Below are 565411 nucleotides of genomic sequence, written 5' to 3'. Positions count from 1 at the left end.
CTCAGGCTTGATATGAATTATCTTAAATGTGAAGTAGGTGCCTGAATCTTCATGTGACGCGCTCACAGAAGTTATGTGCCTTAAGTCTAATAGCAAATATGTTTAAAACCCTTGCTTTTAACAATCACACTTCAGAACCCCTTCCCCATGCCCCACCTTCAAACAAAGTGAACTCTTTTTTGTGTGTTAGCCCAGTGAATTATCAAGCTTATTTCTTCTGGAATTGTCCCCTCTGGTTCCAGTTTGTATACTACTGCCTCCTCTGACTTCTGACCCTCCTCTTTCACCCCTGAATTTTAAGAGCATTCATCTGTTCCTTTCCTGTTGACACTGTGCCCTTCCACCCTTTATCACAAATCCAAGTTTCTTCCACCTGTCCTGGAAAGAAGCACTGACTGGGTTTCTCTGGGTCTGCAGAATTATTCAAAAGACACTCAAAATAGCTGAAATAAAACACAAAGGACATTTGTCTCTAGAGACTCGGTGACAAGATACGAGGATAATTCTCCTTCATAAATGCATATGGGCAAAACTATAAACACTGGTATGACGAGGTTTTAAGGAGGGGGAGAGAAGGAAAAACAGGTACTTGGTAAATGGAAGTGTCTGTATCACCATTAGGTAAAGAAAATGTATGAGGACTTTCCATCCCCATCTCACAAATGAGGAACAAGGCTGAGAGAGGGTGTGCCTTGCTAGAGCCTGGGGGAAGGTGGTTAACCGACGAAGGGGCTGGGGCTGGGACCAGGTGACAGGAAGCTTTATCCTGTGTCCCCAGGGCTTGTTGGAAGGACTGATCTAAACTTTATGTACGAGTGAGGCCCCCAGAGGGGCAGTGCAAGCGAGACAAGGAACCGGGCTACCAGGGTTCTTAATCCTTCCGCGCAACTCACCCGGCTGTTCCCGCCGGATCTAAAGGGATGTGGGGACCGGCGGGAGGAGGGCGGCAGGGAGTAAATACCGTAAAACAGTTGGCGCTAGGGGCTCGCCCCGCTCCCCTCGCGTCCGTGGACCTCGAAGGTCAGTAGAATCAGGCCCTCCCAGTCCCAGGGATCCAGACCTGGGTGTGAAAAGATGCGAAAATCGCCTCCCCAGTTCCCTTCTGCAAGAGACCGCAATCAACGCTCCAGAGCGCCGCGATTCCTCAAAGCGAGGCGACGCGCAGGCGCAGAGGGCCCAGCTAGCCCCCCGCGGCGGCCCAGAATGCTCCCGGAGGTGCCGCTTCCGCATCCCGACGCCCTCCCTCAGGGGACTGCAAACCTGCCCCGGTGTGTGAACGAGGTGGGGCCAGGGTCCACCTTCCCCAAACCCCGGGGCGTTGCTCGCTGCCGGACCTTCCGTGGCGCACCGACTCCCTTAGCCTATTCCCGTCGACTCGCCGAGGGGCGGGGCCAGGAGGAGTCTCCACCAATCGGAGTCGCGGTGGGGCGGTGAGCGGCGGGCTCGCGGGCGCGTCTGCTGCAGACCAGCCCAGCCTGAGCAGGGCTTCTGGAGGTGCGCGGTTTACTCTGGCCGGGAGGGACGTGGCTATTTAGCGCCGCAAGTCCTGGGGAGTGGCGCTCACCTGGATACCTGTCATGCATCAGGTGACTTCTAGAGGGTCAATAGGTAACGGAGCTGCTCCCTGATCCCCTTTGTTTCCCCACCGGTCCTTAGTTTCGTTTGATGTTTTAATCTGAGATCCTAGACTCCAAGTGTCCTCTCCTCGGCGTCCTGTATCCCCTGCATCAAAGCCCTTTCCTCAAAGTATAGGATTTGTTTCCAACACAGAATCTGGTCGAGATTGTTGAATGAATGGACTAGAGATTTAAAAGAACTTTCATAATCTTTGTCCTTCCAGCGCTGTTTTAGGCAGAAAACCCAATTGAGAAGGTGTATTTACTAATAAAGAATATTTATCCTCTTTTTTCAAAAACTGCATTCTGAATGACTTCTTTCTCCTTCTGTGATTTTTATTTCTTAAATCCCCTTCAAATCTGACACCTATGTCTATTGAGATACTGGCCATAGTGTGGACCATTCATCCTCTTAGGATCACTACAACAGCCTCTACTCTTCTCTCTGCTTCCTCTTTCCCCTCGTTCTCCACATTACAATTTTAGTGATCTTTCTAAAATGAAAATTAGTTATGCCTCTCTTCTACTTATACACCTTTCTGGGTCCCCATTTCCCTCACGACGTCCAGCTTTCTGAATCTGGGAACTCAAGGCCACTCATAATCCATCTCTCACGACTGCCCCCTCTCCACTCCCATATCCTCCAGCCATCAGCCATTCTAGCCTCTGACCTCCACATTCTCCATTCCCACTGGGTCTTTAAGATCCCCTCTGTACATGTTGCCCTCCCACTACTACTGTTTTCCACCAGGTGATCACACCTAGTCACGGCCCAAGGAATGATCCGCTGGAGAAATTACCAGTTGGGGACCTGGCTCATCCATTAATTGGCACACTGCTGCTAACTAGTGGTTCTTGGGTGAACTCTTAAGTCAGGGCAGGATTTAACATCAACCTTTCAGGTGTCAGTGAGAATAGACTGAGATTAGTGCAACAAATATATATTTTTTGGTACTCCATATATTTCCTTGGCACTCCAAGTGACTTTACCAAAGCAGTATTCTTTTTTAAAATATTTTTTAGTTGTTGATGTACCTTTTTTTATTTATTTACATGTGGTGTTGAGGATCAAACCCAGTGCCTCACACTAAGTAAGTGCTCTGCCCCTGAGCCACAACCCCAGCCCCATAAAGCAGTATTTTTATCATAATACTCTATTGCTTAATGTTCAACACTGTCTCATGATAAAGCCCAAATTCTTCAATTATATTCTGGTCCTTATAGACCTTGTCTCCCAATGTGCTCCTTCAACACCCTAAGCTCCAGCCAAGCAGATTATTTAGTATTTCCCAGACAGCTTTTCCCTCTAACTGTATTACCCTAAATCTTTATGTTCAAGTTCCTCTCTCCTTGTTTTCCTTTGTTCTGTCCATAGGTTGTCTAGTCTCAAGAGACCAAATTAAATATCATTTTCTCTTTGAAATATTATTTCCTTCAATTGTTACTTAACTGAGTACATACTTTTTGTCTGGCATTCAGTGTTACTTAGTGTCTTTGAAACAACAAGACTTCTAGAGTCAAACAGCTGATTTCAGCTTCCTGCTGTGCTAGCTGAATAACTTTGGGCAAGTCACTTCACTTTTTCGATCTTCAGTTTCCTCATCTGTTGTGATATGAAGGTGAAATAAGCTATGTGCAATGCAGCTGGAGTTACCGTAATCCCCCTTCCTCATGTTTCAGGAAGTCTAGTACTCACCACAACAGTTTCTATGAATTCCCAGGATTCTCTCCCATTTTTAAGGTCTCCTCCAGCTTTGATGGTTGGTATCCCCTAAAACCACCTTCTGCAGGGTTCCCAGTGCAAGCTGTTTCCTGTCATAAAACTGAAATATTTTCCTTAGTTTCATTTCATGTGTTTAAGCACCTACCTGGTGCCAGGGATGCAGCAGTAAGAAAAAAAAATCATATTCATGGAACTTACATTCTGTTAATAAAATGTAATAAAGAGTCAAATGGTGATTTGTGTTACAGGGGTAAAAAGTCAATTTAGGAATAGAGAGGATGATGGATTGTGAGGGCCATGAGGGGGTTATGGGTCAGTTTTAGATGAAATCACTTGAAGACCCTCCCTAAGGGAGTGATATTTGGGCAAAGACCTGAAAGAAGTACAACATACATATATCTTAGGGCAAAACTTCTAGTAAGTTCACAGGGGTTGAGGCAGAACCTTGTTTGGTGTATTGGAGGAAAAGCAAGGAGGCCAGGCACCTGGACCAGGGGTGACGTGTAGATGAGGTGAGAGAGGCTCTATGTAAAGCCTCAGAGATCACATGAGAATTTTGTTTTTTATTTCAATGCCGATGGGAAGTCACTGGAGAATATTGGTCAGAGTAGTGACACAATCTGATTTACATTTTTAAAGGTTCATCCAGATGCTATAAACTGTAAGGGAGCAAAAGCAGAAATGGGAATACTAGTCTCAAGCAGTTGCTGTTGTCCAGGTGACAGACAATGGTGGCTTGTCTCAGGTAACAGCAACAAGTAGATGTATGTAGTCAGAGTGAGGATGTATGTCAATGTTTCAGCCAACAGGATTTGCTGATGAGATCAACTATGAGGTTTGAGAAAAAAATAAATAATAGCTGGATTAACTGAATGAATGGTGGTGGGGCTAACTGAGAATAGGAGCCTTGAGGAAGTTAGAATCAAGAGTCAGGTGTTGGAAAAATATAAAAGGTTTTGGATGTGTTGAGTTGAAGCCTATCAGATTTCAAGTAAAGACATCAAGTAAGCAGTTGAATATCCTAGTCTGAGACTCACATAAACCTTTATGAAAAGTTTGAGGGAGAAAGGATTCAAATCACAGCAACATAACCTAAAATTGATTTTTAGTCACCTCAGTCCCTTGGCCTCTTCCCCACCTCAGGCCTTGGCTGCAACCAGTTTGTCCCATTCCCTACCTAGTTATTAAAGGCCTTGGCTGATGCTTTGAAATGATAGCTGGTCAGGTAAGGACCTGTCCATTTAAATTCCTAAGCTGTCCTTTACCCAGTTTTTGTCAAGGAGCAAAGGAATTGCAATTCTCCCCTAACTAAAATTTGCAATCTCTTGCAAAAGTTGTCCCACACATGTTTGCATTAAGCAGCAGGTGAGGCAAGAATCTAAGGGTATTTATTAAATGATAGTGGATTTCTTTCCTTCTTGGATTTACTGTTTTTGTCCCATTCTTGTTCTAAAGACTGGCCTCCACGCCTCATAGAAAAAAGGCTTGATTTTGATTTAAAGCTCAAGAGGAGAGTGGTGGTGACCCTAACTTAAGATATCTTAGGTTTTATCTTCCTTCACTGTCTCAAAACAGATTCTTTATCTCTCTTTCTCCTAGAGTAGTTATCTTCAGACATTTTGCCCACATACTCCCTTCAAAGAATTTTGGGAAACTGTACCTCTGCACATTTTTTGGTTGATATTAAAATTTTTTCATCCTAAATTCAAACATTTACCAGGAATTTGATTTCTGGTACATGATACTGACATTTTTAAAAAAATATTTATTTACTTTTTAGTTATAGTTGGACACAATATCTTTATTTTATTTTTATGTGGTGCCAAGAATTGAATTCAGGGCCTTGCACATGCTAGGCGAGCACTCTGCCACTGAGCCACAATCCCAGCCCCAATATTGTCATTTAAAAAAAAAAATCTGTTATACTGTTCTACATATATTCAAGAATATACCACAGTGATCCAGATCCACAGATATTAGATCTTCTACTTATTTTGTTATATTTACACCTAAGTATTTTACATTTCACGTGCTCATATAAACAGTAATGAGTTGAAATTTCAACTTCCACTTGTTCATTGTTAGGGCTATGGTAAGATGTTGAATGTCCTGCAAAGACCCATGTGTTAAATTAAAGTGAGGTCCCCAGAATGGTGCTATTCAGAGGTGGTAGAACCTTTGAAAGGTGAAGCCTAGTGGGAGGTCATTATGTCATTGGTATACGCCCCAAAGGGAATTGTGGGACCCAGACCACTTCCTCTTTTTCTTTTGCTCCCTGGTGTGTGATAGAAATGGATTTGCTCTGCCATGTCCTCCCCACCATTGCAATATAGCATTCCATACAGAGCAATGGGTCTGTCTACCCAGTCTTGGACTGGAATATTTAAAATATGAACCAAAAGAAACTTTTCATTTAATAACTGAATCATCTCAAGTATTTTATTATAGTGACAGAAAACTTATTAATAACTTGTATATAGCAAAGCAATTGACTTTTGTTTGTTAACCTTGTACCTTCAAACTTGCTATAATCACTTATTAGTTCCAAAAAGGTTTTTTTTGTTGTTGTTGATTTTTAAGGATTTTGTACTTAGCTCATCTTGTTATCTGCAAAAAAGACACTTTTATTTATTTCTTCTCAATCTACACATTTTTAGTTCCTTTTCTTGTCTCATTGCATAAGCTAGAACATACTGTACAGTGTTGAAAAGGAGTGGTAAGAGGGGACAACCTTACCTTGTTCCTGATCTTTTTTTATTAAATTATTTATTTATTCTAATTTGTTATACATGATGGCAGAATGCAATTCATTTCATATTACACATATAGAACACAATTTTTCAAGTCACTGATTGTACACTAAGTATTTTCACACCATTCGTGTCTTCATACATGTACTTAGGGTAAAGATTTCTAACTCATTCCACACATCATTCTAACCCTTTGCCCCCTCCTTTCCCCTCTCTCCTCTTTGCCCTATCTAAAGTTCCTCCATTCCTCCCATGCTCCCCCAACCCCAATTGCCATTATGAGTCAGCATCCTCATATCAAAGAAAACATTCAGCCTTTGTTTTTTGGGGATTGGCTTGCTTCACTTAGGATTATATTCCCCAACTTCATCCATTTACCTGCAAATGCCATGATTTTATTCTCTTTTAATTCTGAGTAATGTTCCATTGTGTATATATACCAAAGTTTCCCTATCCATTCATCTATGAAGGGAATCTAGGTTGGTTCTACAATTTAGCTATTGTGAATTGTTCTGCTATAAACATTGATGTGGCTGTGTCCCTGTAGTATGCTGTTTTTAAGTCCTTTGGATATAAACCGAGTAGTGGGAGAGCTGGGTCAAATGGTGGTTCCATTCCAAGTCATCCAAGGAATCTCCATACTGCTTTCCAGATTGGCTGCACCAATTTGCAGTCTCACTAGCAATGTATGAGTGTGCCTTTTTCCCCCACATCCTCGCCAACTAATTGCTAGAGATGTTGAACATTTTTTTATATGTTTGTTGATTGATTGTATATCCTCTTCTGAGAAGAGTCTATTCAGTTCCTTGGCCCATTTATTGATTGGGTTATTTGGGGATTTTTTTTTTTAGTACTTTATATATCCTAGAGATTAGTGCTCTATCGAATGTGCTTGTGGTAAAGATTTGCTCCCATTCTGTAGGCTCTCTATTCACCTCACTGACTGTTTCTTTTGCTGAGAAGAAGTTTTTTAGTTTGAATCCATCCCATTTATTGATTCTTGGTTTAAATTTTTGCGCTATAGGAGTCTTATTAAGGAAGTTGGGGCCTAATCAGATGTGATGGAGATTTGGACCTACTTTTTCTTTTTCTTTTTTTTTTGAGAGAGAGAGAATTTTTTAATATTTATTTTTTAGTTTTCGGCGGGCACAACATCCTTGTTTGTATGTGGTGCTGAGGATCGAACCCGGGCCGCACGCATGCCAGGCGAGCGCGCTACTGCTTGAGCCACATCCCCAGCCCAAGAATTCTTTTTTTTTTTTTTTTTTTTTGTGCTGGGGATTGAACCCAGGGCTTTGTGCATGTGAGACAAGCACTCTCCCAACTGAGCTACATCCCCAGCTCTTTTATTTTTTTAAAGAGAGAGAATTTTTTAATATTTATTTTTTAGTTTTCGGCAGACACAACATCTTTATTTTATTTGTATGTGATGCTGAGGATCAAACCCAGTGCTGCACACATGCCAGGCAAGTGAGCTCCTGCTTGAGCCACATCCCCAGCCCCCTACTTTTTCTTTCATTAGGCACAAGGTCTCTGGTTTAATTCCTAGGTCCTTGATCCAGTTTGAGTTGAGTTTCGTGCATATTGAGAGACAGAGGTTTAATTTCATTTTGATACATATGGATTTCCAATTTTCCTGGCACCATTTGTTGAAGAGGCTATCTTTTCTCCAATATATGTTTTTGGCACCTTTGTCTAATATAAGATAACTGTAGTTATGTGGGTTAGACTCTGTATCCTCTGTTCTGTACCATTGGTCTACCAGTCTGTTTTGGTGCCAATACCATGCTGTTTTTGTTACTATTGTTCTGAAGTATAGTTTAAGGTCTGGAATAGTAATGCCACCAGGTTCACTCTTCTTGCTAAGGATTGCTTTGGCTATTCTGGGTCTCTTAGTTTTCCAGATAAATTTCATGATTGCTTTTTCTATTTCTATAAGGAATGTCATTGGGATTTTGATTGGGATTGCATTGAATCTGTATAGTGCTTCTTCTATTAGTATGGTCATTTGACAATATTAATTCTGCCTATCCAAGAACAAGGGAGATCTTTCCATCTTCTAAGGTATTCTTTAATTTCTTTCTTTAGCATGTTGTAATTTTTATTGTAGAGGTCTTCACCTCCTTCGTTAAGTTGATTACCAAGTTTTTTGTTTGTTTGTTTGTTTTTAGGCTATTGTAAGTGGGATGGTTTTCCTAGTTTCTCTTTCATCAGATTTGTCACTGATGTATAGAAATGCCTTTGATTTATGGGTGTTGATTTTATATCCAGCTACTTTGCTGAATTCATTTATTAGTTCTAAGAGAAGGATTGTTATGTTTTCTTGGAATATTAACCCCATTGTCATATAATGACTCTTTTTTTTCCCCCTGTACTGGGAAACCTGGTTGAAACCACTGAGCTATATCCCCAGTAATTTTTTTTAAATTGATTTTATTTTTTAAATACATGACAGTGGAATGCATTACAATTCTTATTACTCATGTAGATCACAACTTTTCATATCTGTTTATATATAAAGTATGTTCACACCAATTCATGTCTTCATACATGTACTTTGGATAATGATGTCCATCACATTCCACCATCATTGCCCAGTAACTTTTTAATTATTTTTTATTTTGAAATAGAATCTTACTATTTGTTAGCTTTTTTGTTCTGGAGACCAAAATACTTGACAAGAACAACTTAGAAAGAAAAGTTTTATTTTGGCTCACAGTTTCAGAGGTTCAGTCCATGGTCAGCTGACTCCATAGCTTTGGGCCCTGATAGAGGGCCAGAGTAGAACATCATGGGTTAGAAAATCATGGCAGAAAGGCATGGCAGCGGAAACCAGCTCAAAACATGGCTACCAGGAAGCAGAGAAAGCTCCACTTACCAGGGACAAAATATAAACTCCAAAGTCACACTCCCCAAGACCTATTTCTTCCAGCCACACCCTACCTATCTGCCTACAGTAGATGAAATCAGAGTTTTAAGGTGAAACTCAGTTCTTTGCTTCTGCTGGCAGGTGAGATCTGCATAAGCTGCAGCTCTCTGCAGCTGAAAAACGTGTCTCTTAACGGTGGCCTGTGCCCTCTAGTGTTGCAGCAGACCCTAGCAGCTCACCACAATTTCTTTTCTCTGGGTTATTCTCTCACAAATTCAAAGAATGAAATCCAAAGACTACGTGAGTGAAAAGAGTAGGATTTATTTAAGTATGCATAGAAACAGGACTCCTGCAGAGGAAGAAGGGACCCAGGGGGGGTTGCCTACTAGGTGTGCTAGCCTAGGAGTTTATATAGCACTTGGGTCAATGCTATGGGTTCAAATTTTAAAAATCCTAATTAGCATAATTTTGCTAATTAGGTTAATGCTATGGTTAACTCTTTTTAAAAAAAAATTTTTAGATGTTGATGGACCTTTATTTTATTTATATGTGGTGCTGAGAATTGACCTCATACATGCTAGGCAAGTGCTGCACCACTGAGCCACAGCTCCAGCCTCTATGTTCAACTCTTGAGTCCAAACTTTCATTCATTCAAGTCTGCCCCACTTCCATTTTCTTGCCACTCTTCCGCAACTGTAACTTCCCAACAGGTTGAGGTCTGTGAATCATGCATGCTCGGGTTCCGAAGCTGCAGCACTGCATGTAATAGGGCTTCTGCAACAGGCATCCTCACTGGGCCCTAGTCAGGCTGCCAAAAGTGACAGGTCAGTGTGTTTCAGGCTCAGGCTCACCTCCTTGCTGGCTAGCTGGCTGTGCCTCAGGCCTGCAGGCCCATGTCAGCAAGGTGGGCTCCACCTGGCTGCAGCCTGGTGCTTGCTATGTGTACTCCAGCTTTCCCAGGCCTCTGCTTTGCTGCTGCACCACTCTGCTGCCACTTCCTGGCAGTGACCAGTGGGCTGGCTAAATGGCTTGGTGGCTGGGGAGCTGTGTCATTACCACCCTGTTAGTTAGTCCATATCAGTGAATTAATCCACTGATTATGTTACAGTTCTCTTAATCTGATCATTTTACCTCTGAACATTTTTGCATTGTCTCACACATGAACTTTTGGGGGACAATTCATACCTAAACCATAGCACTTGCTAAATTGTTGAGACTGGCTCAAACTTGTAATCCTCCTGCCTTAGCCTCCTAAGTCACTGAGATTATGGGTGTGTACCACCAGAACTGGCTTCACTACTACCTCTTTTTATCCCTGATAATTTTTCTTGCTCTGAGGATTGCTGTCTGAAATTAATAAAGTTATTCCCACTTTCTTTTGATTACTATTAGCATGGTACACCTTTATACTTGAAAATCTGCTTTTCTCTTACTGCCTTCAAAAATTCTGTCTTTGACTTTGGATAGTTTGATTATAATGTGTCTCAGTGAGGCTTTTTGGGTTCATCACAGCTGGAGTTCTTTGAGATTCTTGACTTTGGATGTCCATTTTTTCTCATATTTGGTGAATTTTTTACCATTATTTCTTCAAATATTTCTTCTTTCCCTTTCTTTCTCTTTTTCTAGAACTCACAGGATGTATATATTGGTCCAGTTGGTGTCTCATAAGGTCTGTAGGCTTCCTTCACTTTTCATCTTTTTGTTCCTTTCATTTCCTCTAACTAGAAATGTTCAAATGGTCTGTCTTCACTTTGATGATTCTTTCTTCTGCTTGATCAAATCTATTATAAACCTCTCTAGTGATTTTTTTCAATTCAGCTATTGTGCTCTTCAACACCAAAATTTCTGTTTAGTCTTTTATATAGTTTCTGTCTCTTTGTTGATATTCTCATTTTGTTCATGCATTAGTTCCTCATTCCATTTAATTGTCTATCTAGATTAAAGGAACATATTGAGCTCCTTTAAGATTATTATTTTTTTTGCATTCTTTGTTAGGTGATTCATAGACCTCTAGTTCTTTAGAATTTCTTTCCTGAGATTTATTTTTCCTTTGATTGGATCATGATTACCTGTTTCTTCATGTGCTTGTTATTTTTTGCTAGGATTTGTGCATATGAAAAACAGTCATATCTTCCAATTTTTTATGGACTGCCTTCAAATAGAGGGAACCTTCAACAATCAGCCTACCTAATAATTCTGGGTATCTCTTAAAACTCTTTTGGGGGATATGCCTTCTTTGGGTTTGTGCACATACTATCCTGATTCAAAAGGGCTGCCAAATTCTTTTTCAGAATATTGTAGTCTTTTGTTTTCTCTGGTGTCTATCTACAGTACTTCAGGTTTTCTGGGCACTGAAAAAAGCAGCTCATCTCTTTTCTTCCAGAATTACCCAAGCATTCAACATATGCCAATTTCATAAGCAGTCAGAGTGTGACAAAACAGAAACCATTCCCTCAGATGTCCTCCTGAAAAGCCAGAATGTTGGATGCATATTCTACTCTTATGTTTCCCTCTCAAGTGAAAAGCCTCAAGTTGGGCATTCCTGATACTGCCAAGTTGTACTGGTTTGGGGAAAAGACTATTATGGGTTAAATGAAATAGTATTTATTTATTTATTTATTTATTTGCCATTACAATGTGGCTGGTAATGATTTTGAGTTTGCATGAGATTTCTGAAGTTCTCATATAAAAAGTTTGAACAGTGTTAAGTTGGTCTCTGTGGAGAAACAAGGTCTAAGGATTCCCATTGCACTATCTTGCTGATGTCACTACTCTTAGGCAATTAGTTTTTGAAACTAATTTGAAAAGAATGTGTACATGTGGAAACAGAGGGTTAGGATCCAGAAAATTATTCTCTTAAGAAAAAATATGTTCACGAACTCCTTGGAAAGTTTTTCAGACACCCAGATATATGCAAATCCAGTTAGAGGACTGCTTTTCTGGAGATTCTAGGTATCCCTCTGGCTCCCAGTTGAGTTTTATTTCCTAACTCTCACTGGATATGCTGTCAAGGAACCTGCTTCCTCTACTGGATTTCTTCTATCCCTGATCCTGGACACCTGGGTCAGAGGATATATCTGGCAGTCTTTGAAGTGGTTTGGTCTTAATTTTATGTACTAACTTGATGGGTTGAGGGATCCCTGGATAACTGGTAGAATATTATTTCTGGGTATGTCTATGAGATATACCCATTTGAATCATATCAGATCTACACACACAGTGAGGACAGGCATCATCTAATCTGTTGAGGGCCCACTCAAATAGAACAAAAAGGTAAAGGAAGGGTGAGTCTCTTCTTTGCCACCTCCCCCCACCATAGAACTGGGACATCCATCTTCTGCTGCCTTTTGACATTGGTGTTCCTAGTTTTCAGGCCTTCAGACTCTAGAAGAATGCCAAAAACTCTTAACTCCCTACCTTTAGTTCTCAGGCTTTAGCCTTGGGCACTGGGAATTATGCTATTGGTTCCCCTTGTTCTCAGGTCATTGAACTTGGACTGAATTATACCGTCGGTTCTTTTCTAGCTTTCAGACAGCATATCAAAGACATCTCGGTCTTCATAATCATGTGAGCTGATTTCATGTGAGCTGATAATAAATATCCTGTTGTATATCTATGTAAATATCCTATTGGTTCTGTTCTTTGGTGAACCCTAATACAGATTTTGATACTGAGAACAGTTCTAGTGAAACAAAATCTTTGACTTGTTTGCTACATCATGGATTAAAACATGGACCACTGTATTAGTCAGCTATTTGGCTATAAAAAAATGCCTAATGCTGCATACTTTATAAAGACAATAAGTGTAGTTAGCTCACAGTTTTGGAGGCTCAAAGTACAAACAGTATGGTTTTGGTTCTGGTGAGGGCTCCTCGGCTACATCAGATCACAGCAGATGGCATCATGATAGAAATATGTGCAGAAGAAAAAGATCGAATGAAGAGACAGGAGGCTATCTTCAACAAATGATGCTGGGAAAACTGAAAATCCACATGTAACAAAATGAAATTAAACCTCTATCTCTCACCATGCACAAAACTCAACTCAAAGTGGATCAATTAAACCAGAGACCTTGTGCTTAATGGAAGAAAAAATAGGCCCAAATCTCCATCACATCAGATTAGGCCCCAACTTCCTTAATAAGACTCCTATAGCACAAAATTTAAACCAAGAATCAATAAATGGAATGGATTCAAACTAAAAAGCTTCTTCTCAGCAAAAGAAACAGTCAATGAGGTGAATAGAGAGCCTACAGAATGGGAGCAAATCTTTACCACAAGCACATTAGATAGAGCACTGATCTCTAGGATATGTAAAGTACTTAAAAACCTTAATGCCAAAATAAATAAATAAATAAAAAGAAACAAATAACCCAATCAATAAATGGGCCAAGGAACTGAACAGACACCTCTCAGAAGATGATATATAATCATTCAATAAACATATGAAAAAATGTTCAACATCTCTATCAATTAGAGAAATGCAAATCAAAACTACTCTAAGATTTCATCTCACTCCAGTCAAAATGGCAGCTGCAGGCTGCTCGGCCCGGCCGCGTGGGCTCTCCCGAGCTCCGCTCCTGCCGCTGCTCTCACCGAGCACAGCCTGCTGCCTTCCTGCTGGGCGCCTTCCTGCTGGGCTGTCAGTGCACGCCGGCTTGCAATCTTGCAAACCAGTTGGGCACAAAAACACAAGCCAGTCAAACTGAAACAAAGTTTTATTTTGTGAGAGGCCGTGTGCGTCCCCTAACAAGCTGGTCCACACACGTGTGTGTCTACCTGAGCAGGGGGCTCCACTTCCCCTGGAACACCCTCCTACCATCCTTCCCCAACCAATGGGAACTCTCCGGGAGTCCAGTAACTTGAGTTCCCAAACGGGCCTAGGTGAACAGCAGGAGTCCATTTACCATATGAATGTAATACTTTTGCAGTGGCTCCTAGCATCTGCCCCCTTCTGTTTAATTAAGCAACGGCAATGTGGCTAGGGACCGTGCCTGGTAGGTTGTCCAATTTAACATGTGGTTCTTACCCGTCATGGGAGAACTGACCTTTACACGTCAGTTTCCTGTCTTAGGTTGAATCCATTGTAACCAGATCAACCCGTCACTGACTACCGGTCCAGCATAGCCATGCTTGTGGATAGGCCTAAGCACCAGTGGGGGGGTGAGGTTCTTGCCTCACCTCTGTTGGCCCCCAAATTTAACCTTGGTGCCAGTGGGGGGGTGAGGTTCTTGCCTCACCTCTGTTGGCCCCCAAATTCAGACTATCACTAGCAGAAGGGAGAAAGACACAGAATTGCCACGACACCAAGCCAATTGACGGCTCCTTTGGAAACACTGGTGACACATCGGCTAAGATATTTAGCACTACCAGTTCGCTGTATCAACAAATAGAGCACAATGCATACAGGTGATACATAGTCCAGGCAAGTTGTGTAAGCAGTTCAAAGTGGAGGAGTCTATCAATATGTCCATTTCCTCCCAAAGTAAATTAAGTCCTTGATTGAGCAGTTCAAAGTGGAGGAGTCTATCAATATGTCCATTTCCTCCCAAAGTAAATTAAGTCCTTGATTGAGCAGTTCAAAGTGGAGGAGTCTATCAATATGTCCATTTCCTCCCAAAGTAAAGTAAGTTCTTGATTGAGCATACTTATTGAGTTATATTGATTGATGTATCAGTCTATACAGTTTACTGTGATAGTTATCATAAAAGTTGTAGTTTGGTTTTATCTTAGCCTTCACCGGCACTGGGATGGAGATGGGAATTATGGCCATGTTGCTAAAGAGACATTATCCTGAACAGAATTATTAAATATAATGAAAAGGAAAGGTGAAAATAAACAAACAGATCTGTTAACCACCTTTAAAAGCAAAATTTATAACAGCTGTTTACCCAATGTAAATTAAACCATATAAGTCACGTGACTAAAAAAAATTTTTTTTGGATTCTTTATATCTATTTATACATGAGCGCTCCTTATAAATGAAATATGGACATACACACATACAGACATACAACACAAAACAGTGCATACATAACATAGAACATATAAGACAATAGTAAATAAAGGCCTTGTAGCTATAGCTAGGTGAAATCTCCATTGCAATGTTTAAAAACTTTACAGTTAAAAAAATAAAACACAGTCAAAAAATAAAACTGATCAGAAAAACATTAACCTAGGTTTGTATGAGCTCAAAAAATAAGGTAAAATAAAATAAAATAGAACTTTATGATGTGGGAAAAATGCAAATAATAAAATAGATATTGAAAAAGGCACCGTGGTAAATCACTGTCTCAGATGTAAGAATAGCCAGGCTGGAACTCTGGATATCAGCTGTTATGGATTTCAGTCAAATCATCTTCTTTTTCTGTAGAAATTGTTTTAGTTAATCTCTCTGGAATCCAAATTGGTTGCTGTTCCTCCTGTGGAAAAACACAGACGGAGCCCCGACTCCAGACTATTACTGGGTCCGGACCTTTCCATTGTCCTGTTAGAATATCTTTCCAAAGTACCTTAGGCTTATGTACATTTTTTGGATACATATGTCTTTCCGCAGCACTAAGTCCTGATGAATCCAAATTTAGAAAGTTTAGAGTAAAAAGGGTTATTTTAAGTTTATCTTTGGGGGATATATACCCCTTACTAATTCCCTCCTTTTATTTTAATAAGTACATTTTAATAGTTTGATGAGCTCTTTCAACTATGCCTTGTCCCTGTGGGTTGTATGGGATTCCTGTTATATGAGTAATGCCAAATGATGAGCAAAATTGTTTAAAAGACTTGGAGGTGTAACCAGGACCATTATCAGTTTTTAACTGTTTAGGAACACCCACAGTGGCAAAATTTTGTAAGCAATGAGCTATAACATCTTTAGTTTTTTCTCCAGGATGAAGGGAGCCCATCAAAAATCCAGAAGAAGTATCAACTGTAACATGTAAATATTTTAATTTTCCAAATTCTGGCAAGTGTGTGACATCCATCTGCCAAATATGGTTAGGTATCAGTCCTCTAGGATTGACTCCAAGATTAACTTGTGGCAAAAATGTCACACAATTTTGACATTGTTTTTTTATATGTCTGGCTTGTTCTTTAGTTATTTTAAAACGTTTTTGTAAAGTATTAGCATTGACATGGAACCTTTTATGAAAATTTATAGCTTCTTCTATTGTGGAGAAAATATGTATGTCATGTGTAGACTTATCTGCTAGTTCATTACCCAAACTAAGGGCTCCAGGCAATCCTGTATGTGCTCTGATATGTCCTATAAAGAATGGATCCTTTCTATCCCAGATTAGACTTTGTATAGCAGAAAACAAAGAGAAAACAGTAGAGGAAGGAGAAATCCTACCAGCATCTTCAAGAGATACAATAGCATTAACTACATACTGACTATCAGAAAATAAATTAAATGTAGAATCTTTGAACATCATAAAAGCTTGCAATACTGCATTGAGCTCTACCTTTTGAGCTGATTGTTTGGGTACTAAAAATGTAAAAGTTTGATCAGGAGTAACTACTGCTGCTGTACCATTGTTTGACCCATCAGTGAATATATTTGGAGCATTTATGATAGGGGTTTTTCTTGTCATTTTTGGAAAAACTACAGGATGCTTAGACCAAAAAGACAACAAAGGATTAGATGGCAAGTGATTATCAAATGCAACACTAGATTTACACATGATTATTGCCCAAGTATTTAACTCATTAGCTAACTCATCAATTTGATCCATAGTATATGGAGTAATAATTTTATTAGGAGAAATCCCAAACACTCCTTTTGCTGCTTTTATTCCTTTGAGTATTAATTGCCCTACAGCCTCAGGATATCTAGTAAGAATAGTATTAGGAGAATAAGATAAATGTATCCATAATAATGGACCTTCTTGCCAAAATAATCCTGTAGGAATATTTTTTGTCAGTAGTACAATAAATAATAAAGGCAAACTTATATCAATTCTATCCAAATGCATATTTTCCATATATGTCTCAATGATTTTTAATGTCTTTCTAGCTTCAGGCGTTAACATGCGGGGTGAATTTGGATCTGATGGACCTTTTAGAATATCAAATAAAGGTCCTAATTCTCCTGTTGGTATGCCTAGATAAGGCCTTATCCAATTTATATCTCCCAATAACTTTTGAAAGTCATTAAGTGATTTGAGTTGATCTACTCGTATTTGAATTTTTGGTGGACGGACCATGGTTGAGGATAATAGAACTCCTAAATAATTAATTGGAAGATTTAATTGTACTTTATCTATTGCTATCTCTAGATTATAATTTTTTAATAAGTTTGTAAGCGTGGCATAACATTCTAGCAATGTGTTTTTATCTTTATGTGCCATTAACACATCATCCATATAGTGAAATATCTGTAGTTCAGGATTTTGATTTCTAAGTGGCTGGATTGCTTTATCAACATAAATTTGGCACAAAGTTGGGCTGTTAGCCATCCCTTGAGGGAGTACTTTCCATTCATATCTCTGATCAGGACCTTCATGATTAAGTGCAGGGATAGTAAATGCAAAATGTGGACTATCCTCGGGATGAATTGGAATTGAGAAGAAACAATCTTTAATATCTACAGCTAAAACATGCCAGGTTTTTGGTAGAGCAGACAATTGGGGAATCCCTGATTGAGCAGGTCCCATAATAACCATCTCATTATTAATGGCTCTTAAATCTTGTAATAATCTCCATTTATCAGATTTCTTTTTAATGACAAAAATGGGAGTATTATGGGGAGATACGGAAGGTTGTATATGTCCTTCCGCTAATTGCTGTTTGACCAGGTCATGGGCTACTTGTATCTTTTCTTTAGTTAGGGGCCACTGAGGAACCCACACTGGTCTTTCTGATTTCCAAGTAATTTTGATTGTCTCAGTGGCCCTTTTTGAAAACCCAATCCATGTTTATTTATTTCTTGATCTATTTGAATTGGTGCTGTTATATCTTGTTCTTGATCTCTTAATCTCTTTTCTTTTCTAAAGCCTTGTTTTGCCCTAGTAGTGGGCGAGTTAGAATTGACGTTATTTGTTAATGTCAATCCTAATTGATCTAGGACGTCTTGTCCCCATAAATTTATGGGGAGATGGTCCAATACATAGGGCTGTATAGTTCCTTCACATCCTTCAGGTCCTTTCCAATCTAATACCATTGCACTTCTATGGGGATTAGTCGCTACTCCTAGGCCTCTAAGCGTTTGGGTGGCTTGTTGCAATGGCCAGTGCTTAGGCCATTCCTGGCGAGATATGATGCTGAGGTCAGCGCCTGTGTCCAGCAGTCCATTAAAGTCATGTCCTTGAATATTTAATTTTAGCATAGGGCGAGAATCTAAATTTAAAGATAGCATAGCCCAATCTACACCTGTGGAGCCTAATCCCTTGGAACCTCTTTCTACATTACAACTGGAAAATTTATCATGTAGGCTTGGTATTATTAATAACTGTGCTATTCTATCTCCTGATGAAATTACTGATATACCTCTTGGAGAACTAGCTATAATTTTTATTTCACCCTCATAATCGGGATCAATTACCCCAGGACTTATCATAAGTCCTTTAAGTGTAGAAGAACTGCATCCCAATAATAAGCCTACTGTTCCCTGGGGAAGAGGTCCTTTTACTCCTGTGGGAATGATTTGAACTCCCATCTCTGGAGTTAATACTGCTCTGGCAGAGGCACAGATGTCCAACCCTGCGTTCCCTCTAGTCTGTCTGATGAGGGATCTAATGGATAATGCGTCCTGGGCACTACCTTGATGGTGCTGTTGGGTTCCTCCATTGCCCCGTATATTTGTGGTTTTGGGCCCCAGGGCATTGGGCCCTCCAATTCGTTTTTTGGCAACGGGGCCTGATACCTTTCTCCACGATATCGTGTGTAGACACTTGGTCTTTGTCCATTTTTTGATAACGGAATACCCTCTATGGTGGTTTGAGAACGGCATTCATTAGCCCAATGTCTCCCTCTATGGCATCGTGGGCAAATACCCGGGATTCTACTCCTTTGATACCTAGCTTTGTTAAACCCTCCTCCTATGGGGCAATTTCTTTTAAATTGTCCTTCTTGATTGCAATTATAGCATGTTTTTGGCTTGGTATCTAAAGCCTGTTTTACTTCAGCTGCCATGACTTGTCCTTGTTCATTAATGTCTCTACATAATTTAATATATGTATTTAAATCTTCATGTTTCCATGGTCTAATGACCTCTTTGCAGCAATGATTTGCTTGGTCATAAGCCAGTTGTTTTATAAATGACATTGCCTGTTCTGTATTTTCAAATGTCTTAGAGGCTGTTTCAATAAGTCTAGCTACAAAGTCAGCGTAGGGCTCATTAACTCCTTGTATTATCTTAGATAGTTGACCTTGTAAATCCCCTTGTCCCTTCAAAGTTTTCCATGCCCTAATTGCATCTATAGCGATCTGAGCGTATATGCCAGGATCATATCCAATCTGTTGCCTCTGACTTTCATAGGGTCCTCTCCCTAATAGCATTTGTATATCTCTTTCAGGGTAACCTGCTGCTGCATTTCGCGTGGCTGTCTCCCTGCAAAATTCCTCATTGGCAATTTTCCATAATAAATATTGTCCTCCATTTAGCACAGAGTGACACACGTTAGCCCAATCTGCTGGTGTTAAATCCCAGCTCTTAATAGATTCGACCATACTGACTGTGAAGGGAGCGGCCGGGCCGTAGGTTGCTACAGCTTCCTTTAATTGCTTTACTATTTTGAAATCTAAGGCACGGTAAACTCGTTGTCTTTCTTCTCCCTGCTCAACTACAGGGCATGCTAACTTTTGGGGTCCTGCCTCAGGATTCCATTCATCACCTATGGAAGCAGGTGAAGCTGTTGGTTGAATTACGCCCTCTGGTGATGGAACGGAGTTAGTAGCAGTCTCCCTATCTGATGGCCGTTTTTCCCCTGAGCTTGCTTTCTTCAAATTTTCTTCTGTCTGACTAGCTTGAGAGACCTTTTGTTTTGCTTGACCTAATATGTTTTCTGCCATAGCCTGGACCTCTAACAATTTACTTAACAGTTTTTCGGTTTGTTTTTTACTAGATTCTAATCTACTATAAAGGTAACGTAACCCAATAAGATAGGATAGAAGAAAGCCAAAACAGAATGAAACAGAAACGGAGAGGAGGAAAATGATTATGTCAATTTTCTCTCTCTTAGGGCCGAATAACTTCAAACCTTGAGCCAACCATTTTTCCCAATTCGCCTGAAAAAATTGTAAGGCTAGAGAGGCTGAAATAAAAGCAGAATAAATCAAAACAGGAATACCCATTCTGTCGCCTTTCCTTAGGGGCGAGCGATATTACTCACCTTTAAATTTTGGGCGTTCCCCATACAGGGCCACCAAAATGCTGCAGGCTGCTTGGCCGGGCAGCGTGGGCTCTCCCGAGCTCCGCTCCTGCCGCTGCTCTCACCGAGCACATCCTGCTGCCTTCCTGCTGGGCGCCTTCCTGCTGGGCTGTCAGTGCACGCCGGCTTGCAATCTTGCAAACCAGTTGGGCACAAAAACACAAGCCAGTCAAACTGAAACAAAGTTTTATTTTGTGAGAGGCCGTGTGCGTCCCCTAACAAGCTGGTCCACACACGTGTGTGTCTACCTGAGCAGGGGGCTCCACTTCCCCTGGAACACCCTCCTACCATCCTTCCCCAACCAATGGGAACTCTCCGGGAGTCCAGTAACTTGAGTTCCCAAACGGGCCTAGGTGAACAGCAGGAGTCCATTTACCATATGAATGTAATACTTTTGCAGTGGCTCCTAGCAATCAAGAATACAAACAATAGGGGCTGGGGATGTGGCTCAAGTGGTAGCGCAATCGCCTGGCATGCATGCGGCCTGGGTTCGAACCACATACAAATAAACATGTTGTGTCCGCCAAAAACTAAAAAATAAATATTAAAATTCTCTCTCTCTCTCTCTCTCTCTCTCTCTCTCTCTCTCTCTCTCCTCTCTTTAAAAAAAAAAGAATACAAACAACAATAAGTGTTGGCGAGGATGTGGGGAAAAAAGGCACACTCATACATTGCTGGTGAGACTGCAAATTGGTACAGCCAATCTGGAAAGCATTATGGAGATTCCTTGGAACACTTGGAATGGAACCACCATTTGACCCAGCTCTCCCACTACTCGGTTTATACACAAAGGACTTAAAAACAGCATACTACAGGGACACAGCCACATCAATGTTTATACTAGCTAAATTGTGGAACCAACCTAGATTCCCTTCAGTAGATGAATGGATATATTCACAATGGAACATTACTTAGCATTAAGAGAATAAAATCATGGCATTTTCAGGTAAATGGGTGAAGTTGGGGAATATAATGCTAAGTAAAGTAAGCCAATCCCCCCAAACCAAAGGCTGAATGTTTTCTTTGATATGAGGATGCTGACTCATAATGGCAATTGGGGTTGGGGGAGCATGGGAGGAATGGAGGAACTTTAGATAGGGCAAAGGGGAGAGAGGGGAAAGGAGGGGGCAAAGGGTTAGAATGATGTGTGGAATGAGTTAGACATCATTACCCTAAGTACATGTATGAAGACACGAATGGTGTGAAAATACTTAGTGTACAATCAATGACTTGAAAAATTGTGCTCTATATGTATAATATGAAATGAATTGCATTCTGCCATCATGTATAACAAATTAGATAAATAATTTAATAAAAAAGGAGAGAGGAGGCTAGAGAGAAACCAGCAAAGGGCGGGGCAGGCTTTATTTATTTTTGTACTGGGGGTTGATCCCAAAGGCTCTTTACCACTGAGCTGCATCTGTAGTCCTTTATATTTTGAGACAGGGTCTTGCTAAGTTCCTGAGGGTCTTGCTAAATTACTGAGGCTCACTTTGAACTTGAAATCCTTGTGGCTCAGCCACCTGAATCTCTGGGATAATAGGTGTGTGCCTCTATGCCTGGCCAGGCTTGCTCTTTTATAACAACTCTCTTGTAAGAACTAACCAATGTCCCATGAGAACTACACTAATTGATTCCATGGGCAGCACTTTCAATAACCTGCTCACTTCCCACTTCCAACATCACCACACTGAGGATAAAGTTCTAAATACATGAACCCTTGCAAGACACTCTCAAACATTATCCAAACCATAGCACCCCATCATGAGTGAGTTGGAAATGCCTGGTTTCCCTTGATTTAATATAGAAGAAGGAATTCAAAAACTTGGACAGACTGAAATATTAGAATGGACTTAAGCTGTACTAATCCTTACTGGGGTGGTGTTATATAGAATATAAACTTTTCACCAATAGTTTTAAATAAATTAATAGGTGGAGCTTAAATATCTTTGAAGAACTCTGTGATTACTCTTCTCTGTAGCCATAACTTATAGTGGGAACCACAGCCATTCAGTTGTAAAACCTAAGTGTAATGAGAGTAGTTGAATCCCAAGGTGGCAAGGACAAAGTGGCAGCACTCAATTGCCAAAGTCATAAGAGGAATCGTTATCAAAATGGACAGCAGAGGTGATCAAAATCACCAACTCACACATACCTATGCCATTGGCTACTTTAATCATGGTATTCCTAAATGTAGAATATATAGAAAACCTACCATATTCTTACTTGATATGAAAAGTCCCAGGACAGATAAATAAAGTCTAACTCAAATCCTTTTTTTTTTTTTAATGTCATGGTCCCTCAATCAATTCTCAGACTTGAGCCAGCTTACAAACCCAGAACCTCTTAATGAAAGAGTGTCTAGATCCCCTTGTGGAAGGACCTACACACTACCTTCCCCCAAAATACTTAACAGTCTTTTACTAGGTAACTGTGCATTGGGGAAAAGGAAATAATCAGACCTTTTGGAGACTGTTAAGATACTGGCTCTGAACTCATATTTATTCTAACAGACCCAAAACCTTGCTGTAGCCCTCTAGTCAAAATAGGTGCTTACGGAGCTCAGGTAATCAATAGAGTTTTAGTTCAAGTCCATCTCATAGTGGATCAAATGGGTCTCACAACCCATCCTATGCTTATTTCCCCAGTTTAAGAATGTATACTTAAAATAAACATACTTATAAGCCAGCAAAATCCCTACATTGGTTCCCTGGCATGTGGGGTGAGGGCTATTATGGTGGAAAAAGACAAATGGAAACCTTTAGAACTACCTCTGAGAAAATTGTAATAAAAAACAAAATTGCCTTTGCTGTATAACAGAGATCAGTGTCAATCTCTGTGGTAGAGGCTTTAAAAGATGCAGAAATGTTCTTTCCCACTATCCCCATTCAACTTTCTTATTTGACCTGAGTAGAAGACAAATGGACCTTGGAGAATTACTGTGGATTATCATAAGTTTAACTAAATTGTGACTCCAATTGCAGTTGCTGTACCAGATTTTGTTTGGTTGCTTGAGCAAATTAACACAGCCCCTGGTACCTGGTATACCAGGTAGGTAGATAGGTAGGTAGGTAGATAGATAGATAGATAGATATGGAAATGACTCCCCACCCCCCATCCCCATCCAATAGGCCCACCAGAAGCAGTTTTCCTTCATCTGGAAAGGGCAGGAATACCTCTTTACTGACCAACCTCCAGTCCTATGCCATATTTTAATCCCTTGAAAGACATCTCTTGGCCTACTACTTTACTTTAGTAGAAACTGAATGCTTGACCATAGTCCATCAAGCTACTCCATGATCCGGCTGCTTATCACAAACTGGTGTTATCTGATTCCAAGCCATAAAGTTGGGTGTGCACAACACTTCATTATCAGATGAATGTTGTATATATGTGATTGGGCCAGAATAGGCCCTGAAGGCACAAGTGAGTTACATGGAGTGTTCCAAAAGCCCATGGTTCTCACTCCTGCTACATAGCCTTCTCTCTCCCAACTTGTATCTATGGCCTCATGGGAGAGTTCCCTACAATAACTTGATAGAGAAAGAGAGGACTTGGTCTTGGTTTAAAGATGGTTCTTTATGATATGAAGGTACAATTGGAAAGTGCATAGCTGCAGCATTATAGCCCCTATGACATACCTAAGGATAATGGTGAAAAGAAATCGCCTCGTGGGCAAAATTTCAGTCAGTGCACCATTAGTGCACCATTTGTTTGGAGGGAGAAATACCCATACATGCAATAATACAGATATATTGACTTATAGGCTATTGCCAGTGGTTTGACTGGATGGCCAGGAACTTGAAGATGATTGAAAATCTGTCAAAAAAAAATCTAAGGAAGAGGTATGTGGATAGATTTCTTTGAGGGCCAAAAGACATGAAAGATATTTATGTCCCATGTGAATACTCATCAAAAGATGGTGTCAACAGAGGAGAATTTTAATAATTGAGTGAATAGGATAAACTATTTTGTGTATGCAAATTAGCCTCTTTCTCCAACTACACCTGTGCTCACCCAATGAGCTTCATGAACAAAGTGGGCATGGTGGCAATTATGAGGTTATGCTTAGGCTCAGCAGCCTGGAGTTCCACTCATCAAGGCTTTCCAGACTACATCTACCTCTGAGTGCCCTATCTGCCAGCAATGCAGATATCCATACTGAGCCCCCCAATGTGAAACAAGGCCCTGCCATCATTCACATATAATGACTCTCTTTTTGAGAGACAACTCTTAGCCTGCTACTACACCTTAGTAGAAAGTGATCTTCGGGAGTGATCAGCCAGCTACCTGATGGCAAGTTGATTACTTTGAACCATTTTCACCATGTGAGGGGTAGCATTTTGTCTTTACTGGAATAGACACTATGGATATGGATTTGCCTTCTCTGCATGCAATGCTTCTGCCAATACTTCCACACATAGACTTACAAAATGCTTTATATACCATCATGGTATTACATTCAGCATTGCTTCCGACTAAGGAACTCACTTTATAGCTACAAAAGTGCTGCAGTAGGCCCATGATCACAGAATCCACTGGTATTACCATGTTCCCCTCCATCCCAAAGCAGCTGGCTTAATACAAAGGTGGAATGGCCAGGTGCGTGGTACATATCTGTAATCACAGCTACTCAAGAGGCTGAAGTAGGAAGATCTCAAGTTCAAGGCCAGCTTAGGCAACACAGTGAGATGCCATCTTAAAATAATTTTTAAAAGTATGGTGGAATAACCTATTGAAGACTCAGTTACAGATTGCAATTTTTTTGTAGAGCTAGAGCTAGAGCTCTACAAAAAAGATTCTCGGAAAGACTTTGTATGCTCTGAATCAGTGCCCGACATGCAGTACTGTTTTATACACAACTAGTATTCATGGTTCCAGGAATTAAGGAAGGAAACGGGAGTGGCACCACTCATATTACCCCAATGACTTACTAGCAAAATTTTTGCTTCCTGCTCCATTAATTTATGCTATGTTGGTCTAGAGGTTTTAGTTTCAGAGTAAGGAATACTTCCACCAGGAAAAACAATAATGACTCTATTGAATGATAACTTAAAGAGTGCTACTCAGACACTTCGGATTTCCCATGAATTGGCATCAACAGGCCAAAAAGGGAGTTACAGTTAGCTGGGATGATTGATGTGGACTACCAAGGTGAAATTGGGCTATTACTCTACAATGGAGGCAAGGAGGCATGTTTCTGGAATATATGAGATCCCTTAGGGCATATCTTAGTATTACCATGCTCTATGATTATGGTCAATTGGAAACTACAACCTAATGCAGACAAGACTTTGAATAGTTCAGACTCTTCAGGAATGAAGGTTTGGGTCACATACCACCCTCTACTCAAGGTTAAGAACACTGACCAGGATCCAACATGGCGGCAGGCGCAGAGAGATCAAGTCTCTGACCTCTTCAGCTGTGCGGGCATAGGGAGTCGTTAACCATCTAAATGCTGTTTGCTCAGGATCACTAGGCAATGCTGAGCTGACATGGATCTGGGGTGAACAGTCTGGGCCTCTCAGAACACACACCGAGCCCAGATTGGCTGAATTCAAGCTCCCGTTCGCCTGCTTCTCACAGACAAACTGCTGTGACTCAGCACTAAACTATCCCACTGAAACAACTGGTCGGCCCTTCTGAACCTACGGAGGTAAATGCCAACCGAGCCACAGGATTGAAACAGGGCTTGGGAGAGCCAGTCAGGACCCACCCGTTGCATTGGTCACCCGGCAAAGGGAATGAACTGTCACCATTTGCATGGGATACCACCATGGCAGAGAACTGACGTCACCAGAATGCAGCGGAGGAGATAACTTCATTGAAACCAGAGGCAACAGGTGTGTAACCCCCTAGCCGTCCCTCTCCACACAGCAGGGGAAACCTTAAGGGCCCCTCCCAGCTCTCCCGTGAGCGCAATAGCCAGACGGAGGGAATCAGGAGTGGTGCGGGATCCGCGGTACGGAACCCCCGGCTACCGCTCCCACCAGTGCTGACAACTGAGGTCTCTTGCACCAGCTACTGGGGGCGCGTGGCTACTGGAGGGCAAGCAAAATTCGCTGAGGGTTCTCAGCCCCAAGCTCTACAAACTTAGGGTCTGAGGGAATGGCAAACAGGGAGAGTGTGCCCAGTCGTTCATGAAAAGAGGGCTCCCAAGAGCAGCAGACCTGGCGTGTACCCAGTATTGTGGTGAGCGGGGCCTGGCTTGTGGAAAAGTGGGGAAGTGACTAGACACAAGAGGAGGCCCTAGGCACTCAGGATTGGAGACCCTCCCAGTCTGGGAGGAGGAGCTGCTGCACAGTGATTGGTTCCCGCATATTGAGAGGAGAAGCTTGGCCCGGTGGGCACAGCTCCACCTACTGGAAGAGATGTTAATCAAACTCTAAGACTGCATTTATTATTTTTTTTTTAAATTTGGGGGTTTTTTTCATTTTCATTTTTTTTGTTGTTTTTTAAATTTAAAATTTTTTTTTAATTTTAATTTTTATTTTTTTATTATATTTTTTCTTTTTTTAATTTTCTATTTTTTTCTTTTGTCTTTTCATTTCTTTTCAATTTTCTTATTCCCCCTTCCTTGAATTCTACCTGCTTACTCTCATTCTCTTTAGTGACTTCTTCCCTTCCCTCCTAATATCTTTCCTCCCAAGCATCAAATAAATTTATAGGAGAAAACAGTAACTCAGCAGTCAAACAGAACAAGAAGTAACATGAGCAGCATGAAAAAGCAAGGAAGAAAAGGAGTACAAACAATGCAGGACAGCCTAAATATTCAGGAGGACCTAGAGTCATAAGAAAAATGGTCAAATAAACAACTCAAGGAATACCTTAGACAGATGGAATGGAACCTTAAAGAGGATATGAGACAGCAAATTCAAACAGTGAAAGAACACATTGAAAATGAATTACATAAACAGATAAAAGAAGAAGTTAAGCATCTTTATCAGGAGATAGAGATTATTAAAAAAATCAAACAATAATTCTAGAAATGAAGGAAACTATAAACCAAATTAAAAACTCAAATGAGAGTATCACTAACAGAGTGGAGCAAGTAGAAGCCAGAACGTCAGATAATGAAGACAAAATATATCATCTTGAAAAGAGTCTAGCCAACTCAGAAAGGCTGGTAAAAAATCACGAGACAAACATCCAAGAGATATGGGATAACATAAAAAAACCAAACTTAAGAGTCATTGGGATAGAGGAAGGTATAGAGATTCAAACCAATGGAATGAGTAACCTGCTGAATGAGCTAATTACAGAAAACTTTCCAGAAATAAAAAAGGAAATGGATATACAAATTGTAGATGCATACAGGACACCGAGCATACAAAATCACAGTAGACCAACGCCAAGACACATTGTTATGAAGATAGCCAATATACAGAACAAAGAGAAAATATTAAAAGCTACAAGAGAAAGGAGGCATATTACATTCAGGGGTAAACCAATAAGGTTAACAACGGATTTTTCATCACAGACGCTGAAAGCGAGAAGATCCTGGAACAACATATTTCAAACACTGAAAGACAATGGATGCCAACCAAGAATTCTGTATCCAGCAAATTTAAGCTTCAGATACGACAACGAAATAAAAATCTTTCATGAGAAACAAAAGTTAAAAGAATTTGCAGCCAGAAAACCAGCATTGCAAAGCATCTTGAACAAAACACTACACAAGGAAGAAATGAAAAACAATAACCAAAACCATCAGTGGGAAGTGCCTCAGTAAAGACAGAGGGCGGGGGGGAAAGCTAATCATGGAGAAACAAACTAATTAAAAAAAATATAAATAATCAAACATGGCTGGAAGTACATGGCTTAGAGTACAATAGTAACTCTAAACGTTAATGGCTTAAACTCTCCAATAAAGCGACATAGGCTAGTAACATGGATTAAAAAAACAAATCCAACAATATGCTGCCTCCAGGAGACACATCTGATTGGAAAAGACATACACAGGCTGAAGGTGAAAGGTTGGGAAAAAATATACCATGCACATGGTCCTCGTAAGCAAGCAGGGGTGGCCATCCTCATATCGAATAAAATCGACTTCAAGACTAAGTTAATCAAAAGGGATAAGGAAGGACATTATATACTGTTAAAAGGAACCATTCACCAACAAGACATAACAATTATCAACATTTATGCACCAAATAATGGTGCTGCGATGTTCATAAAACAAATTATCCTCAAGTTCAAGAATCAAATAGACCACAACACAATAATTATGGGTGACTTCAACACACCTCTCTCACCATTGGACAGATCCTCCAAACAAAAGTTGAATAAAGAAACTATAGAACTCAATATCACAATAACCTAGACTTAACTGACATATATAGAATATATCAACCATCATCAAGTGGATATACTTTTTTCTCAGCAGCACATGGATCCTTCTCAAAAATAGACCATATATTATGCCATAGGGCAACCCTCAGTAAATATAAAGGGGTGGAGATAATACCATGCATTTTATCTGATCATAATGGAATGAAACTAGAAATCAATGATAAAAGAAGGAAGGAAAATCCTACTTCACATGGAAAATGAACAATATGTTACTGAATGATCAATGGGTTACAGAAGACATAAAGGAGGAAATCAAAAAATTCTTAGAGATAAATGAAAATACAGACACAACATATCAGAATCTATGGGACACAATGAAAGCAGTTTTAAGAGGGAAATTCATCGCCTGGAGGTCATTCCTCAAAAAAAGAAAAAACCAACAAATAAATGAGCTCACACTTCATCTCAAAGCCCTAGAAAAGGAAGAGCAAAACAACAGCAAATGTAGCAGAAGGCAAGAAATAATTAAAATCAGAGCAGAAATCAACAAAACTGAAACAAAAGAAACTATTGAAAAAATTAACCAAACTAAAAGTTGGTTCTTCGAAAAAATAAATAAGATCGACAGACCCTTAGCCATGCTAACGAAGAGAAGAAGAGAGAGAACTCAAATTACTAACATACAGGATGAAAAAGGCAATATCACAACAGATGCTACAGAAATACAGAAGACAATTAGAAATTATTTTGAAAACCTATATTCCAATAAAATAGAAGATAGTGAAGACATTGATAAATTTCTTAAGTCATATGATTTGCCCAGACTGAGTCAGGAGGATACACACAATTTGAACAGACCAATATCAATGGATGAAATAGAAGAAGCAATCAAAAGACTACCAACCAAGAAAAGCCCAGGACCGGATGGGTATACAGTGGAGTTTTTCAAAACCTTTAAAGAAGAATTAATACCAATACTCTTCAAGTTATTTCAGGAAATAGAAAAAGAGGGAGCTCTTCCAAATTCATTCTATGAGGCCAACATCATCCTGATTCCAAAACCAGACAAAGACACCTCAAAGAAAGAAAACTATAGACCAATATCTCTGATGAACCTAGATGCAAAAATCCTCAATAAAATTCTGGCGAATCAGATACAAAGGCACATCAAAAAAATTGTGCACCATGATCAAGTAGGATTCATCCCTGGGATGCAAGGATGGTTCAATATACGGAAATCAATAAATGTTATTCACCACATCAATAGACTTAAAGATAAGAACCATATGATCATCTCAATAGACGCAGAAAAAGCATTCGACAAAGTACAGCATCCCTTTATGTTCAAAACATTAGAAAAACTAGGGATAACAGGAACTTACCTCAACATTGTAAAAGCTATCTATGCTAAGCCTCAGGCTAGCATCATTCTGAATGGAGAAAAATTAAAGGCATTCCCTCTAAAATCTGGAACAAGACAGGGGTGCCCTCTATCACCACTTCTATTCAATATAGTTCTCGAAACACTGGCCAGAGCAATTAGACAGACGAAAGAAATTAAAGGCATAAAAATAGGAAAAGAAGAACTTAAATTATCACTATTTGTGGACAACATGATTCTATATCTAGAAGACCCAAAAGGGTCGACAAAAAAACTACTAGAACTAATAAATGAATTCAGCAAAGTGGCAGGATATAAAATCAACACGCATAAATCAAAGGCATTTCTGTATATCAGCAACAAAACTTATGAAACAGAAATGAGGAAAAACACTCCATTCACAATATCCTCAAAAAAAATAAAATACTTGGGAATCAACCTAACAAAAGAGGTGAAAGATTTATACAATGAAAACTACAGAACCCTAAAGAGAGAAGTAGAAGAAGATCTTAGAAGATGGAAAAATATACCCTGTTCATGGATAGGCAGAACTAACATCATCAAAATGGCGATATTACCAAAAATTTCTCTATAGGTTTAATGCAATGCCAATCAAAATCCCAAAGGCATTTCTTGTAGAAATAGATAAAGCAATCATGAAATTCATTTGGAAAAATAAAAGACCCAGAATAGCAAAAGCAATTCTAAGCAGGAAGTGTGAATCAGGCGGTATAGCGATACCAGATTTCAAACTATATTACAGAGCAATACTAACAAAAACAGCATGGTCCTGTTACCAAAACAGGCGGGTGGACCAATGGTACAGAATAGAGGACACAGAAACTAATCCACAAAGTTACAACTATCTTATATTTGATAAAGGGGCTAAAAGCATGCAATGGAGGAAGGATAGCATCTTCAACAAATGGTGTTGGGAAAACTGGAAATCCATATGCAACAAAATGAAACTGAATCCCTTTCTCTCGCCATGCACAAAAGTTAACTCAAAATAGATCAAGGAGCTTGATATCAAGTCAGAGACTCTGCATCTGATAGAAGAAAAAGTTGGCTCCGATCTACATATTGTGGGGTCGGGCTCCAAATTCCTTAATAGGACACCCATAGCACAAGAGTTAATAACAAGAATAAACAAATGGGACTTACTTAAACTAAAAAGTTTTTTTTCTCAGCAAGAGAAACAATAAGAGAGGTAAATAGGGAGCCTACATCATGGGAACAAATTTTTACTCCTCACACTTCAGATAGAGCCCTAATATTCAGAGTATACAAAGAACTCAAAAATTAGACAATAAGTTAACAAATAATCCAATCAACAAATGGGCCAAGAAAGCAATATGGAGATTCCTGGGAAAGCTGGGAATGGAACCACCGTTTGACCCTGCTATTGCCCCTCTCGGACTATTCCCTGAAGACCTTAAAAGAGCATGCTACAGGGATACTGCCACATCGATGTTCATAGCAGCACAATTCACAATAGCTAGACTGTGGAACCAAACCAGATGCCCTTCAATAGATGAATGGATTTAAAAAATGTGGCATTTATACACCATGGAATATTACGCAGCACTTAAAAATGACAAAATCATGGAATTTGCAGGGAAATGAATGGCACTAGAGCAGATTATGCTTAGTGAAGCTAGCCAATCCCTAAAAAACAAATACCAAATGTCTTCTTTGATATAATGAGAACAACTATGAACAGAGCAGGGAGGAAGAGCAGGAAGAAAAGATTAACATTAAACAGAGACATGAGATGGGAGGGAAAGGGAGAGAAAAGGGAAATCGCATGGAAATGAAGGGAGACCCTCATTGCTATACTAAGTTACATATAAGATGTTGTGAGGGGAATGGGAAAATCAACAAGGAGTGAAATGAATTACAGTAGATGGGGTAGAGAGAGAAGATGTGAGGGAAGGGGAGGGGGGATAGTAGGGGATAGGAAAGGTAGCAGAATACAACAGTTACTAATAGGGCATTAAGTAAAATTGTGGATGTGTAACCGACATGATTCTGCAATCTGCATTTGGGGTAAAATTGGGAGTTCATAACCCTCTTCAATCTATTGTATGAAATATGATATGTCAAGAGCTTTGTAATGTTGTGAACAACCAATAAAAAAAATATATGAAAAAAACAACAACAACAACAACAAATGGGCCAAGGACCTGAACAGACACTTCTCAGAGGAGGACATACAATCAATCAACAAGTACATGAAAAAATGCTCACCATCTCTAGCAGTCAGAGAAATGCAAATCAAAACCACCCTAAGATACCATCTCACTCCAGTAAGATTGGCAGCCATTATGAAGTCAAAGAACAACAAGTGCTGGCGAGGATGTGGGGAAAAGGGTACTCTTGTACATTGCTGGTGGGACTGCAAATTGGTGCGGCCAATTTGGAAAGCAGTATGGAGATTCCTGGGAAAGCTGGGAATGGAACCACCATTTGACCCAGCTATTGCCCTTCTCGGACTATTCCCTGAAGACCTTAAAAGAGCGTACTACAGAGATACTGCCACATCAATGTTCATAGCAGCACAATTCACAATAGCTAGACTGTGGAACCAACCCAGATGCCCTTCAATAGATGAATCGATAAAAAAAAATGTGGCATTTATACACCATGGAGTATAACGCAGCACTAAAAAATGACAAATCATGGGATTTGCAGGGAAATGGATGACACTAGAGCAGATTATGCTAAGTGAAGCTAGCCAATCCCTAAAAAACAAATGCCAAATGTCTTCTTTGATATAATGAGAGCAACTAAGAACAGAGCAGGGAGGAAGAGCAGGAGGAAAAGATTAACATTAAACAGAGACATGAGGTGGGAGGGAAAGGGAGAGAAAAGGGATATTGCATGGAAATGAAAGGAGACCCTCATTGTTATACAAAATTACATATAAGAGGTTGTGAGGGGAATGGTAAAATAAACAAGGAGAGAAATGAATTACAGTAGATGGGGTAGAGAGAGAAGATGGGAGGGGAGGGGAGGGGAGGGGAGGGGGGATAGTTGAAGATAGGAAAGGTAGCACAATACAACAGTCACTAATATGGCATTATGTAAAAATGTGGATGTGTAACCGATGTGATTCTGCAATCTGTATTTGGGGTAAAAATGGGAGTTCATAACCCACTTGAATCTGATGTATGAAATATGATATGTCAAGAGCTTTGTAATGTTTTGAACAACCAATTTAAAAAAGCCATTTTTCCCCCTTTTTGTCCTTTGATGCAAGGTATTTTATAACCTTTGCACAAATCCTGCCTGAATAAAAAACTGATTCAAGGAAAAAAAAAAGAACACTGACCAGCTAAGTTTCTTGCAGAAGGCAAAATGAACACAAACAGGTAGAAGTTAGTTATAAATCCAGCTATAATCATGTAATCAGCTGCATAAATAAGGACTCTAATTGCTCTCAGTATTTCCTATTTTGTTAATGTATATATAAAAATATTAAACAAATATCTGTTATTTTCCCTCTTATTCCTTTAGCATGTAATATATAATGTGTTAACTTTATATAAATTTAAGTACTTCAGTTTTATATCACAGTATTTAACTTACAGGATATAAGGACAAGAGTAAACATCACTCAGGGACTTTTATCTCCTCTTCTGGGGAAGGCACGGGTGTGTTTTCAGTTGTACAGAGAGTAGTTTTATCATGTTAAGTGCAATTATAAATTTGTTATTGTCTGTATTTGGAGATTAAATGTGGTGTAAGGGATATGTATGGGTGCCAAGTTGACAAGGTTAAGGGTACAGACTTTAAAACCAGTCACGCATGAAGCTGATTCTGATTTCTTAACTAAGATGCTTCAGTTTCTTTAGCTGTTAAATGCAAATAATAATAGTTTCAGTGTTTTTTTTTCATGTATGAGAGTGGATTTTTGTGAGCACAAAGGACTATTTACACTATCTTGAGTTTTAAATTAATACTAAATTTATTTTCCATATTTTTATTGGTGCATGATAATTATATATAATGGTGGGAATAAAAAATGCATTAACCAAAGACTCAAATCCTTGGTTTTGTTTAAGCATTAAAATTCAATTCATAGGGCTGGGGATGTGGCTCAAGCGGTAGCGCGCTCGCCTGGCATGCGTGCGGCCCGGGTTCGATCCTCAGCACCACATACCAACAAAGATGTTGTGTCTGCCGAGAACTAAAAAAAAAAAAAATTCAATTCATAAATATATCATCCTATTTATTAATATATTTATATAAAATAATAATTAGGTTTAAGGGGATCTTTTATTATTGTTCAAGTAACTCAAATTAGATGATTTAAACTTTGTTAAATAATCTCACATATAAACACAAAACAATTTCATTAAGTATTTTAAACTGAATTTTTAAATCTCATATATTCTTTTTATTTTATATCCTCTGTATGCCTGGCCAATCAAGTTTCCATTCCTAATAAGTAAATCCTTCCCAAGTACTCAACAAAAATCTATATATATGAAACACAAATCTAGTAGGCCTCGTTCTCAAATATTCCAATGCTCTTTATTGACGTAAATGTTCTTATACATCTTTGATATAATCTATCAAACGAGTCTGATCTCTAAGATCTTCTATATGCTGTATTTTTAAATTATCCTTTAAGTATGAAGCACACACATACACACATAAAGCTATTTGGAACATAAAATTATTAATATGACAGGTTTTATTTTTTTCTCTATATTTACCTCTAAGTTTTTCAGGTTTACAAATCCCCTTAGTCACTGAGGAAGAAGGTCTAACATATCCAGAGAGTTCGGATTACTGACTCAACAATTCACATCCAGTATAGAGTTACCATCTCAGGGTAGCCAAGATGAAGTGACTGGCTCAACAATTCCTGGCTCTGATATGGTTTCTTTCTCAGGAAGGCTAAGGTCGACATCTTAAACAAGTTGAGGCTATTGAGTTAGCAATTTATTAACACAATAAGGTCATTACTAATCAGAAATTTGACCCTGAGAGCAAGACTTGAGCTTTGCTGGCTTCCAGGATGAGTCTATTAGAGCCACGTGTGTGCCCTTTTGTAGTCACCATGACAACAGAGGACTTTTAAAGCATATCTTCCTCTCAGATTCAAATTACAGTCTTCTGTAATTCATCTGATCAAAGTCTGCAACCTCATCCAGGCTGTAAGAAAGAAACTTCTATCACAATTTGAGTGGATGCTGGAACCTCTTGAGGTATTTTCATGCAGTTCTTTAAAAACTACTGAGGCCTCTCCATTCATTTCCTAAGATTCTGATGCATACCTATATCAAAACTTATAAAATTATACCTCAAATACTTAAATACATGCAGTTCATTATATCAATTATACTCAATAAAGCTATTGAAACAAAAAAATCATCAAAGGTATATTTCTTGCTCATGCTCCTTGTCACCATGAATTTACATCATTCTCACCCAGGACCTAGGCTGATAAGGAGCAGTTCTGAAGGAAGAATTGCATGTAGCAAACCAAACCCAGACCCTTAGAGCTCCCACCCAGAGGCAACAAGGCCATACTTAACTTTCAAGCCTTTGTTATTGGGTGTTTATAATTTCAGAATTATATATTCCGGTGAATTGCAATGCATCATTATGGGGCTTTTTTTTTTATTCCTAGAAATGCTTTCTTCTTTATAATCTGTATTTTTTTATCTTACCATAAACACGCACTAACTATATTTCCTTTCATTAGTAATTATGTGGGATAGTTTCAGCTCTTATGTTTAGGTATTTATTTTGTTGATTTTTCTTTACATAGGTTTGGAAAGGTCCAACTTCACTCTTACATGTAGACATGCAGTTTCCCATTGCTATTTGTTGATGGAAAACATCTTTTTCCATGTATAGTCTTGACATCCTTGTCAAAGATTGTTTGAGCATATATATAAGAGGACTTACCTCAGAGTTCATTACTCTGTTCCATTGATCTTTATCTCTCTTTATGCCAGTATCATATTGTTTTCATTACTATATCATAATATGTTTTGAAACTAAGAAGTGAGAAGCTTCAGCTTTTTTCTTTTTCTTCAGGTTTGTTTTGCTGTTCAGGGTCCTTTGACATTCTGTATGAATAATCTACCTCTGCTGAAATGCTTTTGGTATCTTGATAGGAATTGCATGAAATATGTAGATTGCTTTGTATGGTATGGACATTTTACCAATATTAAGTCTTCCAATCTATGAACATAGAATAGAATGCCTTTCCATTTTTTGTGTGTTCTTTAAATTCTTTTTTTTTTTTTTCAGTGCTGGGGATGGAACCCAGAGCCTCAATTCAGCAATGTTTTGTAGTTTTCAGTGGGCAATTTTTTGCCTTCCAAAGTTTTTTCCTGACAGGCATGGTGGCTCAAGCCTATAACCACAGCTACTTGAGCGACTAAAGCAAGAGTATCAGAAGTTTTAAGCCAGACGGGACAACTTGGCGAGAACCTATCTCAAATTTAAAATAAAAGGGCTGGGGGTGTTGCTCAGTAGTACAGGGACTTGATCCCCAGTACTGCAAAATGGAAAAAAAAAGTTTATTCTTAAATATTTTAATTCTTTTTGGGGCTTTTGTAATGGGATTATTTCTTTAATTTTCTTTTCAAACTGTTCATTATTAGTGTATAGAAATTAGCAGATTTTTGCATATTGATGTCATATCCTGCAATTATTTATTTCTCTGTGTTTCTACAAATAAAGCAATGTCATCTGTGAACAGATAATTTAACTTCTTCCTTTACAATTTAGATGACCTTTATTTTTCTTATCTGCCTGCTAACAAGAATGTTCAGTACTATGTTGAATGGAAATGGAGAATAGACATCTTTTCCTTGATCCTGATTTTGGAGGGAAAACTTTCCATTTTCACCACTGAATATAATGTGCTTTACATATATAGGCTTTATTTGATTGAGGAATTTTCCTTCTATTCCTACTTTACTGTTTTTGTCATGAAAGGGTATTGAATTATGTCAGATGCTTTTTCTGCCTCAATGAGCTGATCAATAAGATGATCATGTGACTTTTGTTCTTATTCTGTTAATGTGGTATATGTATTGATTTGTGTATATTGAACCATCTTTGTATTGGGATAAAACCCTGTTGGTTGTGATGTATAATCCTTTTAATATGGTGTCAAGTTTGCCAGCATTTTATTGGGAATTTTTGCATTAATATTTGTCAGGATATTAGCCTGTCATTTTCTTTCCTTGTGGTATCTTTCTCCAGTTTTGGTGAAATCTAGTCTCAATTTCATTTATTTCTGTTCTAATTTTTATCATTTCCTTCCTTTTGCTAACTTTGGTTGAGTTTTTCTTTTCTAGTTCCTTAAAGTATAGTTAGGTTTTCCATTTGAGATTTTTTTAAAATGTAGGTATTCACTGCTATAATCTTCCTTCTGCTTTTGATGTATCCCATAAGTTCCCATATGTTAAATTTTCATTTATCAAAAGATTTTTTTTTAATTTCACGTTTCATTTCTTCTTTGGTCCATTGTTTGTTCAAGAATGTACTATTTAATTTCCACATGATTTAGAATGTTTTTAGATTTCCTTTTGTTATTTCTAGTTTTATTCTATTGTGATCAGAAAACACAATAGTGCACACCTGTAATTCTAGCAATTCAGGAGGCTCAGGCAGGAGGATTACAAGTTCAAGGCCAGCTTAGCAATAAAACTTAGTGAGACCCTGTCTCAATATAAAAAATAAAAAGGGTAGGGGATGTAACTCAGTGGTAAAGTGCCCCTGGTCAAAAAAAAATACTTGGTATGATTTCATCTTTTTAAATTTGTTAAGATTTGTTTTGTGACATATGATCTATCCTGGAGAATTTTCCATTGCACTTAAGAATGTGTATTTTACCAATGTTGGGTGAGGTATTCTGTATGTCTGTTAGATCTTATTGGTCTAGTATTGTTCCAATTCTGTTTCCTTAGTAATTTTCTGCCTAGTTGTTCTTCCACTGAAGGTCGGGTACTGAAATCTCCTGCTATCATTGTATTACTTTCTATTTCTTCCTTTAATTCTGTCAATGTTTGCTTCATATATTTGGATGCTTTGTTACGTGCCATGTTTTATTATCATTATTTTATTCTATCTACCCTTTCATCATTATAAAATATCCTTCTTTAACTCTTATAATTTTTTACTTTTGTGTACACAAACACACACACACAGAGAGAGAGAGAGAGAGAGAGAGAGAGAGAGAGAGAGAGAGAGAGCCACTGCTACTTTCTTTTGATAACCATTTGCTTGCAATAACTTTTCCATCTTTGTTTAAGCCTATATGTGTCTTCATATCAATAGCAATTCTCCTGTAAACAAGTCTTTTCTTTTTAAGACCTTATTTAGCTATCCTCTCTATCAACATCCCCCACCACATGGTACATTTGTTACAACTGATGAAACTACACTGAGACATCATTATCACCCAGTCCATAGTTTATCATAGGGTTCCCTTTTGGTGTTGTACATTCTGTTTGGATAAATGTACAATGACATGTCAGTGTATCATACATCATACTGCCCTAAAAGTCCTCTGTGTTCTGTTGATCCATCCGCCCTAGCAATTCCTGACCTTTCCATTGTCTCCATAATTTTGCCTTTTCCAGGATGTCATATAGTTGGTATCCTATAGTTTCTAGACTTTTCAGATGACTTCCTACTATGTACTACGCATTTAAGTTCCCTCCATCTCTTTTCATGGCTTGAAAGCTCATTTGTTATTATCATTGAATTATAGTCTGTTGAATAGATGTGCCATAATTTAGTTACCCATTCACCATTCACCTACTGAAGGACATCCTGGTTGCCCCAGTTTGGGGCAATTATGAATGAAGTTGCTAAAAATAGGTTTCTGTGTGGACATAGTCTTTAGTTCCTTTGAATAAACACCAAGGAGCACAACTGCTGGTTTGTATGCTAAAAGTACATTTAGTTTTATAAGAAACTGCCAAATGACCTTCTAAAGTGGCTAGACCATTTTGTATTTCCACCAGCAATAAATACGGGTTCCCATTATTCCACATCTTTGCCAGCGTTTGTGATATCAGTGTTCTAGATTTTGGCTTTTTAATAGGTATGTAGTGGTGATACATATTTTAATTTGCAATTCCCTATGATACACAATGTGGAGCATCTTTTCATGTTTATTTGCCATCTCTGTGTCTTTAATGTTTTCATGTCTTTTGCCAATTTCTTAAATCATGCTGTTCATTTTTGTATTTCTTAGTTTTCTTACAAAGACTTCTTTGTATTTTAGAAAAAGTCCTTTAAAGACTTTGCAAATATTTTCTCACAGTCTGTGGATGATCTTCTCATTCTCTTAACATTATGTTTCACAGAGCATCAGTTTTTCATGCTAATAAAGTCCAGTTTATCAATTGTTTTTCTTCTTCTCCTTGCTGTGGGACTGGGAATTAAACCCAGGGGCACTCAACCACTGAGCTACATCCCCAGCCTTTTTATTTTGTATTTTGAGACAGGGTCTTGTCACATTCCCCAGGCTAGATTTGATTTGCAATCCTCCTGCCGGTCTCCCAAGTAGCTGGAATTATAGGCATGAGCACCTGACTCAATTGTTTTTTTCATGTTTCTTTAGTGTGGTATCTAAAGAATTATCATCATACCCAGGGTCACTTACATTTTCTCCTGTTATCTTCTAGGAATTTTATAATTTTCTTTTACATTTAGGTCTCTGATTAATTTTAAGTTACTCTTTGTGAAAAGTTTAAGGCCTGTGTCTAGATTTCTTTTTCTCTTCAATTTTTTTTTTGCAATGGATATCCAATTGTTCCAGTATCATTTAAAATATTAACTTTGCTTCATTGTATTTCCTTTCCTCTTATCAAAGATTTGTTGTCTATATTTGTATGGGTATATTTTGGGGGCTCTCTATTCTGTGCAATTGAACTCTTTCCTATTCTTTCATCAACCACCCTGTCTTGATTATGATGGCTTTATAGTTAAGTCCTGAATTCAAGTAGTGTTAGTCGTCTTCTTGATCAATATTGACTATGTTGAGTCTTTCACCTATCCAAATAAACTTGAAAACCATTTTGTCAATATCTACAAGATAACTTGCTGGGATCTGGATTGGAATTTCATTCAATCTACAGATCAAGTTAGGAAACTGACATCTTGATAATACTGAGCCTTCCTAACCACAAACATGAAATATCTCTCCATTTATTTAGTTCTTATTTGATTTCTTTTTTAAAAAAATATTTATTTGGGCTAGGGATGTGGTTCAAGCGGTAACATGCTTGCCTGGCATGTGCGGGGCGCTGGGTTTGATCCTCAGCACCACATAAAAATAAAATAAAGATGTTGTGTCCACCGAAAACTGAAAAATAAATATTTAAAAATTTAAAAAAATATATTTATTTTTTTAGTTGTAGTTGGACACAAAACCTTTATTTTATTTATTTTTATGTGGTGCTGAGAATCGAACCCAGGGCCCTACACGTGCTAGGCAAGCACTCTACAACTGAGCCACAACTCCAGCCCTCTCTTTGATTTCTTTTAACACAGTTTTGTAGTTTTTGTCCTGTAGATCTTGTGCATATTTTGTTAGATTTACATATAAGTATTTCCATTTGGGGGGATGCTAATATAAACCATATTGTGTTTTCAACTTCAAATTCCACTCATTCATTGCTGGTATAAAGTGATAAACTTTTGTATATGAACCTTATATCCTACAACCTTGTTGTAAATGCCTATAGTTCCAATCCTATACAAAAACTCTATCCCTTTACCTTCCCACGCTAATTCATGCTATTAATGTCTTTTAATATTTTGTATTCATTAACATAGTTTTAAGTGATTTTGGCTCTTAAATTTTATATCAGAATTAAGCGATTTATGTACCATCATTATATTACTTTTTTAGGGAGAGGGGAGATTGAACTCAGGGTCACTCAACCACTGAGTTACATCACAGCCCAATTTTTTAAAAATATTTTTTTAACATTGATAGGCCTTTATTTTGTCCACTTATTTTATTTTTTTAATATTTATTTTTCAGTTTTCGGCGGACACAACATCTTTGTTTGTATGTGGTGCTGAGGATCCAACCCCAGCCGCACACATGCCAGGCAAGCGCACTACCGCCTGAGCCACATCCCCAGCCCTTGTTCATTTACTTTTATGCAGTGCTGAGAATCAAACCAAGTGCCTCACACATGCTAGGCAAGTGCTGTACCACTGAGAGCCACAACCCCAGCTCCCCCAACCCAATTTTTGTTTTTTATTTAGAGACAAGAGTTTTGCGGAGTTGCTTAGCGCCTCGCTTTTGCTGAGGCTGGCTTTGAACTTGCAATCTTCCTGCCTTAGCCTCCCAAACTGCTGGGATTACAGGCATGCGCCTCTGCGCCTGGTTTATATTCTTTTATTTTATATTTGTCTATATATTTAGCCACAACCCCAGCCCCAGCCCTGTTTGGTTCTTTAAAAAAAAAAAAAAAACTTTTAATAGACTGGCTTCATACAAATAAAAACCTTTAGTAATCAGTGTGGTTAAATTCTGAGGATCTCTGAATACTTTGCGGGGGAATGTGACTTCTCTGGGTTTATGCTTGTAATTTCTTAGATGTTTGCCAGTTTCTTTTTCAGGAGCTCAATAATCTCTTGCTCCCTCTGGTGTCTGCCTACAGTGCTGCAGGCTCTCTGGTGCTATAGCAACCAGTTTCTCTGTTCTCCTTTTTACTCGGTGAACCCCAAGCATCCAAATTTTGTTGACTCCAATAAATTCTTCAAAATGTTTGAATATTGGACATACGTTCTACTCTTCTCCCTCCCTCTCCAGGGAGGAGCTGCAGTTGAGAATCTTCTCCCAGTCATACTGAGTATGAAGACCCATGTACCATAGTGTATGCTCTTTGGTGAGACAGCAAACTTCTCTTGCTTTTAGTGGCTCCCCTAGGCATCCAAACTGTTCCATTTCCTTCAGCATTCCAAGTTAGGTGAGGTTGGAACCAGTTCTTCGGGCTGCCCTCTGAAAATTCAGTGAAAGTATGTTACACCCTTCTCTTTCACCCTCGCAGAAGAATCTATGGCTCAAGCTGAACTGTGCTGCTTATAAGAAAGGCAATCTTGGGTAAAGCAAAATGATTCTTACCATTTCAGTGTTTCTTTCTTGGCTTTGTGTTTGTCTGAAGCCCCTTACTTCTGAAAGAACTCAAAAAAGTATTTTAGGTTGTATATTGTTAAGTTGGTGTCTCTATGGGAAAATGGTGACTGGGACTTCCTATTTCACCATCTTGCTGACATTATTGACTCATATCTCTACTGTAATATGATCTTTCATTCACTCTAAAAACATTTGTAACTAGAGATGTTAAAATGTGTAGAAAAAAGTTAACTTTGATGATGGTAAGACACCAGCTGTGGTAAGATACACCACAGTCTTTTATGGCAAACCATAAAAAGGAGGAAAGGGTTAAGGGCAAGATGGGAGGAGTGAGGGGAAGAAGCTAGTGACATGCCATGATGTAACCCCCTCCACCCAAATTCCTAATCTCTAGAAAAGGATTCTAAACTTATAAAATGCTTGGTTTAACAGAATTTTCAGAAGGAAGAAAGGAAAAGAAAAAAGTGAAGGAGAAAATAAAGGAAGTTCACACACACACACACACACACACACACACACGTCAAAGCACTGACCAACATAGAAACCACAGCTAATGAACTAGGTCAAAAAAGGGCAAATGAGATTGGCCAGGAAGTCCTGACCCAAGATCAAAGCAGATACTTGGTACATTGGTATTGGGCTGAAGGCAAGAAGTCTCCAAAAGTCACTGCAGTTGTTTCTAAGGTTCCAGGTCTAGAAGGTTAACCATACCAAGCTCCCTGGGCTGGGAAAGAACCAGTAGATCTAGATTGGCAGTGGATATGATAAAGAGCCTGGTCCTGGCATCAAACATACCTAAATAAATCCCAGCACTGCCAAGTCAGGTCATTTAACCTTGTAGAATTTTCTTATCTTGAAAATGGAGACACTTCTACTTTATAGTATGAAGATCATAGATAATAGGTGTACAATAACTGGCACTCAGTAGGCATTTAATAGATGGTGACTTTTATTATTAAGGTCATGTGCCAATTTACATGTCTAAGTTTAGGTGACTATGTTTAAAATATTGTGTGTAGATTTTCCAAAAACAAATGAATATGAAATTAAAGTGTTTTGTAACTGTAAATCATCCTACAAATGTAAGGGAATAATTTGGGAAGTTTTCTACAGCTTAAAAAAAAAAAAAATCACAGGCTTTGGGTAGAATAAGGTTCAGTTCCTGGCCCTGACAATTACTTGCTTTTTTATCTTGGGAAGTAACTTTCTATCCACCTGTTTCCACATTTGTTAAATGTGCATAATTTTCCTATGGTTGAGAATTTAGTAAGAGGATGACTGTGAAGTTCCTGGCATATCTCTCCCTGAACAAGTGGCAGGGACCCCACATGATAGGTCAGGTCATGGGTGTATCAGTTTCAACAGATTCACATTCTGCCATTAGCTACAAATGAGAGGAACCCTTACTCTGGAAGGCAGGGACCCAAACTGACTAGAGAGACAGAAAGAGACATCTGGAGGCTGCAGTATAGCTCAGTGGTAGAGCACTTGCCTGGCTAGGTTGGGCTCTGGGTTCAATCTCCAGCACCATGGGGTAAAGCAAGATAGGGGTATTTTGTATTTGTTAGAGGAAAGCTAGGTGAACACTAAACTTTCATATGAAGCCAAATCTAAACCATCTGAGGCCATGTGAAGCCAGATCTAAGCCAGAAGGCCAGAAAAGCAGGCATAATTCCCTGTATTCCCAATCTTAGGGATAAATTATTGATATTAATGGCAAACTTACTATGGGTCTTAAGATTTTTCTCATCTTATCCCATCCCTCAACATCTACCCCTGCCACTGACATTTTTCCAGCAACAGAAGAAATCCTCAATCAGTAATCTAAAGTTGAAAAGGGTCTCATGCTTAGTACTGACTTCCCACACAGTGAATAGTCCAGAGCCATATCACAAGGCCATGCCGGCTCCCATCTCCAGGTTTATCGACTACATGGCTCCTCCTTTAGAGGTCAGCAATGTGAATGTAGTGAAAAAAAAAGAGCATCAGTAGAGAGCCAAGGAGGCCCAAGTTTAAATGGACTCTACTATATACCTTGCTTCTGTTTCCTCATCTTATACCCTTGAGGACTGCTGACAACTAAGTGAAATGAAGAATGTTGATGTAACCAGCAGAATCAATAGCTTATAGTGAATACTCAATTGATGTTAGTCCTTTCCTTTCTCCCTTCTCCTCAAACACTTAAAAGACTCAGCCTCCTTTTCTTTGCTTTTCAGAAGAGCCACCTGTCTGTCTTTTTCCTTTTTTTTAAAATTGTATATGGACTCAATGTCTTTATTTGTTTTTAGGTGGTGCTAGGATCAAACTCAGGGCCTCACACTTGCGAGACAAGTGCTCTATCACTGAGCCATAACTCCAGCTCCCATCTTTCTTTGTTAGAATTCAGTTCCCTTCCAGAATGGCTGCACTGGGACACTCTCCCTCACTCCCCCCCTCTTCAAGTCGGTCCATGGGTCTTTTTTGTTGAATCATTAAGTGCTAATCATCACAAGGAAACAAATGGAGAGTGAAGTGGGGATAATAGGTAACAAATATGGGGGAGTGTGACGATTCTAGTGGGCTTCTCTTTCATTCCTAAGACAGAACCTCAAACCTCCTCTCAGGCCAAGAAGGACCCTTCCATTAGGAGGGCCACTCCTCCCAGCCTCCAGATCCAGAAGCACGACTTGAGTTGGGGTACAGCAGGTAGGAACCTAGCAGCCCACTGCAGTGTACCCTAAACAGTTCATGGACAATATGAAGGTACTTCAGACAGTGATGCCATCTCACAGGTGCTTCCTCAAAGGCCAGAGAACTGCTAACCCAATAACATGAACATGTCTGGAGCCTCCCCTACTTCTCTTTCACATCCAACAAGGTAAAGCCAGGACTGGGTTCTCTGACTTTCTATGGCAAGAAATTGCCCGGGAGGATTTTTATTCAGAGTCCCTTCTCAGGATTTCTTGGAGATCCTGGCTTCGGAGGCAACAGGAAACCAATCTCCAAAGTGGGATGAAGCACTTGAAATCAAAGTGGCAGCAACAGATCCTAAAGGTCTTCTTCCTCCATTAGAATGGGTCGCTCACTCTCTCTTCCCACTCTAACTGCAGCTTCCCTTCAGCTGGAATCTTTCCCATTCTGCTCACCCAAGTGTGTTTTCTGATGACGAATAAGATTTGAGCTCCGGGAGAAATGCTTCCCACAAAGAGTGCACCGGTAGGGCTTCTCCCCTCTGTGGGTCCTCTGGTGTGCTCCAAAGTTGGAGATATCACTGAAGGTCCGCCCGCATTCAGCACATTCATATGGCCTCTCACCAGTGTGGGTGCGGTGGTGCACTCCAAAGCTGGAGCTGTTGCTGAAGCTCTTCCCACACTCACAGCAGATGTAGGGCGCTGGCTCCAGGTGGGTCCGATAATGCCCAGCCAGTGTGGCACTCTGGCTGAAGCTCTTACCACAGATATCGCAGCGGTATGGCCGCTTGCCCAGGTGATCTTGCTGGTGCGTGGTGAGGTCTGAGCGCCGCCGAAAGCACTCCTGACATTTGGGACATTTGTAGTGCTTCTCTTCCAGGTGGATCCGTTCATGCCGGATGCGGTTGGAGCTTCGGGAAAAGCTCTTACCACATTCGGAACACTTGTAAGGCTTCTCACCAGTGTGGATCCGTAGGTGTGTTCTCAGGTTAGAGGTATTGGTGAAGGTTTTGCCACACTGAACACATATAAAGGGCTTCTCCTCTGCCTCAGGCTTTGGAGGAGCAATAGGATTCTCTGGTCCTTCAGCTGGGGCAATGATTTTCTGCCATGGCTCTTCTGAATGTGTTCCTTGTGGCCTCATCAGTGAGTTCTCCTGCCCATGATCCTTTTCCCCAGATGGGATGTGAGAACCCTCTGAGCCATCCACTCTCCAAGGCTTACCCGCTTCCCCTTCCTCAGGCAGGTGTGGTTCTGGACTCTGCTCCTTCTCACTGCCCATCTCTGAACCCTGAGAATGAACACAAATGTTCAACACCTTTATTCCTTAGATCAAGCCAGACCTTATAAAATCTTACATGTATGCACCTTCCCTATGGAAACATCTATCAGGATAACCTGATTTAACTGGACTGCTTGGACAGAAAGCTTTTACTTACCAACTTTCAAGTGACAAACTTTGACAGATATATAACGCTACCCATCAGAGCAAAACAAGACACAACCTTTGTCTACCACCCAGATGATTTCTATGCAATTGAACAATGTCACTCTTCTTAATACCACTAAAAGATGACTGTCTAGACTGTCTAGATTTGTGTGTAAGGAGCTTTTGTTTTAGGATGAGTTTAATTTCTCTGCCTAACTGTAACTAAAACTCTCTTTACATTTAATTTATTTTAAAAATGTTTCTTAACCCATTTTGTCCTATGGTCCCAGATGTGGAACACCTATAAAAACTTAATTTGAGCAACAAATATATACCAACTATGGTAATTTTGAAATATGTGAATATTTATTATGTATGCAGAATTTAAAACTTGGGACTTAATGGATTAAAAGTATCCACTTATTTGATTGCCTTTGAAACAAAAATAACAGACCCTCTCATTCCTAAGGCCCTCCTAGTTGTCTACAAGACCCAGGTCTGAATCCTAAATGTTCCACCACCCCATCCCTCTCTAGATCTTACCATAATCTAGTAAATAAAGGGTTAATATCTAGACCTCCAAAACCTATTGCAGGGCCTGAACTATATCTCTTCTGACTGGTCAGTACACACTTCCACCAGTGCCTGGAGCTGCTCTGGAAATACACGCCCTTAAGTCCTGAGCAAGAGATACTGAACAATTACTGCACCCCGCAATAACTTATTGGGCTTTAACTCAGATAATGAGGAATGAGGTGTGGCTCCAGGATTAGGTGTTACCTGGTAGGGTTGAGTTATAGTTCCTTTGTAATCCTACCCCTTGCCCTTTATCTGACAGCGTCCCCCAATAAAAGCCAACTGGAGAACGAGCACTCCCTCTGTCTCAGCCTCTTGTGACTTTCTTTTGCCCCCATTGTGGGAGCCTGAGGCTGGGAGCAGGGGAAGCCCTCCTGAAGTTTATAAAAAGGTATTCCATGTCTATGAGGTATTTTGTGTCACCCCAAATTCACACCAGTGACTTTGGTTCAGTTGCCTGCGCTGGACGGTTGGAGCACATCAGTCTCAAACATCACATAAAAACATACACACACAAAGTCACACATACTCAAAACACATACAAAGTCACATTCTCACATGATATAGTCACTTATACCACAAACACACTCAGTCACACTTATACCACACACATACCACATACATACACAGCCATGCACACACCACACAGTCATACAGACACATGAACATCCATACACCTTCACATTACAGTCACATATACACAGCTACATACATACAGATCACATACCATACACATCCCTCCCACACATATAGCCACATTCAATATACATGGACACATACTCAAGTACCATACACACAAACAGCCATACTCTTATATCACACACAGTCATATGCACACACACAAAGATACATACCACATACACAAAGATATAAACACTGATACACAAGCCACACTCCTCTCCACAACACAGCTAAACATACAATGCCCAGCACACGGCCTGCTTATGCAACCATCAGTAAAATGCTTGCTAAGTGGCACAGAATCCTTTGGTTCCTTTAGCCAAGGACAGGAAAGGAGGGGAAGAAAAAAGTACTTCTGATAAGACTAGAGTGGTGGCATGTCCTCTGGTCCTTGAAGAAATGATGACATTTCAAAAGGCTGAGTGGGCTGATGGAGATGCTGTCCAGAGCGACAAGAACAAAGGAATGAGGGAGGGAGGCACAGACTCTAATGAACACTGACAATAACGAAGACTGATGGTTCCTGCAAGTCAGCAAACATTTTTGAAAATAAGCCACAGTAAAAGGGGCATTGACTACATTAGCATAAGTTATAATGGTGACACAGACAGATGATCTTTATAACTTTGCAAATTATTCAATCACTCTGAGACTCAACTCCCTCATCTCTAAAACTGATAACTACCCACAATATAGATAGTTATACTGTGGGACTCTGTATTAGAGAAAATGCCTATACTACACTCAGCAGGGTCTGCGAGACACAGTGTTCATTCAGCAAGACAGCTGCTAGTATAATTATCAAAGACATTATATCCCAGCTTTGTGAAGAGCACAAAAAGATCAAAAAGATCCTTTCAATGATATTATTAGGAAAGAAACATGTTTTAATTAAAAAATAGTACAAGATTACATAATCTCAATGTGAAAGATAGAATATCAACTCTCTAAGAAGCAGAGATCAGCAAACTTTCTGTGAAAGGTCAGATAACAAACAATAAATATTTAGGGCCATAGGATCACAGTTGTAACTACTCAACTCTGCCACTATAGCATGAAAGCAGCACACACAAGATGTAAATGAGTGAGGCTGTGTTTCAATAAAACTCTGTTTAAAACAACAGGTAACAAACTGCCATTTAACAATCCCTGTTAACATTCCTTGAAGAATTTAGATAAGCAATATGAAGATTAATAAGCCTGCTTTAAACACCAGTACTTATTCCTTGATACTTACTCTTCTCTGATTATCCTGTAAAAATCACAACCTCCTCCCACACTCCCAGTGTTTATTATCTGCCTCCCATGATCAACCACAAGTTCTATGAGGGCTGGGATCTTTGTTTATTCACTAATGTAACCTATACTTGTAGAATAGATGCAACATAGATGCTTAATAAATATTTGTTGAATGAACTGAATAAAGGAAGACCAAACTTGTCTCCAGAACCCATTTTATGCCTATTCACATCTATTCTTATCCAATGTTTCTTGGCAATTTCCCGATTCCTCCCTACTTTCTCCTTTATGTGCCCACAGAATCTGGTGCTTGCTGTTATGGTGATCTGTAATTACCTGTTTCCACTAGTGGTTTATAAGCAACATGAGGAAAGAGACTGGGTCATCACAGTCTCTTTTCTACATAATCTTCTGTAGCATAAAGTGGGGTATGCAAATGTCTTTTGAATGAATTAGTAAATGGATATTATCTTAATCCATTCCCTGCCCCTGCCTACCCCACCTAGGACTCCAGTGTCTGTATGCAATGAGCTATATGGTCTGCATTCACTTCCAAAACTGTTATTCTGAGAACCTATATTTTACCAAGATTGGGCTCTTCCCAGGACTAAATGCTGGGTCAATAAAAGAGCAAAAAGATTCAGAATTACAACTTCCACCCTGAAACAGTTTATTATACAATGTAGTGACATAGACATGAACTCCAGAAACTGCCATTCAATAAGAAGGTTAAGTTCCAGTGGGCAAGGAACTTATATACCATCTCCTCAGTGCCTAGCACAGCACCTGGCATATTATATAGGAGCCTATAATAGTTTTTTTTTTTAAGCTCATACAAAGGGCTAGGCCCTGGCCTAAGCAAACATATGAATCACATCATTTAATTTTTACAGTTATTCATTTTTCATCCTTATTTTACAGATGAATAAACTGAGGCTCATAGAAATTAAGTGATTTGCCCAAGAGCACAAAATAAGTAACTGGCAGAACTGCAGTCCACCACTCCAAAGTCAAGGTTTTTAACCATTATACTAGTACTGTTGGGAGAAAAAAAAGGGAAGGAGGGACAGAAATAAAGAAAAGAAAAACAGTCACAGGAGTTCAAATGAAATGGGCAGATCAAAGACAAGCAGCTTCATGGAAGAAATGGTATTTGAGGTAGAACTTGCAGGATGAGTGGGTAAACAAGACCCAAACTGATAAAAAGAAGGGAGATCATTACCTACTGAGAAGGCAGTAAAGGTAAAATACAAGACCATTCACATCATATTTCAGAGATTTGAGGGAGAAAGGGGCCTATTTGGCTAGTTTTCCTAGGGACTCGGAGCAAGAGTGAAAGAGATCGAGGTAGTGGAGAAGAAGCAAGGTCTAAGAAACACCAGTCAAGATGGGGCTGGTGATCACACATGATGAAAGCCAAGCTGATATGTGGTCTGAAGGGTCAAAGTTCCAGGTCTGCAACCAAATCAAAGGAGGTGAGAGGTGTGGGGGATGAGGGGAGAAGAGCTTGGAAAGAAAACAAGGACAAGGTGTTGAGAACAGGGGAGCTAGAAAAAGCGTCACAAGATCTGAGGAAATGTGATGCAGAAGGGGTTCAAAAGCCGTCATCAGGTGTCAGAGACCAGAACCCAAGAGTTTGGGTCGTGTGCAGGGGGCGGGGAGAAGCGGGTGGAGAAGTCAAAGGGTACAGCGTTCTGGAAGGCAAGAGTGGGTCAGAGACAGGAGGGTGGAAGAAACGAAGGGCTGATCCGACAGGTATGCTAAGTGGCAGGTCTCTGGAGTATTCAAAGGTCAACCAGAGAAGGGCGGGGTAAGGAGTGGGTGTAGGGACAGCTGACTGGCCGCCTGGGCTGGGGGACAGCGACAGGGTCGGGTGGAAGGACCAGAGGGCCCCTTTGCTACCCACTGGGTCCTGGAGCAAACCAGCAGCCGCCAACTCCTCGGTGAGGGGAAGGGACCGTCCTCAGAGTGCCCAGCGAAGTCGTGTCCGCCTCCCCCCGCGACCTCGGCCCAGCCGCAACCCACCTCACTCCCGCCGCTCAGTCAGGTACAGCGCCGCCTCGCTGGGCGGGGGAAGGAGCCGGAGACGGAACCCATGAAGGACCCGCCCTGCAGCTCCAGGATTGGGTTCTGGGAGTCACTCTTCCTTCCCATTGGCTGTATTGGCTGCCACAACGCACGAGGCCCAGGCGGGACCGCCAATAAGCGTTGGCCTCGGACGTAGCATGCTGGGAGCTGTAGTCCCGAAGAAAACCGTAGCCTCGAGGAAAACATTGGCTAAGTTGAGAACCGAACTGTGGAAATTGGTTTTGTTTCTAAGGTCTTAAGGTTTCCTTCCTTTGAATTGGTGGCCCTTGAGGGTCATCCAGCGAAGCCTTGAGTCTGGAACCTCACTCAAGATTTATAATTAAAGATTAAAGGAGTGTGGATCTGGAAGGGAGTTTAAAGATAATGTAACACAGTCCCCTTATTGAGGAGCTAAATGTTCCCGGTCCAAAAAACGACCTCCAACTCTCCCAGCGGCGCTGCGCAGGGTTTTTTTTCTGGGTCCTATATGCATCCCAGTTAAATCTGACAGTAGATGCAAGATCACTAAAGTTTCCGGCAATAGGATTTCGGGTTTTGGGGGTTTCATTTTATAAAGATGGTAAAAGCTAAGTGAATATGCAGGCTAACTATAGGTTTTTCAATATCTGCATGATATTTTCAGGGCAACGGTGCGGGGGCGGGGGGGAGCTCTGCCTTCAGAGATAGAGAATAGGTTTGTAAACCCAGCACTGCCACCTAGGCATTTGGAGCCCCATTTTCCCCTCTGTAGAAATTCCTGGCCGATTGTGAGGATTAAATGAGTTCATAGATAGATTGATTTATTGATGAGATAGATAGAGCTTCTGCTTCCACAAATGTCAGTTTTCGTCCTTACCCGACTGCACTCCACCCCATACCGAGGGATTGAACTCAGGAGGCACTCTACCACTGAGCCAAATTTCCTGAGCTTTTTTTTTTTTTTTTTTTTTTTTTTTTTTTTTAATTTTGAGACAAGGGTCTTGCCAAATTGCCCAAACTGACCTCTAATTTGCAATCTTCCTGCCTCAGCCTGGGTAGCTGGCATTACAAGGGTGTGCCACCGTGTAGGGTAGCATCAATTTTCTTTTCAGCTGGTAAATTCTCTCCATGTGCTAGTGGTGATGGTGCACACCTGTAATCCCAACGACCCGGAAGGCTGAGAGAGGAGGATCGCATTGCAGGTCAACAGTGGCAATTTAGTGAAATCCTGTCCCAAATTTTTTTAAATGCAAAGGGCTTGGAATGTATGAAGCACAATGGTAGAGTACCACTATCACTTGGTTCAATCATTTATATATATCTCACAATGGGTGGGGCCAGTGTGTACAATGTTAGTTTTAAGATTGGAATATTCAGGAAAGTGTTTTTAGAACTGAATATGCATGAGAGAAATCAAACACCCGTTGTACACAATTAGTTTATAAATGGATAAAAACAAAACATTAGAAGGCAGACTCAAGAATAGAACTGTCTTTTTTTATGAACTGTGGTTAAAACTTGCTTCAGTGGACTCAAAAGTGTTTTAAAATCCCAATCTCATAATATGTTTTTCTCTTAGCAGCCCAAACCCTTTCCCCTTATAAACTTTTTGTTTATAAGGAAAACAGCATAACAAACAATGGATACCAAAAGCTTTATTTAATAACTGTACAAAATCAAAAAAAATTCCACTCAGTCACTGTGATGGTTAATTTTATGTATCAGCTTGCCTGGGTCACAAAGTACCCAAATATTCAATCATTATTCTGGGTATTTCTGTGAGGATGTTTTTGGATAATATCAACATTTAAATCAGCAAACTGAGTAAAGCAGATTGCTCTCCCTAATGTAGGTGGGACTCACCCAATCATTTAAATAACTGAATAGAACAGAAAGTCTGATCCTCCCCCAACCAAGACAGAAATCACCCTACCTGACAGTCTTTGTATGGTATATTAGTTTTTACCCACCTTCAACTTGAACTGAAAACATTGGTTCTTCCTTGGTCTTGAAGTTGCCAGCTCTATAATCATATGAGCCAAGTCTTATCAATCCTCTTCCCCCACTATATATATATGTACACACACACATTCTATTGATTCTGTTTTCTGGGAGAACACTGTTATAAGTGCTAATGGAAAGACCATTAAACAGATAAAAAGATCTACATATTCACACTGTATATCCATCTGCAAAACGATAGCCAGTATCTCAACAAATAAGCCGTATCACTCCCCAAAATCCAATTCATTATTTTATCCTCCCACCTTCTTATCTTTCAAATAAGAATCTACCAACAACTTCTTTGAAATCAATACTCTCTGACCTAAGAGGCTGTTTGCTGCACAAATAGTCAAGTCTTCCATTATAATGGTCTTGTGGGGGAAAAAAAAAAAAAACTGTCACTTTTTTCTCATAGGGCCTCTCTGAATCTCAGGAAAGTATTCAAAATGGCCAGTGCAACAGACTGGCTCTTCTGACTCTTCTGCCACAACAGACCTATCCCTCTATCTCTGTCCGTTCAAGGCCACACACAGCTGAGTTGCTCTGTTACAGCTGTGCTTCCTAACTGTGCTTCTGAGGATCCTCAGAATTATGGCTGCTGTATTTAAAATTCCTGTACCTGATTATCATCAATATGTAAATTGGGCTTTTGAAAAATGTACATTTGCTCTGAATGTCTCTAAACTATGTTATAAACATTATCAAAAAAATTTTAAAAAGATGGCATATGTAACCCCTCTGCCCTACCCCAGCTCCTGAAAAAAGAAGGAAGGGTGTATGATTTTATTATTTTTAAAAACCTGACTTTGCGGGCTAGAGGTCTAAACTGGGAGTGAGAAAGAGAAAGATGGGGCCAGAGGTGTGTTGTCGGGGGGTGGGGTAAGGGGCAAACAATCCTTGATAGAATAAGTAAGAAGTCAGGGTCTGGGGATCTAATTGCATCATTGAAAGTCCAAATGCAGGATGAATCAGAAGCAAGTACTCAAAAATATCCCCCTGAGTAGAGGACCCTTTCCCTGAATCTTGAGGACACACGTTCAACATCATCTAAACTGAGCATTTGCTTTTCAGGGTTATGGGAACCCTAAAAGAAAGGTAGGGTTCAGAATTGAGCCCTAAAAAAGAAGTGGTACAGATTGAAATCACACAAGGATCTGGATTTCAGTTAAAGGGAAGAGATGTCGCAGGATCAGGTTTGGACCAAGGGCTGGATGTCATGGGAGCGGGACACGAGGCACAGTTCTAAAAAGACGGAGCCTTGAGCCCCTGAAGGGCCGGGCCCAGGTCAGAGGGCCAGGACATCACTGGAGGAAGCTCTGGGGCCTGAGGAGGTAGTAAGGAAGGGTTCACCTTCAGGGACACATCTCCATTAGCATGGCCTTTTCCTTCTGGCGTGGGGACAAGTGAGTCCTCTGATTTCTGGAGTTCTGAACAGATGATTAGAGGTGCTATGTTCTTCCCTCCATCATGAAGACAAGGTTCAAAGAAAGGGCGAAGGGGGCCAGAGAAACTATGAGTGAAAGTAAAGATGTGGGATTTGTCAGTCACGTTGTAGAAGGAGATGATTCCCGCTTCATAGTCCAGGAAAATCCCCACACACCTCGGCGGCTCTTTCAGGCGGAAGGAGGTCTGCGGGGAGGTGAGAGCTTGGTACTCATTACCACGACTCTGTCCACTCTGTCGCAAAAGCCAGTGTCCATTGGCGGGCGAGGCAGTGACCTTCCCCTTCCTGCTCACCGACTCGCTACACACCCCAAGGATCCATTTGGTCTTGTCTCCAACATACACTTCCCAATAGTGACAGCCAGCCGTGAAGTACTCAAAGCCCAGAACACTGACGACGAAATCAAATCTCTGGGGGTTGTCAGGCACAGGCTGCTTTCGGTCACCAAGCTTCACACATCTCCGATCCTCAGAGAGGATGAGTTTGGGATGTGCTGTGTCTGGGTCCAGGGTCACTGCCACTGCAGAAAGTCACAGAGAAATGAGGACTGGGAAGACTAGGTCTTAAGGGATTTTGGGGGGTGTCTTTGGAAAGAGCCATAATCTCTAGGTCTGCAGTCACCATCATTGACCCATTTCTTTTCAAGCCTCCTTGTCCCTGCCACATAAAAACCAGAACCATAGAATACTGTCTTTCAAGAAGTTGGTCACCTGGCAGGGAACAAAGTAAAAGAGGGGAAAGTGCTTCACCTGTCTGTGAGGCTTCTTTAATCCTTGGGAAATAACATCTTTGTCTTTGATGTTCCAAAGAAATCTAATGAATGATTTAAACATAGACTTTGATGTTAGACTCTACAGCCACCTGTCTCAGTCCCAGCTCTGCCATACGCTAGTCACATGACCTTGGGTTTCTTGATCATCTCTAAGCTTAGCTTCATTATCTGTAAAATGGAACTACTAACAGAACCTACATCATAGAGCTGTCACACAGATTGCTGAACTAATGCATGAGATTATGCCATATTCCTACAGAGAGTGAAATTGTTGCCTAAAATTATTAGTAGTATAGAGAAAAATAATTCTTGCTTGAAATTGTTGGTTATGAAGCTTGCAGTGAGTCTCACTTTTGCCCCAAATAGAGGAAACACATTCTTCTTGGGGAGTTAAATACACGAAATCTATATTCTGATGAGATGGTGGGAGTAAATTAGACTGTGAATGTGAGACAGGAGGCTTTGTGAGTTCCAGAATTCCAACCAAGTGTCCCAGTATTCTTTCAATTGATCATTTCAGAGAGTATAAACGTGAGGGAATTAAAGTTCCTGGAAATGAGCTCAAAGCAGTGAAAAGAACCAACCTACTCAAACAGCAGTAGAATTGCAAATTATAAGGAATAAAATTGAAAGAGAAACTTAGAGCCATTAGCACACCTATAATCCCAGCTACTCTGGAGGTTGGGGCAGGAGGATCACAAGTTCAAGGTCAGCCTGGCAACTTAGTAAGATTCTGCCTCAAAATTTGAAAACAAAAATTTAAAGGATTGGGGATATAACTCAGTGGTAGATTGAACCCCTGAGTTCAATCTCCAGTGCTGCAAGAGGAACAGGAAACATTAAAAGATGTAAATCTTTTAGAATAAAATTATGAACTTTTTCATAGTCCATATTATTGGGGTATCTTGCCAACCCATACCCTTCTTCTCTGAGAATCTGGTCACTATCACCCAAGAAAATTGGTCCACAGACAGGTTTATATAAAGAGGAAAAACAGTAACTATTTATCTGATTGTTGTATAAGAAGGACTGTCCAAATCTGAAAGCATTGAAGAGACCACACAGGAAAATATCAATAAAATTGACTTCATAAAAATAAATGCTTGTGTATCCAAAATATTATAAGGAAATTAAAAATGCAAATGAAAAATAATTAAAGGGAACGGGAGCAGACAACTCACAAAGAAGAAATATAAATAACTGATAAACTTAAGGAAAAATCTCAAAAATCATAAAAACGTGCAAAAAAATCAAACCTAATATTTATCAGTGTTCTAAAAGAGGGTAAACTTTCTAAATCTAAATGTGACTCCTAAAAAATCAAAGTTTAAAAAATTTTTGATGAATTCATGTTCCTAGGGGGTGACGGGAAGCGGAAGTACTCGCAGCGCCCGGGAGGGAGGCTCTAGTTCACAGAAGCTGTTGTCATCCGCCACTGAGGTTTTGGGACTTGGCAGAGAAGGCAGAGTGTACAACTGAGACCACTGCTAACCAACTTCAGACTCCAGCTTATCAGCACCCTGGCTTCCTCAGTCAGTCTAAGAAGCCCCAGCCTGAGACCTCTGGAGGAGGCCTCCATCCTTTGTCCAGAGCAGAACAGGATGGCCATTTCCCAGGAATCCCTGACCTTCAGGGACGTGTTTGTGGACTTCACCCTGGAAGAGTGGCAGCAACTGGACCCTGCTCAGAAAAACCTCTACAGGGATGTCATGCTTGAGAACTACAGCCACCTGGTGTCTCTGGGGTATCTACTTGCCCAACCAGATGTGATCTTCAGGTTGGGACAAGGAGAAGAGACCTGGAGGGCAGATGGAAGGACTCCGATACAGAGCTGTCCAGATGTATCCATTTTTGCCTCATGTATTTTGAAGTGCTGTTATTAGAAGTCTGGCAAGTTGATGAGCAGATAGATAACTACAAGGAAAGTCAAGACAGACCTCTGTGGCAAGCTGCAATCATAGACAAGGAAACACTGAAGGATGAAAGTAATCAAGAATGCAGAACATGCAGAAAAATCATTTATCTGAGCAAATGCTTTGTTTCTGTAAGACGAAGACTCCCTAAGTATTATTCATGGAAAAGTTGTTCAAACCATAATTTTAATTTTCTTAGTCAAATCAGAAGCTATGTAAAAAAGAAAAATGATGGTGTAAGGTAAATTGGAAATTATGTCTGCATTCTAATCTTGATAAAGCCCAACCTGCAGAGAAATTTTTTGAACCCAGTCAACAAGGAAAAGGCCTCCACCAGAAGCAAGCCCTTAATAAAAGATAATTCAAACCGGGAAGAAATTCTATAAATGTACTGAATTTGGTAGTGTTTTTCTAGAAAACCAACCTTGTTACCCATCAAAGAATTCACACTGGAGAGAAGCCTTGTGAATGCTGTGAATTTGCAAAAACCACCAGCCAGAAGATAGCCCTCATAGCACACCTGAGAACTCATTCAGGAGAGAAATTCTATGAATGCAGTGTATGGGAAAACCTTTTTCCAGAAGGCATTCCTCATCAAAAATCAGAGAATTCATGTAGGAGAGAGACACTATAAATGCAGTGACTGTGAGAAAGCAGTCAATAGGAAATTCACTCTCATTTAATATCAGAGGATTCATACAGGGGAGAAAAATTATGAATGTAATGAATGTGGAAAACTTTTCAGTGTGAAATCAACTCTCATTGTGTATCATATAACTCATACAGATGAGAGAGGCCCTATGATGACTGGGAAAGACTTCAGTGGGAAGACACCTCTCACTAAACATCAGAGAAGTCACACAGGACATAAAACTTAAAGTCTACAAATAAATTTTCAGGTGGAATAACTATTCTTTAGTTATACATTGTTACACACTGTGCATCAAAGAATTCATTGAAAGTAATCATGTAAATCCAGTGAATATCAGAAAGCCTTCAGATATTGCTCAGCCTTCATTTGATTTAAGAAAACTCAATGTTGTAATATTTAAAGAATGTAATAAACATAAATTTCATTTAAAAAAAATTTTGATAATCAAATACATGGATTTGATTTTAAAAATTTTAAATTGCAGTCTGCATCAGAAAGGAAATGGAGCCAAATCTAAGGCTACAGAAGAAAATGATCCTCCTGCCCCAACCTCCAGAGCCTTCAGGAGGATGGGTTCTGAATGTGAATCAATCTGATTAGTATAACTTACCAAAATGTAGCCGGGCTCTTCTCCAGCCTGAAAGACATAAAAGAAGTGCCACAGTTGGGTCATGAATATCTCCCAAAGATCTGTGTATTGAAGGATTGGTCTCAACCTGTGACCCTGTTAGGAGGTGATGGAAGGTTTAGGAGATGGGGCATAGTGGAAGGAAGTTAGGTCCTTGGGGATATGCCCTTGAAGAGGATATTGGGATTCTGGCCCATTTTCAGTTTCTCTCTTTGCTACCATGAAGTGAGCAATATCTTCTGCCACACACTCTCACCATGATGTACTGCCTCTCCAAAAGCCCAGTCAACGGGGCAACCAGTTATTGACTGAAACCTCCATAACTGTGAGCCAAAACAAACCTTTCCTCCTTACAAGTTGTCCATCTCAAGTCTTTTGTCGTAGTAACAGAGAGCTAGCACAAGGAAATTGTTAAACCAATAAAGAAATCAAGAACTCTCTTAGGGTGGGGATCAAACATAGGGAAAGTGCATCTCACTCACCTGAGTTGGCTGCAGCTCTTTTCAACTCTATGGAAGAAGAAACAAAGCAGGTGAGCTATCACTGAGAACCTCAGGACAACAGGAGATAAGTTGATATTTAGGTTATAAGAATATGAGAAACTTACTCAGTTCCATCCGGAGTTTCTCTAAAGAATAAAAATAGTTGAACAAATCAGATCAAGAGCTACTACATATCCCCAATGCTACTGTCTCATCCTACCCACAGTCCTAGAGCAGATCTTCAATAGCTATATTCTAGAACTTCCCCATTAAGAATGTCTATTATGGGGGCTGGGGATGTGGCTCAAACGGTAGCGCGCTGGCCTGGCATGCGTGCGGCCCGGGTTCGATCCTCCAGCACCACATACAAACAAAGATGTTGTGTCTGCCAATAACTAATAAATAAATAAATATTAAAAAAAAAATTAAAAAAAAGAATGTCTATTATGGCAATATCTTCCAGCTGTGGGTCTTGGGTCCCCAAAGATACAGCAGAAGATTAACAAATTTTTATGTGAGCCAAACCTTACCAGCAGACAAATAATTAATGCTTCTCATATCCACAGGTAATGACAAAATAAATATGTATAGATTATCGTGGGAAAAGAATAAAACATAAGTTCATTTAAAACTATCACTGAGGGCTGGGGTTGTGGCTCAGCGGAAGAGCGCTCACCTAGCACATGCGAGACCCTGGGTTGGATCCTCAGCACCATATAAAAAAAAATAAGTAAGTGGCTAGGATTGTGGCTCAGCGGTAGAGCCCTTGCCTAGCACGGGCGGGGCCCGGGTTTGATCCTCAGCACCACATAAAAAAAATAAAGGCATTGTGTTGTGTCCATCTAACCAAAAATAAACAAACAAACAAACAAACAAATAAATAAAGGTATTGTGTCTAACTATAACTAAAAATAAATAAATATTTTAAAAAACTATCACTGAATCTCTGTTAGATTTTATCATGTATATTTTCTCCTTGTAAAACAAAATTGACATGTCACATGTCTTCAGATTCTTTTTAAATAATAAAAGATATTCTTATAGAAGAAATGGTGGAGGCACCCTGCTCCAGCATATTCAGTCAATGGGGATCCGTCTGCTTTGGATGCCACATAAGGAAAGGCCATGACAAGGTGATAAAAGATACTTCCACATGGTTTCACCCATGGGAGCCATTTCTCCTCTTGGTAAAACATTTCCCATTTATAGACTAGATAAGAGTTATGCAAGAAAGAGAAGCTGGGAATATGTGAGAAAAGAAGACTCTGAGAGCCAAGGAATTTCCAATATCATGGCTTGAATCTTGCCCCCTCCCTTCTATCCCAGGAAGTGAAACTGAAATGCTCATCCAAAAGCAGGGATGTCAGCATAAGCAAGTTGTGCTATGGAGGAATAGAACTTACTCATGCCTTTATGGAGTCTTCCTAAAAAACAAGAGAGAGAGAGAGAGAGGAAGGAGTGAGCGATTGGTTCTTGCCCCTTTATCCCTAGGGCCCTAGAAGGCTCACCATCTCTCCCACCATGATGTACTGCCTCCACCTCCAAAAATGGAAAGGGATAATTTTCCATTAGTCCCTAAACCAATACCAATACCATGTCCCATAAATCAGACTCAGGAATCCAGTGGTGTTGATGCCACCTTCTCTGCCCCATCCTAACCCAGATTTTGGTTCCTCTTTTCTCTTCTCTTTTGAATGTCTGGTTTCATTTCTGCTGTCTGAGTGTTTCCATATGTTTGTAATTGTGGTATTATAGCCTGCTACCCTTTTAGAGTCTGCTGTTGATGATATCATAAATGTATGATATCATATTTGTCACAAATTATTTTTCATTTGCATTGTGTTTTAGCTAGTGTAAAACTAGTTAAAAGCCCAGCATCAACTTGTTGATGTGGCTTTATGATTCTCTACAGCAACTCCCTGAAGTTAAAATTTTCACAAATTTGGAGGCTGCAGGAGTTTGGGGTCATGCTCCACATGCTATGGGAGAGTCTTTGTGGTTTCTCTGGCAGGGTCATCTGGTCCACTTGTTCCCCTACCTATCATTGGCCCTCCCAGAGAATTAGCATCAAACACCTGAGTCCACCACCAGGCCTTGGGCTAAGGGCTGAGCATGGTTAGTCATTTGGTTTTAGAGCAAGGAGGCCAAGTATGTCACAGCTCTTTAGGAGCTTATTGATTCTTTTTTTTAATATTTACTTTTTTCTCCACATTTTTATTGGTGTATTATAGTTGTACATAATGATGGGATTTTTTGGTTACATATTAGTACATGCACACGGTGGAACACTAAGGGGCTTATGGGTTTTTGTTGCAACTTCCACTACTAACAGCTTCCGTCGACTGTGTCATTTTCTCATACTGAGGCATGTTATGAATCCTCTCAAGAATATGAGTGGCATAGAAGTAGTATTCCTGTTTTACAGAGGTATGGTCTGAAGCTCAGAGGGACATGAAATTGGCTCAAGGTCATCCAGTCAGTAAGTGGCCAAAGAGGCAGGATTCAAACCCAAGTCTGTCTGATTCCTTCGTCAGAGGCCCTCAACAATTGGCCTAGGCAGAATGGCCAGAGTGTCTGCTGTGTGCACCCACATTCTTATCACCTTGGAGGAGATATAAGTGGGGGAAGAGAAGAGCTACCAACATCATTGAATTTGGAGCCATCTGGGCCAGTGACTTGTCTTCCCAGAGAAGCTTCAATAGAGAGTCTAACTTTTACCCTCAGTGGTTCACAGCACACATTCAATTAATGAAAATGAAATGGCAAGAAAGGAAAGGAGTTCCAGGCACTATCATAGATTTTTGGGTTTTTTTGTTGGGTTTTTTTTTTTTTTGTACCAGAAAGTATTTCTTCTGAGCCACACCCCCAGTCCTTTATATATTTTGTTTTGAGACAGGGTCTCACTAAGTTGCTTAAGTTCTCACTAGGTTGCTGATGCTGGCTTTGAACTTGTGATCCTCCTGCCTTTGACTGGGTTTACAGGTGTGCACCACTGCACCCAGCAAGATTGTCTTTTTTAATACTGAAAACAATCAGATAAGAGAACTTATTATTTCCATTTTACAGATGAGGAAACCAAAACTCAGAGCAGCAAAGTGACTTTTCCAAGACCTGTAAGTAAGTGGCAGACCAGGTGTCACAGAGCTTATGATGCTTCCCTTGTACCCTCTTTTCATGCCATGATCATAAGGACTCTTAAGATCCTCATACATCCCATATAAACATATCAATATGTTTCAGATGATATGCAGATTTCTTTTTAGTGATTGGTGGAAAGGCTGATAAAGACAGCTTATGATGATCCAGACCTATTCATTTTGACCATGGGCCTCCCCTTACTGCCATCAGATCCATAGCCCCTTGATGCTGGAAAATAAATTCCAATAATATTAATTGACTGTTGGTAATTATGTATAAGGAGAAAGAATATGTTACTTGTTCCTTATATTTTACTTTTAATATGTAATTACCTTTTTCTTTTGCATGGTCTGCAAGAAGATTTTCTAGAGGAAGGAAAGGAAAAGAAAATGAGATTCTTTGCTATTACTTTGACAATTCCTACTAGTTTACCTGCTCTTGAACCTGTGCACTTCCGTCCATCTTCTCCACTCCCTGATCTAGTCCTTCATCATCTCTTATCTGGGCAACAGAAACGGCAACTCAGATTTCCCCCTACATCATATATTACTCTTTCTGATTCTCTTCTCAGAGAGAGATTTCCAAAACACAACTCTGATCAGAATGTCCCCCTTCATTGCTTTACCACTGCTCTTAGGAAACAGACTGGAATCCTTAACATGACCCACAAGGCCTCCCATGATGCAGCCCTATCATCTCTCCCCTTTGCTTCTGTGCCTTATCAGCTCTTCACTTAAATACTACTCTCTCTGACCATCCTTCAAGTCAAACATTACAATCTCAGGCCTCAAGCTGTTTGATTCCTCCTGCTCGGCTTTCATAGAACCTTTTTTGTGGCATTTGTACATATTTATTTGTGTAAATATTTAGTTCATATTTATCTTCCTGACTAGTTTGAAAGTTCCAGAAGGGCAGAATCTTTGTCTGCTTTTGCTCACCATTGGATTTTCCAAATCTAGTATGATCCAGGATCTTTAGTAGACCATTATCAATTATGTATTGACTGAATAAAAGCTTCTCCATGTTTAACCTATGAATAATGAGCTCACAGGCAAAAATCACCAAATATACCAGAAGGCAAGCTATTAAAGTAAAAGCTGCTAAAAACCAGAAGCAATGGATTTAGATCCCATCACCACCCCATCAAGGACAGTGGAAGATGGAATTTTCAGGTATACGACTTATATTAGTGGATGCTGGGTATACAACATTCAGCAAAACAGAAATATTTCCCCCACACAGCCCAGGACACTTACCTACCTGCATCGCCTGTTCATAGAGAAGCTTCTCTAGAAGGGAGAGAGAAAAAGGGGTCAGCTGGTCTGTGTGTGTGTGTGTGTGTGTGTATGGTGTTGGGAATTGAACCCAGGGCCTTGTGCATGCTAGGTAAGTGATCTACCAACTGAGCTGTGCCCCTGGCCCTCAGCTGGTCTTTAGGGAGGGTTTTTACTAACAAGCTAATTGTCCCAATATGGACCAAGGGTGTATGCCCATTTGAAAAGATTAGAGGATTTCAAACCATCAGAAGGAGGGAGAGGTGTTGGATTATATAACTCTCCGAGTTCATTGCAATCATGAGATCCTGTGAATGTGATCATTTTAATGAGAGTTTTATCCAATGAATATGATTGTATTTCCTAATGAGAAGGCTCTAATTTATTCATTTATTAAAAGGCTGAGGTGACTGATTATTGTCTAATACCTCAAAGGATAAGAATTCATAGCTCTGCCAAGGGCCTTTCTGCAGTTTATTTTATTCCCTCTGCAATGTGAGTCTCTGGGGGCGTGGCTCCATCAGTATTCTCCCAAGCAACTTGCAGGGTCTCCAACCTATAGATAAGCATCCTGCCTACATCCACTTCCTCCTGGTCTTTTCCCAACCTGGGCTCCCTTCCCATCTACTTACCTCTTGATCTTCTTTGCTTCCAGATGAGGCAAATGCCTACTGTGATGAGGAGCCCCAGGACAGGCAGGACCACAGCCAGCGCCACTGCTGAGGAGGAGAGCATTCCCGGGGATGGGGCTGAAACAGAGACCACCAATGAGCACTCCCAGGAAGACATCTGAGAGCTGCTCCCTGCCTCAGATGCAAACAGTCAGGTGCATCCCAGCCGCCTTCATCACCTCTAGGGATGACCATCACCTCTTGGTCATCATCTGACCAAGATGGGTGAGGGTCTTTGTTCTCTTGGTAACTCAAACCCTGGAGGACATTAAAGGTAAGTGGGATTTAATGTCTCAGGAAGGGTGTTGATGGCCCTGCCTGAAGACCATGGTTTCAACTCAGCTTCTCAACCACCATCTCATCCTGCCCCAAACTCAATAGAAAAATAATCCTGGGGGCTGGGGATGTGGCTCAAGTGGTAGTGTGCTTGCCTAGCATGCGTGAAGCCTGGGTTCGATTCTCAGCACCACATAAAAATAAAAATAAAGATATTGTGTCCACCTAAAACTGAAAAATAAATTAAGAAAAAATAATCCTGGGACCTGCAAGTGCTCTGCTGAGTAATCACCCAGAGCCTTCTCATGAGCAGGTCTGCTCCCACCACCTCTCTCTTCAGACCTCTTTGCTCTGGTCTGGAACAGCAGAAAGCAGCCTCTTTGTCCCCAGCACCAGAAGGAGCAGCAAAATAAACTCTAGGTGCTGTGGCAGCAGGCCTAAAGGAGAGGAAGAAGGAAAGGAAGAAGAAAGAGAAAAAGGAAAAGGAGATAAGAGGGCTATAACAAGTGGTGGCAAGCCCAAACTGGCTGTGTCTCCTTGCTCAACCACGGTGTGACCCTAGGCTAGAGATCCAGCCTGGTTCCCCTCATCTGTAAAATGGGGGTGATAAGGGTCCCCATCCCCAAGGGCTTGGAGAGATGTAAAGATCAGTCAGGTTAAGCACTTAGCATCCAGAGAGGGACAGTGGCAGTAGAAAGAAAAGAGGGGAGGGGAACACAAGGATAAAAAAGGGACACAATTAGCAAATGTCCATGACCCCTCTCCACCCCAAGATTCCAGCCACCGTCTATCTTTCATGGCTTTAAAACCACTGTTCTCTGCCATATGAATCCATATTTCAAGAGTCTTTTGAAAAGGTCTAAACCCTTTAATTTATTAATTCTACTTCCAGAAACACATTCTAAGAAAATAATCAGAGTCACCTCTCAAACACATGCAAAAACGTTCATCACATCATTAGTGGTAATGTGAGGAGAAATTGGGAAACATTCAGAACTAGGTTTTGATTGATCTTAGTCTTCTATAGCTGTACAATGGAATACTATGCAGCCCCTAAAATCCTGCCCAGGACAGGCAGGACCACAGCCAGCGCCACTGCTGAGGAGGAGAGCATTCCCGGGGATGGGGCTGAAACAGAGACCACCAATGAGCACTCCCAGGAAGTGGGAGTAAGTAACTCTTCTCTTAAGTAAGAAGAGTTACTTAAGGACATGGACAAAATATACTCATGACGGGAAGTGAAGGGAAATCCCAGTACAAGAATACATACACACAAGCACACACAGAGACACACACACAGACACTGTTCAGCAATACATGCAACTATTAGTCTTGTAAGAAATACACCAAGATGTTAGCAGTATTTCTCTACAAGTTGTGACATCATAGGCCATTTTTTGGTTTCTTTAAAATCTTCTATATTTTCAAGTTTTCTACAGGATAGGTGCTTTATTCTTGGAAATTAAAACATTTGAAAGGTCTTTATAAGGTTTCCAGTAGGGTAGGAGTTTCCTTCAGACCTATCACGCGGCCTTTACCTTCTATAAGCATGGCTGTGGTCTTCTCTCGGCCAAGGACCATGTTGCGGATGGTGCAGGACACGTTCCCCAGAGTGTTGTCCCTGATTCTGCTGGACACTGCCGTTCGGAAGAGTCCGGTTTCATCCAGGGAATGATCCTCAGACAGGGATAGAAGCCTCCTGCCTTCCGGGTCCCTCCATTGGGCCCATGGCTGTGGGAACCATCCCACCGACCTGCACACAAGCTGGATCCATCCAGCATCGTAGCCCTTCATGTGGATGTAAGGATCAGAACCTAGAACTGGAGAGCAGACACTGCCTGGCTGAACCAGCCCAGAAATAGATTGGCAGGGCCTCAGCAAGGACATGGTTCTAGCCAGAGCCCCCGTCCACTTTTGATGAACTGTTATTGACACTTTAATGCCTACTTTCTCCTCACTCCTCCATTCTCCTCCCAATGGGATAAGACAGGGTCTAGCTTTACCCAAATATAATTGAAATCCACCCAAAGCTGTAAGTGCCCATGATACCTGGTCTTCTGATACCTTGTTCCCCACCTTCCAGGATTTTTTAAAAAAATTTTATTGATTGATTGATTGATTGTAATACTAAGGATTGAACCCAAAGACACTCTACCACTGACCTACAACCCCAGCCCTTTTCATTTTTTATTTTGAAATAGGATCTCACTAAGTTGACAGTGCTAGCCTCAAACTTGCGATCCTCTTGCCTCAGCCTCTCCAGTTGCTGGGATTACAGGGGTGCACCACCACACCCAGTTAGCACCTCAGTCCCTTTTAAAAATTTATTTTGCACCCCAAAGGACCTGTGTTTAGAAAGAGTCTTTGGGGGCTGGGGATATAGCTCAGTAGGTAGAGTGCACGCACAAGGCAACGGGTTCAATCCCCAGCATCACAAAAAAAGAGGAAAAAAACCCAAAAACTAGAAGAGTCTTTGTACCACCTATTGTGTTTTTGGTTTTCAGGGCTGGGGATCAAACCCAGGGCCTCACTCACACCAGACCTGGTGAGTACTCTAACACTGAGCCACTTTTCCAGCCCTTGTATGTTTTAAAGGAATTGATTTACTTGCTCTTTTCAGTGTGTGACTAAGCTATGACCAAAATCAGTGTGTGACCAGATAGAAATAGTATCACTCAAGCAAATGCAAAGGACTTGGGTTGGGCTGAGTTTGGGGTAGGCTAATTTTTAAAATATCCAGGATTCTGGCCCTTGAGGACTTTTCCTTACAATTATAGTTATGAGTCCCTTAATAATAAGAGCAAAGAACCAGGATCTGCATTGCACAGTGTTTTTCAAAGTCCCTGTCCCTTCCTCATCAGAAACCAGAGTCACTACTTCCACCAAAATCAGTGGGACCAAATGGTAAGGCTGATCCATCCAGGCAGTCAAAACTGTGCTTGCAGATCAAAGAAAATTCTAGATGAGGGACAAAGCAGGTATTGACAAAGCCTATCTAACTGCCACAAATGACCCCAGGCACCTCAACCCCATCCTAACCTGCAACCTGAAGAGTCACGGTGCTCTCTCGACTCAGGTTTCCGACCTGGATTTGACATTGGTATGGACCTCGATCCTCAAGGGTCACATTGCGGATCTGCAGAGTGACACTTCCCTCTTGGATGTCTCTCACCAGCGTCGTCCTGCCCTTATATTCCGGAATCAGATCTTCATCCCTGTCCTTTCCATCCCGGAACACGTGAACAGCCTGGGAGCGTTGCGATCCGGAGGGCCGCAGCCACCTTATCTGCACGGGCACCGACACCGGCCAGAGAGACAGAGGGCAGAGCAGCTCGGCTGTGCCCCCTAGCGGGGCGAGGTGGAACTTGCTGACATCTCCTGGGAGGTGCGGGGGAGAGGGAAAAAAAAAAGATAATAGGGATCTGGGAGGGGAGGATGCAGGAGGAACGACTTGGGAAGGGATGGAAAGAAATGTGGCAGAAAGAACTTGGGAAGGGATAAGGACGGGGATATACTGGGGGAAGGATATAGCCTACGAAAAGCACTGGGAAGGATTGGGAGAAAAAGGGAACCCCCAAAGAAATAAGATCTCAAGCCACGCCTCCTCATTCTGGAGACTCCAAGGTCAGACGTCTTGTCCCTGGCAGGGAAAGAAATTCCGAAACTCCTACCTGACAGGTGCGCAGGCATCTGCAGGATGACCAGAGTAATGAGGCAGCTGGAGAACCAGGAGCCAGGGGAACTTGCCATCTCCTTCCGAACTAAGACAGACAAAGAGAAGAACTCTGGTGAGCTTGACAGGGGGTACCGTATCACCTAGGAGGTAAGGCTGAGACCCAGACCCCATGGCCTGCGTTCAAGAACGATACAGACCTGCTTCTAAGTCCAGCTCCACTACTTACTCCCTTGTAACAGGGTGACTGAACTTCTTCGAAATGCTGTTTCTTCATCTTTATAATGGGTATAATAACCATGCCTTCTTGCAGCATTATTGTGAGGGTAGAAGGAGCTAAGTACTCTGGGAGCCTTAAATCTATAAAAACTGTGAATGAGGATAATGATTGGGATGAGACTAGTGAACACTGAGTATGATTTAGAAGGCAAAAGGAAGAGTCTGGGAGAATGAGAACGTATACCCAGAACTAAGAAAGTAAGAACTGGTCAGACTACTGGCCTCTTGCATTTAGTTTCCAGGCCAGGCTTGAGAAATGCCTGTTTCACACTAATCTTCACCCACCATATAGCTTGGAGCTCCTCCCTAACAGTCTTTCAAGTTGACATGCAACAAACTAATATTCAAGCTCTTTCCCATTCATCATAAAGGTACTAATCCTACAAACTCAGGGTCTGGAGTTGAAAAGACTTGGGTTAAAGTCTTAACTCTACCCATTTACTAACCCCAGGAAAGTTGTAAACATCTGCATCTTTCAGGTTCCTAACCTATAAGAGGAGGCCTTCACAGGAGAGTGAGAGGATTCAAAGGCAGGAAAGCGCAAAGCACAGACCACAACTGCACACAGGACAATATGGAGATGTTATTATTACTGAACTATCCCTGGAAGGTAGAGATCACCGTGTGCACTGCCCAAGGGACACCCCACAGTGTTCCTGCTGTGAAACTCTGCCCCCACCTACTTGCTACTGTCTGAGACTCCTTCAACAGGAAACAGAATTTCTCATGCTACAGTGAGGATAAAGTTTATCGACACTCATGGAAGACAGAACTCTCAAATTATCACCGTTTCAGATCCTTTCCAAAGAGGAGGTTTTTGTAGAGGTCAGCAAGCCTGTTCCCAAAAGGTCACAGATTGGGCACAAATGAGACTTGGAGCGGGTATCAAAGGGAGAAGCCAAAGGTGAACTTTAAGCTCTGAACACATTATTGCTTCAAACATCCAATTCTGTTTTTCTCATGGCAAAAAACACACCGGTTTAGAGTTGGTTTTGTTTTTTAATCGTGATGCATACAACATACCCTGTAATCCCACATAACAGGAGGCAAAAGTGATGTTAATATTACAATAATTCATATTCATTCATATTCTCCCTCTCTCTCTATCTCTCTCTCTCTCCCTCTCCCTCCTTTCCTCCCTCCCCAACCTACCCCATCTCACCTACTTACCTACAAGTTTTTGTTCAGTTACTCAGAAACTGAACAAAAGAAATTAAGTACATGAGAAAAACTCTCTACCTAATTATGATTGACGTTGAAAGTAAGTAGGGTCCAGGATCCCCACAATTTAACAATAATTATCAAATGATTTGTGAATATGAAAAAGTTTAATTCATCAAGAAATCCCCACAATTCTCAAAAACCCTCAACTTCTTAGTGATTTTAAAACACACCCTAGTAGACATACCCAGTGTGTGACCCAGAACTCCCAGCTAAACAGGGGCTGCCTGTATTCCTAGGTGCAGACAATTAATGAAGTGCTTAAGAGGTTCTAGTCCTGGCTTTGCCATTTCCTAGCTGGTGGCCTTAGACAGCTTAATTTTCGTCTTCAAACTTCCTCTCAAACTTCAGGGATTGAACTCAGAGTACTCGACCACTGAGCCACACCCCCACAGAAAATGAAGTTAATAATTGTACCTACCTTGTATGTGTATGTGTATATATATATATATATATATATATATATATATATATATATATAGTGAGGATCAAAGAAATACATGTGAAGTGATTTGCACTGGACACTGGAAATTTAAAAAGCAAGTGAGGTTCTATCAGGTGTTGCTCTGTGTAAAAAGGCAATTGAGGTGACTTCAGGAGAGGAGTCTCCCTGAAGCACATCACCAAGCTGCCAATGAATGGAAAGCAGCCCTGTGAACAGACTAACCTAAGAAAGAATGACGTCAGAAGTAGAGTACTCACTCTCCAGTCACAAGTGCAAAGCAAGTGAAAACCATGATTAAGCATCACTCGTCTTCCTTTGAACACTCAAATATTATAAACAGCAATAATACCCAGAGTTGTCACACACATGGGCAAACTGACTCTCTTTCACAAGGACAATTTAGCAATAATTATCAAATGATTCAAGAATATGCAAAGTTTTAATTCATAAATTTCACTTCCAGAAAATGATCCCAAAGAAATAAATAAGGATTTGCATAGCGGTTTAATGGTGAGGATGAGCATCACACAGTTATTCATAAAAGGAAAAAACTAAAAACAACCTACTAAAATGGGAACAGTTAACTATTTATGGTACATTCTTACAATGGAATACTACAAAGCATTTCATAATCACATTGGAGAACAATCTTTAATAGCCCTGAGGAATTGTCACTACAATAAGTTTTTAAAAACTATATATAGTATGATGATTTGGAAGAAAATAGGCAAGAATGTAGATATTAAACAGTGGCTATTCCTGGGTGTAGGGAGAGGATTAAGGTCATCCTATGGTTTTTGTTTGTATTTTCCTTTATATTTTCCAAATTTTCTGCCTCAAAGATATATTATTTTTATTGTCAGAAAACAAAGTTATTAAGAGGAGGAGGAGATGCTTGATCAAGAAGGGAAGGAGAAGGATGGTGGAATGTGATGGACATCATTATACAAAGTACATGTATGAAGACTTGAATTGGGTGTCAACATACTTTATATACAAACAGAGATACAAAAATTGTGGTATATATGTGTATTAAGAATTGTAATGCAAAAAAACAACAAAGTACATGTATAAAGACATGAATTGGTGTGAACATACTTTATATACAGAGATATGAAACATTGTGCCCTATATGTGTAATAAGAATTGTAATGCTTTCCACTGCTGTCGTGTATTTAAAAAGAAAGAAAGAAAGAAAGAAAGAAAGAAAGAAAGAAAGAAAGAAAGAAAGAAAGAAAGAAAGAAAGAAAGAAAGAAAGAAAGAAAAAAGAAGGGAAGGAGAAAGAACAGAAGCAGAGCTGGAGGTCCCCATGGGGTTGAGTATACAGATGCTATAGGTAGCTACAGTGGCTCAGTGGGGACCTCTAGCCCACAGTGTAGAGGGTAAGATTAAGAAGCACTGCCAGTTGGGTATTTTTTAATGGATGTAAGAACCATTTGTCACCACATGGATTTCTAGGATTGATTCTTCTGATCTGATTGGCCAGAATGGCCCTTCCCCCATCATGTTCTCATGTAACATGTATGAACATTACAGTACTCACTATTATATTAGTGTATGACTGAATTAACATGAACTCAAATATATATATCAGGGATTGAACTTAAGGGTACTCGACCACTGAGCCACATCTCCAGCCCTATTTTATATTTTATTTACAGACAGGGTCTCACTGAGTTGTTTAGTGCTTCGCCATTGCTGAGGCTGGCTTTGAACTCCTGATTCTCCTGTCTCAGCCTCTCAAGCTGCTGGGATTACAGGCATCAAATATATTTTTAATTGCAATATGGTTCTATATTAACAATAGCTCCCATTTATTGCATCTTAGATACTCTAAGAATACTGTCTTTAGTACTGACAACAACCCTGAAAGAAGATATTGTTGACTTTTTACAATTAGAACAAGCAAGGCAGTTATGCACACGTTAAGGTACTATGCAAGTGAAATTGCCAGAACCTTTCTGGAAGCAGAATGCAAAACATGGGTAAATAGATGCATGCATGAATGAATGTTTGCATGCATAGCTCTGTGTCATGAGTTACAAAATGAGCAAATGATTCCTCACTTTACAGAATAATTATCATGGAATTCCTTTATGAAGATATTTCCCCTAATAAATATAAAACATGATTTCACTTCCTAAAGTTTAACAGACATGCCACGATTTGGGGCTTTTTCTCTCCTACTTATTGTAAGAAAGTCTAGAAATCCCCTTCCCAATTTTGAATCATTTATAATATTCTTCAAATCTTTCTTTTTTAATTTTTAGTTGCAGATGGGCACAATACCTTTGTTTATTTATTTATTTATTTACTTACTTACTGTTTATGCGGTGCTGAGAATTGAACCCAGTGCCTCATACATGCTAGGCAAGCACTTTACCACTGAGCTATAACCCCAGCTCAATTATTCAAATCTTTTTTCCATGCATGTATATAACCTTTTAAAAAAATAGGGTATGCTGTATCATCTTGATATCTGATATTTTCACCAAGCACTGCAGGATACACATTTTCCAATACCACTAAATATTTTTAATGGCTCCAGTATTCCATCACAAACATTGAGAATTTTTAAAATAATTTCGATTGTAGGATATCTCCATTGTTTTCTAATGCATTGCTGTTCTGAACATTGCTACAATCGATGTTCATCTGATTAATGGGCTGGAATCAGGAGGCTGAGTCCTAATGGTGGAGTGGCCCCTAACTACCTGTATGACTTTACACAGTTAAGCAAGTCACTTAAACTCTTAGGCCTTGAGTTTCTCATCTTCAAAATAGGATTTTTAATTTGCATTACCAAACTGCCCGTCAGAAAGCTCATATCAGTTTTCAAAGTATGATAAATTACTTATTTCCCCCCACAACCTTGCCCTCAGTAGATATTATCAATTGTTGTTGCTTTGGTGAGTAACAAAATGGCATCTCTTTTCTAAAAATGTAATGGTCTTTCATTTTCACTTGAATTTCTTTGATAACTCATTTATTATTTGGGTTTTGTCAATGATCTGCCTATGTATTTTGTTCATTTTTGGTTGGAGGGTTTGTTTCTTAATAGTTTCCAAAATGATTCATATAAGTAAGCAATATTTTTCCACTACACATGTTGGAAATATTTTTCCCCAGGCAGTCATTTACATTTTAAATTTGAAACTGTTGAATTTTAAAAACATAAATCAGGAAAAAAAAAAAAAAGATTACAACAGACAGTCCCTTGCCAATCCCAAGCAGTTTAAGAAAACCCTGCCAGTCTACAAATGATCAGTCTGAAATCGCATAGCACGGGACCCAGAAGATAGTACAGTCTAAATACTTATTAGTTATAAAATTAACAATGATGACAGTAATAGCTAGAGTCTTTAGATAAGTCTGTCTGTCCTCGTCCCCTTTTATGTTCTTTAAATGACAGTTAACCGCTGTCCAATTTCATCCTTTAAGACATTCTTGAATAAGAAGAAAAGGGATTATTTCTCCACTGAACCTTAGAATCCCAAGAAATCTAAAGGATTAAAAAGAATGAAAAGAGGAAAGAGAACTCACCACTTCTGGGAACAGGGTCTCTTGTCCCTCAGCAACAGAGCTGGAGTTTCCAAGCTGGGAACTCTCCTTGCCCCATGTAGGGAGGTCAGGCACCAGGCCAGAGCATCAGGAAGAGTCCCAGGAGGAGAGCCTGGGGAGAGTTCATATTTTATTCTAAAGACCAAAGCCCCAAGCCAGGGGCACCCTCTGCCCCACTGACTCCCTTCTTGCTGTCCCTATAAACAAACAAGCAACGCCCTGCCTGCCTGTCTGTTTCTGATAAAGGAGCAGAGCAAAGAGGAGACTCCCTAAAAGCGAGGGAACCACTGAGGACCACTGGGCCTAAGGGACCTTTATCCTGACTCCCTTTTCCTCCACTGCTCACAGCCAATAATGATTCCCTCTGCTACAATTTGATCCTATCACACCCTTTTTGAAAAGGTTGCCCCCCTTCACCTTTCAAAACAGGGTAAATTAGAAGATTGGTTTCAGAGACACCCACGAATTAGCCACGTTCTTTAATTCACTACCTTTATCTCCAACCACACCTTGATGTGTGTTTTCCAATAAGCAAACCTGCTTACTGTCCTTCAACATGTGATAAACTCTTTCCCGCCTGTCTTAATCCATAATCTTATACCCATATATCCATAATTTATTCTTAATAATGTATTGTATACTTGTAGTACTTTGAATTTTATAAAGATGCACTCATTACACAAGGAGTACAATGATTTCCTTTTTTCACTCAATATTATTTTCTAAATCTAGCAGGTTCTTGTGGCCCATACTATGGCCCCTCAATTCATCCAGTTTCAGAGTAATTGAGACCTGAAGGCAAGCTGCCAGTGTGCCACCTCACAGGCACAGCACTTCTTTGCTTACCTGTGTCAGGTTTCTGTAAAACTTTCTACAAAAGTTTTACAGAAAGTTTCTGTAGGCTTTTCAGCCTGTGGGCAACCCAAAAAGTTCACCCAAGTTAATGCCTCAGGGGCATCAGCCAGTAGTGATGGGAGTCAGTGGGAAATGCCCCAACCTCACACCTTCAGAGGGACACTTCTGAGCCATATTCTAGTTGATTCCTTGGAGAGTTCCCAATGGGACTGAGCAGGGCAGCCTATAGTTATAAGTAGCTCTCAATACTGTCCATTATCTCAGCTTTTCTTCCTTTTTTCTCACTCCCATTTCTAAATAAACTTGCACTGAAGGGTTTGCTTCACACTCTGCTTTTGGGCGAGTCCAAATTAAGACACTGGAATTCACTCAAAATACAAGGCCCAGCACCAATCTCCAGCATCTCCAAAGGAAAGAAAATAAAAGGAAACTCACCCAGATTGCTTCACAGAGTTCAAGAACATTCATTCACTGCTGTATAGTAGCAAATATATCAAGTTTGTCTGGTCCCTCGTTTAAAGAAATGTGGGTTATTTCTTTTTCTTTTACAAACAGTGATGCTCTGAAATTCTTCCTCCTTCCTTCCTTCCTTCCTTCCTTCCTTCCTTTTTCTTCTGTTACTGGGGATTGAGTCCATGGCTTTACACATGCTAGGCAAGCACTCTACCACTAAGCCACAACCCCGGACCTGAAATTCATGATAGAACCATTTCCCAGTTTCTAAGTACAAACTCCTTCAGGACAGCAGTTCTCGGTGTGTGTGGTGTGATCCAAGAGCCCTGAAAATCCCTGAGACCCTTTCAGGAGGTCCACAAGGCAGGTCAAAATGATGTTCATATTAACACAATGGTGCTATTTGCCTTTTTCACTGTGTTGACATTTCAGGGACACCACAAAAGCAATGATGGACAAAACTGCTGGCACCTTAATGCACATCAATGAGTGACACCAAACTGCAGTGAAAGCTACTAATTTTATTACATCTCAACATTTGGAGACATACTTTTTTAATATTCTGTGAAATCAAAGGGGAAGGAAACAGTTCTGCTGCTTCTCAGTCTTACAACTTTCTCAAAGACACACATAGTGGTGGTTGACCTGTGGGCTGAAGAAGTCACTCAACTCACGGAGTATCACTCTTACCTGGGAGGACAACTCACAAACTATGGTCACTCAGACTTTGGACTTGTCGGACATTTTCTCCCAAAGGAAAGAGGCATACCTGTTATTTCAAGAAGAACAACTGGCAGTGTTGATTGCCAAGGAGAAAATACAGTCTTTTGAGTGAAAATTAGAATTCTGAAAAAACTCTTATCTGTTACCATGAGCCTAATAACTTCCCAATAATGAAAGACCTTTCTGATAAGATTGGCAATGGTATGGCTGAGTGGGATTTCTTAATATTGTATAATGAAATGTGTCAACCTTTGGAAGATCCGCATATGTCAGCATACCAATAATTTCCAGGTGACCAATGCACATCTTGCAAAATCATGCACAGGAAAAGATCCATTCAAAATGCAAGATCAACTAGTGGGTCTTACTATAATGGAGTACAAGAAGCTCATTGCTACGGTTTCAGAGTCCATGTGTTGCTGAGTTTTGGCATGGTGTCAAAGAAGAGTATTCAAGATTATCTAAAAAGGCTGTCAAAATGCTCCTTTTCCAATTATATACACTTCAATCACACAACATGCTGCTGCAGATTGGAAGAAACAGCTGATATGAGAATACAGCTGTCTCCTTAAGTGACTGTCTAGCCACTTAAAATTTCCAGAAATATAAAACAGTACCACTCTCCTGAAATTTTTTTTTACGAAAACATGTTATTTATGTTAACATGTAATATGCATATTATGTTTATTTTAAGTGAAGTGATAGTTATATTTACTATTTATCAGTTTTAACTTCTTTTAACCAACACATCATTGCACCCATGTATGGGGTATAGTGTGATAATTTGATACATGTACAAAATGCACAGTGATCAAGTCAGGGTAATTAGCATTTTCATCTCTTCATACATTTAACATTCATTTGTGTTTGAAAACAAAAGTTGGGAAACTTCAAACTCCTCTCTTCTAGTTATTTTGAAACATATAATAAATTGTTGTAAACTATATTCACCCTACTGTTACCATAAGACACTAGAACTTATTCCTTCTGTTTTTTGGTACCCATCATAAACTTTTCTCATTTCCATCACCCCAAGTTTTAATTTCTAATCTGGCAAATTTTGAAAAGCATAACTCAAATAATTGAAGCTCTTTGAGATCCTCAATAATTTTAAGAGTGTAAAGTTTTCCTGAGAATATGTATCTGGAAGTGGTATTGTGAGCGTGTAGCTGATATTCAATTGCATTCCAAAGTGATTGTACCAGCTTATAATTTAACTTTCTTTTTTATATATTTATTTTTTAGTTGAACACAATACCTTTATTTTATTTATTTGTATCTTTATTTTATTTATTTATTTTTATGTGGTGCTGAGGATTGAACCCAGGGCTTTGCATGTGCGATGCGAGCATTCTACTGCTGAGCCACAACCCCAGCTCCTAATTTAATTTTCATAATTAGTATTTTTACTACTTCCTCAAGGAATGCGTTAATTTTATCAAATAATCTAAATCACATTTAAAATGAATTTCTTCTCTGAAATTTTCTTTTTGGGTTTATAACCTTGGGATAAAAATAGATAAAATAGATATAGATATCACTCATTGTATTCCCCCAAATCTAGTGACAACCTCTATGATATTTTTGGGCTGTACGCTTACACACCTTTTCCCCTCCAAAACGAGGCTACAATATACATAATAATGAATAAACTCTATTTTTACTTAGGTGTACTTATAATAGTTTTAATCTCAATTATTTCTTGATTTTGTCCCTATTTTTTTAAATTTATTTTTCAGGAAAACTTGAACAACTCAGAGGTCAAAATCTAAATATTCAGTCACACTCTGCTTTAAAGAAAAAGATGCTCCTCTGGACTTCTGGCTATATAAACATGGTTTACTGAAGACCAATGCATATTTCTCTCTCCTGAAATCCCACCAAAATGACAATCTTTTTTTTTTTTTTTTTGATACCAGGATTGTCTAGTCTTTTTTATTTTTTATTTTGAGACAAGGCCAAACTAAATTACCCAGGCCTTCTCTTATTTACTGAGGCTAACTTTGAACTTGCTATCCTCCTGTCTCAGCCTCCCGAGCTGCTGGGATTACAGACGTGTACCACCATACCTAGCTCAAAATGACAATCTTGAAATAAAAAAGGAAATGCTTACAAAGACAAAGAGATGGGAGAAGAAATAACTGTGAAACAAAGATGTCAATTCACTTTGAATCGAGGGGAGGAGATGGATGACTAGTAACGGATCTAGTAAAAACAGAAATCTAATCTAGGTGCCTATCGGGTTGGGATACCACTAAGAAGAAAGCTAATTCTCAAATGAGAAGCTTTCAGTCTTAGGATGGGTGGGCCCAGGGCATGGCTCCATCTCATTGGGTTGCGGTAAAGATTAAATTTGTTGAAGCATGTAGGTCAAATACTAAATGATAAACACTATTATTACCTGAGGAAAGACTCCAACTTGAAAGCTAGAGATGAAAATAAACAAGAGACACTAATCTAGGAAGCAGAAAACACCAGAAACTAGGCACAGTTGCACACAGCGTAATCCCAGCAACTCTGGGGAATGAAGCAGAGAATTACAAGTTCAAGGCCAGCCTGGAAAATAGCAAGACAAGGAAAGAAGGAAGGAAGGAAGGTCCAGAAAAATTACAATTAGTATCTACATAAACATGAAATAAGAGAATATCCTGAATCCATAATGCAAAAGCAAGAGGTCACAAAAAAAAAATAGGAAACGAGGAAAAACTATTGGAAATTAAGGTTTTTGTACTAGAGGGGCTGATGGTATAGGTCAGTGGTAGAACACTTGCCTGGCATATGTGAGACCCTGGGCTGGATCCCCTACATGGGGAAAAAAAATGTATGCAGAAATGAAAAAATTCAATAGAAGAGTTGGAGGATACAATTCAAGAAAATTTCTTATAAAGTAGAATAAACAAAAGCAAGAATTAGAACACAAGAGAGTAAAGATTTTAAAAATCAGGGAACTGATCACAGAGAATGTTTCTCAGAATTGAAGACTATTTTTTCCTGACTAAAAAAGGCCACCAAGTGCCCAGCACAATGAACAAAACAGATTTACAGTACACATTATTGCAAAAGTTCAGAACACAAGGATAAAGAGGAAAAGAGAATCCCAAATGCTCCAGAAAACAACAAACAACGTTTACGCAGGAAGTAACAGAAGTCAGAATCAATCAGATTCTGCAAGAGTCCAGCCTATGAGAAGCTAGATGATGCCTTTAACATTCTTTTTCTTTTTTTTTTTTCTTTTTTTTACAAGTAAGGATTCAAAAGGACTTCCCATGAAACCCTTCTGGGGAATTACTGGAGAACATACTCCTCCAAAAAGACATCATAAACGGAGAATGGAAACATATAAAATCCAGGAGCAGAGGATTTGGCCCAGGAGAGATGAGAAGAGAAATCCCCAGGATGTGGTTAGGGGAAATCCTAGGATAAAAGCTGTGTGGAAAGGCCAAGAAGACAATTTGGAGCCAGAGGAGGAGGGTCTAAGAAGGAGCATCACCAGGAAAAAGAAAAAGACACTGGTAGATTGCCTGGTTCCTATGACTAGATGGAGAGTTTGCAGAAGAATTAGCTGGAGGCATAAGTAATGAAGCAAATAAAAGATAGGCAATTTTTTACTCCAGGGGGGAAAAGGTAGTCAATAAAGTGAATATAATCTGATATAGTATAACCTCAACTGCAAACATATTTCACAGTTATATTAATATAAATTCTGACCAGTAATTCCACCAACCAGGGAATTCTGGAGCCTGGACAAGAGTGCACTGAAGGTGGTGGGAGAGAGAATGAGAGAATCCAGAAGGAACCTGGATAGGTGGTACTCAGCCTCAGCAAGTACTCACTCCCAGCACCAACCTTCAACTTGTAGATGAAGAATTCTAAACCAGGATCTCCAGTCCTGTGCCTCTCTGGAATCTGATAATTGCGTCCTGGAAAATTCTTTTTTGCCTATTGCCACTCAAAAGTATAATCTCCTTCCCATTCTCCACCCCCTCACCCCCAGTTTATCCTCTTCTTCACCCTTTCCCAAGCCATCTTATCATGCTATCTCCACTTTTATCTACACCACTTTTTCCAGTCTTCCAACTTAGCATTTCCTCTCCTTTCTTCCCTGTATCTGTTTTAGCTGGCTTTCTAAGCCTTCCAAAGGCCCTGCCCTTTAACTAGTTATGATCTAGACCAGAGCTTATATGAACTTTATCAACTGTACAATGTAACACAAATGTTAACTACCAATATTATGTCAAGATTTCTGAAATTGACTCTGGCTTGGTTACTTTTATTAATAACATTACAATTCATACTTGTATAGAATTTTTAAAATAATATTTATGGTACTGTCTTCTGATTGCTAAAGTATAAATGTTCTCTGAAGAAATTTTGGAAAATACAGAAAGCATAAAGAAGATCAAAATAACCCTACTCTTTTTTTTAATTAAGTTGTGAAATACATTTAATATAGATTGTAGCCAAAAATAACCTCTACTCTTTAATGGAAACTGGATTAGCAATTTTGATGTATTTTCACCTATTCTCTTTTGTATGTGTCTTTTTTGTTTGTTTGTTTTTTGTGGGTTTTTTGTACTGGGGATTGAACCCAAGGGTACTTTACCACTAAGCTACATTCCTAGTCCTATTTGTTTTTTTAAATTTTGAGACAGGATCTTGCTAAGTTGCTGAGGCTGGCCTGGAACTTGCCATCCTCCTACCTCAGCTTCCTGAGTTGCTGGAATTACAGGCCTGCACCATCATGCCCAGCTCCATGTGTGTATAATTTTTTTAGACTGTAAACAAATAGTACAATTAGACAGTATATGCTTCTTTGTAGCTTTTTTATTTAATACACTAAAAACATCTCATGACAATAACTTTTTATGTCATTTTAATGACTGCATAGAATTCATGTTATCAACCCCTAGTATAAAGATGTAGGTTCTTTCCAGTTTTTTTCCCTCTTAGAAGTGTCTGATTGTTTACTTAGGTTAACTTCTTAGAAGTAAAATTGCTTAGTCAAAGGTTGTACTCATTTTTTTTAATTGAAGTATAAGATAATTACCATTTTACCCATTTTTAGTATACAGTACAATAGTACTAACATTTGTGCAATGCATCTCCAGAAGCTTTTCATCTTGCAAAACAAACTCTATCCATTGATCAATAACTTTCCTTTCCCCCTCCCCTCAGTCCCTGGCAACCATCATACTGTTTGATGTTTCTTAGTGTCTGAGTACTTTAGCTACCTATGTAAATGGAATTAAGCCATAACTATCTTTTTGTGCAGTGTGTTTATTAAGGCTTTTGATATCTAGTGCTAAAGTGTCCTCCAAAGATGATGAAACAACTTACACAGATTGGGAATAAATGAGTGTCTACCTGGGCTATGCATTCACTGCTTACCATCTGTCACTTGTTTCATCATTCTTTGACAGAGGAACAAAGGGAGTGGGCCCGAGCATCTTTTCTTTTGGATAGGCATTGTCATGTAAATCCTGGCTAAAATACTGGCTCAGTGTCCTAGTTTATATATATATGATAGTTTACTGCTATACATGTATATATTATAAATATTTATTATAAGGAATAGATGAGTTAATAAAGTTCTAAGAACAATGCCTGGAATATAGGAAGCCCAAAAAAGAGGAAGCTATCATCATCACCACCACCATCACATCATTTAACTTTTTTGGTGAATTCTTGCTAATCTAACAAATAGAAAATGATTCCCAGATAATTATTTAACTTAAAAGTCTTCTATTATCTGTGGACTATGTTTCTCTATGTTTACACTGGCTATTTGTATTTCTGTTAAGATTTCTTCTTTCAGGGATGGGGTTGGGGCTCAGCGGTAGAGTGCTCGCCTAGCATGTGCGAGGCGCTGGGTTCCATCCTCAGCACCACATAAAAATAAAAAATAAAATAAAGGTATTGTGTCCAACTACAACTAAAAAATTAAAAAACAAAAAAAGATTTCCTCTTTCAAAGCACTGTGGCAAACAGGATCTCACTTGATCCTCCTAAATAAACCGTGAAATAGAAATGAAGCAATCACAATCCTAATTTTTTGAATTTAAAAAATGAAGCTTCAAAATACAGTGTTGAGCAATTCCAATCCCAGGATTCAGATCTCACCCTTCAAAGCCTAGCAACTGTCTCAGAAAATATTCCCTGGAAAAGCTTTTTTTAAATTTTTTAAAAACTTTTATATTGGTGTATATTAACACACCAGTAAAGAATGGGTTTCATTCTGGTATGTTGTTACATTCATATACTATTATAACATTATTTGGTCAATTTCACTCCCCATTGACTCTCCTTACCCTACCTTCCTCCCTCAGGGATCTCCTTCTGTACCCTATTGGTCTCCTTTCTAATTTCCTTAACATTCCCGCCCCCCCCATACAATTTTTTTTCTTTTCTTTTATTCCCCCTAGCTTCCATACATGAGAGAAAACATACAATACTTGTCCTTCTGTCTAGCTCATTTCGCTTAACATGATGCTCTTTAGTTCCATCCATTTTCCACTTTTGTTCTTCTTTGCGCCCTGTAAAACTCCAGCATTTATAAACACTGCTTATCTGGGAAAGCTTTTGTTAGTTGTAACCCCGCCCCTGCCCCGGCCCACCCCGCCTAGGCCCCGCCCAGGCCCACCCGACCCCGCCCCCGGCTCCCTCAGGGCCGCCCAGACGAGCTTTCTGCACATGCGCGGCTGTTCCCGTGGGCGGGGGAGTCCCCCACTCGCGGCCCCGCCCTCCCGGGGGGGCCGGCCCAGTCCGCAGGCTGCGGGCTGGACTCCCCGAGTCTGGCGGAAGGGGAGAGGCGAGGGTATCCTCCACGTGGCCCGGGTCTGCGACGGTGTCGAGGCCCAAAGTCCGAGGCCCGGTAGGGAAGGCACCGAATCCCGAGCCGCCATTTTGCCGCGGGAAGGAAGGGGGCCGTCGCTGCACTGGGGCGGGCCGGGGGGCGGGCCGGGGCGGGTTGTGGGACCGGCTGGCCGGCCCGGGAGCGCCGGCAGCGGGTGTCCTGCGGGCAGTGGGCCGGCGGCTGCGGGGCCGGGCAGTGGGGGATGTCCTGGCCCCGAGGCTGGTAAGGGGCTCCGACCTTTCCGCTGCAGGAATTGGGCCGGCCTGCCCTCTCGGCCTCGGTGTCCTAACTGTAACCGCGCCGCGCTGGGCACAGCAGCTGCGGCGTTCGGACCGCTGTCACTGGGCCTTCTCAGCTGATGCTCACGCGGTAGTTCTTGGAGGGAAGTCTGGGAAGGGACGATTGTCCCATTTTGCAGACAGAAAACTAAGGTTCAGAGTGGGAAGGAGAATTGCCTAGGGACATCCAGCGAGGTCGAGGGGTCTTTCTCTCTTATCAGGCCACTCTAAATGTCTCACCTGTCAAAGGAATGGGCTGAGTTACTCTTAGGCGAGTTACAACCTCCCCTTCCCCTTCCCCTTCCTGTTTGCCCCTCCTCTCCCCTCCCCTCCTCTTCCCTTCCTTCCCCTTCTTTCCCCTTCCTTCCCTTCCCTTCCCTTTTCTTCTCTCTGTTTCTTTCTTTCATCTGCCCCTTTCTATACAATCCAGGTCAGAGCAAAGAACTTTTCAGAAGCCAAGCCATGGATCCACCTGCACGTAAGGAAAAATCCAAAGTTAAAGAACCTGTCAGCAGAGTGGAGAAGGCTAAGCAGAAATCAGCCCAGCAGGAGCTGAAGCAAAGACAAAGAGCAGAGGTGAGAGTAAGGAGGGGGCTCTGAATGCCTGTAGTCTGCTGAATAAGATGCTGGAATAGCAAACAATAGAAAGAAGAATTATGAAGAGGATCACTGCTTGCCTCCAGGCACGGAGGGGGTTCTTCCAGATTTAGAGAGGTCCAGAATGGTGAGGTGACAGCCCAGACTCACAGTACCAAGTTAGTGTCAGAATCTCAAACCACACCAAGTCTTCAGATGACTTCTGGCACCTGGCTTTTGTGATAGGATAAAGAAGCCATGCATAAGGAAAGGTCAGAATGCGGCCAGCAGGGGAGAGCAGGCAAGCAAACTGGGGTTAGACACCCCAGCACACAAGTTCTGGATTTGGTACAAAAACTAGCTCTACTCATAGCAGGTAAAGCCCCAAGCTTTAAACCTACCCATGTATTCCTTTGTTTTCTCAACACTTAAAATCAATTTAAGAATAAAAAACTTCAAACTGAGCTGAATGCCACAGAGCATGCCTGTAATCCCAGCAACTCAAAAGACTGAGGCAGAAAGATCACAAATTTGAGGCCAGCCTGGACAACTTAGTGAGACCCCATTTGAAAATAAAAAATAAAATGGGCCAGGGATGTAGCTCAGTGGTAGAATGCTCCTGGGTTCAATCCTCAGTATCTGCCCCCTCCCAAAAATCTTTAAACTGTTTATAATGCTAAAGTTAAACCACATCCAGACGTGAATATTTTAATATTATCAAGAAAAAGCTTGCTGGTCTTTTCTCTTTTCATTTTGTTCTTTTTTTTTTTTTTTAAAGATAGAGAGAGAGGAGATAGAGAGAGAGAGAGGGAGAGAATACTTTTAATTTTTATTTTTTTAGTTTTCGGTGGGCACAACATCTTTGTTTGTATGTGGTGCTGAGGATTGAACCCGGGCCGCACGCATGCCAGGCGAGCGCGCTACCGCTTGAGCCACATCCCCAGCCCCTCATTTTGTTCTTTTTGAGAAATTTAAGAATACAGAAGATTAGACAAATGCTTGGTCCTCAGCACCACAGATTGGTAATGGTTAGCATTTTGTCATAATTGCCTGGAGTCTTTTAAAAATAAGATAAAAAAAATCACGTGTAAGCCGCACACAGTAGTGCACGCCTGCAATCCCAGTGGCTCAAGAGGCTGAAGCAGGAGGATCACGAGTTCAAAACCAGCCTCAGCAAAAGCGTGGTTCTAAATAACTCAATTGAGATCCTGTCTCTAAATAAAATTCAAAATAGGGCTGGAGATGTGGCTCAGTGGTTGAGTGCCCCTGAATTCAATCCCTGGTACCAAAAAAAAAAAAAAAAAAAAGGTAAATTGAATACCCCTTTGTTTATTACCCTTTTTCCTTCCCAAAGGTAAGCAATATTTTTATACATTTACATTCAAATATATTAACAGATATCCTTGAACAATGTATAATATTCTTGTGTTTTAACTTTTTACATTAATAAAATTCTGTGCATTTTTGCATTTTGTTTGCATTATTTTAGAGCTCTTCTTTTTAACATAAGAATCTAGTTAATTTCTCTCTATAGCAGTCTTATTTTATAAATACCTTATTTTGTATACTTACCCATTTCTCCAGTGACGGACATTTTATAGTTTTTTTGGTTTTTTTTATTTTTTTGCTTTTACAAACAAAAAAGGTTTGCTGTTGTAATAACCTTTGAGGTGTTTCCTTTGGCATCTGTGCTAGGATTTCTATAGGATATTTAACTGGAAGAGTTACTGAATTACATTCTCAGTTTTACTGCACATTGCCAAATTGCTTTCAAAGCGATTGTACAAACTTGTACCCCCACTAGCGGTATGAGACTTCTCACTTCTTAATATTGCCAAACTTTTAATTTTGTTAATCTGATCCATTTGATGAACAAATACAGAAACTGAGCATGGTAGCACATACCTGTAATCCCAGCTACTTGGGAGACTGAGGCAGGAAAATAACAAGTTCAAGGCCAGCCTGTGAAATTTAGCAAGACCCTGTCTCAAAGTAAAATAAAAAGGTCAGGGATGTAGCTCAGTGGTAGAATGCTTGCCTAGCATGCTCTAGATTAAGTCCCCAGTACTGCAAACAAACAGCAGCCATACTGCTGTTTTGGGCACTATTCTAGGAACTTGAGACCCATGACTGGACAAAGCAGAGTCCCTGCCTTCATGGAGCTTGCATTCCAGTAAATGTAATAAATATAACAGCATGTCTGAAGTTAATCTGTAAATGAAAATCTACCTCTCGATTAAAGCAGACCACCTGAAAGGTGTGCTCTTGGGTTCTAACAAGTGGTTCTGCCCTTTCCTTTACTGGATGGTTTTATTGCATCATGCTTTGGCAAACAGTTTGAGGGTTGCTATAAGAAACAACCCTATGAAATCATCCTTTGTGCACACTATAAAGATAGATACTGAGAACGTTGTTCATGTCCTTATTGATACTCTTCCTGTGAGGTTGCAGAAGTTGAAATTATTTGTCTGATTTCAAATCATAGCGACCCTGGAAGAGAAATTTAATCTCTCTGAACCTCAGTTCACACAGTTCTTCAGACATGTGTTTGTTTTTTTGTTTTTTGTTTTGGTACCGGGGATTGAACTCAGGGGCACTCAACCACTGAGCCACATACCCAGCCCTATTTTGTATTTTAGTTAGAGACACGGTCTCACTGAGTTGATCAGCACCTCTCTATTACTGATGCCGGCTTTAAACTTGCAATCCTCCTATCTCAGCCTACTGAGCTTCTGGGGTTATAGGCATGTGCCACTGCACCCTGCTGAACCTCACTTCTTCAGTGCCTGCTTGGTAAAATGAGGATGCAACTGTCTACCTCACAAGACTATTATAAGGAATAGAGATGTCATATGTAAAGCACTTAATACAGTGCCTGGCACAGAGAAGGCATTCCATAAGTAGCAGCAATTATGATCAGGAATCATGGTGCTTCCAAGCAGTCTGCTTGCTTTCCTCATGTGGACTGCAGAATGAACATCCTGTTTGTGTTCTTTTGCTGAGATGTATTCTGGGTTTGCAGTCTAGTGGCAGGTGGCACTTGTTGAGCTCTTAGGATGTGCCAGGACTGGGCCGAGCCTGCACATGCATGAACACTTGTAATCCCCCCACCAACGCAGGTATTATTGTTATTCCCATTTTATCCTTTGTAAATTCTTCCTGGAATAAGGTATGGATATATAAAACATATGACCCTGTGAGGTAAGACTCTTTAAAGCAAAGTGACAAAGTGATGTGACCAGAGGGGCAGGCCTATAGTTTGAACAGACCTTCTTACCCTTGTCTGTTTTTTGCTTTGCCCTACAACTTCATTGCTATTTTCTTTATCTGTATTGCCTGGAATGTAATCACATAAAATAGCAATGTGACAAGACCCCCTCACAGGAAGCAGCATTTTCCATTCAGCTCTGCAAAGATGCCACATTCCAGAAAGTTCAATGTGAAGGAGATGTGAGGGATGAATGGGAATGAGGCACATTTGGAAGCTGAAGCAGTATTTGACACTATTAGTGACCCTTTCCTACTTGACCAAAAGCCTTTCATTCCTTGGCTTGGACACCCTGACCCATTTTGACTCTCTTCTTCCCCTGCCTATTTTGTTTTTCCCTTTCTCCTGCCACTGCCTTTCTAAAGTGGAGGGCTCCAAGAAGCTATTTAATATCCCTCTCAGGCCCCAGCCCAGTAATATGCAGATGACAAATGCTTGTTAGTTACCAAGTGAATGGGACAGAGATTTTTGGAAACACACATACACATATTCATATAATGTGTGTATATAGTTTAAAGAATAAAACACCCTTGTATCTACCTTTCAATTTAAGAACTAGTACATGACCAGAACTTGGAAACTCTGAGCACCTTTGTGGTCATGTACCTGACCCTTTACATAAGCAGTGTTCTTGCTTAATTTTTTGCTAATCTTTTCCCCTTGCTGTTCTCTATAAATTTACTATCTCTGTGTAGTCCTAATTATATAAACTAAATATATCATTTAGTTTTTCATGTTTCTGAACATATATATATATATATATATATATATATATATATATATATATTGTGTGTATCTGTGTGTGTGTGTGTCTGTCTGTCTTCCTTGTGACTAGCTGTCTTCACTCAACTTTTTTTGGGGGGAGCCAGTAACTGGGGACTGAACCCAGGGGTGTTTAAACATTGAACCACATCCCCAGCCCTTTTTATTTTTTATTTTGAGACAGGGTCTCACTAAGTTATTTAAGGCCTCACTAAGTTGCTGAGGCTGGCTTTGAACTCACACTCCTCCTGCCACTGTTTCCTGAGCCACTGGGATTACAGGCATGCACCACTGCATCTAGCACTCAACATTTTTTAACCATTCAAATTATTTTATTTGTGGCAAAATATACATAAAATACAATTTACCATTTTCACCATCAGCACATTTTGGGGGAAATCGTTTGTAGTTGTCACTATTTTCATCACTGTGTGGAATTTATTTTTCCTTAAAGATGATAAGATCAAGCTTTCTAGTAAGCTTTGATCAGTTCAGTTTGCTTTCTCTAGAAATATGAAGCTTTCAAATGTCTTGACACAAATTCATGATGTCTTGTTTTCATCTCTGTCACGTCCATGGTCCTGTGCTCTCTTCAGTTCCTAATGATGCTTGCCATGCCCACTCCCTTTTCATATTGATCAGGCATGTCAGGTTTTCAGGGGTTTTTTAGTACTTTTCCAAGAGCCATCTTGTAGTTTTGGTGATCCTCTCCATTGTATGTTTGGTTGTTATTGTATTACTCTCTGCTCTTTTGTTGTATTTTCTATTTGTCCTGTCTCATTCCATTTTTTTTTCTCCTTTCATGTCTTCTTTTCAATTAACCAAGTTATATCTCCTAGACACACAGAAACCACATGATTCTGCACATTGGGAAGTTTTATGATGGGTTTCTGTTCTTTAATAGATAGGTAAATTACTGTGAGGAAGAAGGAATGAGGAATAAAATGTGGACTCCCACCTTTCACTTTGGAATGTCTGTGGGCAGTTCTTTCCACTACCCTAGGCCATAGTCCCACAGTCTCCCTGGTGCCTCCTGGGTGATTGATGATCTCCCACCACCACTCTATCCCTCGTGTGGCCTCCAGTTATCTTTCCCAAAGCACAGATAGAATTGGCTTGCTCCCCTGCACACTTATCGTTCCTGGCTCTCCAAAGTCTGCAGATAATGTCTAGATTCTTTGGAATGGCACTTGAGGACCCAACATACTTGTTTTGCTTTCTCCCGCTCCCCAACCTCTACTCTGTATTCTTACTTGAATTCCAGAACTGATCCTGTTCTTTTCCCTCATATTTATTTATGCATAATACTCCTCCCATTATCTATCAAGTCCCATCTGTCTCTATCTCTTCAGAGCCTACCATTCCCTAAAGACCAAGTCACCTCTCTCACTGCTTCTTTCTTGACTCCCCAGATGGAATTAATACCTACCTTCCTGTTCCCAAACCCTTCTCCCTGCGTTACCATTACTGGTGCAGTTCCAGCATTTTCAGATGACTTAGCCTATTGTGTCTGAAGACTGTGCTGAGCAGCTGCTTCCGTTGCTAACATATCTGTTTCTCCATTCAGATCTATGCCCTCAACAGAGTCATGACGGAACTGGAGCAGCAGCAGTTTGATGAGTTCTGTAAACAGATGCAGCCTCCTGGAGAGTGAGCCAGCCCTGTGTGCAACTGTTGGACCCTGGAGGCTTTGTCTGTGAGCTTATTACCAGTGTTAAGCTAAGGTTGCCCTTACAGACAAGACAAGAAGACACTTACGCATAAACCTGAACTTTCTTCCTATGTGTAACTTCCACTTCACTGGTTCCTCCAGTATGAATTGGTCCTGGCTTGCTGAAGAGACTTGTTTTCTTCTAAGATAATATTCTTTTTTAAGAACCTTTTTCTATTATTTGAGAAAAATCAGTGTTTCTTGTGAAACTGTGTATCTTCTCCAAAAATGCAAATAAAATACTAATAAAATGTTCATTTGCTCATTCTTTAGCTTGGGAATGCCTAACCATAGAAAGTAAAGAAAGTAGTAGGTAAAAAATGTGGGGGTGAGCCAACAGCCCTTCCTCCTCCGGGAACTGGATGGATAGGAGGAGCATGGCTGTTCCTGGTGCTACTCAGGGTCTAAAGCTCTGAAGACCCTACTGATCACAGACTTTGATCTCACAGGTAAAAATGTATGACCTGGACTCCCACTTGAGCAGCTAGCCAGGGCCACAGGCTGGAAGCTGGGGCCCCCTTACCTGTGACTGCAGAGTACTAGCAGTGGGCTTAACGCTGACTGCCTGACTGCCAGGGGCCAGAACAAGTGCCTTTTGTTTTTCATCTTGGGTGCCACTCTGTCAGGGTTAAGTTTGTGATGGGAATATTAAGACTAGTCCCTCAGAAACCAAACACCCACCCATCCAACTTCCATTTTTAGGGGTAGAAATGTAAAGTTGTTTCTGCCTCAGGAAACAAGTATGTATCAGGAATGGTAGTTCATACCAACATGTTTAATTCTGAGCAACAAGAGATTATTCTTTCAGGATATTTTATTTGGGAGTTGGGGAAAAAGATTTCAGAGAGCTGAACAAAGATGGAATGAGGCAGAGTCTCAGGGCAGAGGAGACAACCACTACCACCTCCCCTACTCCAAGAGTAAATTGGGGGAGTTAAGTGAGTGTGAGAAACTTGCTACCACTGTGAGGATGTGTTTTTGAAAGCCCAAATTATAACTATGGATAATCCATAGATTATTCCCATTAATGGTAATTAGTTCTATAGTGTCCTGCTAAATTTTGGCTGAATTTTTTGTTTTGTTCTTTTTGGAGGAGTGGCTATTCAAGGGAGCTATTCGTATAAACATAAGGAACTGCTGTTAATATACCAGAAAGAGCACGGTTTGGAAGTCAAATGGCCTGAGTTAAGTATCTGTTAACCTCTCTGAGCCTCAAATCCTATCTACATAATGGAATAATGTTTTCTTCCTCTCAGGATCAATATTGAGAAATAAATAATGTTTGTGCTAGATGGGGCTATTTCCCTTCCCAATTACCTTTCAGATTGTTTCATAGGAAATGCATTAACTTTCTAATAACCAAGTAATACATGAGATTGTTTGGAAAGATTCCTACCCTTCTTGAACTGCTTGTATTAATATGTCTCATCCATGGGTATACTTTTGTCCTGGAGAAGCATCCTAGTAGGGCAGTGTTTTTCAAACTACAGGTGGTTTTAAAATTAGCTTACTAAATTGACTTTTCTATGAGATGATAAATTTGAAAATATCATATGTGAAGGCTGGAAGTGTAGCTCAGAGGTAGATTGTATGTTTAGCATGCTGAGGCCCTGGGTTCTATCCTCAGAACCAAAAGAAAAAAAAAATCATATATGATAAGGATATTGTTTCATGAAGCTTTTGTTTCAGGTTTATATGTTCATATACATTCATATGCATATATTAAATTTGATACAAATGTTATTTCTTACTGAGTTACAGCTTTACAGAAAAATTTGAGGTACAAGAAGATGCCTGAGGGTTGGGGATGTCACTCATGCCACTTGCCTGGCATGCACAAGGCCCTGGGCTCAATCCCCAGCATTACTGGGAAAAAAAAAAAAAAAAAAAACCTGACCCAAGATGGGAATGGGTCATCACTTTACTCATATTTTAAATAACAAAAAGGAGTCATCTTCTGAGTAATACTAGGGTAAGGGCTCCAGATGCCTTTTTGTCCATAATTGGAATAGCATTGAATGCCAAGGCTCTTATAATCAGTGAAAACTAGGAACACATTCTGCTCATCTGCCTAGGATTCCCTAATCCTGAGGTAAGAGATCATCTTTTTGAAGCCCTACATCAAAAAAATCAATAATGAAAACATTGACAGAGGTCAGGCTGTCTAGGTTTAATTAGGTCTATCACTTACTAATTGTGTGTGCAAGTTTTAATCTTTGTAGGTAATTCTTTTTTATTGGTTATTCAAAACATTACAAAGATTGCAGAATCACATAGGTTACACATCCACATTTTTACATAATGCCATAATAATAACTGTTGTATTCTGCTACCTTTCCTATCCTCTACTATCCCCCCTCCCCTCCCCTTCCATCTTCTCTCTCTACCCCATCTACTGTAATTCATTTCTCTCCTTATTTTTTTCCCATTCCCCTCACAACCTCTTATATGTAATTTTGTATAACAATGAGAGTAATTCTTAATTGGTTTCAGGACGTTTTTACACTTAAAATTAAGGACCCCAAAGAACTTTTGTTTATGCAGGTTGTATGCATCATTTTTGCTATGTTATAAATGAATAAAAGTTTGAAATGTTAATTAATTTTAAAATGTAGAATAAAAGTCCATTATAAATTAACTGTGTGTGCACAAGCATGTGTGATACTGGGGACTGAACCCAAGGGCACTCTACCACTGAGCAACATCCCCAGAACTTATTTATTTTGAGACAGGATCTCTGTAAGTTCTCAGGCTGCCTGGAACTTACAATCCTCTTGCCTTAGCCTTCTGAGTTGCGGGAATTACAGGCTGCACCAATGCACTAAACCATAAATGCATTGGTCATTTCGAAAATACCCGGTTCACTGAATTATGCTGGTCTTCCCAATGTTGACACATTGCATTATGCAACATCAAAAGTACATACTCATTCATATCCCACCAAGCTCACAGGAAAACTCCTAAGAGTATTAGAAAGGGGTCAAGCTCACAGTGATAGATACAAGTTTTCCCAAAATCAGATTTTCACATGGAAACTAAAATTTTATCCCTGGCTACAAAGAATGTTTCTTGAAGTGACAGGCTTACTCAATTCATATTTCAATAAAACCAGTCTGAACAGCCCTAGTTTGTCTGTTAATAATCCTTTGTTGTTTCATAAGGAAAGAAGTCAGTTCAACTCAAACTCAAACCAGGACTTTCCTGGAGAAAACATTACCTCGTTATACAGCAGGAGTATTTCAGGCATGTTTTTCATTTCGTTGCACAGAAAATGTTAAAAAGGTACACTCAAGAGTGAATATTTAATAAAATTAATAACTTTTATTGCCTCATCAAAAGCATTCTTAAGTGAAATTGCTTTGTTTTCCTTAAAAGAGCCAGTGGTGGTGGAAAGTGCCCTGACTCCCAGGACCAGCTGGAGTCACAACAAGACATGATCTTGCTCCATTAGTAAAATTATCACAGTAACATTGCAGTCCCTGTTTTCAGATTATTAAGATAATTTTGATCCTGAAAGGGTCTCAGGAACCCCAGAGGTCTACAGACCATACTTTGAGAACTTCTGGCCTTAAGCCTGTGGTCACCTACCTCACTGGATTATTTAGGGCATTAAGTGAAACAGTAAAATGCAAGGACAGTTCTTCACATAGTACATGTTAATTATGCATTTACTGCATTGTACATTGTAGATATGAACTATTATTAACATTATCTTAAGTTGAAGGATATATATGGGAAGAGGAAGGTAGAAAGGAGAAAAAGAGCAATTTAGCATTTAACACCTTTTCCATGTCATTCACTATTCTAGGTATTTTGTGCATTGTATTTAGTCCATAAAACCCTGGGAGGAAGTAAATCTTCTACTTTATGATAAGGAAGTGGATTGAGAGAGATTAAACACTTTACTCAAGTTTACAGAGCTAAAAATGTAGCAGAATTCTCTGTCATTTGAGTCTGCTCACTAGACAAAATAGTCCTTCAGGTTGGGAATAGCAGGTCAAGAGGGACATCTACACTCAACCTAGAGTTTAAGACTAGTGGAGGGCTGGGGATGTGGCTCAAGCGGTAGCACGCTTGCTTGGCATGCGTGCGGGCCCCGGGTTCGATCCTCAGCACCACATACAAACAAAGATGTTGTGTCCCTTGAAAACTAAAAAATAAATGTCAATCTTAAAAAAAAAAAAAGACTAGTGGAACTGCTTAGACCCCTCAGACTCCACTAAGGTACTATAGTATAGTAACCTGTGTATAACTCACTAGAATCCACAAATCAATTCATCTACAAAGTAAATATTATTGTCACAGAACTATGTAAATAAAAACTGAAGCAGTTAGTGGGATACAGAATATTCATCTAACCATGAGGACAATACAAATGATCTAAGAGACATGACTAGAAAGCAGTAGAGAATAGGATGGTACCTGCTCCTCTACAGTCAAATCAGAGTGATGTGGGCTTCTTTGGATTAGTATTTTTTAAAAATCCTACTGTAAATTTGATGCTTATTTACCACAAGCACTTGTGAAAACTTCAAAGTCAGATGTGGTAAAAGGTGCTCTGGCGCCACCTTTGGGCAAGGAGCAGAATTCACCAGCCATCCTCTTGGCGTCCCATCTGAATCCAAAGTCCAAGGGCCACATTGTGGCTCACTATATCCAGTGGACCCAAGTTCTCTGTGAGCACAACTTTACCATACAATACTGTTTATTTCTATTTGATTTGTATTTGACAATCATTTGACAATGGACAATACCATATTTGATGTATGTAGGAGATGAAGTAGCATTTTATTATCTAGAGTTTAGTGTTGAGAGTTTAGGAAAGACATCCAGGAAGCCAGAGGATGCCCTGTGCTGCCAATTCATCCAGTCTGTATCAAAGTAACAGGCAGGAGGTTTTTTGTTTGTTTTTTTGCAGTGCTGGAGATTGAACCCAGGGCCTTATGCATGCAAGGCAAGCACTCTACCAGCTGAGCTATATCTCTAGCCCGCGAGGCAGAAGCTTTGGACTGTTAAAAGGCAGAATTTTTAAGTTACAAGACTCTACACATATTCCAAGCAGACAGTGTAACTGTCCTGTGACAGGTTCTGCAGCGTCCACAAGTGTAAAACATGAGCCCACCCCAACACTAGGGTAATTCTGATTCTGATCTAGCAGGGCCGAGATGGAGGCTATACCAACTCTGGAGGCCTTCTCTCCTTCCCACGGGATACACCTTAATGCACAAGTTCAGCTAGATAGTGACAGAGCTGGAACACAAACTCAGCCCAAACTTAGCTTGGGGAAAAAAAAAAATCTGTTCCACATGACATGTACAAGTCTTGCCTCAAAGAGAACCAGAACCCTGAATAAAGAGAAAGAAGCAATGGCTTCCAGGCCTACTGTGGGTTGCTGTGATTTAAGACAACAGAGATTGCATTATCTAACAAATGACAACACAGGCACAAGTAAAAGCTTTAGTGAGGATAAGGCCAGGCTTGGCCCGATATGCTGGAACAAATCCCACAAAGGTCAGCAGGAGTTGGTAGAGCTGCAGCTCCTCAGTGCTAGAATCTAAAACAGGCTGCCCTGCTCCACACAGCATCTGGGAAGAAGATGTAGGAGAGTGACCACATCAGACAGTAAAACGCAGTGAGGGAGAATGGGAAGAAAAACACCATGAAGACACCTGGAAGAAGCAAAACAGACATTCAGTTTTGTTTGTTTGTTTTATATTTTTTTAGGTGTAGATGGACACAATACCTTTATTGTATTTGTTTATTTTTATGTGGTGCTGGGGATCAAACCCAGTGCCTCACACATGCTAAGCAAGCACTCTCCCACTGAGCCACAACCCTAGCCCCCAGACACTTAGCAGCAAAAAAGAGACAGGAGCCCTGTCTTTAAGTTCAGTTTAGTGGATTTTTGCAAATAACTAGACAATTGTACCTTACTGCACTTCTAGATTCCATTTTTTTTTTTATTTTGGAAGAAACCAGTCCTAGGCAAGAATAAATGTGCGTTGCCCAGATCCTTCACTGGCGTAAGAGGGCATCTTCCTAATTACTTTGAGTTTAATATGGAAAAATGGTCAATACCATATTTTTTGTATGCAGGAAGGAGTTAACACAGCAGGCCTGAGAATGCCATCCCTAGAAAGGCCTGGATGCAAGGTTGGCCATGGCCAGCAGAAAACTGTTAATAGAAAACTTCTAAGTGATCTGAGTGACTCATTGTGTCTAGGCTGTCCAAGCCCAGTGGTTTGTGCTGAATACCTGCTTTACTTTTGAGAGTTTGGGACTTGGATACATGCTGGGTAGAGGGTTCCTAGGTGACCAGTCCCCAGTAAAAACCAAGTCTCTTATGAGCTTCCCTAGCAAACAACAAAACGTAAATCATGACAATTCAGTGCTGGAGGAATTAAGCATGGCTGTGTGATTCCACTGTGAGTGAACTCTTGGAAGCTTGCACTCAGTTTCCTCTGAGCCTCATCCCATGCACTTTTCCTTTGTGCTGATCTTGCTTTGTATCCTTTTTCTCTAATCAATCATAGCCCTGAATAAGATAAGATGCTGAGTCCTGTGGATCCTCCTAACAAATCACCAAACCTGGAAGTGGTCTTGGAGACTCCCAATACAAGTTGAACCTCAGATTCACCACCAAAAAGGCAAAGGACAGCCCCATTAGTGGCATATCTAAATATTCTGCTAGATATTGTGCATAAATTATTTTATCTATACTTCATAATAATCTTATAGTTTAGAATTGTCTGTTTTTCAGGCAAGAGGAATATAAACAGCAGCCATCTTTTTTATTTGTTCTTTTTAGTTATACATGACAGTAGAATATATTTTGACATATTAACATATGAAGTATAACTTCAGATTCTTGTGGTTGTACATGCTGTGGAGTTACACTGGTTGTGTATTCATATATGAACATAGGAAAGTTATGTCTGATTCATTCTACTGTCTTTCCTATTCCCATCCTCCTCCCTTCCCTTCATTCCCCTTTGTCTGATCCAATGAACTTCTATTCTCTACCCCACACTGTGTGTTAGCATCTACATATCAGAGAGAATATTCACCCTTTGGGGTTTTTTTGTTGTTGTTGTTGTTTTGTTTTTTGGTTTTTGCTATTGGCTTATTTCACTTAGCATGATAGTCTCCAGTTCCATCCATTTACCAGCAAATGCCACAATTTCATTCTTATTTATGACTAAGTAATATTCCATTGTGTATATATATACCACATTTCTTTATCCATTCGTCTGTTGAAGGACACCTAGGTTGGTTCCATAGCTTAGCTACTATGAATAGAGCTAACAGCAGTTGTCTTGAAATCTACCCAATGAGATTCAGGTATTAACTGGTGCAAAATCTGTGAGATACAGTTTCCTCCTTGTCTCCCACAGCCAAGACAATCTGGAAGGCTGAGGCCAAATGCATGGTTTACTTTGAGAAGAGAGCATCAGTAGTATCTACAGGAGCAAAGAACACTGTGGGAAATCTTGTTGTGAGTTTGGGAAGGGAAGCTGGAGAAGAAGACAGAGTGCGGGGGGAGTTATCACCTCTGGCACACATCTGTGCCAGAGAATTCAGAATTACCTCATTTTACTTCAATGATCCTGCAAAGTAGGGATTTTTGCCTTTGTTTCACAGATGAAAAATATGAGCTCAAAACAATGAGGTATTAGCCAAGTTCACACAGCTACTATGTGCTGAAGTTAGAACTTGAACTCAGATCTGTTAAGCTCCAAACCCAGATTCTCACCACCATTCTGCCTCCACCACCTAGGGAATAGGAAGGGCCAGCACTGAGAACTTGGATAGGGTTGTTGGTGCTAATGCTACAAAAGGTATGAACCCTAAAGGCAAGATCAGGATAGAACCAAGGACCCTATAAACTACAACAGACTCACCACAAAGGAATAATGGGAAAAACAGTATCCCCAAGATTATTGTTTATGTGTGCACATTTTAAAAGAAAAACAATCAAAATTCCTTAAAGAAATCTGTAAATCAAGGAAAAGACTAGGAAGAGTGCTAGGAGCCACAGCAAAAATATTGATACAGGCACCTTTGGGTTTAGTGACTGCCAACCAGCCATTCAGATTATGATTATGTTAAGTTACATTATGGTAATTGTCTCCTGCTGTTTACCTGGGCCCGTTTCGGGACTCAGGTTACTCATGTCACTCTTGTAATGGGAGAGTTCCCATTGGTTGGGAAAGGATGGTAGGAGGGTGTTCCGGGGGAAGTGGACCCCCCCCCCCGGCTCAGGTAGAACACACGTGGTGGACCCACTTGTTAGGGGACGCACACGGCCTCTCACAAAATAAAACTTTGTCTCAGTTTGACTGGCTTGTGTTTTTGTGCCCAACCGGGTTGCAAGATTGCAAGCCGGCGTGCACTGACAGCCCAGCAGGGAAGCGCTCAGCAGGGGTGCAGCAGGCAGTGCTCGGTGACAGCAGCGCAGCGGCAGGAGTGGAGCTCAGCCAGCCCGCTCGGCCCGGGGCTGGGCAGCCTGCAGCAGAAGAGATCTTCCAGGGCCCCAGGGTGGCAGGAACATCAGAGCCTGAAACCCAGCACTGGATTGCTTAAACTCAAAACTTCTGAGTCACCCAGGACTCCTCCCCTTCCCATGGCATCTACTCTATTTCAACATGTTTCTGAAGTCCAGTTACTTCTCAGCTCCACACTATCATCTTCTCCCATCTGAACAAAAGTTTGGCTTTCCTGCTTCCAGCCTCAGAGCTCTACTTCTGTTCTCCACAATGGAGTCAGAGTGATCCTTGGAAACTGCCTCCCTGATCACGTCACTTCCTGCAAAAATCTGCTCAGAGGTTTCTCATTGGCCTTTAGGTCAAATCCCAATCCTGTCTAAACTGCCTACTTCGCTGGTCTCATTTTGTATCTTGGGTTCTTGGCAAGTTCCAGCCATACCGCTCCGCTAATACTTCCAACACCTGGCTCAGAACAAAATACTATTTCCTCTGTCTGAGCCTCCTACTCACCTGAAGGCTCAACTTGCAGGACTCACTTAAATGTCACTGCCTTAAGGATCCTTTCTCTCCCTTTAGGCCATCTCAATCTATACCAGGCCACTCTCTGACACCGTCTCAGAGCATCATCCTGTTCTTCATGGTACACCAAAACTATCTATTTCTAGTCTGGCAGGAGAATTGCAACTTCAAGGTCAGTCTCAGCAACTTAACAAGATCCTGTCTCAAAAAAAGGAGGTAGCTGTGGATGTGGCTCAGTGGTAGAGCAACCTGGGTTCAATTCCCAGTACTGGAAGAAGAAAAAGACCATATGCTTCTAGTTATTTCTACTTTGGTATCTTTCTCCCCCATCTGTCAATTCTGAGGCAGGAACTTTGTGTAGATTGCTTCCCAGTACCTAGCACATGATAGGTGCTCCCTAAATTTCTATAGAACTCATTAACATTCAACAAACAATGATTAAACATTGGCATAATGCTTGGTATAATTTATTGGTATAATTCTAGGAATTGGGGATTATAGTATATTAATACAAGAGAGCGTATTTGGGGTAGATTTAGTGTCTGTTTGGTTTTGTTACTGGGAATTGAACCCAGGGGCACTTTATCACTGAGCTACATCCCCTGTCCTTTTTTTATTTTTATTTTGAAACAGGGTCTCACTAAGCTGCTGAGGCTGGCCTTAAACTTGCAATCCTCCTGCCTCAGCCTCTTGAGTTCCTAGGATTACAGGCATGTGTCACTATGCTCAGAGGTGTAGGTTAAGTGTTCGCAGATCATTTTTAAAAACTAGTAAATATATACTGTGTCAGATGATGATGAATTCTATGGTGAAAAATAAAGCAAGGTAGAAGAGTAGATAGGGAATTCTGGGGTAGCCAGGAAAGGCAATATTAATAGGTCCACCATCTAGTGACATTTGAAAGAGTATTTTCACTCACCTCCCACATAAACTGCTTTTTTCCAACTGTCTGACTCCAGAATTTCATCATATGGGTAGTAGCTCTGGTCTACCATGAATAGCATCATAAGTGAAGCCATGCAGCCGAGGATGAAAGGGTTGCCTTTGGTCAGAAGGGAGGTGGAAGCCAAAACACAGGAAGCATAGGGGCAGGGTAGACCCTTATAGGATAAGGAAACTTCTGCCAGGGAAAGAAACATGGGGTCAGGTTAGCTGCTTCTCCTGATCTAGGGGCATCTAAATGAATCCAGCCCTCTTCTCTCTGGGTCTTCCCTCCTTAGGCTTATTTGTTTGTGGTACTGGTAATTGAACCCAGTACCTTGTACACCCTAGGCAAGTGCTCTCCTACTGAGCTACATCCCCAACCCTGGATCTTCCCCCCTAGACTACAAAATTCCCTTGGGCCCAGAGGCAGTGGCAGCTGTAGAATCACTTAGTTGTTCACAAACAGATGTTGTGTGGGTTTGCATGTGCCCTGGCCCCTGGGAAGTCCCTGCTGATAGGGTCCTAGAGTGGTCTGTAGATCAAAGTCTGGGGTCTCCTCCCAGCTCTGCCTCTGACTGACCTTGTGACCTTTGGCAAATCCTTCCCTCTCTAGGTTTTAGTTTCCCCATCACTTAAAGGCTACAACTATAATCAGCTGCAAAATGACAAACAGCGGACCCTTTATGCAAACAAAATCTTACAGGGAAACATTTCCTGGTATCTTAAACCAGATGTTCTGCCTAAGGTAGTTTTTCATCTCCCCTTTGCCCCTACTGTACTTGCCCTCCCTATTTTTGTGGCCTTAGGAAAGTAACTTCCCTTACCACGGCTAGTTTTCTCCTGTTTGAGGGGAACTGGAGTATGACCTCCATTTCTAGAGTCCATGAAATGATGTTCTCCAACCAAAAACCACACAATGAAAGAGGTACAGTTGTTCCAATAAATGAAGACCTCTCTCAGATGAGGGCTCTATCAAGGTAGCCTGAAACCTTTGAGGGGCTTGGGGCATGCACGAAGGAAGGAAGAGGGCTTCTAGCTTCCAACAGCTCCTCCCTCTCTGTGGTGCCCTACCCTCACTTCCTAAGGCTACCTGGGTTCCACTCACCAGATGAATAAAAACACAGGCGGAAAGAAGTGGTTAACACATAGAGGACAGCCAGGAACCCATTCAGCGGCCCATCCGCACCAAGGAGAAGGGCCGAGGCCAGGCCAAAGGTGGTGAAGACAGCAAAGTCATTCAGCTCAGCTCCTGTTCGAGAGGCCCAACACTCGTATGTTGTCACCTTAGCCTTCCTGGGTGGACATGGGGTGGGGGGCGGAGCTGGAGGGGTCCTAAGGTGCCTAGAGTGGTCTGTAGATCAAAGTCTGGAGTCTCCTCCCAGCTCTGCCTCTGAATGACCTTGTGGCCTTTGGTATATTAGTTTCCCCATCACTTAAAGGTTGCATTACAATTGACTGCAAAAACGACAAGCAGTGGAACCCTTTATGCAAGCCAAATCATACAGGGAAACATTTCCTGGAATCTTAAACCAGATGCTCTGCCTAAGGTAGTTTTTTATCTCCCCACTACCCCCCCCCACCTTCCCCATTTCCTCTCTAATACTTGGATCTACCCAGGACAGGGAGGCAGGGCCAATGAGGATACTGAATGCCAGGACAAAAATTACCCAAAGATGGATAAGTGAGCCTGCAGAGGAGCTGATCTAGGCTGCAAGGCTCCCTAACTCCTGCTCCAGGGCTGCTCAGCTATTCTTAGATGCACATGAACAGAAATGAGAGATGGTGAAAAAGTCTGCTGATGTTAGAGGGTGGGTAGTGACCCAAGATGGATGTTCCCAGGGTCAGGGATTTGGGGCCTGAAGCCAGGACTCACCTGATTTGCATAATATGTTGAATTGTCTGTTCATAGCCCCTATTGCCATGTCTAGCAGGAAGCTGATCAGAAGCGTCCAGGAGGCAGACTGAGGTTTCCTGAAGTGCAGGCCAGCAGGCCCAAACAGGACAGTTCATTTAAGTCCCCACTGGACAACTTCTCCCACCACCAATACACTAATATACTCCCTGAACACCTATGCCCACCCAAGCATATCCTCTATGCTCACCTCCTTTCTAGTATATTCCACCTTACACTCATATACACTCACACCCTCACATACACCTATATCCTTCTCAAACACATAACCCATAGCCTTTTTTAATTTTTTATCTTTTGGTACTAAGGACTGAACCCAGGGTTCAATCTACACTGAGCTAACCACCCCAAGCCTTTTCAATTGATCAACTGATTGATTGATCTACTGATTTAGAGACAGGTTCTCATTAAATTGCCAAGGCTGGCCTTGAACTTGCTATCATCCTGTCTCAGCCTCCAGAGACACTGGGATTACAGGCATGTGCCACTGGGCCCAGTTTAACCCATCCTCTTAAAGGATTTCTCTAAATCCCTGTGGTAATCTCTAAGGCCCCCTCTGACTCTAAATTCCAGGCATATTTGATGGCCCAGGTATCATTCTTAGGTCCTAATCCAGCCCCTGCCACCATCTCATCATGAATTCTCAGATAAATCACTATCCTGCTCTAGGCCTTTTCCCCTCCACTTGCAAAATGAGGGGTACATGCTAAATGAATTATTTAATAGATATAAACCTATTCAGATGATCTGTTTCTCCTTGTGTGAGTTTTGGTAGCTTATATCTTCTAAGGAATTGATCCATTTCACCCAGGCTATCACATTTGTACGAATGTAGTGATGGCCCCTATTTCTGATATTGGTAATTTGTGTCTTCTCTCCTTTTTCTTGGTTATCCTGGCCAGAAGTATATCAATTTTATTGACATTTTCAAAAAATCAGCTAATGATTCCATTGATTTTTCTCTATTAATTTCCTATTTTAACTTCTTTAATTGCCACTCTATTTTTTATTTTTGTGTGGAACTGAGGGTTGAACCCAGGGCCTTGCACATGTGAGGCAAGTGCTCCACTGCTGAGCTATATCGCTAACTCTATTTTTATTATTTCTTTTTTTCTGCTCTGAATTTGCTCTTCTTTTTCTTGTTTCTGAAGGTGAAAGTTTAGATTATTGATTTTTGATCTTATTTTCTAATACAGCAATGCACATTCTAGTCTACTACAAACCATATGTATAATATAAAAGACAGTGGTCCCAGAAGATATCACCTAGTGATGTCACAGCTTTCTTAGTTCATGATATTCCAATAAAATCACCTACTGTTTTGTTTCTCAGAACATCACATTGTTAAGCAATGCATGACTGTAAAATGTATTCAAGGCTATTAATTTCCATCTAAGCCCTGCTTTTCCTGCATCCAACAAATTGTGGTAAATTGTATTTTTTTTTTTTTTTTTTTAGTCATCGGCAGACACAACATCTTTATTTTGTATGTGGTGCTGAGGATCGAACCCGGGCCGCACGCATGCCAGGCCAGCGCGCTACCGCTTGAGCCACATCCCCAGCCCGGTAAATTGTATTTTCATTTCAAAATATTTTTAGATATTTTGAGATTTCTTTTATCCATGTATCATCTAGAAATATGTTGTTTAATCTCCAAATAGTGCTGGATTTTCCAGCTCTCTTTCCATTATTGATTTCTAGTTTAATTCCATGTTACCTGAGATGATTTCTGATTTTTAAATTTGTTAAGGTGTATTTTATGACCCAGAATGTGGTCCATCTTAGTTAATGTTCTAAGTGATCTTGAGAAAAATGTGTATTCTACTGGTATTGGATAGTCTATAAATGTCAATTATATCCAGTGACTGATGGTGTTTTAGAATTTAACTATGTCCTTGCTGATTTTCTGTCTGCAGGATCTGCCAACTACTGACAATAGGTGGTTAAATCTTTTATAAAATAGTGAGTTTGTCAATTTCTCCTCGCAGTTCTACTAGTTGTGGTCTTGTGTATTTTGATGCTTTAAATGATTTCAAAGGACTCTTTCAGACCTCATGTTCTTGAGTCCTGTACCTTGCCCAGCCCATGTTCCCAATGCCCTCTGAAAATAGCCACCATAGTTCTAAGCAACCTGACCTAGGAGGTCCATTCCCAGTCTGCAAGGTGACTACAGCAGAAGCAAGTCTGCTTAGGTGGCCCAGCAGAAGCAAACAGAGAGCTTAACCTCAGACTTCACCTGTCCCTTGTTTAGACCCAGACCTAAGGATTAAAAGGGAACTAAGGCTAAATAAAAAATATTTATCATACTATTGTGGTATGAAAAACCACACTCCCAGAAGATTTGGCTGAACTAATAAGACAGAGATTTTCTGCTTGCAGATATGCCCATGTGCACAGTTTATTAGACTCCAAAAATCCAAAATTAGAGAATCAAAAATTTTTTAATATTGGAGGGAGCTTAAATATCATTTTCTTCTCATTTGGATAAAAAAAAAAGATCCAAAAAGAATTCACTTGCCGCAATGGCTATGAATCAAATAGATTAGGAGGATATCATTTGCATTATAAAGGATTTATCTTTAAGAAGCTGACAAAGACAATGAAACATGATTCAATTCATAGAAACATAATTTGCTTATATAAATTGCTTTGGAGGCACATAATATGTGTTTTGGACTTTCCAGAACAGTGCTGATTTCAAATATTCTGCCAGGTCATATATTCTAATTTAAGAATCAGAAAATATGAATGGAAGATGAGAATCTCTTGATTTTTCTTATAAAAACCATTCTAGGCTTCCATAACTTAAAGAACTTCAGAAATCATAATGTAAGCACCTCAATTTTATGGAAGGAGAAATTGAGGCCAAGAGCTGTGACCTAGTGAAGGTTGTATATCATATTGGTGGCACAACTGAGGCTATTGTTCTTTTTCCTGCCCCCCAGTTGACCCCAGGGCTGTGGGGCCTGCCTCTCTAGACTCCCCCCCTCTCACCTTCCCTCATGCCATGGGCTCCAGCACTTGGCTAAGAGCATGCTGGGCCCCAGACCTACCTGCTGACGCTGCAGAAGATGGAGAAGAGCCCCAGAACCATGTTGGCCAGGGACAAGGCACTGGTAACATCCTTCCAGGAAAATTCATTTATCTTGGGCTGCCTCCGGTTATGGCTGGGGCATTGACCTGGGGCCCAGGAGAGAGGGAAAAGAAGTTTCCAAGGTCAAGAAGTCCCAAAAGAGGCTCCCAAGGACCTGGTAGCTTCTGTGGCCTTAGACCTCATCCCAGAACTACACCCTCCCCAGACAGTGTCACAAGCTAGATTAAGGACAAGAGGTGGATGAAGGAGACATAGGAAGGAAAGACAAAGGTGCTGAAGGTGGAGGGTCCTGGGAAAGCTCAGTAGCAGAGCAGGTGAACTCATGCAACCATAGTTTCTACTTGCTCTCTGACTCACCTCCTGTCCCCTTGACCCTCCTGGCACCCCCCTGGCCTCCATCTGGGAAATTGGCCTTTGTCATATCCTAAGAGCTGGCTTGAGAGAGCAGTGGATTCAGAAGGCACCTTCGTCCCACAGAGCAAAGTTGTTCTCTCACAGACTAGGGCTGCAGCTGAGGTGTCCTAAAGCCCAAACCAGGTCCCAACCAGGACAGCAGTTCCACCTCCAACAGCAGAGGAAATGAAAGGTACAAAATGAATATTCTCAGCATGCAGTGGTTCACCAAGTGCTTCTCATTATGGTCTTACTTCTGGTCCAGACCACCTTGGTAGATGGTACTATTGTTCGTCCCCATTTTATGAACAAGGAAACAGAGGTTCAAAGAAATGTAGATATTTGCTCAGTTACACATTAAGTGAGTAGATCCTAACCCTGCCTGACACTGGAGCTGGTGCTGCTTCTGCTGGGGGATAGAACAGTGAGGAAGCTCCACTGGCCAGCCTGCTAGGCAGCACCAGTCTCCCCTGCAGGGGCGGGCCATGCCCAGATCTCCTCTGGCCATCTAGCCTTTCACAGCACCAAGGAACTAGCCTCCTCTATCCATCTTCACACCCTGCCTTATCTCTGCCTTTACCCTAAGATCAAACATGTATTCTTTACACATAAACTTCTTGTGAAACAGAGACCCTGTCCTGAGACAGAGAAGCCCCACTGGCTGGAGTGAACATACCAGCCACACATATAATTCCAGGTTTGAGACAAATAGATAGATTCTAAGGTGCTCCCGTGTCATTTTCTCATTTAATCCTCACTCACTTTAGATGTCAGGTTTTGCCTCCAGACAGTCCCTCCTATAACCCCAAGTGCTTCTGGTCTGAGTAATAGTTGAGACAAAGCACTGTTCTTTCCCATAAACCCTGCCACCAAGATGTCAGAGGCTAGGAGGAGCTACACTTGGGCTCAGGACTAGACTTTCTCAGGGTAGCACTGCAGGCCTCACTGGTCCCATAGGTTCACCAAAGGAAACCAGCAGCTGTGTGACCAAAGCCTTTGGGACTAATAAGACCTTCTCATGCCAGGGTCCCTTGAAGCTGAAGATGGGAAACAATGCAAGCCTGGGAAAGCTGGAAGAGAAAGGAGCAAAGGACTGGCTGCATAATCCCTCTCCATGAACCTACTACAGCTCTCTCTCCTGGGTTTCAGGGCTGACCCCAGCAAGATGAGATACCTCTGCTGCTGAGCCAGACACCTGTCAGCCTAACCCTCTATCTTCTAGAAGAACAGCATCCCAGCATCTCTGCCTCTTAAAACCAGTCAGCAGGTACCCTGAGTCCATCTTCTGATGATCAGGCCTTGTCTCATCTACTTTATGGTTGTTTAATTTCTAATCAATGATTAATCATGTGCTGTACTATTTCTTTCATTATCTACTCTGTTCACAAAGCACTGTCACACCCAGGATTTCCATTGGTCCTGTGAGCTCTGTCAGGCAAGGATTATTATCCCTACTTTCCAAGGAAGGCAAAGAAAACAAAGAGGGGAAGACTTAGCTCAAGGTCACTTCAGACTGACAACTTCACCTTAAGTGTCCTTTCCTCTGTGTTTTGCTATCTACCAACCAAGAAGACTAAACATTGTATTGATAATATGCTCAGCCTGGGCTATGGGATGGGAGAACCCTGGTCCCTGCCATCAAGGAACTTAAAGCTTGCTCAGAGGAATGAGACTCATGCATGTCTGTGGAGACTTACAGACTCCATTCATATGGGTACCTCATCTTACAGATGGGGAAACTGAGGTTTCAGAATTAGGTAGGTGACTTGCAGTAAATGGTGAAGCCAGGACTAGAATTGAGTCTCCTCTTCCCAAATGAAATGTCATTTGCAGCATAAAGAAAAGGTCCCAGATGTGAAAGGATGTGACCTTGAGGGTAAGGGCTATTAAAATCCACTGAAATGAGGAATAATCCATTCATTCAGCAAACATGTATTCATGAGCAAGATATGGTGCCTGCACTTGGGACACAGAGAAGATTAAGACCTGGCCTCATCTCCCAAGGAACAGCCAACCCCTGCTCTGAAAAAGAAACATGATCAGTCTACTTAGGGAGCACAGACGGGACCCAACCTGCCACCAGGGAAAGGAAGCTTCTCAAGACAAGGGGTCAGAGCTGAGGTTTTAATGTAGTCCTGGCCTACAAGAGCATCTGGTCACACCCCAGCTTCTTGCATGCCCCCAGGATAAGTATGACTTCTTCCTGTGGCATACCAGCCCTGCTCAGCTCTCCCACTCCAGCACCCCTTACCCACTTTTCAGGACCTCCCTTGGGTCTTAGGTTGGATTGTGTTCTTATTTGGAAAGACCTTCTGACACCCTTCCTTCCCATCCCAGAGGCTACAAGTGCTCCTCTGTAAGGTCACATCTTGTGCTCACCATGTGACACTTGGTACTCTGTATTGGCATTGCCTACCTTTTCTTTCTTCTTTGCTACAAAGGATGCAATCTGAGTGCAGACCGAAGTCCCCGGTGCCCAACATGAGGCCTGACAATAGAAGGTGTTCAAAGTCTGTTATATTAATATACTTCAACACTCTGGTCTTCCTGAGGTCTTCTCACTGCACTAAATCTTTTCTGCCTGACATCTAACCCTTGTCATTGTGGCCTCCAAGAAGGCGTCTCAACTGAATTACCAATACCCTTGCTCCTTCGTTACATCCAGCAGCCACCCAAATCTTCCATTTGTTCACTTTTCTTTCTTCTTTTTTCTTTCCTTTTTTTCTGATGACTACTGTGTCAGGTACTATGTGTTTGGGGGACAGAGAGAACAAGACCCAGCCAACACTCTCAAGAAGCTAGGGTCTTGTAGGTAGGGGAGGCAACTGTATGTAGGGACAAGTGTCACATAGGACAAGGGCAAGTCCCAGCTGCTGTGGGTGCAATAGGGAAAAAGAGACTGGGACTGGGGTGGGGACCTGCAAGGATTCACCAGTGTGTTACCAGGGTATCTAAGGATTAATCACGTGGGGTAGGGGACACCTGGCCAAGGGAATTGGAGATGCAAAAGCATAGCGACGAGGCAGGTCCTCAAGAGGACTGGTAACTGGAGGAAAAGTTGGCTGGGAGGCCACAGATTGTGACAATTGCAGCCTATGGGCAGGCGGTGCGATATTCAGGAAGGGAACTATATTTTGGTCAGATACTGGCGGGGAGTGAAGGGTGGTTTGTGGGGTGGGAACAAATTGGGAAAAGGAAAACTGCAATTAACCTGATGAGTGGCAGAGGGATGTGAGCAAGGAGAAAGGTAGGGCGCTGCCACGGAAGGGAAAGCGAGTATGACTCTTGAAGTTTCTAGAAACAGGAACGAGTGGCGGCTGGGGCTTCGCCAAGAGCGAGCATGCTTTCTGGCAGGGACGCCCCACGCCTCCCCGGCGCTTACCCCACCCCTTCCCTGGAGGCCAGCAATGGGCCCCCAACTCCGACCCCGCACCTTGGGGACCAGAACCCTCTGCTTCCCGCCTCGCCCGGCTGTCTCGAGGCCTGCCCAGGGCAGCCTGGACGCTAGGACCGGGCAGGAAATCGCATGGATCTGACGGGCGTCCCCTCAGTAACCCCTACCTACAGCTCCACTCGAACGTTCACCTGGGGATGAGGCATTCCTCGATGGGGCTGGGGATAGGCACTCCTTCCCCTCTGCCTGTGCAGAGGAGGGGACCAGCCCAGGCGGGCACCGCGCCGCGGACCAAGCCTTTTACTCCTGGCTCTTAGCTCACAATCCCAAGGGTAAGGGAGGGGCTGCGGGCCAGAGGCAATGGGGGCCTCAATTTCCCGGGGCACCCTAGGTCTTTCAGTGGGGCAGCAGGGCCCATGAGGAGTGTCAGGGGCGGGAACTGTTCTCTCCATCTAGGCCAGTCTCGGGGACTTTGCGGGTTAGTTACAGGGGGCATTTATTCTGTGCAAAGCCAACGCTGCAGTGGGAGAGAGGCTGGAAGTTAGTTGGACCATATAAAGCTGGAAAGGAATGCTGGGGTCTGCCCCTCGAATATCAGCTCCATGTGGGCAGGCCTTTTATTTATGCTTGGTTTGCTACTACTCTTTGTGCCTGTAAAGAAGGCTTAGGCGCATAGTAATACTTGTCAGACAGGGAGCAAGCTGAGGAATTCGGACTCAATCCTGATGACAGTGTTTTTAAGTAGGGACATGATCTGGTTCGGGTTGTTTGAAAAAGGTTATTCTGACAGCCACTGTGGATCTGTAATACTACATATGAAACAGGAAGACCAGAGCCACAAAAAGGAATGGAAGTTGTCAGTGTGTGTGTGTGTGGGGGGGATCCCAGCCAGGTGCGGGAGGTTAGAAAGGAAGGAGGTAAGAACCTCCCAGGAGTCTTGCATTTGGTAGTTGGATGGTAGGTTTCAGACACCAGTCCTAAGGTAGGGCCCCAGCGCTGCCCTGCCCCATACGTGCAAGCCTACCTGAAGGCTAAACTGCACCAAGAGCTCCTAGGGCTCCACAGCAGAATATGTACAGAGGAGGGGGAATTAGGTCAAGTGACAGCCAGCAAGGGAAAGAGGGGTAGAGGAACTGGAGTGTCCCAGGGGATACGTAGCAGCCAGTACTGTGCTAGATGCTGTAAAAACATTATCTTCATCTCACTGGATCTTCAACTGGCCCTCCATTTCTCCAGTGTGGACCACTAAAGGGATACTGTAGCATAATGTTCAGATGAAACTAACTTTCAACCAAGTTTACAATTCCAGCTGTAACACCAGATGTGTATGTTGGAACAAGTTACACTGCTTTTCTGAACATGTTTCCTCATCTGTAAAATGCAATTGTGAGAATTAAATGAGATTATATGAAGTGATTAGCATGGAGTAAAATTTAGTAAAATTCACCATCATAATTATCCTTATTCTAAGAATATAATCACACATTTCTGAGCTACAGCTTCCTTGGAGGGGAAAGGAAGCAGGGGTAGCTGAGAAAGATCCTCCTCCCCATGCAATAAGTTTCCAGTTGCCTTTTTTTTTTTTTTTTTTTTTTTAGTATTAATTGTTGAAATGGTAATAGTTTGGAGAGTCTGGGTTAGAAAAATATATTGCTAAAGCTAATCACCTGTTTCTTTTCACTTTTTTTAATTACTGGAAAAATCTTAAATTACACTTGTAACTCACACTCTATTTCCATGAGCTGTACCAATTTAGATCCTTTGCAAGATATAAATGCAGAGCTACATATGTCCATCTGCTCATCAGTTCATTATGAGAATTCTTACTATTCACCAGGCACTATTTTATGTGCTAGAGATACAACAGTTACACAAGACACAGTTTCTCTTCTAGAACATATATATAACTCAAGTATAGAAGAGAGGTGAGAAATAAATCATTTCTGGTCATGGTAAGTGCTACAGAAAACAAAGCAGGGTCAGCATTGTGGTATAAGAGTGGGTATTTCTGATAGGGCAATCACGGAAGTGATATCTGAGCAGAGACCTAAGTGAGCAGAAGACACAAACCATATAAAGATCACATTCCAAGCAGATGGAACAGCAAAGGCAAAGGTCCTCACGAAGGCACAGCTTGGTGTGTGAGAAGAAAGCAAGGTGGCATCGAAGGAACATGGTGAGTTCTGAGACATCATGTGGAACTTTGGCAAGAAGTCTGGATTTTATTCCAAGTGTAGTGAAAATTCTTGGCATGTTTTAAAATGTAGGTAAGTGATCTGATTTATAGTGCTAAAAGGTGATGCTGGAAGTCTCTGTAGACACAGAAGGGGGTGGGAATGAATGCAGGAAGATAAGCTAGCAGGCTACTGAATTAGTCCAAGCTAGAGATGTTGGTGATCTGGACCAAAAGAGAAGGATGGAGGTGATGAGAAACAGTCAAACTTGGGATGTACTTTGAAGGCAGAGCTGAGCCTTGCTGACTGATGTGGGGAGAACATCTGGAATCATGGCTGACTTAGTTTTAGGCCTCAGTAACTATGAGACAGGTGCTGATGGAAAAAGAGGACTGGGAGTGAAACAGGTTTTAGGGGTAAACTCAGAGTTTAGTTGTGAACATATTAAATTTATGAGTATGAGCCAAGTAGGAGATGTCAAGTACGACTGCTAGACAAGCAAGTGCATGTGGACTTGAGGACAGATCAGAACTGGAGACATGCACATGAGTCAATAGCTCAGGTATGGTATTTAAAGCCTAAAGAATGGATTAGATCACCCAGTAGGGAGAAAAAGGGAGTACCTAGGACTTGGCCTCCATGTATAGGTATCATGAAGAGGAGGATCAAGACACAGAAAAGGTACAGTCAGTGAAGTAGTAGAAAAGCAGAATATAATATTTCAAATCAAAACAAAGAAAAAAGGCTTTCAAGTAAGGAATGATTCACTGAATCAAATCTGCCTAAATTACAGAAGTCTAATTCGTCTAGGCACTTAGAAATGCCTTCCTTCCAGTCTCCAGGATTGAACCTCAGGGTGCTTAAACACCAAGTCACATCCCCAGCCCTTTTTACTTTTTATTTTAATATGGGATCTAAGTTGCTGAGACTGGTTTTGAACTTGCAAATCCTCCTGCCTCAACCTCCCAAGTTGCTGGGATTACAAGTGTTCCTCACTGTGTCCAGCTAAGCCCTATTTTTTGCATACAGGTTTTGATGCCATAGACATGGGCTCAATTGCTTCTGGAGTTGTGTGTCCTTAGAGAAGTTACTTCTCTGTTTTCTGTATCCTCTTGTCCATGCAATCACTAAACACTAAATGGACTATTCTCATAGTATCTCATATATACATCTTACTATATCACTTTTATAATGTAGCTTCTTTTTAGCTCTACAATGACATCCTTTAGGACTATCTTAATCAACCAAAACATGATTAAGGTTATGGTCAGACTGGAATCAAATAGGAATATTTGAATCAAACTTACCACTTTGTAATCTCTATAACCACGGGCCATTTTGTGAATCTGAGCAGATGCTCACTCTACAAAATAGAAATATACACTTAATAGGTGGTGGGTTTATATAAAAATTCAGTGAGATAATGGTATACCTGCTCACTACACAGGATTTCACCACCTTTGTGATCTACAACACTAATACTCTCAGTGTTCATGAACTGACTGGAGCGACAACTTTAGAAGGAAAAGCCCTCCTTCTAGACCCATCAGTTATTAAACCCAGTGAGCCTGAGCAGGGCCAGCAAGGTGGATTATTGCAGCAAATATAGATCACTAATTATCCTGGAAAATATCAGGAATGTCTTCCTCTTCCATATTTTGTTGTGGATCCACGGAGATACTTAAGCCAGAAATTCAAGCATTATCCAAGTTTCTCCCTCTCACTCACCACCCCCATTTTATTGTCAATAAAATGGCAATTTATTTTACTTTCAAAATGTCTTGCTTCATCTAAGACACCATCCCTTATAAGACACATCATTATTTCATGTAGCTTGAAGAAAGGAAAAAATGTCACATTAACTGTGACATGCCATTGACTTTTAGAAGCATCCAGGTTTCAGACACTAAAATGTCGGGGAAGAAGTGTTATCTTACCACTGAGGAAATATGGTACCTCTCATTCCACCACAAACTTAGTTTACAACCCCATCATCTCCTGCCTGGACTAGGGACAGAAGCTCCTAATGGTTTTCCCCCATCCAGCTTCCACAGCCAAAATGAGGCTTCTAGAAAGCCAACACTACCAACTCCCTAATCTTTACATCATTACCTTAGTTCTTCTCCCATAGCCCTGGCTCATATTCTTCATTTTCCTTTTTTTTTTTTTTTTTTTTTTTGAGGGGGGTACCATGATTGCCTTTTTGAGATAGGGTTCCACTAAGTTGCTTAGGGCCTCACTAAACTGATGAGACTGGCCTTCAATTTAAGTTCCTCCTACCTCAACCTCACAAGTGACTGGGGTACAGGCGTGCACCAATGCTCTAAGCTCTCACCCACATTCTTAACAGGAATTCTGAAAGCAGAGGCCACCAGCAGTGCTACAGCAGTGAAAGCTCTAAAGTCAACCTCTCAGCTTGAGTGACCAGGGCCCACTCACCACCACTACCTCCATGAGTCTGCATTGGTTCAACAAGCCTCATATTCTTCACTTTAGACTGGATCCAATTCCCCAAATGCCATGCTGCTTCTTATCAACACCTTCACATGTTACTTTTTGTTTGGAATTGCTTTTGTTCCCACTTTTCATCTATCCCCCAGCTGTCAGAAATAAGAATCTTCTAGGCAGGATATATCCCCCTGCACCCATCCTGGTGCCCATGATTATTCTGGTTGATGTGGTCTGTAAAAGGATGTCCTTTCCTTCATTTACAAATAAACTTCATCCAAAAATGAACCCTACCCTAACCCCTAAAAGACACACTTCCCATAGAGAAGATAATTGGAGCCCCCAGTTATTTTTCAACACCCAGGAATCAGCTCCTCCAAAGAGTCTTCCCAAATTCTCCCAAGCTTATGTTCTAGAATATCCAGTGCATACCTTTAGCACAGCACTTCTTATAGCACGCTGTAGTCACTGGCTTGCTCCTCACCCACTAGACTGCGCACTCCTGTGAAATAGGGCCCTTTTTCAGCTGTATTATTCTCTAGAACCTGGACCCCAGAAGGTGTTAATACTTACAGAATTACTGGGTAGACAGCTGGATGGTTGAATGAAAAATAGCTACTGTACATCATCACTGAGTCCTAGTCCACGATTCTGACATTACCACTAGCCTTCCCTAAGCCTGATCATTGGCTTAAACAGGAAAGGAATGGCACTACCTAAAGGTCAGTGCAGGGAGTGCATCAGCATGGTAACTGTATTTCTCTCTTCTGAATAACTCCTCTCCAGTTCCAGTGGTTGGAAAAGTCAATGGTAAGAGTGATTTGCATTTTCAAAGGATCGACCTAACTATATGCAGAATGGACTGGAGAGGGGACAGAGGGGAAGCAGGAATGCCAGCTATAAGTTATTTTGTCAGAGTGAAGAGTCAAGTCCAGATCTGTGACTTTAACATCATTGCACTCAACTACTTTGTAATATCGCCTCTTTTAGCCAGAATTGACTTTTCTTTTTTCCTCTCAACTGAGCACCACGGCAAACAAATTTTAAGTCTATTCAACGATGCAGTGATCCCTGCCTTCTGGTATTCATGCCTGTGTGTAATTCCCTCCCTTGAGTGTGGGCTGGCCTGCAGACTTGTTTCTAACCAAGAGAATACAACAAAGGTGACGTCACTTCTATGAATAGACTGTGTGAGATTAATTCCTGTCCTGCTAGTAGACTCTTACCCTTTCTGCTTTGATGAAGAAAGCTGCCATCTTGCAGAGGCCAAAGTATCAAGGAACTGAGAGTGACCTCCAACTGGGCATCTGTTGCTCCAAGGAGATCCCAAAAGAGAGTATTGTGATTCCTTACCAACCCAATTAAAAGCAATAAAAACAAAAGCAATTACATTCACATAGGGTCTCCTTCCAAGAAGTTCCTGATTCACCTACAAGTCCTCAGATCCCATGACCCTGCCCCATCAATGCAGAGAACAGGGGCCACAAGGAGGCAACAGGCCCTTGTTGTGAGAGCTGCTGGCCAGAGTCTACGCTCAATTAGTCAGTCTCTGGAAGGTGGATTCAGTGCAGGAGGGCAGGGCCACTGGCTGGTTCAGCAGCTTGTCCATTAGGCTGATTTTAGCATCTTGCTTCTCAATGTCCTCATATGGAGTCCAGGACAAGTCATGCTGAAGCTTGTAGGCACCAAGAAAGTCATGAGGACAACTAGTCCCCCATTCCTAGAAAAGGCAAAGGAGTGGGTTCTGATCAGAGCAGGATGTAAGTAAACTGAGTTCTTTTCCTAGTTATCCACAAATTTCTATTTTGGCTTTTCACTTCAGACTAGCCAGACCATACTTGAAAAGCAGTTACATTATATATCAGATATTCCCATAACAGAGATAATAAATGAAGTAATTTAAAGCAAACACACGTTTTATTAGAGTTATGCCTGGGATCACACCACCCCCAATTTTCTAGGCAAAAATTTACCAGTCTATGTCTATTTACTTTCATACACACATGCCAAGAATTTCTCAAAGGTTGGAGTAGGTTTGGGGATGAAGAGTAAATGTTCCTACCTGTGGAGAAATAATGGAAAAGTATTGCTGACCGCTCTCCCGTTTATAAAGATAGTAAATGTTGCCAGGTTTTTTCACCATATTACAAGCTGCACGGTGCAAGTCGGCATCTCTGTGAGCATCTGCCAGTACCTGTGAACCACAGAGGCGCAACAGATGAGGATCAGAGGTAATAGGCACTCATGCTCAGGCTTCATTGCAATCAAAATGTGAAAACTGCAACACTTGGCATCTTGCTTCCCCACAACAATAAATCACTACTGGCATCCAGATAATTCTAAAGAAATAAAGATTAAATTTTGCTACTAGGCTGAAGAAAATGTCTTTAGAATTATATTTCAAAGTGTTGAGCATTAATGGGTTTGGGTGGTTCTTAAGTTTCTTTCCTCTTTTTCTGTGGTAAGTACATTTCTTTCTTTCTTACTATTTTTTTTTTAATATCTTAATTTTTGTTCGTATATTTTTATGTGGTGCTAAGGATCAAACCCAGGGCCTCACAGGTGGGAGGCAAGTGCCCTACCACTGAGCTACAACCCCAGCCCAGTACATTTCTTTTGTAAAAGAATACATTTTTTTTTTTTCCTTTGAAAGGCTTTACCTCACTGAATTCTCCCCTGGTTTAAAAAATAAATAAATAAATCTTATTCTCAATTTCTGCTATGGTTTAGCTGCCATTTGTCTCCCAAAGGTCCACGTCCTGGGAGTTTGGTCACTAGTGTGGTGATATGAGTGCTAATGGAAGATGTGGGACCCAGTGGGAGGTCCTCGGGTTCCTGGGGATGCTGCTCTGAGAAGAGAATACTGTTTTCCTGCAGGGAGTTCTTCAGAGAGTGAGAACGTGTTGCTGTGAAAGCCTGAGCTTTGAAAATCTCTCTGCTTACCTTTTGGGTGATGAGATTTCTTCTCACACACACACACACACTGCTGCCATGACTAGATATAGCCAAGAAGGACCCCCCCCCCCAGAGCTGAACAAGCCAGCACCTGTCCCTGAACTTCCAAAACTGTGAGCTAAATAAATCTTGTTTTGTTAATAAAGTTAACCTGCCTTAAGTATTTCATCACAGTAACACTAAACAGAATAATATAACCTCTCAGGTTTATTCCTTCTATCTTACTCAAAACCTCTACATCTCTTAGAAGGTACCAAAGACAAATAAGCAACTACAGTCGATCTTATGAACTAAATAATAAAAATGAAGTTGGGCACAGTCATGCACACTTGTAATCCCAGCTGTTCAGGAGGCTAAGGCAGGAGGATTGCAAGTTCAAGGCCAGCCTCAGCAATTTAGGGAGACCCTATCTCAAAATAAAAAATGAATAGGGTTGGGATGTGGCTCAAATGTAGAGTACCCCAGTTTCAACCCCAGTATAGGAAGGAAGAGAGGGAGGGAGGGAGGAGAGAGGCAGACAGGCCAGCGGCCAGCCAGCCTAAAGTCTTTCCTTACCTTCCTGGCTTGTTCTTGCAAATACTGGATCTGCTCAGCTATGACTGTCAATTTGTTGGTGGCATTTGCTCGAATAAATTCATCAGCCTGTAGGTGGGAGAAAACCAAACTGCAGGGTAAGAAAGAATATGACTTATGATGTTCTTATATAGATCCCAGAGAAAAGAGTTATGTCAGCATCTTTACTTACACCTAAAGTACTTCCCATTCTCATTATTGCCACATAAATTCCTATCCATCCCAAGGCCCAGCTCAAATGGCACTGCCACCCTGACAAGACTCCACACCAGAATTAAGTGCTCCTTCTTGTCAGTTTCCATTGCTTTCACTGTGAACTCTAGCCACATTCTGATTTCTTTGGCCCTCCAATATGTCCTACCCTCTTGCTACCAAATATATTGAATATGCCTCCCCTCCACCTAATATATTTTTCTCCTTGCTTTCTGCCTGGCTAATCAAGAATTTCTTAGGATTCCTATTTGGTTTCTCATGTTTAAATACTTCTAAATCAGTAATGGGTCTTAACAATGAAAATCAAAACACTTGTGATATGGTTCTTATTTCCTGCTAATGTAGATAAGATCTGTTAATCTGACACTTTACCTCAGTTGAATTACATCATACCTACTTAAATTTTTTTTCCCCCAAATTCAAAGCCTCTTTGTTAACAGTAAAACCGGGATTAGTTTTTGTAGCCACGGCTGGCCCTCCGGCCTCTGGCGTGCTCGAATTTCCTGCCCTTGGAGTGGACGTAGGGTTTGGTGTGGCTGTGTGGGATCCCAGGAGCCTTGCCAAAATGCCGGTACATCTCTCGGCCCTTGCGAGGACCAAAGAGCAGGACTGTGCCACGGACCTTGGGGGAGTCCAGGGCCAGTTGATCAAAGGTGAGCATCTTTCCCCCAGCCTTGAGGATGCGGCTGTGGGCTCGGCTGCTCACGCGCAGTGCGCACACTTTCAGTTTGGGCACCTCCTGAACACGAACATCATCGTCATGGTCCCCACCACCACAGCTATTTTGTTTTCTCGGCCAGGAAGCTTCATCTTCCGGATCATCCAAGAGAGGGAGTCAGGTAGCCTATTGGTGCGACTCATGAACAACCTCTTCAGTACCATTTGGTTGAAGGTAGAATTGGTTCGTCTAGCCAGAAACCTGTACAACTTGCCCAACAGCCCTAGGTAGATGTCCTGGCTCTTGGGCTCCTTGCGCTGAACCTTTCGGTCCTTGTTGTGGCGTATGTTGATTCCCATGATGGCGCCTACAGCTCGGCCTAGTCCGGAAAGCTTAAATTTTTTAAAATATATATACTTTTTTAGTTGTAGATGGACACAATATCTTTATTTATTTATTTTTATGTGGTGCTGAGGATCAAACTCAGTGCCTCACATGTGCTAGGCAAGCGATGTACCACTGACCTACAATCCCAGCCCTACATTTTAACTTACTGTTGCATTTCTAAATGATAATCAAAATGTATTTTAAAAGACTATGTTATGAAGGCAGATATCATAGTACACACCTATAGACTCAGCTACTTAAAATGCTGAGGAAGGAGGATCATTTGAGCCCAGGAGTTCAAGGTCAGCCTGGGCAACCACAGCAATATTCTTCTTTGGAGAAAAAAGAAACAAAGATTAACTATGCATGGTGATGCATGCCTGAAATTCCAGCTACTCAGGAGGATGAGGCAGGAGGAAAGCAAGTTTAAGTCCAGCCTCAGCAACTGAGAGCCTATCTCAAAAAATAAAAATTTAAAAAGAGCTGGGGATGTAGCTCAGTGGTAGAGCATCCCTGGGTTCAACCCCAGTGGCATAAAAATGGAGTGAGGTGTAGCTCAGTACTTGTATAATACTTGAAACCTCTAGTACCACACATATCCTTACACACACACACACACACACACTACATTACACGTATACCTGACAGAAAGTTATCATCCACACGGAAGACTGCCCATCATGTGCCAAGAAATACAACTAAAGGCTACAGAACTTGCTTAAAACAGACCATATAACTCTCAAAGCCAGGACAGACTAGAGTGATCTCAGAAGGATTATCACTCTTATATTAAGTATGTTTTCAAAGTTTGTCCATGTAGCTTCTATCAGAACTAAATTTCTTTATTGCTCAACAATATTCCATTGTACGCATATACCATTTTATTTTCTGTTAATCAATTGATGGATGTCTGGTAACATTTTTGGGCTATAATGAATAAAGTTGCTATGAACATTTGTGTAAAGTTAAAAAGAATTGCTAATGAGTTATTTTACATTTCATAGTAAGTATTCAAAATGCAGTGTATATTTTATACTCAGCACATCTCAATTTGGATGCTAAATCTTCATTGGAAATACATGACCTATGTTTAAATCACATAAAATCTACATTTATGAAGTTGATCCATGTATTCAAATTGTATCAAATTTAAATTTAAATTCTAATAACTGAATCAATTATCAGGTTTTAAAATTCAAATTAAGTTAAATTAAAAATTCGGTTCCTTGGTCACACTAACTGCACAATCCAAGAATTCAACAGAAATATGTGGATGGTGGCTACCTTACTTTATGGTATAGCTCCAATAAATAATACTAACAATAAAAATAAGAATAATTAAAGTTAGTACTACATGCATTCAAAATACCGATGTGCCATAATTATGTGACCATAGCAGGTCAAAGATAACAAATGAGTTAAGTAACTTGTTTAGTAATAAGAAGTGTGAGAATTATAGGAATTGGAATCTATGTGTAGCCAAAAGGTCAAATTCAATGAACAATACTGTCATTTGAATGGTGGTCAGGATGGAGAACAGATCTTGTACGGCCCTATGGTCCAAGGTAAAAGAATTTGCATTTTGTTCCCAGGACAAAGGAGCCATATAGCTAGTGATAGAGCAGGTAGATTCCACAGCTAAGGTAGATTCTACAGCAGGTAGATTCTACAGTCTTATAAGAAATCTCTTTTTCCTTAAAATGGTAGCAGTGAATCTGTTTCTTATAAATCAAAGAACATAATTAAAATAGAAACAAAGGAGAAAGTACCTATAATTACTAACTTTGGCCCTAACCACTCCAAAGATCTTTATATCATCAGAATTTAACTCTCGTGACACCTTTATGAAGATGGAGATGACAGTCCCACTTTCTCATTTTAGGAATTAAGACTCATAGAGGTGAATCAAACTAAAAGTTTCATGGCTAGTAAATGGCGGTTGAAGGATTTGAACATAGATCAGTTTGGGTCTAAAATTCAGTCCTCCATACCCAACCTCCCAAGCTTTCTGAATCTTAAGTAGGGTATCAGAATTCAGTCTTGCCAGAAAGTACATTTCAGTACAGTAACTAGATTCAAAGCTTATCTTTAGAGTGTTTTTTCTTCACTTCTCAAAGACTGGTTACATTGAAGAAATTCAGGCAGCACAATAAGGCATCCTTTATATTTCACTAGATTATAGGATCAAAGACAAAAACTGTATTCCTTATTTCTTTGGTTCAGATCATTGTAGTAAACATAAGAATCACTTAGTACATATAAAAATGTGGTTTGCTGGGCTGGGGAATATAGCTTAGTTGGTAGAGTACTTGCCTTGCACGCACAAGGCCCTGGGGTCAATCCCCAGCACCACAAAATAAATAAATAAATAAAAAGGTTGTTTGCCCAAGATTTTGCCCTTGGCAGTCTACCTCCCAATAAGAGTGCTCTGATTACATAGATACAAGATATTCTCCTAATCCATAAAAGGTGCTTTGCTTCCCTCTCTAAAAAGGAAAAAGCATAAGGTTTTAAATAAAAGAGCTTTCCTAGGCTGGAGTTGCAGCTCAGTGTAGAGCACTTGCCTGGCAAGTGTGAGGCCTCAGCACCGCATATTAATTAATTAATTAATTAATTAAAAGATCCATTTACAACTAAAAACTGTTAAAAAAAAAGAGCTTTCCTAAATATTTCAATTTTTCTTAAAAAAAAAACAGTAGAGATGTTTACATTAGGGAATTTGAGTATATTATCAAATGATAATTCAAGTATTGTTAACATTTAATAAATAAATTTTATGAGCAAAACAAACATATAATCAAGAACAAATATGGGCTGGGGATGTGGCTCAAGCGGTAGCGCGCTCGCCTGGCATGCGTGCAGCCTGGGTTCGATCCTCAGCACCACATACAAACAAAGATGTTGTGTTCACCGAAAACTAAAAAATAAATATTAAAAAAAAATTCTCTCTCTCTCTCTTTAAAAAAAGAAAGAAGAACAAATATGAGACTGTATATAAGGATAAGGGGATATCATAAGCTTTAAAGCAGCAGGATCCTCCCTAAATCTTTGCATACTGGAAGTCTTGCTAAGAGAGGAGAAGGGGGGCTGGGGTTGTAGCTCAGTGGCAGAGCGCTTGCCTCTCATGTGTGAGACCCTGGGTTCAATCCTCAGCATCACATAAAAATAAATAAACAAAGGTATTGTGTCCAAATACAACTAAAAAAATAAATACTAAAAAAAAAAGGGGGATGAGAAGGAACTTAATTTTTCACGGAATAGGTTTTTCCTCTGGATCTAGTAGTTCTCCTACTTCAAATCCTTCACTTTACAGATAAAGAAGCTGAGGTCCAGAGAAGTATTTGCCTGAAAGTAACGTCAAAATAGGAGTAAGACTCTGTGTCAAGCTGGGTTGGGGGTTACTGCCTATAATTCCAGCAACTTGGCAGGCAAATCACAAGTTCAGACAGCTTCAGCAACTTAAGAGAGGCCCTAAGAAACTTACTGAGACTTTGTTTTAGTTAGCTTTTTTGTTGCTGTGACTAAAAGACCCAACCAAAACAATTGTAGTCAAGGAAAATTTTACTTGGGGGCTCACAGTTCAGAAGTCTCAATCCACAGAGAGCAGGCTCCATTCCTCAGGGCTCAATGTGAAGTTGAACATCATTGTGAAAGAGTGTGGCAGAGCGAAGCAGCTCACATGATGATCGGCAAGCAGAAAAACTCTACTTACCCGATACAAAATATATACCCCAAAGGCACATCACCAGTGCCAGCCACACTCTACTTTCCTTCAGTTACTGCTCAGTTAATCCTGTCAGGGGAATAATTCACTGATTGGAAGAAGGCTCTCATAACACAATCATTTCTCCTCTAAACCTTCTTGCATCATCCCATACATGAGCTTTAGGGGGAAGCTTCACATCCAAACCATAATATTCTGTCCCTGGTCCCCTAAAGCTCATGACTATCTCCAATGCAAATGCATTTTGTCCATTTCCCAGAGTTCCCATAGTCTCAACAGTTCCAAGATCTCAAAGTTCAAGATCATAGTCTCCTCTGAGACATAGGGCAACTTCACATTATAAGCTCTTGTCAAAATCAAAAGCAGGGCTGGGTTGTGGCTCAGAGGTAGAGTGCTTGTCTAGCATGCAAGAGGCACTGGGTTCAATCCTCAGCATCACATAAAAATAAAGATACTGCCCACCTATAACTAAAATAAATAAATATTTATTTATTTTAAAAATGTCAAAAGCCGTTTACAAGTATCCAATATAGAAGGGCAGAGAGTAAAGATTTCTATTCTAAAAAATAGGGGCATAGAAAGAAGGGATGGAACCAAAGCAAGACTGAAATCCAGCTGGGCGAACAAGTCTGGCATCTGGGGCACGTGACATGGTGATGTTCTGTTCAAAGGGCTCCTGTAGCTCCGCCTCATGACCTTGTTGGTTGCAGCCCAAGAGGCCTTTCTGTTGGCTTGCCTGTACAATTCCTGTAGCCTTCCTCAGGGGACATTCCATGGTACTGACATTTCTTAAATCTTGGGGGTCTCCACATTTCTTAAATCTTGGGGGTCCTCACATCTCCATGCATCGGCCTCTCAGAGGTCACCCACAGAGACTTGATCCTGCTGCATTTTGCCTGGTCTCCCAGGCCTTCCTTTGAAATCTTGATGGAAGCCTCCATGACCCCCTAATTCTAGCATCCTGCATTCCTGCAGAAATAGCACCACATGGTTGATTCCAAGGTCTGCTACCATCTTGAGCAGTAGCCAAACCTCCAGGGACCCCGACTACAGAAACCTCTGAGTATCTAGGTAGCTGAGCATGTTGAAAAAAACTCCTAGACCCCCTTGTGCAAGAAGGGTGCTCCACTGGTCTCTCCTCAAGAGAATTTTCACTTTTACCTCCTGAGCCTGAGATGGATATGATCTTGCCAAATGCTGAAATAACTTCAAGCCACCTTTCTTATTGTCCCCGGGCAGTCTTTAACATTTCTTTAGTGGTAGTAGTGTCTTTAACAACTGCAACTTCCTTAGCCCCAGTTTTCAGTCCACATTTCAAGTCCAAGTTTTTCAAATCTTTCTGCTCTGCTTTATGCTCCTGATTATCACAATAAATTTGGCTAAAAGTCACTACCAATATCCATGCTACTGCCTGAATGCTATGCTGCAGAGAAATTTCTTCTGCCAGATTAAAAAGTCCATCACTTTTAAAATCAGCCTCACAGAGAATCTCAGGACACAGGCAAAATGCAGACAACTTCTCAGCTACAACATAACACAAATGGCTTCTAGCCCTATTTCCAATAGAGTCCTCCTTCTCTAAACCCTCGTGAGGGTTCACTGTCTTCACTGTCCACAGTCCTACTGGCATTCTGGTCTTTCCAGCTTCCACCAGAACTGGCCATTAAGCTCCGCTTAAAACAATCTAAAGTATTTCCAGCACTGCTAAACATGTCAAAATTTCTCCAACCAATTCCAAAAAGCTCCAAAAGCTTCTGAACCACATGGTCAGGTTAGTAACAACTATAACAATAATAACAATAATTGTACTGAGCACCTCTCAGTACCAATTTCTGTTTTAGTCAGCTTTTTTGCTGCTATGACTAAAAGAACTGACCACAACAATTGTAGTTGAGGAAAAGTTTATTTGGGGGATCACAGTTCCAGATGTCTCAATCCACAGAGAGTAGGCTCCATTCCCCAAGGCTCAATGTGAAGAAAAATATCATGGTGCAAGACTGTGGCAGAGGGAAGCAGCTCACATGATGATCGGCAAGCAGAAAGACTCTACTTACCTGATACAAAATATATACCCCAAAGGCACAGTACCAGTGCCCACCTTCTCCAGCCACACTCTACCCACCTTCAGTTACTGCTCAGTTAATTCTGTCAGGGGATTAATTCACCGATTTGGTTAAGGTTCTCATAACCCAGTCATTTCTCTTCTAAACCTGGCATTGTCTCACACATGAGCTTTTGGGGGACACCTCACATCCAAACACATAACAGAACGTGTCTCAAAATTTTAAAAAAGGCCAGGCATAGTGGCACACACCTGTAATCCCAGAAGCTCAGGAGGCTAAGACATGAGGACCCAAAGTTCAAAGCCTGCCTCAGCAAAAGCGAGGTGTTAAGCAACTCAGTGAGACGCTGTCTCAATAAAATACAAAATAGGGCTGAGGGTGTGCTCAGTGGTCGAGTGCCCTGATTTCAATCCACAGTACCTCCCAAAAATTTTTTTAAAGGGCTGGAAAATGCCCCTGGGTTCAATCCCCAGTACCAATAAATTTAGAGGAAAGAAGAGGGAAGTTATATTGTGTGCATGGTACAAATGTGTAACAACAGATCCCAACATTATGCACAACTATAATGCATTAATTAAAAAAAAAAAGTGCAAAGAGTGGAGAGCAACTGTGAATGCCACCCCAGCAGGAAGAAGAGCTGTTCTATACTCTCTCTTCCATTCTTCGTTGCAACCATTTAAGGCTGTTCTTACTGTTAAAAAAAAAAAAAAAAAAAAAGATGTAGAAAGAAGGCTCATGTATCCAAACTTCCAGTGCTTTTCCCAATATTTTGTAGTTTCTCTTTATTTTACCTATTTTGCCAATGAATGTGTAAGCTCTGAGCATGAGAATATGAGAATACTGTATCCAGTGAATGAGAATACAGGGCAAAACTTAAAAGTCCTACCCTTCCTAGAATATGTTAAATTCTTCAAGCTCTCAGGTAAACAGATAAAGATTTTATGGGAGCAGCTTAAAATAATTGAACTATACATCCTTGAAAAATTTGGGTTAGAATGATCTTCACGCATCAAAGAGAACTTCTGTACTGCCTACCTCACAGGGATGTGCTAAGGCGCAAATGAAATAATGTACTGAAAATGCTTTGCAGACCTTCCCACGGAGGGAAATTGTGGGCACTCTACCTGCAGTAGAAGGTATCTTTGGTCTCAGAAGATTAGAGTTTGAGTCAGGCAACCGACTCAGAAAGACAGTCGACTTTCACCCTCTGCAAAAAGCAGACAAGAACCCCACTCTTAGTGGCTGTAAGGTCCAAGTCAAAACAGGTAGAGCAAACCTCAAAGGAAGACAGTTATTCACTTTCCCAGCCGCGCCTCCTCACCTTCTGCACCTGCTCTGCGAGCGCCACGAGGTCTAAGGGGTCCCCGACCCGGTGGGTGTGATAGGGGCTCACCAAAGCCAGGCCGCCGGGGGTTGGGGTGAGCTCCACCAGGGATCCTGCGACACACACCCAGGAACACAGGCTGTGAGCTCCCGCCCTCAGCCTCCCGCTGAACCCCAGAGACTAGCTGCCAGCGGGGACTTCTTTCCCCAAGCTGACCTCCGCCCCGCATACCATCCTGACCTGCAGCCGCCTGCTGCACTCCTGGACTTTCAGGGTCTTTCTTTTCCGGCCCAGACGGCGGAGCGTTCTCCATGACGGCTACTCTACCTCCTTGGGCAGAAGAGCGTGCGCACAACGCCTTGTGGGCGGAGCTTCCGTGTTCCCGGGCCACTGGACGCTGGAGCGATGGGGCGCGGCCTGAACGCGGAGGCGGGGCTCCAGCAAACCCTAAAGTTGCTCTGAGGGGCGGGGACCACGTTGATAGCAAGAAGGTGTGTGACCATGCGCATGCGCCGCTCTCTTAAGAGGCGGGGCTTCTCCCAGGGGCGGGACCTTGCGGGGGTGGGATCCTGTCCTCAGCAGCGGGTGGCTTGTGGTCCCGCTAAGTCTCTGGAGGTGATGGCGCCGCAGTTGTGGAGGCTGCTGACCATACTGCTGGCGATTGCCACCGCCTCCCAGGCCGAGGGCGAGTCCGAGACGGGATGGGACCTGGCGGCGCCTGATCTGCTCTTCGCCGAGGGGACCGCGGCCTACGCGCGCGGGGACTGGGCCGGGGTCGTCCTGAGCATGGAGCGGGCGCTGCGTTCACGGGCCGCCCTGCGCGCCCTCCGCCTGCGCTGTCGCACCCAATGTGCAGCCGACTTGCCGTGGGAATTGGACTCCGGCTCCTCCGCGAGTCTGGCCCAGGCCCCGGGCGCTGCCGCCCTGCACGACCTGCGCTTCTTTGGGGGCCTGCTTCGTCGCGCCGCCTGCCTGCGCCGCTGCCTTGGGCCGCCGGCCGCTCACTCACTCAGCGAGGAGCTGGAGTTAGAGTTCCGCAAGCGGAGCCCCTACAACTACCTGCAGGTCGCCTACTTCAAGGTGCGGACCTGCCTGGGGTACTTCGGAGAATGGTTGCAGGCGACCTGGGGTACTTCGGAGAATGGTTGCAGGTGACCTGGGGAACTGGAGGACCAGGGAAGTATTCGCAGAGAGGGAGGGTGGCCTCCTGGCTGGGGAGCTCTCCTCAGACCCAGGGAGAACAGAGAAACCGCTAGGGGACCCGCCTCGCCCAGTTATTATGGACAGATGTTAACCCCAAAGGTCCAGTCTGGGGTTAGGTCCCAGGCCAAGAAAGGATTGACCTTTTATTCCCATAATGGCTCCAAGAGGGAACTAAAGCAGCAGGTTGGGTCTCCCATCCTGATTCATTGTAAATGTCCAAGTGAAAAGCCGGGAGCTTTCTACAATATCTTCCTTCCGGTTCGTTCTCTAATGATGCTTTTCCTGCAGCGCTCCTTCAGGACGTGGGATTGCCACGTTGCCATCAGGGGCTGCCTGGCTCCACCCTGTGGGAGACCCTCTGGCTAATCTGCCAGTTTCCAAAGAAAATTAGTGTTTTTAGGAATGCCACAGTGCCAACTGTGTACAAATAGGCTTTAAGGGTTCCAGGCTTGTGTGATGATGATGATAGACCACATGTACTTCCACGCGCTGTTTTAAGCACAGCATTTATTAACTTATTTGCCCTCATCCACATGGTACCCTGTGAAGTAGATGCTACTATTAGTCTCATTTATTGAAGAGAAGGGGAAAGAAGGAGGTGTGCTGCGTATCTATTATATTCATAATTCAACAGACCTAAAAAGAAACTTAGAGACTCTTGGGGACCTCAGATTTCCACCTCTGCAAGAGCACTCTGCTTGTGTAGTACCCCTTCATTCCTCCTGGTTGCTTGGAAGAGTACTGGACTTTAAAATGATTGGACTATGACTTTGGTCATGTCACTTAATAGCACTACTTAAAATCCTTTGACAAACATTTATTGAATACCTACTGCATTCCAATTCTTGGACAGCTGATTAAAATGCTTAACTCTTTGTATTGTCTTGCTTTGCTGCTAAGGATCACTGTAGTAAGGGCTATCAAAAGAGTATGTAGTAGGGCTGTTGTGAGCACAAAGGAGGAAAAATCTAGCTTTATCTCAGAGAATAATTAGAGAGACTTGAGAGGTGACATTGAGCCTGTCCTAAATATTGCCTGGGAAAGAAGGATGGCTGTTCCAGGTAAAGGGAAAATTAAAACCCAAGCATGACGTATTCAGAAATATATATATATATATATATATTGCTGTGATTGGGTGGTCAGGATATGTGTGGGGAGCAGCAGAAGAGGAGACTAAAAATGTTTAGTGAAACCAGATTCAGGGGCAAATTCTGCAGATCCCAGACAGCCATCATTGAAATTGGATTTTAGAGCACTAATTCTAGAAGCCACATGGAATAAGCTTTGGAAGGAGAAAATGAGGGCAGTGGAAACAATTCAGGGAATTAAGATACCTGCGCCTTTGTCCACCAGTGTCCACCAGAGAGAATTGAGTGAGGTGCCTCACAGGTAAGGAAGATCTGGAGGAAAGGAAGAGATTGAAAAACAGGGAAAGTAAGGAGCTGTGCTGAAAGATAAAGGGAAGTAAATCCATCAAAGGACAAATGGGAGAAACCCTAACTTTGAAGATAAAGAAAGTGAGGTACAGAGCTGGGAATTACTTACCTTGGTTCACATAACCAGGCCTGACTCCTTTAGTGTGCTTTTTTTTTTTTTTCTTCTTCTTCTTCTTCTTTAACACATTAAGGATACCAGCACCATCTGTGTTGAGCACCATGTGTTTAAAACTACATGTATATCATCTTATTGACCCCACAAAATCCCATGAGATGGGTAGTGAGTGCTACTCCAGCCGACAGATTAGGGAACTGAATTTGGGAAGCAAATTTTAAATTATCTAAAGTCCAGCAAGGGAGTCATTAAACCTAGATCTATTGCTGATCTGACTGACACCAAAGTCTACTAGATCCTCTAATTTATTTTGGAGTCTATATATAAACCTGTGTGAATTTGATATGCTGGATTCCGTTGCTGTGGACATTATTATGGTCCATAGCACATTTTTTAAAATAACTATAACTTTTTTTTATAACTTTTTTTTTTAAATAACTGTTTTAACCTCATGATCTCTAGTCTTTGAGTCAGAAGATACCCAGGTCTGGATTTTATAAAAGATCTACCTTTGCCCTGAACATGTGTCCAAAAAACTCTTGATTTTCTGTTAAGCAAAATTCTTTTCCAGGAAAATTCCTAGACAGTGTAATTGTTAACTGCTCTTTAGAAGCCTTAGATTTTCTTCAGCTCAGTCCATACATTTGACTATTGGGACTGTGGTTCTTGGTATTCAGTTATCATAGCTCCCCCTACAATATGTCCTTCATTTTAAAGTAGAAGATTTATAGTACTGAAACATTACCTCCCAGAATTTGGGGAGCCACTAAGCCGATTTAGGAAATAGCTGCAAATCTGCCTGGAGCACTATGCTCCTAATGCTTGGTATGAGATCCCTGTAAATAAGTGTGTGTTCTGGGGTTGCCAGGGTCTGGGCATGATGAATGAAGGCTTGGAAAGGCTCAGGGAGGCTGGGATTTCCTGTTTACTATAGACTGTACTGCTGGACACAAACCCAGGGCTTGGATGTCAGAATTATATTCTCGTATTTGATCCTTAGATAAACAAGCTGGAGAAAGCTGTATCGGCAGCACACACCTTCTTTGTGGGCAATCCTGAGCATGTGGAGATGCGGCAGAACCTGGACTACTACCAAACCATGTCTGGAGTGAAGGAGGCTGACTTCAAGGATCTTGAGGCCAAACCCCATATGGTGAACAAGACTTTATCCCCTTTTCTGTCTCTATTTTAAAAGTGATATTTGCTAGAGTTGCTTTCTGATTACAGAAGTAACAAATGTTTGCTACACAACATTAGGAAGAGAAGATAAATATAAAACAGAAACTACTAATTGGTAATACCGTCACCTTAAGAAAACCCATTCTTTCACATCTAATTTTTTACCTAAATTGATGTTATATTTTGTATATATATATATATTTTTTAATGGTGTTAGGGTTTGAATCCAGGACCTCATGTATCCTACGCAAATGTTCTACTACTGAGCTGCATCCCCATTCTTTTTTATTTTTATTTTGAGACAGGGTCTCCCTAAGTTGTCCAGACTAGCCATGAATTTTCGAACCTCCTGCCTCAGCCTCCCAAGTAGATGGGATCATAGGTGTGTGCCACTGCACCTAATTTTATCAACCTTTTTGAATTAACATTCTATCATGGACCATTTTTCATGTCTTCTAATTTTCTTTTGAAATACTTTTTTTTTTTTTTTTTGGTACTGGGGATTGAATCCATACTTCTCTACCACTGAGCCATATTCCCAGCCCTTTCTTTAAAACAATTTTTTTTTTTTTTTTTAATTTTGAGAGAGGATCTCACTAAGTTGCTGAGGCTAGCCTCCAGCTTGTGATCCTGCCTCAGCCTCCCAAATCTCTGGGATTACAGGTGTGTGCCACTGCACCTGGCTTTTTTTTTTTTTTTTTTTTTTTTAAGATAGGGTCTCACTGTGTTGCCTAGTCCCAAACTGCTGGTCTCAGCAATCCTCCTGCCTCTGCCTCCCAAGTAACTAGTGCTACAAGTATGTGCCACCATGCCTGGCTAAAAGCACAGTGTCTAATGGCTGCATGATAGTCCATCTTAGGCAGAGACTATATGGGTTAGTCATTTCCTTTTCTGTAACAAAATACCTGAGAAAAATAACCTAAAAGGAAGAAAGATTATTTGAGCTCACAATTCCAAAGGTTTCAGTCAGTGGTTATTTGTCTCCATTGTTACTTGGCCTATGATGAGGCACAATATCCTGGCAGGGAGCTGGTGGTAGAGCAAAGCTGCTCACTTCATAGTGGCAAGGAAGCGGAGGGAAAGAGCAAAGAAAGGATCAAGGACAAAGCATACCCTTCAGGGACATGCCTCCAGTGACCTATTTCCTCCAAGTGGGTCCCACCTCCTAAAGATTCCACCACCTCCTAAAGATTCCACCACCTCCCAGTAGCCCATTTAAACTGTGGATCAATGGATCAATCCTTTGATGAGATTAGAGCTCTGGTGATCCAGTCACTGCTACATTAGGGACCAAGCCTTACACACATGAGCTTTTGGGTACATTTGGGATCCTAAGTCTAATACCATATTAATTTACTACTCACATTTTTTTGTCATGTATGTTTTTGATTTTTCACTATAGTACCTAGTACAGTATTCCTCAATGTTCTTTTTTTTTTTTTTTTTTTTTTTCATACCAGAGATTGAACTCAGGGGCACTTAACCACTGAGCCAGAGTCTCACTGTGCAGGGCTTCCTCAGTGTTCTTGATCTTTTGTTCAGCAGGAAAAATCTTTCCACAAGAGAGATTATATGTTCTGCTGCACACGGTAATGCATACTTATAATCCCATCCCAAGTTCAAGACCCAGGCAAGGCAACTTAGTGAGGCCTTGCTTGAAAATTTAAAAATAAATAAATAAGGGCTTGAGGTGTAGCTTAGTAGCAAAATTTTCCTGGATTCAATCCCCAGTATACACACAAAAGATATATTCAGGTGCAAATTACATTAATCTGAAAACTTTTAGACCTACCAAAAAAAAAGGGGGGGGGGCACAAGAAAATTACAGTGAATTCCCATTCATCTTTTGCCTGCATTAAGAGTTAAATGTTTGTAAATATCAAAAAGAACACATAAAACCTATTTACAAAAGGCCCTCATTGTATAGCAGTCACCCAGGTCACCCCTTCCCATCCATAACTGAGGAGCAAGAATTAGGACCCCAGTGATGTGGCAGGGCAGAGAAGTTCCTCTGCAGCTGCCTTTGAGTTTTCCTTCTTCCCAGTAGCATGAGTTTCGGCTGGGAGTGCGACTCTACTCAGAGGAACAGCCACAGGAAGCCGTGCCCCACCTAGAGGCAGCACTGCAAGAGTACTTTGTGGCAGACCAGGAGTGTCGAGCCCTTTGTGAAGGGCCCTATGACTATGATGGCTACAACTACCTGGACTACAACGCTGACCTCTTCCAGGCCATCACAGGTATGTGCAGTTCAGAGTGCTCTAAGGTCAACATCCTGATAATATAGGTATAGCATTCACATCCTCATTCCTCAATTTTTTAAGTCTAGGAATCTAACTAAAAATTGCTTCCACTTGAATTTGTTCATCTTAACCAGGATTTGTGAACCTCATAGTTATTCCTACTTTTTGATTCCTTTCAGATCATTATGTACAGGTCCTCAGCTGTAAGCAGAACTGTGTCACCGAGCTGGCTTCCCACCCAAGTAGAGAAAAGCCCTTTGAAGACTTCCTCCCATCACATTATAATTATCTGCAGTTTGCCTACTATAATAGTAAGGCCAAATTTCTTTTCTCTCTCTCTGCCACCTGAACTAAAAAGCTGTGTTGGATAGTCAGGGCTTATAGCCACTGTATCTCTTCAACACACTGGGCATCTTTCTGTGAGTATGGGAAGTCCTATGCCTGGTGATCCTGGGTACTTTGTTACAAGCTAGTAGCCCAGGAAGCCATTTCTAGCCACCCAAAAAATGGAGAGGAGGACTGTAGGACCTCTTTCTCTTGTTCCATTTGTCACATTTTAATGCAATTTTGCATTTGAATTAAAAGTAATAGCAAAAGTTACAGTGGGTTTAAACCACTCACAGGGCATTTCCAGCCCTGCTCCCTTGAATAGCACCCAAATCACAGGGATCCTGCCAGTATCCAGAAAACCAACAAATCAATGGGTTCTTGCTGAGTTCCTAATGTGAGCCAGGCATTATATATATCCAAAGGCTCACAATGCCCATAGCTGAGTTGAAGAGACTAACATGAATAAGAGCTGTCTATCAAAGAGGTGATTCTTTCCCTCTCTTCTGGGGATTCCATAGGGAAAAGAAGGTAGGAAGATGGGAATATTTCTGAAATTGGTCTAATGATTGTGTGTATATTGAGGCAGGATATTGGCCAGTATTTTAATTATTTGTGAATTTTTAAATATGTGGGCATGCAGAAAGCTGTTTCTTTCCCATCTCAGTGATAGGCAGCCTTGATATTGAATACCAAAAAATCAGTTATATAATTTGTGTGTTCTGTAACTTCCCCCCAAATCAGGCTGTTGAGTTATATAGTTGGCCTGTCATTATTGCCTTGAGCTTTGCTGAGACTGAAGCCAGGAGGCCTACCATTCTGAGGGAAGAGCCAAGCTTCCTTCTTTCCCTCCATGTAAAGCCCTGCTTCCCTGTAGTTGTTCTCTCTGCCACTAGATGGTGACCATCTGGTTTTAAGAACACTGAGCACTAAGTAATTCCTGGTACCCAGGATTAGACCCCCTCCTCTCAGCCATTTTTCTTTTTTCTTACACTACAGTTGGGAATTATACACAGGCTATCGAATGTGCCAAGACCTATCTCCTCTTTTTCCCCAATGATGAGGTGATGAGCCAGAATCTGGCCTACTATACAGCTATGCTTGGAGAAGAGCAGGCCAGCTCCATCAGCCCACGCCAGGTGAGAGACTTGCTTCAGCCTGAACCCTGACCAGAGGGCAGAGAGTAGGGCATTGTAAGGGAGTGGGCCTTGTGATGCCTGGGCACATGTGCATGCATGCGCTGGCTCAGCTTGTCACTCAGAAAAGGAACACAGGGAGCACTGGGAACATGCCAGGGCCTCCAGCACCATCTGGGCCCAATCTGCATTCTGATTCAGTGCAGAAAGCAGAACTGTAAGGCAACTGCTCTCCCAATCTTAGTACACCCTTTGGGACACTTATACCTTCTGGCCCAGGCCTATCACTGTTTTCTTCATGCTAGGTTTTATCCACTCACCTGCTTTCTCCATTTCGCTACCCATCGCACCTTCTTGCTGCCATTGTCAGTTCTTTCCCATATTTCAGCATTTTCCCCATCTCTTTATAGCACAAAGTCTTTATAGCACAAAGACTACCACTCTGAGGGAAGAGCCAACCTTCCTCCTTCCTGGCTCTGGAATCATGAGTCTTGCCAGCCCCTCCCATGTGAAGTCCTGCTTCCCTGTAGTTGTTCTCTCTGGCCACTAGATGGTGACTATCTGGCTTTAAGATGGCACTTCAGGCTCTTTGTCTTTTTTTCTTTATGGTTATATTAGTGAGTCTGAGAAGGGGAGGGAAAATAACCCATGTGGTCAGTCTACCATTTTTAACTATAAATTTCCTCTTAAAGGTGGCTAGCATTTGTTGAGCTCCCATACAAACCAAGCACTATGCAGGGTGGCTGAGCATGCATCATCCTATTCAATCATCACAGCTGCCCCTCAGCTGTGGAGAGGAGGACATGTAGATGAAATAACTTGTGTGTGACCTGTGAATGACTTGTAGTGTCTGGAATCTGTTCCCTGCTTGTCCCTCTTGGGCACAGTTCTGACACAGCTGACACTTCATAAATCAGTGTTGAGTGAATAAGTGGCTGCAGTGGGGTTTGCTTCCTGGCCTCATTGAGTTGTTGGAGAGGGTTAAAGGAGATAACACAGATGGCTTTGTGTCTAGCACTTGGTGAAGGAGGCCAGTAATTTAAACTCCTTAGAAGAAAATTTCCCTCTTCCTCTTGGATAATTATAGCAGCTGATAGGACTCACTGGCTCCTTTAGCACTTTCTTCCTTGAACTGCCTCATTTTTATTTCGACTAATGATGTCTTCTTTTTTTTCTTCCTTCCTCCTTTTGCTGCTTGGACACTAGAAGGGCACCCAGGGAAAGATGTGACCCCAAAAGGGACTCAGTTTCCCTACCCTGGGTAAGCCCTACCTATGAGCACATGTGGGAAGCCAGAGTGTTGGGTCCAGCAGTTCTGCAGCTGCCTGTCTTCAAGAAGGGATAGGGTCTGGTCTTTCTGAAGGAGGCAGGTGGTGGAGTAGAAGGCACAGGGTCCTGAGGATTAGAGATCTTGGTTTTAATGTAGGTCCCTGCTCCCCATTTCCTGTAGAGTCACATTAAACAGATCCCCTCTGCACCTCAGTTTGTTGTTCTGAAAAATGAGGATAACAGTATCTACCCAGGGGTGGTCGTAAAGATTAAATGACTAACACAAACTGGGTATGGTCACTCACACCTATAATCCCGGTGACTCAGGAGGCTGAGGCAAAAGGATCACAAGTTTGAGACCATCCTTAGCCACTTAGTGAAATGCTGTCTCAAAATAAAAAATGAAAAGGACTAGGGATGTGGCTCAGTGATAGAGTGCCCTTGGGGTTCAGTTCCCCAGGCCCCCACAATGAAAGGAGAGTTGCCTAACAGCTAGGCCTCCTACCTGATTGTTGACTCGTGCAGAAGTCAAGGAGGAATTTGGAATGCTGAAGCATGTTTCTTCATCTCCTGAGAATCATCAGATTTTCTGTCCTGGAGATTAGGGCTGAGGAAGGGGAGGAAGGGAGCTGTTTCTATTCAAGGGAAGCCTGGCTGTGTTGTCCTCAGAGCATTGCTTGTGCCAAGCAGGAGGAACCCTTGAGCACAGGGACCTTTGTCCCAAATTGAAGAGCAAACATACCAGATGGTGGGGGCAGGAGGCCTTAGTCACAGGGAGGGCAGTGCAGAGTGCCAAGGAGGGCCACCCTAGGGCGAAAGGCACCTGAGCTCTAGGAGAGTCCTCTCACTGTTTCCAGAGTGCCCAGGAGTACCGACAGCGCAGCCTGCTGGAGAAAGAGCTGCTTTTCTTCGCTTATGATGTGTTTGGAATTCCCTTTGTGGATCCGGTGAGTGGGGGAGGGAGGAGGAAAGAGGGGCAGCACTGAGGGGTGAGGGAGTAATACAATGGACAACTCTGAGGATAAGACTGCCAGGGGCTGAGCCAGGGGGATCTGAGGGCCACCGGGATGAGAGCAGCGAGGAGGATGAGGGGCCTGGGCAGCTAGATGACTTGGGTTTGGAGAGCTCCGCCTCACTCCTAAAGGGGGCAGATTCCTCCTGGGCCCCTGATTCACACATGCAGATCTGGAGGATTAAGTAGGTGAGTGCATTATCCTATCTAGTTCACTTTTCCTGGCCTACTTTCAGGATTCATGGACTCCAGAAGAGGTTATTCCCAAGAGACTACAAGAGAAACAGAAGTGAGGCCCTTGAAGAAACTGCATGATTGGATCTGATGAAGCATTTGAGGCTTCCTGCGCCCAGGCAGATGGGAACTCCTGGCCAGGGGTGGGCAGGTCCAGTCTGGGAAGCTGGGGTGGGAGCCCAGGGCTGGCCCAGCACAGTCCTCAGAGCCACTGTGCTCACAGGTCAGAACGGGAAACCGCCGTCCGCATCTCCCAGGAGATTGGCAACCTTATGAAGGAGATTGAGACTCTTGTGGAAGAGAAGACCAAGGAGTCTTTGGATGTGAGCAGGCTCACCCGGGAAGGTGAGAGGACGGAGCTAGGGGCACATCGACAATCATAGGGGCAGCCAGGCAGGTCACCCCACATTTGTCAGGCAGCACCCACTCCAGCATTGTTCAGGTCACTGGGCTAGCCTCCTTCCCTCAGGTATTAGGACTGATCTTTGCCCTGGCTTCTGTCCTTCCTAACTTTCTCCTGGCAAGAGCTGGCCTTTGGCTGAGAAGTGAGATTCCTGTGTCATTGTTAGCCTAGTGTATTCACTTCAGGAAGTATGTAGTAAGATAAAACTCATCTGTCCCCTACTCCAAACTCCTTTCTCCTGCCTTTCTCCACTTATCCTATTACAGAGACTAAGAATCTTTGCATCCTTTGGCTCCTTTTCCACCCTTGCCCATCTCTTTTGCCCCCCACCCCATTGCCTCAGGCCTGCTAGGCTGCATCACCTCTTGTTTGTACCTACTTCTTCTCATCTAGTCTGTCCTCACCACTTCCACGTGAGCCCCTGCTCCTGCCCCTTTACCTGCATGTCCTACTCTTCCCCTGGTAAACCTCTGCATCAGGCGGGTTGCTCCTTGTTCTCTGAGCCTGCCCTCTGCTCATGTATATTTATGCTTGTCCCTCCTCCTAACACCTCCTACTATATCGACCCCTGAAGCCACCTCAGGTACAATACACAAAGGCTCCCTTAACCTCCCTCTTTCTTTTAAACTTCTTCAGTCATTGCAGTCTGCTTGGGCTGGGTGTTGGCATGGCTATGGGAAGGTTCCTCTCCAGGTGATAGATTCTCATCTGGCACAATGCCTTGCACTCACTGAGGCCACAGCATGTGGGGACGTTGAATCAAGTCTGGAATTCCCCAGTACAGAGACACACCATAGAGTGATAAGGGAGAAATATTGGCCTCTGCCCTACTGTTGCTTAAATTGACAGTGGTGGGTATAATAAGGTTAGCATGTAAAAAGTCTGTTCAGCATTCCTTTATTTTCAGAGAACTTTCATGTTTTTCTCTTATCTCTCTTAATTATCTGAGAGGTGAGTTGGGCAGATTCTGAGATCCTTATTTTACTTACATGATATGGCCAGTCGATGGTAGCCAACATTTTTGAGTATGGGTTGAATACTATGATAAACTATCAATTTGCCTTATTCATTGTTAACATCAAATGGCACCAAACTTATGAGGTAGATCATTTGAAAGATGAGAACATATAATTAATTAAAATTAACCTCAGAGTTGAGTGTGGTGGCAGCTCAGAGGCTGAGCAAGAGGATTACAAGTTTGAGGTCAGCCTCAGCAATTTAGTGAGGCTCTAAGCAACTTAGCAAGTCCCTGTCTCAAAATTTTAAAAAAAATTAAAAATAAAAAATGAAAAGGGCTGGGGAGATGGCTCATTGGTAAAACACTCCTGAATTCAATCCTTGGTATAAAAAAAAAAAAATTGACCTCAAAGAAGTTAAATAACTTGCTAAGGTCATCTAGCTAATAAGTGGAAGGTTCAGGAGTAGAAGCCAGTTCTTTCTGAAGCTGGAGCTTAGGTTTTAGGAATGTTTTAACAACTTGTGAAGGCCCAAGAGCCAGTAGCTATTTGGTGGTGGAACCAGGAATAAGACTTGGACCTCTATTTCATCTCCAAGTTCTGTCCTCTGGACCACCCTACCTTGGAAGTGACTCACTGGGAGATTTCTCTTGTGAATAGGAAACAGCTGGAATTTCTGTTCCTCACAAGGAGGCTGTAGGGTTTTGTCCCTTGTCATTGCTCTGCAGGAGGTCCCCTGCTGTATGAAGGCATCAGTCTCACCATGAACTCCAAACTCTTGAATGGTTCCCAGCGAGTGGTGATGGATGGCATGATCTCTGATGATGAATGTCGGGAGCTGCAGAGACTGACCAATGTAAGGGAAGCCCAGCTCCTGCACCTTTTCCCCAGGGGTCCAACATCCTGTCCCTCCACATGCCTTTTAGGTGTTGAACCTTGGTCTGCCCCTTGCTGCCTGCAGTTGACCACCTCTTATCAGGCCTCAGCCACCTGGGCTAACTTCACCTTGTCTTTTGAGCCTTGTAGGCAGCAGCAACTTCAGGAGATGGCTACCGAGGTCAGACCTCCCCACACACCCCCAGTGAAAAGTTCTATGGAGTCACTGTCTTCAAAGCCCTCAAGGTAAAATCAATCCTGGGCAGTCTAGCATGAGGAGAAGGGAGGAATCTTCTTGTCTGAGGAGGTGGGACTAGGGGGAAGCTGAAACTTTGGAAAGGAGATGGGATTAGTGGTAGAAAAGAAAAAGTGTCTTACTGCTTATATTCCAGTTGTCACAGATTACAGATAAGTTATATTAAATGTGGTATCATTTCTATCATTGTGATAGAAATGAGGTGAGCAAGATAAGACTGTACCCAGAGCTATGGGGATGCTTTCTGAAGAACCACTAGTTCCAGAGGGTTGTATCCTGTGCAGGATGCACCAGGTTTGAAAGAGGGAAAAGAGTACTATGGTGGGGGTTTCAGATGTGAGGAGCAGGTAGGGGATGCTCACTGGGCTCTTACAGCATCAGGCCTGGTGCTTCAGTGTCCTTGCGGCCCATAAAGGGGCATTCAAGGTATCTGATCACCAATCTCCTTGGCAGCTGGGGCAGGAAGGGAAAGTTCCTCTACAGAGTGCCCACCTGTACTACAATGTGACGGAGAAGGTGCGGCGTGTGATGGAGTCCTACTTTCGCCTGGACACCCCTCTCTACTTCTCCTACTCCCACCTGGTGTGCCGCACTGCAATTGAAGGTGGGTCTCATCACCCTGCAGCCTCCCTGAGCATGTTGTGCCCCAGCACTGTGCTGCACCTTGGGGACATGGAGGGAACCAGTGCAGACAAACTGGAGAGAGCCCAACATGTTGAGTGTGACAGTAGCCTGGAGGACGTTATAGTCACCCTACCCAGGGTTCAAAAGGCTTCCCAGAGGCATGGTGGCAGCTTACAGGATGAATAAACATTTGTGGAATTCACAGTGGGGCAAGAAGATGTATTACCCAGAGACTAGCAGATCAAAGGAACAGGCATTTAGGGGCCTAGTAGTTGAGACAACTAAGAAAGTTGCCAGATTATGGAGATATTCTAGAATTTATGTTTTATCCTTTCAGTCAGTAATGAGCTGTGCTGCAAATCCAAGTCATAGTGGATGCAAGGTTATTCCTCATTCCCTCACCCTTTTGCTCTCCGTTTGCTTTCCTCAGCAGGGCAGGCTGCAGGGGTCACACATGGCTCACAGCCAGCTCTGTCATGCTGTAGTCTTCAGAGGGCCCCTGGCATTGACATGCCCTTGGTAGGTGACATAGATTAGAGGTCTTCTCTCTCCCTCAAGATTTTTGGAATTCTGTGAAAATCTGAGAACATGTCAAGCACAGGACTGTGTGTGTCATGGAGCCTCAAGGTGGAGGAGAGCTGACCAAGGCAGTGAGAGGCCAGGGAGGAGTCATCAAGCAATGAATGACTCACAACACCTTTATTTTTAGAAGCTATGATTTGCTGCCATGTGTTCAGAGTTTTGGAGAAAGGAAATCACACTCAAGACAAGAGTGTGATACCATAGGAAAGGTATTGAGGAGAGTGGGCAGGGCCTGGTGACTGACTGGACAAGTGGGGATAGCCCAAGAGGCATCTGTTGTGACTTGACAGTGCTGCCAGTCATGGGATCTGTTGAAGGTTTGCGCTGGGGAAAGGTGTGTTCATTGTCCTGTGTAGTGTAAAACGTCTGGCCTTTTATAGTAAGCCCCATCTGTTCCTTTTCATGCCTTCTCCCTGTGTGGTTTCTGTGCCTGCCCAACTCCAGAGCCCCCTCTAAAGTTACTTTCTCTTCTCTGCTCCCCCCTCTCCTCCCCTCACCTCCTGCAGTCCTTCCTGAGAGTTGCCTCACTCTGCCCTGCACCCTGCTGACCTCCAGAGTCCTTGTCTTCACTTCCCCCAGTTCCTAGTTCATAAAGTCTAGCTACAGACAGTTAGGCCACTCCGCCCAGGACCTGCCTCATTGGAGCCCCACAGACCTGCCTGCTGCACCCCCCTTGCCCCTGCATACTTGTCCTGACCTCTAAGCTGTGGCTTAGCCAAAGACACCCCCTTCAGCTTCCCTCAGTTCGTTGACCATATCCAAGGACTGAAACACATTTGGGAAGCACCACCCCATGCAATAGGAGAGTTGTGATATCTCCTGCAATGCCCAGCACTAACACGGTTCCCTTGGCTCCAGAAGCACAAGCTGAGAGGAAGGACAGCAGCCATCCAGTCCACGTGGACAACTGCATCCTGAACGCTGAGACTCTTATGTGCATCAAGGAGCCCCCTGCCTACACCTTCCGGGATTACAGGTGAATGTGGTGGCAGGTGCCTCATGAGGAGGCCTGTGCTTGCCCCTTGGTGCCCTGTACTCTGCCTGCACACTCTCAGCACATGTGTGTACACAGGCCAGGGCCAGCAGTCCCTCCAGTCCAGCCCTCTTCCCAACCCCTGATAGGAAGGCAGCAACGGGGGATCTTCTGGTGGGGTGAGGAGTGTAACCACCCACGTGGGCTTGATGACAAGAGCAGGAGCCTGGGGAAGTGGAGGGTGGAAGGCTGTGGGCTGCCATGGCTTCAGAGAAGCTGCTTACAGGCTCCTTCCCCTGGAAGGCCACCCTCCAGCTGCTGGAGCAGAGCATGTGGAGGTGACGGCCCTGGGGAGTGGGAGGAGAAGGGCCACATTGGGATGTTTCTGCCTTTCCCAGTGCCATCCTTTACCTAAATGGGGACTTTGATGGAGGAAACTTCTATTTTACAGAACTGGATGCCAAGACTGTGACAGTAAGTGTGCCCTTGTCCTCGTCCCCAGGGGATAGAAATCCTGTTTCCTGGAGCTGATCTCCACAAAGTACAGTGTACAGAATGACCCACTGGGCTTCTTTGTGACCAGTTCCCTTTCCCCAAATGAGGTGGCTTTGAGATATGTCAGCTGCTCCTCTAAATGACCGTTAACCCTGACCTCTGGGAAGCCATGCAGAAGCTGCCCTACGTCCTGGCCCCTAGTGAGCACATGGCTCTTCTAAGTTGTTCTCCTGTGCATGCCCTCTTTTTGTCCCCTTTAGGCAGAGGTGCAGCCCCAGTGTGGAAGGGCTGTGGGATTTTCTTCAGGCACCGAAAACCCGCATGGAGTGAAGGCTGTCACCAGGGGGCAACGCTGTGCCATCGCCCTGTGGTTCACCTTAGACCCTCGACATAGTGAGCGTGTAAGAACCCATTATGCTGAGTAAACTCTTCCTGGAAGGGCCCTGTTTCTCATCCTCCTGCCCCAAATCCTGCTGCCAGTAGTCACAAAGGGCACATTGGGTGTGGGGCTCCCACGGCAGCTTGTCACCATTGTCATGCTGCCTCATCCCCGGGCTTCTTCCTTACCTGTAAACAGGGTCCGGGGTGTGTGCTGAGTTCTTGGTTCCCTTCTTGGGCCCCTCAGCTGTCTTGTCCGGGCACAGGCCCGCTGGGAAAGTGGGAACTCAGGTCATGTAGCAGCCTGCATTGTTCAGGACACCACAGCCAGAGGAGGATGAACCCCTGGTCCCAGGCCTCTCAGAATGGGTGGGCTTTTGTCCTTGCAGGACAGGGTGCAGGCAGATGACCTGGTAAAGATGCTCTTCAGCCCAGAGGAGATGGACCTGCCCCAGGAGCAGCCCCTGAATGCACAGCAGGACCCCTCCCAACCTGGAGAAGAGTCTCCCCCAGGCAGTGAGTCAAAGCTCAGGGATGAGCTATGACAGCACTCTGCTCACATGTGCCTGGGTGATTGGACTCATAGGGAGGAACTCTGTCCTACACCCCGGACTGGCTGCCCCTCAGGGCCACAGAGCAGTGGAACTTAGGTTGCTGCTCAGCTGAGGGGACTCAGTTCACAGCCTTCTGTGTGGTGCTACTGCTCTTGGAGTGGATGTGGTAGGATGCCACTCCCCTCTGGGACTGACTGAAGGCTCAGGACACAGAGCTACCCCAAGGCCTGCATGGGCAGCTGCATGACAGCAATACAGTATTTAAGTGTCTATGCGGACAACCAAAGAATAAATGATTTGTGTTTTTTTGTTTGGTGGTTTGTTCAGAGAGTGGAAATATGTCCATTCTGCCTCAGAGGCCTCACCTGGTGGAAACTGCTCTGGGAAAGATGCAGTGACCAGTGGGGGGCAGGAAAGCCTGGCTTGAGACCCAGCCCAGCCACTTCCTGTGAAGCCTCAGGCCACACTTAACCAGGGGCCTTGGGGTCCTGTCCAGATGTGGAGGGTCCTAATTCTCATCCTGCCCATCTTCTGGGACAGCTGTGTGGCCCAGATGCTCTATCGGGTGTGACGACACTTTGTAAACTGTAAAGCTCTGGATGAATGGTTGGGATTATTCCTAATCCTCTTCTGGCAGGGAATGGCGGTCAGCAGTGTGCTGGCAGACTGCCGCCATGGCAGCCACATGCATCCTGTTGTGCTGGCTGGCCGCAGAGCCTTGTACCTCGGGGCCTCCATGTGCAGGATAGCTCTTGCGATACACTGACCATGGAACTGGATATACAGATCCTCTGGCCTCATCCCTGGCACCAAGCCCATTACCCTCACTGTGCCTGATATGCACTGGGACAGGGAACCTGCATTCATTTAGACAATCAACCAAATTTATTTCTTGAGACCAGCTGTGTAAGAATATGGTAGGGAAAAAAATAAGCCCTTGCCCTCCCTTATGGAGCTTATATTTTGTAGAGGAGACAGATAATAAATGTGTAAATATGTGTGTGTGTGTGTGTTTGTATGTGTATAATCCTGTGAAGTAGAAAATAAAGCAAATCAGGGCTCTGAGGCAGAAGAAGTAACAGAGGCCGACACAGTGGCAGAGTGGGCCAGGAGGAGAGTGGCAAGTGGTCAGGTCTTGGGGGTCTCATTGACTGCACTGAGGACATGGGAGCCCCAGAAGGGTTTTGAGCAGGGGAACAACAGCACCTGACTTGTATTTCAAAATTTGTGTGTGTGTGTCCCGTACTGGAGATTGAACCCAAGTATGCCTTACTACTATTCTATGTCCCCAGACCTTTTAACAGGGTGTCCATAGGTTGCCAAGACTGGGCTTATATGGGAGATCCTCTTGCCTGGGCGTCCCAAGTCGCTGGATTACAAGCATGTGCCACCATGTGCCACTCTGACTTATATATTGCAAAAGATTTCATGAACCATATATGACGAATAAGCCATGGGGGAAGGAATGGAGACAAGAAAACCTGTGGGGCTGCTGAGTGAGCCAGGAGAGGGGAAGGTGGCCTGGGCCAAGCGGCAGCAGTGAAGGTGGGGAAGCTGGATTCTAGGTCTAGTCGGAGTCAACAGGAAGTGCTGATGGATTGTCCAGGATGTGTGAGAAAAAGCATCCAGAAGAAGCTAAGCAGATGGATGGAGAGGTGCTCTCCCCCCTCTGGCAGCGGAGGAGAAGACTGCAATAGGAATATCTGAGGGGCACGGGAACCAGGAGTTTGGTTTAGACACGCTAAGCTTGAGTTTGAGGAGCATCATGATGCCATCCAAAGCCAGGAGGAGAAGAAAAGGAGTCAGAAGGCAGCTTGTCTGGAAGTAAGGGAGCGGCGGACGGTGGGACCCGCTGCCATAGCTGAGAGCCAGGGAACCAAGAGGCATCCTGGACTGGATGAGGGCATTTCAAGCAGAGGGAACAGCAGCATCATGCCGCCCAGAGGCTGAGTGAGATGGGAACTCACTCAGCAACAAGGGATCAGTGGACACTTCAGCAACAGATGTCTTGGTGAGGTGGTGTGGACGAGCTCAGGACAGGGAGACAGACGACCTTTCCAGGAGTTTGGTAGAAAGATGAACTTAGAGGTCTGAGGATATAGCTCAGTTGGTAGAGTGCTTGCCTTGCCTGCACAAAACCCTGGGTTCAATCCCCAGCACCACAAAAAAAAAGAAAAGAAATATAGGGGCTGGGATTGGCTCAGTGGCAGAGTGCTTGCCAAGCATGTGTGAGGCACTGAGTTCAATTCTCAGCACCACATATAAATAAATAAAGGTCCACTGACAACTAAAAAAATATATTTTTTTAAAAAAGATGGGGCTGGGGATGTGGCTCAAGCGGTAGTGCGCTCACCTGGCATGCTCGGGGCACTGGGTTCAATCCTCAGCACCACATAAAAAATAAAGATGTTGTGTCCACCGAAAACTAAAAAATAAATATTAAAAAAATTATCTCTCTCTGTCTCTCTCTAAAAAAAAGAAAAGAAAAGAAAGATGAACTTAGAAGAAGATATGGAGTCAAGAAATGATTATTCAGGCTGCAAGCTAGCACTGCATGTCAGCATGCCCATGCGAATGATCCAGTCCAGACAGTGGCTGTTCCTCTCTTTGTTGACCTCTTCTCTGTCCTCACTGGGTGACTCAGTGCAGAGAGGACTGCATGGGTACAGCTGCACCCATGTGCTCAGAGTAACTCACTTCCTCCACTTAGAGTTGTATGTGACCTTCAAGATGGGCAGCCTCCAAGCATTTCCTCACCAGGACAATGGATTTCAGCCCTCACTGCCCCAGAGGGTTGCTGGTAGTAGAGGGAATGCTCACCAAGTGCCGAGCACAGTGCTTAGCGCAGGGTAGAGACTCAACATTACGAAAATATACAAGGGCCTCATTCTGGTTTTCTAGGTTTCCACATCAAGGCAGATGACCTTTACCATTTCAACATATGCTAACCACATACAGACAGCAGACTGTCTCTACAGAGTTCACAAAAAGTCAAAATGTTTTTGATGGCAGCTGGACCAAGATAAGTGTATATAATTAACCTGGGGTGAGTCCTCCTGGAAGCAGAGGGTGATGGTAGGGTCCTGACTGAGATGTGACTATGATTGCCCGGTTTGGTAAAGCAACAGGAGAAAATTAGTTTGAGATTAAGGGAGAGGGCTCAGAGAATGATTAGAGGAGAAGAAAGGCCACTCAACAAACCTGGGGAAGAACTGGATGTGACAGCCCTTGGTCTCCAGTACCCAGCATAGCTGGCAAAGCTCTCAGCAGGACACCAGAGACCTGTGTATAGTGCTGTTTGCAGAGGAGAGAAGGCACCCTTGGATGTGCATTGCAAGAGTTCCCACCCTCGGTTAGGCAGTGGGACTCAAGCGGCTGCTTACAATCCTCAGGAAGAAGGCAGTGGCTAAATGCAGTAAATGGGATGATGTGGACTATTATGGGATTCCAGATCAGGGCCCGAGCAGGTTGAATAGTTGGCTGCATTGCTTTCTGTGTGGCCTGAAACAAGTCATCTCTGTCCTGAGCCTGTGGTTGCACAGGAATCTCAGACCAAGTTGGGGGTCGTAAGACCAGCACCCCTTCTGAGATTCAGAGTTTCTCACAGTGGCTGCAGAGAAGGTGCTGGATTGGATAAGGAGGAGGCAAGACGTTTAATCCTCATAAGAGTCAGTGAGCAACACTATCCAGGCCAGCTCTCGGCCAGGCACAGTTGCCAAGGAAGTAGTGAGAAGGCACCCAAGGGGGAGACCAGGCCCTGGGGGAGCCTCTCTGGGACAGCTTTCCTTAGGCAGAGTTCTTCTGACATTTTTTTGTGTTCCAGCAGCAATTTTCACCTAGTATTTGATCCTTGTAAACTCCCTCATCAACCAGGCAGGACAAGTGATGTTATTCCTATTTTTCAGAGAAGCTGAGGGATTTGTCTAATGTCACACAGCTTTTCAATGATGGAGATAAAACTAGAACTCTTGGCTTCCTGTAATCTAAGTGAAAGCACTTTTTAAATAGTTTTTTTGGCATGTGCCACCCCAGGGCAGTTTCAGTTAGCTCTCATGGGAGGCTGGAGTGGGAAGAGTCCCTTCCTGCTCTCCTTGCATGCCTGGGAGTCACTCACTGCAGAAGCCACCAAGAGTGGCAGGTGCCCAGGCTGGAAAAGCTATGCCTTTTAGGATGTGCCACTCCAGAAGCAGGACCTGAATTCCAGAAGGCTTTGGAGCATTGATGAGGGAAGTCCACTAAAGTAGGAGAGGACATTCTGATAGAACAGACACAAAACCTTATATGAGCTGGATGCAGTGGGGCATGTGAGCCCTGTGGCTTGGGAGGCTGAGGTAGGAAGATGGCAAGTTCAAAGCCAGCCTGAGCAACTTAGCAAGGACCTAAGCCACTTAGTGAGATCCTATTCAAAATAAAATTTAAAAAGGGCTGAGGATGTGGCTCAGTAGCTAAGCAACCCTGGGCTTAATCTCTAATACCAAAAAAAAAAAAAAAAAAAAAAAAAGAGAGAGAGAGAGAGAGAGCTTCCAAGAAAGATATGTTGACCAGGAGGTTCAGGGAGGAGGAGTGTCCTGCTGCCTCTAGGACCTCGCAGTTGTGACACCTTGGCCCTCAACAATGACTGTCTTCCCCTCTTGGCTCTTAGCTCTCTCACTTGTCAGTAGAGGAGGTTGCAGCTCATGGTCTTAAGGACCCAGGTGTCACTGACACTCCATTTCTGTGTGGCCTTGAGGTTCCACAGTTTAAATACCTGACCTGGGAGGCCAGTTTAAAGAGAGAGGACCCCACCTGTGGGAATGTCATGTGCCAAGTAGCTGCCCTCCCCTTTCCATGCCTTCCCCCAAGGGTCACTTACCTTATTCAACCATCACAACTCCATGGTAGAGGTCCATTTAGAGGAAAGGGTACTAGGCTCCACAGCACAGGTCATCTGTGAGGGGCATCTTGTGACTGCCTGCCCCTCCCAATCTGAAGCTAGCGCCTCTCTGTGAAAGGCAGAAGGGGAAGCAGTGCCACACACCTGCAGGAAGAAGCCCTCCCTCCTGCTTCCCTCCCTCCACCTCAGCCTCTGTAACTTGTCCGAGGTCTGCCTGCCTGGAAGGGTTAGAGGGACCAAGGCACAAGAAATGCCAGTCTCGGGGCTTTCACTGCCTCCCCAGGAGTCCTGGGTTGTCTCCTTCCCCATGCGGGGCTCTCGCCACACCCCCTGTTCCCCTGGATCCTACTCTCTTGTCATTGAGAAAGAGCAATTTGAACTCAGGACTGACTTTTCTGCCACCATTCTGCACCCCATTGGCATTTGGGGATCTGAGGGCTATCCCAGGAAGCAGTTCTGTGAGTATACAGACCCCATGTGGCTCAGAACTTCCTGACAAGGGGACCTAAGAAGGACCCACTGTGTGGCACTGTGGGCCAAACCACGCCCACCCCTGACCCCTCAGAGGGCCGACCACTCACCCAGCTCCCTGGAGCTGCAGGCCATACCAGGGGCCCACGCCCTGGGCGGGCACACAGGATTGCCATTGTGTGCTCAGTGCCTGGCACCCTCTCAGTTTGCATAGCCACGTGAAGAATGCGAGGGAGCAGGCTGGGGACTGGTTCCTGCAGAGGCGGCTGCAGGTCTGGGGGAGGAAGCTGGCTAGAGTCAGGGTCGCAGCAGGTCCCTGCCTCCCCCATGCAGTCCCCCAAGGGCTGGTGGGCTACAGGATACAGGGGGCAGCCGAGGGGCGAGGGGTGGTGGGAGCAGGAGCAGGGGTGTGACATTCCTGCTGCACCCACACCAAGCCCGTGGGGCTGAAATGAACGTGAGGGGATTGCTAATGAGGTGGAGGAGAGTTAAACATTCCCCTGCTCCTGAGGGCCTCGCTCGAATTGGAGAGAGAAGGGGGAGCAGGGGTCCAGGAGGGGGCAGCCTGAACCCCAGGAATGTGCAGAAGCCACTGTTCCCGTCAGGCTGTTCTGGAGCTGGGGGCCAGGGCCTGCTGTCCCAGGTCCCAGCAGGAGCTGCTAAACTAGCCAGCAAGGGGATTAACGGGTTGAGCAATCCACCTTCCTTCAGGCCCATGCCAGAAGGCTGACTGGTACTGTCTCCCCAGCTCCCCGCCAGGCCCCTTGCTGGCCTGCAGCCAGCTCTGACCCAGCCTCAATAGGGCCCCTCTCTGACCCTTTGGATCTCAAACAAGACCTCGCAGTACATATTCCCTGGTTTGGCTTACCCTATTTTGGATGCACATAGCTCCCAGGTACCCAGGACCCTCCTCCCCAACACCCCATTCCCAGTCTAGTTTCTAACATCTGGTCTCCCGAGTTCTTGCCAGAAAGTTCTCCTTGGTGTCTAAGTTTTACCTGCTGCAAGTTGGAATTCCTTTTCCTTTTCGTCCTCAAGTCAGAGGGCAGGCAACCCCCAGGATTAGATCTGCCTTGCAAGAGCTAAGTCCATCATCTTGGGGCTGATGAGATGATTATGGGAATTTTAGGGCTCTTGAATCAGGCTCCTAAAGGGGCTTCCCTGGGCAGAAAGACCTGGGGAGAGAGAGGATCACACCTCCCAATTCCTCCCTTCTCTACCCCTGAAGGATGGGGAGGGGCAGGGTACCCACCTGGTCCCTGGCCCCGCCTCCCACCCCAGGGGGCTGGGCATGAGCTTTGCTGGGGACCCTGTGCTGGCTCAGGCTGCAGCTGTGGGCGGGCCTCTGGCCTCTGCCAGCCTGGGTGCCTCCCCCTGCATTCTGAAGTCCAGAGCCACTGCCTTTGCTGCTGCCACAGCTGCCATCACCTCTCCTCCTCAGCCTCGGGCCACTCACTGCTCTTCCACCCCAGCTGCGACTCTCTCCTGGCCATGACCACACTGCCCCTAGGACCCTGACCCAACTCTGAGCCCTGGGACCCTTGGTCCCCTCCCCTGGGCCATGGCCAACTCAGGCCTCCAGCTCCTGGGCTACTTCCTGGCCCTGGGTGGCTGGGTGGGCATCATCGCCAGCACAGCCCTGCCGCAGTGGAAGCAGTCCTCCTATGCAGGTGACGCCATCATCACCGCTGTGGGCCTCTACGAAGGACTCTGGATGTCCTGCGCCTCCCAGAGCACTGGGCAGGTGCAGTGCAAACTCTATGACTCGCTGCTTGCCCTGGACGGTAGGCCCCGGGGCCTGTGGGCTGGGAGGCGGGGTGTGGGGTTGGGGAGGTCCACAGCATGCTTTCTCAGTCTGCTCAGTGCTGAGTGCCACACTCCAGCCCCTGCAGATCCCCCACTACAGCCCGTGCACATTTAAGAATCCAGGCCAACCTTGGCCCCTTGGGAGGCAGGGGCTCTAGGGTCCACTGTCTGGGGTCCAGATCCCATAACCTTGACAGCCACTGAAACTTTTGCATCTGAGGTCCTCACCGTAGAGGGGAACTCTCACACTCTATAGGATAAAGGAGGTCGAATGAGATGAGGGCTCCGTGGACAGCTGAGCAGAGGTGCCGTCAACTGTCCACAAGGTGCCTGTCCAGGCAGGTTGTAGGCTTCCCTCAGGAACCCAGGTCTCCTGAGCTGGCCTGGGGCCCAGGCTGACATGCATACCCATGGAGAGGCGGGCATATAGCTATTATGGGTGATTCACAGGCAGAGGGGAAAGTGACCAGAGTCAGAATGGCTGACAGGGGTGACGGTTGCTGCTGGGGGCCAGGCTGAGCTGAGCTGGGCCTCTGACACCCTCAGCTCTTCCTTCTCTGCTTGGGAGGATGAACCAGGCCCAAGAGAAGGCAGCAGGAAAATGCCAGGGGAAGTGGGAAATGGGATCAATGGTGAAGGGGACTCCCAACCCCACATCCTATTGTCACATCCCCACTGTCCTCTCTGTCTCACCTGTGGGCAGATGATCTACCAGGCAGGTGATTTGGCCTAGGCTAGTTCCTGCCCAAGCCCCTCCCATGCTGGGCTCCACCCCTGCAGGCCCCACCTCTCCCCCAACCCCCCTTCAGCTCCATCCTGGCCCTGCCCCAGGTCACATCCAGTCAGCGAGAGCCCTGATGGTGGTGGCTGTACTCCTGGGCTTTGTGGCCATGGTCCTCAGCGTCATTGGCATGAAGTGTACACGGGTCGGAGACAGCAACCCCATTGCCAAAGGCCGGGTAGCCATCTCCGGGGGTGCCCTCTTCATCCTGGCAGGTGAGTGCCCTTTTCACCTTCTTGGCCACGGCAGATAGCCCCAGCCTCAGTGGCTGACCAGGGATCCACAGAACTGACCCACCTCCCTTCTTTGCCCTCAGGCCTCTGCACCTTGACTGCTGTCTCATGGTATGCCACCCTGGTGACCCAGGAGTTCTTCAACCCAAGTACACCTGTCAATGCCAGGTGAGTGCCAAGGCTAGGGCTCCCACTTCGCCTCCTCTGGGGCCAATGGCCTTTCCTCCAGAGGTCACCTGGAGGAGGACATAAGGAATGGGTCCCAGCTGCTGTCTGGAGTGGAAAGCCAGACCAGTGTCCTTGGTAGGGACAGGAGGCCAGCTGAGGGTGCCCAGACTCAGCAAGGACTCTCCAAGCAGCTAAGTGCCCTGGCTCCGGGTTCTAATAGCTCTGAATGTTCTGGTGGGGTGACCTGCAAAAGTTACTGAATCTTTCCACACCTGCCTTCTTCTATAAACTGGAGCCAGAACCTAAGGACCAGCTTTTGCTGGTGAGAGTCCCCAAGATAATGCAGGTAAGGAATTCAACACGGTGCCTGGTTTCAGAGAGTGCTCAGCATATTCAATACAACTGGTGGCAGGAGGCTGAGAAGGCTTCCTGCAGGGGCAGCAGGTATTGGGATCCAGGGAAATGAGACTGGAGAAAAGGACAGATGGGGTAGGGCCTGGCTGCCATCGGAAGATTGTGTTTCCCATCCTGGAGCAGAAGGCAGTGACAGTGGCTCTGCCGTAGTGTGTGGAAGAGGAGAAGAGGGCAAGACATTATAGTGGCTGCTGCAAAGTCAAGCAGAGGGCTCTGGGCCAGGGAGGAAGCAGTGGAAAGCAGGCTCAGAGACATCTGGAGACTAGAATGGTGGGAACCTCCAAGGCCCGTCCTACCTTCTCCACACTTCTCAGCCCAGCTGGGAGCAAGAACAGGGTCCTAACAGGCCTGGGGATGAGGGAGGATGAAAAAGGATGCCTGGGCTGTCATGTTTGGAAGAGCTCCTAAAGGAGGCAGAGATGTGGGGAGGATGAACAGCAGACTTCAGGGGTGAGGCTTATTTCCTGAGCTGCCAGTTACAGCCACAAAGACCTGCCAAGCAAGGCCTAGCTCAAGGAGCCGAACTAGAACTTGGCCCTTCATCCCTTCAACAGTCCTAAGGCTCCAGATTTGCCAGGCCTTGTGCTGAGCCCTGTCTGCCCTCTGCGTGCTCCAGGGACTGGAGGATCTCCTGCTGAGGGGGTGGGAAGGGTGGAATGAAAACAGAGGGGCATCAGAAAACCCCCTATAAGGAGGTGGCATGTGAACTAGGACTCAAGGCGAGCCACTGGGGAGGGCTGGGCTGACCAGCAGGCCTAGGTGCAGAGAGCCCAGTGAACGAGAGGAGCCTGGCCTTCTCCAGAAGGCAGTGGGGAGAGCCCTGGCTGGGAGCCCAGTAGGGAAAGAAGATGGCAGGGATCGCTCAGCTCCACCCAACCTCTAGGGCCCTCCCATACCCCCTCCACTGGCCAGATGAGGAATTGAGCCCGAGTTGCTCAGAACAGGGGCTCTAGGCTAACCCTTGAGACTGGAGGCCAACCCTAGGCCTGGTTGGCCAGAGTGGTGTCATATGCCCGGTGGGGCGAGGGAGGAAGCACAGCATTCACCCCAATTTACCTGGAGAGATGGAGGAAGCTTGTGAGCCCAACCTCCAGCTCCCCTCTCCCCACCCTCCCTCTGCCAGTTTCTGGCTGAGGAGTAGGACCCTGAGAGGATGGGGTGCGGCAGGGCTAGGGCTTGCAACCACACCTAATGCCACTCTCCATCCCACTTGCAGGTATGAATTTGGCCCTGCTCTGTTCGTAGGCTGGGCCTCAGCTGGCCTGGCCATGCTGGGGGGCTCATTCCTCTGCTGCACATGCCCAGAGCCCGAGAGAGCCAACAGCAGCCCCCAGCCCTATCGCCCTGGACCCTCAACTGCTGCCCGAGAGTACGTCTGAATCCTGCCCATCCCGACCAGCCTTCCCACCTAGTGGCCCCCTCGCCCAACACTGCAGCCAGTCCCTGAGGCAACCTGGGCAGGGCCAGTAGGGCACACCAGGTCTCCCAACCTTGGTCTGGGGCTTTGAGCACCTGATCCTCACACATATCTAGGTCTGGGCCTCTTCTAGTCACCCAGCTTGGATGCCCAGGTGGATCGTCAGCTCAGATCCCGTTGCCCGTGCCCCGGGGAATGGGCTCAGGCAGGGCTGCTGTGAAGGCCAAGGTCCTACCCCACTGGCCAGGCCTGTGTCTAGGACTGACCTCCACAGACCCTGCCTCCCTCAGTGTTGCTCACCCTACTAACCGACTCTCTCTCTTTTGACTTTCAGACCTGTTGTTAAGTTGCCCGCCTCCACCAAGGGTCCCCTGGGTGTGTAATGTCCAGGTCCCCAGCCAGGCCCTGTCCCCTGCCACACTAAGACTGTATGTTTGGTATTTTTTGGAAACAGAAATGAATATTCAGCCCCAAGTGTGATTCATTTGATCTGTCTGGGCATGGTTATGGCGGGATCAGGCTCAGAGAGGTCAGAGCAGTCCCCCGGGGCTCCTGAGTGCATTACACGACACATGAAGGTGGAGCGGGAAAGAACCTGGGGTCCTGCCCCTGCCTAGTAACCCTCCCATCCTGGCCGTAGGCTTGGCCCAGGACATCCATGAGGAAGGTCCCACCCACTACTAGAGGCTATTCCTGAGCACTGGAGCAGGCCCGGGGGGGGGGGGGGGTCAGGAAGCCCCTGGAGTAGGGAGGGACCCACAAGTAACCCCAGACCCTGTGGGCTCTCTCAGGGAAGAGTCCCATGAGGTCCCCCAGCTGGAAGCTGGATCAGAGCTGGGTGAGGAGACACGTAGGAGCGCCCTCAGCAGAAGGGAACAGAAGGGCATTAGGACTGTCCTCAGCAAGGTCTGAAAGCACTAGCTCAGCTCCCACCCACAACCTACAATGGAGACTGGCAAAGCTCCATCCTGCACCTAGGATGTGTCACTTGGAAGGGCTTATGGCCTGGAAGTGTGGGTATCACCCCCTTATACAGAAGGGCCGTGAAGTCCCAGAGGAACACAGGAGAGCCAGCGCTTAAGAGTCCCAAGGTCAGCCATCATCCTTCAGCCTGTCTCCCCATGCAGAGTGCACAGGTCCTACCCTCATGCTCAGGTCTTTGCCACCCAGACACCTTCCGTGGACTCTGGGTCTCTCCCGTGTCCCACCTCCACCCTCTCCCACAGGCATGGCTACCTCCCGTGAAGAGGTGCCCATCACTGCTTCTTTCGCCCCTGCCTTTCACCTGCCTTACTCAGCCAGCCCTGCCTGGTGACTTCCACCACCTATCTGTGACATCTCCCACTAAGTCACCAGATGCCAAGAATGGCACAGCTTCTCCCTTGCACTGAACTCTGGGAGGTGAAGTGACCAAATCAGTCAAGATGACTGTCACACTGCAGCTGAGGACGGGGGTGGGGGGAGGAAGAAAGTCAGTGGCAGGGAGCTGTCATAAGTTGCCCCCACCTGGTCTGGAAGCTGCTGCACATCTGTCAGGCCTCCAGCCACAAGGGCGGCCTCCTAACCCAGGCTTCCCAGTAAAAGCAGTGGAAGAGTGGGTGCCTGAAGCCGTAATCCTGGGGCTCCCGACAGTGGGTGCACATTCAAGGCAGCTGGGGGTTGACTCTCAGGCTCCGACCCCGAGACATCCCGATGGTCTGGGTGGACCTGGACGCCAGAACTGTGTGGCTACTCCACACTGAGAGCACCTCTATGAGACCTAAGTGAAGGTCATTCTGAGGGGTCTGCAGAGGGACAAGGAGCCTCCAAGTAGAGGGAGAGGAGGCCCCATCTCCCTCTGACCTTTCTGAAGACCAGGGCACAGAGGATACATCCATATCCTTCTGATCATATCCTTTGTGCTGAAACGATTTTGAGTTTGACTCCTGTTGCACACAGTCCAAAGAGCCCTGTCTAACACAGAATTGGAACCTGGGAACTGAGCATCATGGGATACCAGCTGAGCAGGGCTGGGATTGTCCCCTTCCTAGTCCATGTATTTAGTAGTCCTTGCTATAGGATTGTAAAACTGACCAGGAAAACGTGTCATCTCTTGAAATTCAGAGGGCACCGGAGGCTTGGGAGAATGTCGAGATGGCATGTGCTGGTTTCAGAGGCAGGCTGTGAGAGAGAAGCACCATGCAGACAGGGGACCTGACATCAGAGTCAAAAAACTTCAGTCTGTTCTCCGTTGAAAGGAGCCCTTTCTGCCGGTAGCCAGGGATTGGAGGGGCGGTATGCCAGGTACTCACCTCTCTGAATTGCACAACCGTTAATATACTGATTAAAAATGCATCAGACCCTGGCAGTAGGAAGGAGATGGTTGGGAGAACGAGAGGATTTTCTAGTCTCTCCGAAAGAACGTGGGGAGCCTCATCCCAAAGGCCTCTCTTCTGAAGCAACCCTATTCAAATGCCTACATCAAGGTCACCTGGGCTGCCAACAAGAGGTAGGGCCAACTTTCCAGGCCTCGTGGCCAGCCTGTTGTTTACTGTCCTGTTCTCAAGGCTAAGGGATGGGGCAGAGAACCAAAGAGGTAGGGTTCAGACTCAAAAGGCTGGATACTAAAGCTTTTGCCATTGTTTGTTAATTAATAGAGTCCCCCAAGAAAGGAATTAGAGACCATAAAACTTGATTTTAGGAGGAAACAGGTACTCAGTCCTTAAGGAAAGTCCCTGGAAAGAAGCTTAATTGGAAAATATATATCTGCAAATATGACACATGAAACACTATTAACTGTCTCAAAGAATTATCACTTAATTTTGTGTGATGTATATTGCTAGGTTTGTGTGACGACACTGTGGGCTTATTTTTTATTTATTTATTTATTTATTAGTTGTAGTTGGATTTATTTGTGGTGCTGAGGATCGAACCCAGTGACCCGCACGTGCTAGGCAAGCGCTCCACCACTAAGTCACAAACCCAGCCCGGACACTGTAGTTTTAATTTTTTATACTCCAGGAGGGCTGGGTGATGGCTCAGTGGCAGAGCACTTGCCTAGCATGTGTGAGGCACTGGGTTTGATCCTCAGTAACACATAAAAATAAATACATAAAGGTATTGTGTCCAACTACAACTAAAATATATATATGTATATTTTATACACACATATATAAATACTCCAGGAACAAGAAGTTCATGGGCAAGGAAAGCTTTAAAATGTTTGACAAATGTCAGTGGTATTTGGGGGTTCACCTTACACTTCTATTTGTATGTTTGTTTGCTACTGAAAGAAAAAATTCATAAAAAGTTTAAAAATACCACCAAGTTTTACTGGTTGTATCATTTAATGTACTCCTTCTTACCAGGAGAATATGGATGAGGAATACTCTTGCTATTCAAAGCACAGCAGAATTGCATAACCTGGAAAATATGTTAGAAATGCAGAATCTTGCCAGGCATGGTGGCATATGCCTATGATCTCAGTGGCTCAGGAGGCTGATACAGGAGGATCTCAAGTTCAAGGTCAGCATCAGGAATTTAGTGAGGCCATTAACAATTTACTGAGACTCTGTCTCAAATTGAAAAATAAATCTCAAACTGAAAGATAAAAAGAGCTGGGGATGTGGCTCAGTGAGAAAGCATGAGTGGCATGTGGGAGACCCTGAGTTCAATCCCTAGTAACACACACACAATGCAGAATCTTAGCCCCACAACCAGCCCTGGTGAATCAGGCTCAGCATTTTATCAAGACCTCCAGGTGGTTGGTGCACACACTTGTTTTAAAAAATGTGCAGGCTAGTGAGGCACTTTTTTTTTGGGGGGGGAGGGGGCCTGGGGTTTGAACCCAAGGCCTTGTGCTTGCAAGGCAAGCACTTTACCAATTTAACCATATCCCCAGCCCTCGTGGTGCTTTTTTTTTAAAGATAGAGAGGAGAGAAAGAGAAAATTTTTTTAATATTTATTTTTTAGTTTTCGGCAGACACAACGTCTTTGTTTGTATGTGGTGCTGAGGATCGAACTGATAGACCCAACCTGATCTTTTCTTAAAATTGGGCATCTCGCCACAAAACCATGAAAAGATAATTTCAGCTTTACTATAAATTACTGCAAATTCTGAACCTACTTGGAATGCCTGCCCGTGCCCTGAACTCACCCATATCCGGTTTTCCCTGACCAGATAACAACCCTTTCCTAAACCTTAGTGACGCCTCATAAATTCTGGCCTTCCCTGACCGGATAACAACCCTATCTGAGTCTCTAAGATCTCCATAAATTCTGATGCCGGGGCCAGCAAAAATGTAAACTTGTGTTATGCTCCTCAGAGTGTTGTTATCTGTAACCCTCCTTTGTGTAACTTTTTGGGCTATAAAACTGGGCCGCAAAGAAGCCTCGCCGCTGTCCTTGGCTCCCACGATTTTGATGGGCAAGGCAGCCCGGCCGGTCGAAATAATAAGCTTGCTTTAATTTGGTTTTAATTGGAGTCAGTGGTCTTTTCTTGCGTCGTGGTCTAACAGAACCCGGGCCGCACACAGGCCAGGCGAGCGCGCTACCGCTTGAGCCACATCCCCAGCCCAAGGTGCTTCTTTTTAAAATGAGAATTTCCTTTGAGCTTAGCCTGTTTTCCTCCACAGTTTGTTAGGTATGCTGAATGTGTTTCCTTGTATGATTTTGTCTACAGTTGGTCGCTTATGAGGAGCTACAGCTAAACCTGATCCAGGCAAAACTCAAAATAAAGGATTACACCCAATCCTTCTGCTTTCTGACGTTTTCTTCTCATAAAAATATTTGATTCAATGTATGAGAATATTGCAGACAGTTTTATTTTTTTTAAACCCGCATGATGAAAACAGCTGAAAATAACTGGGTAAAGTATAAAAGTTTCTTCAAAGCATCAAAGGGGCTAAGATGCTACAGAATCCCCAAGTCAAAACCCCAGGAGCTCCCCCTTCTCTCTCAGACACACAAAGGCTCTCAGGGTCTCCCTAATGCTGAGGGGTCCTTGGTTGGCATGGGCAGAGATCAGTGATATAAAAGGAAACTGAACAATTAGGAATGTACTGAAGATAATGGGAGTCAGGCTGTTCCCTGGCAAAGAGTAGATTTTCTACCTCCAGGAAGGCCCAGCATGGCCTAGGTGTGCCCAGCAACAATGATACCCTGTGGCAATGGGCACACCTAGTCCATAGTTTGATTTCTTAATATTATTCTACACTAAAAGGTAGCAGGCTCCAAGAAGAAGTGGCTGACTCCAGGGCTAGGGCAGGGAAAGTACAAAACAAGCTTTGGGCAACTTGATGTTCCAGAACGAACTGCTCAAGAAAGAAACTGTTCAGGGATTGATGGAGACACGTACAAAGGATACAGAAGCAAGATTGAAAGTGCGCCCACTGGCTTTGTCTGGGACAATTTGAGCATCAAAATAAATAATGATATTACAGGGAAATGACATCAGCATAATGGTCAAGTAGAGGGGCTTTGTAGAGGGTGCTTGCCCCTCTACAAAAAGGGACCAGAGCAAAGAATAAACAACTCTATTCCAACTGGACTGGCTGAGGAAGTCCCTTGGGAAGAAGCAGGGATGTGGCAAGATCCCTGTGAAGGCAGGGAATATCCTTCTCCATCCCTTCAGTCTATTTTTGTCTTAACCAAGGAGATGTTTCTTATTGGCCACGTACAGAAAGAAAGGTTGAGAAAGAAAAAGGAAAATTACAGACCAGGTCCCTGATAAGCAGAGATGCAAAAATTCTCAATAAAATACTAGGATATCAAATCCAACATTGCATCAGAAAGATCATACACCATAATCAAGTGGGATTTATCCCATGGACACAAAGATAGTTCAATGTACATAAATCAATAAATGTGATATATCAACAGGACAAAACCCATATGATTATCTCAATAGATGCAGAAAAAACATTCTTTAAAAGTTAAATGTTCCAGGGCTGGAGTTATAGCTCACTGGTAGAGCACTTGCCTAGCATGTGTGAGGCACTGGGTTCAATCCACAGCACCACATAAAAATAAATAATAAAGGTATAAAAAATAAAACATTAAAAAAAAGTCAATGTCTCTTCATGATAAACACTCTAAATAAATTAGGTATAGAAGGAACTTAGCTCAACACAATTAAGGAATATATGGCAAACCCAAGCTAACATTATAGTGAATGGGGGAAAACTTGAAAGCATTTCCTCTAAGATCAGGAACGACAAGGATGTCCACCACCACTGCTTTTATTCAATATAGTTCTGGGAATCTGGTCAAAGCAATCAGTGAAAAAAAAAAAAAAAAAAAGAAAGACATCCAAATTTGAAAGGAGGAAGTCCCTGTTTGTATATGACATGATTGTAAATAAAGAAAAGACTGTAAAAAATAATAGATGAATTTAGGAATTTGCAGGATAGATCAACGTACAAAAATCAGTAGCATTTTGCCAGGCATGGTGGTGCACACCTACAATCCCAACTGCTTGATCAGCTGAGGCAGGAGGATCACCAGTTCAAGGATAGCCTGGGCAACATAGTGAGGTTCTGTTTCAAAATTAAATTTACAAAACCCAGTAGCATCTCTATGTGCCAATAACAAACTAGTTAAAAAAGAAATCAAGAAAGCAATCCCATTTACAATAGTTACTACAAAAGAAAAAATATCCAGGAATAAATTTAACCAAAGAGGTGATAGAATTCTATAATGAAAACTATACTTATGAAAGAAATTGAAGAGGGGACACACACACACACACACACACACACACTCACACACGAAAGACATCTCATGTTCGTGGATTAGAAGAATAAATATTTTTTTAAATGTCCATATTGCCCAAAGCAATCTGCAGATTCAATGCAAACCCAATCAAAATACCAATGACAGCCTTGTGTGGTGGTGCACACCTATAATCCTATAACCTGGAAGGCTGAGGCAAGAAGATTGCAAGTTCTAAGCCAGCGTGGGAAAATTAGGGAGACTTTGTCTCAAAAGTGAAAAATCAGGGGCTGGAGTTGTGGCTCAGTAAGTAGTAGAGCATTTGCCTAGAATGTGTGAGGCACTGGGTTCGATTCTCAGCACCACATATAAAGAAATAAAGATCCATTGACAACTAAAAAAAAAAAAAAGAAAGAAAATTAAAAAAGGGTTGGGGAAGTAGCTCAGTAGTAAAGTACCCCTGGGTTCAATCCGCAGTACCACAAGAAACAAAAGAGAGCAGGGAAAGAAAGAAGAGAGAAATAAGCCAGGCACAGATAGTTGAACACATATTCTCATGGAAGCAAGAAAAAGTTGATCTCATACAAGCAGCAAACAGAATGGTAGTTACCAGAGGCTGGGAAGGCTGATGGGGAGAGAGGATGTTCAACAGGTAAGGGGTGAAGATGAACGGGAAGAATCACTTCAAATGTTCTCTGGCACAGCAGGATATCCCCAAATGACAACAGTTAATATATATTTCAAAATAGCTAGTAGAGAGGACTTGGTTCCCAACACAAAGAAATGATAAATGTTTGAGGGATGAATGTACCAATCACCCTGAGTGGATCATTGCACATTGTATGCGTGTATTGAAATATCATTCTAGGGCTGGGGATGTGGCTCAAGCGGTAACACACTTGCCTGGCATGCGGGGGGCGCTGGGTTCGATCCTCAGCACCACATAAAAATAAAATAACGATGTTATGTCTACCGAAAACTGAAAATTAAAAAAAAAAAAGAAATATCATTCTATACTCCTTGAACATGTACAATTTTGGGGGGTCAATTAAAAACAGTAATATTTTTAAAAGAGTCAAAAGAAAAAATAATGAGAATGAGTAATGAATTTTAACTCGCTGAATAAGAACCCATTAGATATGAATGGTTAAATAAATGGGAGAGAAGAAAAGACTACCTTACAGTAAAATACCAATTAAAATGAATAATTTATTAACTATTAAGTATAAGGCAATAACTTCACAGGGGTGAAATAGAGAAGACCTAGCTTAATCAAGTGATAAGCACTAATACTGCCAGTCATGAGACAAATAAAAATAAAAATGTGTGCTCCTTGATATAATGCACCGAGGAGAATAGAACACAGCATCGCTCACACAGTATTGTTTCTAAAGGTACATAAATAACTCAAATAAATATGATGAGATAGAAAAACCCAAATTGAGTATTACTTCATGAAATAACTGTTCATAGCTTTCAAAATTGTCAGATATAAAAGACAAGGAAAGACTGAGGGGTTGTTTCAGCCTGAGGAGACTGAAGGGATGTCATGACAAAACGCAGCGGGTGATCCTGGATTGGATTCTAGACTTATAAATGTCATTTGGATAACCAGTGACATTTGAATGAGATCTGTGGTTTAGAAGATAATATGACATCAAAGTTAACTTCCTGAGCTTCATAGTTTTACTGTGGTCCTAGAGGACGTTGGATTTGTTTTCTAGGAAGTAAATTCATTGTTCCTCAACTTTTGAACATATCATTGGCTGAAAATGCATTCACTACATGTAGCCTACCAAACATCCCAGCTCGGCAATACAGTGCCCAGGAGAATATTGATGGTTTACTCTTGTGACCATGGGCTGACTGGGAGCTGCTGCTGTCCAGCATCACCAGAGAGTATCACTAACCCTGGAAAAGATCAAAATTCAAAGTGCTGTTTCTACTGAATGCATATTACTTCTGCAACATCATAAAGCCAATAAAGTGTAAGTGTAACCATCACTAAGTCGGGCCATGTATACTAAGAAGATAATGAGACATCAGAAATAATATGCAAAGATACATATGAAGAGAATTATAAGAAATATTTATAGCATAATATTAATTAGGTAATCTAAGTGAAGGGTATTCATGAATTCTTTATTATTCTTGAAACTTTTCTAAGTTTAAAATTATTTCAACATTAAAAGTTAAAAAAAACGCATGCCTATAATCCCAACTGCTTGGGAGGCCGAGGCAGGAGGATCACGAGTTCAAAGACAGCCTCAGCAACTTAACTCAGCGAGACCCTGTCTGTAAATAAAATACAAAATAGGGCTGGGGATGTGGCTCAGTGGTTAAGCACCCCTGGGTTCAATCCCCAGTTATCAAAGTCTTGGGAAAGCTAGAATAGTGAGAAGTGCTCTTCTCAGGAGAACTTTGCAAGTCTAAGCCAATTTAGATACTTCTTAGATGGGAATGGGGGGAAGCCCTGGGATCACTTACAGTGAGGGATCTAATAATCCTTCCTGCATTAAAATGAAAACCCAACTGTAATACCCTCACCGTAAGAAACAGAATTTCCCTAGCCTCAAGGCAGAGGTAGGAAAAATACCAGAGAAATAGCCAGAAGCCAACTCTCTTGTGGAATTGAAGCCCAAGTTCATATCACCTAAGGGGTCTCCCTGAAAATTTGTTCAGGGACTGTGATGTCCACAGTTATTCAACACCCAGGGAAATCCTATCTGGAATAAGATATCTTTACCCTAAGTCCCAAAGACCTCCTACAAATAATTTTTCAAGCTCAATTTATGACATTCAAAAGTAATCAAGCCCAAAAGGAAACAACAGAAACAGATCCATTAAGATCTAGATATTAGAATTATCGAATACAAATTATAAAGCAATATTCTTACACTGGTGTGGTGGTGCATACCTATAATCCCAGCTAGTTGGGAGGCTGAGGAGGGAGGATCACAGTTCAAGGCCAGCCTTGGCAACTTAGACCCTGTCTCAAAAATAAAATTTAAAAAGAGGTAGAGGTGTTGCTCAGTGGTAGAGGGCTTGCCTAGCATTGGTGAGCACCTGTGTCCAATCCCTACTACTGTAAACAAACAAACAAAAACCCAATATTCTTACTATGTTTAAAGAAATAAGACATTTTTTAAAGCATTTGAATGGGATGGAAAAATCATTAAAACGGATTCAGCATATTTGTAAACAAACTAAATAGAAACAACAACAAAATAAGAAACTCAATGGGATGCATGGATAATTCAATGGGGGGAAGAATCATCTTTTCAACAAATAGTGCCAGGGTCACTGAAGAGTCATATGCAAAATAATCAAGTTTGACCCCCTACCTCAAATCACATACACAAATTAACTCAGAGTGAATCATTAGACTCAAACGTGAAATCATAAACTATAGAACTCTAAGGAAAAAATATAGGAGTGATATATATATATATATATATATATATATTTTAACCTCAAGTCTGGCAATGGCTTTCTCAAATAAAATGCCAAGAGTATATAAAGGACAGAAGAAAAATACACAAATGGAACTACACTGAAATTAAACACTTTGTGTTGCAAATCATCAGTACCAAAAAAAAAAAACAAAACAAAATAACAATCCACAGACTGAGAAAATTTTTTCCGTATCATATATCTGATAAGAAACTTGAATCCAGAAATATATAAGAAAGTCCTACAACTCAATAATTAAAAGACAATTTTAAAGTGGACAAAGGATTTCAATAGACATTTTTTAAAGGAAAGGATCCTCTTAACTCCACCTTCCAAGTAGCTGTGACTAGACAGGTACATGCCACTGTGCCTAGTTGCTGATTTTATTAGTTCTAACCATTGTGTGTGTGTAAACTTTAGGGACTTTTCTACATATAACATCATATTAATTGTCAACAGAGATCATTTACTTTTTTCCCCAATTTTGGGTGTGTATATTAGTGGTGACTGAACCCAGGCCTCATGCATACTAGGTAAATGATCAACCACTGAGCTCCATCCTAGCCCTTTCTATTTTTGAGAAAGAGTTTCACTAAGTTGCCAAGGTTGGCCTCAAACTTACAATCCTTCTTCTTGACCTCTGGAGTAGCTGGGATTATAGGCACACACCACCACGCACAATTCTTCTTCAACTTAGATGACTTTTACTCCTTTTCTTGCCATAAAATAAGTACTTGCTTTGGCTAGTATTTCCAGTAATACATTGAAGTGGTGAAAGTCATCGTGCACAGTGGCATGTACCTGTAATAGCACCTAAACAGAGGCAGAGGCAGGAGGATCACAAGTTCAAGGCTGGCTTAGGCCAGTGAGCCAGTTTTTTTTTCCAAATATTTATTCTTAAATTTTAGGTGGACACAGTATCTTTATTTTACATTTACATGGTGCTGAGGATTGATCCCAGTGCCTCGTGCATGCTAGGCAAGCACTCCACCTCTGAGCCACAACCCCAGCTCCAGTGAGCCAGTCTTAAACTTCAGGTTTTGACCTCTAGTACCACAATGAGAAAAAAAAAAAGAAAGAAAGAGGACATCCTAGTCCATTATTTTAGTCTTTTGCCAGTGAGAATGAATATTCATTGTGGGATTCCATATGACTTTCAGTATGTTGCATAGTTTTCTTTATTCCTTGTTTGTTAGTTTAAGTCATGAAGCAGATTGGATAGTGCCAAATGCTTTTTCTACATTAGGTTGAACCATCCTTGCATTTTAGGAATCCCGCTTATTCTGTGAATTATAATCCTTTTAGTACATAATGAATCAGGTTTGCATGTTTCAATTTGTTGAGGATTTATTGTATGTTTTTCAAGTATATTGACCCATATTTTTTTTCTTGTGGAGTTCTTGTCTGACTTTTCTACTAGAGTAATGCTCTCCTCATAGAATTAATAAAATGTACCCTCCCTTTTCTTCAATTTTGATGAAAGGTCAAGAAGGCTAGTGTTCTTTAATTCTCAGTAGGGTTTACCAGTGAAATCATCAAGTTGAATGAAGGCTTCTATAAGGTTCTCAATGACAGATTCAGTCTCTTTAGTCATTATAGATTCAGTTTTGGTATAATTTGTTTTCCTAAAAATTTGTTCATTTTCATATTTCATACATGACAGTAGAATGTATTTTGACATCATATATGCATGGAGCATAACTTCCATTTATTTGGGAGGGATACTGGGGAGTGAACTCAGGGGCACTGGACCACCGATTCACATCCCCAGCCCTAATTTGTATTTTATTAAAGACAGGTTCTCACTGAATTGCTTAGCACCTTGCTTTTGCTGAGACTGGCTTTGAACTTGCAATCCTCCTGCCTCAGCCTCCAGAGCTGCTGGGATTATGGGCAGGTGCCACTGTGCCCAGCAAACTTCACATTTGTGGCTGTACATTACTATGTAGAGTTACACTGGTTGTGTATAAGTTATGTCTGATTCATTCTATTGTCTTTCTCCTTCCCATCCCTCCTCCCCTTCCCCACAGTATGCCAGATCCAATCAGGCAAATCTCCTTTTCTCCCTGCCCCTGACCCCTATTATGAGTCAGTATTCACCTATCAGAGAATACTGGCCTTTGGTTTTTGGGATTAGCTTATTTTGCATAGCATAATAGTCTACAGTTCCACCCATTTACTTGCAAATGCCATCATTCCATTCTTCTTTATGGCTGAGTAATATTCCATTGTGTATACGTACACTTTCTTTATCCATTTATCTGTTGAGGGGTACCTAGGTTGGTTCCACAGCTTAGGTGTAGTGAATTGAGCTGCTATAAAGATTGATGTGGCCACACCACTATAGTATGCTGATTTTAAAAATCTTTTAGGTATATGCTGAGGAGTGGGATAAGTGGGTCAAATGGTGGTTCCATCCCAAGTTTTCTGAGAAATTCCATACTGCTTTCCAGACTGATTGCATCAATTTGCAGTACCTTCAGCAACGAGTGTACCTTTCATCCCACATCCTCGCCAACGTTTATTGTTACTTATTGATAATTGCCATTCTGACTAGAGGTGAAATCTCAGTGTAGTTCTAATTTGCATTTCTCTGATGGCTAGAGATGTTGGACATTTTTCATGCATTCATTTCACCAATTGTATTTCTTCTATGAAGTAACTGTTCAGTTCTTTTGCCCATTTATTGACTGGGTTATTTGGTGTTAAGTTTTTTGAGTTCTTTATATATCCTGGAAATGCTGAGTGAGGTGCATGTGGCAAAGATATTCTCCCATTTTGTAGGTTCTCTTATCATGTTCTTGATTGCTTCCTTTGCTGTGAAGACATTTTTATTTAATTTTTTTGTGGTGCTGGTGTAGTATTAATTTCAGAAACTTAATAGGAATCACATTAAATCTGCCTATCCAAGAACATGTGAGATCTTTCAATCTTCTAAAGTATTCTTCAGTTTCTTTAAATACAAGAGTTCTATAATTTTCATTTAGAGTGGTCAAGTGTCCACGGTTTCAATCCCTGGTACCAGCCCCATCCCCCACTATTTAAGTTTTTGATATAAGGTATGATGATCTCCCCTGAATACTAATCTCATAAGCCCTTGAGAAGCAAGTATTCTATTCACATTGGGAATGTCTCTTTGTCAGCTGACTTACTGCTGTTCAACTCTTGTTATTACTTTTGTTGGATGTTTTCATCTGTAATTATCAAAGACTCCAACTATCACAATGTAAGATGCTATTTCACCCTTCAATCCTGTTAATTTATTAATATTAACTAGACTTGTTTTAGGTGCATGTTTGTATGTTCTTGCTATGCTGAACATCTTATCAATGTAATATTCTTCCTGTTCTTTAAACTACTTTTTTTGGGGGGGATGGGGGATTGAACCCAGGAGTGCTTAACCACTGACAGATTCTCATTGGTAGAGTGCTTGCCTAGCATGTGTGAAGCCCTGGGTTCAATCCTCAGCACCACATAAAAATAAAAATACTGTGTCCAACTACAACTAAAGAAAAAAAAAAAAAGTCTGAGTTCCCAAGTGCTTTGCTAAATTGACCGGCTTTAGACTAAAAGTCCTCCCCTCTTAGCCTCCCATGCTGCTGGGATTAGAGGCATGCACTACCTCACCTGGGCTAATACAGCATATTGGTTAATCTCTTTTTTCCATGCTTATATTTTCTTCATTGTATCTAATGTGAATCTCTTATAGATGCTATCATTCTGTTACTGAAGAGAAATTCATCCATTTCCTTTAAAGTACTTGTTGATTAGGAAGGACTTCTCTGCCATTTTGCTATTTCTTTTCTATATGCCTTGTGGATATTTTTTGCCCCTCCCTCTTTAGTTCTTTTTTGTTGTTGGTTAAACACTCCTCATTTCCTTTGTGACTATATTTAACACCCTAAAGTTACAACACTTCAATATAAATTTATGCCATACTAATTTCAGTAACAAAAAATTCAGCAAGGTTTTAAATCAAGATTCTCATGTTCCTACTCAGACATCTTCCCAGAAGCCTCTCATCTCCTTAACTTAATGAGGCATTCTGAGAGCCATCAAGGATCCTGAGAATGTGCAGTGGAAGCATCCTAGACTACCATGAGGAAATAATTAGTTCAGGTGAAGTCATAAGGGCGGGGACTCAAGGGAAATACCACAGGGTGTTAAGAGACTTCTGCAGTGTGTCTTCGAGTTCAATTATTGACTTGGGGTGGGCCTTTAACCCAACCTCCAGAACTGTGAGAAATAAACTTGTGTTGCTTAAGTTCCTAGTCTACAGTATTTTGTGATAGCAGATCAATGTGGGGAGCCATATTGAGTCACCACACCTTCCAGTCCTGATGCACCACAGGCATCTGAAAGATCACTGTAGTCTGGTGTGGTCCTACCATGACTCGCCCCCCCCCCCGCGCCCCCCATAGCAAGGCCAGTCTTCTGAGTAGGCATAGCCCTGGGGTTGAGCTACACTCTCTATTTTGTAATCCTACCCCTTTGCCCTGTTTGGGATAGAATGTTCCATGGAAACTCTCTTCTCTTGCTCTGCTTTTGGGTGTAGACTTCCTAGTTGTCAATCTGCCGAACACGGGCAATCACAAAGCTAGTTTCAACATCCTTCCAAAACCTGACACCTTGCCCTCATTTAAAAGGCTTCTCCCCAATAGAAGGGAGTTCTTTTCAAGGACCCCTAAGATCAGAAGACCCAAAGAAAACGTATCCCCGTCTCTTGTGGGATTATTTTGTGCAGCCCAGTTCACCTGGAATGACCCTCAGTGTTTCAGTTGTGGAACTCAACAGCCCAAACTGGCCAAGACAGTCATACTACTTGTCTTCTCTTCCAGATCCAACTGTCACTTCCTTCATCCCACTGCCAAACCTCTTCATACTTTCACTCATTTTGATGCTGTTGCAGATTGTGGGTAAGAGCAGCAGTGAACAAAATCCTCCCTCCATCCTTTTGGAGCTCACCATTTATCAAGATAGACAGGCAGCAAGTAAATGTAGACTGGAGAAAAAAAGACCAAGCAAGCAAGGAACCACAAAAGCTGGCCATGGAAAGAAAACTGACCTTTTAAACAACGTGGTCAGGGAAGGACGTCTTAATCAAAGGAGGCCTGAAGAACTGAGGGAGAAAGCCATTTAGATGTCGGGGGGGAACCTCTTCATCCAGAGGGAAAGCAAGTGGGAGAATGCCTGGCATGTTCAAAGAAAAGCAAGCTGTGAACAGAACATGGCAGCGGCACAGGCAGTACACAATGTGAAGCCTCCTGCAGAATACTGGCTTCAGCTCAAAAATGAAACTGGAAATCTCTTGGTGTTTTGAGCAGTTTTAAGGTAGAAATAACAAGGCACTGCTTGGAAGGCTACCACGATCATCCAAGTTAGGATGTGAGGGGCCTGGGCCCATGTGGGTTAAGTCCTATTTCTGTTGTTATGGTCAATGGATTTGCAGAGTGACTGTATATGGGAGGATAAAAGTGAGAATTCAAGATGAATGTTTGGCAAAGACCTATAAGAATAAACTGATATAGCTGAGCTGTAGAATGCTATGGGAATGACAGTCCTATTAATCCCTGTAGTCTGGGATTCACCTCCAGGGGCAGGCTCTGGCCAAAATCTTCCCTACTCTTAAACCTAGGTGACAGTGAACCTCACCTTAATGGTCAATGCAGACTGACCATTACTTTTTTCAGTAGGCTTTTATCACATTCCCCTTTCTGGGTCTCTCATTTTACAGCTATCACTTTTATTGTCTTTAGTCTTTTTTCAAAGATTTTGGGTTTCCACTCATTGTTTCACAAATGAGCAAAGGCATATGATTTCACCATCAGTTTACAATAGTAACCCGATGTCAAATATTCAGCAACCACCTGTGCCTCACTCCTTAGTCCCAAACCTGCTTCCTGTACTCAGTGATTTCCACAGCTATCTCATGCCCCCCGACCATTCTCTATTTCAGCAAAGGGTCCTAAAATATTTAAAACTTCAACCCTTTCTGCTACTGTTTGTCTGATCACTTACCTGCCGTCTACAACAATGCCTGCATTGGCTATTTTCCTCAAACTTCTTTTGCCCTTGAAGTCTACAATGAACATTGCCTTCCTATTTAAAAATAACCTAGCCGAGCAGAGGCCCACACCTATAATCCCAAAGGCTTGGAAGGATGAGGTAGGAGGATCACAAGTTCAAAGCCAGTCTCAGCAAAAGCAAGGTGCTAATAAGCAATTCAGTGAGACCCTGTCTCTAAATACAAAATAGGGCTGGGGATGTGGCTTAGTGGTCGAGTGCCCCCAAATTCAATTGCCAGTCAGTCTGCAAATCCATACCAAAAAATAAAATAATTTAATAATATCTCCTTGCACAAAAGTACAGAGGGCTTTCCAGAGCATTACTATATGGAAATGCTGGTTAAGCAATTATTAACGAATCTTAATAGGCGCAAGTCAACAGCCTACTGCAACATTTGTAACCTTTGTAAATTAGCAGTGAGGCTGCAAAGATGTAAGCCTTTTATCCCCTGCTTGAGGTACCCTCCCTGCACCAACTAAGCTTCCCTCTTGGCAGGCACTCTACTTGTCACCTGCACTAATTGCTTCATTCTTGTGTTTTCCACTGTGTCATCTGGATTGTGGGCCACTAGAGGACCTGGGTCACCATTCACTTAGCTACAACCTAAACTTTAAATAACGGAACCACTTCATCCTGATCAACAACTACCCTTCACAACCCTTTCCCACAACCCTCAACATTGGAACCAGCACTACTACCCTATTGGCTTTTGAAAATGGGATCCAGCCCTCTAGTTGGGGATGAGGAAAACAGATGCTGGGAAGGTTACTATGCATCTACTGTATATTTTTTTATTTCAATACCTTTGCTCTTTCCTTCCTCGGTTCCCTTCACCTGACAGGGCCCTGGTTAAACTCAACCCTCTAACAAGCAAGCCTACCTTCTTTCTTTTTTTTAAACAGACCCTTTTTTAAATTTAATTTTGGTGCTGAGAATTTAACTCAATGCTCACACATGCTAGGCAAGCACTCTATCACTAAACCACAACCCAGCCCCACCTACTGTATTTTTCAAGTGGGCTTTTTTTTTGCCTATTCTAGACAACTGTGTAGTGTTTCTCTTTAAACTTCCAAAGATTTAAAAAAAAAAAAAAGATCCAAGGGCATGAAAACCTTGATTGGCCTCCTTTAACTATCTTTTTTTTTTTTAAGAGAGTGGGAAAGAGAGAATTTTTAAATTTTTTTTTTTTTTTTTTAGTTCTCGGCAGACACAACATCTTTGTTTGTATGTGGTGCTGAGGATCGAACCCGGGCCGCACGCATGCCAGGCGAGTGCGCTACCGCTTGAGCCACATCCCCAGCCCCCTTTAACTATCTTTTTCGTAAGTCTTGCTCCCTCCCAGAAATCATGACATACTAATTTATCCCTAAGTGTATTTCTTTGGCACTACCATTAAAGGATGTGTTTATGCATTTTCTAGCCATTGCTATACAGAAATGCCAATTATGCAATTATTAATTCTAACTTGACTGCAATTTTTCAGGGTGCTGTATGTGAACAGCAGCCATCTATGCACTTTGGCAGTGCTTTCTTTCCAATCCTTATACATTGCTATTGAACCAATATTGACCTTCCAACTTCCACAATATATATCCAAATACATGCAACTATAAATATCCTACATACCACCAACAGCATTTAAGCATTTTCCATTTTACTCTCTACCAACAGGTTATTTCCATAAACCCCACCAAGGTAAAGGTATGGGCTAATGCTAACAAATTTCCTGAGTATGAATACTTACAATTAAAGTGAGGTGAGGTCTTTCATCAAGTTTTTACAAGGCTCTATCACCAAGAGCTGGTCTCAATTTAGATGACTTTCAAAGAGTTGACTACTAACCAACCTTTCAATTTTTCACTTTGTTACACAGTCTACTAAGTACCAATTCAATTTCTTGTATGAGCACATTCTGGAGAAAGGCATCACCACCTCCACTTACCACACTGCAGTACCCCTCAAATGTGCCACAATGGTTTACTCCACAAATGCAATGTCTCTCTTGAACTGATCTGGAATGGGTTTCTGAACAGCAGTCATTTTCAGCCAAGAATCTAATTATTAGGCCAAGGAACACATAACTAAAAATCGGTAAGGAATAGCCAGACCAGGACATTCTATAAGGAGTCAACAAAATGAGCTTTTTATCATCTCCATATTCTTAAACAGCTTAACCACACATATAACATTGTTGTCATCTCTACCAAATCAGAGGCCAAGATAACAATTAGCATACTAGATTCCAAGGCAAACACCTCCATTTGGTTGACAGGCCGAAATCATTGCACCACAGCGAAGGAACTAAGTGGTGCAAATTTTGAAACCATTCGATCTAATATCCTTTTCCTAGGGTTATCACTGCACCACAGGAACACACATAGAACTACAGTCCTACTCCAGACAGGCAAGCTAATCCTTAATCAGAGTAACCTATTTTTACTAGGAACCCACAAAAGTGTTACATATCCTTTATATTTTGTTTTTAACGGGGAATTTAACCACCGAGCCATATCCACCCTTTTTTGAGACAAGAGCTTGCTAATTTGCTGACAGGTTCTGAACTTGCCACCTCTCCTGCCTCAGCCTTGTTAGCTGCTGGGATTACAGGCTTGCACTATTATATGCCAGGCAGGATTTAAGGCAATTTGCCCTGGGGGAATTACCTGTATCTTCTATTTGCAGACTAGTTTATGTTAATGGCCCATGAACAGTAAAAGACTTAACTCAAACTAGACAGAGGTATACACAAAGACAATTATTTAAGACCTTTATTAATAGGTGCTTGCAGTTTGTTGACTTTTTTTGAAAAAATCAAGTTGTAAACTTTTATTACAAATTAAAAATGAAGTTCTTAAAAATCTCAACTTGACCAGATATGAAACAATTTAAAAACCTTTAAAGGTGTATTGAGAAAAACCAGGCTTTTTTAAAAAACACGTTTGTCATTACCAAAAAGAGACGTCTTTAGGTAAAAATAATAAAAACCCCATGCTGCATAGATAATGCAGATAGTTCTAGTTATCTGGTCAACGGGCAAAAAGCAAGCACTTAAGGTCTTCAGCTCCAATCTTTTGTTCATTTCTTATTGCTGGAATTTCATATTCATTTCTTCTTGTTGGATGTCTAAACTGCAAAGAAAAAAGGTTTATCATGTACAATTCACTGCAACAACACATCAAATTTTCTGTATCATATAAGCACAATGTAAGGGAGACAAATAAATCTCATTGTTTTACCTAAGACAGTGATATATAGTTGAAGCAGACATTATACTGTGTTTTTTTAAGGGTTAGTTGTGGATTCTGGATGATTTTTGGCCACCCAGAAAACAGGGAAAACTGTAAAGTATCAAAGGCAGAAAAATGTCAATTCCAGAGCCAAAGAGAATTACATGTCTCTAGATATAAAGTAAAAAAACTAAATGCAAAGGAATCCCTTAATTTTGGAATTTAAAGGAAAAAAAAAGACATTAATTTAGAGTAACAAAAACATAATTGTCAGAGAAGAATTATCTATCTCACAGGCATTTTAAATAAAGCCTGATTAACGTAAAGAGTCAAACAAGGAATAAATTCCTGCTTTTAGAAACAAGAAAGATCTCCCATCTTCCCCAACAAAAATAAACCAATTAAACAACTATAAATGATTAAAAATGATGCCAATGTTGCCAACTTTATCCAAATACTGTTATTTGCCACTATTATCTAGGTTATTAATTCTAGTAGCTATCCCACTTCTTTTTAAAATGAAGCATAAATAACACAATGTAATTAACATACTTCTCAGAGTAAGGTTAGCAAGACTTTCCTCAGTTTACTGGTGAAATCACAGCATTCTGAAAAGTTGACAAAAGGCTCTAATATTCAAAATACACAATGCGAAGACAGGTCTCCCGGTGTCAGAATTGAGAATTGGATGAGGGACCAAATAGGGCTGATTCTCAACACCCTAAAATGGAATATTTAAGTAATTTGAAGATTAGAGTGAATGACACTACATAAAATGGCTTATCTTACCTGATAAGCTGGTTTTTCCCCCTTGTATTAATAAAGATGACAGATACTACTCATGATTGTCACACCAAGGCCAGTGGGCCCTATGGGCCTACTTACCCGGATGATGGTAGAGATGGTAAGCCGGCATTTACTCAGCCCCGCCCTGCTCAGCCTCGGGAGCGGACGAATTCTCAGCTGGTGGATCGGCTGCTTTTGTCTCTTTGCCATCTTGTGGTTTAGGGTTTTCTGGGCGTCTGCGTCGGTAATTGAAGTTGCGGCGGTACCGACGTTGGGGTGGCTGCTGACCTTGGGTCTCATCTCCTTGATTTTCCTTATCCTCTTCATTGCCGTCCTCTCTAGGCTGTCTTTGGCGAGGAGGGCCCCTAGAATGAACATTTTGGAAATTCTGAAGTGACAAAACCTCCTTCTTTCAACCCATCCAACAGTGATTTACTTTGTTCAATCATAATTATCTGGACATTCTCTTGTTCAAAGTGATCTACAGGCCATTTTGCAAAAAAATATAAATAATAATAATAATAGAAATACTAACTTGGTTCATATTTCACAAACTGAGCATGATGATTTTGTACAAAAGAACAGTGGTGTATAAACAACAAAGATGAGTATTAAAACTGGCTTTACAACATTATAATCTATTTCAAAATAACAATAAGTCCAAAGGGTCGCAAGATGTAGAAATGATAAGTGTTTGGTAATTACACACTATACACATATTAAAAACACTGCACAATATACTCCTACGATATGTACAAATGTGTTAACTAAAACATGATTTTAATAGACAAGCAAACTTTTGCCTGGCCTAATCTATTACAAAATTAAGCATGAACTAGCTAGTAGTGGTACAACACCATCACCATTTAAACAGACTTTAAAAGGAACTTTAAATAACTTTGAAAGGCACCACACTTATTACACTTTACCCTTGCCAAAGGGTACAAAATAAGACCAAAGATGCCCCCCCTTCATACAAATGAATCCACAGCAATCATTAGTCAATTTATTAGTCAACTATTAGTCTAAAGTTACCGAAGTCTGTACCCTAGAGACTATCCACAAAAACTTATTGTGACTTACTAATATCCACAATAAAATGTGGGAACAATTCAAATGTCCATCAACACGTGAACACCCATTCAATTCAATCTTATGATAGCCTCTGTTTTACCTCCTCTGTCTATTATAGTTCCAAGTTTCTAATTACCTTTTATATTGATGACCTCGTTATCTACCTGAGTTCTTAATTTCAAACATGTGACTCCCTAGTTACCCTATTTCCTATTTTTCTAGTTTATTCCTTGTTTTCCCATTCTTAATTTTCACTAGAATCTGTAATCACTACTCCTGGTCTTTTCTCCTTCTAGAGATATTTTCACAATGTTGTCCCTGACCACCTTTCTTCTCCTTTAGACTCAACTTTTAGTAATTATCTTCTATTGTACTTTTTATCCTATAAATCCTCTTATTTCTCATAAATGAGCCCTTCTAACTTCTTATATTCTCCTTCCTAACCTATTTGTCTCCTTTCCAACAAAACTTCTTCCTAGGGTCCCCATCTTATTCAATTTGCTCTTGAACCCAAACCAACCAGGAATTCATGCCAAAAATTCATGCAATCAGACACATTTCATTTACCATTCATTTGAAGAAAACAACACCCACCCCAACCCTAACTCCTGACTAGGTTAGAAAGCCCTACCCACATTCATTGATAATTTCATTGCACACTTTAGAGCAAAATGTGTTATGTAGTAATTATCTGGCACTGTCAAATATTTTACATAATGAACACGAGGCTATTGAATCTGAAATAATCTGAAAAGACTTTTGTACTGAAGATTTTTTTAAACCTTTTCTATTATTTAACAAATTCAGTAAAACTGATGTACTCTACACTAAAAATGTTTGTGCAACTCACCAATGAAACAAGTAAGAAATTTGAAGTAGCTTTACAGTATAACAAACAGCCAAACCAAAGATTCTGCTGTTGGAACTTGTGAATAATAATGTACAGAGTGCCAGGGGAGCCCCATTCAGACTTTAACCAGACAGAAGAATTCATCTATCTTCAAAACCTACCAGGTGACTAACACAACTAACAACTGCCTGTTATAGCAGTGAACTAGAAAATCCTTGTGAACCAGCTAGCATCTCAGTTTACTTAAATTAGAAACTCAGGAAAGGACATGCATCAATGCAAATAATAGTACAAAGACATTTGGCTGTTAATGTAAGATTCAATGTGCACCAAAAACCTCTTTGATGTGTGTAATGTGTAATTTCAACTAGGTCCCCTGATTTCTAAAGCTTTAATACTTAAAAGAAAAAAAAGTCACAGTATTCTATCCTACTACCCCTATGATAATGGGAACACTGCTTTTCCACTGTCTTACTGTTCATTTCCCAAGTATGCCATGGTTCAAGTCAGATATTCCTAATGCTTACCTTTCCTTCCTCCTTAGTAGGGAGATTTAAGACATGTGGTTTAAACTACTGTCTTACCTGTTTAAGAACAGAAAATTTGAAATTCCACACCCTCATTTTAAAAAATATGTACAAAGTAGACCTCATCTATACAAGCTGTTTTTAACCAGTGCCAGCAAAGAAGATGCAAAGAACACATTCTCAAAGACAATTGACTTCAGGTTCACCTCTTAGGCATCTGACGAAAGAAAATGTAAGTGTTAACAGGTAAATGACTCAAACAGACTGCAGGAGAAGCATGATGCCACTGCTGAGTCATTACACACAGTTGAAGAATTGAAGATAAACAGGTTAATATGGGCTGTACCTGCGGAATCGTGGTCTATAACCCCGATACATATTCTGTCTCACTGGTCTACCTTGTTCTCCTGCACCCTGGTTGTCAGCACCCTGAAAAAGACATCAGCAATCAAACTTCCTGGATCAGTAACACTAAAAACCCAACCAGACAAATCCTATCTCATATGATAGTAAGAGTTAATTTAAAAGGGGGGGGAGGGGTCATCTAGTTAAATATCATATTATTAATTTCTTTGGTTACTCAGGATGGAAAAGTGCTTTTCGTATGACCAACAATTCCAATGTAGTGAAGAACTCCAGGAAATGGTCATGTCAAAAGGTATTACATTACCTTTTCTTTTTGGTGGAACTTACCTCCATCACTTCTCCCTGCACAGGAGGGTTGGAATACTGTGGTCGACGCCCATAGGGTCTCCGCATGTAGTAAGGTGGGAACCTTCGCCTGCGGTAGGGCCGGCGTTGTTGGGCCTGGCCTTCGGGAGCACTCTCCGATCCCTCATTCTTTTCCCCACTCTCACTGTTCTGATAATTCTGCTGGTAATTGCGTGGAGGACCCCTACGACGTGGATAGCGTCTATAATGGTTACGGTCTGCTGCATATTTACTGCCTTGAACTGGAACTCCACCAGGGCCTGTAACATTTGCTGCCTCCGCACCCTACAAAAGCCATTATATATTGATAGTGACAAAGGAATACTTTATTTAACAAACCTCACACAAACCCAGAAAAACAAGAAAACAAGGGGTGGGGGTGTCTGTGTGGGCAGGGGTGCATAGAAATGACTAAATATCAGCTCCTCACTCTTCGAAGAGACTGCCCTCTAACTGCAGCCAACACATTAGGCTAGATGCACCTGTGTTCATGTGGTCACCTGAACACATCCATCCACATTAGAGCCACCATCCTAATGGATGAGATCTCCAAAATATTTCCATACTGAAGTCAAACCTTTACACAAAAAGCATCCTCACCTTTTCTCCTTCAACAACATCAAACTCCACAGTCTCTCCATCTCCTACACTGCGAAGGTACTTCCTGGGGTTATTCTTCTTTATGGCAGTCTAGTAATATCACATTCCAAAAATAGATTAACAGGGGAGAATAACGTGCTTTTTCATTTAAAATGTACCAGAGTCAATATTATTTTAGCTTGGATATACACTTATCTTATAATTTGCTTTACATAAGACCAAACTGTCAATAAGTTCAGGAAAGCAGGGACCAATGCTACCCCCACCTCAACCAAAATACTCCAATCATCCAAAGCCCCAGCATTTTAACCACTATTTACAAAACTAAGGTAATTTAACACTCAAGACAGAGACAACAATATTATGTGTATTTTTAAATGCTTTTTACAAAAAAAAAAAGCATTATATATAGCTTGGAACAAAATGAGGCTATCCATCTATCCCCCAAAGACTGCACTTAATAGTAGAAGCTAGCCCCACACATGGCCAGTTTAGATGACAGGCGAGTTTAGTTTTTACATGCTTCAAAGTTGACCAAACCAACTTTGTCCCTGTGTTACCACATCAAACTCAATTACAAATGTCAACCAAAATCCCTTCCAACCTGAGATACTACCATGGAAATGCATTTCACATGTATTAACAATGCCACTCTTTATATTATCTGACTGCATGGGAATGTTGGTTATTACCTCCCAAGAATACAGTATATCTTACATTATAGCAGGCACTTAAAAATTAGTTGACTTGCCCAAGGTCAAACAGCTAGTAAGTGGCAGAGCGGGGACTTTTCTCAATCCAGGTCTTGGGACTCCAAATCCCATGTTCATTCCACATCACAGCAGTATCCATTACAGGATCACTCATGCATTTTCATTCCAGGGGAGGCAGGACAACCAACAAATCTGAGGCCAGTTAAGCTCCGTTGCCCAGAACTGCATCTCCTTGATACACCACTAAGACCTGAGCAGCCAAAGTCCCAAAAAACAACTACATGTTGAAACCACTTACAAATAAAGAGGAAAGCATATTGGTGACACATTGTGGGTCAACACAACTGGGTAAGTTAAAGTCAAAATAATTGATCTCATCTGTCATCTAAACTGTCACATAGTTTTCATACCTTTCATATATAGCCAACTCTCAATTACCTGCAGTCATAGGGGATAGCAGAAGTATGGATAATTAAAATCCCCAAACTCATTAGTGAACATCTTTATTCCCTTCCCCAACCTTTTGGGGTTGCCAAACCAGCAAGACTGATAAACCTTGTTATACCATTCCTAAGTCTGCACATTCTTTTGAAAATGCAGAAGGAACAGGTCAAGAGTTGTCTTTATAAAAAAGATAATTTTATAAACAAACATTTGCTTTAAAACATTTTGTCTGAGTAGTCCTGAATTTACATTTAGAATTTAAATGTTTCCATACTTACATTTGACCCTTGGATTATTTGATAGGGTTTTGGATGTACTAGAAATTGATCTGGCTTCCCCCTTGACTGTCAAATGAATGCTGTGTAAGACACTTCAGAGCTATAAAATCACCAACCTATGACAGCTCTTCCTAAGAAGCATGCTGCCATCCAAGCTCATATCTACCTGAATAAAGGTATGAGTATGGAAATGACTTTAGATCTTTAGATTTCTGGATTAGTATAAAAAAATAGTTAAAAGTTTCTTAAAATAATTTAATACAATCCGATATTTCAACAGTCTCAGTGAAAAAACTGCATAGCACAGAAGTACACATACACAAACGTGCTGTCCCTACCCATTTCATACCTGAGAGGATGAGTAAGTCCAATGAAGCCTATAACATACTTAAGTTTGAGATATTAGCATTCACTTGGCAGTGGCTTACTATAGCAATAATCTTAACTCCTCAATGTTTGAGCATTTTTTAAAACATGTTCTTTAAAAGATACTTGAGAAAATCCAGTAAGTAGCCCCTTTACTTTGTTAAATTTTCTCCTCCCTAAACACTAGTAGCCAATGCACAATTATTTAATGAATTGTCATCTCTGCTGCACTACCTTTCTTTTAACCTTAAGCTATTAGTAAAGTTTTCCCAAAGAAAGACAACTCTCCAAAGTTAGAAGCAAACTAAAAAAACGCTACTTTATTAAAAACGTTTCAGGGTAGAAGGATGTAAGTTAGTTTGCTCATTTTCTACTACCCTCTTCGGATAACTGTATTCTGCAGCTCTGTCCTGTTATGATTTGTCCTTATCATAGAGGTAGGCGGAACAGCATCTGAAAACGTCTTGCCAACGTTTCTGTGTATTTATAGCAACACTATTAAGTTAAGTTTATATTCATGGAGGCTGCATTTGCTCATCTAAAATTAGGAATAAAAATTTAGTTCAATTAAGTTGAGCAGATTTGTTATTTTAAAATGCTACAGCTATTAACAAAATCCCAATCAGAAATACCTATTTCAATTAAGTGGACTTCAACACAATGTTTCAATGTACATACACATTTAATCATGCTATTACTCTTTAGGTAGGAAGGAACTAAACAAACTGGTGGTTGGACTTAACCTTTTGCAAGGAACAAGAGTTGAGAAGACATCCACCCTTTTCTTCTCCTAAGCCTTGAGTCAGAAGTGCAAGTATCTATATACACAAGCACTCACCTGGTGTACAAATACATCTTCCTTGGTGTCATTCCTATAAGACAAAACCAAGTTGAACAAATTAAAAAATGGAATATATTTCATAGTTGCCAGAGATTAAGAATATGCCTGATCACTAGTATACATTTTTTCCCGCAAAGGCTTTCTGGCTGCCAAAGACTTCATTAGGAAATTTAAAAAGCAAATGTTTAGGAATATAAGCAAAACAAGTCAGACTTCAGTGGGACCAACTGAGCCATAATTAAGGTAGAAGTGACAAACATACTGTCATTCCTTACCCCATTCAAAATTACCATTTCAGCACATCCCACCCTCACTTCTAGAACATGGTTACTGACAGTAACAGGAATGTTTTTTTTTTCACTCCATCCTCATTTCCTGATAACCATTTTTAAACCCCAAATGAAAACAAATTCCCCTAAATCATATAACACAAGGAGTGATCACTATAGACTATAGGTGATAATGGCAGGTTAACTTTGGTTATCAATTTTAATCAATTTGGGGCTGGGGATGTGGCTCAAGTGGTAGTGCGCTCGCCTGGCATGCGTGCGGCCCGGGTTCGATCCTCAGCACCACATACCAACAAAGATGTTGTGTCCGCCGAAAACCAAAAAATAAATATTAAAATTCTCTCTCTCTCAAAAAAAAAAAAAAAAAAAAAAGTTTAAAAAAAAAAATTTTAATCAATTTACCACTCTGGTTTGCTATTGGTGGGGGAAAGAATAGAGTATATGAGATCTCTCTGTACACTTTTAGCTTAATTCTGCTGTGAATCTAAAACTTAAAAAAAAAACCTAAAGAAAGTACAACCGATATACACATCACTCAGATGCCGAACAATGTATATATAACTAAGTAGACAGATGAGTGATACTATATTTTTCAGTATCACACACATCCTTTTTACTTCATGTTAGACACATTCTCCCTTTTGGGGGAGGAATCAGGGACTGAATCAATGGGTATTTATAAGGGCTACATCCCCAGCCTTGTTTTTAAAGTAGTTATGATTATAGGTGTGTTCCTCTGTGCCTGGCTAAACGGATACCATTTTACAACAATCATTGGTCTATTCAATTCTGCTGAAAAAATATGGTTGAAATATTTATTTTAGGACTTAAATATGAGCAGAGCCCATCTAGTTAGTTATAGAAGCCCAGATAGGGATTGATGAAGTCCTGGATGAAGGGTTCATAAGAAGGTATTTTAAATATCCTTCTTAAAGCAAAAAATGGGGAAAACTATTAGGTACTAAATTGGAGCAAATTGTATCCCATGCTTATACAATTGTATCAAAATAAACCCTAATATTATAACTATAATGCACCAGTAAAAGTTTATAAGGGGGCAAACTCTGGATGTAACTGGATGTCAAGTGAGGGGGAAGAGAAAAATGATGTCTTCTTTTAGTTTTGAGATTGGTTATAAAGGAGGTGACATTAGAAATGAGAAGATCCGCCAGGTATGGTAGTACACGCCTATAATCCCAGTGACTTGGGAGGATGAGGCAGGAGGAACCCAAGTTGGAGGTCAGCCTCAGATACTTAGTAAGATCCCGTCTCAAAAACAGAAAGGATTAGGGATGTTGCTCAGTGATTAAGCCCCCCTGGATTCTATCCCAGGTAAAAAATAAGTAACAAGAACTGCTGGAAGTGAAACATTTCTATTTCTAGACTATTTCACCAAGGAAATACACGTGCCCCACCTTCTTCATTGTCAGTAGGTCAGAAAAAGAAAAGGCTTATAGTATAGCTCTAGTATTTAATGACTAGAGGAACAAAGGTTACAATACTAGCTTACTATCAGAACTAGACTATTGGCTTCTTGGTGATCTATGGACCAATTTAGTCAAAGAACGCACATAAAAATTTACTTCAGGGATGGGGATATAGCTCAGTTGGTAGAGTGCTTGCCTGACATGCACAAACCCCTGGTTCAATCCCCAGCACCACAAAAATAAATAAATAACTTCTATTCAGACCTTAAAGTTATAGCATTATCATGACATAAGAATACTTTTTTATTTATGGAACCAGAATAATCTCAAAACTTAAAAATCCAAAACCAGGTAATGCTGCCAAAGCTATTCAAGTCAAGTAACTGAAGAAGCATATTAGGAATACCTAGAAAGGCTGGGCGCAGCGGCACATGCTTGTAATCCCAGCGACTCAGGAGGCTGAAGCAGGATGGCTGAGTTCAAAGCCAGCCTCAGCAATCAATTTTCCAAGGCTCTAAGCAACTCAGCAAGACCTTGTTTCTAAATTTAAAAAATTGGGGTGGGTGGGTGGGTATGTAGTTTGGTGGTTAAGCACCCCTGGGTCCTTTCCCCCAGTACCAAAATCAAACCAAACCCTAGGGAATTGATAGCTGGTCAAATGTAAATCTGACCATTGTTCCATAAGCACCACAGAAACAAATTAGAACTATCTTAATTAGATCTTAACTCCAACATGACTATTCCAAATTCTAGGCCTTCAAGAGGAGATACAAAAAAGTGAGAGATGGAAAGGTGGGCAAGGTCTGGAACAGTGACTTAACAGGGCAACACTGCCCCTACAGGACACTGTCATAAATCAGGGAGCACACTACCATCATTAATGGGTCTAGAGTGTTACATAGTAAAGATTCAGCATCCTACTGGACTTTCATTTATGTAAATTTATCATCTGAGCCATGAAGCTAGCATTTTTGTACTTTCTAAATGTCTGAAATTCAGTTAAAAAAAAAGAGGCAACTTCCACAGAGAACTTTTTGTTACTGATAATGATAGAACATCATGACCAAAGTTTATCTGGATTTTAGGAAAAAAAAAAAAACCTGACAGCTCAGAAAACAGTTTCAGCCAAGAGATAAAATACTATGGCTTGACACAGGTCCAGGTTATTGGACCTCTGCAAATTAAGATGGTTGTTGGGATAAGTTACATCTGGTTACTTACTTACTGTCCTGGGAAAATCCCTTTTATGGACATGACCTTCCAAGTAGGTTTTAAATGTCTCCTTTATTGGTGTTTTTAGGTTAATGATGTTGATTAAATTTACCAATAAACTTGTTTATTCACAAATCGAGACAAAAACTATGGCTTGGACATACTAAATTGAGACTTTGTCCCAATAAAAAGGACTGGGGTCATACCTCAGTGAACATCTGGATGAAGAGCCCCAGGGTTCAATCCTAAATGGGGGTGGGTATGGTCAGAGGCATAATAATATGTAGGGACAGCCTGAGCAAAAACACAGGGAGACCCTGCTTCAAAATAATAAATCCCCAAGGAAACACATGTGCCAAAATAGCTTTTTTAATAAGCATGTTTTACCCATTATTGATGTAATGGGGGAGGAGATGAAGACATTCCCAGTGCTTTTACCCTTGGTGGTGTGTTCTGAGAACCAAGAACATACTTCCGTCTTTACCATACTTTATTGAGAATGAAGGTATATACAGACAAGACTTTTATGAGCGCCCTTCTCTTCAGTGGAACACCAACAAGTCACTGAAAACAGGCTGTGCCTCATTCTATCATTAGCACTGTAGAAGCATGTTACTCAAAAATCTTTTTTTTTGGGGGGGGGGTGGAGCAGAGGGATTACTGGAATTGCTGAGACTGGCCTTGAATTTGCAACCCTCTTGCCTCAGACAAGAGTATCTATAAGATTAGAGATGAGCATCATTGAACCCAGCTCTCAATTACATCTTTTAAAATATGTATTGGGTGCCTACCTTCTTATCTGTATTCTAGCAAGCTCTTTGGATTAAAATGCAATTATTGCCACTTCTGTACTACTCAATCTATCCAGACTGATAAGGATCTTAATCATGGTCAAATACAACTCAAATAAGAAAAAAGAGGAAAAAACAAATTTAATCTCCCCAAAGAGACTTTGTGACACAAAAGACAATCACAGCTCACCTAATGCTTCTGCTCTGTAAATTTCTGCCTTGATTTTCATGGCCCAAACCATCCAAATTCAAGCACTACACTGCACATGTACCATGTCTGATTGTTCTCCCATCCCTAAAACACAATCATCTTTACTCTAGCTGCATGTACATGAAAATAAGCTAACTTTTTGCCAACTACAACTATTGCCTTAAATGAGACCTACCATGTGAGTCGTTTCATAACTTAATGCTCCTATATGCTGTTACCTTGTTTCGCATTACCACAAGCTATTAAAATACCTAATTCCCGTATGTAAAATTATAATCCTGTGGTAAATAAGAACTAATTCCAGGATTTAACATCTACATGTTTCACAACCCAAAGCATCCAGATACCAATTTTCAAGTCCTGCAAATATTAATTCCTTAATATCACAGCCACAATTTACCTCTTTATTTGCTCCCTTTGAAAAAAAAAAATCCCTGTCACCCAGCCAACACATCTGTTTCCCAGGCACAGTCCACCACTACCTTTAGACTATAATAGTCTACAGATGCTTTCAAGGGCAGAGACTGGAGGATAGGCAACTACTGCCCCAGTACTAGGAAACAGAAGTTAATACACTGGATGCCCATTCTAGACTTTTAAGTCAAATGATTTTACTTTGAAGGAAGACAGGAAAAAAAACCACTGGAAGATTACAGTGTATTCCTGTTCCAAGTCACAAATCAGTGACCAGGTAAGCATGGCAATTTTTACCCAGCTCAAGATAACAGGTATAACCAATACAAATCAGTCCTGAAGTCTTCAACACCCGTCATTCATTGTTGTTTGTACCAAGAGTGCCAGTTCTGAAAAAAGCCACTCTCCCATATATCCCTTTCTTAGTAGCAACTAAGAAGTCATTATGGCTTCCCTATTGTCTTAATAGCTTTCAATTATATTATGGACTATAAACAATTTACAGGGCTCAGAGACAGACCTACCAAGATGGAGTTTTGATGACGACCTCTCCAAAGCTCTACAGACTTTTAGTGTGAACTATACATTGAGAATTTTAGTTGCCAGGGACAATAGAGCACACCTGTAATCCTAGCCACCTGGAGGCTGAGGCAGAAGGGCCAAGTTCAAGGCCAGACTCAGCATTTTAGTGAGACCCCCATCTCAAAATAAAAATAGAAAGGGTTGGTATATGGCTCAGTGGTTAAGCACACTTGGGTTCAATCCCTGGTGGTGTGGGGATGATGACAAACTCCAGAAGACTCTACTTCCTTATTTTTTAAGGCAACCTCATAATACCCATCCTTTTCAGGGGGTGGGGGGTATTAGGGATTGAACCCAGAGGTCCTCTACTTCTGACATAGCTATATCCTCAAATCCTCAGGTTCCCACTTAAGTTGAACCTTAGAGTCCCACTAAGTTGCCCAGGCTGGCCTCAACCTCCCAAGTCACTAGATTACGAGCCACCATACCCAGTAGATAATACTGGTTCTTACCTCACAGAAAATTCTTTGTAATGCTAACCTTCATGCTAAACTAGAACTTTTCATGAAATATAGTAAGAAGCAGAAAGTCTTCCAACATCTAAGGAACTAGCATAAGCACAACGGAGCTGCACTGACATGCTAGAGATCATATAAATCTTTCAATGGCTACGAACAGCTAGCCATTCTAGAAATGACAATTTCTAGCCATTAGAAATTACCTGTAACTATGTGGACAACCATCAAATTGAAGATGACTAAGGTCTATTTTCAGAGACAGCATAATAGCAATTGGTACACATAAATACCAGAGCAGGAAAACTGACTTCAAATCCTGCTTACTATGTTTATGGGGCAAATTAATGAATCTCTTCAGAGCAGAATACCTAAACCTCAAAAGTTTTGGTGATTAAATGAATTAGTTCATTTTAAGCATTTATACTAGATGACCCTGGTGTAAATTGTTAGCTATGTCTATTGTTACCATTATCTTCCTGTGAAGGAAGTCATTAGTATACAAATGGAATTCCCAAATGGGAATCCCACCCAAACAGACTAAAACTGACCAGCTTGACTAAGTTTTATTATAAAGAGAGGAAAAACCAAGCCTTCCTACACCATGGAAAATAAGTATGCATGCAGAGGCCATGTAGGGAATGCAGTCAGCCAAGTGACACAACTAAATGTGACACTGGTAAAAAAGAACAAACACAGGACATCCTAAAGGTGGTGGTAATACAGTCAGCTGGGATTACTTATGTGGAAACACAGGGCCTTAAGGCTAAATGAAGTTCACATCTTAAAAACATGAAACCTGGATTGTATTGGTATCATTTCCAGAATTTTATTTATTTATTTATTTATTATTTATTTATTTTTAGTTCTCGGCGGACACAACATCTTTGTTTGTTTGTGGTGCTGAGGATCGAACCCGGGCCGCACGCATGCCAGGCGAGCGCGCTACCGCTTGAGCCACATCCCCAGCCCCGCAGAATTTTAAATGTTAGTGATTAATTCCAATTAAAAAAAAAATACTACCAACATCAACCAGCAGGTTACCAGCTTGTGATCTCTGCTCTACTTGATTTCCTTTGCTTCAAATTTTCCCCTCATTTCAAAACTTCATAATGACAAACTGGCATTTAAAGTACTCTGGAGAAAAAATTCCTAATTCAGTTACTAAAATGCATGTCCCATTAAAGTTGTTACTGATTCATGGTAATCATGAATTTAGCAAATATGGATCAATCTTAAAAAGCTAAAAAAAAAAAAAAAAAAAATAGTAACCCTGGGAGGAATGCTAATAAACTACTCAGGTGGTTCAATTTTTATTTTGCCAACACAGCACACAAAAGAGAAACTCAATGAATTTCTTTTCAGAATTCCTAGATTACATGTCTAAACAAACAAAAAAATTTTTTTTTTGCTTTTCTTTAGCAAGAGTCTGAAACCAGGAGTGCTATGTCTGAACTATACATCCCCAGCCCCTTTAAAAAAGATAGGGTCTAAGTTGCCCAGGTTTGTTTCAAACCTGTTATACTCCTGGATACCTAAATACCTCTTGGATAGGATTTTATTGTGTCACCATGCCTGACATAATTTCACTACTTTAAAAGTCCTATAAGCAGCTGGATGGTAGTGGTTGAGGCAGGAGAATTCAAAGCAAGACCCTGTCTCTAAATAAAATATGAAAAATGGTGGAATAAGATGGACATTATTACCCTAGCTACATATATGACTGCACATATGGTGCAAGGCTACCTCATGTACAATTAAGAGATGAAAGGTTGTGCTACAATTGTGTACAAAGAATCAAAATGCATTCTGCTGTCATATATGCCTAATCACAATAAATAATTAATTTTAAAAAACAGAACTGGGGATATGGCTTAGTGGTAGAGTGTTCCCGAGTTGAATCCCAGGTACAAAAAAATTTCTATAAGTTAGGAGGATTCCAAGTTCGAGGCTAGCCTCATAACTTGGCATGACCCTGTCTCAAAAGAGGTGTTGATGTGGATGTGGCTCAGTGGTTAAGTGTCCTGGGTTCAATCCCAGGTACCACACCAAACACACACACCATTAGGAGAAAACCCTTTAAGAAGTAATTCCAACAAGGCCAAAACAATTCATCATTGGTGACAACTGACGCTATCAACCAACATTTATAATGAAATGTCTTTTAAGGAAGGAAATTTACATAAAAATCCTGTATTTCAGTTATAAAACATCTAGAAAATCTAGAATAGGAAATCCAGGGAATTCCAAAATTTAACCACCCTAAACACTGCATCCTCCCCCTTTATACAGTCTGTCTTCCTCCCTCAGAAGAGTAAGGTGTTTTCATGAACTGTTCTGCATTTTCCAAATAAATATCAATATTCCTTACAGGGAAAAAAAAAAAAAAAAAAGAGGGCTGGGGATGTGGCTCAAGAGGTAGCGCGCTCGCCTGGCATGCGTGCGACCGGGGTTCGATCCTCAGCACCACATACCAACAAAGATGTTGTGTCCGCCAAGAACTAAAAAATAAATAAAATTCTCTCTCTCTCTTTAAAAAAAAAAAAAAAAAGAGTAAGGTGTCCCCAACTAAGTCTGCGATCTGTTTTACTACATGAGCAACATCTAGAACCAACTCCTATTTTCATTAAGGCAAACCGACTGGAACTCGTAATTCTACAATACCCTATTTAGGTCTCAGAATCATTAAAAACTACTAATCTAGCAACAAGGCAAATTTTAATGAGTTAATTCAATAGTTCAGGTCAGGATAGTTCAAACAAAAGATCAAAAGCCAATTTACACTTAACTGGCCCTGAAGGATGAGCAACTGAGTTGCTTCAAAAGCAGAATATTCAATGAACAGCATCTCATAGAATACTTATAAAATATAAAGAGCCACAGTATAAAATAAGTATGAAGAGCCACAATATAAAAATTTCTTAAATGCTCACAAAATACAAAAACTACAACTTATCCCCTCTAATGTGTACACAAGAGATCTGACTGCACTAGGTCAACAGCTAAATGCAGTTATTTTGAAGCTATGGTGGACAGACCATTCTCACCAACATCTGGTATTCCTGTTAAAAATGTATCATAACTGCAGGAGGATCTCAGGGATTTTTCATTTTCAACTCCCTTAAATTCAAAACTACTAGTTTAAGGATAGGCAAGCAATGAGACTCAGAGTAGGGCATGAATACCAAATAAAATAATGTCTCTAAGTAAAATATGAAAGATGGTGGAATAAGATGGACATTATTACCCTAGCCCAGAGATCAGTTAAAAAGTAATCAACAAACCAATCGTATTAAAAGTATTCCTTTCTTTCTCAGTACTAATCCATTATCAAAAAATTGCTGAAAGATGTAGCTTTGGTCAGGAAGGCAAACAGTTCAAGACAGAAAATCCCCCAAATTATGAAAATAACAAAATGTTTCCCCATAACTGAAAAATGTGGCAAACAGACCATCAAATGCCTATAATCTCTTTCCACAATACTGTGTGGTTGATTAACGCACGTTTTTTCATCAATTATGTCTGTCTCTAAAAGCCTGGTTGCCCATTTGATGTCCATCTCACAAACATTCTGTTACCCTTAAGCGTTATTTCAAACATCTAGTTGGTTAACACCTTCTAAAGTAAGGATGCAAGAAAAGAAAACGCTGAAATGGCGCCAAGTACCACACAGCTGTACAGCCAAGATTGCTACTGGCACTCGCGGTGCTCTATACCCATGCAACTGCACTACTAGCCTTGGCAGCCATCTTGGAAATGATGCCCGGCTCACAAGGGAGCCGACGCAGAGTGCAGTGAGCGAACTGCAGTTACCACCGCTGTCGCTACAGATAATTCTAAGGCTGAATCTAACGATGTAGCTGGCGGCTTTGCCTCAAAGGAACAATATTAAGTTACCAGGGACTTAAGACCACTCTAATAAAGCTACAGTCAGAGTTAAAAAAAAAAAAAATTCTATTCAATTAGCACACAAGGAAGTAGTAGAAATAAAAATTGAATAAGGACCCTCCCCCCCGCAATTCACTCTACAGGCAAACAAAACCAGCTTTCTCTGGCCAAAGAAGTACTAATAGAAAACTCCCCCGAGGTATTAAAAGAGGTTTGAAATAGTAAACAAAGGCAATATAACCTTATGTAAAGATGACAAAAATCTCATGTCTTTGACTTGTCAAATCATGTTACTCCAAAAGGTTTTAACAACGCGTGTGTGTACACACGCACATACATATACATTCTTTAATAACAGGATCACATCCTCAAATCCTAATTTCAGTAATGTATAAAGACAAGGATGAAAACGTGTTGGCCTGCAGTTTCCCAAAACTGTTAAGAAACGACTCATTCACTCCGCTTTCCTTAACTGCTTTGTGCCACAACGAACCCTTTGAGATTACCTTTAGATTAATATTTAGCTGAAAAACAAAGACGAACCCTACATACACGAAACCCTTTACTCATCAAGAAAACAAAATATTACACTACCGAGGAGGCAACTGCCTTTCAGAACGCGGCTGGGTCCCTGCAACATGCTAACTGAACCCCTAGCCCCGCAGAACCAAAGGACTGAGCGGCAAACATGCAGGATCAGGGATGGAGCTTCAGACACGCGCATCTCACCTGTTGATGAAACCGTATCCGTTTCTTACATTGAACCATTTTACTGTTCCCAAAACCTTCGTTGCTGGAAAACAAAGCAAAACAACCCTCGATTACCAGCCACCCTTGTAAAATGCCCTGGCTTCGGGATCTATCCCCTTGCAGCTCTCGGGCACCTGACAGCCTTTTCTCTCCCCATCCCATTAACAGGCCCGCGCGGGGACCCCTAAGCGTCCCTTGCCTTACACGTGGGTGGGCTCAAAGCCGTGGGGCGCCGCAGGGCAGGCCTGGGGCGCGGGCCCAAGATGGGTGTGTACGCAGGCCGCGGGCGGGGAGCACGTGAGGGAAGGGGAAGCCGCCCAGCCCACTCCAGCCTGCGTAGGCGGCGCGCCGCGCCCTCTGGGCACACGCGGAAGGGAGCTGGGTGGGGGGAACCGAACAACGGAGTCCACGCCGAGCGCACGAGGGCGGCCGGTCCGCCCGCGGGCGCGCGAGAAGGGACCCGCCGCACACGCGGCGGGCTGCGCGCGGCCGCAGGGGGAGGGGTGCGCGGCCCGCGGGGTCCGCAGGGGGCGCGGAGGCGGCGTGCGCGCGCATACCGGGCACGCGGTGCGGGCGAGTCCGGGCCCGCGAGGGCGAGTGGGGCCGGGGGGAGGGGCGGCCGCGCGCGGAGAGTCGGTCCCGCCAGCCGCGCGCTCCGGCTCGCCCAGTGCCGGCTAACGGTTCCGAGACCAGACTTCCCCGTAGCCCCACCCCCGTCCCCGTTTAGCCCTCACCGATGACCTTCTTGTCCCCGCCGGCAGGCGCCGCCGATGTAAGGCCGCCCGGGCCGCCGCTCCCTGCGCCGCTGCCCGTGGTGCCGGGCTTGGTGTCGGCAGCGCTGAGGGCGGGGGCGGCGGGGGGGGCGGCGGGCGGCTGCTGGGTCTCGGCCTCGCTGCTCATGGTTGCGGTGATGGTGACTGGGGCCGGCTGCGGCAGCTGCGGCTCCTCCCGGGGTGTGATGGTAACTAGGCCGGCGGCGGCGGTGGGGCTGCTCAGGGCTCTCTGGGGTCCGCTCTCCGCTCCCGCTACCGATCGAACTAGCGAGAATGGCGGGACAGGCGGGATAAGCCCTGAGATCGACCCGCCCTAAGCATTGTTCATTGGCCACCTGTACCGTCAATCTCACCACCTGACCCGAAATCATTACTTCTATTGGCTAAATCTTTATCACTCCTCTACGCTCATTGGCCTTTAGTCGGCTAATTCGGCCGACCTACAACCGTTCCAGCCTCCGCCGCCATAGAGACCGGAACTAGAATTAGAGTAGTCACCTCGAGAACCATAGAGTACCGGCTAGGACGGCCAGAGAGAACGTGACTTTCACGAGGCTGCCGCCCGGGTGGGCGGGCTGCCTCTTTAGGGTTGTGTCCAGACTGAAGAAATGGCTTTGTGAGACACCTGGACCAATATCACCTGGCCTGACCTAGGGCTTGAAAAGGGTCAAATATCTCAGGCCCTTATAAAGAGGCGGCTTCCCTCCCTCTTTGCTCTAAGGCCTTTATCGCGGGGATTGAAATCTTTTCTTTAATGGCCGTGTGCTCACCGCACAGCACAGGGTTTCTGGAACTGACTTAAACGGATGCTCTCGATAAGCTAGTGCTTTTGGCGGTACAGTCACCTTGGAGGGACCACGCAGGCGCTAAGGCCGCCCCAGCTCTGCACAAATAGTATGAGCTGTGTACTCCGAAAACTGCCTTCTGGTCTATTTTTACCAGACCTGTAAAGAATGTGTCTGCCTTAAGTATTCACGTCTTTTTTGTATCAGACACAAATCAGACTTAATTTCAACTCACGCTTATTGGACAAGTTTTTTTTTTTTTTCATTTTTATTCCTGCACAGCATTGTGAGATAAGGATTACTATACGTATTTTACAAACGGTAAAATTGAGGCAGCCACCTGATGTTGCTAAAGTCACTCCCATTCATTCTTACTGAGTGTCTGCTATTGATTGGGGATGGAGTCCTTTGAAACATCAGTTCCTGCCTTTTGATGGAGGCAGAAATTTAAACTCCCAACACTCCAGAGTTGCAAAAGCATATACCATCTTGAGAGTGGAAGCAGGAAGGTGGAGTGCTGACTTCAAGCAAAGGGAGGATTATGAAAGACTTGGAGCCAAAAGAGATGGGGCCCCAGGGGAAATGCAAATAAAGTAATTCAATAAAACTAAAATAAAACATCGGGTTATAGAGGTGGGTAGGGTCAATTTCAAATTAATTTGAAATCCTCAGATCAAGAGTGAGACGGCAATTTTAGAGTTCTAAATGGGGAGTGCCATCTGAGAATAGATTGTACAAGCAAGGAATGGAAGTAGGGAAATCAATTAGGTGGCTAGTATAGTAGTATTTATCCATCAATTCCATCTATGCCTTACCATTCCACCTCCTAAAGGCCTCCCTAAATCAGTTCTAAAAAATCTGATATCAATCCAGTCTCTTCATTCTTCATGCCACTACTCTGGACCAGCACTATCTATTGCTTAGACCAAGAGTAGGCAAACTTTTTCTGTCAGGGTCAATGTATGTATGTATGTATGTATGTATGTATGTATGCGTGCATTTGTTTTGCGGTTTTAGGGATCATCGTCATGGCCTTGCATATGCTAATCAAGCACTTGACCACTGAGCTACACCCTCAACCATAAATAGTAAATATTTAAAGCTTTGTGGGCCACTAGGTTCTAACTACTCCATTTCAGAGCCTAAAAATAGCCATAAGTATGCGTATGTTACATGCCACAAATATTCTTCTTCACTTTCAATTATTTAAACGTCTAAAGACCATTCAAATTCTTAGAATGATCCATAGAAAAACAGGGAGTAAGATCTGGCTTCCAGCTGTTGCTTCCAAACTCTTGACTTGGAGCATTGTTTTGTGGCCTCTTAACCAGGAACAGTCTACCTCTTTTTCTTGGGAGTACTGGGGACCATTAGACCCAGGGCCTCATCCATCCCAGGCAAGCACCCTACCACTGTGCTACATCCTTAGTCCTTTGTATTCTGACACAGAGTCTCACTAAATTACCCAGGCTAATCATGAATTTGAGATCCTCCTGCCTTAGCCTCTGGAGTAGCTGGGATTATAGGTGTATATCACTACACCCAGCTACCTCTTCTTATATTGATATTCCCCACTATAGCCAATGCTCTTTGGAAAACATTTGACCATGACACTATCTTACTTAAAAATTTTCCAGTGACTACCATTGCCCTTAGGATAATCTAAATTCTTCATGTGGTTTACAGGGCTCTGTATGACTTCTCTAAACATACCTCCCTACTCTTCTTCCACATTCCTTGTCCAAACTTCCAGGGGCTTTTTTAATCATTTACTCCTTTGCACATACTGTTCTCACATCCTTTCTCCTCTTCTCCTTTGCTTACTTTTTCACCCTTTAGCTCTTGACACATATTACTAGGCTAGGAGTCCCTCCCAACCCAATACATTGTACTGCTCTAATTAAATCTTGCCTACCAACCTGTAAATTCCTTGAGCATCTAGCCTAGTGCCTAACACGTTAAATGACATGGTGTAGAAAATAAAGAAGGTGCTGGAAGCAGAAGTTATCTTAGATAGTTGGGGATATAGGCATGTGTTTGTCTCATATATGCAAGGCCCTGGTATAGGGGTGGGAAAAAAAAAAAGTCATCTGAGCAGCTGCACCACTAACCCAGGTGGGAAAATGCTTTCAGGAATGATGTGTATGGAGAAGCAGGTAGATTCCAAACCTGATACTCATCTATTGCAGCTTCAGATGGCTTTTGAATATTAAAAAGAATATCTTTCCTCATTTAAAGGCATGCCCTGTAGGCTTGAGAGCTTTACCCCAAAGTTGAGTTACAAAGACACTTAGAAAAGTGCAGTAGCACCCCTTAAGAAGTGAGCAACTACCCTACATGACTGCTCTGAAGGGATGGCTTTTCAAGCAGAATACAAATTTTGTAACCTTTGTCTTTAAAATGTTACTTAGAAAAGCATCATACTTACTCATCCAGTTATTTCAATCAGCTCTCTTCATGCTCAATGAGCATGACATGAAGATGAGTTGTTACAGCACTGCGGAGATGGTACTGAAGTGCCACAGGACCAACAGTTCATGTTGAAATTCATCTCCAGTTCTGAAGTTGGAACTTACTCCAGAGTTCTGCTAGTCCCCCTTGCCACCCTAAGAGCTCACACTATTCAGATATGCAGTGACCACACTACACGCAAATCCAGCTGACTGCCAATGTAAGGGGAAAGGGATTCATCCCAAGACTCTCCTTTGTAAGGTTCCCCACCTCTACAGACTCTGGACTAAGAACATAGTTCCTTCCTCCCCACCCTAATGTCCTAGCTAATTCCAACCAATCTGTCAATACTTACCTCAGATGGCACTTCTTCCAAGAAATCATTTTTTGACCTATCCCCCTCACCTTTCCATTTTACTCACATTTTACCCCCACCCTCCACCCCTTGGGAGTCAATGGAGTGCTCTACCATTGAGCCATACCCCCAGCCCTTTTTAATTTTCCATTTTGAAAAAGGGTCTCACTATGTGGTTAAAGTTTTCACAAAGTTGCTGAGGCTAACCTTGAACTTTCAATCCTCCAGCCTCAACTTCCTGAGTCACTGTGATAATAGATATGCACCATCATGCCTGGCCATCATAATCATTTAAAAATGACACACATGCACATACACAAAAATCAAACCAAACTAAAACAAAACAAACAAAAAACAAAAACAACACACAAAAATCCTTTATTTACAGTTGAAAATTTAAGCACGGACAATTGTAGTTCTGAATCTGTGATATTCCAGGATCTCTTGATCAAACAGGGTCACAGCAGGCAGGAGTGCAAACACAGAGGCCAGTCCAGCTTATATGACTCAAGAACATCATCCAGAGCAAGGAATGATCTACAACGGCAGAGACAGGAAGGTCAGTAGAGGATGGGGAGATAAGCAGCTCAAGGGAATAAGAAAGCAATATTCATGACAGACAATGTTTCCAGCTGTCCTCTATACTTCTCATTCTCTTTCCCAAAGAGTATAACCCATTCAACTTTTTATCATAGGTCAAACCCCCCTATAGAGAACAAAAATATATATTGGATAGGAACCAAAAAAAGGATACTAATATTTATGGCTAAACATATTATCTCATTATTTACCCTTCATAACTCTGTGCAATATATTTTCTCTATTTGCAACGAGGCAAACTAGAATCCCAAGTGGTTCAATGACTTAACTAACATCAGAGTTAGTGAGACAGTGGTGGGACTTCTTGGTCTACTTGGCTCCTAGGCCTGTGTCCTTTTTATCAGGCTTTGATCACTCCCTGTGGAGCTCCTTCCTTACAGGTTTTGGTCCCAGGAATACAGAGAAAGGAAAGCCCACCATATATATAATAAACAGATCTTTCATTCATATATATATATATATATATATATATATATATATATATATATATGACAGTATGTCCTCTATGATGCCAGGTTCAGATAGAAGTTTAACCCCAAGAGATAGGTACATGATGTCTCTAATCCTAGCTACTCAGGAGGTTGAAATGATGTCTCTAATCCCAGCTACTCAGGAGGTTGAAGCAGGAGGATCCCAAATTCAAGGGCAGCCTCAGTGATTTGGCAAGACACTATCTCAAAACAAAAAGTAGAAAGGATTGGGGATATAATTTAGTGGTAAGATGCCCCTGGATTCAAACAAACAAACAAATAAAAACCACAAATAAAAAGTTTAACCAAGGGCCATCAACTTAACAGTATAAAAATGAATAAATGTGTTTCATCAGTTGCATAGTGCACCAAGACCAGGCACTACTAGACCCATTGGCTCTATTGGACCAGGCACTGGGTTGGTCAACATGATCCTTGCTTCAAGAAATTCTTGGTAGAAAGGCAATATGTCAATCAATGGAAGGGAAACTGATGTGATACAGCAATTTGTATACGGGGTAAAAGGGGGAGTTCATAATCCACGTGAATCAAACCGTGTAATATGATGTATTAAGAACTATGTAATGTTATGAACGACCAATAAAAAAAAAAAAAAAAGAAAAAAAAAGAAATTCTTGGTCCAGAGAAAAACATACCAGCACATTTTAGAGAAAGCAAGTGTTGTGGAAGCACTCAAGTGGGACCACTGCCTAGGCTTGTAGCTGAGAGGAAAAGATAGAGAGATCAGGGAAGATTTATAAACTGATGTTAGATATAGTTAGAAGCATGCTCTTGGGAGAGGCTGAGAGGAATTAAAATTAATTAGAACTACATATATGCATAGTATATACTTCTATTATAAAATGCATGCTCAATGTGAAAATTCAAGTAGGACAATATAAAACTGAATAGAAAGTCTCTTTTGTATCTATCAACAGTCTACTACTTTTCACTGCAGAAAATTTCTCAAATAATTATTCAATATAAATTGTGCCCTTTTTACACAATGTACACTATCTTGACTGTCAATTTGTCTTAGAAACCTTGCCACTACACAGAGGTCTTACCTCTTTCGTTTTATTAAGGCTGAATAGCATTCCACTTACAAGTCATATTTCCATGTGTGGAAGGCCCAGTTATCTGCAGCCAGCTTACCTTTGCACTGGATTGAACTGGAATGGAGCCTGACATTCTCCCACCGGCCCCCCTGCCTTTTCAGCTGACAGGCTTCTAACTTTCACAGCAGGGAACAGTTTTACACACTCCAACGGCACGCAAGTATAAACTACCACATCTCACAGGGTACTCCCTAGACCTATTTTCATGGGGATCCTCTTTTCTCTTGCCTGGATTACAGTAACTCCTACTAGTCTCCAGTCCATGCTGTCAGAATCTTCTGAAGAAGAAAATTCATCTGTAAGATTCTCCTGCCCCAAATCTCTCATTGGCTCATTGGACTAATTCTTTTTGGAGGGTCAGGACCCCCTTTGAGAATCATGGAAACACAATGGACTCTCTCCGGGAGAGGAGGATTGTGTGAAGCCCATCCCCTCCTCTCAGAAGAGCATAAGAATTATTTGCCTGGCACTGGCTCTGGCCTTCCTCCAGCTTCATTTTCTTCCACTTTGGCCATACTGAATTATTTGTGGTTCCCCCTACACTGCTCTCTTACCTTTATGCCTTTGCACATGCTTTGCCTCTGTCAGGAATGACCTCAGTCTTAGTCCCTGACAAGGTCTATTCTTTCTTGTAGAACTTCAGCTGTTTCCCAATCCGCTCCAGGCAGAACCAGGCCTCCTTCACATTTTCCTTGTTCTAAAACCTTTAATCCAGTGCTCCCCACCCTCACCTCCACCCCAGTACTGGGGATGGAATGCAGAGCCTCACTAACAATAAGCAAGTGCTGGACCCCAGCCCCAGCTCTTTAGTCTTTGAGACAGGGTCTTGCTAAGTTGTATAGGCTAGCTGGGTGCAACCTGTTATCTCAGCAACTCAGGAGACTGAATCAGGAGGATAATAAGTTTGAGGTCAGTCTGGGCAACTTCATGAGACCCCCTCCCCAATTTATTAAAAAATAAAAAAGTCTAGTTTGTAGCTGAGCAGTAAAACAACCCTGGATTCAATCCCCAGTGACAGATACACACAGACACAAACCGATACACACACACACACACACACACACACACACACGTTGCCCAGGCTGGCCTCAAACTTGTGACTCTCCTGCCTCAGCCTCTTGAGTAGCTGGGATTACAGGTATGTGCCACTGTACTCAGCCACGGAACCTATCAATCAATCAGTGCTTACTTACGGAATGGAGAACAAGACCAATTGCAACCAACACATCTTGTATAATCTTTACCTACCGGAATGTCTCCAGGTAATTCCAGAATGGGGGATAGTGTTTCCTATACCTCAGTCATTTAAATAGCACCTTAAGGGCTGGGGATGTATATAGCTGTGGCAGAGCCCTTGCTTAGGCATAAGCAATGCTGGTTTTGATTCCCAGCATTGGCTGGGGGGAACAAATAGCACCTTCACAACTACTACCATATTTATTGTCCACAGGTACAATTTTTTTTAACATTATCACTCTTTGAATTTTAATATTGTCTCACTGTAAACTATAACTATAATAATATGTGTGTACTAATATTTTTTCCTAAGTACAAATATTAAAATAAAAGGTTGGTTTTCACACTTCTTTGATAAGCAGGAGAGGATCTGTAAATTAGGTTAGGTTTGGCAAGTGCCCCCAAATGATTTTCATCTGTATGGGAGTTTAGGCAACTATGAACCAAGGAAAGCTGTCTACCACTTGGAACTAGTATTAGGTATGAGAATCACAGGGAGGCAGACAGCATATTAGACTAGCAGCGCTGCCTAACCAGTCCCTCTTCCAAGACACCGAGGCTATGAAACCAGAGCTACCACTGACTCCCATGTACATGTAAGTAGCCAAGAACCCATTCAGACAATAGCAGGAAGATCCTGAGGTCAACATTCCTTTGTGCTATAGCTAACCCAATTCATCATTAAAAGATTTCCCAGGACCCACTAAGATAAAACCAAGGTTTCTACATTAGGGCTGTGCAGACACCTTAATTTTTAACAAAATCAAAGTCAGATCCTGAGAAGGCAAAATATAAAAGAGTTTTGTGAGGAATTGCTCCATAGGAGGTACCAATGATCAGAGACCTCACCTGTTTTCCATCTCCATCCCAGCTCCTTCATCTCATAGATTACAAGATTAGAGATACTTATAACTTTACAGCTGGGACGAAAAATGATGGGATGATACTACCTGTCACTCTGCCCCCAATATAGGGATTCTTGGTAATATGGGATAATTCAAGCGAAGTTCTTATTTCAATATTTGGACAACAGAAGTATTCAATAAGGGATAACTGCTTTTATTAGTGTTCCTAGGTACCTAGGTTGAGAGTTCACTGGCTAATACAGTAGCTACTAGCCATATATGACTCTTAAAAAAATTTAGATGAAATTTAAAATTCAGTCCCATGGTCACACCAGCACATTTCAAGTGCTCAAATGTCACATGTGGAAGGCAGCTACCATACTAAACAGTGCACACATGGAACATTTCCATTATTACAAAAAGGATTATGTTTTGGCAGTCCTGATGAAGAAACCTCTGGAATGTAAAATGTCCATCTGAGGAATCTGTTCTACTTGGGTTGCAGGCTGGCAAGAGGGGCTTTCATGGGGGCACAGATTAGAACTTGTAGTAATTTCTATAAAGAACTCACAAAATTACAGAAAAAGAGGCTCCAAAATGAAGAATTTCTAAACTTTATTCATTTTGTTATCTTCTGACCTCCAGTATAATCCATGGTCAATCTTCAAAAGGAAAAAGGACCTATGAGTACAACTTTAGTTACACAAAGAAATGAGTGGGAAAATGTAAGAAGGGCCAATAGCTACTGAAGAGGGAGAACAGGTTGAGTCCAAGGGGCCCTCAGTATCAGCAGAAAGGAAGGCTCAGTGTATCAATGGGCCTAAGAAGAGACCATTTGGTTGAACAAGAGAGTGGTCCACTTGCAGCACTCAATATACACTTGTGCATTCCTTCCTCAGCATTTGCTCACATCAGTTCCCTGTCTAAGATGCCTGGCATTTTCCCTCTCTATCATCCCATGTAAGAAATTTTTACTGAATGCCTATAAGTGCCAGATGCCGGAACACAAAGTATGATACTAAGTATGATACAAAGTATGGCCTGATATTTGACTGGACTCTATTTGGATAAAAGGACAGGAAACTTATCTTATACCATACAGAAAAATAAATTCTAGATAAATTTAAGTATACAATAAAACTACTGAAATACTCAAAAGAATACAGAGACATTATGATCTGAGGAAATGTAGACCTTCTTAAGACAAAACTGAAAAGTTATAAGGAATTGATAATTTGACTTCATCAAAATTTAGAACTTCTGTTAGCAGAGGATATTTTCAACCTTAAATAACACAATACCAGTATATTCTAGAGAACAGTCACAACATATAAAACAGAAAACTAATATTTATAATGTATAAATATTCAAATCATTAAGGGGAAACTATATGGTACAAATGTCTGATAAGAGTATTTATTATAGTTCTGTTTTAAATAAGATAGTTTCATATGAACAAAGAAGGACAAATTATCAAGACATAATGCCAAGCTGGGTGTGATGGTGCAAGCCTGGAATCCTAGCCACTTGGGAGGCTGAGGCAGGAGGATCACGAATCCAAAGTTAGCCTCAGCAACTTAGAGAGGTCCTAAGCAACTCAGTGAGACTGTCTCTAAGTAAAATACAAAATAGGGCTAGGGATGTGGCTCAGTGGATGAGGGCTCCAGAGTTTAATCCCTGGTATCCAATCACCCCAAAAAGACATAATGCCAAATAGAAAGAAAAAAAAGAACAATCTAGTACAAATTAGGAAAAACAAATCCTTCCAAAATTAGATGTCCCAATGAATATATATCAAACCAAGAGGCTGGGATGTAGTTCAGTAGTAGAGTACTTTTCTAGCATGCATTGAGGCCCTGGGTTCAATCCTCAGCACCACAAAAAGGAAAAAAAAAAAAATTCTCAAACTGATAAGGAAATGACTTGTGAGAGGGAATGTGGATTTCAGGGGGCTTTTATTTCATCTCTTTGGTGTGAAAATTTTCAAAAGAGATCATATTGTTACTTGTGTAATTAAAAAATAAAGAACCAAATGAAATATGATAGGAATCTTGACTGAACTTTAAAATTTTCTTTTTCTTTATTGAGATGGGGTTTTGCTGTGTTGCTGAGGATGGTCTTGAACTCCTGGGTTCATGTGATTCTCCTGCCTCAGCCTCCTGAATTAGCTGGCACAAGACACCACACTTGGCCAGGATCTTTTTGTTTTAAAGCTCTAAAAGTTACTTTGGGGGAAGTCTGAACATGTACCATATATTAGATAATAATATTCTGGTTATGTATGCTTAAGAAGTCTGCAATATTAAAATGGAAAAAAAATGGAAAGGAGGGAAAGAAAGAAGAAGGAAGGGAAAAAAAAGGAGGGGAAAATGAATAAGAAAAAGGAGGAGAGGGAGTGGGAATGGGAGTGGAGAGAAGAAGGGAAAGCAAAAACAAATGTCAAGGCAAAACAATAAAACAAAAACATTAATCAATGGTGAATCTAGTGTTCAATGTACTGTTTTCCCAACTTTTCTGCAAATCTGGAAAAAAAGAAAAAAAGACAGACAAAATACCACCTTCCCTCACCTAGGTGGGAGTGACCCATTTTTCCCTTGTTGTCTCAAAACACTTATAATGTCACTCTTATTAGTAGTGATCACCTCCAAGGATGTCTTAATTCCTAGGAGCTCTTGAAAGGTAGAGACCTTTGAATTCTTTACTAGCCTGCTGCCTGGCCCAGAGCAGGAAGTAGTATACTATGCGAAGGAATGGAGTTCATGAAGACAGAGCAATGTAAGGCGTTTAAAGTTTGGGCCTAACTGCAACATCAGTTCTGATGAGAAGCATGACAGATATGTCTCCTGGCTAATCCCAGTAGAGCTGCCCAGGGTTGGAGTCAGGTCCTTCTAGTTGGACTAGTGAATGGAGCTATAGTTTGACAGTACTATTACAAACTGCCTGAGTGGTTTTCAGATTGAGAGAAAAGTAATGTACTTCCATAATCCTTTCTCTTTTGTTTCTTGTGATGACCTTAAGGGATAAGTATCCTCTCCTTCTGACAGATGAGGGGAAAAGCTCAGAGAGAAATTTTTCTAAAGTTACACAGAGAGGAAGTGGGTTCAATCCTATCCATGTCTTTTAAGTTTTTCCACTAGACCAAAACTGCCTTCTTTGGAGCCTTACTCCTTCCTAACAAATAGGAGAGAACACACTTACCTGACTCAGTCTTGGTCTGGACTACATCTCCCCACACTGTGAAATTACCACAGGCAGTTTCGGTTTATTGTTGGGGCCTGTGGGAACATTCTAGAAAAGAAAGCGCAGTGAAGATTCATTCACTCAGGGACTTGCTCACTCCCTCAAACATTTACTGACACCCGCCAGCTCTCTCCCTATACTAAGGATTCAGTAACTCAAGAGACCAATATGAAAATATATGTCCTTGCACACAGATAAACTATATAACACAAATCAAAGAGAAAATGTAAAACACTAAGAAAATAGCAATCCTGTGATATATAACAATGTAATAAATATTAAGAAATAGATGAAAAAGGGACAAATGGAATAATTAAGTGATGCATAAAGAAGGAAGAAAGATAGTAGAATGAATTGGACATAACTTTCCTCTGCTCATATATGAATACACCTCCAGTGTAATTCCACATCATGTACAACCACAAGAATGAGAAGTTATACCCATGTATGTGTGACATGTCAAAATACATTTTACTGTTATGTGTAAATAAAAAGAACAGATAAAAAATTTTTTTAAAAGGCAGGAAAAAAAAAAAAAAAGAAGTCAAGGAAGGATTCACAGAGTGGAGACATTGGAATGTGAATGAATGGGATCCCACCAGGAAGAAAAACATGAGCACTCCAGGTAGAGGAAGGACATGAGCAAAGGCTCAGGAATAGGGAAGAGTAGGATGTGGGCACAGAAATGGCACATTTAGAGAAGAGCTAATAGTCTGATGTGACTGGAACACAAAGGAGGAAGTGTCAAAAGAAGCGGCCATGTAGAGGTAGGCAGAGACCAGATCATGAAGGATTTTGAATACAATGCTGAGAATGGAATTTTATCAAATAGGTGACAAGGTTATCAGAGGCCAAACCTCAGTATTGGCCAGAGAGATTAGTTTCCAGGGCCAAGAAAACTTGAGAGGCATTCCCTCCTGTTCCTAAGGCAATTGTGAAACCAGAAACAATAACAACTAGGCCTAACAAACTGAAGCCCACTCATACTTTATCTCCTCACTGCTAGTCAGATAGTACCAGATCAGAAACACTGAGAAAGAAGACATTGAATAAAGACTTACCTCAATCTTTCTCATCACAAGAAGTCCATCAATGATTTTTCCTATAAAAAGAACTAGACTTTATTTTTCACATTTGCATAGCATTTTCCAATTCCCAAAGCAGATTCTTAACTATTATCTCATTAGATCCTCTTAATAACTTCTGAAAATTGAGATTCAGTGAGGTGAAATGACTTATCCAAGGTCACAGGTACTAAGTAGTCAGTTAGGGTTCAAGTTTAGGCCTAAGCAATTCCAAAGCCTCACTGTATCATGCTGCTTCTGTGGCATTTCTTTAATGATAGCATCTGGGCTTTCCCCTAGAATACATATTACCCAAATGGTTACATACTATATCGGATGGTCCTTTGTCCTTCCTTCTAGTTCCCTAACCACACATTTTCCCCACCTTCCTACAATATCCACCTTCCCTATTACTACCTAGAGCAGTTATACCATGTGAACACTCTTTCTTTTGGTACCAGGGACTGAACTCGGGGGTACTCCACCACTGAACCACATCCCCAGTCCTTTTTTGTATTTTATTTAGAGACAGGGTCTCAATGAGTTGCTTAGTGCCTCACAGTTGCTGAGGCTGGTTTTGAACTCGCAATTCTCCTGTCTCAGCCTCCCAAGCCCCTGGGATTCTAGGCGTGTGCCACCACGCCTGACCACTTGAACACTCTTAGTGAGAGTTTGGAGACTGGATCTGGAAGCCCCACCCGGGGTTAGTGGGACTTGGACAATGGGACAGGAGTAGGACTTACCAAACACTACATGCTTCCCATCCAGCCAATCACACTTAGAGCAGGTGATAAAGAACTGACAGCCATTTGTACTGGGACCACTGTTTGCCTGATATAAATGAAATATATTTGCAGTAAGTTTCCCTGGCCATATTAGTTAAGTGTAAGATTCCCAAAAGAGCCTGATTCATCTATGCTCTCTTTCAGCAAATCTAACAGGGCACTGATCATGATCCAGCCTCTTCTAGAACACTAGGATATGGGGAAGAAAAGAACACACAATTCCTGTCCCAAAGGAATTATATCTTTTAATAAATGTACATTTCTCCTAAATGATAGTTTTTCTAAGAGAAACAATTATTCATGGGACATAATTTGGTATATTTAGTCCAAAACTGGTTAAAAATGGATTTCAGTTACAAATTCAGTGCCTGCTAGGAAAAGACCTGTTGCCTATGCAATAAACTTTTTATCTTAAATGGCTTTATACTATCTGGGCAGTGACACACACTGGTAATCCCAGCTACCTGCGGAGATGAGGCAGGAGGATGGTAAGTTCAAGGTTTGGCCTGGGCAACAAAGTTAAGACCATCTCAAATCAATCAATAAATAGCTTTATAACAAACTATCATGTTTGTTTTGTGATTGTTTATATTTACGGTTATACCTCAAACCTTTTATTATTGAATTTTATCATAAAAAGTATTATTTTAAATTGAGAATCTGAAACTATAGCTGTATCTCTCCTTTTCCTCTCTTGAAATTGTTTTAACATCATTATATTTAATAATGTATTATGAATGAATAGGTTATAGTTTCAGTGCAGTGATACTTACATTTCTCATATGAACATTTCTTATATGTATCAAAAAACATTTCTTATATGTATTACTAAATTGCCTTTAAAATGCTAAGTTCAGACTTTGTATACAAGCAAAGCCAAGTTGTTTCAGCAGCACTGCCTAACAAGTGACTATGTAACTATGAAAATTTTATTGCATAACTTCTCTTATTCTGGGAAAAAAGGAGTAGGAAATGGAAAACTGAAAGTGCTTCTTGTACTAAAAAGAAACATAGGTTTCACAAATAAATAAAAATTGTATCCATCTACAACTAAAAAAAAAAAAAAATTATTGAAATTGGCTTTGAACTCATGATCTTCCTGCCCTGGCTTCCCAGGCTGCTAGGATTATAGGCGTGCGCTTGCCCAACAAAACTGGAACTTATATTAAGTAGGTCACTAGCCTTAATCAGATAGTTTAATGAATTTAAAATGGTTGAGTCTGTGTTCAACTATGAAGGAAAAAAATTCATAAAATACTAGCAAAATATTAAAGCCAATATCTAGGGATAATCTCTAAGTAATTTTATATTATGCTTTAGAAATCTCCTATGTAAGATGAGGCTATTTTAGTTTTTGTAAGATAAAGAGAGTAAAATGAGGTTATTTTTGGCATTCATACATGTATTCAAAAACATCTTGCCAGGTGCAATGGCACATGCCTGTAATCTTAGCATACGATGAGACAAGAGGATTGCAAGTTCAAAGCCATCGTCAGCAAATTAGCAAGGCCCTAAGCAACCTGGAGAGACTCTGTCTCAAATAAAAATATTAAAAAGGGTGTTGGGGGGGCGGATGTTGAGGATATGGTTCCATGGTTAAGCGCCCCAGGGTTCAATCCCTGGTACAACAACAACAAAAAAATCTCAGCTGAGTACAGTGGCACACACTGGAAATTTCAGCTACTCAGGAGGTGAAGGCAAGAAAATCACAAATTTGAGACCAGCCTAGGCAATTTAGTAAGTCTCTGTCTCAAAATAAAAAGTGCTGGGATGTTACTCAGTGGCAAAGAGTCTGCCTAACATGCATGAGGCCCTGTGTTCAATCCCTAGTACCATACACATGTAAAAAGAACATCTCATATATGAAAGTTAGGGACTACCTGAGCTGTCCAAAATAGGTCCATGCTTTGGAACAAGGGATCAGAATTCCCAGGGACCTTATTTCATCTATCTTTATTTTGCAGATCAGTATAATCATTTTTTAGCAAACAAAAACAAAAAGTCATATGAACATTTTTGTAGCTCAGGAATACTCTGTCCTTAGGCACTTATTTATTCATTCTTCTGGTGGTATAGCTTATGTTTAGAGAATAAACTGTAGCTAGATAACCTAGCTTGAACCCCAACTCTACCACTGGCTGTGTGACCTTACTTTAGACATGTGACCTATCTGTGTCTGTTTCCTCATTACCTATCTCAAACAGAGTTTGGAGAGTATTAACATGAAATAAGGCAGGTAAGGTGCTTATTAAGTATCCAATAAATGTTACCCACTATTCTGATTGTTATTCTGTCACTCATCAGCATTTGTTCAATAGCCTTTCTATGATAGGAAGAAAGGCCTGGTAATCAGGAGACTTACTTCTGTCCTTGAAGAATTCAATGGAAAGACGGAAGCCAAAACAACCATGCTACAAGACTTACAATAGCACAACTTGGCCAATAATGCCTGGCCAATAATGCCAGCCACAGTGGCACATGTCAGCAATCCCAGTGACTCAAGAAGTTTAAGCAGGAGGATTGCAAGTTTGAGGCCAATCTTAATAATAAGACCCTGTCTCAAAATGAAAAATAAAAAGGTCAGTGGTAAAGCACCCTTGGGTTTAATCCCCAGTACCAAAACCAAACAAACATCAACAACAACAACAAAACCCACCTTAGTTAGTATCAGCCTAAAGGGGACAGAAACCAAGGCTTCCTTCCATTTTTCCAACTCCTCCACAGGTGCTAGCACTATGCCATGACCAGAGAGGGGTTTTAATTCTCACAGCAAAGATAAGCCCACCTTAGCTGGTTTTGCACCTTTTACCTGTGCTTATCCAGCCTGGCTTTTTTACTAAAGGGACTTGCAAACTGCTAATCTAGTCTTGCCCAATTGTTAGGGCAGCCTCTTAATGACTTCCTTGCCTCAATTTCCCAAATGCCACTCACACTACAGGTAGAGTCTTCATTCTCAAACACAAAGTTGATCAACTCTATTCAAAGGAGTGTAATATGGCTCTCCAAAACCTATGAAAGCAAACCCATACACCTCAACCTTTTTCTAGCCCTTCAGGAGCTAGATCTACCTGCCCCTTCAGTTTCTCTACTGGCCATTCCCTCCTCCCATTTGCATCCTCTGCTCTCATTACCTTTATCACTTTCTGACCCTTGAATATTCAGTCCTGCTATTTTATGGTCTTGGACATTTGCAGAACCTGTTTGCTATACCTGAAATGTTCCTTTTTCTTGTTATCTAGTACAAAATTTATTTAAGAACTCAGATGTCCTTTCCTCTGTGAAGGCTTCTCCTACCCCTAGAAGCATCATTCTCATTCCTCTGGGTCTTCCCAGTCCTTTTTATGTCCATAGAGGCACCCTCACCTTTATACCCTGATGGCACAGACTACACTATACCAAACTGGTCATTTTACCTGCATGTTTCCCCTGGTAAGTGGTAGTGGTAAGTATCACAATGGCAGGAATCAAGGGTATATTCTTTTTTTTTTTTTTGGGGGGGGGGGGCGGGTACTAGGAATTGAACTCAGGGGTACTCAACCACTGAGCCACATCCCCAGCCCTGTTCTGTATTTTGATTTGAGACAGAGTCTCACTGAGTTGCTTAGTGCCTCACTATTGCTGAGGCTGGCTTTGAACTTTCGATCCTCCTGTCTCAGCCTTCTAGCTGCTGGGATTACAGACAAGGCACCACCACGCCCAGCTCAAGGCTATATTCTTATACCATATTCTTATGGTATATTCTTATACCATATTCTTATGGTATATTCTTATACCATAAGAACTGAAACAAAGTGGCTGTGAAGAGTGCGCAAGCAGGACAGAGAATATGCATGTAAATATTAGGACTGGGAAAGTGAGACTTGGGGTACTGATGGAGGGAAATTGGTGCTATCGGTGGGAAATGAGAGAGAAGAAAGAGGGAAGAATATGGCAAAGGATGAGAGAGGGATAAATACACAGAAGCGAGTATGGAGGAGAGTGAGGAGAACAGAAGACTGTAAAGGGGGTTGAGATACCAGAGATTATAAATGGGCGTCAGGGTGGTGGGACATGGGAGCAGGACGGATGAACAAGAGGTGAGTGAGAAAAGCAGGTGAGTGGCCAGCAGGCAGCGTAGGTAAACAGCTGCAGTGAGTGAGTGACCATGGGTAGGACAATAAGTAGATGGACACCAGGTCTTGAGAGCACAACTAGTTGCATTCTGAGCCATAAAGCTGAATGCCCAGCCACACATCCTGTCTCACACAAAAGTAAGAAACACATCAGAATGTGATTTTCTTCTCCATGTTTCAGGTGAGCAAATTGAAGTCTGGGTAATAAAGGCTAGTAGGCCTTGCCCAACAACCAGACTAAGGAAGGAGGTGGGGGTGGCAGATGTGAGGCCAGAGTCAAGCAAGAGAAGGAAAACATTTGCTCCTATTCAGAGACAGGATTGGGCCTCACGTGGGTCCAGAAACCTGCAATCAACCTAACCCAAATTCTTGACTGAACCTCACTTACCATGGAAAGAAGGCCTGGAGCTGAGTGTCTAAGTTTAAAATTTTCATCTGCAAATGGCCCCCGGTAAATACTGGCAACTCCGGTACCATCTCCCTGAGCAAAGAGAAACAAAGAATTAGTGGTTTGGAGGGCTGGGCACCCTGGAAATACTAAACCCAAAGCCCAGCTTCTTTAAAGTCTATTTTTACTATTCTTGATTACCTTGGAAACCACATCTCTTTGGTCCTACCCTGCAATCAAAGCAAGACCCAGGTAAGGCACCTGTAAGACCAGACTCTCACCAAGACATCTCACAGATTGGATAAAACAGATCCTCTAGAAAGATCGTTAAGGTAAGGGCAAAGTAAGGAACAACAGCACAGTGATCACATATATAATCCTACCATTCCCAAAGACTCTCATGAATGCAGTGACATAAAAGTACCCTCTTAAGTGAGACTACCCACTCCCCAAAATATCTATGAGGGTGGGTAAGTACTTGGCACTCTGGTCTATACATGATACTACCCTCCTGTCCAACCAAAGTTGACTAGTCCAGGGAAGAATATCTAACCCATACTGGGCCAACTAGAATTCCATCTCTAGGAATCCAGAAGTGGAATAGATGCTCTCTCTGAGGTTGAATTTGCACCCAGTGAATTGGGAAACTGGAGGTGTCTATCTTCTACAAAGTAGACCAGAGGAGAGAAAGTGAACATCGTACAGATGTGCAGAGAGCAATAGAGAAACAGAATTAAAGAACTACCTTGGGGGGCTGGGGCTGTAGCTCAGTGGTGGGGTGCTTTCCTGACACGTGGGTTCAATCCTCGCACCACATAAAGATAAATGGATAAAATAAAGGTATTGTATCCATCTACAACTACAAAAAAAAAAAAAAAAAAAAGAACCACCTTGGTTCTTTATAGTTTCTGTTTCTATTTCTTCCTTTGATTCTGTGAAACACCCACCTTAATCATAAATTCCCAATTTCTGCTTAATCAAGATTTGCATTATCTCTTTGCTTTTACAACAGTCCTATGGAATAAGTGGTATCATCTCTATTTTTCAAATGAGCAAACTGAACTCTGGGTAATAAAGTCTTAAACATAATCCCTGAGGTTTTAAAAGGTAATACTGAGGGGTGCCAAAAAAATCAGTCTTTCCTAGTCAGTAAAGAGAAAGAATATTGGATATGTGGTAGGACTGGAAAACACTGACCTAGGGCTGGGGTTGTAGCTCAGTGTAGCATGTGTGAGGCACTGGGTTCAATTCTTAGCACCATATATAAATAAACAAACAAATAAGTAAATAATAAAGGTTCATCAACAATTTTTTTTAAAAATTAAAAAAAAAAACAAACAAGCACCGATCTAGTACAGAATACAGGGTCCCTTTCTGAGGTAAAGCCTACCAAACTGGATTAATGTAAAATGTAAGCCTAGGAAGAAAGGAAAACTGTCCAGATTCAAACTTTTATTTGGATAAATATCACATTTTGTGTAGTGAAGGACCTAGATTTGAGTTCCAAATCTATCACTTATTAGCTAGGAAAGCAACTTCCTATCTCAGCCTTGATGTGTTTTTTGGGGGGCGGGGGTGGGGATGGGGTGCAGGAGATTGAACTCAGGGGCACTCGACCACTAAGCCACAACCCTAGCCCTATTTTATTTAAAGACAGAGACTCACTGAGTTGCTTAGTTCCTTAATTTTGCTGAGGCTGGCTTTGAACTCGCGATATTCCTGCCTCAGCCTCCCGAACTGCTGGGATGACAGACATGCCCTACAGTGCCCAGCTTCAACCTTGTCTTCTTTACTTATCTAGTGAGTATGAAATCTCCACTCTTTTTGTTGTTGTTGGTACTGAGGAAGGCCTACCATGAGCTACATCCACAGCCCATTTTATTTTTTTATTTTGAGACAGGGTCTCATTAAGCTGCCAAGGCTGGCTTCAAACTTGCAATCTTTCTGCCTCAGGCTCCAAACTAGCTGGGATTTCAGGTGCATATCCCCATGCCCAGCTACAAAGCTTTTTTAAAAAAACTTAATGACAAGGAAAAGGACAGATAATTTCTAAATATGAAAAATAAGGTGTGATAGTTGATTTTGGTGTTAACTTTATCAGACTAAGGATACCTAGAGAACTGGCAAAACATGACTATGGAGGTGTTTCCAGAGAATATTGGCACATAAACATTAACCGAATGGGGAAAACATACTCTTAAGTGTAGATAAGCACTATCCAAATGGCTGGGGGCCTAGATAGATGGAACAGACAAGCAAAAAAAGGGGAAACTCTCTCTTGTTCTTCCTTCCTGAGTGGGACACCTTCATTTGTCCTGCTGCCCTTTGGTGTCAGACTCCTGGTTCTTCAGTCTTTGGACTCTTCAGTCTTTGCACCTAGAAACCCTCCAAGGGATCTCTGGCCTTCAGCCTCATACTAGCAGGTGTACTGGATGTTAGGCTTCTGCTTCTCTGGTTCTTTAGCTTACAGATAGCCATCACGGATATTTACAGGTTATGTGATTATGTGAGCCAATCTAACAAATCTCTTCTTTTATAATATACATACATACATACATATATATTTACACACACACACACTCATATACATTCATTTTGTTGGTCCTGTTTCTCTGAAGAACCCTGGGTAATACAGGACATGTCAGTTTAAGTGTGGTAAAAAGTATATAACCAAGCGCGGTGGTGCAAGCCTGTAATCCCAGCTGCTCAGGAGGCCGAGACAGGAGAATCCTGAGTTTAAAGCCAGCCTCAGCAACAGGCGAGGCGATAAGCAACTCAGTGATATCCTGTCTCTAAATAAAATACAAAATAGGGCTGGGGATGTGGCTCAGTGGTCGAGTGCCTCAGAGTTCAATCCCGGGTACCAGAGGGGGAAAAAAAAGTAGGTATACACACAGCTGGATTCAATGGCATAGTTACCTAGGAGGCTGATGCAGGAAGTCCCAAGTTCAAGGTTAACCTGCACAAATGAGTGAGACTCTATCTCAAAAAAATGTTTAAAAATCTGGGGATGTACCTCAGTGGCACAGCATGTATGAACCCTGGGTTCAATTCCTAGTACCCGATTTTAAAAAAAGTAGATACACATATTCTAATATATTAAGACTAGCAACTATAAATCAAAATGCTAACAGTATATATTCCTGAGAGGGGAGATTGGGCAGGATTAATTTTCTTCTTCACACTTTTCTTTTGTGACCAGAACAAAACAATAAATATCATTAAAAACAAAATGAAAAAATAGTCTTGTTCAAACTTTAGAAGGTCTTAAATCCTGCTTTTTCTGGATCTTACTCATTCTATCTTGTCTTCCCTAAGGGAGGCTCCGAGCAATTGCTTCTCTCTAAATCCAGCCCTGAGACTGAGCAATTATTTTCCAACCCTTGGGTTATCAACAAGTGGTGGGAAAGGGACAAAGCAAAGACCAGTAAGAAACCAGTCCCATCCCTATAAAACAATCCCACAGTGCAAGAGACTATAGGAAGAAAGTAATGCCTAGAGGGGCAGGTGATATATATAAGGGAAACAGGTAGTGGAAACTGTGGTGAAATGGTAAGGATACCCTTGTCTAAAGAAACCAGTTACTAGATTTTAACCAATTGTCACTGTATGAGAAATGCAGGTCTAGTGAACACCCATTTTCCCTTTTTTGGGGGGTACTGGGGCTTGAACCCAGGAGCACTTTACCACTGAGCTACACTATACTCCCAGCCCTTTTTATTGTTTGTTTTGAAAAAGAGTCTTCCAAGATGCTGAGGCTGTCTTGAACTTGCAATCCTCCTGCCTCAGCCTCTTAAGCTGCTAGGTTTACAGATGTGTGCCATTTTCCATTTTTCAAAGAGAAAACAAAATTCCAGAATGTTTTTGAAATTTGAAGTTTTATAACATAGTGTAGATGAAATACAACACCATGCAGTTGAACTAAAACATATTTAAAAGCATGGCTTAGCCCCAAATCTGCCACTTTGTAATCTTACACAGAAAAGAGAGAGGTCTTTAAAAACACGAGATGCTGGGAGCAGTGGCGTATGCCTGTAATCCTAGTGACTCGGGAGTTTCAAGCAGGATGACTGAAAATTCAAGGCCAGTCTCAGCAACTTTGCAAGGTCCTAAGCAACTTAGAGCGAGACCCTGTCTCAAAAATAAAAATAAATAAATAAATAAAAGAACTGGGGATGTGGCACAGTGGTAAAAGCCCCTCTGGGTTCAACCCCAGTGCCAGAACCAAAACCAAAAAACATGAGAAAGTTGAGCATGGTAGCACATGCCTATAATCCCAGTGACTTGGGAGGAAGAGGCAAGAGGACTGTAAATTCAAGGATAGCATCAGCAACTTAGTGAGAATCTGTCCCAAAATAAAACAATGAAATAAGGAAAAAAGGGCTGGTGATGTAGCTCAGCAATAAAGTGTCCCTGCATTCAATTCCCAGTACGAAAAAGACAAACAAAAATCCACTTATGAGCCGGGCACCGTGGTACATGGCTATAATCCCAGCCGCTAGGGAGGCTGAGACAGGAGGATCATGAGTTTAAAGCCAGCCTCAGAAACAGGGAGGTGCTAAGCAACTCAGTGAGACCCTGTCTCTAAATAAAATACAAAATAGGGCTGGGGATGTGGCTCAGTGGTCGAGTGCCCCTGAATTTAGTCCCCAGTCCCAAAAAAACAAAATAAACAAAAAAATCCACTCATGAAAGAACTAGGCACAGTTATTCATGTCTTTAATCCCAGCAACAATGGAAGCTGTGGCAGGAGGATAGTAAGTTCAAGGCCATCCTGGACAACTTAGTGAGACCCTGTATCAAAATAAAACAAAAAAAGTTTGGGAACGTAGCTCAGAGAAGCAAGGCCCTGAGTTTAATTCCCAGTACCAAAAGTCAAACAAATGAACAAAAACATAAAGAAAAGAAAAACTGGTTTATTCAAACAACTTCCAAGGTTGAGGTGGGTGAAGAAGACTTGATATGAGGACACAAACAGTGTAGTCACAAGAAAATCATGGTTAGCAGTAAGTCTAATCAGTTGGGCTCATCTAAAGAATGGAATAAATATCTCCCCAAAACTATCTACCTCTTTTTTGTTTTGATATCTTGATCACTAATCAATTACTGATTAAAAACACAGCTTTCAAAAAGAAAATAAATACAAAAGGCAAGCAAACAAACAAAAAAGCCCATTGCTTTCCAGACACTAAAGTTCCAGACCAGAAATGGAAAACAAAACATAAGCATTCAGCTCACTGAAAAAAGAGACTTACTTCCATTTAGAAAAAACAAATTGTAAAAAATAAAAAATAAAAAAAAAAATTGCAGCTGAGTTCTAAGTTACATTGGAACAATTAGTATGAGTCTCTCACAGATCATTGTATGTATGCCAGGCAATTTCAGTTTCTATCCCCAGAATACTGAGGTTTAGACCAAGGAAATCAATGACTCAATAAAAATGTGAATATTTCTTTTTTTTTTTAATCTTCATACACGTACTTTATTTATTATTTATTTATTTATTTTTTAGAATTTTTTAATATTTATTTTTCAGTTCTCGGCGGACACAACATCTTTGTTTGTATGTGGTGCTGAGGATCGAACCCGGGCCGCAGGCATGCCAGGCAAGCATGCTACCGCTTGAGCCACATCCCCAGCCCCATGGATATTTCTTATTTAAGGGTACTGTCATGGGCTGGGGATGTGGCTCAAGCGGTAGCGCGCTCGCCTGGCATGCGTGCGGCCCGGGTTCGATCCTCAGCACCACATACCAACAGAGATGTTGTTTCCGCCGAGAACTAAAAAATAAATATCAAAAATTCTTTCTCTCTCTCTCTCTCCTCTCTCACTCTCTCTTTAAAAAAAAAAAAAAAAAAGGGTACTGTCAGTTACAGTCAGCCTTCTAAAATACATCCCCATCTCTATACTTTTCCCATCAAACTTTGTTATTGCTCTCAAACCTGATGATTGGGTTCTTGTAGTAAAAGTAGCAATAACAAAATAAAAACTAAGTCTATGGCCAGGCACAGTAGAGCACACCTATAATCCCACCAGCAGCACAGGAGGCTAAGGCAAGAGGATCCCAAGTTCAAAGTCAATCTCAACAACTTAGCAAGGTCCTAAGCAACTTAGTAAGAACCCCTGTCTCAAACTAAATAAATACATAAAATAAAATAAAAAAGGATAGGGATGTGGCTCAGTGGTTAAGTGCCCCTGGGTTTAATTCCTGGTATTTAAAAAAAAAAAATGTGTCTATGAATCTTTGATAGGGAAGAAACAGTACTTACATTAACGAAATCTCCACCTTGAATCATGAAATCCTTTATAACCCTAAAACAAAGAGCAAAAGATCCTAAGAGAAGATTCTATGGTTTAAAAAAATATTGACTTACTGGGTGAAGTGGTGCACACCTATAATCCCAGCAACTCAGGAGGTTGAGACAGGTGAATTGCAAGTTCAAAGGCAGTCTCAGCAACTTAGTGAAGCCTTAACCAATTTGGCAAGACTGTCTCAAAATAAAAAATTAAAAGGGCTGAGCATGTGGTTCAGTGGTTAAGCACTCCTGGGTTCAATCCCTGGTACCAAAAATAAAATAAGAAATGAGGCAAGAATGGTGGCACATGCTTGTAATACCATCAACTCAGGAAGCTAAGGCAGGGGGATCCCAAACTCAAGGACAGCCTCAGCAACTTATTGAGACTCTTGTCTCAAAATACCCAGTACTGAAAAAAATGAATAAATAAGAGATTTAAACATTCTCAGATTTTGGTATCCATGGGCAAGGATGTGGGGGTTTCTAGAACCAACCCCCCATTGATACCAAAGGATGATTGTATTTGTGAAAATCCCGAGAATATCTCACCAAAAGCCTTACCTGTGAAAGGTGCTCCCTTTGTATCCTATTGGCACCCCATCTTTTCTATAACCAAAAAGAAAGAGACTTGGAATGATATCAGATAATCATAGGCCTTTCCAGTTTAGGACACACTGGAGCCAAAGGAACTCTCCTAAAGAAAGTAGGGAGAAGAGACATATAGAAGGTAAAAAAAGAAAAGAGAAACACCTAAGGATAGATCCCTGTGGTATTCTCTTCTATGACTCAGGGCTTTCCAATGTTTTCCCAACACACCCTCAGAAGTAGGCAGAGACTGACCTGAATTCTCCAGTGCAGAACTGCCTAAAAGGGAAAAGATGAACAGTTCAGTCACTATGCCATCATAGCTGTGTGCACTTCTAATCTCAGGAGGAGATGAAGGGGTATAGACATTGCATCCAGCAAACTCACCAACCAGACAGCCAAATGTCAAGACACACAGGCATATATGCCTAACAACATAAGTTGATATGAGAACAATAGAAAAGCAGTACCCATTCGGACAGAACAATACCCAGAGAAAACAGATCTCAAAGGCACTGAGTGGACAGAGGCAGATGGGTGATTCCGCGGACGTCCAGCTCCTGGTTCTGTTATTCCTTACCTAAAGTTCTCGGCTGTCTTGGGTACAACGTCTGCAAACAGCTCGATCTTCATGCGGCCAACTTCCTGCAAGCGGCAGGAGTCTTTGTGAAGCACCAGCGCACGATTGTGATGGGTTCACGGGAGATGCCACATCCCCAGGCTGCAAGGCATCTCCCACTTCCACTTCCACCTCCACCTCCTCCTCCATCTGCCTAGCTTGACCTTGCGTCCTGCCCAGTCCTTCCAGAAGCAGGGTGCTTGGGTGGGCAAGACTCATACCCTCCCGCCCCGCAGGAGGGAAGGCTCCGGTGCAGTTTCACACTCTGGCTCCCAAGTCCTCCCCCTCTGGGTTGGTGAGCTGTGACCGGCTAGCCCCGTGCGGTTTCTCTTCGCGCAGATCTGGGTGACCGCCTGTACCTTACCTGGCCGCCAATGCTGACATCAAAGAACACCACGGGATTGACAGGGCTTGAATTTGCCACCGCCATGGCTCCGACCCGGAAGCAGAAATCTGGCTTCCGGTGAACTAAACCCAATGCTGCGCTGCGGGGGAGAGGGTTCGGCGCAGGCGTAGTAGAAGTCGACCGGGCCCGGTCCCCGACGCGAGGCGCGATCCGGTTGGCTCGTGGAAGCTGGGGGCGCTCCAGGGAAAGGAGCGCGCAAGAGGGGAAGGAGGGGGAGGAAAGGCCCGGCATCTTTTTGCTCAAGGTCGATAGGCTTCCCACTGACATAGCTGTACTAGTACAGTGTAGATTAATCTTTACATCCAGGGCGTTTTGAATAAGCAAGGCTTTCAGCTCTTGAAGCCAGGACCTCCAAACCAACTGTTTCGTGGTGGTTGTTCTACTTACGAGGATCTCTGTTTTGTTCATCCTCGGTATTGAAAACGGCTTGGCACATAAGGCTTGCTCAGTACTTGTCCCTTCCTTGAATTCAGGATACTAGAATCCTAATTTCAGTTCTGCCATAAACTTTTAACTCATTTCCCATAGAGCAACTCGGGTTTTTAAAATAATCTTTGCGCTTGAGAAATAAATCCTGGCTTCTGATATTTAGAATAAAATTCAGCTTCTTCCGTCCAAAGCTCTAAATGCAGCAGTCTGGCCACCTGCAGTCTGGCCTCACCTCAGATGACTCACCCTCAGTTACTATTCTGCCTTTCTCTTCCTCCAGGTCATTAAAATCGCTACTTTCCTTTGGGTCTTGGTAGTAGATGTTAATTCTGAAATATTCTTAGAGATCCTTTATAAGGAAGGCAGGGTAGCTCCTTGTAATTCAGGGCTCAGCCCAGGGGCAACCAAACAAAAGCCCTTTGTCACTCAGATCACTGGTTTTCTTTTTGCTGCTCAACTGTTCAAAATTATATGTCTTCATCGTTCATTCCCTGCCACACACAGCCTCCTCCCTAATAGTACATAAATTCCATGAGTAAAAACTCTCCTAGTCTGTCTTGTTCACAGCTGAGGCTGCGTTGCCTACTATCAACTAGTATATAATAAGTTTCGTTAAATAGACCCAGTGAATTGATTGAAAAAAATGTTACCTTGGGCTAGACTCAGAGTCAGAGCCCGCGTTTAATACAATAGCTATTATTTCCTGTATCCTTGGATCATCTTTTCTAGTGATTGAGGAAGTAAGAGTTACCTATAAAAATTCAGTGCATCTAAAATGGGCCCGGTGGCTGCACACTTGTACTCCCAGAGACTCAGAGGCAAAGGCAGGAGTATCACAAGTTAGAGGCCAGCCTCAAGAATTCAGCAAGGCCCTAAAGCAATTTAGCCAGACCCTATCTCTATCTCTAAAATATAAAAAAGGGCTAGGGATATGGCTCAGTGGTTAAGCATCCCTGAGTTCAATCCCTGTTACCAAAAAAATAAAAGGATGTGGGATTAATGAGGCACAGTGGCACATGCCTGTAATCCCAGTGGCTTGGGAGGCTGAGGCAGGAGGATTACAAATTCAAAGCCAGTTGGATATATGACCCAGTGGTTAAGTTCCCCCGGGGTTCCATCCCTGGTACACCAAATAAATAAATAAATAAATAAAAAAGAATTATACAGGTTTTTTTTTTTAATTACTTAAATGTGATTACATTGTGTTTTTTTTTAAATAATAAAACTTAAAAATACCCATGATAATGGAAAAGAATGCTATATTAACCATATATATACTCTGAAGTAAAACCTAATTATATCATTAAACTTCACTGTACTGATCAATACAAATCATCTCAGGATATAAAACAAACTTGAGAAATCCATTTTTAGAAACTGTTTAATGAATTATCAGCAATTTTGAAGACTCCTGGCTGACATACAGTGAGGAATCTGGAATCTTCCATGTCATAGTCCACTTTAACGTTCAAGCTTTAAGTTAGCAGGTTTGATCATTATAGTGTTAGACACCAGCGATTTTATAGTTCTGACTTTTGGTCTTGTTTTTTTAGGCTGTGTGCTTCTTTCAGAAAAGCCATATTTATGTATCCAGTTTCAGAATTCTGTGAACATGAAAGAGACTCAGGGGACTTTGAAACTCCAGTTGCTGCTTCTGATTTATGTTCCTTGGTCCCTTGAAGATTTCCAATGGATTCTAACAGACGTGCTCCTGAAAAACTAAGAAAGAACATGAGTGAGGGCATTGTATGAATAGAATTGCCTGGTAGAAGTTTGGGGTTACAGGGATGTGGCTTCAATAATATTTCAGTTTTTTACAACTCTCAAGCACAAAGAAAAAAAAATAAAATTTACCTTTAACCTATTCTTGTAGGTTACCTCCCATCTTACTTAAATAAGATTCTGTGGGGTATGAGGGTGAAGGGTTGGTGAGGGGACAAGGAGTTAGGAGAAGATTCACTTACTAATTGTAGAAGAATACTCTTCAATGCTATGCTTTCTCAAGACAGCAACTCAGAGCTAGTTAACAGCTATGCCTCTCGGGCATGCAGATGACTCTATTGATTTTACTAACCTAGATCCTGGAAAAGGCAATATTTTCTTTAGTACATCAAGTCCAGGGATGTCACTAATTGTTGCTTCCTAAAAGGAAAGAATGGACTAATATTAAATATTATAATGATAAACCATTGGCAGTGTGATTCTAGAATTTATACATATGAATATATAATATAACTATAATACCTGAATATACTACACACAACAAAAAGCATAAAAGGGTATAGAATGAAAAGTTGCTTGAACAACACTATCAATAAGTCAGGCTCTCTCTCTCTCTCCCATATATAGTCTATATTGATCGCTATATATATTTATATAAACTATCCATATAATATATAGATTATATAGTCTATCTCTGTCTGCCTATCTTTCTAGTTTTTACTCACATGATTTTATACATTCTGTCTTCATCTTTCTTCTTTTCTGTTCATATTTGGAGAACATATACAAGGGTCTTATTTTTTGTTGTTATAATAGCATTGTTGACAAATAAATCATATACCACAAAGTTCACCCTTTAAAAATGCTTGGAAGAGCTGGGTATGGTGGCACATGCCTGTAATCACAGCAATTTAGGAGCTGAGGCAGGAGGATTCCAACTTCAAAGCCAGCCTCAGCCACTTGGTGAGGCCCAAGCAACTTAGTGAGATCCTGTCTCAAAGCAAAAAATTTAAAATGGACTGGGGATGTAATTCAGTGGTAAGTCACCCTGGGTTCAATTCCCAGTAACCCCTCCCACAAAAAAAAAAAAAGCTTGATTCAGTGCTTTTCTATGTATTCACAGTTTTATGCAACCATCAACACTATCTGATTCCAGAACATTTTTATTACCCTCCCCAAAAACCCCACACCCATGAGCAGTCACTTTTCATTCCACTCTCCTGCCAATCACTAATATATTTGCTGACTTTATGGATTTTCTTATTCTGGACATTTCATATAAATGGAATCATATGATCCTATAATATGTACCCTTTTATATCTGGTTTCTTTCTTTCTTTTCTGGAACCAGAGATTGAACCCAGGGACACTTAACCACTGAGCCATATATCCAGCCCTTTTTACTTTTTTATTTTGAGACAGGATCTCACTAAGCTGCTTAGGGTCTTGCTAACTTACCTGGGCTGGCCTTGAACTTGTGATCCTCTTGCCTGCAGTCTCCCCAGTTGCAGAGATCACAGGTGTGCGCCTCTGCACCCAGCTGAAAATTCTACTTTTGATGAAATATTCAAAACAACTAGCATAGCTTAGAAGCAATTACCCTTTTGAGAGTAAAGGTGCATTCTCAACAATAGTGCCCAACAAGCAGGATCTACTGTTAAGTATCCTGGGAAGGGATGTCTTACAAATGATACAAACCAGGGAAGGAAGAAAATAGCCTCTGCCTTGGATTTAGAATATAATTCTTCCTACTGAAGTCCCTCTTTCTAACCTGCTTATCATCCAGACTCTAGACCTTGTCTCACCCTGTATTATTTTCTGCCTCTCTCTAAACTTGGTTACTTGTCTGAATTTTTGGAACATAATTGCTTTTCTTGGACTAAGGTGCTCTGTTGTCTTGATTCTTTAATAGGCTAGTTTCACTTAACTTCTCTGAGCTCAAGACTTGCTCACCTTTCTTTCCTAATGTGCTAGAGTAATACATTATGAACAAGGTTGCTGAGAATGAAGCATATATATGAAAACATTTAACGTTCATTCATTCTCAAATATCTGTGGAGCATCTATCTGCAGATACAGCAATATATGAACTACAGTTGTTGCTCTCTAGGATCTCACTGCAGAGTTAATGCGATAGAAAAGAAAAACAGCAATAACCACTATATGATATGTTAGAGAAGAAGCTCAGAGTCATACACGAATTGCTTTGGAATCACATCAGTGAGTTTTAAAGCTGACCCAATGAAGAGCAGAGTTGGTCGACAGCATTTGCAGGGTTTGCTACCCTGGTATATGTGTAGCCAAGGAGCCTCTTTGCTGCAACCCACCATGAAGCCAAGAGCACAACTAGAGCTATATGAAGTTGAAGAGAAGAGAGGGTACAGCAAACTTAGCAACTAAACTTCAGATTAAGGACCCAATAAAAAGTACATATCTTACCTCTTTTCTGCGAATCTGGATGTTCCATATAATGCGCTCTAAGAAGCTAACTTGCTGCATGAGCCGGAAATGATTTTCCTGTAATTGCTTATTTTCTTTATCCAGGAAAAGTGCTCTAACAACAGTATAAATCAGAGACATAGCTAGAAATGTCTTTTTCTTTCTTTCTTTTTTTTTTGGGGGGGAGGGGCAGTACTGGGGATCAAACCTGGGACCTTTTGCATTCTCAGCATTTGCTCAACCAGTAAGCTACCCACCCTCCCTAGAAATTCTGCATCATTTTTGAAAGCCCAAAACTATGTTCCACATCCCACTGTCTCTGGGTCTTGGACCACTGTCCAGAATTTAGACTAAGTTTGGCAGAATAATTCTTACCATATTATACAATCAACTAAAAAACAATAAGCTTCTGGTCTGTAAATGGTTATTAAATACACATGCATGAATATATGAATTCCAGACCTTGAGAAATTTAAGGTATGACTCTAGGGGAAGGATTGAAACAAAAGACCATATCCCTTCAAATATCCTAACTACACAGCTTGCTTCTGGCTCTCATCTTACACTAATCTGATTCTGAGTTCTCATGGAGAAGTAGAAATAGTATTAGCAGCAGCAGCCACTTACTAGCTAGTCACCATGTACTTAGGCAATGTGACCTGCTCACACATTAAGCACTAAACATTTTTCACATATTAGCTCACTTAATCTTCAGAACAACCTCATAAAACATATATTGTTATGAAGCCTTTCTTATAGCTGAGAAAACTGAGGCTGAGAGAGAGAGTACAGGAACTTGGTTAAGAACATAAAAACAGAAATTTGTAGAACCGGGATGCCAAGCAGATCTTTAAGACTTTGAAGGAAGCCTGATCTCTTTTCCACTATCTTAGGCTCTCAGGGCTGCAGTTATTTGGGAGACTTGGCAGTATAATAGATTTGATTAGAGATTCATGTTTGATTTCTCGTTCTGCAACTTGTTATTTGAGTGACCCTTAGCAAATTATAAATCTGAGCCTCAGTTTCCCCATCTGTAAACTGACTTCAGAAACTATGACATAGTTTGAGATGGACAATGCTTTATCTGTATAAATGGGGAAATACAAACAGTAAAAGATAATCAGAGGCTTTCCACGTGTGCCCTAAGGAGCATGTGCCCAAAGTAGCTGACAGGTATGGTGCTGGATTCTTGGGCCAGGCTGCCAAGGTTCACATGCTGCTTGACTACTAACCAGTCTAGGTGACTTCCCTGACCTCTGTGGAGCTTGGGTTCCTCAACCGTAAACTAAAGCTAATGTTACTACCTCCCTCCTGGGGTTAGTGTTAAGGTTAAATGAGTCCAGAGAGAGTGAGCTTAGAACAGTGTCTCGCATATAGTAAGTTCTCAATCATTGTAGTTCTCAAACATAATTGTCATAGATGACATTATCTGTTAAGATTAACCCATTCTCTTTGTTCTTGTTCTTGCTCCAAGAATATTTTTGAGGGGCTGGGGATGTGGCTCAAGCGGTAGCAGGCTTGCCTGGCATGCGTGCGGCCCCGGTTCGATCCTCAGCACCACATACAAACAAAGATGTTGTCTGCCAAAAACTAAATAATAAATATTTTAAAAATTCTCTCTCTCTCTCTCTCTCTCTCTCTCTCTCTCTCTCTCTCTCTCTCTCTTAAAAAAAAAAGAATATTTTTGACTGTAATTAAATTTTCCCATGGAGGAGAGAATGCTCGAGCCAGCTTTTATCTAAATTATTTTCCTCTTTGAATATTTCTCATGAAAAATTAGTGTCAGGGGCTGGGGATGTGGCTCAAGCGGTAGCGCGCTCGCCTGGCATGCGTGCGGCCTGGGTTCGATCCTCAGCACCACATACAAAAACAAAGATGTTGTGTCCGCCGAGAACTAAAAAAACAAATAAATAAATAAATAAATAAATAAATTAGTGTCATATCCTGTGGGATTCATGCATTTATGTCCTTCCTATGAGCCTAATTCTCTGGTCTACTTTAATTCCATAGGTATCAAATGATAAAAAAGGAGCATTGACACACACAATGAGGCTGGCCAGAATGCACATATCTGGGTCCTCTGTGAGAGAGCCTATATGAATGGCTGGCCCGCCTGGTCCATGATATTCTTTCTAATTTCACAAATTCTGCTGCTTGCATGATCTGCCAAAAACAGCAGACATCAGAGGAAGAGTTATAGGATAAGCCACAAACTCAAAGGACAGCCTCTGCAACCATTTCTTTGTTGAAGGAGAAACAACCTCTTAGCAGAGTCTACTGGCTGCCCAGTGGGATTGCACCTACTTGCTCTTGACTGATGAGATTATTTGTTTGTTGTTGCGGATTATTTCTTCTTGGTCCATGACTTGCTTCAGAAGCTCCCTTTTTTCTATGATCAGATTATCATTTTGGACGGTGATCTGGGCCTGGAATGCCTTCTCCTAGGGATTCACAGCAAGAGAAAGAGTTAAAGAACTTCCGCCTGTTTCTAAGTCCTAACAACAAACTTCTCTTGTTTACTCTCTTTCCTGTCCTCTAGTCTGTTTCTGTTTGGTGACATGGTCATTCATTATAGCTAGATATTCTTCTATTTATTTTATATGTGATGTATTTTTGTTTGGAGGTTTAATCATTCTTTTGCAGTAACATTAAGAAGAGCTGAACCTCAACTTCTCCTAAAATCCCAGTGCTCTTACCTGTATTATCTTTCCCCTCTCTTAGATGTATTCCAATTACATAGGGATCAAAAACCTCCAACAAATATGACTGAATTTTTTTGAAGCTCCATATTTAAATTTTCCCCATTTAATACATGTCCATCTGCATTGTAGTTGTATTCCTTTAAAGGCAGAGGGAGGAAGATGGGAATTTAGCCACCTGGTCAGGCAGAGTCAGGATCCCAGCTGGCATGGCACGCCACGCCTGACAGCCAAGAGTGGAGCCTACTGCAGCAGGAATGATGCTGAAATGCCTTCAAGCCCAACACCATGTTTCACTTTCTACCAGTGATTTTCTTCCAAGGCAAGAGGTTCTGAAGTTATAGCTAAAATGGTAAAGGAGTACATTTGGTGAAAAAACACTAATATTCCCCCATAGCTGAAAGAGTTCATAGATAGGTATTGGTAAATATAGAATTGTTGGTATCACTTCACAGGTGACCTGCAAATTGTAACAGGGGAGTACTTTCATCTTTCCAATTTTTGTTCCTCACCTGCCAGTGATGGGAACAAGTGGGGAAGGGAGAATAACAACATTGGGCAAGTGGGTGAATTATAGGGTTAAGAGAGGCAACTTTGGGGCTGGGATGATAGAGCGCTCGTCTAGCATGCACGAGGCAATGGGTTCGATCCTCAGCACCACATAAATATAAAATAAAGATATTGTGTCCTCGTAAAGCTAAAAAATAAATATTAAAAAAAGAGGGGCAACTTTTTGCTTCTTTTCAATAAGATACTAATAAGGGCTGGGGATGTAGCTCAGTGGTAGAGTACTTACCTAGCACCAGGCCTGCCCTGGGTTCAGTCCCCAGTATCTAACACACACACACACACACACACACACACACACACACACAGAGTAAGTTCTAAATAAGATACTAATGAAGATACTAGTGTTGATTGCTCAAGAAAAGACTGTCTATCTATTATTTAAGCTATGAAAGGAAGGAGGTTAGATTATGTTCTGAAACAAACCATTCTGCATTTTAAAGTCCTTCTCCAGGACCATTCAATGCCTAATAATACCTCACTTGTTATTATTTAAAGATATTTAATACATGTCCATCTGCATTGTAGTTGTTTTGATAAGGGTTGAGAATAGAAGCAGCCATAGACAATATACCCTATCCTATAATAAATGAATTAGAAAGGATATTAGATGGGGACGTTTACCCTGTCCTTAGGAAACGCCACATATTTTTTGCGGTGAAAGAGTTCATAGATAGGTATTGGTAAATATAGAATTTTTTAAAAAAATAGGGATTCCTGCTATGGTGATAAGGTAAGATATTGGGGTAAATCTGATTTGGATGGGACTCAGTTGGCTTGCTGCATATTGAGAAGGCCGAAGAGATGAAGCCAAAAAAAGAGACATTTATTTTTGGAGACGCAGAAGGTAAACCTGATGTTTTTATCCTCAGGGCTCTGATCTGTTGGTCTGAAAATAGGTTAAAATCAAAAGTCCCAGGTTTATAGTACTGTTGTATTAAAAACGCTCACATCAGTCTTCACTGAACTTTTTTTTTTTTTTTTTTTGGTACCAGGAATTAAACCCATAGGTGCTTAACCAGTGAACCCTGAACTTTTTAATATTTCATTTAGAGACAGGGTCTCGCTAAATTGCTTAGGGCCTCACTAAGTTGCTGAGGCTGGCTTTGAACATATAATCCTCCTGCCTCAGCCTCCTGAGCCACTGGGATTACAGGCCTGTGCCATGAACTATTTTTAATTCTAACAATTTGTCTTGTGAACTATATATCCACCCATTAATATGATTCTTAGAGATCATACCCCAAGAAAAGGGAAAATAATAATAATAATATCAATGAAAATTTTAATATAAACCACGTTAGGAATTTTATGTTTACATATGAGGTGGAGATTCCATGTTACCGATAAAGGAAATGATGCACAGAAACTGGTCCAAAGTCAAAGAACTAAAAGTCAGAGCTAGAATTTGTTTTTTTCTTTTTCTTTTTTTTTTAAAGAGAGAGTGAGAGAGGAGAGAGAGAGAGAGAGAGAGAGAGAGAGAGAGAGAGAGAATTTTTTAATATTTATTTATTTATTTAATTTTTTAGTTCTCGTCGGACACAACATCTTTGTTGGTATGTGGTGCTGAGGATCAAACCCGGGCCGCACGCATGCCAGGCGAGTGCGCTACCGCTTGAGCCACATCCCCAGCCCCAGAGCTAGAATTTGAATCCATGTCTGTTCTAAAGCTAAAGCCCACAGAACTCTTTAATGGTGTGAACAAAAGACCAAATTACTTTCTTAGCCCTCCTTATTTGCAATTTGCAGTATATTTCCTGGAGACCTAGTCAGTGCATTAGCTTTCTAGGCCTGGCATGTCAAATTACCACAAACTGAGTGCTTAAAACAACAGAAATTAATTTTCTTATAGTTTTGGAGGGCTGCAAGTCTGAAATTAAGATGTTAGCAGGGTTAATTCTTTCTAAAAGCTCACATGCAGTGTTTTTTTGGTTGGCTGATTTTTCCTTGCAATACTGAGAATCAAACCCAGGGCCTTCTTCGTGGTAGGCAATTGCTCTACTGCCGAGACACACCCTCAGCCCTCAGAGGAAGCTTCTGTTCCCTGCTTTTCTCCTGGTTTTGAGTGGTAGCCAGCACAGCTCAGTGTTTCTTGGTTTAGTTACATCATTCCAAACTTTGTCCCCATCACCACCAATGTTCTTCCCCTGTCTTCCCTTCTTCTTATAAGAGAACCAGTCAGATTGGATTTAGTATTCACCCTATCCCAGGATAACCTCATTTTAACTAATTACATCTGTAAACATCCTGTTTCCAAATAAGGTCACAATCTGATGTTTTGGGTAGACATGAATTCTGGGGAACACTATTCAACCCACTGGTGCATAGGCCTATCCACAAGTATGGCTGTATGCTGGACCGGTAGTCAGTGACGGGTATGATCCAATTGCAGTGGTATCAACCTAAGACAGGAGGATGACGCCTAGAGGTCAGTTTTTCCCATGATGGGTAAGAACCATATGTTGAATTGGACAACCTACCAGGCACAGTCTTTAAGCCACATTACTTGTTGTTTAATTAATCAGAAGGGGGGAGATGCTGAGAGCCATTAGCCAAGTAGGTATGACAATTTCCTTGCCAGCGTACCCCATGTTGCTTAGAGGAAGGACTCGTGGAAATGGACTTGCCTTGGACATTTTGCAGTGACATTGCATGTATGTTTGAGAAAGGTGACCCTGCTCAAGGACCAGGGTGGATCTGGGTTTAAGGAGGATCCTACTGGATTAGGGCAGATCCGGGTTTAGGGAGTATCCTGCTCCTTGGGTTTAGGGCGGTACCAGATTTAAGGTGTACCCTGCCGGGAATAGGGCGTATCCTGCTGATTAGAGCCTGGCGGCAGAACGTGAATTTTCCCAGAACGTGTTTGTAGAGGGCCGGTGTGAGTTGGGGAATAAAGAGTTGCTGTTTGAATCTACAACGTGTGTGGTGGCTCGTGATTTTGTGCCCGGCCAGACTGCGGCAGGTGGGGATATAAATGAGTATCTTAGCAGAAAAAGAATTTTCAAAATTCTTTTTTTTTTTTTTTTTTGGTACTGGGGATTGAACTGAGAGGCGCTTAACCTCTGAGGCACATCCCCAGCCCTTTTTTTGTATTTTTTTTAAGAGACAGGTCTCCTCAAGTTGCTTAGAGCCTTGCTAAATTGCTGAGGCTGGCTTTGAGGCTGCCTCAGCCTCCCAAGCCACTGGGATTACATGCATGCACCACCATGCTCAGCCAATTTTCAAAATTCTGAAATGGACTAGAGATCCCAGAAAGGGAAAACACTATTGATGTCAGTTGTTCTTTTTTTTTTTTTTTTTTTTTTTTTTTTTTTTTTTGATCCTGGTGTTTGAACCCAAGGGTGCTTTACCACTGAACTACATCCCCAGACCTTTTTCTTATTTTTTATTTTGAGACAGGATCTTGCTAAATTGCTTAGGCTAGCCTTGAACTTGCAATCCTGCTGCCTCACTCCTGAGTTGCTGGGATTACAAGCCTATGCCACCATGCCTGGAAGTTGCTCTCCATTTTTAATTTGTGTAGCTTAAACATCTCAAGACTATTCTGCATGCAATTCCACTTGTCTTGTCCAATTTCTTTCTTATCCATATGCCCATAAGTCACAAGACCAATAAGACAAGCATAAAGAAATCAGGGATATTTAGAAAAAGCTTGAAGGTGCTAATCAAGAACTGATAAAGAAATCAGGATTACCTGTTTTCAATGCCATTAAAACTGACACTGAGGCTTGAGACAAAACAGGGGGGACTTAAAACATGAATGAGTTAGTTAATGAGGGTAGTTTGGAAGTCTTTGCTGAAGAGTATTCAAGAAAAGATATTTTCGTTTGAAGGCAAGACAAGCATAAATTGGCAGTGCAGACTATTTTCAGTGTTCAATTTAGTTTAGCAACACTATGAGTCTTAGATACTGTTTGGCAGGACTTAAATAATTACTTACATGGAAAAATGATGACATAAAAAGAAAACGAGGGCTCTGAAGAGTCCACAAATTAATTTACAAATGAGTGGGCATTCTCTAAATGGCTAACCACCAGTGTCATCATATACTTTTCTCTCTTTCTCACCGTCTCAATTTTTTGTTGCAGGAGTCCAGCTTCTTCTTCAAGTTGTTTAATTCTCTTATTTCGTATTTCTACTTCATGAACTAGATGATCCTTGATCTTTCGAAGCTTGGCTTTGTGGTGATGTTTCTCAGAGTGGTTTCTATAAAAGTAAATTTGAGTATAGGCATTCCTGAACATAGTGAAAATTGATTCTGTCTCCTCAATATGTAACTTTCTTGAGTTTACTCTGGATTATGTCAAGGGTCTGGCACCAGGCCTGGATACTTAACCTGCTGCACATCTTCTAACCCCTCTGTAGGGGAATGACCCAGGGACAACCCACTGTATAACAAAGATGTAGTCATCCTCATGGAATCAAGTCTCTGGCTTACCTTGATTAGAACTGATAAGTGTACAGTTTTAGCATTTAAGTTTAACTTAGGAAGCTTCTTGACTTCAGACCCCTGACATCTAAATTCTGAATCCCATTCCACTAATTAGGTTACTGATTTAAAATTTCCCAGTTCATGGCTATTACCTTGAACAGTGATAAGATCTAATAAAGTGAAATAAAGATCTATAAAAAATAACTGGGGGGCTGGGAATGTGGCTCAAGCGGTAGCGCGCTCGCCTGGCATGCGTGTGGCCTGGGTTCGATCCTCAGCACCACATACAGACAAAGATGTTGTGTCCGCCAAATACTAAAAAAATAAAACAAAATATTAAAAATTCTCTCTCCCTCTCTCTAACTCTCTCTCTCACTCTTTCTTTAAAAAAAATAACTGGGCCTGTTCTCTGTTTCTGTATTGAATCTGGACTTCTAAATACCAATTCTATGGAATGGTTCCTACTCAGGACTCTGAATCTGATTCTGACGTGAATCTAAATCACTGTCAGGAACACATGAAGAAATGCTTAGCATCATTAACCAGTAAGGAATACAAATCAAAATCACAAGGAAATAGAACTGCATATCCACCAGGAAGACTAGAATCAAAATGAGAATAACAAATTCTGGCAAGGCTGTGGAGAAACTGGAAACCCTCATATACTAAAGGCAGGAATGTAAAATGGTACAGCCTCTTTGGAAAACAACCAGACAGTTCTTCAAATAGTTAAACATAGAATTATCATGTGATCCACAGGCTATACTCCTAGGTGCACACTCAAGAAAAATGAAAAACATTCATTGACACAAAAACCTAAACACAAGTGTTCATAGCAATATTATTCATAAGTGCCAAAAGGCAGAAACAACCCCATGTTCCATCAATTGATGAATGGATAAACAAATTAAAGAATGACTACACAATGGGCTATCTTTCAGACATAAAAAGGATTGTACTGACACATGTTACAACATGGATGAACCTTGAAAGCATCATAGTAAGGGTAAGAAGCCAGGAGCCAGTCGGGTGCAGTGGGGCATGCCTATAATCCCAGCACTCCAGAGGCTGAGTGAGGAGAATTGCAGATTTAAGGCCAGCCTGGGAAATTTAGTGAGAACCTGTCTAAAAGTAAAAACAAAAAATTTAACAGACAGGGATGTAGCTCAGTGGTAGAGTATCCCTGGGTTTAATCCTCAGTACTGGGGGAAATAAATGTCACAAAAGACCACATATTATGTGATTCCATTTATATGAAATGTGCATACTGGGGAAATAGAAGATATGAGTAGATTATAACCCAGCCTGGTGGTCCATGCCTGTAATCCTATTTGGGAGGCTGACATATAAGGATCATAAATTCTAGGCCAGCCTGGACAATTTAGATCTTATCTTGAAATAAAATAAAGGACTGGGGAGGTAGCTCAATAGTAGAGTGCTTGTGTAGCATGCTCAAGGCTGCATTTTTCAATTCCTTCAATTGAAGGAAGGGAGGGAGGAAAAGATTAGTGATTGCTTAGGGGTGGGGTTGGGGAGGAAAATCAAGGATAGGCTACAGGATTTGGGGGGGGGTACCTATGATTGAACTCAGGAGCACTGAGCCCAATTTTTGTAGAGATACACGTGAGGGTTTATTTGTCAGAGCTGACAAATAAAGGCCATCTCTCTTTAGGAGAGAGAGGCAAAACTGGCTTGAGTTCTGGGAGTTTTATAGGAGAGGCTCAGGCTGGGTCCTTATGTGGGTAGTTAATGGTTGGGTTGGTGTGAGGGAGTGGTGAGCCTTTCTCAGAAACACCCTTGGGCAGGAAAGCAAAACTTTTTCCTTAAAATGGTGTCTGTCACTTAAGATGGCCATCCAGATGCTAAGCAAGGACCTTATATTCCCCCCTTTTTTATTTTTATTGGGCCACTTAGGGAACAGGGACATAGGTCAATCTTCTCTAACTGCTTTCTGCTGGGAAGGGGCTGTTTTGAATCCCTCATTAGGGGCCTGGGATGTCATTAGGACGATGATGGAGGTTGAGTGGTGGTGGAATGCTGTCCCTGGTGCCCCAATGTTTAGTGACGGATTGGTATTTCTGTAACAAAAGCCGGTTCATAGTTTGATTAGAGATTTTTGGATCTAGTCTTGAGCCAATCTAATGACGCAGGAGTTAAGCATCAACAGAAAGCCTATGGGGTCAGGAAGGGAAGTGCCCACTGGGAAGGGGGTTACTTAGCTGCCATCCTTCAGTAGAGGAGAGCTGTTGTTTCCAATGTTCAAGGTCCTGTTGCAGTTGTTTTATCTTATCCTTTACTATACCAGATTGATTGACATAAAAATAGCATTCCTTCTCTAGGTACAGCTAAAGTCTGCCTTTTTCAGCTGTAAAAAGATCAAGGCCCCTTTAGCTGTAAAACCACAGCAGCTAAAGAACCAAGCTGAGATAGTATGGTTTGTAGGGTTTGAGCAAGTTGCTGTAAGTCTCCTAGAAACTGGAATGGTAACTCCTGGTAATGGTACCCCTGGGAGGTGAGTGCAGAATGACGGAGGAGGGCAAAAGTGAAAAAGGGAAGGATGGTACCCATGGTTCTGCAGTGTCCTCATGGTCCTCAGAGACCAAAAGAAGATTGGGGTTCTGGCCTTGGAGAAACCCAGCTTGGGAGGGCCTGTGGGTGTCACTGTATAAAGGGGGGGAGAAAACCATTTAAAATGGGAGTTATGAACCCAATATGGGATGCCCTCAAGGCGGTATTGCCGGGGAAGTGGTAAGAATGACCTGGTAGGGTCCAATCCATTTTGCAGAGTTGAGAGGAGGAAGGGAGCCTGTGGAGGAGGTTAAAAAAATACCAGGTTGTCAGGAGACAGAGTGGGAGAAGGGGAAGAGGCAGAACTAGGCTTTGCCAGAACAGCACTGTTGTATTGCCAAAGAAGTTTCCTGATGTATGCAAGAAGGGGCCAGCAAAGATGAGGAGCAAGGGGTAGTGGAGAATCAGAAGGTGGTGAGCTGAGCAGGGAGATAGGCCGTCCATATTGAAGCTCAAAAGGGGAGATGTTGGGTGGCTTCTTTGGGAGGGCTTGAACCTAAGAAGGGCCAAGGGAAGAAGTTTAGTCCAATCTAAATGTAATTCAAGGGATAGTTTAGTGAGAATGTTCTTCAGGGTCCAGTTAGTACGTCCCACCTTGCCAGAGGACTGAGGATGGTAGGGGATATGAAAATGCCAGGAGATGTTGAGTGCCTTAGCTACTGACTATGAAACATGGGAAGTAAATTCAGGACCGTTATCAGACTGGAGCGAGGAGGGGAGGCTGAATTGGGGAAGAATGCATTCAACAAGGATGTTGGCCACCAAAGGGGCACATTTATTATTGGTAGGGAAAGCCTTGACCCATCCTGAGAAGGTGTCAACAAGTACCAAGAGAAATTTGTACCGCTTGACCAAGGGCATGGGGTGAAACCCAGCTACCAATCACAGCAAGGGAGATGTCCTCTTGGCAGGTGAGCGGAGATTTGAGGTGGGATTGGTTTTTTTGGCAGATTTCACAGGAGGCAGAGAGGGTAGAGAGAAATTGTAGGTCCTCTGGAGGGAGTTTAAGGTGGGAAGTTTTAAAGATGTGGTATTCAGGGTGAAAGAGGTTGTGAAGGAAGGCAAGCATCTGTTGAGTGTCAGGTGGGGAACAGTCTGTTGGGGGACTAGCAAGGCAGAAGACCACAGATGGAGTAGGCTGTTGGGGGACGGCCCTCACCTAAGAGTCTACCTTGTTATTCCCTTCACAAGGGAACTTGGTGGTAAGGAATCCGCGCTCCTTCCAAATAGCAGAGTGGGAGAGAAGTATGTGGAAAGCGTCTTTAGAGTCAGTATAGACATTGAGGGAGGCCCCCTTTGCCAAAGTGAAGACTCTGATCAGGAAGATGGAGAGCAGGTCCTGGAGCCTATGAAGGGCCTTATAACAAAGTGCAATAGGGTTTTAGAGAGTGGGCCCCAGACTGCATCCTATAAAGACTTAGTCAATATAGAGTAGTTAGGAATCCAAGCTCTGAGGAATCCTGCCATACCTAGAAAGGAGAGAATTTCTTCCTTAGTAGAGGACATTGGTATATTAGCGATAAGACCCTTTCTATCAACCGTAATGGCTTTGTGTGTAGGGGTCAGGAGGAGGCCTAGGAAAGCTGCACCTTGGATGGAGAAACCCTATAGCCAAGGGCAGAAGGGAAGTTAAGAAGTTTCCAGGTTCCTGAAGACTGACCTCAAAGGAAGGACTGCAAAGGAGGAGGTCATCAACATACTGTAGCACCACAGCCTGAGTGAGATGTATGGATGATGCTAGATCCTTAGCCAAGGCCTGTCAGAAGATATGAGGGCTGCCTCAGAACACTTGGGGTAGAATTGTCCACGTCAGCTGAGTGAAGTTATAAAACTTTACATGGACAGGGTCTGTCCATGTAATGGTGAAAATGTCTAGAGAGAATGGGGAAGAATAGAGAAGAAGGCATCTTTCAGGTCTAGTACTGAGAAGTAAGAGGTCCTGGAAGGAATGGTGGTGGTGAGAAGGGTATAAGGATAGGTTACCATGGGATGGATTGGGATGATCGCAGAGTTGATGGAATGGAGGTCTTGAACAAAGGGGTAGGAGCCATTAGGATTTTTTTACTACCAAGTTGGGGGTGTTATAAGGGGCCTTAATATTGGGGAAACTCTGGGAGAAAAAGTAGGTCATTAGTAGTGGTCTCCCGTCTGGAGTCTCAGGGTCCATATTAGTATATTGTAATAAAGCCTCGGTCAGGTGGTCTAAAAATGTCGAAGGGTTTTCATTCGTATCTTGGAAGGTTTCCTGGAGCTTTTCGTAATTGATAGCCTTTGGGCTGCCTTTCTAAGTCCTGCCATGAGGCAAGTAATGAATTGGTTTCTACTAGTTACTCCTCTAGGCAAATTATAATCCCAATTGGGGTCCCGATCAGGGACTGCTTCAGTGCCATCGGATGGGCAGGGGAGGTCAGCATAATTTCTAGCTTGCTCCCAAACTCGCCTGAGCTCCTTGGGCAGGAGGATGTTAGACAAGATCATATGGACATTGAGGAAGGTCAAATAATATGACTGAGTCAGATGTTGAAACCCTTTGATCTATGTGGTGGGATTTGAAGTATCAGACCCAAGCCACTTTTCTATCTGTGAACCATCTGACAAAGAGAAAGGCACAGGAACCCGGATTACACCATCTACCCCAGCCACTTTAGAGGACACAGAGATGTGAGTTGGGCAGTGGCAGCCCATGAGCGTGCAGCAGGAGGAAAGAAGGGCGGAGGGGCCAAGGGAACAGTTGCTGCATGGCTTCATTAGAAAGAGAATTGTGATATGGCTGGGGCTCATCCACTGGGTGGAAGGAGAAGGAGTCCTGGGTAGGATCTTTTGTCCCTTCAGAAGCAGGTGTAGGGGAGGTGAGAGCTAAGAGGACTTGTGTGGGAGAGCAATGTTGTAGAGAGAGGGCTTAGAACGTACAGAGGAGAAGGCCTGAATCTATGATATCTCTTTTCATTTCCTGAACACTCACAATAGTTGAAAAGATTTCTGATAATATTGGGATCTAGAGTGCCATTAAGCGGCCATTTAGAGTCTTATCCAAAGGATAGTGAGGCCAGATCTGATTGCACAAGTGGATAAGTTTTGGGGGGGGGGTTAGGTCTGGGATGAGAGAGACCCTAGGTTATCCAGGAGGCAGCCTAGGGGACTATGGGAGAGAGTGGATGAGGAGCTTCCCATGGTGAGACATGGGAGGTAAGTTTAAAGGTGAGCGTCCCCCAGTTTCTAATATCACCTAGTAGAGAGGATGGTTATGCTTAGGGGGTTGTCACCACTTCTGAGTAAGCGTTGGGGCAGGAGCCCATAGAGGCACTTGGGTGCCTGGCCAGGACTACAGAGGAGGGGCAGAAGCCCATAGAAGGGGCAAAAGCATGTAGAGATTAACCCAAGGCGGAGAGGTAGTCTCACCAGGAACAACTCCCAATCATTCTCGGTGTTTTTTTCTCAAAACCCAGGACCCAGATAAAAGACCACCTATAGACTCGGTTGACAGTAAGGATCAGCCAAAGCTGTGAAAGCTGTGGCTGGGGCTGCCCCAACCACACGGTAACCCTGAGAGTGCCAGACCATCAACAGTCACTTTCAGGGACCCGTAGGTTGTTTAGGTCCACCGGAGACAGGGGTCTTACCTGAAATGTCCGGTGGTGGGTGCAGAGAGGTGTTCGGCAGAATGGAGGGCCTGGTCCTACAATGGAATCTGGATTTGGACCCAGGGACACTCAGTGAACCTTGAAGAGGGAAGTGGGCAAACCAGAGAACCCAATCCTGGGTTTTGGCACCAAAATGAAGGGGAAGTGAGGAACGAGAGATGGGTAAGTCTAAAATCAAAGATGGAGACCAGGCAGAGATACACACAAGAGTTTGTCAGAGCTGATGAATAAAGGCCATCTCTCTATAGGAGAGAGAGGCAAAACAGGCTGGGGTTCTGGGACTTTTATGGGGGAGGCTCGGGAATCAGATGGGGCGGGTTCTAATGCAGATGGTTAAGGGTTGGGTTGGTGTGAGGGAGTGGTGAGCCTTTCTCAGAAACACCCCTGGGCAGGAAAGCGAGACTTTTTCCTTAAAATGGTGGCTGTCACTTAAGATGGCCATCCAGATGTTAAGGACCTCTGGTGTTTCCTAAGAGAAAGCCCCAGGCACATTTGGGAAGGACTTCCTTGACACTTTGTTTCACTCTAAGGTGTAGTTACCACCTTTTATCTTTCCTGCAGATAACCTCCATGTTTAGCTAGGTGTCCACAGAGATCCCTTGATCTCAAAATGGGGAGGGCGGGTCCTAGGGGAACTGAGGCTGGGCTTGTGAGGCAGATGTGTCCTACTGCGTGTTTCTGGGAAAGGGTGAGAACCACTGGAGAAACCACCTCCCTTTGCCCTGGGGTGGGGGAACCACCTGTTGAATGTAGCTGCATTATCTGCAGCTGTAGCCGCCTTATCTGTACCTGCAGTCACTGCCTGGTAACCATGATCTCACCGCGCCCTTAATGGAGGTTCTGAGCAGCTGCATCAACCTCAATCATCATCTTCCTCTACATCTCTTACTACATAAGGAAAAGAGTTGTCTAAAGATTTGTCAGGTTTTCTGTTATCTATGGTCAAATGTGTCAGGCAGCTTCCCCTTCCCTTTCCCTTCCTCTTTCCCCCTTCCCATCCCATGGGAGCCATGGGCCGGAACTTTTCACCTGGTTGAAGAGACACAACCCGCTAACACAGTAGTAACAACTTAGTTGGCCTAGGCCCTCCTACCTCTAGTGACCTATATAGGTATTGTTCTCGCCTGAAGCACAGGCAACTTCCTGGCCCTCTTCCTTTGGCAGACCAGCCCATCCCTTCCCCCAAAACTCCTTTTGGTGCCTTATTCTTGTCCCTCGGTTCCTGGCCTCATGTGCCCTTTCCTGCTTTACAAAATGTATCCTGGTGTCTTAGAAAAACTACTCTACAGTCCCCGACTTCCCTGAATGTCTAGACATTTGGATAACACCTTAAGGTGTTTAAGGAATGAGGAACTGAATCTTTCCTCAGCCACTATAGGCACTTAAGGGCACGGCCATTCAGGCCTGTGATCCATATAAGTGTGTGATCTTACCTGGGATTCTGACATACAGGAGGCAGTCCAGGTACACTAAAGGGAAGTCCCAGATGCTCTGGGATTCTCACAAGACATTTCATGTGATTTTAGAGTAAAATGATGGTGAATCTCTCCTCAATCTAAGAATCAGAAGATAGAGACTGTGCAGGACTGAGTTAAGGTGGTGGTTTTAGGGTGAAACCCTGCATACTCTCAAGAAACGACTGGCTCTTGATGGCTTCTGGGAGATGACTTCCACACCCTTGGAATATTCTGAGACCTTGGCCTTGCCAGGTAGTTTATGCTAACAATGGAATTTATGGTGAATGCATTTTTTGTTCACTTAGGGCTTTGGGTCACAGCAGGAGGGATGGTTGGTAACTAGTAGTTTAGATCAATTACTGGGTCTCCATATCTTTGTCACCTCCCCAACCCCAGTCCATGACCATCATGATTCAGGTGAGTCTTTGATTGGGAATACCCTTTTTTTTTTTTTTCTTTTGAGAGGGCCTTGCTATGTTACTCAGGCTGTTTTTGAACTCCTATATTTAAGTGATCCTCCTGCCTCAGCCTCCTGAGATGCTGGGGAAAAAAGCACTGTCTCTTTATCTGCAGTACCCACCAGAAGAAAGCTAACTGGAAGCTTGTTTTAATTTTGTTACTCCTGGATTTGCTCTAGATCTTTTTCTTATGTTGTTTGAAATCTACATACTATAATAAACCCTGGCCATGAACACAACAGCTTTTCTAAATTTTGTGAGTTGTTACAAGGAGTCTGCAGAGACCAATCTGGCTCTAACTGTGGCCACTTTGCAACGTTGGGGGTTGTCTTTTGCTGGATGTTTTCCCTTCCTTTGCCTGGCATTCTAAGTTCTAAAGAAAAGTTGCACCTAAAATGATTAAGGTGTACAGAATTCACAACATCTGATGACCTTCAGTTAACATCAGAATGTGTAACATCCTTCCTTATTCTTTAGTCCTGTGCATCAACTAACACAAAACTTGTACATTGCTGTGAAGTTTAACTCACCAAAAACATGTCTGTCTAAAGAATTACAGAAAGTAGTGCCCCCACCCCGTTATGTTCAATTGAAATTTTCCAACCAAGAAAAAAAGAAAGAAAGAAAAAAAGACTTGTCCTGGATGTCGGAAGTCTCTGCCCTACACATGGTCTTCTGCCCATTGCCCCTGCACTTCCTCGTCCTCCCTATGAAAGTCCTTCTGCATGCCTGAGTTCTCTAAATTTTGGTGGAGAGGATGGCTTGCCCCATTTTCTCAGGGTGTCAGTCCTTCAATAAACCTAGTTTCTTTACCATCACTCTCATTTCCTGTTAGCTTTCAAATGGTGAGCAGGTAGGTAGGCCCAGCAACATGACCCCAGAGCTGGTGATCTTCCTGCTCTACCCACTGCCATAACACCAACAAAGGCAGGCAAACAGCACTGCTTTCTCCTAACGAGATACTTTTGTACTAGAAGTCGGACCCAGATGGATGGGAAGAACAAAGCAGACTTACTCAGATGCTAATTCTAGCCAAATGGAATGGAAGAGCTACTCTAAGAGGCCTATGTGCTTGTAAATTATGTCTTACCCTTAAATGTGTTTTTGCAAGACTACTTCATTTTCCAAAATAGCCTTTCCATCCTATTTGCTAAGTGTACACAAAAGAATCATCTGTATGTTTTTCCCTGAGAAGATTTAGCTGCTAGCCAAATACTACTTTGAGAAGTTTAGACGCTGGAGGCCAGATATAGCTTGTCAGAGTATGTGACAGTGACTGGCTGCTGGGGTTGTCCTCAACTCAATTTCTCCTTCTCTTATCATAGACCTCCTGGCTTTTGGCTGGGCACTCGGTTGCTGTAAGGATGACTTTCGGCCTGAGCCTAAGCAACTCCATTTTAAAACTCCAGTTTGAAACCTGCAGTCTCACCAGGCATACCTAACAGAGCCCTCCAGTATGGCCCTCAGGCACAAACAAGTCACTTCTCCCCACCCGGATGAACTCAGAGTGAAGTCTCTGGCAGGCTGTTGGCATCTGATAAGAGGAAAATCAGAGAAGATCAGGGTGGGGACCACTAGGCCAGATGTTTACCACAGGGTAAATGATATCACTGAGAGATCCAGTGGCAGCTGATAAGGATAGAAGGGGGGGGGGTCAAAAGCCCCAAATTTTGGGTTAAATAATAGAGCAAATGAACACACATTCAGCCAGGCGACAATGATGTCCTCATGCTGAGAACCTGACGAAGACCTGGACTGACATCCCAACACTTTTCATCGTTTGCCTGATCCTCTGCATCTTCCTCACCGTTCTCAAACTCTACAGCCACATCTTGACCCTGGTGAGAGCAGCAACTTCTCCCTACGACCCTCTCCTCAACTGGCCGTCAGATCCACCCCAGGGGAAGCCTGCCTTGGTTCCTGACCTGATCACCGAGGTCTGAGTGAATATGCATCTTAGAGCCTAAGGCTTGAGACTTTTGATCTGACACTTGAGCTCAGCTTGCAGAGGGAATGTCTGCCATGAGCCTGTCATGATTAAGTGTGTTTGCAGTGCTTAGCATTAATCTAGAATTGTTTCCTGTGGATTAATCAATCTAGAATTGTTTTCTGTGAATTGATTATGTCTGTTGCAGTGCCCAGCATTAAGGATTGTCATTTTCTTGATTAAGAACCTATAGAGGGGCTGGGGTTGTGGCTCAGCGGTAGAGTGCTCACCCCGCACGTGCAAGACCCTGGGTTCCATCCTCAGCACCACATAAAAATAAATAGGTGAAATAAAGGTACGGTGTCCAACTACAACTGAAAAATAAATATTTTTTAAAAAAGAACCTATAGAGTGAAATTGTATTGAGTGCTTTGAGTGAATAAAGCATTGAAAAGGGCAGAAGCGCGTGGACATTCTTTATTTCTCCCTTTCAACAGCATAAGTTGCACCTTTTGCCATCGTGATAGTTGCCCAGTGTAAGAACTATACTGAATTTCCTTATAGTGAAGCCATTCCAACAAAGCATGCTTTGCTGGAAAATGGAATGCCCTCGCCTTTCCCTTCCTTCCTTTTTATTGGCTGGGATGGATATAATAGTGAGCTGTCTTGAGTTACATGAATAAGGAAAACATGTTCAAGAAGCTGGAGCAACAGACAAGATAGCAGGTGCCCGGGCTCCTGATGCACTGAGCCAGCGTAGCAATCCTGAACTGCTTAGGTCTGCATTGTTAGGTAAGAGAGAAGTGTCTCCCTTTTGGAAACTATTTTTATTCAGGGTCTTTGCTACAGTATCTTAATTAATGTAGTTTGCTATATAAAAGTACATTCCTAAAACTGTCTGAGTCCCATTTGGGTTCAGCACCTGCTACATAATATGAGGCACACACTTTGTAAATTGTGTTCACAATTACCACTGCTGTGACTTTGATTCTTTACAAGGAGATATTTCCACTTTGTAAATGATCTCATTTTCCTTTTTACTAGGAATGCTTGGTAAAAGGTATCACTAGCACTGCGTTTCAGCATCCTGAATAGCTTCAGAGATGTAATATCTAGCAGAGTACCAACAATATACCTGTCATCCTCCAGGTTTCCCAGTTGTTTGTAGTAACTTGGATGTTTTGACATAATTGAAAACACAAAACGTACTTTGGAATTTCTTCCACTTATCTTATACTGAGATATTAAAACCCAATCTATAGTTTCCTATTCCAGATAGCTGCTTTCTCTCTTATCCTGCCTTTTGGATTATTAAAAAATAAATTCAAGCTGGATGCCACGGCACACATCTGTAATCCCGACTACTCAGGTGGCTAAGGCAGGAGGATTGCAAGTTCAAGGCCAGCCTCCACAACTCAGTGAGATCCTGTCTCCAAATGAAAAATAAAAAGGGCCAGGGATGTAGCTCAGTGGTAGAGGGCCTCTGGGTTCCATACCCATTCTCTCCTTCAAAAAAGAATAAATTTATACTTTAAAGTAAGAGGATAAATTACGGAACATTTGGGGAAAATATCCAACTTCCAGTATTGGTCGATATTATATTGTTGTTTTTCCTTCTAGCCTTTTTATAGGCATCTCTGTTTAAACATTGTCTTCATTATAATGTTTATCTTACACCCTTTTCATTTGTTATCATAAATATATGATATGTATTATAAGCATTTCCCCATGTTGTTATATAGTTTTGTGGCCACCATCCTTTGTAGCTGTATTATGCTCCATGAAGTGAATGTTTTATGCTCTATCTAACTGGCCTCCTAGTTGGGGATATTTAGGTCTCCCTGGGTGTTTCGAAGGTCTGAGGAGTACATGGACACAGTGCAGCTGGTGGAGCTTAGACCTTCCCTTGCCATTGCTGGCTGGCTATCTGGCACAGACACTGGCTTGGTCTGAAATTCTATTGGCCAACAGGCCCAAAGAACATGTGGATTTTCTATGTTTATTTTTGGCTTTGTTAATTAAACATTATGAGACAGCACAATACTTGGCTTCTAAAATTTAGGACCAACCTTCAGCTTGCGTTCAAGTAAAACCAGATTGTTTATTATGTTGATTTCAAAAAGGCAAGGAATTTGTTTCTCTGGAAGAGTGGTTGAAAAAATGTAAAAAATAATCCTTGTCTGCACAGATCAGGACTTGGGATCAGGGAAGTGAAAACAAAAATGAATCTAGAGTTTTAATAATTCCTCTTATTTTCTTTCATAAATCTGTAGTTTTCAACTCTGGATATAGAGTCAGATGGCAATGCTTTTAAAAAATATTGATTTGGGCTGGGGTTGTGGTTCAGTGGTGGAGTGCTTGCCTGGTATGTGTGGGGTACTTGGTTCGATTCTCAGCACCACATATGAATAAATGAATAAAATAAAGGTCCATCAACATCTAAAATAACATTAAAAATATTGATTTATAGGTGCTATGCTGACAGATTTTGATTTAATTAATCTATGTTGGGACCCAGGCATGTGGAGCCAGGATGAAGATCTACTTTGCTAAAGGCAAATAACATAGTAAAATACTCAGTCTCATCAGCCATCAAGAAGATTTCAAAATACAATGACAGCTGGGCACAGTGGCGCACACCTGTAATCCCAGCAGCTTGGGAGGCCAAGGTAGGAGGATCACAAGTTCAAAGCCAGCCTCAGCAACTTAGCAAGGAGCTAATCGATTCAGGGAGATCCTGTCAAAAAAGGGTTGGGGAAGTGGCTCAGTGGTTAAGCACCCCTACATTGGAACCTCCCCTTCCCCCAAAGTGACAATTTCTGACTACAAGCATACATTAAAGTAATGGAATATACTAAACAAAAGTCAGACAAAAAAGATTACATACAGGAGATTGGGGTGGTGGTTGTCAAAACTCATCCAATTGTACATTAAAAAATCTTTTGTTTATTGTATATAAATTATACCTCAATCCAAACAAAGAATATTAGGGACATTTTCATCAGTGTCTAGGCACTTCCCATCAATAGTGGTACCCAATGCAAATGAGGATGTAGTGAAATTGCTACTCTCCTATAATGATGGAAGACATTTTAGTAGGCTGCTTCTAGATGTTGGTCAATATATTTTAAGGTCCATAGTTCTAAAACAATAAATTTTTAAATGAGAAAATATATATATATATCAAAATTATTTTTTCAGCATCATTTTGAATAAAAATATTCAACCATTGGAGTACTGACTAATTCCTAACTAAATTAGGGTTGTGTTGTGACAGTTAATTCCTGCAGACCTAAAAGTAACCTAAGAAGTTTAGCTGCTTTTCCTGCTTGGCACTAACTTCTGGTCAAGGCATGAAATATGCTAATTAAAACAATGTGGCTTCATAACCACTGGCCCAAGGAGTGTCATGGCATTTTGTACCAGTTTGTCAGCATTGTTTATTGGTAACACTGAGAATGATGATTCGTGCTGGTCTCAGTGAGACCCAAAGAAAGCTCTGCTCTTGAGGTGGGTGACATAGCAGGAATAGGCTTATATGTAGAACATAAAAATAAAATCTGAGATTCATGGGTTTCCTGGTTCTGAGGTCTTCAGTGGTACATGGTTTCTGTTCTGAAAGAGGAAATACATCTGCCATAGTTCTTGCAGAGAGAGGGCCACTGTCAACTCCTGCCTAACTTCTCTGGACCCCTTGCTGCAGAGACACCCAGGGGCTGTAATGCAAACCTCTCTCCTAATGCTGTTGCTATATTATATCTTTCAATAAGTTATGCATCTGTGAGCATGTCATTTTGGGTTCTCTTAGTTTTTAGCAATCCAACTGGCAGTGTTATTCCAAGGGCATACCAACTTTAAAAAAATATTTTATGAAAACAAATTCAAAGGCTATAGCAACAAAGCGCAATGGCCTATGAGATATTAAGAGAAAAAGAATACAGAGCTGGCAAGTGTGGCTCAGTGGTGGAGTGCTTGCCTGGCATGCATGCGGCCCTGGGTTTGATTCCCAGCACCAAAGAAAGAAGGAAAGAAGAAAGAAAGAAAATATTTTGAGATGGGGTCTTACTAAGTTGTGGAGGCTGGCCTGGAATTTGCAATCCTCCTACCTCAGCCTCAATAACTTGGATAACAGGTCTGCACCACCACGTCTGGCTACACAATGTTTTTTAATCATTAACACCATCAATATAGTGGGTAGGTAAGAGAATAAGGAACTTGGACCTATAGGATGACCAGAGCAGAGAGGTAGGTGAGTCATGGAAAAAGCACAAGAAATAAATATAATAATAGCACCTCCATGTGCCAGACATTGTGCTAAGTCAGCACTCTCCAGAGATCCACTCACTTAGGTCTCAACCACTTTATGAGACAAATACTGTTATTTTGTATATTTTAAAGAGAGGAGCCTCCGGCACAAAGAGGTTTTATAACGCGCCCAAAGTTAGCAATTCTAGTAGAGCCAGGATTTGTCACTAGGCACTGTGGCTCCAGAGTCCATTTTCTCCATTACTTTGCTCCATTGCTTCAGAGAGGAGGAAAGGAAAAGGACTCAGGTAGAATTATGAGCAGAAAATGGAAAAGATAAGAACTTCAGAATTTTTTTTTTTTTTTGCATATGTGAGATGCTAGGTAAGCACACTCCCACTGAGCTACATCCCAACCCTTTATGTTTTTATTTTGAGACAGGGCTCATTAAGTTGGTGAGGCTGACCTCAAACTTGTGATCCTCCTGCTTTAGCCTCCTGAGTCCCTGGGTTATAGGCCTGGGTCACCATGCCCAGAGCTCCTCTCTCTCTCTCTCTCTCTTTTTTTTTTTTTTTAAGACATAGGTTTCACTATATGGTCCAGTTCTGTGTGGCCTTGAACTCTTGGGCTCAGGTGATCCTCCTCCCTCAGCCTCCCAAGTCGCCGGGACCACAGACATGCATAACTGGGCCTACCTAGGAACATTCATTTTAATTGAGTATCTACTATATACCAGGGAGTATGGATAAAAAAAATGAATAAGATCATGGCTCATGCCCTTGAAGAGGCTGTGGTCTGGTGAGGGAGACTGATAGTAAATCACATTATTTGAAAACATCATGGCCAGTTCTGAAATAAGTACAGAGAAGCATTGACAAGGGATTACGGCGGGTGTCAAAAAAAAAGGCATCTTTGAGGAGGTGATTTCTAGTCTAAGAATTAGAAGTTAAAATGAAGAGTTGGAATAGGGAGAGGGTGGTCCAGGCTGAGGAAAGTATGTGAGGGGGAAAACCCGAAGGCAAGTATAATTTTGGAAAAAACAAGTTAGATATTGACTGAGCTCCATAAGTGGAAATGCCCTTCTCTCCCCCACCCTCTCTATTAGGAAGAAACTGGGCCCCACATCTTCCCAGGAAAAGCCTGGTGGTGGGAACTTCCGGGGCCTCAGGGAAATCATGGGGATGGCACCTTGAAAGGCTGCTTTGGCACCCAGCGCTTTGCTCTGGGGTGGGCTCAGCCAGGAGCAGCTGTTCTACAGTTTTCCTCCAAAGGGAACCCGTTTTTGTTTACCTCACATGCTCATCAAACTGCTCCAAAAATTGCACACATCTTTCCCATAGAGCTTCTTTCTCTTGCTGTAATCCCGACAGCTTCTCTGACAATTCCTGATTGCTCTTGATATGCTGAAAAACATTAGAGAGAGAGAGAGAGAGTCTGTGCCAGCGAAGGTGTGATGTTGAGGGGAAGGTAAATTGGCAAAGCTTTTCTGCAGAAAAAGGCTTACAGACCCTCCAGCTCTGAGATCAGAGTCACTGGTGTGACTCCTGTCCTTCCAGAGCTCCCCAAGGCCAGCGGCTAGCTGCTTCCCTTGACTTTTGTTCCCCGAGCCTTCTCAAGAAATTTGTAAGCATTTAATTCTCTATATTAAAATCTTCCAGCTGGAAGTACTGTGGTATTAGGACATACAATTTTTGGTCTTTGAACACAGTTCCTGGCTGATAACTCCCTTTCCAAGGAAGTTTTAGAAACTCGGATCTTACCCTGTCTTTAGCTGGTCATATGGCACATAAGACCCTCCTCATTCCAAAGGGGTCCTCCCTGTACCCTGGAGGGAGGCATGTTGTTGCACAGAGAAGCCAAGAAGCCAAATATGGTGCCCCACTCAGCCTATCAGAAATCTCACCTATGCTATGAAGTCCCCGTATAAACCTGAGAAGATGGGGTCAGAAGCTTCTGGACAGCTTCCAGACAGAGGCTTGCAGGAAGGCAAACAAAAATGTACCCAAGCACTGGGAGGACAGTGCCCCCTAACCCCTCGGGGGCAGAAGCTCTTGCACTCAGGACCCTTCCAGAACGTGCCCTTTGTAATAAACCAGTAAATGTAAGTAGAGTGTTTCCTTGAGTTCTGTCAGTCATTATGACAAACCAGTCAAACTTGTGGAGGGGGTAGTGAGAACCCCCCAATATGACCCATTGGTAAGAAGTTCCACGGGCCTGGATTTGCTGTTAGGACCAAAGTGAGAATAGGCTTGGGGAATGAGCCCTCTACTCCTGGTCTCTGATGCTATCTCCAGGTAGACTGTGTCAGAACTGAATGCCCAGCTGGGGTCCACTGCTGCTGGGGAGAGTGCCCCTGCCCTTCAAGGTCAGAGTTTTCTGAGTAGATTGGTGTAGTGTGAGAGCAGAGGGAAAAAGAAGCAGTTTGTTTTTTCATAACTTAAGTATATAAAACACAAACAGTTTTTCTCTACCTAGTCTTGACTGATAAGGTATTTGGTTCTTAAAGTGGCTCAAAGTTTAAGATAGGCATGGTGGCGCAAACCTATAATCCCAGAGCTTCGGAGGCTAAGAAAGGAGGATTGCAAGATCAAGACCAGCCTCAGCAGTGAGGTCCTAAGCAACTTTGTGAGACCCCGTCTCAAAATAAAAAATAAAAAGGATTGGGGATGTGACTCAGTGGTTAAGCATCCCTGGGTTCAATCTCTGGTACCAAAAACAAAAACAAAAACAAAAACAAAACAACAACAACAAAAAAACCCTCAAAGTTGGGAAACTGACCTGGTTATATTTGAAAGTTCAGTTCAAAATGCTTGAGGCCAGTAGTAGTTCAGATTCTGAATTTCTTTTAGATTTTGGACTTTGAGTTTACCTAATATACAGATGAGACCGAAGTCCAAAGACAAAATTGTTTTATATAGATCTTATCCACACAGCCTGAAGATAATTTTATACAATTTTTTAGTGTACCTGCATTTTGACTATGAACCATCACATGAGGTCAGGTGTGGTATATTCTACTTGGGGTGCATGTTGAAACTCAAAAAGAGTTGCTGTTGTTTATTTATTGTTTTAGACAGGGTCTCACTATGTTGTTCAGGCTGGCCCTCAATTCTCCTGGGCTCAGACAGTCTCCTTCCTCAGCCTCCTGAGTAGCTTATACTATGGGCAAGTGCCACTGTGCTCAACTCAAAAATTTCAGATTTGGGAGCATTTCTGATTTCAGATTTTTGGATCAGGGATGCTCACCTGTAGTGTGATTTTGTCACTAGTACTAGTAACGTGGCAAAAGAGTTTATAAAATTATCAACTTTTAATTGCCTGTAATGAAGAGCTTTCGGAAATCACATGACTATTACAAATAATGTTATAATTGAGAACGACAAGGACCTAGGGTGAGCTTGCCACCTCTGACCCTGTTAATGAACTTACAAGGAAAAAAATATGCAACTTGGGGATTTAATTCCTGGAACAAGGCATAGAGAGTTTCTATGAATAACTTAAAGGAAACTTTCTTGTAGCCAGAAGGCCAATGTAACTAAAGCCCAAATCTCAAATTTCATCAAATGGTTGTACATTTATAACACAAATTTATTACATAGTTCTGCCGGGTATCTTATGTGAATTGGGTTTTGGGATTGCATCGAAACCTGAGGATTGGGAATAAAATCATTTGAGAAGACCTCCAAATTCAACAAGTTTCTCTTGCCAGCATCAGCAGGCCTTCCTCTGCTATCTGAAGAGATGAACCACCCCTGCTTTGAGGACTCTATTGATTTCACTCAGGCAATTATCATGCAAGAAGGTGTCTATTGTCCTTAAGACCCACCTTTAGCCAATCCTAGCAGTAATCAGGAGAACTGCAAGTTCCAGGCCAGCCTCAACAATTTATGAAGGCTCTAAACAATTTAGTGAGACCCGTCTCAAAATAAAAAATAAAAAGGGTTGGAGATGAGGCCCAGTGATTAAGTGCCCCTGGGTTCAATTCCCAGTACCAAATGACTAAATTATCTTGTTATATTATATGCATGTAAGAATATGTAACAATAAATCTATTATATACAATCATAATGCACCAATAAAAATGTGCATAATGATTACATATATCTATGTGTTCATATGCATGCACATGTCATCACCTCTGATCATCTATAACTGGAGTTGGATCCCAGCACACCTTGGGGAGTGGGGGATTGAGTAAGGCAACTGACCTAGACCAGTGTATTAAAAGACAAGATTGTGCCAATTAAAATTGGCAGAAATATGAGGAATATGTGTAGGAAGTTATACTAGGAAGAAGGGATACAATGTTGAATAGGCCAAATTTATTGATATGAATGCACTTATCGAGAGTCAGATTAAAAATATCTATATATATTTGTAGTTGGACAAAATACCTTTATTTATTTATTTTTTATGTGGTGTTGAGGATTGAACCCAGAGCTTCACATGTGCTAGGTGAGTGTGCTACCGCTGAGCCACAAGCCCAGCCCCAAGAGTAAGATTTTAATGTGTGAAATTGAACGTCTACAAGTGACTTTTAATAGTTTGCTTGTTGATTGACTGAAACTTGGACTCAACAGTAACCAACATTTTTTTTTTTTTTTTTTTTTTTTTTTATTGGTCGTTCATAACATTACATAGTTCTTGCTACATCATATTACACGGTTGATTCACGTGGATTATGAACTCCCGCTTTTACCCCGTATACAAATTGCTGTATCACATCAGTTTCCCTTCCATTGATTGACATATTGCCTTTCTAGTGTCTGATGTATTCTGCTGTCTGTCCTATTCTCTACTATCCCCCCTCCCCTCCCCTCCCCTTTTCTCTCTCTACCCCTTCTACTGTAAATCATTTCTTCCATTTGTATTATCTTGTCTTACCCCTCCTTTCCTCTTATATGATATTTTGTAAAACCCTGAGGATCGCCTTCCATTTCCATGCAATTTCCCTTCTCACTCCCTTTCCCTCCCACCTCTCATCCCTGTTTAATGTAGATCTTCTTCTCAAGCTCTTCGTCCCTACCCTGTCCTTGTTTACTCCCCTTATATCAAAGGAGTCATTTGGTATTTGTTTTTTAAAGATTGACTAGCTTCACTTAGCATAATCTGCTCTAATGCCATCCATTTCCCTCCAAATTCTATGATTTTGTCATTTTTTAATGCAGAGTAAAAGGGACAGTAAGATGCCATGCTTTGGCATGAGGAAGAGAGGAAGAAAACAAGCCTTAGAAAAGCTGACAGGAATTTGGAGTGGATTCACCCAGGTGACTGCTTGCCCACACAGAGCAGTAGGGAGCGCCAGGTTTCCTGGAATGCTCTGTAATGCTGACCTGCTGAGGAGGACGGTGGGAGGTGCCAAAACAGACAGGGCTCCCTGAATTGGATGAGGTTGATGGTACTACAAGGGTGTCAGAGGTCAAGTGACAGTGCCTAAATCCCAGAAGCAAGGGGGCATCATTACTGCCAACACAACAGGCAGTACTGCCAGGGAAATAATCAAATGGTTTAACCCTTGTGGTTGTGGTTAATTAGCCATGGTGATTATAGGATTAACACAGATGGGCAGCTGATTGAAGTCTTTTTTTTTTTTTAAAGAGAGAGCGAGATAGATAGAGCAATAGAGAGAGAAAGAATTTTTTTTAATATTTATTTTTTAGTTCTCGGCGGACACAACATCTTTGTTGGTATGTGGTGCTGAGGATCGAACCCAGGCCGCACGCATGCCAGGCGATTGAAGTCTTAATGGAGTTGTATTTTTAAATATTTTTAAATACATACACACAAAAATACATATATCTCTCTGGTTCTGGTGGGCAGAAGCCCAATTTAAATGACATTAGTGGAGAGTAATGGCCTCTTCTTGCTCAGTCCCTAGATCTGAGCCAGTTCAGAGACCCAGAGTCCTTCAAATGATGGGAATGCCAGGTTTCTTCAGGAAAATTCCCACGATACTGCTACAGGTATGCGATTTTTCTCCTAAACCTTCCACAGAGACCTGTGGAGTTTTAACACAGGAGAAAGGGAATGGTAAAGGCTTAGAGGAGATGAGTGTTTCTGAGTCAACACAACACCTCTGGCCCGGAACACCATAGAGCTTCACAATCCAGAGTCAGTGGCTTAAGAAAACAGGAAAAAAATGGAGTTTAAGCTCAGCACTGAGGAGTCTGTCTGCAACGCTTCAGTGACTCAGTGTGTGTTTTACAACAGGTCTAACGGGGGTTTTCCCACCTTTTTTTTTTTTTTTTTATTGGTGCATTATAGTTGTATGGTCAAGTGATTTTGTGAATCTCCTCAAAGATTATCCAACCCCTCTTTTTTTGTGGTATTGGGAATTGAACCAATTATCTACCACTGGGCTACATCCCTAGTCCTTTTTATTTTTTAATTTTGAGGCAAGGTCTTGCTAAGTTGCCCAGGCTGGTTTCAAACTTACTATCCCTCTTCCTCAACCTATGGGGGTGGCTGAAGATTACAGTTTCAGGTGTGAACCACTATGCCTGACTGTATTTCTCCAATTCTTTCTTTCCTTCTTTCTTTCCTTCTTTCTTTTTTTTTTTTTTTTTTTTTTTTTTGGTACGAAGGATTGAACCCAAGAGTGCTTTACCATTGTGTCATAACCCCAGTCCTTTTTATTTTGAGACATGGTCTTACTAAATTGCTTAGGGCCTCCTAAATCTCTGAGGCTGCTCTCAAATTTGCTATACTCTTGCCTCAGCCTCCTGAGTCACTGGGATTATAGGTGTGTGCCATCGTTCCAGGCTATTTTCCTGATTCTTTTTTTCCTTCTTCTTATTTTTGGTACTGGGGATTGAACCCAGAGGTACTTAACCACTGAGCCGCATTCCCAGCCCTTTTTTTATATTTTATTTAGTGACAGGGTCTTGCTGAGTTGCTTAAGGCCTCGCTCAATTGCCGAAGCTGGCTTTGAACTCTCATCCTCCTGCCTCAGCCTCTCAAGCAGCTGGGGTTATAGGTGTGTGCCACTGCACCCAGCTATTTCCCCAATTCTTGAATGCACAGATAGTCTACATTGGTTTTCTGACCTGAGGAGTGAAGGGTGTTGATGGTAGAAAAGGCCAACTTAGAATTTAACCCAGAGGTACTTTACCATTGTGCCACATCTCCAGTCCTTTTTATTTTTATTTTTTTAATTTTGAGACAGGGTCGCTGATGCTTAGGGCCTCACTCAATTTCTGAGGCTTGTCTCTAATTTGCAATCCTCCTGCCTCTTTAGTTTCTGAATCAACATAAACCACGTTTGCTCCTTTAACACAATTATTAAGTAATCTTCAAGACTGCAAGCTTTCAGTGGTGCCCAAAGCAAGATATCTTGGTTGCTCCCAAGTTTGGGTAATTATGAATAAAGCTGCTATAAACACCCAGGTGCAGGGTTTTGGGTAGACATATGTTTTCAGTTTCAGGAGCATGATTATCAGCTCATATAGTAAGAGTATGTTTAATTGTGTAAGGAAACACCAAACTGTCTTCCAAAGTGGATGTGTTGCCTTCAGCAAGAGAGCTCCTATTGCTCTGAATCTTTGCCAACATCCAACATTCAGTGATATTAGTGTTCTGGAATTTAACCATTCTAATACATGTGGAGTGGTTAGGTGATTGTTGTTTTAAATTGCAATTCCCTGAGGACATACCATGCATATAATCCCCTCCAGTTCTAGTTCAAGCTTTTATTATGAAAGAAGGTACTACATTGGAGGGAGAGCAGACACCCTCTCTAGATACTAACCTTTCTGGTGCTTGATCTTGGATTTCTGGGCCTCTAGAACTGTATGAAATACATTTTTGTTCTTTGCAAATTACCCAGTCTCAAAAAAAAAAAAAAGGCTTTGCCCAGTCTCAGGTATTTGTTACAGCAGTGTAGACAGACTAAGCATCCATTGATAAGAATCCCATGAGGGGCTAGGGATGTGGCTCAAGTGGTAGCGCACTTGCCTGGCATGCATGGGGTGCTGGGTTCGATCTCAGCACCACATACAAATAAAATAAAGATGTTGTGTCCACTGAAAACTAAAATAAATAAATAAATATTTAAAAATTCTCTCTCTTTAATAAAAAAGAATCCCATGATTTTTCTTTTTTAGTCTATTTTTGTGATGGATTGAATAATTGATTTTCAAGTGTGGAAGCAGCTTTGCACACCTGGAATAAATCCTGCTTGATCACTGTCAATAATTGTTTTCATACATTGTTGTATTCAATTTGCTCTTTTCCCCCCTCCTTTTCAGTATTGAGAATCAAATCCAGGGCTTTCAGGAGGCTAGCAAGCACTCTACCATTAAGCTAAATTCTCAATCCACAATTTGCTAATATTTGGTTGAGAATTTTAATATCTGTATTCATGAGAGATACTGATGTATAGTTTTCTTGCAGTGTCTTTTATTGGGGGGAGGGTTGATATTAAAATAACTCTAGCCTCATAGAAGTAGTTAGGAAGTGTAGCCTCTGCTGCCATTTTCTGAAAAAGACTGTAGAGAATTGGTATAATTTATCTCTTAAATATTTGGTAGAATTCACCAGTGAAACTATCTGGGCCTTGTTCTTTCTGTTTTGGAAGGTTGTTAATTATGGATTTAACTTATTTGATATAGTTCTACTAGACTCTCTTTATACGTGAATTTTCACAGATTGTGTCTTTCGAGGAATTGGTCCATTTCCTCTAGGTTATCATAATTGTGGGCATAGAGTTTTCTATACTACTTCTTGATTATCCTTTTACTATTCATGGGATCTATAGTGATATCTCCTCTTTCATTTGTGGTATTTGTTATTTGTACCCTTTTTATTTTTTTCTTACTTAGTTAAAGGCTTATTAATTTTATTGATCTTTTCAAAGAATAGGCTTTTGGTTTTGCTGATTTTCTCCATTGATTTTCTGTTTCAATTTCATTCTCCTCTGATTTTCATTTCTTTTCTTCTGCTTGCTTTTTTTTTTTTTTTTTTCCCGTGTGTGTGTGGGTTCTGGTAGCCAGGGATTGATTTCAGAGGTATTCAACCACTGAGCCACATCCCCAGCCCTATTTAGTATTTTTAAATAAAATAAATAAATAAAGATATTGGGGTCCAAATACAACTAAAAAAATTTTTTTTTTTTTTTTTTTGGTTCCAGGGATTGCACTCAGGGTCACTCAACCACTAAGCACACCCCCAGCCCTATTTTGTATTGTATTTAGAGACAGGGTCTCACTGAGTTGCTTAGCTCCTCACTATTTTTTTTAAACTCATTTTTTTTTTTTTAAAGAGAGAGTGAGAGAGGAGAGAGAGAGAGAATTTTAATATTTATTTTTTAGTTTTCGGTGGACACAACATCTTTGTTGGTATGTGGTGCTGAGGATCGAACCCGGGCCACACGCATGCCAGGAGAGCCCGCTAACGCTTGAGCCACATCCCCAGCCCAGCTCCTCACTATTTTTGAGGCTGGCTTTGAATTTGCAGTCCTCCTGCCTCAGCCTCCCGAGCCGCTGGGATTGTAGGCATGCACCACCACCCAACTTGCATTGGAGATTGAATTTAGGTTCAAACCTCTACCACTGAGAAACATCCTCAGCCCTCTTTATTTATTTACTTTTTTGGTAGTGAAGATTGAACCCAGGGGTACTTAACCACTGAGCCACAACCCCAGCTCTTTTGATTTTTTTTTTTTTTTTTTTTTTTAGTTTGAGGCAGGAGCTCGCTAAGTTACTGAAGCTGGCTTTGAACTTGGGGTCCTCCTGCTTCAGCCTCCCAAGTGGCTGGGATTACAGGTGTGCCCCATCACATCTGGGTATTGTTTATTTCGATATAGGGTCTTGATAAGTTACCAGATTGGCCTGGAATTTGTGATCCTCCTGCCTCAGCTTCAGGAGAAGTTGATATTATTGGTGTGAACCACCTTCCGGCTTGCTCCTCTTCTTCTAGTTTTCTAAGGTTGAATCTTAGATAAATGATTTTAGATCATTCTTCCTTTCCAATATATACATTCAATGCTCCAAGTATGCCTTTATGTACTACTTTTGCTACATCCCACAGATTTTGATAAGTAATATTTTCATTTAGCTTGAAGTATTTTTACATTTGTCTTGAGATTTTTTTTCTTTGACCCATGTGTTATTTAGAAGTCTGTTCCTTTTTTTTTTTTTAAAGAGAGAGTGAGAGAGGAGAGAGAGAGAGAGAGAGAGAGAATTTTTAATATTTATTTTTTAGTTCTCAGCGGACACAACATCTTTGTTTGTATGTGGTGCTGAGGATCGAACCCGGGCCGCACGCATGCCAGGCGAGCTCGCTACCGCTTGAGCCACATCCCCAGCCCCAGAAGTCTGTTCCTTAATCTCCAAATATTTGGGTGTTTTCCAGCTATCTTTCTGGTATTGGTTTTTAGTTTAATTCCATATGGTTTGAAAGCAGACACTGTAGGATTCCTTTTTTTTTTTTTTACATTTGTTAAGGTGAATTTTACGTCCTAGAACGTGTTCCATCTTGGAGATTTTCCATATTAGCTGGAAAAGTATATGTAATCTGCTATTGTTGGGTGAAACCATCTATAGATTTTCATTATACCCAGTTTATTTATGGTGTTGAATTCAACATATTCTCACCAAAGTTTTGCCTTTTGGATCTATTTCTGTTTTTCCTTTTTTTCCCTCCAGTGCTGGGGATCAAACCCAGAGCCTCACACATACTAGGAAAGCACTTTTCCACTAAGCTACATCCCCAGGCCTTTTTATGTTTTGAGGCAAGATCTCATGAAGTTGCTGTAGCTGGCCTTCAACTTGAAGTGATTTTTACATTTGTCTTGAGATCTCCCTACCTCAAACTCCTGAGAAGGTGGGAGTACAGACTTTGAACTCACTTCTCTGCTGGATGCATTTGTTGATTTCTTTTTTCTTTTTTTTTTTTTTTTTTTGGTTTGTTCAGGTTTTTACTTGTGTCTAGGATGGAGTGGGGATGATTTCTGAAGCTTCTATAACCACCCCCTCCCCCACAAGGACAGGATTTAGAGAGCTTCTGGGTTGCTGAGCACGTGAAGGTGAGGGATGGTGGTGTGCCCTGAAAGGGCTCAGAGCTCTGCGTCCCTCCCCACACACCTTGCCCTGTGCACCTCTCCTCCACTGTCTGTTTCTGAGTTGTGCCCTTTTATAATAAGCCAGTAATTTTGTAAATACAAACTTTTTTTTTTTTTTTTTTAGATTTGTGAGTCATTCTACAAACTCCACGTGGGTTGTAGGAACTTTGGCTTTACAGCTGGTGGTCAGAAACACAGGGGAAGGGCTGGGGATGTGGGGATGTGGCTCAAGCGGTAGCACGCTCGCCTGCCATGCGTGCGACCCGGGTTCGATCCTCAGCACCACATACCAACAAAGATGTTGTGTCCGCCGAAAACTAAAAAATAAATATTAAAAATTCGCTTTCTCTTAAAAAAAAAAAAAGAAGAAAGAAAGAAAAGAAAAAGAAACACAGGGGAAACCTGGACTTGCAAACAACATCTGAAGTAGGGCAGTCTGTGGGACTGAGTACTTGTGGGAGATAGAGTCAGAACTGAGTTAAGTTTTTGTGTGCCCTGTTGGGGTCCACAGAGAATTGGAGAATTGCTTGGTGTAGGGAAAACACACATCTGGATTAGAGTGATGTATTTAGAGTGCCGTGAGTATAGAAAGAAAAAAATGGTTTTCCTGGCTTAGTGTTCACTAGCAGGCAGATGAATGGGCAGCAGGCAGACAGGACACCGGAAGGGGCTTCAAGGAGAGTTCCTGCAATTTCCCCACTTTGGAGAGGTAGGAGGTGGCTTCCCTGTGGCTTCTAAACTTCCTTGTGTATGGAAAGCCAGCAGCAGTCCCTCCTGACTTTCGGCTCTCCCTTCCAACAGCTTGATAAGCATCTCTCCTCCTATATTAAATCCCTCCTTGCTTGTGTTGTGGCTTAGGACACGCCACCCTAAAACATGACTGTAAGAGACCAAAATATGCCGCCCTAAAATAGAGTTCTTTGGCATATTGCAAGTTGGTTATTCTGAGAGACTGCAGACACAGAAGTAGCTCTGAAAAGTTGTCCTTCTACAAAAGGAATGTACATCCACACAGGAGATCTAGATTAGTAAAATGTGTGTCAGGAAGAGGGCTGCTCCAGACAACTTCTATTACTCAGGAGACTTTGTTCTGCATGTAAGGCCACCTCTACTCACCCTATAGCTCCTCCCCGGCCTTCCCACAACTTGTTCCTGACCTGCCCCAGAGGCCCCAAGAGCCTGTTTCCCTTCTGTAGCTCAGGGGGCTGTATAAACTTCAGCCATCTGACCCTTCACATTTTGTGGGACTCCCATGTGTATGTGTGTAATGAAAACAGCTTCTCTCCTATTTTTGTTGGTAGCCCAGTCAAAGAACCTGGAAGGATACGGAGAAGGCATTTCCCCTCCCCTCCACTTGACATACCTAGAATAGATTCTGCTTTCTCGAAAGCACCCTGACTAAACTTAATGAATAATAATTAGCTATTACTCAGGTATGAGAACAGGAAAAGCAAGAAGCCTATCTATGGACTTTCTTACCTCATTAGATTTTCTTTTTTCATTTTCCAGTTGGTTGAGCAGGGCCTCCTGTTGCTGAGCCACGGTCATTTTCAATTGATTGTCTTCATCCTGTAAGGTTCTCACTTTCCTTTGTAGCTCATTTACAGTTTGATCTAGGAGCTTCCTGAAGGCAATGAATGCATGTTAAATCACACTTTGAAAATGAAACTCAGACCTAAAATCTCTATGCCATCACAGGGGATTTTTGTCCAAGGAAATAGGGTATGTGTCCATAAAATAAAAGGACTAACCCAGGGAACCTCCCCCTTTTGGACACAAGTTTTTCTAAGAATTTCTTTGTTCTTTCTCTCACTGTCAAGATAACCCTATGGGGAAGAAATGATCTTTCTTTTTTCAGAGATGAGGTGCTGTGGCAGAGAGAGAGAGCAGCCAGGAAAGAGCTGAGGTGGGGCTCTAGCCCTGAATCCTATTATTCATTCAGTGACTTATTAGGGGAGACCTCGATCCTTTGGTTCACTGTAAGGCTGTTGGTTAGAAGCACCGTAGACACTAATGTACACATTAACACCACTACAGTTGAATCATAAATGAGCCCGCACTTGATGAGGAAATTCACCCTTTTCTAAGAGTGTCATTAGCTCTTTGTTTCTTCAGAAAAGAGTCTCAGCAGACTACAGTTTCTAGAGAGAGTTCTGAGGATTTCAGACCAAGGTCTTCTGCACCTAGATGGCTCAACATGAAGAATATGATGATGGTAATGATGAAATAGTACTCATGGGCAAAAATTCTACCAAATGCTAGTGAAGTAAAATACTAACACTGAACAGAGAACTTTGCTTTCTCTATCTTCACTATTCTGAGAAGCCAGTGAATTTTGGGGGGATGATTTATATTTGAGACATGGGTTCATTGCTGTCCACCTCTAGTTCTCATGCTTCTTGCATATAAGTGCAGGTTCTCCAAGAATTTCTTACAGCTTACTTTCTACCATTCATACCCATCCTCAATATCCCCTTGTCAATTCTTTCTCTCTCTCTCTCTCTCTTTTGATACCAGAAATTGAACCCAGGGCTGCTTAACCACTGAGCCACATCCCCAGCCCTTTTTATTTTGAGATAGGGTCTTGGTAAATTGCTGAGACTAGCCTCAAACTTGTAATCCTCCTGCTTCAGCCTCCTGAGCTGTTGAGATTACAGGTGTGTGCCACTATGCCTGGCTTTTTTTTTTTTTTTTTTTTTTTGCTACTAGGATTTGAACCCAGGAGCACTCTATCACTGAGCTATATCCCCAGACCTTTTATTTTTTATTTTTAGATAGGATCTCACTAAGTTGCCAAGGGTAGTCTTGAACTTGCAATCCTCCTACCTCAGCCTCCTCAGTAGCTGCATTTACAGGCAGGTGCTGGTGTCCCCTCCCACCCATCATTTCTGTGTTGTCTAACCCACTGCATGTCTACCTGAGCAATTCCCTGATACTCGTGCCTCTTTCTTCTTTAGGGTTCCATTCTCAATTCCTGATCAAGGGACCAGACTTAGAGAAAGATTAAGCCTTGGAACTGAAAGGGAAGTATTAATTTGCAGGAACTAAAAAAGAAAAACCCATCAGCTATCTGCAGTAAAATTCGGGGTTGAAAACAGAAATTGAAAAGTAGGAAGTAAAAATTAAAAAAGAACCCATGAGCATTTAGAATTAGCTTATGTATTACATATAGATTTTCGATAATGAAAGACATAGAAATCATGGATGGTGAGACATTCTCTTTTCCGCAGATCCTGAGTCTCTTTGCCAATCCATCCTTCACAGAGCAGCCAGTGTTCCTCCTAAGTCACAATCTAATCATACCATCCACCATCTTCCCTCCCATCTTCCCTTTTTGAGAAAGGAAGGCTAGTGCTCTCCCACGAGCTACACCTCCAGCCCCCTGTTCACACTACCTTAAAATCCTTCAGTGGCTCCCCTCTTTGTTCTTTAAGGTGAAGTCCAAACTGTTCAATGTGGCTTGTGAGGCTCTGCATGAACTAGGCCTACCTACCTAAAAGCCCTATTTTCTTGCTACTTGCCCTAGCCTCAAACATCGCTTTCCAGCTCCTTCCTTCGCAGTCATTCTCCACGCGGTTACTCTCCCCCTCCCTTCTTCATCTTCTAGGTCCCTTTTGCCAAAAAGCTCCCAAGCTTCCTCATACCAAGTGCTTCATTCTCAGCCTAAAGAAAGCTTTTGGAAGCTCCTGAGCTCCACAGGTGCCCCTGAATGTGCTGTTACAGTAACCCAACCCTCCTTTAGTACAAACCACACTTCTCTGTAGTTACAAAGTCTCACACACAAAGATATTCATTAGATCATTATTTATAATAGCAAAAAATGTCTAAAAGACACTAAACCAAGTACACTGGTGTACACCTACAGTCCCAACTACTTGTGAGGCTAAGGCCGAGGGTAACTTGCACCCAGGAACTCAAGGACAACCTGGGCAACAAGCAAGAATGTGTCTTGAAAAAATAAATAAAAGATGATATATACCTATGGGTACTGGTCAGGGTTCTCTAAGAAATAGAAATAATAGAAATAAATAAATAAATAAATATGTGTGTGTGTATATACACACACATATTTATATACACACACACACACACACACATGAATGAAACCAAAAGCTGAAGCTTGACACTGTGGCACGTGTCTATAATTCCAGAAGCTTGGGAGGCTGAGGCAAGAGGATCACAAGTTCAAAGCTAGGCTGAGGCAGGAGGATCACAAGTTCAAAGCTAGCCTCAGCAATTGTGAGGCACTAAACAACTCAGTGACACCCTGTCTCTAAATAAAATACAAAATAGGGTTAAGGATGTGGCTCAGTGGTCAATCCCCAGTACCAAAAAATAATAATAATAATTAAGAAAGAAAATATATATCAATTTTCTATAATCTCTTCTAGAAAACCTCTTCTAGAAAATTCCTAATTATTTTTCAGTAGTTAGGATTGAACACAGGGCCTCATGCATGCTATGCAAGCACTCTACCAGTGAGCTACATCCCCAGCCCTTTTAAAACTTTTATTTTGAGACACTACGTTGCCCAGGCTGGTCTCCCGCTTGCAATTCTGCCTCGGCCTCCTGAGTAGCTGAGATTACAAATGCCTGCTACTGTGCTCAGCCCCTAATTAATTTTTTGAGACAATCACTACCATAATAGCAAAATCAGATAAAGATATTACCAGAAAGGGAACAGTAGACCAGTATCTCTCATGAACAGATCCAAACTCCTTAAGGTGGTTTGTAAGACTCCACATGTCCTAAGCCTAGTTGACCTTCCTAGCCTCATTTTATCACTCTTCTCTATTCCCAAGAATTTCATTCTGGCCAAATGGTCTTTCCTTACTCTACTGAAGAAGATGATAATAATACTGACAACAGTAATGACAATAGCATAAAATATTATAACAATAACACTTTTTAATATAGTGACTCTAATGTGTTAGAGAGGGCCATAAGAGATATAGTTTTTTTTTTTTTATTTGTTTGTTTTGGAACTGGGGATTGAACCCAGGGGCACTTTACCACTGAGCCACATTCCCAAACCTTTTTATTTGTTTAGTTTAAGACAGGGTCTCACTAAGTTGTTTGGGACTCTCTAAGTGGCTAAGGCTGACTTTGAACTTGTGATCCTCCTGCCTTAGTCTCCCAAACTGCAGGATTACTGGCAATGTGCCAGGAGATATATTTGTGCAGAATGTAGAAGTGAAGTATTTTGTGCTTTACGCTTGGATGGGGCAGGTGCTTCTGTAGTTCACACATGTTGCCACATATCTGTTGTTCATTTGGCATAAGGTGACAGCCAGGCCTATCATAGCTGCACCTTCCCTTGGATCTTCCTTTAACTTCTCCTGCTCCTGGATCAGGTGGTGCATGCCTGTCATTCAAGCAACTCAGAAGGCTGAGGCAGTAGGATTGCAAATTCAAGGACAGCCTCAGCAACTGTGAGACCCTCAGCAACTTAGTGAGACCCTGTCTGAAAAAATTTTAAAAATGACTGAGGATGTAGCTCAAGTGGTAAAGTACCCCTGGGTTCAATCTCAAGTTAAAAAAAGAAAAAAGAAAAAGAAAAGAAAGAAAACAAATCCCTGTAACAAATCTTACTAGGGCTGGGGCTGGGGCTCAGTGGTAGAGTGCTTGCTTTGCTTAACATATATGAGGCTGTGGGTTTAATCCCCAGCACTGCAACAAAACAAAACAAAACAAAACCAACAAATCTCTTATTAAACATTTACTTCTCCCACTGGTTCTATTTCTCTGATTGAATCCTGACCAATACCAGTGCTTATTATGTGCCAGGATATATATCACTGTAATAGCAAGAAATTGGGAAAAAATATAAATGCCCAACAATGAAGGATTTATTAAGCAACTTATGGCACATCATTAAAATACTGATCTAGAAGAAGATTTACAGTCAAATAAACAGAACATAATATTTTAAGAAAAAAAAGTATGTAACAATCTAAATGTATAGATGGGAGTTACTTTGCTCTAGTTTACAAAATAATATGTGCTATGTAATTCCTTATTTGGTTTGAATATTTTTTCTACATATTTCTTCTCAGCAAATCTTCATTGAAGCTGTACAGAACTGGTATCCCTTTTCCCATTTTAGAGATAAGAACACCATGCTTCAGAAAAGTTAAATAGCCTTTTTCATTGTTCTAATCTTTGGTTATATTTTTTGTTTCTTGAAATCCTTTGCACAGTTGTTTTATAATCAGATTCCCATAATCCCAGTTGCTGAGGTTCTTGGGGGTTATAAATCTGGTGCTTGTTGTTTCTGCTGATTTTTGTTGCTGATAGCCAGTTTCCTTGCAGTATTTGGTAACATCGATTGTAAGTTTATATTTTATTAAGCTTGATATAGAGGAGTCCTTACTATCTAAATCAGGGTTTCTTTCCTCCAGAGCTTGTTTGGATTTTCTTAGTTCAGCTCTCTTAGCTTGTGGCAAGCTTCCTTGGCTTCTCCTGAACCCAGGAGAAGCAACTCAGAAGGCTGAGGCAGTAGAACCCAGGGCTGATATTATTATCTGTCCCTTGACTTAGAAGTTTGCATATTGTTCATCAAAATTTTTTTTAGTTTATTTTGCTCTTGGGGCTTGTTTTAATTAGCTTTTTGCATTTATGTGACCAAAATACCCAACAAGAACAATTTAAAGGAGGAAAAGTTTATTTGAAGCTCACTGTCTCAGATGCCTTAGTCCACAGGTAGCTGACTCTTGCTCTGAGCCCAAAGTGAGGCAGCATATTATGGGGGAGGGTCCTAGAGGAGAAAAGCTGCTTGGCTCATGGTGGGGTCAGGAAACAGGAGTTGAGGGGAGAGACCATAGGGAAGATGAACCCTTCTAGGGCATACCCCTGTGACCCACCTCCTCCAGCCTCACCTACCTATGGTTACCACTCAATCTATTCAACTAGGATGAACTGATTAGGTTACAGCTCTCAATACAATTATTCCACCTTTTAATGTTCCTGTATTAATACAGGAATTCTTTTGGTGGGGGCATATCATATCTAAACTGTGTAGCATTCTTCCCTGGGCCCCCAAAAGCTCATGTCCATGTCTAAGAGTTTGATCTCCAAGATTCTTAAATTTTGTATTGCCCACATCCGAAGTCTCCTCTGAGGCTGAAGGCAACCTCTTGGCTGTGAGCCCCTGTAAAAGCAAGTTACATATATCCAATATAGAGTGGCAAAGAGTAAACATTCCTATTCTTTTTTCTTTTTTTAATATTTATTTTTTAGTTATAGGTGGACACAATATCTTTAATTTTATGTGGTGCTGAGGATCAAACCCAGTGTCCCACGCTGCTAGGCGAGCACTCTACCTCTGAGCCACAACCCCAGCCCCAATATACCCATTCTAAAAGGAAAGAATAGAAGCATAAAAAGACCTACAGCATCTAGGACAAGTGGCTGCAAGGTGTTATTTCCAAAGGGCTTGAGCAGCCCTGCTCCTTTGGCCTTTGGGCTAGTGCACATGGGCTGTCTCTCTGCAGCTAGCAGCTTTTCTTGGCAGACAGTCCATGTTACTGGCATCTGTTAATTCCTGGGGTCTCCACTGCAACTTCAGTTCCATCGTTACAGCTTCCCGCTTATCATCCTCTTAGTGGCAGCCCATAGGAACTCTAACCCTGTTACACTTTGCCTGGCCTCCCAGGGCTTCCTTTGAAATCTCAGTGGAAGGATTCATGCCTCTAGATCCTGCATTTCTGCAGAACCAGCATGTTGATGACGCCAAAGTCTGCAGCCAGCTTGTGCAATACCCCTGTTGCCTGCTGCCCACCCCCAGGCAGGGCTGCAGCAGTGAGTACCTGCAGGTTCAACATGGTGAAATAACTTCTGAGGCCCCCCGCTGTGATCAGGGTGCCCACATGATCTCTTCTCAAAAGAACTTTGTCTTCTGTACCCTGGAGCCTGTAGTGGGTGTGGTCTTGCAAATTCCTGAGATGCCCTTGAGGCATCTTTCCCATGTTTCTGTGCTAACTATCTAGCATCTCTTTAGGGGCTGTAATCTCTTCAACCAAGCACAACTTCCTCCTCTCCAGCTTTACGTGCACTTTTCTAGTCAAGCTGCAATTTTTTTTTTAAAGTTTATACTTATTTATAATCCACTAGGATAAATACCCATTTTATGCAGCTGTTCCCTTTAATTCATTTTTTTTCCTGAATTAAGTACAAAAGACCAATTTAAAATTGAGACAAGCATTTAAAGGAAAATCTTTTGACTCAAAGTCTGAAAAAAAAAGAATTGGTTTTTATACAAAATATAAAGAATTTTATACTATAAACAAAGACTTCTGGGCTGGGGCTGTAGCTCAGTGGCAGAACGCTTGCCTAGTATGTGTGAGGCACTGGGTTCGATCCTTAGCACCATATAAAAATAAACAAATAAAGGCCTGCTCTCCAAACACAACTACCAAAACAAAAATTAAAAAAAAAAATCCAAAGACTTATGTATATGTATTTAAAATAAGAATTCTATCTGCTTTTTCCTCCAATTCTTCTCAAGCACAAAGCATACATACTCAAGCCAGAAAGCTAATAACCTCAATGGGCAGACTGTTTCAGAATAAGCCTTCACCCCAAATACATGTGGAAAGATTTTTTTTCTTTTGGCTCAAAGTTCAGAACATCAATAAGTTTCAATTTAGTTTCCAAAACTCTCCTGTATTAACATGAAAAGCACACCAATGTCAAGCTGCAATATAAAAAAAAAAAATCCTTTAGTTCTGAGCTGGGCACAGTGGCACATGTTTATAATTCCAGTGACTGGGGAGGCTAAGGCAGGAGGATCACAAGTTTGAGAAGAGCCTCAGCAATTTAGTGAGGCCCTAAGCAATTTAGAGAGACCCTGTCTCAAAAAAAAAAAAAAAAAAAAAAAAAACCAACAAAATAAAAACTGGTTAGAGATGGAGCTCAGTAGGGCTGGGGATGTGGCTCAAGCGGTAGCCCGCTCGCCCGGCATGCGTGCGGCCCGGGTTCGATCCTCAGCACCACATACCAACAAAGATGTTGTGTCTGCCGAGAACTAAAAAATAAATATTAAAAATTCTCTCTCTCTCTCTCTCTCTCTCTCTCTCTCTCTTCTCTCACTCTCTCTAAAAAAAAAAAAAAAAAAAAAAAAGAGAGAGAGATGGAGCTCAGTGGTAAAGCACCCCTGGGATCAATCCCCAGTATAAAAAATAAATCCTTTAGTTCTGCTTTCTGCTCCTGACTTTCACAGTAAACCTGGCTAAAAATTGCCAGCAATATCCATGTAATTGGCTGAATGCTATACTGCTGGAAATTTCCTCTGCCATATTAATTAGTTCGTCACTTTTAAATTCAGTCTCATACAAAGACTCAGGACATGTAGAAGATTTCTTTGCCAGACTGTAACACAAATGGCTTCTAGTCCAATTCCTAAAGGTTTTCATTCCCCTCTGAAACCAAACAGTTGACATTTCTATGAGCATTCTGTTCTGAGTGCCACCAGAATCACCCATTAAGCTCTGCTTACAATATTCTAAAGCTTTTCTGGTTTGCATCTAAACTTTCAAAATTCCTCCCACAAACCAGCTACAAAGGCTTCTGAACTGCATAGTCAGGTTGGTCACAGCAATGACTCCTCTTCTTGGTACCAATTTGTTTTAGTCAACTTTTGCATCATTGTAACCAAAAACACCCATCAAGAATAACTTAGAGGAGGAAAAATTAATTTGGGGCTCACAGTTCAGAGGTCTCAGCTCATAGATGGCCAACAACAGTGCTCTGGGTCCACGGTGAGGCAGCGCATCATGGGGGAAGAGCCCAGCAAGGAAAGTTGTTCAACTTAGGGTGGGTCAGGAAGTAGAGGGGCAGAGGAAGGAACCACAGGGAAGATGAACCCTTTCAGGGAACACCTCCAGTGACCCAGCCATACTCCACCTGCTTACTGTGACCACCCAGTCAATCCATTCAAACTAAGATAGACTAATCAGGTTCCACTCTCACAATCCAATCATTTTACCTCTGAACATTCCTGCATTAATACAGGAGCTTTTGAGGGACACCTCATATTCATACCATAACAAGACTTTTTCTTGCTTTCTTGTGAGCAGTACTTTAAAAGGTATGCTCATTGTTAAATAATCAGAATCTAGTGGCATTATAACAGCAGGATAGCCTGTCACCTTGCTAGATATGGTGGGGGAGACAAACATTCTTTCATAGCACCTCACTGAGTAGATTTATTATTTATTCATATATATATATATATATATATATATATATATATATATATATATATTCCTTCATTCACTTACTCCAATGTTTATTCACTAGGGAGGCCCGAGGCTAGAATTTCAGCTACCCATTAGGTAAGGTTCTGAGCTACAAAGAATGTGTGAACATCTGCAAATCTTTTTAGTGGCTAAAACCATATTTTTCTCAAAATATATGTGAATCATTTTGAGTTTCATAAAAATAAAAAGCATGTATGAGGCTTTGGGTTTGATCCTTTATTTTAAAAAATAAATAAATCAGATTTTTCAGTCCTGCAAGGGTACGAAGAAACCTATTATTGATGCTAGGTGATGTGCTAATAGGCACTTGGTTCATAAGAGACTTCTATGAATTTACTAAGCTATTGAAGTTACTGAAATTTAGAGCAGAAAATGTGTTAATTAATTTTAAAAATTCGAAGTACTGAGGATTAATTCCAGGGCCATTCTCTACTGCTAAGCCATATCCCCTCCCTTATTTACTTTTTATTTTGAGACAGGGTCTTGCTGAGTTGTCCAGGCTAGCAGTCCTGAGTTGTCCAGGCTAGAACTTGCAATCCTCCTGCCTCAGCCTTCCGAGTCGAGTCTCTGGGATTATAGGCATGTACCCCTGTGCCTGACTTCCTAGAGGATGCTTTGAGTAAGAATCATAATCATCATAATAATTTTAGAAGAAAGAGATGGTAGTTCCTTTCTGGCAGCATTTGTTAATGATTAAGATGCCTATAAGTTATTGAAATCACCCTGAAGAATATTAGCTGATAAAGATAAAACAATAACTTCATTGTAGTCTGAATATGTGTCAATCATAATTCATTGGCAATCCAGTCATTCAAGAAAATTCACATGTGTACCAGGTGTGCACCAAAACAAGAAGTCTGCTCTGCCTTTAGGAATTCCACACTGGTGCCAGAGATAACAAGAAAATAAACAACTAGGATGCAGTGTGGTGAGTGCAACTGAGTCGGCCTCAGTGGGACTGAGGAAATACCACCTTACTGAAATAATGTTGCTGGTGAGCTGAGTCCTGGCTACACCCCTGGGAAACTCAGATCCTGCTCCTCTTACCTCTTCTGTTGTTCTTCCTGATACTGTTGCCTTAACTCAGCTTCATTTTCTATTGCATCTTTGATCTTTTCCTCTAGTTTCTTCTTTGTCAAAATACAGGTATCTGTGAGACAGACTTTATGAGCTTGTTCCAATTTCTGTTGCAGGTCCAAAATCTTGAATGAAAAAAGTTGACAAATAAAACATTAGGAAGGGTATAATCTTTTTTTTTTTCCTTTTGAATCAGGGAAACAGCATACGATCCCCAACATAGCTAACATACAGATATGATCTAAGGTAAAGAGTATAACTTTATAACTTTAAAATAAGTGACTTGATATTTGCCATTTGAAATCATTATTAGTATTCAATGTGTATGTATAGAAGAAGCTATCTCATGAAAAGAATCCTTCCCACCTTATCCCATTTCCTCCCAGCCTTCCTCTACCAAATAGGTAATCACTGTTATCAGTTTCTTTTGTATCCTTTCAGATATTCATTTGTAAATAAATATTACATAGTTATCCTTCATACACATAAAAATTTCATATAAATAATAATACGCTAAATATAATTATGCATCTTGCCTTTTACAAATAAAAATATACTTGGTGATTTTTTCCATATTATTTGTACATAGAGTCACCTTCTCTTTTACAGTTACATACCATTCTACAATAAGGACATACTAAACTTATTTAATAAGCCCCAATCTTTTGCTATAACAACAACAACAAAACTCTATTACAACTGATGTCTATAGAATAAATTTTGAAGTGTGATTTGGTGGGACAGAATTTATTAGATATTAGTTATTGTTTGATGGATAATGCCAAACTGCCTCCATAGGAATTAGACCAATTTATACTTTGAGCAACAATGTTGAAAGTATCTAGTTTTTCCAGAGTGTGATTAGATTAATGAATAATACCTCAAAACAAAATAGAAGTCTCTTATGAATGAAGTACCTATTAGTATATCACCTAGCACTAATATCAGGTTCCTCAATATCCTTGTAGAACTGAAAATCTGATTTATTTATTTTTTAAAGTTGTAGATGAACATAATATATTTATTTATGTATTTTTTATGCAGTGCTAGGGATTGAACCCAGGGTTTCACACATGCTAGACAAGCAAGCGCCCTGCCACTGAGCTACATCCCTAGCCCTGAAAAAACCTGATTTATTAATTTGAAAGGGTCAAATATTCTAAAATTGCATTTTAGAATATGCATGTTAGATCAAAAGTGTCATTTAAAACATGTTTTTGCTATTCAAGTTTCCTTTGAAATTTGTTTCCACTTTCTTTCTTTCCCCTTCTCCTCCTCCTCTTCCTCCTCTTTTTGTGGCAGCACTGGGATTGAAACCAGGGATATGCTAAATTACATCCCCAAATTTTTTTGCGGGGTGGGGGAGGGGGGTACTGGGGATTTACCCTGAGCTACATTCCCCAGCGTTTTATTTATTTATTTTTGGTATTGGGGATTGAACTCAGTAATACTCAACCAATGAGCCATCCCCAGCCCTATTTTGTGTTTTATTTAGAGACAGGGTCTCACTGAGTTGCTTAGGGGCTTGCTAAGTTGCTGAGGCTGGCTTTGAATTTTCATTTCTCCTGCCTCAGCCTCCTGAGCTGCTGGAATTACAGGCTTGTACCACCGTGCCCAGATTCCCCAGCCCTTCATATATTTTATTTTGAGACAGGGTCTTGCTTAGTTGCTGAAGCTGGTGCGATCCTCCTGCCTTCACCTCCCAGATTGCTAGGATTACAGGCATGTGCTCCTGCATCCGGCTTCCTCATTATTATCATCATTTTATAAACCCTTGTTTCACCTGAAATTATAACTGTTACATAGTAGGTGCTCAATAAATATTTATTAAATGAATAGATTTCAGAAGGATAGCTAAATTCAGATGTATTACTGATCCAAGAAGGAATCCTCTATAATGGTTTAGCACCATATTCCCCACAAATATTCAGTGAATGCCAGTGGATGGTAGCAGCCCTTTTCTAAAAGAAGGGCTTTCTGCATCAATCTCAGTCCTGGACTGCTGCCCCCATCCAGCGCGGCAACTGAACCAAAGTTACTCGAGTGAATTTGGAGTGATGTAAAATACCACAGAGACACAGAACACCTTGTTATATGAGCTTCAGGACGGCTTCCTCAGCTCCTGGCCTCAGGCTCCTACAAGGGGCCAAAAGAAAGAGGCTGACGAGAAAGAGGGATCTCACATTCTGGAGTTGGCTTTTATTAGGGGACACTGTTTCTTAGACCATTCTATCCAAGGGCTGGGGATATAGCTCAGTTGGTAGAGTGCTTGCCTCACATGCACAAAGCTGTGGGTTCTATTCCCAGAACCACACACAAAACCATTCTATCCAAAAACCGGCAAAGGGGTAGGATTACAAAGGAATGGCAACCCCACTAGGTAGCTATGCCTCATTAATCAAGTAAAACCCAAGTTATTGTCAAATTGTTTTTCAAATGGTATACTAATTTATTCTTTCATCTAACATTAGTAGAGTTCTTGTGGGCTGAGGTAAATGTCATGGCTTTAAAAAAAAAAGTCCCTATTCCATCAAATACTCAAATACTCATCAATATTTAGTACCACATTTAAACATTTTACCCATTTTTTATCAATTTCACCAATTAATTTTTTAAAAGAAGTTTACTTATTTATTTTTTTTTTTTAGTTATAGATGGACCTTTATTTTATTTATTTATATGTGGGGCTGAGAATCGAACCCAGTGCCTCACACATGCTAGGCAAGCACTCTGCCGCTGAGCCACAATCCCAGCCCTGAAAAATTATTTTTTAATGGAGTAAAAACATACATATGGGAAAGTAACATACATGTACATGTTAAGTAACATACATGTCTTAAGCATGTATGTTCAGTGCCACAGAAGATTCTCTTGTGTCCCTCCTACTTAACATAAAGATGAGGAGGAGGACTATCCCACCTCTGTAGCTTATTTATTTATTTGGTACAAGTAATTGAACCTAGGGGCCCTTTACCACTGAGCTACATCCCTGGTCCTTTTTATTTTTTGATTGCTAAATTGCTTAGGGCCTCACTAAATTGCTGAGGCTAGCCTATAACTTGTGATTCTCCTACCTCAGCCTCCCATCACTGGGATTACAGGTGTGCACCATGACACCTGGCTGTAGTTTAGTTCTGTTCTTGAATTTCGTATAATTAGAATTGGGTGTGTGTGTGTGTGTGTATGTATTCCTGTGTGCATCTGTATGTGTGTATGTGTACTAGGGGTTGAACCCAGGGGTACTTTACCGCTGAGCCACATCCCCAGCCATTTTTATTTTTTATTTTGAGATAGGATCTTGCTAAGTTGATAAGGGCTTAGCTAGGTTGCTGAGGCTGGCTTTGAACTTGCACTCCTCTTGTCTTAGCCTCTTAGTTGCTGGGATAACAAGTAGATACCACCACACCCAATCTTAGTATGAACCCTTTTGTATTGTATTTATTTTTTTAATTTAACATTTGATTTATTTAGTTTAATTAATTCTGCTTCCATCTTCTCTTTGATGTTTGCTTTATATGTATATGGCTGATGAAAAGATTTTTTATCTAAGGCTTCACTCAGACAAAGCCGCACATGTCAATGTGCAACTGCTATATGCTACTGCCACCTGGTGTTAGATAACCTAAAATGCAGGGGCAATGTTCCCAAATGGTTCAATTCCTAACAAGAATCCTTGTAAAAATTCCAAAATAGAAACCACATAAACAGTCAACCCAAATGAGAAGAAAATAAATAAGCCCTTTAAAATCTGACAACATAAAACAAAGTGCTATGGGCTCAGTCAGTTCTTTAAATTCACATTATTACTTTAATGAAAATTTTCAGTTCATGGAGTTTTTAAAAACATGAGGTTTGCTGGAATTGTAATAGCAGTTGAAATCAAAAGAAGTAAAAATGGAGGGAGAGCAAAAGGAAAAGAAATTAGGATTCTATCCAGTTTGAAATTATCTATTTTTTGAAATCCTTGAGGAAACAGCATTCCCGTGGTGGGATTCAGAGCAAGGCTGTTGGTTAAAGATAATTACCTTTTCCTCTGCACTGGCAACTTTAGATTTCTCCTGAGCCAGCTTTTCCTGCAGAAGGTTCTGCGATTTGAGGCTCTGAGCCTGCTTCAGTCCTTCCAGCTCTAGTTCTCTGATCTTCTGCTGACAGTGCTTCCACTCTGCAGTGAGCGAGGCGTACATCTTTGTGCTGTCTAGTAACTTCTGGTGGGCCTGCTTTTGTTCGATTTTGATCTAAAGGTGGGAAATAAATAAGAACGATAAGGTAAAAAATAAGCATGGAGTGAATGTGAATGTGAGCCCAAATAAGCAACTTTCAAAGGAGTTCAGTTCCCCCAAAGCCCATGAATACTGACGCCACAGGGCTGGTGACCTGTCTGGAGCTGCCAGTCAGGAGTAAGGCTTGCCAAAGCTCATCTAGCCCAAGGGAGCTGGACAAAGGAACTTCCTCAAGAGTTTCCATGTTTCCAGAGCCTAAACATTTTCCATCCTTTCTTTAATCTACTCCAACACAGCTTTCATCTCTACTACTCAATAGAACCATTTTGCCATGGGCACTGAGTACCCTGTTGTCAAAATAAGCCCAATAAGCCCAATGTACAAGTGACCTCTCGGTAGCATATACTCCCTCCATTTCAGAAAGTCCCCCTGTGGGCATGGTGGTGCATGACTGTAATCCCAGTGACTTGGGAGACTAAGGCAGAAGGATCATAAAGTTCAAGGCCAGCCAGAAAGTTCTCCTCTCTTAGAATCTGATACCAGACTCTCCTGGTTTTCACTTACCTCTCTGCTATTGCTTCCTGGTCTCCTCTGAAGTATCTTCTAATGCTACCCCATCTCTCCTGCTGGAGTACCCCAGGTCTAGAGAGCGGATGATTCCAGGTTTGTTTCTATGATCTGACGTCATCTTATGCTAATTACTGTCAAAATTAAACTGCCGGATTCTCTCCATATCTCCAAAGTTGTTTTTTTCCCGATTTTAGTAAATGAGGCCACCATCCAACCTCTGTGTACTCAAGTCACCCTGGAGTCTTCCTTTTGCACCATGAGATGATTCCCATCATTTAGTACATGCTGCCACTCTACCTCCATGATTATTTTGCATGAATCTGTTTGGGTCATTTTTACCATTGCCACCCGGCACTTCCATTTCTACTTCTATCTAATCTATTCTCTATGATTCGGGCAAAGCAATCTTTTAAAAGTGCAACTTGACCCTTTTTAAAAAATATTTATTTTTTGGTTTTAGGTGGACACAATATCTTTATTTTATTTTTATGTGGTGCTGAGGATAGAACCCAGTACCTCATGCGTGGTAGGTGAGCACCCAACCACTGAGCCACAATCCCAGTCCACAATTTGACCCCCCCTTTTTTTTTGGTACTGGTAATTGAACTCAGGGGTGCTTAACTATTGAACCACATCCCCAGCCCACCCCCGCCCCTCTTTTTTTTTTTGAGACACGGCCTTCCTAAGTTGCTGAGGCTGGTCTTGAACTTGTGATCCTCAGCCTCCTGAGTCTTTGCTTTAAAATTTTCAGTGCCTTCTGATTACTTCAGGAACAAATCCCAGCAGCTTACCAGGAACACCTTTTCTCTTCCCTCCTTATTGTGTGGTTTGTAGAAGAAGATCATCATGATCATTTAATCTGAAGAGATCTCCTTGCCTGTGATATCCCTGTTCCCCACTGCACCTCTTTCCTTCATTGGACTCATCACAGTTTGTAACTAAGCATGCATCTCTAGATTTGTATATCATCCTTCTTCCCCATTTTAAATTCCAAGAGATCAAGGATCATGTTTTTTAATTCACTATTCAATACCCAAAGCCAATCAAAATGCCAGGGAGTAGGCTATTAATCAATACTTACTGAGCAAGCATTCTTTTTTTTTTTTTTTTTTTCCCTTTCTGGTACTAGGGATTGAACCCAGAGGGCTTTACCAATGAGCTATGTCCCCATCTCTTTTTATATTTATTTATTTATTTGGTGCTGGGGATTGAACTCAGGGGCACTTGACCACTGAGTCACATCCCCATCTCTATTTTATTTAGAGACAGGGTCTCACTGAGTTGCTTAGCACCTTGCTTTTGCTGAGGCTGGCTTTGAATTTGTGATCCTTCAGTCTCAGCCTCCTAAACTGCTGGGATTACAGGCGTGTGCCACTGTGCCCAGCTCTTTTTATTTTTTGAAATAGGTTCTTGCTAAATTACAGAGGATGGCCACAAATTTATAATCCTGGAGTTGCTGGGATTATAGGACAGTGTCACCATGCCAGCCTGAGTAAGTAAATGCATGATATTTCAAGGATATCAGAATCTAATAAGTGTCTATACCTGGCAAGGAAGTCTCACAGACAAAATTCCTGAGAGAATGTTCTTTGTCCTTTTGGGAAATAAGATTCTCTGGTCTCAAAGTTTTTCAGTTAAATCAATAGGGATTATATTTATAGTATCTTCCTCATGTGACTTCTGTGTATTGACCAATTAGATTCTTTCAAAATCCAAAAGCTAGTAGTGTTAAACTTCTTTGAGCATCAGTTTTTTTTTTTCATCTACAATATGGGGATAATAGCTGCTTACCTTACAAGATAGCCATGCAGCTGTGTTAAGTAAGACAAAGCAATTAAAATAACAACAGAGCCAGTCACCGACTTCCTTAACAAGATTCCCAAAGCTCAAAAAATAAAACCAAGAATCAATAAAGAGGATGCAATCAAATTTAAAGGCTTCTGCAGACCAAAGAAAATGGTTCAGAGCATGAAGACAGAACCTATGGAATGGGAGAAAATCTCTGCCAGCTGCTCCTCTGACAGGGGATTAATATCCAGAATATACAAAAAACTTGAAAACTTAACACCAAAATACCAAATAACCCAATCAATAAATAGGAAAAAGAACTAAAAAGACATTTCTCAAAAGAAGAAACACAAAGGGCCAACAAATATATGAAAAATTGTTCCACGTCTCTATCAATCTGGGAGATGCAAATTAAAACTACAATAAAATTTCATCTCATTCCAGTCAGAATGGTAGTCATCAAGAACACAAATAATGATAAATGCTGGCGAGGCACACTCATACATTGTTGGTGAGACTGAAAATTAGTATAACCACTCTGGACAGCAGTGTAGAGATTCCTCAAAAAAACTAGGGATGGAACTACCAAAGACCCAGCTATCCCACTCCCTGGTATATACCCAAAGGACTTAAAATCAGCATATTATAGTGATGCAGCCACATCAATGTTTATAGCAGCTCAATTCACAATAGCTAAGCTATAGAAACAGCCCAATAGATGAATGGATCAAGAAAATGTGGTAAACATACACAATGGAGTTTTACTTTAAAGAAAAAATAAATTTTGGCATTTATTGGTACATGGATGGAACTGGAAAATGTTATGCTAGCTGAAATAAGACAGACTCCGAAAATCAAGTGTTAGATGTTTTCTTTCATATGTGAAAGCTACAGCAAAATAAGGGGTATTAAATAGAGAAAAACTCAGATCTATATGTATAGAGTTAAATGGTGTGCCATTTGCTAAAAAAAAAGGGGGGGGCAAGGGGGAAGGATTGGATATCATAAAAATATAGGGAAGATGAGCAGAGTAGAAGAAAGAGATCATGGAGGAGGGAGGGGCGACCAGGAAGGGGAGGAAATGCAGAACGAATTCAATAGACTCACACTATGTGCACATATCAATAGACCACTGTGAACTCCACCTCTATGCATATCTGCCAAGCCCCAATCAGAAACAAATAAATAAACAAGTGAAAGGACGACCAGTCCAGGAGAGGAAGAACAGGGAAGGGAGGATGAGAGGGAAAGAGGGGAGCACCAAGGACTGAAATGCAGTAAATCAAATTTCATGCCTGGATGATTTTATCAAAATGTACCCAACTACCGTGTATGACTATAATCCACTGAAGAAAGAAAGAAAAGAAGAAGGAAGGAAGGAAGGAAGGAAGGAAGGAAGGAAGGAAGGAAGGAAGGAAGGAAGGGAGGGAGGGAGGGAGGGAGGGAGAAGGGGCCAGACACATAGGAAACACCTAGTAAGAGTTAACTGTTGTTACTCAAGGTTCTGACAGCCTCTTCCTGGCGCAGTGGCAAATGCTTGCAATACACACTCTATAATTCCTCTCCCACGCTCTTCCTAGAGACATGCGTACTTATGGATATTAGGACCCGTACATGAGAGTTCATAGTAGCGTTCTTTAAAAAGTAGAAAGGTTAATCAGCTCTGTTCATTTATCACACTATTCAGGGAACGTCTTACGTTAATTAGCTGAATGTATCTGAAAGGATCTTATACTCTGTCCAAGGGCAAAGTTTCTTGCATAAAAGCTACTCAGGGGTCCAGAGTGCACAACTTATGAGACCTCACCCGCCACCCCCGCCCCGTGCCCCATTTGCTTTAATTTCTGAAGACCAGAGCGATGTCATCTTTAAAAATGTTAATGACCATGTAAAAATGATCAAACGTTTTATTAAACAGAATAGAAATGAATGTATGCAGCAATGGAGAAATTATACCCTAAGATCAAAATGCTGCCATGTCATTGGTGAGTTTTATATAGGTCAACAGGAAAAATATCATAAGCTTGTCTTTTTGATATCACTCAAAAGAAAATTTTAGATCAAGTTTTAATAAGTTACTTATTTTCCCAGTGAAAACTCCCTTTTCCTCTGCCAATCTAAACCCCTTCACTCTCTCAATTTTTTTCCTTCCTGCTCTTATTTCATTTTGGAGGACTGATATAGCTTTTGAAACATCACTGACAGGAACAAATCTATCAACTGTTGGCTTCTTCTCAAAAGGCCACTCGAACCCATTAGGAAGGCTGGAAGTTTCATTTCTAAGAACAACCTTGCCATGAAAAATCTCAGAGATAAATCCAATGAATAGGTAAGAAGAAGGAAATCAAAGAAAAGAAGAATTGGAATATTTGGTGTATTAGATTAATTCAAAAGCATGAAGCCTAAGCTTCTCATTGTCAATAAAGAGAATGTGAGACATTTCACAATAAATATATTACCCACTGACTTCATAGGCCAAGAAAGCTAAAGGCCCTGGGTCCTGATGAGTAGATTATCAGTGATAGAGCCATTTTAGCATTTTGCTAATGCTGGTAATAATGAAAGAAGACAACATTGACTTCCTTGGTAAAAATAGGATCCAGTACAATGTCTCAGTGTTGGTAGTGGCAGAGTGACACTCTGCCTGAAGTTCTGCAAGCCTAAAACATTCCTTTTAATATATCCACAGTAGAAGCATGCACAGTGTCTATAAGTCATACCAAAAAAAAAAAAAAAAAAAAAAAAACATGTGAATTGTGGTGTTTTCTCACAGTGGAATACTATACTGCAAAGAAAAATGAATGGACAATAGCTAAATACCATAACACGGATGAATCTCGCAAACAAAACTGATACAAGATTAATAGATATAAGGTGAACATACTGATTATATTTGTAAAACATTTTAAAACAGGCAGGGGCTGGGGAGGTAGCTCAGTGGTAGAGCACTTGTCTTCATGCATGAGACCCTGAGTTTGGTCTCCAGCACTGAAAAAACAAGGGGGGGGGGAAACTTATCGATATTGTGTGGGAGTCATACACAGGTAGCAAGACCATAAAGTAATGTAAATGAGTTATTACCAAAAATTAGTGATTAGTGCTGAAGTGGGAAGGGAGTGGATCAGGATGGGAAAGGTACACAGGCCATGGTGTACACGGGCATTGTTCTATTTCTTGTCCTGGGTGGTGGTTACATGGATATTCATCTTGTAACCATGTAATATACAATTTTACATTTACATTTTATGAACTTTCTGAGTGTTAGATCCCACAATAAAATGGTTTAAAGGAAACACACTGGTATTCTGATTTCTTAGCCTTGTAAGTATCCCCAACATCACCTAGAGAACCAGAGTTTGATGATCTCTGCGTGGATTTTAAGAAGTGAGCCTTGGGACTGGGGCTGCAGCTCCAGTGGTTGATGGGAGAGCACTTGTCCAGCATGTGAGGGGCCCTGCCTTTAATCCCAAGACTGCAATACCAGCAACAACAACAACAGAAGGGAGGAGGAGGGTCCTAAGTTTGCAAAGCTGAGGTTCCAGAATGACTCCCAAATGGGGAGAGTTACAATGTGGAAAGAGTCTATACCGCAAAGAGGGAAACAGACCTGGGAGCAGATTTGGGCTCCACAATTTATTAGCTTTGCCACCTTGAACAGTTTCCTCATCTGCAAAACAGTTTCCTTGCCTGTAGGTATGTGGGGAGGTTTATAAGGGAAAAAGTGGACAAGCTGTCAATACAAAGTAGTTATTGTATATAATACTACTGAGATGCCTGGCACTATGAGGGAGATTTGTAACAAAGCAAAAAATATCTTCTTGCTTTACCAAGGTCTCACTGAGAGCTCTTCACTCCTGTTCATTGGTTCTACAAATATTTACAGGGCATTAATCATAAGTAAGACATCATGACCTGTGTAATTCTGGCCACTGTACCTTAAGGAAGACATACTACTCTTTGAATATGTTCAGAATTGAACTTTTAAAATGGTCTAAGAAACATGTTTAAAGGAAAGGTGAGAATACAAGGAAATGTGTTAAAGATTTAGAATTAAGAACTACATACCAAAAAAGCCTTGAGGAAATATGATCAATATTTAAAAACTCACCGGGCACAGTGGTGCACACCTGTAATCCCAGCTACTTGGGAGGCTGAGGTAGTAGGGTTGCAAGTTTGAAGACAACTTCCATGATTTATCGAGGCCCTAAGCAACTTAGTGAGACCCTGTCTCAAAATTAAAGATAAAAAAGGGATGGGGATGTAGCTCAGCGGTAAAAGCTCCCCTGGATTTAATCCTTGGTGTGTGTGCACATGTGGGCATGCACCCCCCCACACACAAACACATATTTAAAAACTCATGAGGAAGATGAGGTGTAGCTCAGTGGTGTAGCACGTTTCTAGCATAGATGGGGCCCTGGGTTTGATCACTAGTGTCAAAAACTTAGCCTCCTGAGGTAGTTGGGATTATAGGTGTGTACCAATGCACCTGGCTCAAAAAATTTTTTTTAATTAATTTATTTTTTTGGTACCAGAGAAGGAACCTAGGGGTTCTTAACCACTGGGAAGCACCCCCAGCCCTTTTTAAATTTTTTTATTTTGAGGCAGGGTCTCACTAAGTTGCTGAGGCTGACTTAGCAAGAGGTTAATAAAGACTAAGTTTTTAATATATATCTAGACTTGAACCACAATTAAAAGGAAGTACTATTTTACATGGTGGTTCATTTTGAATATTTATGTGATTGATAAAACTTTAGATGAATCTGTGCATGGCTTGTCTTGTTTTTAGACAAGCATGTTTGGGGGCTGTTCCCCTAACTTCTTGGTGCTCTTCTGTTAGGAAGAACAATTTTTTTTTAAGGAATCAAATAAGTGCCTTTTATTTTTATTTTTTTTTAGAGAGAGAGAATTTTTATTTATTTATTTATTTATTTTAGTTTTCGGGGGATCGAACCCGGGCCTCACGCATGCCAGGCGAGCACGCTACTGTTTGAGCCACATCCCCAGCCCCAAGGAAGAATAATTTGGCCATCCCATGAATTTTACCTTGGCATAGTTGACCTTTTAATTAAACCAATAATAATGAATACATCTATTAGGGATAAATAAATCTAGTGATTAAAAAAAAGTAGGGCAGGACAAGCAGGGTTTTGGCTCAGGACATTGAGGTTTAGTAAGCACTAAAAATTTTAGATAATGACTTCAAAAGATTGTGTAACTTTGGGCCCACATCTACAGTCTCAGCAACTCTGGAGGCTGAGGCAGGAAGATTGCACATTCATAGTGAGATCCTGTTTCAAAACAAAGAAGGAAAAGGGGTGAGAATGTAGTTTAGTGGTAGCATGCCCCTGGTTCACTGCCCAATACTGCAGAAAGAAAAAAAACTTTAAAACTTTATTTTTGTTGAGAACTGGAGGAGACGCCCACCCGCCACACTGTGGCCCAGAGTTCCAGAGGAGAAGCTCGCCTAGCACCTGCACATACATGGTGAGCCACCCCACTCTGAGGTTCCTTATTCACCAAAGCATGGCTCCAGCCCAACATCAGAAAATATATAGGCTTGAGGCTGTCACTGCCACGAAACTGGGATATCACCACTTCTATCAAGAGACAACAATATGGACCTGGTAAGATGTCACCAAGGTCCCTGTGGGCCTGGCTGCACCAGAGGTTTCTCTACTAGGGATGCTCAACACCCCTCCTCCACTTTTGCAGCTTTTTTATGCTATAAACTGCGCTTCTAGAGAGCTGGAGTATTGTCTTTTAACCAACGGATTTCAAGAGAGACAGTCCCGGCTGGTCTGAACTGTTGGTTGAACTGTTGGTTCAACAGTCCCAACAGTTATCCTGTTGTTGAGGTAACAGGGAGTCTTGCATGGGATTGCCTATCTCTTGCTTCTCCTACTAATAGCCAACAGCCAACTTCTTATGATTACCCTCTCACTTGTCATATAATCTAATACCTCCATATTCTCCTTCAGTTCCCCTTTCTACTGTTAGAAACTGTAAACCATTACGCAAACCTATTGACTATAAGGTAGAAGATAACCGAACTCATCACTTCTGATTATAGTGACAAAACTTTAAATGTAAAAATAGAAGCTGACTGATATATGGCTGCACATTGGGTACATTGAGTGCTGTAATATTGATCCCTCCCTTAAAAGTGAGGTATTGGTAACCTACAGGGACACTATAAGACAGTAGGGCAGAGGCTGTAATAACTGGGACCTACACTGCAAGAGAGGAAGACTCATAGACATCATGAAAAAACAAGGGAGGAAAGTGCCCCCAACAAACCAAGATACCACAACAATAGAATCCACAGATAGCTCAGTAGGTGAAATGTCAGAGAAGGAGTTCAGAATATGCATAACTGAAATGAGCAGATACAGGCAAAAATCGATCACTCCAACAAAGAGATAAGAGAACAAATACAGGTGACCATTGATCACTCCAACAAAGAGATAAGAGAGAAAATATAGGATGCAAGAGGTTACTTCAAGAAAGAGATGGAGATACTGGGAAAAAAAAGCAGAAATCCTTGAAATGAAAGAAACAATAAGCCAATTAAAAAAGTCAATAGATAACATCACCATAGATTTGATCACTTGGAAGACAGAACCTCAGACAACAAAGACAAAATATACAATATTGAAAATAAAGTTGACCTCACAGTGAAGATAGTAAGAAACCATGAACAGAATATCCAAGAATTATGGGATATCATCAAAAGACCAAATTTAAGATTTATTGGGATAGGAAGGTTCAGAAATTCAAACCCAAAGGAATGCACAATCTCTTCAATGAAATAATAGCAGAAAATTTCCAAAGTATAAAGAATGAACTGGAAAATCAAATACAAGAGGCCTATAGGACACCAAACGTACAAAATTACAACAGATCTACATCAAGACACATTATAGTGAAAATGCCTAGCATACAGAATAGGATAGAATTTTAAAGGCAGCAATAGAGAAAAATCAGATTACCTATAAGGGAAGACCAATTCAGATCTCAGCAGATTTTTCAACCCAGACTCTCAAAGCGAGAAGATCCTGGAACAACATATACCAAGCTGTGAAAGATAATGGATGCCAACCAAGAATCTTTTATCCATCAAAATTAAGCTTCAAATTTGATGATGAAATAAAAACCTTCCATGATAAACAAAAGCTAAAAGAATTTACAGCAAGAAAGCCTGCACTTTAGAACATTCTTGGCATAATATTCCACAAGGAGGAATGAAAAACAACAATGAAAATCTGCAAAGGGAAGAACTACAATAAAGGAAAAGCCAACCAGAGGAGAAACCAAGTCAAGCTAAATACTAAAAATAAACAAAAATGAGCAGTAATGGGGCTGGGGTTATAGCTCGGTGGTAGAGCGCTTGCCTCACACTTGTGAGGTACTAGGTTCAATCCTCAGCACCACATAAAAAATAAATAAAATAAAGATATTTTAAAAAATGACCAGTAATACAATTCATGTCTCTTTCAACCCTTTTTGATAAACTTTTACACATAAAAATTTTAACTATAATATCATCTAATTTTTCAGGTTTTGTATGTTTTGTATATTTTTTTGTTTTCCATTTCTTTTCACAAAGTTACGTAAATATTTTCTTTAAAAGTTTTACCATTTTATACATTATATTTTAATATATAATTAATCTAGTATGTATATATACATTGCCTGTGATATGAGATGAAGTATATTTTATTCTTTTTAAAAAAATGTTTATTATTTTTAAGTTGTAGTTGGTCACAATATCTTTATTTTATTTATTTTTATGTGGTGCTGAGGATTGAACCCAGGGCCTCGAATGTGCTAGGTGAGTACTCTACTGCTGAACCATAATCCCAGCCCCATATTTTACTCTTATAATTAAAAATCCATTGTTCAAGATTCAAGGATGAAAAACATCCATCAGAATAAAAATTGTTTAAGGTATTTATAAAAGTAAGGGCAAGGTTGAGGGAAACTAACAAATTTTGTGAAGCACCTTTCCTACCATAGACTTGAAGAGGTAGGGGGTAAAAGAAGAGAGAGCCATTATGAAAAAGTTGTAGGAGAAGGTGACCTAACTGAAGTTATTCCCACCAAAAGCATGTTAGAAACCAACTCACAGTTTATTAAATTCTTATAGAGAGGAATAAAACACCTCCCTCTACTCTTATATATTCTAAGTTCATCTCTTTAGTGTCCCTTTCTGATGGAACTCAACCAGAAACCACATAACATATGGGTTATGCTATTGCATATGTCTCACCAAAAGGTGAAAGATGGAGAAAGGAGCCAATATGGCAGCCATTGGTTACATGAGACTACTGAGTATTTGAAATGTGTCTAGTCTGAATGGAGGTGTGCTATGTGTTAACTAGACATTAGATTCCAAAGAATTACTAGGGCAAAGAAAATGAACATTAAATATCTTACTAACAATTATTTTCTTTGCAAATTATGTTGGTAATCCATTGAGTTAAATAAAAATATATTAAAATTAATTTCTCTATTTGTTTTTAAAAAAGTAGTAAAGAAGAACAAGGTTACACATTCTGTAACTTCACTGTAGTACTATATATCCATATTTATATGTTGTCATTTTTTATATTTGTGTTATCAAAATTCATATAACTATAAAACTAAATAGGGCAAATTGTACCCTATATAAATTATATCTCAACAAACATGACTTTAAAAAGAAATCTAGCTCACGAAGTGTTTTAATAGTATTGAGCACATACTAACCACTTGATAAATAATGGTTATTATTATGATTCATTAAAACAACCAGCATCAAGCTGTTTCATAGTAGGGTAGGGAGGGGGAGCATGGGAGGAATAGATGAACTCTAGATAGGGCAAAGGGGTGGGAGGGGAGGGGAGGGGGCAGGGGGTAGAAATGATGGTGGAATGTGATGGTCATCATTATCCAAAGTACGTGTATGAAGACATGAATGGTGTGAATATACTGAGTATACAATCAGAGATGAAAAATTGTGCTTTATATATGTAATACGAATTGTAATACATTCCATTGCCATATTTAACAAATCAGAATAAAAAAATAAAGAAAGAAAGAAAAAAAACCTTTTTAAAAAATTTGCAGATTGCCAGCATATATACCCTTTTCAGCAGCAGAGAAATGACTGTGCTCTGTCTTATTTAGTAGGTAACAGTTAAAGGAGGAAGTTACTAGATAGTTTACATTGTCCATCCATCGTCATGGTGGACCCTATCATGAATTATAATGTTGAGGGATTTTCATTCCTATGTTCCCAGGGTCAGCTGAGACCCTTCAATAAAGGACATTCCCGCTAGAGTTACCTTGATGATTTCTTCCTGAAGCAAGCTATTATGCTGCTTTAAGTCCAAGTTCTTTTCTCGCTCATATCGAAGCTCTTTTTCAGCAGAGTTGAAAAGAATTTGGAGGCGATGCAAATTCTTGCGAAGTTGTTGTACTTCCTCTAGCGGCTCGCATTTTATTTTTTCTCCAGCTGACAGATACTAAAGTAAACATTTAGAAAGAGAGTCAGGTTTGAAAGAATGTTGATAAAACACCAATTCAAACTTTTAGATCCAAACTGTCAGAATGTCATTAATATGTAAATGGTTTTGGAGTCAGTTTACCTACAACAAATTACTCTTTTACAGTTATGGCTACTTGGTAGTGTTTATGTGATTTCATAACTGTTCAGTAGAGAGAAAATATCAGACGAATTATGGGAATAAAAGTTGTCAGGCATAGACAATTAACCTCATTTTTCGTGTCAGTGAAGGGAAAAGAGAAGCGTGGGTGATTTTGGAGTAAAACCCCCCTTTAAATGAAGAGCTCAGAATTAAGTTGGTGGGGGGCGGGGATGAGGTTTGAACCCAGGGGTGGTTAGTCACTAAGTCACATCCCTAGCCTTTTTATTTTTTATTTTGAGACAGGGTCTTGCTAAGTAGCTCAGGGCCTTCCTAGCTGAGGCTGATTTTGAACTTGTGATCCTCCTGCCACAGCCTCCTGAGCTGCTGGAATTATAGGCATGCACCACCACACCTGACTCAGAGTTAATATGTGAAGTAGAGTGTGAGCATGTATGTGTGTGGGAGTGAGTGCACATGGGTCTGGCAAGAAGAAAGAAAATTAAGCCAAAGGCCTTCCGCTTCTAGCTTTCTTCATCTCTTCATTTTTGCTACCTGATGATTCTTCTCCAGATTCCACTCAACAGCAAGGCACTCTTTGGAAGTTGAGGAGTATCTACAGTATACAGCACTTATATCTCATTACCTTCGTCCTTTCACCTGTTGATGGACACTTAGTTGATTCTATAACATGGCTATCATGAATGACGCTACAATAAAATGGGAGTGCAGATGTCTCCTTAACATACTAATTTCAAGTCCCTTGGATAATATGCTCAGAAGTGGAACTGTTGGATCATATGATAAACTTTTAATTTTTTGAGGAACCTTTATAGTTCCCCCTTCTCCATACCTTTGCCAACAAATATTCTGTTTTTTTTTTTTTTTTTTTTAATAATAGTTTCTTTTTTTGTGTGGGGGTGGGTACTGGAGATTTAACCCAGGGGTGCTTTACCAGTGAGCCACATCCCCAGCCCTTTTGTGTTTTATTTTGAGACAGGGTCTCACTTAAGTTGTTTAAGACCTTGCTAAGTTGTTGAGGCTGGCTTTTCTTTTTCTTTTTTTTTTAAAATCAGGTTTGTTTTAACATGATTTCAAACTAAATAAACTTTCATGGCAAGTTTGGGTTTCTGAATGAATTTATTTCCTTATTTTAACCATTCAAAAGTTTAAAACAAATGCTGGCTATGAATTTGTTAAATGAAAGACTAAAGTATACTAGTGGGAGTTTTGTTATATTTGAGACATACAGAAGTGGCTTGATGATTGGCATAATGTTTTGATTTGTATCTGAAATGTCTTCCAAAGGCCATCTGCTTGGTCACCAGCCTGTGGCACTATTGGGAAATGGGAAACCTTTATGGGGTGGGAGCTAGTTGGAGGAAGTCATTGTGGGCTTGCTGCTGCAGAAGAGCATCTTGGGACCCTGACCCTTCTCCCTCTCTCGCTTTCTCTGGTCACTATGAGCTGAGCAGCTTTGCTCCACCAGATGCTCCCTGGAATGCTCTGAGGCTGGCTTTGAACTTGCGATCCTCCTGTCTCAGCCTCCCAAGCCGCTGGGATTATAAGCATGTGCCCAGCGCCCAGCTACTTGTTGGCCTTTTTTATGCTTTCCTTTTGACAAATTGTCTATTTAGATCCTTTGTCCATTTTAAAATTGGATTATTTGTTTTCTTGCTATTGAGTTGAGTTCCTTATTTTGGATATTAACCCTTTATTAGCTGTGTGGCTTGAAAATATTTTCTTTCAATCCCTAGATTATATCTACACTGTGTTGATTGTTTCCATTGCTATATAGAATTTTTAGTCTGATGTAATCTTATTTGTCAAGTTTTGCTTTTCTTGCCTGTGCTTTTGGGGTGATAACCAGAAAATCTTTGCCAAGACCTCCGCGTCAAACTTTTCCCCTAAGTGTCCATCAGTTGACAAATGTGGTGTATATAAACATATGACATGGAGAGCTATTTACCTTTAAAGCAGAAGGAAATCCTTACACTTGCCACAACAAGGATGAACTTGGAGGACATTATGCTAAATAAAGGGAGCCACACAAAAAGAGAAATATTGCATGATCTCATTTATATGTGGAATCTAAAAAAAAAAAAATTGAACCCACAGAAGCAGAGAGAACAGTGCTTGAGACAGGCTGGGAGCGGTGGTTGGGAATGCAAAGATAATGGTCAAAGGATGCAAAGTTTTGGTCAGATAAGATGAAAAAGTTCTGGAGATCTATTTACAGCATGGTGACTATCATTAACAATGATGTATTGTACACTTGAAAAACCACAAAGATTAGATCTTAAATGTTCTTTTTTTTAATATTTATTTTAGGTCATAGATGGACACAACACCTTTATTTCATTTGTTTATTGATATGTGGTGCTGAGGATCAAACCCAGGGCCTCACACGTGTGAGGCAAGTGCTCTACCACCGAGTCACAACCCTAGTCCCTCTTAAATGTTCTTAACACACACACACACAAATATGTGGATGAGGTGATAGATGGGTTAATGGGTTTGATCAATCATCTCAACTCACATGCATATATTTACATATACACACATGAATATCACGTGTACACCATAAATATTTACAACTTTGTCAATTAAATCTTAATAAAGCTAAAAAAATACACATGTATAAAACAACAACACATTATCCCATCAGGTCTCTCCAGTGCAATAAAACTACCTGAATCAAAGGACTAATCATGTGAATTTTCTACAAAATGTAGGCACACAGAGATGTGCTAAGTAGATAAAGAATTCAGTCTAAAACAATTTAATAGAGAGTTACCCTTGTCCTGATCCAGTATAATTCCTATCTGTGACTTTGTGAGAAGACTGTTATCATTTCAGTTTTATCTTGTTTGTGTTCCAGAAGCAACAAACACCTCCCCAAGTCCTGTTAGCCTTTCAATTCCTATTTTGGTATAGTGAAAAAGACAATCTAGGGCCTGGGGTTGTGGCTCAGTGTTAGAGCACTCGCCTAGCACTTGTGAGGCACTGGTTCGATCCTCAGCACCACCTAAAAATAAAATAAAGTTATTGTGTCCACCTACAATTAAATATATATATAAAATAGATAATCTTAAACAGTTTAATTGTCTTAGAGCTGCAAGTCTCAAGAAATCTAGAGGAAATTCTTTAATAGATTATAATGTAATTATTGAAAGCCCTAGTCTTAGAATTAGATACATCTGGGTGTCAATCCTGAATTGACCACTTATTAATTAAATGACCCTGGAAAGGACACTTAGTCTCCCTACATTTCTGTTTTCTCCTCTTAAAATAAGGATAATAAAGATAAAGGCTGGATGAAGTGATGGTAAGATTGCGTATGTCCGCCCTTCGCAGGGTGCCTGACACTGAATGAGCACTGAGTAGCATCACCACAGCTGTGGGTGCCCTCATCTTCCATCTGCAAACAGCCTGGAGTGCCTTGATCACCACTTAGCTTCTTGTTTAACCATCACATAGCAGGCTTTTAAAAGTCAATTTGTAATCAGCAGCCTACAGAACCATTTAACATCCCAAAACAGACACACAAGAGAAGCATCCATTGGCACCAACGAGACAAGGGCCCCCAAGTTTTAACTTGTTTTCAAGACTGGAAAGCGAGAATAGTTCTTAATGTATACATTTCCCAGTCTAGTCACTCTGTACCCGAGTATAAATGAAAATGATGTCTTTTTGCGGGGTGGGTGGGTACTGGGGATTGAACTCAGGGGCACTCAACCACTGAGCCACATCTCCAGCTCTATTTTGTATTTTATTAAGAAACTGGGACTCACTGAGTTGGTTAGCACCTTGCTTTATATGGAGGCTGGCTTTGAACATGTGACCCTCCTGAGCAGCTGGGATTACAGGCATGCACCACTGTGCCCAGCCTAAATGAAAAGGATTTTTGAAGAAAGTCAGTCTTTGAAGCAGCTACCAGTCAGCCAGTCAAGCAGCCAATGTAAAGACCCTCTATTTTTTCCCATAGTGTAAATCACTTCACTGGTAGAAAGTTATTGCAGAGGCAGATAAACTTGTCCAGGCTACCAGGAACCATGCAAGAGTACAAATGGGTCTTTTCTTGGGTCAATAAATGGAGTTAATAAGCCAATTACCTTCTCTAGAGTCTCAGAACTATACATTTCTTAAGAATGAGCTGGGCATGGTGGCACTTGCCTGTAATCCCAGTGGCTTGGGAAGCCGAGGCAGGTGGAACATGAGTTCAAAGCCAGCTTCAGCAATTTAGTGAGGGCCTGAGAAACTTAGCAAGAACCTGTCTCAAAATAAAAAATAAAAAGTGGGTTGGGAATATGGCTCAGTCATTGGATGCCCCTCAGTTCAATCCTGGACACCAAAAAAAAAAAAAAAAAAGAATTAAATCAAGTTGAAACTAGCATTAATTATCTTACATTTTTTTTTTAGTTGTTGATGGACCTTTATTTATTTTATTTTATAGGCAGTTCTGAGAATTGAACCCAGTGCCTCACACATGCTAGGCAAGTGCTGTACCACTGAGCCACAACCCCAGCCCATAATTATCTTAATTGTATAGGTTTTTTAGATTTCAAAATATTATTTTAATAAAATGAAATACAACCAAGTTCTAATACTGGTCCCAAGGGCCAGGCCATTCCTATTGCTGGCTTTAGATATTCTCACCCGGTTGATGTGGATGGGTGGACCATCACACTCTGGTTACAAACACCAACCATCTCACTAAGTCCAGTGATTCTGACTTCCTGCTCATCAAGATCACTCAGATTCTGAACTATCTTTCTTAGTTCTCTACAGGAAGAAAATACACTATTCATCTAAATATATTTTAAATCAATTATGGAAAAATAATTGGTATCCTGATTTGATACAGTATCCTTGAAAGTTTAATTTGAGTCCATCCTTCAGACATAGATCTGAGTCCTAGGTGGGCTAAAATATCATGATTCACCAAGATAATCAGTTACCCTAGGAGTCAGCTGACTAGCCTTTTGTGGGAAATAAGTTTGAACTGTGCACTTTGGACTTTTCTGCAGGTGGAAGCAAATAATGTAGCAGTTAAAAAAATCAAGCGCTGGAGGAGGCAGACCTGGGTTCCCCAGCCTCCCTAATAGGCACATTATTTGCACTCTCTAAAGCCTCAGTTTTCTTCTTTATGTGGTTGCAGCAATAATATTCTTGTCCCATTATATTGCTTAATTTACACAGGGCATAGTGCCTAGAGCATAGTAAATATTCAAAGTGCTAGGGAAAAGGTTAAGCTAGATTTTAAGCCTGTACAATTAAGGTAATAAATTCTGCTTCCAACTTGTCTCAAGTATATTGGGAAAGTAATACCTAGAATTTGGTTACGTGGTGACCCCACCTGCAGTGGAGTTGAACAGCAGAAATGAAGCCCCCAAAGACCATCAACAGCCACAAATGACATCACAAAATACTTATAAACAATACAATGCAAATACTCGGTCATGGAAGAGACTTTCGTGGCTCTTTTTCTGTGTTTACTTGTCTGTGAAGATTCTTAAGTTTGATATCTGGCTCAGCCCATTGTTGCTTAAACGTGTAGGTTATGAGGATTTAGAAGACACAGCAAGGTACTAGATACTATAATCTGACAAAGGGGTGAAGACCAACCCCCCACTCCACAGAGAATAATAATTTCTAAGTGTCAGTTGGTCAAATAACTCTATGTACATAAGGATCCGAAATTATCACTGTATAGAAATGGCAAGAACAAAATCTGTCCAGAATGTGTTTTCTCCCTTGTCTGCTTAAAAAAGTAAATGAAATAATGTGTACAGCAGTTGCTTTGGGAAATGTTGAGTTCAAAACATCTATTGTGTTTATTGTTGTATGTACCTTAGCACATGACCTGATACATCATAGATAATATTGGTTGAATAAATGAGTAACAACAATTTCAACTTCCTTGAATAATTAATGGTCAATATTATAGGAAAAAAATGACTGGACTCTGAGAGAATTCAGCAAAACCCTAAAGGCTATGTTGTATACATGATTTGCCCTTCTACAGAGTAACTATTCTCCCAAGTTTCCAAAGGACTTGAATACATTTCATAATTTTTCACCTCCTCAGTGGTGTTGAGAAGCAGATGTTTCAAATAATGGGAAAGGGTAAATTAGAGAAAATTAATAAATTAACCAGGCATCACTTTTCATACTTTAAAGGCACACTGATCTTTCAAATTCCTAAGGAAAGATTTTATAATCTTTGTGAGTACAGTTCAGCCTCTGCTTAAGCCTCGACAGTGGCCCCGTATTCTATAAAGGACTTTCTGGGAGATATAAAATACTTGAACACTTCATGTCATACTCCTCTTTGTCATGACCTGATACATCATAGATAATTGGTTGAATAAATGAGTATGAGTCATAAATCATAAATAAATAAATGAGTCATAAATCCAATGACTCCATTTCCTTTCAAATATGGATTGGAATCTCCTTTCAGATATACAATCTGTGTTTCTGTGACATGCCTAGTTTTCAGACTCTGGATCCACATCTCTTTTCAATATATTTGTTTTTACTTTCTTCCAGGTATGTTTATTTTTAAATTTTTTTGGTACTGAGGATTGAACCTGGGATGCTTTACCACTGAGCTAAATCCCCATACATCCCTAGCCCTTTTTATTTTTTATTTCAAGACAAGGGTCTATTTAAATTGCCAATTCTCCTGCCTCAGGCTCTCAAATTGCTAGGATTATAGGCATGCACCACTACACCGAGCTTGACTTTCTTTTTTAAAGTGTATACTCGAATCATTTTTCATTTATATATTTCATATATATTATCAGCCTTTGAAGGTGGTTTACTTATGGGCACAAAGGCTTTCCTCTGTGGATCTTGAAATAATTTCTGGAAAGGTGTATACAGGGCAATCTTAACTTGCACAGAAGTGACCTGTGAAAACTGAAGTATGGCTGGTAGTCACTCCTTTGATTTCTCCTGTAGGCAGAGCTACAGTGAACAGAAAAGGCCACACTTAAAATAATTCAGTGTGAGGCCTTTTGCCACTAAAATTAAGTACTTTGCACAATAAGCTACATATCAGGAATAGGAAAAGTGGCACATATCCTGCCATCCTGTATCCCACCTGTCCAGGGGTGAACAACTGGTCACATTGTTTTTCCTGTGAGCCTAGATGGAGCTTAAGAGCCCTTTAATGATGAAGTGGATCCACTGATGGGATTGAGGTTGAGGTTATAATATTGCTTAACAAATGCACATTAATGATGATGTTAAAAATGATGCTAGTCAGAGGAAGTGAAGCCATGAGGACATGTGTTTATAGCACCTACCTGGATGCTACTGTCATCTGAACTATCCCCAGAGTTCTGACACTGAAGGAGGCTCTCATTCACATGGCTTGCCTCTTCTCCAAGCCTGACCACTTCCTTAGGCTTCATGGCCAACTGCTCTTCTTCATCTTTCGTATCTTGATTCTGTTGAGAGTCCTCCTCCTTCTGCCCCTCTTTTGGAAAAGTGCCCTCCTTTACTGACTCCTCTGGAATTTCCTTCAGCTCACTTTCTCCTAATTCGGGACTTGGTGCAAATATAACAATAAAAACTATCAAAATGCTTATCAATGTAGCAGAAAAGGGGAGGAAAAAAGTCTAAAAGTCAAGAAAGTACTGCAAGCAAGATTTTTAAGCTGAATTCTATAGAAGAGTAGCAATGTTATTCTTACAAACTTCAAAAACAAAAGAGTTGAATTTTTTTTTTCACTCACACAATCAGGGAGTTGACCCATCATAAGTGTGTGTGTGTGTGTGTGTGTGTGTGTGTGTGTGTGTATTTGTGTGTGTGTATATATATATATATATATATATATATATATATATATGGCACTGGGGATTGAACTCAGGGGCACTTGCCCACTGAGCCACATCCTGAGCCCCATTTTGTATTTTATTTTGAGACAGGGTCTCACCGAGTTGCTTAGCACCTCACTTCTGTTGAGGCTGGCTTTGAACTCACGATCCTCCTGCCTCAGCCTCCTAAACCATGGGATTACATGCGTGCCACCACACCTGGCATCATCATAGATTTTACAGCCAAACAACTAATGTGAATGAGTTTTATACTTTTTCAACTTTTAGTATTGCATTGGTCAGACAAAATTTATAATGATTTTTTTTTAAAATAAGCATTTTAAAATGCTTTTAAAAAATGCTCCAGAAACCTTAGGCACTTGGGGCAGATACTAGTGCTACTATAAGACACAGTCTCTGACCTAATGAGCTATTAATTGTGGCAAAGATAAGTAAACGAGTGATTAAATGAGTAGTAAGCACTCTGGGGCCTGGTGAATGACTAGGCATAAGCCAGACAATGTAGAAATATTCACTTGTGTGTACAGATATTGGGGAAAGGGTGTTGGTATAGTTGAGAACATGGAAAAACAAAGTGATTTCTCCTGACTTAGAGTTAGGAGACTTGGGACCTCATCCAAGTCCTGCTGATAAGTTACTATGTATGTGACTGTGACAGAAATAGTCATTCTAATTCTCTTGGTCTCAAAGACATCATCTGTGAAAAAACAAAATTTAGCCAAATATCACTGGTTTTCAAACTTTCTCTCCCTTTCTGTCTTCCACCACTGGGGATTGAAACAAGGTACATTTTACCTCTGAGCTACACCCCTAGCCATTTTTTTTTTTTGAGATGGGGTCTTGCTAAGGTGCTCAGGCTGGCCTCAGACTTGAGGTCCTCCTGCCTCAGTCTTCCAAGTAGCTGGGATTCCTGGCATATGCCTCCACACCTAACTCAAACTTATTTTAGCTGTGGATTCTTTAAGTAAAATCTTAAGCAGAATCCCACCCAGGAAACAGACCAAAGTAGAGCTTCTCTGGATGACATGGAAACAGAAGGTCACAATCCCATTTATCCGTCTTTCGAATCTTCTTACAAGGTAATTTCTGAGGCCCTTCTTTAGTACTCTTGAAATTTTGGAAAGTGGGTTTAAAACTATTAGGTGAGGCAATCTATAGGTCTCTTCTATTGTAAGATTCCATTACTCTATAACAGCACTATAAACAACAGAAAGCCAAGATGCAGTCCTTTACCTTAAAAGGAGCTTAGAATCTAGCAAAAGAGACGCACTACGAAAGTCAGACGATCAGGCATACTGGGCAGCCTCTGTGTGACCATGTGGGAGTACCACCTTCTACATTGTTTCAGTTGAAGACTTTGGCTCATGGCTTTCTGTCACTTTCTTCACCCTCTTCCTGCCGCTGTCCTGGAAGATCCTATAGATCAGCCACCAATACCTTGGCAACACCTCCTGAGCCCCACCTACCTACCTGTGTGACCACAACATGGTGTGTAGCCACGAAGCAGCCACTTCACTGCCAAAACACCAAAACTCCATATCTGACCTCCAACTTTTTTCTTTTTCTGGGACTTGCTTTCAGTTCAATCATAAGTGATGTCAACTCTGTGTTTCTCTTTCTATCAGTTCTCTTTACTTGTTTCTTTCTTCAATACAGAGTCTGGAGTTCACTGTTTCAACCACTGTCTAAATCAGCTTTCTTATCCCACTGTCCTTCCACAGCACTCAGGGGGCAAAGCCTGAGCCCCAAGCAGATCCAGCTCCTTTCTGGTCTATCCTAAACCACTGGAGGTTGCTGAAAAAACATTATGTACACTCAAAGATAAATGCTAAATTTAGGTTCCCTAGTCTCAACTTAGCCGTTAACACCACCTGTGGTAGCCAGTTGGCTTTCTCTCCAATGATTACTTCAAACTTTCCCTACTCTCTTAAAAATCCTGGTATTTCTATTCCTCTCTCATTCTCAGCAGATGTCTTTGCTCCCTACTTCACAGAGGACACAGAAACTACAGAACAAGTCTTTTGACTTTCTTTCGAGTAAAAAAATTCATCTGCATCTCTATCCATTCTCTTTCTTGCTTCTGTGGAAATGGATGAGGTGGCCCACCTCTTTCCCGGCTAAGGCCAGTCCCTTTGCTGATACTCTCAATTCTTAGCCTGTCATGTTAAGGACTCTTTTCCATCAGGATTTGAACATACATAAATTACCTCTTATGTCAACCTCATATTTTCTTCTCCCTTTCAGAACTAAACTTTTGGGGCAGTATTGTCTACACACACTGTTCCCACTTCTTCATTTCCTGCTCATTCCTTGTTCACTCCATTCATCACCCCACAGGATGGAATCTAGAAAGCAATCTGTTTTCTACCCCTCATTGGGACTACTCTTATGTCTTCAGCCACTTTCTTATTGGTGAATTCAGTTGTCAATGTCTGTTCCTCATTTTACTTGACATTTTGGCAGTACATGACACTATGTCTTTTTGAAACTATTGTCTTTTTGAAACACTCTTTAATCTAGACTCTGCAAAACACACTGTCTTGACTTTTCTTCTACATCTCTGGCTGCTTATTTTCATTGTCTCAGTCACCTTTGCAGGGTACTCATTTTGTCTCCAATAGAGGTTTTCCTTAGGTTGTTTTAGTCAGGCAATCTCTGGGGTCATTTCATGCACTCATGTGACTTTTGCTACTATCAATTTGTTGGTGATTCCCCAATTTATCTCCACCCTAGGCTTTTCTCCTGAGTTCCACAAATCTATAAATCTAACTGTGTATTGACTATCTCCAATCAGCTATCCCAAAGATACTTCAAAATTCATATATCAAAAATAACTTCTTTCCCTCTTCCTGCAAAATTGTTCCCTAAGTCAATGAATGGCATAATCAGACCAGAAATTTAACTAATTTTAAACCTCTTCTGTGTTTTTTTTTTTTAACTTTTAAACTTGCTCTAATTAGTTATATATGACAGGAGAATGCATTTTGACACATCGTACACAAATGGAGCACAACTTCTCATTCCTGGCTGGACATGGTGCAGAGTCACCAGTAGTATAATCACACATGTTCATAGGGTAATAATGTCTGTCATTCTACCATCCTTCCCATCCCCACAGTCCCACCCCTCCTCGCACTCCCCTTTGCATAATGCAAAGTTCCTTCATTCTTCCCTATTCCCACCTCCACTATGGATCAGCATCCATTTATCAGAGAAAACATTCGGCCTTTGCTAACCTCCTCTCAATTCCCAAATCACAGTTTACTACACCCTCTTCCTCACCATGAATCCCTGAATCCTGTTGAGTTTACCTCCTCTGGATGCCATCTGCTTCTACTCACCAGCATCAACATGGCTCACCTGGATGCTCATAACAGCCTCTTAACTGGTCTTGCCACCTTAATTTTTATACTAATAAATTTCTTTTACACACAGCAGGCAGAGTAATTTTTTTTTTCCTAAAGTACAAAATGTCTTTATCTTCCCCGTGCCAGTTTCCTATTGTCTAAACTACCCACAGGGCTGTGGGTGTAGCTCAGTGGTAGAACACTTGCCTAGCATGTGTGAGGCCCTGGGTTCAGTGCCCAGCACCACAAGCAAACAACAACATGAACTCACCTCCCTAGGATAGGCATTCCTGTCCCTACATGATCAGGCAGGCCTCTGCCTGCCTCTCCACTCTCATCACCTTTCTCAAAGTACCTGGAACATGATAGCTAGCACAATTTATTGTTCAATGTGATTGTGTTATGGACCTGACATAAGTGGATGTTAAGTTGAGGGGTGAGGCTGCAGGAAGTAAGCAGGAAGAGGGGAGAGGGAAGCTTATGTCTGATACACAGATTTCTGGTAGGCTTGGCATTTGGAAAGGGTTTGGACCAAAAGTCATGGAGGTTGGCAGCAAGAAGCTCTTTAGAGAGAAGCCCAGCACCTTTTTCCTGAAAGGCTTCCCCACTCACAGACAAATTAAGGCCCCAGTCTTGCCTAGTGTGGTGAGTATCCCTGCTAATGACCTCCAAATTATCTGGGAAAATTTTTGTCAACTTTGACCAACTCTTCTGTGAAAAGTCAACTCTTCTGTGAAAAGTTTCATATTGACGTTTTCATTTCCATTGCTGCTTGCTCAACCAAGGCCACTATCCCTTCATCTGTGGCTTATATATTGCCTGTCTTCCATCTCTACTTCATCTAATATAGAAACACTGGGACAATCTCCCTCAAAATCAAAATCCCTGTAATATACTGTCCAGTGCTTATGAACTAGACTTTCTCGCTCCCTCCAGCAAACCTAAATGCTGTGGTCACCTTCTTGATTCTTTGCTTTTGTTAACACTATCCTCTTTCCTCTCCACCAACTCTCCAATACATTCTTCCACTTGGCAAATAAGTTTCCTGATTTTGAAAGTTAAAAGCAACTTTTAAGAGAGCATAAAATTCAAGGGCCCGAAACTGTCAAAACAATCTCTTTCTATCTTGGAACACTTATGAAGAAATAAATTTGGCTACAGCTGGGAGTATATTTCTCCAATTCAGGGATAAGTGCAGCCTTTAATGTAATATCTAAGTAAAAATTAATATCTATTATAATTATTTAGTTTTAGGCTTTTGGTCAGATAAAATAATTTGATTTTTATCTATTTGTTTTTGTGCTAAAGCAGACTAGTTCATTTGCCCAAAGCCACAAAAGTTTCTGTAAAAGATAATTTTGGTGGAAAAATAGAAATACAAGAGTTAGGGGGAAAGATTAAACAAACAAATAAAAGAGAAAGTTTCTTAAAATTTAATTATCAGATATAAGAATAGCAAAAAAGAAAAAAAAAACACCTATGGAGAGTAAATCCTTTTTTTTTTTTTTTTGTACCAGGGACTGAATATAGGAGTGCTTCACTACTGAGCCACATCCCCAGCCCTTTCATTTTTTAAATTTTGAGACAGAGCCTTGATATGTTGCTGTGACTGACCTTGAACTTGTAATCTTCCTGTCTCAGTCTCCTGAGTCACTGGGATTACAGGAATGTGCCACTGTACCCAGCAGAATATAGTCTTAGTTATACATTAAAAAATGAATATGTACATGAGAAAAAAGAAAGAAAAATGAGGATTCATCAATGGTGAGAATTATGGGTTTTTAAAATATCTCTATACTTCTCCATACTTTCTAAATTTTCACTAAAAACCATATACTTAGTTTTAAAAGCAAGAGGAAAAGCTTTAAAATGTAAAAAATATATCAAAGACAAACTTTCTGGAGAATGATTAAAATCAATTTTTCCTATCAGATCACTTGAAAATGAATGTCAAATTCTTATAATGATCAAGCCAAATAAAACATACCTTTCTACAAATAATTAATGTGATATGGGATTTTCTCAATTTACCAGAGTTCTTTTCTCTCTTCCTTTGGGCTTTGTATCTCTACTTCCAAAATTGGTACTTTCAACAACAGATCTTTATAAGCACTTTCACTTGTAATTAAATTAGCAGTTGCAGTTTTTCCCCCTAAAGTAAAGTGATTTAATTGTTCCAATTCTTGTGAAAACTTCAAGATCTGTAAAGTTAAAAGGCAAACATTCTGTTTTGTATACTCTTATATACAGTTGTAAAAAAGTACACTATTCCATTAAGTGGTTAATTATTGGCTTAAATAATAAAGTTGAAGCCTCATTCCAACTTAATTTAATACCTTTGTTATATAACTTAATCAATTTTTACCATATGCATAAGTGCCTATAAATTGGTGACTTATATATATACAAAGAGATGGTATTTTTAAAACATTTTTTAATGTTGATGGGCCATTATTTTATTTATCTCTATGTGGTGCTGAGAATCGAACCCAGTGCCTCACACATGCTAGGCAAGTGCTGTACATACTGAGCTACAGCCCCAGCCCAAGAGAAGGTATTTTTGATCTCTGGGGTTGGTACCTCCAATTGCCACTTAAATGTGCACTTCATTGATTCATAAAGGCACTAATATATTGCTGCAAGAAAACATTAGAATGTCAGATATACATTATGGAGAAGAAATTTCTTCCAGTCTGACCCTATCTATTAGAAAACACTTGAACTTGTATAGGCTCCCAGATTGTTGTAGTGGTTCTGGAACCCTAGAGTATCAATAAAAATGCTATCTTGTGCTGCAGCCCTGACCCTGAGATTCAGAATCAGTGAGTTGCAGTGGGAAATGGGAATTTTCCTCTAAATAAGCTTCCAAGCTAAATCTCCTTCTCTCTGTTCTCTGCCCTGAGAAGACAGCAGTTTGCAAACTAGAATGTGGCCCTCACCAGCTCTGCCTGGTGTCTTGATCTCAGACTTCCCAAACTCCAGAGCAGTAAGAAATAAGTGTTTGTTGTTTAAACCAGAAATCTGTGGTATTCTGTTATAACAACCCAAACTCAGTCCTCTTCAAAAATATCAAGGTCATGAAAGACAAAGATAGACTGAGGAACCATTTCAGGTTAAAGCACATAATCCTGTCCTTTAACTTTAATTGGATCTCAGACTAGTAAAAAATATTGTTTTTTTTCCTATAGAGTAGAATAATTAGAAATATCTGAATATAAACTGTAGATTAACTAATAGTAGTGTCAATGTTAATTTCCTGATTTTGAGACTTACACTGAAGTAATAAGACTTATTATTATTTTTAGCAAACACACATGAAAAATATTTGAGGGTAAAGTAGATTAGGTTTCCAGCTTACTCTCACAGGCTTCACCAAAAAAGTACCTGTAAGAATGTGTACACATATGTTTTTCTACATATGAAGATGTAAAGTGAGAGACAATAATGAGGAAAATATGGTACCATGGAGGAATGAAAGCATAGGGGATTTTTTTTTGTATTGTTTTTATAACTTTTCTATAAGTCTGAAATTATTTCATCACAAAAAGTTTAAAAAACAAGAGAGAGACAGTTTGCCAGGACACTGATCTATATTTCTGGGTTTTATATTATATTCTTCTCACCTCATTTTTGTGTTGACTTTTCTGATGATATTTTGAAAGCACGCCCCTTTAACTCTACAAAAGGTACACAAGCAAAGCTTAGTAGTAGATTGTGCTATACATGTCTACCCTTCCAGGTAGAATATCCTGTGTTCTGGATGTTTCCTGCCCTATGTTGCATACTATAATACACACTCCAAAAATTAAGTTGGTGGAAGGTCTATGTAAAACAAAAAAATGCACAAACTAACCCTAAATGGCAAGTTCTGGTTGAAGTCTAAATATTTTCCCTGAAATATAGCTTAACTTGTAATCTACAATACATGGTAATCTACTGTATAATAATGAAAGAAACTTTCACTTCTTTATTTTAAGAAACTCTCATTTCCAAGTTATCTCTTACTGAAAATTAATTTTCTTTTATCCTCCCCACATGCAAGGTGTTATATACTGAACATTTAAATATGTAATAATTTAGCCTCACCTTTGTTTCTAACTCAGCATTCTCTCTTTGGAGGAGGTCATATGCTATTAAAAAATGGTCTCTGTCTTCTGGTGCCCCTGGAAGGCTCTGAATTTCACTATAAAGGCATGCAAGTTCCGACTTTGACTTTTGCAATTCCTATTAAGAAATAAAGATATTTTTATAGAATACATCCAGACTATTTCCCCATAAAAGGTAGAATATTTCCAAGAGTAAATTTTGAAATGATCCTGACAATTTTTTTGTTTAAATAGTCATTAAATGGAGTGTTATTAATTTCTGTCATTCACTGGTTGTAAGATTGGATTCCTAGAGTCATTCCTACATTAAGCAAGGCTTGTATAGAGATAAAATCTTTAGTAACTCCTATATTAAATAGTTGTATTATCTTGTTTTAAGGAGGCATCTATGTTGCCTTTCATAGAACAAGGTGCTGCTGTGTGGTTTACCTTTAACCTTGCAGCACTCCTAGAAGATGTTTGTTGAAACTAAGCTCAGAGTTCACATAACCAGGAAATTGAAAAGCTGAGATTGCAAACTCATGTCTTACTTCAGACTCTTGTGTTCTCAACTACCAAGCATGCTGCTTTACTTAACAATACATATTCTGTGACTTAATCAACCAGGATTTCCTCTAACCCTATGGTTTTCATTTCATACCCATGAAAGAAAATACTTGATTTAGTTATAGATTTTTATCAAATTTTTATATTGTCTACATGAACTATGTAGTGTTTGACTGGTAGATGACAAGGGGCTAAGAGTCTGTGTGCCCGATAACCAACTGGTGATGTATAATTTGTTTTAGGAGAAGAGCTGTTTGGTATTTTCCCAAAGCCTTGAGATCAGAAGGAGTAGAAATGCTGACGACATTGGGCAAAAAGGCAAGAAGGTAAGGGTTAGCTTCCCCAAATCACAGGAAGGTGGCAAGGGGTGTCAATTCCCTATTCAATTTCACTAAAAATTCCTGTAGGTTATTAGAGGTTGGGGCTTGGGGCATTGCCCTGCTGTCACCCACCCTGCCAAGTAATTAATAAGTATCACATCCTCTAAATTGAGGATCTAGACTTCCATAATTCACTTCCAGGTCTCTCTTCAAAATAGAGGCCGATTTTGTCTACTGATAGATCTTTCCAAGATGGCAGAACAGTTAAGAACATCATAATTGAACACCTGTGACTTAAAGGACTCCAAGGCTAGTGCTGGGTCTCAACTTGGGTAAACAAGAGCACTAGGCCCTTACTACTAGAAACACATATTCTATAGTGCTGTGGACCAAACTGTGTCACCCTCAAAATTTATATGTTGAAGTCCTAATTTCCAATATGGCTGTATTTGGAGATGGGGATGAGAAGGAGGTGCTAAAGGTCAATGAGGATGAAGGGTGGAATCCTAATCTGATAGGCCTGGAGCCTTTGAAAGAAGAGAAGAGACAGCTCTCTTTCCATCATGTGAGGACACAACATAGCAAGAGGGGTCTGTCTGCAAGCCAGGAAGATGTTCTTGCTAAGAAGTGAATTGGGTCAGCGCTTTGATTTGGAACTTTCCAGTCTCCAGAACTGTGAGAAAATATTTTTTTTCTTCTTTCAGCCACCTAGTCTGTGGCATTTGGTTATAGGATGTGTTTATGGCATTTGTATGTCCAAGTTAAGATACATAGTTGTGATTTATTTTAAAATAAAAATAAATAATACTACAAAATCCCTAAATGAGGAAAACATCTTGAGTGGCAATACCTCACTATCAACTTTCAAGGCCTTCTGTATAGTAATAAAACCAGATGCCAACTGCTTTTTCTTCTCTCTTTCTTCTGAAAAATCACCTTCAAACATTTCAGTTTTTTCTTGGCTCGTTTTCTGTATCTATAAAAAGCATTTTACATAATTCAATTTATATACAATAACAGTGTTTCCTATAAGTTCTGACACAAACAAGTTTTCTGCGTAACTCAATTATAAAGTCATGCAGGGAACATGTGAACCTAGGAAAACTAATTCATGGTACTAGAGTTCATAAGATACGATTGTCTCTTCAAGCCTGTTTATACAACTGTTAAAGGTAGTAAAACTTGTCTTACCTATATTATAGCCATCACAGTAGGAATAAAATGTGATTTTGAAAGTATTTTATAAATTTTTAAAACTTACCAAACATAAGGTGTTGAAGAAATCTTTCTAAATTAACTGATGATAATTGGAATAATAATGGTAGGAGCTACTGTTTATTTATTGAGGGTTTATCAAATGTCAGACACTGGGTTAAGTACCTTACATGCTCCATATCATTGTTTTCCCAGAATGTCTATGAAATTGGAACAAATATACTTTTTCAGAGGAGACTGGTGAGGCTCAGATATATTAGGTAATTTGCCCAATGTCTCACAGCCAGCACTGGGATTCAAACTCAAGTTTAACTTAAAAGCCCTTACCCTTTTTCCCCCACTTTTTTATTTGTTCTCTTTAGATATACATGACAGTAGAGTATATTTTGACATATTATACACACAGGGAGTATGACTTATTCTAATTAGGATAAAAGTATCTATTCTATTCAGTCTTGCTGAAGACGTTTCTTTTGTGTATAAAACCCTATTAGGAAATCCAATCGAAATGCACCTTAGTGAACACACAGTGAGAATCAAACAAATTCTCTTGATGACCATACTTTCCACAGCAAGAGCACATCTATCAAGAGAACTAACTGCATGTTTGGCTTGGCCAGTTAGGAAGCAGCACAAGACTGACAAAAAATCTTCACTCTGCAACTTGGGAAATAAGGGATGGTATGCTTTACCAGTCTGTTCTGCTATTGACTACCAAAGGGACACTGAGTTAGTTACTTTATCTTTCTTAGCCTCAGTTTCCTCATTTGAAAAATAGGGACAATGAAACCTTGACATACACGGGCACTTCATTCACAGAAAATGTTCTATAAATGTCAATTTGTATCATGGTTGAATTGTTCTAAATTCTCACATTTATTCTTCAATGAAGCAATACTTTTAGATTGTTCCTACAATTTCAATGCACTAGTCTATCCTATATAAATATGTTTTCCTTTTTGAGGTGCTGGGGATCTAACCCAGGGCCTTGTACATGTTAGGCATGGCTTTACCACTGAACTACAATCCTGGCTCACTATCCTAAAAATATTTTTAATATGCTCTTTCTTACTGGACTTCTCCTGATTACTCCCCCTCCTCCACACTCCTGTAACAACTGGTCACAGTCATAGTATGAAGATTTACCATCACTAGAAGTGTGCTTTCTCCTTTTGCCTATTTCCTGTAATCATTGAGCATCCGTATAAAGTTAGCCTCACCTGTATTAGAAAATGTAACTAAAAAATTATCTTTATTTCTTACCTCATTCAAATCTTGGACTTGACTTGTCTCTTGACCTTTCATTCTGGTTTTGCTTCTGTCTTCCTAGATTACTGATAATTCAGGCTCTAAGATGGAAATCTTAATCCAAATTAACCACCAGTTAAAAATGCATATGTGTATTTTTTAATATTAAAAGAAAAATGCTATACATTTCTTAAGCATCCTTCCATGAGGACATTTCTGATATCTCTTCCTATAAAAAAAAAGCTTCACCTCCTGTCTGTTTTTGGACCAGCTGCTTTTATTATTAGCTGCTTCACTATGGATTTGAGCTTTTGCTGTTGTTTGGCAGGTGAACCAATGGAAACAAGCACTAGAAAAATACAGAATCTTAACTGTTCTGAATTAATCAAAATGCTTAATTTGCCATCCTCATGTTCCATGTCAATAAAACAGGAATAGAAATCTCAAAGTGATAAGTTAGAAAGAATGGGGAATGTTACCAAAACAAAAAAAAAAAGGATGCTAAAACTGAAGTGTGACTTTTATAATTCCTTTTGTCCAGTGATATGGTCAAGAATTACAGCACTGCATAAGGATATGAGGAAGAACATTTTCCTGTCTGTCCTTCTTCACCAGCCAACACTTAGACTGGTGAACACCCTTGCAAATCCACACGTGACAGGCTGATGCGTTCAACACTCAGAACAAGAGTTCCTTAGCCTCACCCTGCACCACCTGATGCCTCAGCACAAAGTAAGGGAAATACCTCAACTGTTAAAAAAAATGGAAACATTTTGTTTTCTTTGTTGGCTAAAAATGTTCTGTATTTTAATGTGATGATTTAAAAAAATAGTTCTTCTAAATAATATATCTGAAATTTGAAAAAAAAATTGGAAAAAATAATTCATATTTAATGTAAATTTATACACTCATGTATTTTAGTTTAGATTTAGTTTAGATCTAACATATCTATATGCCTATAAATACATACAAATATATAAGGTATTATTTGAATATATTATACAAATATATATTTGAAGTTTACCATAGTTTGTGACATGTTGAATACAGTTAATACATTTAAGCAATTTGTGCACTTTCATGAGACCCGTGACCAAAGTTTAAAGCAGGAAAGGGGCAGCAACAGTGGGAGATAGAGATCTCTGGGTTCTGATGAGAGGCTACCTCACCTGTCAGCCAGCAGGGCACAAAGAGGAAAACTAAGAACTTGTTAGCAAGTTTCCTTAGCATGGGGTAGCTACCACCGACTTTGGAGAAACAGTTTAACAGCTCAGAATGTTCCACTTTCTGTGTTCTGTCTGAAAGCTGGGGATCATTTAATGCTCTAAACTAAACCATGCCTCCCTGCTGCCCCATCTCAGTCAAAGGCCATGGTGAATGCAGGCGCCATAAAGAGTAAAACACTGGGGTCATCACCTCTAGGGGGAGGCTGTATATGTGTGCAGTGCTGGGCACACTACAGCCCTTGTAAGTTATAATAAACCCCCCATATAAATCTCCTCTGTAAATCTCTACAAGAGTTGGAATTGCATGGAAAATGGGCTCAGGGCCAGATAAACCTGGATCAACTCCTGGTTCAGTTCCTCTAAACTCTCACACGTGAACTGGGAATACTATTTACCTTGAGAGCAGGGCTGTTATAGGGAATACATGAGATTGTTTGTTAGACACCTGGAACAGATCATGGCCCTTAATAAATGCTCAGTATATTGTGGCCATTATTATTCCTTCCAGGTACCTAGTATTTCCTTTATTTTAAGCATTTTCTTTGAGAACATGAAAACTAACAGCACTATCATAATCTATTTAGTGATGAATCAGTTGATATACAGAAATGGGTAAGAAACACAGTCTTATCTTCAGAAGTTTATTTGATGTAAGGAACAATTTTCTAGATGAGGTTTCCTTTTTCAGCCACAGGACTCCCCTATCCCTTGTTTCAAAAGAATTCTCTTGGGGAAACCCACTACAAAGCTTATAGAAGTGGAGGCTACTCTAATTGATGCAGAAATAGAAGAACTTAGAAGTTGTTTTTTTTTTTGTATGAAACACCAAGGATCCCTGAAATACAGTTTTAAAGTCACAGTGGCAAAAACATGAGTTTTGTAGTCAGGTTGAGATTCCAAATCTTGATTTGCTTGACTTGATTTGCTTATGAATCTGTGATTTTGGTTTCCTCAACTGTACAACAAGGTAAACAATATCTACCCCTCCTGACCCAAACAGAGAGAGAAAGAGAGAGAGAGAGAGAGAGAGAGAGAGAGAGAGAGAGAGAGAGAGAGAGAGAGAGAGAGAGAGAAGGGAAGGGGGGGAGAAATATTTGAAAAAGGAGATATTTATATGAGAAAAATTGTCTTATGTAATTATGGAAACTAAGAAGTCCATGATCTGTCATCTGCAAGCTGAAGACTCAAGAAAGCTGGTGGAATAGTCCAGTCCACTTTGAAAGGTCTGAGCACCAGAAAAACTAACGATGGTATAAGTTCTAGCCCAAGTGCGAAGGCATGAGGACTGGAGAACCAATGGTGTAAGTTCTAGTCTGAGTCTGAAAACCTGAGATCAAGAAAGGTGGCAGTGTAAGACCCAGTTTGAGAACAATAGAAGACTGATGTTCCAGTTTAAGCAGTCAGGCAGGGAGAGAAAGGGAATAAATTCTCCCGTACACCTTTTTGCTCCATTTAGACCCTCAACTATTAGCTGATGCCCACTCACACTGGTTTGGCAATGTGCTTTACTTAGACTACAGATCCAAATGCTATTCTCTTTTAGAAATACCCTCATCCACCCTTTAAAATAATGTTTGACCCAATAGCAGGGCATCCTGTGGCCCAATAAAGTTCACATACAAAATTGACCATCACAACATCATTTTTCTTGCTTTTGTAGGAAACATAAAATAGTCATCAGGGAGGAATGACTGCAGGAGGCACCTGAGTGCCCATCTAAAAGCTGAAGATCCATGCACGGAGAACACCATCCTAGGTCAAGTCTGGAAACAGGCTCAAGGGAAATAGCTGCCACTCCTTATTAGACTACAGCTCTCAATTCACTTAATTCCTCTGCTGACAGTGACCTGTAGTTAACAGTTATCCTTACACCATCACTAGTCTGCCAAACATGATGAAGAAAACTTGAGGCTTTTTCTTTGTGTAAGATAGAGAACGTTATGAGGCAAAAATCTATTCATAGTTAAACCTCCTCTTTCTTCAGGAAATATTAAACTTTAAAAGTTCATTTAAAACTTAGTTCAAATTGATCACTATCCACTGATAACTTTTTCTAGTTTTAAAGATTTCTACTTGTTCACACCTTTAAAGGGAAAGAACATGTATTTGCAATGCTCTTCATTAGTCCACTCTGGCTGGCTTTATAAATTGAAAGCTTCATAATTTTAGAAATCCACACAAATTTTGAGTCTTGATGACAAGTCTGTTTGTTTATTTGTTTTACGGGTTTACATACGACCTAGAGGATTGAGATCAGACATAGAAAAATTCTGATACTTAATTGTTGGACATTAGGGAAAACTGAGTGATCTTTCCTGAGTATCTTTTAAAATAAGATAGATGTTCATTGACACTCAATGTCACAGATAACATTGATTGCAGACAGAGGTTGATAAACCAGATAATCTCCAGTTCTCAAGAATTCTATGGTACAGAGGACCACATGGTGGGGCACCACTGATCTCTCCCTTTGAGGAAATACTTGCCATATTTTCCAGTTATCTTCCAGTGATACCTGAGCAAGGTGGGAACATAAAGCCCTGGAAATTTCTACCCAATGTGAAATTTTTCTGCAGATTGCCATTGTGCCAAACTCCCTGTTGGAATGGCTGAGACTTTCTCAGAGTCCCACCACAGTCTGAGGCTGGTCCTATCCAACCTTCCTTCTCCCTTTTTAAGAGATGTCAGATCTGCATTGAGATCTGAAGGCTTTCCCTGCCTATATCTGCTTCTTTCCTTTGTCCTTCACAGGTGCCACCCTCCTGCATCAGTCCACATCATGTAGACATATGGGTAGTGGAATAAGGAGCAGATCACAATCATGTCACCATCAAAGCAAAAGAAAATGACTATATAAGAAGTCAAAAGGCTCACCTCAGTAAAGCCTTAGGAAGAATATTTTTCTTTTGGCAGACAACTTATCAGAGCAATCTCACCTCTTCTATGTGCCAATCAATTTGTTCTAGACTTCATTTCACATGAAATGAAAGATGGAAAAAATGGGGTAGAAACATTAAATACCATAATTTTCCTTCTTCCTTCCCCAGACACCCCAAGAAAGGGCAAATTGGACAACATTATCATTTTTCCTACAATGTCAGAAGAAAGAATGGAAAAGTGAGATTTGCATGAGAGATTCATTCTGGTTTTATGTTTCATATGAAATGTTTTACCTTCCACACATTGTGTGTCATACTTTTTTTTCAACTACATTTAACAAAATATTATCCTGGTGAGTATTTACAATGACCTCTCTTCTTACTGATTTGCTTATATATTCACCCATATATAGTCACTCATTCCATAAACAATTATTGCATTGGTATTCCATAAACAAAATATGCATTGGTATTTTGCTGGGTCATGGGAATATAATAGTAGGTGCCATTATTGTTCTCAGTTTACAGATAAGGAAATCAAGTAACAGAGTTAAGTAATTTGTTCAAGGTCACCAGGCTAACTGGTTCCAGGGTATGCTCCTAACATTTAAACTAAATTTTCTCAATTATGCCTTTCTATGTTATAATTAGCCCTGTGGTCTGTTCTAGTAGAATATCACAGTGGGAGAGCACAGGCAGATAAATGACACTGAACAGTGATCAGCCTAGTGGTAGAGGCATACCAAGTGCTGAGGCAGTCAGAGAACATTCTCTGTGTTATGACTTCCAAATTTAACACTTGTAAGAGGTTTTGCTATAAATGCACATATTTATATTCAAGTAAACCTTTCTAGTGAGTTTTATGCTTTCAGAGCAGTTATTTTGAAAAATGATGCACATAAAATACACCAGAAATCATGTTTAAAATCGCCTTTGGAAATGGTAAACATATCTCCCAGATACCCCCTCCCCCCCCCAAAAAAAGATAATCATCTTTCTTAGAGAACTTGATTTTATGGTAATATTTCACATATATTCAGAGACAAATTGGAAATTAACTGGTACAACAGTTTGGGGCAAAAAAAGTTTCACTTTATAAGCCAAACTACTTGTCTTGTGTAACCATGCAGCCAATTTGTGAAGAGAATTTATAGATAGTTTTTATTCAATGCAATTAGTAAACATGATTAAAGCTTCCAAGGAAAACTACATAAAAGGATATACATATTAAAATACATAAATTCTGGTGTATAAAAAGAAAGCTTTTTGGTTGTTTATGAACTTTTATTTATTTTAATGTGTTGCTGAGGATTGAACCCAGTTCCTCATACATGCTAGGCAAGTGCTCTACCACTGTGCTACAACCCCAGCCCTAAATTCTGGTGCATTTATTAAAAATTAAATTAAATTATCTGATATAAGGATGCTGATTCATAATGGGGTTGGTGGGGGGAGCATGGGAGGGACAGATGAACTATAGATAGGACAAAGGGGAAGGAGGGGGGGAAAGGAGAAGGCATGGGGGTAGGAAAGACGGTGGAATGAGATGGACATCATTACCCTAAGTACATGTATAAAGACACAAATGGTGTGACTCTTCTTTGGGTACAACCAGAGACATGAAAAATTGAGCTCTATATGTGTAAAATGAATTGTAATGCATCCTGCTGTCATATATGACAAATTAGAATAAATTTTAAAAAGTAAAAAGAAATAAAATTAAATTGAAAATAATTGGTTTCCAACATTCTACAAAAAGACGAGAGGCCTAAGGAATCATTTCCTCTGATACAGAAGAAAATACCCTTGGAGTTTCATATTTAAAAAACTAATTTCTTTAGTTACTATGAATACCTGGAAAAGAGATCCAAGTAAAAACATGAAAAACTAGAAAATGTTATCAATTATTCAGTCAGTGAAGCAGACAGTGATCTAGGATGACATCATTTATGTGATTGGACAGGACTTAAGAAATTTCTAAGGGAGAATAAAACACCTCAATCCCAACCTTCCAAAGGAAAAATAGGCAGTGGACATGTAAAACATGTCATAGAAAAAGAAAGAAAGGCCATCATGGAATAATGGGGATGAGTCTTTTTCTCACCATTATAAGTAGAAAAGTAGCGGAGGAAACCATGTGAAAAAAAACTGCTCTCAGTCTCTAATGGACTTCAATCCATTAGAGGTGGGGGATGGTGCATGAGCACTACATGAACATTTCTGCCTGGAAGCATTTTCTTTTTCTTTCTTTTTTTTTTGGGGGGGGGAGCATAAATTGTGTCAGGTTTAATAGACTATGCCATTGACATTTCTTTTTTCTTTCTTTCTTTTTTTGGTGTAAGCCATTTTTAAAAAAAAAATTTATTTATTCTAATTTGTTATACCTGACAGCAGAATGCATTTCGATTCATAGTACACATTTGGAACATAATTTTTCATTTCTCTGGTTGTACACAAAGTAGAGTCACACCGTTCATGTCTTCAGACATGTACCTAGGGTAATGATGTCCATCTCATTCCACCATCTTTCCTATCCCCAAGCCCCCGTTTTTCCCCCTCCCCCACTGCCTGGAAGCATTTTCTAGTGTGTGACAATGTGAGGACAATTGTGTTTAACAGTTCTTGAAGAAGTGAACAGAAAGAGAAAGGAGTTCAGAAAAATAAAATGGCAGAAATGTGTGGGGCAGAGTGCTGGGGAAAGGGATCCACACAGAGAAAGAACAACAGAAATCTCCACAGGGTTTTACTGAGTCTCTCCTTAATATTTAGCCATACATGGGTAGGACAAAACTCCATGAAAACAGGCAAAGAATGAGAGAGTTGTAAGAAGAACAATTCTCAGAGTTCAACAGGGTTGGAAGATGTTTGAATTCTGACCAGCCAGATTAGAGAGTCCTTGTAATGGCAAGGGTCACACCAAAGGAATGGACTCTTCTAGCCCTAGAATAAACGCTACTCTAAATCTGCCATAAGAAAGATTTTTAAAAATTCAGATGGGATCAAGATATTCATCAAGTACCTTAACCAACTGCTATAACAAATTTTAATATTCTTTAAAATTTTTTTTGTAGTTGTAGATGGACAGTATGCCTTTATTTTATTGTTTATTTTAATGTGGTGCTGACGATAGAACCCAGTGCCTCACACATGTGAGGCAAGCACTCTGCCACTGAGCTACAGCCCTAGCCCACAAATTTTAATATTCTTTAAATAAGACAAAAAATCCAGCCCTCAACATAATATCCATAATGTCCAACATCCACTAAAAAATTACTAGACCTTCAAAGAAACAAAGCGTGACATAACTAGGAAAAAAAAATCAGTCAACAGAAACAGACCCAGACTATAGATAGACCTGAGTCTATCTTTGTAGACACAATGAATTAAAAATGGAAGATATTTTTAAAAAGAATCAATGAAATTTCTAGAGAAGAAAAATTCAATATATGAAATGAGTATTTTACTGGGGCATTGAAAACACAATACACTATATAGAAAAAAATTAATGACCTGAATATATAATAATAGAAATGATCAAAATGGAACAAAGAAAGAAAAACTGGGTTAAAATGATCAAAGCCTTTGAGACAACACCAGGAGATCTAATACATCTAGTTAGAGTTACAAATATAGGGAAACACAAAAATTTTAAAGAAATGATGGTAAGCCAGGTACAGTGTCCCATGCCTGTAATCCCAGTGACTCAGGAGGCAGAGGAAGGAGAATTGCAAGTTCAAGGCCAGCCTCAGCAACTTAGTGAGGCCCTAAGCAACTTAACAAGAACTTATCTCAAAACAAACAATTGCTGGGGATGTTTCTCAGTGGTTAAGCACACCTGAGTTCAATCTCCAGAATGAAAAAAAAAAAAAAGATATAATGGCAATAATTTTTCAATACCCAATGAAAATGACAAAACCACAGAAGTTTATTCCCTCAGTTGTGAAGGCTTGAAATCTGAAATCAGGGGTTAGCACGGCCATGTTCCCTCTGAGACTCTGCAGAACCCTTTCTTGCCTCATCCTAGCCTTTGATAGTGACTGTTGATCATTGGTGGCCCTTTGCTTTAAAACTACATTACCCTGATCTGTCACCACATGGCATTATCCTCGTGTATGTACCTCCAGGTAGCATTTCTTCTTGTCATAATTACACCATCTATATCGGAATAGGGTTAAACCTATGATTTCATTTTTATTTTGATTACAAAGATCCTATTTCCAAATAATGCCACATTCACAAGTCCTAGGAGTTAGGGCTTCAGTGTGTTTCCGGGGAGGCACAATTCGGGTCAAAATAGAAACTAATATACAGATATAAAAAACTCATGCAGCTCAATAATAAAAAGACAAATAATGTCACTTAAAACTGGAAAAGGATTTGAATGGACATTTTCCAAGAAGAAATACAAACGGCCAATAAGCACATGATAAAATGTTCAATATCATTAGTCATTCAGGAAATGCAAATCAAAATTACATTGAGATACTTCACATCCACTGGAATGGCCTTAATAAAAAAGATGGATAATAGCAAATGTTGGTGAAAACGTGGAGAAATTGCAGCCTTCATACACTGCTAATGGAAATGTAAAATGATACATCTGCATTGGAAAATAGTGTGGCAATTTCTCAAAAAGTTAAATGTAGAGTTAACAATGTGACCCAGTAATTCCTCTCCTGAGTACATTCCCAGAGAAATGAAAACACATGTTCCCACAAAAACTTGTAAATGATTAGTTATGGCAGCATTATTGGTAATAGTCACAAATGGAAAGTAACATGTTCAATTGATGAATGGATAAACAAAATGTAGTATATATCCATACAATGAGATATTATTCATTAATAGGCAGGGATAAACTACCAAGTCATGCTACAATATGGATGAACCTTGGATTATGTTAAGTGAGAGAGAAGTCAGACACAAAAATGCTGTGTGTGTGTGTGTGTGTGTGTGTGTGGTTGAGGATCAAATTCAAGTCTTTGTACACACTAAGCAAGTGCACTACCACTGAACTATGTCCCCAGCCCCCAAAAGCCTACATTTTAAATGACTTCTATTTAAATAAAATGTATAAAATAAGCAAATTCAGAGACAGAAAGTAGCTCAGTGGTTGCCAGCGGCTGGAGGAGCTTCTTCTTGGGGTGATGAAAAGGTTCTGTAATTAAACAGTAGTAACAGATAACTTCACAAATATTCTAAAACGTACTAAATTGTACATTTTAAAAGGGTATGTGAATTTCATGGTATATAAATTATATATATATATATATTTTTTTTTACGGTGGTAGGTATCAAACAGTGGGCCTTGCACATGCTAGGCAAGTGCTCTACTATAGAGCTATAGTCCAGGCCAATATATTTTAATTTTTTAATTTATTTTAATTTTAAAAATAATAAACGTATATAAGTATGTGTGATATTTGTGCTCTGCAAGATACAAACCTTTGCTGAGATACACTAAAGAAAATTCAAGTTCTTAGATTTGAGGACTTGTTGTTAGACTGTAAATTCTACCTAAGTTCTATGCCATATAATCAAGATTCTGGCAGGAATTTGTCAAAATTGACAAGTTGATTCTAAAATGTATATGAAAAAGCAAAAGACCTAGAATAGCAAAAATAACTTTGGGAAAAAAAATAAAGTTAGATTTGTGAATTATAAATGCAGATATACAGCATGTGATTGTCCTAAGAATAAACATATAAATTAAAAATAAATGGGCCAATGTAATGCAAAGGTTTAAGAACTATCTTTTCAACATGTAGTTCTGGAAAAACTGGATATACATTTTGAAATGAATGAGACTCAACTCACATCTATTTATCTGCAATAGATCATAAATCTAAATGTATAAACCAAAACTATAAAATCCTTAGCAGAAAGGATAAGTAAATTTTGTGACCTGAAGGTAGACAAAGATTATGTAGATAGGCATTTTGCATCCTATCACAAAATAAAAGAGAATATTGATGAATTGGCCTCCATCATATTTTTAAAACTTCTACTTTTCATAAAACACTGTTAAGAAAATGAAAATACATGGTATTGACTGGGAGAAAATATTTGCAATACATTCATCTTACAAAGGACTGATATTCAAAATATACCAAGAATTCCTACAATTCAGTATTACAAATGCATACAATAGTACCAAAACTAACCAAAATATCTGAACAAACACTTCACAATAGAACATATATAGATAGGGATGAGGTTGTAGCTCAGTGGTAGAGCACTTGCTTGAGACCTGTGAGGCACCGGGTTGGATCCTCAGAATTACATAAATAAAATAAAGGTGTTGTGTCCATCTACAACTAAGAAAATTAAAAAAAAAAACATAAAAAAATATTTAAATGACCAATGAGTATCAAAATACGTCAACTGTCATTAGACCGCCTTGAAAGACAATTAAAACCACAACAAATTCCCCTTACATATCTACTAGAAGGTACACATTGGTGCTTGCTTCAGTCCAAAGCTTGATTGGTGCTTGATTACTTTGCTCACCACTTCAGAGGCTGATTGTGAAAAAAATCAGATGCTGTATACATTGGAGCCTATACCTTGTTAATTCTCTACCATATTTTATTATGTTCATTGTGGTTCCAAATACTCATCGCCACCCACTCCACCTCCCACCATTGGTCGATTCCATGGTTGTATCTTTGTAAGATTCCTTTGTCTTTAAGGAAACAATCCACCACATTATTCCAAGTAATTGTTCTCTGTGGGGGAGATGTGAATAAAAGCACATTGGCTATACCCCAGTTTCTTCTTCCACCCTAATTTGGATGAGCAATAGAAAAGACAGTCCAGTAGGAAGGGAGGGAAGAGACCAATTGCCCAGTATACTCTGCAAAAATGCAACTCACTTAAAAATTAGAAATTGAATTAAAAAAAAAACACAATAACCTTGAACTTTATAATACCTGTATTCTCTGTTCAGCACCCACAGTTTTTCCAGGGGAATAGTTTTCAAGGTGTTTATTCTTTTGAAATTCACAAATCTCTCTTTTAAGTTTTTCAACCTTAAATACAAAAGTAAATATCTTTTAGACTTCTCAATTTTTGACTATATTATTGCTTTGTTTTTAAATACATGAGTAATACACAAATAAACTCTCCTTATTAAAACCTTAGCAACAAGTACGTATGTAGAGTAAACAATAATATTTTCCCTTCAAGAAGTAACACACTGCTTGGCCTGTGCCCTCCCAAAACTTTTTCATGCACACACACACTTGTATTAAGCACAGAAACATGTCTACGGTCATAAGATAGATAAATTTACATAGATTAAAATAACTTGAAAAATCTTTGTTTATTCATTCTTTCTATGATTGCTTTTTTTGGTTGTTGTCACAAAATACACTTAATATAAAATGTACCATGTTAGCCATTTTTAAGTGCACACAATTCAGTGGCGTTAAGCACTTTCACCTACTGTACAGCTGTCACATCATCCATCTCCAGAGCTTTTTACCTCTATGCACATTAAAAACTTGTATTTTTTCCATCACTCTAGAGTAGAAAGTAGAACAACCACTGCTCTACTTTCTCTCTCTGATTTTGACCACTCAAAGTAGACCCTATCAGTGGAATCACATACTGTTTTTTTTTTATGACTGGCTTATTTAATTTACAATAATTTCTGCAAGTTTTACCCATGTTGTAGCATAAACTAGAACCTCCTTCCTTTTTTAAGACTGAGTAGTCTTCATTGTAGTATGTACCATATTTTTGTTTTTTCTTTGTCTGTCATTGGACATTTGAATTGCTTCCACCTTTTGGCCATTATGAATATGGGTGCAACAATGTTTTATTTTTTACCACATTTTTATTGGTGCCTTACAGTTGCACATAATGTATATTTGTACATGCACACAATACAACAATAGAACCTGGCCGATATTGTTCCCCAGCACTCCCCCGCTTTCCTCCCTTGCTTTCAATTTCTTGAGTACAATACCCAGAAGTGAAATTATCCTATGCTTAATTTTTTATGTTTATTTTATTTATATGTGGTGCTGAGGATCGAACCCAGGGCCTCACATGTGCTAGGCGAGTGCTCTACTGCTGGACCACAACCCCAGCCCCTATTCTTAATTTTTTAGGAACTTCCACACATTCCCGCTAGCAATGAACAAGGGTTCCAATTTTTCTACATCCTCATCAATATTATTTTCTGTTATTTTAATAATAATTGAATGCATCATCCTTACAGAAAAGGAGGACAATACAACCATGTCCCTGAAATGCCCTCTTCAGTTCACCCAGCCAAGCTCTGGGGACTATGAGCCAGCCTGAGCTGGAAAGCCTATATAGGCATTATCTAGAAAGACACTGACTTTCTCTTATAAATGCTGGGACTTAGGGCAAGTTAGCAATATCTGTAGAAAGCTGCTTCCTTGCACATACGCCAAGAGAGCTTCTCCTTTGGATGTTGTCATACAAGGAAATAAGCAAATTAATGGTGTCACTGCTTCTGTAGCCTAACTTATTAAATCTCTCTTCCTGGGCTAGGGTGTAGCTCAGTGATGGAGAGACTTGCCTAGCGAGGTCCAGTACCCACCACTGCAAACAAACAAACCAAAACAAAACCCTCTTCTTGTGGTAAGTAGTGCAGATCAGAACAACACGAAGAGGAAAGTGTTAGTCCTTGTGGCTGCTCTGGGACAAAGGGTTGTGAGGAACAGGAGGTGGTCTTTTCTGGTGAAGCACTGGAGGCACTGTGTGAAATAGAGGTGCACCTGACCAGCCCATCACCAGCGAATCTTCCCGTAAGCATTTTTCAATAAACCCTATTTCTTGTACTTTGTCTCTGGGTATTTTCTTTGGTCTCTCAGCAACCTGTTCTAGCACAACTGGGCTGTGGGGCAGACATTATCCTAATGGGTATTTTTTCATTTTTAAAACAAAATTTCTTAAGGATCTAATATTATGCTGGGCAATGTGTTAGACACTAGAGATGATTGTGAAATGATGATTGTGAAACTAAAATTAAAGAGACATATGTCCAGAATTTAGAAGTAGATATTAAAAATTAATAAATTGCTAAGAGCAATGGCTTTAAAAGAACACAGCTAAAAGTTTAGTGTTAATAATTCCAAGTTTATCTAAAATAGTAGAATAATATATTCTATTTGGTGAGTGCATTAACTATAAATTATGATCTAAATCCTTACTGAAAAAAAAAAGATTCTAGGCTTTACAATAACATTATGTTACTGTTCACAATAGGTGGATATAAACACTGATAAAGTGCAACTTTTTAAATTTTTAAAAATTTTTTTGAAACTAGGGATTGAACTCAGGGGCACTCAACCACTGAGCCACATCCTCAACCCTTTTAATATTTTATTTAGATGCAGGGTCTCACTAAATTGCTTAGTGCCTCAATAAATTGCTGAGGCTGGCTTTGAACCTGCAATCCTCCTGCTTCCGCATCACAGCCACTGGGATTACAAATGTGTGACACCATGCCCAGCTACAATTCATCTTGGGCAAAGTATGACATCTACCTGAGAGTCTCCCCTGAGGATTAGCTTAGGTGATGTGATCTATGTTGCTCAAGCTGATGATTATTACTGTAACACATTAAGTAATCCAAGAACGAAATTAAACTTACCACTTCTCCAAGCCCTTTTTTTTCTGAGTCAAGTGATCGAACCCGATTTCTTAAGGCTAGAATTTCCTCATCTAGTCTCTGATTTTGTTCTTTTGCTTTCTGTAGTTCAACTGTATCTAAAACAGTGAGAAGAACACAGGTCTGGATCAACTGTTTGGGAGGCAGTAACTCTAAAAATTAAGGGAGTGCCTCTTCTCAGTCCTACCATGATGTCTCTGCATATGTGGTACTCTGTACAGGAGAGCCATTGACCCCCCGAATCCAGTCCTACAACAGTCTAACAACCTATTGAAACAGAAGAGAAAGTTTTGCATTTCTCACACCACACTTATGAATTGGACTGAGTAAGGAGTTTCCAGAGTACAGGCTCTTCTAGGAACTAGAATTCTTAAAACGTTGAGCCTACCTTCTAAAAGTTAAATGACTGAGAAAATCATCTTCCTAGCTTTTTTTAGTCTTGTATCTTACACACCTCAAATACCTCTCAACACTTCTCTTCCACTCATCTTCACTAGGGTCTCTAGAAATGACTGAAGTGATGAGCTGAGAAAGGTGAATGAACTTATTTAACAAATCCGTTCCTGTTTTTTTCAAGTTAAAAAAGTGTTGACACTTTAAAACCATTTTTCTGCCTGTATCACTACTCAGGAAATGGTCCACTCTCAGCACCTCACGTTAAGGCCTGTTCTTGCCAACATGCATCAAGGTTTCAATAATACAAACCTCCTGCCTATACTTTCCTGTTTCTTAGCTGTTTTTCACTTAACATTTGTCTTACTGCTTTAAAATTTCCTTTGTTTTCCTTATTTGTTGTCTGTTTTATTTTTAAATTGTATTAATTTGTCTTTACTTTCCATTTTTTCTCCCTTGCTCTATCCTCTATCTCTTTTTAAAAAATCTCTTTGGTATCTTTTTTTTTTTTTTGAGAAATACTGAAAACATACCAAAATCATCCACAATTTTATTTCTTTTCAGAAAATATGTACACATACACATACACACATACACACACACACACACACACACACGCACACACAAATATAAAGATTCTACATTTGCCTGTGCAATTTTTAAAGAAATTAAAGAATGCTACATACTATCTGCAATTTTACTACTTGTGGATTAATGGTTATCTTTATAAATCAATCCTTATAAGACATTTTCCACTTTGGAACTATTTTCTATTGTGGTATATTTTATAAAAAATAATCATGTACATATCTTAAGTCTCTAGTTCAATTAATCTTAACAATTATATATATATATATATATATATATATCCCACCAAAAAAGATGTGGAACATTTTTATTATCCCAGAAATTCCTTCATGTCCTTTCCAGTAAGTTCTCCACTCCCATCCACCCATATAAACACTTCTAACTTCTGTCACCGAGATTAGTTTTGCTTGTTTTTGGTTTTCATATAAATGGAATCTTGCAATGCATGTGTTCTTTGTGTTTGATTTCTTTCACTCTACATCATCTTTTTGAGATTCTTCTGTATTCTTGTATCAAAAATTCATTCCTCTTTACTGCTGAGTAATATTCTATCTTATGAATAAACTATAATTATCCATTCTCCATTTTACTTTGCATTCCACTGTCCCAATGTGCCATGATTAGTGTCACTTTTATCCTACTTATTTTGATTTAGTTTTTTGCTGGTGTCTTATAAACAAGGCTAAATTTACTATCTTTGTTCATCAATCTTCAAGTGCTTTGACATTATTTCTAAAAAATAAATGCCATAATTCTCAGCACTAAAAAAGAACATTCCCATAAATGGACCTGGTGGATCAGATGAAATGTGCATTTAAAAAATGTGTAATATATATTGCCAAATTATTTTTCAAAAAAAATTATTCAAAGTAACATTCTTACAACTGAATATGACACTGTCCATTTCTACACACTGGAAATCAGCAATATTTTTAATTTTCACAAATCTTAAAAACATATTTAAATAATAGCCTATTTAAAATAGGTCACTAAATCAGTATTATTTTATTGATCACAAATGAATTACAGGCTTTTTGTTTAAAAAAAATCAGACTATATGGTTTTGTTCAAAGTGGATATTGTCATTCAGCCGTCATCTAATATCCTGTCCCAAAATATTGCTAATTCTTAGTAAATATTCTTGAAAAAGTTTACATTCATGCCTTAACATACAGACAAAAGTTGTGTTAAAAATATTTGACAACTACTAAAGCATGGATCCTCACCTATGAAAATGTAACTCTGCAGGAGAGTCCTTTAGAACATCTTGCTGTACCAAGTATTGTCCCTTTAAAGGGTGGGAGGACGAGGGACTGAAAGTAGCTGGAACAGTGGGACAAATGGGGAACACTTGGAAGATTCAGGGCAGCAGCTGCTTACAACTTACACAAAGCTATTCCTTCATCATAAGTCTACTGCCACACTAGCGCATGGTAGTTCTGTGGGTACACGTGTACATACACCACAAATGTAAAAACCCAAATGACATTATAGCTCACGTACCATTCCAACTTGCTTTGTGAGCTTTGTTAACCATCACAGGCATCTACTTGTGTTAGCATGCACAGTTCTTTGTCATTCTTAACAGTTCCAAGGTATTCATTGTGCAGTCACTTATTCAACAAATCCATTCCTGGTTAAGTGCATCCTTTTTGACTCTCCAATAAGCTATTTCTTGCTCTCTGTATTTTCATAAGTATTTCTATGTTCATTAGGGACATCGCAATGTCTTGGTCTGGTTTTGGTATCAGAGGAATCTTGGCCACATAAAAAGTTGGGAATTATTCCCGCTTTAATTTTCTGGAAGAGTTTATGTAAAATCAGTATTACTTATTCCTTAAACGTTTGTTAGAACTCACTAACGTAGCCATCTGAGCCTGGAGTGTTCTTTTTGAGATTTTTTTTAAACTTCAAATTCAATTTCTTGAATTGATTTAGGACTATCTTTTTTATGGTTTGATAGTTTGTGTTTTGCAAAGAATGTGTTCATGTCATTCAGATCATCAATTAATTGTCATAAAATTATTCACAATATTCCCTAATTATTTCTTTGGTCTGTAAAAATGTTCTCTCTGTCATTTCATTTCTTTTACTGGTACTTTGTGTCTTTTATCTTTTTTTATGAGCAACTTAGTTAGGAGTTTATCAATGGCTCTTGGGTTTCCACTGATATACTTTATTATAGTTCCATTTTTACTTTTATTTATTTTAACTCTTATTTTAATAGCTCCTTCCTTCTGCTTTCTTTGAATATAATTGCTCTTCTTATTTTGTTTTTTGTTTGCTTGTTTGGACGGTACTGAGGATTAAACTCAGGGTTTACCCATGCAGGGCAAGGCTCTGCCACTGAGTTGTATCCCCTGCCCTTCTTATTTTATTTTCGACAGGTTCTCACTAAATCACCCAGGCTGGCCTCAAACTTGTGTTCCTCCTGCCTCAGGCTCCAAGGTAGCTGGAATTACAGGTATACCACACCCAGGTTCTTCTAGATTATTATTATTTTTTAATATATACCGGACAGTGAACCCAGGGGTGCTTAAGTACTGGGCCTCATTCCTAGCCCTTTTTTTATATTTTATTTAGAGACAGGGTCTCTCTGAGTTGCTTAGTGCCTTGCTAAATTGCTGAGGCTGGCTTTGAACTTGCACTCCTTCTGCCTCAGCCTCCCAAACTTCTGGGATTATAGGCATGTACCACCATGCCCAGTTTATTCTAGATTTTTAAAGTGTGAATTTAGACTATTTTGTGTTCTTTCTTGTTTCTAGTATAAACATTTAATACTTTAAGATTCCCTCCAAGCACTAATTGATCTGCATTCACAAATGTTGATAATGCTTAGTTTTCCTTTTCTTCAATGTAAAACATTTTCTAATATCCCTTGTAATTTTTTTTCAGTGGACATGGGCTATTTAGAAGTATCTTATTTAATTTTGGAATATTTAAAGACTTTCTAAGTAAATTTTTGTTACTGATTTTTAGTCCAATTCCATTGCAATCAAAGACATAATTTGTATGATTTCAGTTTTTCCAGAGAGATTTGTTTTATAGCCCAGGATTGTCTTCCTTGGTTAATGTTGATGGGTACATGAAAAGAATGTGTATTCTGGTGGATTTTTCTATATCAATTAGGTCATGTTGTTGGTAGTATTTTAGTTCTTCTATGTTCATACCGATATGTTTTTTTTTCTGATTACTTGCTCTATCAGTTAATAAGAGAGCAGTGTTCATTTTATAATTATATCTAATTGTATACATTTTTTAAATACCTTGGTATTATTTATTTATTTATTTTTTATGTGGTGCTGAGGATTGAATCCAAGGCCTCACCTGTGCTAGGCAAGCACTCTACTGCTGTGCCACAACCCCAGCCCATGTATCTATACATTTTGAAAAGAAGAGTATAACTAATTTTGCCATTATTTAAAATTTGTAAATATATTTTAAATTATTTTTGTAGTTGTTATTATTTAAACACTCAAATTTTGTTATATTGTTGATAGTTGGTTACATATTTATATAGTTACTTTGGGGTCTGATTAATTCACTACTAATCCCAAACCTAGTAGCTTCCCAGTGAACCAACATGTGTGAAGTACTGTTAAATGCTTTACGAGGTGTCTTGGTCTCAGTGGTTCTAGTAAAATATGTATTATTTGTGTTGATCACAAGTTTTGATATCAGACGTATAAGGACTCAAATACCAGCTCTGACATATAACGTAGCTATTGGATAACTCATATAACCTCAGTTTCCTTCTCTGTAAAATGGAAATTTAATATTCATTGGAATTGTTGTGAGAATTAGAGATAATTCATGTAAAGTACCTGGCAGAGTACATGTCACCAAGTAAGCCACTTATTAGTGGTGGTAGCAGTAATAGCAATTATAGCAATAGCAATAATGTGGTAGTAGTGTTTATTATTTTAATTATTAAATATTATTATTTTAAAACATACTATTTAAAACACATTATCTCATTACCTAATGCATTATTATTCAATAACCATTATTACATCTGCTAGAATCACTCACCATTTTCTTTCAGTTTTATCAGATTTTCTTTCAATTTCTCAATTTCTTGTTGAGCCTTCTTAAGTGCAGAATCTAAAAGAAAAAAGGAAGAAAACCCTTGTGTAAGAAGCAAATGATTAGCATAATAAGCAAATTTCAAATACTTTGTCTTTGAACACTGTCTTTCACCTAACTGTCCTTTGAGTTTCTGCATAAATGTTACCTCCTCCAGGAAATTTTCTGGACTTCCCTCTCATGTTCTTACTGCTTCCCATGTTTATCCCTCTCACTAATTTTTCTGATCTGTAATTGCCTTTCCCTGTTTCCCCCAAAGGATTACATGCTGAAGGGTCTAGACTATCCTAAGCAACAGGAATAGCTGAAAGTTCTAAAGCATTGTTATACTAGTTTAATATGAAGATGTTACACCCAGAAATGATTAAAAATACTTCCTACAGCCAATAAAGCAGTCATGCATCACTTAACAATGGGATAATGTTCTAAGAAATTTATTTATTTATTTATTGTTGCTCTTAGAAAAACAGATTCTGGAAGTACACTGGGAAAGATGAGACAAGTGGAATGGAGTCATGAGAGAGGTGACGTGGCTTGGTTCTATATTCTCCTGCCCCAAACTCTCTACATAAGAACTGCATGTTAGGTCCTGTACACCTGAGATCCACTGAATTTCTGTAGTGTCTAAGAATTTCCAGGCAAAAGATCTTCACACACACACATACACACACACACACACACACACACACACACACACACTCACTCCCCCCCCACTCTCTTTCATTATAAGTCTTGTTTCATTACACTCAAAAATATTGTACTATTTTATTTTATTTAAAATTTACCACAAACTTAGTGGCTCAAAACAGCGTCCATAGTTCTATATGTTGGAAGTCCCGGCGTGGCATGGCTGGATTCTCTGATTATAAACCTGAAGTCATGGTGTTGGCCAGGCTGTGTTCTCTGAAGGCTCTGGGGAAGAATCCACTTCCAAGCTGATTCAAGTTTTACTGAATTCAGCCCTTGAAGATGCAGGACTGAGTTCCCATTTCCTTGCATATTAGTTGAACATCTCTCTGGACCCTTAGGGGTTTCCCCCATTCCTTTTTTTTTTTAATTTTTAAAAGTTGTTCTAATTAGTTAGTTATGCATGATAGCAGAATGCATTTTGATTCATTGTAGATGCATGTAATCCCTTGGGGGAAACAGGAAAAGGCAATTACAGATCAGAAAAATCAGTGAGAGGGATAAACATAGGAAGCTGTAAGAACATGAGAGGGAAGTCCAGAAAATTTCCTGGAGGAGGTAACATTTATGCAGAAACTCAAAGGACAGTTAGATGAAAGAGAGTGTTCAAAGAGAAAGTATTTGAAATTTGCTTATTTCAAATGGAGCACAACTTTTAACATTTCTCTGGTTGTAGGCGATGTAGAGTCGAACCACATGTGCAGTCACACATGTACCTAGGGTGATGAAATTCATCTCGTTCCACCATCTTTCCTACCACCATACCCCCTTCCCATCCCTCCTTTCCCTTTGCCCCAAATTCCTCCATTCTTCCCATGCCCCCCCCCGCCCCGCTCCCATTGTGGGTCAGTCTCCACTTATCAGAGAGAACATTTGGCTTTTGGTTTTTTGGGATTGGCCTACTTTGCTTAACATATTCTTCAACTCCACCACTTACCTGCAAATGCCATAATTTTATTCTTTTTTAATGCTGAGTAATATTCCATTGTGTATATGTACCACAGTTTCTTTATCCATTCATCTATTGAAGGGCATCTAGGTAGCTTCCACAGATTAGCAGTTTGTGAATTGTGCTGTTATAAACATTGATGTGGCTGTGTCCCTGTAGTATGCTGTTTTTAAGTCCTTTGGGTATAGACCGAGGAGTGGGATAGCTGCGTCAAATGGTAGTTCCATTCCAAGTTTTCTAAGGAATCTCCATACTGCTTTACAGATTAGTTGCACCAATTTGCAGTGCCACCAGCAATGTATGAGTATAGCTTTTTCCCCACATCTTCACCAACACTTATTGTTGCTTGTATTCTTGATAACTGCCATTTTGACTGGAGTCAGATGAAATATTAGAGTAGTTTTGATTTGCATTTCTCTAATTACTAGAGATGTTGAACATTTTTTCATATGTTTGTTCTTCTGAGAAGTGTCTGTTCAGCTCCTTAGCCCATTAATTGATTGCATTGTTTGTTTTTTTGGTGTTAAATTTTTTGAGTTCTTTATATATCCTGGAGATTAGTGCTCCATCTGATCTTCCCCCATTCTTTGCCGCATGGTGTCTATCTTCAAAGTCAGCAATAGAGAATCTCCCTTATGTTAAATCTGTCTCAAACTTTTAATCTTTTCTGTCAGGAAAAGGGCTCACTTGACTAGATCAGGGTCACCTAGATTAATTTCCTTTTCTTAAAGTCAATTGATTTTGGACCATAACTACAGTTGCAAAATTCGCAGCAGCATCTAGATTGTATTTGAATGAATAACTTGGAAAAGGTATGTGTCAAGGAGGAAGGCTCTTGGGGACCATCTTAGATTTCTGCCTACTATATCTTTTTCCTCAAGATCTCATGATATTTTTAAACAGTTTTATTGAGGCACCATTGACACACCACAAAATTTACCCATTTTAAGTGTATAATTTAATGATTTTTAGTATATGTATAGGTGTGCAACCCCACCACAATCTAATTTTAGAAGATTTTCATCACCCTGTAAAGAAATTTCCTGTTCATTTGGTTGGCAGTGACTGAGGGTTCTAATATCTCCATGTCCTAACCAACACTTGCCATTGTCTGTATTTTTTCTTATAGCCATTCTAGGGAGAGTGAAATGATATCTTATTGTGGTTTTGTTTTGTACTTTCCTAATAACTAATAACGTTGAACACTGACAAGTAATAATTGCATAAATTTATGGGATAAAGTTTGTTTTGTTATAGGTTTACATTGTGGATAGATCACTCCTAGCCCTAGGTAACCACTAATCTACCTGCTATCTCTTTCGATTTGCATTTTCTGGACATTTTATATGAATAGAAAATACAAAACATGGTATTTCCCATCTGATTTCTTTCATTTAACCTGTTTTTGAGGTTCACCCATATAGCAGGTGTAATTATTTCATTCCTTTTTTATAGGCAAATATTATCCCATTGTATGAATGTCAGAGGTCCCCAAGATCAGCAGGTTGGCGGCTTGCTAAGAGTTCTCCCAAGACTCAATACATACTCCTCTACACAGCTAAAATTTACTACAGCCAAAGTTTAGGAAAGAGAATCGACAAAGGCAAAAGGCACATGGGGCAAAGTCCCGAGGAAATCAGACCAAATCTTCTAAGAGTCCTTTCCTAGCGGCGTCACCATGATGTGTCTCCAGCAGTGAGTTGTAACAACACTTATGAAATGTTGTCTACTTGGTAAATTCATCAGAAACTCAGTGCCCAGGGTTTTTATTGGGGTCTGGTAACATGTACTTTCTGCCTAACATGTACTCAAATCCCCAAAAAGAAAGCAGGTGTTCATCGTAAACCATATTGTTTGTACAAATAATTTGGGAGGAGTGAGCCACTATTATTAGTTAGGGAATGGTGGAAATCCTCCCCAAAGCTAAGTTCCCAGATGCCAGTCAAGGGTTAACTGTACAAGGGGGCCCTTCTGAAGGACAGCAGTGTCATCCCTGCTGTGCTACCTTCTACATCATATGGATGTAAAGCACTTTGTTTATTCATTCATCAACCAATGGGCATTTGGGTTGTTTCTACGTTTGACTATTGTAAACAATAGTGCTATAAACACTTATATCCAAGTCTTGGTGTGGACACATGTGTTCTCTTCTCCTGGATAGATACCTAGGGATGGAACTGCTGGGTCATGGTCATCCTACATTTACTATTTTGAAAAACTACCAAATCGTTTCCCAAAGTATCTGTACCATTTTACAATTCTACTGGCAGCGTCTGAGGGTTCTAATTTCTCCATATCCCAGACACCATTTGCCATTGTCTGTTTTTTTTAATTTTTATTATTATAGCCATTCTAGTGAAACTGAAATGATATCTCATTGTGGTTTTGTTGTGTACTTCCTTAGTAACTAATAACGTTGAACACTGAAAAGTAACAATTGCATAAATTTATGGGATCTAATTTGTTTTGATATAGGTTTACATTGTAGATTAAACCAAGCTAATTACTGTATTCATTATCTCAGATATGTATCCATTTTTGAGATAAGAAGTATTGAGCAACTTGGCGTGTACCTATTAGTCATTTATATATCTTTTCCAGAGAATGTCTGGAGACATATTTGGCCCATTTTTAAATTGGGCTGTCTTTTAATTATTAAGTAATAATAATTCTTTTCATATTCTAAGTAAAAGTTTCATATCAAATAAATGATTTGCAAATATTTTCTCCCAGTCTGTGAACTATCTTTTCATTTTCTGATGATATCCTTTGGAGTATAAAGGTTTTTAATTTTGATTGTCCAATTCATTAGTTTTATTCGTCACTTTTACTTTTGGTGATATAGCTAACATCATTGTATAACCCAACATCATGAAGAATTATTCCTTTGTCTCCTTTTTGAGTTTTTTAGTTTAAACTCTCACAGTTAGTTCTGAGGTACATTTTGAGTTGATTTTTATGTAGGTGTGAGATAGGAGCCTGTATTATTTTAAAGCAAATACTAGACATCATATTATTGGTCTATAGTTCAAAAAAATAAAGACCTTCTTTAAACATAAACTCAACACTATTACATGTGACTAAGGAAATTTAATAACAATTCCTTAATTCATTATATCCAGCAAGTGTTAAAATTCCCAGTTATTCATAAACATCAAAAATGTGTTTAAATTAGGATCCAATAAAGGCCACATATTATAATTGATAATATACCTTTAAAATCTTTTAAAATACATTTCTTTTTCTTTTTTTTTTTTTGAGAGAGAGAGAGAGAGAGAGAGAGAGAGAGAGAATTTTAATATTTATTTATTTATTTATTTTTTAGTTTTCGGCGGACACAACATCTTTGTTTGTATGTGGTGCTGAGGATCAAACCCGGACTGCATGCATGCCGCTTGTGCCACATCCCCAGCCCCAAAATACATTTCTTTTTCTTGATATTCATTTATTGAAAAATACCCTAATTATTTTATTCGAATTATTTATTTTTGAAAAATATTTTTATTATTAGGATTTTTCATTTCCATCCAAAATTTTTGATGATACAGAGAGAGCTGAAGAACAAATTAAAATTAAAATGCTTATTTAAAAAGAATTTGTTGTTGGAGATGGGGTTGTGGCTCAGTGGTAGAGCGCTTGCCTAGCATGTGTGAGGCACTGGATTCGATTCTTGGCACCACATTAAAAAAATAAAGGCATTGTGTTCATCTGCATCTGAAAATATTTTTTTAAAAAAGAATTTGTTGAAAGAAGTAAACTAATACTTGAGAAACACCGTCATCTAATACATATATTGTTATATAACCCATATAGCCAGAAGAATCTGGCTATAAATGGAAGTTTTAGGCAGTTACCTATAGGGCCACATTGATACTACATTTGGCATTTAAAAATGGGACTTGCTAATTCAGCTTTCCAGCAGTCCCAGTATGTTCACCATGGAGATAGCTTTCAGTTGCTAGTTAGGATCTACCATACCAAGCAACTACGGATGGAATAGGTTGCCATGTGATTGGGTTTTTTTGTATCCAAATATAACTAAGAGTGCTGGATGTCATGATTTTTCTTTCTCTACATTATCAAATAGTGAAGATCGCCTCTTATCATACTCTCATGGCCAATTCGCTTTTTATTTATTTTTCTTCAAAATTGGGTTTACTAAGGTATAATTCGAATATAGTAAAAATCACTTTTTTTTTAAGTGTACTGTTTGAAGAATTGTGACGAAGATATGTAGCTGCGTGCCCAACAACCCAAAATATAGAAGAGATTTTCATTATTCTGAAAAGTTGTTTATGCCCACTTTTAAAAACACATTCCTACCAGGGGGTTGTGGCACACCTGTAATCCCAGGGACATGGGAGGCTGAGGCAGGAGGATTGCAAGTTTGAGGCCAGCTTTAGCAATGTAGTGATACCCTATCTCAAAATAAAAAGGAATGAGGATGTAGCTCAATGGTAAAACACCCCTGGGTTAAATTCCCAGTACTGAAAAAAATGCATTTATACCCTTCTGTCATTTGTCTTTAATCAATCAATTGGCATAATCATTATTGTTCTATACATTTGGCATTTTTCAGTGCTTATGATTATATAGTAACCTACATATTGCATTTGAAAAAAAGTATCTAATTTCTTTAATCACAAATTACAAATACATAGAGGAAATAATTTAAAAATTTAAATTTCATATTAACACAAATTCTAGACAAAGTAAAGATTTACATATAAACAATGAAATATTGAAAGTACTAAGAAACAAATTACAAGTGGGGTAGACAGTTTGAATAATCTTGCAATGATGAAAAAGCTTTACACATGAAAGCCCTGAGGGCATAAGGAATAATTCTGATAAACATGACTTGATAAATATTAGCATTCCTGTGTGGAAAAACAAAACAAAATAAAACAACATTTATAACAAACAATAGGCTCAGATTCAGAATAAAGGCCTCCTACAAATTAATAAAACAATGATACAACATAATAGAAAAATATACAAGAGACTTGAGCAGGAACCCCCCAAACCATATATCCAAATGAGCCACAGCAACAAACATATGAGAGGGTTTTCAACTTTATTAGCCATCAGAGAAATTCATAGTAAATCCACAATGGAATACCAGTACATACTCAGTATAAAGAAGTAAAGTTAATAAGACTCAAACAACAGTTTTTTGGTACTGGGGATTTAACCCAGTGAAACTTTACTACTGCACGACATTCCAAGCCCTTTTTGTTTTCTGAGACAAGGTCTCACTAAGTTGCTTAGAGCCTTGCTAAATTGCTAAGGTTGGCCTTGAACTTGTAATCTTCCTGTCTCATCCTCCCAGGCTGCTGGACTTATAGGCATGTACCACCACATCCAGTAACAAGTATTGTCAATGAATGTGGAAGGAAAAAAAATCTCATATATTACTGAGGAGAGCTTACAACTGTAGTACAAATATAGTCATTTGTTACAAAATGATGGTTTGGTTGACAGTACACCTCATATACAATGGTGGTCCCATAAGATTATGCTACATCTACTAAGATGTAGACATCTTAGTTTTTATAAGCACACTCTATGATGGTCACACAACAAGGAAGTCACCTAATGACACATTTCTCAGAATGAGTCCCCATTGTTAAGTGATGTGTGACTGAACTTTGGAAGACTAAAGCAGAATATACCCATAATGTTTGATACAGTCGTTCTATTCTTATATTTCTATGTTAGAAAGATGTAGATAAGTACACCAAAAGATGTATACTAAAGTGTTTATAGCAGGAGAATATATGATAGATTAAAATGGAAAACAACACAAATCTGTCATCCATCAAGAGCATAATAGATAAACTATAATATATTTATTAATGAAATATAAAAACAGCAAGAGTGAACAAACTGCTACTTGTTAACAACATGAATGAATCTCATAAACACAAGATTGGGCAAGATATGCAAACTAAAGAATGCATACTGCATGTAGTCAAACCTCAGAAATAGTGTTCATAGTTCAGATAGTGGTCATTTTGCATGAGAAAAGAAGATGAAAGGGATGTCTGGGATGCTGGAAATTTCTCATGGTGAGTGATGTATGCTTATGAGTTGTGTAGATCAAATGTTATGTTTGTGCTTCACTGAAAATTTCTAGACATTTTTAAAAATGAAGCTGTTTATCAGATTTTCATATGTTCACCTTAAAATATATTTTCCTCAGTGTACCTGTGTTCCTCCTAGATCACTACAATTAAAACATGGCCAACCATGGTGGTCTGAAATCTCAACTTACCTAATTTACCTTCTTCCTTCTCCTTCAATTGTAGTTTATCAGTGAGCCTTTGGATCTCTTCCTGAGCCATCTCCAACCTCTGGGTTACTTGTTCCGTGCCTTTCTCTAGGCAATTTTGTGATGTTTTATCTTCATGCAGGTCTTCATGAGACTGAAATAAAACTACTGTTAGTAATTAAAGAAAGTGTATTCTTATGACACTTGGCTATTTTCTATAATGTTTAAAAGCCAATAAAGAAAAGTAGAAACAGTATTTCATTGAGGTATAGTTCTTTTATTAGGTCAAATCAAATAAAATGGTGATATTTGACGGTTTTTTACTTGTAAACATGCAATTTTATATGGTTCAATAGAATCTACCTAAGATATTATGTTTTTATATGATTATAAAAAAGAATAATTTAAATATAAAAGTGAATATCATTCAAAAAAGAGAGATGACATTTCTCAATTTTATGGTACATTAAATACAGTTTATAAAATGTTTTCACAGTAAGTATTTCATTTACTTTCAAAGTGTTCAAATACTTAACAAGGCTCAAAGTTTAATACCAGAGCTCCCCTTCTGCAATTATTTTCAAAGATTTTTAAAGCTTAGAAATTCAGTCTCAATTATATTTTACTTTTGATCCTTGAAAAAGAATGATCATATAAATATAATAATCATACAAATTTCTCTAAGAGACAAAAACCAATGAAAATGCCATCAATATATCAAAACTACATTGAGCTTATTAGTGTATTTATTGGCAGTATTTTTTATTCAAATATTTAAAAAAATATTTTTGGTACAGGGCATTGAACCCAGGGGCTTTACCACTGAGCTACATTCACAGTCCTTTTTATTTTTTTATTTTGAGATAGGGTCTCACCAAGTTGCTGAGGCTGGTTTTGGACTTATGTTTCTCCTGTCTCAGCCATTGAGTTTCTGGGATTACAGGTGTGCCTTGTCATGCCAAGATATTGACATACTTTTTAAATAAAGTTTAATACCAATCTATGTATAAGTTGATGTTAGAAGATTTTTCATATTACTGTATAGATTCTGTCATGATATATTTAATGTAAAAAAATTTTTCAGGGCTGGGAATCAAACCTAGGGCTTTGCAAGTGCTAGGCAAGGGCTCTATACTGAGCCACATTCCCAACCCCCAAAGTGATTTCTTAAAGGATATAACACACAATGATTATTTAAACTTTAATACAGTCAATAAAAATCAGCTACTATGTTAAGTAGTTGATTAATTTTTAATTTCCCAATTTTGTGGTGCGTTTATAATACTTTTATGTACAACTTGATCATATTTTACAGTCTGAATCTATACATATTAATATAGTCAAACAAATTCAGGTAAAAGTTGATTTGGATTAGCTTTTATTAGGTCAAATCAAATAAAATGTAAAGTAAAATGTAAAGGGTTGTAATTTTTTGTTTTACCTCACTCATATATTTTTTAAACTGTTGTCCACATTCTTGGTGTTTCTGATGTTCTCTTTGCAGAGGCTGGTGGATTTGTTCAAATTTCTCCTTAACAAAAATTAATAAATAAATGAAACTTATGAATTAGTCTTCATGAATAAAAATGTCACTTATATCCAAAAAAGATAATGAATGTTTTTTTTTTTTTGGTACCAGAGATTGAACCCAGGGGTGCTTAACAACTGAGCCACATCTGCAAACCTTTTTTTCATACTTTATTAGAGGCAGGGACTTGCAGAATTGTTTAGAGACTTGCTAAATTGCTGAGGCTGGGTTTGAACTCCCAATCCTACAGCCTCAGACTTCAGAGTCTGAGAAGACTGGGATTACAGGTGTGAGCACCACCATGCCCAGCTAATAATCTATTTATACTAGAAAAAGAAAGAACTCAATCTAATCCTTTTGTGAGACTAGACCATGCATTCTCAATGAGGCAATATTGGTTCTTGAAGGGGCAATGAAATCTCTTACTCTTTTAAGTATACATATATGAAATAGTAAGTCCTTTAGTATTAAAATTTCATGGGAGAGAGACTAGAAAATAATTATCTAAAAAGTTTGATTGGAGAGACAATAGAAAAAAAGGTTGATTAACACAGGGCTTGATATTTAAACTCCACAAAAACAAAAAGTTAAACATACAAACCTGTCCTACAACTTTGCCATTCTACTTCCAGGTATATGTCTAAGAGAAATGAAAGCTTGTGCCCAAATTAGGACTTGTACATGTTACAAGCTTTAATTGAAAAATCACAGGGCAATCTTATTTATAAACACAGATGCAAAAATCTTATTCAAGGTTTTATCAAACCTAGTCTAATAATTTTTAGAAAGAATAGCATGAACAAGATGGATTTGTCCCAGGTATGCAAGGTCATTTTAATATTGGAAAATAAATCACATTAACACATTAAAAGGCCTATATCATTTCATTATCTTTTTTTTTTTAAAGAGAGAGTGAGAGAGGAGAGAGAGAGAGAGAGAGAGAGAGAGAGAGAGAGAGAATTTATTTATTTATTTTTTAGTTCTCTGCGGACACAACATCTTTGTTGGTATGTGGTGCTGAGGATCGAACCCGGGTCGCATGCACGCACGCATGCCAGGCGAGCGCGCTACCGCTTGAGCCACATCCCCAGCCCTCATTTCATTATCTTAATCAACCTAGAAAATTTTTTTATAAAATTCAACATTGTTTCATAATTCTTAGTAAACTAGGAATTAAAGAAACTTTCTTAACCTAATAAAAGTATCCTTTTAAAAAGCCTTCAGCAAATATCTCCTTAACTATGATGCAATTCCTGAAAATAGCTCCAGCCACATTTCTCAGCATGAACCAACATGTATTAACCACGCCACGCTATTTCCTTTGCCAAGAATGTCTTCCTAACTTCTTTGCTTAGCTTACACCTAATCAGCTTTCAAAACAATATGCAACCTCACCTCTGGAAGCCTTTTCTGGTCACTCTGCCCATCCTCTCTGACTTAGCCTCTCCCCTGAGTTTTTCTAGCTTTCTCTGGCTTCCCTTAGCACAGAACTACCCACTTTGAACTATAACCACTGGCTTATATCTTTCCTCCATTAGTTTTTAAGTTCCTCACAAGTCCAGATCATGTCTAATTTGACAGTTTCTATACCCACTAGCACAAAGCCTGGCGCAAGTTAAGTCCTCAACAAATAACAATAATGCTAATTAATAAGTATGGAGTATTACATATATAAGTATGAAATATTTGCATATATTAAGTCACTTCATTCTCATGATCATCCTGTGGAGTAGTTGAGTTGATCTCAAATTTTATAGATGAGGAAATTGAGGCTCATAGCAGTTAACTCATTCTACATCATATTATCAACAAATGGCAGAGGAAGTCCCTCCAAATTTAAAGCCTGTGTTCTTAAGCATGATTAAACTGGCTTCCTAATATTTTAGTGAATGAAACACATTTAAAACTGGCCTTTGCCTTATTCCGTTATTTAGTTAATTTTGGACTACCTGGGGAAATTCTTTCTGCAGGTTACCATTCATATGTCTTTGAGACTCTGGCTTGGAGTTCACAAGTTGCAATTTCTTTAAGAGTGTTCTTCTTTCTACCAGTGAATATGAAATTTGTCCACAGGAGCTTCTTGGAGCTATTTTAGTCAAATCTTCTTGAGACAACATTTCTTCAACTTCTTTTCTTTGGGTTTCTGTTGAGAAGAAATAACAGAAACCAAAGTGTTAAAAGAAATGCAGGAACATGGGCTGAGGCTGTAATTCAGTGGCAGAGTGCTTGCCTAGCATGAGTGAGGCACTGGGTTCAATTATTAATACCACATAAAAATAAATAAAGGCATTCCATCCATCTACAACTACAAAGAAAAAAGAAAGAAAGAAAGAAAGAAAGAAAGAAAGAAAGAAAGAAAGAAAGAAAGAAAGAAAGAAAGAAAAGAAAAGAAAAGAAGGAAGGAAGGAAGGAAGGAAAGAAAGAAAGAAAGAAAAGAAAGAAAAGAAAAGAAGGAAGGAAGGAAGGAAGGAAGGAAGGAAGGAAAGAAAGAAAGAAAGAAAGAAAGAAAGAAAGAAAGAAAGAAAGGGAAAGAAACAAGGCTCTGGGTTCTATCACCAGCACCTCAAAAATAAACACAAAAGAAATGCAGGTAAATAACTGTTGTTAGAAGATGCAGAGAGAGCTCTTAATTAAAAATTTTAAATTAATTTGAAAAATAAACTATATTGATATTATCATTCTTCTCTCAATCTTTCAGGTTGTTTGCAAACTTTCAGAAACAGTAACAAAAAAATAGTGGGAAAATGTTTTCAAAAGCAGTAGATATTCTCATTACTGCGCAGCTTTTTAGTTTTTTTAATTTAATAAAGTAAAAGTATATCCTTTTCTGAAAATATTGTTAAGGATGGAAATTTGAGTTTAACCCATATCTTTATTGTTTTATTGAGCATTTATTATGTGATTATATATTATACTAAACGTGAGATTGAGATACATTTATTTCAATTCCTTCTGCAATCTACCAAGTGAAAACTATTATTATTTCTATTTAAGATATGAAGACTGAGGCACCAAGAAGCCAAATAACTTGTCCAAAGTCATGCAACTAATCCTGCCAAAATTCTTGGTGATATCAATATTCAGGTGTTGCGGGGAACACTTGCAGCTGACTTCTGTCTATTGCCTTAACAAACTTTCTTCCCAATTGAGCATTCTAATCTTAGAGATATGCTGTAATATCACCCAATCTAAAAAGCAAACAAAAAACTCCTTCCTTCAAGCTCTTGCCCTCCTCCAGCTTCTTCCCATTTCTTCATTCTCCTTTACAGCAAACTTCAATAAAGAATAAATCATGCCCTTCAAGAAAGGATAAATCATTCCTCTCCTGCTCTTTCCTGAATTCACTCCAATCTGGTTTTTATATCTACCACTCCATGTAAATAACTCTTGTGAAGGTCATAATGACCTCTATGTGGCCAAATACAATGAGCAATTACCAGTCCTCATACTTGGAATTTGACCCAGTTGTTCATATCCTTATGTTAAAAAAGACTTTCATCATTTCCCCTTTGGGATGCCACATTCTGCTGGTTTTCCTTCTAGCATGCCTGACGCTTCTTCTAAGACTCCTTTGCAGATTTCTCATCTTTCCAATATCGAACTATTAGAATGTCCCAGAACCCAGTCCTGACTCTCTTTTCTCTCTCCACATTTATTCTCTGGGTTGTTTCCTGTAGTCCCAAAGCTTTAACTATGAGCTTTCTGCTAATGCCTTCCATATTTACAATGTAGTTTGCATTACATTCTAGACCTGTACACAATTGCCCACTCAACATTTTTGCCTGGATGTCTAAGATACACCCCAAAATTTACATGTCCCAAAGTAAACACGTTACTGTCTACCCCAAGCTGCACCTGCCATATATTCCTCCTGCATTTGAGCAGTTAGAAACTCCAATATTCTAATTGCTCAGGCCAAAAAAGCTTTGGGTCAACAGTGACTTCTCTACTTTTTTTCAGCCCAACAACAACAAAAAAATCCACTAATAAATTGTGTGAGCTCTACTTTCAAAATATATCCTTTGATTAGGCATTTGTGCTGTGACAGAATACTGTGTTTCTAAAAAAAAATAACTTGTATTTTGCAAAACTGATCATTAATAATAATAGGGCTTATTGAAAAAAAAAGATTGCGTTAAATCCTTCAAATTCTTTGCCATTATATAACTAGTACAATATAAAAAAATTGACAATAATTATATAATTATACTGGTACACTTAAAGATACATGTCAAATTCCTAAAAAAATAAAGCGGTATTGTAGCAAATATAGGACTTCATTTTTTTTTTTAATTAGGCTTGATGTAAAGGTGGGCTAAAAAAGGAGTTGAAATCGTAGAGTTATGGAAACAAAGGCAAAATGCACAAAGATTGGGGATATCTGTGCCATAAGCATTTCCAAAGCAGAACGTGGCCAAACTGAGCCCCAAAGAAGAATATGAGAAAAGCAGTGTTATGTTTTGGATATGAGGTGTCCTCCAAAAGCTCACATATAAGACAATACAAGAAAGTTCAATGGAGAAATGATTGAGTTATGAGAGCCTTAACCCAATCAGCGAATTAAAACCCCTGATAGGATTAATTGAGTGATAAATGGAGCAGGTGTGGTATTGGGGTCATGGCTTTGGGGTATATATTTGTATCTAGTGAGTGGAGTCTCTCTCTGCTTCCTCATCATTAGATGAGCCGTTTTTTCCTCCTCTACAGGTCAGGCAGAGGTCAGGTTCTGGTAAGGTCCTTAAGTCACAGCAGTGAAAAAGTCACTAAAACAGAAATGGTATCGAGAAGTAGGATTGTTGCTGTGACTAACCTGACCTTGTGGTTCAGAATTTTTTGGAGCTTTTTGGAATTGGTGGAAAGAATTTTGAGATGCTTAGTAGTACAGGCTGGAAATGCTTTAGATTGTTGTAAATGGAGCTTAATGGCCAATTCTGGAGGGAGCTCAGAAGACCAGAATTCCAATAGGACCATGGACTCTGAAGACAGGACTCAAGAGGATTCAGAGGAGGACTCTATTGGAATGTAGACTAGAGGCCATTCCTGTTATTTTCTGGCTGAGAAGTTGTCTGCCTGATGCCCGTCCTGAGACTTTCTGTGAAGCTGGTTTTAAAAGCGATGGACTTCTTAATGTGCCAGGAAAACCGTCTAGGCAGCATAGCATTCAGGTGGTGGCCCAGATATTGCTGGTGGCCTTTAGGCAAATTTACTTTAATAATCAGGAGCAGAAAGCAGAGCAGAAAGATTTTTAAAAGCTTGGACTTGAAAGTTGGGAGTAAAACTGAGACTAAGGAAGTTGCAGTTTTGTTAAAGACATTACTGCCACTAAAGAAATGCTAAAGACTTTGCCCAGAGACATGGAGAAAGGTGGCTTAAGGGCATCTCAGGAGCTGGCAAGACGATACCCACCTCAGACTCAGGAGAGTAAAAGTGAAAATTCTCTTGAGACCAGTGGGGCACCCTTCTTACACAAGGAGGCCTAGTCAGTTTTTTCAAGGTGCTCAGCCATCCAGACACTCAGAGGCTGTTGCAGTCAGGGTCCCTGGAGTCTTGGCTACTGTTTGAAATGGTGGCAGACCTTGGTGTCAGCCACATAGTGCTGTTTCTGCAGGAATGCAGGATGCTGGATTAGGGGGGTCATGGAGACTTCCACCAAAATTTCAAAGGAAGGGGAGGCCAGGCAAAGTGCAACTGGGTTGGAGTCCCTGCGGGCAGCCCCTGAGAGGGCAAAGTGTGGAGATGTGAGGAGGAGGCTGAAGCTGCATATGACATATGACATCGTCCTAGGAAAGCTGCAGGAATTGAGCAGAGACAAGCCAACAGGAAGGCCACTTGGGCTGCAACCAACAAGGCTACAGAGGCGAATCTACACAAGCTCTTGGGAAAGGACATCAAGCTATATACTCTAGAGGCCAGACACAGAACTACAGGACCTATTTGCCCAACTGGATTTCAGTCTTGCTTTGGTCCCATCACTTTTTCTATGCCCCTATTCTTGTAACCGGAAATGTTTATAATTGATTTTAATATTATAGGAACTCACAATGTGAGATTGCCTTAAGCCTCAGAAAAGACTTTGGACTTGAACTTTGAGCAATCTTGGAACTGTTGAGACTATGAGGACTCTTGGGAATGGACTAAATGTATGTTTGCATTGTCAAATTAGTGTGAGCTTTTGGGGGCCAGGGGCAGAATGTTATGGTTTGGATGTAAAATATCCCCCCAAAGCTCACATGTGAGACAATACAAGAAAGTTCAGAGAAAAAATGATTAGGTGGTGAAAGCCTTAACCTTATCAGTGAATTAATCCCCTGATGAGATTAACTGAGTTGTAACTGGAGAAGATAACACTGAGGGCGTGGCTTTGGGGGGGTATATGTTTGTATCTAGTGAGTAGAGTCTCTTTCTCTCTCTCTCTCTCTCTCTCTCTCTCTCTCTCTCTCTCTCTCTCTGCTTTCTTATCATCATGTGAGCTGCTTCCCTCTGCCACACTCTTCCACCATAATGTTCTCCCTCACCTTGAGCCCCAAGGAATAGAGCCAGCCTTCTATGGACTAAAACTTCTGAAATAAACTTCAAATAAACTTCCTCCTCTACTGTTGTTCTGATCAAGTCTTGAAGTCACAGCAGCTAAAAGTCTGAATAAAATAAGTAGAACTCAGAATCACGTGCTGCATGATGATACTTCTGTTAATGATGGACCACATATATGACAGTTGTCTCATAAAATTATATTGCCCTCTGACATTATAGCTGTTTTAGTTATCTCTTAACATCACATTTCTCAGGATACATCCTATCATTAAGTAACATGTGACTGTACAAACTCCAAAGCTTGCTGGCAGCCCAAAAAATTAACATGCTGAGAAAAATGACATATAAACTTCCATGTTATAATGATGTCATTTCCCTATTTATCAATCCCTCAAAAGCTAGTTTATGTTGCAAAATCATATGCTGGCAGCAGGACATATGGTATCTTTATATTTTATAATATGGCAGATTAGAGACCTAGAACTAATCTCCTACTGAGAGTAACTAAAAATACCAGAAGAAATTAAAGAAAACTCTTAAAATGCAATCGTGACATGAATAAAAATAGAATGCAAACTTTTAAATCAGCAGAATAAAATGCAATCTATCCATGGAAAGCAAGAAAAAAAGAAAGAAAGAAAGAGAGTCTAGCACACATGAAATGTATTCTATGACTAATTCAACTTTCTCTGCACCAGAGATTTAAAAGAAAGAAAAACTTTTCTATCAACAGATCCTTGTAAAAGGAAGTTCTCAAAGGAAAATGATCCCAAATGGAATATTTGAAATGCAAGGGAAAATGCTGAGCAAAGAAAATAATAAATGTCTGTATATAATCATAGAATATATATAATAAAAATAACTCAAAATATCTAATTTGTGGAGTTGAGTAAAAATAAGCTATTGTAAAGAAGTCCTGTCTGTATTTTTATTTCTTTTTTTGGTGCCCTAGGGCACTTTACCACTGTGCCACATCCCCAGTGGTTTTTTTTTGTTGTTGTTGTTGTTTTTAATTTTCAGACAGGGCCTCACTAAGTTGCTGAGGGTCTCGAAATTTGCTCAGGTTGACCTCAAACTTGCTATCCTCCTGCCTCAGGATCCCAATTTGTTAGGATTACAGGTATGTGTCAACAAGCCTTACCCTATTTGTATTTTTCTTGCAGCTTTGTAGTACTTAATATGCTAAGAAGGACCATATCATTATGCTTGACATGACTCTGAGTCCTACTGGTTTTACTCAGTCCTTAATATGCTAATACTACTCTGGTATATTGATTATTAAGTTAAAGGCACTTGTACAAGTACAAGATCATTCTGACCTTCCTTCTGTCTCTTAAAAGCAGAAGATCAAATTTCCATATAAAAGCTGGCCTCCATATACTAGAAGGAAAGTAATTTTTTTTTTTTTTTGTACTGGGGACTGAACCCGGTGGGGTGCTTTATCACAGAGCTACATCCCCAGCCTTCTTATTTTTCATTGTGAGACAAGGTTTTGCTAAGTTCCTCAGGCCATGAACTTGTTATCCTCCTGCCTCAGCCTCCCAAGTAGGGGGAACTACAGGTGAACTCCACCATGCCTAGTGGGAAAGTAATATTCTTATCATCAAGAAGGGGAAGTTGAGACTGAGAGAATTTTCTAAAGATCTTGCTAAACTAACTCTTTAAAGCTCTATGTGTTTAGTTGCTTTTTTTTTTTTTAACAACTTTTTATTCTTTGTCCAAGCCAACATGTGAGTGAGTGACTTCAACTGCTTCTTTGGGTCTTCATTTTCTTCATGAAGGCTCCTGTGTCACTTAAAACTTATATAACATAAGTCTATATGCTTTTTGCCTATTCACCAGTCTTAAGTAAATTTAATTTTCAGGACCAGCAAAAACAAACAAATAAACAACAATGTCTCAAGCCTTCTGTGGACTGTGTATGGACTATGTTGTGCATAGTAGCCTAATGTGGGCATAAGTCTGGCACTGGGAACCTCCCATGGCACCCCCACACGGACTGATCCCCTGATGTAGGTGAACTTCCCCCTCAAGTTCTGCCAGAGATCCCACACAGCATCTTAAATGGGTGTGACCTGCCAAGATGTCAATCAACCTGCTGACTGTAAGAGACCACCAAGCAAGACTCTGCCCTTGAAACCTTACCCTTGCCCTTGATGCCCGCCCTCATATAAATAAAGCAGACATGGGCTCCATTTTGCCAGAATATAGAAACTCAATCTGTCTGATCAGCTAGCCTGTCCTGACCTTGCTTTTGAAACTACTTTGTGTCCTGTTTTTTGTTTTGTTTTGTTTTGTTTTTGTTGTTGTTCTATTTTTCTGAGCTCTTATTTCTCAGCCAGCCCATTCCACCAAGGGGAACCTCATTTCCATCACCTGCGTGGGAGGTGGGCGAGACAACAATAACAACAACAACAAAACTCTGAAGAGGTAAAGTCTTGCCTTCCCTATAGTAGGTACTTTATAAGGTAGGCGCAATGGGGAACACAGGAACAAGTAAAATGAGGTAATTATGGTACAGTGTGGTAAGTGCTATAATAGACACTGACAGTAATTACCACTCTGCACTCACACATACATTTCAGACTATTTAAGAATATATACTTTAAAAATGACAAGCTAAAAATATACCTAAAACATTAGAAGTACTTTTCTTGGAGAGGAAGATATAATCTTTCTCTTCCTTCTACTTTTATACATCTTCCAAATTTTCTATAATTGTCACATACTAATGTTTAGAATTCAGCAAAGATAAAAATTTACATTTTCACAGAAGGGAAAATTACTGTTTGAGTTGGAGCTCTTTAAATTCGTGTCTAAGTTGTTCATTTTCCTTTTCAAAACCATGAAAGTTACAAACATGGTTTGTGCAATATTCCACCTAAAAGGAAAACAACACAATAAAATTAATTACTCTTAGTCCACAGCTTTCTTTCTCTCCTGTAGTAGGATTGAACACAGTACTTCACATATAAAAGACAAGCGCTTGGGCTGGGATTGTGGCTCAGTGGTAGAGCACTTGCCTAGTATGTGTGAGACACTGAGTTCGATTCTCAGCACTACATATAAATAAATTAATAAAGACATAATCAATGTCTAAAATTTTTTTTAAAAAAATAAAAGGCAAGTCCTCTATCAGTGAGCTAATCTCTAACTCTTTTTATTTTTTATTATTTTTTTTAAATTTTGAAGTGATCTCACTAATTATCCAGATGGGCCTTGAACTTGCAATGCTCCTGCCTCAGCCTCAGGAGGAGCTGGGATGGCAGGCTCGTGCCACAACATTGAGCCATATTTTCACCCATATTAAAGGTTCAGTAATTGGAAGAGCCATTGGGAGACCACCATGCTGTCATGACTATAATCTGAATCAGAAAACTCAGCTTTCCTTAAGTGGAGTGGTCTCTTTCCCTCCATTCCCTTCAGCTGTTTTATGTTATCACTATGTTTCCCAGTAGATATCATCATACATAACTACAAATTCCTGAGTTAGTCACCACCTCTCTTTTTCAAATCAAGTCTCCTTATCTGTGGTTTAGGTAATGTGGTCATGATACCCATGAATAGAAAAAAATCTACACAACAGTTATGTTTTACTACTGTGTTAAAATTGATGATTAATACAGTGCTCCAGGTACTGCATTAAGGACATCATGTATTTGTTACCACAACCATATGGGACTTTTATCTTCCCACTTTACAGGTGAGAAAGCAGGCTTACTTAGCCTAAGGGATGCTTGTCACATGAGTAATAAGGGAAAGGGCTAAAATTCACATTCAGGTGGGCCCAAAGCAGGCCCTGAGCTCTTACTATGTCAAATTGATTAGAAGTAGACTACCAAAATAACTGAATTGCATCCCCTCAAAATATGTGCAAAACCCTGAATGGTATAATAGAAGGAACACAGGAACTGCAGTCCAACTTCCTGTTAGTTTCAGTTCCCTCCTTTTTAAAACAGGTAGAACAACATGTATAATGGCATAAATTGGAGTGAACATACTTCATATACAGAGATACAATTTACCAAAAATTGTGTTCTATGTTTAATAAGGATTGTAATGCATTCCACTGTTGTTGTGTATTTTTAAAATAAATAAAATAGGTGGAACAATAATACCCATTTCTAATCATAATAATTCTTTTTTTTTTTTTTGTACTGTGGATTGAGCCCAGGAGCCCTTAACCACTAAGCCACATCCCCAGCCCTTTTTAATATTTTATTTGGAGACAGGGTATCTCTGAGTTGCTTAGGACTTTGCTAAGTTGCAGAGGCTGGCTTTGAAAGTGCAATCCTCCTGCCTCAGTCTCCCAAGCCACTGGGATTACAGGTGTGTGCCATCATGCCTGGCTAATTTATCAAATTCTTGCTAGGTGTCAAGCATTTGTGTGAAATGTTTTACACCAATCATTTGTGTAAATTTCAAAATCTCTTTAAAGAAGCCATTATCATCTCTCTATTGCAGACAAGGAATTTTGAGTCCAAAGAATTTGAGTCACTTGTTCACAGTTACATGGAGGGACAGACACTAAAGGCAAATTTTCACCCTCATCTGCCTAATGTGAATGTTCATGCTCCATTATGCTATGCTGTTTTTTGGTTCTAAGGAGTTACATTCTTTAAGAATTTGGAAATGGGATTTCCCTTTAAGAACTAAACTTAAAAATTGAGAAGTTACCTGTTTTGTTTTTGTGGAAACAGCAGTGCTGCGGTTCCCAGGTAAACTGAGAGCATGTATTGGTTCATTTAAAAAACTAATATGACAGGAAGTAGGTTGAACAGTATTGGAAACATCAAAAAGAGTAATAATAGGGCTGGGGTTGTGGTTCAGTGGTAGAGCACTTGCCTAGCATGTGTAAGACACTGGGTTCTATCCTGAGCACTACATAAAAATAAACTTAAAGAAAGATGTTGTGTTCATCTAAAACTTAAATTTTTTTAAAAAAAGAGTAATAATAGCAAAAAAATATGACACTATCTACCCTTCTAAGTGCAAGGTGCTCTGGTCCTAGGATATAAGAGGTGCAGGCATAAGGTCAGGTATAGGTAGCTCTACTGTAGTAATCTGGCTATCTTAGTGCTATAAATATTTAGAATCATTTGTTTAGCAAGTAATCATCTGATTAAAATCTATCTTCCCACATAATATGCCTGAAAGAGAATGCATGTGTCATCACAAATATGTACATGGTTCTTCTGGCAATTATATTCCTTATTGCTGATGAATCAGTAGGTGTCTGTTTTTCTATAAACATCTTTATGAGTTTGGCTAATACACGTCCATCTTTAGGCAGCAGATCCACCCATAGCATGCTGACTATTCAGGTTTCTAAACCTTCAAGGAAGAGTCAAATAGAGGATCAGCTCTTGACACAAAGATGACTTCACCAAGAGAATGAAAGCCACCTGGATCATGCCTGTCTGGATGTTCAACAAGTCACCCTTGGCCAATATTCTGTACATGAGTCCTAGAAACCAGTACAGACTGTTGCTGTGTTACACAGGGGGAAAGTATATATTAGTGCTTTGTAAACTATACAGTCATATTCAAATATTAGTTTTTAATGTGCCAATTTAATGAAAATCACTGAAAAAAAAACATAGGTATTTTAAAACTATGTACTATTAGTTTTTATTCTTTTTTTTTTTCTTCTGTGACCTTCATGTAAGCTCTTTTACTTTCTGGCAGCAGTCCTCAGCCTATCCTCACTAGAATAAAATCACTACGGCTGGGGATGTGGCTCAAGTGGTAGGGTGCTCACCTAGCATGCGTGAGGCACTGGGTTCGATTCTCAGCACCACATAAAAATAAAATAAAAATATTGTGTTCACCTAAAACTAAAAAATAAATATTAAAAAAATATTAAAGGGTTCCTCTGTCACAGCAAGGGGGCTGAATCCTTCTTTGCCAAGATGGTGGAGGATGTCTTCTAACTGAACTTTTCCCTTGATGGAAGAGATAAGCATGATTATCACATGCAACACAGAATACACACACACACTCTCTCATACATGTGACCAAAGATGTGAGAAATCTGATAATTAAATGCCTAGAGTTAGACTCTTTACAAAGTATATTTTGATCTATTATTGTTACCCAGTTATAGTAAGCACTTAAATGAAATATAATACAAAAAAATTAAATCAAAAAAATTAAAGCTTCAAACAGCTGTATAATTTCTTCTAAAGTAAGTAATGAATGATGACCTGACATATACAAAGCAAATTGTATACAGTGAAAAAAATTAAATGCTTTTTTGTCTATCAAGTTCTGAAGTTTGCAATTTAATAACATAAAAAGGTTCAGTTTGGCCAAATCAAGTCCAAAGAAGTCTTTGTTCCACTTATTGAACATCTGGAAATCAAAGGAATCCTCTAGAAGCTAGAAAGTGCTCTAATTCTATAAATTATTTTATTTATAGAATATGTATTATAATTTATGTTTTCTTCTATATAATTCAGCTCTCTAAAACATTTTTTTGAGGGAAGATGTTGGACTGAAACCAGGGCCTCATGCGTGCTAACCAGCTCACTCCTACCTCCCAAAACTTCTTGATCTCAGCCTGTCATCAATACTTTCTTTAATTTTTTAGCTTGAAAGTAATCATAGCTTGGACCATGACAGTGGGTTAAAGATAAATATCTGATGATTGATGAAATGGTATTTGTGTTATTAAAATCTTATTTATGAATTGGAGTTATTGCTGTAATTAAATACAACTTTTAAGTTAACTTGACCCAATTGGAGTGATGTACATAATTGTTTCTGTATTGCAAACAGTCTACATAATTGCATTTGGTTTTGCCTTTTAAAAGCAAAATGATATTATTATTATTTTTCTTCTTTGATTTGCTAAATTTTCCAGCGTCTTACCATTTTTTACATCAACAGTTTTTGTGGACAATATTTACAACGGCAATTATGAGTCTGAAGCTCATACTGGGAAAAAAAGAACTCAAGTCTGATTCCTTGTGTCCCCAAGTGTCCTCCCCATGACTTGCAACTATAAATCTTGTGTTTCTCCAACCCTCCACCATCCATCTGGTCCTCACTCATCTCCTCCCACTAGGTCCTTGAGAATCATGCAGTTATTTGTGGTTTTAGTCCTGAATAATAGAGAGCCCAATATACTAGGAATATACAGCATCTTATGAACATTATTTGGCAATATAGAAAACTGCTTATGCTAGAATGATAAGATAGAAAGCAGAATGAAAAAGTATTATTATGACCATGTGAAAACCAGACACACAAAGACAGGAAGCAAATACATCAATGCTGGAATCACTTGTGATAAACTGAGAAGTAAGATTATGAGTATTAGAAAATAAATGCTGCAGGTTGCTTATCCAACAGAACAGCATCATCCTCATGTTGTCTGGGTAAGCGGGAGAGTCTGGGTTGAAGAAAGGTCAAAGGAAAAACAGATGGGAGATACTAAAAATGCCTTTTGATGCTTGTCTTCTGGGAGTAGTGGATGTTAGGCTGAGATATAGGAAGACAGGACTTGCTGGTCAGGAGGACAGTGAAGATTTCCAAGTGTGCAGCTCATCTAAGCTCTTCCACTTGGCCACACCCCCAAAGCCAGTGAACTTTAATCTCCATTCTACTTAACCACCCATCCAGCTGGCTAACATTGAACCAGTGTTGAAACCTAGTAATCCTAATCTCCAATGTCCAATTCTGACCACCATCTTCTATGCTCCCTATCTTACCTCACTCTTTTTAAAAAAATGTATTAAAATATAAATAACTGGAGAATTACCATGTTAGTTATTTTAAGCATACATTTCAATGATATTAAATGCATTTGTATTCTCCAACCATTACCACTATCCATTTTTCAAAACGTTTAAGTCATCTAAAACAGAAACTTTGTATCTACTATATAATAACTTTCCATTCTCTTCTTCCCCAGCCCCTGATGACCACCATTCTACCTTCTGTCTCTATCTATTATTTCTGTCTCAAAGGATTTCCTGCAAGTGGAATCTATACTATTTGTTCTTCTGGGTTGGCTCATTTATCTCAGAATAATGTTCTTCAAGGTTCATCTGTGTCATGGCTTATGTTAAAATTTCCTTCCTTTTTAAGGCTGAGTGATAGTCCATTGTATGTATAAACCACATTTTCTTTATCCACCTTTTGACTATGCACTGGCACACATTTGTTTGAGTACCTGTTTTCAATTGCTTGGGATACATTCCTAGGAATAGAATAGCTGGATATATAATTCTGTTTAACCTTTTGAGGAACTATTGATAATCTTCCACAGCAGCTACATCATTTTATATTCCCACCAGCAATGCAGAAGGGTCCCAATTTCTCCACATCATTGCCAGCACTTATTAATTTCTATAAATTCCTTATGGGTATGAATCACTTGCTCTCTTAAACTATATTTATTCCACAATGACAGTGTGACCTCCAGTTTCGGATCCATTACATCCTTTTTCAAAGTACCAAAACTGCTTATTTGTTTCCCCACAAGCTTGGACCCAACTGTTGATCATTTCAATCTTTCACCAGTATCCCCAATTATCTTGCCTCTTATCCCACCCGTCTTAAATCCTAGCCCTTGAAAAGTTCAATAATTTCACTCTTCTCTACTTATTTTAGGTTTCTGAGAACTGGTAGAGAAAAATCAAACAAAAACAGGAAGACCAGAGGTACTAAAAATTCATGTCCTCCAGCCTGAGCCAAGTTCTGAACCACTAGGTCACACTATGTGATGCCAGCTTCTACTGGAAATATTGCCACTCCCCTCCTTTGGTAGGTGACCTTGTCTCCCCCAGTATTAGTAAAATTAAGGTCATCATAAACCTCTGACAGATTCTTCCCCTACCACCAATACTAACCTTTGTCTTTAGACAATCCTGACCTCTTTCCCTTGTCAGTGGGAAAGCTTACATCCTCCCAACCAAGGGTAATCCCTTAATCTGTGGCCTAGGTCCCATCCTGTATTGCTTCTTCAGAGAAACATTTTCTTTTCTGTATGCCCATTACCTCCCTCTCTGGTGATCTTCCCTCAGCTCAAGATGTTTCTGACATTGAAAATAAAGATACAGGTCTGAGGGTATAGAATGTGTCTTTAGCATGTGCAAGGCCCTGGGTTTGATTCTCAGCATCAAACACAAATAAAGAAAATTAAAGATATAGAAAATAATCCTCCTTTGGTCCCACCATGTCCCTCTCTAGCTATTGTCTTCTTTGGGATAATTTGGCTACTGCTTTTACCACTGTGCTGAAAACTACCAGTCAACAAAGAACTCAAAATGCCACATCCAATTGGATAGGTTTCTGTTTCATATCCAATTGGATATGATCTTTCTGCCATACCTGTCTACTTTTTCCCTAAATGTTTTCCTTTCTGTTCTGTGACATTCTGTTCTCCTGTTTTGATCTTACTTCTCTAACCTTTCCTTCTCAGTGTTATTCCTGGGCTCCTTCTCTTCCATAGGCCTTTCAAATGCCCTTCTCTCTCCCATGGTAACAGTTCATGTTCAGGAGGCTGACGCATATTGGTTCAAGTCCTGGCTCCATCACTTTGTAGTTATGTGGCTTAGGTCATTTGACATTTTAAAATTTTTATTTATCCACCTACAAAACTGATATAATACTAATGCCTATCTCATTGAGTTTTTGGAAGGATCAAATAATAATCCATCTCTGTTATGCTTCAGATTAATCTAGAAAAGTAGCAAGAAACAAAAACCTATTGAACTTGGAACAGATACGAGTGTGGCTGAGACTGCCAGTTTTCCTTTAATATTTATTCTTCCCTTTCATCACAGAAATGAGACATTTTAGTTTTTCATGGATCACAGGCTGCTTTCCTTATGGCTCGCTATAGCCAGAGGACCAAATTCTGAACGATGGAATGTAAAGGAAATTCTGGCCTGCTTCCAAGAAGTGTCCTTAAAGGACCAGGATGTTCTTCCTTGCTCCTTCCTACTTTGTACTTACTGAAATTCAGACCAGATGGTTGAAGCTTGAACAGACATCGTGATGCTATGAAGTGCAAGCCACACATCATGGATGATGTAACACCACAAGAGAAGAAACCTAGGTCTCTGACAGTTTCAAGATGCTGCCCTAGCAGTTATGGCCTACTTTCTTCTTGACCTTCACAGAAGAAAAGTAACTTTCTTTCTCTTTAAAGCCAATATTAGTTTGCCCTTTCTGTCCCTCACAGCCAGCCAATCCTGACTACTATAAGAGAGACAATGAAAGCATAAGATACAAGGACATATTGCAGGTAACAACAAGGCTACACAGAAAACAGATATAGAAAGTGGGCAGTCATTAAGATACCCACAAGGTCTTTTGTCTCTAGGGTTTCCTGTGAGTTCATCTGCTTCTCTTGCTTCTCATCATGGATGAACTTTCTCTGTTTGCTCATTAGCAAGACTGAAAATAGTCATTTAAGTCCCAAGCCTGTGAAACTTTTCAGATTAAGACATTTTATGTTTGTATCTCATAATTCAATTTTAAATATATTTTTGGTTGCTGATTGCCCTTTATTTATTTATATGTGGTGCTGAGAATCCAAACCAATGCCTCACACATGCTAGGCAGGTGCTCTACCACTGAGCTATAACCCTAGCCCTTGTTTTTCAATTTTTGAAAGAGAAATTATTTTTGTTTCTCACCCAATGAATTGTGCTCTCTTCTCCATGTATATTTCTCATTCAGCTAGTTATAGTTGGAATGGGTTGGAAGTGTACAAATATGGTCTTTAAAGCCTAACCTTTAAAAAGATAGGATTTACAGAGATTCAAGTTTCAGAAAACAGGATAGAGGCAAAGAGGGCAATATAATATGAGTTTACCATTTTAAATTAGTGCATATTCAATTGAATAACTCAGTTTGAAGAACCTGCTCATTTCCCCCTTTTTCCTTTTGTATTCCATATTTAAAATCACCATCAATTTAGTGATGAAGTCTAGGAGTCATCCTTGACCCCTCCTTATTCATCCTACTCACACATAGTCAGTGGCGATAGATTCTACCTCTTTTATCATTTTTTTTATCTCCATGGCTGTTGCCTTAGTTTAGGCTTTCCTATTTGCTTAGTTGAGTGTAGCAGCATTCTTAACTATTATGGCCTGCTGCCAGGCTGGACCCCATCCAATCTGTGTTCTCCAAGCTTTCAGACTGATCCTTCTGAATGCAAATCACTTGCTGGTTAGCATTCTCATAGCAATGAGAGTCCAAGGCCCTTAGGATGACACTAGAGATACTCCACAATCTGGTTCCTGCCTGCCTTTCTAGCCTTATATTCTGCTACTCTTGACTTTAGCCTTCCATGTCATGTATGTATAGGCCCCATCATGCTGCTTATATTCCCATACTGTAGATATTCAGGTCCCTCTGCCTAGAATAGTGTTATGACATCCCATAATGAACAATATTCCAGTGAATTTATTGAGACCTCATGGTTGAGAAATTTGAAGATTCTAATAAAGCAGATCTTTACATAAATCTGTTCTTTGAATTATAAATGGTCTGACATCTAAACTGTACCTAAAATTGCCCACCTAACAAAGTGTATGGAAATAGTATTCTCTCCAAAGCAGATCCTGAATAAATGTTCATTAAGTATCTCAAAGAAATGCATCCTGTGGTATTTTTAAGTCTCTAAACTTTTCCAGGTGAAAAGAACAAAATGGTAAAATGAGTGTCAAAGATGCCAGTAGCACATTCCCAGTTGTGACAACTAAAAATGTTTCCTTATATTGCCAACTGTCTCTTAGGGGACAAAATCAACTCCACAGGGATTGTATATCATAAAAATATAGCGAAGATCATTGGAGAATAAGGAGATTGAGAAGGAGGAAGGATGGAAAAGTATGGGGGAATGTGAAAGGAATTTACGAAAATCACATTATGTGTATATATAAATATACCACAGGGAATTTCACCTTTATGTGTGTCTGGAAAGTATCAATCAAGGTTGGATAAAGAAAATGCAAAGAGTATCAGTGTAGTGGAGAATGGGTCAAGGGAGGAAAGGGGGAGGAGGAAGGAAATGGGACTGAAATGAAGTGAGTCAGATTCCATGCATGTACATTTTTGTGGGGATGAATCTAGCTACTATGTGAAATTATAATGCTCTAATAAAAATAAATCATTTCTTAGGCCTAGAAATGTGCTCTGGTAAGAGGAAAAATTTCTAATTAATTATGCTATAATGATGTTTGGTCAATAAAGGAAGAAGAAAGGAAAGCTCCTTATAAAATAGCATCTAACAGTCTCTTTTTTAAAAGAGAATTTATTCATTTCCATTCAATGTGAAAAACTGCAGAACTTGTTTTTCTTTCCTAATCTATTATAGAAGAGAAAGATGAATTTTTAATTATTTGGAAATCTAACTGACTCTAAGCAAGAGAAATCATAAATACTGTTTTGATTGGCCCGTGACATCAAAATATCCAAATGGTTATAGCCCTCCAAATATCTGTTAAAATATGATTTATATAGCCTCAAAATAGGTTTATTGCTGAAGAAGAAATGATAAGAATCAACAAGGAATACATGCTACAAGACAAATCAAGCTTTCCAAGCTAAAATAAAATTTCACTGGGTCTAAATCAATCTTATCCTATATTTAAGCCATCGGTCCTAGTCTTTTTAAAGACCCCTGAACCTGCTGCTCCCTTACCAAAAATATTTATTTTTCAATCACTCCCCCTTATTGGTTTACATCACAAAGAATAGTTTCCTGGTTCAGAAGAGGCATGAACATGAAGAGGCACAAGAATTTTTACAAGCACCTTCTCTCTAGCAAATTCTATCATCATCAGGTGTTGGATTTATGTGGACTTAAAGTTGAAATCCTATTTTTGATCATTTTTGACATTTTCATAAGTATCTAATTTTCATAAGTATCTTATTTTCATAAGTATTCAAAAGGAAAACCTTCTTTATATAAACCTGAAATGGGCCCAACACTACGATCATTTTCATTTTTCCCCTTCATTTTCAAAACACAGTAGGCTTGCAGTAATTTGATGTTTGTATTTACCAATGTGTACTTTTCCATTCTAGTCTCTAGTTTACCCCAGACAGAAAGTTTGCCACAGTGCAGAGAAACAAAAAAATCTTCCTAATGATTGCAGAGTTGGAGAAAAGACTTAGCTGTGCAAAGCATTGCATCAGGAAAGCAGAAAGGGGTGTTCTATAGATGACAGAGGTGGTGGATATAATGGACATTCAATAATGTGCAGTGTGGACAGGGAAGGGTGAAAAATGGTTGTGGAATGAACAGGATGAGGAAACTGGTGCTTGATGAGAGAAGTGGATGAGGTTGTAGCTTTAAAGGCAGAAAATAACTGACTTGACCTCCAATGCTGAGGTTACCAAAGGCCTCCAGAATCTTCTCCAGGGTCTTCTTCAAGGTTCTGCATGACGAAGACCGGCCAAAAAAAGCAGAAAACGGCCTACAAGTAGGGGACAATTGTGCCTCCGTGAACTTTTAGCGACTTGGATCTTCGGGTGCAGTCATCTGTCCGTGGTGTGCCCCTCAGCGGTAAGGTGAGACAAGGAACGCCTACATAACTCACTGAGCGTGTTCTAAGCCACTGTTTTAATAAGAGCGGATCCAGGGAAAACAGGCGAATCCTTCAGGCAGAATCACTCCAGCTTCGTCTGGAAAGGCCAGACGAAGGGCTCGTTTCGGTCCTTCCTTGAAAGAGAAGCAGAAAAGCCCTGGAATGTGGGGGAAAAGGAGTGGAGAATAGATGCTTTCCTCTTCGGAGTTGAGGCGGGAACCTCAGGAAGCAGGAGGAAATTTTCTTTTGGAGGGTGCTGAGAGGGTCCGGGGTCGGTGCGCGGCTAGCAGCTCAGCAGCGAACTGCAGGTGCCTAAGGAGCCAGGGCGTCATAGCAACCGCCCTCGCTGCTGGGACGCAAAGGCGTCATTCCGGCAGGAACTGTAGGTACGACGCACGCCATTGGTGCCACTGACTGTTCTTCCTGTGAGGACTTTTGTTACGGCGCACTCCATTGGCCTCTGGGTCTTGGGGCGGAGTTCTTCCAGCCACGCGTGAATACTACTCGCTCCATTGGCTCCTGAGACAACCTTAACCATAATTTATATAACTGCAGGCGCTTGCAATTTAATAGCATTTCTAGTTCTCAAATAGCTACCCTTGTCCCAGCCTTATCAAAGTCCCGGGCTCCTTACGTTAGACTTCCTGATCTAGAACTTATTTATTCTTTTTAAATATATTTTTAAAAATTGTAGATGAGCACAATACCCTTTTTTATGCGGTGCTGAGGCTCGAACCCGGTGCCTCCCACATACTAGGCAAGTGCTCTACCATTGAGCCACATCCCCAGCCCCTTATCTCATTTTTATAAGGGTAGGATGCTAGGTCAGGAGTTCTGAATTTTAGGCCTAGATCTGTCACTAACCACGTGGGGAGCCTCATATTAAACACAACACAACATGGAGAAACCGGGCTTGACCAGAATTATCCTTAAAAGTTGAAACCCTCTAAGAAGTCCTAAGCATGGCAAATTCTGTTTAGGCAAGTTGTATCAATCTCTCCCTTTGGCAACAGAACCCTTGAGAATGTTTTCTTGGATTTAAAATGTTATCACCACCACACAGCCCACTTAACACCTATTTGTCAGTTTCAGTATCACCTCCTCAGGCAAACTTTCTTTGATACTCTAATCTAAATCAAGTTCTTTCTAGTTTTGTTGACTCATGTTCATTTTTCTTTAAACCCAAACACACACACCCTCACTCCCCCTGCCTCAGAATTTTCACTTGTGTAAATACTGTTTTTAAGTGCTCTGAATACATTAATCAACCTAAGTGGAGAACTCTTTAATTCCACATAGAATGGTGCTTGTTTTTGAGCACTAACATGAGGTGATTCTCACAGGAATAATTATGACCAAAAAAAAAAAAAAAGGATCACTTCTAGTTTTAGCCCCACTTATCCCACACTTTTTATCAACTGTAATGCATCCCTTAGGTTAGTCACCAGTTGGTCCCTGCCTAGTTCTAGGTGGAAGGCTGTATTAAATGTACCTCAAGAATGGTCCTAAAATATTTGAAAGGTAAATTTTTATTCAAATATGAAGTAAATCTAGGAAAAGAAAAAAAGATTGAGGGAGGTATCTTTTGCTTCTACGCACATCTTTGTTAAGTTTCCAAAAAATAACACCCTTCCCATGTGTTGGTTTGTGGGCACACATTTTATTGCACTTAATTTTTTTTATATGTCCATTTCCCCAGCAAAACATATTTATTCATCTTTTTAATCCTCATAGCTCAGCACAGGGCCTGGCACAGAGTAGGCACTCAAATACTTGATCTTGAAAACATGACCACTTATGTATGCATCCATAATCCCCCTTCTACAGTATGAAGTAGATAGATATTCAGCGTTCAGCTACTTTTCATGTACATTTTGCAGAATATATAATTCCCAAATTATATTAGTGATTTCACACTTTAAAAGAGATCATCAGGATCTCTTTTTTAAAAGCTGTTTATTTCTTGGCTTTTTAAAAAGTCAAGGCAAAGCTCTAGTGTTCAATTTCCAAGTCAAGATAACATTTCAGGTGAGTGTGTCAGGTGGTTCAGTCATTAAGAGGCAAAAGCCAGCCCATATTGTCTGCATACCACAATTTTTACCTTCCTTTTTTTTTCTTTGTTCTTATAAAAGCAAATAATTTATTCTAGTTCTTGCCATTTATAAGAGCCCTGGTCCACTGAACAATTTTTGATCCTATAAAACTTTTTTAGTTCAGTTTTTGTCATATATAAAAGCTGTGTGTCGAGACTGAAGATTCTCCACTATCTTCTTTTCTATCTCTACACCTTTTTCTACATCTTCCTCTGATAGCAATAACTTGGTTTCTGAGTCTTTGGTGACAATAACAACAAAGGAATGTATTGACTCAAGGATATTAGCTATCACCAGTTGATGTTGATAAACTTCCAAAGCATTCCGAGCACGATTAATTACGATGGAGGGGTCGGTCTCCAACTTAAAGGAAATTATAAAGGCTTTGGGAGCCCAATCTTTAACCAAAGGATAAAGCATTTTTGGCACCATCTTCATTGTTATCTGTATTGGAAAAAGAAAAGCTTAATAAGCAAACAATGATCACTACCTATCAGGAAACTAAGGAATCAGGGACTCAGATTTTTGCGTATATAAATTTTAGTGAGATTTTCCCATTGTGTAGACTTTTCAAAGCAAATTAAATGGTTACCTTAAAAGCCTTAACTCTGAGGTGTTCATACTAATACCTAAATTTAAGGCTTTATACATATTCTGGGGCAAACCATGTTTTGTTTTTTTTTTTAATCAGCCCTACTCTGCTACCCTCATTACATTTTCTGGAACGTTCTCCTTTATTTCTTCAAGTAAACCCTCAAATAAGCAAATATAACTAATTGGTTCATGCAAATGTTATGCTGGCAGAAGTCCAAAAATATTGGATTTTTAAACCTCTCAGTTTAAAATATTTCTACATTGGTAGAATGGCTCTAGATTCCATTTACTTGTAACTGGAACTGTAAAAGGAAAAATTACACAACAGCACTGAGGAAACAACTGATTTTCACTTGATTAAAACTCATACCATCTGTTTCCAACATCTTCAAAGAGGAATGTTGAGTTGTTTTGTATACTTTTAAGACAGAACTAAAAAATGTGGATAAAGATCCCAGAGTTTTGAAAGGGTGAATCACTAAACTAATCACCAGGATCTCTTTTTAAAAAGCTGTTAGCAAGTGTGATAAGAATCATATATTGCTAGTTCCCCACTGTTTCTCCTTAGCATTTATCCCTACCAAGAGTAGCATGCATTTGACTCCCCTGCAGTGTATATAAGCAATTCAAGTGCTAGGTATTTCTTTTCACTGCTTTTATCTCCAGTTCCTTCAATTAACACCTGGTACAGTAGGTACTCAATAAATATTTGTTGAAGAAATGAAAAAATAAACTATCATACAAGGGCCCCATTGATAGAGTTTCTCCTATATAGATTCTACCTGAATCACTAGGAACTTCCCCTCAGGTTCCAAGACACCAGATTATCTTAATAACTCAACCATACAACTGTCCTCTTCATACCTCTTCATTAAATTACAACAACCCCCAACTGAACTATCCCATTCTCTCTATTCCCTACTTCACCTTTCAAAATGATGCCAGAATGTTCTTTTCACAAAAACTATCTTATTCTCCTACTTATGTGCTACTTGTCTCCACAGGATAAAATCCAAGCTCCTTAAGGAGTAAAAACCAGGCATGGTGGCCCACTCCTGTAATCCCAGCTACTTGGAAGGATGAGGCAGAAGATTCCAAGTTTGAGGTCAGCTTGGGCAACATAGCAAGATCTTATCTCCAAAAACAAAACAAAATATTCTGTGAAGTAAGCTGCCTCTTCAGTCCACTTTCCAGCATTACTAAAAGCACTTTGATTCACAGCAGCTACTGCTAAACATAGCAGTGTTTCCAAACTCCAACTGTATAACTCCACTTGAAATGATCTTCCCCACTGTTATACCCTCTGCTCATCTTTTAAAACCCAGTTCAAGTCATCTCCTCCAAGAAGCCTTCCTCAACTCCCCCAATTCACTTCCCCCAAATCTGACTGCACTTTGTACATACCTCCACTAGAGCATTTATCATTCTGTTTTGTAATTATGTCTGTGTCCAGGTCCCTGGCTAGATTGTGAGGTCCTTGAGGGAGGGCGGTGTCTTATTCATCTCTGTATCCCCAGTGCCTAGTGCATACAGAAGGCAGATAGGCCATCTCCAGATCAAGAGGAAAATTAACCCATGATTGGTTACAGGGGATCAGATCTCTGGAAGAGAAGCGCCCATCACCTGCAGTGGGCCCCCAGATGACTGGATCTTGTGTTCAGGCATTTCAGAGACAGGAACATAGAAATCTGACACGGCCGCAGCCAGGTAAAACATCGCAGAAGGCCCTGCAAAGAGAAGTAGAAGGTGTAACAAATAGGGGAGAGGTGTGGGATCAGTTCCTTTACAACCTGAGTTCCCAGACTGTAAGACCAGAGGTATGGGGGGAAAGTGGCTGGGGATAAAGGCCTTGCTTCCTGGCAATCGCTGGGTCCCTAGGGCACGCACCTAGTGGACTGAGCGCTTGGGCAGCAGCCTTCAGCAGATGCAAATAGTCTGCCAAAGTGGAGAACTCTACAGCCAGGAAGGTGCCGGCAGCCGCTGCTTCTTGGTAGCTCCGCAAAGCCGCAGAGAAGCCCGGGAGTGCATTCTCCTCGGCCTCCAGGCTCAGCACGCCCGACTTAGCTGGGCCAGAAGGCCGCAGGGCCGACAGCCAGGTCTGAGGGGGGAAGCGGTGGGCAAAGGGGAAACAGGAACGAGCGCGGTACAAGAACAGGACCCCGTAGCCTGCAGCCAGGAAGGCCTCGGCCGAAATTGCACCGCGCCGTCCGCTGCTGAAGTTGTCCAGAAAGCGCACTGGCCGCGCTTCCAGAGGGACCTTGGTGCCGCCTGACGTGACCAACACCACCCGCCGGCCCTGTGAGCCTAGCTGGGCCGCGAAGCGAGCCATAACCTCCGCAGAGCGAGCAGCACCCGAAGGCTGGGGGAACTCGGAGACGAGGTCCATTTCCTCCATCAGTGCCTGAGTTCTCCCTGCGCCTGCGCACGCCCAGGCGCCGCCGGCACCACGCCCTCCTCGCACCCAGTCCACGCCCAGCCGCAATAGTGAGCGGGTTGGTCATTCCCCAACGTTTTCCCCTAGGTCCCCATCTCGCCAGGTGTGGAAATGCGCGGTTATTGTGCCCCAGAGCCCAGAGCCCAGAGCCCAGAGAAAATGATACTGCATCGAGGGAATTCTCACTTTCGGATAGTGAACATCTGGAAAGGTCGCATTCCCTCTTGTTAGTTTCCTGACCTGGGTAAGAACGGGCCGTGTTTGACTCTTACCGGCCACCGTACAGAGCTTCCTGGGCTTGGATCCACCAGAGTGCATTCTCTTTGTCATTTAACCTTTGTGACCCTCCCCTCCCCCTGTTTTAAAGCTCAAAATGTCAGTCGAGCCACGCCCCTCCCTTTGCCCTTGAAACTCTGGTAACTAGGCTGTCGCGGTCGTCACGAGACGCCGGTGCCCAGCGTTTCCTCGCTGGGCAACCGTTCTAGAGACCGACAGCCGCTGGCTGCAACATGAACGTGATCTACCCACTGGCGGTGCCCAAGGGGCGCCGGCTCTGCTGCGAGGTGTGCGAAGCCCCAGCCGAGCGAGTGTGCCCTGCCTGCACAGTCACTTATTACTGGTAGGCCCTGGAACGTGGCACCTGGCGCCTGACTCCCTCCCTCTCTCCGGATCAGGGCCTGGGCCTGTGTACCTGTGTGAGCCGCCACCCTTCAAGGCGGCTTCAAGACAGGTCTCTAGGACCCCTGTGGCCTTGTCTGCCTCCTCTCCCACTTACTGGTTGTGGGGTGTGTTTTGAGCACCTGCTGTGTGTTCTGCACTAGTCTAGGTGCTGAGGTTCCAGGGGCCTTTGGGTAGCTCAGTTCCCTCAAGGAGCTAACGTTATGATGCGGGAGACAGACAAGTAAACAAAGTAATTTCAGAGAGAGAGAGAGAAATTTCTCATGACAAGTAAAGGAAGTGTGATGAGAAACTGGGCAGACAACTTCTCTGAAAGTATACTTAATGTGAAGATAAATAAGAGTATCCCATCCTGGAAATGGCTGGGGGAAGGCCTGGTGTGTTTGAGGAATAAAAGAAGGCTGGTTGGTCTCAGGCACAGCTAAGATAGTAGGGAGGGTAAGTGCAAAATGAGGCCCGTTTCCATTTATTCAACATAACATTCTCTTTGCTTCATATTAGACCCTATTTTTGACCTGATGTTACATCCAGAGATCTAGTTCAGAGTTTAATGCATTTTACATGACAAATGCTGTCACTTAGGATGTGCTAAGCCCTGGGACCTCTAAGGATGGAAGCTGGGACCGCACACCTTTCTCCAAGGAAGTAGTATTTGAGCTGAGTTTTGAAGGAATGGTGAAAAAGGGTAGGACATTCCTGGCATCCAGGACTGCTTGGGCAAAGGGTAAAAGTACAGAGTTTGCTGAGAACTAGATAGGGAAGATAGTAGTGGAGGGACTGGTCAATGATTTTCACACTGTAGGCCAGGACTCAGCACATCATGGATAAATCAAACATCATTTAAATAAGAAAAATAGCATAGAATAGAAAGTATCAAAACAATCCTACCTAAAATTTAGTGTTTTATGAGGATATGCATTTTTGTACTTGTATTTCTTACTATGAATTGAGTAAAAAAAAGTTTTGATATCATTGTGATAGGTACTAGGAGAAGTTTAAACAAAGAAAACATAAAAGCAAACAATGACATGAGATCAAAAAGATTAGAATTTACCTTCTGGCAAGCCGTGGATGGTATTGAGCTGACAGGCTCTCATTTATGTTAAGGAAAATGACAGGCAGCAGTATGAAAGATAGATTGGAAAATAGACACTGAAGATTGCATAACAGATTTGGAGGCTGTTGCCATGGTCCAAGTGGAGAGTGATCCTACCTTTCTCAGACTGGTCCAGGTGTCCCACCTCAGTGCTCTCAAAGAACTCACTAGTCCCCTATCTCAACACTTAGGACACAGGGTGAAATCAGTTGTGTAATTGTCTGTATCCCTCACTAGTCTGTATGACCCATGACAGCAGGAATGGCATCAGTTTTTTAGTTCCCTTCTTTGATGACATCATTGCATTTAGAATGCGATTCACAATTTGTAACAAGAACTACAAAGCTCTGACCATCTCTCTATCTGCATTTTCCACCACACTCACCCCAAATTTTCCTTGCTATAGATACAGATAACTGAAGTTCTAAATTGTTCTCTCAGTTTCTTGCCCAGAATGCTCACTGTGCTGAGAACCTCCACTTCTATCACACATCTTCTGGACTCCCTTTCTTCCTTCAGAGTTTACTTAAATGTCTTTTTTTTCCCCCCCAGATAGGTTCAAATCAAATGCAAACACTCTTCTGGCATTTTTCTTGTTAGTAAGTCTATTTTTCTTCTTCTTTTTTGATTTTTTTTCATTTACTTATCCTACAAGGTCTTTGTCTTTACTAGACCAGTGCCCACACATAACAGGTATGCAATGGACATTTGTTGAATAAACAAACTTCTTTTTTGGGGGGGGTGCTACTGGGGATTGAACTCAGGGGCACTCAACCACAGAGCCATATCCCCAATCCTATTTTGTATTTGATTTAGAGACAGTGTCTCACTGAGTTGCTTAGTGCCTCACTGTTGCTGAGGCTGGCTTTGAACTCCCAATCCTCCTGCCTCAGCCTCCCACCCATGAGATTACAGGTGTGTGCCACCACGCCCAGTGTAAACAAACTCCTGAATGGATAATAAATCCATCTGAGGCCAAGAAAATGGGAGGAGATGGTGAGTAACAGATTTGGTTGCAGATAAAATGAGGGGCCTTCATGTCACTAGGCTACAAGTATAGGCATGACACTCAGGAATGATTCTACTTCTTTGTCTGGTGTGTGTACCCATTTCTTCCTTAAAACCCCCTTCTTGGGGCTGGGCTGTAGTTCAGTGGCAGAGCACTTGCCTAGCATGTGTGAGGCACTGGGTTCAATCCACATAAAAATAAATAAATAAAATAAAGGCATTTTGTCCATTACAACTACAAAAATTTTTTTAAAGCCCTTGTCCTCTTTATCCATGCAAACAGAAGTAATCCCCCCTTTCTCTCAGCTTACTTTGCTGTCCACTCTTAGATGACTTTTGTTTCCATTCTTCATTTTTAATTGTTGGCAAGCATATTGTCTTAAATTTTATGCTTCATTAATGCAAGATGTAATTTTGAGTGCATATAGAAGGACTGCTATGTGTGTGCTATCTTTTGATTTGTATCACACCCTGTGTATGCTCATGGTGTCCAGCAGTCTTGAAATAGCTGGCACTAATATTTGATGATGACATGAATAAATCATCATTTCCATGCCCTCACCCTCTATTTTTTTATTGCTGCTGCATCTTTGTGCATGTGTGCACATGGTGCTGGAGATGGATCCCAGGGCCTCTTGGGTGCTAGGCAAGTGCTCACTCCTTTCACTTGTTTTAATTCTCTTTAAGTTTTTTTCTTCTTTTTTTACCCATCTGTTTTCTTCAGATTTCTATGCCCTTGTGTTCTGGATATATCAATATTTTTTTCTTATATAAAACAAAATGTGAGATAATTTTTCTACAGGTTTTGATGATTCAATGTAAAGTATCTAGAACTGTGCCTGGGACCAAGTTGGCACACAATGTGTATTCTTTTTTAAGCATCCCAAATTTAAGGAGCCAAAAGGACAGTCAATTTGAATTCTTGCAAGTTTTTTCCTATAAAAGAATTTTATCCTAATTGTAAATGCAATTCATACTCACTGCAGAGAACTTGAAAATACAAAAATAAAGAAGAAAAATAATCCATAATTCTACCACCCAAAGATTAGTAACCTGACATTTTGGTGAATTTTATTCTTTTTCTTCTAAACATATTTATTTTATGTATTATGCATAATCTTATGCATATTGTAGCTCATTGTATTGTGAATATGTTCCCAGGGAAGAGAACATTTTCAAGAAAATATAATTTTATGAAAGTACCCACTGAAGCGTTTGTGATAGTTAGAAGAGGCGTCAGTGCTGTGGTTTAGCAAATCATAGTATATTGATTACAATGATAGGAAATAATTTTTCCTTTAATTTAAAATAAGATGGCACAAATTTAAATGCCTTTACTGGCCAAGAAGAGAAAACAGTGAAATGGTATTCAATAACAGAAAGTAATAGGATCTGTAGTGAATTGTGGAATGAATGTCCTGCCTAAAGACATTCAAATATGGTTCTAAAAATGTGATAATGCACAAACTAAATATGTCTAGATCACGAACTACTTAATTGTGAGCCCTGAATGAAACATTTTCCAACTTCTTTTTGTATGCCCTATGTTGACTTGCAGGGGTAAGACAAATGAATTAAGAGAAAACTCAAATATATATTTACAAAGGCAAGATATGTCAGTTGATTTTACTAGAACAAAAGTTCATGCAGTTAAATAAGTTACCATTTCCATTGCTCACACGATTACTCAACAAGTCCTATTAAATAAAAACCCTGTGGAATTTAGCTATTTCTATATCCTGGTTATTAAGTGCTTTTATTGATCTGTTTACAATAATTCTCTGTCCTCTAGAAAACTTTTAAAGTGGCTTCTGACATTTCTATGGTATCAGTCAGAGTTAATAAAGAAAACACTCAATTGTATTTCTGTTGTCCCAGGAGAAAGGAAAGTGAGAGGGTGCTTGCAGTCACGTATTTTCTATGGCTGCTTTTGTGCTACAACAGCAGGGTTTAGTAATTGGAGCTAAGTCTAAAATAGTTACTGTTTGGCACTTCACAGAAAAACTTTGGTGACCTCTTCCCTAGATTATTGGTACCTGTTTTGAAGTCTATAATGAACTCAAACTGTTAACTATCTCACACTTAAGTGAAAATATGTAATAGGCAGTAGAAATCAAAAACTCATGATTATAGGCATTTAACAACAGAGCCTCAAAGTACATGAAGTCCAGACTCACAACTGAAGGGAGAAATAGACAATTTAATAATAATAGTTGGAGATGTCAATTTCCCACTTTCAGTAATGAATAGAACAACTAGAGATACATCAGCAAGGAAATAGAAAACTTGAACAAAAACTATAAACCAACTAGACCTAACAGACCTCTGTAGAGCACCCTAAATAATAACAGGATACACATTATTATTAAGTGCATATAGAACATTCTTCAGGATAGACTATATGTTAAGTCATAAAATAAATATCAATAAGTGTGTGAGGACTGAAGTTATACATAATTACAATGGAATAAAATTAGTCATCAGTAATATAAAATTTGGTAAATTCACAAATATGTGAAAATAAAATACTAAAAAAAGTATGTCAAAGAAATCACTAGGGAAATTAGAAAATGCTCTGAGATGAGTGAAGACAAAAACAGCATATTAAACATAAGAGGTGCAGGCAAAACAGCAGTTAGTGGTTCCTAAAGATCTATAACAAGTAAAGAGATTTAGCCATAATTTTAAAAATTCCCACACGTAAAAAGCTAAAGAACAGATCACTTCATTAGTGAATCCTTCAAATGTTTAAAGAATTAACACTGACTTTCGCAAATTCTTCAAGAATATGGAGGAGGAAATAATTCCTAATTCATTCTATAAGACCAGTATTATCCTAATAACAAAACCAAATAAAGATGTCACAAGAAAACTACAGACCAGTACCCTTTATGAATATACATATAAAAACCCACCACAAAGTTTTAGCAAACCATATCCAGCACTATATAAGAAGGTTTATACATCATGACCAAGTGGGATTTATTCTAGGAATTCAAGACTGATTCACCATATAAATACCAATCAGTGTAATACACTATATTAATAGGTAAAAGACTAAAATCATCTGATTATCTCAATAGATGCAGAAAAAGCATTTGACAAAATCCAACACCCTTATGATAAAAACATTTAAACTGGAAGTAAAAGGGAACTTCTATTTACTTGGTAAGGAGAAACTGAAAAAACCATCGAGAAAAACAGAGCTAAGGTTATACTTAATGGTCAGAGACTGAAAGCTTTTCCCCCAAAGAACAAAAAAGAGACAAGGATGTTGCTGTCACGACTCTAGTCGACTTTGTACTAGAGGTTCTGGTAGGGGCAATTAGAATACAGTGAAATTAAAGATACCTAGCTTAGAAAGGAAAGAGAGAAACTAGTTTGCAGATGACATGACCTGCTTATGATGGTTAGTTTTATGCATCAACCTGACTGAGGCAAGAGGATGCACAAATAGTTAGTAAAACAATATTTCTAGATGTGTCTGTGAAAGACTAGCATTTGAATTAATAGACTAAATAAAGGTCACCCTCACCAATGTGTGTGGAGATCATCCAGTCTACTGAGAACTTTAAAAAGCATCCTCTTTTCTTTACTCCATCTGCTACCCAAGAACCTCCTAGTTCTTGGACTCTGAAACTTATACCAGCAGGCATTCTCTTTCCTCCCCTCCTTCTAGTTCTCAGGCCTTCAGACTTAGATTGAGGTACAACATGAGTTTTTTGGTTCTCCAGCTAGCAGACAGCGGATTGTGGTACTTCTTAGACTCTGTATCACTTGAGCCAATTCTCACAGTAAATACATATTTGTTCTATAAGCACCCGTACATGCTTATCTATAAAAAACCCTAAAGAACTTACAAAAGTATTATTACAGATAATAAATGAATACCAAGGTTGTAGCATATAAGATCAATATACAAAAATCAGTTATATTTCTATACATTGGCAATGAACAATCTGAAAATGAAATTAGGAAAGTCATTCCAGTCATAATAGTATTATAAGTTCCTAGGAATAAATTTAACCAAAATAGTACAAGACTATACACTGAAAACTACAAAACATTATTGAAAAAATTACAAAGACCTAAACAAACAAAAAAATGTTCTGTATTTATTAAATGGAAGAATTGTGATCCTTATCAAAATCCCAACTGCCTGGGGCTGGTGTTGTAGCTCAGTGGTTGAGCACTTGCCTCATGTGTGAGGCACTGGGTTCAATCCTTAGCAACATATAAAAATAAATAAATAAATAAAATATTTTACAACTAAAAAAAAACTATTTTAAAAAAATTCCAACTGCCATTGTTGCAGAAAATGGACTGGCTGGCTCTAAAATTTCTCTGGAATGCAAAGGACGAACAATAACCGAAACTTAATAAAGAACAAAGAAAAGTGTGTATTTTAAAAGAATCACTTTTCAGTTTCAAAATTTGCTATGAAGCTATAGTGATGAAGACATATAAGTCAATGGTACAGAATTGAGAATTCAGAAAAAAAGCCCAAACGTCTATTTTCAGCTGGATTTCAACAAGTGCCAAGACCATTCAGTGGGGGAAAAGTATGGTTCTTCAACAAATGGCACCAAGACAAGTGGATGTCCATGTACAAAAGAATGAATTTGAACCCCTATCTTATGCCATAAACAAAAAGACCTAAATGTAGCTTGTAAATCTGTGTGATATTGGATTAGGCAATGGTTTCTTATATATGAACTCAAAACCATAAGAAACCAAAGAAAAATAGTTGAACATCATTAAAATTAAAAACTTGGGTGTATCAGAGAACACCATCAAGAAAGTGAAAAGGTGACCCATAAAATGGGAGAAAATATATGTAAATCATGTATTTGGTAAGGATCTAATATCTAGAGTATTTAAAGAACTCTTAAAACTCAATAATAAAATACAGTAGGCTTGATTCTACAAAAGGGCAAAGGGGTTTTTTTTGGTGGTTTTTTGTTTCGTTTTTGTTTGGTACCAGGGATTGACTCTTGGGCATTTTACCATAGAGCTAGGTCCCTAGCCCTTTTTATTTTTTATTTTGACACAGGGTCTCACTAAGTCACTGAAGGTCATGCTAAGTTGCTGAGGTTGGCCCTGAACTTGTGATCGTCCTGCCTCAGCCTCCCAGTAGCTGGGATTATAGGTGTGCACCACTAAACTTGGCTTGGGCAAAGGATTTGAATAAACATTCTACCAAAGACAATATAAAAAATGGCCAGTTAACATATGAAAAGATTCTCAACATCATTAGTCATTAGGGAAATGCAAATCAAACCCACTGGATACTACTTCACAACCAGTAGGATGGCTACAATAAAAAAGACAAAGGGGGCTGGGGTTGTGGCTCACTGATAGAGCTCTCACTTAGCATGGGCAAGGCCCTGGGTTGGATCCTCAGCACCATATAAAAATAAATAAATAAAATAAAAGTATTATGTCCAACTACAACTAAAAAAATTAAAAAAAAAAGACAAAGGGGCTAGAGATATAGCTCTGTGGAAGAGCACTTGCCTGGTATGTGTAAAGCTCTTGGTTTGATCCCAGCACCCTACCCCAAAAGTGTTGGTATGGCCCTGAGGTTGTGTCTCAGTGGTCGAGCACTTGCCTAGCATGTTCAAGGGCCTGGGTTTGATCCTTGATACCATATAAAAATAAATAAATAAAATAATGGTATTGTGTTCAACTACAACTAAAAAATAAATATTAAAAAGAAAGTGTTGGTATGGGTGCAGAGAAATTGGTATTCTCATACATTCAGACATTGTGGCAGAAATATAAAATGGAGCAACAACTACCTAAAACAGTTTGGCAGTTCTTCAAAAAGTTAAACGGTTACCATAAAACTCAGCTATTCCATTCATAGCCGTATTCCCAAGAGATTGAAAACATGTTCATACAAAAACATGTACACAAATGTTCATAACAGCATTATCTATAATAACAAAAAAGTGGAAACAACCTAAGTACTAAATGATGAATGAATAAACAACATATATATCCACACAGTGGAATATTTTCCCGCCATAAAAAGGAATAAAATACTTGCACATGCCACAACATGGCTGAACCTTGAACACAATGTTCTAAGAAGGCAGACACTAAAGGACATTTAATGTCTGTTTCCACTAATATGCAATATTCAGAATAGGCTAATTCAGAGAAACAGTAGATAAGTGGTTGCTGGGCATCAGTATGAGGAAGGACGAATGGGAATGACTATTAACAAGTACAGAGTGGGTTTTTTTGACAATTAAAATGTCCTGGAATTACATAGGGTGAAAATTACACAACTTTGAATACAGTAAATACACTAAATTATATACTTCAAAATAGTGAATTTTATGGTGTATGAACTATATTACAATTTAAAAAGTGAAATAAAAAACACTTGGAAAAAAGGATCAAAATTGGATAATATAGACTGGGAGTTATTCAAAGAGGCAATTCATGGGAATGGATACTCGATAGGGATGCTGTCTAGTTTCTGCAGTATTCTATGCTGTTCTGTTTCTATGCTGTCCAACTGAGGTTTAAAAATAATAAGAATAAAAAGTGAGAAAAGTTGTAAGCCAAACTGTCACAGAGGGCTTTCTTTCTAGAGGGCTAAAAAATACTGATTTGGAATATAGGGTTATATATTGATAGCTCCCTACCTTTAAAATGGTAATAACAGATTTTATTTTGCTTTCAAAGAGTCAAATAATTGCATGCAAGACCATGTGTTGCACCACTGGGGTTGTGGGGGGTGGGCATTCACAGTGACGTCTATGTGATCAGCCTCCTGGCACACAGAAGACAGTGCCGGTGGTTCTCATCCAAGCCATGGTGACATCAGAGGTAGGAAAACATTTTTGTAAAGTTGTCTCTTAAGGTCTCATCAAATATAAATTCCTTTCATTTCCCCAAGATAAAGACCCTCAAATCCATCAACTTTGGTGTTCAGACAAAATGACCTTAAAACAATGTAGAGTTAAAGTTGTCTTTGTTGTTATTAACTAGGCAGAATAGCCACAGCATCTCTGTGTGACTTTGGGGTGTGAAAATGTGACTGCAGAAAAGACCTCCTCTAATTTGCCCTCTCCAACTCCAACAGTTTAGTTTTTTTTTAAGTTGTAGATGGACCCGATATCTTTATTTATTTTTTATATGGTGCTGAGGATCAAACCCAGTGCCTCACACATGCAAGGCAAGTGCTCTACCAGTGAGCTACAGCCTCAGCCTACCCCAACAGTTTTTACACCATCAAATAACAATGTGAAAGAAAAGGGATTTGTGTTTCAGAAACAGCTTTGGGCTTTCTGTCTAGTTTGTTTGGGGCTTACTTTTCTGGTGTTTAGGGCTAGACCAGTAGAAAGGCCAAAGATAAAGATAATAAAGCCCATGTTTTTGTTGTCAGTGGTGTGGTGCATCAAAAAGCTGACTGGAATAGTATCCATGAGAAGATATGTCAGCTCCTGATTCCATTGCGCACTACCATGCCCTTCTATAATTCAGAGGAAGAACGGCAGCATGGCTTGCAGCAGCTACAGCAGCGACAGGTAGGTCCTATAGGACTATTTCAGGGTTAGCTCACGGGTGTAGTGAAACTACTACCTGCAAGGGCCAAACTGTGTGGGGATCACTAAATTGTAACCTTGGTTAGAAGAGAGAATTTGTTTTACATGTGTAAGTTCTTAATCCCATTCAGTCAATTGTTTTTCACATCTCTACTGAATGTTTGCTAGATTGCTAGGGTGGCTATAACAAGATGCCACAGACTAAGTGGCCCTTATTTTCTCAGAATTCTGGAGGCTGGAAGTCCAAGACTAATGTGTTGACTGGTTTGGTTTCTTCTGAGATCTCTCTTCCTGGCTTGTAGTTGGCCCCCGTCTTGGTATGTCCTTATATGGTCCTGTGTGAGCATGTATCCCTGTGTTTTTTTGTGTGTCCAATTTCCTCTTTTTATGAAGATACTGGTCAGATTGAGTTAAAGTGGATTCAATTTTAACTTAACTCTTCAAAGGCCATATCTCCAAATACCATGATACTCTAAGGTACTGGAGGTTAGGGCTTCAGTTTACTAACTTCTGGGGGAACAGATCAGCTCTCGCATTCACATACCAAGTATTGTGATAGTCTTAGCACAGTCAGCTGCTGCATAGAATAAATAAAGAAGAAGGGCAAAACTAGCTACTGTTATGACATTGATAACATCTCAATTGTTATTTTAAAAAGCCATAATTGTCTAAAAACCAGGTTCATTGATTTTAATGTTACAATGCCTTGATAGTAACTTGAAGATAATGTTGAGTTAAAGTTGTTTCTGATATTAGCTAAACAGGATAATTCCAGAAGGAAAAATGAGATTTTTTTGAGAGAAATTCTCTGAAAATTAATTCAAATAGAAAGGCAGAAAGTTTGAGATCATCCTGAGATGTCTGTAGTTTTGGTAAGCTAAAGTTTTAATAAAACTATAAGAATAATATACATTTGTTCATCTAGTAGCTTTATATTGAATCCTCATATTTGCCAAGCAGTGAACTAAGATGAAAAGACACTTGTTCCTGGGCCATGAGAAGCTCAGAGTTGCCTTTTTTCACTACCTGTTTTGGATATCATGTCCATCTTAGTGCAGGCAGTCTCAATATGTACCTTCAATCAGTTCAAAGGATGTTGGCCTTATCTCCAGGGGTATCTACATCCACTTTTGCCTTTTACCTTTTGACTGGCTGAGACAGTCTATTTGTATCTTCCACAGAAGCATTTGATTGAATTCTGCTACACTGTTGCCCAGAAGTATCTTTTTGAAAAAAAATATGCAGAAGCTGTTCCAGCAGCTTTGCATTCCCTTCGCTTCCGCAGGAGTGTGTACGGCCTGAGTTCAGTAGAGCTCGTGCCTGCTTACCTGCTATTGTCTGAGGCCAGCCTTGGTAAGTAGCACTGACCTAGAACCCCTGAAGCCCAAAAGGCTATGTTCAGTCTTGTCAATGATCACAGACTCCAGACTCGACAAAGCCTGATGTCTTACCCAAGACACCTTTTGTGGAATTCTTGAGCAGGGTTGCTGTGAATTTTGACTTGAGGTGGGGAAGGAGATGCCACACTTAAGCCTACAGCTGACAGAAATCCCCTGAAGATAGCCTATGCAAAAGGAAGAAATTTAGCCAGGCATGATGGTTATATCTTTAATTAATTAAATGGTTATGCCTTTAATTCCAGCTATTTGAGAGGCTGAGGCAGAAGGATCAAAAGTTCAGGTCAGCCTCAACAACTTAGTGAGACCCTGTCTCAAAATAAAATTAAATTTAAAAAATGGACTGGGAATATAGCTCAGAGGGAGCTCCTGGGCTTAATTCCCAATATCACAAAAAAGGCGGGGGGAGATTTTGGGGGATGTTGGAGTGTCCTGAAGGAATTGAAGTTTTGTGAGGTCTCGCAAGTGACCTGCACTGACGAGATGAACTGGCTTCAAAAGAGCTGGCTGTATTATTAAGCTAAGAAACTGGCAAAAAAGCACAGAACACAGAAGTAATTCTCATGTTGAGGGTAGGACAGCTATGAGACCTTAAGGGTCAGCTTCCATGCTAGAAGGCCCTAGAAAGAGAGCATGTACCCAGAATCTTTTTATTTTTACAGGGAGGACACACAAAAGAGTTACTATAGAATGTTCTTCACCAAATAAGGTAGGGGATAAGGTTTCAAAGGGGGACTGTCCAATCCCATTGGATAATGCCCAAGTCCAGAGCTGAAGCAAACTTCTTTGCCCAGCGAAGGTGAAAGCCATTTGCTTCGCACAGCATGTGGCGTGCTTGGGATGCCAGACGGAAACCCCTTTTACTCAAGGATGCGAGGAGATGTTTAGCTCATGGGCATAGCGGCCTCCCACAGTGAGTCACTAGAATTGGAAAACTATAAAAAAAAAAAACAGGCTGGTGCTTTCAGTTTTTCTCTCTTGGTCCTTGTTTCTTGTCTCTGTCTCTCTACTTTGTTTTTTCTCTCTGCAGACCAGATTTTAATACCCTAAGTTTATTGCAGAAGATAGCTACCCCAAAATGTCAGATGTAGTTCTTAAATTTACATGTCTTCAAAGTTCAAGAAAGGTAATAGAAACAAATTAGCATCTGATTTCCAATTACAAGTTCCTAGAAGTTACAATTTTGTTTATCCAGTTTGAGTTTGGTATCTAACCTTGTTCTTTAGAGTCGGGTTTCCATGGTTCAGAGATATAGGAAACCACTGCTTATAAATAGGAGGAGGTGATTCTGAGAGTGGGGAGCACAGGCTTAGCAGATATCCACATACTGGCTTCTATAAGAGAATTAGCACTTGGAGAGGAATTAACATTCTTGAGCATCTACAGTGTTGGCACTGAACTATTACTTTGTGCAGCTAACCCTCATTTTATAAAAAATTTAAGTAAAACTGTTGGAAGTACAGTAGAAAGAACCCCACCCCACCCCATCCTCACTTTGCCATATAAGAATAAATTGCTGACGTGATGCCCTGTCTCTGGAATGCTTCAGCATATATTTCCTGTAAAGACATTTTCTTACAGGACCACAATATAACTTCACCTACTGTCATCTACAAAGAAGCCTCTACTTAATATTTTTCCAATTTTCCCAATAACATTTTCATAGCAAAAAACATTAGAGAATCAGAAAAAGCTAAAATTAATTTGGTTGTCATATGTCTAAAGTCTTCATTCTGGAATAGTTTCTCAGTCTTTCTTTGACTTTGACACTTTTAAAGATTATGGGCCAATTATTTTATAAAGCATCTTTTCATTTGGGTTTTTCTGTTTCCTCATGACTAGACTCAGGTTATGGATTTTGGCAGAAATATCAAAGAGATGACAATGTGTTCTTTCCCTCCTATAAGTTGGCATGCTTTTTCAAGTGTTCCATTTCTAATGATGATCATTTCATTTTATTTGATTTTTATCATTATCAACAGCATTTGGAAAATATTAGATGGAAAACTCCAGGAATAAATAATTTAAAAGATTTAAATAAATTTTATTATAGTTTATTATTATAATTATTCTGTTTTATCATTAGTTCTTGTTGTTCATTTCTTTCTGTGCCTAATTTATAAATTAAACTTTATCATAGATATGTATGTATATATGGGGAAAAACAATATATAGGGCTGGGATTGTAGCTCAGTGGTGGAGCACTTGACTTGCATGTATGAGGCACTGGGTTTGATCCTCAACACCACATAAAAATAAAACCATCTATAATAAAAAATTTAAAAACATAATCTGTGTGTACATATATGTATGCGTATAAGTATATATGTGTATATGTATATATATGTGTGTGTGTGTGTGTGTGTGTATGTGTGTGTATGAATGATTTGGTACTGCAGGTCTTGGAATATGTTCCCCACAGATAAGCGGGGGGTTACTGTAATAAAATGGCTGTTATTTTTAAGTCATTAAATTTTGGGCAGCAATAGCTAACTAGAACACTGGGTCTACAAAGTTTTAGATTCACTTATACCAGGTTATTCTGCAATCATCACATTTCTCCTAAACCTTTTTAGTCACCAGCCTATGGACAAAAATTCAAACACTTTAATTTAAAACTCTCAATTGGCTTTATTTTCAATTCTAGAATTAGGTAACACTTTATCCCATAAAGTAGAACAGATATTCCTGATGTTCATTTTAATTACTTTATTAAGGTGATGTCTGCCAGGCTTCTTCTCTGTCGTGTTATTCTTTCTCCCCTATACAATAAATGAGTTTGCAATTTTAGTTTTAATTGTATGGAGCTGTATGTTAAAGCCATATTCCTTATTAAACTTTCAATGCAGTCATATCAGTATACACTCCTGGTTTCCTATTTTATTCAGTGGGTTATAATACATTGCTGCAGTTAATTTGGTCCTCAAACTGTTCCCAGTTTGACCAGTGGCAGCTCCCACTCAAGCTGTCTTCTGAGTCTCCTTGGCACATCCTCATGGTTGTTTGATCATTTTCTGGAACATATCTCCAAGCATCCCTGATTTCCCTTCATGGAAACTGAAATGTGAAAACCAAGAACTGTGCACTGTACTGCCTGATACAGGGGTCTTGCTGCTCCCAGGCCATTTCAGTGGACAGAGTTAAAGAACATGTGTAAACATAGATGACCATGAGCCTATGCCAATATGTCCAAATCCTGTACCATACCACACACAGGCTTCCACCTAATTTTCTCCCATTCTGCATTTGTAGTACCTTTCTGGCAATGAGAAAGCCAGCTTCCATTTTTACTAGTCTATTTATATATTTAATCAGCCCCCTCCCTATTTGAACCAGTCCTCCATATCCAACCCTATCCCTTCCTCCTTGCAGATGTCCTGCTCTACCTCCATGAGCTCTGACTCTTCATTCTGTGTTGGTTCTTCTTTATGCATACCCTCCTCACTCTTTGGGCTCTCACCCCCTGTTTACCTACAGGAATGCCTCCTCACCCTGCTTGTTCTAGCCCTTAGAGAATTCTCTCACCTCCATTCTCTTACCTTATCTCTCCCTCTCTTCCTATATTGCCTTCTCTCAATTCCTCAGAGGTGTGGAGTTGTTTCCTTGTTCTGGGAGTCTCTTCTCTAACCATTCCCTGTACTTGTCCTCCTTTCCCCTTCACCCAATTAACTCCTACTCAAACTTCAGGTCTCAGCTGAAAGTTACTAACCCCTTGTCTAGAAGCCTTCCCCAGGGCCCCAGACTTAGTTGGTTGGGTCTATTTAATACACTCACTTAGAAACCTCCTCCTGTTTGCTGAGCACTTACTCCATTGATAGGTGTATATCATTGTGAGATTATTTAATCAATGTCTCTCTCTCTCTCTCCTGGACTTGACTGTAAGCTCAGGGAGAACTGGTTCTGTGCCTGTTCTAACTCATCATGTCTTCACACTTAGCAGAGTACTTAGGACAGTGAAGGTATTAAAAAACTGCTGTCATGGTACCTGAGAGCAGTTTTTTAATACTGCTCTCATGATAATGGTTACCTAGGCAGCATTGTGTAAGCATTTGTTGAATCGGAGTCCTTGTCACAGGATTGCTTTGGGGTTAAGTGAGTTCATAGGTAATGAATGTGACAGTGCTCTGAAAACTGGAGAGTGCTGTTGAAATGGAAATTTCACAACTGCACCAGGTCACTGATTTAAAACCTTGCCAACTGTAGTAAGCAGCTTTCTGTTGCTGTGACAAATACCTGAGAAATCCGTGTAAAGTGGGGAAATGTTTATTTTGATTCACAGTTTCAGAGCTTTCAGTTCATGGTCACTTGGTCTGGTTGCTGTCAGGTCTGCAGTGAGGGAGTACATAGCAGCAGAAGCATGTGGCAGAGGAAAGCTGCTCACCTCCTGGCAGCCAGAGAGAAAGGAGGGGCTGGGGACAAGATATGCCCCCAGCGACCTAATTCCTTCAATGAGGCCTCAACTCCTATAGTTTGTACCCCCTCACAATCGCCATCAGTTGAGGATCAAGCCTTCAGTCGAGGAGCCTTTTGAGGACATTCCAAATCTGCCAATGCTTTTTTTTTTTTTTTTTAAAGAGAGTGAGAGAGGAGAGAGAGAGAGAGAGAGAGAATTTTTAATATTGATTTTTTAGTTCTCAGCGGACACAACATCTTTGTTTGTATGTGGTGCTGAGGATCGAACCCGGGCCGCACGCATGCCAGGCGAGCGCGCTACCGCTTGAGCCACATCCCCAGCCCCTATGCCAATGCTTTTGAGACAGTAAATAAGTCACAACTTTCGGGCACATGCTTCTTTCCCAACCTAGAGATTCCTCCAGACTGAATTGGAAAATTAGCAGATATTCAGCCATTTCTTCTTTTTTTCCTCTCTTTTTCTTATCTATTTCTTCTTCCTCCTCCTCCTCCCCTCCTTCCCTTTTCTCCTCATCCTTCTTTTTTATTTTAATCAACTAGAAAAGGCATTTTCAGTAACACTTGAAGGGGAGGCCACCCTACCCGTCTCCTGCCACTGTTGGCAGTGCTTTGGGAACAGGAGAAGCTGGGTTCAGATCTCTGCTCTTTCTTTACTGGTTTGATGATTCTAGGCAAAGAGCTCTTCCTGGCCTCAGGGCTGGCTTTTATTCACACTTCAGATATGTGCTTAGAGGGAAAAAATAGTCACAGAGGCATTAGGCCCAAGAGGAAGGACAGAGCGGAAGGTCGGTATATGAGAGGTTCATATCTTCACCTCCTACCCCTTTATTGGTGCCATCTCTGCTGCAGCATTCGTCACATAAAACACTCCACACCTGGAGCACGCATCCTGCTCCACAGAATGCTGTCACAGTAGTTTCTAATCAGTTTGAACAGCCTTTCTAGGAGGCAAGCAGGCAGACAGGCAGCTGTTATATATCTTTGTAGCTGAACAAAAAGCTTTAAGTGTGAAGGGTATCTGAATACCAGAAATAATGGTAACTTTCTTTTCTCTCACCTTCTGCATTACTTAGTGAGGGTGTGTTGACCATTCTGCCCTCAGTGCCCCTCTTATATCTGCTCCATGTCCATTCACTGGTGTGGCTCAGGCTTTTTTTTTTTTTTTTGTCTGAACTATTTCAAAAATCTTCTATTGAATCTTCTACCTTTCATCCTCCCTTTTGGTCCCTCCTCTACTTTGGTTTCAGATCGTTCTAAATCTAAACCCAATTCTTTCTTTCTTTCTGAAAATCTTCTCATTTTGTCCCCATGCATCAAGTTTCTTGGCATGACTTCCTAAGCCCACAATACTCTGCCCATGTGCAGTTGCTTCTTGACCTCATTCCTGCCACCCCATATTTTGCACCCTGTGCTCTTGGCTCACAGACCTGCAGTTCTCCAAACATAACCCACTATTTCCGATCTCCATGACTCAGCGTATGCTGTTACCCTGCCTGGGATGCCCTCTCTCACTCTCTTATCTAGGTAGGAAACTTCATCCTACAATCTTGCTCAGCTCAGTGGACCCTGCTTCTCCCTACTCCATTGTCCCTCTCCATCTCATTCCTAGAATTAAACATTTCTTATTCTGTGCCACTTTCAAACCTTATGTTCCACCATCACATGTGTACTGTATTACAAATATGTGTTTTCATTTTGCACATGCCTTTCCCCAGCCCATCTGTGAATTTTTCAAGGGTAATAGCTTTGATTCATCTTTGAATTCTTGAGAACTTTTTTTGGAGGTTCTAGCAGGGGTGCACAGCTACTCATATACCCTTGACTGAAGAACGGTCCTCCTCTATTGGCAAAGATCATCCTGAATTCTTATTACTCAAGTAAGGTGTGACACATAAAAGGTATTCAATTTGCATAATTATCGTTTTTGAAATCGAGATATAATTTACATACTATAAAATTTACCCTTTTTAAAAATATTTACTTTTTAGTTATAGGTATACACAATATCTTTATTTTTATTTTTACGTGGTGCTGAGGATCGAACCCAGTGCCTCACACATGGTAGGCAAGCGCTCTACCTCTGGGCCACAACCCCAGCCCCAAATTCACCCTTTTAAGGTACAATTCAGTGGTTTTAGTATATTTATAAGGTTGTGTGACTATCACCACTATCTAATTCTAACTTCATTCTTCAAAGAAACCCTGTAACTGCTAGCAGTTATTCCCCTGTTAGCCATTCCAGCCCCCTCCTCTTGTGTCCCTAGTCCCTACAAATTCACTTTCTATCTAAATGGATTTGCCTATTATAGACATTTCATATAAATGATATATAATATGTGGCTTTTGGTGTCTAACTTCTTTCTCTTAGTATAATGTTTTCAAGGTTCATCTACACTGTAGAATATATCAATACCTTTTTCTGGCTAAATAATATTCCACTGGTAGACATGATTATATTACGTTGCTCATCTACTCATAAAATGATGGATGTTTAAGTTGTTTCTGTGGGGGTTTTGGCTGTTCTAAATAGGCTGCTGAGAGTATTCATGTGCAGATTTTTGTGTGTCAATAAATATTTGAACCAATGAACAAATGAATGTATGGTGAATCTTACTTCTTCATATGTTTTCTTCTTTTTTTTTAAAGAATTATTATTATTTCTTTTAGTTGTAGATGGACACAATATCTTAATTTATTTATTTTTACCCAGTGATGAGGATCAAACCTAGTACCTCACACATGTGATGCAAGTGCTCTACCACTGAGCCACAACCCCAGCCCCTCATGTGCTCTTTTCATCATGTGTTCTTTGTAACCTTCTTTACTGCTTTTGGGCAGGTATGGGCCGGATTGTTCAGGCTGAAGAATACCTATCCCAAGCCCAGTGGACAGTCCTCAAGTCAACTGACTGTCAAAATGCAACACAGTCATTACTGCATCGGAACCTGGGACTTCTCTACATAGCCAAGAAGAACTATGAGGAAGCCCGATATCATCTGGCCAATGATGTAAACAAGTTAAATTATAACACCTGGATGCTTCCAAGAAAAGCTCTGTTCAGTTTTTTTTTGTTGTTGTTGTTGTTGTTGTTTGTTTGTTTTTATACTAAGCATTTCTCGAAACTTTTTATTTGAGAATGCCTTTTGGTGGCTGTTAGCAAGAATACATCTAATGGCCTGAATTTAAACCTTTCTACTTCCTGGCCATGCCACCGTTGCCAGGTTAGATCTTCCCTGAGCCTCAATTGCTCCGAGAATAATAAGTGGGGACAGATTGATTCCTGATTAAGAGAAAGGCTTTGCTCCTAGTCCCAACTCTGTTGTTTCACTACCCTCACAGTCTGGGACAAATTACTTTACCTTTTTTATTGCTTACAAGACAAAAAAAAAAGTCTTTTCCACATTGGGTCATTGCAAAAATTAATAATAGAACAATATGTGTGCAGTACTTTGGCTATTTTTAAAAATAACACTGTCTACTTCAGAGTGTGGTTATTAAATTTAAATGAGCTAGATCTATAAGAAAGCACTTATAAACTATAAAACTCTATGAATGTTAGATAGGATAATGAGGATGATAACCAAGCTGTTCTTCCAAAATTATGAGATTCCCATTAGGATTTTAGTATTGGAAAATATTACAAGAGAGGAGTTCCTGAGCCTGAAATCTAGGTTAGGTTGGGGCAAATTGCACTTTCCATGTAGGTTAGTTCTTTCTTTAGCCTTTTCCAGCAGGCAACGGAGCTCTGGTTGCATGCCACTGCACAGTACCCATAAATTCATTCTGATGCTGGTTATTTCCAATACTCTAAATTTGTCCTTGGCCCTGGGAGGATGACCTCCATGAAGTATACAACCCAGACCCCATTGCTGTCTGGTTTGGGATGAGTTTGGAGAATGGGAAGCAGAGCAGGGAAGTGGAGGGTGTGAGAGAGATTTATATTCTCTGCTGCCTTCCTGTACCACTTTGCTCTGGCAGGGCAGCCAGTGCTCCCCTGTGGCCACAGTGTCTTATCAAGGGACCTTCTTCCATAGTGCTAGCACTGGCTGGGGTTACCCCTGTTTTCTACCCCTGGTTTTTGAACTGTAAGGATGATAATGGTTTCTTGCTGTTGGTTGTCCTTAATGCTTCACTAGCCCTTGTTGGTTCCTTAACCCTTTCACATCTCAAATATTTTTTCTACTAGACTATCTTCAGGCAATCCTTTTGAGGGTGACATCATTTCATCCTGGCTCCCGGACCCATGTAATCATCCTTTGAGCTTTTTCTCTATCCTCCACATCCTCCAATGAATTAAGCAGAGGCACATTCTGTCTTGAGCTGGGCCACCCAGTTATGAATTATGTCAAACACACATTCTTTAGCCTAGCTTTTTTTTCCTCTTAACCCATTTTATTGATATATACCAGAAAATTCACCCATTTTAAGTGTGCAGTTCAATGATTTTTAGTACATATTCAGAACTGTGCAGCTATCAGCACAATTGAGTTTTGGAACATTTCCATCACCCTCAAGAAATCCCTTATATCCATTTGCAGTCATTTCTCATTCCCACTCCAGGCCCAGGCAACCACTTTTTGATTCCTTAGATTTGTCTTTTCTAGACATTTTATATAAACAGAATCACAAATAGAACTCAAATCTGACTTCTTTCACCTTGCATAATCAGTTTGGATTCATCCTTTTTTTTTTTTTTTTTTTTTTGCTGAGAAGTAGTCCCTCATCTTGGGTAGTCCACAGTTTGTTTATCCATTCATCATTTGATGGGACATTTCAGATGTTTCTCTTTTGGGCTATAACGAATAATGTTGCCAAAACATTTGTGTACAAATCTTCATGTGGACACATATTCTCAATTCTCTTGGGTAGGTACCTAGAAGAGGAATTGCTGGATCATATAGTAACTCTATGCTTAACCTCTCGAGGAGCTGCCAAACATTCCCACCAGCAACATGTGAAGGTTTCGTTTTTCTCCTCATCATCACCAGCACTTGTGGTTTTCTGGGTTTTTGATTATAGCCATCCTACTGGCATGAAGTGGTATCTCATATGGTTTTATTTTGCATTTCTCTAATGACTGTCAATCTTAAGCATCTTTTATGTGTGTTTATTAGTTATCTACATATCTTTCTGGAGAAATTTCTAGATTCTAAGCCCATTTTGACATTTGATTATTTTAAAAATTCTTTCTGTGTATTCTGGATATAGGATTTTTATCTAACATGATTTGCAGAGGAATTCCAGCATTCTCCTTTCTCCTCCTGCAATAGATTTATTTTGCCAGTTGTGCATTTGGAACAGAGGACATCAGGACCTCAGGAGGCTACTTCCACTTGGCTAATACCTTCTATGATCTTCAAAAAGTGGACCTAGCAGACACATTGTACACTAAGGTGAGCTAGAGAATGTGGGAACTGAACCTTGACATTTAGGCCAGGTATATTACAACTGGTGTAAGACCATTTGTGAGAAACATACCATAAAGAGAGGCTCAGAGAAATTAAGGGTCTTGCCCAAGGTTACATAGCCTGATACACCAAAATAGATTAATCCCTGGCAAATAATAAATGATAGTCCTAAGAACCAGAGCTTAAGAGGCTCTCTCTCACCCAATGGGAGCAAGCTAATGTGGGTGTATTGAGGTGTGTGACAGAGAAGAGCTTTATAAGGGACATTTATTGCTGCAAGGTCCTGTCAAAAGATCAAAGAACTTGAAAGTAGCCAGGCATGGTGGCACATGCTTGTCATCCCAGTTATTTGGGAGGCTGAGGCGGGAGGATCACAAGGTCAAGGCCAGCCTGGACTTAACAACACCTGTCCAAAATTTAAATTTTAAAAAGGGATAGGCATGTGGCTCAGTGGTGAGTGCTTGCCTAGCATACACAAGACCCTCGGTTAAATCCCCAACACAAAAACAAAACACTCACAAAAACTGTTTCCAGTATATTAAGATATCATTTAAGTTCATTCACTACCACCTCATTTAGCTAGCAACTGTTTCTGTGTGTGATATAGGCTCTCATGTTGTGACTCTTGATTCATACTTTAGACCCAATTCTTTAAAAGAGGCATTTTGGTATAACTAAAAAGCCAAGAGTTTTGGAGTCAGACAGACCTGGGTTTAAATCCAGGACATGCCACTTAATAGCTCTTCCCAAAAATCCAGTGTGCTCATAGCTTCTCTGAGCCTCAGTTTATTTACACATAAAATGGAAATAATAAGAATATTACCTCAATTATTGTTGTGAGGATATAAGTGTTTAGGGTTGTTTGTGTCCTGTGAATAGTAGTTATTGTTATCAGATCCCACAGGATTGCTCTAGATGTGCCCATTGCAGCCCATCCCTGAACACATTAATTTGGCCAGGGCTTTTTGGGTTCCTAGGGCTCCCTCTGCCTCCAACTCAGGAACTCTGGCCCCATGTGCTGCATTCATATCTGGCTGATCTAACAGCTGAGGTCTGGCTCCCTTGTCTGATAGCCATCTTCTTTTCTAACAGGTCTCAAAGATCTGGCATAAATATTTGAATGAACACTATCAAGTCCTCTCACAGGCTCATGTAGAACAAGCAGACTTACTGCGCAAACGATTTGTGAATGACACTGGCTTGGGTAAGTGCTAGTTCACTCTAGGAAGCAGAGCCATGACCTCATCCTACCTAATCACAGGCCTTACACCTAACAGGGAGAGTAGCTGTTCCCATCATGGGGCATATCAGTGCCACCTTCCCATTTTACTGATGGGGAAAACCGAGCTTTTACTAGGGCTGGGAAGAATTCAGATCCTTCTTATGCATAGCCCTCAGGGAATAAATATGGGACAGATTTGGAGGCATAAAAGACCCTGAAGAGCATCCATTTCTTCTATATTATCCCTCCAGGGAACATAAGCCATGAGATAGTCTCTACATAGTTTAACCAGGCAGGCAGCACATATCTGTAATTCCAGCTACACTGGAGGCTGAGGCAGGAGGATCTCAAGTCTGAGGCCAGCCTTAGCAACTTAGCAAGATCCTGTCACAAAATGAAATAAAAGGCTGGGGGTGTTAGCCCGGAGCTAAAGCACCACTGGATTCAATCCCCAGTATCAAAAAAAAAAAAAAAGTTGCATTGCTAATTAATTCTGATGTCTCACATTCATTTCTCCTTTACAGAACAGTGAGTTCCTCTGAAGCAGGGCTAGATTTGATTCATGTCTATCCCCAGGCTCAGCAAAGGACTGAGTGTTGAGAGCACTGTACAATATCATGCCCTCTGAGATAATAGACAAGGGATCTAGTTTCTGCTCAAAAGAGTCATTCAGTACAGTGGGTGATACAGAGCCTATGTGCAATAACAAAGAACATTCCCATGACTATAAATTATATTACAGATGAATACCAGAAGGAAGAAGGGAGGACGGTTGGGTGGTGTTGAAGGGAGACTTTTTTGGAGGAAAGACTTTGAGGGAAGGTTTAAAAAATTAATTAGTTTATTGGATTTTCTCTCATTATAAAAGTGGTTTACCGTATAGCAGAAATCTTGGAAATCATAGCTATCCAAAGATCACCGGCCTTTAGGCTTATTACTTAAATACATGCCTGTTAGTCCCTGACTCATAGTAACTGTTTATTTATTAATGTGGGACCAAAAACCACTGGGGGGAAAATGTGACAGACTCATGTGAGGAAGCAGAAAGGCTATTGCTTAAGTATCTTTGGACTTAGGGGGAGAAATTAAGCCACTACTATGGCAAGATATTCCCCTTGCTCCCTCCATCAGCTCTAGGGTGGAAGCAGAAGTGGACCCAAGGAACCCAGCTGTGACAAATGCCCTGGGTTTAGGAGCCCACAAGATTTATTAGAGTTCAGGGTCTAAAGGAGAGACAGCTTAGTGACTTTGGGGCTTGTGGAGGAGCATTTTTCAGGTTACTCTGGTAGTGACATGCCAGGCAGTGCCCAGGGCTGCCTGAAGCTGTCCCACTTCCTGCTCTGCATGTGGCACAGTCCTTCTGCAGCTGGAGAACTAGCTGTGATTTGTGCTGTTTCCGTTGGAACCCTGGGAAGAAGCCAGGCCCCTGCCTGTGGGGGGCTTATGATGAGGGCAGGCTCTTTCCTCCCTTTTCAATGCAGATGAAGCCCAGGAAGCAGAAGCCATTCAGATCCTGACTTCAATCTTGAACATTCGAGAATCAACTTCTGACAAAGCTCCTGAAAAGACTATCTTTGTTCTGAAAACCTTGGTCATGCTTCACTACCTGATGATGAATTCTTTCAAGGCAAGTTTCCCCAGAAACTTGTAAAATGCAGAACGAAATGCATCAAGTAGTTGAATCCATCTGTTTTTGCCCAATTCTACTAGCTTTTTGTCCTTAGGGAGCAAGCCCTCACTCTAGAAAAGTTCACAAGCTCATGACATTTCTCTTTTGCTGAGTCCAGCCTGCTTAGTGGGACCTGGATTGTCTCCTTCCCTAGGGAAGCCTTCTAGGATTGGGGAAGTACTGGGAAGCTTGCAGGGCAGGAGGGCTCTGGAGGGTCTTTGGAGTAGGAAATGGCTGCTTTAACTGCATTCAGTTACTAATTTCCCTTTTGCTACAGAGATTCAGGCAGGAATGAACTGCTGTGAAATGGTTAAAAAGGTAACTGTTTTTGAGTAATTAGTACATGCCAGTCACTGTCTTAAGCCCTTTACATAATTATCATATTTAATTCTCAAAACAACTTTATGAAGTTAGTATTTTATTATCATCATTTTAGAGATAAGGAAACTGAGGCATAGAAAGGCTCAATTCTTTGCCCAGTTTCATAATAAGAGAGCTCATGTAAAAAAATAAAAAAATTCTTTGCCCAGTTTCTTACAGATGGTAAGTGGCATGTCTAATTTATTAATGGACTGAATCAGTCATTCATTCAAATATTTATTGAGCAGCTACCATTTGCTAGACACTCTTCTAGGGACTGGGGATAGAGTGGTGAACAGAAAGACAAGTTTCCTCTCTCTATGGAATTTATGATTTTTAGAGGAGGGGAAGCCACAGTAAATAAGTAAATGTATAAATGTGTAATATAACTCTAGACAGTAAAAATTGCCATAGAAAAAAACAAAGTAAGCTAGGGTTAGTATAGGGGGCTGGTTGGAGCAGGTCTTTCTCTGTGGGTGACATGGGAAAATTTATGTTTTCCTTCCCTACTCCCTCCTTCCCTTCCTTCCACAAACTTTTACTAAGCACTTACTGTACATCAGGGCTTGGGGAAGCTCACAGTTATAATAGAGAATAAAGCAAATCTCAGGGCACTGTGGAAGCCCAGAAGAGGGGCACTGACCCTGTCTGGAAAGGGTAGGTGGATTATGGAATATGGAAGTGTTCCCGCTGAACTTTAAATTTACCTTGGCCAAAACCTGCAGTACAGGGTCCAATTTTGGGGAAGTTGTTATCCCATAGTGTGTTAGGATGTCAGATCTAATAGAGATCCTCAAACAAAAGGAACACATCTGGACAAAAGGAACACCTCACTTCCTCAGGTCTTTACTCAGCTGTTTTTTCTGTGACACTTTCTGAGCCTCCCTGTCTAAAACTACAAAACCCTACCACCACCTCTAATGCTTCTGATTCCTCTTTCTTTTTTATTTTATTCTGTAGCATTTATCACTAGTTAAGATACTATTATGTTTTACTTGTTTTGTTTATAGTCTTTCTTCCATACAATATTGTAAGTTCCATGAGGACAGGAATTTTTGCCTGTAGTCACAGTACCTGGAATATAGCATCCATTCAGTAAAAATATTCAGTAAATATTTTTTAGAAGGAAAGAAGAAAGAAAACAAGAGAGAAAGAGAAAACAAGAGAGCATCCTAAAATGTCCTGTGGAGCTTCTTCCTGGGTTAAATTTTCAGGTCACATGGCTCCTAGGACTATGCCAGGATGATAATTTATTTGTGGTACCTGTCACTTCTGTGCCTCCCAATGCTAGTCGGGAGGACTCTGATTAAGATCCTACAAAGAACCAGGCCTGGTGGTGCACACTTGTAATCCCAGCAACTCAGAAGATTGAGACTAAGGCAGGATGATCACAAGTTTGAGGCCAGCCTGAGCAACTTAGCCAAACCTTGTCTCAAAAAAACAAAAAGGACTGGGAATGCTCAGTGATAGAGCACCCCCGGGTTCACCAAAAAAAAAAAAAAAAAAAAAAAAAGCAACAATCAAAACCCAAAACTCCCTACAAAGACTTGAGTTTACTAAGGAATACCCATTTACTTAGTTTGTTAAATACTTAGTATTAGTTGGTTAAGTCAGATGGATTTTTCTGGTATTCCTACCCACTGAGCACAAATATGGCTAGCTGTCCAGGACCCAGAGTAAGCAAAGAAAGTTCACAGTTTGGTGAACAAGAGCTCAGTGGCTGGTGTGGGCAGGTGATGAGTCCTCTCCCCTGTTTCTGGAGTTGAGCACAAATGGAGCTTCCCAATGTTATGCATTTCTGGGCCAAGTTCCTTTTGTCACTTCAATTTTATTTCAGGCAGAAGAATATGCCATACAAGCCCTCAATCTGGCCAAAAAACTGGAACTCAGTGATGAAGAGCAAAGCAACATTGAAGAATTACTACACCTCATCTCAGCTGAAGAAGAGCATCCCATTACTTAGTGACCCATGAGCTCTGCATCACGGCTATTGAACGCCTAATATATTTCAGTCTTGCTCAGTGGCTCTTGGTCCTCTGGGTTGCTGAAGTGTCCACATTTTTTCCATGGGACTGCACCCATAGGTGGGATTTTTTAGCATATGTGAGGGAATATAGAGCTTTAGGCATAGAAATCAGTAAAACTACTGTTTATTAGGAACTTGTACTTGGTTTAATATGATTTTGTATGACTTTGAGTAATGTGTGGTCAGATCACTAATAAGTATTTGTACTTAAACTGTAAATAGTTTGTCATATTTCCCAAAAGTCTGTCAGTGCTGTGTGTTTCATAAGTGTATGCCAAGTGGGGAGTATAGAATAGAGCTATATTGGAGCAAAGTTTTCTCTTCTACTGGAATTAAGTTAGCATTAATCTGAGGCAGATTGTGACAAAAATATCCATTGTAATTCCTGCGGCAATCACTAAGAAAATAACTCTTAAAATAGTTAAAAATTAACAAAGATTTAAAAGGTGCACTAGAAAATATCCACTTACAGCAAGAGAAGGCAGTAAAGGAGGAATAGAGGAACACAAGAGACACGGAACATAGAGAAGACAGCAAAATGCGACGTAAACAAGAAATGAGTACTTCACAAGTCAAGGGAGCCCAGGATGCACAGGCTGAGATGCCGTTCCAGGCTGGTGTCTTTAATATCTCGTACAGTAATTTGAAGCAGAAGTGAGCCATCTTATACTCCGTGGGAGAGGCACTCTGAAAGGCCACCTGTGATGCAGAGGACAGAGTTCAGGCCTTGCGCTCAGTAATGCCAGAGTTTAAAACCCAGCTCTCTTACATGACTGCTTTGGGACCTTGATCACACATAGCTTTACGTATTATTGTTGTGAAATGGTCTAGATGTGGCCACACCTGTATCGGCTTGTCCCATCTTGATGACTTTGGACACTTATCTCATCCTTTTTTTCCTCCTTTAGCTCTTTTCTGAACTTAACAAAAAGCACTTTGCTTCCTGGGTAGATCCACATGCAGGGTGAATATGTGCAGATCAGGAACCTGTCAGAGAGTTTTATGATCCTCACTGTAGATTAATTCATTCAGATACAAATAATAAAAATATGTCAGATGGTTTACCCTGCCCCTTTATGTAAAATCAGCTGGAACCTCCATTCCCTACCTTTGGAGATTCTCATACTTCTCTAAGATGGCTGTGCAGTCCCTGGGGCTCACTTGTCTTTCAGCCATTTCTTCATCCAGTTTGAAGCTTCAGCATTGTATAGCTGTTCCTTCTCTTTAGGAACACAACCACCTCTTCTTTTTTCTCACTCCCTAACCCCAAATAGGAACCAGCTCTTTAAAAGAGACCCTTAGTGAAGACTGGAGGGGCAAAGAGGAGGATCAACAATTCTACAGAAGATAATAAAAAAAAAATTAGAACTTCCAATTCTAAAATCATCCTTTAAAGTCTATGCTGTTACACTCTAGCTCTCTCCCTTACCATATCCAATGGCCCTTCTCTGTTTTCCCCTTAACCCTTATATATTTTCTGTTTTCTCTAATCCTGAATTCCTTTTCATTAATACTTCTGCACTGGATCTATTTGTATAGTTATTATTTAAGTTAAATTCTTTAAATTTTTGTTTCTATTAACTGATTTTATTTTTATTTATAGGCCATTATTTTTCTTTTCTACATGTCCAATAATTTCATTTTCAATATTTCTTCTTTTCTAACACTTGTGTTTTCAGGCCATAAATTTTCCTCAAAGCAGTGCTTTCAATGATCCCACCTATTTTAAAATGCAATATTTTATTTTTATTCTTAGTGTTTTAAAATTTTTTATGACTCATGAATCATTTAGAAAGATGAATAGAGATGAATAGTTAGTCAGCTTTCCATGACTGTGACAAATACCTGAGATAATCAACTTATAAAGAGGAAAGATTTATTTTTGATCACAGCTGCAGAGCTTTCAGGCTATCATTATTTTACTTCATTGTTTTGGGGCCTGTGATAAAGTAGAATACTGTGATGGAGAGTGTGTGGTAGAGCTAAGCTGCTCACCTCATAGTGGCCTGGAAGCAAAAAGAGAGAGCAAGGGACCAAAGTACATGTCCCCTTCGGGGGCGTGCCCGCAATGACCTGAATTCCTTCCACTAAGCCCCACCTCCTAGCAGTGCCACCACTTCCCAATAGTGCCATAGCTGGCAGCCATGCTGTTAGCATTTGGGTCTTTGGGGGGCATTTGAGATCCAATATGATTCTTAACTTCTAAAGGAAGGTGATTTTCTTTCTTTGTTGTTGATTGCTGGCTTAGTTTTATTGTGGTCATAGAACATGTTGCATACAATTTTGATAGAGATTAATTGAAATTTAGATTATGACCCAGGATATGGCCATTATCTATAAATGTTCCACATGTGTTAGAAAAGAATGGAACTATTAGGAGCAGGGTCCTGTATGTGCCCATTAAGTAAAATTCATTAATATTTTCAAATTTTTGCTGATTTTTTTGGTACCAGGGATTGAACCCAGGGGCGCTTAACCACTGAGCCACATTCCCAGCCCTTTTTTTATATTTTGCATTTAGAGACAGGGTCTTGGGCTGGGGATGTGGCTGAAGCGGTAGCGCACTTGCCTGGCATGCGTGTGGCCCGGGTTCGATCTTCAGCACCACATACAAACAAAGATGTTGTGTCTGCCGAAAACTAAAAAATAAATATTAAAATTCTCTCTCTCTCTTAAAAAAAAAATAGAGACAGAGTCTTGCTGAATTGATTAGGGCCCCCACTAAGTTGCTGAGGCTGACTTTGAACTTGCAATCCTCTTGTCTCATCCTCCTGAGCCACTGGGATTACTACAGGCATGTGCCACTGTGCCCGACTTTTGTCAAATTTTTGTTAATTCTCAAGAGAGGTATGTAATCATGAATTTATCTGTTTCTCCTTACAGTTGTGTCAATTTTTGCTTAATATACTTTAAGGTTTTGTTATTAGCCATATAAATTTAAATAGAATTATGTTTTCCTGGTGAATTGATTTTTTTGTATTGTCTCTACCAAAGCTTTTGACTTAGTCTATTTTGGTCTTAATAAAGCTGCACCCATATCCTTGGGGTCTGGATTATTTGTTGTCAGTTAGGCATCCTCACCACTGCCTTCATCATTTACTTCTGCTTAGAGGAGGAGCTTGGAAGTCAATTCCCATTGTGCCCTTTCTTTAATGATTAAGGGTAAAATTCTGCCAGTGAGGACCAACTGCTCAAGATTTGGAAGTTGCATATGGAGCACTCATGAATCTCTCCAAGAATAATCGGTTCTTGTTTTCCTGAAAGCATATTTCCTGTGAAAGCAGCTTGCTGACCTTTGTTTTCTGATTTTTATCACTCAGCTATTTTAAAGATCATATAAGTTTCTGATTCCCTCCATTAAATAAATCTGTTTATTCACAATACTTAGGGAGGCTTCTGTTTTCCTGACTGACTGAAACACTTGACATTCTTCCTGCAAACCCTTTATTTTAATCTATATCTTTATGTTCTAGATGAATCTCTTACAAAAATAATGAGATTAGATATATTATATCTGTGATTCTTAAAGAATCATTTAGTTCATTTATATTTTGTTTGCATACTAAATTATTTAGGATTAAGTCTATAATCTTATTTTGTGCTTTCCAGTTGTCCTGCATGTTATATTTCCCCCTTTCTTTTGGATTGATTACATAACTTTCTCTCTGTTTCTTCTCACCCTCTGTTAGTCTGTTGGTTATAGCCTGTGTTTTTGTACTTTTAGTGATTGTTCCAGAAATTGAAGCATTCATTTCTAAGTTATCAAAATCTAATATTCAGGAACCTTCATCTGCAAAAGACAAAGTCTTTAGATTGTCAACTATATTTACCCCAACCAAACTTATATGTTATTACTGCTATTTATTTCCAACATATCTTTTTAAAAAATATTTTTTAGTTATCAATGGACCTTTATTTTATTCATTCACATGTGGTGCTGAGAATCAAATCCAGTGTCTCACACATATTAGCAAGCACTCTACCACTGAGCCACAACCCTGCTCCTCCTATATATCTTAAACTCAGAAATCATAATTATCATTTTATAATGTTTTCGTATTTTTTGCTCTCATACCTTCCATCTGGGCTCACATTACTAATAAATCTTAGTACTTCCTATAATGAGGGTTTGCTGATGGCAAATTCTTAGATTTTCTTTCTTTTATTAATATGAAAATATTTATTTTGCCCCCAGTTTTTGGCTCTTGAATGAAAATGTATTTCATTTTATGCATGATATAGTGATGCAGGAAATAATCTCAATTCCAAAAAGCTCTGTGAAATGTGGTTTATTTGACTCCAAAGACTAGACCAGGAGCTCTAATAATGCTGAGGGTCCCTCAGAGAGTCATACAAGTGCTGCTATTCATCTCCCACCAGTTAATCCTATCTTTCCTAAGTATCTTTGGCAGAATTTGCAGGGTAGAGATTATGAATCATCCCTGAAAGATCCTATTAATTTTTTCTATTGCAAGCACATATGCAATGTTAGAAATCACATCATATTGTCTATGAACCTTTATTTAATAAAAATCGACCTTTATTTAACAAAAATGAGGAGAGAAGTAGGTGCTTGGCATTCTTTTTTTTTTTTTAATATTTATTTTTTCTTTTTAGTTTTCGGCGGACACAACATCTTTGTTTATATGTGGTGCTGAGGCTCGAACCCGGGCCGCACGCATGCCAGGCAAGTGCGCTACCGCTTGAGCCACATCCCCAGCCCGCTTGGCATTCTTACTAGGTAACATTTTATCATTGCACAGCTATGGGCCTGTACTGTGGAGTAGTCCTTAGAGGACCATGATTCAAATAAAATTGCTCTACTATTAGTAGACCTCACCATGTCCGACAATAGCTACATGTGCAAATGAAGTATCTTTGTATTCACAATGACTACAAAGTTTGACATCTGTCAGGAACAGTAGGTCACATGAAATAAACATTTAGCAAATAAACACTTCAAAAAAGATGGTGAAGCATTATTGGAATGACAGAACTGTGCCAGTTTTTCACTCAACAGAAAAAGTATGTCTTTCTTTTTATTCATCAAGATCAATGACAAAGTAATGGAGGTAAATATTTTATTTCATATGTATGCATACACAAACACACAACTTCAATAGCTAATAAATATATCAATAAGTAGCAGGTTTTTTTTTTAAGTAGTAGCAGGTTTTAAAAGCATAAGAACAAGTTTACTATTAGGAACAGACTATAAAACCAGGATTATATAATCCCTTAAACATTGTCCCTTGCTTGCAAACTTTTGTCAGGATTGTAGGTCTCCCAGAACATCTTAATTAACCTGGCCAAAAAAGAAAAGAAAAAGTTTTTAATGAAAAAATATGGTAGGTAGTTTGAAAGTTTTACCACAAGAAACAAAATTAGATATCAAGATTAAGGAAGATAATAGCAAAAAATAATAACAAAAACCATTGGAGTTTTTGTTTTGGTTTCCTGGTTTAAACAAGTGGATGGTATTGTGCACTGAGGTGAGGAAGCCCTGGAAGAGAGGCAGGGACGTCGGAGAGAGATGAAAACATGAATTCCTTCTGCAGTGTGATGACTTTGAGGTATTATGAAACATTAGAGGAGAGATGAAGGTGGGCGACTGGATATGCAGTCTGACATTAATAAAAGAAACTGGGGTTCAAGAGAAATTTAAGAGTATCATGTAGATGGTCGTTAGTAACATGGAAATGGAGATTCCCCTAGGGATGAAATATAGATAAGGAAAAGAGCCTACAGGAATGCCCAAGGAAACTGGGCACTTAATGGAGCAGAGGCAAACCCAGAGGAGGAGGATGACATAATTTTAGACTTATTTAATGACTATTCAAATTACCATAATACTTTTCTCCTAGATTCCTCCAATGTTAACATATTATCATCACATTTGCTTTTTTCCTCTAAAAACACCTGTTGTTTCCTAAACCATTTGAAAGTAATTTTCAGACACAGTGTCTCTTTATCTCTCGATATTTAATGTGTATTTTCCTAAAACAAGGACACTGTCTTACATATTCTCATCCACACAATCTTGAAAATCAGGAAATTAACACTGACACAAAGCCATCCATCGATGCAATACAGACCATGTTCAGATTTTACTGATTCAATCATCTCAATGTCCAAAGTACGAGTAAATCCCTGAGCAGACAGTGCATCCAGTTTCCATGTCTCTTTAGTCACGAGTGCCTTTAGATGTGGTGCAAATACTGCTACTCAAATGTTCCCTCGCTTGTCTTATGAAAATTTCAGCCAAAATATTCTAATAATATTAGAATATTCCAAAATATTCTCCCAATGCCTTTGGGAGAATCTAAAGGGCTTTGAGTTACAGAATACATAGACCCAAGGCTGGTGGAAGAGTCCTAGGGAGAGATCTCGTCCCCAGTTTAGGAAATCCCTGCAGTAAAAGCAGTAACCAATGGAACAGCTGTAGGTACCAGTATGACAGGAGAGCTGGATGCTATGCTAGTGGCAGGAGGCTGGGAATGTCTCAGAGGAAGACCACAGGACACTGGGAATAGAAGGCAATCTCAAGATTCACCCACATGGTAGATATCTATAGCCAGCCTAAAGGTCTCTTCACTAGTGCCCTTTCTGCATGGTTCTGCCAGAGCCACATTCAAGATAGAGGGGAAGCAAACACCATGTGCCTCCTGCCCCACCAAATCCATTGGTCTATGATGCAGCTATAGGCAGTTCTTTGTGAGTCTAATGGGGAAATCTGAATGTGGACTTGGAATTAAATGGTGCCAAGGAACATTTTTTTTTCATATGTGGTAAAGGCATGAAGAAATGGTCTTTCTTCCTTTTTTTTTTTTTTTTTTTAAAGAGATGCCTGTTGAAGTATGGGAGAAAAGATGGTATGTGTACGTACAATTTGTTGTAAAATGCTTAATGAAAATTGACAGATGAGATAAAAATAGAAAGTTTTGGTAACTTCAGAATCTGGGGCATTTACTATCTTTTCACTACTGTGTAGTTTGAAGATTTTCATATAAAAGAAGGAAAAAATGAAATAGAGGTCACCCTTCTGGTGTAGGAGTTGAAAGACAATAGGAGTGGTGATTTAGTATCAAATCCTAAATCCTTCTTGGCTGGATCCATCAGTCATTATCCCTGTGACTATCCTAGTCAGGTTAGGTTTCCTGACCCTCAGAAGTTGGGGAACGGTCTTAGTTCAAGGGTCCCAGACCTGGTATTGACCATAAATTTGTTTCCAAAGTTCTTATCACTGTTTCTCCCAGAAAGCCTCTTGCATGTCAGGTGAGCACAGTCCTGCTGGCTCTGGCTGACCTGTCAGTTCTCTGGGTGGGCACACAGGTTCTTTCAATCCCAGGGGCCCTCTGATGGCAGCGCATAGCCATTTTCAACAGCTTTCAGTTTTCATTTGCCATTTGAGTCTTAATTCAAGTGTCAGTCTAGGAAAGCACGCTGAGTGGACCCCTGACAAGCTTATACCATCTGCAGTAGTATTTTCCTCCATCATCTTGACAGTCGAGAGCTGGCAATATTACAATTCAGACAGCACTCTGCGTTTGAAAGGAAAATTATGGTTTTCCGGAATGCAGCTGGTGTGCAAGTGAATAGGATGAAGTTTCTATGAAGCATTTCCCTCATTTTATGATATGAAAAATAGTAAAATGTAGATTCAGCATGTGATTCTTACTTTAAAAGAACAACCAAAAGGCATAGAATTTTGGGAACAAAGGCAAGCAAAGCATTCTGTTCCACAGTCATAATTTTAATAAAAAGCAAAAATAGCAAAACAATAATTTATAAACGACTTCTTCTCTGTTGGAAGAGTTAACATTGTTATTGCTGTATAAACCACTTGGAAACGAGCTATTCTGATGCCTTGTTAAGATCTATTCTTCACAGTACAATTAAGCAGGAAAGCCTGCAGCGCACTTTCCTGGAGGGAATCTAGCTACTGTACCTCTCTCAGAAGAGATTGAGATGAGCCTCACCTGGGCGGGCGTGGGGGTGGGTGGGCACTGTTTCTATTGCTCCAAAAGTTTTGAAGCAAAGGAAACAGATTTTTCCACCTGTGAGAAACAGAAGGTAGACAAAACAAGCCGAGAAGCAGTGTTTTCCACTGGTTTTCTTTTACTTCAAATCAGTTATGCATATTATAACCGGACACTCGCTGCTGAGAAAATCTTCACACATCCTACCTCCCTGCAGCTAAGATGTTGCAACCCTTTATATGTATCAATAAGTTTTCTCTGTCTCCCAGTGGCAGTGGTATGCTGATAACAACTAGCTCTGGGGCAGGGAGGATTGACAACCTTGATATGTGCTGCTTGCCCATTTCTGTGATGTAAATATTCTCACCAGGGCTGATTCGGAGCTACCATGTCACTGAATGGCAAATTTGGTAAGGGATGTGCAGTGACACACCATTATACATACATATATACATACGAATAGATGTCAATAACCTCAGAACATAAATAATAGTAAAATAAGAAGTGAGGAGTTTGGGGTAGGTATTATCTATGTTTTGAATATACTTGTAGATTTACATAATTTAATCTTTAATGATGGCTGTGTTTAATAAACTAGCTCAGAACATTCTGGAAAATGTAACAATCCACTCTGATGAGCTGGTAAAAGTGGCTCTAGCACACCACTGGAGCCCTGGGGACCGCCACAATAGACATGGGCCTAGTCCTGCCTTCACAGAGACCTTTAATAGTTCTTCAGTGACTAAGGACTACCATCTCTCCCTTTATAGGAAAAACACAATGGGTTAGATCTCCCTTTATAGGAAACCAGTATTCCTCCCAAATAGGAGATTCTGGGAGTCCCATTTGGGATAGGCCCAAGACAGCAAAATTTTAGCCATTTTATTGGGTAGTTCCATCTGATCTAAGGGTTGCCATCCCTGCCAAGTCCAGATGGTGCTGACGGGCTATCCGAGTTCTCTACACAGCACTCCCCTCTCAGCCTTCTGCACTCCCCTCACCCTATTTGACAGGTTTAATTCAAGTCTCTGGCACCTCCTCCTTCCATTTGATGCAATGCCAGCAAACCTAATAAGGGAAAAGCCAAAAAAAAATCAGGTGCTAAATCATCCAAGGTCAGGCTGCTCAGCTTTTCAGCCTCCCGGTTGTCTGAGACAGCTTTTCCTCCAGGATTTTTCTGAACCACTTATATCCCCTGTATCTTGAACTACAGCCTCATGGAATCTCAAGGATGGATGAGACCTTCCAATCATTAAGCCCAAATCACAGCACGCTTGAGCAGCCGCCAGCCCTCCCCTCCCATCTCTTTCCTCCAGCTGTACAGCTGCTGTCTGACAGCTTTTATCCCTTGGCACCTAGCCACAATCACAGGAAAGCTCTGCTTGTGATTGCTCTCGGAAGGGGAGCAAGAGGAAGGGAACCCGAAGAAAGGCAGGCGTGTGGTTGAATGCTTCACATTCAAGACTGTGTTTATTGATCACATTGATAGGTGACAAAAATAAGATTTAGCAAGGTGTGGTGACTGTCCCCAGGATCACACAATGGGTTAGGATTTGAACTGGTTCTAACTCAAACTGGTGCCACTCAAATTAGTCCTCTTGCCTTCTGCAGGCGTGCTGCTTTCATCCAGGGAGGACTATGGTTGCTGCGGTGCCCAGCTAGTATAGTGGGAAGGGGAACTACACCACACGAAGAGACAGCGTTCAGGTTCCCCTGGACCTGGGGAGCCGTCTTCGTTTAGAAAAATCCTTTTATAAGCCAACCATGGTAAAGGGAAGGTGAAAGGAGGGAAGGGTATCGCCAGGAATCAGGATAAGAAAAGGCATGGCTATGCCTGAGAACACAAGTGGACTGGATTTGTCTCAAGGGAGGGGGGGGGGAGGGAGACATGGAGCGGAAGATTAGCGGAGATTCCTCTGTAACGTATGAAAACAACACGCTATGAGGGCTGAGCCACGTCTGCATTATGGCAGTGTCTGTCATTCCCTCCCATATCTTTGAGACATGCGCACACACGCACACATTCAAACGCTCATTTGAATTTTTCTGTATGCAGGAGTGGGGGAGGGGACGGAACTTCTCAGCTGATGTGGAGCAGGGATGAGACAATGTTGTTGCTGAAAATGAGGTAGTGCAAGTCTGGGGTCAGCAGTAGCTTTAAAAGCACAAGTCCCACTGGGAACCATGGCACATGCCTGTAATCCCAGAGACTTGGGAGGCTGAGGCAGGAGGATCACAAGGCCAGCCTCAGAAATTTAGTGAGGCCCTAAGCAACTTAGGTGAGACCCTATCTCAAAATTTAAAAATAAATAAATAAATAGCTGGGAATGTGGCTCAGTGGTAAAGCACCCCTGGGTTCAATCCCCAGAACCCAAAAAAACAAAACAGACAAACAAAACCCACAAATCCCTTAGAAACCACAGAAATGCAGGGACTCAGAACAGGAGCCTAGAGTTCTCAAACCCATCTGGACCTGAAGTCCTCAGCTGAAGTTTGGATTACAACAGGAAGAATCTGTGCCTTGAGTCTGACTGCAAGGGGGATACATCATGGAACAGAAGGTGGAGGGAAGTTTTGACCTTGTTGCTGATTGCAGCTGGTGCATATATCAAACTGGGTTCCCCCTGGGGGGAGGCTCATGGAAAAAGTTCAGGAAATTCAAACCCTTGGCATCCAAGACTTTCTGCAGTAAAGACATCAACCAAATTGGGGCCACAGAAGCCCTTGGTCAGCTCAGCATAGGTCTTCTCCCTCATATTCCTTCACTGAGTGTGGGGTGGAACTAAATGGTCTCGGCTAGTCTTAAGGTGTAGGCCAGGAGGCAGACTGTACCCTGCTTTTGGGGTTCTCACTGAGACCCATCCAGTCCTGAAGCCTTGACAGCTCACACCTCAATACCATGATGATCTAGAACACAGTCTCATCAGAAGGGGAATGGGCAGAGAGTGGACCAAGGATGGCAGCAAGTGCTAGACACATGGAGGGCCAGAGCCACCTCTGACTCTATGCTAGCCTGGATGGGGAATCACATCGTCTGGGTCAGCCTTGCTGCTGACTGGCTAAGTAACCAAAGCCTCTGGAACTCAGATTCCCTACTTGTAAAACAGGGACTAGACTAGTCTCCAAGTGCTGCTATTCCAGATCTCTAACCTGGCTCTCTAGGAAAACTTTCCTAGTGTTGCTCTGGAGCCCCAGAGAACCTAACATCTCCAAACAGCATTGGGATGTCATCCAAGGGCTCAGGATAGTGCTACGTGTTGGCATAGGAACCGCACCTGAAGAAGGAAACTGGAAGGCATGAAGGGAGAAAGTTCGTACTCAACCACGTGAGTTTTATGGGGGCTTCGGAGCTGAGCCATAGATTAGAATGGAGGCATAATCTAGTTTTAGGCAAAGATTAAAACAATATATCCCTGAGAAGGACGGTCTTCCAGGTAAAAACATATCAAAGCAACAATCTGTACTGATCTTGAGTTTAAGAGGCAGAGTCAAAAGCAATACCAGGTTTTCTATTAGGTTACAGCCCTAGGTCTAAGAACATTAACTTCAGGGACAGTGACAAATAGCTGTTGTTAGGGCTTTCCTAAAACATCTGCACAGACTAATAGTAAACAGAGGCCTCACCTCCAGGTGCAAAGGGAAATACTAAGCTGAAGTAACTTGTTTGACTGAGCTTGGGTTTCCTCTCCTACCTGGGTCCCTTCACTCCCATCAGTAAACCATGGCCCCGGTCTTTGCAGGGCCTGGTATTTTGGTCCATTCACTTATGGGAGGGCTGGCTGTTACTTTGGTGGTCCTGGGACCTCTCCCACTAATTAGCTGCTTCAGTCTTCCCAAGATTTACATTCAGAGTATCCTCAAGACCAGCTTTCCTCAGGACTTACAGAAGAGATAAAGCACATTTCCCTCACTTCTCCAGTGTCGACAGAAGTCCATGCATCTCAGAGCAGTTTCAAAGACATCTACCTCTAATCAATACATTGTGATTCTTTCCTTAATATAACCCATAGAAGAAGCATTTTTTTCCTCCTGCAAGTACTCCTGGTTTCATATTTCTTTCACAAAACTATCCTGGACCTTACTCCTCCTCTTTCTTCATTGCCCTGTCCCAACTGAATGGCATTCCTTAGCTGGAAGCATTGAGTCTGCAATTGTGGCAGGAATTACTTATGACCCATTTATATTGTTTCTCAGACCCTAAAGACCACCCCATACCCAATCAGACAGAGAGCATGAAGACATTTTTCCCAAGTGCAGAATCATATATATTCTGAGTGACTGAGCTATTGACATTCAGGTTTTGACCAGTTTCAAGGTGCTACTACCAAATAATGGGAAGACCATATACAGACACTGAATCTATATTACATAAGGAAGACTTACTTAGTTGGTATACAGCAGTTGGGTTTCAGGTTATATATGGTACATCCAGAAGGCTCTTTGAATACCCCATGAGCCTTACTCTTTTCAGGTAATGTTTCCTTGCAACTAGAAAGAAGTCCTCCAGAAGCTGCATTCCTTTTTCTGGGCCCCATCACTGTTTATTTTGCTAGTGACAAGACTTGATGGCTTCTTCCTTTATTAACTCCCTCAGAGGAGGGTGATGAGAAGCTGGTATAAAACCAGATGAGAGAGGTGTTCTGTTACCACCTTCTATGGAAAGCACAGCTTCACTTATTAACTCACTTCAACCTCAGTGTGTCCCCAAGAGGGAACCAGAAGGTCTTTCCCCTGTCTGAAGAAGAGAAAAATGAAGGCCCAGAGCTCAAGTGATTGCACAAGGGTGAACAGCTATTTTAAGGGCAGACCTAGAACCAGGTCTGGTATTGTACCCCATGTTCTTTCTAGCAGCTTTGGGCAGTTGTGGCTGAGACTCGGAGTCCATGGCTGGCTGTGGTCCAGGAAATCCTGGAGGGGTCTCGGATACAGCTGTGATCCAGCTTTTAGACAGGGCCAGTTCCAGGCAATAAAGCCAATGATGACAGATATCACTCCCAGCTGGAAAATGGGCCTCCTTTGGCAAAGAGATCTGGAAACACTCTAGCTGTGCAGCTCAGGATGGGGCCCTGCTGGCATCCTTTTAGATAAAGTAGGAAGACGAGTGAATGCAGCTTCCAGGAGGTCAATACTTGGTTCAGAGGTTTACACAGAAAGCATCTGACCAATTCTGGCAAGAATAAACTTGAAACCATCCTTCTAAAGCCACCCTGAGTGCTAAAAATAAGGTACATGTCTTAACCTATAGAAGAGTGAAGTATTATCGTTTTTTCAATTGTACAAGACACATAGCTTGGGTTACAGTTTAGTGGCATGCACCCTATGTTGGACGGCATTTAAACTACAACTGCATAGTGTGACATCTCCATTACATGGCACCAAACATTTTTCAACTGTACAACTGTTACTTGGTGAGATCTGGTTTTTAACTATAATACTTTAAGAGCCAATTTCTATTTAAATGTGTTGTGGGGAAAATGTAATAGCTTGACTTTATACACATTTTACATTTATAGCAGAGTAAGCATAGGAATTATGCACCCAAATGGGTGGCGTTGCCTTCAAAGTAGTTACCTTGGGAAGATGTTCGTTTATTCCAGTGAAGCTGACCTTAATCAGAACATTTCTAGAACCATCTTTGGAAACTTGTAAACTTCCTTGGTATTGGTAAATCTCTGTCCTTTAAGAGTTCATGTATTTTTTGAGGAATTATTTTTTTTTATAGCCAAAGTGCATTAGAAAACAAGTCTGATAAATAAAACAGGTGATGGAGCTTGGCACTATCTTGGTGGTTGACTGGGTTGTCAGGGAGAGATTAAAAAACAAACAAACAACAACAACAACAAAAAACCAAAGTCTAACTATTGAGTTGTGAGGCCTCTTTCCTTTCATGGCTTCAAAGATAATCCCGAAGAGGAATTCTAAGTGTTCTTGGTGCATGCAACACCATAGCTCAAGAGGATATCTCCCAAGGGAATAACTCCAACGATGATAACTCTTAAATGCATTTGTTCCAGTGTATTTGGTCATTGCTCGTTTTCAGTCAAACTTCATACAAGCAGAAATCAAAAACTCCATCTCCATGATTTCTCCCAAGGGAAGGATCTCATCTACTGCTTGAAGAATTAAAGTGAAAAGCACTTGGTGTCATGTCTATGTTAGTCCCCTCCCCAAAATGTGCAATGAGTTAATTCCCAATACCTGAGTCTCCCCAGTTTGGAAAAGTGGGTTAGGACAGGTTTCTGGAGCCTGGATAAGAGTAGAATGTCCAGGGGATTGGAGTACGTTTCCAATAGCTGTATCCACCCGACAGGCCCACAACAACAACTCATATGAGAAAAACTTCTACAGCTAAGCAATACATAAAGTTTCAGTAAGAGGAGGGGAAAGAGTGATTATCTTCCAGTGACTTTCTATGGTAAATACCTATTGGCTTCTGGATGACAAGTGAACAGAGTCCATTGAAAAGAAAGTCCTTGGTGTTAGATTCTAGTGCACGCTTAAGAAACAAAGTGTGTGGCCACTAGCTTGTTGAAGTGCATTTCCAGCTGAGGCCAAAGGCAGCAAAGGTGCAAGAAGCTGCTGGAGTTGGCATTAGTCGAACGAAGCAGGGTATATAAATTCAGAGTGGTAAAGCAATTTGTAGAAAGCCCCAGTTACAAAGTAGCACATATGCCAACCAGTGAGGTCAAAGAATGTGCAATCTCACTTTCTACAAAGTGCTTCACTGAAAATGCAAATGAGGAAGCTCCCTAAAACACCATATCCTGAGTGTCAGAGAAATATGGTCAAGATGGTGATTGAGGGGAGCAGATATCAATCCTGTAACAGTGTTTGAACTGTGTGTTCTCCCAGCCTCATACACACGCTGAGTGAAGAACATGCTACGGTCACATTCCACATTGTCTGTACATGCCTCCATCTCATGGCTGCTTTTAAGTCCAGTTTTTCCAGGAGATATTCTAAGTTCTTGTTCTCTACTGCTACCAGCCAGAAGCAGCACAGCGTCAGTGCCTGAAAGTCTACCATTATATCCAAGAGCTCACAGCAGACACTGGTCTCAAATCGATCAGTTGAGATGTTGTTCTTGGTGAGTGTTTTATATGTCTTTGTAAAAACCACAAAGCTAGGCCATTTGCTTAAATCATCATTAGAAAGAATGCTGAGTGCCCAGATGGGATTTCTAGTTTTTGTGCAAATGAAATCACATGAGTCCAGATTTTATTCACTCAAAACTACTAGGGAAGCAGTAGGATTTGGTTTAAATGCTGCCAAAAAGCAGAAATTCACTCAAGCTTTAATTCTGAAGCCATCCTGTTGTTAATGTTGTATCCAGGCTCGGGAAGCATGGGGGGCAGGCCCCCCCAATGTGTTTGCTGAGGAATCCCGGGCCTCTCCCAATTCAGGCTCACTCTCACTAGAGGTAGACCCATTATTGATGGTGTAGGGGCTGTCTGCAACTCCCTGAGCTGAAGCACAGCCATCTGGCTCCTTCTTCTCCCTGGGACTCGACAGTCCTGGGAGGACAGCCATCTTCCCAGTCTGCCGATTTGGCAGCAAGGACATGGTATAGTCTGCAATGATCCCCCCCACATCTAAGTTGCAAGCCTGGTCGAAGGCTAGGAAGCCAACGTTGGCATTTGCCTCACACACCACAAAGGAGCCATCATCCATGATGAGAAGATCAATGCCACAGAAGTCCATGCCCAGGATGTTGGACACCTGAATAGCCAACTGCTTGCCTTGTTCTGTCAGTGGACACATGACACCCACACCACCTGTGGAGAAAGCACAGTGATGTCAAGGGAACAAAAGATGCCCACTAATGAGTCAAATGATCCTTCAGGAAAGAGACAGGACTGTTGATAAGACGCAGCATGATTGGCATTACTCACAAAAGGCCTGGATGGAAATCAGGACACCCTTTGGGGAAAAAAAAATATGGATATTTCTTATCTAGAATCTTAAAAAAGCTGAGAACTTCTTACCCAGCTATCTCATCACTAATGAAATGATTTTGTATATGGAAAAAATTATTACACACCAAGATGCTGATGGCAGTATTGTTTAAAACACTGAAAAATCCTAGTTCCTGGTACGCAGAGGGCATTCAATAAATATTTGTTGAATCTAGACATAAAAATTATAATCTAAACATCTCACAACAGAAGAAAATAGCACATTTTATAACCATTAATGATAATGCTCATAGAGTTTGTAAGCCCTCAGGAAGTGACTCAGAAGAATTAAAGATGGTATCGTATAGTATTTTATGGTGATAACTTGCAAAAAATATCTACGAGAAAAAACAATTGAGAAGAATGATATCAATTGTTAATAACAGTTGTCTCTAAATGGTGGGGATATGATAAGTTTTTTTCTTTTTCATTTGACTTTGCTGTACTTTCTAAATTTTTTACATTGAAAATGTATTCCTTTTATGATTAGAAAAAATGTTAATTTTTAAGAAGATAAAGATGGAGAGGATTGTGAGATAAAATCCTATATCAAGGACAGGAGTCATTTGATTGCCCTTACTTATTAAAAAGCTAGGACCTCAGACTTCTTTTTCTCCCTAGAAAGACTTAAAATTGTATTCTCAGGCCCAATATTTACCTTTATATTGTCCTTTCCCCACCTGGGACATGATTTTGTAAAGAAAAGGCTAAAAACAGTTTTAAAATAGCTTACCAGGAAAAAGTATGTGGATATTATAAAACTGTTATGGTTCTTTAGTGACGTAATCAAAAAACCAAAATAATCAACCACAAAGTTCAATACTGCAGCATTACATGATTATCATGAAAATGAAACAACTCTAAGTTACGGAGTACTGTGTCAAACTAAATCTCACACTTGCCTGTCATGCAACTTCGACACAGTATCTTACAATTATCTGCTTGCTTGTCCTCTTTATTGGACCACATGCTGGCCCAGGGCAAGGACTGCCTTATAATCTCTATTCTCTCAACATCTGCGGCAAAGCTGCTGCGGAGTGCTCAAGGAATGCTAGTAAAAGGACTAAACCAGTGTCTAAGCCTCTTGATTATTTGCTGGAATTGGCATACTCATCTGGTGAGTTGGGAAATAGGAACTATAGGTTTTTTTTGTTTTTTTTTTAATTACCGACATAAACTAGTCATTCAATGAGGTTGACAATAGCTTTCTGTGATGGAGAGAAGAATTTACATCCCTCCTGGAATATCTCCTCCATTCAGCCATGACAGAAAACAAGCTTTATCAGTAAGTTAAAAGGATGGGGTTATGCATTCAACCAAAATATAAACTGCGGCTTTCTAATAGTATCGTATGTGAGAGGAAAATAAAAATTTCAATTAACATGTGAAATCAAAACATAGTTTCTCCTCTGGGTTGGTGCCTTCATATAGACCCTTGGTGTTCCTGGCCTGAGACACTGCAAGAGATTCTAAACTCATCTCCCTGCCTCCTGTCTTACAACTCTAATCCATCCTTTACCCCAATGGGAGATTTTCTCAAATGATTTTCTCTAACAATTCCTTGTTTAACTTGGACTGCTAAGTCCTAATACCAACAGGATAGGATTCAAACCTCAGTGTCTTTGATATCCCTGCCCTGACCTCTGTCACAGCACTGACACTCACATGTCCCCCTCCTGGACTGCTTGCTGCCATACGAAAGGGCTCATTTCTCATTCTTCTCTGTGAGACCCTGACACCTAACGGAGGACTGACAAGACAGTAGGAATTGGTATACACTTACTAAGCAGGTCCAAACGGCCTAATGAAATATCCAGGTGGCCTTCCATGACCCATAGACCCAATCTGAGCCTTTATATCTTACCAAGGGAGCAGTTGCTCTGCATCCGTCCATCTGTGGAGCAGCGAAGCATGGAGCCGATCACCTGGCCCCCTACCACAACCACCCGGATATCTTTTCCGTGGGACTCCTTCACATACTTCTGGAACAGGTAGGGCACATCATGGCGGACTAGATGGCAGATGTCTGAAAGGTGATGTTTGTCTCTTGCCAGAAAAACAGCTTTTCCTTTAGGAAGAAAGATGAAGAGCAAGAGAAACAGTTAGTTAGGGAAGCCTCAGGCCCCTGTCCTTGCCATTATGCCTCCCTGTCCCAAATGAGCATCAGTTCTCTCTGAACTTACCTCATTTTGGCCCTTTCTATTTCTCTGATGAGATTCCTGCTTCTTATCAAATGGCCATTGAACCTTATTTTCTCTTGATTTTCCTCAGGTCTTAAAATACTGTTGAGTCTCTCCCCGTGAGAAAACCACCACTCTTCTCAAAATGAAACAGTAATGCATTCCAGAAATACAGAGAAGGGGCTAAAATAAAATCCTAAGGATCTAATCAAATCCATTCCAGAAAGAGTTAATTAGCATTTCCTATCACCTGAGGATGATGATTGGGCAGGGTCCATGGCCAACACATTTTTTTTTTGTATCCCCCAAATCTCACACTGGGCTTGGTATACAAAGCAGATGTCCATCAATGTTTACAGAGCACAATTAATTGAACATTTTTAGAGGAATCCGAAGTGGGTATGGAAAGAAATTCAAAACAGGCAACCATAATACAGCATGATTTGCATTAAAAGAGGTCTATGCAAAATCTATGGGAGCTCAAAGTAGGGAGCCCTGACAGAAGTCCTATTTATTATTTATTTATTTAATTTTGAAAGGAAGGATCCATATTTCTATTGCTTTCTGGGAAAGCATTCCTTCTTGATTCTAAATTTTTTATTTCCTGATTGAATCACCTATGGTTTTATAATTTTTCAGTATCTGCTTTCATTTGCATATTAGTCAACAGATCTGAGCAGGGGTTCCTAAAAGATTTGCTGTGCAGATCTGTCATAAGTATGCCAGTCTGAACACTCTTTTCAGCAAAGACGGAACAAAGAAATGGTTTTCCCAATTTCATGTCACCATCACAAAAGAAGTGAAAACTCTCTGAAGTTTTTTTTTTTTGTTTTTTTTTTTGTAATAGTACTAGGGATTGAATCCAGGGTCAGTCTACCATTGAGCAACATTTCCAGACAATTTGATTTTTTATTTTGTCATAGGCTCTAAGTTGCTGAGGCTGATCCTCCTCCTCAGCTTCCCAACTTACTAGGATTACAGGCATGTGCTACCACACCTGGCCCTCCAAAGTTTCAATAAAAAGACTGATGGGCATCAGTTCCTAGTGGCATATAAGACTGAAAAATAACTTCCAAAAACATGACATAACCAGTAATTCATTCCTGAATGAATCCAAGACATTCAACAGAACTGGAGGAGTGCAAGCAAGTGATCTGAAGATGTCCAAGTGACAGGTGGTAGGAGGGTGTGCAGTTAAGTGGGCAGTCAGTGTCATTTGGAGAGGGTCCTGCAAGGGCACAGGAAGAAACAGGAGTGACACAGAACAGTGAGTAGACACAAAACAGCATCTGACTTGTTCCAAGTCTCAATTAATGAGCAGAAGTATAAGCAGTTAGACACTTGGCATCAGGAGATCAGGCATCTGGCAACAGATGGCTGGGGTTTAGTTAGAAGCACTGGAGTTCTCTGGACATTAGGTGGGATTTTCAGTAGAGATTGGTGGCTAGGGATTGGTTCAGAGGTCCTAAAATGGGGTTTTAGTCTGCAATGAACAAAGGAATAGCAGTTTTAAGGCAAGGAGAAGAAAAAAAAAAAAAGAAAGAAAGGCACAAAGATTAATCATCTACCAAGTGCCAAGCACTTTTTCTCTTATTATTTCATTTACACTTCACACTAGTCCTATGAAGCCATGAGTAAGGATGGTTATTTCTGTTTTATGGATAAGGAAATAAAAGGTCCATAAGCTTAGTAACTTTCTCAGGGGCACAGCCCGTGCATTCACTCCCTCCTTGGATTTATTCCATACAGTTGGCTCTGTATATGTGAGGATTCTCCATCTGAAGATTCATCAACCACAGACCAAAAAATTATTAAAAAAAAACACAGTATCCATACTGAACATGTAACAGATATTTTTCCTTGTCATGATTCCCTAAACAACACAAAACAATTATTTATATAACATTTGCATTGTATTACATTTTGTAAGTAAACTAGAGATGATTGAAAACATACAAGAGGATATGTGTAAATTATTTGCAAATGCTATACCATTTTATATAAGGGTCTTATGCATCTACGGACTTTAGTATCCCTGAGGGATCCTAGAACCAATCCTCTGTGTATGCCAAAGGACATTGATACTATAGTCTAACTTAAAAGTACTGAAACTCGGCGCTGGGGATGTGGCTCAAGCGGTAGCGCGCTTGTCTGGCATGCGTGCGGCCCGGGTTTGATCCTCAGCACCACGTACAAACAAAGATGTTGTGTCCACCAAAAAACTAAGAAATAAATATTTTTAAAAAATTCTCTCTCTCTTTAAAAAAATAAAAAAGTACTGAAACTCTGTTTATTCCCTATCCATTTTTCCTTCTACTAGACTGTACATTGCATTAGTAACAAATCATCTGAAAACAAAATTAAGAACACAATTCAATGTACAATAGCATCAAAAGGATTAAAGTATTTAGGAATTAATTTAAACAATGATGTACAAGATTTACACACTGAAATGATAAAATGCTGTTGAGAGAAATTAAAGATCTAAAGAAATGGGAAGACATGAATTGTTAAGATGGTAATACTTCTCAAATTCAGCTATCATTCCCTATCAAAATTCCAACTTCCTTTTTGGAAGAAATCAACAAGCTAATCCTAAAATTCATATGGTATTGCAAAGTATCCCAAAAAGTCAAAATAATTTTGAAGAAGAAAGACAAAACTGGAAGATTCACACTTCCCAATTTCAAACTTACTACCAAGACATAGTAATCAAGACAATGTGGCCTGGCATAAAGACAGACATATATGTCAATGACATGAAATTGAGATACAGATTTAAAAAAAAGAAAGTTTGAGAGCTCAGAAATAAACCTTCACATATATGGTCAACTGAGTTTTTCATTGTTGTTCAGTGCTTAGGGATTGAACCCAGGGCCTCACACATAGGCAAGCACTCTACCAAAGAGCTTTATCTGCAGCCTGGTCAAATTTTTGATAAGGATTCCCAGAGCAATCAATGGGGAACAAACAGTCTCTTCAACAAATGGTACCGGGGAAACTGAATATTCACCTGTAAAAGAATCAAGCTGAATATTCACCTGTAAAAGAATCAAGCTGAATATTCACCTGTAAAAGAATCAAGCTGAATATTCACCTGTAAAAGAATCAAGCTGAATATTCACCTGTAAAAGAATCAAGCTGGACCCTGACCTCATGCCATATTCAAAAATGAACTCAGAATGGATCAAAGACTCAGATATAAAACTATAAAACTCTCAGAAGGAAGCTTACGTAAATCAATGTGACCTTGGATTAGGCAAGCACAAAAATAACATCAAAAGCACACAGAACCCGAAGAAAGAATAAAATTGGCTTTATCAAAATAAAAAACCTTTTGTGCACCAAAGACACTACCAAGAACATGCCCATAATCCCAGTGGCTCTGGAAACTGAAGCAGGAAGATCACAAGTTCAAAGCCCATCTCAGCAAATTAGTGAGGCACTTAGCAACTCAGCAAGACCCTGTCTTTAATAAAATATATATAAAAAAAAAAGGGGCTGGGAATATGGCTCAGTGGTTAAGCACCCCTGGGTTCAATCCCCAGCACCTAAAAAAAAAAAAAAAAAAAAGAAAGAAAGAAATGAAAAGGCAACATACAAAATGGTTAAAAACAAAAAGTTCAAATTATATATTTAAGAAGAGTCAAGTATCCACATTAAAGAACCTATAAAACTCAAAAATAAAGGAAATAGTTTAAAAATGGGCAGAGGATTTGAGTAAATTTTCCTCCAAAGAAAATTTAAATATAGCCCCTAAGCACATGAAAAGATGCTTGACATCATCAGTCATTAGGGAAATACAAATCAAAACCATAAGGAAATAACCACTACATGCCCACTAGGATGGTTCTAATAAACATGCATACATACATACATACATACATAGAAAATAACAAGCATTGGCAAGGACGTGTGCAAAGGAAACTCTCATATGATGTTGCTGGTGGGAATGTAAAATGGCATAACCACTGTAGAAAGCAACTCGGCAGTCTTATAAAAGTGAAGCAGAGATTACCATAGCACTTGGCAATTCCATTTCCAGATACTCAAGAGAAATGAAAATGTCTGGTCACATGAAAACCTGTACACAAATGTTCATATAGTAGCATTATTCTTAATAGTCACAAAGTGGAAATAAACAACCCAAATGTCCACCAACCAATGAACAGGTAAACAAAATGTGGTATATCTATACAATGGAGTATCACTGACTCCTCAAAAGGGGTAGAGCAGTGTTACATGCTACAACATGGATAAACTCTGAAAACATGCTAAGAAGCCAGACACCAAAGTCCATCTATTATATGAATCCATTTATTTAAAAATGTCCAAAACAGGCAAATCCATGGAGTCAGAAAATAGAATAGTGGTTTCCAGGGAATGGGGAAAGGGCAATTAGGACTAACTTTTTTAAAAAATTTTTATTTTTATTGGTTCTTTTTAGTTATACATGACAGTAGAGTCCATTTTGATATAATAGGTACAAGGTTTCTTTGGTGGGGGGGAGATAGAAATGTTCTGAAATTAGATAGTGGTTATTATCATAAGACATAGTGAATATACTAAAATCCACTGAATTTTATAACTTAACAGTAGTAAGTATTTAGGAATACCTATAAATTATATCTCAATTTTTAAAACTTTAAAAAATATTACATGTTATGTTTAATTTCTGTTTATTGACTATCACACTTTTCTATAATGTAAGCTTCTTGAGGACAAGAATTTTTGTGTTTTTTTTTTTTTTTGGTGTGTGTGTGTGTGTGTGTGTGTGTGTGTGTGTGTGTGTGGTGCTGGGGATTGAACCCAGGGCCTTGTGCAAGGCAAGGCAAGCACTCAACCAACTGAGCTATATCCCAAGCCCATGTGTTGTTCTTATCTATATCCTTAGAATCTAGAATAGTACATGGAATTCTATAGGCACTTGATAAATTTAGTTGCATTTTATGTACATTTCACAATTTTTAAAAATAGTGATGAGATTGGTTAGATTTTAGCACAGCAGCTTATATGAATAGTATCAAAGCTCCCCTTTGCTAACTTCTCTTGCTCAATAGTCTTTTCTTCTCCCACTAGTGGTTTTGTTCACACTAGTTTCTGTGTGTTCACTCATCTCTTCCAGTTCAAATTCTACATGGTAACTTAAGTCTCCTTTCATGGCAGAGTGGACTCCTCCCTCCTTCAGGCCTGTCTGCTAGAGTGGTCATCACCCTGCAATGGAACCCCTCTGTGGTCTACTCACTGGGTCTCCTTGAGAGCAGTGATTATGTCTGGTTCATTTCTATGTCACAGATCCTACATCACAGACACTATCATCACATACCTGTTTGGGGCTATTTCCCCTTCTCCAGATGCCCTGAGCCTAAGCATGCTATGCCATCTGGGCCTCTTGGAGAGTTACCTACTCACATATTACAGGAGGACGCTCTCTTCTGCTGAGTCCCTGGTATGCACTGAGCCCTGCATTGGGCCTCACAGAGACAGAGGTTCAGAATCTAGTCCCTACCCTTGAGCTGCTCACAGTCTAAAGAAGGAAACAGGCACTTACACCTAAAACGGTCATCAGGAGTAGCACTATGACAGAAACATGTACAAAGTGAAACGGAAACAAAAAGGCTAGAGCAATTAATTTTGTCTGGAAGACAGTAAGGGAGACCAAGGATGAGGATAGAAAAGAAATGGTATTAGGAGCTGGCCTTATAGGATGAGCCAAAGTTGACCAGGTGGGCAGAGGAAGATGGTGCTCCCAGAAAAGTGAAGAGGGCAAAGGATTATGGAGAGGAAAAAGCATGGTCTAGCTGGTAAATGAGAGGCAGTGGGGAGTGGACTATGAGGGGTCCACATGACCAGAGAAGGCTGCAAAGGAAGGTTGAGCTGTCTGCCCGGGGCCCTAGTGCCATGATAAGGAATATGGACTTAGTCTAACAGCAACACAGGGGCTGCAGTGGGGGCTGTTCAGCAAAAGAGTGACAAGAATAGATCTGTTTCAGAGAAATCACTCCTCCCCCCAAAAAATAAATGAATAAAATAAGATGAACAGAGGTTGCACTAGCAGAGGAGCTCAGAAACCCATCAATAAAGACAGATGTCTATTGCAATAGCCCAAGAAAAGAGGATAAAGGTCTGACAAAAGCAAGGACAGAGAGGACCAAGTGGAGGGGACCAGAAGAATCACCCTGCAAGCTCCTCAAGCAGCACTTCCACTTGTGCAGGTGGAGCTGCTGCCCTTGCAGACTGATCACCCAGGAAGCCCAGGAAGGGAAGCACTGACCCTGGTGGCCTCGCGTGCTCTTCACCACGACTGGGTAGCCCAGGGGCTCAGCTTCATCGATCATTTTTGAAAAGTCTTCATGTCCACCTGCCAAGAAAGAGTGAGAGTCAGCGAAGATAAAGCTGATTGTCAGGGAGTGGTCAGCCCAGCCCCTTCTGCAGGAGGCTTCATATCTCCCTGATTAAGACAATTCAAACCCATTGGATCCAACAGACATACATTATGTGCCTGTAATGTAAAAGGTGGGAGCAGAGAGGTATGGAAATCAAGATTTACCAAGCACCTGTGTGGTGGAGGGTGCCCGTAGCTCCAGTTCATATAATCCTGGCTGTGGGGGGCAGAATTCTAGGATGGCCCTTAAGATTCCCACCCCCAGTGAACACTCCTTGTAGAATTCCCTCTTGAACATGGTGGGGACCAGTAAATATGATGGGATATCATTCCTGTGATTAACTTCTTATCTATCTCTACTTGGCCCCATCCAATTCTTTCTCCACAGTGTAAGCAAAGTGATCATCTTCCCTGTCACTCTGACCAGGCCACCTCCCTGATGAAAATCCTCTGATAACTTCCTGTTAGTCTTGGATTAATCCTATCTCATTTATGTGCTGTTATGGCACCGTTTGATCTTCCCAATCCTAGAGTTCAATTTTCTCTCTCTTTACATTCTTCACACTATTCTCAATACCACCAATAGGTCAGGTTCTCTCTTACCACCAAGTCTTCCGATGTTCTCTCTGCTTAGATTACACCCCCCCCCCCTGCTCCCATACCCCTTCTTTTAGCAGGACAACTTCAACTTAGGTGGATGTTATCTCCTTTAGGAAGCATTCTCTAAAGTCTTCTAAACTGCATTGGGATTACCCGGGATCACTAAGTCTCACCAAGACACTGAATGGTCTGGACTGAACTTGCCCTTTTACCTGTTGTCTTCCGCCTCTGATGGACTGGGAATACCTCAGGAAGGACTCTTACTGCTATGACCCTGTGCCTGGTACTGTGGCTGGCATGTAGTGTCAACAGACACATATTTGGAGACTGACTTACAGACAGAAAAAAGCAAAGACATTTCAGACAGAGGGAATGGCCAGGATAAAGACTCAAGATATTGAATCACCTAAAATGAACAGACTCACATTGAAAAGCAAGTCATACTGGAAGGTTTCTGATGAGAGAAAACACAGAGAGGCAGAAGGTTTGGAAAGATAAGTTCCTACTGTATTTTAAGGAGACTCACCGTAGGAGAAAGTGTCTGGCATGGGGACCCCATGTCCAGCCAGCTCTTGGAACGTCCAGAATTTGTTGATGCAGTTTAAGATGCTCTGTGGGCGGTTGACCAAGCGGCAGCCCAGCTTCTCCAGGTGCCGCAGGACAGTGATGTCGCTGTCTGACTGCACAGAGGGTGTGGACACCCGCACCACCACCACATCTGGAAAGGTGGTAAGGGCCTTCTGGTTCAGCTGGAGGCCTGCAATCCAAGGATCAGAGTGAGCCCTGTGCTGCCATGATTCAGTTCACCCAAAGAACCGCTTCCAACAGACTCCTCAAGGTTGAACCTGGCGGGAACAGAGCCTCAAAAATGGCCACTGGGATATTCTGGTGTGTGTTACAAGAAGATCTATAGGTAACCCTATTCTCCAAAAGGATGAGCAGCAAATGATAATGAGGAAACACCAAGCAATGAACAGAAAGGGAAAAGAGCAGCATATCAGTAATAAACCAAATTAGAGGAATCAGCAGGAGATATGTATTCCAGCATTTTCCTTCCATACAGGACTAGTAGTAAGTACTTAAAGCACAGTGGTTTAGGAGGCGGAGGACTTGAGGAAAAGGCAAAAAGTGCAGCCCCATTCAGGAATCCACATACTCCTTTATGACTTCATCTTAATAAGTCTATCTGGCTGGAACATTCTGCAACTATTTAAGTGATTTTTATGAATATACTGTTATTTGTCAAATGTGTAAGTATCAATGTTTAGTGGAAAACAGGATACAAAATTATAAATATTGCATTCCAATCTCAACTATATAAACAGATACAAATTGAAAAAGGCTAGGAGGAAATATACCAACATTTTAACAGTGGATAATGGAACTACAGATAACTTCTTTTTTATGTTTTATATTTATTTGTATTTTCCAGAATTCTCCAAGTGCATATTACCTTTATAACAAAAAAAATTTTAAAAAATCAGTCTACTAAAAATCAATTCAATTCAGTATTTAACAGATATCAAACTCAATATTCAGTATTAAATAATATTAATTGAAATATATGATAATACATACAGTGAAAAGACCCGAAGCTGTATTACACTGGGTTAATTGGGAGTATTGGCTTGACGTGAAGACTCAAAAGAAACTGAGTAGTCTTCAAGTTATTGAAGGAGTTCTATGCAAAAAAATTTATGGCTTATCTTCAAAGACTCCAAGACATAGAGCTAGCCATAAAAGCAGTATTTTGTCTGGGTATTCTTTGCTGAATCCAGCCTCTAGACCCATGCCTAGTGCATGGTAGACACAATTTCTCCATCAGGGATGAATACTAACAATACCAAAGCTCTAAGTTGAGAATGAAGGGGGCGGGGAGCACTAAGCACAAAAACAAAAACAAAAAAAAAATAAACCCACAGAACAACTAGGTGGATCTAACACACTTGTAGGAGATGTTTCACCAATTTGAAAAGGCAGGGTGCACAGGTGCAATTACTAAGCTAAATTGTTTTCAGTATTCCTGCTGATAGTGTGAACCTAAGAAAGTAGAACATAATTCACAGGGATAAAAAGCCTCCAGGTTATCTTCACTTTGCCATCAAAAAGCAGTATCACTCATATGGGATGCTTTTATTGTACTTTGAAATATTCCTTTGCCACTTATAGCCCTGGGGGAAAATAATATGAAAGGAAGGAGGGAATGACTCTGTGTGTTATCCTCAAAAATGGTAGAAGAAAGAGAAGTACCTGAGTTGATGGAAATGGCGAGTATATACAGAACACCCAGGACAGCATTACACAGTGAGATCATATAGGCAAAAGTGCTTTGAAAACCATAAAATGCTATACATATGCAAGGCACTCCACTCAGCAAGGTAGGACAATTTATGGAGATTTTTTACCACCTAATGAGAAAAATGGCTTTGCAACAGAAAAGTGACCTATAAAAGCGGGAAGCAACAAAAAACATCTGGCTTTCAAATCCCAACGTGAAGCCACAGACAAACAAACTTCTAAGTGGGAAGAAAATAATTTAATCCATTTCTGGAAGTACCAACCACAAGTGCACAGAGATAGCTCAGCCTCAACAAGCAGATTCACATATACCTAGGAAGTCTTACCAGGACTTCATCTCTCTTCTCCAAAGGTATATCTTTGGGCCTGGCTCATTCCAACTGAAGCCTTTAATAAATGAAGAATGGAATGGGTTAAAGTGGAGCCGAAAAGGCTCCACCAAGCAGTTAGACAGGTCTGGTGTCTGACTCTGTGCTGCTGTCCAGCCCTGTGCAGAGGGCTTTAGGGTGCGTCTGCAAAACTAATCACGCCGGCCCTCCATATCCATGGTTCCACATGTGCGGATCCAACCAACTGTGGATAGAAAGTACTCAAAAAAAATTAATATGCACCTCTACTGAACATGCACAAATGTATATCTTGTCATTATTTCCTAAACAATACAGTATAACAACTAGTAATAGGGCTGGTAAGGAGCTCAATGGTGACGCACTTGCCAAGCATGGGCAAGGCCCTGGGATAGACTGCAGCATGACAGGGCGGGGGGGGGGGGACCACAACTGTTTATATAGCATTTACACTGTATTGGGTACCATAAGCAATCTGGAGATGATTTCATGTATACAGAAGGCTGTGTGTAGGTTATATGTAAATACTACATTATTTTATATAAAGGACTTGAACATCCTCAGATATTGGTGTGGGGTGGGGGGAGTCCTGGGACAATCCCCTATTGATACTAAGGGATGACTCTATCTTAATCCACTGGCACGGTTCTGACATTCTCACTCTGGGCAACATTGCTTGACCCCTAATCATTCCCCTTGCCTTCTCCATCTCATTTCTAGAGTGTGACTTCTGTCAGACAAAAGGCTGCCCCTCATAATGGCTTCAGTGGGAGAAGCAGCTTCAACACCATGGCCAAGAACAATTTGGATTTAAAGCTGGCCCTTAGTAAACGTGTCTGAATTCTGAGACCTTTGACCATGTAAGTAATCTCTGCTCTCTCTCATTAACATCTCCTATTCAGGAAAGGACCCGATAAGCTTAATGCAGAAAAAAGCTTACTTAACCTGTCACCTTTCCCAGAATCTTTAACATTCCCACAGCAATCTACAGGCTTCAAGACAAAGGAATGAGAAGCTGATGCAGGACATGAGGAGGACAGGGCTCTGTTTAGCTGCAGTGAATGGAAGGAAAGCCCTGACCAGAGAGCAGTTCTTGTCCTGAAACAAGGGATGTTCCATGATTGGGCATCACTTTAACTTGGGGAGGTAGGAAAGGAGATGCACTGCTTCTTGGATCCATGAGGTCCCCTAGATTTCCAGACTGGGTTTGTGACTTACTACACTCACTCTCACATTACTTAAAACAAAACAAAACAAAAACTAAACTGAAATGACCACTCAGTCCTAAACAGGTTAAAAAAAAAAAAAGACAGTAGTGAACAATAATAATGATGATGATGTTAAATTAAAAAAATAAATCAGACCCCAAACTAGTTAGTACAGTGACCAACAGTCAACCTAGTCTAAGTCAACCTTTTGAAACCAAAACAACATTTTTTCCAACTTACTTCTAAAAAGAATAATCAGCTTTCGTGCGTGGTTGGGTCCTGATTTCTTTTTAAACTCTACTTTCACTTGGAAATATTTTAATATATTAAAAACAAGATAGAAAACTAGGGTAACCCTCCCAAAGAACTGAATCTGTTTTTTGTAACCTATATATTGAGATAAATTAAATTCTACAAAACTAGACTTATGCATTTGTATGTGTAATAGCCGAAATAAAAAATGCACTTCGTAACGAAGAGAAATAGTATTACTGTGAAATAAGCAAATCATTTTTCGAAAGTAGTGCCCTAAAATTTAAAAGCTATTCTCAATCATTCATACCCATAGAGGGAGTAGAAGCATGGGTAATAAAAGGTGCTATAATTCAGATACGAATTCACCTAGCATTTTTATTGAGCATCTGTTGTGTTGAAGGTGCTTTGCCAAGAACTTTAATGTATATCATACCATTTAAAGAAAGGCATCTTATAACACTGATCATTGGAACAGATTTGACTATAAATATCTTGGCCTTTACATAGAACTGATGCAAAACGGGTCACCACCCTCCCACCCTGTGCACACGCATCACTTGAGTGTGCACACACACACGACATCCTTGGCAGCACAAAAGAAAGCTTCAACACTAACCTGGTTTCTAACATGCTACAAAAAAATCTTCATGTACAGCTGGGTGCGGTGGTGCACACCTATAATCCCAGGAGGCTGAGGCAGGAGGATCGAGAGTCCAAAGCCAGCCTCAGCAATGGCAAGGCACTCAGCAACTCAGTGAGACCCTGTCTCTAAATAAAATACAAAATAAGGCTGGGGATGTGGCTCAGTGGTTGAGTGCCCCCCTGAGCTCAGTCCCAGTTTCCCCCAAAAAGAACTTCATGTATAAAGCAAACAGCAGAAATAGGGAGGCAGTGGGACCCTGCAGCACCAGAGCAAAGGCCCTCACTCACGGTACCTCTTAGGACCATTCTATTTTAGCAGGACTGTGAATCAGTGGTTGGCAGCTCTGAAATGTGTCAGAAATCAACAACACCACTACGGAGGCTAACCCATGTTGCACCTTGGATTTTCTTGCTTGTCCTGAGGAAGCTGTATCATCCAAACATGATCTGGCTCCTGCCATTCTCCAGCTTTCCCCTTATTTTTTCCTGTTCCATCCAAAGCATTTCTCATAAGAAAGTTATTTTTAATTCCCGAGTACATGCTGTCACCACCGCTCCTTGGCTTTTAAAAAGTTCTTGGTGCAGATGCCCAAAGAAATTTTACCTCCACCTCGCTAAAACCCACAGTTCGTTATGTGGCCACTTTCACTTTCCACCAAGGGCTATTTTGAGGTCATTTAATTCAACTCACCCTTTATGGAACTGTTGGTGTGAGTCAGACACACTATTAAGCAGGAATACAAAGATGAACCAGGTGGTCTCTGCCAACCAGGAGCTTAGTCTCCTTATGGAGAAAGATAGAGACATGACTTTGTCATTCATTCACTCATTCAACAAGTTTATTGTTTTATGAATTCATTCAGCAAATATTTATTGAGTGCCTACTTTGGGCCAATCCCACAGCTAGTTTGGGTTTTCCCAGAAGCACACCCTGAGACCATGATTTAAGTGCAAGTAGCCTATTTGAGTGAGAATTTGAAGAAACACTGGTGGGGGAGAGAATGTGGCAAACTAAGGTTATGGTATTTTGAGTTCCCACCTACTGGAGCTGAGGCCTGCTGAGGATTAGTACACACATCTCAGTTATTCCACCTGGGGAGCCTGGGAGCAAGCGACTTAGAACTTTGGACACCAACTCACCCTTTGGTTGAAACCTGTCTGAGGGCATGGCTTTAATTCCCCGACCCTTCGGCCTGCCAGGCATATGTGGGCAGAGTGGGCTCCTGTGACCCACGATAGCCATCAGAGAGAGGTGCAGAAGTCAGTGGCTGAAAGTGGGGGCCCAGTACAGTCAATGGTAAGGGCCAAAAGGAACGGGCAGGCAACTGATAGCTAAGGAATAGGTACCATCCAAAGGACAGGGGGCAAAAGGGGTGTGAGGGAAACCATATCCCTGGAATTCAAGAAGAAAGACAACACACAACTGTTATTAATGCCTTTAATGCCCTGGACAGAGCACATAGGTATTAGAAGAGTTGTCAGGCCACGTATGGTGGTGCATGACTGTAATCCCAGCAATTCAGGAGGCTGAAGTAGGAGGATCACAATTTGAGGTCAGCCTCAGCAATTTAGGAAGAGGTTCAGCAACTTAGCAAGATCCTGTCCCAAAATAAAAAATAAAAAGGGGCTTGGGACATAGCTCAGTGGTAAAGCAGCATCCCTGGGTCCAATCCCTAGTACCAAAAAAAAAAAAAAAAAAGGTCAATATGCTAAGTTCTCTAATGGGCCTATAGATTCTTATATCTCAGCAAAGGAGAGGGAAACACTCAGGGTGATTATCTCTGCCTGAGGGAAACATTCAAGGAAAGTTTCAGAAAGGAGATAGACTTGGACAGGCATTCCAAGAAGTCAAGGTGACATGAGATGAAAGGCTATTATGGCAAATGAATAGAGTCCTGGTGTTCACATTAGAGCTCTGATTCCATTCTTTGCAGGCATGTAGCTTGACAAAACTCAAAAGTCTCTCTGGGTCTTGGTTTTATTTTTGTGAACAGAAGGGTCCCAGAGCTTTGCAAACCCTCTTGCCTCCCTTCTCCTACCGCTGCAGCTACCCCTACCACCACTACCACCAACACCACCATCACCTCACTGACATATTCTTTTTTGCAATCACAAAGGCAAGTCTCCTCAAGTTCTTCATTCCTGTTCACATCAACCACCCAAGATGCCAGTCTTCAAAGCATGTCATTTCCATTACTTCACTAAAACTGCCCTTATTAGAGCTGCTAATATAACATTGTAAAAGCAATTCTCATTCCTCATTTTACTTGACCTGACAGCAACATTTGACACCATCTGAGCATTATCTTCCTTCTGGAGCTACTTTCTCCACTTGGCTTCCAGGACACCATAGACTCCTGGGTTTCTTTACTCCTTTTATTCAGCCTCCTCCCCCTGACAAGACAGGAATGCTCCAGAGCTCTACCTTGGACCCCTCTCTTCTCCATCTATGTGCACACCTTATAAATATGCACCTCCTTTCCTATCTCCAAGCCAAGCCTTTCCCTGGATCCCAATATCTACCATCAACTGCCTACTTGACATTTCAACCGGGAGGTTTAATGGGCATCTCAGACTAAGTTCTAACACATATCATCGCCCCAAACTACCTGGTCTCTCTATTCCCATATGAGTAAATAGCAAATTTTATTCTTTTACCTAATCAGTTCCAAAAAATTTTGGAGTCCTCCTTGACTGGTCCCTCCTGGACACCCAAATCTAATCCAACAGGCAAATCCTGACCACTTTGTCTTTCAAATATGCCCCAGACCCAGTCTCTTTTCACCACCTCCCCTGAAATCACCCTAGTCCAACAACCACCTCTCGCCTGAATTGAAGCAATAACCTCCTAAGGGATCACTTTGCTCCTGTCTTTGCTCCCACCAGTCTATTCTCAAATGTTTCCAGAATGACCCTGTGAGCCCAAGTCACTGGATCCCAGGCTCATCCACACAGAATGCCTTCAATCCCCACAAGGCCTTCCCTGCTTGTCTCCCACCTGCCTCTGACAACCTCCTCACATTCGCCCCCGTGCTCACCCTGCTCTGCCACACTGGCCTCCTTGCTCTCCCGCTTGTCTGGCCTCCTCTGCTGTCACATATCTAAATGGCCTGCTTCCTCGCCTCCTTCAGGTCTTTACAGGGATATCCTCTCTGGGTGAGGACAGCTCTAGCCACCCTGGGATGGCAAACCCTCCTTCACCTCCAGAAACATTATGTCCTTCTTCTTGCTTTTTCAACCAATATACTAGTTATTTTACTTACCTTATTTATATTCTATCTCACCCATCTAGAATGTAAACTCCTTGAGAGGCAGAGGTCTCTGGCTGTTTTACTCTGGTACCTAGAATGGTATCTTTTAGAATGGTGGGCAGTCAACAGATATTTGTTGACAGAATAAACTAACAAATAAATGAAATCATAACAGTGAAGGGGAAGACCATATCTATTCTTACTCTCTGCTACCTCAGTACCTGGCAGAATGGATGCTCAATAAACATTGTTGAATGGAATGAATGAATAGGACTGTTGTGAAGATTAAGACATATGTTAACATATTAAAAATAATGGAGTTACAGGTGTAAAGAACCATTATGCCTGTTTGTTCCTTAACACAAAGTAATTTATCACTTTCTCATAGACTTGAGTAACTTTTTAAAAAATGTGACAGCACTTTTCTCCATCTGCTTAGAAACATTTTTTTTTATTTTTTATTTTTTGTAATTATAGATGGACAGAATGCCTTTATTTTATATGTCAATTTGTATGTGGTGCTGAGGATTGAACCCAGTGCCTCACGCATGCTAGGCAAGTGCTTTGCCACTGAGGTACAGCCCCAGCCCAACTTGAGTAACTTTTTAATAGTGGAAGATCAAACAGAAATAGACCAAGAATTTCAGATCATGTTGTAGGTTTATATTAAAACAACAGAAACCCCTTGTAAGGTGCATTCTCTCAGGCAATGGGCAAGGTGACCAGGGAAGTGGCTGGAGTAAGAGGGGCTAGTACTGTGTGTCCTTGGACTCCCTGCAGGTAAGGGGAGTGAGAGGAACTGTGGACGGTTGACATCTCTCAGTGACAGCTGGACTCCCTCCACCAGGCAAACCTAACAAATTTGGTCAAAGTATTTTGGTAGCAGCAACAGGTGGTTGGGAAATTTATGAGTAAGGCTTTGGTATCTATGAAGGATCCCAATTCACTAGTTCTAGAACTTTTCCCAACAGTTCATGAGGTGGCTCTAAAAATGACTGTTAAAAACATAAACTAAACATTCCACCCATTCTTAGTCCTTGGGGTCAGCCTACAGATATGAGGACCCATGGGGCAAAGCATACCCATGCGACACTCACATCAGTTTGGAAGCATTATACAATAAATGCTTCCACCCATTCTTTGACTTTTCTTTCCACTAGTGCTGCACAGTGTATCCCTGAGATTACAAGGTATCAGGCCCAGGCCTTTAGCAGAAAGGCCTTTAACAGAAGATTAAGCTCTCTGCACAAAAGTCAGCTTAGTGCCCTTTCCTGCTAGTGTCTTTTTGCACCGTGATGGGGTGATGGGGGTCCATGCTTTCTGTGGGGCCTTTGGTTGTCTTTTGGCAGGCTGGGGTACACCACTGCCTCTTTCAAAGTTACTTAACATTCCCCTCCCTCAACTCTCTTAAATGTTAGCTGATTACTATAAGAATTCAAGAACATCTTAATTTAAGGAACTTGATTTATAAATTATCATATGGGGTTGGAAATATAGCTCAATGGTAGAGCACTATCCTAATGTATGAAAAGCCCCAGATTAGAATCCCCCATATCCCCCCAAAAGGGACATGCCACCAAGATTTTAGCTCTGAAAGTAAAGAGAAGGAATGCTGAATCATTCTGCTAAGAGACAAACTGTAACACAACCTCATTTCCCAGGTCGGATTCATTTTATGTGTTTTGGTTTCTGTCCCTGAGTTAGTGACTAGTTTCTTGAGCCAGTTTATGATTCAGATGGGTAGATGGTCAAAAAAACTTAATGTCACTAGTGAATCTGTCCTTTATGATGGCTCATCACAGAAACATTTACACGTTCAATCCTGATCTCCCAAACACAGAAGCTAATTATAACAAAAGTCTCATGTACTTCAAATTAGCCTTTAAGGCACTTTACTCAGTCATCCTACAAGCAGGAACTGCAGGCCTGCAATGTACCAGTTAGAGAGTATACATTTGAGGAATCCACAGTTATTTAGGGGGAGAAGGGATAGAAACCTTGTAAATAGAAGCATTACATTGAAAAAGGTGAGTGTAACTTTTAAAGGTATGGAAATGTTATTTGGCAGCACATGGAAGAGAGTGACTACTTGCAGACATGGTAGGGAGTTCAAGAAAGACTTGTATACAGAGATGAGTGATTTGTGCCAGATTTAAGGGATGAATAATAATTCAACATGTGGAGGGGGCAAGATGAACAACTCAGAGGATTTTAGTGTAAGGCCAGGAATCATAGAGTGATATGTTGAAGTCACTGTAAGCCCATGTAGAGCAGAAGGGATGAGACACGCACAATGTTTAGACTAGAATTACTAAGTATTAGTTCTAATTCCCAGCCACTATTATGTGTCAGTGACCCACACTGGCATCTATAAGAATTAATATGTAAATAAAAAAACCTAGACCTATGCCTTACACAAAACACTATAAATAGATAGCTAGCTAGCCGTGGCTATTAATAATAGTAATAATAATAATTTGATGTGCACTTTGTCACATTCATCACCTTATGCTTAGGGTTGAGAATAATTAATAAATATTTGGTGAATGAATGAATGAAGAACTGTGGCTTCTAAAAAAGAAATGGGAGATAGTTGTGATTTTCATAATGCTACACCCAACAGAAGTGAAAGGAGGATGTTTTCTATAGGATTGCTTGAGTCACCTAAAGATCATTCCCCTTGCCCCAGTTATCTCCCCAACCATCTTTTTGGGGAAGGGTAGATTACTACATTAAGAATAATAAGCATGAAACCTTGCATTTGTATAGCATTTTCTGTTTATATGTATAGTATTATTTAAAATAATTGCAACCTTTAAATTCAAAACTTTGAATCTCTTATCTGAATCCTACTTCCAGATACAACCTGAAATTCAAGTTCTTGGATTTGGTCTCCCATTAGCCTCTAGAGAGGAAAGCTCATAAATGAATTTAAGCAATTCATTGAGGCACTGACCACCCATATGTTCCCCAAACCAACTTCTTTATTATCTACCTACACTAATCTAAAGAAGAAAAGAAAGAAGTAATGGCACAAAGACTTTGAAAGGTGGTACCTAATTTCCTAAATTATAAAATTGCTTGCAAAGTCAGTGTCTAGTGAGAAAAATTTGAATTTAATTCAGCTCAATTCCACATCTACTGAGAAAGATACCATAAGTTGAGGGTATCTAAAGCATAATTATCTGTATAAATGGGCTGGGATTTAGGATATCAAGTTTTTTGGGGGGATTCCAGAGATTGTTTTATAGTGTTGGAAATTGAACCCAGGGCTATACTCCAAGACCCAGATATTAGGTTGTTTTGTTTTGTTTTAACTGTGGATGTGCTAGCTAGCTAGATAGTATTAAGGAAGTCACTACATCTATTTGAGCCTCAAGTTCTTTGTAAAATGAAGGAGTTAAAATGAATGATCTTCAAGTCCTTCTCAGCTCTCATATTCTATAATTCTCAAAAGGGAAATAGCATCACTATCATTATAACTGTATATATTTCAAGTAAGTGAATCCTGAAGTATTTTTCAGGGGAATAACTGGCTCAGCAAATTGCTGAGGGTTTTCTACAGTTTGACTGTAGAAGAAGCTGGGAAATAGAACTCACATCTTTATTCATCCAAAAATTGAGTGCCTACTCCATACAAAACATCATTCAAGTCACTATCATAGCCCTGAACAAAGCAAACAAAGTGGCTCTTCTCACAGAACTCACTTTCTTGTACTTGAATTAACCTATTCCCACAGCCAATAAATCTTTTGACAGCTAAGAACAGCAGAAATGGTGATCTAATAGGCTTGTTTTATGTGCTTTGATTTGTATGTAACCATTTCTGAATTATCAAGAAATGAAAACTGCATCAAAAATTACTTACCTTTAATTTCTCCATCACCAGGCAAATAGCTATGTAGAGTTTCTAGTAGTTAAAAATAAGTAACTCCTGGTTTGTGAACTGATTGGAATACATCCACACATGAATTCCATTAAATTTTAAGACACTAGACAAAGGGTGTAAATGTTTTCTATAGGATGAGTGTTTAATTTTCTCTTGTACTAGGACTGATTCTTAAAAATGGGTTTTTTTCAATACAGAGAGCATTTTTCTACTTGTTCACAGAATACATGATGGGTCTACAAAATGAACATGATGTGAAATTCTGGTTTCTATAGCTCAAAAAAGACATCTTCATAAACCATAAAATAAATAAAGAAATAAGCAAGCAAGCAAACTCACAGGGGCATGGGGAATATTAGGTGTGTGTGCGTTTTCAGTATCTAACTTAGATCAGCAAAATACAACAGATTATCCTATTTAAATATGACATTAAAACATGGAATTTTCAAGCTGTGGAAACCTCAACCCTAAGTTTCATAAACGAGAAGCTTGAGATTTAAAGACAAAGTGACTTACCCAAAACAAAGACAAGATACAGAGCTGTAATGAGAATCCAGGTCTGCAGACTCCCTATTCAGGAGTCTATTTCTACATTAACTAATTGTAAGTTTTAGCAAATCGAAGATAGAGAGAGGAAACCCTTTACATTACATTGGAAAGACATCTCTTTAAACATAAGGCACCTAATGTTTGTAGTGTACTTCTTCAACAGGATATACAATCTGATATTACATATGTAGGGTTAGGTAAACTATGGATGAAGACCTACAACTGATATATTCCACTTAGGGACTGGTTATACTCAAAATCTCACTTGTAAGTATCCTGTTCAGAATTTGGAATCCCTTTCCTTGCCAAAGAAAAGAAACAAATTATGTGCCTGTTTAATCCCATAGAATAATATGAACAGTATCCCAAGAAGCACCCTGAACTAGAATCAAGCCCCTTTGAGTCCTGGACCCTCTTAAATAGCTGGACACCTCTGGTGGAGCAAAGGAGACAATCAGCAAGTCAGTGGGTACGAGGTTCCTAAGCCACAAATTCCTAAAGCAGAAAGGCCTTGTAGTAAGGATAATTAAGAATATCTGAAAACATAACTTAACCTTTTGAGGTCAGGGTCAGAGATGACAACCACATCTTACCCCCAAAAAAAGTCTCTGGGACACAGCAGTGGAGTGATTGAATGATGTGTACCTGAAATCACGGCTTTTCTGGAATAAGAATTCAACACTTTTAGGGAGGAGGCTGAGTTAAAAAAAAAAAAAAAAAAAAACCGCATCAAAAGTCTCCTCTCCCACTTTACACTTCAGAGGTGACTCCAATCTTCCTTGGGTTTTCCCCATATGTAGGTTCCCGGTTTGGGTATAATTCTCTATGTAGGGCATTACTGATGTATATACACCGCTGGAAAAGTTTCGAAACATCTATCATAATAGGAATTTTGCAAATTTAGTTTAGCTTCTTAAATCTCAGTCTAAACGGACAGGGTATGGATGAAAGAGTAATTTGCAAATTTGGGGTTTGCAGCTTGATTTTTCTCGGACACCAGGGTCGCTGCAGGTGAATTTGGGTTCCTCACAAAACAAAGTCCCCAAAGTAAATTAAATCACCTTCTCAAATCTTGGCCTCAGGGCAGATGATAGTGATTAAAGGAGGTTATGAAGGTGAGGGGCTTTCTCTAACACAAGGGGTCTCGCCCGAGAGAGCGGCTGGTTTGCAGGGCCGGAAGGAGACTTGGCTGCGGGAGGCCCAGGAAAGCGCGCCCACCCGGACGGCCCTCAGAGACCCCGGCGCGCCGCCCAGCTCTCCCAGGTCCCGCCTCGCTCACCGAGGTGGCCGCCGATGACGGTGACGGCGATCTGGTCCATGAACACCGCCCGGAAGCGCACGTCCTGCTCGGAGCAGCGCTGCCGGAGGGCGCGCAGGATCTGCACCTGCGGGTATTCCTCGCGGATGCGCCGGTCAGTCAGGAACCAGAGCTGGGAGCACATGGTGGCCAGGGCGGCGGCGCCCGGCGCGGCGCGGACCCCTTAGCGCCCTGACCCGCTCTCTTGGCAGGATTGGCGGCGGGCGTCTGGGGCCAGCGCACCGCGGCTCCACTCCCGCCAGTGCGCCAGGCGCCTCTGCAGCCCTGACCCAGCGAATCTGCCCGGCCACTCAGCGCCGCCGCCGGCCAGCCAGCCAATCAGCGCGCGGCGGTGGGCGCGGGCCGGCCGCGCGGCCAGCTGCAGAGGCTGCCCCGGCGGGCGGCGCCCGGGAGGGGCGGCGGGCCAGGGGCCTGCGGCGTCCGGAAAGCCGAGCCAGGCGGGGCTTGCAGCCGCGGTGAGCCCAGGAGCCGCCGGCGGGGACGGCCAGGTGGAGGGAGGGCATCCCTGGCCGGTGCGGGGACCCCCCCGGTGGGCGTGGCGCTGCTGGCACGGGTTGGGCGGACAGAGCGGGAGGGGCCCGGGCGGCGGCCCAATGAAGCGAAGAGGATGTCTGAGAGGATGAGCTTGCGGTGCGCAGTGGGTAGCAGATCCTCCCCAAAGGCGATCCCGAGCGCTTGGGCCGGGATACCGACGACTGTCTGCAGAGCCCGGGGCAGGGCCTCGGGGATTTCCCAAAGGAGATTCCGGGGCCTGGCGAAGGTCAAACAGATAGGCCCCCCCCATTGGACCCTACCCTTAGAAGAGAGATTTCTCTTCCCAAATTCTGGCCTTCGGAAGCCAGTGGTGGGTGTGGGTGGGAGTCGAGTTTTAGCAACCTCCGGTTCAGATAATTTGAGGTGCATTTGTCAGGATCTCAGATTTCTTACACAGAACACTCCCTTCTAGTTTGCACCAGCTCTGGGCCTCCACAACCTCAATGTCATAAAAAATAGATCTAAGACACCTTTTATTTAGAAGGACCACTTGCTTGTCTCTATTCCCTCTCTCACTCCCTGTCTCTTTTCTAAACAATTCAACTGAGTCATCTTTAAACATCGCCCTGGTCCTAGCCAGTTGCAAATCCTGCCTGCAAACAACAGTGTTTGAAGTGAGCTTTTTCTTTCTAAATAACTGTAGGACTGAAGTTAGCCATCTTTGAAATTTTCATTTTCTCTTCAGCTCATTAAAATGTCTTTTCTTTTTTCTTTGCTTTTTTTTTGGGGGGGGGGAGCTTAGAGAAGTAAGAGTACAAATATAGTTTCATAGTTTCAAAGTAGGACTAGCAGTGAAGAAATGACTATTTTTGTATGGGTGTCATGTTTTGTTATATCACCAGAATTCCTCAAGCACTGAGGTAGCTTCTCCAGGCATAGGATTATTTTTTAAGATAGATCATGCTATGGTTTGGATAAGTATCCCCCAAAAGCCCATGGGTTAAGGGCTTGGTCATGGCCAGTCTTACTATCAGGAGGTGGTGGAACCTCTAATAGGTGGGACCTCGTGGAAGGAAGTTAGGTGGGTTATTGAGACTCTGGCCATTCCCTCTTTTTCTTTGCTTCCTGGTTGCTATGAGTTGAGCAGCTTCCTCTGCCTCATGCTTCCACACTGATGTACTACATCACCATAGGCCCCCAAATAATGAGCTTACCAACCAGGGACTGAAACCTCTAAAATCATGAGCCAAAATAAACCTTTTCTCCTTATAAGTTGATTGTCTCAGGTATTTTGCTATGATAATGCAAACAGACTAACACATGTTTGCATGTTTGCCAAAGAAACAATGTAATATTTCTCCATTGATTACTTTCAAATTCAAATTTAAATTTATTTTGCTGAGCTTCAGCAAAATAAAAGGATACCAATAGCATCCTGCCTCACCTCAATGTCCCTAAAGCTAAATTTGTTATTTTCCCCTTTATTCCAGATTAAACTGTCTTAAGCAATAAGGAAAATATATTCTCTCATGTAGAAGAAAACTTGGGATAGATATCCATATTTTTAAAGGTGCCCTGAATGATGTGTTCTGTCATAGGTTACATGAATTTTTATAGTTACAGAACAAAGAAGGTAATAAAGCAATACATTTAACAAATACATTGGTTTAGGTATTAGGTAGGTAGACTACAGAAAAGTAGGAAAATCTTTTTGTATAGGTTTCAGCTGTTATAGAATTCTTGGCTTTAAGATTGATGGAGGTTAGAGGCTTGCTAATCTTAATAATACATTCCTACAGGTTTATCTAATAGTCATGGGATTTTAGGTCAGACACAAAGGTTAAAAGCAAATGGTGGGCTGGAGTTGTAGCTCAGTGGTAGAGCACTTGTCTAGCATGTGTGAGGCACTGGGTTCAATTCTCAACACCCACATATAAATAAATAAAATAAAGGTCTATCAACAACTAAAAAATATTTTAAAAAACCAGCAAATGACTATTTTTCTAAGGGGCCAAAGATAGCACAAGATAATTTTGGCTCTTACCCTGCATCATTCCATTTCTTTGCAGTCACAATGTTCTGCTCTATTAGGTCAAAGGGTCTATATAATCTTTTAAATCCACATGGCTTCTTTAAAGAACTTCAGCTTCACACTAGCAAAGAGTAAGAAACTATCATAAATGACTTAAGTTAATTAGGATTGCCCCCTGTGGCTAGGAATTATATTTCCCTCCCCAAGCACATGGCCTTGAAGAGGTGGATGATACTGGGCAAAACTGGAGTTGTCTTGGGAGATCAGACATTGGTTGGGAAGACAAACAATGGTATTTGATGCAGATGGCAATATGGTAAGTGTATCAGTTAGGATAAGCTAGGTTTAGCTATGGTAGGTAACAAATGATCCCAAGGTGGCTTCTAATAACAAAATTTTATTTCTCAAAATATCATGTATGTCCACTGTAAGACAGATTAGCTATCCTCTGGTTGTCTTCATGCCGGAACCCAGGCTGATAGAGCAATCTATAACTGGAACAATGTTAGTATATCGTGGAAGAAGGAAAACAATCATGGTGAACTACATACTGACTCTTAATAATTTGGCCTGGAACTTATACATGTTAGATATGCTTACATTTTCTTCACCAGAATAGGTGTACCTGGCCATACCTGATACTCATGGGGTAAGGAAGTATAATCTTTCCCTGAGAAGGGCAGCAAAAATTTGCAAGAAATTGCAACCAACAATAGAATTATCTGCAATCAAGACCAGAAATAGTCAAATCCTGTTCTTCTAATCATCTCTCCTCTCCTTAGGATTCCCAAGGGAACTATGCACAAAAAAGAAATCGGAATAGGAACCAAAAAATCATTTTATTCAAGCTCAGTTAACACCCAGTAACCTCTAAAGCAGACTCCTACCAAAAATTCCCTGCTCCCCTCCTCCCCTGCAAATTTTGGGGCCTGTACACTTAGGCATGCCTGCAGTCAGGAGAAGATGACCAGATGTACAAAGCAGACCACGTTTTTGTTTGTTTTAGAGATAAGGCTCTCACTATTTTGCCCAGGCTGGCCTCAAGCTCCTGGGTTCAAAGTGATCCTTCTACCTAAGACACCTGCTTTGCTCATCTAAGTGTCTGTTAAATGGAGACTGGGCTGGATCTATACAGCAGGATATGGGAAATGACCTTTTAATACAAATCGACCACAACCACTAATAAAATGTGGACTAGTTAATGTCCTGGTACAATATTGTGATATAACAAGATATATATATATATATATATATATATATATATATATATTAGTCTTTGTTCAAGCTCTTAACTATATCTCCAAAAACTTGTAATTTCCTAAGTGATAGTTATATTTGGCTTTGTCTCCATTCCTGAACAGCTGAAGGGAACACATTTTGTTATTTATTACAAGCTTCTTTCAATCACACCTGTGTTTATGTTAATGAGGTGACTTTTGGAAAGCTCCCATAGGGGGCTGATTATAAGAGGAACAAACCATGTGATTACAGAGTCAGAACTTTCAGCCTCACCATCACCTCTGGAGAAGAGAGAGGGCTGAAAGTTGAGTTGATTACCAATGGCCAATAATATAATCAATCATGTGTATTGAATGAAGCTTTCATAAAATTCCTAGTGGACAGCATTCAGAGAGCTTCTGGCTGAATTCAAGGTACTGGGAGGGTGGTGCTCATGGAGAGGGCATAGATGTTTCATGTCCCTTCACCCCATACCTTGCCCTACATATTTCTTACCGTTTGCTTGTTTCTGAACTGGATCTCTTATTAAAATTAGAAAAGTAAGTCAAGTATTTCTATGGTTTATTTTTTATTTTATTTTGAGATAGGGTCTCAGTAAGATGCCCAGGCTGACCTTGAACTTGTTATTCTCCTGCCTCAGCCTCCTGAATTGCTTGGAATACAGGCATGTTCCACCGTGCCTGGCTATTTCCCTGAGGTTTGTGATCTATTCTAGCAAATTATTGAACCTCTAGAGGATGTCATGGGAATGTCTAATTTATAGCCAGTGAATAGAAAGTATAGGAGGCCCACATTTGCAATTGGCACCTAAAATAGAGACAATCTCGTAGGACTGAGCCCTCAACTTGTGGGATCTGATTCTAACTCCAAGTAAAAATAGTGTCAGAATTGGATTTCATTGTAGGATACCCTGATGATGTCCCCTGCCCCCCCACACACATACACACAAAGGGGTAATTGCATGTTGTAGAAGTGAGGTAAGATAGAATACATAGGAATAGGTAGAAAGGAGACATGAGAGACATCAACGAGAGTAGCCATGATTTAAAGTCCATTTTCACATGGATTAAAAGGCCAGTTAAAAGCTTGTGATCTTGATCACAAACAGTACTATTAAATTAATTATTAGATCTTATTCACAGGTACACCAATGTGGTACTGTTTAAATTCACAAAGCATAATGCATCGAAAACCAGGAAGAAAAGACATGAACCCCACCCCCAACATCCCTGATAATGGTCAACGTGTCTGTAAATGACCCACACCCTGCAATCACGGTAATAGTCCACATGCCACATGTTACCAACACAAAGGAAAATGTCAAATACTCACCTAGATCATGTCCCTGTACGACTGATCTGACTTGTATAAATATGCCTAGCTTCGATACAGCTAGCACATTTCTCTCCAGCAGCCTCACCCCGCTCCATCACTCAGATTGTGTATTTCTTTCATTCTCTCAATACATTCAATCTGTGTCTCACTTTGACCTGTCCTTAAATTCCTTCATACAACAACATCAAGGACCCTCATGGTCTGAGTTGGGGTCCACCTTCCTTTCATGACCCTCCTCTTGGTGATGAAGAGATCCACACATTTGGTATTAGAAGTATTGTGTGAGTATAGAAAAGGAGATTTCCTCCCTTTTTACCTTGTCTCTGACCAATCAGGTTAATAACGCTGGGCTCAGGTTATAACTCAGTAATAGAAGACTTACCTACCATGTGTGAGGCCCACAGTTAAATCTATAGCACTGTGTGAGCATACATGCATGCACACAGACACACACACACACACACACACACACACACACAGTCACTCCCTCCTTCTCCCTACTGAAGGTAGCCAATAAGGGGACATGGCAGAGATGAGAATTCCTTCTCATTGAAATTGGCTAAGGTCTGGACACACCTGGACATAGGAAAAGCCTCCAGAATCTACTCAAGGTAGCTTTTCAACAATGGATATGGGCAGAAGAAGGGAACCCGTCCAGCTTTGATGGTGTGGACTCAAATCTCCCATGCAGAACATGATAATCCCTCATGAAAAGAAACATGTGACTTATGAAAAGGCATGATGACCATCTATGCCTGAACAAAAGGACCCCAAGTGTTCCCCATCATCATCCAATCAACATGCAATTTCTTCCCTCTCTCCCTTCCTATGAATTCCTCCAAAACCAACTAATAGGGAGGTAGATTTGAGCTCTTTTTTCCCCAGCTCCTGGGCTCCTTATGGGTTGACTACTTAATAAACTGCACCGTTGTATTTATTGGCTTTTAAGAGTGTTGGGCAGTGAGCCCTTGTTATGTTGCCACATTCTCACTTTTGTTCTTTCTTAATTATTTGGAAAAATGAGTGGAAAAGTCCCTGCCAAACAAATATGTACTCATTGTCTGAGTGCCTCTGCATCAACACCAATGTTCAGGGACAGGGGCCAATCCTTCATGCACACTGTTTCTGCATGTGGTAGGTACTCAGGTACCTGTTGATAACAATTCTGATTATCATTTAAGAGATGTCACTGTGATTTCATAGATCCCTTGGTATCCATGAGGAATTGGTTCACAACTCCCCAAAAGCCAAGATGCTAAAGTCCCTCATATACAATGGGCTAGTACATATAACCTATGCACATTTTCCTGTATACTTTAAATCATTTCTAGATTACTTATAATACCTAATACAATAAAAATGCTAACTGAATAGTTGTTATTCCATATTGTTTAGGGAATAATTACAGGAAAAAGTCTATAAGATGTTTAATCAAGACAAAAAGTTTCCCAAATATTTTAAATTCATAGTTGGTTGCCATGGATCCAGAGCCACCAATATGGACAGCTGACTATATTAGGTTTTTGTAATTGGAGATTATAGGGCTGTTTTTTTCCCCTCTCACTTCTGACTATATATTGGCACTAAAGGGTAGTTCAACTTGGGTCTAGAGTAGAACAAAATTGAGTCTTCATAAATATTACAAATGACCCCAAGCAGGTGGATTTGCCATATACATAGAAGATCAAAGTTCAATTGACCTCAGTAAATTAGAGAAATGGTTATCAATAGTAGGTTCAAATATACTAGAATACATGGAAAGCATAATACAATTTTTAAAAAGGAAAGTTTATAAAATTGTAGAAAAGAAGTCTTTTTTTTTTTTAATTTTGCCTGTACAGGAGATTACATGCAGTGGTGCTTTTACCACTAAGCTGTATCCCCAGATCTTTTTAGTATGAGATGAGATCTCACTAAGATGCCCAGGCTGGCCTCAAACTTGCAATTCTCCTGCCTCAACCTCCTGAGTTGCTGGAATTACAGGCATGTGTCAATGCACCCAGCTAGAAGAGAAGTCATTAACACTAGCAGTGACTTGGCTTTCCTTTTTGTCATTTCTTCTGTCTTCAAATGCTATATGTAATCTAGATGTCAGCTTTTCTCTGATCCTTTTATTCAAGCTCACCTCCCTCTTATACCAGGGACTTAGTCAACAAAACAGAACTTATCGAAAGGAAGACACAATATATATCATCTAACAACAGTTCACATGGAAATCTTCCTATAAACATTTTCCAGAGTATTCTCTCCCTGATTTTGCTACTAGAGGTCTTTTTTCACTTCCATCCCCTCTAGTCCCCACCAAGTCTCTAGTCTTGCTGTGTTGACTTCCCAAGCTAGAGTCCCCTGGGAATTCCTCATTATTCATCCTGACTCCTAATTCCAAAATTGCACCTTAGACAAATTACTGTATTCAGCAAAATAGGTCTTCCAAGTCCATCCTTTTCAGGAAACAAAAGGGTATTATAAAAGAATTTTCCTTGTTGCAAACATGGTGAACACAAAATGACTATGTGGGCTTAGTCAATGAAGTCCTCCTAGGAAGGCTTGTTGGAATCAGCTTTTGAAGATGGCAAGGCATATAGTTTTGCAGGGTGGAATGGAAGGAAGACATTCAGGAGTTGCTGGCTGGGATTCTGTTCTGGAAGAACTTGTCTCCTAGAACCAGGTCGAAGTTTACAGTTTTCAAGGGGCTTTTCTTGTCTCTTGAGACAAGGCTGCACAATTGCTTATTTTGGTATCTGCCAACATTAGCCTCACTCAACTCAAATTATTAAAGACAAGACAGCTGTTGTCCCAGCCTTTCCTAGTTCTGTAGCTCCATCTTTTCTTCCCTAACCATATTAGGATACAGGTTAACGAAATTACAGAAATCTCACTCCCCGACAAAGACACTGACTTAACAAGAAGTCTATTTATCTCTCACCAAATAGTCCAGTAGGGTGCATGCCTGAGGTGTAGAAGTGTCTTTGCTCCAGGTTCTTTTTATCTTATATGCCATCTACTCCAAGATACAGTTATTGTTTGCATGGTTAAGACTGGCTCATTTGGTCACACTTGTGTTCCAGATCCCTGGAAAGAGAAAGAAGGGAAAGAAAAAGTAGAGAGCAAATGATTTTCTTTGAATGATGTAACATGAAAATTACATTCCTAACTTCCATTCACACTCCACTGGCCAAAACTTGCAACACACAGTCACATCTACTGCAAGGAAGGCTGGAGAATATATTCCTTAACTGGAAAGATAACTGTCGGTACTTTCTGTTAGAAGGTAACTGGTCCAGCTAAAAGATAGTGCGGGTTAGAAGTACTTATGTTACAAAAAGGAAGAGAAGAAATGGTGATGGGATGATGAGTAGTTTCCACAATATCTACTATGGCCAGTGGAATGGACTTCTTAGTATGGGATAAGAGACCTTATGGGAAATTGGGTTTTCATTCTAGGAATATCCAATTACTTGAAATATCCCAAACATGCTTTGTTGTGTTTCACCACATGATCACTCATGCTAAATCTTTCTTACCTTTCTTTGCCTATTAGGAGCAGTTCAAGTAATATCTTCCCCAATAAATCTTCCCAAACCTCAGTATGTTTACCTTTGTGTTTACATCACACCACCCATTCCTCTCTTTTGGCCTTTATCAAATTCCCCCACTACCTGTACAAGTTTGATAGCACTTGATGGCTCTGCTCTATCGCTATTATAATCTCTTTGAAAGCAATTATGTAATGTCTCAGTCTCATTTGTATCCACATTTGTATCCACATTTGAATGAACCCAGGAGCATTCTACTACTGAGTTGTATCCCCAGCCCTTTAAAAATTTTGAGAGGGGGTCTCTTTCAGATTCCCAGTTGAGTACCTAATTTGAGCTCAATTCCTTGTGCCCAGCAGTGGGTGAAATAAGTCACACTATCTTCTGAGCACTTTCCTGCTGAGTTATAGTTTTCCTTAGCAATGGTCAAGCTCTGTAACTGGGCCTTCTTCTTCACATTTGGATGGAAGTACTAGCCCAACACCATTGCTTGTCTCGAATCCTGATCCACTTGCTAGTTCCTATGGATTTGCTCCACGGAGGTGAGTAAACCTTGTTTTTGTTGCATCCTAGGGGTCAACTACTCAACGCATGCTGCCAAATACAGTCTTTGATCTTAGAAGCTCCTGCTGCTGTGCTTCACCTACTACAGATCTCCCTGATAGTGAAATTTGCTGCAAACCAGTGCTGGCTTACACCTTGTTTCTAGACATTGATAAAGGACCCTTTAGCTGGGTTGCTTCCTCCCAGATCGGCTCCTAATAGGCTGTGGACATTTTGTACTCATCATTGCTAAGACTATCATGCCTGACCTGATGAATATGTCCATTTTAAGACTGATAAGCACTGTCAGTACTTTCTGTTAGAAGGTAACTGTTCCATGATGGCAATAGATTCTCAGCTTTGTAGTGTATCACTGGTCCAAAATGCAATTTGTATAGATTTCTTTGGATGGATAGGAATATATGAGTTTATATTATTCATATACATGTGCTTAAAATATGGATGTTCGGGTATGCAGACCTGTATGTTAAGAAAGTTATTCATACTGCAAATATTCTTTATTTTGCAAAAGGTTTTACTAGTAAAATCTTAGAAATGAATTTCTTTCTTCTTTTTCTTAATCTTTTGGTATTAAATTTATTCTATTTTCTGTATAATTTTAAGCACATAAAGGTTTTTTTCCATAGGTCTCAGGAAATGAGTAGAAGTCATGAGAAAATCTCTCCTCCCACAAAAAAAAAAAAAAAAAAAAAAAAAAAAACTTGCATATTTTGGTAAGTGTGTCTCAGAAGGGGAACATTGAAATTTACATTAGCAATGCTGTGCAAGATTCTTACATAAATCAAGACCCCAAACCAGCCTGCACTGGAGGTTTTAGTCCTCTGCTCAAGGATCTGGACAGGAGCCCTAAACTGTTGAGCATGACATGCAAAAGGAGGCAGCAAACCAAGGTGGATGACAGGCACCTAGCAGGGGAGGAGGAGGAGGGCCCCATTCCTTGGAATGACGTGATGCTTTTCCTTTTCTTTCCTTATTTGTTTGTTTGTTTGTTTATTTTCTCCAATGCTGTGAATGAACCCAGGAACATTATACTACTGAGTTATATCCCAGCCCTTTAAAAATTTTGAGACAGGGTCTCTTTCAGATTCCCAGGCTAAACTCAAACTTCTGATCTTCCTGTCTCAGCTTCCAGAATTGCTGCAATTTTGGGTGTATGCCACCATGCCTGGCTTTGAAGGTGCTGGGGGGCAGGGATCCCAGAGAAAGAAAGGGTATGAAACCCATTGTGCTGCTGCTGTGGCTGGGACTGGAGAACCAATGTCTCATGATTGAGGCAGACCCAGGATGGAATGCAGAATCAAAGAATGCTTATAGGAAACAAATTTTGCTTGGAATGCTAGGTGGCCAGGCCTCAGCTGTTGGTCCAATGCAACCCATGCCTCACTTGTGTACAGTGAAAAATTAGTTTGGTTAATCACACCAGCTTCTGCTACCTTCGTGCTCATTGTTAGGAAAAGATCACAGTCTGATCTATCAATTCCTGGGAATTTTTAATTCTTCCCAAAGGACTGTGTGTTGGTAGAATAACCTCCCAAAATCTGAAAGCTAAAATGGACCAGTTCAGGTATGAAGTTTCTTAAGAATGGACTGGCAGTGTGATTGCGCTGATATGGAGAAGCTATACCTTCCTGCAGAAGATCAACTGACCTGCTATCCCACCCCAAATCTCAGCTTGAGGTATATTTCAGTGAAGGCAGGTAGTTGGGCTTTGTAGAGTAGAAAAGCAATTAAGAGCAGAAAGGTTGAGCAAATGTAGAAAAGAACCATTTTGATAATAGATTATTCCATGGTATAAAGAGAGAGGGCAAAGAAACCACTGGCGATTCATTTATCCAATGATTTGTCACTGTGTTTACCAATTTCTGCCCATTCCATAGGGTTTTGAACTGCACAGGGACTGGGAACCTGTCAGTTCATAAAGTCACCAACTTGTGTAGGAATGAGTACATTCCTTTCAGAAGATTTATCATTATCTCACAATCTAGGAATTCTTGTTTAGGTAAACATGGCGGCCATCTGTTTTATTATTTGAACTTTGATATCCTTACTAACATTTCTAAATGTCCACCACATGATTTAATACCAGACACAATTTCTTAGTTATCTAGCATGACTGAGAAAATTTTGCCCTTAATTTGCACTGTCATGCTGACATGTGTATATGTAAGCCCCCTATTTCAGTTCTATGTTGTCAATCACCAGGTTGGAAATATTCTCCTAATTTTGCACTCTCTCCATTTTACCCTCCAGTTCAACTGGAGCTGGCTTTTCCTTGTAGCTGGTTTCAAGATTGGATGCAGAAAATGGTTTGGGACCTCTTCTTATTGGGTCACTCTGAGCCTCAGGGCAGGGTTCTTGTGAGTCTTTTTATGATCAGATACACATTTCAGGGCATATGTGATATTCTACCCTTGACTTACCTGCACTAACAGTGCTGAGTGAGAAGTAGAGTCACTGGAGCTTGAACTGATGGGAATTAAGCCTGGTGGCAGAGGGGGCAGGAAGGGACCTTAACCAATAAAGCGTCTAGTGGGAAATCCATTCCACACTTTTGCCACAGGCCCCATTTTGCTCCAGGCCTGTCCAATGATGTGAAAATCCTTGATGTAAGCCTGTTGTCCATATACTTAAATAAGTGTAGACCCAGTTCAAATACTTCTTATTCAGGTCTTTGAGTTTCTTGAGGACTTGGTTTAAACAGAACATGGCGGCATCATTCATTTCTTTCACATAGGAGCCAGGCTTGGAAGCCATAACTAATAAAACCAAGCCTTAGATGCTTTTGCTAACTGACAGGCAATTGAACAATCTGCTGCCTCGGTTCTTCTCTGAAAGGTTACTATTTCTTGGATCTGCTATGAGATGATTGCTGACTGATCAGAGAGCTTATTGGTTGTTGGCTGCTGGCACTGATGCTGTAACAAGAGAACAACTTTGCCCAACTTCAAACTCATAGGGACATCTCTGCACGTTTTTGCACGTCTTCTCCAATCTCTACCTTCCTCAACGTGGAAGGGAAAATGACCCCATTCACTTGCCTTTTCTCCTTTTCCTTTTCATCTTTTTGTTTTGTGGTGCTGGAGATCTTTTTACTGATCTTCCGGTACTCATCTTCAAGCACTCTGTCTCAGGATAAGCATGCAGAACCAAATGCTTCCACGCAGGAGTTGCTCCTTTTGAAAGATGACTGTCCTAATACTTATATCCTAAAGATGACTGTCCTAATACAGAATTTCTTAGTTATCTAGCATGATTGAGTAAATGTCAGAAGTATGAGATACTGCTTCCAGTTGCCCCCCTATTTTCTCCAATCTTTCTACCAAATTTTGCATGTTAGCCATAAGGTACCATCTGCTTGGAGTTCTGTCTCACCTTGGGACCCTAATTGCTATCTCTGTTTGCTGTAACTTTAGCAATTGTTCAGGGAGGCTGAATTCCCAAGTCAAGTGATGATTTGGGAGCTGTATAATCTGTCTCTTTGTATATCAAAGCTATGGGTCAGAGAGAAGAGATTTAACTTTTAAAAGTCTGAAATTTAGTCAGATCATTTAAAGACCTTATCAATACTCAAAGAAGTAAGAGGCAGGTAACTTTTAGAGGTTTTGATTAATTGAGTATGTACTGGCAGTTTGCAAAGATTCTCAGTTCCAAAAAATTACAAAAACAGTTGCTGATAGGTCCCACCTGGGTAGCTCAAGTGTCCAGAATTCTTTCAGGTTTCCTTATCTATATTGGTTAAAAGTCATTCATTTATATGACAGAAATCCAATTTAAATTGACATAAGAAAAAAAGGGAATGTACTGGCTTACAATTCTTGGAAGGATTGGGGGTACTTGTCAGTCATGAGTAGATGAGGACAAAAAGACATTTTCCAAATTGATCTTTCTTACTCTTAATTCCCCACCCTGTTCTTCATTGATCCCATTTTCCTCAAAGGAGCTACCTTTCTTCATGTAGCAGGAAAGATGGCCCCATTCATATGCTTTTTTCTAAAAAGAAAAAAATTTTTTCAGTGCTGGATATCAAAAGGCCTCACACATGCTAGATAAGCACACCACCACTAGGCTATATCTCCAGCCCCCAAGAAGGACTTTTTGATTGGCCCACCTCAAGTCACATACCTACCCCTGGACCAGTCACTATGGCCAAGAGCACCTTGACTGGCTGGCATCTGGGACTGGGAAGTGAGGGTGGTATAATGTGTAGCCTGTGCATCTGGGCAGACAAAAACAGGACATATGCATTATACTCTCCTTTCTAATGCCTGCGAGTCCTGGGTAAATAACTCATATGTTACCACCAAACACTCTAGTCTTCACTCATGCTTCTGCAGAGTTCTACTCTTGATGTTTTGCATTGACTGTTGCTTGCACTCTGTGTGGACCCCTGCTTTGTGATTCCTTTGGACTGCCGCCTGACCCTGGTATCATTTATCTGGACCACTATTGACCACTCTGAACTCAGGCTACTGCTTGTGCTAACTTTCTTTCCTGGACCTCCTCTCCGTGGTCTATTTGGAGAAAGGCCCACGGGCTTCTCAGATGCTCTGACAGGGACTAGTGCATATAGTTACGTAAGTATGAATAGTTACAAAAGCTGTTTGATCATTAGGGCTCCTCATAAAGGCACACACAGGGACTAAAGTCTAGTTTAGTCTTACTGAACCAAGGTAGAAATTCACTACATGAACTATGTAACCTACATTTCTAAATTGCTTCCACGTTAGGCAATGGTATCAAACGTGGGCCAAAGGTTTTACTAGCTATCTCCTGGACTTGCTTGACCTATGGTGTTGTTTATGTTCTGAAGATATGATCTACACTTTGTCCATGGTACAGCTTAGATTCCTGATGCCATCTTAGTTGTCTATAAGAATAGGAGAAGCCTCAGGAGATTGAGACAGAAGGATTGCAAACTTGAGGCCAGCCTGGGCAACTTAGCAAGACTCTATTTCAAAATAAAATAAAAAGAGCTGGGTTGTAGCTGCGCTGGGGTTGTAGCTCAGTGATAGAGTGCTTGCCTAGCACGTGTGAGGCACTGGGTTCAATCCTCAGTACCACATAAAAAATAAAATAAAGGTATTGTGTCCATCTACAACTAAAAATATTAAATAATAATAATAATAAAATAAAATAAAAGGGAGGTAATGTAGTTCACTCATGGAGCATTTGCCTAGTGTGTGTAAGGTCCTGGTCCAATCCCCAGTACTACACATACACTCATATGGAAAAAGAAGAAGGAGAAGGAGAAAGAGAAAAAGAAGAAAATAAAGAACACAGTAGGGGTCCTGGCTTAAGGCTCAGTGTAAGTCATTTCACCAGAGATTGCGGACAAGCCATCAGAAACTTATGAAATCTTTCTGAACATTACCAATTCCCAAGAGTCACTATCTACATACTCTTATGTCTCTGAGAGTCAAAGCATACTGCTGCAATATTTTGCTTTCATTTGAGCTCAATATACCATCACTTTGACATTCCTAGAGAAAATTACCCCAAAACTTAAACCTTCTAGGACAATTGACAAACTTCTTTTTTCCATCTAAGTTAGGAACCACTTGATAATCCAAGTAAGAGCTGTCAAAACGGAGGCAAAAATAACAGTTATTTCTGTTACAGAAGGTGACTTAGATGTGAAAGTCAATTTTTTTTTCTTAATGCTGAACCTCAGAGTTGGATGGACTTATTACCTGCTCAGGGGAAAACACTGAATTTCCGTGGAACTCCTCTATCCAGAAAGTATACTTATAAAGCATACAACATGGGGTTTCAGAGCAGAGACTGTGTTGGGCAGACCCACTTCTACAAGGAAGGAGATAGGAAGGGATTCTGCTCTTCTTGTGCCCTGTAACTCTCTCCAAACTCAATAATCAGATAAGGTTATCCAATTTTCCCAGTATTATGCAAAAACATGACTCTGCCCAATGGAAGGAGCATTTGAACAGGAGAGGAAGCATTGCCTCATGCAGCTACCCTACCTTATTAACATAGCCTAGACCTTTTTCTCTATGAACACAGGAAGACCTAAAATTTCCCCAGTGAAATAGCACATTCTATCCTTTCTAACCCACCCCTTGGAAGGAAACAAATTAAGCACCCCTAAACCTAGGCAAAGACTGTCCTTTGGAGGTACAATAGACAAGGGGAAATAATGTGCTCATCTTGGTCTCACAGTCTTCCAACTGTGAGACCAAGGGTAACTTCTTCCTTTGGGATGACTGTGGCTGGCAAGAGTGTGGTGATAGTAACATGATAGAATAATTATTTGGATGCTGCTAGATTTGTATTCTTAGGGATTTTTTTCCTAAGAAAAACCAAAGAGTAGAGTGAGATATCAGGATGCCATCCAAGACTATGGAATTCAACATGCCAACTGATAGAAAATTAAGAACTTGCCTATGATTGGTCAAATTCCCAATACATGTTACATCAGAAATCAGATTCATTTTGTTTCAGCTTCATATTTTAGAATAGTTTTAGATTTCAGAAAAATTTATATTTTGCAATGATAGTATAGAGAGTTCCTGTATACCTCTCATCCAATTTCCCCTGTCAACACCTTACTTTAGTGAAGATCAAGTGTTATAATTAAGGAATCAATATTAATATTAGTTCTTTGCTATTATTAATTAAAGTCCATGTTTTATTCAGATTTGTTTGTTTATATTAAATGTATTTTTGTGTGTGTTCCAGGATCCCATTAGGATGCCACATATATACTTGCCATGTAGGATTTCTCAGCTGTGACACTTCTCACAAATCTACCTTGTTTTTGATTATCTTGATAGATTTCACTTCTTGATAGATTTCATTATCTTGACAGATTTCATTTCTAGATAACATTTCTTTTTTCTTTTTCTTTCTTTCTTTCTTTTTTTTTTTTTTGTGGTGCTGGGGATCTAACCCTCCCTTGTGCATGGGAGGTGAGCACTCTACCAACTGAGCTATGTTCCCCTCGTATCTATTTTCTGTTGTCGCTATAACATGTACTAAGTGCACTTGCTGCTGTAACAAATTACCACTGTGCGGCTTGAAACAACACAAATCTATCTTACAGTTCTGGAGGTCAGTCGTTTGGAAATGGGTCTTACAGTGAAATGCTGGCAGGACTGCGCTCCTTCTGGAAGATGGGAGGGGGGGATCCGGGGAGATCATATTCCTTGTCTTTTTCAACTTCTAAAGGCCCTGAGTCGCATTGCTTGGATCAGGGTCTTCTTCCAGCAATGCATCCTTCTGACCTCTGCTTTTGTAGTCACAGCTCCTTTCTCTCTTCCGCTGTCCTCTTCCATTGTTCCAGGAGCCTAATTTTACATTAAACCCACTCAGATTAGCCAGAATAATACCGCTATTTAAAAATATTTAATCTAATCACACTGCAATGACCCTTTTGCAAGTAAGGTAAAATATGCATAGATTCTAGGGATTATTATGTGGACATCTTCTTTGGAAGGTGGGGTCATCATTCTACCTTCCTGAAACACAAACCCTAAAACCAAAGTGCCCCTCTGCTGATAAATCATGCCCTAATCTGTTCCCTTTATACCACATAGGACATTCTGAATCTAAACATTTTTGACAGTCTCACACATCATTTCTCCTTTACCCAAAATCAGATAATGATGAGATAATAATAACAATATTATTCAATAAGCCCTTCTAAAAAACTTATGTTGCTTTTGGATATTTGAGGGGAAAAAAGAATCCACAATTTTCCTAATTTATTCTAGTGATATTTTCCCCAGTAGCAATTTAGAACATGTAGGTTACATAGTTCACGTAGTTAGTTTCCTACTATATCCAAATGATCTTTAAACTTGAAAGGTTAGAGACTTTTTCCAGGGGCATAGGTTCATGCTGGTTCTCAAAACCTATTCTTTGTCCTAAGACTTTACTTTCTGGTTGGTAGCTCATCAGCCCAGCAAATAGATGGTCAGAAATACTCAAGCTAAGTGTGCCATAAGGAACACCTAATGGATTAGATTTAAAATTAAGCAATTATGGACTTTTCCCCAATGGGAAAAAAGTTACATGAGTGAATGGAATGTTATAAATTTCAAAAGTGTTTCCCATTAATTGCATTTAACATCAGTATCCCCTTTTACATGTCTGTCAGCACATACTAGTGACAACAAAGGAAATAAACCGAAGCTTAGTGATATTAATAGAAAAAAAATAGAAATGGGAAATACCAAATCATACCTAGTTTAATAGTTCACAGTGCTTTTCTGTAACTTTATGCTGCATTAAGACCAGAGGTGGATACTTTCTTTGGAAAGAGAGCTGCCTTGAACCCTTTTAAATTTTGCCCAAGGAGACTTCCTGGAAAAGCCATGTGACTTCAAACAGAATGATCCAATGAAATTGGACCATCCACAATAGAGGCTACTTGGAAACAGCCAATGAAAAGGAAATGGTATCACCTACACTATGTGAGAGACAATAGAATTGTTCCTGTGAGGGTTTCCGCAGAACTCAGAAACATGCTCCAAATGAGAAATAGCCAGTTTCAAATATTTGCTAATCCCAGAGAACATAAACCTACTCAACAGGAGGGTTTCTCTCCCAAACCTGAGGGAGCCAGTATTATGATAAAATTGTGATTAAATGCAGGTACCTCTTTCTTCAATCTTAAACAAACCTATCTTCCAACCTTATCTCTCCCTTCCTCCTACACCCTCCAGTAGAAGAAATCTGTGTTCTATTCCCTATCAATGCTTTGTTGAATTTGCTAATTTGCTATTTTTTCACTCTGCCCCGGATGCTTGCATTGCCACCTCTTTGGTTCATTCAGTCCTTCAGAGAACCATCTGCACCTAGTTCAGTGCATAGCATGGAAGACTTTAATATGCATTAAGAAATCTTGGAATGACTACAGAAGAATCGTTCTTATCCAGTGTAATTGGGAATGGAATAATTTTGTTAAAGCAGGAAACCATAAAATATGATTTAAAGTTATTTTAAATATTTCATTTTAACTTTAAACATGCTGCTATACCTTCATCAACCAATCTTCCCCCCTCCCCAGTACTAGGGATAAAACCTGGGAAAGCTTTACCACAGAGCTATATCCCCAGCCCCTCCTCCTTTTTATTTTGAGATAAGGTCTCCTTAAATTGCCAAGACTGGTCTTGAAGTTGCAAAATTGTCCTGCCTCAGGCTTCTGAGTAGCTGGGATTACAGCACCACTGAATCCAGCCATCCACCAACCTTTTGATGAAAGGCAATGTCGTCTCTTTGAGAATGAGTCCACTAGTTGGAATCCTGCATTTTCTTTCTTGAACAAAACACACTCGGATTTTTATGGTTCCCAAACTGGCTTTCTCTAAAAGGGAGCAAAAACTTAAATACACCTCGGAAAATCTATGTGTAGGACACTATATTATTTACTCAATGTTTTGCAATTATGTTGCTCACACTTAATCTCTCTCCCTTTCTCTCTCTCTCTCTCTTTTAGTAATCCAGTTTTCACTGAGCCTTCCCAAAACATTACTCTTAGTTTAAAAAAAAATAAGGAAATGTTATAAACATACAAAGAGAAAAAAGAGAACAGACATCTGTTCCTATACTCACCTACATGAATGCATACTTTGCTTCTGACTTTTCAAAAAGAAGTAAACATTATAAATAGAAAGAAATCTGCACACTCCATGTTGATTTCATTTCTATCCCTAACAACAACTCTCTTGAATCTGGTGTTTAAATTTCCCACGTGTTTTATACTTATGTACATATGTGTGCCATAAATAAATATATGGCTTTGTTCTACACATTTGTAAACTATATGAGTTGTATCACAGTATGTATTATTATTCAACCTGCTATTTTTTGCCTCTTAACATTATGTGTTTGAGATTTATCCTTGTTGATATATGTGACACTAGTTAAATCATTTAAACCACTGCATCGTCTTCTATTTTGTGATGATGTTAAAATTTTAGTTTATTTCTTCTCTTGTTGGACATCTGAGATGTCTTCATTTTTAATTACAAATAATACTTCAGTGACCATTCTTTTTTGTTTATTTTGTGATATACTGCAATTTGAACCCAGGGCTTCAAGCAAGCTAAGCATGCATTCTACCCTTAAGCTACATCTCCAGCCTGATGAATCATTCATATATATGACTCTCTCCATGCCTATATGCAAGGGCTTCTCTAGCCCTGAAGATATAACAAGAAGTGGAATTTCTGAGTCAAGAGCATACACATTTCACCCTTACAAGTATTCTGTCAAATTATCTTCTAACATATAACAATTTACACACTCACCAGCAGAATATGAGAGTTCATTGCTCTAGATTCAACACTTGTACTACCATTCTTTACTTTGTTTTCTAGTCAGATGGGTGTGGAATAGCATCCCAGGAGCTTTTATTACCTTATCAATGATGAGGTTCATTGTCTTTTTATTTGTTTACTGGTTCTCCAAAAGCCTCTTCTAGGAATTTTTAAAATTTCTGTCCTTTGCCTATTTATTTGTTGTTTGTCTTATATTCACAATTTATAGGAATTTTATTATGAATTTTGTGAGATCAATTCTAGTCCTTGTCAATTAAATGACAATTACAAATATCCTCTCAGATTGCCGCTTATAATTTATCTTTATTCATTTCATTTTTGGTTGAATAAATGTTTCTATATTTAATTTTCCTCCTATTTAATTAATGTAATAATTGTACATACTTGCGAGGTGCAATGTGATATTTAAATACACAGACACTGTGTACTAATCAAATCAGGGTAATTAGCATTTCCATCTTCTTATCATGTCTTTATGTTTGAAGGTTTTGAGTTTCTCTCTTCTGGCTCTTCTCAAACATGTAATGGGTCATTATAACTACAGTTATCCTACTGTGCTGCAGAATACAAGACCTTACCCATTTCTAACCCACTTTGGTATCTATTCTCTATTCTCCTTCTATTTTCCTTCCCTCCTATCCTTTATAGCCTCTAGTAATCACTATTCTATTTTCTTCTACTTTGAGATCAGCTTTTTTAGCTTCCACACATGAGACAGAACATATAGTATCTATCTTTATGTGCCTGGTTTGTTTCACTTAATGTAACGTCCTCCAGTTTCATCCATCTTGCTTCAAATGTCAAGATTTCATTATCTTTCCAAAAAAATTTATTATTTTATTTTTCAAATAATATTCCATTGTGACTATATGCTACATTTTCCTTATCCATCCATCTTTCGGTGGACACCTAGGATGGATCCATATCTTAGCTATTGTGATTAGAAATGCAATAAATATGGGAGTATAGGTATCTTTTTGATATATTTTGAGACAGGATTTCATTAGGTTGCCCAGGCTGGCCTCAAACTTCTGATCCTCCTGCCTCAGGCTCCTGAGTAGCTGAGATTACAGGTGGACACCACCATCCCCAGTTTATCAATCTTTTCTTTTACAGTTTAATTTTGTGTTTTAAGAAATACTTCCTAATTTTGAGAGAATATTTTTTTCTACAGTGTCTTCAAACTGTATTAAAACATTATTTTTCATATTTAAGCCTTTATTCCAGTTAGAAATAGTTTGGTGTAGGCTGGGGGATAGAGATCTACCTATCTTTTTTCTGTATATACAACTATCTTAACCAGGTTGTCAAAAACACAGAACCTGAGGCACTACCTACATGCTAAGGTATTATGTGATCTAAGGGCAGCAAGATCAAGGGAAAAAGGGAAGTGAGGCATGGAAAGGAAGAAAGCAAATACAGGGTACTGTGTTACCAAGCTGGCCACATCTTCCCAAGGAAATCCACCTGTTGTTGCTTGGTCACCCAGGATGTCTCCCAACAGGTTTTGTGGAAGCAACACACCTTGGAAGAGTCCATCAGAGAGAGGAAGAAGGACAAAAAATTTATTGGCTGGCTCTATTTATTGTTGCTTGTTGTTGAAGTTTGCTCCACAGGGAGCTAATTTACTTCTGGATTGTATTACACAACTTCTCTGTATAGCCAGTTGTCAAATTGGTCTCCAGTGTTCTTATATGGTGCTTGATACTTTATGTGAGCCTGGTAGTCATGGGAAGAGTCATATTCTCCAGGAGTCTGTTAGGGTGTTGCCTGGACACCAGAGCCATTATGCCTCCTGCTATATTGAGACTAGAGGAGACCATGCGAAAGCCAGGTTTTCATTCCATGGGGGAGATTGAGACAACTATGAATTTAAGGAGATAAATAAATGTCTGTAGCCACTGAGGCTCCTCAAGGGCAGGTGGGCCCAGATGTGTCATGGGGATCCATTATAACAAATTTTCTCATTTATTGAATAGTTCATTTTTTTCTACTACACTATTAATGACACCTTTGGATGACACCTCTGTATACATTCAGAGACTTCTTTCTGGGTCTCTTTTCTGTTCCATCCACCTATCTGTCTACCCCTAAGATAATATCATATCATCTTAAATCCTATAAGTTTATACTGGCAAGAAAGTCTTTCTGGTTTGTTCTACATCTTCACAATTGTCTTGTACTTTCCTATTTCCAATTGCATTTTAAAATCAGACTGTTTCATTCCATGAAAAGTCACACTTGGATTTTATTTAGAATTATATTGAATTTATGAATAAATTTAAGAAGAATTTACATTTTTATGATATTGAATCTTCCCACTCATGAACTTAGTAGATCTCTTCATTTATTCAGTTCTCTCTGAGTTTATGTAGGTATGCATTCTTCAATTTTATAATTTTCTTCACAGTGATCTTATATACTTTTTGTGAGATCAATTCCTAGTAATATTATTTTTGTCACTATTATGAAAAGAATATTCATTCCTAATACATGTTCTAATTATTTATGGATATTGACTCACTACAGATTTCTTCAGATGTCTTGAATATGACAAATTTTCTAAATTCCTTGATAGCTTTAATAGATTTTATTCTAGAGCATATCTTGGAGTTCTGTGTATAACTAACCATATTATCTCTATATAAAGACCTTCTAGTCCCAGTTTTAAAGATTTTTAAAAATCATGAATGAGTGTTAAATTTTATTCATTTTTTTCTGTATTTGTTGAGATCATCATAGTTTATCTCATTTAATCAGTTAAAGTGATATGTGACAGTTCTAGGTTTTAGGATGCTGCATTTCTTTATATTTGGAGGATAACTGACTCAGCACTTACAGAAACAATTCTCATTTTGACTTCATGTCACATTGATTTAAATAAACTTACATTAATTATATCATTATGATATCAATTATACATGGCATCAATAGGTCATGAAATAAAATACAACCTATTCTGGATGAGCCTAAAACAAGTGCACAATAACCATTTCTGACAAGGATTCACAATGATTCTTCTTTTAAGACAGAATGGAGAGTCTCAAGTTAATGGAAGTCAATTAAGAAAGTGCACTGTTTAAGGAAATTAGTGGCTTCAGTGACACGTACACCTTTTATAAGTCCACGAGTTGTTTTCATTCAACTAAATTCAAGAAATATGTATTGAGAAACTACTATACATTAAGTACCATATTAGACATCATGGGTAAACAAAAAAGGTAAAGCAAACAGTTCTATCCAAAAAGTACTTTACAACCTGGTGGAGATATTAAGATCAAATATTATATAACTAATCATAACACAAAACAGATTAAGATAGATGTCCATGAAATACAAAAGCTATCATAGATTAAAGAATGAATTTATAACTCAGCATGAGGAGTGATTGAGGAAGGAGTCAATGAACCATGAAGAGTTGGACTGTGGATGTTCATCCCAGGTGGCCCTTTTAACCCCTCTCTAGATGTTATCAATTGCTTTTGAAGCAATGATCAGTTCTATTTATAATTTCTTTTCTTGTTTTCCTTGAACACATATATTCTCTGACTCTGCTCAACCCTTACAGATGAGGTGTTCACACCCTAATTTCTGGAATCCCTATGAATATGTTATGTCACATGGCAACGACAAATTAAGATTGAAGGTTGAATTAAGATTGCTGATCTTGAGATGAGGAGATTATCCTGAATTATCTGGGAGGGTTCAATATTAGCACAATGGACCTCAGAAGTAAAGAGGGAGTCAGGAGATTCAGTGTCAGAATGATGCATCATGAGAAAGACTTGAATGTTGTTGGCTTGAACATGAGAGGGGACGCTGAACCAACGAATGCTGGTAGCCACTAGAAGTTGGAAAAGGCAAGGAACCAGATTCTGCCTTAGAACTTTCAGAGAGGTATGCTGCCCTGTGACACCTTGTTTTTAGCCCACTGGGATTCATTTCATACTTCTGACCTCCCGAATTGTAAGTAATTAAATTTGTGTTATTTTAAGCCACCAGCTGTGTGGCAATTTGTTGCAATGGCAATAACAATGAATACAAAGGTTAATAAAGCCCACCAGGAAAAAGAACAGGTTTTGAGAGAAAGCTCATAGCTTTGCTTGTGTTGAGCTGAAGAGCTAGTGGGTTATCTGTGAAAGGGCCAGCAGACCATTCAGCAAATGGATTTGAATCTCAAAGGAGAGGTTGGAATTGGGATCTTGGAATCATAGAGGGAACACTTGACACCTAGAGTATCAGATAAGATAGCTTTAGTGAATAAGTTTGGAGAAATGCTGTATAATAGACATAAAACACAAACTGTGAACATAAACCACGTATAGAATTTAAATTTCTCAATAACCATGTTAAAAACATAAACAGGTGAAATTAAATTTTCATAATACAAATCATGTATATTCAACATATACAAGTCATTTCCTTTCAATGTATAATCAATACAAAAATTTCTAATGAGATATTTACATTATTTTTGTAAGTCTTTAAATTCAGGTGAGCATCTTATAGCACATCTCAGTCTGCACATTTATAATTAATTCCCAGGACTCAATAACTTTTACATGGCTAAAGCTACTATATTGGGCGGTGCAGTTTAGAGAAAGAGCAGATGTGAGGGGCGGATTCTTAAGAGACATCTGTATTTAGGGGACAAGAGGAGGAAAAGGAGCCAAAGAAGGAATTGACAGAGAAGGAGCATAATCAGGATACTATGGTGTCTGAAAATCCAAAGGAGTCTCACTTAAGGAACTGTGGGGAGGGCTGCATCACATATTCTTTCTTCAGTGCTCAGGATTATTCAACTCCACATTCTAGAGGGTTTCCTCTGTCAATAGTGCAGCTCTACATTACAAAGTCACTTTCATTTGCTCTGGCTTTAACAGTCTCCTATAGCCATCCAAACATAATTTTAGGTGACTAGGGATAACAGGGTTACTAAGGGAAAGAAGAAAGGATGTTTAAGGTGGTATAAAGTTGTTGGAGGATGTGATGATTTAGAACAGGTGCCTGGTGGGAGTGAGATGGAGATCATGTTTCCATGACAACTGATTATTTCATTGGTTCAATGACCAGTTGCCATGGTGACAAAATCTTTGTGTCAGTGTGACATGGATCCCAAGGGAGGGGATGCTTGTGCAAAGGACCCTTTGCTCATTGGGAAAGCTTTTATATTTGTAATAATTTCTGCATTGCTTGATGGAGCTTTCCCCAGGAACTTCAATCAACATTGATTCCCGGCCCCGTTTTTCTTAGTGTTCAATTAAAGAAGTCACGACTTGCAAAATGCACACATTTTCATTGTTCATGTTCTAGATAGTGTTTTCTTATCTGATATTGTTCAGTTATTTTAGTAACTTACCTCTTTCCCTTAAACAGATGTAATCCCATTGAAGGCAGGGATCATTTTTACTGTTCAGTTCTGTATTCAAATAACTGGGAACTAGTAGAAAGAGGCAAACCTTGGGAGACTGCTGGATCTGTGTTTCATATCACTTCTGTTTCTGTCTTTTGCCAATCGTGTGGACTTAGGAAAGTCATTCGTCTTCTTGATATCTGGTTTTCCTCTATAAAATGGGGATAATAAGACTTGCATTGTTGGTTGGTGGTGTTATAATTTTAGAGATGACCTACATAGATTAGTTGGTCTACAGCAGTGACTCAATAGATGATTCCAATTATTATAACATGGTTTCTAGCCCAGTCCTAGATGCCATGATTAGTATGTAGTAATACCTGATGAATAAGATAATAATGACAAAATGATACAATGATAACAATAGGACTGGATTTAATGTTAAGATTCCTTAAAGATCACTTGTCCTATGGAGGCCCAAGCAGACATCAGCTACAATTCTTACTTTGCAATCCAAGTTATGTCGATTGTAGTTTGTTGGGAGGAAATGATCAATTAATTTAATTAGAAAAGGAAAAAGAACCAGGTATTTTGTGCCTCCTTGGTGGAAAAGCATACTACCAATTAAGTAGTTATGCAATAAATGAAAATCAAAACCACTTATGTATCTATATCTGGATCCAACTACTGACTTATAGGAAATACAGAGGGCAGATTACATGTTAAATACAACCAGGAAGTAACCAGCAAAATCCAGATTGTGGAAATACTAAAGGCAAAAAAGGCAAGGTTTCTTCAACAAACACATTGCAAGAAAAAAAGAGTAGAGAAGGAACTTACAATGTAAAAAAAGTTTTAAAGGGCATATCAATTTCCATGTGGGAATCTTATGTAAGTTTTGATTCAAAATGAAGTTTTAAAAAATTTATAAAGTGATTAGAAATTTAAACACTGATAAAATAGATGAAAGACATATCTTAGGGCACTGAGGTTGTGGCTCAGTGGTAGAGCGCTTGCCTAGCATGGGTGAGGTACTAGATTTGATCCCTAGAACTACATAAAAATAAATGAAATAAAGGTATTGTGTCCATCTACAACTAAAAATATTTATAAAAAGAAAAGATATATCTTAATACCAATGAATTTGGGAATTTGCATTAATTTTTAGATGAAATAGTTGTTCTATGGTTGTATTTTCTTAAAATAAGAGTTCGCATCTTTTGGAGACATATTTTAAAAATATGTGTGTATTAATATAGCATGATTTTTGGAGTTTGCTTCAAAATAACACAAAAGGGCCAATATAAGGGTAGGGATGTACATGAAACAAGATTGGCTACTACTTGATAATTGTTGCAGCTAGGTGATGGGCATAGGAGAATTCAATTATATTCCTTGTCATTTATGTATCTCAAGTTTTTCAAAATGAAAATTTTGAAGATTAAGGAATCATATTTTTAAAACATTAAGTGTATCTATCCAAGATTGTATGTACAATACAATCTTGTATGTACAATAAAGACTTAGATATATTCCTTAGTAGAGTGTTGGACAAATACATTGTGATGGTTTAATGAATAAATTAATATATATTCCCTAGCTAGTCCTCCACAGTAAGGTTTCTACTTTGTACACATACATGATATATTTCTATTTCAAATTATACCTAGCATCATTCATGATTTTATAGGTTAAATACCTTGAAAAACAGATTCTGAAAGGAACTTTTTATAAGCAAAAATTGTTTTCTTGAGGGGGAGGGGAAGGGGAAAGGGAGGGAGAGAGTACTTTTGCAATCAACCCTAGTGAAAGAGTAAAGGAAACAGGAATTGACAGAAGAAGGAGATGCCATACAGATCTCATCTGATCTCTCCCCTTGACCCTTAGGGAGTTGGGGAGATGGAAGGGCCCTTCAAATATGTCCTGCCTAAAAGAATGGAGCCAAGCCTTTATACTCAGAATCACCCTCTTATCTTGCCTCAATAAATTTGATCTCATTTTTCAAGGCTGAGCTCAAATATTTCCATATCTGTGAACTCTTCTGTAAAATACTTGTCCCCATCAGATCAAATTCCCTCCCTGATCAGATCAAATTTCTTCCTACTATCTTTTTTGTTTGAATCACACAGGGAAAGACAAAGAGTTAATATTTATAACCCTTCTTATGTGCTGAGCACTGTGCTCAGCACTCTTCCTGTTTGTGGTAAGTTAACTCACAGAACACCTATGCAGTAGCTACTACTATTATCCTCATTTTCAGATGAGGAAACTGAGGTTTAGAGAGATTAAGCAATTTGCCCAACCAAACTCATTGAGTTAGTGAGTGACAGGACTGGGTTTTAACTGTAGGCAAGGGAGCCCATACTCTTGATCACTATTATGCTATACTGCCCCCTGGCTACTGCTTTTATCATTGTATTCCCAGCCTTATTTAGCACAGTAGAGTTAGCATTTAATAAATATTAACAGGATAAATTGATTTTCATTTCACCAGCATTTCTTGAAAATTTCATTTTAGAAACATATAAAATACACATGCAAATTATAGACACAAAGGTGGCATATTTCATGGTAGCACGGAACAAGAAACCTCACTATAAGAGTAAAGCAGGGAAAAAAAAGTAAATGAGAAGAAAGGGCATAGTAGGCCACATACTGACAGCTTAATGATTAAAAGGGAAATACCATACTTAGATACTTGAACAGAAGGATTACATTTGTGCATGTTGGCATGCCTTTTAGAATCTTAATGCTCTGAGAATACCTGCAAAAAGAAACACTCCACATTTATTTTACCACACTGAATAGTGGAAGCAAACCATAGGTGGATCATGAATTTAGATTAAATAAAATGAAAACAATTTCATGTGTCAGGAAGTATTCAAAATATTTGCCAGAAGATGGAAATGAGAACCTTTAAGGAAAAGTGAAAAACAAAGGAATTACAAATATGTTACCATTATTGAGAAAAAAATCAATTCTCCATTTCTGCTAAAATACCAGAATGTAAGAAAACACATTTAGCATTTTGTATGAGGAATTAGTAAAAGGAAGGACTCCTAGTCATAGAGCTGAAGTTCAAATCTTTACATTACCATTCACTAGAACCAGACCTCAGTTTGCTTTGCCTATAAAACGGGGAAGATAATTTCTGACTTTGAGAATCATTGTGAGAATTTGTAAAGGTAAAACATTAATTCCCCTTCCCACTCCCTTTCTTGATAGAAGCAATCATTCCCTCCTCCAAAATTCCATAGACATCAACATTTCATCAGTCTTGGCTCATCTATCTATCATGCATTTTCCCCTTCCCCTGGGATATTTCAAAGTAAATCCAAAATGTTGGTTCATCTTAAATACTTTAGTTGCAAAGATTTCTCCCTTCCCTTACTGTCTTTTTCCTTTTTTAAAAGACAGGATCTTTAAAAAACTCCCAGGCTCAAAGTGATCCTCCTGCCTCAGACTGCTGAGTAGCTAGGACTTTAAGTTTACAGTACCATGCCCAACTGGATTTCAGTTATGTTTAGCAAAAGAAGTTCAATGTAATATCCTGACCAATAAACAAAGAATGTTTCCGCACATGTTATTAAGTTCAAATTTTAGGGTCAACCTTAATGCACTGGACAACTCTTAATTTCTCTGCTTTGCCTCAGCTCTTCAAATATTCTAATTATGCCCAACATAATTGGGGAAGTTACAGGTTAAAATACGGTATTTTAAAATTAGATGCATATTATATTTGTAGTATCTTAACTTTAAGTGAAGAGTATAATTGGTTGAATATCTTCCTGATTTGGAAAGATTGATCCATAGATTTGGCAGGTCTTAATTAGTTTGCAGGACTCTCTTCAATACTTTTATTAATGATATTCCATAGAAGGCTCCCCTCCTTGCTTCCATGCTGGGAATTGAAATCAGTGCTTTGCCCCTTCTAGGCAAGCTCTTAACCACCGGGCTATACCCCCAGCCCACCATGGAAGGTTTTTCAATTACTGTCTGGTACTCTGGAGATGCCTGGAAAATATTATGCCTTAGGGCCCTGAAATATGTTTGCCTGAGTCTAATCTTCACTTATGTGTTCTCTTAATCTGGTCCCATGAAAAACTTGATCCACAGTGAACTTCAAGCTAGAGTTCTCATTGCTAAGTCCTCTGGTCTCTTCAATGTCTTCACACTTTGTGATTCCCTCAGTGAGGTTTGTGTGCCTTTGTTGAATGCTTGCTATGCTCCAGGCCCTGCAGATCTTAATTTATGTGTATTTCAACCAAATGAGGTATGCAGAAATTATAAAGTATTACATAAAAATTTACTAATAATAATCCCCTAACCTAAGTAGGCAATGCACCATGACATAGGAAGAAACTTGTGAGGAGTTAGGAGATTTGAATTACAGTTCTAGATCATTCTATTGCATTAATTTGACAAAATATTAAAACTATTGAGTGTCTAGTGAGTGCCAGATACAGTCATGGGTGCTAGGTTTAGAAATGAATAAGCATGGACCTTGCCTCAAGAAGAGAAACGGTATCTTTACCTGTAACTTCCCCAAGTCCTGGACATGACATGGCCCATGGCACCTAGCTTATAAGGCTTGTCTAATCCTATAGATGAAGACTGAGGTTTAAATCCTGTATTTAAAGGCTTTTTTGGGGAAAAAAAGGCTTTTGCTGCATTACACCCATCATGCCATTCCCTACATCCTCCATACTCCCCAAGCAATCTCTTTACCTGTGGATGACACAGAAATTTGGATCATAAAAAGAGATTCGGAAGGTGTCTCCATTAATCTAGAGGCTCTGTTATTCTATAGTAACAATCCCCAGATCTTGGTGGCCCAATGGGCCTAAGTGTTTTTTTTTTTTTTTTTTTCATTTCTCACAGCCTAGGTCAGCTGTGGCTTTGCTGAAACTTTGTCTTCACTTTGGGACTGAGATTCATGGATTAGCCTCTATCCTGAGTATTGCTGGTCATCAGGACAGCAGGAAAGGAAAACATGGAGCATCACACTGCCTCAAAGTTTGGCTTCTACTGCCACTCACATTTCATTAGATAATGCAAATCATACAGCCAAGCATGATCTCAATGGGGAAATTTAACCCAACTTTGAGAGGTACAGTAAATGTTTGGGAACAATAATATAGTCTACTAGAGGACCTTTTTACATTCTATTTGTGGTATTTGGATGTAAATACACCTTGCAGTGGCTAGCAGCCCCAAGCCTGCAATTTTCATATAATTGTAAACAACCCTGCTGGTTTAGATGGTCTTTAAAAGTAGGCAGAACAGAGGGCTTAGAATCAGATAATTCCGGATTCAAATCCTGATTTTGCCACTCTCAAACTACTGAGCCTCTGTTTCTTCTTTAAAATGGAGTTTTGCCATAAGGATTAAATGAAAACATATGCAAAGGACCTTCTCTGGTTGCCAGTCACGTGAGGAATACTCAATAAATGTTAGCTATTCCCTCATCAGCCTCTCATTAGGATCTAGGTTTATTAATGATTCTTATTTAGCTCATTAGGTATGAAGTAGGCCAATAACATTACAACTTGAAATTAGTGGTTTCTTAACTACCAGATTTGTACCCAGAGTTTTAGGCTCCTTTGGATTGCGAGCTTTGGCTATCTTTTTCTTGCTAAGCTGGTTCCTTTCATTCTGTCATTCCAAAAGATACTGCTAAGTAACTGGTCCAGAGATCTCCCCTGAACCCACTCTATTTGAACATCCTCTGACTCACTCTTCCTAGCGCCACCCAAGTTTCATCTGCACCATCGCTTACACATAATGTAAATATTTTATTTAATCTATGTATTCATTAATGTTTGCTCAGCTGTCTTAGTGCCTTTGTGTCTTGCATTATATTTTTAATTAGCTCAGTTGATTCTGAGAGGAGAGCTATGCCAAGGTTTCAGCCAGGTGGTAACAAGGAACGGGGATGGAATGGCTGGAGGATGTTATGAGTGCATGAATACAAATTCATCGCTAGATTAGAGAAGAAAAAATATAGGTAGACATATATTAGCTGTTTACTGGAGGGAAATGTTCTAAGGTATTCCTTTCTACAGAGAATGATTAAGTAGTATAGTCTTTGTTTGGGAAGGATCACATTTTGCGTACTGATAATAATCTGAAGTTAATGCCAAACTTCTGGAGGGCAGGAACTCAATTTAAGAATGATTTCAATATAACAATGTGGTCTAGCTCCATGAGTTAGTTATTTCTATCAACCACTAGTATTTAAAGAGCATTTATAAAACTATAACTTCTGTGGCCTTTATTTTTCTTGTATCCACACAACCCCTTGGGTGGATACAAGCCATTCTCCTTTGGCCCTGTTTTTCTCTGCTTCCCAATTTTTCCTGTCTCTGCACGACAAATGCCTACTCATTTACTAAGGCATAGCCTTATCCTTACCTTTTAAAGGTGAAGCTTTTTTGTACCTCCTGCCAGCCCACCCACCAGCCAACAGAACAGAGATAAGCCTTGCTTTTCTGTTTCCATAGCACAAGTATAAATCTCTACAAATTTGCACTGAAATTGTTTACATGTTTCCTTCTCTTTACTCTTTTGACTTCTTGGTATTTAGCACAATGCCTGGTATAGAGTATGTGCTTGATAAATGATTATTGAATGCTATTTAAGTAAGTATGCCTAGTGACTAACATCCAAATGTTGTCATTAATAGCAGTAAGAGGGGGCTGGGGTTGTAGCTCAGTGGTAGAGTGCTTGCCTCACAAGTGTGAGGCCCTGGGTTCTATCCTCAGCACCACATAAAAATAAATAAATAACAATAAAAATATTTTTTAAAAAAACAGCAGTAAGAGGTATTGAAAGCTTCTCAGTAGCCTATGTACAGTTGTTTTTTTTTTTTTTTTGCATCTAGTACTTGAAATATAAAGTAATATATAAAGATACCAAGGGAATCTGGAAGGCTTTTCTAGGACTGAGGATGATAGAAGGGGATGCCTTTTGTTGTTCTATCTCCCTCTTGCAGGTCTTGGATCATTTTAAATTCATTTCTCATTTTCTGCTTTCCTCTTACAATAAATACAAAAGGAGAAAAAGATCAGAAAAAAACTCATTTGTCTAAGTGGTTGTGGGTCATGTAAAGCGTTGAACATCTTGCTGCTGAAGTACAGCCAGTGCTGAATCAAAGTTTTTGTAGCACTCTTGCAGCCCAGCTCTGGGCTGTGTTCCTTTTGGGAAATTTATAATCCAGATGAAGCTGGGAGAAGATTGTAAACAACACAAAACAATAAAACCTCTATTCTCCTCCCTTTGAGCAATCTGTGTCACTTCAAGAATTTGTTCCCTGAGTTAAATACCATCTCCTTTTGGAGGGCTCTCCTGATCTCCGAACCCATTCCCATCTTCCAACAATGAACTAATTACTCTTGTCTTTGCTGACACTCAGCCTTGTACATAATAATCACAGCTATCTTTGGGGGATTTTATTTAATGATAGCCTGTGCATGATCTCTTTGGCTAGGTAGCTATGATTATTGTTTCCATTTTATAGGCATGGAAACATAAACTAAAAGAAACTAACCTGATATTGGCATGCAGGAAATAAATCATGGAATATTAGATTTGAACTCAGGTCTGCCCTTCTAATCTGGTTTTCAACTTTTCCTCCTCAGAAGTTTAGAGGATCCTAGAATCCTTCCTGGCTGCTTATGACCACTACATTTTTTAAGTTGGGAGATGGGTATGCTCCTCTGCCTTTTTTTTTTTTTTTTTTTTGTTTGGTGTTACTGGGGATTGAACCCAGAGGCACACTACCACTGAACACTATACCTAGCCCTGTTTTTTAATTATTTTTTTTGTGCTGAGATTGAACCCAGGGTCTCACACATTTTAGACAAGTGTACTTCCACTGAGCTACACCCTTAGCCCTTTATTTTTGGGACAGGGTCTTGCTAAGTTGTCCAGGCTGGCTTTGAACTTATGATCCTTCTGCTTCAGCCTCAGTCCCAAGTAGCTGGGATTACAGGTATGTGCCATCATATTTGACACCTTTTTTTTCTTTGAAAAAATTTTCAAACAAGTTTTGTACATTTAAGGTGAACAACATGATGTTATAGGATGCATGTAGATAGTAAACATGTTATTGGAGCAACATCCACCATCTCACAGTTACCCACTCTTTGTTCTTGTGGCAAGAACAGCTAAATTCTACTCATTAAGCATGAACCAGGTATTCATCTGATTGCTTCTTCATCTTCTGATACTCTGTAACTCATGATTCTTTTCTTCCCAAAGGTGGCTGATCCCTACCTCCCTACCCCACTCTAGCAGCTAGCCATCCAGCTCTGTTTTGTTCTTGCCCTATCACCCACAAGCCCAGAATAGGCACTTGAGGGAAGAACCTCTGAATCTCAGACAAGTGAGAAGTGAGGAACTGCCCAAAACTTTATTATAAGAGGAGGTGGTGATTAGAAGCCCAAATCTTCAGACTTGGAGCTAAGTTCAAATACTAGTCTTTTTTTCTCTTCTATTCCATTGCCTGGCTGACTCCATTCAAGTGGCCTTAACTCTACTCTCATAACTACTGGTAACTACTGTCCTCAGTTCTTCCTCTAACAAATGGGAATAATATCAGCATTGTCCATCTCCTTAAATATATGATCCAGACTGTTCTTTAGTATTCTTCTGCCTATAACTCCTTTCAGAAAAAGGTGGGCTTTGAGAGGTGGAAGGCTGGGAAAATGGCCAGTATCAGGTGTTATCAAGGATCTACCTAATGGATCAACAAAGAACCAGGACCTTCCAATTCCTTTGGCAATTTGGAGCTTTGGGAACTTCTATCCTCTCTCAGGGAAGATGGCAAGGGCAGATTTCTTTTTGGGTTTTACTTTCCTTGTCATAATATATTGTAATTATTTCATCTACTTGCTTCCCACTTGACTACGAGTTCTTCAAGTATAGAGTCCATATTTTATTTGTCCTACACACTACTGTCATCCTGGTCCAAGCCATCTTCTGCACTTGGATAATGGAGCCTCTGGCTTCCACTATTGCCCTACTACCATCTACTGTTAACAAAATAAGTAAGAGTGACTTCCCACTGTTCAAAGAGGGACCTATTTTAGCCAAGATCCTTACAATGGCCTACAAGATTCCATTGTCTGTCTTTATTTTCCAAATCTCTTGGCCTTCTCATTATTTATAACACTTCCTCAGATGTTTTTGCCACCCTACATGGCTCATTCCCTCTTTTTTTGGGGGGGGGCGGGGGGAGTGCTAGGGATTGAACTCAGGGTCTTGTGCATGCTAGGCAAGCTCTCTATCTTTGAATTATATCCCCAGCTATCCCTCACCTCTTTAAAGTTTGATTAGAGTATGATGAATAGGTTCCCCCCACCACAGTTCTATTTAAAATCACAACACCTATCTTCCAGGATTCTTTATAGCTCCTTACTCTATTTTTTCCGATAGTACTCAATGCCTTCTAACATACTTAGTAATTCTCTTCTTGTGTTTTTCATCTTTCTCCCCATACTATAAAATGAAAGCTCCAAGAGGGAAAGATAAATGTTTTTTCCTTCTTTCTTTTCTGTTTATGGATACATCTTGAGCACTGGTATCTGGCAAACTTAGCAGTGACGGACAAGTATTTGTTGGATGAATGAGTAAATGAAACTTCAGAATATTGCTAGAGCGCTACTTAGAAATATATGAGTACTCTGTATCCCCAGTTCCCAGAGATTCTTGCTAAAAGCAGGTGTTCAATATTTGTTGAGGGAATAGAGAGGCTCAGATCTTTAACTACTTGAGGTCTTTATCTGATCCCCTTGAAGTTAAAAAAAAAAAAAGTTCCCAGGGTCAATCATTCCGGTCTCTGTCCTTTCATCCAAACAACCCATATTCAACTAACAAATACCTGATTATCCATGTATTGATTATCTACTGAGTTCAAAAGTGTTCTTGGGGAAAAAAAAGTGTTCTTGGTGCTGTGGGGAGAATACATGACTAACGCAACTGAAGCAACAGCAAGTAATACCTCAAAAGTAATCAAGTGTGAAACTACAGGGCAGATTATCAGTGCTAATAGTTTGGAGAAAGAATCAGCGAAGATTGACGTAGAAGTAAATTCCAAAGTCCACCATGCACCCAACTACCCTTCTAAATGCTCCACCTGTTGACAGCAGGACCATAACCTGGACAGTGAACCTGTGAATCAGAAGGGCCTTTAGAGTTCCAAGTCCTTTTTTTTTTTTTTTAAGTAGAAGGAAAGTATGATTAGGCAGGGGAATGGCCTCCACAGAGGTAGGCCTAGAACCCTGGCCTCCTGAAGTTCTGAAAAGGAGTCCTGAAGGAAAGTACAAGGCGCCTTTGTTGGGGCCTGCGGAATCCAAGCTGCGCCAGGTCGAAAAAGGGGTCCGGTTTCTTGGACAGGCTAAGGTGCCGGTCCCTACGGTGAGGTGGCAGGGTTGGGGGGCTGGGGGAGGTCACGAGGCAGGATTCCTCTGGAACACGGGACCTGTGGAATCCTTGGAAAGGGTCCAAAGCCGCTGATCCTTGCCATCCTTCATTATGGGGTCCCCGATCTCACCCCACGGACGCCACTGTGGGGCGCAGGGACCCGCGTCGCTCGAAACTGCCAGCCTCTTGTAGAGATCCACTGTGCGCCCAGAGAGCCGCTCAAGTTCCCGGGCACTACTTGCTCCCGCGGAGGGATCCGCGCAGGGCTTAGAGACCGCTTCCGCGGAGAGCCGTGACGCCGCCGACGCTGGGCTGGTGGCGCTGCGACGTCGCGGGAGGCGGGGGCGGCGGGGGCGGCAGGGGGAGCGGGTCGGGAAGTAGTTCCGGGTGCGCGGCCCCGGATGTTGGCTGCTCCCGCTGCTGCCGCCGCTCTCGGCGCTGCTCGGGGCCTCGGCCGCTCGCACCAGGCGCTGTTGGGACCTTTCCCGGGGGGCGGAGACGCACGTAGCGGCCGGGGGCTCGGCCGGGCCGTCCCGGCCTGCTCAGCCTGAGGTGAGTGCCCGCCACCCGGGCGGCGGGCGAGGAGGCGGGGCCGGGGCATCTCCCGCGACGGAGGCAGGGGCTGCCCTCCGCGAGACGCCCTGTCCCTTCTCAGCCGTCGCGCGCCGCGCGGTGGGCGGCGGGAGGGCCAGGGGGCCTGGGCTCAGGTTGGGGCCTGGCGGGCCACGAGGGCTGGGTCCCTCCCTTCCCCGCGGCGATTCTCAGCTGCTGCTGCCCCTCAGCTGGAAGCGGCAGCTCCGCACCTCCCGCCCCTCCCCCAGGTGGGGCCCGGGGGAGCTGGACCTGAATCCCGGGGGCGCGGAGTCCGCAGACAGCGACAGTCTCCTTCCCTCCGTGACCTGCGTTCTAGCCTGGGGTAGTCCCCGATCCCGGCGCGATGTGGCTGCTTCCCTTCAAGCTCGGGAGCGCTTTTCGGCCAGAAAGGCGGGCAATATCTTGCGCCCGGCGGGTGCCCTTTGGGGTGAGGAGGCCGTTGCGAGGGGCCTTGGTTCCCGCCCATCCTGTTGCTGTGTCCTTTGCTGGCATTAGGGCAAAGGCAACCGTTCCATGCGGACGTGTTGCTGTCCTGTGTGTGTTGCATCCTGCCCACGTGGTAGAGTGTCCCGTGCCCCCCACCCCCTTCCATTTTTGCAGCTGGTGAAGAGGGAGATTTACGGGATGATTTTTCCCTGTGTGATTTTCTCTGGCTGGCATGGAAGGTGTTAAGGTCAGTTTGCTTTGCTGGGGCCCACTGTTTAGATGGAAGAACCAAGAGTTGTACTCTCTTAAATTGAGACCTGTAGGGGATACCAGGGTTAGTTTCATTGACATCATTGCTTTCTACTGCTTAATCCTCAAAAGAGAATAAGCGCTTGGTATTGATGCATTGAGGTGTATAGTTTTCATTTCTCTGTTCTACTTTTTGTGCATATTGTTGTCCAAGGTTTTTCTATTCTGTGTTGCTGCAGTGCATGTCTGTGTTGTTCCTAGCTGAATTCCTGAATGAATAGAGCCAACGAATTATAGATTGGTGGGCATCTTTTACGTCTTTTTCTGATGTTACTTTATTTTTTATTTTGCTTACTATTGAAAAGGTGTGCATGTCATATGGGAATGCATATATGTGTACACACATACACACATATGTATGCATGTATGTGCATATATATGTTGTAAGGCAGCACTAGATAGTTCCACCTAGTTACCTCCTTCGTGGAAGCTCTTTTATTTCACTTTCCTTCTCTTTTGAGTACTATTAGACTTTTGTCTCTTGACACAGGTTTTGAAACCTTTTTCTTTCTTCTTCTTCTTTTTTTTTTTCTTAATGTCTTTCCCAGGTTAAGATTTCCATCTTAACCGTGTTTTGCTCTTTGAGACCATAGATTGCTCTCTCCACAGGGAAGAGACTACGGTAGCAGTGAGAGAAACCTTTTATTCCTTCAAGACCTTAGCGTATAGTTATAGAAAATCAGTAACTTTTCTCAATTTTTTTTTTTCTGATCTGGTGGATTAATTGAACTTTTTGATTTCTGATGTGAATCTGAAGATTTCTCTTTTTTTGGTTTTGTGTCAGAGTTAAGGTGAATCTTGTTCTTGGTTTTGTGCTGCTGGAGATCCTGGGGAGTTACTCATGCCTTTATTAGGTGTTTTTTGGATGAGGCCAGGGCATGTTTATTTTGGCTCTTTTTAGTTCATAAGTTTGGTTGAAATAAAATATCTTACTGTTTTGAAGTCACTCTTTTATATACTAAAATGGCCAGGATTCTCTTATTTGTTTTTCACATGGTGCAATCATTTTGAGTGCATTTTGATGTTGCTCTTTCCCCTTTAATCTGGTGTAATTGTTAGTATAGTCTCCTATATAGACTAGAAATATTTAAGTACATATTCTATCTGCTTTCATTATGCTAAGTATGGGTGGGGCATGGAAAATAGAGAATGTCATTTGGGTATATTCTGAGGCTCATATATATGTGTGTGTGTATATAAAATAAGTCAGCATTTATTTACTTCTGCAAAATACTGTGTTGTCTTTGTGTGAAGTAGTTGGTATGAAAAGATACACAGAATAAAATATGAGTCTCTTCAAAAGCTTCAACCTCTGTACCAAGAGGAACGGATTTGTCCTTTTGTTGGAGAAATGGTATGTACATCATTTATAATCACCAAACAACATCCAACTCCTGTTTGGAATAACAGTACAACCAAGGTCAAAAGTATATGTAACATGAGAAAGAGGAATTTCCAAAGGGGAAGAGGTGTATCCCAGGAGATTGAAGGCATATATGCAAAGGTAGAGAAGTGGAAATTTACAAAAGATATCAAGAGACTCAATTGGTGAATAATAAGTGAGTTTAGGATTTGTGAGGGTATATTGGGAAAGGACCTTTCAAGGATAAAGGGTTCTAAGGAATGAGGGTAAGATGATACACACTGTTCCTGAGGAAGGCTTTTGTGTCTGCTGAGTGTTCTGGGAGTGGGGAAACTGACTAGAATTTTAAGAATAAGATGATGAAGGCCTGACATAAGGTAGCGGTTGTGAGAATAAAATAATAGCCAACATTTAGTGAATACTTTTTCTATGGCAACCATCATTCTGTGTGCTTTACATCTCTTTAATTTAGTAAATGTTCATTGTAAGGTTTTATAATCAGGAAAGGACTTTGGGAAAGTTACTTAACCTTGTGCATTTAATCATTAGCAAATATGAATAGTCAGATGAAGTATAAATTTTTTTCAGTGACAGGGTTATATAGTAATGGTAAAAACACATGTGAGTAAATGTGTGTTGAGAGGGAACTAGTAGAGTAGGAAAAGAGCTTTGAGATTTGGAATTTGGGGTAACATAATAGACTAATAGGTAAATAAAGCATTCTGAGAAGAGTCAGGAAGTATATGAGTTCCACAGAAGCCAAGGAAAGGAAGATTTTCTACAAGATAGGGTTATAGAAGTATGGCATGCAGTCTTAAAGTTCAGAAACAGTAACCGTGACCATAGTGAAAAGACTATCAAACTAGACCAGAATGAGGTAATTCGTAACCTTAGGATTTTGAAGGGAAGAAATAGCAAGATGCCAGATTTGTTTTTCACAGAATCTGTAGAGATGTTACAGTCTTATGTAGTACTTTTATTTATTTTTTCCTGGTGTTTCCTCCAGTCTCATTCTTGCTCACAAAACAGAGCTATTCAAATATTGGAAAATTCACTATTTATTCTTCAAAAAAGAAACGAGTGTTCTAAAGACAGCTGTTTTAGCAGTTCTTAAAGTTTTTGTCATTCTTTTAAAAAACACCATGTAATTCACCCATTTAAAGTATACAGTTCAGTGTTTTTTAGTGTATTCATAGAGTAGTGCAAGTATAACCGCGATAATTTTTAGAATATAATTTCAAAAATAAACTGTGTAACCATTATCAGCCACTGTACATTTCCCAGTCCCAGGCAACTACTGTATGTGCCGTGTGTGCGGATTTGCCAGTTTTGAACATTTCCTAAAAAAGAAATCATACTATCTCATAAGATCTTTTGTGTCTGGCTTCTTTCAAAAAGAGGTCAAGAGTTTAAGAGTCATTCATGTTGTAATTGGTATCAGTATTTCATTCTTTTTTATTGCCAAATAATATTCCCCGATGTGGATATACTACATTTTTATCCACTTATCAGTTTATAGACATTTGGGTTGCTATTTGTTTTAATGCTTCTCTGTTGTCATCTGATATTCACCTTACTAGTCCCTTCCAAGGCTTTTCTTTTAGATTATAACCTCTGCTATGAATTTTGTTAAGCATTAGGGATATAAAGATGAGACCAGGACATGGCCCTTGAACATTCATATAGAGCTTTAATAGTTTGTGTATATTTTCTTGTGTATTATCTCATTTGATGTCACAACACCCTGCAATGTAGGAAAAAGCAATTTGAAGTTTAGGATGACACATTTAAATCATTGGTGGAGCAAATAGGTTTTCTTAGTTTGTGTCTGTGCTCTTTCCACTATTCTGTGCTGCTGTGTTACTTGAAAGATTCCCATGTAAATTTCTGAAGACAGACTGGGAAATCTACTTACTTGGGGAATCACTGAATTTTAATGATTAATATTTGGGACTTTAAATCACAATTTATCACATTTTGTTGCTTGTTTGTGCTGTGTGATAGACAAGTCATTTTGTATTTCTATCCCCTTTTTGGTACTGAGAATTGAACCCAGGACCTCAACACACTTAGCATCACAACCAGCCTCCTTTTTAAAATTTTATTTTGAGATAGGATCTCCCTAAATTGTCCAGACTAGTTTCAACCATTGCTGGGATTACAGGGGAATGCACTGTGCCTGGCTATTTCTGTCTTTTAGAACTTAAATGAGGGTTAGTGATGATGACAATAGTGGTAGTGATAATAATAATAGCTACAGTTTTTGAGGCCTTATTGACATAACAGTGTTCTAAGTACTTTGCATTTATTATATAATCCTCACAACTCCTAAAAGGTAGATTTTATTATTATCAGAGTTTTACATATGAGGATATGGGAACAGAGAGGTCAAGTAATTTACCTAAGGTACTTTGCTAGAAAAGGAAAGAGCTAGGATTTGAACCCCTGCAGTCTATTTTCAAACTAAGTAGCTCTTAATCACTTCACTGTTCTGTTTACTCGTTATGAATTAATAGAGGGTAATATTTCAAGTAAGGATAAGAGTATAGTTGGAGAAGCAGTTAAACAGGAGATGCAATGACATTGCATCTACATATTTTAAAAATATGTACCTAAGACTAATACTGTAGTGTTATGGAGATACATGTTATTTAGACGTTTTGTTTGACCCTGCTAATAGCGTCTCAAGCTTCACTGTTGACTTTTGTTGTTTTGTTTTCCACATTGCCACTATTCGGAAATGTTGGCTTTTTTCAGCCTTCCTTTAACTGTGATTTTTTGTTTTCCATTTTGAACTCTTAGCTTTTCAGTTCTAGAGAGGTACTCTACCTCTTTCACCTCCAAACTTGAAAAATACCACACTAGTATTTTATAACAACTGCCCAAAATTTTGACCATCTTACTGAGCATAACTGGATTTTAGTGTACAAATAAGAACCAAAGCACAGTGTTTTGGTTAAAGAGATTGACTTATACTGAAATTGGAAAAGGCATCTGCTATACAGGATTTTTGATTTAATAGAATTTGTTATAACCAGATCAGCAAAGCATTATTACTGTGGGCCATCTGTTGGGATATGGAAATAGCTTTGTTACATGGAACCAGATGTTGTACTTATATTTATAACAATGGCATTCTATTTATTTTAAGCAACCTTTTGCAATTAGGTACCTTTGACTGCTGTTCTACTTGACATATGTGTCAGCTGATGACCTGAGAATGTAATGTCTTTCAAAGTGATTGTTTTTCTGGAGGATCAGAACAAAACAAATGAAACACAAAGCAAATGACTCATGGTGTCAAACTTTAGTTCTTTAACAAGATAAAATGTAGGATAAATGTGGATATGTGACAGGATAATTAGGACCCTGTTTGATTACTTTGACACTATTAATAGGATTAGTTTTTAATAAATACCTAGTTTGTTTTGGTTGCTTTAAGATTATTACTTTAAATCTGAAGTGATTTCATTTTGGTGTAATTGGCCCTATATTAACACTGCACTGTCTGACTTATTTCTCATCATCCCTGGATGAAGTAGTCTGTAATGGACTCAAACTTATGAAATGCATTAAGAGGAACTCTTATTAATATATAGTCTTAGGGAATTTTTAGATTCTCCCCAAATGGACCATGTTGTCTATTTTTCATTATCTTCAAATCATGTAGAGAGGGTCATGGATACCATTGAAGAGTTGATCAACTTTTGCATGGTGACCCTGTATCTGAAGGAGACCATACAGTTACCTGACTTTCAGCACAGTTTTTCACCTGGAGTACAAAGCTAAAAGTTGTAACTAAATTTTGCTTAGATAGAGTCCTGCTCAGTGGTGTAAATAATATCAAGAAAATTAAGTTGATTTTCTGGTTGTTGAAAGAGTTTGGTGCCAGTGTAATCTTACTGTAAACCTCAAACATAAGTTGGAATTAGCATTTCCCTGAGACTGAGACATGATCTTATGTTGACACCATTAATAGGACTGGTTTCTGATAATTTGAAATTTGTGAGAGAATTGGTTGAAGGGGAAAGACTGCTAGAACTCAATAACAGTTTCAGATTCTCTTTGCTTACTGAGATGGGATTGGGGTGACAGTGTAATATGGTGGAACTAGGTTATTGTTAAGCTACTAGCATTTGGCTGATGGGTACATGGGAACTTATTAAATTATCAAAAGTAATTTAAAAAAGTTTCTGTGGCTTTGCTGTTAAATTTGGGAATTAATTATAGCCACAGCAGTCAAATATGTAGCTGTAAAGAGAGGGTTGACCATTTTGAATGAAGATGGAGTAGATTGTTATGACAGGAGGTGAATGATATATGGCATCAGTTTCTGATGATGTGGTTATGTCTGTAAATCTGTGATACTCTGTATATACAGTAGGTAGGTAAAATGTGTCATAGATTGATGGTTTTGTCCCAACACATGGATAGCAATCAGCATTAGAAATGTGATCTTTGCGTGTCTCAGGAAATCATGTTTTACATCACTTATTTTATAGTATGTGTATTTTTGAAACATTTCCACTTCACATTTGGATGACGTATTTTCAAATCATTTTTTTTTTCCTCTGATCTGTTGGATTTTGGAACCTTACAGTAGCCCTGCAATATAGGTCAGGAAAATAATATTCTGTTGACAAATGGAGAAAATGAAGCATAGCTAAGACTTATTTAGTATCACTCAATTATTTAATAGTTGAACAGACACTAGAATTTACACCCTGCATTCTGCTCTAGTCTTGTATTCTTCTTAGTTGAAAATATGACAAAGTTTTAATGAGGAATAGACTTTAGGTTTTTGAGGTAAAGATGAAAGTTTATGGAGACCCCAAAGGACCAAGACTACTTGGTGCAGAACATATGGTAGTAACAAACCCAGGGGGCATAAAACTAATGAGGACAACTTCCTCTTATTAAATTTAAGTCCATGTATTAGTATTAGAAACATATTTATTGTTTTTAAAATTCTTGAGAGGATGGGAGGGAATCAGAATAGAAACTTTAAAGGATTGCTAAATAGTGGATTCAGTCTTATTTTACAGAAGTACATGTCTATAAAATTTAGATCTTGAGAAATTATACTTGGAACATGCTTCTACTGAGGGAGCCTGGATTATGCCACAGTGTGACATCTATTATTGCTTTGCCTGGTAGATAGAAGACTGACAGTATATGAAGAAGTTATAACTGAATAGAAAAAAGGACTGGGAGGAAAACACATGGGTAATTTAAATTTTCTCCTTTGATCTTGTCTATAGTGAGCCTATTTAATTTTTTATAATAAGAAAACAAGGGATTTTTATAGTTCAAATGACAATTTGGAAAAATGTGAATCTTTGGACTTGAAGAACAGTTTAAACACTTTGTACTGTCAGAGCATTTTGCTTTCTTTTGGTACCGAGGATTGAACCCAGGGGTGCTTAACCGCTAAGCCACATCCCCAGACCCCTTTATTAAAGTATGTGTGTGTGTGTGTATTTATTTTAATATATATTTTTTTTAGTTGTACGTGGACACAGCACCTTTATTTTTATGTGGTGCTGAGGATGGAACCTAGTACTTCATGCGTGCGCTCTACCACTGAGTCCCAGCCCCTTATATTTTATTTAGAGACAGTGCCTAACTGAGTTGCTTAGGGCCTTGCTAAGTTGCTGAGGCCTACTTTGGATCCGTGATTCTCCTGCCTCAGCCTCCCTAGCCACTGGGATTACAGATATGTACAACCGTGTCCCTCTCCCAGTTCTTTTATATTTTATTTAGAGAGTGGGTCTTGCTAAGTTGGGGCCTTGCTAAATTGCTAAGTCTGGCTTTGAACTTTGTGATAGTCCTGCCTCAGCTTCCAAGGTCACTGGGAAAAGTATTCCTAGTGAGTGTTTTGCTTTCTAAGTAGTCAATCAAATGGGTCAAGTTGTAAGTATGTTAAGTATATAAGTTTTTCTTTGCATTAGAATTTGGTAATTTTAGGAAATTAATTATAGTCCCTCAGGAGCACCCAAGACTTTAGGTTTACTTATAGTAATTATTTGTCAGTAACACTCTAGTTTGTAATGAAAACTAGACGTTTTCATCAGGATCTATTTATCTGCTTCCATTCCCTGACAAGTTTCTTCTTTTTTTTGGTACCAGGGATTGAACCCAGGAGTTCTTAACCTGAGCTACATCCCCAGCCCTTTTTATGTTATATTTAGAGACACAGTTTCATTAAGTGGCTTAGGGCCTTGGTAAGTTGCTGAGGCTGTCTTTGAACTCATGATCCTCCTGCCTCAGCTTCCCTAGCCTCTGAGATTATAGGCATGCACCACCGTGCCTGGCCTTTCCTGGAAGGTGTCTAATTAAAGAAAAAACAAGTTGTTAGGTTTTTTGTTTTTTTTTTTTAATTTTAAGGTACTGTTTTTAATCCAGGGACATTGTACTCACTCATTTCTGTCATTTGCTGGATCATTTTACTTGCTGCTGTGTCTTTCCTGAGCATTGTACTAAGTACTAGGGACACAAATGAGAAGCAAGATCCCAGCAAGCAAAGACCACAGCTTTTAATTTGGGAGAGATGTCATAGAGATAGTCTTGAAATATGGAGGTGTCCTGCATTTTCTTCTGTTTACTAGTTTTTAACTTGAAAGGCATTCTGAATGACTGGTTTGCTTTTTTGAAGAACTTAATGCATGTGGGTTGTGGGTAGGTAGCTTTAAGAGGCGCCGATGGCTTCTTTGTAAAATATTGAAGATCATTGACCTAAAACATTTCTTCATCTAAGGAGCAGATCTTATTGAGGTATATGACTTGGGCACTCTGATTTATATCACCTTTGCTTTGGGAAATCTCATATCCACTATTCTAGGATGGAGGCAGTGTCCTTTTTGCTTTTTATGTTCTCTATAGTCATATCACTTGATGATGGGGACATGTTCTAGGAAATGTGTTGTTAGGTGATTTCATCATTGTGGGAACATGAGAGTGTTGAATAAAGATGGCTGTGATGACACTAGATGATATGAGGCCCATCTACCATCATATATATGAAATATTATGTTGTGTGTGGCTGAATTAACACTGCATGACACATAGTAGGCATCATTATGTATTCATTATACTAATAAATGAAAGGACATTTCATGTGTAATCAAAAAATTTTAAGAAATTTAATATTGCTACAGATAGCTTGTATCAAAAGTTACCTTTAATATAAAGAGATACAGTGGTTCCTAGAATCTTTAATTAATTCTTCATTCAAGCTAGTCAGGTAGCCCACTAAAACACTGACAGACATTGGACTACTCTTAGAACTCTAGTAGTCACTGATAGATGAAATGTAGTTTGTTTGTTGTTATCTCTAATTGAGACAGCATTTGCTTTTAACTTCATCTCTTTTTTTTTTTTTTTTTTGTGGAATAGTAGTAGACCTAGCCTTCCTTCTTTCACAAGATAACCTTTCAAATATTTAAAGATGATTATTCTTTCAGCAAATATTTTGGGTACATGGGCGTGCAAGAATGCCTTGAGCATTGTGAAAAATCCAACAGTAATTAAGAGGCCTAGTTTGTTTGAAAGGAATGAGTACAGATAAAGAGACATGGGTTTGCTGAGAAGTGTTTTGCTTATGATGATCAAGAAAGCTTCATGGAGGAGATTGTGTTTGAATTAAGATTAGAAATGGTTCATCGTAAGCTGAGCATAATCAAAGACTTTTAAGAGAAAAGTTAGAGGAGTACAAAGAGATCCAGTTTGGTTGTTTCTCAAACTATACAGTATTAAAAATGTTTGTTGTTGTATCCTCAGCATGTGGAGAAATGTATGCCAAATAATTAGGGCTCTGTAAATATTTTTTGAATGAATAAATTGTCATGTTTGGGAAATACTGAACATCCTTTTCTTGGACATTCATAAAGCAATTTTAGGATATTGAACACTTTGATAAGACTTTTAGAGAAAAAAATGTTTATCTCATTTATTTGAATGCCCATTAACAACTCTTGAAATTCTCTGGAAAATATTATAATGAGTCTGTATGGTAGAAGTGAGATGGAAGGTTGGAAAGTATTTTTTTCTCTAAGCTAAACACGCCCAGTTTATTCATTCTACTTGCTAATCTGTATCCCTGTGAGCATTGTAGCTTGTAAGTGTTCTTAACATATGTTGCTCAAAACAGAGTGTAGTACTCCCATGTGAACTAACCAGTGTGGAGTGCGTGGGACTATTACCCTCCTTGATCTGGATACTATTCTTCTGGTGAAGCCTAAGACTGTATTTTGTTTCTTTTTTAGCAGCTGAGTCACTACCTTGGCTCATATTCAGTTCTCATATTAATTTACAAGAAGTTCTTTGAGTAGATTCAGAGAGATTTCCTATTAGTAGAGCTAACAAATGAATGCCCATTTTTTTTTTTTTTTCTGATTGAGTCTAGGCTGTTTTCTCAGAAGTACTAGTCATTCTTAGCTTCCTGAAATCTGAGAAAGAATTAATTGTACAATGTAGAGTTGAGCAAGTAACACCCAAATACTTCAGTTCAGCTGTCCTGTTGGGTATAGTCAGAGTATATGAAATCCCATTTATGCATCAATGAAATTGAACATTTTCCACATGTGCCTTAAATATCTTTTCCCCCTTTTTTGTTGTTTTAAAGAAAATTGTGCATGCATTTTTTTAACCTTAGTTTGTGTCTCTAAAAATATATTTTCTTATGTAACCACATGCCATCATTAGATCTAACAAAATTTACAGTATTTCTTAGATATCATCTAATATCCAGTTCATAATCAAATTCCTGATTGTTTAAAAATGCCTTTTTAAGTTTGGTTTTTTAATTGAATCAAGATTCAGGAAGGTTCATATATTATATTTGATTATATTTCTCAAATATCTTTTATCCTAACCATACCTGTCCTTTTCTCTTACTTTTTGGCATATTTGATTTTTTTCTACTCTTCTGGTCTTTTTTCTCTTTACTTGTACTAAATTCTGTTACAATTTCTTTTGAAATATGTATCAGATTATTTTCTTTACATCAACTCAGCAAGCATTTTGGAATATTTTTATGTACAGAACATATGCTGGGTACTGTGGGAGATATGACAATTAATTTGACATGTATTGGCTCACTAGGAGCGAGCATTCCAGATGCATATTGAAACAATATGAAATAATACGAAGTGGATTGTTTGCCCTCCATTGGGTCATGTCTTGATGGCTTCCCATTTTTTTCCCCTGGAAAATGCTGCTGGTGGAATCTTTTTAATGTGTCATTTTAATCACATACTGATCAGTAGTCCATGATTGATTCTCCAAATTATGCTGGTTTTCGCCTCTCAGTTTTCCCATTGGCTCCTATTACCTTCCTCAAGTGGAACTAATCACAAGTTTGTATTATCATGTAGCATTTTCTTTCAGCAACAAGATTGTAAGCATCTTGAGAGCAGAAATCATGTTGTTTTCTTTTTCTGTGTAGTACTGGAAACAAGAACATTTGGAGAATCCTGGTTCATATACCAGGCCTGTTCTTACGACCTTCCTTAAGTCATCAGGAGTTTCTTTCAGTTAAAAGGAAATAATGTAGATCTGGCTCGCATTCCAAAAATCTTCTTAAAAAGAGTCCATTCAATGGTCTGAATCAGGAATGACAGATAACATGGTTTGCACATTACCACTTCTCCATTACCTTGGCTGTGACAACTATTAATTTATGGTTGTATTTAGACATGACCTTCTCAAGTACTCTAGGCAGCCATTATTGGTTGAGCACGATTGGTAAATGATATGAAACCTTTCTACCTAAACTGATATTTTCAGTATTAACTGGTATGTCAGAATCACCTGAGATAACTGTTTTTTTTTTTTTTTGTTGTTGTTTGTTTGTTTGTTTGGGTTTTTTTGGTGGTCCTGGAGCTTGAACCAGGGATGCTCTACCACTGAGCTACCTCTCTTATTCCTTTTTATTTTGAGATGGGCCTTGCTAAGAACTTGTGCCTTCCGCCTCAGCCATTTGAATCACTGGAATTAATAGGTGTGTCACTGAGCCAGGCTGGGGCAGCTTTTAATTAATAAATTTCCTTTGTTTTGTCCCATATGCCTAAATCAGAATTTCTGGGAATAGGATAGAAATGATTCTTGTGAAATCAGCATTGATTTTTATACTAACTTTGGGAGCAGGCAAGTATTTTTATTTTGTTAAAACAATTCTACTAGTAGAGACTATAACAAACTATCTTTTCATTTGCAGTACAGCATTTTCTTCTGACAACCAGTAAGTTCTAATAGGTTCAGTTTTCTTTTTAGGGGTATGGTAGAATTTCTTGCTTTGAATTACACCAGGCAAAGCACATGAATCAAATGCCCAAGATAAAGATACAGGATCCAGAGAAGTGGCATCTTGGTTTTCTAAATATAACTGAGCTCAGATTTAAAGCCTCAAAACACTTTAGCCGTCTGAAAGCTTGTTTTGTTTTTGTTTAGTGAGTACTTTAAAAGTTGTTTAAAATGGAAGAGTTTACATTTTTGGAGTGGATCTCTTTTGGACTTTTAATATTTCATATATTCAATAAAGGTGATATAAACATACAGTGTGATTTAATCTCATATACATTTGTCAGGTTTTCCATAAAAACAAATCTATAAATTGGGGCGGGGGGGAGTTCTTTATTAGACCACATGATTTGATTTTGCGTCTGGATATTGTGGTTAAGTTATTGAGCAAAGTATGGAGACTGAAGCTTCAGGATTATCCAGTGAGTTAATGACAGACCCAGAAATAGAATCCTGTGTTATTTGCTTGGGTTATGATTTGGTTTGAAGAGGGTGGCCTGTGATCTGTTTACATAAATTGCAGGAAGTAAGGTTTGGGTTTGGAAGAAGGCTCAGCACTGTAATGTTTGGTCAGGAATCTCCCCTCCCCCTACATTTGCCACCTGTTTTTTTGATACTAGTTTTAAACTATGGAGGGAAAAGAGGCAAGTTAGTTCAGTTTTAACACTTATTGCTCTTACACATAAGTCTAAAAAGTGGAAGCTGATTGTTGAGTAGCATCCTTTTTCACATCTTCCATTTGTCTCTTCCTGGCCCTGGTCTAGTTTTAGGAGGAGAAGGATATAGCCAGTGAGTTGATTTTTAGATAGAAATAAAGTGGTTTTATTTAGAAATTTTTCAGGTGTATGATTCTTTTTATGGACTGTACATATATCTTTGTTAAACATATTTAGTGAGTAAATAGTATGGTTTGGAAATAGTGGAGGCTACCAGAAAACAGACCCCACTGAATGGTTCAAGGGGTTATCAGTTTGAAAATAATAGCTAATTGTAGAGTACTTTCTGGTGAAGTCTTTACTTTTCCCCTCCCCTTCCTGTTCCAGCTTTGGGATTTGGGAATGGATCTTGTGGCACTAACCTGATAAATAAGAACATTTGTGTGTGGTGGATCTGAACTTATTTTTTCTTACAGCTTTGTTGTGATGTACTTCACATACCATACAATTCACCTATGTAAATTGTAAAATTCAGTATTTTTTTAGTATGTTCACAGGATTGTGCAATCATCACTACAGTCTAATTTTAGAATATTTTCCTCCCCCTCTAATGGAAACCCCATACTCCCTAGCAGTGAATCCCTATTCACTTTTTATCTCTCTTCCTTCCCTGCTAGCCCTAAGAAACTACTTAATTTAATCCAGCTTCTCATCTATAGTCTAGTTACTAATGTAAATTAGTATACTGTGGATATTTGATGTAAATGGAATCACACAATATGTAGTCTTTCTTTCACTTAGCATAATGTTTTCAAGGGTTGTATGTGTTGTAGCACAGATCATTTTTTTTAATTGTCAGAATATTCCTTTGCATGAATATAACACATTTATCCATCCATCAGTTGATAGGCATTTAGATTCTTTCCACTTTTTTGCTTTTATGATTTAATGCTGCTGTGAACATTCTAGTTCGGCTTTGCTGTGGATATATGTTTTCATTTGGGGTATATTTATATCCTAGGAGTGGAATTGCTGGTTCATATGGTAAATCTGTGTTTAACTCTTTGATGAACTGACAAACTTTTTCAAGGGGTTTGCAACAGTTTACATTCACTGACAATATATGAAGATTGCAATTTCTCCACATGTTTGCAACACTTGTTCTTACCTTTTGGATAATAGTTATCCTAGTAAGTGTGAAGTAGTATCTCATTGCGGTTTTGATTTACAGTAAACTAGGCAGAAATCATTTTACACAAAGAGGGAAGCCCCCAAATGCCCCTTTTGTACAGATACCCACAGATTAATTTTATTGAGAATAAGAGAAATTTTTGCTCATACTAGAGGAAATTTAGCCGTAGGTTTGGAATCTGTACTCAAAATATACATGCAGTCAGGACAGCTAATTCAACTAACTGATTTGCTGCTGAATTTGTTTACTTTTGACTAATATTAACAGTTGTAAATAGAGCAGTACCACTGGTATTTGGAACAGTCCTTACAAAGTCATGGTTGTTAGCCACAATATTTTACTTCTTTTTATACCACCAGTTCTCTTTGTATACCTGGGCTTTTTCCTCTTTAGTGAAATTTTTGATATTAAAGTGTTTTTAAAAAATATTTTTCTCAAGATTCCCTCCTTCCTTCCTTCCTTCCTTCCTTCCTTCCTTCCTTCCTTCCTTCCTTCCTTCCTTCCTTCTTTCTTCTCTCTCTCTCTCTCTCTCTCTCTCTCTCTCTCTCTCTCTCTCTCTCTCTCTCTCTTTCTGCTGGAAGTTGAACCCAGGGCCTTGTGCATTCAAGGCAAGTACTCTACCAACTGAGCTACATCCGCACCCAGTCCCTTAATATTGAAAATTTTGAAAACCTTCTCAGTAGTTTTCCTCTTGATCATATTGACAACAGTCTTACATGTAACATCCAGCAAGCCTTTGATGTCTTTAAGTAGTTTGCACCCAGAATAAATTTCAAAAGTGTCCTTTGGTCAACTTTCAGGAATTCTTGGTCCAAAATGGAGATATTCTTTTTTAATTTTTCTTTATTCTCATCATCCCCAGGAAGAGGAGGGTCAACCTTGTCACTGAATGACATTTTTAAATATTGCTGCATTAACATTTGGTAGAATAACTAGGTCATCACCTTCTTCATCATTCATTCCCAAATCTTCCTACATGGTTTTGATAGTTACAGATTGGCAGTTTTTATATCAGCTTCAAATATCTCTCCATCAAAACTCTGCAGCTTAATTGAAGGCATGGTGTTTGGTCTGAAGAAGAAAGCTGACCAGAGGCTGAGGGGAGTAGGATGGTGTCTGCTCAGAAGAGAAAGATAGAGGACAAGGCCATACTGCCTTTCCTGAATTCTTAATGTAAATTTTTTAAAAAAATCTTTATTTTACTTATTTCTTTTTATGTGGTGCTGAGGATCGAACCCAGAGCCTTGCACATGCTAAGCGAGCGCTCTACCACTGAGCCACAACCCTAGCCCTGTAAATGTTTTTGATTGACTGGCTTTATTGCACTTTCCATTTACTTTCACATTATGTAGTTGTGGCTAAACTTTTATTTTCTCATACTCCTGATTCTTAACCCTCTTGCAGTTTTAAGTTTTACCCTGACTCTTCCACAAAACCCACTCTTTGTGGTAGTCTCTTTTCAGTTTATATCCATTGTGGTTTGTATCTTACACTAATGCTTTTTTCTTCCTTAGATCACTTGCTGCTGTCAGAAGTACAATTTTTTCAAGGCTTATTAGTTTTTAAAATAAGTTCCTCTGTTTGGCCTCTCTTCTGATATTCCCAAGGTGAAATGAGGATTCTCACAATTTTTTTAAAAAGTATCTTTATTTTGTTTATTTTTATATGGTGCTGAGGATCAAACCCAGTGCCTCACATGTGCAAGGTAAGCACTCTGCCGCTGAGCCAAAACCCCAGACCCACCCTCACAAATTTAATCTGTCTGAAAGCAGATGTCTTCTTAGCTCCATTGCTTTCAGGTTTACCTAGTGCAGCTGAGATGGACAACGCATTGCTACTCATGCAGCAGAATTCTTTTCTGTGTACTACTTTTTCTGGTAGATTTCCTTTATACTGGCTGATTAAAGCACAGGTTACTTTCATGGCTGCTTTAATGATTATATTTGACTAACGATGTAAAAAATAATAATGTTAAAATAATCTTCATCAAAGAGTTGTTTTTTCATGGATCTTAGTGAGTTATATACTTTTCAAATCTTTTGAAAGATGGGGCTGAATTCAGGAGGTTCAAAAAGAAGAAATAGCCTCTTGATCTCTAGGGCAATGTTTATTTTCAAGAAACTTCTTACCTTTGGAATTATGTTGATGCTCTCTCAGTTACTTACATAGTAAACAGAGGCATGAAGTTTTCTTTTTTTTATGGCAGAGGAAAATGAGCCTCAGAGAAATTAACAATATATCCAAAGTCACACAGAAACTGTTGAAATTTCAGGGTAGATCTTTAGATCAAAAGTCATCATTGTTTTAATTTTGTTGTAAATTATAAAGAATATCTCTGGATGGGAAAGAGGAGATCCCTTGTAAGAATTAACTTGGGAACTTTTTGAAAACAGTCCAATTTCACCTCCTGCCCCCCCAAATAATGCATATTATTCAACTGTTCGTTTGTTATAACAGCAGCTTCCTAAATCTGAACACTTTGTAACTTATTGATATACTCTTGATGTGAAGGAATTCCACATTCTTCTGTTGGCAATGAAATGTGATGCAGTAAATAAGCATGTATTGGAGCATACTTGTTACTGGATGACTGACTTAAAATTTTTTTTATTTGTTGTTTTTACATATACATAACAGTAGGGGGTGTATTTTGACATATTTTACATACATGGGGTACAACCCATTACAATTTTGATCCCGTTCTTGTGGTTGACATGATGTGGAGTTACACTAATCATGTATTCTTATATGAGCATAGGAAAGTTATGTCCGATTTATTCTACTGTCCTTCCTATTCCTGTCCCCCTCCCTTCTATTATTCACCTTTGTCTAATCCAGTGAACTTCTATACTTCCCCTTCCTACCCTTCCTTATGGGTTAGCATCCACCTATCAGAGAGAACATTTACCTTTGGTTTTTTGAGACTGGCTTGTTTCACTTAGCATGATATTGGATGACTGACTTTTACTATCCTTATTTTGTGTTATTCTATACAAACTCTTATGATATATAGTGGTTTTTGAGGGATTTGGAGAAAATACTACTAAACTACATAAATTATGAATGTAATTGAATAAGATAATATGATCAGCTGAAGTTGGTGCCACAGAGACATAAGTTTTAGCTTGGAGGATACTAATGAAAGATCCTGACTTTTGGTGTGAATCTTAACCTTTTAAGAGATTTTCATGTTGCTGGTCAGCTGCCTATTAAGGAGAAGATTGACATATGTTTGTTTTTCTTTAGTCAGCAAGTTTGAGACTGGGGATGCTTTTTAGGGACAATAAATTTAGGTGAAAAATGGAGAAATCTGAGACTAAAGCATTTAGGAAATTAGAAAGATAACCAGGATCTAGAATTAGTAGTAAATGGTAACTGATTCTAAGGGTTATGATGTTTGGGGGGCTCAGAGTGTAAGATCATTGTTACTTGCCTGAGTTCTGAACTGACTTAGAAATAAAACAAGAATAAGCAGATGAAGAAACAATATGTAATACATTTTTTAAATTAATTTTGTTATTCAGGTAAAATTCATATGCCATAAAGTTCTTCATTTTAGAGTATACAATTTAGTGATTTTAAAAAAATATCTTTTTTTGGTTGTTGATGGACCTTTATTTTATTTATATGTGGTGCTGAGAATTGAACCCAGGGCCTTACACATGCTAGTCAAGTGCTTTACCACTGAGCCACAACCTCAGCCCCAATTTAGTGGTTTTTATAATATTCACCAGATTTTGTGCAGCTATTATCACTATTAGACAGAATATTTTCATTTTCCCTGAAAGAACTTAGTAGCAGCCACTCTCCACCTGCCATCCCACTCCAAATCTCCTGGAAAGATCCAACCTACTTTCTATTTCTATGGATTTGTTTATTCTGGACATTTTGTGTAAATGGACTGATACAGTATGTGGCCTTTTGTGACTTTGTATCTGACTTTTTCATTTAGCAAAAGGCTTTTTTTAAAAAACTTTTTAAAAAAATTGTTCTTTAGGTATACATACAGTAGATTATATTTTGACATATTTATACATACTTGGAGTATAATTTATTCTAATTAGGATCCCATTTTTGCAGTTGTACATGATGTTGAGTTTAACTGGTCATGTATTCATATATGAACATAGGAAAGTTATGTCTTGATTCATTCTATTGTCTTTCCTATTCCCATCCCTCCCCCACCCCTTATTGTTTATTAGCATCTACCTATCAAGAGAGAATATTAGGCCCTTGGTTTTTTGGGTTGGCTTATTTTATTTTAGGTAATCTCCAGTTCCATTCATTTCCCAGCAAATGCCATAATTTCATCCTTCTTTAAAACCGAGTAATATTCCATTGTTTATATATACCCCATTTTCTTTATCCATTTGTCTGTTGAAGGGCACCTAGGTTGGTTCTATAGCTTAGCTTTTGTTGCTTGAGCTGTTCTACACATTGATGTGGCTGCATCACTGTATTATGCTGATTTGAAGTCCTTTGGGTATATGCCAAGGAGTAGGAGAACTCAGTCAAATGGTGGATTCATTCCAAGTTTTCTGAGGAATCTCCATTTACAGTCCCACCAGCAAAGTATGAGTGAATCATTGATCCCAGGAGTGCTTAAACACTGAACTACATTTCCAGCTCTTTTTAAATTTTTTTAAATTTTGAGATAGTGTCTTGCTCAGTTGTTTAGGACCTCACTAAGTTGCTGAGGCTGTCTTTGAGTTTGTGATTCCTCCTCCTCAGCCACCAAGTCACTGAGAAACTATATGCACCATCACACCTGGCCTCTTTTTGTTTTGATAAAACTGATATTATAGAATGTAACTTAGATTTGATAGCCAAATGAATTGGCTAACTCCATAGCCTCTTATACTCACCTGCTCATGGGATAGCCTACCTTAGAGGATGTTTTGTGTCAGCAGAGCAGATATATTAAAATCACAGCCTTATAGAATCCTGAATGGAGAGAGAAAAGAAAGACTTAACTCCTGGGTGTAGTCTGCCCACCTACCACGATACCTCTTTGGAGAAGAGTAGGCTAAGAGGCCAGGAGTGTTTAGAGAAGTTTGTTCTATAGAAACCAAAAGTTGAAAATGGGTGTTCTGTTCTAATAAAGGGGAAAAAAAAGTTAAGCAAAAAACCTGAAAGAAAAAAAAGAAAAAGAAACCTGAAAGCCATTTTTAGATGAAAAGGTTGTCCTGTTTTGTCAGGATAGGAAGTATATCAAGGAAAATGATGAGCTTCATTTTAGAAATGGTAAATTTGGTATTTTCAAGAGAGAACATTTATGTTTGGAGATCAGGAGATTTCTCCCTGAGATAAAAATATGAGATTAATTTGCATATAGGCAATTAAAATACAGGACTAGGTAATTCACCTATAAAGTAAAACAGTAGAGAAAGGTGTCCAGTAATTTCTATATCCGAAATCTTTGTGGTTTTGAGTATACTAACTTATGTTTCTTTGTATCTTGCTATCAGTGACTCATTTCTGATTTTTGTGAGTTTTGATTGTGAGTTCATTTACTCATATTCATTTATTTTGGAATTCTACTTGTGGGACTTATTCTAGGCCTACAGCAAGAATGAGTTTCCCTAGAATCTGCATTTGCTTCTGTCAGGATCAGGTGGGGGATACTACTATCCTACAGCTGCCCTAAACAAAATTCTAGGTATGAAGCTTTTAAAACTAAAAATCTAGGAGAGGTTTAACATGTGGTTGTTAACTATCAGGGAGACACCACTGCATTGCTGTAATAACATCATCATCTTGCCAACACTTAGTGCCAAGGGTACAAAAGCAACATTCCTTAAAGTTCTCTTTGGTAAGACTTGCACCCCAAGAGGTCTTAAAATTGCAAGTTGGAATTTGCAGGATATGCCAAAAATGCCCTAAAGGTGAAAGAAAATTGCTTTTTTTTTTTTTTGTCTTTTCTGCATGCCTTCCTAGTTTCCCTCTTTCTTTTAATTTTTGGCTTCAGCTCATACCTTATTCTTTGTCAGGCTTTAGATTCCTTTTTAAAGGTTTAAAAATACGTTACCCAGCTATTTGGTTATTTTCAGACCAATCCATCCATCTTGTCATTATAGCAGAAATAGAATTGTCTGTCATCTGTTTCTCTTAAGTGTATACAGGGACAATTAGTTGCTGCGAATCATTCAGTCTCTGAATCAAAGGTTATAAATTTAGAACAAAATCCAGTGTTTTATTTGACAGGTTAGTATGTAGACAACAAAATTTAAGATATTTCAAATAATATTTCGAATTTCTTCTTTTGAAAAATTGGAAGTTCTTAAAATACTGGGTCTAAAATATTCTTGCCTAGCAACATTTGCCTAGATAGAACTGGGAGTAGCAGCTGATCCCTTCCTATTAAACATGCTCTTTTTAGTTGCTCACAGTCTTTATCTCTTGTCTAGTATATGTGTATGTATACAGTTAAACCAATTCCAACAAACCCACATGATAAATAAAGATGTGTAGGTGGTATTATCTCCAAGTTTCAGCTGAAAGAACTGGAGTTCAGAGAGGTTGTATAAATTCTTCAAGGTCTCAATAGGACACAGAATTTGAACCTAGAACTTATTTTAAAGCTTCTTCTGTTCTAGTGCTAATTTAACTTTTTTTTTTTAAGCAATGGAACTGTTACTTCAGATGAAGTCTTAGTGCAGTTCAGTATATATAAAACCAATAACGGTAGCACTGCTTTTATTGAGGAGTAGTTGTGTATATTGTGGGGAGATCATTTAATGTGGTATAGTAGAGACTTGCATGCTCAACTGTATAATAGCTTTTAGGTATCCCTCTGGAATGCTTAGGATTCTCCTAAACAGTTTGGATACACTCTCTCTATTCTATAAATATAATTATTTGTTAAATTTTATGAGCAGACTTCTGCATGTCACAGTTTGGTGTGTGTGTACGTGTACCAGGGATTGAATTCAGGGGCACTCAACCACTGAGTCACATCCCCAGCTCTGTTTTGTATTTTATTTAAAGACAAAGTCTCACTGAGCTGTTTAGCCGTTGCTGAGGCTGGCTTAGAACTTGCAATCCTCCTCTCATAGCCTCCTGAGCTGCTGGGATTACAGGTGTGTGCCACCGTGCCCAGCCATGTCATACAGTTTTAATGTGTTTATTTCTGTCATATTTCCGGTATGTGTGTCTTCCTCAGTGTAATCCTTTTTATCAATCTGTAGTATTTTTTGTTCATGTGATTTTTGTGTTCTGATAATGGTGATTCTTTTAGTCTTCTGTTTCTTTTTTCAGATGTTTTAATTAGAATTGTAGTGTAATTTATAGTTCTAACATGCTTAGGAACATATAATAATTAACTCTTATTTATTTTTTAGATTCTCTTTGTGGCCAGATGGGTTTGTATGGACAGGCTTGTCCATCTGTAACTTCATTAAGGTGAGTGCTCTTTTTCTTTTTTTTTCGGTGGGTGGATACCAGGGATTGAATTCAGGGGTACTCGACCACTAAGCCATATCTCCAGCCCTATTTTGTATTTTATTTAGAGACAGGGTCTCACTGAGTTGCTTAGGGCTTTGCTTTCCCTGAGGCTGGCTTGGAACTTGCAATCTTTCTGCCTTAGCCTTCGGAGCAGTTAGGGTCCAGGCATAAACCACTGTTCCTGTCAAGTGCTCTTTTTCTTTGTTGAGATATTCAATACTTGAAAAAAATTTTGCCGGTCAAGGCATATTACAATGAATTTAAAGGTATGTCTCAGAATAAAATATTACTGTTTTGTCAATTAGTACAATTTGACTGAGTATAGAGATATTTTTGCTTTCAGAGATTTTTTTGGTAGTGAGATTTGGATCTGCTTTTAATATCTATTTAGTGAACTAAGTAAATTTAGTGTATAATCTTATACATGAAATGATGTATTTTGTACTTTTTAGTTGTTTCTTTTCTTTTAAAAACTACCCTTTCTCCCTGTTTAAATTAGCAGATAGTAAATTTTGGACTAACTTCTTTACAGATTAAATATTACTGAGGATACTAGTTTTAACTTGTTTTTGAGGAATGGTGTAAGTATCTGAATTGCCATCATTTACAATAGTAAAGTGTAAAAATGCAAGAATTTTTAAGTTGTTGCTCAGTAGTTTTTGGAATTAGCAAGTCGTTCTATAAATTAAAGCTTATGTGAAATTCATGGATAAAGCAGGTACATATGGGACTTTTTTGTTTGTATAGACATCCATGGTCTACTCTCATAGTAGCCTCTGAAAACTGAGACACTTACAAAAATAACCTTAACCTAATCTGTTCATTGAAATCATCTTACAGATTAGAATGTAAAGTGTTGATGACAGCATGTACTAGTTACATGTGATATTGCCAAAGTTAGCTGTATCATTTATTCATTTAGCATATTGAGCACCTAATATCTAATCAGCCACTATCCTAATATAATAGGTAAAAATCATATATTCATGGAATATGCATTCTGGTAAGGGGATAATTAATAAAATAAGTAGAAGAATCTGTTAGATAGTAAAATCGATAAGGGCTAAGAAGATAATTGAAATGGAGAACAGGAATAAGATATAGAGTATATGTTATTTAAACAGGTTAGCCAGAGACTGCTTCATTGAAAGGTGACATTTGAATGAAGAGCTGAGTGATGGAATGAACCGTATACTGGGTATGTGGATGATGAACATTCTGGGCAGAGAAATTCCAGGAAATGCCAAGGCAGAAGTCTGCTCTGTGTATTTAAGGAACATTGAAGAGGCCAGTGTGGTTGGAACAGCCTAAGTGATAAAGAGAGTTGGAATTGTCCTATTATGGAGGGCAGGAGGAAAGAGAAGGGATATAAAGTTGCTAGAAACATGAATGTGAAGTCAAGGAATCCTTAGATTTGAAAGAGATTCTGGTTTTCTAGACTACCACAAACGAAAATGAACAGTGAAATTGCCCTTTAATTTTTGGGTACTTGAATTTTTAGCAGGTAAAGACTGTTATTCTTTTCCTCAGAAGGTAAACGTTATGCCATTATGGCATTTCTTTCCATGAGAATGCATTTTTTAATCTTGTAATAGTGATTCTTTTTCTACTTAACTTATGCCTGCCACCTATATAGCTCTGAAAAAAATTAAAAAATAATTTCATTAGTTTCTAAAGCTGTTCTAGAATTAATTTGACTTAATGTTGATTTCTCCTTAGTATGATGAGAGGAGTCATTTTTGAATATTTAAAACTTTGGATAAATTTACATCAGGATATTTTGTAGACTTTAATCTTCCACTAACTAGATTTCCTTAAAGATATTTTTGTAGTGAAATATGCTGAAACAATACTATATTAAGGCCAGTGACTGAAAATTTAAATCCTTTAATTTGAATATTTAATTTAGGTTAAGCTGATATAGGCATTGGTTTAGGAATAATATATGTCCTGATTTTTTGCTTGATAAAATTGTAGAACTGGAAAGTATGATAAAAGAGAAGAGATACTATAAGTTATTTATGATTTATTCTTTGTGCTATAATTCCTGTGCACCATATTGTAGATTCAGAATTATTAAACCAAGACGCCTAATACCATCTGAGTCACAGTATTTTGTATCTTTATGTATGTCTTTCATTTCTGTAATATTCTATATGGCTCATTTCTGAAGCAAAGAATTCCATTCTTAGATGTATATATTTAGAAGACTATTATCATTTGCATTTCTAAGCGGAAGCCAGTATTGATTTGAGATAAGAGGAAAAAAAGACTGATTTTTTTGGGGGGGAGGCAGCGGAAGAGGATAAAACAGGATAACTTAAAACCACAATAAATGCTGATCTACTTTTTCCACAGTTACCAGAAATGCTTCCCCTCTATCAGCTACATTACCCAAATAAGAAGAGAACCAGAACTCTTAAAGTAACTTAGACCCACTGAAAAATACTGCTTATTTGCCTTACCTCTCTTGTATATACTACTGTGTATATGATTATGCATACTACGTGTTTATTTATGAAGTAGCTAGCCTCAAGACCGGGAGCACATGAGTTGGTGGGGAAGAAATGGATATATTGGCTGGACATGAGAACATGGGTAGGCATGTACAGGTTTATAAGCACAGGTATGAGTGGGAGTGCACAGTGTATATGTAAGTGAAGGTAAGGAGTGGGATGAAAATAGTGAAGTATTTTTTAAAAATTTGGGGTTAGGATAGTTAGTAAATAGATTAAAACTCTCCCTTGGGGCTGGGGATATGGCTTAAGTGGTAGTGCGCTCTCCTGGCATGCGCGGGGTGCTGGGTTCGATCCTCACCACCACATAAAAATAAAAGATGTTGTGTCCACTGAAAACTAAAAAATAAATATTAAAAAATTCTCTCTCTCTCTCTCTCTCAAAAAAAAAAAAAAACCTCTGTCCTCTTAAATATTTAGGGTAAACAAATATTGTCTTTTATAGATTATATTGGATCTTTATTTTATCTGAATGTGTTGACTATTTTGAAAATGATTTTATGATTAAAAAGTAATACTCTAGGGCTGGGGCTGTAGCTCAGTGGTAGAGTTCTTGCCTCATACATGTAAAGCACTGAGTTCAATCCTCAGCACCACATAAAAATAAATATATAAAAAGATATGGTGTCCATTTACAACTAAAAAAATGTAACACTTTAGTGTAGAAAATTTGGAAAGAAAGCCTTTTAAAATATCTTCATATCATATAATTGTATACCATATCAGATTATATGTAAATTTGTTTAAGATTATTTATAGAAAATTTGTAGCAATAGCTAGATATACTCTTTAATTTTAATCAGACTGCTCTTATCAACACTTTGTTCTTCTTTACTTGCTGATATAGGTAAAAATACATTATAATTAAAGTTGCAGTAACAATATCATATTCTGTATACGTAATGAGTCAGTCAGGGCTCTTTTGGGAGGTAGAAATCATCCACTTATTTGAACAGGGATTCTTTAATAGAATTCTTAACTAGATATAAAGTTGTTAACTAGGTAATAAAATAAAATAGAATTAGGTAATAGAATAAAATAAAACTTTTAGGTATCAAGAAGATAGACACAGGGTTGGAGTTGTGGCTCAGTGGTGGAGCACTCGCCTAGCACATGCGAGGCCCTGGGTTCGATCCTCAGCACCACATAAAAACAAATAAAGATATTGTGTCCAACTACAACTAAAAAATAAATATTAAAAAAAAGAAGATAGACACAATATTCTGGGTACATTGGTGTCCACCTATAATTCCAGCTACTGGGAAGGCTGATGCAGGAAGATCGCAGATTTCAAAGCTAAGCCTCAACAACTTAGTGATATTCAAAGCTAGCATCAACAACTTAGTGATATGAAGAAAAAATAAAAAGGGCTGGGATGTAGCTCAGTAGTAGAGTGCCCCTCTGTTCAGTCCTTGGTTCCCAGGTAGGAGCAGGGTGACAGGTGACACACAGTGCGCCAACTACTACTCATAGAACTCAGGGAGTTCTAAGGCTGGGGATGGGGGACTTAGAAATAAAGTCCCTGTTGAACTGAGACTTAGACCTGTAAGAAAGAATAAGCTGTTGCATAGCTAGAGTTGGTGTTTGATCTTGGAAGAGGGGACCTATGAGTTTGAGACCTAGGCCTCTGAGAAGGGGATGCTGGCTAGTGTTGGTGTTTCTGCATGTATTGGAAACACTGCAAGCTAGATTTATCTGCTGCTATGAGAAAGACTGCTGCTTCAGGGATGAAGAAGGCTTTGCTAGGGAATTGCTCTTATGATTCTCATAGAATAGGCAGGAAGGTACAAGTCTCTTCCTCTTCTTCTAGGCTTGAATCTGTTTTCAGTGCCTCTTCTTGGTAGAGCTTTGTAGGAAGCCATTTAGCAAAGCTTAAGTGTCTTGCAGAGAATCCCAGCTCTAGCATCACAAAGCAGAATGAGGTAAGGGGTGTTTCAGTTTGGAGCTGAGGTGTAGTAGCTTTATAACGGTCAATACTTGTTCTAGCAGACTGCTGAGAATGATAATATAAAAAAGATGTTTTCTGTTTTACAGCCAGTGTTTATGTGACTTTTGGTAGAAATTACCTTCATGTTCTTGAAAAGCACCAAGTTTTCTTGTGTGAAGTTATATTAAAAATTTTTGTAAGAATCAAAAGATAAGTATTCCTTGCAGTCTGAGTCTATTGTGTTTATATCTTGAGTTTGGATGGTGAGAGTTTGTATAATGAAGGATACCAGGTTGTTCATATCTGTTCATTTCTGGAGTCTTGGATAGTAAGGGTAAGGGTTCAAGTAGTGATGGGATCAGTTTCTGTCAAACAGTAGAAACTTAAAAATTTAGCACTTTCTTTTTGGATAAGATAGATTGGAATCCTGACATGTGCCTGCTTTTTTATTTCCAAGTACAGACTCAATAAGAGTAAATACTGTGCTTGAGCATTTGCTTTATCTTCTGTGGACAAGTAAACGTGTTTATCACATGATTTACTATTTTTTTCACATAATGTAGCAATACACTATTTTTTTTAAAGAGAGAGAGAAAATTTTTAAACATTTATTTATCTTTTTTTAGTTTTCAGTGGACACAACATCTTTATTTTTATGTGGTGCTGAGGATGGAACCCAGCGCCCCTCACATGCCAGGCAAGCACACTACCGCTAGAGCCACATCCCCAGCCCCGAAATACACTATTTTTACAATTTGATTTTTGTCAAAGCAAAATAAATTTTGATGTTTCTTTGGGTTTGTTAAGATGAGCCCTTCATTTCTGAACTATTGATTTTTTTATGGTCCATCAATGTATTTAGCTTGGGACATAGGGTTGCAGTAGCACTTAAAGTAATTTTTGGTGACATTTATCACCTTCTATCTGAGATTACTTTCTTCTTTTTCTATGTGTATTCATTTTTCTTGCTTATTTCCTTTTTGTTATGCTTCTCCCTTAAGTAAGCCCTTTATTATTGATTTAATTTGTATGTTTGGTGTATGCTAAGGAACATGAAGATATTTTAGCATGAGCTTTCCCAGAGAAGTTTATGTGTTAGTGCCCCAGATGAATTCCTGTCCATCTGGTTCCTCTTTTCCTCCTTTTGATATTGATGACCCTGATGTTTAGAATGATGAGAAGAGGTTAGATTTATTTTAAGGCTTTTTGCTGCTTTATTTTCAGTAGCTGATATTGACAAAGCAGTTCTGGTTTGTAGTCTTTTTTAAAAAAATATTTTTTTTTAGTTGTAGTTTGATATTACAATGTCTTTATTTTATTTATTCATTTTTATGTGGTGCTGAGGATTGAACCCAGCACCTCGCTAGTGCGTACTCTACTGCTGAGCCACAACCCTTAGCCCCCCCTGGTTTGTAGTCTTAAAACCAATAGATACACATTCAGTTCTCTGTCTGATAAAAATTAGCCATGTAATCTTGGGCAAATTACTTTTTCTAATTTTGTTCTAATAGGGTTGTTAACTTTACTGAAATGTTAGGATTCATGAGATTAAATATATACATAAGATATCTGGCATTTTTTCTGCACTTTTTCATTTTCCAATAGTAGAAAGAAAAAGGATTCATCATTTTTAGAATAAGATGGGACAGATTTGTATCCTTTGCTATCAGCTCAAGAACATGGAGTAGAAGAGGATTTCTTTATCTCCTATTTCTTTTTTATCCTAAATTCTTACATTCTAGAATCCTGCCAAATGTTCAGATTTGCCACTGACGCTGAGGCTAAGGATGTTGCTGACATATAATATTATCTGTTTATTGTATTTGTAGTTAATATAGTTAAAATTTTATGCTTTTAGGTCTGTTCCACACACTGGCAGAAAAAGCCCTTTATCATCATGTGATATTTATTATTATTTATTTTATATACACACACTCACATACATACACACACACACACACACACACACACACACACACATGCAAATCAGAACCACTCTAAGATTTCGTCTCACTCCAGTCAGAATGGCAGCTATTATGCATAAAAACAACAATAAGTGTTGGCGAGGATATGGGAGAAAAGGTACACTCATATACTGCTGGTGGGACTGCAAATTGGTACAATCACTCTGGAAAGCAGTATGGAGATTTCTTGGAAAATTGGGAATGGAACCACAATTTGACCCAGCTATTACTCTCCTTGGTCTATACTCAGAGGACTTAAAAACAGCATACTATAGGGACACTGCCATATCCATGTTTATAGCAGCACAATTCACAATAGCTTAACTTTGGAACCAACCTAGATGCCCTTCAGTAGATGAATGGATAAAAAAAAAATGTGGCGTATATACACAATGGAATATTATCAGCAATAAAAGAGAGTAAAATCATGTGCAGGTAAATGGATGTAGTTGGAGAAGATAATGCTAAGTGAAGTTAGCCAATCCCAAAAAAACAAATGGCGAATGTTTTCTCTGATATAAGGTGACTGACTCATAGTGGAGTAGAGAGAGGAAGCATGTGAGAAATAGACAAATTCTAGATAGGACATAAGGGTGGGAGGGAAAGGGAGGGGGCATGGGGTTAGCAATGATGGTTAGGAATGTGATGGACATCGTTATCCAAAGTACATGTATGAAGACATGAATTGGTGTGAACATACTTTAAATACAAACAAAGATATGAAAAATTGTATGTGTAATAAGAATTCTATATGTGTAATAAGAATTATGATGCATTCCGCTGTCATGTATTTAAAAAATAAACGCAATTAAAAATTAAAAAACAAAAAAAAATAGAATCTAGATTAGCTACTTTGTATACATTAATGATAGACTTCTAGTAAACTTGGTAGTACTTTTAAAAAGAAAGATAATAAGAAAGCCTGCTAATTTGATCATTACAGAAATCATTTCTAAAATACACTTTGAGGCCAGATAGGGTGGTACATGCCTTTAATTCCAGCTACTCAGAAGAGTGAGGCAGGAGAATTGCAAGTTTGAGGCCTGCCTAGGCAATTTAGTGAGACCGTGTTTCAAAATAAAAAATAAAAAGGACTGGGATGTAGCTTAGTTGTAGAATGTCCCTGGGTTCAGTTCCTGGGACCATACACACACAAAGTGCTTAGAACTTTTCTTGAGTTCTCTTTTTTTAAAGTTTCTCTGATATGATGGCCACTTCCTCATTAAAAATTCAGTTTCTCGTTCAACACCATTCACATTTTACTAGCCACCTATGACTAGTGGCTTATTATATCGGAGAATACACAATCCTTTCCATTGTCATAGGAAGTTCTATTGGACAGAGCTTGTCTAGATTATTCTAAATATAATCTTTGATCTAAGTAGCTAGTGTCCTTGAGCCTTGATTTCTGAAAAGATACTAAGGAGTGCTATTAACTGTTTATTAACTTAAGGATCCTTTATAAAGTTTTCTTTTGTAACTGAATAGTGACTTTGGTGGCTAACATTTATGGTATTCATACTACTTTTATTAGGCTAGACATTATTTAAGCACGTTTTTTCAGCCCCGATGGTTCTTAGTAGCCAATCCAGGACCTGGTGCATATTAGGGAAGTTCTCTACCACTGAGCCCAGCCCTATTGAAGTACTTTATATGTTAAAATAAAATCCCCCCATAATTCTTTGAGGTCAGTACCATTATTTCCTTCATTTAACAAATGAGGAAACAGAGGTAAATTTAAGCAACTCAAGGACATTCAGGTAATTGGGGATAGATCTAGGATTTATATATAGATCTTGTTCTAGTACCCATGTTTTTAACCATTAAACTCTTCTGCCTGTCAGCTGTCAGTATTATTGTAGTTTGAGGATTAACAAAATAAAAAAAAAATGTTGCCAAACAAACATCCAGTTTAATTGGGGCCACCCCTACTCCAAACAAAACGAAACAAAACAAAACCCATGCAGGAAACTGAGGGAAAAAAAGTGATAGAAAGCCACTCATTTAATTTTAAAATACATTGTATAAAAATTGAAAAAAATTATTACTAAAGGGGAGATGGTAGGGAAATTTGAGTTGTTTATACATGTGGGGAAAGTGATACCAGAAGTGATAGGGAATAAAAAGCATCACTGAATATACTGGTGGAGTAAATAACCTCTGCCTGCTAACAGTGCACATAGAATAAAATAATACTGAAAACTAGAAAAACTTATTTGATTTGGTAAGTTTATTTTAGTCAGGCTTTGTGTTATTAAAATAAAAGAAATCAGCATTGCATATTTTAAGCAAAAAAGGAAAGCAATTTATATTAATTCTGCCTATTCAAGAACAGAGAGTCTTTCCATCTTCTAAAGTCCTCTTCAGATTGTTTCTCCAGTGTTTTATATGATTCATAGGCGAGATCTTTAATCTTTTTGGTTAGGTTAATTATCAGATACTTTATTTTTTGGAGGCCATTGTGAAGGGGATGATTTTCCTGATTCTTTCTCCACTGAATCACTGTTGGAATATAGAAAAACTGTTGATTTATGAGTGTTGATCTTTGTCCTGCTACTTTGCTAAATATGTTTATTAGCTCTAGAAGTCTCCTGGTGGAATTTTTTAGTTCTTGTTAGATACAGGGTCATGTCATCAGCAAATAGTAATATGATAGATTGACTTCTTTTCCAATTCATATCCCTTTAATTTCCTTCTCATGCCTGATTGTCCCGGCTAGAATTTCAAGAACTAGATTGAATAGAAGTAATGAGAGTGGACATATTCTTATCTTCTTCCTGATTGTAGAGGAAGAGCTTTCAGTTTTTCTCCATTCGATGTTGGCTATGGGTTTGTCAAATATAGCCTTTCTAATGTTGAGGTAAGTTCCTTCTATCTCAGTTTCTCCAGTGTTTTTAACATGAATGGTTGCTGTATTTATCAGAAGTCTTTTCTGCATCCATTGAAACAATCATATGATTCTTGTTCTTATTTAGGTGGTAAATTACATTTATTGATTTTGCATATGTTGAACCAGCCTTGCATCCCTGGGATGAAGTCCAGTCGATCATGTTGTATTATCTTCGTAATATGTTTTTGAATGCGGTTTGCTAATATTTTATTAAGGGTTTTGGTATCTATGTTCATTAAGGAGATATTGGTCTGTAGTTTTCTTTCCTAGGTGGGTCTTTGTCTGGTTTTGGTATCAGGGTAATACTGACTTCATTAAATGTGTTTGGGAGTGTTTCTTCCCTTTTTATTTCCTGGAATAATTTGATGAACATTGGGGTTAGTTCTTTAAAGGTCTGGTAGAACTCTGCTTAGAATTCAACTGGCAAGCCAGAATTTTTTAGTGAAGACTCTGCCCTTTATGCTGTTTTTACTTCAGGAATTCCTTATTTGGGAATTAAGGGAACCTCGTCAATAGTTTATAAAGCTTATGGATCTTTCTTAGAATGACGTTCACAGTTTATTTAAAATAAAAAAAGGTTAAGATTACAAAGGAAACCAGTTTTGTATATTATATTGATATACAAAATAATCAAATATTAACTTTGATTAATAATCAAAATATTAACTTTATGTCATAGTAATATATGTTCTTTTAAATTATCACGTTAAACAAAAGCTCCAGTGTCAAATCTTAAGAAAGTGGCATAATTTTGAAATAGTTGCTGAATTGAAATAGAACTTTTGAGATTTCTGCAACATTTGTTATAAATATATTCATGATTTTTATTGGTGGCAAAGTCACAAGTACTGTTATGCTACTGTGATACATTATTTCATAATTAAATTATAAGTTAGTAAAAATAAAGACTGTTTTTCCTCCATTAAATTCTTCATGGACCTTTTTAGCTCTGGAGGGAAGGGTGGCTATGGTGAGGACATTTGGATCAATAGTCTTGGGGTGGAAAGACAACTCATACAGATTTGCCTTTGTATGGCAAGGCGTTATTCTTTTTTCCTAAAGCTGCAGTTGTGTATGTACAGTTAACTACTTCATTTTGGAATTAAGGAGCAGTTTGTGTTTATTCAGCCTTGTAAGGCTTCAAGTTATAGGACTCTTGGGTTAAATTGCAGGCTATGGGCAGGGAGTACCTTCTTTAGAAAGCAAACCTGTATTTTCTCTATCTTTGCTTGTACTAATGAAAGTTTACTTCTCTTTTAGGAGTTTGCTTTAAGTGACAAGAAGGAGGCAACACATTCTAAATTTTTCCTACATATCTCTTTGCTATAACCTTAGTTGGCCTGTGGTTTTGCCTTTCTAATTTCACAGGTGACAGTCAGCTTAATCCTTTGCCACCAGTTTTTCCAACCTGTAGTATCAGAATTCATTAACTTGTTAACTCCTCTTTAGGATAGTGCCTTATTTTAGGTTTTGTTACTTGTATTGCTCCACTGCCCTATCCCCAAATCATGCACCTCCTGGTAGATATACAAAAAGTCTGAAAGATAAGCTTTCCAGAGCTGGGATGGCAGTTTCACAAACAGAAAAATCAGGGACCCTGATTCTTTCTCTCTACTTCTATATCCTAAGTGTGTGGCTTCAATTCTCAAGATTACCTAATGATTCAAAATGGCTGGTGGAGCAGTAGTTATTATATTTACATTCCATCAAGCAAGAAGGGCAAAAGGGTGCAATGCCATCCTGAATAAAATGGGTTGTACTCCTAAGGATGAAAGTAAAATTGATATATTAGATGGCAGTTAGTGGTCCTTGCCACAGCCTCTGATTCTAGTTGCTTTTGGTGCTGAAATGCTGTAAATAGAGTGATAGCACATAGTGACCCCCAGAGATGCATATGATCGGAAGTATATAATAATCACTGCTATTGTAATTGCAGGATTTCTTCAGAGTTCTTAGTTGCTCAATTTTCCATATGCTGCCAAGTCTTAAGATGAAATGCTGAATGCCAGGAATGGAGTGGGAAGATTTAGTAATATTTGGGCCACAACGTCATTATCCTCATTATTATTATTCCTTTTATTGTCTCTGGTGTTTTCCTCTTACTCTGTGAAGGGCTACAATATCTCTGTCATTCTCCTCCCTTTTGATACTGTTGGAACTTGAAAACTTTTCTGAGTAAGCCTTTACTACCTCTTGGGAATTAGGAAGATTGCAGGGTTGATACCAGAACATTGTGATAAAAGTAACTAAAAAGTTTGTGTGTGTGGGATTTTATCAGTGGTAGTGTTTAATAAAGTGAGATTAGAGCCCCTTTATTTACTCTCATTTCATGATTTAGGTTTGAGTTGTTATATCTTGATGTTTCTTACCCTTTAATTTTATGTAAAGGAAATTCCTTATGGAAGTTCTTTTAAGTGACAGATATCATCATAGATTTAAGAACTTTCACTGTAGACTCTCCATACTTGATTTCTCCCACAAGTGACTCTGCTCTTATTTTCTCTGCTATTCCAACATAACTTTCTGGTCCTGTATAATGTTGCCTGTCATTATGTGTTCTGCATTATGCTTTTTTTTTTTTTTTTGAGCTTTTAAAGGATTTTGATCCTGTGAATATCCTTCCCTTATGCTATTAAGTCCTCTTGTTCACCTTTTCTTTTTTGATTTTAACAGATGTTTTAGCCCCTAACAAGTGTTTTGGCTCATACAGCTGTTATGGTCTTTGGTGGGACGTGCACCATTGGATGGTCATTATTTTAATCATGAAAGTTCTTACTTTCAGGAGCTGACAGTCTCATTGATGATAATTATAATTTTTTATAGTGCAACTTTGAAAGGCTTCAAATTATAGGACTTTATAACTTCTGTGCTAGAGATATTTATATGCTACTATAGGACCAAGATTTCATTAATTTTAGGAGAGAGAGATTGGGAAGAGGGGATTAACCACACTTTCTGTATTGGGAGAGGGAGATGTTTGGTCTGATTCTTGAAGGAAAAGTAGAAGCTATTCATATAAAGTGAGATGGAAAAGGCATTTCAGAAAAGAAGTCTCCTGGGTTCAATCCCTGATATTAAAAAACAAAACAAAACAACGGGAAAAGATGGCTCTTACTCCTTATCTAATCACTGTTGTTTTTTAGATAATTTGTACTTGGCAAGTTACAAGTAGCATCAGAAGCACTAGTGTTTGGTCACCATCTTCAGTAGGAGGTGGTGAGATGGGTGAGGCTAGAAAGTTTAGAAATATGATACAACTGTGCATATGAAGCAGCATGTTCAAAGCCCAATTAAGTTATAATTGCTCTAGAAATTTAGAGAAAGACCAAAATGGCTAATGTAGTTGAAAATCAGTTTAGGTTTAATTGGGAAAGAGGGAGACATTGAAAGTCAGGATAGGTTTTCCTTGGAGTGTGTGTGTGGACTTGAGGTGATTAACAGGGAGGGGATTGTGAGTCTAGGAGGCCAGTAGGAAGCTTTTGGAATGAGGTGAGGTAATGAGGACCTGACATTTCTTAACCAGATTTCCATAACCAGATTCCTCAGAGCTTCCTATGCTGTTTTTAAATTTACCACCATCTGTTCTCTTATACAAGTGGACTTCTGTCATCACCATTGCACTAATAGGTTTCTTGCTAAAGTGACCTGGCTAAGTCTAATGATTATCTTTTGTGTTCTTGCTTCACCCTCAGTACTGACAATGCAGGCACTTTTGGTCTCATTTCTAACAATATGTAAAATTCAGTAAATCACAAACAAAACAGAAGATCCACTTTTTAATTTAAATTTGAGACATGTTTTATAGTATATTTAAAATTTGTTCTAGCAGAACTGATAAATATAAGCACAACAGTGATTAATTCTTAATATGGGACATCTTTGAAGACTAGGGACTTTTTCTTTCCAGGCTATTTAGACCTTAACTTCACAACTTATCTGAAGTTCTTTCTTCTCTCTTTCAAGGCTATTGTCTGCATTGTTCTGTCCCTTTTGTAAACCTTTACAGCATCCAGAGGTTAGCCTTGCTCTTTCATTGAGTTCTTTCTTGTGTCTGACCTTCCTAATTGGACTATAAGTTCCTGGAGGACAGGAATTTTATCATGTTTCCTCTTTGTGTATGTGTTTGTTTTTACATTATTAAGAGCCATCAAGTCTCATTACTGGTACTGGTGGAAGGGAACAGAAGGTAAAGATGATTTTCAGTAGGGGGTATCTGCACTAATTATATCTCAATTTAGAACATGCTTTTATATTAACTTTGAAAATGCACAAAGCTGACTGCTTTATGAATTTTCAAAAAATAAAGCTCTATGCAGTGGAGACTTGATTGAGGCAAATAGGATGAAATCATTATATAGTAATAGCCAGTGTTTATTGAATGAAATATGAATAATGACAGCAACTACTATTATCACCACCACCAACAGGAGCTAATGTTTATTAAATGCTTACTGTTTGCCTGGCATTATTCTAAATATTTTATATCAATTAGGTACTGTCTTAATTATCATTCTTATTTTACAGAAGAGATATGGTAGGAAAAACTCTGATTTGGGGTGGGCATGTAACTGAGTGTCAGAGCACTTGGCACATGCCTAGCACCTACAAGGCCCTGGTTCAATCCCCAGCACTTAAAACGAAAACAAAACAAAATCCCAAAACTTTGGCGCTAGAGATGTAGCTCAGTGGTAGAGCGCTTGCCTAGCATGCGTGAGGCCCTGGGTTCAGTCTGCAGTACCCCTCAAAAACAAAATGAACTCTGAATTGAGCATCAGGAGATCTGGACTTTGGTTTTAATTCTCCTGTTAATTACCTAAGTGAAATTAAATGAGCCTTTAGCTTCATTGGACATTAGTTTTTCATCTTATAATTGAAGAGATTAGAAACATTCTTTTGACATAGTGTGATTTCTAAGTTATCCTGTCTCCTTATTCTTAGTCCTTTTAACTTGCCTCATGCTGGGAACAAGCATTTCTGGTTGATGTTATACAGTAAGATGATAAGTTTTGTTTTTTTTTTTTTTAAAGATACTTGAAGTACTATTTAGGGAAATTTAAAATTCAGGTTTCAAAGAAGTGAGAAAGGGCAAAACTGGACCAAAATATCAGAAAAACAAGAGTACAGTAGGACTCTTGACTGGCAGTGCAGGTAGACTCCTCATAACTGTTTCTTGATTTATAATTGCTATTGCTTAATCTGGTTTACTTAATAGTATATTACTACCCTCCTAAGGTAGTCTTAGACTAATATTACTAATAACACTTACTGAATATTTTCTCTGTAAATGTGTTATCACATTTAATTTTCAAAGTAATATTTAAACTGTAGGTACTATTATTGATGAGGAAGCTGAGGTTTAGAGATGATTAACATTTTTATGATCCCACAGCTAGTCACTGTTGAAACCAGTACTTGAATTCTAGTTTTACTGTCTCCAAAACTGTGGTCTTTATCTATTCTATGTTGCTTCCTAGAAGTTCAGATTCTATGTACAGTACCCCAGTTAGCTTTTGCTAGGAGCCATTTATTTGGGATGAGAGGTGTATATGGGATTTTCTTAGCCCAGTTTTTTTTTTTTTTTTTTTGGCTGTGCTGGGGATTATCCATGCTAGGCAGTCTCTATACCATTGAGCCCCAAATGTGTTTTTTTTTTTTTTTTGACTCAGGTACTTTAATTTTCTTTTCTTTCTTTCTTTTAAATTTTGTTGTCACTAGAAGTCTTTCTTTTTCACTTTTTTTTTTTTTTTTATTGTCAGGGTCATTGTTCCTGAATTTGATAATAGAATAGAAGGACTTGTGTATGTTCTGTTGAAAGTTAACAATTTCAGTGTGAGGTGTCAAGCTTCCTTTCTGTATTTTCATCTTTAGCTCTTAGAAGAGCTACTCTAAGACTTTTGTAGAATATGTGTCAACCTGACAGACTGTTTCTTTGAGGGGTAATGGGGTGAATATATTAGCCTTGGAATGAATGTATTAGAATCCAAATCACTGGACATTTGTCCAAGGCTGGCCTTGAGCTTGGAATGCCTTTTTTTTTTTTTTTTCCTGGCCATTTATGTGATTTTAGTCTCTTATATTCTATACTCCCTAACTAACTTCAGTTAGTTTTTACAAGCTGGTTCCTTGACTTGTTCTTTTTTTTAATAACTGCCTGGTACTGCTTATCTTCCGTTTCTCCTACTCATCAGTGTCCTTGACTTTGCATTCCTCTTTTTAGTACACTCCCCCAGCTAGCTTGTCTCCTTGCTGTTCTTGCCTACCCAGCTTTACTTTTCCTGCCTCCCACCTGCTCAACTCTGCCCTCTTTCCTCCATTCAAATTCCTGTGTGTATTTCTCAGTTACTTCTTTGATCTCTTCACTCTATTTTTGGCATTCCTTTGTTTGTATAACTCTCCTAAAATTTGTATAAAAGAAATTGTACAGATTTACCATTTCAAATTTTTAAGGACATGCAGTGTTTTGGTGTGTAGAAAGCTGGGCTGTAGATGGAAGTTTTTCATACCAGGATTCTGTTGCCCTGTTAAAGTAGCAGACATTATTTTTTTTAAAGAAAGATCAGCATCAACATCACTTGGTCTGTATATATCATTTTGTATTTTAAACACTTTAAAGCAAGTGTATTATATGTTTTGGAGAGGAAAAAAGTAAGAAAAAAGATTGGAAATGTTGATCCCTTAATATTTGGTTTGGTCATTAACATACTCAATCTTTTTCCTCCAGATTTAACTCAGGCTTTCCCTCACTTTGGAACTCCTAGATTTGTGAATATTGGATTATTTTGAGAAGCAGGGGTTCTTTCCTTGATATTGACTAAGGAGTCTATTTACCTTCAGGATGACATCTGAACTGGAGAGCAGCCTAACATCTATGGACTGGTTACCACAGCTCACCATGAGAGCAGCCATCCAAAAATCTGATGCTACACAAAATGCACATGGAACAGGAATTTCTAAGAAGAATGCACTCCTTGACCCAAATACAACTCTGGACCAGGAAGAAGTCCAACAGCACAAAGATGGGAAACCTCCATACAGTTATGCCAGCCTCATTACATTTGCAATCAATAGCTCTCCCAAAAAGAAAATGACTTTAAGTGAGATTTACCAGTGGATTTGTGATAACTTTCCATATTATAGAGAGGCTGGCAGTGGTTGGAAGGTAAGTATTTTACTTAAATGTACTTTTATGCAATAAGCAATGATAATAGTGTTGACAGCTGTTGAAAATGAAGCTTTGTGGAAGCTCATATAATTGAAGCTGAAGATGATTCTAGTCATTTTTAGGATGTTAGAAAATTTAAATTTAGGTGGATAAATTTATTTTTGACAAATTGTTAGAGCTTTATTATGTTACTGTGTTTATGTAGCATAAAGAGTGATGAGACTGTAGCATTCAGTAGGAAAAAATACTTACAGTTTAGGTAAATTGATGTAAAAACTAATGTAAAAACAACATAGTACTGTAACTAATAGTGTATTCATTATCCACAGTTTTTTTTTTTTTAAGAGAGAGTGAGAGAGGAGAGAGAGAATTTTTTTTTTTTTAATATTTATTTTTTAGTTCTCGGCGGACACAACATCTTTGTTGGTATGTGGTGCTGAGGATCGAACCCGGGCCGCACGCATGCCAGGCCAGCGCGCTACCGCTTGAGCCACATCCCCAGCCCTATCCACAGTTTTTTTTTTAAAAGTCTTTAGTTTGATAGAATTTTAGATTTATGTATGAGTTACAGAAGTACAAAAGGTTCCCCTATATACTTCATTAACTTCCTCTAATATTAACATTTTACATAATTATAGTATAGTTATCAAAATTAAGAAATTAATGTTGCTACAATACTCTTGACCAGATAGTACTGCTAAGTACTGAGTAAATTATAGGCCCTATTAGGATTTCATCAGTTTTCCCACTGGTGCCCTTTTATATTTCAGGATCCTGTCTAGAATCCTACATTTTATTTATTCATCATGTCTTCTCAGTGTCCTCCAATTTGTAAAGGTTTCTCAATCTTTTTTGTCTTTTATGACATGAATATTTTTGAAGAGCCCTTGTCAAATATTTTGTAGAATTTCCCTCAGTGTAGATTTGTCTGATATTTTCTCATAATTAGATGGTTGTATTGCATTTGGGGGAAGAATAATGAAGAGGTAATGTGTCCTTCTCTGCATATGAGAGTATTGGATGATGTCAGTCTGTCCTACTGTTGTTAATGTTAACAACATTAATGATTCTCTGGTTCAAAGTGATATCTGCCAGGTTTCTTCATTATAAAACTACTATTTACCACTTTGTAAATACTTTGTGTGTATGCAGATACTCTTTTTTTTTAAACCTTTTCCCATTCATTTAAGCATTCATTGGTAGGTAATAACTGCTGCAATTTTTACTGTTTCCTGGTGGGGAGTTCCTCTTTTCCTCATTTCCTTCTACATTTGCTAATTGATATTTTCAGTAAGAAAGAGTTATTCTTTTTCTTCCTTCTATTTACTTGTTAACTCATTTATTTGTAATACTGTGCACTTATAGCTATTTATTTATTTATTTATTTATTTATTTATTTATTTATTTTGTGTGTGTGTGTTACTCTTATTCAAATTGTTGCAGCTTTGGCCATTGGGAATTCTTAAAGGTTGGCCCCATTCTTTTTGTTTGTTTAGCACTTTCTTCCTTTTTAGCATCACCACTAAATAGATGTTCCAGGGTCTTCATGCATCTTTCTTCCCCAGCCCTAGAATTAACCACTTCTTTAAGGAACATTTTGGTGTATCATCACATTAGTTTCTTAGCCAATTTGTGTTATACAGCAAATAATTTAATTTACTTCCTTTGTCTCTGCACGTTTTATTCATTTTCTTACACAGAAATTATCCTGTTGTCTGCTGTGTGGTAGTGTGGCAGCGGTTTATGGGTTTTATGTCTCCACTGAATGATAGCTGTTCTGGAGTTTCTCATAAGCCTTTCTGCTTCAAAACCTTTGTCTTTTCACTTTACTATTGTTCAAATTTTGAATATAAGAAAAATTTTTAAAAAGACTTTGAGAAATTAAGTAACTTTGCAGAGTTCTTGGCTAGAGAATGATAGAGACAAGATTTGGTACCAGACTTTGTAGATTTGACAATTTCATTGCATATGTTTTTAATTAGTACACAGGACCTATGATTTTGCAAAAGCTACACAAATATTTATTGAATTTAATTTGCCACTGGCTCTCAGTGTGAAAAGTGATTTGTTAGTAGTCGTTTGAATAGAGTTCACTCTAACAGAATATTTAAGTGGAGGAAATACATGATAAAATTTGACCTAAGAATCAAGGCATCAATCTAAGCAAGCCATCAATTTAAGTAAGTCATCAATCTAAACTCTGTTTTGTTTTTATCACAGGGATGCTGTAGATTCTTTTTTTTTTTTTTAAGATTTTGGATAAGGAAAAGATGAGATTTTGATAAACCCATTTGATGATAGAAAAACATCATTGCCAGGGAGTAGAAATGGCCCAAATTTGAATAAGACATCCATTAGGGATTCATGGGTTTTTTTCAGTGGTTGTTGACCTAAATGCTTGCAGATAACAGTCAAGTGGCATAAATGAACAAAGTAAAAATCTATCACCTGAAGAGTGCATATCTAATGTAAAAGGAACAGCTGTTTTCTAGTTACTTGTGGTCTTTAGGACACAAAGTAGATATTTCAGTTCTCTTCTCCCCAAGAAAACAATAAATCTGTATTTTTGTGTGTGGTTTTCCCATTTTCAAATGTTCCCAATCAATTCCTTCTTTGTTAAGTACTCTGCAGTACAAATATAAGTCCCTTGTCTGTGTTGAGTCTATGGACCACTAATTTGGAATCTCTAATCTAGATAATACCCTAATTTATAATCCTAGCTAATTTATAATCCTTCACTCATTAATTTGGAAAGGATTTATTTGCTATGTACTCTTGTGAAGTAGTATTCTAAGGCTTTGGCAGAATTAAGAAGCCTAGCACAGGGCCGCTAAGGGAGTTTATAAACTTTATTGGATGGAGAAGATATGCACATGTGCGCTCGTGCACACACACATGTAATTATGATGCTGTATAAAAAGCTCTTTAAAAGAGAAATGTGGAGTAAGTGCTATAAATAGTTGACTAATTGGGCACACCTATGTGTAAGCCATAAACATATCCATTTTACATGTGACTGAAGGTTACAACTAAAAGAGTTTATGGGGAGTAGGATGAGGCTCTAAAGTGAATGTACAAAGAACAAATGCTGTGAGAGTAAAAGGAAGGGGCAGTTATTAGAAAGCTATTGGGGGAAGTGAAAATTGAGCTGTGTTTGAAGAAGGATATTTTTAAGAATTCTTAGGAGGGCTGGGATTGTGGGTCAGTGGTAGAGTGTTTGCCTAGCATGTGTGAGGCACTGGGTTCAATTCGCAGCACACATTAAATAAATAAATAAACAAATAAATAAATATTGTATCCACCTGCAGCTAAAAATATTTAAAGAAAAAAAAAGAACTCATAGGAAACACTTGGCTATAGGGTACCCTTTTCAGGATGAGCTAGAATACTGAAAGCTTATGCATATATGAATGCCACCTGAATAACTTGGTCTAAATTTTAGGGAATTAAGCATAGAAAGTTTGATTATATTTCTCGTTAATGTGTCTGACCTCAGTTTCATACTCTTATAATCTGCCTACTACTTCCTCTTTAGGTGTGGAGGAGATAGATTAGGGGAAATGGAAAATAGTTTATACTGATTGAAGATAGGGTAAGAGACAGATTAAAGTGACTGTCACCACCTTTCAAAAAATGTAGAGTCAGTTCACCTAGAGGAGAAAATACTTCCATGTTCACTAGAAAGGACTCAAGAGTTTTAATATTTGGTTAAAACTCCGTTTCATTTTTGTAGGGCAGATTACATTATTAAAAATAACTCTTTGAATATTTCATAATGAGTGATTCTGTAATCTGAACTGGAGGAAAGGAGTTTAAATTTTCTCACCTAACTGGGAAAAGTTAACTTATTAAGTTTTTGAAGTTTGGAGTAATTAAAAGAAAAAATACAAAAGTAGTGTGTGGGGGTGTAACTTTTCTTTGGAGGAGAGAAGAAACAATACATTATACACTTGCTCATTGTTATGTAAAAGAAATTTAGGAATATAAATCAGAACTGTGATAAATATTATATATAGGGAATGGATTCAACTGAAGTGGAAGGAATAGAGAAAGGAATAAGATTTTGAATATAATAACAATTTTGACTTTTGAACTATTTAAATGTTTTATATGTTAATAAAAAGAGATGGAAAAAGAGACCCTAAAACTGAACAAATTAGTAGCATAATCAGATAACATAATCAGATATAAAAAAATTGAAGAAACTTTTGACTAGAGCATTCTTTTTCTCTTTTTTCAGTACTAGGATTGAACCAGGTGTGTTCTACCACTGAACTACATTGCTAGCCCCCCACCTTTTTTTAAAATTTCATTCTGAGACAGGACCTCACTAAGTTGCTGAGGCTGGTCTTGATTTGCAATCTTCCTGCCTTAGCCTCCTCTTGAGCTTTTAGGTGTGCGCCTCTGTGGCTGGCTGACCAGAATATTCTGATTATATGCCTTCACGGGACATTCTAAGGTCAGAAGGAATTATCGAGAAATGAAGTTAGCAGATTTGTGTTTGATAGTAGTACTTCACTAGAGGCATTGTTTACCTCCAGTAACCCAAAAGAAAAGAAGTTAGGAAGGAAGAAGTTAGAAAGTTGGAAGCAATACTGGAACTATTTTATGTGCATAGTAGGATAGAACAGAGGAGTATATATGTTAATTTTGGGGGGATGAACTAGGACACTCACAGTGAGAGTAGAGATAGGTAGACATATAATGGTTGATTGGATTGGAGGTACCAGCTTAAGCCCAAATTTAAAATATATTTCAGTTAGAATGCTTTTAAAATTCAGATTCATGGGCCACAACTCCAGGGATTTTTAGTCAGTTGCTTTGAATGAAGCCTAGGAATCTGCATTAAAATGCATCTCCAGTTTTTTACTAAGCTACTTTTGGAGATGAAATTTTCAAAGCCAAGCAGTATGTCTTTAAAATATATATATTATTTAGCCTCAGCAAATTTTCTTCAATCTAACCTTGATCATTCTAATCTCTACTCTCCTGACTTCTTTTCTTGGGGCTATTAGAGATAGAGACTACCCAAGTTGTGAGGTTTGAAGTAATCTTTAATGGGTGTGTGTGTGTGTATGTGTACAGATATTCTGGCTTTTGCATCTCTGGGTGTTTTCATTTTCTAAATATGTTTTTGTGGGACTAGAGGTGTGGCTTAGTGGTGCAGGTCCCAATTTCATGTAACCTATTTACATTTGGCAGAGAATACAACATAGAGGATGAACCTCATTAAACAAACTATTGCAAGTGTGATGAAAAATTCAGGATGTTAAAAAAAAGTTTATTGCAAGCTGGGTGTTGTAACACATGCCTATAATCCCAGCTATTAGGGAGACTTGAGGCAGGAGAATCACAAGTTTGAGGCCAGCCTGGGCAATTTAGTGAGATACTGTCTCAGCATAGAGTAGGATGGCAAGGTGTGGCATGGCATAACATAGCGTAGCTGGGGTAAAGTGCTTTCCTAGCATGTTTATGGCACTATTACCACCTTCCTCAAAAAAAAAAAAAAAAAAAAAAAAAAAGAAGAAGAAGAAGAAGAAGAAATCACAGTGAGATTTTTCCTAGCCTCCCAATGTCAGAATGGGTTCCCCAGAAGAAACTGATGTTTAGACCAAGAGCTGGTAGAAAATTGAGTGGATTCATTTAGTTAAAGAGGAGAAATAAGGCGAAGAGCAGTAATTTTTGCAGATGTAACAATTTAAGGAAGGCCTAAAATGAGAGCAAACATTGAAATGGATAGATAAAGACAACAACGTAAGGTCTTTGGAGGCTTACGAATTTGGAATTTTATCCAATGCAGTGGGAAATCACTGAAAGGTTCTAAGTGAGGAAATAGCATCAAAATTGTATTTCGAAGAAAATACAATACCTTGCAAAGCCTGCAAGGTGGTTAGTGCCAGAAGAGGGGAAGAGAGAGGAAGTGGGACAGCAATTAGGAAGTAAATTAAGTAGGAGTAAAATAAGTAGATCTAAGAGATTAATGAGATTTTGGATGGATCTATTTTAAATGGTAAGGAAGGAGGAAGATATATGCTTCACAGGTTTCTGATGGGAGCATTTATGTGAATAATAATGTATTCAAACTGAGAAGAGGTAACTTTGAAGAAGATCACATTGGTCATTAAGATTAAGTTTAGTTTTAAACATGTTGAATTTGAGGGGTTTCTGGAGATGTCTACTTGAAAATTGGAAAAAATATGTTCGGAACTGAGGAGAAAAATCTGAGTTGGAGATTAAGAGTTTTATGTCGCAGATGTTCAATTGAAGCCATGGCTATAGATGATTGAGTGTAGAAATGAAGAAGGACCTAGGGCAGAAACCTGAAATTTTCCAGTATTTAAGCTTTTGGTAGAGTGGAAAGGTCAAAGGGAGGTTTATTCTTCCCCTGATGTTCACACTGAACCATTTACAAAATAATGGTTCTTATTTTCTGATGATATTGATTTGATTTGTTTTTACTTCCATCTTGAACTTTTAAGATGAATAGAAGAACTCCATTTTGTCTGACAGTTTGTTCTTTTCACCTGTCTTCTTTAAGATTTGGATTCAGTATTTATGATTCCATTTTATTTTCACATTTATTTTAATTATTGTATCTCTTTTTAAATTCTTTTTGGATATTTCTCTAGAGTTTACTATATACATCTGCCTGTCTTAGTTTGTTCGGGCTGTTAAAACAAAAAAGCGTAGATTGGTGGATTACAAACAACAGTTTATTTCTAAAAGTTCTGGTGACTGGGAAGTCAAAGATTCAGGCACTGCCAGATTTGGTGACTGAAGTTATTGAACTAGTCATAGTGAGGGCCTACCTTTTGATTCATAGATGGCAATCTTCTCATTGTAATCTCACAGAGGGCAAGCAGCAAACAAACTCTATAGGGACTCTTTTTTTTTTTTATAATAACTGATTCCTTTGATGAAGAAAACATTGACCTAATCATTGCCTACCCCCACCCAGCCCTATCTATAAATACTACCACATTAGAATTAGATTTCAATATTTAGGGTTTTGAGGGGGCAGAATCCTTTGTAATATCTTTAACTTACTATGTTCTACCTTCAAATAGGATTAAACTTTATGAACTATATTTTTTCAATCTCTTTGATCCATCCTTTGTGTCATTGATGTACATTTTACTTTTACATACATTTTGTGTGCTATAATAAATGATTATATTTGTCTTAAAGACATTACAAGTAATAAAAATGTACTTTAAATTTACCTTCATTTTTACCATTTCTGGCACTCTTCATTTCATTTTATAGACCTAAGTTTCCAATTGATTTCTTTTGGCTCAAGAATTTCCTTATAACATTTTCAGCAAGCTGGTACTTTAAGCTTTTGTTATCCTGAGAGTCTTTAATTTGCCTTCATTCTTGAGAGATATTTTTACTGTGTATATAATTGATACTTTTTTTCCTTTGAGTATTTTTTAAGATATCACTCCATTGTTCTGGAGAATTCTGCTGTAATTCTTGTCTTTATTCCTCTATGACATAATCTTATTTCCTGTGACTGCCTTTAAGATGTTTTCTTCATTTTGGTTTTTAGCATTTTAACTACAATGAAGATAAGGGTATGGATTATTTTCTGACCTTTTTGTGTGTGTTGCTGGTGTTCTAACCTAGGACTGTGTGCTTGCTAGGTAAAGTCTACCACAGAGCTACAACTCTAGTTTTGTTGGTGGTCTTTAATATATGGCACACTTTACATTCTTTCAGTAGTAGGTTCCTGTTACCTTGTGCTTGGAGTGTGGGCATTGGATGCAGTATGATTTTTTTATTTTTCCATCTCTTTGGACTTTGGCATCTCTCCCTACCTTGTTATACATGTGTGGATTTTTAGTGTATTTTGCTTGGTATTTTCTGAAATTCTTGCATGTGTGAGTTGTTGTCTTGCATTATTTTTGGAAGGTTATTCACTGATACTTTTTCAGATATTCCTCTGCCTCACTCTTTTTCCTTTCTCCTTCTGGGATTTGAATTACATGTATTGTTTTACAGTTCTTGAAGGATTCTTTCTCTTTTTAAGTCTTTGCATGCATGTATGGGCTGGTTTTAGTTTGGATAACATCTGTTGATCTATCTTCAAGTTCTCCAAACCTTTCTCTAGTTGTGTCCAGCTTACTGATGAACCCATTTTAAGAATTCTTTTCCATTGGCTGGTGCAGTGGCACACACCTGTAATCCCAGTGGCTCAGGAGGTTGAGGTAGGAGGATTGCAAGTTCAAAGCCAGTTTCAGCAACAGTGAGGCGTTGAGCAACTCAGTGAGACCCTGTCTCTAAATAAAATACAAAATAGGGCTGGGGATGTGGCTCAGTGATTGAGTGCCTTGAGTTCAATCTCCGGTAACCCCCCCCCCCAAAAAAAAAAAATTCTTTACTATTATTTTGAAGGGGCAGTATTGTGGATTAAACCTAGGATTGCTGAGCAAGCACTGTAACTCAGCTACAGTCCCAGCCTGGAATTCTTTATCTTTGATTGGATTTTTTATTTCTGTTATTTATCTTTGTCTCTTTCGTATAATTTCACATCTCCTTTGAAATTTCCCATCTCTTTATGCAAGTTGTCCAGTTTTTTTTCTGCTGGCCTTTAACGTTAATCCTGATTATTTTAAAGTTTTTGTCTGATAGTTGTAATACCTGAGTTATTTCTCAGTTGGGTTTTGTTGGTTGCTTTATCTCTTGATAGTGGGGTTTCCCCTTGCTTTTCTATGCCTTGTACTTTTTGACTCTGTACCAGATACATGATGTTTAGAAGAATAGTGGAGATTTGAAGTAAATAGTATTTGTACTTGTAAATGGACAAGTATCTTTTTCTCTGGCCTTTAAAAAAAAAAAATATATATATATATATATATATATATTTATTTATTTTTAATGTGTGCTGAGGATGAAACCCAGGGCCTCGCACATGCTAGATGAGCACTCTACTGTTGAGCCACAACCCCAGCCCTTCTCAGGGGTTTTATATGTTTCAGTGGGGGTCAAGTCAGTCTGTCCACAGTTTAACTGAATTTGAGTTTTGTTGGTGGTCTTTAATATATGGCACACTTTGCATTCTTTCAGTAGTAGGTCCCTGTTACTTGCGCTTTTGGAGTGTGGGCATTGGATGCAATATGATTTTTTCATTTTTCCATCTCTTTGGACTTTGGCATCTCTCCCTACCTTGTTATACATGGGGTTCTATCAGTAGAGTGCTGTTTGTATTCAGTGCAAAGTTTTTTTTGTTTTTTTTTTTGGTAAGAGGTGAGGGTTTTTCTCTGTTTTGTTGGTCCAGCCTCAATCATACGTAGGCTCTTGAACTTGGGGGTAGGACTTTTTCAGTGCTTCTTTCCCTCAGCCAAACTAACCTTGTATTTGTAGTTGCTTTTGAATGGGAGTGTCTTCCACTTCCCCACTTGCAGCAGACCTTTTGCATGGTGTTAATATAGAATGCTGAGCCCAAGTAGTTTCTATATCACCTCCACAGAAAGGCTTTCCTCCAGTACCAGTAGATCTTTGTGTGTATCTTGGGTTTCCTATTCCTCTCTAGAGACAAAAGTGTTTTGTTTCTATTTTCCCCTGAGAAGTAATGAATTTTTGCCAGAGTCCTGTGGTTGAGAGATTTTGCTGCTTCTACTTCAAACTTAGATTTTAGATTTTTTTTTTCTCTGTAAAAATATATGCAAGGTTGGTGGGCTTTGTAGCTCCCCTATCCCTCACTATTTTGCTATCTTCAGTCACCTCCTTGCTAGTTGTGCCACTAAGGAAGATGTTTTCCAGTCTCTTATCCTACCCTAATGTTTCTAAGGAGCACATGGTAAAGGCTTAAGGAGAAAAGTTTAAGAGTGGGTGGAAATTCTTTGACTTGAGCCCTTGTTCTAAACTAACTCACTAGCCCGTGGTTGGCCTTTAAAATTTTAACTAATTTCTTGTTACCTACTTAATGGTGACCAGATCTTTTTCCCACACCTTGCCAAAGTTGAGGCAGTTTGCACGTCCACTTCTTCCTTGAATAGCCTTGTCTCTTTTAGGAATGTTGTTTGCTTAGTTGCCTTACAACCTGTGTGATTTTTCAATTTACCCAGTGTTTCTCATTTTTTTGTGAGGGAGCATCATTTGTAGCTGCTTATATACCAAGCAGAGGTAGAATTCCCATTCATAAATTTTAAATTTCTATTTTGGCAATACTGTAGGCTTGAATTTATATTCTCTGTACCTCTTTTAAAACTTTTAACTCACCCCTGTGAGATTATGCCAGAAAATGACCCCAGAAGGTACCATTCTAAGCAGTGGTTAAATACAGTTGGGGCCTGTCTTCACCAAATATGTGGTCATTTGGTAACAACATTATCGGGGAATGGATTTTGTTGCATTTAATTGAGAAGAAAAGAACTTTAGGGGTATTTTCTGTGAGAATTATGGTATAATCCCACTTACTCATGAATAAATTTCGTGTTTCACAGACTCACTAGGTCTCCAAAGGCATCTTCCTACCACCCAGGTTTATTCTTCCCTGCTACATCGAGGATCCTAGATGTTCTTTCTAGTCCTTTGTAGCCATCTCTTTCCATGTGTTTTTTCCCATTACAGATATAGTGAGAATCAAATTGACTTTTTTGGGGGGGTGGGGGGTATGGGGATTGAACTCAGGTGAGTCACATCCTAGCCCTATTTTATATTTTATTTGTAAACAGGGTCTCACTGAGTTGCTTAGCACCTTGCTTTTGCCTGGCTGGCTTTGAACTCGTGATCCTCAGCCTCCTCAGCTGCTGGGATTACAGGTGTGCACCACTGCATCTGGCTCCGAATTGACTTCTGTATGCTTTTGTAATAGAGCAGTGGAATTTTAAAAACTTTTTTCCCCCCTTGGGATTGAATCCAGGGCCTTATGCGAGCTAGGCAAGCACCCTCCTACACTCCTAGTCCTTACATTCTAAAAAATAGATTAATTAAATTAATTAATTAAATTTTAAATTAACTAAATACATTAATTAAATCCATTAATTACATTTTAAAAAATTAATTTATAAATGCTAATATCTGTGCCTTATAGACCATTTGTACCTTATAAGAAAGTAAAAAATAAGAAAATAATTATCACCTAAAATTCATTGTAGAATAATTTATATCATTTGCATTCTGATTTTTTTCCAGAATAAATACATAAATTGAAAAATATGATTAAAGCTGTGACATGTAGTTTTATATTTGGCACCTAACATTACATCACAGGCTTATTCTTGCATTATTAAAAAGGTCTTAAACATTTACAGTACTACATATGTTACATTGTTATGGAGTCCACTAGAAAATGTCTTTTCTAATAACTATTTCCCTTTGTATTATTTGTATTGGAAAGTTAGGTTTAATTTGAAGCCTATTATAAAAGTTTTATACCATTTGTAATTGTATTACAATGCATAGGGATATTTAGGTTTCTGATTCTGTTTTTACAGATAGGTTTTATGTTTTGGATTCCATAACCCAATGACTTTTCTTCTTTAATTTCAGAATTCCATACGACATAATCTGTCACTGAACAAATGTTTCCTTAAAGTGCCTCGTTCAAAGGATGACCCCGGAAAGGTAGGATTTATTTTGGTGAAATGAAGCATATAAAAGTGGAGCAGACAAAACTCTAAAAATGTAATTTTTTAAAAAAATATTTTTTGTTGTAGGTGGACACAGTACCTTTATTTATTTATCTTTTATGTGGTGCTTAGGATTGAATCTAGTGCCTCAAACATACTAGGTGGTGCTCTACCTCTGTGCCACAACCCTAGCTCATAAAAATAGAATGTTAAAAATTGGAGGTAGGCAGAGTTAAGAAGATAATGTAGAGCAACTAAGGAAATGTGGTGCTAACAGAGAAACAACTTTATTTTAAAGTTGGAAGACTTATTATAAAATTACATTTTGAGAGTTTATCTACAGAGACTTCCCTTTTTGTTGTCTTTAGCCATGTCATACTATGTGGACTAAATTTGTTTGGTTTCTTAAGCTCAGAGTACTTGTTTGGATCATATTGGTTGTCAAGATAAATTACTAGGTTAGAATTTTGAGATGGCATACCTATTGGCAAGATGTATCATGTGTATCTTGTTCATTGATTAGCTCTAGTTGCTGGCGCAGTAACTGGTGGCACAAGGCTAGGCTGCTTGTATTTTTTTTGAGGCTAATTGTCCCTGAAAGAATTGTTTCTAAAATGTAAGGCTGGTTACATAAGCACACTACTTACTCATCCATGTCCTAGAGGTGGTATACTTCCTTTGTTATAATATAGCCTTTACTGTCTTTTTCTTAATCTATCATTGCAGCTGTGATTCACCTCATTCAAGATTCACTGTGAGGAACGTCTTGAAGTTTCCCAGACATGTTTATTATTTGGTTTCACTGCATCTTTGCCTTTATTTATTCTACTCCTTGTCTTTCAGGATTGAGCTGTAACATTACTTCTGTGAAATATTTTTTTGTTTCCTTATACTTCAACTGAGTTTGTTGCTCCCTCTTTTATGTTCCTGTTAAGGTCATCATCATTGCCATTATCATTGTCCTAACTTATCTAATTTGGAGCTTACTGTCTCCAATTTATAGTAACTTTCACATAGTAGCCAACAGTCTTTCAAAAATGTTAATTAATCATATAGTTTCTTTCCTCACCCCCACCTTTCTTTTTCCAAATTGTTCATTAGTTATCAAATACTTATAGGTTAAATACTAAATTTATGAGGGTGTAGGATCACGTGTATCTGGTTCATTGTTTAGCCCTAGTTGCTTGCACAGTGACTGGCAGCACTGAGGAGACACCCTTGTTGAATATATAAATTGTATTTTGTGCTAGACTGTTAGCTTCTTAACAGTTAGAGATGGAGAGGTATTCATTTCTGTCTTAATATTGTCACTTCTATGTAATAAACATTTTACAGCACTTTCAGTGATCTGTTCTATCAAATAGTTTTCATTAAGATTGAATAGATTATTACTGTAATAGTCTCAAGTTTTGTCCATACTCATAACTCTCTTAAGATTGTGAATATGAATTGGTGGTGAAATTTTTCTTTACTTTAAATAGACATTATTTAAAAAATCCATTAATTTCTTATATCTTACATTGTAATTTTCTGTAGACAGTGTATATGAATTAGATTAAAAAATATTTTTAAAAAATCAAAGATTTATTTTATTAGAAATCTATGAAAGCACTAAGTAGATTCATAAACATTTGATTTTAGTTTGATTTTTAAATTAATTAAAAACCAACACATGAATGTTAACTATATTATTTACTAAATTTTAACCAGTTCAAGAGTTTTTAGAAAATTTGTGCCATCAGGCTGATTTTCTTTTGTTCAAAAGTTAAAGTTTTTCTCCATTTTTAATTAAATAGTGTCACAGGATAAGGCAGATGTGGAAATATGTTATTCTTTGAAACTATTCTTCTGGAATTAGGATTATCTCAATAATGTGCAGCTAAAACAAATATAAAAATAAATTGTATCATGAGTTTTTGCCATTAGTCTTTGATTTTAAAGTTTTGATATATCAAAACAGCCTTGTTCTCATTGATTCTGGTCTTAATGAGTGAATATCATTTTTGGTCTACAATGTACATTTATAGTACGAGAGTCACTTATTTTTGGTCTCAAAGTGAGGAGTATTTAGTCATTGTTCTTGTTGATTTTGGTCAGAAATAGATGTGAATTTGCTATTTAAAAATGCATAAAATATATTCATATGAGTATAGTCATTTTTCTGGTACCAGGGATTGAACCCAGGGGTACTAAATCACTTAGCTACATCCTTAGCCCTTTTTTAGTTTGAGACCGGGACTCACTAAATTGCTTAGGGCTTCACTGAGTTGCTGAGGCTGGCTTTGAACTTCCAATCCTCCTGCTTCAATCTCCCAAGTAGCTGGGATTGTAGATGTGCTCCACCATGCCTGACTTATTTTTTATATCTCAATGAGATTTCATTTCAAAAGAAAAAAAAGTTTTAGTGCTTTTCAAATGCATTGAAAGCTTTATGAAAGTGGAAACAAAGGCCAGAAGATGGGTTCTTGCTGAGGTTCACTGTGGAATTAGGACCCAGGTGTACTGATCAGACTTACTTGCCAGTCATAGAAACCCAATATAGACTACCTTAGATGGAAAAATACTTCGGGAAGAACTGGGACCGGGTTCTGAAGTTATTTTATCAGAAATATCTCTTTGTATCCTTTAGTTCTGCTAACTTCTCTGATGACTTCCTTTTCCTACTCAGTTAGTGACAGAGATGCATCAACAGTTTCTGGCTTATATTACCAGTTTAGTAACATCAAAAACAATGTGTATCCTGGATCCTTCACCCTGACCCCCAAATCACCCGGAATTACAGCCAGAGCTTGATTTCTTTGTAGACTAGTACTTTTTCCATTATACCAATCTTCCCTGTGAGAGAGACCAAAATGTTAGTTAAGTTTTGGTACTTATGAATTGTTTTTTCTTTTTGTATTTACAGTGTTTCCTGGCATTTGAGGAGCTTTTCCAAAACCATCCTCACCACAGTGGGAGAAAACCATTGAGCCAAGGTGGGGTGGGAGTAGAGTTTGATCTTGGGTATGGGGTGGACTTTAACCTCTTAGGATTTTTCCTGATGCAGCCATGATCCCAGTAGGTCCAAGAGGTAGAAGTAACTCATAGCATCTTCTTCCCTTTATTTTTATGGTATAGCTTCCTGTTCGTTGTTTTATGAGAGAGGTATAAAAACCAACGTAAACTTGAAGTATATTGTTGAATTATAGAAGCTTTTATATGGCTACTTTTTCCTTGCTCAATTTTTCATGAAAGAAGGTTTTATTATAAAATTTTGCTTTATATTTGGTACCCTTTCATGTACATTGATGATCTTAAATCCATTTTTCTCTATTCTTTGAAACTTATTTCAAGTAGCCATATTATTGCTTTTTTTTTAAACAAGAAACACAAAATTAAATTATATTTTGCGTCCATGACTTCTGAGTTTGAGGGACAGATTTATTTATTTCTTCTCCCATTGATTACAACTCTTTTCTCCCTAAGTAAATATCCTACAATCTGTCTCTGTTTTAAATGTCTTATCTCCTCTTCTCATTAGTTCTGTTTTCTCTGAATTTTTTTGGGGGAAGGGGTGTTATTCTTTAATTCAGAATTATGCTTCTTAATTATCTTAAAGGTAAATATTTTGCCCACATTATGGAAAAACAAATCATTAGCGAAATTTAGTTTAAAAGAAGAGTTCTTTCTCTCCTTCCCAGCTTAATTTTTCGTAACCTTGTTCCCTTTTATTCAGTTGAGAAAAATGATATATATATTTTTGAACTAAAGGAAGTAGTTTCAACAGTTGTATTAAGTAATTGTCAACAGTGAGAAGATAGTAAGACCTTTTTTTTAAAGACTGCCTGTTGAGGGCTGGGGGTGTAGCTGAGTGTTGGAGCACTTGCTTAGCTCATATGAGGCACTGAGTTCTATCCTTAATATGAAAATAAAAAATACTGTGTCTGTCTACCCCCCCCCCCCCCAAAAAAAAAAACTTTCCAATCTTGGGGAGATAACTACAATTAATTCATAGTAACGAAAGTCCCTCTGCCTTTGTTGTGGGGGTTGGTGCTGAAGGGGGGAGTTCTTTCTTGTCTGGGAATGGGAGATTATAAAGGTGAAGTAATTGAAAATTGGTGTTTTTTGGTTTGTGAGGACACAAACATACTGGCAGAGAAGTAACTCGAAAGTTTCGAGATTTTGAGATCGTGGTTTTTTTGTTTGATTGATTCTCTATCCTCCAACCTTATAGTTGATTCATTGATTTCTTTGCAAAAGAGATTCTTTTTAGGTATATAGTATTGTACTATACTTATTTACAAATTATCTATTATTCACTGATATCATATTTGGATCACTTTATTTTAAAAAGGTGAAGGGAACATTATGGTTCATGCTTGTAGTCCCAGCTACTTGGGAGCTGGGGCAGGAGGAGCACTTGAGCTAATGAAAGACTGGGCATGGTAATGCATGCCTGTCTATAATCCCAGTGAGACAGGAAGATCACAAGTTCAAAGCCAGCTTCAGCAACTTAGTAAGACCCTGTCTCAAAAAAAAAAAAAAAATTTATATATATATATATAGAGAGAGAGAGGGGGGGGGGGGCTGGAAATGTAGCTCTGTGATTAAGTGCCCCTGGGAGTATCCCTACCTACCCTCAAAAAAGAAAGAAAGAATTAAAAGATGTAGAAAAGAGAAATTGGAGAGATTTGACAAAACATAAAATATAATGTTAGGTACTGAAGAGTGTTGCAAGGAATCATAGGTATTTATCCTGAAGAAGGAAGATAAGAGTGTAATTTTAGGGCTGGAGATGTGGCTCAGCGGTAGCGCGCTTGCCTGGCATGCGTGCGGCCCGGGTTCGATCCTCAGCACCACATACCAACAAAGATGTTGTGTCCGCCGAGAACTAAAAAATAAATATTAAAAATTCTCTCTCTCTCTCCTCTCTCACTCTCTCCTCTCTCACTCTCTCTTTAAAAAAAAAAAAAAAAAAAAGAGTGTAATTTTAATACTAGAGTAAATGGCTGATTTTTATGAGGAAGAAGTCGACTGCTGCTGGGCACCATGGTGTATGCCTATAATCCCAGCAGCTCAGGAGGCTGAGGCAGGAGCATTGTGAGTTCAAAGCGAGCCTCAGCAAATTAGTGAGGCCCTAAGCAATTTAGCGAGATTGTTTAAATAAAATACAAAAAAAATAAAGCCAGGAATGTGACTCTGTGGTTGAGTGCCCCTGAGTTCAATCCCTGTACCTCCCCTCCCCTCGCAAAAAAAAAAAAAAAAAAAAAAAAGTTGACTGCTTATCTATGTTTTTGTACAAAACTGAACAAGAAAGAGGGCTTAAGGGTAAATAAGAGCTTGATTGTACAAAAATAAGGACATCACATTTTGGGGATGAGAAAACATGGGTATGGGTTTCTAAGTGAGGCTTTAGAGTTTGCAACTTCTGAAGGATTTGAATAGATGAAATTGCTGGCCTTGCTGGTTTTAAACTCATCGTACATGAGAACCCCAGTTGAAGACTGGGAAGAGAACATGATCAGGTTAGTTGTCAGAACAAAGTCAGGATAGAATCAGGAATTAAGGGATTAATATAATTTGAGGTTCAAGAAAGGAAATGGATTGGTACCAGTGAGTGCATATTAAGGCAGAAATGGACTTTGAATGTAATGTCATTATACGAACCAGGGTTAAAAAACAAGGGTGACCATAGGTATTCAGAAGGTTTGAAAGGTTGAGTTAGATGGAGATGAGGGCTAGATTTAGAGACATAAGCAGAAAGAAGTGCTGGCTGAGGCCCCTGATGTTGCACTGCTGGTCAGCAGTCTAGTCATAGCTGTATAGACACTGTTTTCTGTTCTCTTCTGAAGGGTGTAAGAGAACATTTTGTTGTTGTCCTCCCCCCCCCCTTCTAGATCTAATCTACTTCTTTATGTTTAACCCTAAAATTATTTTTTTTTTAAAGAGAGGGGAGAGAGAGAGAGAGAGAGAGAGGGGAGAGAGAGAGAGAGAGAGAGAGAGAGAGAGAGAGAGAGAGAGAATTTTTAATATTTAATTTTTAGTTCTCGGCGGACACAACATCTTTGTTGGTGTGTGGTGCTGAGGATCGAACCCGGGTCGCACACATGCCAGGCAAGCGCGCTACCACTTGAGCCACATCCCCAGCCCCCCTAAAATTAATTTTAAAATATTAAAATTCACTCTTGGGTGTGTAATTCCAGTTGTTTTTAACAAACTTACATAACCATCATTATGATCAAGTTACGTAAAAGTGCTCTATATTGTCCTTTGGTGGTCAGCTCCTTCATTTTGCTAGGCCCTGGCAAATATCTGTTCTTTGTCCATGGAGTTTTGCCTTTTCCAGAATTCATGTAAATGGGATTAGGTACCCTTTTTTGAGTCTGACTTCTTTGATTTAGCAAAATGCATTTTGAGATAAATGAGTGTTATGGAGATAAGCAGTTTGTCCCCTTTTATTGCATATATTCCATCATTTGTATTTACCACAGTTTAATCACCATTTGAGGGACATGTGGATTGTTGCTGTCATAAGTTCATTTGCCCATCAAGTTCTTAGACTTAGACTCAGTAACTAATTTTACAAATATTGACATACAACTTAAGGTAATAATTCATATTAAATTGCTTTGTGGGTGGATCGTGATAGATGATTAATGATAGATTTATTATCTCTTAAAAATCCATTATAATTTAAAACCTTATGTTCAACTTCAAAAAATTTTCTAAAAGGATTATGTTAAATAAGGTAGTGATGATTTAAATCAAATTATGACTAATTATTGATCACTTAATAGGACATACTTTAAAAAATATCCTTAACATTTAGAGAAACCATTTATTATTGATTAAATGTTTTATAGTCAATATGCTAATTACAGTTAAAAATCCATTGATTAGGAGTAAATTCCTTAACTGTCTCTCATAGGCAACACTTAGCTTAACTTGATAATCAATGTATTTTATAGTAATAAAAACCCAGATTTGTTCAAAAAGAGCATCCCAGGGACCTGAGCTGGCACTGGTATAGTCATTCATATATTAATTCAGCCAACTAGTTCATCCAAGCAGCCTGCTTTGACAAAGTACCTGCTGTGTTTGATCATTAACCACCTGTTTTTGTGGTCTGAATAAAGTGGCTATTTAACTTGCTGCCCAGAGTAGAAGCTTCTAAGATTGAAAGATCATGTTATCCTTAATTATGCTTAGATAACGAATTATGCTTAGGCAACATGTGTAAGCCAGAACTGAAACTGGAATGTATGGGTTGCCTTATATAAGGGGCATACAAATTCAGAAGAGCATCCTAAGATGTTGAGGGTAAGCAAAGCAAACAAACCTTTGAATTTGGATTGCCAAATATAAACTGGGAGAGAGAGAAAAAAACAATATAAAGCAACAGGATCTGATACTGTTATCAATGAGCATTATGAATGCCCACTTTCTTTCAGTGGGTTTAGTTAGCCCTTTAAGTCCATGTTTTCAGTTTTGCAAATATTTCAATGAAATTGACACATATATATTTAGGTGTGAGGAATAGGAGGGAAATCATAATCTAGAGCTTATATATCCTTTATTATCATTAAGAATGAAAATAGATCTTTAAATAGGATATTGGACAAATATGGTATCTGGAACACTGGGAGAAATAGGGGTTAAAACATAAAATTCATAGAAATAACCAATTAGAATGGCTAGCTGCTTTTATAGGGAGTACTCTCCAAGAAGTTAATATTAGCTTGGGTTTATTTATATTTAAGCAAATAAAAGCATTTTTATTAGGCTATAATCAGACCAAGGCTTGTTAAAGAAAGGTCAATTAGTATGTGAGAAACCAGGGTACCTTGAGTTGACATAAAATTTCAACCATATATAAAGTATTAGAATAATAAAAATGGACTTTATTTGAAGTAATAAATATTTTGTAAAGAGAATAAAAGCATTTAAGTCTGTTGTTGGTCTTTGTCATGTCTTCATTTCCAGTACATTTTCTGTATCTCATTACCTTAATTTTCTTCAAGTTTATGGATCATATGTATTATTTGTTTGATTTTTTTTTTTTTCCCTAATAAAATTGCTACTCTGTTTTCAGTTCAGGTTCACTCTCTCTCTAGAAATAACCTTTGTATTAGGGCATCTTGAAATTTGCAGTGTTTTTTTTGTTGTTGTTTTTAATATGTAGACAAAGGTGTAGAATTTCAATTAGTGATTTTAGGGACTTTATAGACTAAGCCATTGCATTTCACCCTTTTAGGAGGACATTTACTTTCTGTACCAGAATTTTTGGCATGAATTAAATAATGCCTACATTCTAATATTGCCTTATAGAATTTAGAACTCTTTCACATGCATTATCTTGATCCTCAAATATGTGGTCAGATTCCAGTTTTAGATCATGATCTTTGAATCTGTAATAGATCTTTTTTTTTATGTAAGTTCTCATAAACTTTATATAGTAAAATTTCTATAAATAGAACAATTCAGTATATACATGCCCTTTTCACTCAGCACAATGTCTATGGTGCTGTTTCATATACCGTTTTTTATTATTAAGTATGGTATTTATGTACCCCAATTTGTGTATCCATTTATGTATTGGATATTTGGGGTGTTTTCATTTAGGGGCTGTTTTGAAAAAACTTTTAGGGGCTGGAGTTGTCGCTTTTAGGGGCTGGTAGAGTGCTTGCCTTGAATGTGTGAGGCATGGGGTTCAATTCAAAGCACCAGGAGTAAATAAGTGAAATAAATATCCATTGACAACTAAAAAAATAATTTAAAACACTATTAGGAAATTCTATGTTTTCTATGGGCATATGCTTTTAGTTCTCTTGAATAATAGAAGAATTGCTGGGTCAGAGGATGGGTGGAGGATTAAGTTTATAAGAAACTAAACATCCATTTTAACATTCTCAGTAGCAATACAGGAGAGTTCAATTTTGCTACATCCTGGCCAGTAGTTTAACTATTGTTTTAACTTTAGCCATTCTACTGGTTACCAAGTAGAATGATTTTCCTAATGAAATGACTATTGATTTCATGTGCTTACTAGCCATTTGTGTATCTTCTTTTCTGAAGGTTGTTTTAAAAGTCTTTTGCTTTAAAAATTTTTTTGGTGGACTGAAGATATAGCTCAGTTGGTAGAGTGCTTGTCTCACATGTCTCACATGCACTAGGCCCTCAGTTCAATCCCCAGCACCACCACCATCGCCACTACAACAATAACAACAAAATTTGGTGTCATTACTAAGTTGTAGGATATTCTAAGTCTTTCTTAGATTTATGTTTTGTAAACGTTTTCTCAGACTTGTTTGCCTTTTTACTTTTTCTAGTAGTGTCTTAAAGAGTACAAAATTTTGAGAAAATCTAATATATCAGTTTTAATTTACTGGTTACTTGACTTTGGTATGTTGTTCAGGAAATCAAAGTCATGAAATTTTTTATATTTTACATTTAAGTCTGCAGTCCACTTCAAATTAATATTTGTATATGATTTATTTAATCTCTGTTGAATTGTTTTTTTCTCTTTATGAAATGTTTCCTTAACTTTTTTCTTTTTAGTGTGGTGCTGGTGCTCCAACTCATTGCCTTGAACATGCTCAGCAAACACTCTTCACTGAGCTGTACACCTTCAGCCCCTTTCCTTATTTTCTAAAACTGCTTTTCTTAGAGCTTAATTTGTCTGCTACTAATTTATCCATTCTAGTTTTCTATACTACTTCATTTTTCTTTTTTTGGTCTTTTTTCAGTCTTTAAATAGTCACTGGTTCTTGCTTTTTAAATTATCCAACAATTTGCCTTTTAACTAGGATGCTTAGACTCTATATGTGATATGATGGGTATTTATTTTATTATATTTCTGTGTTGCTTCATTCCTGCAATCTTTGGGGTTAATCAAAGAATATAGTATTTTATTTCCTCTATTGACTTCTTTTTTAGGGGGTTATTGGAGATTTAACCTAGGGCCACTTTATCACTGAGCTACATCCTCAGACGTTTTTATTTTTATTTTGAGACCGAGCCTCACTAAGTTGCTGAGGGTCTTGCTAAGTTTCTGAGGCTGATCTCAAACTTGTGATTCTCTTGCCTCAGCTTCCTGAGTTGCTGGGATTACAGGTATGTGCCACTGTGCACCCAGTTCCTCTATTAAGGTTTTAGCCGTGCTGTTTTTTTGGTTTTTTTGGTATATATATTTTTTAAATTCTAGTTTATTATGTGTGTCAGCAGAAACACATAATATTATTATACATATAGAGCACAATTTTTCAAATCCCTGGTTGTATACAAAATAGAGTCACACCATTCATGTCTTCATACATGTACTTACAGGGTAATGATGTTCATCTCATTCCACTGTCTTTCCTACCCCCATGTCCACCTCCACTTCCCCTTGTTCCCCTTTGTTCTATCTAGAGTTTATCTAATCCACCTATGCTCCCCACCCCAACCCCATTATGAATCAGCATCCTTATCAAAAAAGACATTTGGTATTTGTTTTTTTGGGGGGTTGGATAACTTCTCTTAGCATTATATTTTCCAACTCCATCCATTTACCTGCAAATACCATGATTTTATTCTCTTTTAATGCTGAATAGTATTCCATTGTGTATATATACCACATTTTCGTTATCCATTCATCAACTGAAGGCCATCTAGGTTGGTTCCACAGTTTATTGTAATTGTGCTGCTGTAAACATGGATGTGGCTGTGTCCCTGTAGTATCATGTTTTTAAGTTCTTTGAGTATAGACTAAGGAATGGGATAGCTGGGTCAAATGATGGTTCCATTTCCAGTTTTCCAAGGAATCTCCATACTCCTTTCCATATTGGCTGCATCAATTTGCAGTCCCACCTAGCTGTGCTTTTTTTTTTTTTTTTTATGGACATTTTGTTAGTAGTCATTATGGCACTTGACAATCTACTTAAAGATAATATACCACCTTCCATTTCATATCATTTAGTGTTTATCTCTTGCTATCTATTTTATAAGTTAATACTCTTACAACAATTTAATTCCATTTTAATACCATTTATTTGTCCCCCCTCCCTTTTTCAGTTATGGTATTTTATGCTTCTACTTACCTCATAAATCCCACCTTAGGATTTGTTTTATTTGCTTGTCTTTTAAGGAAGTTACTTTGAAGGCAATCTTTGTTATTTACCTTTTCTGATATTCTTTCCTGTAATCCAAGTTTCCATCTGATATCTTTTTCCTTTAACCTATTATCTTTTGACATTTCTTTCCGTGTAGGTTTTTAGGTAACAAGTTTGTGGGCTTTTGTTTATCTGAAGTACCCTCAGGGTACTTTTTCTGAATATGAAATTCTGGGTTTGCAGGGTGTTCTACCTTGGGGACTTTGAAGATGTTCCATTGTCCTTGGCATCCAGTATTTTAGCTATCATTTATATTTTGTTCCCTACATAATGTGTCTCTCCTACATTCTACCCCCTTCTTTCATTGGCTTTCAGGTTTTTTTCCTTTATCTTTAGATCTTTGCAATTTTGACTATTTTGTGCTTCAGTGTAGTTTTTTTCACATTTATTTTTGCTTGAGGTTTGCCAAGCTTCTACAATCCATAAGAAAAGGTTTTCATCAAATTTGGAGTATTTCAGTCCAAATTATTATTATTATTATTATTATTATTATTATTATTATTATTATTTATTTCTTTAAAATTTATTTCCGCACATTTTTTCCTTCTTTCCTTTTAACGTTCAGTTTGATAAACTTTGATATTGTTTCACAATTTCCTGAAGCTTTATTCATTTTTCTCCTCTTATTCTTCAGATTGGTTAATTTCTACTCATCTATAATATCTCTGACCCTTTGACTCTGTCCAGTGTATTGTTAAGTAAATCTAGTGGAGTTTTTATTTAAATTATTAGATGTTTTAATTCTGGAATTTCCATTTGGGACTTTTGTGTTTGTTCATAGATAGTTGGTAAAACATATTCAGCCAGTTACTTTGATGCTCTAGTGTTAGTGCTTCTGGGTGATCCCTGACCAGTTTGGATGTGAGACAACCCAAAAGACTGTTTTCCTATGGGTTTTTATAATAAGAAAGTATTAAAATCTGTCCTGTGCTAGGTTTGTGGCTCAGTGTTAGAGTACCTGCCTAGCATGTGTGAGGCACTGGGTTCTATCCTCAGCACTACATCAGTATATAAATAAATAAAATGAAGCTATTATGGCCATCTGCAACTAAAAATGTTTAAAAAAAAAAAAAAGAACTGCACTGTTCTATGTGGAGTGTTTTAGGCACCTCATGAACCTAATTCAGTCTTCCATCTGATTCTTTACATCATCATTGATCTTTTGAGATTCTGGATTTTTATATGAAAACAAAGTAATTACAGAAATGAAATTTTTAAAAAAATTTTTAATGATATGTAATTTGGGTTACTCTGTCACTTCCAGCTGGTCACCTTCTGCAGTGCTGTCTTAAGATATGGCACACAAGTAAAAACACAAATCTGTGTCTGCTGCCCCATTTTTAACTCCAACCCTCAGCTCCATGTCCCTAAACTTTATATTTAAACTACAGTTCACCATGTTTTCTGCTTTTATGATGCAGGTTTATGTCTCCATGTTTTGCCCATACTCTTTTCTATGTCTAAAAAGCCTTCCTTTCTATCCTCTCATTTAAAAAAAAAAAAAAAAAAGTTGTAGTTGTAGATGGACAGAAAGCCTTTATTTTATTTGTTACTATGGTGCTGAGGATTGAACCTAGTGCCTCACATGTGCTAGGCAAGTGATGTGCCACTGAGCCACAACCCCAGCCCCATTGTCTCATTTTTTAATGCCTAGCTCAAATGTCACTTTGCTTCTTTTTATTCTAATCTTTTCTTTGATCAGTAGGGTGAGAGGTAAGGACAATTGATTATAAAGTACTTCTTAGCACTACTCCCTTATAGTGTTATCTAGTTGTAATAAGAGTTAAAAAATAAATTTTAATTTTCTTTATTCATCTCTTATTATGTCTTTCTTTAACCTAGTCACATGAATAGTTTTCATAGTGTCTTCTCTTCTTTCATAGGTCTTAAGACTTTAGTACCAGAGAGTTCTTTAACATTTGTTTATGCCTTGGCTCTGATGACAGATGTGGTCAAGCATGTGGACCCCTTTTCAAAATAATATTTTTAAGGATATATCCCCAAACATATAAGATTAAAAATATGAATAATTATAAAAATATGGAAACAAATCTGTGATACAGTAATTTATATGTTTCCTTGGTAAAATAAAAATTTGAAGTAATAATGTAGTTGCCATTTTGAGATATTTGCAAAAATTATTAACACAGTATGAAATAAACTGATTTTCAGGTATTACAAATGCTACATTGGTTTATTCCTTACATTCATAACGGAAGGAAATTCTGAATTTTAGCATGTTTTCCTTATCTGAGTTAATGTACCCCCCTAAATCCTATCTACAGACCCCTCTGGGGAATTTATGAACCTTAGGTTAATAATGCTTATTGAATGTGAACTCTTTTATCTGCCTAAAGTTGTTTTTGTCCTTTTCTTCTTCCCACCATATCTGAGCACAATGATCCTTATGGATTGAATGTTTTGGCTTTAGAATTCTATGGGTGTTATTTACTTGTCTTTTATGTACTGGGCATTAGGGTAAACCAGCAAACAAAAACAGACAAAAATTAATTCCCTTGAAGAACTTACAATCTAATGGGAGAAGAATGACAAAAAAAGCAAATACTTAAAATATATAAAATGGTATACAGTGTAAATACTGGAGGAAAAAATAGAGAGCGGGGTAAGGTGGACATCCATGTAGATTGCACTTTTCAGAAGTGTGCTAGGTAAGTTCATTGAGGGAGTGACATTTGAGCTATGACAATTAGGTGGTGAGAAAGTTAACCATGTGGATATCTTTTCTGTCTCCCTGTCCATGCTAGGGATGAGACTTCTTTAATTTGTACTCCTAATGCCAGCATTGTGCCTAGTACAGGGCCAGGCCTTGATGAATTCATTAAGATGACTTATTCACCTTTCTGGTATCTGCTTAAGATTTAATGTTTAGTCAGTTTGATTTAATATGTAACTTTCTCATTTGTTGGGTTATATCATATTCAGGATTATGTTCATATATAGCTAGGTGCCCTTTCATCTTCCTTCTTTTTTCTTTCATATCAGGACTCTCATTGTCTTGCCCAAGCTGGCCTTCAACTCCTGGCTGGGCTGAGGAGCTCCTCTTAATCAGCCTCCCAAGTAGCTGGGACTTAGGGCACACACTATTGCACCTGGCTCATTTTCATTTTGATAATAAGCCTTACTATTAAGGCTATTGTTACTTGTCTTTTTTAAAAATTGATTCACACTTTTGATACAGAGCAGTGAGTTTCATTGTGGCATATTCACATATAATACGTACATACATAACAAACATACAAAATACATAACATAATTGGCCAGTATTACTTTCCAGTGCCTTTCCCTCCTCCATCCTTCCTTCCAGGGCCCTGCTTGCCTTCCTTCACTCTACTTTCATGACCTTTTTTCGGGGTGGGTGGGGTGGGAGGTGTCCCTTTAGCATCTACATACGAGAAAAAACATGATACTTACTTTTCTGTGTCTGGCTTGTTTTGCTTAATATGATTCTCTTCAGTTTCATCCATTTTCCTACAGATGACATAATTTCATTCTTTATTGACTGAATAAAACTCTATTGTATATATGTATTCATTTTCTTTATCCATTCATCTTTTGATGGAAGTTTAGGCCGATTCCATAAGCTATTGTGAATTGTATAAACATGGTATGCATGTTTCCCTAAACTATGCTGACTTTAATTCTTATGGATACATATTGAAGAGTGGTATAGCTGGATCATGTAGTGGTGCCATTTCTAGTCTTGAGGAACTTCCATACTGATTTCCCAAGTGGCTATACTAATTTACATTCCTACCAACAATATATATATGAGGTCCTTTCCCCCCTGCATCTTCACCAGCATTTCTTGTTGTTTTTATTCTGGATGATTGTTGCTGTGACTGGAGTGAGGTGGAATCTCAGTATAGTTTTGATTTACATTTACCTGGTGGCTAAAGATGTTAAACATTTTTTCATATAGCTGTGGGCCGTTTATATTTCTTTGGAGAAGTGTTTGTTCGGTTCATTTGTCCATTTGTTGAATGGGTGGGCTGGCTATTTATTTATTTATTTATTTATTTATATTTTTACTTACTTATTTTTGTGATACTGGGGATTGTACCCAGGGTTGTTTTATCAGTGAGCTACATTCCAGTCCTTTTTTTTTTTTTTTTTTTTTTCCCCTATTTTTAGACAGAGTTCACTAAGTTAGTTGTCTAGGCTGGCCTCAAATTTAGCCTCCTAAATTGCTGGAATTATAGATGTACATTCCTATACCTAGCTTAAGTTATCTGTTTGTTTATTGATTGATATTGAGTTTTTGAGTTATTTATGTATTCTGGATATTAATCCTCTGTCATAAGAGTAGCTGGCAAGTTTTCTCCCATTCTGTAGACTCTGTCCTCACACTGTAGTCCACACTGTAGTTATCTTTGCTCTGCAGAGGCTTTTTGATTTGATGCCATCTCATTTATTGATCCTTTCTCTTATTTCCTGACCTGTAAGAGTTTATTCAAGAAGTTGATGCCTGTGCTTATATGTTGAAGTGTTTCCCCTGTGTTTTCTTCTAACAGTTGTAAAGTTTCTGGTCTTATACCTAGATCTTTGGTGTTTATCTTTTATTTGCCTTTTCTTTGGCAAAGTAGTCATGTGGCAGATGCTAAATGAAAGGATACATCTTTACAAGCAGCCAAATTATTTACCTTTTCTAGTTGTAATTCCCTTAGGTAATTACATAAAAGCTCTATACTAAATGGATAGCTTTTAAAATTTAGGATTTGCCAAATATTTGTGTGCTTTCTCTTTGATTCTAGAAAGTGCTAAAGAGTATTTTAAGATTAATAAAAGGCATTATGAGGTCAAATAGTGGAGGAGGGAATATTTTCATATGTATTTCATTTAATCCTCAGTATACTATCAGGGTTCATTGGCCTCAAGCTGGATTTTTAAGTACCTATTTTGAACACTTCTGACTACTTGATTAGTATTTTATGACTTAAAATCCTTTGTTAGAAGTCTTCTAAAGAACAAGTAGGAAAAAAATATCATTAAATTGCTTTCTATCTTGCTATTATTGTATGGGATTTTTTGCAAATCTTAGATACATTTTGGGATCTTAGTGATCTTATTTTTCCTGTATCTTGAAATGACTTCATCATCCTAAGAGTGTTCTCATTGTTACTCATAAATTGTCTCCACTGTGCCCAAACACTAAAATAATAAGAATGCAGAAGTATCAATGAATAACATAGGATGTTTTAATGATGAAATCATCTATGTTATCCTTGAGTTTTCTTATTGTTTCACAAAATATTATGTCATCTTTATAGTCTATAAATAAAGGCATGTGTGTGTGTGTGTGTGTGTGTGTGTGTATATATATATATATATATATATACACACATATACACATACATACATACACACACACACACACACACCATTTTAAGTTTTTTTGGCTTTTACTGAACATAAATGAGAATTTAATATCTTCTCATCATGCCAAAGAGATTTGGCAGAGAAAGGTGGTTTACCATTATCCATTAATCAGGAGATGACAAAGAGGTAACAACATTTTAGACTCTTATTATGATGATGAAATTGAGTTGATGATATACTAGATAATTTTTCTCAAAGTATTAAATTAGTGATATCTAAGAACAAAAAGATAATGTATTAGTCTCATCTATTTAATCATTTAACAAGGTCTTCATAACACAGTATTTTGTAACTAGAAGTTGAATTAACCTGTTTTACCGGAAGGACATAGGACAGTATTTTTTCATCTTATGAGTATTGCTTTTGGGAATATGAGTACAAGAAGAACCAGAAATAATAATACTCTAGAATATGTTAGAAATGTATATGAAAACTGGATTGAAGGATTGTCTTTCAATAGTAAGATTTAAGAAAAAAAACCCAGAATAGTAAAGTAGAATGTTTTAGAGAGATGAGATATGAACTCGGTATTTATAAAGATAAGTTTAAGTTTTATACATGGCAGTTAATAAGCAGTTAGTTGCATTCAAAAGATGTTGACCATTTCAGTATATAAACTTTTAAAACTAGGAGTATTGAAAGATATAAAGTGTGTGTGTGTATATATATGAAATTTGTGTTTGCTATGCTTTAAATTTCTGTTAAATGTCTCAAGGTTGTTTTTCACTATCCCTTACTGTATAAAATATTTGTACAATGATTTTAACTCTAAACAAAGTGTCTGTTGGACTCGGACAGTAAATAGTGATAACTTAAGACCAATTATCATGACAGTTCTATGAAATAGATGGGTAACGTGGATCAAAGTTTTGGTAATTCATGCATAGTTATACGGGCAGATCTGGATTAATAGATGGAATCTTTATTATGCCACATGACCATCTAATATCAAAGTCGGTTTATTGGCATTCAGTAGTGCATTACTCAGGGAAAACTTCACAGGCACCTTGCCTGAAGAGTAAGAAGTGATGTCAGAATGGCTCGGGTAAAAATTGAAATTATCTGCAGGAAGCATGTGATTTTATGTTGAAGGACGTGTGAATTTACCTCCTAAAATTGTGATTCTAACTATCATTTTCCTGACTTTGGGAAATGCCAGCCCACGTTGCCTCACAGGAAGGGCAGCTTTGCTAAGTACAAAAGAAACACTTACTACACAAGGTCAGAGAGCCTAATCGAGACGGTGATGTAATTATCACCACTGTATCACAGATAAGGACACTGATACCAAGTTGGGTTAAGGATGGTACAGCCAAACAGTGGCAGAGCTCCTGAATCAGGTGCAACAAGTGTCCTAACTTTAGGATAAATATATTTCAAAATAGCCATTATTTGTTTTTTTAGTGATGATAGACCCCAGGAACTCTCATGAGCACTATCTCCAGCAACTCCTCAAAAACAATCTCAGTGAGTTAAATAAAATATATTCAAATAATTAATGAACAGATAGAGAATTTCAGCTGAGATGGAAAAAAAAGAAAATTATAGAGCTAAGAAGCATACTAACTAAATGAAAAATTCACTGAATGCTGTATTGGAGATAGCAGAAGAAAAGATCAATTTATTAGGTATATTTAAGAATTAGAAATGTATGTGTGTCCAAAAAAATAAAAGCTTTTAAAAGAAGCAAAAACTCTCAGAACTGAAGAAAGAAGTAGATAAACCCACAGGCATTGCTGGAGATTTTAGGAAATAGAATAGCTAGACAAAAAAGTAATTAAGGATCTGAACACAGTATCTATTAATTGCAGGATATATATTCTTTTTAAATGCACAGGACATATTTACCAAACAGACCATATACCAAAACAAGTTTCAGTAGATTTATTAAAGGGTGAAATCACAAAGAGTAAGTTCTATATCTGAAGTACCTCTGGATCAAAGGAGAAATCAGAAAGCATATTGGAAAATATTTTGGAATGAATGATGAGAGCAAAACATAATTTGTAAGATAGAGCTAAAGCAGTATTTTACAAAGATGCATATAGCTGGGTGTAGTAGTACACGCCTATAACTTGGAAGGCTGAGGTATCGTGATCACAAGTTCTAGGTCAGCTTCAGCAATTAGTGAAATCCTGTCTCAAAATAAAAAAAATCAGTTACCTAAGCATGTTCATAAGAAGTTAGAAAAGGGAAAATTTACAGGAAATAGAAGGAAGGAATAATAAAGGCAATAGTGATGATAAATGAAACAGAAAACAAACAAAAGTAGTGAAACCAGAAGCTGAAACATTTAAGGAAAAAATAATACCATCCCCCCACACACAAATATATTTTAAAAAATAGTGGAAGAAGGAATAGTTTTCATCTCAATTTCACGAGACCAGTATTACCATGATAATAAAGTCAGGCAAAGAAGTGACAACAAAACTACAGACCAATATTCTTCATGAACATAGACCCTATATAAAAAGGAGAAAATAGCCAGGCAAGGTGGCATGTGCCTATAATCCCCGTGACTCAGGAGTCTAAAGCAGGAGGATTGCAAGTTTGAGGCCAGCCTGGGCAACTTATACCCTGTATCAAAATAAAAAATAAAAAGGGCTGGGGATGAAGCTCAGTAGTAGAGCACCCCTGGGTGCAATCCTTGTGATTCTAACTATCATTTTCCTGACTTTGGGAAATGCCAGCCCACGTTGCCTCACAGGAAGGGCAGCTTTGCTAAGTACAAAAGAAACACTTACTACACAAGGTCAGAGAGCCTAATCGAGACGGTGATGTAATTATTGATAATTAATAATTAATAATTAAGATGGTGATGCAATCCTTGGTATCATAAAAAAGGAGAAAATTATGACCAAGTGGGAGTTGTTCCAGGAATGCATTGCAGCTTAAAATTAGAAAACTGGTGTTACTCACCATGTGAGTAAAAGAGGGTTGAAAAGTCATATATTAAACTTAACATTTAGCAAACTAGGTCTAAAAAGGAATTTCCTTGATTAAAGTATCTGAAAAATGTACAGGTCATATCATTAAAAAAATGTTTTTTTAGTTGTAGATGGACACAATACCTTTATTTTATTTTTATGTCGAGCTGAGAATTGAACCCAGCACCGCGTGTATGAGAGGCACATTGAGCTACAGCCCCAGCCCTTATATCATTATTATTATTATTTTTTAAAGAGAGAGTGAGAGAGAGAGAGAGAGAGAGAATTTTTTTAATATTTATTTTTTAGTTCTCGGCGGACACAACATCTTTGTTTGTATGTGGTGCTGAGGATCGAACCCGGGCCGCACGCATGCCAGGCGAGCACGCTACCACTTGAGCCACATCCCCTGCCCCCCTTATATTATTTTTAATAATGTGATATTAAATTTCTTCCCTCTGATTTTGAGAACAAAACAAGCATATTTTCATTCCCACATTTTTATTTAACATTCTATTAAGAAGTCCTATCCAATGGAATAAGGCAAGAAAAAGAAATAATAGACAGCCATTTTTTAAAAAGAAAAAATAAAATCTTCATTTGTAGACAACATTATTGCATATGTAGAAAATTCCAAAGAAGAATCTATGGAATTAATACTAGAACTAGATAAAGGGTCATTATAATTTTTTCTATACTAACAAGGAAAAATTGGAAAATGAAATTAACAGAAGCAATTCCATTTACCATAGCATTCAAAATAATGACATTTTAAGGTTTCTACACCTGTTTGTAGAAAACATTATGAAGAGAAATATAAAAAGACCTAAATGAATGGAGAGAAATAGCATGTTTGTGGACTAAGAGGACTCTTTGTTGCTAGATATCAGTTTTCCCAAGGTTGATTTATATAGTTAATGTAATTCCATTAAAAAAAGATTGCATCAGGCTTCTTTCTTTGAAACTATCACCAGTTCTTATATTTTTATGGACATGCAAAGGACGTAGAATAGGCAAAGCAATTTAGTTGGGGGAAGACCAGAGTTGTAGCATATATATATTGCTTGATTTCAAATTTGTATATAGTTAGAAAAATCAAGACAAAAATGACCTTTGCATAAGGATAAATAGGTAGTATCAGTTCAGTGGAGTAGAGTTCAGAAATTGACCCATGTTTATATTCAGCTTACTTTTGACAGATATATTATTGTATTCAATAGAAAGTTCTTTTCAAGAGAGATGCTATGTATCTGGGTGTAAGAAAAATTAATATTGATCCCTACCTTACACTTATATAGGAAAAATGAAAACAAAAAAAAGTACCATAGGGCTGAGGATGTAGTGATATAATGCTTGCCCAGCATGTGCAAAGCCTGGGTTCAGTATTTCCAAAAAACAAAATGAACAAGCAAGCAAGCAAATAAACAAACAACCACAACAATAAAAACAAACCATAAAAGGAAACTCAATAAATTAGACTTCACTGAATTAAAAGCTTATTGGTCCTTTAAAAAGGTATCATTGTGCATATAAACAAATAGATAACTACAGACTGGGAGAGAATATTCACAATATCATCTGCCAGAGGACTTGTTATTCAGAATATATATATATAAATTCTCACAGTACAAATAGCCAAATTCTTATAATCCAAATAAAACGTTGGCAAAAAATAATTTCACAAAAAATATATGAGTATCAAATAAATACATGTCCAGCATTGTTATTTGTTACAGAGATATACATGAAAACTCCTGAGACATAACTACATAGCACTAGGATGGCTGTGATTAAAAAGACTTAAAATAGCAAGTGTCAGCAAGGGTGAACAGCTGGACTCTCATATATTGCTGATGAGAGTAGAAAATAGTTTTAATGGTTGAGTCCATTTATATGAAATTATACAAAATGCAAAACTATAATGTTAAGAAGCAGATCAGTGGATGTATGGGACGGAAATTGGAGGCAAAGGAAAGGGAATTGCTTGTTGAGACACACAAAGAAGCTTTGTAGTTGAAGGGAATGCTTAATGTCTTTGATTTTGGTGTTAGTTACATGTATGTGTAACAATTGTCAAGACTTCTTGAATTATACACTTAAACTGCATGCATCTTATTTTAGACATACTTTAATAAATTGATTTTAAAAATAAAACCAAACAAAAACCTCCTGTTTCCTATTTGCTCCACAGAAACCTAGAGGAAAGAACTACTCTGAGAGGGAAACTGTTTTCTAAAAGTAGCTTAAAGGGACTTTTTGTGTGTGTGGGGGGGGGTAAAATATACATAACCTAAAATTTACCATTGGAACCATCCTAAGTGCATAGTTCAGTAGCAGTAAGTACTTTTATATTGTTGTTTATCTATCATCACCATCCATTTCCAGAACTTTTTTCATCTTTCCAAATGTACTTTGTATCTATTCAACAATAACTGCCTATTTTCCCTCCCCTTATCTCTGGCAACCACCACTCAACTTTTTATCTCTGAATTTGACTACTGTAAGTATATATAATCATAATCATAGAATGTTTGTCCTTCTATGTCTGGTTTATTTTACGTAGCATAATATCTTCAACATTCAACTGCTTTGTAGCATGTGTCAGAATCCTTCCTTTTAAAAAAAAATTTAGTTGTAGATGGACCTTTTTAAAAATTTTTTATTTTTTATTTTTTAATTTGTATGCAGTGCTGAGGATTGAACCCAGCACCTCACACATGCTAGGCAAGCCCTCTATCATTGAGCCACAACCCCAGCCCCAGAATTCCTTTACCTTTTAAGGAAAGAATAATATTCCATTGAACATATAAACCATTGTTTGTTTGTTTGTCAGTGCACAGTTGGGATGGTTCTACGTTTGGGCTATTGTGAATAATGTTGTTATGAACATGGGTATACCAAGCTCCTGGTTGTTGTTGTTATATATTCAAAGTGGAATTACTGAATCATTTGGTAATTCTAATATTTTGAGAAGCTGCCATAACATTTTTCACAGCAGCTGCACCATTCTACATTCTTTCCAGCAATGCACAAAAGTTCCATTTTTTCTGTATCTTTACCAATTCTTGTTATTTTCTGTTGTTTTGATAATAGATAGCCCAGTGTATATGAGAAATATCTCATTGTGATTTTTATTTGTGAAAGGGAATTTAAAGTTTCTTAGTCCAAACCTGTCATTTCACAGATGAAACTTAGATATTAGTTTACCAGAGACACTAGATAGAAGATTTCATTATTTTGTGAAACATTTTAATCATTAATGTTTATATTTGGATGTTCAGGATTGTGTGTTTTTCCCCCTGTAGATGATCTCTTTGTGAGAAGCTGTAACTAGTCATATTTTGTATAGAACAGAAGCATTTTTTAAAGTTTTATTAAAATGTTCAATAACAAATCAGTCTAAAGTTTGGATGTTGTATGTTTCTCCAGATTCATACGCATATGTACACTAATCCAAAATAAACACTGGAATTTATCATTTCCATAAACAGTGTTTTAAAAAGTATTGTTGAATGAGTTTTAGTATTTTCCCTCCAGCTTTATTTTCATAACAAATCAGTCTGAGTTTTTTTTCTACTTTATTTTGCTAGTTACCATTTAGATTTATGAGGTCCCAGGGTGCTGAAACTACAGTAAATTCAATGTATAATATTCTTTTAGAGTTGAATATCATGATGTAATTATCATGTGTTCAAGTAAGAAGTAATACATATTAAAATGTTTGGTTTTCATTTTTAGTGCTTACTCTCTGTAAAATCGACATTTTATGTGTTTGCTGGCAAGTTTATACCAGGACTGGTAGATTCATTGACTGAAATGCAGTGACCACTTAAAAAGGTAGCATAATAGAGTATACCAGTAGGGGCTGGGAGATGAAATTAGTGCTAAACTCTGGTACTTATATATAAACTAGTATTTGAGAGGGTCTGGCATCACACCTCATACACTGACATTATCAGCACACTTGGTTAGGAACACTTTTCCCTTCCCATTTCAACATGTTTATTGATATATATATATATATATATATATAATCTTTTTTTAAGTTGTCAATGGACCTTTATTTAATTTATTTGTATGGTGCTGAGAATCAAACCCAGTGCCTCACACATGATAGGCAAGCGCTCTACCACTGAGCTACAACCCCAGCCCTTGAGTACTTCCTTTGTGTCTTACATTGTGCCTGACACTGGAATCAGAAATGAATAAAGTGGCTCCTACCTTTCAGGAGCTTACAGCCTAGAAGATACAGACCCATAAACAAAATTGTTAAGTACAGTGAATAGTCTTAGTAAAAAGTATAGAAATGTCATAGAGGTGGAGAATAGTGAGTTCTTGGATGTGGCAGGACCATCAAAGAAGGATTCCTTTAGATAATATCTGAGGTAAATTTTGAAGGTGGATTATGAATTTGTCCGTTGAAGGATGGATATTACAGATAGATTAACTTCTTGGGCAGGTACAGATGCAATGAAACATAATGGTATGTTCAAAAAACTCTAAACCCATAGTTTGTGTCGGGCTAAAATATGAGCCTTGATAGATGAAAGCTGTATTTCCCTTTATTTTAAAGTATTGAATGAAAAATCAACCTAATAAGATTAATGAAATAATAGAGGCAAAGATGAAATTTGAATATTACATCATAAATCTAGGATATACATTATATTCCTGTTTCTGAAAAGGTCTTCTTTCCCCTACTCCCTTCATTGTTGCCGCCTTCCCCAAATGTGTGTGTGTGCGTGCATATGTTCATGTTTGTATATAGCAACAGAATAATTGAAGGAGAAAGGAGTTAAGAATTAAGATCCTTTTTCTGGTGTTGGTTGTTGGTTGTCATATTCTTGCTTGGGTAAAACACTTTATCTTCCTGAGCTTTGGTCTCCTTATTTGTATAATATGTACAAACTATTATAGTCTATGCTTTTTAAAGTATTTTGGGGAGTAAGAATTCCTGAATGCCTATAGCGCAATGGACACTCAATACGTATTTTTTTAATGAAATGAGAACTTGTACCAAAAGAGAATAATTAAAATAAGTCATGATAGTAGAAGTAAGCAATGAAAGATTTATGTACAGACCATTGCTTCTCAGGATACTCTTATTATATATAATATAAAATATGCTCAAGCAATTTGTCTTTATAAATTGTTTTACTTACCATGTAGATTTGTGAGGTCACAGGATCTAGAAATGTAGTACCTTTATATGTAAAATATTAGGAGATTTGAACGTCATATGGTGTCATCATATGAATTAAGAATTAGTGTATATTTAAAATGTATGAGGGGAGCTGGGGTTGTGGCTCAGCTTTAGAGTGCTCACTTAGCCCGTGAGAAGCCCTGGGTTCAATCTTCATCACCTCATTAAAATAAAGGTATTGTATCCAACTACCACTAAAAAATAATATTTTTTAAAAATGTATCTGGTTTATCATTTCCTCTTTTAATTTGGCCATGGCATAAGTTTTTGGACTTATTCTTCAGCTTATGATTTTTTTTCTTAATAATTCATTATAAATGGACTTTCTTTTCATAACCATTACTTTTCTCAATCTGAAACTAGTATTTCTTACGCTGCTTTTCCATTGCTGTATTTGCATAATGTTTACTTTAGGAGCAGAGGATTATAAAAAATCCCTTTTAATGTCATAGGGTTACTGTAATATACTGTTAATATAATTTATTTCTTTACCTTTAGGGATCCTATTGGGCAATAGACACCAATCCGAAGGAAGATGCGCTGCCTACTCGGCCAAAGAAGAGGGCACGATCTGTAGAACGGGTAAAAATTCTTTATCATAAATTTAGTATGACAGACTGAATGTGTCAGATGTAAATTTTCAAAAGTTTATTTCCAGTATAGCAAGTATAACTGTAACCAAGGTAAGATTTTATTTGTATAGTATTTTGTATTTTTCCAAGTACCTTTCATACCCATTATTTTATTTGATCTTTACTATGAGTGAGGTGAGCAGTTAAGGAATTAATTAAAAATAAATTGCAAATAACCTTTCTGGTTATATAGAATTTTCCTTATTGTTCTCACAGTGCTTTTTCCTGCTAGCATCCATGTAATAGTCACTTTGTACACAAAATCTCTGCCTGTGTGTTTGTTGTTTGTAAGATAATTCTTACTTGTGAATTCAAGTTAAAATTAATTTGCAGGAATAAAGGAGAAAAGAAACTATCGTTGATATTCTTGATTATATTTTAGTCAACCTTTTAACTGCCATCATACATTTACTTTACCCTTTAACTTTTCCAGCACCCCCTTTTTAAATATATATATATAAGTTGTAAATGAACACAATACCTCTATGTTTTTTATTTTTATGTGGTGCTGAGGATCGAACCCAGTGCCTCCCATGTTGTAGGCAAGTGATCTATTGCTGAGCCAAAATCCCAGCCAACATCTCAATAAAAACATCCTCATACTTTGCATTACTCTTCTTTAGATCCATTCCAAGTGTTTACCACTTTGTGAAGCTTTTTCTTACTTTTTTGTGTTCTTACGAATTTTTATAAAGTTTTCTTCTAGTATTTCTCATACTTCATGGAAATTTTTTGTTTCTATATGTCTTTTTCATTGGACTAATGCCCTTTTAAGGGCTTTAGTAAAATTATGTGTGTGTGTGTGTGTGTGTGTGTGTGTGTGTGTGTGTGTGTGTGTTTGTGTCACTGATTTTTGTGTTTTTCTCAGTTTATATTGGGTATCAGAAAGTGTTTGCAGAGAGAATAGTAAGATGAAGGAAACTGAGTAAATGTTTGATCAAATAAATCTATGCCTTTTCTTCATAAAGGAATGGCTTCTGAGTCTCAAAGGCAAGGACCTTAGACAGAGTTAATATTGTGATTATAAGAGCCCCTGAGGTACTACAGAAATGGGGCTTAGTTGGGGTAGCATGTTTGAAGCCAGCAGAGGAAATTCAGTAAGTCAATTAATTATCAATCTGTATGGAATTAAAGGTGAGAGTTCTTAGGTCATAATATTTGGCTTTACACAACCAAAGATTAAGAGGTTGAAGTTTAAAATTGGTGGTATAGTCTTCTGGTAACAGATCTGAACAGTTTCAGGACTGAGATATTGATATGCTCAGTGTGTTGTGGTTTGCGAGGAAACAAAGCTCAGTTCCTACCTTCATGCCTCTGCCTTTTGAAACAGACTTACCACTTGGACTTGTTATAGAACTGTGAAGTACAAAACATTTAGCTTCTGTTGCCAGAACTTGAAGGAAAGAGAGAAAAAAATCCTCATTTTTATTTTATTTTTTTATTTAACCCACACCATTACAAAACAACTTGGATGTATAAGTTGAAGGGCTAAGGATTTGTGGTCCTTTCTGTTATTTATCTCTTCTTCTGAAGGTTTCTGAAACTTAAATTTTTTGGAAGTGGGAATTGGTGGTTGAGTTGACAACTGTGCATTTTCTTTTTGGATATGAAGCCTGCCTTTTATTCTGTTACACTTGTTTCACAATTTTTAGAGAAATCCTTGTTTATTTCTGAGAGTTCTTTCCTCCCTTTTTTTTTATTTTTTATTGGTTGTTCAAAACATTACATAGTTCTTGATATATCATATTTCACACTTTGATTCAAGTGGGTTATGAACTCCTATTTTTACCCCTTATACAGATTGCAGAATCACATCAGTTACACTTCCACTGATTTACATATTGCCATACTCATGTCTGTTGTATTCTGCTGCCTTTCCTATCCTCTACTATCCCCCCTCCCCTCCCCTCTTCTCTCTCTACCCCCTCTACTGTAATTCATTTCTCCCCCTTGTATTATTTTTCCCTTTCCCCTCACTTCCTCTTGTATGTAATTTTGTATAACCCAGAGGATCTGCTTCCATTTCCATGCATTTTCCTTCTCTCTCCCTTTCCCTCCCACCTCTCATCCCTGTTTAATGTGCATTACAATTCTTAATACACCTTTATACCACAATTTATCATATCTCTGATTGTATATAAAGTATATTGACACCAAATTCACATCTTCATACATGTATTTGTATAATGATGAGGGTCTCCTTCTACCATCCATGCTATTCCCCTTCTCCCTCCCTTTCCCTCCCACCCCTATTCCCTATCTAGAGGTAATCTTCCTCCCTTGCTCTCCCTCCTAACCCCATTTTGAGTTACCCCCCTTATATCAGAGAAGATATTTGGCATTTGTTTTTTTCGGGGGGAGGGGTTGGCTAACTTCATTTAGCATAATCTTCTCTAATACTATCCGTTTTCCTGCAAATGTCATGATCTTATTCTTTTTTTATTGTGGAATAATATTTCATTGTGTATAAATGCCACATTTTTTTTATCCATTCATCCACTGAAGGACATCTAGATTGGCTCCACAGTTTAGCTATTGAGAGCACAGTTTTTCATGTCTCTGGTTGTACATGAAGTAGAGTCACACCATTCATGTTTTCATACATGTATTAGAGTAATGATGTCTGTCTCATTCTACCGTCTTTCCTATCCCCATGCCTGCTCCCTTCCCCTCCTTCCCCTTTGCTCTATCTGAAGTTCATCTCTTCCTCCCACACTGCTCCCCCCGCATTATGAATCAGCATCCTTTTATCAGAGAAGACATTTGGCATTTGGTTTTTTAGGATTGGCTGACTTCACTTAGCATTATATTCTCCAGTTCCATCCATTTACCTGCAAATGCCATGATTTTATTTTCTTTTAATGCTGAGTAATATTTCTTTGTGTATATATACACACCACATTTTCTTTATCCATTCATCTACCGAAGGGTAGCTATATTTTTCTTTTAGCTTTAAAAGTTGCTATTTCTTATGACTTTTGGCAATTGTGAATTCTGCTGCTGTAAACATTAATGTGGCTACATCACTGTAGTATGTGTATATATACATATATATATCTCTCACCAACAACTATCCAAAGAGGTCAGCTGTAAGTGAAGTACATAAAATCAGTAAGACAGATATTGTTTAACACTTATTCTGGAAGATAGTTATTTTACAAAAACATAATTTCCTGCCCCAATAAACAGATGTGTGTATATTTTCTTTTCCACTTAGAGATTTTTTTAAAGTTTTACTAAGGAAATGTTTATTCCAGTCAAATAAGAATGATTCTTAACATGATCTTTAGAGATGTAAAGTTTTCCCCCAAGCTGACCATGACCCATATGTTGAAAACTTTTAAAGGATAAAAGGACTTTTGAATGTAGATGGTAAAGAAATTAACAACCCTAAAAGTTCTTCGCTAAATTTCTGTGAATGCGATTCCATTGTCCATGTGTAAATATCAGAATTCTATGTAAAAAAATTAAATGTCTCATACACTTTTTATTTTGAAGATAAATAAGCTTTTAAAAAAATTTTTAGTAGTCAATGACCTTTATTTTATTTACGTTTATATGGGGCTAAGGATTAAACCCAGTGTCTCACACCTGCTAGGCAAGCACTCTACCACTGAGCTATAACCCCAGCCCCAGAAATAAGCTTTTGTATTTATTTATATGTGGTGCTGAGAATCGAACCCAGTGCTTCACACATACTAGGCAAGTTCTTCCACTGAGCTATAACCACAGCCTCTAGTCTGATATTCTTAACATCCTTCTCCAGAGCACTTCTCTGATTTCCCTTCATTTTCATGGTTATCAGACCATTTACTCTCTTTTATTGTAATATTTCTTTCTTCCTTCTTTTCTTAAGTATTTAAATGTTTCTCTTCCTTTCTTCCTTTTCTTTCATCTTCTTAATTTTTTGTTTTAAAATCACACAGTGGTCCTGAAGATCTTAAAATAATGGATAAAGTTGCAGTATTTTTTAAAATATCGAGAAAACATTGAATAAAGTGGTAACACAAGGGATTTTTCAACTAGAAGTTCTGTATTTTTCTTTTAGCTTTAAAAGTTGCTATTTCTTATGACTTTTGGCAATTTTAGTTAGTGATCGAAAGCTTCAGTACCCTCACATAAAATAAGAGGGTGGAATTCATAACATTGAGTTTCTGTGTCAGATACTTATTAATATATAGTAATTAATTTTAAAAATGATGACACTGATGAACCATGAATGTTAACTTATCCTCCTGTACTAATAATTGGTACCAAAGCCAGAATTTGAACTCAGGTAGTTTGCCTTCACAGTCTATGCTGTTTACAGTTACCACTAGCATTTGTTAGGCTGAAACCCATAACACTGAATCACATTTCATTTTATATGTGCATATAAATTTCCCACATTTAATATGAACACATGATCAAGTAACATAAATGTGATTATAAATGACAAAAAAAGTACTAAATAATTTGTTAGGCCAACTACTGATAACTAAAGTGACTCAAAATAGACAATGCTGCCTATGAGGGCCTCTGGGAAGAGAAATGAGGCTTTAGTATTGATGTAGAAGTGAACTTTTTTCATAGACATAAAAATAATAAAGGCATTCCACTTGGAAAAAACAAAATGCATGATTGACTTGTAAGTAAGAAATATAGATGGGCATATTGGAAGTCATTTTATAAAGAAAAACTTAAGATAGTGTGTATATATTTAAGAGTAGAAAGATTCCAGTAGAAAGCTTGAAGATACAGAATCTCAGCTGTTCAGGAAGCTGAGGCAGAATTTAAGATCAGTATAGCACAGCACAGCAGAGTATTGTCTAGTGTGTATGAGACCCTAGGTTCAATCCCCAGTACAGGGAGTGGGGAGGAAGAAAGCCTAAAATGAATAGGATCAAGAATGTTGCTTTGATTTCACAATCTGTGGTGTTAAAAAATGAATCAAAACAGTTTTTAAAAGATACTTCCTCTTCACAAAATACTCATTGCAAGAGGAAGATACTGAGTAGATGGAGTTGCAGTGATAGTGGCATGGGCTAAGGGTATAAGCTATATGAATAAGAGAGTTCTTTAGAAAATTAGTGGGTACCAGATATATATATATATATATATATATATATATATATATATATATATATATATATATATATATATATCCATCATTGTAATATGTTATCAGTTTAATTTGACAGATCTTTGTAGATATTACAGGCCAGCCATTATACTAAGATACATACCAAGAAGAACAAGACAAGACAGATAATTTTAGCAGAAGGATAAAGTATAGAAGGTATTATAAGAAAGGTATGAAATATTATCCTGTATAGAAGAAGAGAGATTTTTTTTTTTTTTCTTCCTGGGACTAAGAAGGCTTCATGGGTTATGTGGCTTGACTTTTAGGTGGAGATAGGCAGAGCAACTAGAGAGGGCAGCATTCATTTAGAGCACATGTATTAAGTGTCAAGTGCCTACCATACATACATGGGTACCCTTCTAGGTCCCGAGGAAACAGCAATGAACAAAATGGACTTTTTCTGCTTAATTTATCTTCTGATTGAAGAGTATGGACTGGAGCAGGGGTGATTAGGGGAGGGTAAGTCATGGGTAGTAAATAAATCATGACAGGGGTATGGGGTATAGAACAGTATTAGGATTTGGGAGGGAGTACAGTTGATTTTTTTTCCAGATAAGTTTTTTTTCAAGTTAATTTGCACTATAAAAAATCATGTCATTCATAGAACTGAGAATATTCTTTTGCATTAAACTAAGTCTCAGACAGACCAGTATGCTTTATTCTTAAAGATCCCACTCAAGCAGGGAGGATAAATTGATATGGTAAGATGGCAGTATATTCCATAACGTAGCTTGTTTTCTAAGCATAATTGTTAGTTCTTCATTCATTTTCTTTTCTTTTCTTTGGTACTGAGGATTGAACCTAGGGGTGCTTTACCACTGAGCCACATCCCCAGCCCTCCTCATTCATTTTCAAAATAACATTTGAATGGTAAGTTATTTGGTCATCCTAAAGATAATGTTCTTGAGAACCTTGGGACCACATAGTAAAGAGGCATGACTTAGATCTAAAAGTCAGGAAAAGTTTCCTTGAAGTGATGTTTCAGTAGAGGCCTAATGGATAAACAGAAATAGATGAATATTATTGGGAATGTTTGAAAGGGACAGAGTATAAGGAACTGACAGGTCATTATGGCTGGCCATGGAGTAAAAAAGAAAGGCAGTGATTTAAAAAAAATTTTTTTTTAATTTTCATTTTTTCTTTATTAATTTGTTTTATATTAACAAATATCTTCTTTGGCCTATTTTGCTTTTTAATTAGGTCTTATTCAGTTCAACCAAAGGTTATGTTATGTATGCATTAATAAAAGGGGCTTTGTCCACTGGAAGCTGCTTAGGGCAGGAGAAAAAGATGGATATTACCTTTTGGGTATTTTTGAAGACTGGCAAGTAATCAAACTATTCACACTCTTTAAAGAGTAGAAAAAGAAACCTGGGTCCTGGGTATTTTTTTTTGTTGTTGTTAAAGAAATGACTTGAGGAGCTGGGATTGTAGCTCAGTGGTAGAGCTCTTGCCTCGCATGTGTGAGGCACTGGGTTCCATCCTCAGCACAACGTAAGTAAATAAAATAAAGGTATTGTGTCCTGCTACAACTTAAAAAAGAAAAAAAAAAGACTTGAAAGAATGAGTGCTTGAAAGTTACCTGTGCATTTTCTCTTTTATCATGTTGGTAATCAAAGAATCATATTCTTCTCTGTTGATTCTTTAACTTGCCTCCCCTTCTTCTTCTTCTTTTTTTTAAACTTAAATTATATCTTGACTATTTTCTAATGTTATTCTTTGCTTATAGAAATATATTATGCTAAAGCAGTGGTTCTCAGTATGTGATGCTATTTCAGGGAGTACATGAGGTCAAACTATATTCATAATAATATTAAAACGTTCTTTGTCTTTTTCACTCATTATCTTAGATGGGTTCTATAGACTGTGTGACCTGTGATTTTGCTGTAGATTGAATGCAGAAGCAGATATATAATCCAGCCATCTTCTGTAAAACCTAATGGGGGTGTGTGTGTGTGTGCGTGCGCGTGCTGGGGATTAAATGCAGAGCCTTACATACACTCAGTGCTACCACTAAGCTACACTTCCAGCCCAGGAGACCCCTCCCCCTTTTTTTAAGAGAGAGAGAAAGAGAATTTTTTAATATTTATTTTTCAGTTTTTGGTGTGCACAACATCTTTATTTTTTTATTTTTATGTGGTGCTGAGGATCGAACCTAGTGCCCCGCACATGCCAGGCGAGCGCGCTACCGCTTGAGCCACATCTCTAACCTAACCCATTTTTTAAGTTGTATGTTATAATTTAGAATAAGATATTTAGCTTTTGAGGGCATCGCTTCCTGTATTAGTGAACCATCAGTTACATAGGTCTGGGAGAGAATCCTTCTTCAGTCTTACAAGTGCAGAAGTTCTGAGATGGTGAGAAACTACAAAGAGCCCCCTATGACTGTGCAATGTATGTGAGGGGGAAGAATAAAAGTCCACATAGTTATATATGAACTTACTATCCCAAACATGGCCTTTGAAAAAACATTTAATCTGCTATTATCTTTATCTTTCCTTGACACAGAGATGAAGGAAATGCACATTAATTTTTCCTGAAATTAAGAGCTAAATTGTGGGTCTGGAGATGTAGCTTAGAGATAGAGTGCTTGCTCAGCCCTGGGTTTGATCACCAGAAGCAATAAAAAATGAAATCTTGTGCTGTTATTCAAAGCTGATTATAAGTTTAATCAGGGTGATAGCTGGAAGACTGATGGGTAAATAGAGAAGAGTGGCAGGATCATCTGCATCTGGCTATATATCTGAGATTGTTGCCATGCTATTTTTTATGACTCAGTTTCTCAGTTGAACCTGAGAAAGTGAAGATCCAAGTTAAAGGAAATGATGTGAGCAAGTAGAGAAAGGAAGGCAGTCTGCATTTCTACTCTTAGCTATAGAACTGAATAAATATTTTAGTTGAATAAACATGTAATGCACATTACATGGGAGACACTGCATGTGGCCTCCAAGATAATATTTATAGAAAGAATTAACTGAGGATTTTTAAGATGGAGAAATCCTATCCAGTTAAAGATGTAGATGAAGAAGTTTCATGAGGGCTCATTTTAATAAATTTTTTTACAACACTATTGAGGGGATAGTTCATGTACAATTAACTGCATGTTTAAAGTTTACAATTTGAGGAGTTTTTGACATCTATACAATTTTGAAATTAACACCAATGTCAAATGAACATTTTTATCACCCCCTGCCCCCAAAGTTTCCTCTACTCTAGTCCTTAGTCCTTGATCTAGGGAAAAATTCACTTAATATTTTTTTCTAATCCATGAATATGTTACATCACTCCATTAATTAGTTCTTATTTATCTTAATTAATTTCAATTAATTTTCTCAGATTTTTTTAAAGTTTTTTTTTTTTATCGTGAGACTTACCTATTTCCAGTTAGATTTAACCCTGAGTATTTTGTTTTCTGTTGAGTTATTATGAACTGATTTTAAAGTACATTTTCTAATTGCTTGTGCCAGTGTATAAATCAATTTTTATCTATTAACTTTATATATTTGATCTTATTAGTTCTAATAGTTGCTTGAAGATGCCCTGGAATTATTCTATATGAATAATTATTATATCAACTGGAATAGAGACAGTTTTCCTTTCCCTTTCCTTTCCTTCCCATGGCTGCTTCTCCTCTGTATCTGAGGGTATGACACACACAGGCTACATTTAACTGAGCCTACTTTTTTTTTTTTTTTAAGCTCTGACAATCTCTGCTTTTTCATTAGCACAGTTTTGTTAAACATTTTAACATGTAACTGATAGGGTTGATATAGATCGACCTTATGTTTTCTGTTTGACCTCTATGTTTTAGTTTATCTCTTTCTCTCTTTTCTGTCTTTTAAATTATTTGGTTCTATTTTAATTTATGTTTTGGCTAAGGATTTCAACATATATCCTATGCTTTGCAGTCTACTCAGTTATTATTTTATCACTTCATAAAATATGTAGAAATCTTCCAGTCATTCCCTCACTATTCCCCATAATAGTAATATGAATTAAATCTGCACACATCATAAGTCTCAAAGGATAGCATTTATAACTTTTGCCTTAAATAATCAAACATGAGTTTTTTAAATGTGAGAGCAAACATTGTTTCTTTTGGTTTTTTTGGTACTGGGGATTGGGCCCAGGGGCACTTTACCACTGAGCTCCATCCCCAATCCTTTTAAATTTTATTTTGAGCCAAAATTTTATTTTCTTAAGCTCAACTCAGACTGTAAGTTCTCACTCTCACCTTTTGTGGGTAGGAATTCCAATTTGAATTTGATTCTTTAGGCTTCTGATTTGATCCTAATCTGTATATGCATGATTCAGGGGTCAGCTTGAGAATTGTAGTGTTTCACACCCAGGATTGTGGGATCTCTTTTGACTTTATTTCTTATGGGATTTCCTTCTTTGTTTGGTGGCTGGCAGTTGACCTGGTCTCTTTTCTCTGGTTCCCCTTGCCAGCATTATCTGTCCATGTTTCTAGTACCCAACATTGGGACCAAGCTGTATCAAAATAGGAAATTCATACACATGTTGATCTCTCCAAATTCTGGCTTCTCTCCACAGTCTGCCTACTTTATTTCCTCAGAATCCTTAGATAACTGTTTTTTCCTCCCCACTATAGTTTGTATTTGTTAATTACAGAAGTTTGGTCTGTATGGGTATCATACTGCTTTATTGGAAGTGGAACTTGACACGACGGCATAAAGATAAAAGATACCTTTTACAAACTGACTGGTGCCACCCAGATTAGATTCATTGATACTGAATTTGGTTTTATGGTTTTAGTACATTTTGGGATGCCTAGACCCACTGGCTTTATTCATCAGACTACTTGTTGCCTGTTCATAGCAGAATGAATGCACCTACAAGTAAAAATAAATGCCAAAAAACAAAAACAAAAAAAAAATTTTTTTAAATTGGGGGTTTAACCCAGGGGTAAGTTACAACTCAGCTGCATCCCCAGCCCTTTTTATTTTTATTTTTTATTTTGGAGGTTTCGATAACTTGCGGAAGCTGGCCTTGAACTTGGAATCCTTCTACTTCAGTCTCCCAAGTTGCTGGGAATACAAGTGAAAGAATATTAATTAAAGGATTTTTTAAAATTTACTATCTAATTTCTAATAGCTGAAGCCACAAATCTGTTTGGGAATACTGTGCCTCATACTAATATTGTGCCTCATACTAAAGTTGTCTCCTTTTTCATTAATTACCATTGAGTATTCCTTTGCACATTCTGGCATCTGTAATCCTAGTGGTTATCATAGTAACTAGCATTTATTGTGTATTTCAGGTACTTTTCATAAATTATTTCAGGTACTTTTCATAAATTATATAATTAATGGTTGCAACAAACCTCTAAAGAAAATGGCACAATCCTTGTATAGGTGAGAAAAAAAGCATAAACATAGAATAATTTGCATGAAATCACCAAGTACAGGCTTCTCTCTATCAGTGGGGGAGAATGAGAATTAGTGAACCAGTACTTTGGACTAAGATGACTCAGTTGAGTTAGGGGAACTCGAGATTTGCAGCTTTCTAAAGTAATCTGCTGGGCTGGGGATGTGGCTCAAGTGGTAGCACGCTCGCCTGGCATGCGTGCGGCCTGGGTTCGATACTCAGCACCACATACAAACAAAGATGTTGTGTCTGCCAAAAACTAAAAAAATAAATATTAAATTCTCATTCTCTCCATCTCTCTCAAAAATAAATAAATAAATAAATAAATAAAGTAATCTTTGTGTTAATTTAGATATAATTAAGTTGGTGGGCACTAAAATTGAAGCAAAGACCTAGTTATTTTTGTGGTTCTTCCATTTATATTTTTTAATCCCTTTCCATTTTCACTTGATTCTTAATGAGTACCCAGCACCTTCATGCTGGACTCTTGCATCTTTTTCCTTCTTTTTCATTTCAGTCATGTTCCTTGCTCATTATCAAGTTTGTTGATATCTGATGAAAGAAATTCATGCTGAGGAATTTAGTGATTAATAGATTAATCTTTGAAATGTGTCTCTGTAAAATTGTTCTCTTGCTCTTTCATTATAATCTTTCTTATTTTGGTGTCTAGTGCTTGGGATGGAATCCAGGGCTCATGCATACTAGGAAGCACTCTACTACTGAGCTACACTCCCAGCGCATTTAATCTTTTTAAAATGCATATCCAGTTGGTATCATGTGTAAGATAAGTACATTTTGCCAGGGAGATAATACGTATGAGATTGGCATCATAGCCACATGTTATTTATCTTTGCTATTCTTTAACTTTCACCATTGAAATTGAACTTTTGAGGACTCACTAAGGTAATCAAATTGTCTTGCAGATAAGAGATGAATTGTCATAATGTTTATAAATTCTAAATTCTAGATGTAGAAAACCTTCTGTTATTACTTTTGACAGGATGTGATCTTTATAAATAATGTACATGAACTTTTATATTTAGAATATTGTTCAGTTACTCTTAACCACAAAGTAAGAACAATAAAATAATACCCGAGATTTCTCTCTCCGGCCAAATTCTAAGCTGATAGGTCAGGTTGGAAGGATGTACAACTCTTGTTCCACAAGGTTATTCAGATGTCCAGATTCTTTCTAATCGTGTTTTTCTAGTGTTTCTCAGGGAATTTTCAGCTTTATGGTTAAGCAAGACTATCATCACCATCTCTACTCTAGTTTGCAATGAAAGGGAATAAGAGACCGCAGGATAAACAAGTCCCTTGCAAAGATGTGTTGCAGAAGTTGCACACGTCACTCTTGCTCACATCCCATTGGTTACACCTTAGTTACATGGCCCACAGCTAGCTGCAAATGAATCTGGAGAAGGTAGTCTCTAACTGGGTAGCCATGAGAAGATAACTAGAATTTTATTACTAAAAGGGAGAAGGAAAGAATGAAAAGAGAACCATTAGCAGTCTCCATTACAGAAGTTTATTTATAGTTTTTGGCAACCTATCCTGTAGCCCATTAGAAGAGTTGTTAGAGAATAGCTGTAATAATGGATTTTGTGTTATCAGATCAGTAGCATACTAAAATATAATAGAAGTCATTTCAGTAGCTTATTATTTTCAGAAACAAAGCACAGAACCGGATGTTGGAGAATTGATGAAATCCCTTCAAATTGTGTTAAAATTGCTGGATATATGAGATAATAATTATTTATTTTGTTCTTATATTTTAGGCCTCAACTCCATATAGCATAGATTCAGATTCTTTGGGAATGGAGTGTATTATTTCGGGAAGTGCCTCTCCAACTCTGGCAATCAACACTGTGACTAACAAAGTAATTTCATTTTTTAAATATTTTTTAAATGTCCTTGAATAATACATTTAATTTGCTTTTATAATGACAATAGAATTTTAAGGTGGTGTAGATTTGTTTACCCTGTACATGGAGCTTTAAAACCGAATCCAGAATGTTTTACGGTATGCACAAATTAAAAGAAAATATTTCTCTGGAGAAATTGGAATGTGCTTATTGTGAAGTTATATACTAATTTAAATTCTTGACTCTGCTAGTTTCTGTTGTTAAAATATTTGAGCAAGCATTTTATTGGATCAATCTGTTTCAAAACCTTAATTACATCTCCTCATATGTGGTTGAAAAAAGATAATCAAATTCTAGGGAGTTAGCAGACTCTAGTATAATAAATAATTGGGCAACCTTATAGGGCTCATTGGAACAGTGGTCAATCTATATTTATGGTATTGAGGTCTAGGAACATACCCAGAAACAGTATATGGTAGTCTGCTGCATTTTTTGTGATGCAAGGGTTAAAACTTTGTGCCAGGTCATTAGATAGGTAGTGGGATACTAATGTCTCTTCTTTCAAATAGTATTTAAATCTTTACGAGGTAATATTTTAATCTCATATCTTAAAACTCTAAAAAGGTCTGGAAAGTTCATGAAATAATTTAATTTATGCATGTATTTCCTCTCCTACCAGAAATGAATTTCTTAAAGCCATATCTCATACTCAATGCTCACACATTCTCAGTCTTACTCTCACTTTCCTTCTCTAGCTTTTACACACACTTTGTAGTCTCTCTTGGCTTTTGCTGGCACTTGCATTATTTCTCTTTTTTTTTTTCACTTGCTCAACAAACACATAAATACAAATACCATACATATTTACACCATTGTAGTAATATAGTATTCATAGAATCTTTTTGTTGGTAAAATGAATAAACAGAAGACAGGTTTACAGATAATCAGAGTGACATAATCAGATTTCCAATTTAGGAAAGAAACTGGCAGATGATGTATAGAGTCTATGTAATGATCACAATCACTTAGGAAGGGCTTTTTTTCCCCCCTGCTGCTGGTGGTAATACCAGGATTTCAATGCTGTCCTACCAAGTTTTACTCTATTCTTATGAATAAGGTAAGGCCTAGAAATTTATCCTTTTAAACATCATATCTATTCTGGCCAACTAGCCTGGAAAAATTCTGGTGAAGTGGTCTGATTGAAATCAGAAATTTCTAATACTGCTCTTTGCAGTAGTCTGTTAGAAATGCTAAGAGCCTAAACATAGGTGGTTATTAGGAAGCAGTTAGAAAGTAGTAATGCTGGGATTTTTTGAGGCAATAAAGTAGTGTCAAAGGGGATGGATTTTTGGACATCTCCTTTTAGATACAGAGTAGCTAGTATCAGAAAGACCTTTCTGTCTATCTATAAAATACACCCCACCCCCCGCCACACACACACACAAGTCATGTACATGATAAAAAAGAGGAAGGAGACAGTGGGACCAAGACAATTTTATAGTTATTTCAGGGACCAGGATCTTTGAAAATGTGAACACATTTGAAATAAGCCCTGCAAGTTTCCTTGTAATTCGTGGTCTTGCCAGAAGGACAGTACCATGGTAAATACTGTAGGTTTTCAACATGTTACCTGACAGAGGTTTTGTTCTGTAGCAGCATACAAAAATAGAGTAGTTTCAACTATTTTAGAATGATAGTTGAATATTCTTGCAAGAAAAAAACTAAATTTTGTTTGGCGGAAGATAACACCATCCAGAACTTCTGTGATGTTATAAATTGTTGATTATAATTTCACACCTTACAAACCATTGCTCTGGATTACTTAAAAAATATATATATAAGTACTAATAAAAAAATAATAAATCCTTAGCTAATCCAAAAGTAGGAAGAGAAGGAAACAATGGGAGCAAAGACAAAAAATATTTAAATCTAATTACATTAGGAATTATATTAAATGTAAATACATTAAATACTCAATTTAAAAGATTATCAGGCCAAATTAAAAGACTCCCAAATTAAAATTGATGACATATATTTTAAATGAAAAGAAAGACATATTACTAAAAGTAAAGAGTTATTTTATTATGAAGACTATGTTAATATTAAACTTATACATATCATGGAGTTTTATTTAGCTATAAAGAAGACTGAAATTATGTCCATTTGCAGAAAAATGGATGGAATTTGAGAGCATTATGTGAAGTGAAATAAGCCATACTCAAACTTCTTCAGGAAGTTAAGAGTCATGTTTTTCTCTCATATGTGGAAGCTAAAGGGAAAAGGAATGGGGTGTCAAGGTGTGTGTAGTGGGGAACGTTTCATGAAAATAGAAGGGAGACCAGTGGAGTAGATGAAAAGGAACAGGGAGAAGAAAGGGAGGTAGTGGGGAATGAAATTGACTATTTTTTTTATTGTTGTTGTTATGTGCATGTACAAATCTGTAACAGTGAATCCAACTATAATGTATAATTACAATGCATTGATAAAAAGAATTTTTAAAAAGATATCTATAGATAGAGCCTTAATAAATAAATTTAGCAAGGATTCTTATTAGAAGATCACTATTTGATTTTAGGAATCAGTCGTACTAACCACAGACAGAAAATAAAATTTAGAAGGTTACATTTATGTTAGCAATTCAAAAACATTAAATACTGAGGATGAACTTTATAGAAAACTGAAAATTACTGAGGTAAAACAAAGAAGATATAACTAAATAGATGTATAATTTTCATGTGGAAAACTATTGTAAGTGTGGTATTGGCATAAGAAGAGACCCAGAGCAGAATTAAGTGGTGCTAGATCAATGGGGAAAAATAAAACAACAAGCACATATTGTGTATAAAATTAATTTCAGGTGGATTTAAGACCTAAATATAAATAATAAAATAATGAATTTCTCAATTAGACCCCACCCCCCATAAAACAGAATAAATTTTAAGGAAAGATGGATGGGACTGAGGGTGTAGCTTCTATCCTTGGAACAAAGACATAGAAATAATCACCCTTACAACAAAGTAGAGAAAAAAATGAAGTGACATTAAAATACGAGGAAAGAAAGATAAATAAGAAACTGTAAGTATCTCAGTCAGAAAAGTGGGGAGGGGGCTGGGAATGTGGCTCAAGCGGTAAAGCGCTCGCTTGGCATTCGAGGCACACTGGGTTTGATCCTCAGCACCACATAAAGATAAAATAAAGATGTTGTGTCCACTGAAATAAATATTAAAAAATTATGTCTTAAAAAAAAAAGAGGGGAGGACTGAGGATGTATCTCAGTGGTAGAGCATTTTTGTAGTGTATAAACTGCAAATAAAGTTGCACATGATTTCAGTATGTCTAGAGACATAACTAGCTCCACCCCTAAGTTCATTTAAAAAAGTAGAAATTGTAAAGATTAAGAACAGATATTAATGCAGTGAAAAACAAGACTTTGTGAAAAGAAAATCACACGATATATGATTCTACTTATAGTTAGCCCAAAACAGGAAATCCTAATAGTAATGATAGAAGTCCACATAGCAGTTATCTAGAACAGGAAATGTGGAAGGATTATCAATTAACTTTGAAGAATGATTGTGAGAGTGCACAAGTAGGGCTCTGGACTGCTGGTACTGTAGTGTGTCAGCAATTCTCAGACTTTGATAGGTCTGTGGATGTATGGATAACCAAGACCTTTATAGGGATTCCATGAGATCAAAATTGTTTTCTTAGTAAAAGATATTTTATTTGTCTTTTTCTTTGTATTTGCATTTTATTGCTGTGGCAAAAGAGATGGTGTGTACGCCTGATGGCATTTTAGGCATCCATTAAGGCAGTAACATGTAACTATACAGTCATTGTATTCTTTACTGCTGTACACTGAGTTTTTAAAAAATACGCTCACTTTACTTTGGAAAAGTAGTTTTTTTTCCTTAATATTTATTTTTTAGTTGTAGCTGGACACAATACTTTTATTTATTCTTATGTGGTGCTGAGGATCGAACCCAGGGTGCGCACATACTAGGTGAGTGCTCTACCGCTGAGTCACAGCCCCAGCCCTGTAAAAGTAGTTTTATTGAGTTCACATCTTTTTAGTATACCATGGGATGACATGGGAGGATGTAAGAAGCATTTCTACTACATACTGGCATGCATTGGTTGCTTTTCTTAAAAAGCATTTTTGAGATTTGAGTTGGAAGCTCAACTACCTACTGTGTTCATAGATCCCTATTTTTACTTGAAAGAACAACTGACAATGATTACTTAATTTGAATACTTTGTCAGATACTTTCTTGAAAATGAACAAATTGAGTCTGGTCATTTCAAGGAAAACAGTTGATCATGTCTGTTTCCTTTGGTAAAATTTGAGCTTTGGGGGTTTGTGGGGGGGAGAGAATTTGGGGAGATATTCGCTACAGTGAGTTTGATTCCCAGTTTTTTTTTTTTTTTTTTAACATTTTTTAGTTGTAGGTAGACACCTGTATTTTATTTTTATGCGGTGCTGAGGATCAAACCCAGTGCCTCACGCATGCTAGGCAAGCACTCTACCTCTGAGCCACAACCCCAACCCTTGATTCCTAGTTTTTAAAAAGATTTTTCTGATGAGATTGGGATGATATTAAGAAGACTAATTTTTGATGTTGTAAGATGAAATATATCAACATATGGAAGGTCTACATAATTTGGCAAATCATTATTTTTAAAATAACCAATATATGATGTTATAAAATTATGTATGGATAACATGTATGAGGACATGAATGGTGTGCATATACTGTGTATACAACCAGAAATATGAAAAATTGTGCTCTATATGTGTAATATGAATTGTAATGCATTCTGCTGTCATATATAACAAATTAGAATAAAAAATAAATTTTAAAAAATGCATGGATAAATGGTCCATTCAGAGTACAAGCAGAACAGTATATTTTAATGGAGCAGAGCATAAAAAATTTATCGCCATGGTTTCACATTGCACATTGCAGTTTATCTTTTAAAAATTGCCACTTGAGCCATGTAGTAGCCATACTTGTAATCCCAGTGACTCAGGAGGCCGAAGCAGGAGGATTGCAGGCCAGCTTGGCAACTTAGTGAGACCCTGTCTCAAATGAAAATTAAAAAGGACTGGAGATGTAGCTCAATGTGAAGCCCCAGTACTGCCAAAACAAACATTTGTTGTGTGTTGGGAGTATCAAGGGAGGGTATCCACAGTTATATGTAAAGTTGATTAAAACATTCCTCTCTTTACCAAGTTTTCTTTCTGTACTTCCACTCAAACAGTACCCTGGAACAGATTAAATGTGGAAGCAGCTACGAGAATTTCACTGTTTTCTATTAAGCCAGACAGTTAGATTTATAAACATGTAAAACGGTTCTACTCTTTGCATTTTACTTATTTATTGGGGAACTTATTTTCATATTAACATGTAAATTGGTCTTGTAATTTTTTTACATGAATTAATTTAGAATTTTTAAAGTTATACTTTCAGATACTCCAGTTTCTGATAGATGTATTAATATGAACAAAACCCCCTTGGCTCCTTAATTTTTAAGACTGAAGAAAGAGGTAGGAGATCAAAGTTTGAGAAGTACTAGTCTTTACTTTGATCTGGGTAGTGATTGTGTGGGATATACATCTTGCAAAAAATAAAATAATTTGTGCAATCTACTCTTTTTATATTGAAAAAATGTTTATGCTCTATCCAAGTAAAACAAAAGGAGTTGTCCAAAATGATGAAAAGTATTTCTGGCTTGAGTGGTAGGTAACTGAGCATGAATAGGAGAGAATGAGCAGCTGAGAAAATAACCATGGGATGTGTGAAATTTGTTGTTAATGTTTTATAGCTTTTAAAATATTCATAGAGTTCTATAGGGTTTGTTTTGTGAAATTTATACTGTAGTTATTCTCCAGAAAAATCTTGGCCCGAATTTTCTTTATTATTTTTTTCTTTTTTTCCCTAGATATTTATTTCCAGCACATGTGAATGTGGGACAGTTTGGTTTTTGCCTTCAGTATAGAGATATATGTACCTAGTTTTTCATGTGTTCAGCTTTTCTTTTTCTTTTTTTTTTTTTTTTGGCAAATGTTAATGAGCATTGAGCATAACCCTGTTTTCAGCACAGAGAGGATGATCAGTTAAATTAGTTGGTTGCTAAATTTGAGAATCTCACTGTTTTCTATTAAGCCAGACAGTTAGATTTACTAAAATTTACTAGTAAATAACTGCATATAGAGCAGAAAGCTGTATGTTGTTTTCAGTTATTTATGGGGATTTCAAGAAGGTAATAGTCTAGTGGCAGATAAAAATTTGCTACAAATTAGTTAGAACATAGAGGCAAATTTATCAATTGTTCTCGTGGAAGAATAAGTATTAGAAGGAAAAGTGGAGATTAGCATCTGAACAGAACCTTGAAGGACATGTATGGCTAGTTTTCTGTTAGCTTTCTTTCTAATTAAAAACTACAATGATTATTATAGATCAATGACAAAAGTCTACAGCAGTTCCCAGCCCCTGCCGGTTAACCATTGTTAAGAATTTAACATCTAGTCATTCACATCTAATGTGTGCATTAGCATATTATTTTTTAAAATTAGATCACATATCTATGGTTTTATGAGTATATTGGACATTGTTTCTAATACCATCAACACTGGTGTGTATGATTTTTTTTTTAATCCTAGAGGTTTTTTTGTTTGTTTGGTGTTTTTCATGCCTAAGATTTTGATAGAACAGTGAGTTTGTTTAAAGTTTAAACAAAAATAAATGTGTACATTATAGAAATGTTTAATAGTAAAAACCTATAATCTTATTACAGGCATAATTTTTGTTAATTATTAATTAGGTTTTTTTGTTGTTAATAAATTTTGCCTGGTAAATTTAATTTATGTACTTCTAGACAGACATGACCTTTAGTTGAAGAGTATTGAGCAAATTGTTTCATGAAGAATATGGAGTTAAAAATGAGAAGCATGGAATTTGATTAATAGGAAAGACCACTGATGTTTTGTCTTCTTGTCACATGCCTGCTCAATTGTGTTTTTTGTAGAATTGCTGTAAAAGTACTTTTTATGGTAGGAACTATTTATTCAGTTGATGCTCTTCTTTTCATTCCAGGTAACATTGTACAATACTGATCAGGATGGTAGTGATAGCCCACGCAGTAGCCTTAACAACAGTCTCTCAGACCAGAGTTTGGCATCTGTTAATTTGAACAGTGTTGGGAGTGTGCATAGTTATACACCGGTAAGTGTTAGTGAGGCTGGCTTCTTTTTGGATAATCATTTAGTGCTTGAACGAAACCAAATTTAATTAAAATGCAAACAAAGAAACATCTTTCACTAATCAGTTTATTAATTTAATAAGTAGAGCAGACCTCTACCTTGGTAATGTTTTAATTTGGTACTTGTATTTTACTGAGTTAGAAAGAAATATGTGGATGGTTGTGCTGTATTAAACACTTTATCTATTCTGTGCCTAAACAAAAAAGCAATTAGAGTGGGGAAAAATATACTTTAGTGAATCATAGTTGATGATATTCTCATTTTTCTTTGGGGGGGGGGGGGAAACAGTGCTATAAAGGAACCTGTGTATAAGTAATGCCAGTGTGCTAATTTGTTACCTATTACATGATCATTGGATTATCTGATATTTCTTTGCAAACATCTACTACTATCCTTACAGTTGGGCAGAGAATAAAGCCTAAGAATTGCACACTACATTGTTCATCAGTATAACTTCCATCTCACCAAATAATTCCCTGTTCCAAATGAGTAAATAGGAAATATATAAAAGGAGGGACTTGAGATAGGAAAATAATGCAAGGGAAACAAAAACTCAGCAGAATTAAAGTTCACATTAAATGTAAGAAAAAACAAATTTTACTCTTCAAAATTATCTTCAGTGTTTTGGAAAAATATTATTCTCAGAATGCAGAAGAAACAGAAAAGGGAATAAAAATATGTAAAAGAAGACAATAAATAAGGAAAACTAGAATCTTAAGTGCCCGTGCTGAAGAAACCAAAAAAGGTCGTACAGAGTCAGTTTTCAGTAAGAGATCTTGAGTTCTAAGAAAAATTAGTAGGAAAAAATTTGTATTTATATACATTGTGGCAAATTTAAAAATTTGAAAAGTAATCATCCCTATAAATACCCTGACAGAAGAAATAAGTTACATATAAAGAAACACAAATCAGGCTTATCTTCAGTTCTAAGTGTTAGCAGATAATGGAGTACTGTACAGTTTTGAGGGTGTAGATTTGGAATAACAAGTGTTGTACCCACCCAAAATGAATTAATTTAAAGACTTAGTCCTGATGGAGTCATGATAGAAAAAATAACATTTGGAGCATTGATGCAAACTAAGCAAAAATTTAATGATTTTAAATTGTTAAGTACAAAAAAACTTGAGATGAATAGAAATCTAAGTATACAGAGTCCAATATCACAAAATACAACAAAAGGAAAACATTACAGAAGCATTTATAGAACTAGGTGACAAAAGTGAAAACTAACAAGTCTGATATACCTATCAGTTTAAATGGGTTAAGTTTCCCTATTGAAAGGTAGACATTGTCGACTATATTTTCATTTAATAACAAGATGTCAAGTGGTTAGGTAATCCTTAAGGAAGAGTGGTAGTGTAGTGGCTGCTGTCCTTGGGTTTGTCACAGGTCTACAAATTAAACCTGTAAAGATAGTGAATCCTCATGGAATGAGGCGGTTTTATTACTTATACAGACTATTTGAAGTCTATGCAAGACTTACTCTAAGTATATAATGAATCTGTGTAAGTAATATACAATATACAAAATGTAGTCATCATCATGTAAGCCAGATCATCATAGTATGAGTTCCCTGCATCCCACACAAAACCAGTAAATAGAAATGACAGACTACAGAAAGTACTGAGTCACTCTATAGTGGAAGAACAGATAGCTGTACCTTTCCTGGGAGACAGATGAGAAAGGTGCAAAGCTGCCCCATGGTCACCTCACACAAGACAGGAGAGCAAATGAGAATTTGCTTTGTAAGACTGCTTGTTATCTCATGTTCCAAGGTAATTAAGCTGTTCCCCTAAGGTTTAAGTCGTCCTCCCATTGTACAGTGCCCATATGGTGTGCGTGGTGACTGATAAGGTCACCAGGGTGCCAATCGTGGAGCCATTGTCCTAAATAAGATTCACATTCACAGCATGCTTTACCACTGAGCCAGTTTCAAGTATCTCCTTTGTTTTTTATTTCTTCATTTCTTATTTACCTTCAATTTCATTAAAAATAAAAATTCTTTTAGAAATGAAGAGGTAGGCATATTAAAGCTCCATGCTTTTTTGGGCAGTGCCACACATCTGCTCACAGTACTCATGGTATTTGAGTTTATTTTCTTAAAAAAATAGTTGTATAAATGAAGGAAATGTTAGGAGCTTCATAGTGTAATAGAACTTAACACCAAATTGTTTCTGTAGAAATCAAGATAATTCTACAGAAATGGAAGATTTCAGCTCTTTGGATTTCAGTGTTGTATGTTGACACTCATGTTTTCAGTTAAATGTGTCATGTAACAAACCAATTGCAATATAAAGCCACCAAGTTAGTTTTACATATATATATATAATTTTTTTTTTTTTTTAGGTGACAAACCATCCAGAACCAGTCTCTCAATCATTAACTCCTCAGCAGCAGCCACAATACAACCTTCCAGAACGAGACAAGCAACTGCTTTTCTCAGAATATAATTTTGAAGATCTTAGTGCCTCATTTCGGAGCCTTTATAAGTCAGTTTTTGAGCAGTCACTTAGTCAGCAAGGTGAGTTTTTTCAAATATCTTTTCTGTAACATGAATTTTATGGAGAAATGGTCTTTTAATTATTTTCACACAACAGTGGTTGTAGTTCCTTAATTTTAGATATTATTATTACATTCAGGATCAGATAATTTTCTTTTGCCTTTTGTGCCGTCATTATGCTCTGTATGTATTTAGTCTGTGTATATTTAGTCAGGCACAGGGATGGCAGATAAATTTCATCTTTTATGCCAACTTTAGTTGGTTACTAAAGTGTCCTGGAGCACTAAGTTGACAAATTCTGACTGTGTCTATACCATCTGGGAAAGACTGTCATGATTAATTAGTGATATTTGGAATGTGAAGTGTTTGGTGAATGAGGCACCACAAGAATTGATGGGCCTTGCTTCTGTTCTGACTTTCATTAACAAAGGGGTATCTCTTGGACTGTAGTAGCACGAAGTTTGTGATTTTGTGAATGCTACTTATAAGTGAACATACTAGCTAGTGGTAGATCTGAATCATTTTACACAACATACTAAAATCAGATTTTAATCCTGAAAGGTAGTATATAGTATTGCATTCCCACCAGATGTTAGATTATTGCTATAATGTGTTCTTGTCACATTAATAACTGGTTTAATTTTAGTCAGAGTCATTTGTTAGAGTCAAAATGTTGTATTTTTTCCCACATAGAACATTAGTCAGAAATTGTTGGGAACTATACTACTGAAGCATTTCCCAGTTAATTGTCAGGTTAACTATTTATACCCTATGTTATATTCCTTTCCTGTTGCTATAACAAAATAACCCAAGAGAGAGTAATTTATAAATAGAAATTTATTTTTCACAAGTTTCTGAAGGCTGAAAAATCCAAGATGAAGGTAGATTGGTATCTGGAGAAGGATTGTACTTCATAGATGGCACCTTCTAGCTGTGTTCACACATGTTGCTGAACACTGCACTCTCACATGGCAGAAGAGAGAGAAGGGCAAAAAGGAATTAGCTAGTTTCCTTGAGCTCTTCTAAGTACTAATTCCTAACCACCTCCTAAAGGCCCTAATATTGTATATCACCTTGGGGGTTGAGTTCCAACATGAGTTTTGAATGAAGTATACATTTAAACCATAGCACCCCAACTCAGAGTTTACCTGTTGATAACAATGAACAAAACAGACAAAAGTCCTTGTCCTTATAGTTTACTTTTTAATGCTTATTGTCAGATATAAAAGTTAATGTTATATACTAATGTTATACATTAATTGATGAATATGATAGCTTGTATACCAATTGTATTTTTGTTCAGTAGTTTTGAAGTAAGAGTCATGTTTTCTCAAATTTTGTCTTAAATGTTTTATCTATGAGAGTATAAAAAGAACTAATGTAAGACTTTTCTAAACATATCCAGCCTTCATAATATAATGGAAAAATACTGATTTTGAAATAATAATGGTGATAAATTCTGAAGTCCATAGTTCCATTTTATCACACTATTTTTAGAAAGGAGCATTGTTAGGAATTCTGGGTTCTAGTGCAGGTTATACCATAATTCCACCTCTCCATACCTCAGGATCCCCATTTATAAAATGGGGATCGGACTAGTCAGGGGTTTTTATATTGTTCTCCTCAGAGCCCTTGGCTTTTATAAAGGTTTTAGAAGGTGAAGGAGGAGAAATGTGCAGATGGAGGGGGAAATCCAGCAGCTTCCTTCCCTGACTTCAGAAAAAGCAACTTTGGGTTTCTGGGGAGATATTTTGCTTTGTTTTACTTTATTTAAAAATAATTTGAGATTAAAAATATGATGTAGGTCACCTATCAGTTCTATCACAATTTTAGAATGTTAGAATTTTATTAGAAATAAATTTTTTATTTCATCTTCCTATGTAATAACCCTTTGGTTCCCCATAAATGACAATTTTCCAAGGCCAAGATAGAATTTTTTTTTTTTCTTCCTGGTCCTGGGAACCAAAGCCAGAGCCTCATGCCTGCTGGGAGAGCACTCTGCCATTGATCTACACCCCCAGCCCCAAGAATTTTTTAACTCTTCTACCATCAAAACCTTAACTTGTCAGGTTTTGTTTTGTTTTGCTTTCACTGGGCCCAGGTACAGTTTTATTATTAACTAGAAATATGAGAACAATTTTTATCATTGTTAAAACTTTTGATTCTTTTTATTCACTGATAAATATCTTGTGAAAAATTTTTTTTCCTCCAGTAGAGAATGCTTTATATTTGATGCAGTAAAACATTGTATGGACTGTCCTTTGGGATATGAAAATAGCCTAGTTATGTAGAACCAAATGTTGCTGAAAGATTTACTAACTACTTCAAACCAGACATGCATTATTTAACATTAGGCACTTCTGACCTAATCATTTTCATAGCAACTAACATTTACTGAGCTCTTCTTGCATTTGCACCAAGACATGTAATCCTCACAACTCTTTCAAGTGGGTACTATTACTGTGCCCATTTAGAGGTGAGATAATTGTGGTTCATAGAAGTTAGTAAACGACAGTGGAGAAGTTTTGATCCTTTACTTTCTGGTAATATAAAGTATGCAGTTTTTTAGCCCCTTAACTCCATGTACTTCAAGAATATTCCATAGAATAATGAAGAAGAGTGGAGGTGGCTCTTTTAGGGACGTCAACCACTTAGGGTATAATGTTTTTGGAGTAGTCAGAGATAAAATATATGAAATAACCAGGCTTTATTTCTCACCTTATCTTCAAAGTCTTGATATTCATACCCATAGAGAAACATCCTGAATGTGACTCAACACCTTTCCATGTTTTCCCTAGTATTTACTCAGCTTTGAAGACTTAACTCAGACACTATGTTTCCAAGGAAGACTTCTCTCTGTATCTCTAGCCCATTCTTAGCTAAATAGACAAGGAGCTAAGCTATTGTAATCCTTTGTGTACTTTTGCTTAAGTACTTAAATCCTGGGTCATAATCTTGTTAAATGTCTTTCTCTCTCTAAACCATGTACTACTCAGGGCAGGAAATGCTGTTTCTTACTCTTATCAGTAATCCCAGAGCTTGGTGTATGAGATGTTCTATAAACACTTGTTAAACAGAACTACTGTTGCTTCCTAAGACAGGAATGCTTTGCTTTCTAAAAATTTTGCAGATGTTTGACATACAATTGAAATCTGACCGTGAATGATGTTGCTCTCTTTGACTGTTTGTAGGTTTGATGAGCATCCCTTCTGAATCTTCCCAGCAGTCCCACACTTCGTGTTCCTATCAGCACTCTCCTAGCAGTACAGTGAGCTCTCACCCACACAGCAACCAAAGCAACCTGACCAACAGTCATGGCAGTGGCCTCAACACCACGGGCAGTAATTCTGTTGCACAAGTCTCACTGTCCCACCCGCAGATGCACACACAGCCATCTCCACATACACCCCATCGACCGCATGGTTTACCACAGCATCCGCAGCGTCCCCAACACACGGCACCACACCCACAGCAACACAGCCAGCTCCAGTCCACTCACCCTCAGCACCCCTCTCCACATCAACACATACAGCACCATCCGAATCATCAGCATCAGACGTTAACACATCAGGCACCCCCACCCCCACAACAGGTATCCTGTAATTCTGGTAAGTTTTCATCTACTGGCATGTATATGGCTAACTGTGAATTAAGATCTGTTCTTTGTTATTTGGGCCTCATGTAGCATTTATTTCAAACCCCTTTCACTTGTCTCCTTTTGTGTTTACTTATTGTAATTCTATAGTTGCAACTGGTTTAACCTATAAGTTGACCTGGAGATTTTCCCAGTTTGAATTTACTGTGGACCTAGGCACGATGGGTACGCCTATAATCCTAGCAGCTCGGGAGGCTGAGATAGGAGAACCGTGTGTTCAAAGCCACCCTCAACAACTGCAGGGCGCCAAATAACTCAGTGAGACCCTGTCTCTAAATAAAATACAAAATAGGGCTGGGGCTAGGGCTAAGTGGTTGATTGAGTTCAATCCCTGGTACCAAAAAAAAAAAAAAAAAGAATTATACTATGGTATCATAGCCAAACTGAATAACCTTCATAGGCTTATTCTTTTGGCCTCTGCTTCCATTGAGACTTTGAGAAGAAAATGGAAGCCGGGTGTAGTGGCACATGCCTGCAATTCTAGTGATTCAGGAGGCTGAGAGAGGAGGATCACAAATTTGATGAGCAACTTAGCCAGACCACAACGGTGGGGGTCTGGAGGTATAGCTCAGTGGTACAGTGCCTCTAGGTTCAACCCTCGGTACCCCCAAAAAAGAAGTGTGTGGGATGAATAGTCTTTCTAATCTCTTGTGATGCAGTGTGATTCTAAAAGAACAGGTTTGTGTCAGAAAGACCTATGTTTTAATCCTCAGTATGGCTGTACCCTTGGGCAAATTACTTAACTTCTTCTGTCTTGTTATTAGCTTGCCTATAAAAATGAAGCTAAAATTCTGTGGTGTACAATGTCATGAGAATACAGATGCAAAATGCCTAGACTGACACTTTTCATATAATTATTCATGCCTATACCTCCTCTTCTTATTGTTGCCAAGTATTTGATCTCACAGGATGAAAGATTGTAAAGGAAAAAAACATTATATCCTGCCCCCACTTCCTGTCCCCCCAAATCTGTTGCTCTTAAAATAAATCTTCATGAACTGAGTGTGGCAGCGTATACCTGTAATCCCAACTGTTCAGGAGGCTAAGACAGGAGGATCACAAGTTAAAGGCTAGTATGGGCAATACAGCAAGACACTTGCTCAAAAGAGAAATTTTAAAAAGGGCTGGAAATTCAGCTCAGTGATAGAGGAGCACTCCTCTATTCAATCCCCAGTACTGAAGGGAAAAAAAGAAAGGTATGTGTTGATGGTTTCTGGCAAGGTACCTCACTGACATTGTTCAGAAGCCAGACAGTCTTTGCACTATGGAACTCCAAGGGAGTGCCATGGAATGGACTACAAGGTGAATGCAAAGTACAGGTCCTTTCAGGCAGTGGTGGCGCATGTCCATAATCCTGGCTGTTTGGGGGCTTTGAGGCAAAAGGATTACAAGTGTGAGGCCATCCTGGGCAACATAAGAAATATAAAGGGCCTAAGGATAGCTCAGTGTCAAGATTGCTTGCCTAGCAGGCACACAGGCCCTGGGTTTGCTCTCTAGCAAATACATGTGTCAGGTCCTTCCCTCAGCTTGTCTAGCTGATCTCTTACCAACTACTGAGATTTTTTTTTAAATTTATTTTATTGGTTCTTCTTAGATATACATGACAGTAGAATGCATTTTGATCAAATTATACAAGCATAGGATATATTTTCTGATGAGATCTTTGTCTTAGAAGGAATATTTCTAAATACTAGACAGTGCTGGTTCTTATCCACCAGTTAAAAATTGATCATCGTTTTAGGCACTTGGACTGTTGTAAAGAAAATGAGCTTAGATATAGTCTCTTATAAGTTTTGGGGGAAGAATTATGAGATAAGGTAAAAAAATTCAAACAGATGTTTAAGTATTTTATTTGACTTTCTTTTTCTGATTAGTAATTCTATGTTCTAAAGATAAAATAAAAATAGTGAACTGTGTCAGTGGCACCTGCCTGTAATCTCAATGACCCAGGAGTCTGAAGCAGAAGAATCACAAGTTTGAAACCAGTCTCAGCAACCCAGTGAGACCCTGTTTCAAAATAAAAAGTGTTGAGGGTGTAGCTCAGTGGTAGAGCACCCCTGGGTTCAGTCCTCTCCCAAAATGCAAATAGTTCTTGCTTTAGTGGAATATTTCCTAAACATCTTGAAATTATTTTTAGATATACACCTAGAGAAAAAAATTATATAAAAATCAGCATTTAAACTTCTTTAGGGTCAAGTCAGTTACTATTGCCTGCCTTTAAATACCAGTATGTTTTTCAGAAATTTAAGCCTTTCCTTAATATGATTATGGGGATTGACTAATGAGTAGAGATTGGACATCAGTAGAAGTCTGTGGTACTCTGTCATACCTGCCTTTTCATTTAGTCTAATGATTGCCAGGAAATAAAAAGGTACTGTTAGAGCTGAGAACAATGTATGATGTGCCTTTGGTAGTCTACTAGCCAGTAGTAGCTTGCCCAGGAAGAAATAGACTTCACTGTGGGAAGGAATAATTACTACAGTTGGGACAACAATTCATCCCTGTGAATGACTCATTTTTGTTTGAAAGAATGGACTAAGCAGGTTGTCTTAAATAGGGAGGAAACAAGAAAGGAATAGAAGTGGTTTGAGTGCTCATTATGTACTAGGCAATATCTCATTATCCTCCCAAATCATCACATTTTATAGATAGGAAAAGTACAAGAAAAGAAGTAAAGTAGTTTCCTCAATATCACATTACCATTAAGTGGTATAAGTGGTTTTTATATCCTGACCTGCCTGACTTTGAAGCCTGTGAGCGGTTATTTTAAAAGGAATAAAATCAGTGGACATTTACTAAGTTGAATGGGTAGGGTATGCTCCCCTACTATCTCTGCATAGGTTATACTATTAGTATGGCTTATCAAATAAGCATATATCAAAGGAGCCCTCCTCGTGTATGTGAGGGTGGAATCAGTCATGGCAAGAATGCCCTAGTTCCTAGCATACTATTGTTTCAGTGGGCCTTTGTGCTACTCTGATCTTCTGATTAAGAGATCTGGATTCTAGTACTGCTTTGGCTATCTATTACCTAGGTGACTTTAATCATAAAATTCCTTTGAATCTTGGTTTTCTTATCTGAAAAGTTCTTAGACTAGAGGATCTGAGTATGAGAGACTTGAATGTTTGTGGCATTAATTAAATTCTCTTCCTCCAACAAATTTCTCCCTAAATTTATGGGTTCTTGAGGGAAGGGTGGGACATGTTGTCTCTGGTTCATTGTTTATTTTTAAAAATCCATATTGGAAGAATTTTTTAAGTAACCAGAAGTTGATATAACTAAGAGTTTCCGTGAGATTTTTTTTCTTAAAACAGTCTTTTTTATTAGCTCTCACCTTCATCCTTTCAGAAGTAATCCTAAAAACAGTAACTTAGCAGCTATCCCTGAATGGATGATTTTCTTCCTCTATTTAACACTTTCTCATTGAGCGCAATTCTTTCTTCATGGTCCCTGCCCAGTGCCCACTTTGTTGTAGAGTATGAAGTCTTAAATTCTCCTGATGATGTCACATTCTGCAGAGGATACCATTTCTAACTAGAAATGTCCTGACCTGGATTCATTAGCATTTCTTACAAAAGTCTCAGCCTTCTCATTCAGTACCTTGGCAGAGAACTATGTTAAAGCACTTCTTTCTCTCCTAAGTTTGCCTTTTAAGAAGCATCCACTATTATTATATGAGGTGGCCTATCTCTCTTAAGACAACAGTGCATTAAATTATACTATGTATTGCTTCTGAACGTGTGCCTTTCTCAGTGGGTGAGGAAGAGCATGTCTTTTAAGATTATAACAAGACAGGAAAATGAAACAACTAGAAGAAAGTACTGGTTTGCATAACTTTTTGTGCTTGGTCCTATAAAAAAAAAATGAAAAGAACAGCATCAAGTTTGATGTTACAAGGTGTTATGACAGTTTGTAGGCTGCCTAACTTTAAGTTAGAAGACTTGTGTTCAAGTGTTAAGATTCATCATAGGGACCTTGTAAAGTTCAACCACCTCTCTGGGTTCAGTTTCTTTCATTTGTAAAATGGAGAGAAATTATACCCTTTCTACCTATCTCACAGAGCGGATTGTCCTAACACCTGGTAAACTGGGTACATTTCCCTTTCTAAAAGACTGGACAGGGGTCAGCCAGTGTCAGAAATAAGGTCAGCTCATTGCCTTCTCTTAACATACTCTTAAAACTCTCATTATTTGAGAATTACAATATTGTCAATATTACTTTATAGGTGTTTCTAATGATTGGTATGCAACACTTGATATGCTAAAAGAAAGCTGTCGAATTGCCAGCAGTGTTAATTGGTCAGATGTAGACCTTTCCCAGTTCCAAGGTAAGTACTGGTTCTTTCTTATATATACATGGTTGTTTTGTCTGGAAGCTTATGTTTCCTTGTAGAAACATCTCATGTAAAGGCATTTCTTTTGCAGATAGTAGTATGCTTAAAAAGAACACTTTGTAAAATTCATAATAAAATATTTGGCCAATTGATGTGGCAGAGGGTCATGGATGGGTTCTGAAAGAAGTTTGACTATATTTAAAAGAATTGTGCTTTGAGTAATCTCTCATTCCTCATTGCATGGGTAAATTTAAAATGAGTCATTGGAAATTTAAGGGCTAAGAAAAATAGCCTTGCTGTTTTCATCCCAGCATTTGCAGAACTCTGCTAACTATCTTTCAAATGCTTTCCTCGTAGGTCTGATGGAGAGTATGAGACAGGCAGATCTGAAGAACTGGTCTTTAGATCAGGTTCAGTTTGCTGATCTCTGTTCTTCTCTTAATCAGTTCTTTACACAAACTGGCCTTATCCACTCACAGAGTAATGTTCAGCAAAATGTTTGTCATGGTGCCATGCATCAAACAAAACCTTCCCAACACATTGGAACAGGTATGGGCTTAGGAATCTTCTTGATTTTATCTCTCATTTGTATGAAATTCACTCTTAGGCAACTTGTTATGTTGCTAACAAATTCCAAGTTTACTTGGAGAGTAGACCTAATGTCAGGTTTTCATTGTTCAGGCTCTAAAATGGGACCATAGAAAAAATGAGAAATGATAAAAATTTCTCTGTGAAAATAAAAGTAATAAAAATATGACAGAACTTCAAAAATAGTTTAGAATGTTTAATGTAAATTTCTATTTATTCCTATAACCCTCTCTTAATTCCCATCCCCTCTGCCTTTAAAGTCAGAATTTCAAAGCCATTAAAAGATATTAATCTCCAATAAAAAATCAGTTTTGTCTTTGGGATGTGGCTTAGACTCTGAGGATGTGTAAAAAGAGAGCTAAGCTTTTGTAGGACAGAGTCTGGAAAATGTTAATGTATGATTGACCATATTACTCTTAGTAGCGTGGCTTCCCCAATTAGAAAGTGCATTAGCCATGCATGTGTTGACTGATGAGCACTTAGGGACAGGATTTTTTTCCCCCTCCAAGAATACTAGAGTTGTAACTTAAAAAAAAAATTTTCCTGTCTTTTTTTCCTAAATCATCAGTATGTTCAGTTAAAGAGCTCAGTTCCAACTGTGAGCTTTAGTCTAAAAGGAATGTTATCTTGGAATGCATGACTAGGACTTAGATGTCTTAGACTCTATTCCTGGTTCTGGCTTTCTTTTTTTCTGGCTCTGTTTCCCCATCTGTATGGTCAAAGGTTGGGTTGGATTGGGTTAGGTCTTTGACGCCATCTTAAGCCAAGCCTGGGCCTGATCAGGTCTGACCTTCTTGTGGCAGGTGAAAACTTGTGAGCAGCCAGTCAGTGTGCTTTTCCTTAATTTGGGGGTGCGTGATTGGGGATCTTCTTCCCTTTTTAATTTCTTCTGGAAAAATTGTTGTCTTTTCTAACAATGCTGTAATGAAACTAGTTCTAGTGTTATTTGTATAAAACTTTAGAAACCCTTATGAAAGCAGCCTTTCTAAAATTTCAGGTGTTCCTTACAATGTGAACCAATTTTTATTGTCCTCCTTCCCTAGGAGTTAGAGTTGGGTGGGGGGAAACATGATGTTTTCTCCCCCTCCTGGTTTATTTTGCATCAAAATACAATGTAATTAACATTTTGGAGCCATTACATTCCATGGCTTCTGTCCATGAAAATACATTAAGAACTTTTTCTGGAATATCAGTTGAATAAGATCTGTTACACACATTTCCACACTTCAGAGTAATACATTTTTAGTCACCTTTGCTTGGTGTAGCATTTTTATCTTGTGCAGATCTTTACTATTACTTTGTGTGTCTCAGTGACTTTGTTAATCTTAAACACACACGATTAGGCTGCTTTGGGGTGAGAAAATCAGAGAAATAGAGAACTAGGCAATAGTTGAAAGAATTCATGAGTTAGGAGATCTGGATTCTTTTAGCTCCTGTCAACCTCATGTCTTTGAGCCAGTCAGGTTAGCCTTTCTGAGCTTCAGAAAGGCTCATCTGTAGAAAAGGAATAGTAGCTTTTTATCTATGTAGATTTCTATTTATTCCTATAACCCTCCTTGTGGGCTTAGTGGAAGATCAGATAAAGTAATAAGTATAAAAACACTTGTGAATTGATGAGGTGTGTGACACCAGCAATAGATAAAACTTGCTTCTGAGCTTACAGAGAATTAGTGACAGTGCCAGAATTAGTGCCAGTGTACACCACCCAGCCTAGAAGGCTGTTCAAAAGGCCAGTACCATCTTCTACAGAGCTTTATTATCAGAAAAGAGTGATTTTTCTTCCTTCTCCCTCCTCACCCTACCAGTTAGTTTTAGGTCATAATTTTGTTAAGACTTTAATGCTTTATTTGTTTGATTTATGGTAAATGTTTTTTTTTTTTCTGCTATTTAATCTGATTAGGAAACTTGTACATAGACTCTAGGCAAAATCTCCCTCCTTCAGTGATGCCACCCCCTGGTTATCCTCATATCCCACAGGCACTCAGCACTCCAGGAACAACGATGGCAGGTAAGTGTGTGTATGTGTTTGTTGCAATTGGTGCTCAGCACTTACTCTTGAAAAGGTTGAGCTGCAGAAAGTCAAGTGTTTGTTTTCTCTCATATGTTGACGTTTACAGAGGGAAAAAAAAGGTATGTGGTCTCATAAATAGAAAGGAGACCTATAGAACCAAAAGACCAGAGAAAAGGAGAAGGAGAGGTCTAGGGTATGAAACTGTATTGTTATATTGTGTGCATGCATGAATTTGCAACAATAAATCCTATTATGTACAATATATTGCACCAATAAAAATAAATGTAAAATTCTTTAAAAAGCTTAAGCTGTCCCAACAATCAATGGTGCTGCTTCAGAAAGGAGTAAATTCTTTGTTGGGGGCCTGGGGACAGAGTAGTTGTGAGAGGATAGGACACTGGCAGGTGATTGGGCTTTAGGGAACCTACTTTGATTAGCTCCTGTAGATTCTGCTCCATTCATTCCAGTGGAGTTCCCTCAGCTAGGGATACTTCTTACAGAGGAGGTAAGTTGAGGACTTCCTAGTTGATAACCTTTTTTCCTCCTCCTAAGTTCCAAAATATAGGGAAAGTTATATTTAGCTAGGGGACTGAAGCACATTGTTAGAGCTGGAAGGTTCCTTAAGGATCACCTAGATGAGGAAATAGGGGCTCAGAAGAAAAGAGAACTTCCCCAGGCCACCCAGTTTGATAGACGGCCAAACCAAGACTCAAGGCGTTATTTCTGATTCAGAGTCCATTGTTATTCTCATATACCACACCACCCTTTACTTAAACTATATGCGGGAAAGAAAAGGTAATGTGGAGGATGGAGATTGGCTTAAAACTTACAGAGACCTGTGTGCCAGACACGTGCTTTGATGAAGGGAAAAGATGTTATATTTTGTTAGCACTCACATAGTAATTTGTAGGTGGCGTGATACGTTAGTTCGGACTATGGAGCCAGACTGCCAGGGTTTGAATCCTGGTCCTTTACCGACTTAATTGCTATGAGATGTTGATCAAGCTTCTGAACCCTCCTACTTCAGCTTCCCTGTCAGTAAAAGGGTACTAAGAACACTACCTAGCTCTGTGGGTTATTACGAGGCGTAATGTGGAAATCACATAAATTAGTCCCAGAGGTATGGTAAGGACTTTTTTAAGTTTTTGTTAAATAAAAAGCATGCACGCATTTATTTTTGCTATACCATAATCTACTGAAAGCTTCAGCATTTTATATAATTTTACATTAAAAGTTCTAGGAGACTAGTAAAAATTTTGTCATCTCAGTACTAACAAAGATAATGATCCAGTAAAAAAATTCCAAACAAAAAAGATATGCTTAATCACTAATAAAAGAATGAATTCTATGAGTAAATTTCAATCTCTACTTTTAAAAACAATGAAACTGATTTAGAAGGGGTCTGTCAAGATACAGAGACTCGGGCAGAATGCACTGAATTTGGGAAGATCAGACAGAGGCCAGAGTGATCCAAGAAGAATGCAGGTAGAGCAGAAATTGTGGAGTTAATTCTTTCTCCATGGTTTATTGTAGTTCACTGTTTTCTGTGTTCACTTCAAAAATGAACTTGCTGTAGAAAATTCAGTATGACCCAATCTGACGTCAATAGTACACTGACATCATTCTCCTCTTTACTATTCTTACGTGAGCCAGTTTGTTGCCCAGATGTATTGGAGCAGAACCAAGTGTAAAAAAAAAAAAAAAAAAAACAACTGTTGTGTCTGCACTTTTCTCATGTCTACTTGCTGCAGTCATGTATAATGAAAAAAGCATGGGTTTTAGAGTCAGGTGAACTGAGTTCAAGTCTTATCTTGGCCCCTTATCATCAGTGTGACTTTGGTTAACTTGCTCATCCTCTTAAACCTTGTCTGTTTACCTATAAAATGAAGATCATCTTGAGCTAATTGGATGAAGGTTTATTGTATGTGCTGTTTATCTGGTACATAGAAAATGTTCAGGAATGGGTATTGTATTTCATTCTTCTCTCTCAAGTCACTACTGATACTACTTTCTTCCTTTCAGGCCATCACGGAGCCATGAACCAGCAGCACATGATGCCTTCCCAAGCCTTCCAGATGCGGCGCTCCCTGCCTCCAGATGACATCCAGGATGACTTTGACTGGGATTCAATTGTGTAGGGCTTGTTTCTGCAAGGCATCAGACCCCCGCGTCACCTTTCTGTGCAGTTAAGGGAAAGGTTTTAAGAGAATCCAGTTGAGAAAACAAAGTTGCTAATCACTTCACCAATGTTATCAAAATTTCTTTTGAAGACAATCAAAAAGATTTTAGCTGGATAACTTACTGCTTTTATCTGACCCAAACAAGTACTACATGTTTGTCTCCCTGCCAACTGCCCTATGTAGCTCCTAACTGTTGTGTGATTTGGACAGCTTTTTGCATATTTGTGTCAGTTTGATGTTAACCACAAGTGCCAGACTGATTTTTCAGACAGAGCCTATTTTGCTGCAAGCAGTTTATAGATACATATGTGTAAATATATGTACAAAAATTACTGAAAGACTTCAATTTTTTCTAATTGGATTATTATGTCTTGAAAAGAAAGTTACTGTCAGTTTTTATTCTTGTTAGGCTATTTTCTGCAGGATGCTTTTAATTGATGTAGGGAACTGAAAGGAAATAGATTTTTCCAAAGCTGTTTCCCTTATTTAATCTTTTTCAGAAATGTGGGTAATAATGAATTCTGTCCAATAAGTCAAGGAACCTGGAGTTTGATACTCTTCAAACAATCCAGAGGGGCATGTTGTTCCTGAGCAGCATAAAGAACTGACCAAATTTGTTTTGATGCTTGGGAGGTTATAGAGTATATGTTGTACCTTGTCAATGTCTGTTTCCTAAATCTGCATTATGACAGCTCTGAAATTTGTTTCAATGGCTAGAAGCTGAGCATTGCTTGGCTCTAAACAAATTAATGCCTCCACATTCACTTATGTATTTATTATTCAGAAGTGTTATTTTAATATTTATTACTACCTTCTGTGAATGCTCATCTTCTATTGGGATTCACTAAGGAGAAATGTGGTGTTTGAAAAGCACAGAATTATTTTTCGTGATAAGAGTTTACAGACAAGACAATCAGAGGGATATTGTGTCATTCTCTTTATCATCAATCCTTTTACCAGGTGAGTGTATTTCTCTGTCTTAGCATTCCTGCTGATTGAGACTTAATAGCTAAATAGGATTTTTCTAGAAGTTGAATCAAAGAACATTTGGGCAACAGAACAATAGGACAGGATTCATGAAGCAGGTTTTCCTACTTTCTTCTTTCTGTTTAGGTAGCGCTGGAAGGAGGATGGAGCTACACATAGACTATTCGCCTCAGTGCAGTTACTAAGTGGATTTTTGTTTCAATTGTCCTGTGTGTGCATGACATTGGGTGGCTTTCTTTGAAATGAAGCCTACCTTGTATAGGAGTCTTTATTAGTTTTTTTGTATTGTTTCATGTCATCTCATAGTTACTTTGCATGGATTGGTTGTCATAGTTTTATAATGAAACTAGAAGAAATGAGATTTTTTTCCCTAATGAATAGGTTTTGAATTGATTCTTTAGAGAAAAAAAAATGTTTTTTCATTTTAATGGGATTATAAGTTCCATCAAATCAAGGAGGAATGACTGCTCACTGGTTGCTTTTTAGCACCTCTGATCTCTATCAGCCATATGCTAAATCACTTTAATTAGCCTTAGTGATTCTTTGGTTGAGTGATCTCTACTTGAACTAAACATACATTTTTTTTGTTTCTGTGGGTGTATGTATGTGTGCATGTGTGTGTGTGTGTGTGCGTTTTTTTTTTGTTTGTTTGTTTGTTTTTTAAATGGAGTGTGGCCTTGAATGAGTCACTGGGAAGCCAGCTGTGGTAAGGGCTGGTGACATTGGGGAGGAAGAAAGAGCTTTATGTTTCTTTGTCATTTGGACTTTGCTTGTCATGAAAGGGAAGCTCAGTTCCAGCCCCTTGGATCAGTGAAAATCAGAGGATGCTGGAAAGGCAGCCAGCAGACCCCTCTTAGAAGGATCAAGGCAAGATGAGATGGCAGCCTGCAGAGTAAAAGCTTCAAAACAGGGGGAGTGATTTTCAGAAGTCTGCTCAAGTCATTGTTTCCTAGTCACCAAAATAGCTGTTCTGAAACTGTCTGAATTGCTTGGGTAGAAATGTGCACTTTAAACAGTTTGGGTATTGGAATGCAGTCTCTTAAACTGAATGATTTGGATAGAAACACCAACAATGATTTTACAAATTTTGTGACGCTAATTTCTCATTTGGTAATCATTTACTGATTTGCAGTGGTCAATATTTTTGTGAGTATTTAAATTTACCAAGAATGGTCTTGCTAATGCAAGACCTAGAAAAACTGGCCATGTTGGGCTTACTAAGATGGATTTCCACAACACTTGTACCTTCCTAGGGGATCCCCCACCCCCGAGCATAGCCTCACTAAATTTCCCAGACAGGGCTATCTGAGAGTCTCTCTACTGGTCATTTCTGTTGGTAGTTGCTAATGCAAAAAAGCAAGTTCTGTCTTGGGCTTAGATTGACTAAAGACTTTGGGGAAAAAGAATAATAAATGCATGTAATCAAACGGGGCATTCTGTCCAGGAAAATAATCCGACTGGCATTTGTGGCAGTTTTTGAAATGTAAATGTATTCATGTGTGTTCTTGTAAATATGTGTCTCTCAAATGTCCTTTGAAGTGGGAGGGAAACAATCTGGGGATAATTTCAAATGGAATAGAGTATTTTGATATTGTTCATTCAGAGGGTGATGTGTACATATCTATATTGTATATATGTGATGAAAATGCATTGGCTTTTTGTGCAAACACAAACTTGCTCTCTGTACTGCTGTTGGACAGTCAGTGTTTTAATGTTTCTACAGTTTTGCTATTGCACGATTTCATATTCTGCCTCTATGATGAACGGCACCCATTCTTTGTAACTGTTTAGTGCTGTAAAGAAATATTCCAAGTGTCATTAGGATTGTTGCTGCCAGACTGATATGCATGAATGGCACTTAAAATAAATATATAACGTTAACTCTTAAAACACTGATTGGTCCATGTCATTTGCTGCAGCTGAGGGAGTAAGACTGGAGCTAGTTCAGATGTGGACAGGACCCAGAGCCATTGGGGTATTTGAGATTGTGTCCCAGTGCACTACTGTGTCCACAGTGCTTGCTGCCATTTATTGAGCATCTCACTAGGTCTGTGAATTTGAGGAAGTATTTAATCTCTCTGAACCTCAGTTTCCTTATTTATAGTGCCTGTAAAATGAGGATAATATCACCTGCTGGCATTGGAGTGGAATAACATTGAACAACACATCTAAACATGTAGAATAGCACCCAGAGCATAAAACTTGGTGGTGCTCAGTATGTGCCAGGTGCCATGATCTTCAGATAGAGGTAGAGTGACTTATGTTGATTCTTTAATTGGCAAGTGACAGAACTGATATTTGACTTCAAACATGTTTTTTTTTTTTTTATAGGATCCTCTCATTCCAAGAGAATTGCCTTATCCCTATTCCACTTGGCTGCCAGTCTTGTCCCCATCACTGCTTTCTCAGAGAGCTACTCCTAAAAGGCGAAAGTGGAGATTATAATTTGCCAAGCAAATATTCTGTGACAGCACTTCCCACAGGCAGCCCAGAGATGAGAAAGTCATCTCTGGTTTTAGGGGGTATAGACTTGCCCAAGACAGGTAGCAAATACCAGTCCTGGGAA

General features: G+C 39.4%; 14 protein-coding genes and 4 pseudogenes across 28 annotated transcripts; 6 read left to right on the top strand and 12 right to left on the bottom strand.

Moving 5' to 3' along the window:
* Window positions 1-41501: 41501 nt before the first annotated feature.
* Window positions 41502-50810, bottom strand: Znf691 (zinc finger protein 691). Of its 2 annotated transcripts, XR_013342140.1 has the most exons (3): window positions 50758-50810; window positions 42127-46098; window positions 41502-42003 (listed from the first exon to the last, which is right to left on the bottom strand). XR_013342140.1 is itself a non-coding variant. In XM_026410412.2 (2 exons), exon 2 carries the CDS (start codon window positions 46087-46089, stop codon window positions 45235-45237), a length of 855 nt encoding a protein of 284 aa, XP_026266197.2. In that variant the 5' UTR covers window positions 46090-46098; window positions 50758-50810; the 3' UTR covers window positions 41502-45234. The 2 variants fall into 2 exon arrangements, 1 of the variants encoding a protein (XP_026266197.2); XM_026410412.2 differs by having other exon boundaries at window positions 41502-46098.
* Window positions 50811-54024: 3214 nt separating this feature from the next.
* On the bottom strand, window positions 54025-82145 carry Ermap (erythroblast membrane associated protein (Scianna blood group)). The gene is made up of 12 exons (XM_077791541.1): window positions 81884-82145; window positions 67704-67793; window positions 67072-67410; window positions 65571-65846; window positions 63718-63834; window positions 63068-63100; window positions 62144-62176; window positions 60077-60097; window positions 58799-58819; window positions 58674-58700; window positions 58174-58200; window positions 54025-54746 (listed from the first exon to the last, which is right to left on the bottom strand). Exons 1-12 carry the CDS (start codon window positions 82143-82145, stop codon window positions 54025-54027), a joined length of 1968 nt encoding a protein of 655 aa, XP_077647667.1.
* Window positions 56378-56974, top strand: LOC144249092 (KRAB domain-containing protein 4 pseudogene; annotated as a pseudogene).
* On the top strand, window positions 82034-88947 carry Svbp (small vasohibin binding protein). Of its 3 annotated transcripts, none has more exons than XM_026410396.2 (3): window positions 82034-82114; window positions 82805-82950; window positions 88548-88946. In XM_026410396.2, the coding sequence occupies exons 2-3, from the start codon at window positions 82837-82839 to the stop codon at window positions 88632-88634; spliced, it is 201 nt and encodes a 66-aa protein (XP_026266181.1). In that variant the 5' UTR covers window positions 82034-82114; window positions 82805-82836; the 3' UTR covers window positions 88635-88946. The 3 variants fall into 3 exon arrangements, with proteins under 3 accessions (XP_026266181.1, XP_026266180.1, XP_026266179.1); XM_026410395.2 differs by lacking the exon at window positions 82034-82114 and adding an exon at window positions 82215-82318 and having other exon boundaries at window positions 88548-88947; XM_026410394.2 differs by lacking the exon at window positions 82034-82114 and adding an exon at window positions 82342-82645 and having other exon boundaries at window positions 88548-88947.
* A 5144-nt stretch (window positions 88948-94091) lies between these two features.
* Tmem269 (transmembrane protein 269) lies at window positions 94092-103626 on the bottom strand. The gene is made up of 5 exons (XM_026410384.2): window positions 103586-103626; window positions 100494-100591; window positions 99726-99869; window positions 98616-98816; window positions 94092-94360 (listed from the first exon to the last, which is right to left on the bottom strand). The coding sequence occupies exons 1-5, from the start codon at window positions 103624-103626 to the stop codon at window positions 94239-94241; spliced, it is 606 nt and encodes a 201-aa protein (XP_026266169.2). The 3' UTR covers window positions 94092-94238.
* A 5464-nt stretch (window positions 103627-109090) lies between these two features.
* C11H1orf50 (chromosome 11 C1orf50 homolog) lies at window positions 109091-124254 on the bottom strand. Its single transcript, XM_026410405.2, has 5 exons — window positions 124173-124254; window positions 123930-124045; window positions 115546-115632; window positions 114098-114229; window positions 109091-113755 (listed from the first exon to the last, which is right to left on the bottom strand). Exons 1-5 carry the CDS (start codon window positions 124243-124245, stop codon window positions 113570-113572), a joined length of 594 nt encoding a protein of 197 aa, XP_026266190.1. The 5' UTR covers window positions 124246-124254; the 3' UTR covers window positions 109091-113569.
* LOC113197885 (large ribosomal subunit protein eL18 pseudogene) lies at window positions 116228-116793 on the bottom strand (annotated as a pseudogene).
* Window positions 124255-124501: 247 nt separating the features above from the next.
* Window positions 124502-141146, top strand: P3h1 (prolyl 3-hydroxylase 1). Its single transcript, XM_026410407.2, has 15 exons — window positions 124502-125012; window positions 127687-127839; window positions 129913-130102; window positions 130285-130416; window positions 131432-131571; window positions 133695-133784; window positions 134086-134138; window positions 134307-134428; window positions 136171-136298; window positions 136469-136564; window positions 137028-137178; window positions 138639-138756; window positions 139152-139227; window positions 139509-139649; window positions 140016-141146. Exons 1-15 carry the CDS (start codon window positions 124551-124553, stop codon window positions 140169-140171), a joined length of 2208 nt encoding a protein of 735 aa, XP_026266192.1. The 5' UTR covers window positions 124502-124550; the 3' UTR covers window positions 140172-141146.
* Window positions 141147-146960: 5814 nt separating this feature from the next.
* On the top strand, window positions 146961-150754 carry Cldn19 (claudin 19). Its single transcript, XM_026410408.2, has 5 exons — window positions 146961-147308; window positions 148162-148326; window positions 148428-148512; window positions 150143-150295; window positions 150678-150754. The coding sequence occupies exons 1-5, from the start codon at window positions 147086-147088 to the stop codon at window positions 150724-150726; spliced, it is 675 nt and encodes a 224-aa protein (XP_026266193.1). The 5' UTR covers window positions 146961-147085; the 3' UTR covers window positions 150727-150754.
* An 18609-nt stretch (window positions 150755-169363) lies between these two features.
* Window positions 169364-188038, bottom strand: Ybx1 (Y-box binding protein 1). Of its 3 annotated transcripts, XR_003302766.2 has the most exons (9): window positions 187724-188038; window positions 186969-187032; window positions 176967-177000; window positions 174328-174417; window positions 173710-174012; window positions 173363-173445; window positions 170665-170930; window positions 170332-170500; window positions 169364-169680 (listed from the first exon to the last, which is right to left on the bottom strand). XR_003302766.2 is itself a non-coding variant. In XM_026410391.2 (8 exons), exons 1-7 carry the CDS (start codon window positions 187887-187889, stop codon window positions 170696-170698), a joined length of 975 nt encoding a protein of 324 aa, XP_026266176.1. In that variant the 5' UTR covers window positions 187890-188038; the 3' UTR covers window positions 169364-169680; window positions 170665-170695. The 3 variants fall into 3 exon arrangements, 2 of the variants coding, with proteins under 2 accessions (XP_026266176.1, XP_077647142.1); XM_026410391.2 differs by lacking the exon at window positions 170332-170500; XM_077791016.1 differs by lacking the exons at window positions 170332-170500; window positions 174328-174417.
* Window positions 188039-191811: 3773 nt separating this feature from the next.
* Window positions 191812-213148, bottom strand: Ppih (peptidylprolyl isomerase H). Of its 3 annotated transcripts, XR_003302767.2 has the most exons (11): window positions 213076-213148; window positions 212673-212737; window positions 212348-212371; window positions 212069-212113; window positions 211481-211523; window positions 205212-205304; window positions 200670-200757; window positions 199924-199964; window positions 198821-198910; window positions 193080-193145; window positions 191812-191890 (listed from the first exon to the last, which is right to left on the bottom strand). XR_003302767.2 is itself a non-coding variant. In XM_026410399.2 (10 exons), the coding sequence occupies exons 1-9, from the start codon at window positions 213139-213141 to the stop codon at window positions 198842-198844; spliced, it is 534 nt and encodes a 177-aa protein (XP_026266184.1). In that variant the 5' UTR covers window positions 213142-213148; the 3' UTR covers window positions 191812-191890; window positions 198821-198841. The 3 variants fall into 3 exon arrangements, 2 of the variants coding, with proteins under 2 accessions (XP_026266184.1, XP_026266185.1); XM_026410399.2 differs by lacking the exon at window positions 193080-193145; XM_026410400.2 differs by lacking the exons at window positions 191812-191890; window positions 193080-193145 and adding an exon at window positions 197978-198144.
* A 1918-nt stretch (window positions 213149-215066) lies between these two features.
* Ccdc30 (coiled-coil domain containing 30) lies at window positions 215067-325141 on the bottom strand. 2 transcript variants are annotated; one of them, XM_077791136.1, is made up of 19 exons: window positions 325105-325141; window positions 323667-323817; window positions 315700-315771; window positions 310669-310784; window positions 307970-308068; window positions 295320-295445; window positions 293584-293721; window positions 291529-291698; window positions 285617-285860; window positions 278001-278180; window positions 266122-266331; window positions 262067-262221; window positions 252240-252384; window positions 240992-241104; window positions 225041-225179; window positions 220012-220148; window positions 217708-217822; window positions 215621-215688; window positions 215067-215265 (listed from the first exon to the last, which is right to left on the bottom strand). In XM_077791136.1, the coding sequence occupies exons 1-19, from the start codon at window positions 325111-325113 to the stop codon at window positions 215067-215069; spliced, it is 2586 nt and encodes an 861-aa protein (XP_077647262.1). In that variant the 5' UTR covers window positions 325114-325141. The 2 variants fall into 2 exon arrangements, with proteins under 2 accessions (XP_077647262.1, XP_077647263.1); XM_077791137.1 differs by lacking the exons at window positions 307970-308068; window positions 310669-310784; window positions 315700-315771; window positions 323667-323817; window positions 325105-325141 and adding an exon at window positions 296948-296989.
* Window positions 325142-346860: 21719 nt separating this feature from the next.
* On the bottom strand, window positions 346861-350646 carry Ppcs (phosphopantothenoylcysteine synthetase). 3 transcript variants are annotated; one of them, XM_026410403.2, is made up of 3 exons: window positions 350583-350646; window positions 349586-349689; window positions 346861-347812 (listed from the first exon to the last, which is right to left on the bottom strand). In XM_026410403.2, the coding sequence occupies exons 2-3, from the start codon at window positions 349676-349678 to the stop codon at window positions 347489-347491; spliced, it is 417 nt and encodes a 138-aa protein (XP_026266188.1). In that variant the 5' UTR covers window positions 349679-349689; window positions 350583-350646; the 3' UTR covers window positions 346861-347488. The 3 variants fall into 3 exon arrangements, with proteins under 3 accessions (XP_026266188.1, XP_026266187.1, XP_026266189.1); XM_026410402.2 differs by lacking the exon at window positions 350583-350646 and adding an exon at window positions 349850-350369; XM_026410404.2 differs by lacking the exons at window positions 349586-349689; window positions 350583-350646 and adding an exon at window positions 349367-349578.
* A 170-nt stretch (window positions 350647-350816) lies between these two features.
* Window positions 350817-380489, top strand: Zmynd12 (zinc finger MYND-type containing 12). The gene is made up of 8 exons (XM_077791135.1): window positions 350817-351015; window positions 360581-360722; window positions 361922-362093; window positions 369389-369558; window positions 371821-371943; window positions 373051-373162; window positions 374662-374811; window positions 377051-380489. The coding sequence occupies exons 1-8, from the start codon at window positions 350906-350908 to the stop codon at window positions 377170-377172; spliced, it is 1101 nt and encodes a 366-aa protein (XP_077647261.1). The 5' UTR covers window positions 350817-350905; the 3' UTR covers window positions 377173-380489.
* Window positions 380490-392531: 12042 nt separating this feature from the next.
* Window positions 392532-416215, bottom strand: Rimkla (ribosomal modification protein rimK like family member A). Its single transcript, XM_077791479.1, has 5 exons — window positions 416053-416215; window positions 402861-403091; window positions 401624-401710; window positions 395034-395237; window positions 392532-392989 (listed from the first exon to the last, which is right to left on the bottom strand). The coding sequence occupies exons 1-5, from the start codon at window positions 416213-416215 to the stop codon at window positions 392532-392534; spliced, it is 1143 nt and encodes a 380-aa protein (XP_077647605.1).
* An 8007-nt stretch (window positions 416216-424222) lies between these two features.
* On the bottom strand, window positions 424223-428612 carry LOC113197868 (adenylyl cyclase-associated protein 1 pseudogene; annotated as a pseudogene).
* Window positions 428613-451730: 23118 nt separating this feature from the next.
* On the top strand, window positions 451731-565111 carry Foxj3 (forkhead box J3). 5 transcript variants are annotated; one of them, XM_026410386.2, is made up of 14 exons: window positions 451731-451899; window positions 473527-473587; window positions 489761-490085; window positions 501585-501659; window positions 526819-526902; window positions 539241-539342; window positions 546425-546553; window positions 548938-549112; window positions 552283-552699; window positions 556972-557073; window positions 557437-557628; window positions 559568-559675; window positions 561701-561812; window positions 564950-565110. In XM_026410386.2, the coding sequence occupies exons 2-14, from the start codon at window positions 473544-473546 to the stop codon at window positions 564996-564998; spliced, it is 1914 nt and encodes a 637-aa protein (XP_026266171.1). In that variant the 5' UTR covers window positions 451731-451899; window positions 473527-473543; the 3' UTR covers window positions 564999-565110. The 5 variants fall into 5 exon arrangements, with proteins under 5 accessions (XP_026266171.1, XP_026266174.1, XP_026266173.1 ...); XM_026410387.2 differs by lacking the exon at window positions 451731-451899 and adding an exon at window positions 452388-452614 and having other exon boundaries at window positions 564950-565111; XM_026410389.2 differs by lacking the exon at window positions 539241-539342.
* On the bottom strand, window positions 466524-467247 carry LOC113197873 (S-phase kinase-associated protein 1-like; annotated as a pseudogene).
* Window positions 565112-565411: the final 300 nt, after the last annotated feature.

The sequence above is a fragment of the Urocitellus parryii genome, chromosome 11, assembly GCF_045843805.1.
Source record: "Urocitellus parryii isolate mUroPar1 chromosome 11, mUroPar1.hap1, whole genome shotgun sequence".
In the NCBI taxonomy this organism is placed as follows: Eukaryota; Metazoa; Chordata; class Mammalia; order Rodentia; family Sciuridae; genus Urocitellus; species Urocitellus parryii.
This window is presented reverse-complemented; position numbering and strand designations above follow the sequence as displayed.

Bases quoted from the DNA above. Each gene is read 5' to 3' on its own strand.
- C11H1orf50 (XM_026410405.2), bottom strand. From the start codon at position 124,245: ATGGAGAACGCTCCGCCGTCTGGGCCGGAAAAGAAAGACCCTGAAAGT. The intron at 124,046-124,172 runs GTCAGGATGGTA...TGTGTGTCGCAG, and splicing joins AGTGCAGCAGGCGGCTGCAG to GATCCCTGGTGGAGCTCACC. The intron at 113,756-114,097 runs GTAGGAACATTT...TGCCTTTTCTAG, and splicing joins TTTCCATTATTTCTCCACAG to GAATGGGGGACTAGTTGTCC.
- Ppih (XM_026410399.2), bottom strand. From the start codon at position 213,141: ATGGCGGTGGCAAATTCAAGCCCTGTCAATCCCGTGGTGTTCTTTGAT. The intron at 212,372-212,672 runs GTAAGGAATAAC...TTTCCCTTTTAG, and splicing joins AAGACAGCCGAGAACTTTAG to GCAGTTCTGCACTGGAGAAT. The intron at 211,524-212,068 runs GTAAGGCTTTTG...TCTTTGTTTTAG, and splicing joins AAAGGGAGCACCTTTCACAG to GGTTATAAAGGATTTCATGA.
- Rimkla (XM_077791479.1), bottom strand. From the start codon at position 416,215: ATGTGCTCCCAGCTCTGGTTCCTGACTGACCGGCGCATCCGCGAGGAA. The intron at 403,092-416,052 runs GTGAGCGAGGCG...CTTGGATTGCAG, and splicing joins CGTCATCGGCGGCCACCTCG to GCCTCCAGCTGAACCAGAAG. The intron at 401,711-402,860 runs GTGAGTCTCCTT...CTTTCTTGGCAG, and splicing joins GCCAGACACTTTCTCCTACG to GTGGACATGAAGACTTTTCA.
- Tmem269 (XM_026410384.2), bottom strand. From the start codon at position 103,626: ATGGTTCTGGGGCTCTTCTCCATCTTCTGCAGCGTCAGCAG. The intron at 100,592-103,585 runs GTAGGTCTGGGG...CCTGCACTTCAG, and splicing joins ATCTTCTGCAGCGTCAGCAG to GAAACCTCAGTCTGCCTCCT. The intron at 98,817-99,725 runs GTGAGTGGAACC...TTTCCCTGGCAG, and splicing joins CCTGTGTTTTTATTCATCTG to AAGTTTCCTTATCCTATAAG.
- Cldn19 (XM_026410408.2), top strand. From the start codon at position 147,086: ATGGCCAACTCAGGCCTCCAGCTCCTGGGCTACTTCCTGGCCCTGGGT. The intron at 148,513-150,142 runs GTGAGTGCCAAG...TCCCACTTGCAG, and splicing joins AGTACACCTGTCAATGCCAG to GTATGAATTTGGCCCTGCTC. The intron at 150,296-150,677 runs GTACGTCTGAAT...TTTGACTTTCAG, and splicing joins CCCTCAACTGCTGCCCGAGA to ACCTGTTGTTAAGTTGCCCG.
- Znf691 (XM_026410412.2), bottom strand. From the start codon at position 46,089: ATGGGCAGTGAGAAGGAGCAGAGTCCAGAACCACACCTGCCTGAGGAA.
- Zmynd12 (XM_077791135.1), top strand. From the start codon at position 350,906: ATGAACGTGATCTACCCACTGGCGGTGCCCAAGGGGCGCCGGCTCTGC. The intron at 369,559-371,820 runs GTAAACAAGTTA...CTCCTGCAATAG, and splicing joins GATATCATCTGGCCAATGAT to ATTTATTTTGCCAGTTGTGC. The intron at 373,163-374,661 runs GTAAGTGCTAGT...TTTTCAATGCAG, and splicing joins TGTGAATGACACTGGCTTGG to ATGAAGCCCAGGAAGCAGAA.
- Ppcs (XM_026410402.2), bottom strand. From the start codon at position 350,357: ATGGAGGAAATGGACCTCGTCTCCGAGTTCCCCCAGCCTTCGGGTGCT. The intron at 349,690-349,849 runs GTGCGTGCCCTA...TTCTCTTTGCAG, and splicing joins CCAAGCGCTCAGTCCACTAG to GGCCTTCTGCGATGTTTTAC. The intron at 347,813-349,585 runs GTGATGGGCGCT...TTTCCAATACAG, and splicing joins CATCTGGGGGCCCACTGCAG to ATAACAATGAAGATGGTGCC.
- Ermap (XM_077791541.1), bottom strand. From the start codon at position 82,145: ATGGCGGCTCGGGATTCGGTGCCTTCCCTACCGGGCCTCGGACTTTGG. The intron at 63,101-63,717 runs GTAAGTAGATGG...TCTCCCTTCTAG, and splicing joins GAAGCAAAGAAGATCAAGAG to AGAAGCTTCTCTATGAACAG. The intron at 54,747-58,173 runs GTAAGTTATACT...GACTTTCTGCAG, and splicing joins AAGAGCCCGGCTACATTTTG to TGGCAGTGACCCTGGACCCA.
- Foxj3 (XM_026410387.2), top strand. From the start codon at position 473,544: ATGGGTTTGTATGGACAGGCTTGTCCATCTGTAACTTCATTAAG. The intron at 473,588-489,760 runs GTGAGTGCTCTT...ATTTACCTTCAG, and splicing joins CCATCTGTAACTTCATTAAG to GATGACATCTGAACTGGAGA. The intron at 539,343-546,424 runs GTAATTTCATTT...TTTTCATTCCAG, and splicing joins TCAACACTGTGACTAACAAA to GTAACATTGTACAATACTGA.
- Ybx1 (XM_026410391.2), bottom strand. From the start codon at position 187,889: ATGAGCAGCGAGGCCGAGACCCAGCAGCCGCCCGCCGCCCCCCCCGCC. The intron at 187,033-187,723 runs GTGAGGGCTAAA...TTTGTTTTCCAG, and splicing joins CGGGGACAAGAAGGTCATCG to CAACGAAGGTTTTGGGAACA. The intron at 174,418-176,966 runs GTGAGTGCTTGT...TGATATTACTAG, and splicing joins AAGATGTATTTGTACACCAG to ACTGCCATAAAGAAGAATAA.
- Svbp (XM_026410394.2), top strand. From the start codon at position 82,606: ATGTCTCACCTGTCAAAGGAATGGGCTGAGTTACTCTTAG. The intron at 82,646-82,804 runs GCGAGTTACAAC...TATACAATCCAG, and splicing joins ATGGGCTGAGTTACTCTTAG to GTCAGAGCAAAGAACTTTTC. The intron at 82,951-88,547 runs GTGAGAGTAAGG...TTCTCCATTCAG, and splicing joins AGCAAAGACAAAGAGCAGAG to ATCTATGCCCTCAACAGAGT.
- P3h1 (XM_026410407.2), top strand. From the start codon at position 124,551: ATGGCGCCGCAGTTGTGGAGGCTGCTGACCATACTGCTGGCGATTGCC. The intron at 127,840-129,912 runs GTGAACAAGACT...TCTTCCCAGTAG, and splicing joins TTGAGGCCAAACCCCATATG to CATGAGTTTCGGCTGGGAGT. The intron at 136,565-137,027 runs GTAAAATCAATC...TCTCCTTGGCAG, and splicing joins CTGTCTTCAAAGCCCTCAAG to CTGGGGCAGGAAGGGAAAGT.
- Ccdc30 (XM_077791136.1), bottom strand. The intron at 278,181-285,616 runs GTAGGTGCTATA...TGTTTACTTTAG, and splicing joins CAGATGACAGTAGCATCCAG to TATCTGTCAGCTGGAGAAAA. The intron at 262,222-266,121 runs GTAATTATCTTT...TTTTCATTCAAG, and splicing joins TTGCCAGTGCAGAGGAAAAG to ATTTTGGACCTGCAACAGAA.